The sequence below is a fragment of the Mercenaria mercenaria genome, chromosome 1 (genome assembly GCF_021730395.1).
Source record: "Mercenaria mercenaria strain notata chromosome 1, MADL_Memer_1, whole genome shotgun sequence".
NCBI classification, from domain to species: domain Eukaryota; kingdom Metazoa; phylum Mollusca; class Bivalvia; order Venerida; family Veneridae; genus Mercenaria; species Mercenaria mercenaria.
In genome coordinates, this window is record NC_069361.1 from 41,872,928 (window position 1) to 42,424,732 (window position 551,805).

Here is a 551,805-nt window from a genome sequence, read left to right on the forward strand (position 1 = left end):
TACATTTTCCCATGATGCTCCCACATAACGACTCCTTTTTATCCAGCTGGTCGGTATTTGCTCATCTACATTGTACAGCGAAATGTAATATTTCTGTTCTGGGAAGTTACGAACATATTTCGTTGAAGCCGGTTCTTAAATAACTTGTGCGTAAACCATCATTTGTTTTGATCTTTCTTTTTTGCATATACACTGTACATAGATCATCCAAATTTGATCACAAAGCATGGCGCAATTCATTTATCTCCTGTATTCTTTATTTAAAAGGACTAACCCACATATTTTAGGCAAAAAATAATTTCTTTCAAAACTCAATACAAAAGTGAGTACTAGTGGTACAAACTTATTGATATAAGATTTTTACTAGACATTTTTATAACTAACCTGAAATATTGTGCAGAAGGTAGGAAACCGTTGCGCAACGCTTTTGAAATAATGCAGAACATTTACATTCTTCTCATTCTTGCATTTTTAGCAAAATCTAACTTCTATTTTCACCAACTTAATCCTTTTTAGTGTCATGTTAACATTCTGTGCCTAACTTGGTGGAAATGAACACGTTAAAAATTTTCAACAAAACTGTTGACGAGTAGCTTTAAGAGTAAAAAAAAAACAATATCTGCAAACATGCTTTTCTTGCATACCAGACGGGGATTTCTGGTATCTTTACCGGTGCTGGAAAAATCCATCTTACACCCCGGGGTGTAAGATGACTCTCGTGCTGTAAATGACGTATAACGAACTACATATATGTAGAAGATTTATGTAGTAATTTATATTTTACTTAAAAAACGGAATAAAAATTCAATACCTTGACAGTTCCTATTGGTTCCTGATAGTATATTTCTCGATTCAAATCACGTTATTTTATCAAAAATTCATAACGTTACGCTGCAACTGATAAAACAAAACCGGAACTAAACATTGTTGTTTGTTTTGAAGCGTCATGACGTCTTTCCTGTTTACGGACGTTGGTTTCCCGCGCTTTGTTTAAATACACTGCCATAAGAAATAGTTCTAAAAAGAAAGCCGTTCGATTGATTTGATTTTTGTTATTATTTCTTGAAATCGGTATGCAAGAAAAAGATTTTGTCACTGGTTATAGGTGCAGATGGAAATATCCGGCTCTCGGGTAACTGTTTAGGCGGTAACTCGACTGGGAGCCTCGTTACCGCCTAAACAGTTACCCTCGAGGCCGGATATTCCCATCTGCACCTACAACCAGTGAAAGAATCTTATAATCTACCCATAAAATGTTATTCGGTAATATTTGCCATTGTTGTGCTTAGAATATTATTAACCGATGAGGGAACTGGCATACATGTAAAAAAATCTTTATTGAACTATCCATCCGAGTAGCGGTTGTTTACATCTAATTCACCCTTAGTCTTGAAAAAATATTTACCAGACGGATACATATAAGGACGTGGCTATTCGTATGGCGGTTTTGTATTACAATATTGTACTAAAGTCATTAAACTGATATATTTTCAACCGATTTCTTTACTTTTCATTTTTATCAGTCGCACTTCCAGAGAAGACAAGATCAGAAAGTGATTTCGAATCAAGGAAAACGCTAATTTTATGTCTATGTGCAATATTGTTGTCATCGTATGGCGTATATTAGTTACATAAAGCGTTCCGTTATAGTAACAGTATTTAACTCTGTTCAGTTGAATAGCTGTAAATAACTACATCCAGGCCATACCTTGGGGAGGCGCTTTTAATCGTGGCCCATTAAATATAAGTATGAAATATGAATTAAGATAATACATAAGATACAGATATATGGTAATGAAATATTAATAATAAATACGGCTCTCCCGTATGAATAATAAAAAAAGATGATACATAAGATACGGGAGTGGATATGATACGACTTAAAATACGACTATGAACGTGCATAATTACAATACATATATTACTAAGTTGTTCAGCATCCACAACATAGCACATAGAGTTAAGAGATAGATCATCATCTAAATTTCAAACATCAAATATAGCCTCATACAAATAAGTAGTTTGATAGGTTGTGATTTTCTCCGTTTTGTATATTTCTTGTGATAGACTATGATGGTTGCATTCTAAATGATGGAGCCTTCGTCCACAATCGATATGTGGAAGTTAGATCTATTTGGTTTAGCAAATAATTCTGGCAAGTTTGCATTTGGTGTACTTTCCTGTGCTTCGTAACCGATAATCCAATGCAACATTATCATGTGAAATTTTACTGGCCTCGACGTATCTGAGAAATCACAGAAACTCATGTTGAAATTCATACTTTTCCTTTTTTAAATACTGAACAGCAAAAGAAACTATCCAGTTCTATAACTGGGGTATTTTTTATCAAAAATCTTTAATCTATAAATAATTTGTGTTTTTCATATCATATTACATCTGAAGATCTCCAAGTGTAAAATCTTTAAGAAATCAATCAACCGTGAAGTCAGTAGTCCCACAATAGCTGTTTTGCACGAAACTCACGTGCGCCTATAAATAACAATATTCTTTGTGAAATTTTATTGTTATTGGAAATGTTGATAATTGACTAACTCGAAAAACAGCATAAAGTTAAAACAATATCGTTGGTTGCACCGCATGACTGAATCAAATTTAGCGCGAGCGCCAAATTAGGATGTTACAATGCAGCTGAAGCGCAGAAGATATAGCCTTTCAAACGGCTATTGTAGGACTACTGACTTCACGGTTAATTGATTTTTGAAAATTTATCACGTGAAGATCTTCAAGAGTAATTTTGGTATGAAGAAACAATTCAAATTTGTAAAATTGATTTTTTATTTCAAAATATACCAGTTATACATCTGGATAGTTTCTTTTGCTGTTCAGTATATTTCTAAAGAGCATCTTTTAATACTTATGCAACTGTGTCCACCTCACACTTTTAACGCTGATCGTACGCCGCAACAGCGCAACCACTACTGAATTGCGCTGTCACTGATGCGATAGCCAACTACTTTTAAAAATACTGGCATTATTTTCTAAGGGGGATTTTATGATTTTTAATGTTGGTCTGTGTAAGTATCATACACATTTAGACCACTTGCATTCGCGATAATGATCTAATAGCGTGTACTATTCTTACGAACATTTGTCCGCAACATAGTGCAGTGTATGCACACTCCCAGAACCTTGACAATACGGAACATTCGCCTAAGCCAACCATGACGACATCCTTCATAACACGATGCAGTCACATCCCCCTTCCTCACCCACCAAAGAAACCAAGAAAGGTGTTTTAACACCGCATATATAGGAGACCCGCTCATGGCTAATATTTCAACGGGTGCTCTTCGAATTGTGTCGATACGGTACCGAATGTTGAACTGTTTTTCTTTTGTGATTTTGGTTTGTTATTTTCTGAAATGTTATAGTTAGTTTGAAACAAATAAAATATAAAACACATCTTGTATTCTTATGATATTATGTTAATTATATGTTAATATTACGTATTTACCCCCATTGTTATAGATCCAAACAGACGGATTTCCGTCCGCATGCCTTGTGTGAAGTTGAACCACTAGATCAATTGGCCATCCTTGGTAATCGTCTCCATTTTAAGGTCATAAAAATCTGGTGGTTTAACAGTCGTTTGCCAAGAATTCCAAAATCATCCTGCAAAGAATCGCCATTGCCCATTAAAAGGAGAATCGAATCCATCGGACAGCAGAGGTATCAGCTGGACAGACAAGACAGAGACAACCGTCTGTGTCATGTTACAGTAACTGGAAAACCATCCCGCAACATGACTGAAACAAATGCCCGGAGGTGTAGTATAACAAGACCTTTCATCCACCATCGTAAGCTGAGAGCTCGCCATATGAACTGCATTGTGCTTATATGACTCTGAACCAAACAAAATAAAGGAAGTCCAATGAAATGCATATGTAAATGAGCAACAATATCGTGTAAGATTTTGAAGTTGCATATATATTATGGTATCTATCATTACCTTTTATGCTAGGCTAGCAGATGTTCAGAATAGACTACGCACGAGTTGTTCATTTGTTAGGGCCAAATATATTATCTGTGAACAATTTTTGTACAACAAACTATGTAAAAAATAGTAACAGATTTTGACAGCAACAGATTTTGATGAAACAATTCAAGAATGAAGCAGGTCGTATTGCTTGTTTGAAATGTTAGTATTAGGTTGGTATACAATTTTGTGTTTTGCATTCATTTTGAAATTTTTTTCTCGATTTAAGATGATTTTGGCACTAAACTTTAATACGGAGTGTTTGTTACAATAGTAGCTGAAATATTTATTACTTATCTAGTTATGCACACCTTATGTCCTGTTTGAAGCCTGGGGTCACGACCATGACTTATCATATGACACCAGTACTGGCTTTTCTAGGAAGTGGATTCGAGAGTCGTGTCAATAAGCGTGAAGCTTTCATAACATTCGAGCTAAAACAAATTATTATAAACTAAAAAAAAAACCCCTACTCTGAAAATACGAATAAAATCCATTGAGCGTTTAACCATTGTGCCCACCCCCCCGCCCCATGAGTGGTGGGGGCATATACATTTGGTCTTGTCCGTGCGTCCGTCCGTCCGAAGTTAGTGACGCGCCTAGCTCGAGAAGTATTTGATACAAATTGATGAAACCTTGCACGAGTGTCTATCATGATATGAACTTGCGCACCTCCTATTTTTCGTCTGGCTTTGCCCCCTATTTTCAGAGTTAAGGCCCCTGAAATAGTCAAAAATGCACATTTTCACCTTGTGACACGCCTAGCTCAAATAGTATTTGATATAAATTGATGAAACCTTGCATGAGTCTTAATCATGATATGAGCTTTAGTACCTCCTATTTTTCATCTGGCTCCGCCCCCTATTTTTAGAGTTATTGCCCCTGAAATAGTCAAAAATGCACATTTTCACCTTGTGACATGCCTAGCTCAAAAAGTATTTGATATAGATACATGAAACCTTGCATGTGTCTTGATTATGATATGAACTTGCGCATCTCCTATTTTTCATCTGGCTTTGCCTCCTATTTTCAGAGTTATGGCCCATGAAATAGTAAAAAATGCGCATTTTCACCTTGTGACATGCCTAGCTCAAAAAGTGTTTGATACAGATTCATGAAACCTTGCATGAGTCTTAATCATGATATGAACTTGCGCACCTCCTATTTTTCATTTGGGTCGGCCCCTATTTTTAGAGTTATGGCCCCTGAAATAGTCAAAAATGCACATTTTCACCTTGTGACATGCCTAGCTCAAAAAGTATTTGATATAGATTCATGAAAAACTTGCATGAGTCTTAATCATGATATGAACTTGTGCACCTTCTATTTTTCATTTGGGTCCGCCCCCTATGTTTAGAGTTATGGCCCCTGAAATAGTCAAAAATACACATTTTCACCTTGTGATGCACCTAGCTCATAAAGTATTTAATATAAATGGTTGAAAACTTGCATAAGTCTTTATCATGATATAAATTTGCATACCTCTAATTTTTTGGCTGGCTCCACCCCCTATTTTTAAAGTTATGGCCCCTGAAATAGTAAAAAATGCACTTTTCACCTAATTATGTGCCTAGCTCAAAAAGTATCAGATGTAATGTCAGGAAACCTTGCTGGAGTCTTTATCGTGATGTGAACTTGCACACTTGGCATTCCTCTTGATAATCTTAGCTCTTATTACAGACTTATGGCCCGTGAAATAACCAAAATAGTGGATTTTTTGTGTGTGATGCTCATAGCTCAAAAAGTAAAGGGCCTAGATTAATGAATCCTTTTCATAAAATGATTGTTGAGGCTATACCCCATTAAGACTGCAAACATTTGAATTTTTGGCCCTCATTTATGACAAATGTACCAGTGGGGGGCACACCCTGTGTCCTATAGACACATTCTAGTTTTTATCTCTAATTTCTTAACCACACAGTTTGCCTTACGTTTGAAAATAAGTTGTATCAAATAAAGATATAAAAGATGCATTATAGCATTTGAATCATGAAAACAAAACTCGGAACATTGACATACTTGATCTACTTATCAAAGGATAGAGCAGTTGTGTATAAAGCGTATTATGCTATACTTGTTATATATAATCAGGAAAACATAAAATACTTTTAACACATTCAAGTGAATAGGTATATTATGTTTATAGTTCTTTGAGAAAAGAAAGAGCAAAACATGAAAATATCTCACTCTGTCTATGTAAACATCTGATACATATGTATGTATTACATAGTACACATTTTGTTATATAAACCGCACCATTGGAAAGCCAACATAGTGCATTTGCGACCAGCTTGGATCCAAATGTTTGATTAGTCTTATTACAACTGTAAAACTACATACTAGAGGCAAACAATGTAGTCATATTAACACAACCGTTTTTCAAAAAGATTCACTTTTTATGCAGCTACATATAGTTCAGCATGTTTGAATACAAACAATCCGGAATATGAAACTGCCCTCACAGTAACTTCTACTAATACACCATTGTTAGAAAGATCTTCTTGCTTCAGTGGAATTTCAATATATGTTTGACTTGTTTCTTGCCATTGTACCATATCACCTTGTCCAACCTCTGCAAGACTTATCGTCACTTCGTAGAACATAGGATGTGTTGATTCAAATACGTTCTCCCACGAGGCTCTAGCTTTAGAGATATTTTGTATCCAACTAGTCTGTATTTGTTCACCTACAGGAAATTTAATATTTATCTAAAACACATGAAATGAAGACAATATCCTTGTCTGGTTAATTGGGAAAATAGATCCTTTAAAACTGGTTCTTAAATTATATGAGACAGCCGTCATTTACTTTGATCATTTTAAAGTATAGACAAAACACTAACATATTTGAACAAAATAGTTTGGTTATTTATGTAAGGCAACTTCACCTATTTCATGCAGTCTACATTTGAGATTAAACTAGAAACATACACTACCAGTAAGTCTAGGTGCTTCTGTCAGAAGATAAAATGTTTCGGATTTTCGTTGACTTTGCATTCGTATTTTATTGATTGCAGTAACGGATACGTTGTATTCACCATCTACTAAGTTAAGGCCTGTAAAACTTGCATAGTTGTATCCCGTTGAAGTGGATGGTACTATTTCAGTCATACTGACGTCATTTCCGACAAGCTGAACCTGATGTAAAACTCAAGATTTTTTAAATCAAATATCAATTTTTAATGGGTCAAAAATAGAAAAACCGAAATAAGAAAATATGGGTTTTATTAAATATAAATGTGTAAGTCGCGCGTTTCGCTTCCATGACAAAGTCGATATCAGCATTACTGACAATTACTTATAATAGTAAGGATATTAGATTAAAAAAAATAATTTGAAAACAAAATCGCCGTGATATTTTACTTTCCACTACAAGATACCTCAATTATTTACTCATCGATTGTTAAACATTTATAGGTGTAAGCTTCAGGATATTCTGATAAAGACTTTGCAAAATAAAATATGCAGTTTCAAAGCAATTCTGTTAAACTTATATTGTAAATTGCATGTACCATAATGATGTTGGTAAACCATTAAGACATTTACGTTCAGTGAATTTCAAAATAGACAGAAAACAATGCTTTCAACCAAGGAGCTATAAAAATAAATGTATTTTATACTTCTTTGTTTTAACAAAGACGATGAACTGCAACGTGTTGGTTGAAACTTCTCTAAACGAAGCAACAAGCTTCGTCATAGAGTTTTGCAATCTTTAACATGTGCTATGAACAATCTTTCTATAACATCATATATTTTAAAATATATCAAACCTATCGTAATCAGGCATAATCAGGTTGGGTGCTTAAACTAATACCTACCTCAAAACTATCAACACCATCGTTTGCACTGAAGCCAGTCCAACGAAATTTTATCTCGGAGCTATTTCCATGGTAACTGCCTCGTGGTAAAAACTGCGTCGTTGAAGTAGTCATAAGTTCTAGAATGACACTCTCAGTAGACGGAGGGGCTTGTAGTATCTTCACACCGTCGGAAGACAAAGTGCTGGTTAAACCTGCCCCGTTCATACATTGGACAGTGATAAAGAGAGTGTCTTCTGGAGAATTTTCGAAAGTGTTACTTGCATTTTTCAAATGTATATTTACGGGAGTAAAACTTTGCAGAGAGCTATCGCCTGGTGATAAACCTGTAAAATGTTATGTAATGGTCTGGTTAATTGTTTACAGTTTTAAAATATTACAGGTTGTTGGAGCAAAACATCCCTTGGGCTGAAGAGTTCTTTCATGTGAGGAAGCTGTCCAGTTGGCTTACGGAAGGCCGGTGGTTCTACCAATATACCCTCCCATGCGTGAAATAATTTTTAGAGGTACACACATGCTCTTCTGGAAATTCGCCATTATGACCTATATTAGTGTCTTGGTGGCGTTTAACCAATTAAAATATATCATAATAAACTACATACACAAGTATAAAATAAATATGAATCACTATGATCATTCAGTATCCTCTATCCGCAATGAATGTGCTTTCTAACATTTAAAACAAACTGCAGCTTGGTGGAAAAACATAACCTATTGCCCAGCTGCATCCAGTAACATCAGACTCCATGTCAAAGACGTCCCAGTGCGAAGTTAAAGTTAGCTTATCTTGATAGTCGATGTCTTCTTCTGCAAATATAAAGTTAAATGATTTTATATAGTTACTACATTAAAGGTAGCATTCATTTTCAATAGCAGATTTTTACGGAAAGATCATATAACAATATAAATTGTCTGGGAAATTTTCGACTGTTCTCTCTGCCGTCTAATGTGTAAAAGTTTGGGAACATATTTTTCTCATAAACCAGAAATAGAAAATGCTTTGTTCTTACTGTTCCCATAATGTGTAATTAAGGGTAATTGTATCATAGCTCGGTGTTTTTTCTTAACAAATTTGGTGCAGGTAATTCGTATACACCGAGTACAGGGTGCGGTAACTAAAAGAGTGCAGGTATTTAATACCCGCACGCCAGTTACCGCACTGTTGGATAGGAAAGTATGCCAGCGTGTCTGGAACAGTAGACAGCGAAGTGTATATTTGATTTTCTGCTCTACCACTGGTTTATTTTACCTGGGCTTTACACATTTGTAAAGCAAGGATTTTAAGTACTCACTGAACTGCTGTATATGGCAATGTGGAACGCCTACTACTACCATATATGGATGGCTATGATACAAAACAGAAAGAACATTAAAACTCTCGGGTAAACGATTTATACTCGGGGGCAACGCCCCCTCGTACAAATCGTTTACCCTCGAGTTTCAATGCTCTTTCTATTACTTAGTACCTTTATAAACATGTCGCTGTCGTCAACAGTATGTCAAGAATCTCTGTATAAAAATTAGAGGTCATTTGATAAGCGAAGTAACGCGCTAGGGGCCAGTCGACAATTTGACAACTTAAAAATGCAAGTGAAATAGCATACATTACTGCCATAGATAATCATCTCAACTCCATGACATATAACTTATAAATGACGTTCCCTAAAAATTAAAGCCCTTCTCCGCGGCTATTCAAATTCTATTGTGTGTATGCAACCCATGATTACAACAGGTAACAGTTAACGGCCACGCGCCACACTTTAGCACGCATAACCACAGGTATTTTATATAGAATTTTATATAAAATAGACTCTACTTTGACTCTGTATAGAATTTTATATAAAATAGACTCTACTTTGACAGGCGTCACTGTTCATAGCCAGGATTTTCATGCTTTTTCAGTGACAATTTAAGGTTAAAAGGTAGGGCTGGAGCAGGTCTTTAAGTGTTTATCGGTCATTCGAATCTGATACAAACAATGTTTTGTCACGGACAGTCAAACTTGGTCTAGCATAAAATAACGTCCATGAACATCTAGAAATTTTAGGAAAACATGAAATAGTGCACGAACTTGGGTAAACACCGAGGAAGTGTAGAAAACAATAGTTTTAATTTAATGATCTTTAAAGAACCATCAATAAGTATACGTTTTAATAACTTGATTTGTTACAATAAACGTGACACCTTCTTATTCTTAAAATTATACTTTGAAATTCAATTGAAAGAGGGAAGTTTTTAGTATACTTTTATAGATACATTTGGTACAATGTCATACTGATACATTTGTAGCAAATACATTACTTTTCAAAACTTGCGCAAATTTTAGACTTCTTTTTTTTGCTGCTGCTGTTGAAATATGGCATCAGTCTATGTATTTTATGAACTACCCTTATATAAAACATATGATATTGCAGAGCAATCCATGTTAACATTAATGCTCTTACAATATATCAAACACGCTACGTGTAAAAGATACCTGGTACATCTCCATCATTGATATAACGAAATACTGGTGGAGTGAGGTCGATATAGATGGGGTTTGAATAGCTCACTGTACGCAGCTGGGCTTCGTTAACTGCAACAACAGTTACAAAAACCTCCGTGTTGTGTTCCAAATGCAAGGATTCTGCTCTGCCAAAAGAACGTCTTCCTACACTTTCAAAAGTTTGTAACTGTGTTCCTCCTTCTACCGTTCCTAAATTAGAAATTTCGTTCTTTGCAGCAATTCAAAATTGCATTGTATAACTGCACATCGCGCCACAATTTTGCTGTTTTATTGATTTACTTTGTCTTCTTCCTGGTAAATCTATTTGTGGTAAGAGGTGGAAAGGTCTTGTTATGGTTTCTTCAAATGTCACAAGAAACAGCCTACTAGTATATGTAAGAGGTGGAAAGGTCTTCTTACGGTTCCTTCAAATGTAACAAGAAACAGCCTACTAGTATATGAAATGATTTCAGAATCGCAATGACGTAAAAGTTTTGCGATTCGTACCTTTGAGATAAAATTGATGGCATTTTCTTGTTTTCATTGACTGTGTGATTTTATTAAAATGTAAATAATTCAATCAAACATACCTATTGCCCAAAGATATTCTACAATATCAGTCTCTGGATCGTTAAATGTCCAATCAGCGTGAACAGAGGACCAGTCATGAACAAATACTGTATGAGCATTCACATGTCCTCTTACGTCAGATGACACAGCTGTGTTGTCACATAATTCGAAATTTACATCATCAACAACGAAAGCGGATTTGTCTCCCAACGTACCGATAGAAAGAAAAATATCTCCCGTTTCATTTAGATCGAAGAAAAAAGTGTGTTTCTGCCACGCATATGAGTCTGAATTAGGTTTTTCATATAACGAAAATATGTGTTTATCATCGTTAATGCTAATAAAGCCTTCAACAGCAGACAGGTGCAAGTTATCTGACAGCACTAATGAAGTAAAAAATGTCAGGCGATACCTCCCGTTGTCCTTTACTTCAATTGATTGTTGAATTGTTCCTTGTATAATAACAGATGCATGTCCATCGTATGCCATGCTCGATCTTGATAGTTTCAAGCATTTGTCGTTCAAGCTATGCCAACCGTGGTCATGAATGTCATCACATACAAATGAGGATGCGTTTTCGAATGAATTATCAAGTACAATATTGCCTGAACAACTTCCACTTGATATTTTCACCGGTGGACTTGTGTCTATTGTGACTCCATTTGACGACACTAGTTCTGACACGTGACCGACCACATCACGAGCTCTCACTTTACTACATAATATTTCACCTAAGAAGAAATAAGGGGAATAACATTGAAATTGTAAATGCTATCAAAGAGAAAGAGTTGTGCAGTCCTTAAAACAATGATGAAACAAATTACATTCAAGTTTGAGTGTGACTTACACTAAATTCAAAAACAGAAAAAAAAGATCTTTGCATATATCATGGTACATATATATTAGCCTACTAATTACACTCCTGGAATGATTTCCCATGTCCAAATAAATTTTCTAGCAAGTGACAAATGCAAGTTTGATCACATAATTTCAATATTCTTCAGACAGCACTACATGCCACATAGCGCCAAAACATAGTTTTAGTCATTGTTTGACATTTTGTTTTAGGATGAAGTTAATATAGTTGGTTTATTTTAATGAATCGTAATATCCGCAAAAACCAAGTGACCTACTTTTTTCCGCCACAAAAAAAAATCATTCTGATGATACACGTACATTGTATAATACAGGTTTTCTACTGGTTAACAATTTAGACCTATCTTTAATTGTTATGTCTTCAAAAATTAATTTGCTACTTATTCAGACAATCTTATTTCAGAATAGTTTAAAAATCATAGATAAGTATCTATTGTACATTGTGGTCTAAACTTAATTTAATTAAATATATCAAGTACTTTGCATTCTGCTACACCAGTTCAATAACATATTTAGACATTATAGATGCTATCAAACATATTGCCTACTATATGTCACTCTCGATTCGTTACAAGATACTGATCTTTTTTATGCAAGTGATGTACAGTTACAGTCACGAAAACATAAAACATTATAGTTACTCTGTACAGTGTCTTTAAGTCCGACTACTATCGCTTTTATGTTTTATTTAAACACTATAAACGTTAAATTATGTGACTCTGTCTAGTTTTCATTTACTAATACGGGTGTCAATATTTGGCAGGCAGTGATAGCATCAAATACAGAAATAAAGCGAAGAGTTGATATAGTTGTTAAATACATATTTAAGAATTTTACTAATTATCTAGATTTATTTGGAAAAACAACTAATAACAATATACCGATATCATAAACTACTGAATGAAATTACCATAATGACACATTAAATCGTCTATAACAGAGCTCTGACTGGAAGCTGTTCTATATTCTTTTTTTCATTAAATCTATATATTCAATTAAAGCAAACTAGTCGATACATTTCTTGCTCACTTTGATGTTTATGGGTTTTCTATGAAGATGAATAATGCAAATACGTAGAGGGTTGTAATGCACTATATTTGTATTACAAAATGCAAGGAAACAGGTTGTCAAAAGGAATCTATTTTCATGTCTTTTTAACATTATTTGACGTGCTGCAAATTTAGACAGTTTGATAACTGCAGCTGCAGCAATTACAGTCTGATCGTTGATTAGGAAAGCTGTATAAAGGTTGATATGTTATTAAGGACCGAGAACGGCCCGAACGAGCAAGAAAATAAGGACAAATTGATAGCAACTAATCATTTTAATATTAGGAGCTTACAACATGTTATGTAAAGTACCTGGAATAAATTCTGTAGATGAATGGAATGTCTTACGCATTGCAATACCAACTGTAGATATAGGCAGTATATTACAATCATCGTCGTTTGTTGAGTGTCCAATACAGAAATCATATGACATAATTCCAGATTCGACGTCTGAAAATCCATGCCAGAATGCAGACACAAGGTGCGAGTCGTTTGATGCATTTATATCGACCAATGCTAAATGGAAGGACACACAAAGACAACATGTTTATTTCTTTATGAACTGATTTCAATGTTTGTGGTCTAACAGTACAACAATATAAAGAACAAAGAAATATACACTTTCTATTCAACATATCGATAACGCAAACATTTTGTTTTGGGGACACCCGTGCCCAAGTGGTTAAGGTCGATAGTTTCACTTGTCTTTCACCGACTCCGGTTCGAGCCTCGCTCAATGTGTTGAATTCTTCAAGTGGGGAAACCAACCAGTCGGCTTACAGAAGGTCGATGATTCCACCCAGGTACCCGTGATTTAATAACTCTCTGAGGGGAACCTTGGATCTTCCTCCACAATCTTAAAGTCTCTATATTATCATAATTGTGTTGGTATGATGAGGATTGATCACACCTCTGTTCAAAATTTCTTTTTTGAACTTAATATGATTGTATTTAAAAAGATATTGCCACACACGTGTATGTAAAATATATTCACACTAATTAAGGCAGAATAAACCTTCAACGAGAGTCACACTTGGACTTCATTAATTTCAACCATTTATGATAGTCTACATGTATTTAATTCAGGACCAAATCTATAAGATATGTTAAAACCTCTACACCTTCAGATACATATACGTTATCACTTTGAATGGAAATACAGCATGTTTATGATTGCACATCAGGTAAACCTTCAGTTAGTCACTTTAAAACTGTGCTATTGACAGGACGTTATATTACTATTTTCTTTATTTTACTAAGCACAAATCATGTTCTTACTATGCCCGTCCATCACGATTCCACCTGTAGGCGGATGCAGATCCAACATGAAGCCATCAGACACAGCTGTAGAATGAAGTCCAGCAAGATTATAGGCTTGAACAACAGTGAAGTATTTTGTATTTTCTTCTAAGTTCAGACCAGTTATGTTATAGCTTGTTACATCGGATGGAATACTTGTTGATAAAGTGTATGCGTCATGACCTTAAAATAACAGATGAAAATCACTTCTATATAAACGTAAAGTGCCTAGACAATCGTGTGGTTTTATTTCTTCAACAATGGCGTTATTGCTAACATATGTTGTTTTTATCAAATAATATGTAATCATAGGATTATGGCATAAACAAAGTCTATAAGACAAATCTAAATATTTACTTGAAACATTGCACAGTTTAACTGAAGATAAAAACCCGTAATTGGATGGTATAAGGTTTCTTTGATTTTAGTTAACATATTCACAGTTTCATCTGTTTCGATGGACGATCACTATTTCAGTTCCAAATGGTGTTCTTTACAGATATGTCTGGCCGCTTATCTTTGTGCTGACAGAGTCATTATCAATGAATTTCATTAAATAACATAATGTGTTCTTTTCTTGATCTAACCGTTTACTACTTGTACTGAAATTTAACAACAAAGTAATACATATACCTCCTGGACTTGTGCTTAAATATAGATGATAATGCCGAAGACTGTTTGCAGTATTAATAAATTTCCCGGTCCAATCGGCGTTAACTTGTGTATCTAATGTTATAAAATCTGTGTCCTTTGTATCTCCAGCAATGACCTCCTTCACGTTTCTGCCAACAAGTACTGACACACCGGGAGGTGTTGAATATATTACGAGGCCGGGACTTCGAAACACTGCAAAGGTGTTTTGATCATACCATGCTCGAACAAAGACTGAATACTCTTCACGCTCTGTCAAACTTTGTCCTGCAGTTCCAATAATTTTAAAAGTTTACTAAACTTTTTAGATCAAGCAGACATATCTAACAATATGTGATCTGCTACAAACATTTCAAACGGAAAGTCAAATAATAACATTTCCGACTAGTAAAATGAAATCTTAAAATCAATTTCCGAATATTTCTGATCCATAGTTTGGCAAATAGGATAAGTATCAATTCGGCAGAAATACGCTCTTGGAGCGTGATTATGATTTTCAAATATCATTTTCCCGACATTTTGTATAGATCTAGCGTCGTTCATATATAATCATGATAATACAATAGTAGTAAACTTGGTGTCAATTTACAGTTCTGTTGATCTGCCTAAAGTGATGTATAGTGAGATTGCAGCTAAACACCATACCTTCGCTCCAGCTTCTACAATTATTTATAAAATACTGTGTAGATCATATTAAATGTATGAATGAATTATCTATCTTTTTAGTTTCTTATCGGTGTACTTCCTGACCAGTCTATGGGAAAATACCTCTTTTCAGTGTGAAGATACATTCGGTATTTCGACCAGCAGCATACCAAACTTGGTCGTCCGTTTCATGGAAAACGCCCTGTGGGGTATCAAATGCGCCTTCTCCAACACTGCAGTCATACCTTAAATAAACACAGTCGTGTTTGATGTATCTACGACAGTCATCAATTCATCTGAATTAACTGTACATTTTAACTCTATAGTCAGAAAACAAATTTAAAATCCTCATAAACAACAATGATCAATTCAATTTCATCGATAATTGGTAATAGATAGACATATAAGAAACAAAACAATTACCATAATGCAATACCGTAAAATTATAAATAAAAATTAAGTATCAAAAGCATTATACCAACGGAAACTTCGGTGTGACTTATGGACTTTTATTATGGAGGTGAAGGATTTTTTCTTAAGTTAGTATCTCGTAGGAACGAGATGAGCCACGAGATACTTCATCCGTGGTCACGGCATGGTATCTCGTTCAAATGTAATAGTATCTTGTTACCGTAAGTTAGTATGTCGTGCATGCAAAAAAGTGTTTCGTTACCAGGAAAGAGTTATTTCGTGCCTATGAGATACTTCCCCTTTCCCGTGAAATTAGTATTAAGGAGGTAGGTTACCTTTATATTTGTATGTGCGCATGTCCAACCGGAAGCTAACGTGACGATTTACGACGACGTTTACGACAAACTAAATGTGTTTGTATATTCATTCTTCTGAAAACAAATCATAGACCTGTCTTCGATCTGAGGCTTTATGGTTTAATAATGTAGAAATAATGAATAAATTGCCGCAGAAACGCTTCAAAACAATGTTGCCTTAAAATGACGTCATTGACGTCATGACGTTACGTGTCAGTTACCGCGCAAAATAAATAGCTTTTATCTTGAAAGTACGTAATTCTGTGCACTTTCTTTATTCAAACTATTTTCAAATAACTATTATTTGCTGAAATATTTTTTATGAGTATTTTGCTCTGAATAATAATCAATATTTTGCTTCTTTTATGTAGTTATATTGAAATGTTATGCGGAATGTAAGAAAATGGATGATGGTAACCAATGTTATTTGGAATATAATTGGGTGAGAGGTTACTTGTTACGGCCATTTTCAAATAAAAAATCTAGCAGTTTGATTTGTAATACCTATTTTTCAGGTTCCGTTGATAATTTGTTACTTATATACTAAAACTAAGATCTAAAATTGTTCAAATTTCAGTAGAAAATTGTGGTTTCTTGAATTTAATTGATGTTACCATGGAAACGAAGCCCGTGACCTATGTATCTAACCGTAAAATTCAAAAGCGTTGACACTAGTCTATTTAAGAAACACAGCTTCGGCTTTTTATTTTCATTTCAACAATATCCATGAGAAAAATAGTAGCATGCTGAACGATTTTTCCATGAAAAATGCCAGACGAGGGGTACTGCTGTAAGTATTCTAAGCTTAGAAATTTATTTGAATAAATGCAGATAACACGAAAATATAACTTACGTTAGAAATAATATGTTTTAAAGCTACATAAACTAGAAAGATAATCTTATTTAATATTATTGTATGAGAAATTACCACAAAAAGCAAGATATAAGCCATTTTAAACATCTCTGTTGCCATGGTAACTTTAAACTTTAAGAAAAATAGGGTACCATGTAAAGTGCTTGGTATTTTGCTAAATAATATTACCCAAATATTCCATGTTGGTGGTTAACAGAATGGCACTGAAGCCGTCGAATACCCCTATTTTTATACATAGTTGTTTAAAAATGAGAGAAAATGCGTTACCATGGAAACACGAGCCCCGCGACATATACATTTTAAGCTTATATTAGAAAGCTAACGTGCATACTTGTAAAATCATCAATTATGCAGACTTCTACGGATATAAATGAAACTAAAATACACTGAAAAGTGTTAAATATCAGTATTTTCCTTCTTCTTTCAATATGAAATACCTTTGGAGGGTCATGTTCTTCAAACCTGGGTAAAAATTGAACTTGAAGGGACAGAGACAAACGGAACTGAGATTTTAGCAGTTAAAACTTCATATTACACGAAATACAAAAAAATGCTGCGGTTCAACTAATTTGAATTTACCCTTGTAACAAGGTAACCTACCTCCTTAATATAAAACTAGCGCATACTTGTCAAGTTGGATATATACCATAACGTATTTCTCTTCACGTGACGTTATATTGTATGGCACAATATTGATATTCACACAGGAGCTATTATGAATAAACGATAAATTTTAAACTAGTTAATAGAGGTTGTATAATATTTAGTAACTCTGATCTCACTGCATGAATATACAACTGAAAATTACCATAAGGGCTGTTTTCCTTTGACTGATTTCAAAGACCATTTTCCGGCAAGCATCATATTTATCGGTGATCTTGACAAACTTTGGTCCTCGGTTGGAAAAGTAATATCTATGAAATCTCGAATTTCAATAAGTGTATTCGGATTGCCTACAAAAAGACAAAGCAAATATGTATTAGCTGAATACAGAATTACAGATTTGCTACAATATTCAAATATTGAGATCTACTGAATGTTATTACATGTACATCACGTTTCAAAAATCAAATCCACATTTCCCTGTATTCTATAAATGACTGATTTTGATGCGTGTGCGTGTAAACAAAATAATGTATCCAGCGACATACAACTGAACGGATTTGATTGATGTCGATTTGAAAACAAGCATGCGATCGCAACATTTAATAAGCCTATAGCTATTGACTTGAACATTACCGTTCTACCGATGGAATTTTTTTCTATTACATGTATTTACTTGAAAGCGCATGTTTCTTTACATTTACGTTGTATTTAACTCTAATTCGGATATTATACAAATATTTTAACTAATCGCCCTCAATATTATTGATATATTTCTGTTTGAAAAGTGGTTTAGAGATAAACTAGGTATTCTTATATCTTTTTCTTAGCAGGTAAACATATATAATCTTTAATGATAATAATAAAAGAAACTTCTACAAACCACTTCCACTGCTATCAATGCAATCACCGTCGCTGGCCGTGCATAGTTTTCCTTCAGAAGCACAGACACAGTGTCCATAGCATGTATGGCTTCCACATCGGCGCACGAGTTCTAATATCCCACCATAAAGTAAGTTAAACTGGGAATGCAGTATTTCGCTCGACAACCCAACCTTAGTTATGATAAATAATATAAGTAAAATATGAATTATTATATTCATTATAAAGTTGACTGTCGTTTCAACTTGTTTATTTACAAATTCTGCTTAGTTCAATTCCAGTTCATTCCGGAACAAGATCAATATAATTATACAATAAATAGATAAAAATCATATTCACAGAGAAAACATAAAACTCATTTGCTCATTTCTGCAAATGGTATGTGGGGGATAACTAAAACATTTTAAGTAAAGCATTCACTTTAGGGTCTTGTAAATATTGTGCACTTCGCATTCGCATGTCAGCCAAACAAATTTTAGTCTATACAGATTTTTACCTGGTATCAAACTACAGACAACCGAATGCACAACTTATCAATAATTATGAACAAGCCTTTTCTTAGCAGTAGATAAACGATATATGAAATAAATCTCTAATGTTTTCTTTGATTTACATGCGTATTTGTTATCAATTTCAAATTGCTATAACAAAATTTCTTACAGAATTCTTCGCAGAGATGCTGATGAACACAGAGTTATATTTTGAGAGAGGTTTGGTATTCAATGTATACGTTTGTACAAACCCGTCTCCGTGAAAGGGTGCGTCGCTGTTGTGCGTGATCACAAATGGTACACCGGGAATCTAAAAGATGCAATAATCAAGTGAAATTGATCTCTTTATTCATCGCTAAAGAATAATATCCTATAGGTATGAAAAATTATAAGTCTGTTACTTTTATAGTTTATACAGATTGATTTTTATTCTTTAACTCTTGCTTACTTAAGGTAGTGGACCCGTAAAGACAATCGGCAATTTCCGTTCGTTTCTGTATCCTCCGTACGTGATTTCGGCATTCTCCGGTTATTAAAAGTAATTTCTGCAAAAGCCGAAGAATGAAGAAATCACATATGAAGGATACAGAAAAATCCAGTTGTCATTAGGATCCATTACCTTATAGATGATCATTTTATTTAAAACATTACCCTTTTCTATGAAAAAACAAGTGCTTTATATACTAAAAAGAAAATAACGATTTCAAAATGTTTGAGTTAGAGAGTTTTCTGGGTTTCAAGTATTTACTAATATTCGGCTCCACTTAGTATTATTGTTTCAGGTATTAATGGTTCTAGTACCTCGTTTAGATCGTTGCCCATATACTGGCTTCCGATGTTGATGCTATATGATTCTATTTCAGAATGTGCATCTTCAAATCCGAGCCAAGCCAGACTAATAGAAATAGGTGTCCATACCATATATTGCCCTGGCTGACGATTTAACATTGCTGCATGATCAGTATTGACAGCAAAAGTACCTAGAGTGAAATGGAAAGTTACAATGAAATAAAATTATACATGAAAACACTATAACTTCATCATTTAAACAATTGTTCCGTGCCTGATGTCGTGTATTAAATGCTATTATTTGTCCTTAACATACGTTTTGGTAGACTACTTGAATGGTGAAGAAATTATAAATTGAAATGAATACCAAATGTGAACAGAAAACAGTCTCTACATCAGAATATCACTTTTATAATATATTTATGTTCTCTTAAGTATGATACCTCGTGTAGGTGGAGTACTGTCCACAAGAATGTTTTGGAGAATAGACTCTGAACATAATTTAGCTCCATTGCAGGAAACTAGTTTGATGTCATAATAACTTCCGTCATGTAGATCAAGACCGGTTAATGTGTAATCTCTCACAATACCTTCAACCTGTACAGGACAACATATTAAATTTTAGCACGTGAGTTTCTGTTTCTCCATCGTGATCAGGCTTTTTCTGCATACGTCATATTTTTAACGAATTTCATGAAGTTATGAAAAACACTTTAAAATGTCTTAAACGGTATATAATTATTGACTTATCCACCTTTTTGTAAAAACAATCTTGATTTCTTTCAAAGTTAATACCATTTATATTACACATCAAAGAACCTTTGAAATGACATTGAAGTTATATCTGAATCTTACATAATAAATAAGCTGCAATTAACGAATGATCCTTTAGGCGGATCAAAAAGTTGCTTGGTAATTCTGCTTTCAATCTTCATACAAAAGAACATGTGTCTACAGTGATATTTTAATTAGTCTTGAACTTTGTACAACCTGTCAAATTGTTTATACATTTTTCGAACTGTTAATTTGATATTTAGTTCGCTCTCACGAAGTCGATGAGACTGGCAAATTTGTTGTTCAAGTAATCAATTGTTCGAGCCGCTGAATCTTATACATTATACATGGATTTTGCCGAGACCAGACGATAAGATCGAGCGAAGTTTGGCGTTCGAAATGTCCTAGGTCATGTGAACGAAGTTGAATTGTATACAGGAGCTTTTACATTTCGTTAGATCTCAAAACATCGCTTATCGTTTTTAAAAACTTTAAAAAATTTGACTTGAGAATGATTAAAGAAATAGCAAAATTTAGAACTTAATCATAAAGATAGACTTAATTGAAAGGAATATTCGTCATATGCTAGACAGCCCCTTTTGCATTACTAAAGAGTTACATACTGAACAAGGTTTATGCTGGGTGAACATTACATAATCTTTTCTGTTGACAATATAATTACTTTCAATTAAGGGTTTCCTTACTTGTACTGCGGACAAATTAAAATCTCCTCCAATATGTGATGAGATGGAAATGTATTGACTATAAATAAAAGATTCTTCGTCATTCACTACCCAATTAACTCTGATCAGTGATCTGAGAACACTCGTCCCGTCCTTGGTACTGCCAACAGGAGAAAGGGTCAAAGGCGTAGCAAATACAGGCGGTGTTGCATCGACAAGAAAGCTATTGGACGTTGATTCTACATATTTGCCTATCAAATAATTTGCAGGATAGAATTAGGCAAAGAGTGAAGGTACTATATAGTTCAATAGTAAAGGCGTCATCTATTTTCATGTCATAAAAATGCAAACTTATGGTATTACTCCGTGTTACTGAATTTAAACCTGAACTCAATTTAAGGCAGTTCCACATTTTTATTTTCTGTAGTTTCTATTAGTGCAAATTTCACTTTCTCTTTTGATTGTAGTTCTGACGCTAGTCAAATAAATTTTAAAGTAAATCCAAAAGTCGGCTTAAATAAACCCGAGTACAACAAATACAAAATAACGCATTAAAATATCACCTGCATTGTTATACGCTCTAACTGTACAAAATATTCTGTTATTTTGAGGTAAGTTGTTCGGCAGATCAAATATAAAAGCTTCCTCCAGGTTATGACAGTCTGTTGCAGTTACGATATCATCTGCACCTTTTGATGTACCTGCTCGCCATACGTATTTATTTATCTGTGACTGTGGATCATTGAAACCATACCATTTACATCCGATATAAGTTCTGTAAAATAGAACACGTCGTCATTTCTTGAAACTAAATATTGTCTTTAATGTTTTCAAAAATCGCTAATCTTTTTCATTGCATCGTCCATAGTCGGTCATACATTCATATATCTTATCATCGTTCTCATCAAGGATTCGACTGACACAGATGATATTATTTGCATGTGTTTTGTGTTTTTCCTCAATGTTTTAAATAAATGTTCAAGTGTAAAATAAAGGCAATATATTATACATTACTATGTGACATTGATTAAGGATTAAGCTAAAAATCGCCAGCATTTTCCTGTTACTATAATGTCCATATTTTGTACTTCATTAAAGACCAGTAACATTATCAACATGTTTAATTTACACTATAACATGACTCTTATATACATCGCTGGTCAATAGTTTGTGTTATTGACTGGTCTATAGTTCAAAATTGAATTTTGCTAGGCTAGTCAAAAACAGAAGATAAAAACATGAAAAGTTATTTCTGGTGTCATGCAAGGAACGCTAATTGACAGGCCGTTCAAAAGTCTGAAAATATTGTCACAGGTCTGCAAGTCATTCAATAAATCTATAATATTACGTATTTTGTGTAGTATTGTCTTACAGTGCTGACTGATATTGTATATCTTTCGCACGAGTGCCGTCCATTACATATCCTTTTACTGGCGGCGTTGTGTCTACAATAAATCCATCGGATGAAGCAGACGTACATAGGTCGGCTGTATTACACGCTGTTATTGTTACAAAATATTTAATACCCTCTGCCAGTTGCAAAGATTTTAATTCAGTATCTGAAAAGAAAATGGATTTATGATGCAATATGCACTTTGAGTTCTTTAATCAAATTTTATTACATTGTTTAAAGACATCTTACAGCGTTATATTAATATAAATATAATGTATCATCTATTTTGCCGACATTATATTTGCCGTATATAATTTTTTCTTCACTTTAATATTTTAGTGTATTTTTCTTAAAAGATAACTTCATATCATATCAATATATTTATCACGTATTTTATTATCATATTTACATTCTTTTAATCCATTTGGCTGTTTTCCTTTGACATCTTCACAACCTTTGCACATCCCAAGGCTAATGAAGTACTCTTTAATAGGAGTATGCGGATCAAAGAAGCCTTTCCATCGTGCATGTACACTAGATGAAGTTTCAATGTAATCTAGGTCAATATAGTCAGTATCTGTTTGCTTAGAGCCGTCATACACATTGCCAGCTTCCGGTTCTGATGAATCAACGACAAATGCCCAAGAAGATGCTACCGAAAACTGTCCTGCATTATTATACGCCTGAATATTTTAAAGTTATGTGTAAGTCGAAAATAAACTGACGATATCATAATTAAACGATTATTCTCATATAAATTTTATCATTGAAACGAATTGAAACGTTGCACTTATAAAGTATTATTACATACCAAATAATTTTGTCTGCTAGCTATATTTAGTTGTTATAGAAAAGCGCAGCGAAACCTCTTTCCAGTAAATATCTGATGAATAAAACTTAAAGTTTGAAACGAAAGAACCGTGTAACATATCAGCGTCAGGTGGTTTGTTTTGTTCACATACAATGTACATGCAAATAATCGAAAATGAACTGAATTATTTATTTAACAAATGGTACACCAAAGAGGAAATTTCACATTCAAAGAACGTGGTCGCCAATATAGCACTCCACTTACTGGTCTGCTAGCGCAACATATCATTCTTTGATTCCCTTACCCATGTTCCTTTATTGACCGTATAACATATTTGCTGTAAGTTTTAAAGGTTTGTCCAGTTGTTACAAAACAAGAGCTCGTACTTCAACAACATATCAATTAAACGTACCTTAACGTTAATAATGTAAGCATGTCCTTCTGTAAGTGAAAGTGGACTATCCTCTGGAGTGCTCGAACATTCATCTTCCGTATCAATGTACGCCATTATGTTGTCATATCCACGTTGTGTTCCAATAGACCAGCTATAATGCAAAATGCCACTTTCCATGTCACTGAATACTCCTGTCCAACTAAAAACAAAGACTATGTAATATGGAATGTGTATATAGATAAAATAACTAAATTAATGTAGCAGCAGATTATACATATACGATTGTTTGGACATTTTACGAGGGAATAAGTTTGTTTATAGTATACTTAACCTAGTTTGAAACTTTTCTTATCCTAATTTGATTGATGTCCTCTCGTAAACAGTTTTGAAAATGGACAAAAGGTCAAAAACTAACGTTAAATATATCTATGAAATGCATCTTTCATACCAGACATCGACGTATTCTGTGCTTGTTATATGCCGTCTTAAAACTGTTATACGACTGTCTGATATAACAGGGGGAGTTGTGTCAACTGTGACTCCATTTGAAAAACTAACGGATGACTGGCCGGTAAAATCATACCCTGCAAAACATTAGGAAGTCAAACAACTTAATTCTTTTAAAAGTACGCAATTTCTCACAGCAACGACAGATCTATATAACATCTATTCTAATATGAAAAAAACTGCAAGTTTTATTTAACATTGTAATATGTTTTGGCGCCTTACAGGTCCCGACGAAAAGTGCTTCCTTATTTGATCTACCATTGCAGATTAAAGACTAGAAATACATTCTGCATGCCCAAGGGCAGAATGTCGAGCCCGCCTGCTGTCTAAAAAAGTAACATTTATTATACTATTTGGCGGTGTCAGAACTGTTTAAACTAGCACCTGTATTTGCATTTATATTTTTTTTACCATTGATAAAATATATATATAATATAAAACTCTTTACTCTTTACTCTTTACACACACAAAAATATGTAACATGCATGTTGTACCACAGAAAAGTGGTCTCAATTTTCCCCTCGGCCAGTAATAAGACATTTACAATATAAGCTAGTTATTGTAAAAACAAAGGGAAGTAATTCTAAAAACAAGATTGCACCAAGGTGTTGAACATATGTGCCAAGTTACATCAAAATTCCCTTATGCATGAAAAAGGCATGCTCCAGACAATGTCATTCTTGTACCTGACCTTTGGACACTAAGTCTGATCTTGACTTTTGACCTAGGGACCTGGTTCCTGCGCATGGCACTCCGTCTCATAAAGGTAAACATTCTTGCCAAGTTAGCTCAAAATCCCAGCTTGCATGAAGAAAAATGCACCTGACAATCCTCAATTTGACCTTTGACCTCCAACTATGACCTTGACCTCTGAGATAGGAAAGTTGGGTTTACGCATGACAATCGTTCTCATTGAGGTTAATATTCTTGTCAAATATAAACAAATTTGGTCCATGCATGTCAAAGTTATGGTCCGGACAAAATTCAATTTCACATTTGACCTACATCTGTGACCTTGACCTTTGAGATAGGAACATGGGGTTTGTACACGACACACCTTCTCATTGAGGTAAACATTCATGCCAAATATATACAAGATTGGTCCATGCAAGTCAAAGTTTTGGTCCGGACAAAATCGGACGGACGCACGGACGGACGCACGGACGCATATACACCAAAAGTGACGACTATATCGAGCTCAGCGCAAGCGGACTCGATGGCAATTATATAGCAGAACAGTTTAACGATACATTTACTTACTCTGATTCGGTAATTGGGCGCAGAATGACTAACTAGACGTCTACTGACTCCTATTTTAATCCAGTCAACGTGATATCTCCCGTATCTTAATACTAGTAAATTTCGTTAACACCTTAACATACGAGGGATGTTCGAAATGAATTGCTTATTTTTATCTGGAGACTTCAAATTTAAGTTAGCCCAAAAGGGCTCTCTTCATGCCCGCGAAGTACTCCCCGTGGCTAGAAATGCAAAGTTTCAGCCGATGTATCCACTTCTTGAAGTGATGTTTTTGCCCTTTTTCACCGGCACTTTTATTGCGACTCCTTCACCAGAGAAGAAGATTGCATACAAAACCTTCTTTGCACTCAAAGAACGTTTGGCAATTATTGGGCGTTTGCTGTGTTTAGTGGCCCAGATCTTATTGCTAACCTTTCTGACGGGCTCAAAATAATGGACCCAGGTTTCATCACCTGTGACGACATTGGCAAACTGCTTTTTGTCATATTTTGGAAACATTTGAAGCAGCTTTTTGGCCACTTTAACCTGTTGCCTCTTTTGCTCATCAGTCAACAGATGTGGCACCCATCTAGCAGAAATCTTTCTGACTTTCAAATGCTTCTTCAAAATAAGGTGAACCGTTGATAATGATATGCCTACCTTTCGTGCAATATCACGAACTGTAAATCTGGCATCTCCTTCAATGATTTCCTTTATTTTGGAAACGATTTCTTTACGAGATGCAGATTTTGGCCTACCTGATTTCGGTGCATTTTTGATGGACTCTACACCAGACTCAAATTTCTTTTTCCACCGCCGAACTGTGTCATAAGACACATAAGAAGGTCCATAAGCAGTAGAAAGTTCGGTCATCAGCTGCTTCAAAGGACAACCAAGTTTTGAGCGAGCTTTGATGTAAGCCCGTATTTCATCTTTCTTGTCGACGCTTCTACCAACCATTTTTACTACAGTGGTCAATGATTGCGTGTATTCAAATGGCAAATTTTATGTCTTACACTTAGTCTTACATGTACATTTATACACCGTTGTGTATTGAATAACCCTATACAGGTAGGTATTGGTTTTTATCGTGCCCCACGTGGATATCGAGCTAGAGGACAATAAGCAATTCATATCGAACACTCCTCGTAACATAAATCTACTGCAGTAGCGCTATACATGAGGCATAAATCAGTACTTCCCTGTTTCATCTACTTGTTTACATATAGACATATCAGAATAAAAATAACAGTACAGCAGGAAAGTGTTCTAATGCATCTATATACGACGCCTGTTGAAAGCTTACAAAAACAAAACAGAATGCTGTTTGATGTAATAGAGATAGACTAAATAAAATCAGTTCTTAAATAAATTCCTACCCACCTTTCACTGTTGCAAAATATGTGTGACCATTTTGTAAATGCACACCATGGAACATTTTGTAGTTAGTCAAACCCACATTCGTTAATGATACCATATCTACTCCACCACGTGTTGTACCTGAATAAAAGGGAATGGAAACATCTGACTAAATCCATGATATATATAGAAATGAAATACGGCTCAAACACTATTTACTATATTCAAAATACGTATTGAGTTGACTGCTACGTAGCATGTGAGCCTTAATAACAATAAACAGCCCTATACTTCGTGTCGCGTTGATGAAAGTAATTATTCTCTTTATATGGACACTATGGAAAATATGACAGCTTTTAAACTTCATTGAAGTCCATTAAGCTCTGTACGTGAGTGCGTGTATTTTAGTGATACGTCCTTTCGTGTAAAAGTTATGCCATGCTAAAGCAGATTATTCTAGTATCATTGTCCACTTACCTATAGCAATTTCATATCCTGTAATACCACTTGTATGGACTGCATATCTTTCCTCTTCTATATCTATGAAAGAGTTCCAGTTCACATTTAACTCCGATGTTGATGTCTGTTAATGACACATTTTATTACAAAATAAGCAACCGATTCGATGTATATCGTAGGGATTACTACTTCCAAAGTATATATTTTATATAAATGTACTACAAACAATACAAAACCTCAATTCCATTAGGCTAATTTCATTAAAACTGGAACTGAATGCAAAGTATTGTAACGGCTGGAGTAGCTTTATTCTCTGAGTATTGATAAACAGAGTTCCGAAGATGAATAGTAATGATCAATCAGGCGCATTCGTTTTTCAAGACATGCGGATCGTAATAGAATGGTAACCGGCAAAAGAAAAAAAACTTGCTAAACCTGTTACTAAAAAGATTATCCAATACTAGTATGATGAATCAAATAACAATGGTTAGCAAGCAATCCGTACCTGATATAAGATATGCTTATGATTTCCTATCCATACATCTCCAGTCGATGGAGGTGTTAGATCAACGGTCACTCCGTCACTGCAAGCATTTATTTCTGGAAGCTCTTGAGTCCACAGTTCATGTCGAAGATTGGTGGCATTTGCATGGACACAAACAACATAACGACGGCCATGAATTAATTCAGCGGCTTCAAAGTATATATTGACGTATCCCAAGTCTTAAATTGAGAGAAGATATAATTAGGACAATAATGTTTATGCTATAGATTTTTTCAGTCACATGTTTTAGTGTTTTAAGTTTTGATTAGCATATCAGCAAACGAAGAAAAACATAAATCAATACCTGTAGTTCCACATTTGACTGAGTCCGGGTGGGAGCATGGATCGTGCAATACCACATCTGTCGCCTGTTCATAAAATGTAGTCGCGTCCTCTTCTCTAACACTCAAAACAGCCCAGGTATAAGCTTTATGTCTGAAATTCCGAAATGACGAAAGAGTACCTGAGATTCCCGAATAAAGAAAAGTAAGTCATGTGATCAAATTATCATTAATCATTTTGTTTGAATTTGAGTTAGTTGTAATTCATCAAAACATAGCAAATTTCTTAGTTTGTTTATTTCAAATTATAAATTATTTGAAGTAGTATCAAAAACTAAAATAGTTATTATGAAAAATGTTCAAAAATCAATCATGTCAATTTCAAGTCGAATTTCACAGATACCTCAATGTTGGCCAAACCGCCGACAGTATGTTATTGTATGATGTGTAATCGGTATCAGGATTAGACCAAATAGCATTTTCCTCTAAATAAATTGATTTTCCAGTGTGTTCTTGGTCTGTTAAACATACAGAAACCTTGTATGTACATAAATAGACATTTTTTCAACCTTTACAAATAAAAAACAGCGAATTATTACATTTTTGTGAGATACAGGACAATTGTATTATCATGTAAACGGTCATATGGAAGAATGTTTATAAATTGTTTAACATTTTACACAATAGCTTCTGAAAGAGCCCGTCTAAGGTACTTATAATCAAGTGTTATGATTTCAGAAACCTAATGGAAACCTATATCACATTATCTACTTATACTGCAGTTATTTCTCTAATTAAAGAACCTTATGAAATATTGCTGAATGTGCATTTCTAAAGTACCTAAATGATCTCCTGCCGCATCTATTACAATGCTTGGTCTAATTTCTCGTATGTCACTGCAGTTTTTGATATTTATAGATACGATAGCTGAATGTCCAGCTTTACTGTATCCTCTAACTGCAATCTTCCAGCATTTGGTAAACTGAATGTCACCTTCCAAGTCGATGGTGAATGTTACCTGCGAAAATATAGAGGTTGCAATTATAACGTTCCGCGTAGTACTTGTAAATGTTTAGCTGCAAGTAACAAATAGCATTTTAATTTTCATAAACTGGGTTAAGTAATTCCTGTTGAAGTTTCAGGTTTGATGTTCCAGCCAGTAAATGTCAATTATTTACAATGTAAAAGACCCAACTTGTATGTGTACTGATGTTAGTGTGAAATATGAAAGGCTGCTATGTAAGATAAAATGTTAATGTGGAATTCTATTATGAAAAATTCATTTCACATAACATATGAATGTAAAATTTAGATAAGTGCAAACAAAATACAGAAATTTTATTATATATTGCATTGTCATATACATCTAAATATACTTTTTTAGCATTTTTAGCCTATTAGTTATTTTGGACAATGTTTTAAAACACATCTTACCTCTTCTGGTAAGCTTATTACCGGATCTGCTCTTTTCCATCTTGTCAACAGTTTAGCATTAATTGAGTTGTCAGTGAAAGCCCATTCATAATGATCAATCACATCAAGTGACTCAGTTAGATCCTCAATGTCCGGATCTTTGAAATGTTCGACATGTACGTTAAGCTGAAATGTGACCATGAATGGACAAATGACAAAGTTTTAGTAAAAAATATCAACGATTTAGCTAAATCATGCGTTACATTGTAACTTACTACAAGCAGTTATCGCCTTGCATTGTTATTTAGTCAAAACACGTTTTTACTAGAGCAGATAGGGATATGAAAAACTGCTTATGTGTGTAGCATGCATAGCGATTTGAATGAATATTGCTTTAACTTGCTCTTTAATTCTGGTTGTTTTTGCCATTTGAAATAATGTAACAGATGTATACCATCCAAAAATGTTGTGGGTTTTTTTTCGAACAGCAGCTTTTTCTGTCTTTTACCATTGTGCTATTACGCTTTGTGTGTTACAAGTCTTAGATGTATGCAGCCTGTCTGTTACGTTAAACTTGGCAATTACTGAAGTTAAATGTTCCTGATATGTCAATGTAAACATAATTGTAGCGCAAATGCGCCTTTTATATAATATATAACACAAAATGCTATAAACAAAAGCATATTTGAATCTTCAAGTTTGAAAGAATACCTGTTTTTCCGATTTAATATACGAGATATGAAGAGATCCTGGAATTGGCGGATTAGGTATAACTGTCACGCCAGAACTTTTAACTGTATTAAAGCAGAACAAGCCAGCGCACAATTTCAACAAAATTCTGTATCGTCTACCGGCAGTCAGATCCAAACCACTTTCTTCAAAGGCATTGCTAGTTGTTATGAGATGTTCAAAATCTTTATGCAACACCCAGAAATCTGGAGTCATAAATTCATAAATATCACATTAACCAAGACATGTATTATCCTACTTTTATTTTGTTCATGTTTGACCTTTATTAATAATAATGGCGATCTTACAACAAAGATTCGAATCCTATCGAGGTTTAAATGACTTGGCCACAGAGACATTTCCAAACGCAATTGAAACACGTGTTGAAATAAAAAAACATATATACCTGCTACGGGGGCTCTCATTTCAACCGCCCAGTGAATGTCTTGGAGATAATGTGCTTTCTCACTTGGGATAGACCAGTGTGCTTGTACACGGTTTGTGGAGGACTGGTATTCAATGTCGTCATAACACTTTACTCTTTTATCCTGTTTGTAAATGGTTGTCAAAAATACAATCCATATATAATGGTACTTTTCCTTTATTCTGATCGAACGACCTGTATGTGACAGTTATGAACCTTAAATCGTACTACCGAATGAAAGACATAGCCAGTTTAACAGTTAGAGAAATGTATAAAGTTGGACTGGCGTACAAAGGTAAAATATAACTTTGTTGATCGGTAATGTTTTGACCGACGGCTGATCTAGTTTATTATAAACATTTACAAAGACGTCTATGTATTTCGAATCATAACTAAATATTGCAGACTTGAAATGTTTTTTTCGTAGCATGTACTCATGGAAGGCACGCCTTATACCAATGAAAAACCAAAAACGGAATTTACAGTTTAATGTCATAAAATGATTACCTCGGAAAGGTGGGAGGCGTCTAGATTGAAACCTAAAACAAATATCATCATCAGTTCTACTTCATATACATACCGTGTGCTTCTCTAAGGGTGCTTAACTCTTTATGTTCTACATACTAGGTGAAATAATCATTTAAAAAACTTGAATAACTGGTCCATGACTTTGGCTTTATATACACTTTCACCTAACCTAGATTTTGAAATTGGGACATTTCAATTCACAGAATTGTAGTCTGTCTACTTTGCAAACATGTTTGTTCCCATATGTCACAGTGAAGATGTTTAATTAAAAGAATAAAAATACCCATGCATGTATGTCATATAAGTAGCAGTACATTCTCTTCGTTATCAGCATAAAATTTTAATAAAATTGTTTTACCATCAGTGATGTTGTTGGTACATAAAGGACCATCTAGTACTGAAATTCCTTCTATAGTGTCACCCTCCACTACAATTGTTACACCGTCAGACACAGCTGTAACATTCCCAGCTTCCGTTTCAGCGATCACCATGACGCTATATGTCTACAAGTTTATATTTTATATCAATATCTCTCGACTAATCTTCGGTTTGAAAACTTTTGAATCTTAAATTGTCTGTTTTACACAACTGATACTTATTTATTACTATATTCATTTTCTGTTTTACACGAGCATTGTTCGTTGGAATATATAATGACACAAGAAGTTATAAATAAAAATATGATATAAATCATACAACCTGGTATTTTTCAAGTGTCAAGCCAGTAAAGGTGTGTGTTGTTTCTGTATTAGCGTTTTCACAAGTCAATATATTATTCGACACAGTCGCCTTTGCAATACAAGCAATGAACTGTATCGATTCAAACGGATGTTTGAATCCAAACCATCTGGCTGAGAGCTGGTTAGTATCTACTTGGTAGTCTATGTCATCAATGTCCGTCAGCTTTGAAAGGAAGCAAGTGAAGAGGTTCTGATAATGATAAGTTTTATAGTATGTAATAGTATTAAAACAATTTGTCCTCCCTTCGATCTGTAACCTCTACGTAGGTATGCTGAATTTAATATAATACTTGTGAGTTTAATATTTTGCTTCAGAGTCAAACTGCTAGTCGTACGAAGAATACCTAACATTTTTATTAATAACAACGCTTCAAATTGTATTACGAAATTTAAAAAAAAAATTTCTTCATGATTGGGAATTGTGAAAATTACGCCAAATGGTGTTTTTCTTTTTTATATATAAAACATACTTGATGTCACATATGATATTCGAAACTTTAAGTACTTTACAAAGCAAACACTTATTCAGTTCATTATTTCTAAAGACTATTACTGCGGTTTCGGAATTGGTATCAACATCATGAACAATCCCTGTAGAAGCTTTAATGGCACTGTGTTGATACTTCTCAGATGATGCTAGCACGAACATCCCAGCAGAGTCTGTAGCCTTTATAACAACGCAATATGTTTGGAGTGCATGTAATTGCCATGGCAACAGGTTCGTTGAAATTGCAGCACAGTTTGTTGGGGAAAGAGAAGTGCAACTTCCTCCAGTGCTTAAGTCTTGGAATGGTAATACGTCTTGCGATGTCTTAGAAGTTCCTAGGTTAAAGATTAATATATGTCATGCAGTAAAAAATGTGATTACGTTTCTCATTATTACAGCACATGTTGTTCTTTTTTATTACTTTTACGATTATGATTACTTCTTATATTTCTAGCATAATGACCATAGTTGTACTTATTTCATAACTGTTTTAGGACATGTATTCTAATGTTGACTTTATACTTATGGTATAACAATGCATAACATATTAATTCACAAAATTTATAATATAATTTAGCTAAAAAATAAAAAGTACTGAAGATCAATCACAATACCTATAGCAATCTCATATTTCAAAGGATATGGGTCGCCATGATCTATAAACGCATTATCGTCCCAACTTGCAACAAGGAATGATTCAAGATTATATCTTTCAACGGATAGAATGATATTGCCCTGGAAGTCTGGTTTTGTTCTGTCCACGACAAAAGGTCCAATAGTCTGTAAATGTCAAAGCAGATAAAATTCACGAGATAATATATAAGTTTATATCTAATATGATTACGAAATAATGTTTCAGCAATATTAATGAATTGAAATAACACAACAACTTCGTAATACTTTTGGAATACATTAAATTGGCAAATAATGTTTAATAATGTGTTATAACGATTTATCTAGTCATAAGCCATTACCTATTTACGTTTGAATAATATTTAGCGTCTGGATAATCTCCGTTTACCAGCCTTACTAGTGACTGTGATACAATTTCAGCATATGAAGATGTTGTATAAAGCACATTTACCTTCGTGTTAGTAATCGCGGCCTTAGTGATAGTTTTGATAACTATGAAGAATCTTTCCCCATTGAATACATCAGGATGACGAATTAACTTATGTTGGTGCCCATGTGTTGTCTCAAAACCCATTACGTCCGGCATATTCGAGTACGCAGACGAAATGCCAACCTCCACATCATATATGCCGGCACTTCCGTAAGAGACATTCCATGAAATTTCGAGCTATTTGATTAATAGATAGTATTAAGTAATAATAACAAAGTAAATGTTTTTTTCCAGATTTTACGATTTGAATGATAAAAGCGTTTTTAATCAAACTATTATGGTTTTATAGTTTGATATAGTAGTAAAATGATTGAAATGTAAACATAGAACTATATCAAAGCAATACTGAAGTTAAAATGAACTAGAAAATGCTTTTGTAAAAAAGCGCATGTCTCCCCCAATGCAAAATCCTATAGGCAAGAAGTCAATAGGGGTCAGGAGCGAAAGTCAAAGAGACACTGATGGTTGGCTGCAATAGGGATCATCTACTTGGCATGTCCAGTCATCCCGCTAAATTTCAACACTCGTGGCCTAGTGGTTCTCAAGTCACTGTTCAGGCTCCTGTGACCTTGACCTTTGATCAAGTGACCTCAAAATAAATAGGGGTCATCTACTCTGCATGTCCAATCATCCTATTAAGTTTCAACATTGTAGGTCAAGTGGTTCTCAAGTTATTTCCAAAAAATGATCTTACATGAACAGGCCACTGTGACCTTGACCTTTAATAGACTGACCCCATAATCAATAGGGGTCATCTACTCTGCATGTTCAATCATCCTATGAAGTTTCAACATTCTGGGTCAAGTGGTTCTCAAGTTATTGATGGGAACTGGTTATCAATGTTCAGGCCCCTGTGACCTTGACCTTTAACGGAGTGACCCCAAAAACAATAAGGGTCATTTACTCTGCATGAACAATCATCCTATGAAGTTTCAACATTCTGGGTCGAGAGGTTCTCAAGTTATTGATTGGAAATGGTTTTCCATGTTCAGGCCCCTGTGGCCTTGACCTTTAACAGAGTGACCCTAAAATCGTTAGCGTTCATCTACTCTGCATGACCAATCATCCTATGAAGTTTCATCATTCTGGGTCAAGTGGTTCTCAAGTTACTGACCGGAAATGGTTTTCAATGTTCGGGCCACTGTGACCTTGACCTTTCACAGAGTGACCCCAAAATTGTTAGGGGTCATTTACTGTTTATGACCAATCATCCTAATTAAGGTTCAACATTCTTGGTCAAGTGGTTCTCAAGTTAATGACCGGAAATGGTTTTCAATGTTCAGGCCCCTGTGACCTTGACCTTTAATGGAGTGACCCCAAAATCGATAGGGGTCATCTACTTTGCATGTACAATCATCCTATGAAGTTTCAACATTCTGGGTTAAGGTATTAGATCACTAATAGTAATGTTTACAAAATGGCTTTTGCTTGGTATATTCTGAATGGTAACCGTGTTTTGCACTATTTTGCAATTTTTAAACAACTTTTACCGTGCCGTTTTTTATAAATTTTGTATAACTTATGGTATCTCCTCAAGCTCAAGTAGAGACAAATTTCAAAGTGATAGCCACTATCCAAAACGTTTGCAGAGAACTCATTTTACCATTAATTTTAATAAAAGAAACAACAAACTATTGGTAAACAATTATAAAACACAAAATAAAAATGTCAATATCATTTTTTCTATGGTGCCTCAAATAAACGGATTTAATGAGACAGAATTCATACTTCAACATTGAAAAAATAAGGTCGAATGCTGTGTTTCTGTTTTGAATTTTGCTTACTCCATTTAAAAATAACCTTAGGGCAGACGTAAAACCTACTTAAATTTCTTCCACAATATAATAATCTAAGAATGAAAGCAAAATAGAGAACTTTCACCGCGTGTAACTCAATATTTTTAAAGATGTGTAACTCTACCCCTTCTGTTTAAGTCAGTAAAGTCACTTTGAACACCAAGAAATCGCTTATAAGATTCATCTTTTTCCATTTTTGTACAAAAAATCAATAATAAGTCTTGAAAGAAGTAAAAACTTACTAGAAAAAAAGGAAAATAAGGGGAAAAAAATTTGGTCCCAGTAGGGCTTGAACCTACGCCCCCCTAAGAATTGCAGTAAAAGTAGGTTTATGGTAGGAATTGAATACTCTTCAAAAAGGAGGTTCTCTATTAGTGATCTAATACCTTAAGTGGTTCTCTAGTTATTGATCGGAAATGGTTTTCAATGTTCAGGCCCCTGTGACCTTGACCTTTGACGGAGTGATCCCATAATCAATAAGGGTCATCTACTCTTTATGACCAATCATCCTATCAAGTTTCAATATTCTGGGTCAGGTGGTTCTCTAGTTATTGATTGGAAATGGTTTTCAATGTTCAGGCCCCTGTGACCTTGACATTTGACGGAGTGACCCCAAAATCAATAGGGATCATCTACTCTTCATGACCAATCATCCTATGAAGTTTCAACATTCTGGGTCAAGTGGTTCTCTAGTTATTGATCGGAAATGGTTTTCAATGTTCAGGCCCCTGTGACCTTGACCTTTGATGGAGTGACCCCAAAAACAATAGGGGTTGTCTACTCCAGCAGCCCTACAACCGTATGAAGTTTGAAGGTTCTAGGTCAAATGGTTCTCCAGTTATTGCTCGGAAATGAAGTGTGACGTACGGACGGACGGACGGAAGGACGGACAGACGGACAGGGCAAAAACAATATGTCTCCTGGGGGAGACATAATAATCTGAAGCTGGTAAATCTACCAGAATAAACTTTGAGAGACATACGCAGAATAACGCATAAAATTCGTCAACAATAAATTAGACATGTTGATTTATTCTATAGCGAATATTCACAGAATAGAGATGATGCGGACGGATCGTTTTGTGAAATTATTATTTTATGTAACTTTAATAAAACTATGTCGTCCGTTTAATTGTTATTTCGTCAGCCGTTAACACCGTTGATGGGGTTCAAACCAAAAAGTGGCTCAAAGTTGAATCGTTACTCCATAGTAAGCTAGCGCAAAACTGACGCATTTTGAGCAACTTTGATTCAAAAAAAATTTAAAAGTAAATAATGTGTACACATACGTGAGAGACTGAAGTGACGAAGGACAGTAAATCGTTATGTAAATTAGGAAACGAATCACAATCTGTCAAACTGACACAGCGTTTTGTTCCATTCATGTATCTTCGGTGCGGCATCAGCAATATGTTGTCATTTGATATTGGTATGGCCTTGTCTCTTATGAACAGAATCAATATCAAAAGAAAGTTATTGTCTACTAATAAAAGGAAAGGTCTTAATTGTATTAGCGTCATATTATAGCTTAAGATGGAATCACTTTCTATTTGAATTTTTGATAAATAATTATACAATAATGTTTAAGACACGTACTATAGTGTGTACACAGGATGTTTTCGAGAAAACAAATAGTAATTTTTAGTGAAATCTTCCAAAACCTCAAAGAAAAACATCTCAGACAATAGATATACTTTACATTATTCTACAATTTACTTCTTTATGTACTTGTAATGAATTTGTCAATTCATTTTTTTAGTCACTAGCGGAATCCTAAAGCATTGTGCTCTTGAGTATTAAAGTTTATCACATTTATTGCCAAAAGATAAAAATAACCTTACTTACATACAGTCCTGCGAAGGAGCATTTATTTGCTCGATTTCCCTATTTTTCTTTAACAAAAACACATCCCCCGTAGTCTCATCTTTAAGAATACCATTCAACGTTACAGCATCTTTAACAACAACCTCGGATACTGTTGCCGGGGTAGAATCTATAGTAACACCGTCTGAACAAACTGGTTTACTGACACCTAGAGCGTGGTTATATGCCACGACTGTCACGTAATATTTCCCTACTTCCTGTACTGTAAATGTTGCTGATGTTTCGTAAGTCTTTATAATCTGTCATTTGAAATAAAAAGTAGTAACGAAATAAAAAGTAGTAACGGCATGATTGAGAAAATATGGAATAAATAAAAGACACGAAAATATTCATAGAGTAAATCGCATGTTTGTGATTCTCTTAAAAAGTTTGAAGATTCAGTTTTGAGTAATCTAAAAACTCACTTACTTTAAATATGTATGTATAGGTAACTGGCAATTTTTCTCCTTTTCTTATGTAGCACGAAGAAACTTCAGACATATTTTAACGACTTTTCCATGTATTATTTCTCGATTCGTTACCTTTTCATTTGTTTGACGAACATCAAATTCTTCGGCAGCTATGCATTCGGTATCAAAACCATACATGTAGAACCAGACACTACTCTCCTTGTCAAAGAAACCATCCCAATGTGCAAACAGCTCTAGTGTTTGTTGAAAATCAACTTCCGGTTCATCAGGTATCCCGTCTTGTACCATTCCTTCATGTGGTGGTGAAACGTCAATAGTAAACTAGATTAAAAATGAAAACATTATGTCGAATATTATACAAGGCCGTGTTGTGGCCATAAAAAAGTTGTCCCGTACTCAGATTTAATTGAATATTACATGTATTTCAGTTTTCTTTTGATCCTGGAATCCATTCACTTTTCATTAAAAATGATGAAATGTGAGCGCAAAGAATAATGAACTTTCAAGTACCACTCCAACAGACTGACTTTTAAGTACCTACCATGCAGAATGACTCGATTAAACTGAGTCTGATATTAGTACTTAATCGTTTTCTATACTTCAAAATTATCTCCCTATAGGTTCTATTACTTCAAAGGAAAGTGTTCTTCTTCAGAGGAGATTTTAAAGGATATATCATTTCACAGTTAGGTTATTATTGGTCAGCTATCATTACAAGTTGGTCAATTTTGTAGGTAAATTGCGGCATGAGAAGTATATCTACCTTGCGAGACACAACTGTTTTCAGTCTTGCATTATTAGTGGCTGTCACTTCTATGAAGTAATCATAATCATGGACTCCAACATCATTCCCAGAATGTATGCCATCTGTGCCAGTGCTTGTAATATGAGGCTTTATCTGGTAGTGTTTATGGTAACAACCGTTATATGGTGAGCAGTAGCAATTAAAACCTCGTGGATAATTTGTGTAACTATCTTGACACTGTTCCAACGCTTGCTGAAAATCACGTCATTCATGTTATGCTCTTAAGTAGAAATGTTTTATAATAATGATGTAACACTAGCAGCGTAATTAAATTTGATGCCGTAAAAGATTTTTACACTGTCCCCCTTAACGTGATCAAAAGCCCACCCGCTTAGCTCAATACGGAGAGTGCAGATCTACGGATCGCGAGGTCGTGAGTTCGATCCCCGGATGGGCCGTATGTTCTCTATGACGATTCGATAAAAGACATTATGTCTGAAATATTTCGTCCTCCACCTCTGATTCATGTTGGAAAGTTCGCAGTTACATGCGGAGAACAGGTTTGTACTGGTAAAGTTAACTACTGGCTATTAAATAACTGAAATATTGTTGAATAACGGTGTTAACCCCTATACAAACAAACAAACAAATCATCACGTTAACACGGCCAAACCAAGTCTATGTAGTCACTGCTGAATAAAGCCATATATTTCATACTTTCGTATAAGATATAAACATGAAAGAAGCGGAGATAATTACATGACGCACTTACTCTTGTTTCATCCCATTGTCGTAAAAATTTAGACGATGTCCTAAGAATATGAAATACGTTAAACTATTGAAAGTTTTTTCCTTTCCCTTACCTGATTAATTACTTTCAGCTATTTATGAAATAATAACAGCTTTGCACAGTAACAATATTGTCCTTTCTATTTAAAAATGTATACCTCTGCACCTCCTTGCAAACTTTCGAAAGAGTGACCATGTTCTATATCTGTCTTTGTAAAGTTGTCAAATATTCTCCATTCTATCTCATACAACCCGCTGTGTTCATCGTAGACTTCCCATTCAAACCTAGTGTATGCACAAGATACAACTGATATGTATTTTTTTGTTTATAAGTATTTTCGATATGATACTTATGTCATAGGACAATAATTTTACCGACCTCCTAATGTGCAATGTCAACCGGATCGAAGGCATTGCTGTCCGTAAGGTGAAAAAATTACTTTGCTTTTCATCAGTCTGAGATATTGTCGACCTCCGCAGAAGGCATATTTGAGTTTAAAAATTGACAATATTTCTTTTCCTACCATTGCAATGGGATATCAATCGATTTTAACCTGTTTGTTTTTACTCATTTGAAATATACATTATTTTTTATTTAAAATTATCAACAGTGGAACATTTCTGATAGAGAAAACTAAGTTCTTAAAATATTCAAGATAACACAACCAAGAGATAATAATAATAGAAATTGTAATCATGAACCTGTTATTTGAGATATGTCAAAAGAGCTAGAGTAAATATTGTCGTCTGATTTACGTACGCTATTTCGTTTAATTCTAGAAGGTTGTGCACGGTGATGTTAACATAGTCCCCTTTTGTTAACCAAAGGTTTTGAATGACAGGTGGTGACAGATCGATGGTCACTGTAATGTTATCTTCTGCGTATTCATCAAGAATATCAAAACCGCGGACAGTATAGGTTAATCTTTTGCCGTCTGTAAGTTCAACATCATCGTATATCATCTTCTGCAGACTGAACATCTCCTCAGGAATCGGTACAAAATTAACAAACGATGAATACCCTTCAAACTCAATTGTGTATCCAATTTCAAAGCGAACGATACCTAGAAACAAAGATAATGACTATGAAAATTTCATAAAAGCACCGTTTTTCTCCTGTCTCTTGAAGATATCATGACTTGTGTAAACCAGCTTAGATTCATTCGATTGATTAAACCAGTTTTTTCCTATTGCAATCATCTCGAATTATAATACATATATGATGCGTATTTAATTCAATATCCGAACTTAACATTTAAAAAGATTCAAAAACAAAAGAGAAAAATAAATGAATTTTGAGGTGAAATCACCTTCTATGTTATATAGAGCGTCAACACTTCTTTGTGATTTACTACTTGTGTCGTCAAGATCTCTGCTAATGTCTGGATTGTCTTTCACTTCATTTAACCATCCGAGAGAATGATGTCGGAAATTGATATATCTTCCCTGCCAACTAACTTCAATTTCTGTAGAAAGAGTATTTATCCAAAAGTACTCGTTAGCTTGAACAACTTTCGGGGGTGGATCTCTCTTCTCAACAACAGAGCTATCATCATATAAAACTATTCGCCTTGACAACTTATAATTGTTAGCTTTATCAAACGCGGTGATCTCAACGGCATATGGTCCTGGATCAGCAAAGGTTAATGTTGTTGATAGCTGAAATCATAAGGATAATTAATTGGTTTCTTCTGTGTTCAATAATTTACTGTAGCACTAACACAAACGGACAAACTAATGCTGCTCGAAATGGCGAAACTTCGCGTTAAGATATTAAAATAGAAATTTAAATAATATACCCAACAACTTTTCTGTCTCCACACCTGGATTTTTGTTTTGTTCTCGCTTATATGTTGGCAGATTTGAATGAAAAGTGGACACAATGTTGAATAATTAATTAAATATAATAACCTGTAACAATGGTACAATCGGAAGTCAACTCATTTATCTGTAACGGTTACAATAACGTTACAAAATTTCACACAATTAGTAAAACCAGATAACCGAAATTTGCTTTGATCCCATCAAATTGACGATATTCGAATTCTTTCACTCCGTTCAGTTTTAATTGAACATCCGTTACTATTTTCAAAAGCAACATGTAAATTTCATATGGTACTTGTGACGACAGTAATGTGACCAAATATTAATCGATGGCTTGGCTTTAAAAAGTTATTTCAGCCTTGCATCGCGAAATGTACATACCATCTTACACTCAATGTTTGATGCATTTTACGAACATTGTATTGTTACATTTTCTTTACTGAACTTAACAATTTGTCCAGTTTTCATTCAAATTCGTCAAAACTTGGCAGAGATGAATTAACGCAAAACTAAAATTTGAGGGAATATATTTCTGCATCAAATAGAGAAGCATAATTAATAAACCTACTTGATTAACGTCTACTGTTGTCTCCGTAACCACGTACATCAGGTCCAAGGCTGGATCGTCCTGACTTTTGACAGCAAGATATTGTAAAGTTAAAATATATTTGTATATTCCAGAGTCGTGATCGGTCCAGCCATTCCAATATACATCGACTTGAGACTGAAATAAATTGACACTTGTGTCGACATGCTTTAACAAACGTGTTCTTAATGCCGAGCGTGTCAATGTGTTTAAAGTCCGCCAACAACACAGCTAGCTTTATTAACAACTGAATAACAACTTTTCTATTCAGTTTTGATTAATATGTGATGGTTAATAGCAGGCCGGTGATAAAGTGATTTTTCTATATCTGAAAAAGATTATTTTAATGATTTGAAATCATATGAGCCGTGCCATGAGAAAACCAACATAGTGCGTTTGCGACCACCTTGGATCCATGCTGTTCGCTAACAGTTTCTCCAATTCCAATAGGCTTTAAAAGCGAACAGCATGGATCCTGACCAGACTGCGCGGATGCGCAGGCTGGTCTGGATCTATGCTAGTTGCAAACCCACTATGTTGGTTTTCTCATGGCGCGGCTCATATTTTAATTATATAACATTTTGTCATTTTGGTACTACTATCTTATAGCAACTAAAAGTAATAAAACGTAAAATATATTACATTCTTATTAAAGTCGTTCACAGTCAGTGAGTCTTGGGTGCAAGCATGACTTGTTTCGAAACAATGACTTGGAGGATAGAAGTCGAATCCTAATTCAAGAGTATTTGTTGTTGTCACTCCAGCAAGGTTGTAAGATTTTTCTGTTTCTGCTTCTCGGTCTATATACTTTATCAATCCTCCATTTCTTGTCGACATAGCAAAAGTGATTCTGCAAAAAAATATATAAAATCTTAATGCTACAAATTTCATGTGAAGAAGCCATCCGTGCCTTAAATGAGTCACCTAGGGTCTTTTTCTACATCCACCCTGAAAGGCTTGCAAGTCTACTTATGACCTACACTTTTGGGCGTGACGTTAAATCAAACTAAAAGACGAAAAATAAAAACAATACAGTATTGATTGCTGTAAAAGATGCAATGATACGTACAGCTTCTTATTAAATGGAATTTGTTTGTTTGTTTGTTTGTTTTGGGTTTAACGCCGTTTTTCAACAGTATTTTAATCATGTAACGGCGGGCAGTTGACCTAACCAGTGTTCCTGGATTCTGTACCAGTACAAACCTGTTCTCCGCAAGTAACTGCCAACTTCCTCACATGAATTATCAGAGGTGGAGGACGAATGATTTCAGACACAATGTCTTTTATCAAACCGTCACGGAGAACATACGCCCCGCCCGGGGATCGAACTCGCGACCCCGCGATCCGTAGACCAACGCTCTCCCTACTGAGCTAAGCGGGCGGGCTATTATTAAATGGAATACGACATTCGTACTCATAACCGGGGTTGTTGTCAAAAGAATTGAAAGGTTCACAAATTCAGTACCTGTTATGAACAAGTTTATACGAGTTTGACAAATTTGTGATTAATATTGAGTACATCTAAATTAAATTGAAGACTTAGTAAAACTACTTTTGGATATAGCTTTAAACCAAAACAATTTCAAGTTAGGCTGACTTCTTTTAAATGTTACGTACCTAACCTGTCTACTCATATATCAATTCTTTTGTAAACACACAATATACAAATCTATATACATACATGTGTCAAGATAAGATACATAGGATAATGAGATGACAGCACATTCTAATGTATCTTTTCTCACTGGCCAAAACCTTGTGTTTAAACAAAAAGTTATACGTACGCGTCCATGTGCCTGAATGGAGCAGGAAAGCCGCCCTGTAAGATTGTATTCCATGGTGTATGTTTCAGATCTGTTTCAATGGCTGCTTCGCAACGTTCTCCGTAATTGCAGTTACCTTGAATTATCCATTTTGATTCGTCTCCGCCTAAGTTTAATATGTATAAACTTGAGACTGCTTTGCTTGCAAATTGATTACGTGAAAAAAAAACTTGGTAATGAAAAGGATGAACACATGGCACTGACATGCAAACCAAACCAAACACAAAAGGCGGTTATGGCCAATACATCTACCATGCATGAGGTACGTATAGGCTTCAGTGTGACGTATCAGTAGCATTTCCGTATATAGACGGTATCGAGAGAAAAACATGCCCTCGTATGTAAATTACAGTCTGGATAATGTGCTTTGCAATATATATTTGTACTGTTCTTTGAACCAGATGACGTCACAAGGGAAAAGGTAAATATGCAATCGAGTTGTAATATATATCTATATAAAAATAGAACGTACTTCTCGAAAAGGTACCTTCAATATGAATACAATGCAAGGAAATAATCATCTATAGACTGAAGAACTTACCTCTAGACAAGGTAGCTGTGAGTGTTATATCTTCAATGCCAATATCATAAGATGCAATATAACTTGGAACGTTCTGTGCGTCAATTTCTGGTTTGTACGTAGAGGATGCAGTGATGTCTGCAGTCGACCACTGGGCTTCGTTAGTCCAGAATTTACCATCTTGTAATGGGATATCCGCTATAAATTGACTCGTATCTCCATCCCCTTCTAGGATAAGAATCTGTGTGAGGATAGTCGGCGTATTGTCTGCTGTTACTGTCATGGAATAGTTCTATTTCTAATTATTTGTTTATTGATATATAACTATTACTGATAGCACAATACCCTACAACTGCAAAAAAATGCGAACAGAGGAAAATTCAAAACCATATAAACATTTGGTATCTGAAAATATGTTGAAAGTTTATAAATGTAATTCATTGTAGTAAGATATTGGACGGTCATTTTATAATTATCAATTTCTGCAAAATTACAAATAATATCAATGTATGCAAATTAGTGCATGAATTTAAAAAATGAAAATATAGTTATTGTCTGTCTTGTGTATTAGAGGGAGAGATAATACCTTTCTTTTCTGTAGGTAATATCCTCTTAATATATTATTCAAGGCGGTAAAACAATTTTAGTAATCGGCTATGAAAATATAATAAATATGCACATTTCAATATTTGATCAAAAAGACAGCCATTTGTTTCCTTGATAACGTAAAGAAAAAATGTCAGATTTCATTAATTTCTAATATTCATTTGAACTATATTTCTTTAAATCAATTCTAAAAAGACAAGTTCTGCCTTTTCCATCTAGAAAGAAAGATAGTATAATGATAAACATCTTAAACTTGACAATTCTAAAATATGTGAGAAAAGTAAATCTATCTGAAATGTATTTGCTAGATTCCAAAAGTGTGTAAATGACGTCGTAAACACTAAAAACGGCTGCCCCTACGATTAGCCTTTCGTTCTTACAATAACTTGTAAAGTCACACTTGTGTTAACATTGAATATAAATCAAATGTATACTGTACATAGTTACTTAGAATAACTTGCTTACATACATAGTAAAAACAATATAACGAGTATTACCTGTAGCACAGTTACTGCCAGTGAATCCAGGTGCACATGCGCAGTTACTTGGATACAACATGTCTCCTGTACACGTTCCAGGAAAACAGCGATACCCATCTCTCCAGGAGCAAGCCCCTTTCAAACAAATATTCAGTACAACAACAACTGGATATAAATACAGAATACCTCCATATATATATATGACATTGTTTTATTTATGAGGGGAGAGTGCTTTTTCTGAAAAGTAATTGTGAACAAAAGGACAATTAAGGTCCTCTATCGCTCGCCTCTTTACTAATTTATGAACGTTTATATCTATTTAAGAAATTTGATAATTTGAATACATTACTGCTATAATTTTATCATCATATTCATCATCTTCAATATTATTTTCATATTGATAATTATCATGGTTACAATCATCACTATAACCATAGACATGCAAAGAATTTTTCGTTTTTGGCGCCATAAAATAACTGAATGATTTTTGTTTACTATATATCTTTAAGAAATGACATCACATCACATTATGCTTACGTAGACATTGTTTGCTGTCGTGCTTTCCTGTGAACATATTATATCCGGTACTTTCTCGTTCTAATTCACCAACACACCATTCGCACTCTGTGTTCTCATACTCTGTACACGTGGGGATATTACAGTTCTCTATTTCTTGGCAAGCTTAAATATGAAAGAAGTTTTATATTCATTTATAATATTTACTACGCTAACATTTGAAACGCGATAATTATATATTTACTTGTGATTCTCATTCAAGGTACTTATGTCCGACCAGCCAATCAAATGAACCTCACATTTCAAGATTTACAGACAAAAACAATAATGCATCATTAAGTCATTAACTTTGGTACGTATGTACCTATTTCACGCAAGGAGGCACCCCGCAGCGAGTGCAAATTGTCAGGAATGCATGACATTACACTCATAAGTATTTTTTCCTGTTTACAAAATAAAAGTCATGCAGTAGACGCCAAGATATATTGAAATGTGACGTCATAATATCATAAATAATAAATGACCATCTGAGTTCACGTACCGGCACGGGTACCACCGTTGATAGAAATCTGACGCTACAATATTAGAATAAATGAATGAACATCCGACAAATTAAAATATAGAAAACTATTAAGTTTGCGCCTACCGGAACAAGTTCCGTTATTGTCCGCCGATGGAAAGTATCCTGCATTGCAGTTGCTACATGTAAACGGTTCTACACACGTGCCACCACTCGATGTTATAACGGTGTTGTCTCGGAGTCGTACATGACCTTCCTCTACATTACAAGAATTTTCCACCGCACCTCCACCACAAATAGCTGTTAAAAAAAACAAGTAAATTTGGATATATATTTTGATATTAAACATGCGCTAGATATCTTAATAAAAACAAATCTGCAAAATACCAAAGCTTTATTATAATGACAGTAGATCTAGAAAAGGGATAATATTTTGGTGTTGTTACTCCTAGGTTCTAGTGTCGACGTCATTTGTTTGTTTACGTTTACAGCTCGATTTTGTTTTCTTTTAAGCGTCCGTTAATAATAAACTGTAACGGAGATTTTTAATAACTTTACTTTTCATGACAATAAATTGCCTTCAATTAGTAAATGCGATGCGTTCCTGTCTGGGATAATGGGACATATCTTTATATTTTTGAACTTACGGATATCACATTCCAGTCCTCCATAGCCGTCACAACACATTTCATGTTTCACAGAACTGAAAGTCAGTAACACAATGTAAAGATATGTTATGTAAGAACTCTGTTAGCTCACTAATATGCATACACGGCTGCAATTCGGTCATATTACTCTAGCTTTATGTGTTGAAGTTAATTGCCTTTTTAAATGCTGTGATGATAGAAATTACATAACTTGCAACAAAACAAATTGTATTCAAATATAATGTAAATTTTGGTCAGGATGTTTAAGAAGTTTTAAATGTTTTAAAAGTGCATGACGTCCGCGTGAAAGCAAATTTACTTACTAATAAGAACAACGCCTTCGAAACCATCTCCATACACAAGTCCTTTCTTTTGAATAGTACACATCAATACAGGGAGTTTGTGTAACATAACTGAAATTATAAAATATAATAGATTTTGATAGATAAATATTATAAGTTTGGCAGATATATTTTCCTCAGCTATGAGACAGAATAATGCGAAAACAAACACCGCTGTGAGATAATATCTTTTATTTTATGCTAACTAATGAAATACTATATTTTATTTTATGCTAACTAACGAAATACTGTATTCTATCAGTTAAATAGTTTCATATCTCATCACTCACACTGTGAAAATATGAGATCTATATTTTCACACTGTGAGAGTTATAGCTCCGCCCCCTCATTACATTGTGTATGAATTTTAAATTATTTTCTTAAAACAGGATGAAAACTGTAGTCGCACTTTGTTCTTTATGGTATATTTCTCGATTCAAATTATTTTACTTAATGAGAATTTCATAACGTTATGCAGCAAAAAATAAAATAAAATGGAACTTTATGTTACGTGCGTCTTTCTAACGTCACAACACGTCTGACGTCATGTCTGTTTACGCGCGTCTGTTTCCCGTGCTGATATTAAAAATTGCTGCAAAATGCACATCTCAACGTAATTGAGCATACAATAAAAAGAAAATTTGTTTGTTTTTCGTGAATATTGAATATATCTCACCTCGAAGTGAGAAAATGTTTAAATTTTCACGAGCGCGTCTATCCTCTATATCTTATTTTATCTCACACCGCTTTATGGACTACTAAATAAGCCACCAAGGAAGTAGACCGTAAATGCGTAAATGGCAGACGGCAAATTACGTAATTTTCGGCATTCTCTGTTTTCTGTAAACCTTGTGTGCGTTCAGCTATATTTACGGATTGCACGTCGAGTGTAAACAATTACACGGAAATTACCGAATGTCTTTACGGACCCATAACCGCAATTTTGTGCTCATTTCTTCTAACCATATACTTTCGGCAAACCGAATGGTTAGAAATGCTTCCAGTTGTGGATATAGAGAATCTGTCATTGGTCTTCGGTTAAGATCAGAAAATCCCAACCCGAGGGCGCACCGCTCAAGTCTTAAACGAGGCTGTGCCGAGTTTAAGACTTGAGCGGTGCGCCCGAGGGTTAGGATTTCCGATCTTCATCGAACACCAATGATGGATTCTATTTCTCACTTACCACAACAAAAACAATAAAAACAAGCATGAAAATATGAAACTATTTAAAACGCGGGAAATTGACGTCTGTAAGCAGAAGTGACGTCGTGACATTTCAGTGACGCACAATAACAAAGTTCCGCTTTAGTTTTATCGTTTGTAGCATAACGGTACGTTCTTATCATAAAGTAATGAATTTTGAATCAAGAAATACACTGTAAGGAACGGAGAGAAAAGATAAAGGTACCTGATTTTTAATTATTTTACATAAATAATATGTATATTCAGTGCATGAAGTAGTCCGTCACAGGAGTGTGGGATAACCCATGTGAGATAAGATTTTCCAGCATTTCTAAAAATAGAGATTTTTCTGTCCGATAAGTGAGAAATGGAAATCCCATTTGAGATTGAGATTTGTACCAAATCTTGATAGAACCTCGTTTTCAGATAATTTCAACCTCAGGAGATTCATTTTGACTCCTTATATTTCATTATTCGTTATGTTTGTTGATTTAATACTATAATAGTGATAAAAGTCTTTGTTTCAATGAAAGGTGAAGGACCGTCGCTAATGTTTTGGATAGAGTATTTCTCAAATATCATCCCGCGCTATACGAATACTTAACATATCATTTTAAACAAAGTTGTATGACTATTTTGAATATCAAATTAAATGCATTATTACATTTGACAAAGTTTAAAATAGAGCTTCATTTTTTCTTGCGATTTTACCATTGTATGACTTTTTGGCGAAATCGTAAACGGAGTTTATTTAATCGCTTAAGACAGACCGGATTGAATTTTATTACTTACTTTATACAACTAGTTTTGTACGACTGTCGTACTCAAAAAATGTAAAAGTAGACATAGCACACTAACTTAGAAATAAAAGCACGATCTGATACAATATGTATGTACGAGTACATTAAAAAAAGGTTTTCTAATTATACTGACACTGCACTGTTTTCTGAAATACGTAGCACTTTATGGTAATTTTAGAATTAGTATTTCTATGCTAGCGTTTGGCGCCATAAAGATAAGTTAAATCAAGTTGTTCACATTTTAAACTTACTCAGTTTGAGTGATTCCTACAACCCCCACCAACCGCAACCCCCCGGACAAATTCTAAATGTTTTATTCAACCACGTCCGCGGACAAAAAAAAACAAAACCTTTTAATAAAGACCTTTTTATTAACTATTAAAATTGTGTGCAAACTTTTATTATAATTATGCCAATATAACATAAATATTAAAATCCTACCTTGATTTCGCACTGAAAAACACGCACAGTAAAACTAAAAACAAAATGAAATAATATTTCATTTTAACGCTACATCCAGTTATGCAATAAATACACCGAAATGGAATTCGGTGCTTTAAAACTTAAATGAGGTCAGAATATTTTTTTTTTTTTAAATATCTTAACGCTAGCTTGAATTGTATTGGTTGTTCAGACATTGGAAAAGAAGTATCGGAGTTAGGTTTAACAGTTTAAAACTATCTGTGTATTGGAACGCAATTCAGGTAACTACTTCATTTTATGTATGATAATTTCTTTCTTTAATTATTTGTTACATTTAAGAGGAAAATTAAGTTCAAATGTTTTGAACATTTGTTTTTAATGACAGACGTAGAACAATGTAGAACTTTCCTTGGTTACATCAGTTTAAACTTTGTTAAGCTTGTATTATACATAGTTCTTTTAATCTTCAAATGAGCCACACCATGAGAAAAAGAAAATAGTGCATTTGCGACCACCATGGATCCAGACCAGCCTGCGCATCCGTGCAGTCTGGTCAGAATCCATGCTGTTCGCTTTCAAAGTATATTGTAATTAAAGAAACCGTTAGCAAACAGCATGGATCCTGACCAGTCTGCGCGGATGTTGGTTTTCTCATGGTGCGGCTCAAATATTTGTATGTGTGCTTTGCAACCAGCAGCAGGATTCATAAAAATATTAAGGAGAAGTTCATGTCGTAGTTTGAAACAAAACTGGTCATAATCTTTACTGACTACATAGATATATTAGGCATCAAAAGGAATAATATGAGCCGTGCCATGAGAAAACCAACATAGTGGGTGTGCGACCAGCATGGATCCAGACCAGCCTGCACATCCGCGCAGTCTGGTCAGGATCCATGCTGTTCGCTAACAGTTTCTTCAATTCCAATAGGCTTTAAAAGCGAACAGCATGGAGCCTGACCAGACTGCGCGATGCGCAGGCTGGTCTGGATCCATGCTGGTCACAAACCCACTATGTTGATTTTCTCATGGCACGGCTCATATGTCATGCCCGTTGTCAATTATTGAACCAATTTTACAGCTAAGGGTCACTCCCTGTACAAAATACTTTAAGCGAATAAAATCATGTTGCCTTGAGAGAGGAAATACCTAATTAAATATTTAGATGTTAATTTATTGTCAACACCAATAGTTATTTATTCAATCATGGATTTTGTTCACAAAGGCAAACTAAGGACATGCCATTTATTGTAAACATTAAACAGCAATTTATAAATGCATCGAGGTAGTACTGGAAACACTTTAAATGACATAGAAACTTTGAGGCATACAGTCACACGAACAATAATCTTTTAAGCTAATATTTTATTTACTTGTTAGATATTGATTTTGTATATCCGTACTTGATAAAACTATAGATATTGTGTCATCTTACATTTAAATGTAATATCAAGCTTTTCGAAACATTTTTCTATGCGTTTATTGATTAATTGTTTATTTATTTTTCGTCTTTCTTTCGAGTTCTCATTATTATTGTTTATCAAAATATAAAGGATATCTTATCAAACATTAGCATGTACATGTAAATATTTTCTACAAATAGAATATATATTGTTTTACTTGTTTTAATTTAAAACCAAATCTTAGCAAAATACTCAAAATATTTAAAATTTACCACCCTCATTCAAAAGGTCTGTATTAATAGAATAGTCTTTGATACATGTAGAATAAGGTAAAACTTACATATTTTTCGAACACAATTCCTTTCACAAAATTTTAGAATAGGCTCAATTAAAGTACAAGGGATATACACATTCTCTCTCTCTCTGTGTCTCTCTCTGTCTGTCTCTCTCTCTCTCCCTTTTATTTTGTTCAATAATTTTCTTGTTCCGGTCCATCGCGACGGGTCGCTATAAACGTGGGAACAAGAATACAGAAAGACCCTTTCGAATACCATGAATGTTTTAACTTGTTTCTGTGCAATAAGCAATTAATACAACCCAAAGAAACACTTTCTAAATAAAAGTTGATATCGACGGTATACCGCGGTATATGAACTTTATCATGTATTCAGACATATATAATATTACAAGTTACTGAATCTAAAGCAGGATCGATTTGTGAAAATATAGGAAACATCTATATGGAAGAAAACTTTCTCACTTATCGGACAGAAAAATCTCTAATTTTAGAAATGCTGGAAAATCTTTTCTCACTTACTGGACAGAAAAATCTCCATTTTTAGAAATGCTGGAAAATCTTATCTCACATGGGCTATCCCACACTCCTGTGACGGACTACTTCATGCACTGAATATACATATTATTTATGTAAAATAATTAAAAATCAGGTACCTTTATCTTTTCTCTCCGTTCCTTATTGCGTATTTCTCGATTCAAAATTCATTACTTTATGATAAGAACGTACCGTTTCGCTACAAACGATAAAACTAAAGCGGAACTTTGTTATTGTGCGTCACTGAAATGTCACGACGTCACTTCTGCCTACGGACGTCAATTTCCCGCGTTTTAAATAGTTTCATATTTTCATGCTTGTTTTTATTGTTTCTGTTGTGGTAAGTGAGAAATAGAATCCATCACTGGTGTTCGGTGAAGATCGGAAATCCCAACCCTCGGGCGCACCGCTCAAGTCTTAAACTCGGCACAGCCTCGTTTAAGACTTGAGTGGTGCGCCCTCGGGTTGGGATTTTCTGATCTTAAACGAAGACCAATGACAGATTCTCAATATCTCACATTGGTTATCCCACACTCCTGTGACGGACTACTTCATGCACTGAATATACATATTATTTATGTAAAATAATTAAAAATCAGGTACCTTTATCTTTTCTCTCCGTTCCTTATAGTGTATTTCTCGATTCAAAATTCATTACTTTATGATAAGAACGTACCGTTACGCTACAAACGATAAAACTAAAGCGGAACTTTGTTATTGTGCGTTACTGAAATGTCACGACGTCACTTCTGCCTACGGACGTCAGTTTCCCGCGTTTTAAATAGTTTCATATTTTCATGCTTGTTTTTATTGTTTCTGTTGTGGTAAGTGAGAAATAGAATCCATCACTGGTGTTCGGTGAAGATCGGAAATCCCAACCCTCGGGCGCACCGCTCAAGTCTTAAACTCGGCACAGCCTCGTTTAAGACGTTTAAGACTTGAGCGGTGCGCCCTCGGGTTGGGATTTTCTGATCTTAACCGAACACCAATGACAGATTCTCTATTTCTAAATCGAAACATATATTCCTGGCGCAAATGATTTGTTCTTCTTTCTGGTTCTTTGTGGGTCCATTTATTTTCTATACGACGAAAGTCCGCCTCGACCGATGCTAGAGGGCTAGGGCATTAAGTGTGTTGCAAATTTCATTTCCTCTCATGTACAGAATCAGTCAAACCAAGAGTCCTTCATTTTATGACTCTTAAATTCCATTTATCTCATTTTTAACAGTACACGGAGGTCCGTGGAAAGTGATATTCATCACAAAAAGTGATATTTTGTAAATAAACATTTAACGAGAACATTTTTGTAAATAAACATTTAACGAGAACATTTTCTTTAATTTGAAACACCAGCCAATCAGTCATATCTGCCTCCTAAAAAAGTTTTGGTTTTATACACTCAATCTAACTTAGTGTAATATTAGTATAGGTTATTACATCTCAAATAAAGTTGATGTATTCATGTTTACAATATTTGTTTCGTTAATAGTTGAATTTAATCGGTTGAAAAACAATATTACATGTTTTGTTTGTTTGGTGTTTAACGCCGTATTTCAGTTATGTAACGGCGAGCAGTGTTCCTGCATTCTGTGCGAGTACAAATCAGTCCTCCGCGGGTAACTGCCAACTTCCACACATGAAACAGAGGTGGAGGACAAATTATTTCAGACAAAAAGCCTTTTGTCAAATCGTCCCGGAGAACATACGCCCTAACCGAGAATCGAACTCACGCCAACGCGATTCGTAGATCTACGCTCTTGCCTATTGAGCTAAGTAGGCAGGCTAATATTAAACTGTTATATTCTGTCCGTTATCATTATCTTATTGATCGTTTCTGATTTCTGATTTTTTTTTCTTTGAAGATAGTTGGCATTGCTGATACATGAACTGCATAATGAAAACCTGTGACTGAGTTTACCATGTGGAGAACAAACAAGAAGGCAGTTTTCTGCTTTCTTATTTTGTTCAAACTGACAGGTTTTACTATTGCCACATCTATTAGTTACGAGAAAGGATATGAATATGTCTACCGTATGAATTCAACAATTGAACTGAAAGATGTCCAGCAATTTGTCGCAACAGCAGAGGTATGAATGATAATATAAGTAATAAATTTGATATTTTCTTTGTTTCATGTAAATTTCTTACTTCAGGTCCTACTATACTTAAAGAAATATATAAACCCATTACTCTTCATACGGTATAAACTAAACCCATGTATAAGACTATGAATAAAAAACAAAGTCCAAGAACGTGTCTAAAATAAAACAATATTTAGGAAACCCTTTTTATTCGGACATTTTGCTTTCGCTCGTATGTACAGAAATGTATGAACGAGCGATTCGGTATATGTAAAGAGTAAAGACGGCGCTACATGTTTGGGTATGACATAAATAAAGTTAACCATACTGATATTCAAAATAATAATATATTTCATTTTGTGACTTACCGTTGAATGAAATCAATGTCTGGAGTTCAGATGCGAAGGAATTATATCACGAGAGCGCAGCCCGAGTGATATAATAATTCGCATCTAGATTACAAACGATTATTTTATTCAAGGGCAAATCAGTAAATGAGATATATCATTTCCATTCTAACACGTTACCAAGGACTTTTAAGTATCTTTGACGACATCCATCAAATATTTGCCTGTTTTTGGTGGATCCTTTTACAGCGCGCCGCTATGCCGTTTAACGCTGTGACGTAATAATTGTGACGTCAGAAAAAATTAATTGTTGTATAATAATACACAACTTTAAGCCTTCTTTGTTCAATAGGAAAATGAATTGGGTCGTGTTAGAATTACTGATAACTTCACCCAATGGTTCGCAGTCGCTCCTATTGAAATTTTATATATTAAGCACGGAAGGAATATATGCTTTTATATACACTCAATAACATTATAAAACGCAGCTTTCATTTATGACAGTACTTTATTCCTGTAATATAATGAAAAGGTGTTCATTTGATTCAAACACACTACATAGATTATTTGGAACGAAAAAATATCTCATTGGATGCCTACATACTCCTAAGTTATTCCGCGGAACCGTTGTTACAGTATTTTAACACAGTTAGAAGAAAATAACGAGCTGACGTCACGTCGGCCTACTATGTTTGGCACCCTACATGCGCTACGAAATAGTGCTTCCCTGTCTCATCTACTTGTTTACATAAAAGACATATTAGAATCAAAACAATATGTAGCAGAGCCATTTTAATATATCTCAACAATACGAATTGGTTATACGCCGTGTGTGTAATTCACTCGAGCTACGCCCTCGTGAAATTATTCGGCAAGCATGTAATCTCGTTGTTTTGTTTCGACATGTTAAAAAACATGATTCTGCTTTATATTATTTCTTTTATTCTTGTCAAAAGTAGACCTATATCACAATGTTTTTTTTACTAAAGCGTTATTATGCAATTACGGTTCAGGGGAATCACCGAAAGATACCGGGGACAATTATAATTAGATTTAAATAGAGGATAGGGAATTCAACATTTTTGTAAATTTTCAAACTATTTGTAAATTACCAATAATCTCAAAGGTAAAGAATACTGTTTATGTTTATCAGATCTTTTGCCGCGCGGCTTCAAAACTCGGCGACGGCAGTTAATTTTCTTTGTAGATTCCTTCATTTTCTCTATGACACGATGACAGAGAAATATCTTAAGCCGATATGGCAGAGGAGAAAATTTTAATATCAAAAATGATTTTAGTTAAATGCATGTACTAAACATATAAATAGAAAATGAATAATGAACATATGTTACATAAGGACATATATGCAAATACAAACTATCAAAGGAAGAAACGAAGTATACGGGAATAGAATTGATAACGGATAGGCAAACCAAAAGAAAAAAAGAAAAAAAATGATAAAAGAAGCAAAAAGCAAAAAAAAAAAAAAAAAAAAAAAAATCACAACAACAAATCAATAAAAAATAAATTAATAAATAAAACTACAAATAATGTGATCGTGATCATACATTTTAAATATTAATTTAAACACTAAGAGATATCTTTTTTTTTTTTTCAGTGTATTTTAAGTACACTTGAACTACACTATATATCCTATTTAACAGACAAAACCTGTCAGTCTTAATATTTTTCATTAAGTGGGTTAAGGTCTGCAAACATTCCTTGATATTTCAATCGCACATACCAATAGTGATTGAAGTGTATTCAATCAGTTCAACGTTCAATTTGTTTTTGCAATTACTAAAGGTGTCAATTTCTTAAAAGACGCATTGCGATATTTGCCATAATTGTGCAATTTTTAATAATTTGTCTCAAGCTATTTTAAACTGAAATAAAAACCTTATAGAATGCATATTGATCATTTGTATTTTCAATGTGGAGTTCACCGACAAGAAGGCTTATCCTAGACTTTAAGTAGACTAGTTATTGATCTGTTGACACGAGCTTGTTTTGATGTTATCTGATGAGACGGTCTGTAAAATAATTGGACTTATTTTAGACAAAAGAGGTTTTTTTTTGTTATTTGCTTGACGTAATTCAAAAAGACTATCTGTATGTTTATCATTATCTGAATCTTTCTTTAGCCAATTATCGTATTGTCCTAAAGCAATTTATTACCACATATTGAGAGAAGAAAGATTCAAACCAGATACGCTAAAATAAATCGTATTTTTATCTAAACTGCTATTTTCCATTTGAACATGTAACTCATAAGGGGATAGAACTACAAACAATGAAGTTTCATGTCTTAAGATTATTTTATTTTTCATCCAGAAGGTCTTATACCCATAATGTAGACATATATATGGCAGCATATATGTATACATATATTTCCGAATAATATCAACATAGAACGAAAAGACATATATTTCTATTTTTAAGACATATATTGTGTATTCTATTAAATAAACATTTTATATGTTTATTACCATATATACAACACAAATAAAACCCTTACATTTATTACCGTACAATTGAAATAATACATGTACAATGTATGTATAAAGTAAACTATGACATGTAACATTTTCATACTTGACAGACCCATTAATTTGTGTCTTAAACTTTTAATTTCTTTTAGACACTTTCAAAATAATCTTTATTTTGTGTAAGGACCTTCAGGCAAACATACGAATTAAACAGATCAAGTATATGGAGATCAAGGAAAAAGTATACTGTAGATATTAGTCGTCATGACGAGAAACTGTTTATTTGTCAATTTTTTATGGAATAATTCAGTCTGTTTTGTAGCGAAGTATCTAAGTAAGTAAGTAAAGACTTTATTTAATGAGGCTACACAATTGGTTTCCCAGTCTTCCATGTGGGCCTCAGAAGGAATCGTTATAGGTACAAACATGTATGTACATCATCAGCTGGTAAAATCATATACAAACTCAACTGTTTGAAAAACACAATCCTAGAAAAGTTCTTAAGGCAATGGACCCGTAATGACACTCGGCAATTTCCGTGTGATTACGTATTATCGTTAGCTGAATCGACATTCTTCGGACTTACATTTAGCTTCCAATGCACATGGCTTACCTTAAAAACAGAGAATGCCGAAATCGCATACGGAGAATTGGTCTTTGCAGGTCTACTACCTTAAAAATAAAGCATTAGAAATAATAAGTCTTTGGAGCGATAACTTATTTTTTTTAATGAAGTAACAGAAGTTGCATTTTTTTTTCCGGCGTTGATCATCGTTTAGTCTAGTTTAAATTGATCAAAACTTTTAAACGTTTAAAACTCTTTTGTTTCAATCTTTTGTTTCTTTTGCATTCTATGGGCCAATTTGTTTCTCTTTTGCGGCATACGCCGTTTCGCCGCGTGCAACCGGCCAGGCGTTCGTTTGGCCCGGATCTATCCGGCGTACGCCGATGTGCGCGCGCCGGTTTTGCGAGGTAGACAAAGCGGCAAATTATATATTTCCCCGATATAAAATGAGGTAAACATTTGAAAATATGGGATTAATACCAGTAAAGGTAGAAACATAACGCAAGAAATATTTTGCCAACTTATTTGGAACAGATCACTGTAGAAAATCATAAAAAAATGGAAATTTATATCTTTCATTTGCAGCTCACGTCGCCGGCGTGAGCCAAAACGTTCTTTTATTAATAAACCGGCGAGAATGATTAGCTTGCCGCTCACGTGACCGGCATATCCCGGGTTGAAACGAAATTGAGTGAAACGAATTAGCCGTATATTACTTAATCGGGAGATGAAATATTTTACTTAACGTAACTAAGCATCTTAAGGATCATTATGTTACAACTCTGAACATTGTCAGCAGATAGGTATCAGACAAGTATTTCTATTTATTTCGCATAAACAAGACGAAAACTCATTTTATTTTCTATTTTCTCCAGATTGGATTTGTCAACATCGCTATCAACGATTCATATCAAGAGCTTCTTTTGGTCGTTCATAGAACACGGTTTAGTCCACACGATCGACCAGGTAAAGGCTTTTCGTATTATCTTTTTTTAAGTTAAGGTGTTGAATTTAAATCGGTATATGTTATTTTGATTGTGAAGCAGACTTTAAGTTTGTTTAAAACCACGCACGAGTTATTTTCTTGTAAAAGCCAGTTATAGTGTTATATGATGTATAGAAATGCTTAATCATTACAATCATTAGACAGTTGTTCAATAGTCACATACCTAAATCTGCGCACGCACTTAATGAATAATGTTAATATTTTGTTTTTATATAATTATATGCTGTTTTAAATGCTATACATATATGAGCCGCACCATGAGAAAACCAACATAGTGTGTTTGCGAACAGCATGGATCCAGACCAGCAAACGCATCCGCGCAGTCTGGTCAGGATCAATGCTGTTCGCTAACAGTTTCTCCATTGCAATAGGCTTTGAAAGCGAACATCATGGATCCTGCCAGACTGCGCGGATGCGCAAGCTGGTCTGGATCCATGCTGGTCGCAAACGCACTATGTTGGTTTTCTCATGGTGCGGCTGAAATTAACTTCCTTAAAAATAACGTTGTTATTTCTATTTTCAAATATCAAATACTTTTAAAATTACAGATATAAATGGACAGATATATAATATGTCTAGATGGTATGTAACTTGTTTTCTTTTATTTTTAAATAAAATAAACCTTGCACGCAAAATCATTTACGGTATAACAATTTAAAGGCTACAACTAAACTCACGGTATTACATTGAATGATTGATTCATTAAGCGAATACTATGTGCCAAAGTATAGACATGTCATTCCCAATGATCTGATACAGCTTTTACTTTACACAGGTTTTCGTTCGAGATAAGTCGTCGTGGTGAAATCAGTAACGTATATTACCTGCCTGACGAGGAAATTGAAGTCATCAATTTAAAGAAAGGTTTTGCTGGTATGCTGTCAGCTAAATTGCATCATCATGACGAGGTAAAGATATTCTGATTTACGGGTCAAGATGTTTTATACACAGTCTCTGTATATGTAGATAATAATAAGCAATACCGTAGTACACTGCCTTCCTTAAAATGCTAAATTCTCCGGTTCTTTTATTTTTAAATTTTGGAGTTCAATCTTTACTAACATGAAATATTTTCTTACATTCTGAGTTGACTTCAATGTCATTTTCAAAGTGAAGATATCAAAAAGTCACAATTAAATTTGTTCCACATTTGAAATGTAAAATTGTTTAAACGTACTAAATATTTAGATTTATAGCAGATCAGTTATTTACGCTTTTAAATGTTTTAACTATATTTACAAGACTAAAGTGATAGCAATAAGGTCAGTTTTTAAAAACATGGCCGTTTTGATGATGTTAAATGTTAAATGTTCTGAGCAGTATTTTTGAAATGTATCAACTTATGTTTAATTTTGGGGGAAAAGGTTAAACCGTTTAATGCATCAGTTATCATTTTTGCAGATCGACAAAGATAAGGGTCTAAATGAATGGAGATTTGACACAAATGAAGTTGGAAAAGAAGGTTGTATATTCTTGTCAAGATTAAATCTAAAACTTATCTACATTTCGTCAGTAGTAAGTTGTTATAAGGAGCTGACCGTATACAACTAACAAATTATATATGCGTCGTGTATGAAAGTAGCCTACATCAATATCAAATTAATTCAATATAAATTAAAATAGGGGACAGAAAACTTAATATATTATAAACTCATTTTACCAGAAGGAATACAATACTAGTATGCACAAAGTAAAATCAAATGTTAAAGTTGACTAAACACTTTATGACTGAAAATGGTTCTGAATGAGTCAAGATGTAATAAGGCATTCACCAGGTATCCTAAACTTTCAGGTCCTCATACAGCAAGTTACAATGCAAGAACAACAGCAAAAGGTTATGAGTTCAGGAAGAAACGAACGTCTTCCCCAACCCGGGTAGTGAATGGAATCTCCGATTACGAAAAGGTTCTTCTGTCCATTCCAAAAGTAGAAATTTACAATACCGTTTACAACAAACGTAAACGATAAATCGCATATCTTTACAATGTAATGCCAAAATATAAATGATCAACATGAGATTTGAAAATCCTTCTGCTATTAATTACTTTGTTTGTCATATTATACATCTATCAAAATTCAGTAGGTAGCAATTATTCCTCTTCGAAGAACATGCGAAATGAAACATGGACAGCCTCTAAATTTATGCTATATTTCTAAATTTTGACATTGTTTTCATAAGTCATTTATCATAAATATTGGGTTGAGACAATTTTAAAATTCAAGGTAGCAAGTAAACAAAAATTTGTATAATATTATGTAGATATACTTTCTAGAGCGTTTGCCACGTACAGATGTTTGAAGTGTACAAAAATGATTTACTATTATGCGTGGCAACAAATATACTCTTAAGCCTAAAACTGAGATTTAGAATGGAACGTATGAGCCGCGCCATGAGACAACCAACACAGTGCGTTTGCGACCGGCATTTATCCAGACCGGCCTGCGCATCCGCGCAGTATGGCCAGGATCCATGCTTTTCGCTAATGCTTTCTCTAATGCCAATAGTCTTTGAAAGCGAACAGCATGGATCCTGACAAGACTGCGCGGATGCGCAGGCTGGTCTTGATCCATGCTGGTCGCAAACGCACTATGTTGGTTTTCTCATGGCGCGGCTCATATATAGTTTTAAATACAATACAGGAATAAATGTGTTTTTTCTTTTACAGACGCTTCAAATTCATAAAGAACTTAACACTGTCCATAGTGTAACACTTAAAGAAACATTTACAATAGACTTCTCGGAAAAGCCAGGGTAAATACATTGTTAAACGAGATTTACTTCATTTTGATTGAGTTAGGTTTCTACATATGAGCCGTGCCATGAGAAAACCAACATAGTGGGTATGCGACCAGCATGGATCCAGACCAGCCTGCGCATCCGCGCAGTCTGGTCAGGCTCCATGCTGTTCGCTTTTAAAGCCTATTTGAATTGGAGAAACTATTAGCGAACAGCATGGATCCTGACCAGACTGCGCGGATGCGCAGGCTGGTCTGGATCCATGCTGGTCGCATACCCACTATGTTGGTTTTCCCATAGCACGGCTCATATATATGTGTTACCTAGATTTAGTTAACATTGCTGATATTATTTTGTTCATATTTAGGAATATGTATATTTAATCAAACAAAATATTTGTTTTTATGATTAACATTTAAGGAAATATAAAATCTATCACACTGGCAAACATTTCTAGAGTATGAATAAAAATTACTAAATGATATTATTTGACAGTTTCTACAAAAAATATACTGTATGAGCTGCTCTCAAGATTATATAATAAATTTCAGCTTCGATCCATTCTATGCTTCACGGCCTGTGCATGCTGTGTCAGATTTTAGCGACATGGGTTTGTACATTTTATTAGGCATTTCATTGAACTTACAACATTTGATAGGGTTTTTGGCAAGGTTATAAGTAATCAATGTACAGCAAGTTATAATCAGCATTTAATAACTGAAGTCTTTATGGCTGTATACTATTTTTTATACAAAACTGTCGAAAAATAAAGACATTTTGTATTTTAAATGAGCTGAGAAAACTTACAGTTGTCACTGGATAAACCATCACCTACACCATAGTTAGCTTTGGTCTGAAAGATTGGTTTTAAGTTCAAATCGAATTTCAGTTTTTGTAACAAAATAACAGATTTCGATAAATTCACCTTAATAAAATGTCAATATGTGTGTCAACAGATTTACCACCAATTCAAGCAACGTCAAGTGATGAACTCCGGTTTTTTGAAAAGCGACCGTTTATTTCTCACTTGGAGAGACCGCTACAACTTGTCAATGGGTCAATCCAACATGACGTTAAGGTATGATAAACATGAAACAAAATATTATCAACTGCATATGTTATAATCTGAAGTGTTGACATCAGTAGTCATGCGAAATATCATTTCATATTATATAAGTCTGGAAAAAAACTATGTTATATATGTCCTTCTTCCTTAATTCTATCCATATAACTCTGTTTTGATTTCATGTTTAAATTGTTATATTCATGTTTGTTCAATCCAAATCAAAATACGTGCTACATAGATTATTTTTCATAAATTACACACAAAGTATTATACATGCATTTAACGGTAGAAAAAAAGGAAAATACTTATCACAATGTTGTATCGTTTTTCACATAATTTAATATTAGATCAATCTGGATACCAAGTTCAAAAGACAAGAAGACATCCAAATGGGAATTTCTTTTATTGACCGTAACATGACCTGCATGCGAAAGGCACCTCCCGAGGGTAAGTGCTCAATAAAAATTCATTCATACCGTATAAGTACTTTTTTCTGCGGGAAATTTATTTCTGCGGAAGACAATATGACCGCAGATTTAAAATCCGCAGAACATTTTGTCCTGACATGCCGTGACACGACGATACCAGCCGCCATTATAATCTGGTTAAGTATAAGACAATGTCTGATAACGTTATCGGCTTTTGTCCAACATGTAGCCGAATGCCGACGAAGCAAGTTGGAAATTTAGTAGTAACGGTAATATAAAAGAACCGTTTTATTATAATAATTGTTTTGCTGTTTAATAAACCATAATAAAAAAACATCGAATTTGTTTTGATTTTCTTTCACCATTTAGCAGTCAGCTGTCAGTTTCAATTTTCTTTAATTATGTGACAAACACTATCCACTGTATCCTTTGTTTCTATTGTCAACCGATCAGTCTGGCGATAGTCATGTTTACCGCTAATTGTATGGGATTTGAAAAAGGCGTGATTAACAAAACTTATCAAACAGTTAAAATGCGCAGATGAGAATGTTCGCAATATATAGATTCAGACATTTTTCGTGTCTGTTTGGCATGATCGTATTCATAAAATGACTGTTTCCCCTTGCATTTAATAATTAACATTATGTGATGATGACGATATGTTAGATCAGTATCCGTCAACTTCTATTTTCAAACCGGAAGCCAAAATAACTATCAAAATAACAACAAAATACATACCTGTCTATTTGAAAGTAATGAAACAACCGTAGAATACAGAACCGCAGAAATATATCCCTTCAACATGAGAAGGAAGACACCGCAGAAATAAGGTACGCAGAAATTTAATACCGCCTCATTTCTGAAAAATCGCAGAATATTAACCCCGCAGAAATAAATACTTATACGGTATTAAATTGATGAATCAATCACTCTGCATTTTCAATAATATTTTTTTTTTTCAAGTTGTTTCCTTTTTGTCTTTCTGATTGGCTTAATAATATTAGTAATAATATTAGGTTTGACATTTTGAACGCATTTTCTATGTAACTGGCATTTATAACCAATCACCTCACAAGAAACGAAAAAACATTGATGAGAAATTGGAATTAAAGTAAACTGCTGTTCAGTTTGTTATCATTTTCATGCTTTTTACTGTGCAGGATCTATGAAGCTTACTACATGTTTTCAAAACATTGTCCTGAACATGAAAATGCTCCCAGATGAAGAACTTGAGAATGTTACAAATATGTACTTGTTTAATCAAGGGTAAGAAATGCAAACTTGCTTTTTTTTAATAATGCACTGTAAATATGTTAATGCGTCATTGTCTATCTTGACAATTACGTCGGCGTTTTCTCTTTAAACGGGACAAAATGCGTTTAACATCTTTAGCTTCGTGATGTTTGACGTCTGAAAAATAAGTATAATTATACATGCAAAATTAAATATAGACAGCTGTGTACCAACTAGATAAGCTCCGTAGTAAATAAAAAGTATTTTCAGAGCTCTACAATACTCTTATATGAGGTTTCACAGATGTGTTTCTTCGTAATTGTAAGCTTTACAAAATGAAACTTGGAGACATAGTTTGAAGTTGCAATGATACAAGTTTTTGATTTGCCTATTTTACTTTTGTCATTTTCATTTCTTTTCAGTAAAACACGTAGTAGCAGTGATCGCTTGAACTACATTGATGTTCTAGGAGCAGTTGAAACCCCTAAGGCACAGAGTTTGCTCTTGCAGAAAGTCATTCGAAATCCACTTGTCAACAGTCAGCTGTATCAAAGAGCACTGTTGGCAATCGTTTCAATGGATGTCGAACCTTTATATGTAAGAAAACATTATTTAGCTGAAGCAATTTTCATTAGAATCACATGATCAGTAGATAGTGCCAAGGAAAGCATGCTTTAGAATATTGAAGTAATTAAAGACCTGCTCCAGTCCTACCTTTTAACCTTTCATTGTCACTGAAAAAGTATGAAAATCCTGACTATGACGTCTGTCAAAATAGAGTCTATTTTATATATAATTCTATATAAAATACCTGTGGTTTTGCGCGTTAAAGTGGCCGTTAACTGCTACCTTTTGTAATCATGGGTTGCAGATACACAACAGAATTTGAATAGCCGCGGAGCAGGGCTTTATACACTTGTTGCTTTCTTTCACACTGGATGACAAGAAACAATTTAGTTTTGTGACACTATCAAGTCTGTTAAACAACCCAAAGAAATTATAATGATAATTTTGTATCATATGCATGACATGATAACCGTATTATATTAGAAAATAAAAGCAAAAATGGCATTGTCTTTCCTTTAATTAATATACGAAAGAACCGATTAAAATGACAATATAGAAGAGGGTGGCTGACAGTAATTGTGTATCATTAAAAGATGGAATGTCTAAAGTATTTTTTTTTTCAAAATTGAAAGTCGTTGTAAAATTATTTTCAGTACCGTTGACACATGTATTTGATACTTTCCATTTATCAACCTAGGAGATGGAGTGAAGTTTTTGGTTTCAATTTAAGGAAAAACATTATGGACGATGTACACAAAAAGCAATATAATCTAACGACTGCCTGTATCATAAATTTATTGTCACAGACATGAATTAAAAGTATATATAATTTGCAATCGGAAAACAAATAATACTACAAGTAGACACTAACGTGCATGTTGCTAATCGGATAATGGACAACTGCTCATGAATCATTACGGTTTTAAACTGTTGTTGGGTAGTGTTTGTTTTAACTGGTATTTTCAAACAGGTGTAATATCATTAAATTTCAAGTAGTACTGTAACTCGGATACAAAGATTATCTAATAGTTACTTCCTTCACATCTTTAAATTGATAATAAAATTGTTTTAGCTGAAATTATTACAGTGATGTGTCACTAGGTCTAATAAAACCTTCAGAATGCAGAAACATCGTGGATAGTACAATTTTACTTTAAATTGCGAAAAATGTTTGAATAATACCATATAATAGTGTGGAGGTCATGCTATTTCACAAGATGTTTTAATACATGTTTTTGCTTATATAGGTACGTAAATCCAATTGTATGCTTTTAAATACGGCTAATAGAGGAACTTCAATAGAAATTCTTAAGTGAAATATTGACTTAATTGGATAGGGTTACATTTTTGTAACAATGAAGTCCTGTGTTCTAACCTTTTGAAAAGAATTGACAATCTGACTGTTGTCATAATTATATGAAAAGGGAATTTACCAATTCAACTCGAATGATAAGAGGCAAATTTAAAAAATCTGTTTGTAACAATACCTAAAAGGGGTGCAATTATTTCTTTTTGGGAGCAAGTATTTTTATAAGTACGCGTTTGTCAAATTAATGTAAACAAATAACAATGGATTGGCAAGATTTTGACGAAAAGAGTGTAATTAAAAACTTAAGATAAGCACTAATATTGAGAAATAGAAATAATTACTAAATATCAGGTACTTCCTTGTCTGTAAGACATGCTTACACACACATTGTCAATAAGAAAATTATTGAAACTTTCAAATCTGTCAAAAAGGTTATCATATTGGAATTGTGTTTCAAAAGTAAATCACTTTTAATTATGATATAAATTCACTTTGTATAATATCACCTTTACCTTAACAATGGCGTATAATCTATATTTTGTATATTTCAAATAATTATTTCGATCATGGTGGCGAGAGGGAGGGACTCGTGACCTCGTTGTCAAAATTGCTGTCTGTGAATAATTTGCCTGCAGTCGAAACATCGCTTTGCGTATAGATTTTTTATATTTTAAGAAACCATCCATCTGGCTTACAGAAAAGTCTGTTATTCTCCCACGATGTCCATCTGTGTCTGAAATTATGCTCGCAGGTACACTGTCTTATTTTAGCGTCTAAAGCTGGAAAGCAACTTGACCTACAATTGTCTAGGTGTGAAGGTAAAACAAGCAAAACAAAACAAATCTGAAAAAAATGTAATTACATACGAAATACTGTTATGACTCCCTTGCTCATTTGAACGGACTGTATCCAACAGCAAGCGCTTGCAAATACGCGTGCAATATAACTATTAATTTCCAGTAGTGTATAAGCAAAAAATAACTTGAGATGCACAGGAATAACAAAATATGAGTAAACCAAGATTGAAAATTCCGATACGCCACAATACCGCAGCTGATTGTGTTATCTATACTTCAACATAATCTGTATCAAGGATCCTATTATCATTCATTCCGTTTCCCATTTAATTGGTAAATTGTTATATTTTCGGCGTAATGAAAGAAAAGTAGTATCATTAATATTTTACATACACTTACAATATTCAAGAGCAAGAACGAATTACCATAATAAAGAGGCCAGTGTCACTGAAATTGAGTTTACAACGTGCTTGACAAATTATGCTTAAACCAATAGAAGGTAAACATAAATATGTTGTATTACTATGAAAAACAGTACAACATAGTGGCAGCTTTTATCAAAAACACGACATTAAACTACTCTTAACTATATTTATGTGAAAAAAGTACAAAAGGTTCAAAAGGTGCCCCACACAGACTAAATGCGGTTGTACTTTCGTTATTAGAGTAAAGGCTTACTTCTAGTCTTTATTTAGGAGTTGGTCGATACCTTACAAATACTGTGTCTGACTGGGGAATACCAAGGCGTCATTATTCTTTCGGAAGACTCGAGACATCGTACTTGTCTTACATATGGAAGTCTAATTAGACATCTGAAGAAATACGGAAAAGAAGACAAGGCATTGAAACACATTAAATGTCTTCATTCCAAGCTGGGAATTCACGGTATGTATCCTATCTTGTCATACGAAGAATACATCTTTGTTGATATGGTCAAGGGAATTTATTAGAGCCGCTTCATAAGAAAACCTGTTTTTGTGACATGATATGAGCCGTGCCATGAGAAAACCAACATAGTGGGTTTGCGACCAGCATGGATCCAGACCAGCCTGCGCATCAGCGCAGTCTGGTCAGGATCCATGCTGTTCGCTTTCAGAGCCTATAGCAATTACAAAAACTGTTAGCGAACAGCAAGGATCCTGACCAGACTGCGCGGATGCGCAGGCTGGTCTGGATCCTTGCTGGTCGCCAACCCACATTGTTGGTTTTCTTATGGCATAGCTCATATATTAATCGCATAATAAAAAGAACACTGGAAGTTCATTGTCATAAGTTGATGCAGAAACTAGAAACTACTATACCTTAGGAAAATCACATGTTGCAATATTTCAAAACTAAAAATTATTATTGCTGTTATAGCAACCGGAATTTCAAAGCATCAATGCACAAAAGGCTCATGATGAAACCAAAACTACAGGGTTAAGTTATTTTGCCAACTGATTTTAAATGTTCAAACATATGATGATTATTTAGTGATACGCATAAGTCGCACGAATAACATGAAAAATACACGACATGCACGACAACGTCAAACTGCTTGCATGATGTTCATAACGTCACGTCTTTAAATGTCGTCAGTAACTGACATAAAAACATTGCTATTCTTGAAAAAGTGAAGATAATTTATTCAAATTTTCAGATTGAATGGTAAAAGAATGTTCTTCATGAATATTTTGTTGCCCCAATTTTTGACATTTAATAAGGTTTTGTCATAGTTAAATTTTTGTTGTTTGCAATATGAAAAGGAAAATTAATTCTTATTTGATATCAATTCAATGTTCACAGACCCATGGTTGTTCAAACAGAAAAGATCTACAATGTCAGCACACGAGGCTTTGGAACATGATTTGAATAAAGTTGTTTTGCTCGATTCTGTTGGAAATGCTGGAATGGACTCATCCTATGAATATATTGTTTCACACATAAATTCAAGTAATTCTCAGTGGGTGAAGCGGACAGGTATTCATGCTCTACGTGGCTATTATGAAGAAAAGGTATGTAAGATGTTTTGCTTACTTCAAACACACAGTTTTTTGTATGCAGGGATTTACACACATTGATAGAGACGAAATTCAGCAGATTGCCAACCGAGTATTACTTCGAGCACGAGTTCGCGCTGTGATAGATCCAAAGGTCGACCATATATTTACTAGTTGAATTACTTCAACGCATAAACAATATGGTCTCAAATGAATGTCAGGAGCAACAATAGAAGGTGCAGAAAAAACTAGTCCGTTTGAAAACAACAATTTTTTTCATGATCATTTTATAAACAAAAATATTCTACAAATGTTGTGGCATTTCTGTATTTTCTGTGCAGTAGTGTCTATTCGTTAAAAGTACGTGTTACCGCGACTGACAAGTATTAAAGATAAAAACCTGAGAATGAATTTTTTTATGATATATATCTCTGTTTTCAGGTTCTGCATGAACTTGAAAAGGTTGCACTCTATGATGAGGAGGAAACAGTTAGATATGAAGCGATGTTACAGTACCAAGCTCATCCTCTAGCAGTTAGACAAAGGTGAGTGATATGCCAAATGAATTCAAGTATGATACAAAACATTCAACTTCATTTTAAAGATACTTGAAGATCACATATTAATATATATGTGATACTACACGGTATATAAAGTGTAGGAAACACCTGTTTTTATATCACTTTAATACTAAAATGTCGCATTTTTTCGTAAATGTTCTACAACTCCATTTATCTCCCCAGTAATGCTTGAGCTAAATACAAAATGGAATCTATAAAAGACTAAAAAATTCCTTTGGAAGCAAAGAATGCAGCAAAGAAGAATAAAAGCAGACTCGGTTTGATTTTGCCTGTTCATGAAAGGTATTAAAATAGGCAACATCTCTCACGCCTCTTCCTCCCATCCCCCCCCCCCCCCCCCCCCCCAACACTAGTAAACACTTTGTCTAGTTTGTTAATCTGTCATCCTGCAAACCAGATAAGTATATTAATGTAGCAAGATACATCGCTATAGGGCGGAAAGAATTTGCAAAATTCAAAAGAAAATTAATCTTGACTTCTTGAGGAGATAAATAAAATATAATAATGATAATAATAATAATGATTATAATAAAATGGTTATAACTGCCTCTTGTTAAGAAAACTTGCTAATCTTATAGTTTCTGAAATGATTACGAATGGTACAGTCTGTTATGAGATTTAATAGCCAAGGGGTCTCCGTGGCCGAGTGGTTAAGGTCGCTGACTTCAAATCACTTTCCCCTCACCAATGTGGGTTCAAGCCTCACTCTGGGCGTTGAATTCTTCATGTGAGGAAGCTATCCATTTGGCTTACGAAGGGCGGTGGTTCTACCCAGGTGCCCGTTTGTGAAGAAATAATGCACGAAGGAGCACCTGGGGTCTTCCTCCACCATCAAAACTGGAAAGTCCCCTTATGACCTAAAATGGTTGCGGTGCGACGTTAAACCCAACAAAATAAAAATTTGATAGCCAATGAAGCAATATCCTGACATTTTGAAAACTGATCAATTTTCTTCGCTAATAAAGCGTGTTTAATTATTCGAGGAAACAAATATTTTTTGTTTCTTTGAACCAATTATTGCCAAAATCTCTACTCTAAAGCTTTAGCCACAATGCCTCTATATGCGTTTGAATGAAAAACAGTTATGATAATTGCATTACTTTACGAAACAGTAGAAACGAACTTGCGGTCCAGAAGAAAGCGATTCAGGAACGCTCTATATGGGAAAAGTACCTTAAATTCAAATTAGAGGCACCCGGGGTAGACTGGATGAAGCTGGTAGGATCACAGAAAATAGGAGCATCTTTTGGCGTATTAATGGAAAACTTGCTTGACGTCAAGTTGTGTATGTATTTGTGTAATTCAAACTCCCGTAAATTTTCAGACCATATCTACCGTACCGACCATTTAAGTGAGCGTATATTACTTTTAAAGATAAAATCAAATGATAAAGCAAACCTGTTTTAATATAACATGTAATGTTACAGCAAAAACTGTAATGTTTCATTAACAAATGAGAGATAAGTAAATTAATCAAACAAATCCAAGGTAATTTCAGTTTCGTTCAAACTAAGTTTTGAAAGTAAACGTCTTGCTAAAACGTGATTATGATTCATAATCAACTGTGATTTCAGTACGACATAGCAAAGACTGACTCTTTGATATAATAAGGAAGTGTGATTTTATACTACGTTTGATGTGCTTTTCGCAAAACATGTCACGTTAAACTAATTTTAAGTTAAAGTTATTTAGAATGCATTTTTGGATTCAATTAGGGCTCATTGCTATGGTTTTTATGTGTATCTAAACAACGTTAACACATTGCAGCGTTACTGAAAGGTAGTGTTGATATCAGAGTACACGACGAGGTGTATTCAAGAGTTCACTTCGGATACGTTGGAATCAACCTAGATTTCTACTCGGCTAGACTATGTTTTAAAGGTAGCGCACAGTATGGCATCAATATCATCCAGGTACTTCAAGAGTTTAAGACGAACTTCTTATAAGATATTGAAAATGATTATAGTATTATATACTAAACTCATATGGCATCCTCTTTATAAAAATACGTTAAACTTTACGGGTGCTTTACCTAAAAGATTCAGTAAATACAAACACAACCACTGATGAGCACAGCAAAACAAAGGGGTCACCAAATAAAGCAAAATAAGAAATTCTTGCAGAATTTCTTACATTATCTTACATGCTTTTTTTTGTAGTGTCATAGACGTTGTGTATCATTTATATGTAGTACATTTAACTTTAAGATTTGAATAAAATCTGTAAAAAGATCCTTAAGAAGCAAAGAAAATGCGACCAAGCGGAATAATTGCAGACTCGGTTGTCTGTTCATGAGAGGTAATGAAATGTTCACACTCCTTACACCGGCTCTAGCGGAACTCAGTCACACGTTTCTTGATCCTAAAGGACAACAAAACAGAACAGCTGTAATGTAACAATTAACAAAGAAGATAAAAGTCAAAGTAACATGACTGTGAGTAAAAATATGAGATGTTAATGTATTGTTTAAAAATCGGCATTATAGTGGGCAATAGGTTTCAGAACTGTTACTTAAAATAAATCTACTTTAAAATAATTGTTTTGTGCAGGCCGGCCTTACTGCAATAATATTCTTTCCTACACTGATCCAAACTGTTCAAGTAAATATTTTAGGAAGGAGACTTACAGCGGTTTGTCAAGCTTGTCAGAGATTTCAGCAACATTGTGCGCAAAATAGTTCGCAGTGTGAAGGACGGTGTTGAGGCGTTTAAATCTATTTTAGACGACGATTTCTCACTTAAAGATATTGTTGATGAATTCGTAACATCAGTGGAAGAACTACCGAAGAAGGTGAATCTACTTAATGATGTTTATTGTAATTTTTATGGAAAAAGAAATGACTCACTAAAAGGCATTTAACATTATACTTTATATAACATAATACGTCATATGTATATGCACCAAAATTATGAATTGCTAATAATTATACTATTTATTCAATACTAGAGGTCATGCTAGCAAGGCACTACCATCTTGAATCTGTAGTGATGCAGTACAAAATTTACAAAATTGAATTTAAATTACCCGTGCATTTCAAAATTTTATAAATCAAATAATTATCACGTGATGCAAAGACGAAATACCATAAGGTTACCTACGAAGGTTTTCATACGCCATGTCGTTGTATTAGAGATTCGGATTATATCGGACGCTACTCATCAGAAGTGTATCTTGTGACGCGTCATTTTAAATTAAGCTTTTCTGGACGCCGACGTTTGTTGATTGTTCTGTTGTTTGAAAGATTTATTATTGAATTCCCAAGTACTTTTTAACTACGGTGAAACGGCGATAAATATGTATACATGAATGATGTTTTCTGTGATACACCAGCCTTTACAAGAACCGTCTTGGCATTATTGATTTGATTTTGTTTTCAGTGATGTTCTGAAACAAAAAATGTTTTACTCAAGCATGATCTGTTTTCAGGTGTTATCGCTTGGTACCAAAGTTCGACAGATACTGAACAAGATAGCCAGTATTGCACGTGAAAATCTTCCTCCGTTCGCGAAGACAGTGAAAAGGTTTACAGATGCAGTAACCGAAACTTATGAAAGGGTTCGAGAGGATGTTATGACATTTTACAATGTTTGTACCTCATTTATTTCTGTCACGTAAACTACTTGTTTCGAATAAATATTGCCTTCTTACTAGACAGGCCTTATTTTTTAACTTCTCTTGCTTTTAAAACCACTGCGAATGTTTTACTAAGCATACATTTTCTATGTGCAATGTATCTATTTTGTGGAATCAACAATGACATTTGTACTTTCGTAATTGATATCATATAATCATACACATTTGAAATATTTGAAAAACATATGACCTCGAAATGAGAAATCAACAGATGTTATTGTTTTCTTTTAATTATTCTTGCAGTCAATAGTAGAAGGCGTAAAAATAATCATTCCGCAAGCAGCTGAACAGATTTATGAATCGGTACAAGGGATAATTCGTGCGTTAATGAAAATATTTAAAGATCCAAAGACAGCATTGTCCGACATTGGCAAAGGAGTGATTGTGTGAGCTATAAATTTATATCTACAACCATATTAGTCGTACTAACAGCATAATCTTTAAGGAAGATGATGCCTAGTTTAATCAAAATCTTGGTTGTTTTAAATTCAAGTCTCTCTGTTCCTAGGTAGATCATTTAAATAAATCTGATCGTAAAAGATAGTATTATTCAAGATAAGATTACCGCCAAGAGATCTATGGCGTTTTGTCTTCGTTCAAATTTCTTTTATGTTCATAAAATTTGACTTTGTTAAACTAAATATTCTGGGTGCAAGCTATATTCCTAAGAGCACTACCACACCCTATTACCTGATGTCCACCACGCCGAGGGATGCGGCTGCCACAGAGGTAGGAAATCAATAACGGTGAATAGTGGTGTTAGTTTTTTGAGCTGTATTTTTTCATTTCGACTTTCCATGAAGATATTCTGGTGCAGGCATATGTGTAAACATATTATATGATTAATCCTGGTCGCCAACTTTGCGAAATAAAGAAGTATTCAGCTGTTTAAATTGGACGTTTATTAAAATTGATGCGAAAATCATATTCAACGGCCCAATTCGAAGTGTTTACAAAATATTTTGATCGAATTTACCTCATAAGTCAAACGACCAATCATCTGAGGATAATCCTGGCAAGTTTCAAGTCTGTTCGTACGTCTACACCGACGTTATGACCCTCCAAAGGGACCCGGGTACAGTCACGTATGATAAACTTTACCGCAGAGGGCATTTTTTTAAATGATGCTCATCCCACCGAGGAGTCAAAATATAGGATACCGTTTACGACAGAGGGGAATTTGGTGTAAAAATGTCTATTTTGGCTGATTGTTTCGCTTTTAAGTCTTGGGAAGTCATGGAATCATTTGCAGTATTCATTGTTTATATACTTATGTTTAATAATGGGCGATTTTCAATGGCGAACACCGCTGTAACACAGTGTTAATCAGTCTAGATTGTATTTCTATCTCCGACATTGCATACTATCTGCTACATGTATAGATTGGTTCTGCTGCTGACTGTAAATGTTCATTTTGTAAATTCATTTTTGTTTCAATTTCTTTTATGATGAAATATACAGAAATAATGATATCTTAAGTCCTGATACTTGCGTTCTTGCAGGATTCTGTGTTGAAGTTACGGTTAATATTAGGTATTAAATCGTTTTGCATTTATTATATACAGCTTTCATTTAAATACACATCAGCTCATATAGTTAAACACAGTTTGTCGAGTAGTATATTTAAGCAAATATATTTGAAATGCATGAGAATTGTTTAAAAAAAGCTAAGACACTGATTTGCAGCTTACGCTAGAGTGATTGACCATTTAAGTACATGGAACTGGAATAAGATGAAACCATTTGGAATGCTGGATATAGGACAGAAAACATATACCGACGTGATTCCAAATGAAGGTGAAATATTCATTTCTAGTGACCAGCGTGTGGGCATGTATCGAAGTTACAGGGCAAAATATCAAAATTGAATACATCTTTAAAGTTTTCAAGAGAGATCGATCAGAATGAAATCTTCATTTCAGATAGTAACTCGGTAATAACAGATGGTTTAGTTATTTCCATTGCATTTTGATAGATCTCTCTTGACATGACAATTAATTAAATGGTCAATCACTCCAGTGTTTACTTCAAAATCATTGTTACAGTAATAACACGTGTATGCCTTCATCTTTGGTTCTGAAATTGAATACAAAATAAATTGTTTAGAACATTTCTGTAAACGATTAATGAATAACAGCTTTATTTAGAACCGATCACTTGACTTATGCCACTGACAACAAATATATTTAAATTTTCTAGCCTAACGGATCTTTTATGTAGAACTATGTTACTATCAGTAGCCTCTTAGTATGAAAGCTTGATAATGCAAAACAATTTGATATTTACCTATATTCAACACTGAATCCAGCAAGAACGCAAGTACCAGGACTTAGGATTTCATTGCTGGCAGCAAATGTCTGTATATTATGATAAAAAAGAAACAAAAATGATTTTACAAAACGAAGACTTTCAGTGGCAAAACAACTCTATACATGTACAGTATCAGATTGTATGCAATGTAGGATATATAATATATATATACAATCTAGACTGATTGCAAAACGATTTATCATTTAATATAAACCGTAAATGCAACACTGAATCCAGCAAGAAGGCAAGTACCGATACCATCAGGACTTACGATATCATTATTTCTGTATATTTCATGATAAAAGAAATTGAAACAAAATTGAGTTTACAAAACGAAGACTTTTGGTAGCAAAACAACGTCGGAGATAGATAGAAGTTCAATCTAGACTGATTACCACCGTGTTACAGCAGTGTTCGCCATTGAAAATCGCCCATTATTAAACACAAGTATAAACAATGCATACTGCAAATAATTCCATGACCTCCCAGGTCTCAAAAGCAAAACAAACAGCCAAAATAGACATTTTTACACAAAATTTCCCTCTGTCGTAAACGATATCCTATATTTTGACTCCTCGGCGGAATGGGCATCATTTAAAAATGCCCTCTGCGGTAAAGTTTATCATACGTGACTGTACCCGGGTCCCTTTGGAGGGTCATAACGTCGGTGTAGACGTACGAACAGACTTGAAACTTGCCAGGATTATCCCCAGATGATTGATCGTTTGACGTGTGAGGTAAACCCGATCAAATTATTTTGTAAACACTTCGAATTGGGCCGTTGAATATGATTTTCGCATCAATTTTAATAAACGTCCAATTTAAACAGCTGAATACTTCTTTATTTCGCAAAGTTGGCGACCAGGATTAATCATATAATATGTTTAGGCATTTACACATATGCCTGCACCAGAATATCTTCATGGAAAGTCGAAATGAAAAAATACAGCTCAAAAAACTAACACCACTATTCACCGTTATTGATTTCCTACCTCTGTGGCAGCCGCATCCCTCGGCGTGGTGGACATCAGGTAATAGGGTGTGACTACGTGTACTGTCTATGGACTATGTACCACATATGCTGTTGAATTTTACAGGATTTATGCAAGTGTTAAACAAGTGGAAATACTGAAAAATGACATATTGAAACATACATTTGTTACTGGCGGTAAGTTGGATTTTGGCTCTTTTCTATTGATAGACATATTTGGGCAATGGTTACTGAACATCTTCGTAATATAGAACGTATTCAGATTGCCACACAATTCCGAGGCGATGTTTGTTTTATTGCCCTAATGCTTGCACTTGCTGACCAAGCGAGTTTTATGAAGATCAAGTTATTATTATATTGTAATGGTATTGCTTTGTAACAAAATCGCTTCATTGTTTTCTATATTTCACAGAAGTTGTGGAATGTTGTAGTCTATAAAACGTTTGTAATTTTCAAAGCGTATGCACTGCTCCTGTTTGTTTCTAGATATATACTCTGACATTTGAAACTTTTCGTTGCTACAATTAATCATTTTGAACAAACGATGAATAAGTTTGAAATACGAGTAGTTACTTTGTTGAACAAATACTGTTTCTTTTGAAGGTCTAGGACCGTACTGGAGTGATTTAAAAGAGGACGTTAATACCATTCAAACATTATATGAAGACGCACTTCATTCTGTACAAACAGAAGGCAAAGAATGGGTTTCAGAATTATTAGAGGATGACCCTGTTGAAAAACTCACAGGCGGTAAAATGACCCTGGTAAATTAAATGTATTGAAATTCGATTTCAACACTATTATACTACTGTTTTTAGATCAAATTGCTCTTTCACATATTTTAAAATGGATAGAGTTTATACGTTTACGTCACAAAAGCGACGAAGCTGAAGCTCTCTGTAGAGTAATCCTGACAGGTTTACCCCTTCTCATTCGTTAGTTTTTTTACCGTATTCACCTTTCCATATTTATGACATACACATAGGGTGCGCTCTGACTCTACTATAGTAATCATGTCAAAAAACAGACTCAGTATCCCCTGAAAGGTATTGATTGAAAAGGGGTACAATAACATGAATATAATGGATACGTTGTTTAAAAAGTAAAAATCTCATATTATGGGAACAGCGCTTTTTTTTTTTTTTGTTTTGACAATTATTATCGACGAGAGAAAAGTATTTGCGTCTATAGTAATTTCCGTCGCGGCTTAGTTATTCAGAACTAGCTTTTGTTGCGTTATAATAATTAGTAAGTGACCTTACAACGGAGATTTAATGTGCTACACAACTCTTAACTGTGATATCCATAAAAATTTGATAAAACTTCTGCAGAATGCATTATTAAATCTTGTATATCGCTTTATAAATGTCAATGCTTTGGTCCGCTTACCGTATCAAGCTTTCAGACCTATTGTATTGGCCGAAGTGGTTTATAGATTCATTGATAAAATGTTCCGTAATTTAAGTATCGCAAATCTAAGTCCATTGAATATTTTTAGTTTAGGCCTAGACTATTGTTTATTTTTTTCTCGTTTTGTGTGTGTTGCGGGGTCTTCAGTCTGATCCTTTTTAAGTATTTGAATTAATCTACTATTTATTTGAAGGGTTTAATGCCCGTCGTTTTAACACTATTTCAGTTATTTACAGACAGGCAGTTCATAAGCCTTGTTCTAGTATTTGGGAAGAACCATTTCTAGACTCACAAGTCATATTCCGCAAGAAACTACCGACTTTTTCAACTAAAGACTTTCAATAAAAATTATTAATGATAATGAGTCAGTCGCGTTACACGAGATACATTATATCTTAGAGGGTTTCGTTCTTATTTTCACATCCACGCGACCGAAAGTTAGTGTGCGTTCATTTAAGATTTAAATGACGATTATTATATATTTTACTTTTCAGTTATTCAACCGTAAATCAGCCTTATATGTTGTAAAAGTTCCTGCCATGTGGCCAGCGTAAAAATGTTCATAGTGTATTAAATCGACTTGTTGCGTAAATTAATCTTACCTTGTACAAAAAAGTTTACTAAAAGGGCGGAGTTACCTGTATAGACGAGGTCCAAAAATAGCTTAAGCATTGCCACTTTGGACTTAAAGGCAAAATTCTATCGATTAATAAAAGGCGTACGAGCGCAGTGGTATATTTTGTAATAAAAATCTTTATAATTCAAAATAACCTTCTTTTCGTGAAATAAACCTGAAGATATCGACAGGTATGCGGTACCGAGTACGTTAAATTCTCAAACATGGTTTATAAATAGAAATAAATATTTGCTTGTTTTAACTAGTTCTATGTGTAAATTAATGGGAAGTTTCATATCTTTACATCTACGCTTATCAATAGGATTTCCTATTATATTTCAACCCTCCCGCTTAGCTCAATAAGGAGAGCGCAAATCATACGATCGCGGGGTCGTGAGTTCGATCACCGAGCTGAACGTATGTTCTCCGTAACGATTTAATATAAGACATTTTGTCTGAAATCATTCGTCCTCCACCTCTGATTCATGCGGGTATTTGGCATTAACTTGCAGGGATAGCTTTGTATTAATAAAGAATCGAGTAACACTGGTATGGTTAACTGCCCGCCGTTACATGACTGAAATACTGTTGAAAAACGAAGTGAAACCCAAAACAAAGAAACGAACAAATACTTTATTTCAATAAGCATCCGATATATAGCAAAATTAAGACCAAAGCAGTTTTCGAACATGTGCTCTTTTGAAAGCTATATTGTTGTGTCCCCTAAAATGAGAATTATGTTTTTTTCTTTTCTGTGAGTCAGGATTTAAAAAGGCTTAAGCTTATCAGGCGTTTAATAGGGGTAACAACATAATAGGAAATTGGGTTCGGTTCTAATCTACAGAGACAAGAAAGATATGTCCAGTTCTATCTATTTTATTAAAGGTCTAAAGTAATACACCTTTATTTATAAATTCACACAACAACAGACAGTTAAACTATTTTATAATAGAATCTGGTTAAACCAGATTTTGCATTATCAATGTCGGTTTTCAATATAAATACATACAAGTCCGAGTTCCAAGCATACCAGATATATTAATTGAAGGATACCATAGAAATTCTTATTTGACCGGATTGGGTCAAGTCAAGATCTGGTCAAGTTCCAGATTGGGTCAAGTTCCAAAAGTGGGTAAAACCTTATAATAAATAAATTAGATTTATATAAAAATGGTTAAAGATCTAGGATCAGTGACAGGATAAATGTTTAATTAATTAAAATGGGTCTTAACCTCCATGTGAGGGTACATTTTCATGTAGCAGCCTGCCGGTTTAAGCCTTCTAGCGCTACTGTTTACAAAAGATGCTGAGTGGACTTAAATAGAATAAGGGCGCGCGACCTAGTATGACGTCACACGGTGCAAGAATACACAACGTGCAGGATAGCGCGGTCTGCTTGGAACTCGTATAACTCGATAAAACAAGCGAGTTAAAAGCTGAAATTGGTCTCAAAATGAAGCTAAGACATTATATGATCTATAGAAATCGGTAATACAGATTGTCAGACAGAATTATGCGTGAAAATGGCGATAAAACTGGGACCAAATCTGGATCACGAGGCGCTTGTTGAAAAGGTAAACAAAGAAAGTACAGTGCCCCGTTATTTTGTAAGACACAAAAACAATGTTCAAAGCTATATCTAACTTTATTTCTGGAGCACTGAGCTATGATGGTTTAAAATGTGTAATATGCATTAGTTTATCAAGGGTTAATCAATAATGTTAAGTATCAAAATATATCATGATTATTGTATAAAATAAACATATTTCAGGAAACGATAAAAGAGAACATCCGATCCGAAATAGAAGCTGAAATCGAAGAACTCGTGCAGCCTCTTTACCTTCTAAAAGACATCGGAGGGAAATATATGCAGACGTTCTTTAGTATCATTGATGTGTTCAAAGATATACGAGAAGCTTATACACTTTTAAGAAATGGGTATACATTCAAACTAAAATCCTGTTTACTTCTATTTTCAATCTTCCAAGTGGCCCTTCTTATGTTTTATACTCATCACGACATTTAGAAAACAACAACAGCATGAGTCACAACAATTATTTTCAGTAATTATATTTATGTATTCTGGGGTTCGAGAAGAAGGTTAGTATTTCCATCGGTTAAAAACTGTTAACCATAAATATGTAGAAGTAGAGTTATTCAATCGCGTTTAAGTTGATATGAATGTACTTCTATAAGTCAGTTGACACATGTCGAAAAATTATTTTTCCTTCGATCCTTTCTAGCATATCATCGAGTTTTATTTTATGGAATTCTGGTTACTATAGAAGGCTAGTACGCTAGGCAAATTGTCAAATTCTGTATTCAGAATAGTAAAATTAACGCAAAATGCTATTTTTCAAAGCTTAATATCAAATATTGATTGTCTAATGTAAATTTTAATATGATACATGCTAATTGTGATTTAGAAATGCCAAATGTTCACTGCTATGGTCTAATTCAAAATAGCTGAATATATTTAAGTATGAATATATCCTTAAAATAGTCACTTGCTTTTGTTAATTGCTTTTATAATTTCTGAAATCAGACTGGTAGAGCTAAATTTGTTTAAAGAAATACATGATAATAACCCATTGCGGCGATTAATTCTACGATTAGTGACTAATTGGCAGTTAGCATTTGACATTTATCATTAATTCTAACATGACCTGATATATTTTGCCTAAAATCACAAAAAGATGTAACTGTGTTTTCTTTTGTGCAACAAAATGAATTTCTCTACACCACAACTATTACTATTAGTTTTATTTAACGTAAACTCACTGTTTTGAATCTATCATTTCTTAATATGTTAATTGCGTATGGAATTATGAAGTTAGTATTTATGACTATGTAATCATGGTAATGGGCATTTAACAATTTCTATTAAGCATTGGCAGTAATCATTCAGCACCGATCATCCGTCCATTACTAACTGCTGTTGCTTAATATCAAATATTCAGATACAAAGTTGGAAAATCGCTTGTCAATTCCATCTTTGGACACAAGTTCGACAAGGATTTTCCAAGAACTAGAAGAGTAAGTGGCGAGGGCTGCAATGGGGATGGATTTTACCCATCGAGACTTGGGGGTGGTAACGGTGAATACAAAACTGACGGTATTGATATCTTAGTTGCGGAAGGGGAAGAGGTATACGCCTTATTTGCACATAAATAAATCATGATTATAACAGTTATAATAACATAATCTGCATGCACTACTTATCTCTATGATGAAAACAATGTATGATATTAATGTTTGTTATCGGAAAAAAATGAGTTTCCTCAGTTTTGTTCCTTTCACGTTAAAGAAATGTTGACACAAACATTTAAAAAAATTGTCAGTTTTAAACAGAAATTATTCCTGAATATTACATAGATGGTTATTTGACTTAAACATCGTGTTGGCAGAACTTTGCCGATAAATAAAATCCCTTAAACTTCCAGAAAAAGAAATTTTCTTTTCCTTTTTTAATTTTGATGCGAGTGTTTTAGTAGTTGTTTGTAATACAATATTTTAGAATGTAAAACGGCATAACTGAAAACTGAAATAATTAACAATTTTAGTAACATTTGACACATATCATTTTCCTTATTTTAGGTAGTTGCTCCTGTGGGAGGAACTATCATTTTATCCGACAACAACAACGAAATTATTATAGCCGACAGTGATGACCTGCCTCAAGGATCCGAACTCGTACTAACAAACGTGGAGATAACTGATCCTGTTGGGCATTTAACACAGGTAAAACGATATCTAATGTATTGAATATAAATACGAGATATGTTTTAACACTTTCATACCTCCAGCTACGAAAGATTTATTTACACTAGAGTACAAACAAACAAACATCATTCGCTTAGCTGGGGATGTCGCGAAAATTAAATTTTAAAAATTCTGTGATTAAACGATTGAACATTTAGGAACCATGATCGTACTTGCACATTTATAGATGTTCTGCTTTATAAAATGTTTAAAGACGGAATAATTCTTCATTTAATTTTCAGAATTGCTTTCATTTTTAAATTTCGTCATATAATAAATAACGCGTGGTTTTAATACTATTAATTTCCACAGGTTACTGGAGGCGAAGTCATTGGTATTGTGACTAAATCGCCTTGTGGCAATAACAACCACATTCATGTCTCTGTTAGAAGAGGTAGTGGGGTTGTGGATCCAAGTAACTATCTAGAAGACAGAAAAATGAACGCACCGAAATGGGAACAAATATGTGACGACTATAAAGTCGTTTTTAAAGTAATCACGGCTTTTCTAATTTTTTGTTAACATAATTATACCCTTCAATTTGCTTATAATAAGTATACATACGATATGTTTGCTTTTCACAACTGTCCAACTTACGTTAATTTTTTAACAATATAATACCCATTAATGCACTTACATTTTTATTCCGTTTACTGTAGTGCGCATTCCAGCATAAATGCTTTTGTAATCTGAGTACAATTGAAAATTGTACAATTGTTACCTAAATAGCTCAACAATGCTTTGTCATTGTCAAGCCCAACGAAATGCTTTTGTTGCCATGCATTTTTCGATGTACATTTTTACACATGTTTGTACCAACTACCTTAAGGTAGTTCTGCACGTTTGATAAACCGGAAGTGATGGCGTAACGTCATTTATCCGAAAAACGTAGAATAAAGCCTGGGTTCCGCGTACGGAAACGAAAATCATTATATGAATTAATTGCAACCTGTGAGTAATTTATTACATTGGCACTGTTGCTATATTTCTAAAGTCAAAATTTGGTATTAAAACATATAACACGTTAAGTACGCGGACCTATACATTTTATTTCATCAAATTACAGGCCATCTCTTTATTCACAACTGTGTGAAGTTTCATCAAAATCTACAGTGTAGAAAAATTTCTATTCGCGAAAATGTTATGAAAGTTTTGATTTTCCCATAGACTTCCATTATGAAATATTGCTTGAGGTCCATAGTTTTCAAATCAGTCTAGCAAAAAATCAAGCACACGACCCTTTCTTTATTATTTAAAAAAAAAAAATAAAATTCTATCCAAACGTGCAGAACTACCTTAACAACGAGCAATGAGTGTATAATAAGCCAATCTATGCCTATGCAAACTTATATTAATTGCATTATAGTTTGATACCGTTGCATCTGGTTTTGTTGTTGGTTTGGATGGCCGAAAAGAAGACGACACAACTGAATACATTGAAGAAGATGAATCATTAGCAACAGAAGATATGAACGAATCTGAAAGGCCTGGACAAGATATACAAAACATAAAAGGTACAATCTTTTGAAGATATAATAATAGTGTTTCATAAATTTTACATGATTGCACTTACTTCTTAAAGAGGAATGCCTAAACGATGTTTTTGAAAAATGTAAATTTAGTCAAATGGAAATTAAGATATCGTTCTCAATGTTGAATATCAAAATGAATTATTAATTATTTGTTTTACCTAGACCATAGAAATATTACAAATTCGTTTTCAGACGACGACGACGGGATCTACAAACATCTGTCTATGAGAAAAAGGAAGAAAAGATTTGTTGATACGAAAGCTTTAAGTATGTCATAATAAACTTATTTTAGTCACATGCATTATGTTCTAGAATTGTATAGCTCTCCAAGACTTACAAATATGCGCTTGTGGGTGTTTACAGAAGCATCAGTAACTCAGTAACTTATTATCATATCTCACTTATCTTTCCGTTATTTTTATGTAGTTTATCGGTGATTTAAGAGCTTTGTGAAAAGAAGTGTCATCCTTAAATATTGATTAATGTGGCTTACAAGTTTGCTGAAAAGCATAATAAACAGTATTTTTTATTTGATAAACTACAGCTGATTCAGTTTAAACCATCACCTTATGGTTTGATATTTCATTTAATAAAATAATTACTGAAATACATGAAGCTTTGGAAGAGCAACCGCAAGTAACGCATAAACATATGCAATATTTATGATATATCATAATAATCACAATTTGGAAATAAAAAGTACATTTGTGATTAATGGTACCGTTTCTTATATATCAACAGAAAAACCAAAACTAAATGTCTTTTTAACACGAGGCAAACTTGTAAGAATCATATTATCAGAAACTGAACGTTACTACACATTGATGCAGACAGACACCTGATAAAAATGCATTTTACTGTAGGATTTACTGAAAGAAAATTATATTTCAGATACTACATTAGATATACTCGTGACAAGCATTAAGGAGTTTCTACAAAACTTTTCCATCAGACGAATAAAACTAGGAGCGATCATTCAGCTATTAGAAGAACTTGGACTTGAGGACACAAAGGCGAAAATGGCTAAATTGATAATTGATATCAAGGTTACTACTGTCAATATATTCAAGTGTTTCCTACCTTCGTAATTATGGGTTGGGGCCGGATGTAATACTTATTTATTATGATATGCACGGATAATTTCTTCTTTATGCAAAGTGACGTTATCTTGTTCTTGATACAGTGTACTTAAAGGTATCCTGAAAGAAATTTGCATGATATGTCAAAAAAACTATTCCGCTGAAACATAATTTAAATGGTTTTATATAATATTTGGTAGGATGCTTGTATTATTTCTGTACAATATAACCATCTGTAAAACAAATTAAGACTCAGCAGTCAGATCAAGACACGATATTTGCATCGGTACCCGCTTCGATCCATATCACACACTTATTTCACCGCCAAAGTCAGAACTATTACCCGTGTTCAGAAGGACTGGCGGCCAATAGTTTTGACTACTGACTGGGAAATCATTCAATAAGTGTATATTACATCGCATCAGCAATAAATATTCACAATTTTATTAGAAAAGTAAAATTTTGTTAAATACCGTTTATATTAAAATTTTAAGCCATATAATAAAACATTTTTCTTCCAATAATCCAACGTGTACACTTGCATTTGGATCTCAATGCCTTATAAAGCATATTAATATGAGTACATGTCCAAAGACAGCAATGTAATATGTATTTACAATATTTGTTGTTTCGCACCGTCTTTCAAACTTATTTCACTTATACAAGCAGGTAACTTATTTAATGTTCCAGGATTATCTAGCAGTAAAAACATGTTCTTAGCAAATAATTGCTAATTTCTCAAAATGAATCAGATGGGGAATTACAGATACATTTTCTTCTATCCCAACCGACACAAAGTAGTGCAGTAGATATGCTTATCCACATTAAGCAAGAATCGTTCGCATGAAGTGTAATAAATCATTTATAATACACATGATGATTGTATGTGTTATATATATTTAATAAAATGATGACGATGTTACATGACAATGCTAATGCGATATATAGATTAGATTGCTGAATTCTATTTAAGGCAAAACTATTTTCATGTCAATGTTTTAGTAATTTAAGTCATCTGCTCAGCATGATAGTGCATACATAATGAGGTAATAGTTCGTAATCAGATGATAATTTTTTATTTCAAATTAGGAAGCAGTAAGCAATGAAGAATGCAAAAGCCCATATCACATGACAAAACAAGAACTTGAAAACGAACTCTTCAGCAGAGGAAAACAACAAAAAGCCACTAATGAAGAAATGATACGGGAGCTTACGCGTGCTGAAATAAGTAATTTAACTATTGTCTAAATTGTTAGACTCATTTTCTGTCTCACCATCCGTGCAGAACTCTCACTTGAAAAGTATGCAAGTGATTTATTTCACATCTGATATATAGGTAGATCGCAAGAAAATGAGCTATGTGTGTAATAGCCATAAAATATCATCAGAATCTTTTTAATTGATTGTCCGGAGACAACGTAATAACTATACAAGGAATAGGTAGGTGGTAATACAGAGAGCCATTGTGGCTTAGTGTTTATTTTAGAGAGATTTTACTGCGGTTAGCATTTATATTTATGCATCGTTTATTTCATTTTTTCCAGGTTGCCCATTGATCACATTGGCACTCCCAGAAAATGAATTACTGTACTGTACACTTGATGAAAAATGTGTTGGTATAGAGTGCTGCCTTACCGTTGAAGTGTTCAGTTTACTACAGAAATCAATTAGAATATTTGTTCGCCTAGACGCAGAGCCTTTGACATTAACGTTCGGAGTAAATACATGGACGGATTCAATTGACACATCTGATATGGAAGGAGGTGAGAAAACAGTAGGCTTGGCCATGTTTTATTTTTCAAACTTTATTTCAGGTCTCTTTTAGAGTAATGTTGAAGTAAATATAAGTTAAATTATTGCCTTTTTGTCATCCTTATTTCAAAACAAGCTATTCATTTTGTAGTAAAAGTAATGTTTGATAAACATGTGTCGTGTATAACATATTATCAGTAACATTTATTTACCAAAAACTGAAGATGTTTTCAAACGCATTAATTTATTTGTTTATGATAAATGATAAATGAAAGTTTGTTTTTTTCAAATGCAGATGATGAAGGTTTCAAGGACACTGGGATTGAGTTTGATTTCTTGGATGGTCAGCGGATTGTTGTGAAGTATGTTCCTTACTCGTGAACATATTCAATTTAAATACACTTTACCAATTAATTATTTCCTTTTCTAATGAAAAGAATTAGAATTATCTTTATCTTATCCATGGCAACATACTATAATGTAAAAAGAATTTGGATTCTCTTTATCTTATCTATGGCAACAGACTGTATTAAATGCTGTTGCTATGGATAAGATAAAGAAAATTCTAAAAAGGAGTAAGTGTTATCATTGATGCCGATAGTTCCATTACACATTACATTGAAACAGTGGATGGAGATATCATGAAATTAGTATTAACACGCGGAGAGAATCACATTAATGACGAAAATGTCAGTGTTTATTAACCAATATGAAAGGTTCCTAAGTATAGTAACAAAGATTTCTTTGACAAATATGTCAATCCCTATCATTGTAATGACCTTAAAGGATTATGCATGTAATAGAAGCTTTTATTTTAAACAGCTTCCTCAGTTTTAATTGATCGTACAAATCATTTTTGAGATGATTTTACTCAACAATTATTAGCGACAAAATGAAAATAAATTGCAATGTACGTATTTCTTGCAGAATTGTTTTACATTTTTAGACTTTCTTAACAACATTTAATGGGATACATTATTCTCGAAGTAAATAAGGGGATAGGAGATTATTGCTCAAATCGCACTATCCCTGTTATTAATACCAATTTTTGATTGGTTATTTTATCAGATATGCATATAAAGGTACTACAACCGAAATGACTTTATCATTTGGTATTGGTATCTGCGACGTTGGAAATATCGAAGACTGCTTCGTTTATATACCTATGCTGGAAAACGCTGTTTTTCCATTTCCAAGCGTAGACCCAGATGGAAACTTACAAGTTAAACCAGGTAATTACTAAACCAATGTCCTTGCAATGTTAGACACACAGCTAGCTTGTGTCGCCTCATCTGTTATAATAATACAATAAGTACAGAGTTTAGATAAATTGTGCCTTTAATTATTATTTAAGTTTTTGTTTCAGTAATGGTAACCTAAACTAGTTTGCTAATGTTATGATCATCAAGTAATAAGCTGTTTGTATATAATCTCCATACTTAATATTTTGTACACGGTCAAATTATGAACATTTCATTTTGCATGATGTTTACATTATTTGATACTTTATCTTCACAGTAGATGTAGACAAGTATTTCGAGGAAATCAAAGGTAATATAGCCGATGCTCCAATAGATGTTGCTAAAGCCATTGTTGATAGTACCATAAACGATTTTCTAAAATCTCTTGGAATTGATAAGGTATCACATCACTCATTCACTAGTTTAAATACGTGCATTAATTTGACTTGTCACAGAACAGTTTGAAAGTGTATTTTATGTTTAAAACAGAATAATACGTTAACATTTTATCTGGCGATTTGAAACGCAATTAAAAAGTATTAAAATAATACACATTATTACGTCCACATTGTTGTCTATATCTCCGATAGTTGTAATTTCATAGAAAACTCTCCGTTTCAATTCGTACATGACAGCAGTTATTTCCTCTTTATTTCGTACAAAATCCAATTCATATGTAATACTATTTAGTGTACGTTTTAGCTATCATAAAACAAATGTGAATAGATATATCTTAGGCAATTATGTGAGCTGTAAATGTATGTACTATGTCAACATCCAGGATGAGCTTCTGAATATAGCGACATGTCCACGACCACAGAACCTCGAACTTGCACAGATAACAGAACGTCTTGAAGCAAATGGATTATCAATCTCTGGATCAAGGGCTGAATTGGATGAGAGATATCTATTGCTTGATTTAAGTAATTGAATTTTAATTGCTCTTAAGCTATGTTTATCGCATGTACATTTTTAATTTTCATATTACTCTGTTGTTTTATTTATTCATTTCTATAATAGACTGTGTAAGTTTCAGTCGAAAAATGCTTTGTATTTATACTGGATTACTATGTTCAGATTGATATCTGGCATTGAAAACGAAACAGTACTTCAAATTTACTAACGTGTTTAACTAGCTAAAACATGGTGGTAAATAATTAAGAAAACATGAGTAATGTTAGTTGGTGCTAGTATATTATTTAAACATTGGGCTGTAAGAATCTGATCTAACCTTCTGTTTTTAGGTTGCACATCAAATGGTGTCACAGTGACGCTTCCACGACCTCAAAATGACTTGTTATATTATCATATCAAGGATGATTGTATGAAAATAACGGTCTGTCTGGATTTCGAAATTCCTGAATTAAAATTATCCAGGTCGTTCTCCGCATATCTCGAATTGGATCCATGCAAATTTATACTGACAAAGGCGTTTGAAAAGAAGACAGAAACAATTTTTATATTTGAGTACGATTGGGGTAATTATCATTTTCTGTTACAGTGTCGTTTATAGTCAGAGATAATTGAAATTTATATAATGGTGACCTTTCACAAATACTAGTTCTATTTATACTTTTTTATATCGATTCTCAGACTGATGAATTTTTTAACTTTTTAAGATCATTTTCCAGTTGGCTTCATTTTTACAAAACGAGAGCAGGTTCCATTCTTAAATTGCGTATATTTGTGTTATATATTTTAAGGCAAGGACGAAGTTGTGGAACTGACAGATGAGATAGATATACTGTAAGTGGCATTGAAATATTACACTAGCTCTGTAAAAAAGATTATGACCAGACAACTATGTCATTCACACATCATTCCGAATACACCATTTGAAATATTGTATTATTATAAGGTTTTATATGTCGGAAGTAATTGCATAATTGCGAGACGAAGTCATTCATCCAGATAACGTACAATAAAGTCTGGACTCAATTTATTTGTGAATTAGACTCCCATTACGAAAACTTTTATTTGAGGTCCAAATCATTTAGATAAATCTAGAAAAAAACAATCACATGACCCTAACTGTTTTGTCCAATTGTTCAGTAAATCCTTATGTAACGAAAAATCAAGGTTTAATCAATTCTACATTGAAGAATACATTTTGATCGGAACGGGCAGCACTACGTAAACTTAATTTAAATATAAGTGCAATTTGTCAAATGTTTGTAAATATAAAGCGCTCTTATCTCTTTCCGTTTGCCTAAAAAATGTACAAATTAAACTTCAATCCCTTCCACATATGGCTAACGTATCGGTACGCAAAATGCAGTTGTGTACACATCGTTTCGAAACTAGAAAATAATGAAATCTTAAACCACTAATGGCAGGAGAAGATAGTTTTAATTTCCCCGCGTTTCGGAGTATAGCGGGAAAGTTTTGTCTTTGAGTTACGGTTTATTGAACCGCACTGGTCAAGTATGTATGAATATTGTCCAATGGGAATTTGTTTATTCCCAAACTGAGCAATTAGAAATTACCATAAGCTACAAGTATAATGTGTTGTACATATTTGTCAGTTCTAGAGTGCACTTATTTAGCACTGTATGAATTTCAAGTATCTTAATATAAAAAGAAAGTATATATATATATATATATATATATATATATATATATATATATATATATATATATATATATATATATATATATATAAGTGAGATATTAAAGAAAAAACATCAACAAAATGCCTTTCAAACACACTGGATCCCGGAAGGATACAAGAACATAAAGATAAAATTATAGAGTATGAGAAAAAATATATGTTCAAACAGTGTCAAAAGTTTAATTATAAACCCGAGCGCTTTCGGCTTTTTAAAAAAGCCTTTTTCAAGGGTAGCATAAATCAAAACAACACAGCAACGGCGTAAATACCGCCTGTATAGTTCGATATATAAATGCTCAATGAACATATCGATCAACAGAATGAGTGATAAATAAAAATAGCGGTTTTATAAAAATAGAGCGTTTTTGATTGGTTCCCTGTATTTTTCCTGAGGATTTCGTTCATTGGTTTTGTGTTTAACGCCGTTTTCAACAGAGAAGGTAGCGGAAAAAGAAAATCTATGTTGTGGTCGATTCCCCACTAAGATTAAAAACACAGATACTAATAGTTCATTTTAGCAGATATTAAATCACTTCAGGCAATCGGACATAGTTTTTAATTAACATTGACCACAACATAGTTTTTCTTTTTCCGCTACCTTCTCTGTTGAAAACGGCGTTAAACACAAAACCAATGAACGAAATCCTCAGGAAAAATACAGGGAACCAATCAAAAACGCTCTATTTTTATAAAACCGCTATTTTTATTTATCACTCATTCTGTTGATCGATATGTTCATTGAGCATTTATATATCGAACAATACAGGCGGTATTTACGCCGTTGCTGTGTTGTTTTGATTTATGCTACCCTTGAGAAAGGCTTTTTTAAAAAGCCGAAAGCGCTCGGGTTTATAATTAAACTTTTGACACTGTTTAAACATATATTTTTGCTCATACTCTCTCTCTCTCTCTCTCTCTCTCTCTCTCTCTCTATATATATATATATATATATATATATTATAATATATATTATAAGGATTTGAATAATTCTGTTTTTACATCTGAAACTTTGGTACATAATTGAATTTTGAAAATAAGCTCAAGTTATTATTGATAAGTAGATCTATTATGTTCAAAGTATACCTACAATATTGTAGGTATACTTTGAACATTTAGCACATAAATGAGTTTTTCTTGATGGTAAAAAAGAAAGTTTTTCTTAACAAAATAAAATATTTTTTATGCACATAAAGAAAGTGTTTGTCGAAATTAAACTAACGTTTTTTAATGTGTGAAGTCCACACACACCATTGAGGACAGCACTGAATTGTTTTTTGGACACAGGTTTTCACAGTCACATTTTCTTTTCAGGACGTCGTGTTTTTCAATGATATGGAGAATTCCGATACGAATTTTTTAATAAAACAAAACGTTTTGATTATACAAGAATGGCATATGTAATTAAAGATAGGACTTCGTAAGAATGGATTTGCACAGTAACAATGTTTATATTATACATCAGTATTATATTTATAAGATGCAATAAGAGATTTACATATTATTTGTTGATAGTATTTGTTATGCAGTATATCATTCATATCGTATCGGAATAAATGGTCCTGTAGCCAGAGTGCATAGCAACAAGGGCGAAATAGAGTTTGTGTTAAGTTTTATTTATAAGTAAAGAGAAGACTTGATATTATTAATATGAGATGATGTCTTCTTATCATATTAAATGCATATATATTATCCACTTCAGTATGTTTTTATGTCATAATCGTTGTGTGTGTGTGTGTGTGTTTTTCTAAATGTAGTCACAGTCACCACCGGTAAACTAGATCCTCTAGTAGACTGTTTGTAACTTCAGTAGGTGAAGGATAGTGCACGAACTTTTAGTTTTAATTGGAGGGGAGGCGACGCGAGTACCATAGATAAAACATGCTGATTACAATTAAGTGCATGCTTGCCGGTTTATTGATCTAAGCTCTATCATGTTTCAGTTTGAAACAATTTCTTGTGTTCTATTTTCAAAGATTGCGGATTAACAGAGACACTGACAGGAAAATGTTTCTAATCGATTTCGACATAAGATTTAAGACGTTATCAGAAACTGTATTGCAAGGACATGAGATACCAATACCTATTTGCAACGAGGAATTCTCATTAGAAGGTTGAAACATCTTATTTCTTTTTTCAATCTCTGTATGGATTTTGACACTTCCATTTTTAAAAAACAAGTTAAACATTATTTTATTTAAACTGTATTGTTGCTTTTGACGTTGGCTTAAGGGATATGACATCCACCTTTGTATCTCAGTTAACGAATTTAAACTTAAACATATCAAGTACGTGAGATCAATAAAAACTATAATTTGTTTTTTAAAGATTAATAATTTCAATAAGACTGGAACGGAAGTAGGTTTTTACGTAATCATAAATCACAGCCTACATGAAATTTTTTGTAACATTTTACTAAGGAAATACCTAGTCACTGAAGTGACACTTTATTCCAGGAAGTATGAAAGATTTAGCAACTGCCCTTGGTGGAGAAATAAATAAAGCCGTATTCAATCTCATTTTGAGAAAACTTGAAATACATGATATTATAAATCACGGCCAATGCGAGCTGCCTTCGGCACCAACAGGTATGAATGATCATTCTTGATAAAGAGAGCTTGTTTTAAGAGTATAAAGAAAATACGTTTCATTTGCAGCAAATTTAGCGGATTAGTATTAAAATAGTCCGTGAAGAACTTGAAGTAATTTAATCAATTCTGTATTAAAAAGAAAGTGAAACTGTGAACATGAATTATATGAATCAACATACACACAATGCTTAAATAAGGCTATATGGAATATGAACAATACTTCCAATATGTGCAGTGAATAGTTTATCTATATGAAAAGCAAGACCTACGGATGGAAGTACAGTTTTCTAAAAGCATTTATCTCATTTCTTCTTTTATATCAAACAGAAACAACTTCACACTTTTATACATGTATGCCTATCTAATGTCCATAGCTAGAACGTTTCTGCAGGGTTAATAGGTTATTGCTATTCACAGGATGCCCAGATTATCTGAATGTAGTAGATATGATACCAGATAGCATGAAAGATATACTTAGTTGTGTTCTTGCTGACAATTGCTTCGGAATATATTGTTGTGCTGAATTTGAATTACCAATTCCATTTTCATCTGAACATATTGACGTAAAGTTCCCAGTATGGTTCAAATTAGACCCCTGTGGATTTAGCGCTGACTATGGAATTGGTCCACGAAGTGAAACAGAATACTTACTACAGTATAATTGGGGTAGGTATTTATATCAATGAATTAATATTAGATAAAACATTGTATATTTCCAAAACAATAGTTTCTTGCGGGAAATTTTATCTCTATTGTAATTTATGACTTTGGCACACGGGACTGACGATGTCACATGGATGTGTCCATGTCGAACACAACCGATCGTCAAGCTGCATATGATCCAACTGTTATCAATATGAATATTCATAGGTTGTTACGATGTGTATGTCAGGCTTCCAGTCACAGAAGGTTTAGCATTAATTAGGTAGATATAGTGCTATCTAAAATGAATACCACGCTGAAAACACATAAATGACATGACACCTCATGCAGCCACAGCTTTGACAGTCTTGAATTAACTATTCTCCGAATGCAAATAACCAAGTGAGGAAGCTAGTAAAATGTTTATTAAATTATATAGCATTAGATTCTCAATTTAAAAATGAAAATTTGATTAATGTCTGAATCATTCATTTACTTATGGAATGTCAACAATTTGCTTTTGATGTATTGAATAAGATTTTATTTTAGTATTAAGAGCACAATATGCGTGTCACATTATACACTTTCTGAATGGCTTGTCGGTCAATAGTCAGAACTGTTACCTGATGTCCGAAGGACTAAAGGCGGCCTATATATTTGAAAAATGACAGACATACGTTATTATATATAATAATAACTTAGTGCATAACATCAAAATTTATTTTCAATTTCAAATGTTTACTTGTTTGCCCGTGTAACATGTGTTGAATATCTAGATTATTCACGTATCACAAACTGTGGACCGTTATATTATTATCTTTATTATGAGGATGTACAAAAACATTTATACGGCCATTATTATCTTAGAAATAAAAAAGGGTAATTATGTTTTAATTGGAACGAGCCATGTCAAAACTTAATGTTTTGTTTCAGGAAAACAGGAAGTAGTTCCAATAGGAACAGGAAAGGATCCACCGATCATACTTTCGTACGTATACTCAATATTGTTTACGACTTGACACTTCGATATATTACGACAACATTTAGTTTCTTTTATTTTTGTCCAGCGCATATGGCAAGCCAATTATCCAATAATTACGTGAACCCCAGTTCACGGTCGAAAAACTAGGATTAACGATCGATAAACTAGGTTTTTCGAACGTAAAACTAGGTTTTTCAAATACTAACCTATTTTTTCGAGTGAAAACATCAGATACCGGGCGTAAACTATAGTTTACGCTCGTGAACCCAGGTTTACGTTCGATAAACTAGGTTTCTCGATTGAACTATGAATTTCGGTCTTTATCCTATGTTTACGACCGTAAACTTGGGTTTACGAACGTGAACCTACGTTTACGAGCGTGAACTATGGTTTACGACGTTATCCTATGTTTTCGCTCGAAAAAATAGGTTAGTATTTGAAAAACCTGGTTTATCGAACGTAAACCTAAGTTCACGCTCGTAAACCCAAGTTCACGTTCGGAAACATAGGTTCAGGCTCGAAAATATAGGTTCAGGTCCGTAAACTATGGTTCACGGTCGTAAACATAGGTTCACGTCCGTAAACGTAGGTTCATGGTCGTAAACCCATGTTCACGCCCGAAATTCATTGTTGATACTATAATCCTAATATATCGACCGTAAACTATGGTTTACGTTTGATAAACTAGGTTTCTTGATTGAATTATGAGTTTCGGTCGTTATCCTATGTTTACGATCGTTATCCTATGTTTACGCTCGTAAACCCCGGTTCAAGCTCGTAAACCATAGTTTACGAACGTGAACCTAGGTTTACGACCGTGAACTGGGGTTTACAATCGTGAACCTACATTTACGAGCGTGAACTATGGTTTACGGCGTTATCCTATGTTTTCGCTCGAAAATATAGGTTAGTATTTGAAAAACCTAGTTTTACGTTCGAAAAACCTAGTTTATCGATCGTTAATCCTTGTTTTTCGACCGCAAACTATGGTTCACGTAATTATTGGACAATTGGCTTGCCATATAGTTACAAATCGATAAACACGGTTTTACGAAGGTAAACTGTAGTTCACGGCCGTAAATCTAGGTTCACGCTCGTAAATATAGGTTCACGACCGTTAACATGGGTTTACGGCCGAAATTGATAGTTGATTTCATAATCCTAGTATATCAATCGTAAACCATGGTTTACGTTCGATAAACTCGGTTTCTCGATTGAACTATGAATTTCGGTCGTTATCCTATGTTTACGACCGTAAACTTGGGTTTACGAACGTGAACCTACGTTTACGAGCGTGAACTATGGTTTACGACATTATCCTGTGTTTTCGCTCGAAAAAATAGGTTAGTATTTGAAAAACCTGGTTTTACGTTTGAAAAACCTGGTTTGTCGAACGTAAACCTAAGTTCACACTCGTAAACCCAAGTTCACGTTCATAAACATAGGTTCACGCTCGAAAATATAGGTTCAGGTCCGTAAACTATGGTTCACTGTCGTAAACATAGGTTCATGGCCGTAAACCCATGTTCACGCCCGAAATTCATTGTTGATTCTATAATCCTAATATATCGACCGTAAACTATGGTTTACGTTTGATAAACTAGGTTTCTCGATTGAACTATGAGTTTCGGTCGTTATCCTATGTTTACGATCGTTATACTATGTTTACGATCGTTATCCTATGTTTACGCTCGTAAACCCCGGTTCACGCTCGTAAACCATAGTTTACGAACGTGAACCTATGTTTACGACCGTGAACTGGGGTTTACAATCGTGAACCTACATTTACGAGCGTGAACTATGGTTTACGGCGTTATCCTATGTTTTCGCTCGAAAATATAGGTTAGTATTCGAAAAACCTAGTTTTACGTTCGAAAACCTAGTTTATCGATCGTTAATCCTAGTTTTTCGACCGTGAACTATGGTTCACGTAATAATTGGACAATTGGCTTGACATAATAGCATAGTTAACCTTATCAATGCTCCTAGAGTTTGTTCTAAAACTTAATTGTTTGCCATAAGTATTTCTTATCCTTCCTACATGAATTAGAATATATATTTTTGTGAAAGTCCTCCAGTTTGCAATATTGAGAGAGTGCGGATCTACGGATCGTTGGGTCAATTTTATGCCCCTGCGAGGAAATACTATTTCATGGAAACAAAATAGAAGGCATTGTTTTTTGTTGTGTTTTTAGCTCACCTGAGCCAAAGGCTCAGGGTGAGCTATTGTGATCACTCACTATCCGGCGTCCGTCCGTCCACACTTTCCTTTAAACAACATCTCCTTCTAAACCACTAAGCAAATTTTGATGAAACTTCACAGGGATGATCCTTTGATGGTCTTCTTTAAAAATTATTCAAAGAATTGAATTCCATACAGAACTCTGGTTGCCATGGCAACCGAAAGGAAAAACTTCAAAAATCTTCTTGTCCAAAACCACAAGGCCTAGTGCTTTGACATTTGTTATGTGGCATTATCTAGTGAGCCTTTACAAAGATTGTTCAAATTAAACCCCTAGGGTCAAATATGGCCCAACCCCGAGGGTCACATGGTTTATATAGACTTATATAGGGTAAAACTTTGAAAATCTTCTTGTCAAAAGCCATAAGGCCTAGGGCTTTGGTATTTAGTTCATGTATGTAGCATCATTTAGTGGGCCTCTACCAGGATTGTTCAAACTATCCCCCTAGGGTCAAATATGGCCCCATCCTGGGGGGTCACATGGTATATAGACTTATATAGGGAATACTGTGAAACTTCTCGTCCAAAAACCATAAGGCCTAGGGCTTTGATATTTAGTATGTTGCATCATCTAGTTGGCCTCTACCAAGATTGTTCAAACTATCCCCCTAGGGTATAATATTGCCCCTTCCTGGGGGTCACATTTTTTCTATAGATTTATATAGGGAAAAGCTTTGAAAATCTTCTTGTCAAAAACGAAAGGGCCTAGGGCTTTGATATTTGGTATGTAGCATCATATAGTGGGCCACTTTGCCCCCCCCCCCCCCCTCCCTCACCCAAGGTTGAAATATGGCGCCGCCCAAGGGTCACATGGTTCAGAAAGACTTGTAAATGAAAAAAAATTAAATATCTCCTTGTCTGAAACCACAAGACCTAGGCTTTTGATATTTGGTATGTAGCATTGCCTTGTAGTTCTCCACTAAGGTTGTTCAAATTATTACCCTGGGATGAAAAGAGACCCTGCCACGGGGGTCACTAGTTTTCCATAGACATATATAGGAACAAACTTTAGAAATCTACTTGTCTGAATTTGCAAGGCATAGGCTTTTGATATTTGGTATGTTGCATTGCCTAGTAGTCCTCTACCAAGAATATTTAAATTATGACCCCCGAGTTGAAAAGAGGCCCTGCCCTGGGAGTCCCAAGTTTTACATAGACTTATATAGGAAAAACTTTAAAAATCTTCTTGTCTGAAAGTTCAAGGCCTATGCCTTTGATATTTTGTATGTATCATTGCCTAGTTTATCTCTAACAAGATTGTTCGAATTATGCCCCTGGGGTGAAAAATATTCTAAAAAAATATCAGATCATATTTCCTAGACTGTTTAATTATATTTACCAGACGACCCCAAATGATAAGGTGCACACCAATCTTAAAAATGACTTTCAGTGACCATGAATATGACCTACTGACCTACTTTCTTGTTTTTGAAGCTTTAGCAAGCTTCAGGCAGGCAATTTAACTCAGGTGAGCGATATAGGGCCATCATGGTCCTCTTGTTTATTATTATTTGTCCTTCGCCTATAGTTCATGTGGAAAAGTTTGCGTTTACTTACGGAGAACGAGTTATATATAGCACAGAATCAAAGAGCAATATTATGATGACTCTTAGGCGTTACAGAACAATCAAACTGTTGGAAAACAGGGCTAAACCCAAAATAAACAATCGAACACATACAATCTGTAAAAAGGTTTAGTCACCTGTATTTTAGACTGTTTCTGTACAGTTTGTAAATGAAAGAAATGTTATTTAACTTTTGTTTGTTAAATGGGTTGTAGACATTTCAAATATTGATATTTTTTATGTTAATGAGATTTAATTTAAAAGCAATAGCTATTTTCCGCCAATTTATGTTTATTAAAAGTTTGTACTTTGTTTCTACATCATTATGTCGAGGTACAGAATTTTACGTCAGAACAGCCATTTGGCACAAGTGAAGTCGTTGTTATTGTTATCTTTAATATTATTTCATCAAGGGCGTAGAACTAACGACCTTTCGTAAGCCAGCTGGATGGCTTCCTCACATGAAGAATTCAATACACCGAGTGAGGCTTGAACCCACATCGGTGAGAGGCAACTGATTTGAAGTCAGCGACCTAAACCACTCAGCCACGGAGGCCCAAACATCATCTGGAAACACTGACTGTATAACATATTATAATCTTAAACAGTATTTAAGGATTATGTTAAGCGTTTGACAACATCCGTTGACTAAATATTTATTTTGTACATTATACCTTACAGACCCGTAATATTCATAATGTGTTTTGTGTTATAACATCTGCAGAAAGACAGGTTGCTGCCCGAGCTCGGTGGCTTGTTAAAGAAGATATTATATCACGAAATGAACAGGCGTTAACTCTAATCTAGCATAAAAGGCGTAAAAACTAATAAACGAATGTATTATCACGCAACGTCATTAAATTTCCATGCGCGGGAATGTCTGCTGTGTTTTTTACGTTTATTTTTCTTTTAAAGTAACATATCGGTTTCGGGGCTATATTGCGTTTATGCTTTGCCACGGAATGCGAATATATAAAAAGGTGTTTTAACAGCACGTGAGCGCGAGAATCTTTCTATTAACACACAAATGCACAAACTGTATTCTTTAAAAGGGAACAACCTGTCTTGAAAGTTTCTTCTACTTGTAAAGAACAGCTTAGTATAATTCAATTATTATTGAGGCGTGCGAAACTAAAACTTAAACAAAATTTTACCCTAGGGGAGGTTTCAAAAGACTTTACAAGAACCTTAAGTCCAGTTAAATTGTTTTATTACTTTATGATGTGAAACGCTTGAACCTATGCTTTCAGGATTGTGAAATGTCTACTTCGTTTCAAACATTTGAATTCAGATTTTTTTAAAGATGCACATACACAGATTTTAGAATCTATTCTTCTATTCAAACATAGGTATAAGATCGACAAAAATGACAAAGGCTATATAATAGATATGAAGGTTGATATATGCTTACCAGTGGATGAAGAAAAACTTTGCATCCCGAGAAATGGTATCATATTGATGAAAAATCAGGAAATACCCCTTTGTGATGCAAGAAAATGGGTAGAATTCAAAGGTGAGCATTTATAATTCTCCTACTGGTTGAAAACCACTTTCGGAGACTTTAGAATTCCGCTTTTCCGTCCGTTCAACTCCATCTTTTTGTCAAGCCCAACATACATTTGCATACTTAAGTGGCTATAGGAACAACAGGAATTGTACTTTTTCTTTAATGTCATTCATTCCGTAGGCTTTAATGTGGCTATTTTTCTTTTACGTGGCGAAAATAACAAACAGAGCAAACAAAAGAGTAGCCACATGAATATTCGTCTATAGGGATGTCCGTTCGCCCAGAATGTTGTGTCAGGTCCATAACTCTATCATCTATCGGGGGATTAAAATATTACTTGGCATAATATTTCCAATAATCAGCCGATATATCTTGGTGCGCAATTCCTAGAACCCTTGCGCAGAGGTAAACGTTACACTTGGAGGAGCTCAAAGTTCCACAGGGCTTTTTTCCTGTCGGGTCTTTAACTCAACAACCCATGAAGGGATTTTGATATTGCTTGGCACAAATGTACACCATAATAAAACAATCTGTCATGCATATTTTTTTCAGACCCATACCTTAACGGTCAAGGTCACATTTGGCATTCAAATGTTAACATTGCATGGACATGGTCTGTTTCGTGTCCGGACCAGAACTCTGTCATCAATTAAAGGGTTACAATTTTTCCCCCTAATCAGACGATGTGTCATGCGCAAGCCCAGAACCCTCGCTAAAAGGTCAAGGTTCCACATGGAGATCAAAGTTCAATATGTTTTTTTCCTGTTCGGTTCATAACTTTATCATTCAAAACAGGATTTAAATATGATTTGGCACAAATATTTTCCAGGATGAGTCAACATGTCATGCGTAAAATCTGGACCCCTTGTTCAAAGATCAAGGTCACACTTAGAGCTTGAAGTCAAGAGGGCTTTTTTTCCTGTCCGGTCAGTACCTCGACAATCCTTACAGGGATGTTAATATAACCTAGCACAAATGTACCTCATAAGACGACATGTCATGACCAACACCCAGACCCTTTTCAGATGTCAAAGTCACACGTTGAGGTCAAAAGTCAATAGGTTTTTTCCTGTTCGATACATAACTCCTGTCGTCCATTGAGGGATTTAACTCATACTTGAAACAAATGTACTTCATAGAAAGAAGACGTGTCATGCACAACACCAAGACCCCTATCTCAAAGGTCAAGGTTCCACATAGAGGTCAAAGGTCAGTAGTTTTTTCCAGTTCGTTCCATAACTCTCGTCCTTTAAGGTATTTTAATACTACTTGACACAAAAGTTGCCCAAAATAAGACAATGTGTCGTGGCAATACCCAGACCCCTAACTCGGAGGTCAGAGTCATACATGAAGGTAAAAATTCAACATTGCTTCCGATGAAAAAAATATATTGGTATACTTTCTTCAGAATTCCCTTTAATATGATGATTTCTTACATTTTTTCTTATGTTATTTTTGTATTTATAGATGTTATATGCAATCAGCAACTAAAGGAATTTTTGTGTGCAAACTTTAACTCAAATGTTGTGTTGTAGCATATTGTATACAAAGTACATTGACCGGTATCAGATCATTATGCAGTAGAGAAAATTAATCACCTTCCAATAGGGAACTTTGTATTGCATGGCGATACTTCAGTCACTTGTTTATCTACATATTGTTATTTGAATTAAATTCTATCATTTTATTTAGAAATATGATAAAATGAAAAGTTACGAATTTAACATGATCCTAAAAAAGTCCTACGCTAACATGAGGAATGTTTTCAGAAAAACATATTCTTCATCATAGTTAGAACTCAGTCGATAAATTATTATTTGGCATAAAAACTGTAGTTTTATAGGTCAGATTTGTGCAAATTTAGATTTCTCGCTCGAGGAATGGATGCAAGCAAAAGGAGAGGACGTCAATGCACAGTTGTCAAATGCAGGCCGAGAAGCCCTCATAGATTATCTTGGACTGAAAGGGTGGATATTGGAAACGCCATGTGATCGCAAAAGACCTCCATATAGCCCAGCAATAAGTGGATGGAATAACTGTATGTCAATAATTCTCATTAAATTTTGTCACAAGATGATGAAAGAAGGTGTATGAAAATTATTTGTTGAATATTTATTTGTGACTTAAACGTTAAATTGTATTGTGAGAACAAAATATAGCTGTGACTTGATTTAAAGACTAGCTGTTAAAATATTTCTGTATAATTGCTTTTTCTCCAGAACTCTCAATACCTTCATACAGATGATCTAAATCTATTCATTTGCTTATTTGCCAGTGTGTCCATTAAGCTTTGTACGGCTTCCGAAGATACAAAATGAGAACAAAATCTCGTGCAGTGTTCCCGATTACTGTACAGGAATAGACTGTTGTGTGGATATAGATAACATTGGACTGTCTATCCGGGCCTTCTTAGACATCAACCTATGTAACTATATCGTATCTGGTGGAATTGAGACACATAATTTCTCTTTCTCTCTGTTCAACTACGAATGGGGTATGGAATAATTACTTTATTAATATTATTTTGCATCTGATAAATACCCTCAACAAAGTTCAAAGTGTATAAAACATCCAAACAAAGTTATTGTCAATACTGCTATAATTTACAATGTGGAAATTTCAGATGAAGTAAATCGTTAAAATGCATGTTTCATGTTAATATAATGAACGTCACTAAGGATGTACAATTGTTTTGATCTGGTGACTTGCAGAAGGTTCGGTGCCCTGTCATGCCTGAAAATATGACTAAGTGACACCTCCACATTGAAAGGTTAAAAAAAACGTCGCCCCATGACTTACTTCCTTGTCGGTGTGACGTAACGTTCAAAAAATGCATGTACAATGCAGCCAATTGCAGTCTGCAATAGTTTATTTTTCTGTAAAACTAATGTTCGTTTTACATTCAGTTAGAAATTCTGAAAGATCTTTTGAGAGTGTAGTGCCCAGTCAAATAAAATTATAATAATGAAGTCTGTGAATGTTGTCAGTATTTCCTTTTACTCTACAGGGAAGACAGAAACAGAAACAATATTGGACTTTCTTCGTCTCACGTAAGTATAACACTTTTAAATCGGCAGAAAATAGAAACAATCAAGAACAATTGTGATCCGTTTTCGTGTTATGTCTATGATATTTAATGCATTCTTCATCTTTAACCGGTAATATGTTTTTTCCAGATACTCTATCAAAAAGCCTGCGAATGAGAAAGTATTTATAGTGACGCTGGAAGTTGCGGTATGTTTCGAAAGTGATGGACCTTGTCTATTTACGAAGAAAGTTTTTGACGGCACTGAAATACCACAAATTGGATGTGACATGACCATTGACTTTTCAAGTAACCTTACATTCTATACTTATTTGAAATATATATTTGGAGTACAGCTACGGATTTTCCCTGTTTTTGTTAGGTTTAACGTAATTTTCCAGCAGTATTTTGGCTATGTAAATGCGGACAGTTAGCCTAACCAGTGTTCATAGATTCTGTACCAGTACTAACCTGTTTCTGCAGGTAACTGCCAATATACTCAAAATGAAACAGAGGTGGAGAACGAGTTATTTCAGACACTATGTCTTTCATCAATCGTCACAAGCAACATACCCCTTGCCCAGGTATTTAACTCATGACACCGCGGTCCATAGACCATTCTCCCTATTGAGCTTAGCTGATAGAAAGCCATACAATGACTGATGTGTTTAAAAGATAAGTTAATGCAACAGCCTATAATGATGGGCCTTACAAAGTAGAAATAAATCCATCTATCTGTCTAACTTCCTTTTGAAACAAATATCTTGACTTACACACCTGTTGTATATGTGATGAAACAAAAGAAGACTTGTAGACTGAAACGTCTCCCGCCAAAATTCATATCCGCTCATGTAAAATTTATTTACGTTTTATAAAAAGGCCAAATTAAACAACACTAGTATTTGCTTTGCGATTACTGAATCCGTTTTGTAATATGGATAAGTAATGCATTCCATCTAGATGTTCTCTTTCAATACAGTTGAACTTTATTAATGTTTTGTAGAATTTTCCATGTCGACTTGGTTGGAAAATAATGGACTTAGTTCAATTGAACCTTTACATATTAGATGGGAAGAGGCAGTTAAATTTGTTTTGGCGGTCATAGGAGTGGACAAATACCTGTTGGAGGACCCTTGCACTGTAGAAGATGAAGTATATAATGGTGCAGTAGATAACTGGAATAACGGTAACGTTACATGTATCGAGCAGCAGTTGTAACTGAAAATTTAATTCGGTAGTTTTAGTTAAGTTTCAAGTTTGAATTTATGTTCAGGACCTAAGTTAAATAGTATATGTATGATACGTAATATACCACTTTTTGACCTGTGTTGCATATTTTGAAATATAACAATGTTCTTTCGGAGTTCATTTATAGGCATTAAATCATTGCAGTAAATTTCAGGTTATTATTACGTGCCATGTCCTTGATAAATACGATGAAAGCAGCATTAATTGTTGAGGTGAGGCTATATAATTGGGTAACAGCTCAAATGAATGATAAGTACATATCTCTGTCCAATTTCTTCCGCAGAATGTGGATTCATTACATCAGACCTCCCAGGACTTCCGGCATCTTCTGTTTGTCATATATCATCTTCTTGCACAGCTGTGGAATGTTGTGTCGGTGTCGATTACCTTAAAATTACAGTTCATGTATCCCTCGAAATAGATTTCTGTGATTTTGTCATTAAAGGAAGTTTGGAGAAAATTTCATTTGAACTGAATCTCATTAATTATGACTGGGGTAAGTTAAATTGATGTAAGTAAACATGTTGTTGTTTTTCTTTTTCTTTTTTAGCAATGGCTGTGTTACATTTAAAAGGTATGTTGTTCGAGCTAACAGAAAAAAACCTCAGATCTACTACGTACCTGGATATTACCTTTATTAAAAGAAATGCCGGATGATCACGTCTTTATTCCATGAATAATCAAACACATACATTGTTCCAATGAACCAGTTTCGTATCCTGCTTAGATAACAAATTAGCAAATCTTTAGTACAGTTCTTTCGTAAAATTAAGACAGTGCTGGAAACATACATGTCTTGCAATAAAAAAATTGTACCTTCCAGGGCCTAGCTGTCTGCTCTCATCAGTCTTTTCAAACAACGTTCATGCTTGTATGATAATGCACAATTTGAATAAAACACTAGCTCTAGTTTTTGTATCAGTATAATAAAGTGATATAATTTTAACAGCTGTTCAGAATTTCATGTCTGATAAATGTCTTTATTTGACTACAAGCACTATCATTTAACCGTTAGCCTGCTGGCGGCAAGTTATTTTGTCTTTGTGACCAATGCAGACCAAGATAAGCCTGATCATGGTCTGCAGTGTTCGCTATTCAGTCAGTAAATTTTCAGTAAACACCTCCTTGAATAATAAATGATACTGCCCAAATTGTATGATAGACTAGTCCATTTTAGAAATTTAGCAGGAAAAAGGTTAAGCAAACACAGAAGGGGTAAGAAATTAAAGTAAGGATTGTTATTTGATTATGACGAAGTCACTGATTATATAGCAATAGATATAGATAAAAATCATTCTTTTTCAGGTAAGGAAGTTGATGAATCCATTTTTGGTCTGATCAGTATCAGGTAAGATTTTGATTTTTCAAAGAAAATACCATCAAAACATTGCCTTCCGTTACTATAGGTCAAATGACCTCTTCAAAATATTTATTCTGTTTAATCTTTAGTTCTAACTATCAATAGTCTAAATTATTAATTATTTAATAATCCGCCACGATTTATATGTCTTTATTAATGTTTGGATATTATACTTGTGTCTTTATTCTAATTGCATTTCACGAATCAACCTTTTATCCCCCAATCTTGCACAATATAAATATCTATAAATTAAAAAAACTGCCATGGCATACCTTTTATATCAACTGATGTTTGTTCCATACAGATTCAAAATCGACAAAGCTGAGAAACACTTTATTGTCGACCTTTCAATGTCAGTATGTATGGAATCACAAGAAGAATGTCAATTTCATCACAATTTCTATGACAATAGACTAATTCCAATACCCATATGCAATTCAGACATGGATTTCAGTTTAAAAGGTAATGTATAGTTTTATCCATTATGAAAACCCGTAAGCAAGTTTTCGTGTTATATTGTTAAGATTTATAATACGTACCAAACAAATAAATGTTAAAAGATGTTATATTGAAAACTACCGCTTTACTGTATAATTTTGAGAGTTAAAGGATGCTGACATAAAATATATATAGCCCATGTGGTTCTGGGACGATCTGTGTATGAAAAGAATTGGAACCATTTTTCTACCTTTGTATGACCGTAAGAGACAACAAAAAGGATCTGTTTGATGTAACTCTTTGATTCCATTGCATTAAAGTTTTGATTCCAAACGTCATGTTTTCATTTCAATTTAAATAAGATGAAATACGATTTTATTCCTGTTTGGCGCCACTTAACCTGTACTGTATTGTTGCGCCGTAAAGTCCAAATCTAAATTTAAATATAATACTTATACGACATTTTAAGTCTCCTTTTTATGACTAATGTCCTTTTTCAGACTTTTCAATGAAGAACTGGTTGAAAGATGTGGGTCATTTATCTGACGAATCTCTTCCCCTTTCTGTAGTTGCTCTACTACTCAGTCAACTGAAGTTGGACAGATTTCTTCAGGATCCGCCATGCAAGTTCAGTGACTCACTGTATACAAGCCAAATTAGTGGCTGGAGTTCAGGTACACATAAGTGAAGACTTCCGGCAATTACTTAACTAGTGCATAAGCCTTCACTCCTTGAACCTTATAGGAGAAACCAGTTCACTCCCTCCATTGTTTACATTACATATTAATTTCACACATGATATATAGCATCATTCACAAACTTATACAAATGTATTATCATGCACTTTCTAAGAAACTTCTGACATCGAATTAAAATAGTTAGTTTACGTTTTTGTTTGAGAAAAGGTACAAGTAAGTTATCCTATTACATACATGTAATGCAACTGTTTCAGTAGTCCAGGAGTGAACACATTCTGAACTAAAGTTTCTTTTTGTCTGAATATTCTGGTCTTGTAGATTGCAGTGCTTCTTTAACACTTCCAACATTGCCAGAGAATATCGTTTGCCATATACCAGATTATTGCACTGGAATAGATTGTTGTGTAAACATCGACATGCTACGTACAACGATTCACGTCAAGTTTCTACTTGATACATGTACATACCGTTTAACGATTGGAATTGAACGCTTCGAACGCGTCATAATACTGCTGGATTATGACTGGGGTAAGCTATTACTCAGTTGAAATGTTATTTATAGTATGTGTCATTTAATAAAAGAAATACAGATTGCTGATCCGTAAGCGTACTTAATTACAGCATAAAGGATTAGGCTAAATATGTGTTGTATTAATGTTTTGAACAGTTGTACTATAAAAGCCTTAAAGAAAGTTCTTTATTCTGACACAGAATTGAATGGATTCTATGACAACAAGGGATGCGATAAAAAAAATAAACCTTTAGTCCAAACACACAGTGGTTCATACTTTATGCAGCTGCATGGTTAATTTGTACTTTAACTAATGAAGTAGGCTGTTTCCTTATAACAGATATGTAAATTGCTTTGGAGCAAACGAAACAATTGGGGGAATTTGTAACATCACTGTCACCCACCAACACTCAAATGCGTTGCCACAATTTAGTACAATACTTCTGTGCACTCAAGTTGTATATTACAATCAAACACTTAAGTGCTTTTACATTTTATGCGCTTTTATTTTCAGGCCAAACGAAACATATCTACCTCGGCGGTGCTTTAAGAATAGAGTATGTATATATTATATTTAGCCTACTTTAAACCCGCTTCAATACCGACTATAACATTGTATTTTTAAGATGCGTTAAAATTTACAATGCCTTTAAATATGCTATATATGAAAAATGTTGCAAACTCAAACTACAGTGATTTGTCATTAAAAAAAATTGTTTTCAGTAGAGATACAATGTGAATCACAAGGACACAGCCCTAGTGATATAATTATACACCCCTGAACGGCAATAACTGATTTCATTCAAGAGAAAATTACTGTTTGACATTTTTTTTTCGATTGTAATGCATTATAAATCATTTTTAAGATATCCACCGCTATGACGTTTGACGCTATGATGTCATATTAGGGACGTTCAAACAGCGAATGTGTTGCATAACAACACATAGTTCCAGTTTTCTTTGTTTGATAGGGAATTAAATGGTTCGTGTTAGAAGACTTTAAACTGTTAACAAAATAAGTATAATTACAGAGAAATATTTTATATATTTCAGTTACAATATTGATGACATCAAAAGTGAAAATAAATTCATTTTAAACGTACAATTAAGCGTTTGTTTTGAACAAACTGAATGTATCTTTAAAACTAACATACTGAAGGATGTTTACATACCTAAACCGTTGTGCAGCTGGAATCCTGGATCATTGATAGAAGGTATATTAACTAATTGCACTACTTTAACGCTGAATGATTTCCTATAGCAAGTATGATGCATAAAGTAGTTTAATTCGAACTACAAGTCATAATAAAAATATGTATTGCTTATTAAAATATTAAAGTGTTTTTATTCAGCAGAGATGACAGGCCAATGCAAGTCCCTAGGCAATTAATTGATTTATTTCGAAGTGTGTTCTGCAGGAAAGAAAAGTGAACATGGTGAATATTGTGTATTTTTGCGCAAAATAATGATAAACTTTATTTATGTATTCAACGTGTTTTTATGAAGTATTTTGATATAATTGCTAAATGATATAAAACAAGTTTTGAATGTTTTGAATATTTCAGGTTATAACCTGACAGACTGGATGAATGACTTCAATTTCGTATTTGATGGTGATAGTTTGAAAGACTATATGATAGATGTACTTTTTCGTGAGCTTGGAATAGCGGCATATTTGCAGGATGTTCAATGTAATAGGGCAGACGCACCTTTCTCAGGATCCCTCAATGGATTAATATCTGGTAATTCAATTGATATATTGCAGTTATAGTGTTAAAACGTGTAATATCACATGATTGTTTATTTTCAAACGGTTTCGACAAAGTAATAACTTTTAACCGTACTAATTTTCTTCGAAAAATATAAATGATATATTTTTAAATGCAATTAGTTAGTTAAAATAGTGCCTACACATACGAAAACGCTTTTATGATGTTTATTTATGACTGCAAGAAATGAATAGCTCATACGAATGACTCCAGTTTCATTTAATATACAACATTGAGTCTTATTTTCAGCACCAAACAAAGCAATGTATTTGTGGAAAAAGTGATGTGTATTTTTCGATATTTTACAGATTGTGCTACGCAACTTGATGTCGGTCTCATTCCAGATTTTATGACTTGTTACATATCAGATTCTTGTAAAAGTTTTAACTGTTGTGTAGATGTTGATTTTGCCAAGTGGTCGTTCAATATATACGCGTACATTGATGAATGTACACATACATTGTCTATTGGAATCGAAAAGTTTCACTTGACTGTGTCGTTGCTAGAGTACATCTGGGGAACAGAAGAGGAATTTTCATTATTTGGCGTGATACGAATCAGGTATGATAATGGAAGGTATTGTATACTTCTCGTCTTAAACAATAGCGAATACGGAAGGCCTCAAATATTTGTTAGAGATATTATAATGTACCAAAGGTTATTGTATTAGACTATCCTTATCATGTAGGACATTATTTATGTTCAAACAATTCTGAGAATTACTTGCACGTCTTTTTGACATTTGTTGTTTTTGCATATTTCAGAGGATCTATAGTAAATCTGGAAACAGAAAGGCAATACATTGTCAATTTGAAAATAAGCATTTGTATGAAATCTGCAACGTGTGATGAAGAGGTAGATTTGTTAACAGATGCCCGATTACCGAAGAGCGGATGTAGCGGGAATGACAACTTCAGTGGTATATTTTATAAATATTTACATTTGCCATAGTCTTAATGTAGAATTTCATATGGACGAAACGAATATTTAGAAATGTTTAAGAGCTGTCCTAAAAATGTCTGAAAACAGTTTGTGGGGCGACTGTGAAAGATGTCTAAGTTTTTTGTCCAGTTTTTTTTTGCACTTAAATCTCTTTCGCTCTTATCACACGAATTGTTTGCAAAAAAAATTAACATTTTGGCCTATATGTCTTTGCTGTTTCAAATATATTATTGCTTAGATAAACATTTGCTAATGTTAAATTATATTTAGAGACTCACGTCTTTGTAACGATTCTTTTAGAATTCAAGAAAAGTATCTGCTCTTACAGCTTGTCTGAAAATACATTCCTACCGGTAAAATAAATTTTGATATAATGGCGAAACATTTACGCAGCTATAGTTTGACAGAAGTTTACAGATTATTCTGAGAAGAATTATGATTATCTAGATGCGATGTTTATACATAAGACAACTTTAGCGGACTTCTTTGAATGATCTGTTCCTATTTGAATACAATTTAAAGCAGTTTTCCTGAAATGATAGCCTACTAAATGTCTTCAAGCAATGTTGTTTGTTACAAAAACTAGATTGCCTTTAGGCAGTGTCAGATATTTCTATATGCCAATATGACAAAGTTTGCAAAGCCTTTTTTCTAAAATTGAATAATTTTACACAATATTTATTGACCCCCGCCCCTCATCACGTGAGATATTGAAATTGATTATGTTTATTTTTTCTTGATATTGTCTCTTAGTATTATGTTATCATCCCCCTATCCACATTGCATCCTCCCTCAAAATATATATTACATGTATATTTTTTGTTTTAATGAATTTCTATATTTCTTGATTTTGTCTCTAAGTATCAAGTGATTAGCATTCCGTCCACATTACATCCAAACATAACCATCCAAAACAAATTTGATATTATCTCTCAATATCATGTGTCATCATTCCCCTACCGCCCCTCCCTAAACACCAGAACATTATATCCCGTATTTACTTAAAAGACATTTTAAAACTATTGTTGTCAGAAACAACTGGCCCTATTCAAAGTATCTCTCCTGTGTGACTTTCTACTTAAAACAGATGAGACATTAAGAGCCATGACACCCCTCTAATCTTATGTTGCAATTACTGGAGCACTACCCATTTGCATTTTCAATACTTACGTATACGTGATATGTAAATTTATATGTCTGAATTTACATACGTCGGAAAGCTATAAAGTATTAATGGAAAACTCATGATTTTTTAACGAAATAATTAAACATCTTCGTAATTAAACTATTTCTATTTAGATTTCAGTTTGCAGTCGTATTTAGAAAGTCAGGGACATACATTACAAGACATTAGTGAACAGCTTCCAAGGAAATTGGCAGACAAACTTTTGGAAAAACTGGGTGTACTTGCCTTTCTTGGGGAAAATGGTTGCAAAAATATGCCTCAATATGCAGACAATGCTATCAGCGGTATGACTAAGACCTGTCGTTAGAATTATACATTGTAATACAACCTTTATATATACAATATTTTAAAGTAAGAAATAAATGCATGTACTTTATTCATGCTGTTGTAGAAACGTAGTTTTGCAGTGTATAATTATGACAAGAAATGTAAGATTCAACTAAAAATATGTTAGTAGGATATTCTTATATTACAAATAGTCGTACAGGTACATAAAACAGATCAGATGTAATTGTACAGTTCTGTAATTTTTCCATTTAGAATGTGAAAAATTCCACTTTACAACAGCAATACCTGATCTAATGACATGCAAGATCCATTCATATTGCACTGCGATTGATTGCTGCATTGATATTCCACTAATTGGACGTTCTGTGAATGTGACTGTGGATTTAAATGCATGTGGATACAGTTTGCTAATTACAGTTGGAAAATTTAAATCAAAAACATCTCTTCTGAATTACAACTTCGGTGAATGGAATACGCTAAGTGTCGTTGATGTTTTCCGAATCGAGTAAGTATAGACATATCATATAAAACCTCTGGTCACACTAGAAAGGTAAAAACACATCTCATGGTGATTAAACAAAAGTAAAGAAACAAATAGCATGTGTATCTCAGATGACTAATCAGGGCCTACAGCATTCATAATCCAACAAGAAAAAAAAACAATAGTCAGGTTAAAATGCAGTTAAAGTCCCACCTTACTCAGCACATATGTTAAAGACAACAAAATTATAATTAGATTTATAACTAGTTTCTCTGAAAGTATTTAACCGATTGGTTTCAATTAAATCTCGACGCATTGAATCTTTTGTGGTCAACTACGAAATCTTGCAATCCATGCCTGCTTTTTCATTACCTTCGTACACTACATGTTTTTGCCACTATATTGTCAATCAAATGGAATTTACTTGATCCAAGTTTCAGAAAGAAACGATCATTTAGCAGTATTTCCTTGTAATTCGGATCACCCCGCGAATATATTATATCAATCTTATATAACGCCATTTTCATGATAAAACGTTTAAAGGTGCATAAAATTCTAATGTAGCCACTAGCCTTGCTATTTCTTATAGACATGTCTGATGAACAAAATAAGTATATGACGAGAAGTTTGCATACAGATACGATTGAATTGCATTGGAGTTAACCTGAAATTGGAAAAGCCACGAATCATTTTCAGAATATACATGCTTTTTCATATAATGCTTATCTTGTAACAGGTACAATATCGAAGATTTGAAATCTAGCAAGGAGTTTATTTTATCAGTAAAAATATCAGTGTGTTTTGACTCTACAACATGTGTCTTGGAATCTACTGTACTAGAGCAAGCGGTTCTTCCTCAACAGAAATGCGAATTCGTTGGAAATTTTCAAATACCGGGTAAATAAATCTTACATCTGAATTGTCAGTAACAGAATCAGATTAGTACACCATTGTATCATGTAGTAACTGCTTATCTCAACTCGTTCTTTCACGTGTATAACCACATAACAGTCAGTATATAAATTGAGCAAATGTACATAGATTTATGTCTCCTTTTTTCTTTCTATAATATGCGACAAATTTTTGAAGCAACTCTTAAATACTCAAGAAATGAATCTATAACAAAAGGTGCACTGACATCATAGGACCAACATTTTAAAAAATATGTTTTTTTTATTATACAGTAGTCATTGCCATTGATGCAGATTTATTGTCATTATCGCATGCATAAAAATGTCTTCCGTAGTATCAATGTATAAGGTCTAGAGACTATGCTGAACCTCATTGCTCACAAAAGCGCTTCTTACACCAGCAGTTGTATTAACAGATTTTTCTTTGAGCAAATGGATTGAGGAAAATGCTGAAGATATAAACCAATACGTGCCAAAATTGCGAGAAGACCTTGGTATAACACCATTCCTGCGACCAGACAAGTGTGAAGTTTTAATGACTAGTTGGACGTCGGGCAAGTTTAAGCTTACTTTATATATGAAAACATAATATCATACATTTTTATCTTATCTGAGGGCAGAGAGCTCTGGATATAAAAAAAATAGACGGCGTCATTTCTTTCAAAGAATTTAATGAATTATCGTGATTGTTTGCAAACGTCGACAGACAGAAATTGTAGTTGATATTTTCTGGATTTTTATGAAAATAATGAAATTGGGAAATTACTTTTAGGTTGTCTATCATATTAGTGTTTTATCTATGTTATGCAATTTTTTTAAACATCCCTTTTATAATGAAGATATTCTATTGTTAAGAAAGGATCAGAAAAAACACAACGACAAATGTTTGATAAACAAAATGGATTATGTTTCGTCAAATTTGATTTTTAATACTTCAGTTATTATCAAGAATAATTTGTTTATGTTAAATGTTTATTATATATATATAAATGTTTATATGACCATTCTTTTGCAGATTGCCCATCTGAACCAGCCCTTCCAGATCTTCCAAGTGGAATAAGCTGCCATCAGGGTCACACTTGTACTGGATTTGAATGTTGTCTCGACGTCCCTGATTTGGACTGGACGTTTGCTTTCTATTTGGACATCGATACCTGTAATTATGGGTTATCAGTTGGCATTGAAAACTTGGAATACAACCAAACACTGATTGGATTTGAATTTGGTAAAACACTGTTATAAAGTTTAGAACCGATCAATGTCTTTGTATACTTGCCACTCTGTATATAGGTTTAGGAAGAGCATTGTTACCCTTGTATGACAGTTTTTTTGAATTTCTATATATGCATTCATAACCCGACCGCTTAGCTCAAGAGGAAGAGCGCCGATCTACGGATCGCAGAGTCGTGAGTTCGATCCCCGGGCGGGTCAAATGTTCTCTGTGACGATTTTATAAAATACATTGTGTCTGAAATCATTCGTTCTCCACCTCTGATTCAATTTAGGAAGTTGGCAGTTACTTGCGGAGAACAGGTTAGTATTGGTACACAAAATCCAGGAATACTGATTAGGTTAACTGCCCGCCGTAACATAACTTTAATACTGTTGAAAAACGGCGTTAAACACAAACAAAACATGCATGCATTCATTTGTTCGTACATGTATTCATTTCAGTCGAAAAATAAAAAAAGATGCATCCATTAGTGTCTGTTTAGAATATTTAAAACTATGATGTCATCTACAGGAATATCCGTTTGATATTATTAATGAATTTTAATTGTAATGATAAGGTCAATTAAATAAATCTATGTAACTATAAACAAGTATAACTCTTTTAAGCTTCAGTATTAAAATAATTTCATTATTCTGAATTACGACGTATCATTTAGGTTTGCTATAAAATGTATTTATTTCATTTAGGTAAAACAAGACAAATCGATCTTCTCGGGATATTAGTTTTGAAGTAAGAACGCTTTTCTTTTCTAGTATCACAGCTAGTAGTATTCTTTGAATAAATCAAAACTCAAAATGATACCACACTGACATTTTAAATAAAGTTAATAGTTAAACGTGCGTTGATCGGTACACATTTTCAAACCGTCTGTGAAGTAATTGCGAATACGTTAGGGTAATATGTATCCGGAAACAGGACCTTAAGTGACTTTATTATAAATACTAGGGTTGCAAACAGAACGCATTAATTCCGTTTATTAACATGACAGAATGCATAATAAATTATTTTTACGGTGTTGGTATATTTCCTTCTTCTGGTCCATTCAGTTTGAATAAACAAGAATTCCCGCTAAAACTCTTGCTAGGGATGCACATTTTATGACCTCGCATGAACAGACTCCGTCAAAATTATTGTACTATTGTATTTTACTTAATATCTTTATATACTTCAAATGTAAATTGTTATAGATTTTATTATACATCATCAACATGCTTATTTTTTTTAGAAGTTTCAATTTATTGTATGTTTACCTATATCTTTATACAATCAATAATTCATATCTTATTTTCATCTATTGTAATCATTTTTTATAGAAGTAAAGCATTTTTTAAAGGTTCAATATAAATGATTCAACAGACGGGTCGGTTTTCAAAGTTACATCTGATATCGACATATGTTTGGAACAGAGTGAACCGTGTGACCAAACAATTCCTTTACTTGACGAATTGGATTTTCCAAAACCAACTTGTAACCCTGACATCGACTTTCAGACACCAGGTATATATTTAGGCACGATGTAAAAGCAAGGAATGTATCTTTAAATTTATGAAAAAGTTATAACTGAAATTAAAAAAGTCATTCTATAGATTTGAAAACATGTACGTGTAAGATAAAAGACAAGGCTTTCCATGTTCTGGCAAATGCTGTGGAAGAAATAATGCAAGATATTGTTTTGCTTCAAATACTTGTTGCATATTGTATTCAGAAATAGATATTTTCAGTGGTTCATTGTTTTAGACATGTGTTTGTAGTAATTACACAAAGCATATTAAGTGTTAAATGGAGGATTCTGTGGCGCTTTTTTCATTTTGATAATTAAAATAGCGTATCGCCTGTCTGTCTTGTGTTCCAATAAATTGATATCTGAATTTGAAAGGCAGAAATTGTTTAAGCCTTTAATATCTTATTTTGTCAAATCCTATATATTGATATCTCACAGATATTTAGAAAATGTCATTTTTGCAATGTTGTCAAAATGTTTTAAAACATAAGGGAAAAATCTTGAAGGCTTTCAGTTAGACGAATGGATGGAACAAGAAAAGTTGACACCATTTACAACTCTGTCTGATGTAATGCTCGCAAAGCTTATAGACACTTTAGGAATAGTCCCATACTTGCAAGAAGACTCTTGTAAGCACTCACAAGACCCATTTAGTGGTAGTGTGAATGGATGGAGTAAAGGTAAAATATGTACCAAATATTTTAGTGCTGCTTATTCTAGAAAGTTTTTATGTATATACATTTACATATTCAGTAAATGCTTATTGTTTAGAAAACGTGTTGATGCCCCCAGTAATTGTAGTTTTACGTGTCATTTGTTTTGTGGAAAACGGCTTTAAAGTTAAATAAGTAAATAATATACGGTGGTATGTTTAGGACATATGTTATTTTTTTTAAGATTAAATTATCTCGTGCGCACGACATCTTAATAATAATATGTTGATCGCTCAAGATAAGATGTCGTGCGCACGAAATAAGATGTTGATCGCTCGAGATAAGATGTTGATCGCTCGAGATAATATGTTGATCGCTCAAGATAATATGTTAATCGCTCAAGATAAGATGTTGATCGCTCAAGATAAGATGTTGATCGCTCAAGATAATATGTTGATCGCTCGAGATAAGATGTTGATCGCTCAAGATAATATGTTGATCGCTCGAGATAAGATGTTGATCGCTCAAGATAAGATGTTGTGCGCACGAGATAAGATGTTGATCGCTCAAGATAAGATGTCGTGCGCACGAGATAAGATGTTGTTCGCTCAAGATAAGATGTTGATCGCTCAAGATAATATGTTGATCGCTCGAGATAAGATGTTGATCGCTCAAGATAAGATGTCGTGCGCACGAGATAAGATGTTGATCGCTCAAGATAATCCTAAAAAAAATAATTGCATGTCCTAAACATACCACCGTAATAATAAGCCTACTTTCCGGATTATATTTGTCTAAGGAAACTAGTGTTCATGTTCTACTTTTAGATTGTCCGTTAGAAATACCGGTTGAGGAACTTCCAAAGGAATTGAAATGCTACATCCCAAGCTACTGTACGGGAATAGAATGCTGCATGGCGGTAGATACACTTCAACGAAATTTCAGACCGATGCTAGAACTTGATGCTTGTAATAATAGACTTGTGGCTGGTATCGAAAATCTACAGCTCAATATTTCTCTTAATAATTATGAATGGGGTATGCTATACACTTTTTAAATATCAACCTACCCTCGACTGATATTCTAGATATTACAAAATCGGATTTTATTATATAAAGTGAGCTTCAAATGCACCTGATGGATATGAATTGTAAGAAGTTTGTATGGAATAAGAGTATCAAACAAGGTATGACAGTAGTCTTTAAGACAATTCTGCATATTTGATAACCTAGAAAGCATGGAAGTTATGTTTTTCGGAATAACATTGTTTAATGCCTTGGTTAGACAAAAGAAAGACATTTATAGTGTCACAAGTAAACAGAATTCCATGTTTTTAGCTCACCTGTCACATAGTGACAAGGTGAGCTTTTGTGATCACCTTCGTCCGTCGTCAGTCCGTGCGTCCGTCAACAATTTCTTGTCTGCACGATAGTGGTTTCATTTATAATTTTATTTTAACCAAACTTCCACGCAACTTGTATCGCTATCAGATCTCGGTTCCTTTCTTGAACTGGCCAGATCCCATTATGGGTTTTAGAGTTATGGCCCCTGAAAGGGCCAAAAACAGCTATTTTGACCTTGTCTGCACAATAGCAGCTTTATTTATGATTTGATTTTTACCAAACTGGCACACAACTTGTATCACCATAAGATCTAGGATCCTTTCTGAACAGGCCAGATTCCATTATGGGTTCCAGAGTTATGGCCCCTGAAAGGGCCAGAATTAGCTATTTTGACTTTGTCTGCACAGTAGCAGCTTCATTTATGATTTGATTTTAACCAGACTTGCACATAACTTGTATCACTATAAGATCTTGGTTCCTTTCTTGAACTGGTTAGATTCCATCATGGGTTCCAAAGTTATGGCCCCTGAAAGGGCCAGAATTAGCTCTTTAGACCTTGTCTGCACAATAGCAGCTTCATTTATGATTTTAATTTAATCAAACTTGCACAAAACTTGTGTTGCCATAAGATCTCAGTTCCTTTTTTGAACGGCCAGATCCCATAATGGGTTCCAGAGTTATGGCCCTTGAAAGGGCCAGAATTAGCTATTTTGACCTTGTCTGCACAATAGCAACTTCATTTATGATTTGATTTTAACCAAACTTGCACACAACGTGTATCACCACAAGATTTTGGTTCTTTTCTTGAACTGGCCAGATTCCGTCATGGGTTCCAGAGAAATGGCCCCTGAAAAGTCCAAAATTGGCTATTTTGGATTTTGCAGCCATATAGAGACTTCATTTATGGTTTCTTTTTATATAAACTTCCAAAATATCTTCAACAACAATAAATCATGGATTCCATGACAAATCAGATCCAATTGTAGGTTATTTTATATTTGATTACCTCCCCTGATTGTAGTCAAAATGGATTTATATCAGTAAGTACTTAATGCACTTATTTGAAATTTCATTATTGTCATTAGTTGGACTGAGCCAATCAGGGTAGATAACCATGGACTGAATTTATGTCAAATTACCTCCCTTTATTTCAAATTAAAATGGGTATATCTCCATAACTAATGAAGATACTGATCTGAAATTTCATTTATGTCAACAGATTTATTTGGCAGATCCTTCTTTTGTTCACTTTCAACAGTTTTCTTTTTAATTACTTCCCTTTTACGTTACTATAAATAGCTTATTTTTAGTAACTTTTTTATTGTTGGCCGTAGGGAAAAACCGAGACCACTTTTCTGCGGCCAACAATAAAAAATGAATGGTACCTCCAATTTTTAGTTGTATTTTGACATATCTGTACCTGGTCAGAATTTTTTTTTCTTTTTGGTTAAATTTCTTTCCTTTGTTGTTCCCGTCCTTTGGACTTAGATATTTTTCTGAGGACCTTCTTGTCCTCAGGTGCAATGATAACAGGTGAGCGATATAGGGCCATCATGGTCCTCTTGTAATTGATTAAACCGAACACAAAGATCTTGCTTCAGAAAAAAAATGCAATATCAATATCCAAACGAGCAGAAATCCTACGTAATGTCAGAAAACCTGTCTTCTTTAATCATGCACAAATATGTCAAAAGACAATCATTCAGTATGTAGAATTCAATTAACCTTATGAAAGAAAATTTGCAAGTAAGAAATTTCTTATATATATAAAAGAAACTGTAATAAAAATTACTTTTTTTTCTATAATCTCAAATTTTGAAAACATGTTTCCGGTTTGAATGTTCCAAAACAGTTTAGTAAAACAACTGTGATGTATTGCTACTTATTTATCGACCGGCAGGTCCTTGATTCGAATAAGCAGAATTGCACCCCCCATGAAGTCCATATCCTTCTTGTTCTTTGGTAGTGCCATATAATCACATGAATACCATTTGTATTAACAATTTGAAATTAATTAGGACGTTTAGAATTTGTGTTCATTAGACATTTTATTCCAGTAGCAAGCCGATGTATTATTTACATTTTTTTCTTTTCAAATTTAGGAACTCTACAGACCGCAACCTTGAAGGGAATTTTTAGCATCAGGCAAGTATATTATACGGATTTTATTAAGGAATTTACAAAAATTTAGTACAAACATATTTTTGTTCTGAACGATGGAATCAAAGACGATTCACAAATTATTGTTTTTTCAGATATCTAATCAATAACTATGAAGATACAAGACAGTATGGCATTGACTTTAGTATCAGCGTTTGTCTAAGTGCTGACAACTGTGAATTTGAAATGAGCCTACTCGATAATGTTACTGTTACAAAGCCTTTATGTAAATTGGACACTGATTTCTTAATACCTGGTAAGTAAATGGTTTTCAAGAGCAGTTTATCTGTCGGGTGTAATTACATTGAATATGTTCGCACAATCGATTTAATATGTATCTTTTGTTCATTTTGCAAGAACAAACCAAGGAAGTTTGAATGTTGTTTTAAATTAAAACAGATTATTTAAGCTACTATTGACGGTAAATAAGCAACCTCAAAATGAAAACCTTTGTGTCACATTCTAGCTAAATTCGAACAAGCAAAGCATAAATATTGCTTTTTACAAGTAGAAATAAATTTGCACATCATTGAATTTTTGAAAAAAAAATGTTAAAAAATTAATATCACAACTCCATATTTGCTACGTTTGCTTTGTGTTTATCTTTTCTGCGTTACAGACTTTTCGTTTGAAACCTGGCTTCAGTCACAAAATATGGAAAATCTTAATGATATACCTGAAGATTTGATTTCTAAATTGATGAAAGAAACAGGCCTATATGGGTTTTTGAGCTCCAAAAAATGCAATCGTTCACTAACACCGTATTCCCCAACGACAGATGGGTGGAGATCAGGTGATAAATTTGAATGACAGTTCGTTTGTTCTTGTGTTTCATGTTCCTTCTTTATCTTGATAGAAATTTTATAAATGAACACGTGGCTTTTTTATAATAAGACCGTATCCATAAGAGAATCATTTCTGTGTTTGATAATTTAACATTGCATACCGTGTTGATCGTTTTGTCATAATTATTTTTCGTTCAGATTGCCAATCCGAAGTAGAAACACCACATTTATCATCGCCAATCTCATGCACAGTTCTAGACATTTGCACAGGCTTCCAGTGTTGCGTTGATGTTGATACTTTAAAACGCTCATTTGAAGTTAAAGTTCAGCTAGACATTTGTAAATATCAACTTGACATCGAACTCGAAAAAATGCACGTCAGTGTACCGCTGATAGATTACGAATATAGTAAGTTTTTCCATGTCTTTAGATGAAGTAATGTAATTTAATACTAATCAGGTACGTCTGCAAAAATGTTGATTTGAGCATTGTTATATCACTGGTATTCAGATTATAAGCCATTGTAAAGAAAAACACATAGTAATGCATCGACCATGTAATGCAATCTTTAAATAATTGTTGTATAAAAATCTAGCAAACCGAATTGTTGATGAATATTTTTAAACAGTTAAAATATGCTTCCAAAAGTTTAAAAGTTAAGTTTTAAAATCTGTCTTACTGTTTTCTTTATAATTATTTTAAGGTAAAGAAAGCAAGGTGTACTTGTTTGGAATTCTTCGTGTTAGGTAAGTTTTTATCACCGAATTTATAATATTCATGTATCGTATATGATATTGTAATCTGCAAATAATATTAGAATGTCTGACATTTACTGTGGTTTTGCATTATGTCAGTGTAGCGAATATTCAAACTTTTCACTGAAGCATACCTTACAGGTTTCTAATTCATGAAACAGATGGTTCTGGTTTTCAAATAACAGCTTCAATCGATGTATGTTTAGAAAGTTCTCAGGCGTGTTTGTTCAGCGCAACTGTTCTAGATAATACTTATCTACCAACGAAACCATGCGATCATGGAACAGGGTTTCAGATTTCAGGTTGGTTTATCATGCACTTTATAGATTTTTGCTTTCATTGACATCTGAAGACATTTTATGACTACTCCGTTGAGATCATATATCTAAGCTACGTGAATAGTAGAAATTTTCATATGATAAAAAGAAATATAAGAAGACCGCTTTCTTCCTACAACTTTACATGACGTCTAGTAAGTTTTAATCATACTTCAGATGCCCTCTCAACACAGGCATGATCACAGACACTTTGGTTGAGATACTGACATTTGCAGGAAGATAATATATGTACAGCCGTTATGCTAGAAAGATCTAATAATTTATGTAAGTGATGACTGGCTGCTATTCCATCTAGTTCTAGTTCCCTAAGGCCCGTTTTGGTTGTAACCGAACAATTGCACTGTTTTCAGATTTTTCATTTGAACGATGGCTGAGAGATAATGGTTTTGATTCAACAACTTCTGTGGCGGGCACCTCCTTGACACAGCTTATGTCAATATATGGGCTTGAAAACTATCTTCTGTCTGAACAATGCAGCCGTCTTGATGACATGTATCAACCATCACAAAATGGATTAAAAATTAGTGGTAAACTTTTGATTTTTAATATAAACATGTATATAGAAATCAAATTATATCTAACCTCTCGATAAAAGCACAATGAAGTAAATCATAATGACATATTATTTAAATTCTGGAAACGTATAAGCATTTTGCGTTGATGAATATGTTTTATTCTATTAACATTTGTAAAATACAGAGATTATATTATATTTTCAGATTGTTCAAATATACTGTCGGATGTTTCTTCTAGTATCCCTGAATGGGCAAACTGTGTATTGTTAGACACATGCTTAGGACTGCAATGTTGTATAGAAGCGCCGCATTTGGATAGAGCATTTGAGTTCTTTTTCGATATTGACATATGCAAACACGTCATAACGTTTCGAATAGAAAATTACACCTCTTCATTTTTATTCAGCGACAATGAACTTGGCAACTGGAAAACTGTTCAAGTTCAAGGAGTTCTTAAAATTGAGTAAGATTGTTTTCATTTCTGAAAGAATGTAATCTTTCTTCTTTACAAAGGGAAAAAACTATCAGACAAAATATTGTTATGTTTTAAATCATAACAGATGAAATCTCAACAATATTGATAGTAATATATAATAAAGAAACAATAAAAATATGTACAACGCAATACTACAATCATAGAAATGTTGGACTGCAAAACACTCGGAATGAGACCAGCTGTGATGAATGATCATGGCTGAAAACTGTACAAATTGCTTCAATTCATTGTCATGAAAATGTGATCTAAAATATTTGAAATGTAATCGTAAATTTCATTCAAAAGCTTTCAAAGATTCAATTAAATGAGGTAAAATGTTTGTTTCTGTTTCATTTTCTGAAGTTAATTATTAAGTAAACCGGGTATCCATTATTTACAAAGTTTATTTTAAGTTATTGAATCGCCATGCATGCGATTGCATTAATCATTCAACATTTTATACATCTTTCAAACATTATAGAAAATTGTTAAGAGTGCCGAAAAGCAAAAAGAAATGTGTGCAAAGAGAATAAAGAAATACACCCACTGTCCTTGTAGGTACAGAATTTTTGACATCTTAGGGAAGGGCGATTTAGTACTGGATCTTCAAGTAAAAGTATGTCTTTCTGACCTTGAAAAATGTCAAGGGGAAGTTCATGTTATGCAGAAGCAGAGAGTGCCGAGGCCTTCATGTGAAGAAGAACTTGGCTTCGTTGATACAGGTCTGTACGTTTCAGGAAAGAATATTAACTGATTATATAACGCGTCAACTTTAATTTGGTACGTTTAAACATGATGTAACGTTTTAAGTATCGAGAAGTGTCTACCTTAAATAACATGAAGCTAAATCAAATAGTACATTACATGTTGTTTGTTCTTTTTCTGTTTGTAGAACTTTTTGAGGTAACATTAAACAAATGATTTAGAATAAAGTAACAGTTATTTTCTTTCCTTAAAATACGGGGATGGTAATGCTATACATTCTGAAATGCGATGTGTTTTTGTCTCGTTTTTCAATAACAGCCTTCAAATATTCTTCATGGTTGAAAGAACATGACATTGATGATGGTGTTACAAGTCTACCACAGAATCTTGCAGAACAGCTATTAAATGATCTTGCGTTAAGAAAGTATTTGCAAAACGGTGAATGTCAAGTGCAGTCAACATTCATGATAAACGGTAGATATACACATATTTCAATTTTGTATTATCCACATTACTTTCCACAAAATATGTTCATTAGATTTTATATTTCACTTAAACTGTCACAGCGAGATTCTATATGACTTCTATTAAGCTTATATGGTTGAACTTGCTCCCAAGTAGTGATGCCGCAATGATCGAATATGATCGAAAATTGATTGAAAATGTCTTAAGTCGGTCTAGTTTTGAGTAATCGATTGTCGCTAAAACGAGTGTGCTACTTCGCAAAGCTCATATGGTTTTTTCTGTTGTTTTTTCTCACTCTGGGACTTGCTCTTTTGGTTGTGGTCAAGGTTCTGAAAATGGCGACAGATCAGACAAATCTGACAGCACTGGGCTGGAAAAACCTCCTGTTAAGACAAATCTGATTTGCAGGTTGTGGTTTGCCGGTTCATGAGGAAGAATTGACCTCATGACCGATATTGCAGAAAATCGATATCAGGGGAGACAACAGCTATTTGGTATTGGTAACAGGTGACCGGTATTGCGATGTCGATATCTACTGCCTCCGGGTATTGTCACCTGCATGTTTATTTCAAAATCAAGTGTTATAAAAGAGAAGGTTTTTCATAAGATAATTAAACAAGCTTAATTGAAATGTCACTGGAGTTACAAACTATGGAAAAGGGATTTTTCATTAGAAATAAAACAAGTCAGTTTTATCAAAAGAATGTTTAATATGTAATTTTCTGAACCATAGCATTTTTAACATGTTATTTTATAATAATTAAATTTATGTTTATATCAATATAACATATCTTTCAGCAATAAAAACCATATTTTCATATAAAATTATTTTCATACATATTCTTATATAAGAAGAATGTATATTTTAACATGTTTTCGAAAAACAATGTAACAAATCAGGTGAACATTGCTATCTGTAAACCATTTAGATTCAAGTTAAAGGCAAATATCGATGAAGTCTTTTATTTATTTTTTTTTTTTTTCATTTTCAACCAAATCTGAAATGTAAATGACCCTTAATCTCTAGAAAAAAGGAGGTTCGTACCTATAGGCACTTCCTTTTATATTTATATAGCACTAGCATTGATATTTTTACGGCGTCTCCCATTTATAAAATATGCTGTCGTTGAAAAATAAAATCTGACATATATATTTAAGAAATATGATCTGATTTTATATTGTTTTAAATAACGCTGTCTTTAAGTATAATATGTGTAAAAGACCTAGGTACCACCGCCCCCTCCCCACACACACCCAAAAAAAGATCGAACCATGTTTTATACGATTTTATAACTTTTACGGCCATAACACATTCTTGTCAAAAAAAAGAAGAAAAAAACAACAAATATCAAACAGGGAAGTCACAAAATACAAATAAACTTGACGAATATATTTTAAAATTGTCTGATTGATATGTATTATACCTGCTGCCACTACCACGTCCATTCTTATGTCACAAAAATACATGTATACGCAAGTTATTTTTTTTTCTTTTAAACAGCTGTTTACAATTTATAATTACACAGGTGTAGGTTTTGAATTATTTTATTCTGAAATGGTTGAACATCACACGTGTATCAAGTCAGTAATTCTTAAAATATTGGTAAAATAGGAAGTTTGTAAAATTAAAAAAAAAGATAGTGGCAATCAGCGTGGTACAGGTATTTTGCCGTATTCAAGCAGACATTATTCATTTTAATATAACTACACATATTCCACCAATATATGAAAACTGCTTGCAAAATAAAAAATATGCGAAAGATTAAAATCGCATGATAATTATACCTTGTAATTACAAAAATACCCGTAATTCAAAACGTAATTATAGCCTTATCAGTGTTATAAACGTCTGTGTTGTTTTAACGTTCCATATTTAGAGGTAATTGGCAAGTTTTATTACAGGTCCAATAAAAAGGATTTATGCGTGATGCATTATAACATTTTATTACTTCTATAAACTATCATTCAATAGGATTACAGTAAAGAAATTAGTTTTATGTAAAATTATCTTGAATTGAACATGTACAATAAATTATGAAAGTAAGTTAATCACGACGACATTTATGATAACTGAAAAGATCATGAAACCAAGTAAAATTTTCACGAAAACAAAAATATATAATTAAGTTACTGAAGTAAAATTCAATTCTGTTTTAAATGCAGATATTATTTACATTGCAAAAACATTCTTGAACACAAAAATGCTCCGGACATAATTAAATATTCCAGCTTTAATTTGATTAAGGCGGACCTTGAATTTATTTACTAAAAATTATTAAGTAAAATGGTATCCGGACAAAATCCCCTGCGTACAAAACCCCCTTCATGTTTTTTACAAGGAGGACAAAAACCCCTTCGCTTAATTTTACAAGGAGGACAAAACCCCCTTCGCATTTTTTACAAGGAAGACAAAACCCCATTCGCATTTTTTACAAGGACAACCCCCTTTGCTTTTTTTTATAAGGAATCAAAAGGGCAAACAAAAAGAGATGTCTGAACATAATTATAATTAATATTTATAATAATGATAATTGATTTAATTATTCTATAATATACAATTATTTCAGTTGGTTCCGTAATAACTTTGAAATTAATCAGACTATACATATACAATTATTTTAGTTCGTTGAAAAAAGTGTTGAATATCTCTTAATTAATTGACCTGATAATTTGTTAATTGTATGTTTTTCTCACCAAACTGTTAAGTAATTTGTTAAATAACTCTCAGATACTTTGATTAGTTATATAATTATTGTTATATAATTTGTCCTTTTGATTCTAAGATGAAGGGGGTTTTGTCCTCCCTGTAAAAAACGTGAAGGGGGTTTTGTCCTCCTTGTAAAATTAAGCGAAGGGGTTTTTGTCCTCCTTGTAAAAAACATGAAGGGGGTTTTGTCCACCTATGCAATAATATATACAAAAAAAATCTGTATTTTACCTTTTTACGACAGTTTGCATTTGTGATCAAAGGGTCATTAGGAAAGCTATCTCTTTTAATGTTTAATTGACATAATTGGCATAATTGACACTGATATTTAAATGTATATGAAATAAGGTGAGAACAACAACGTAAGAAGAAATGAGCGTCTCTTTCTTTTTAGAACCGAAATATTAATTGCAATATTTAATTGCATTTCTTATATTGTTAATTTGTGATATTAACAAAAAATGAATTACTCACGAAGTAAAATTACATTAAATGATTAAATCATTACTTTAACGTTTTGATCACAATACCGCATGTTCACGCGGCATACTATAATATCGTCTTCTTATGACGCTACAACAACAACTTCGCGCTGAAGTTAGTTTTTCTTCGAAATTAGTGAAAATAAACCGTCTGAGAACGAATCAAATTTTTATTTCACAAAAATGAAATAAATATCATTCAAAAGATAAATTCAGTGAGGGTAGGAAAGTTCTTGCACCTAAGCTTTCATATCAATGGTTTTATACAAAAAATGCTTTGAAGAAACGCATGTATGAGATTTTTGCACATTTTATATGGAAAAAAAGAAGAGAAAAAATGACGAAATGATGGCATCAAACTTCATGCGAAGAACGAATCAAAAATTAAGATAAAATTTAATTTAAAAAAACCTTGTGATGAATCAAATGTTGAACTTTGGTAATATTTTTGCACCTAAGGTTTCTTATTTTTAGTAATTTTGTTATTAAGTAAAATGTGTACATGCCCTTCTTATTTCTATATAGAAAATCTGACCGATATCGATTAGTGGCCGGAGGAATATTCTTCGGTATGATATTCGAAAACCTACGTAAATAATGGTTAACCTTTTTCGTCTTCTCATCAACAGACGAAAACGTATTTGTTCATAAAATACGTAGCTATCACATTAAGAAGCAGCAACGTTACTAATATTTTCTTTTTACGTTATAATAAATTCTATTAAAAATGGAAAAAAACCCTGTCCGATTATTTTTGATGATCGATCATGAAAATGTACTGATTAAGCATCCCTACTCCCAAGTGCCATTTAATCCAACTGGGCGAAAATGCCTTCTGCTCTTTGGCTTATGAGATGCCCCACTAAAGTCCACTATAACGAGAGATATATATTCAGCATTTATGTGCAGATATCTTTTATTTCTAATATCACATTTAATGCAAGATGTCTCTTACAATATATCAATAAAGTTGCTTTGTGCATTTATCTTGTCAAGTGTTTAAAGCATTTTATGCGCTCATTGTATTGTTTCTTTCGTAGACTGCACAGGGGAAACCCAGAATCAGATTCTACCCGAAGGTGCGTCGTGTAAGCTGGATACGGAGTGCAGATCTATATCATGCTGTGTAGAATCACTGCTATTAATGAGAAACTTTTCAATCAGTTTCTTATTTGATTCATGTGATATGATCCTTACTATTAATATTGAGAAATTTGACAGAAGACATTCTATCTTCGAGTTCGCGCTAGGACAAGAGCAGCAACTTGATCTGTTTGGTACCGTCAAAATAAGGTTAGTTTTAGAGACATATAAAACATTTTGGTTATAAATCAACCGTTCATGTACAACAAACCTGAGTAGAATGAAACGCATTCACAAGTTCATATGTCTGTAATATTTAAATTATGTTCATAGTCACACTGGAGTAGAGGAAGACACGGCATTTTTGAAAGCACGGACAGGATTATAAAAAGTACCATTTTAAATGGAGAATTTCTAATCATTTTGTTAGGGGCAGATAAAACTAGTAGGTGAAAACTGTGTTTACCTATATGCCACGGATCCGAAATGCTTTAGAGTACTAGCAAATGATTGTTTAGATTTAAGTGAAATTATACTGGAACACGTTGAAATTACAGGGTATGGTAAATTTATCAAAATATAAAAGAAGAAACAATTGCGTTTTTTTATGTCTGTTTGCAGTATATTATTCTGTTGAAACCGACTAAAAGTGCTGCGAACACTCTGTTTTATGAGTCTCCTTGTTTCAGCTACATCGTGACTGATCTTCCACTCTCTGCGATGTATGCGCTTAAATTAGATTACAGATTCTGTGTTGATACAACGACTTGTCTGACCAATATCACACTGTTAGATAACTATCTGTTTCCAAAGCACAAGTGTCAACGCCAGTATACAGGTAAAATGCAAGTTTCTTTTACAAATATAAACTCGAAGAATACACATAAAGGGATATACATCTTTAGGCTGTAAAAAAACACCACGAAGGTCAGTGCCATCTTATTCCATGTAAAGTAAATATCAGCAGCGCTGATCTGTTTTTATAATTTGGCAATTAATTTATTTTGTACATATCATTATGAAATTTTACTTTATTTCAATCCATTGATAGTACAAACACTTCTTGAAACGCAATTCTACGGAAAACTTGCGACATGGGACAACAAACATAAAATAGTCGTAAGAATTTGGCAATGTGTATTATGTAATCGAACAACATGAAAGAAAAAAATGATGTTTTCCAAACATATAACAAACAAAAGGTTTAATAAAAAACATATTCTAAACACTATCCATCTTATCGTTTCTTAACATTTCTCTGCGAATATATTTCCGATTAAATGAAATACAAAATGCATGTATTTATGGCAAATTTGCATTACTTGTTATGATTAAGAAATTGAAACACAAACTTCAGCGACATAAAGTTCACCCGAACCGGCAAATGTGACAATAATTGGCAGCGGACAATTACCAAAACTCTGGACTTACGTTCAACTTATTTCTTAACATATATATTGATAATATTAGACTTTTCACATTTCGTCTTACAATATTTGGCAAAAATTTGTGGATAAATTTTCAGGCTTTGATTTAGAACGTTTTGGTGAAAACATTGGTACGTCTATAGATGATACGCTGGATACAAATGTAATTCCAATATATCTTCATCAGTCTGGACTCGCCAATTTCCTAAGAGTTGAGACATGTGACCGTTTTCAAGATCCATACCAAGGTCGCCAGTGGACAAGTGGTGATTATATTTAATTTTTAACATTAATAGGAAACTAGGAAAGTACAAACATTTAGATATAGTTGAAGAGAAGCGTAACACTGCAAACTACAGTAATTATTCTTTCAGAATCATTAATCATTCATTTCTAACATACTTGACAAGTCATAACGTCTGATTACGCCATAATACTCATAATGTATGAAATGTCACGGAAATACATTGTTTTATTTCTACACTTCATATTTAAGTAAATTGCCTTTAATTAAACCTTTATTAGATTCGTATAAGGTAAATGTATAAAATCAGATTACTTATTTAATCTTTCTTGCATATTTGTCTAGGTTCTAGATGTGCAGTGTCTGAACCAGCTGAACAACTCCCAGATACAGTATCCTGCTTTATCAATGACGACTGTAGTGAAGTGCATTATTGTATGGATGCATATCTTATTAAAAGAACACTTTCCGTGGACTTAAAGATTGATCCTTGCTTAATGAATATGCACATTGCAATTGAAAACTTCCATCATACCATTGCATTAACGGCAGATACATTTGGACTTCAGCAAATAATAACACTTGCAGGCATCGTGACCATAAGGTTTGCAACTATTTCGTGTATAAAATATACGAGTTCTAGGCTTTTCAAAACTTTTCTAGCATGCTTTTACACCAAATCCAATATATCAAGACTAACCATTTTGTGAGTGTGATGACATTCACAACATGCCATAGATCTGGTTAATTTCCAATTTTCAAAAGGCATATAAAACAGATCTTTAAATGAATAAAATGAAAAACAGAGAGGAAAACCATTTAGGAGGATGACAATACTGAAAGTATAAGAAACAAATTCTCTTTTTAAAGATCTCTTTATTTATAGGCTGGTTCAATTTATATCCGTTATGTAAGACCGTGTGCCGATTTATTACAGAATAAATGCCGAATACATATCAAGGTTAAACATACTGGTGCTAAACCTAGATGCGTCACTCTGTTTTGACGAAACAAGCTGTCTCATCAATGCAACTATATTTGAAAACACTGATTTTGTGCTCCCAGTATGTGATTATAACAAACAGGTTATAATACCAGGTAAGAAAAGAGCCATCATGGCCGCAATAATTTAGTCTTAGAATATGTGCAGTCTCTACAAATCACATTTACTTACGTTCAGAGAAATATTAGGGAACACTCTTATATAAAGCCTATAAGAAATCATTCTTTATGGCGAAATTAAGATCTGTTAAATTTTTTTTAAAGCAAACATCGATGTCTGCCTTGGCATGACTGAATCATTACAGATCGAACTATTATTTACATCTCCTTGAATGTGTTTATACATTTTTAAAAAAATATGCTTACTTTACCATATGCGTATGTTTCTAATATATTCTTTAAAACTATCATAGGAACATACTTACACGGTATGTACCTAAGGTTTACAATTCAGTTAACAAAAACAGCCCCGGAATATTGTGAACCGAAGTGAATACCTTTTAGATATAGTACAACAGATCAGTCAACGCCACATGTAATAGTCATATCTGGTATTTATGTATGCATCTGTATGACAGTAGTTAAAACAAATAAATACTAAATGTTTGGTCAGAAACTTGGTATTGACTTACAGTCATTTAATTTGTTTTTTTAAGGTAAATATTGAAGAGTTTTTTCCCTTTTTTTGTATATGATGTTTGATATGTTACACATATAACATAATGTCTCAGTTTAAGTTTGCATAGTGGTTCAGAACTAATTTTGGAGGAGAGTTTAACATGTTCTGATGCCATATATTATGAATATATTTGACTATTTTAAGTCAGATCAGCCGTTTCCGCAAAATTCCAAGTATAATTGGGTGGTATATATTTTATCATCTTTCCGCAATAATCCAATTATAAATGCGGATTAATGAGTTGATAGGTAGGCCTTCTTGCAAGTGGGATTACATAAAAAATGAATACGACGATTAAGACAAGCTTCAACATGTTTAGAAATGAACAAGCCAAAACTAAATATTATTATCGGCCTTAAATAGTACATGTAAGCATTCAACGATATTTTTAAAATTCGTTTTCATGCTTTTACGTTCTTTGTCTGCATCTTTCTCAGGTTTACTGTAATACATATGTACATTTAAGTGACAGATTTCGTTGATATTTACAAATGTTATGTAAACGTTTAGAGATGATAGTTTAGCAATTTGAATTCAGGTTTACAGGGTATTTTTTTCAATGTTAAATGGTAGCAAAGTGCGTTTCTTTACTAAATATGTTAATGTTTCCCATCCTCTCTTTGTAAAAGCAGAATTTATTTTATATTTAAAAAAAATACCATCTTAAATATCTTAATCAAAATGGATAGCTCCTCTATTGACAATTTTTCACTGATTCTGGGATTTCGCCACTTACAGTCTATATCAAAAGTCCACATGAAGTCTAAAAGAAGTCATTAAAGATATTACGTGTACCATGTAGAGAATCGTACAACGTTTACCCATCAATATTTTTTCACTCATGAATGTACTCAATACAATTAATAATTGTTGCTATGGACTGTCCGGTTATTCTTACGACTTTTAGCCGTAACAACTCCGAAAAAAAAAGTCCGAATTTCCTGTGACGGGTGCTAGTCAAACCACAGAGCCAAAGAATCGACTCCCTGACGCAATTGTCATAAATTGGCCTTGAATGTGCAGGCTATGCTTACTAGGCGGCTGTAAAAATATAATGCTCAAACGTAGGCCAGTGCAGAAATTTTTATTAGTGTTGTTAAGTTGTAAAAGAGTGTGAATTTCTTCAGATATCTGCTTAAATTGTACATTATGTAACAATAAATAAGACATCAATAATTTGCTGAATACAGTGGACCTGTATTAAAATCGATAGATTATGTATTTTGACATTTTTCGGTTTCAACAGAAAGTAATGAGTGCGTCAACCTACAATTATGTACGAAGAATGCCGACTTACTTAGATAATTACTGTAAATCGCAGAAAGGATCATTTCACCACCTTAAAGTGTTAGAATCACATTAGATGTCAGTGGCATATTTTGTTGCGATGTTTGCAGCGAAGCACTCCTAAATAGTCACAGAAAATCCTTCAAAATAGTGAAATGAAAATGATTAGTATAATAAAAATATTATACGTAGGTTGTTACAAATATATCTAAATGATTTCCCATTGTTAGATATACATTTACATTTCATATCAAACAAGGAAATGCCTTTAGCTAAAAAGCCTAAACTTAATAATTTTAGTAAAAGTCGTGAGATTTCTTGAATAAAATTTATGCATGTCTAATTTTAATGCACCATTTAACTTTCGAAAATGGCCTTTACATGACTGAAAATAACTGTGATAAACAAACAAAAAGTTTGTTAGGTGCGAATCAATTACAAGGATTTTTAAACAAGTGTATATCATATTTTGTCTACCTAATTAGTAGTCTTATATCACTTTTGACCATCGTTCTTATGTTGGCTTCTGTTTGCTAGTCATTCAGAGTTGTTGCTCTTACTTTTTCTTTGATAGTTACCATATCTACACATATCTTTACATTGGTTAACGTCAACGGGGTTGCGATGTATGAATTGTTCATTTAATTTGACACATGTGCAAGAACAAAGCCTAAATGTGCAATGGTTTCAAAACATTTGTGAATGCAGATATTGCAGTTTCTATATGCCTCTACATATTGATCGTACGTGTATTTCAAACAATTCCCTTTTTACCTTTCATAGTGCTTATATATCAGCCACCGCGCAGAAATATTGTAAAACAATCGTCCTGCTACCAAGAAAATTACGGGACGATGGTAAAACAATGTGATACTAAATGGCGACACACTTTGCAATGCCTGGTAAATTAAATTCAAACTCTTGCCACAATCTACAGGCAATTAACATTTACTTCACAACCTTTATAAACATAATGAAAGTATTTAATATATCAATATTTTGCAGAGTGCGATTCGTCAAATTCTCTCACTGTACTCAAAATACTGTCAGATAATAGCATTGTTTACATTTGTAGCAGGTGGGTGTCTCAACACCAGTAAAAGAAGTAATGTTAGTATTACTGCATTTCTTTTGTTTTTTTTTTTGCTCGTTTTACAAGCAAACTAGGTAATATTCAACTATTGAGATACAAAGTTTGTACAATAGAATTAAAATGATAAAAATGAAAATATATAACTCAACTAAAAATCATTCTAATATATATATACGTGACGACGATGTCTAAGATAAGATAAGATAAGATCAGATCTTAACTGCCCCATGTGGTTCTGGGACGATCTGTGTATGAAAAGAATTGGAACCACTGCCTTACCCATGCAGGATCGTAAGAGGCGACTAATAGGGTCTTAACACTTGGTATTGCAGTAACTCTGTATATCAAATGGAAACATATTCACATCAAATTTGAATGTAGGGATAATACACGTTTTTTTGTGTATTAACTTCTGCAGAAGCCCGCGGGATTGTTTGTGACCGAGACCGAAAATATATTTCACGACGATTTATGTATTGTTTTCATATGTGATGACTTGACGATTCCGGTACATTTTTTATTTACCATTCCAGTTGTTCTTGGAAACGGTAAACATGTTTTAAATATCCCTATCCAGGGCCCGGAAATAAACAACACTATCAAAAGCACATCCTAAAGGTTTTAAGGGATTTTTTTATCTCTCATTATTACAGAAATAAAATTACCAATGATTGTTCATATCATTTCACACTTTGGTGGACTCGATCACAATTTCAAGAATAATAACTTTACATTCGAGTTATATTGAGTATGGACACGCAGTTGGAGTACGGATAAGTACGAACGTAGTGTCAAGTTTCCAAGCTGTTTATATAAATTCTTGGAGAAATTAGATAAAAACATGCTGTCTGATACTTACCAAAATCATAAATATGATACATAAAAACAAAGAATCGCACAGGTAAACATGCGATTCTTTAATATCCGTGGTTGTCTACAAAATCTGAATTGACGCAGAGTTCTAAAAGGGGAGTAAACAAGGGAAGAAACGAGTACGAACAATGTTGGGGGCAGCGCATTTGGCGTTAGTTACTGATACAGTAAAACATTCTATGGTTTATATTGCATCTTTAATGCTTCAAGAAGAGGTTTTTATGAAAGAAAAAAGACGCAGATACCAGATGTCAATCTGCGCAGAATTACATATACGGCCCTGGGCGGATCCAGTGAAAAAAGTAGTTCTTATGCAAGAATCGACAATGATGTACAATTTATTTTGCAATATTTTTGGGTCTATATTATTTTTTTGAATGAAAATATTTTGAACTTATATCAAATGACGATTAATCTCATTACACAGACCTTTTAATTTTGAATCCGTGGCAGTTAACACGGAACAATACCGCCAGCGATCAACAAGTTAAATGCTTTTGTTTATGTTTGCAAAATATTTGTATAACATATATTTGTGTTTAACCTTTTTCAGACTTTAGTCTCACAGAATGGAAGGAAACACATAATTCAGACGCGTCTGAAAGACCATCCGAATTTTTGTCGGCCGAGCTGTTTGAATATCTTGGTTTCGCTGAATATTTGACATCGGAATGTACTATCGACCAGATTACAGATCAGACATTTGCCGACGGTATCATTATGACTGTATTGTGATTTCACTTACGGTTTATTGTATTATAAAAATTCTATTTATTCAAAATTTACCTAGAATATACATTCTTCATTTTTGAAAAGGTAACAGCATTCATATATCGACCAAGAATAATTGATATAGAATCAAGGCGTAGCTCTAGGTCGATCAATCCTCATATCGACCTAAAAGTTGAATTTTTCATTATTGTTTTCAACAAATCGATTGAAAACAGTTGTAGTAATAGGTATTTTGTTGTGAACTGGTGTTAAATTCTTAACGACTTCACATGTAATGACGTCAAATCGTTATGATGCCACTGCAGAAGGCCAATGCATTGTTATTGTTGTTATTTGTTGTTGCTGTGTTGTTATATATTGTTGAAAATATCGTTTAACTATCGCTGCAGTTGATAAATTATTTAACTTCAATTTACTGACAGAATGCATAGATTCCAAACCAATTTGGTTTGCCGAGGATGACGGCTCTCTTTATTGCACATTTAAAGAGTCTTGCACCAACATCAAGTGTTGCTTTAACTCAGCCGATCTTGGAAGATCATTTTCAATTGAGTTAGATGTCAGACCATGTGACTTCGAAATTGCCGCTACAATTGAAAAGTTCAGCTGGAAATCAACACTCGTTGGATATGAGTACGGAAAGCAGAAAACGTTATCGTTGTTTGGATTAATTTCCTTGAAGTAGGATCATATTTATACTCTTACGTTAAATGATTGTAAAGATTTAGTTTAAAGTGTTTCCGGGTTTTTCAGTTGGCAACATTTGCCTAACATACTTTGTTAGGGCTGTCATTGATAGAAACGATATCGATGTTTCAACGATATTTTTTTGTCGATCGATTATCGATTCCCATTTTCAAAAATCGATTTTTTACAGAGAGAAAAAACTATCCAGATAAACACTCAGACCCTCAAAGACAACTTAAGTTCACAAAGTTGAAAATTCGGCTAAATGCAAAAGAAGAGTGAAGGCAAAATAAAAATTAATGATGTTATTAATTTTTATTTATTTCTTTTATTTCATAAATACAAATACAACACAATCAAACTGTAATATGAAAAGTAGGCAATAAAACTAAATATAGCATTTACAGGAAGGTATATAGTACGCATATGAACAAATAGGCTGTTAATCTAACTAAATAATAGATATATCGATGTATCGTCGATATTTGTCTTCTGATATATCGGTATCGTCGATATGCTTAAGACCCAATCAATGACAGCCCTATACTTTGTCATTGAATAAAACACTAACGTCTGGGTACAATTAATTGAAGAAAATGTACAGAGTTATATCGAGTGTTAGTATTTGAGTTGGTCCACTATACATTATTTTAGTTTTTAGAACATACTCTGCGTTATACACATTTTTCGACGTTATTCTAAATATTTTGTTTATATAAGTGAGGAAAGCTGTAATGAATAATAAAAGTATTACAAATAATTGAGAAATAGATTGCAAGTTCAGAAAGACGTTACATGGAGTTTGAAACTCAAATGCAATCCCATTTCCTCATTCTTCTCAAAAATAGAAATAGATAAAAATTAATTGTACTTGATCTACACCACTTATAATTATAATGTCCTACAAGAGCATCATTATGTTGGAATGAATCTCTGCTTTCCCGGTCAATATCATTTTTGTTCCCCGACCACTAAGTGGTGGGGTCATAAAGATTCATCCCTCCGTCCGTGTGAAAAATGTTTGTGACATGCCTATCTCAAAAAGTATCTGATATACAAATTGATGAAATCATTCATGAGTCTTTATCATGATATGAACTTGCACATCTCCTATTTTTCGTCTGGCTCCGCCCCTGTTTCCAGACTTATGACCCCTGAAACAGACAAAAATGCAAATTTTCACCTGGTGACGTGTCTACCTCGCAAAGCATTTGATATAATTAATTGAAAACTTTCATGACTTTTTTTATAAATAAACTTGCGCGATTTAATACTTTTCGCCTGGCTCCTTCCCGTATTTCCAAATGTATGGCACCTCAAGTAGTCGATAATGCAATGCACATTTTCACATAATGGCATGCCTAGCGCAAAAGGTATTCTATGTAAACTCATGAAACCTTGCATCATGACGTGACCCAGCACAATTGGCATTCTTCTTGAGTTTTTAGCGCTAATACGGCTCTTGAAATAGCCATCAGTAGTTGACATTTTGTTTGTGATGCTCATAGCTAAAATGCCATATGGCCTATAATCATGATAATAATGAATCATTTATATAAAATATTTGTTGAAGCTTTACCCCCTTAAGAATGCAAACATACATTCTAGTTTCTCTTGTGTGATGAGATGGCTTTAATGCTCACATGTATTTAAGGACATACCCTTTACGATTTTGTTCACATTAAACAATTCGTATTTGATCATGCGAGCAAAACCATACAATGAACATGCATAACAAACATGAGTAACAATTATATTACCAGATACACCATTTTCGATATCGAAGCTGAGGGTGAATACATAGTGGATCTACAGTTGATGCTCTGCACAGAGCCAGACGGGCCATATCTATTTGATGAACGCATCCTAAACCATCACAGACTACAAAAGACAAAATGTGACTGGTCGACATCTGCTCAAAGAAATGGTACATAATTTTCTACTACAAATATATATGAAAAAACATTTATAGTGCCAACACATATGTTTTAATCAATGTGTTTTAGTTCAAATAAAATTGAAAATTTTCTTTATCTTTAAATTTTGATTTAGCGTCAATAAACGCTTTTTTAATTACACATTAATGTTTTTTATCTTATGTTTTTCGAGATCAAACTTTTTATGACGTAAAGCCGTAAAAAGCAGCAGCTCAGCAGGTAAATCAGTGTTTTGTTAGCACAGCTTCAAAAATGTCGCCAAAAAAGAAATAGTGGAAATTCATTAAAATGTCTGTTACTTAGGTGACCTGACCGTGTTGGTATTGTATAAATCCTAACTCACTTGTCACTTTAATTTTCTACTCCAGATGACAATTTAATCATTTGAATTAAACAGAATGGGATATGCGTCTAATGAATGGTTGCAAATTTAGCCATAATAATCTTAACAAAGTTAATTTGTTTTGAAATAACTTCCCTATGTACATTTTAGACGAATTTGACCTTACGGACTGGATGGCTTCAAAAGATCTTCAACTACATTCCTTTTCGCAACATGGAACAGAGTTTTTGATGGAAGCTCTTGGCTTTGGAAAATTTCTTTTAGACCCCTCCTGCAAAACAAGTGATATTATTTATGACACAGGTAGTTTTTGTTGAAAATATGTTATAAATTCAATGTTTTGGAAACAAGCTGAAAATAGGATAAAATTTGAGGTGATTAAATAAAAGATCAATGAGTCTATATAATTTACCGACTGTCTACGATAGAAAAAAATATAAATATAAAATATGAAACCATTGGACAACAGAATGTTAACCCTTATCATGCTGGACACGACTGATCGTGCCTTTGCGATCAGTGTAGATCATGATCTGCACTGTTTGTCATTCATTTAGTACCTCTGGGTAATCACTCCTTTTAACAGTTTGAAAGTTGGACAAGTTCATTATAGAAATTAAGCAGGGTAAGGGTTAAAAATTTGCGGCTTTAGTTATTTGTTTGCGCTTACTAGATCATGTCTAAATACCACTCAAAGCAGTTCTTGTAACAAAACATTACTATGCTGATAATTATAACTTACATTTATGTAAATTTTACTTATGATTATGAACCGGATGCGCGCTACTCTCTGATTTTGTTCTATGTACAATATAAGGCTTGAAATATTATTAGTTAGTTTATAAGAAATTCAGTATTACCTTTATTTAGATTTTGGCTGTTCCTATATTGGTGACGCATTCCAGTCGCTTCCATCAAATATGCGCTGCAGAATGCATTCAGATTGTATGATGACAGAATGTTGCATAGATACAGAAGAAATTGGCCGATCATTTAGGGTGACAATAGATTTCGATCCTTGCAACTACAAGCTGTCAATCGAGATTGAAAATTTCAGGAATACGATTCTCTTATTTGGCTTCGAATTTGGATCTGAACAAAATATTTCGTTGTATGGTGTTGTTAGTGTACGGTAAGTTATTTGTGTTAAAAAACTGTCTACCTTGTCTATAAAATACGCCATCGGAAAGCCATAAAATTGGTCTTACATCACAAGTTGGAATACACTAAGAATGTTTAGATCAGACATGTTTGGTTGTAGAAGTTTCTTTCAAAGGTTGTCTTAGGTTCTGTATTGTCTATATTCAAAAATGATTTTATGGTTTTATTGATTTTTAAGAACATTAAATAGTGCAAAAAATCAGAAGATTGAGTAATAGACAAATGTTTAGTATCTTCTTCTAAGATAACTGATACAACATATATCTAAAAGACAAGCTTACATATATTGCTGGACACCATGCTAAGTGATAAAGAGTTTGTTTTTTTTTTTTGCAATATCGCTTTTACATAATTTATAAGCTTGAGAATTCTAAACCATTGGCATAAATTACGTTTTACACCTCCATTTGAAGGTATCAAATTGACGATCTTCAAATAGAAAACATGTTCAGGATCAGTGCTTCTGTGGAAGTGTGTCTTGATAAAACAACGTGTCTAATCGATTCACTGGTGCTTGACAGAACAACTTTTCCAAAGCCAGTATGTTCTAAAGAAGTGCAGCAAAGCTTCGCTATAAAAGGTAATTACTTGTATTTTATGTTCTACTGCTGTAATTAGCTACCTGTAATATAGCAGTAGTATCATTCACAAAAACATCATTGCATTATTGAGAACAATTGATGATTTTTACAGCAATTAAATGTGGATGTATTACTTATTACATTTTTTACATATCCGCACACTTCTTGATATACAGATTTCTCACTTTGGACCTGGATGAATAACTTCAATCTGAGTCAAAACGTAAATACATTACCAGACAACATATCGTCGATCCTTCTAAACGATCTTGGCATTACACCATACTTACTGACGGATTCATGCGCAATTGGTCAACCACCATTCTATAACGCTGGATGGAATAGTGGTAAGTCATTACTGTCAGTATATAGAAAAGCAAAATCTAGACTCTAGTTAAACTTTTTTTGTTATGTACTAAAATTTTAATCTAAGTATAGACTGGATATCTTTTTTTACTATTAGAAAGGCAATATCAATTATCGCTTAATGGAGAATTCGCCTTTTGTTTTCAGTTATTCTTCTGTGATCAATGCTAACTGATACCTAATCATTGTTTAGAATTTTAGTATCGAAGAAGTAACTTTATAAAGCGATACTAAATCCGCAATGCAGAGCATGCCCAACATAACAACCTATAGAAGAGAAGTTAATTTCTGTAAAACATACTTTTATTCATCTGTTTAATTCAATTAAAGTGTGTATGTTTAATGACCAGTAACGTAAACGGACCAAATATGTATACTATAATTAAATTCTTATTTAACAGATAGTTGCCAGCTTGGTACAAACCTGCCTGGCGACATAAGTGACATATCCTGCGCTGTATCATCCGTTTGCACCTCTATATCTTGCTGTCTGCCTGTTCCGCTCTTTGATAGAAGTTTGAAAATTGTCGCTGATGTCAATCCATGTACACAATCAATGACATTGGGAATTGAGAGGTTGCTGTTTACGACAAGTTTAATTGAATATACCTTCGGACAAGAGGAATATATTTGGCTCGGAGGAGTTTTCAGACTTGAGTATATCTATTATATTGCTTTTTATCATTACAAACTTCTTGTTCCGATATTACTTCGAAATTCATAACATGATCTATTTGCAATAATTAGCATAAAGTAAACGCCCTGTAATATAAACTACGTTGTTGCCTCTATTGTACTTAATTGAATTAATCCTGCTTCACCCTCTATATTATTTTGATGAATTAATAATATTTCGGAATTGAATACTTGTATTTTGTTCTAGATATACTATTCACGATCTTCCCAGCTTAAATCAGTATCTAGTTTCCATGACAATAGAAGTATGTTGGGACAAAGATGAAGAATTTTGTGAAACTTATTTACATCTTGAAAACCACCCGCTGCCGAAAATAGCATGCAATTTCAAATCTGGCTTCAATATACCTGGTAACGTGAAGTAGCATATATTGTAATACATAGGTACAATTGTCTTTATTTTGGACAAAGTTACGTGCGGAGCGGTCATTTTTTAATATGTTTCACAAGACCAACGTTATGCTATGCGATTTACGTGAACTTGTTTCTTTACATATTGTTTTGAATATTAAACAGCTGAGCAACTGGAATATTATGTAAATACTGAAAGTACAGATCTTTTTCATATTAGCGACTGCATTTACCCTAATAATGGTATTCAAATGTTAATGTGTATATGCAGCCTTTAAGTTAATACAAGCAAGACAAGCAATGTAAAAAAACCTTCAGCTGAAAATATTATTCATGATGTACTTAAACGAAATCTCCTGACATTGCATTCCATTTTAGATTTTTCAATCTCAGCCTGGCTTGGAAATCACAATCTAATCCAGGGTAGCCTTCTTGATCCAGACATTCGAAATGTTTTGCTAGCAGAATTGGGACTGAGTAATTACCTCACTGACAAGCAATGCAATTATACAAGTCTGGTCGCTCATGTTGATCAAAATGGCTGGATAGACGGTAAACATTCGAACAACTGCGTTAGCACACATATTAAATTAATGAAAAAGAACTTGCTGTTGCTGCGATGAATTCTCTATTTTCTTTAACATTTAGATATTGATTTAAAGGATTTTCTTATGGAAATTTTTAACTCAGCAGCAGTCTAATGCCAAGTGGCGGCTGACAAATGTCTTTTTATATTTGGTAATTTATATTTTCCGATCTTTGGGAGCAGGTTAATTATTCAATATCGTCATAATACAATTCCTCATAAGCAAATGCTAAGGGCCGTTTGGGATATTGCACGTTACGTTACAATAGTAATCTAGCGAACAGAATCAGTCAAAACTTACCTGCTATTATTTTGATTGGTTGCATATTATGCTTCATACGGGTGTCCTTCAAAATATTATTCTGCATTATGCAGATTTCAATAGCAATATCTTTGACAGTCACTGTGATAGTGTACATAAAGAGTCAAATGATGATTATGATAGTATAAACACGACAGAACTAAGTAGTACAATTATCAAAGACGAATTTACACGTCATACTTTCAGTAAGATATAGTACATTTAGAGCCAAGCCAAACAAAAATAAGACTGAAAAAAAAATATTGTAAATGTAAATACATTTAGATTAAAAAATAATAAAAAAACATAATGAAATTTGTTTATTTTAGACTGTCGCAGTCCATTCAGGAATTTACCAAGCATGTCAAACGGTATCGTGTGTTCACTTTTTGATGACTGTACATCTGTGAAATGCTGCATGAATGTAACTGATATAGGATACAACCTTCAAGTTTCCTTAGATATAGACCCCTGTCGACAAATATTGAACGTTAACATCGAGAAACTGGAAAACGAGATACTACTTAATGACTATGAGTTCGGTACGCTCGAGGAACTTTGGCTCTTTGGCATATGCAGAATGCGGTAACTTGTATATGATATTTACTTCGTAGTACCTATGTTCTCCTCTATAATATAAATATTTGAATTACATGAGCAACAAAATATGCACTATTTTATATCAAAACGAATTGATTAAACACACATTTCTTGTTGTATTTAAAGTCATATGGACACAATTTATGTCGTATTGGGACTTTTTAGATGTGTAACTCTGGAGAGATATAGACACGGTTTGATGACACTTTTGTGTGCATGCTAGACGACTATGACATTACACAGTGAATTCATAGGTGATATCTGAAAATGTTTGGCCCTTATTTGAAATGTATGATATTGGTATAACAAAGGTTAAATGCAGTTCAAGGAAAGAAATTGAGTTTATATTAAACATTTACTTGTAAATGTATAATTCTAACATTCTGTCTATCAATATAACAAAAAGTACCTTATTCCTGTATGTCTTGTACATTTGTTACAGATACGTAATTTTTGATCTAGAAGGTGAACGGAAATACCATGTGAGTATGAACGTCAGTATATGTTTAGAGTCGGACTTACCTTGCGAATACACGTACGTGGTATTTCATGATACAAAGCTGCCGAAGACAGCCTGCCTATGGGGGCCGCAGTCTACAAGAAATGAAGGTATAGCTCTAAATTCGGTAAAAATTGTAAGGGCAATATTTCTGTTGATAACTCATTAAACGAAATAAGATAATATACTTAAACTACATTTTTATCACTATTCCTGTATTAAAATGGCAGAAATGCTGTACAGACATGTACGTGGAAAGTTGCACCAAATGACACAAATCAAGAAAGTTTGGTTTTCAAAAAAAAGTATAGCTGCTCAACAGTTGCAACAGTGAAATTGATCTTTAGTGTTTTACGCGGTTACAGGACAAACATTTTTTTTTTCCATATAACGTAATAACAATTAAAAACGGACGGATATGTAATGTGACAGTTATGCTGTTAAATGATGCAATTATAAATGTAGCAGTCTTATCTGGAGAGGCACGAGGGCATTGGTCTTCTCGTTTTTGCTTTCTTACTTTAGACAGTTGGTGTATAAAAAAACAAAGACACAATTTACTTCTTTCTTCCAGACTTTTCGCTCTCTAATTGGGTGGCCGACTTCAAAGAACAACTGCCTGATGACGTCACAACTTGGCCAGATTATGCTCTAAAACTTATGTATAATGACATGGGTATTGCTGATTTCATGTCTGAAGTTTCTTGCATTTACGGACAATATCCGTATGATCGCATCAATGGCACAAGAAATGGTAAGTGAGTTGAGTATATGTATTAAGGTAATTCTGCACGTTTGAAATAAATGTTTTTCTACAATCTAAATTTCATCAAATCATATTTTTTTTCAAAGCATCATTGTAAGCGAAGGAAATTTAGCTAGCTAAACAATGGGCTGTTTACTCGATTTTTGGTAGACCGATTTGAAATAGGATTTATTGAAAAGTGGAAGTGTAGATGAAATTTTCGAGTATAGGAAAAGTACCGTAACTTAAATTTTCTGATATATTGTATAGGTGTAGATGTTCTTATTTATGCCAAAATGCAAATGTATATTTCTGTGTAATGAACTTTTGACAGAGCGACAACTAACAATTAGAGATATAATAAGTTCCAAGTAACATTTATGCAACATGTTAAATGTCTGCCAGGCATTATTCTTTGTTTCCCGGGTAGCTGAAAATATGCCTTCACTTACGGTTGATCAAACGTGTTGAACTACAGCCATTTCTCATGTTGCATTCGTTTCTTGTATACGTTTTTTTTCATAAAATCCAGGTATGCACAAAAGTCATTTATAAAGTCCGTTCTATTAAATGCCCGTTTTATTTTTCAAATGTTGTGCCTCAACCAAAATATTTTTATAAGTATCTACATCTTGTATCAGTTCTCACATAAAATGGGGATAAATAAGATTGATAGCTTTCAATACCTAAAATTGAAATGAATGTATTGATATTTAATGTATAAGCGTGACATACAATGACAATGGTATGTTACGCACTGATGTTTTACATTTAAGAATGTCCTTTGCATCATGGTACTTTGCCGTCGCTGGAGCACGTGACGTGTCACTTCCGGAAGTCGTGCACAGCTATCGATTGTTGCATTGACGAGCTATCACTTGGCAGATCTGTTAATATTTTCTTCAATATTGATGCCTGCGAAATGTCTCTTTCTCTTGGAATCGGAAAATATATGTTTAATTTGAGTTTAATCGACTATCATTTTGGTACCAAGGAATATTTTTGGTTGCGGGATATCATAAGGCTCGAGTAAGTACGCTATTCATATTGTAATCAATTTAAAAACTGTGGTTTAAAAACTAAAATGAAAAAAAACCGTGCTACATAAATTTCAAACATTTTTAACCCATAGCTAAAAATGTGATGTGTTTAGATATTTAAGTGGTAGGAATTCTTTTCAGTGTACGCAAATGTCAAAATAAACTGTTAACGAACAAAATGGCTGAAAAAAGTAACATTGAAAAGAATTATCTGAACTGCATTTTATTGTTTCTTTAATGTTACAGTTTTCAACTTTACAATTTACCTGAAAATGAAGCGTTTGTTGTTAATCTGGATGTAAGTGTTTGTTTGGAGACAGCCGGTATCTGTTCCCTTACGGGAAGCCTCTTCTCGGGAACAACTCTTCAAAAGCCGATATGCAATATGAATGAAGGTTTTAAAAATGAAAGTAAGAGCGCTATATATTACTTTTATCAGGTTTTGTTCCTTTCATGTATTAATATTATTGATGAGTAGAAAATATCGATGTGTTTAACAATTTAAATTTACAATACTATCAATAAACTAGTCAAAATTAAAACAAAACACCTAAATCTTTAACATAGATGTAGTAACTCTAACTGTTTTAAAAAGATTCCATAAAATATAGGTGTTTTAGCATATAGTGCTGGATTTAGTCTTTTAGAAATTCACTTTAAATGATTGAATTTTGTTTTATTCAAAAAGGTATCTTTGTCTCGGGTAAAAACTAGTGAAATCAATACAGAACATATCTTATATTTTATTTATTTAGACTTCTCCTTCATAAGATGGATGGAAACTCACGGCTACGTTGTTGATGATACAATTACTAGCCTTGACAAATCGATGCTAATGGATGAACTTGGAATTGCAAGGCTTTTGTTAGACACTGAATGTGATCCGGAAAGCATTAGAAATCAGAATATGAACAACAGCAATTCCGGTAACGATTGTATTTTACGTCGTTATCGATAAAATTAATAATGTTCATGTCTGTCTGTCGGCCGGTCGGGCAAATAGACACTATGTCGGTCCATTTGAGCCTATTGTTTAATCGCTCGAGCGATACCATTATATTATTTAGCGTGCAAAAATGAAAGCTGAGTTTACAGTTGTGCACGTTAAGTTTAGAAGATTTTTTTTATATATGTTACCGCATATTTCAGTCGGTGAGAAGTAATTGCTTAGCATGCATTTTACTCGAATTGCGTGTTAATCTAAACTGTTATCCCTGTTAAAGTAAAATTCGCCCTCGCGACCTATTTTGAAATGAACCAGTCAATCAGAATACATGTTACAATACTGGGTATCTATAGATTATATGCTTTGGCAAGCTTTTCAAGTACTCTAAAAGAAATATTTCGGTTCTGACTCGAGGCCGAGGGTCGTTCATTCTCAAACTTCGGTACCAGGTCTAGTAATTATGACTGTACAATACATTTATGAAATGTAAAACTAGTAACATATTTTGTGTGTTACAGTAGCTAATATATTTCTTTTTCAATTTTTGCGTTAATATGGCTTTTAGATTGTCCCAATTGCTTTTTGATAGTAGGTAAGTAGACATTGCGACTAAAACGTTTCTTATGCCTAAGTTCTTCAACACACATCTAATTTGGGTGGAATGTCAAAGTCACAGTGTACGTTAAAATTAACCACCCTGGAACCTCCGACTGGTCATTATGTGGAAATATACTATAATTTCTTGTCTTTGGTGACTTTGTATTCGTTGTAATAATTTTTAAATTTGTAAAATCTGTAACATATATTATGTCTGGAGTCTCAATGACTAAACTATTTTATAAAAAAGAGGTGCGTTACTCTTAATATGCTATTTCAACCAGAAATACAATAAGCATATTGTTTATGCTCATTTCGTAAAATTAATACATTAGATGTTGTTTAAGTATGTGCGAGCATTTGTTTTCAGGATATCCGCCCTTTTTGTTCCTCTAAAATTACTTTCTTATATAATTATACAAAAAAAGCTAAATATTTAAAATATGTTTAACATTGTTTTGAAAAGAAATAGAACATCCTTTTTGGCGGGCATTTACCGGTATTTTGATGTAATAAGCTACAACTGAAATAAAAGTTTTAATATTACAGTTGATATCATCTAGGACCTATGAATTAAATAACGTAATAACAGAACTTAAAATATCAAAATTACCCAGCTTTTAGAGTGTTTTTCCAAGTGCATTTTTTGTATATCTCTTGATCCCATTTTTTCTTTCCATTTTAAAGCATTTACGTTAACATGTGAAAATGAAAGAAAATTGTTTGTGACATTTATGCTTATATAATACTGATATAATAATGTATTCATAGTAACCTGTAAGACCTGAAATTCTTATAAAATTAAGTGCAATAGCATATGTTTTATAAAGTATTCCCAGTTTTTCAGTTTTTCTTAATTTCAGGAATGCTTAAACATAGAGTGCAGAAAATGCCCTATAAAATAAAAACGATCGCGGTGGCCTGTGGTTATAGCTGTTTACTTGTCAAAGAATCTAATGTTCTTCAAGCTCAGGGAGTATGAAAAAATTCTTAAATGTTGAAAAGAAATTGACCGTACATCCTTAAGAGAAAAGAAAAATAACATTCGAAAGAGGTTAATATATCAATTTTACATTAATTACAGCATGTTCTCTACAACGCAAGTTGGAAGACCTACCTGAAGATTTGGCATGCCATCTCACAGAGTGCACCCGTTTAGAATGTTGTATGAATGTAGAGCCACTTCAACAAAAATTTGAAATAACCCTCAGCATTGACGCTTGCACATACAGCATGGTTATAACAATTGAAAATCTTATACTGGAATATTCGCTCTTTGATTTTGACTGGGAAAGTGAACAGAAAGTGAATATGCAGGGTGTGATACGTTTAACGTAAGAAATTATAATCAAAATCAGTATTACATCATTTGAGAAGGTTTTTATCATTTACCTCCAGTCCTATTTGAAGTGATAAGAATTTATGTTGCATACAAAGATGTTGCAAATGTATGTTTGAAGGCGGTAAAATGTTTAAAATGAATTAACAATTTCAATACTAAAAGTTTTATATTACTTATACATTCAGTTTTGGGATCATTAATACTGTAAGGAGATCGTTAGAAAATCAATTTCTGTATAATGTAAATCACTGTTAAATTTATTCTCTTACTTTAGATTCACATTAGAAAAGTTAGATGGTGAAAACGCATTTATAATAACACTAGCTGTTAATGCATGCCTCGAATCGCAGTCACCATGTTACTTCGAGTACACTATATTCGACAAGGCTAAATTCCCTAGGAACTTCTGTGATTACGATGTGATTGATTCGTTTGCAATAGAAGGTAAATTATTTCAAATTTTATTTATTTCACTTTCATACCAATACCATACATAAAAAGAAACGATGATTATAATGTGTAATTCATGCCTGGCTAAAAACTTATTTCTTGTAATAGCCACTACACAATTCATAACTATATCAGTCATAATAATCACAAGTGTCCGTCCATGTCCTGGAAAGAATAGATAGATAGATAGATAGATAGATAGATAGATAGATCATAGAATATTAGTTTACTTTTTGTTTCAGATTTTTCCCTGTTGGAATGGAAACTTAACCACGACCTTGAAATAAGTTCTCCAATTGAATCACCAAACACGGACATATTATTCCACGATTTTGGTTTGGCAACATATTTTAGGAACGACCAATGTGAAGCAGACAGATCAAATACAACTTCAGGATGGAAGAATGGTATGATAAATTATGTCTTAAATTTACGATTATACATGTAGTTATTTTTGCTGTTTGTATTAGTAATAATAGGTTCGATCTGCGTTTTATTATTCATTTAAAAGTATACCATTAAGGAGCGCTTAAACTGTAAAACATTCTCAAAAACAATTTTTATTATTTTAAATAATGTTTCATTGCGAAAATAAACAAAAGTGAAGATACAAAAAAAAAAACAATTGTAAATAGTTATTAAATACTGCATGTAATGTTTGCATTTTTGTACCAATTTCAGAATGCCCTCACTTGACAGGTCTTGCAGTCTTGCCATCAACTATTTCGTGTTCCTATTCTGAAAGTTGCACATTAATTAACTGTTGTTTAGTGGAAACAAACACGGGAAGAAGCATATCTTTTGGACTAGAAATCGACAGGTGTAATTATTTAATTCGCAGCTACATAGAAAACATGGAAATGACGAGAAATTTCTACAGCTTTACATGGGGTTTGTTTATTTTTTTTATTTATGAATTATGATTTAAAATGCAGAAGAAATCGAAGTAAAGTTATGATTAAAATAAACAAAGTATTTGTTATAAAAAGTAATTACAAAACTAAAAGTTCATATTATTGTATATCAGCTAATTGTGTATTATTGTTATATTTCAGATGAAACCAGACAACTGAATTTCGGAGGAATAGTGCGACTAGAGTAAGGGAATCTTTGTTGATTGCTTTATATTACTCAGACACAGCTTTTAATACACTACTTTCATTGGTGTGATTCAGCGAATATTAATATCAATTCACACGCTCTGATAAAAACAAATTAATTACAAAATGATATTTATGCCTGAAGACATACAAAGATCATTCCGTTCATCTCTGAGTCCATGTTCGGAGGAATATCTCTTTATCTTTCATCAAACAATTAATGCAATAATTGTGTGTCCAAATTCTCAGTATCCATACGTGTATCAAAGAGAAGCCAAAACTTCTGTTATTTCGGTTACTTGAGCAGTTGTTTTGTTGGTCTCAGTTTTTGTGTGCATATGGTAATATGTCAGACTAGCACCAGTGTCGAGAATATTTGGTAATGTCTAAACACAGTACAATTATCATCAGTATTGTAATAGCAGTATAACTTCGCTAAATTATTTACAACATTATTGAGGTGTGTTATGTGTGGATTGCGCCCCCTTATCCGACATCTAAATATTTAATGTACTAAATAAATTACTTCTGTACTGATATGAGTTCAGTCACGCTTAGTTGAACAGTTTACCAATATAGAAACATTATATTGCAGCCACCCTGTTTCTGTTGTAACACCATAGATACAGTGTACAATTATTTCTTTTATATCCCGGCGGTTATTGTTCTGAATAGTGAAAGCATTTTTCTTTAAAGGTGTTGCATAAAAGGGTTCAGATGTGTTGCATAAAAGGACGCTGTTACTTTGAGGCATCTATATACAAGTTATGACTTGTTCTTTGTTACGTTTGCGTTAAAGGAAACATTATTGTAGTGTATATATAACTATTTAAGACTAATCGTGTACATTTTATACCGGTAGTGTATCATATGTAACTAATTAGATCAATTTTTCACCTTGGATTTCTTTTTTTCAGTAAATTGTAAAGATGTTTAAGTTTGCTGTTACCTAATCATAATTTGGAGCCGAAACTTTAGTCTTTTCTTCCCCTGGTATGTCACATTGTAATTTTTTTTTTTATTTCTTCTTAGCTTTTCCGTACACGAATTAGAAAGTGAGAAAACATTTCTATTATCAGCGGAACTGAAAGTGTGTTTCGAGGCATCCCTTCCCTGTGAATTGACTGCTGAATTAATTGATCAAGTGATAATTCCGAAAGTTCCATGCTTGTGGAAGAGAGATTTTGTGATTCCTGGTAAGTACTTACAACTTGAAGACAATATTAAAATGATCTAACAGAAGCAAAGTAATATCAGTCCTGTTGGAATGTGGTATACAGTCTGTGAAGAGACATTCCCACTTACCTCCACGCAATTCCGCGGTCGAGAATTTCAAGAAGTGAACGCTAAGGAGTAGTCTCCCCTTGATATGGTCTGATGTAACGGAAAAATACCTCTCCCAAATGCTTTTTGGGTGAATATTTGCGGACAGCCAGCATCTTTAAAAGCTTTTCAAACCGTGGATGATTTGTACTACTTTTACCCGATAACACTTTTGTGAGTTGCAGTGTTGTCAAGGGTTAACTGGAGACCTCGAAGACAAGTGTTTTGACGCATTTTTGTATTTTTGTTTAACAGCTTTCAGAACTTTGTTTCTTTAAAATTTTCCAGTGACTGACTTTCTTGACCGTGCAGGAATTGGAAAGGTAGTACCCCTTGAGTCGAAGGAGATGGAATAAGAAACGTTTTGACACTTTTGTTCTTTTTGCAATTAGTGGTCTACGGTAACCTTTTCGCAGCCGCTGTTTATCAGCGCAACGCTGTAGCTCATAAACGTATATCCGAGTCTCATTTCCTGTTAGGAGCCGTTACATTGTGCGATCATCTAATTTTGACAACTTTTCAGCGTTTCAGCGTTTCTTTAGCACATTTGACCCTACTGACCTTTTGCGTCTCGGTTAAGATGTGAGGTGTCCATTCAGTAATGTGCTTAGTGAGGATCTCATGACATGGCAAGAAAAGCTGCTATCTCGGGTACCGTGTACATGGCATCTGCATCACTCAGACTTCTTACAGCAGCAATGTTCTTTAAATTGACATCACTGCTTTTTGAGCCCTTTCTTCAAGGACTAAATGACACATATCGAATAAATTTTAAGTGTTATTATTAAGGCATTATATATTAAAGGGCATTCGATTTACGAACGTCAGACGCCTTCCATTTAATTGGATTGATTAAGAAATTATGTACCTGATCGGGATTGTTGTGTATTATGAATTTTGATATTCCAAAGCAATGTTTAGACGAGAAATAGTAACTTTTAAAATGTCTTTTTTAGAAGAAAGGTACACTTACCGTATGTAACTGAAATCGGCGATAAAATCATATTATTACGTTAGATTTTAGAATACCCATAAACATTAATGCCAGCCTAACTTATTCCCTTGCATTATTATTTTCTTTCAGACTTTTCCCTACAGACTTGGCTTTCAGACGAGAATTTACAGCCAGTCTTTCCGCTGGACGACTATTCTTCTTCTAAGTTGCTGGATCTTCTAAATATATCTCCATTTCTAAATTCCGAAGCCTGTCATGTTCCAAATACAGATGCAGGATCATGGATTACAGGTTGTTTGTAATGAAAATATTCATCGTATATGTTGGAACAAAAATATACGAAAAATATATACGATAAATATAAGAAAATTAAATAAGGCACATAGTTATGCGAATCTAATTCATATTTTATTCGATACACATTTATGCAATTAAATGATACAAAGTTCCTTGGACAAAATTGAGCCTTTTTTAAGATATGAAATCCGCAACAACCATTAAAGACTGACATAGCAAATGATGTCACCGAACCGATATGAAACTTGCACGCCACTACCAAATTACACATAGAGAAGACGTTACTGACAAATTGTATGTAGAAGAGCCACTATTGTTAACATGACTTTTCCACTTGCATTTAGTAAAGTTATAGACCATATATTCACTTTAACTAAGCATGTCAGTCAAATATGAGAAATGTCGTTTCTCATATGATTTAAAGCACTTGAGTTTTTATTCACAATTTCATCCATATATCCCTGTAACGAATGTAAAATCCTATTTCACAAGATAATTCTTTGAAAATAATCTGTTTAATAGTAGGAAGTAACATTTCTTCTTTTTGTTTTAGACTGTCCTAAAAGTATCGATGTACCTACTCTACCACAAAACGCGCAGTGTCACATATCCGACAGCTGCACTGCAGTGACATGTTGTCTGTATGTAGAGACATTTAACCATACATTTCAAATACACATGGATGTTGACCCATGTGCCTATGTAATGTATTTGGCAATAGAGCGGTATGAATATTCTACGCTCCTGTTCAACTATACTTGGGGGAAGACAGAGGACCTATGGCTGTTTGGAGTTGTAAGAATAAGGTGCGGTATTTAAAGAAGACAACACTGATGTTGGCTATATGTTCTGGCTGTTATGTACATGTCAGACTTTTTGATCCATATTTGTAGAACCTTAAAACTGATTCCTTCCTTGTCTAAAATAAGCAGCATATCAACAAATAATCAAATATCGCATTGACCTCTAATGTATAGGACAATGCAACAGATGAGTAAAAATGTTTAGGTTATGTACTTACGCATTCAGAAATGAAGGATCTGTTTTCTTTTAAAGGGCGTCAGTTCATGATCTAGTAGGCGAAGCCGCATACCTTATCAATATGAACGTCAGTATTTGTTTTGAAACGCATTCAGCGTGTCAATCTGAGATCCGAATCTTCGAAAATGCGTTGCTTCCAAAGACGACATGTGAATGGGATGCAGATTTTGTAGAGAAAGGTTATCATTTTAAACTGATTTTATTAAATTAGTTTAACTGCTTTCGTTCCAGTCTGCTTTTAAATATGTATTATATCTCGTTTTCCTTATTACAAAGAATGTTCGTATGGCGGTCAGTTAACAACAATTTTTAGTACATAAATAGACACATTCCTAAACTTGTAACTGATTGTTTGTCCATCATTATGATTCTGTTGCCATATTACCGGCATCATTGAATACAAACAGGCATCAGTTAATTCCAACGCCTCTTCGTGTTTCGAATAAGTGATCTGAAGTAAAGTATTGTGCATAACCCATGGAGATTACTGAGAATTTGTTTAGAATTTATAGTACTTGATGTACATTTATAAAGTTAACAAAATCTTCTGTGATAAATGCTAGCAAACTCTTGAGTTACTACGGCGCAGGTAGCTGGATATAAAACGAAACATGTCAGATCGATTTGTGCTAATGAAATTCTAGATAAAAAAAATGTATAAAATTGTTCACAAAGAAAGCAAGGCAAATTGTTCTTACTAACTCAAAAGATGTTAAAGCAAGCCCAGACGTCCCACAGAAAATATTTTAATGCCAGGCAGCAAATATGCTAATATTTTCAACCATCAGCAAACTTGTATGACAATTTATAAACTAAACATCTAATTCCAGATTTAAAACCATACCTTTGAATAAAGAATAAATATGTATACATTTATTTAATAATGTCTGCCACAGGGATTTTATTTTGAAAGTTATTTATTTCAGATTTCAGTTTACAATCGTGGCTTAGTAAGTACGGATTAGAATCTGATGACCCTTTGGACCAAACATTCATCCGAATTCTCTTGGATGACCTTCAAATATCAAATTACATGGACGACCAGTGCAATTTTGGAGTTTTCAATGCATCAGTCGATATGTGGAATAATGGTATAAAATTCGAAAAGTAGCAATGGATGCCACAAGATCGTCGAAAATATTATTTATCTACAAGATATTGATAGGAAATGTCTAAGTATTTGGCAGTCAGATATTTGCAGTTTCATATAGCTGTACTTTCAAAATTTGAAAACATTTCTTTTGTGTGTTTCATTTCTTACACAAAAGCGTCGTACATATTTAGTGATATACATATTTTGTTTCTTATAAAAATCCAGAGGTTGTATATAATATTTTCGCTATTTAGTTGTGAACTTGAAATGACTGATGATTTTTTTTTTGTTTTGTTTTTATTTGAAATAATAACTTCTTACTTTTACGGTTTTTTCTTTAAAGAGTGTCCTTTTGCTGTCGAAACTAATGAGCTTCCCGACTCCATTGTTTGCCTAGTGCCAACGTTCTGTACTGGAGTTCAGTGTTGTACAAAAATTGATATCTTACAACGAAATATCCGTTGGTTCGTCTACATCCATGCTTGTACAAATACCCTGGAAATCGGAATTGAGAAGATGAAATTTACACTAGATCTGCAACAGTATGACTTTGGCACTGAAAGAACCGCTAGTTTGCAAGGATTCGTTAGGCTGAGGTTGGAAATTCTTTTTTCGTAAATAATAATGACGTGTAAACTGTATATTATTATTTGATATTCCTGAATAACCGTAGTATATGAATATATGCATCTGTCGAAAATATAAGGAAGGAAACTCTTCGGCGCTATTTGTACATATTATTTCTTTGTATTCGATATGTATGTCTTTCTTTGTGATAGCAGGTATTGAATGACAAAATAGTGTATCAAGTTGATTTTGGAAACTTTTAAACTGGAACTGTAAGTTCAAAATGACGAAGGTTTTGCATTGCTTCCCACAACTGATAAAATGAGTACGTTGACTTCGTTTGAAGCGGTATAACTCGGATAAATCCTATCAAAATCTCATCATTTCTCTAATACGAATAAGGATTTGATTGAATGGAGAACACATAAAAAAGAGAGATTTCCTGGTGCTGTGTAATGTTTTAGGTCATGTACTCGATGTGTCATTTGCTGTGAAAATTCTTTATATTTCAGATTTACTATCGAAGATTTAAAGAATGAAGGTGTTTATCAAATGTCTTTGGATTTCGGGTTATGTTATAATGCCCAAACAGCTTGCGATTACACGCTGGGGATATTCAGAAATACAAAACTTCAGAAACCTCTCTGCGACATGAGTACTGGCTTTAACATCCCAGGTTCGCTGTTTTTATCCGTTATCATCTAAAAACTATACCTCAGAGTGATTTTATATCATGCATGGCTATTCATCAATTTGTGTCACAAATAAAGTATTTACTTACGTAATGTTTGAAATGTACCCTTTTACGCGTTTTGAGACTTTTGAATGACACGTTTTATTTCCTTTGCAGATTTTTCTATACAAGAATGGCTAGAAACGAGAGGACTAGAAGGTGGAAATCTGAATACGTTAGATTTATCGCAACTTTATAGTGATCTTGGAATATCAACGTATGTGTTTGACAATGCTTGTGCCGTAGTTCAAACTCCATACACGTGGACATCAGGTAAATATTGAAACAATTTCTAAACTGGTCATATTCATGAACTATCATATTCCAGTTAAAGTTTACGTGCACCGCTGCCTTTCTTGTCCTTTTTATTTGCATGAAAGACATTTACACATTTTTCAAGTGTATACATCTTTACAATTATATGCATGTTATACAACTAAAAAAGATGGTTCCGCCGGGTGTAAAAAAGTCTATATTATGTCAGGACGTTGATTGTAATGACAATATGAATACTTATATATATATATATATATATCTGTTTTGTTTCAAATTTGCAAATTTAAATCTTATATTGTTTAGATTGTCCTCTTGACGTAGAGCTACCAGCATTGACATCAACAATGAGTTGTTACCTACATTCAACATGTAACGCTGTCACCTGTTGTATAATGTCCCCGTTACTTCAACGTAACTTGACCACAATGTTGTCCGTAAATCAGTGCAATATGACTCTGACCCTTGCTATAGAAAAACAAACATTCACAGTTCCCCTTCTGGATTTCGAATGGAGTGAGTATGTTAGTACAATAATGAAGCATGGAAACATACTTTGATGATATTTACATGTAATTGTGCAGTTTTACAGGTTTTCCGCTCTGTTGCAAAATAGTGTGTACTCATTTTGTTGAAAACATTTAAATAAGCTTAGACAGGGTTTTAGAAACGACATCATGATACAGAAAACAATCATTTTGTTTATCTCCATGGACGTGTATTCCATTCGCTACATTGAAGTTTTAATTGGTTCTGTTTTTAAATTACTGGTCATCATTAATAACACATTCTGTTATCTGTAATTACTTCTCAGACTTGTTACTTTACGCAATGTATTACAGGTGCTTCGAAAGAGATAGACTTGTTTGGTGTCGTGAGAGTCAGGTAATGATATGTCTGTAATGTAATATAGCTGTATCAAAATGTATTAAATGATTCGATAATTTGTGTAAGCCTAAACAAGTGTGAATTAAGCGTTTCATTTCTTCTTTAATATTGTACGATTTAAAGCAATTAATATGTTTGTGCCAATTTTATAAGTAAGACGACCAGTCTTGAGGCTTATTAAAGAGTTTATTGTTTTGGGATCGATTAAATTTGTAGTAATTTCGGCAATTTTAAATTTTAGTTATGCGTTGGAAAACTTGGACCTGTCGAACAAATTCATATTCAATCTAAGAGTGAAAGTGTGCCTTGAGTCGCAATCAGATTGTGAAACAGATGCTGTTGTTTTCAACAACACCTTATTGACCAAACTGCCATGCGCATTGGATAACAGTTTTGTTATTACTGGTACGTAGTATTTCTATATAGCTGTATTGTATAAATAACTAGCATTCGATGTTATCTTAACTTTCATTGCTATCTGTCAACAGGTTTAAAGGGATAACGCACAAGGTAGGTTAAATATAAACAATTTCTAAATGTATGACACAGTATTGATGTTAAAGCTCGCCTTAGCACAAGGACGAGAATAAAGACTTGGTGGATATTCGCTGTCCGTCTTACCGTTTGTTGTCCCACCGTCTTTCACAATTCATTTAAAGAATATATCCTCCTAAAACACATTTTTCAAATTTCAACAATACTGCTCGGAAATAGTCTCCTTTCAGATTTTATCAGATCTATGTAACACGTACTTAATTCAGGTTCTAAGGAATTTCTGAGGAAAAATTCTTTCCTTCTAACTGTACTGGTCCTAATTCATTAAAAGTTCAAAAGCGTGACCATTACATGGAGTGGTCACTTTTTGCCTATATGTTTAAGTTAAGATTTTCAAATCCACTGATGATAAACTGCTGGCCAAAAGATAAGACTGAAATAACATTGGGATGGCTGACTAGAACAATTGTAAGAATTGTTCTGATTCATCAAAAACTATGGCTCTATTCAATTAACCGCGTGTCCAATGTTAAAATAATCGAAGAATTAATTTAGAAACCCTTCATCAGGATCATTCATACCGTTTTTTTTATTCTGCTGGACTTAAAATGAAATATCTTCAAACAATGTTTTACCAAAACGGTCGTTTGACTTTAAAATTTTTCACAGAAATTTTTCTTGTGAGACTCCCTTTGAATCGTCATTAAGCATGGCAGCCGCGGTTCAAATATAAAAAAAAAAACATCAAATGTCGTTTCTTGAAAACTGGTACGATTATAAAATATCACTGAAATGTAGCCCTGAAATGTACCACAGGGCAGAATCCCTCTATACTGTATATGCATAGTAGTGTTCCTTATATGTTTATTTTGTGACCTTTAAAATATTCTTGTCAAAAACAGCTATATTTTTCTTGTTTTTCCCTCTACTAAAATTGTTTGAGCCATCATTCTGTGTAAAACTAAAATGTGCATAGTCATAACGTCTACTCGTTTCACTTTATGGAATCCATTCAGTGTCATTTAACAAGTTCCGCATATCAAAATCAGTTTGGAGATTATTTGAACAATATGGGACTATTAAATCACTTTTTTAAAATCATATTCTATGTTTACTTGCTACCTTTATAGTTATAAACAGTTTACTGTATAACTATATTTTTAACTTATCATTGTATATTGTTTACAATACAGACTTCTCACTCACGTCATGGCTAGATCGGAAAGGATACCAGTACTCGAGATTTTTGGGCAGCGACATTTCCACTGAATTATTAGAGATACTTGGTATTGTTGGATATCTGCAGGAAGAAGAATGTGACAGAAAGACAGAATTATATTCCCCAAACGTATATGGTTGGAAGAAAAGTAAGCCCTTTTTCTCGATCATTTAAACCTTACAACTTCAGTACAACAATTATGTATAAAAATAAAATGCCTTAACATTTACAGTTATATCATGATCTGACATGCAGTAAATATTTAAAGGCCCGTGATTAGTCTACATTAACGCATCTAGATTCGAATGTCTTGAGCATTGACCCTATAGTCATAGATCATCCGTAGTAACATTCTGACGATTGTTTATAGCTGTAACATTTATCTTTAACAGGCTGCTTACTCGGTGTAGACACCAGCCCATTGCCGAATGCACTGTCTTGTGTTCTCCAAGAATCCTGTACATCAGCTGATTGCTGTGCTGACGTCGCCTTGATTGATAAATCTTTTAACCTTAGGTTTGATTTGGAACCGTGTAACAATCGACTTACAGTTGCAATCGAACGACTGCATTTTAACATAAACCTCAGAGACTATTCTTTTGGTAAATTTACAAGTGTGATATATATGATTTAATGAAAAAAATATATTACACTTAAAGGTATAAAGTATTGGTTAGTTAAGAGAAAATACATTGTAACCATTAATGAAGTGTTTTGTGCACAAAATTTCTCTTTAAGGGATCTGACTTCAAATCACTTGCCCTTCATCGATGTGGGTTCGAGCCTCACTCGGGGCATTGAATTATTCATGTGAAGAAGCCATCGAGCTGGCTTACGGGAGGTCGGTGGTTCTACCCAGGTGCCCGCTCGTGATGTAATAATGCACGGAGGGGCACCTGGGGTCTTCATCCACCATCAAAGTTGGGTTGTCGCCATATGACATAAAATTGTGCCGGTGCGACGTTAAACCGAATAAAAAATTGTCTTTTGTGTCTTATCTTCAGAAGCAGAAGAGTTTTAGCTAAAATTAACATAAACATTTTTGTTATTTGTATTTTGATCGATACTTGCATTCTGTCGTCACTGAAATACTGTCACTCTGTAATAAATTGTTAACGGTCTAAAAGTATTCAAAATGTGGTAAGATAATTCACGGTCTAGAAATCATACAATATTAACATACAGTCAAATCTATATTAAAGACCACCTCTGACCAGAGACCAACTGGCTCCAGAGACCACATGTTTTGTTTCCCATTTCAACGTTTACAGTGAATTTTAGCCTGTGAATAAATACCATCTCAAAAAAAGACCACATTTTGGCTGAACCAAGCGTAGACTTTATAGACAGGTTTGACTGTATATTTCTGTCCGTCTAGCACATTATTTACTATCGGGTTTTCTCTTTATAGGCATTTGCTTTAAAATGAAATTTGTTGTTTATGGAGTCCTATTTTTTGAAAGTCAATTCTGAAAAATAACGTAATTACACTGACATCTCGTTTCAAGAGGTAAATTCGTAAACCTTCATTAATGATATATTTTCAGGTACAACGGAAAAGTTTTGTCTGTTTGGAGTTGCTTGCCTGGAGTAAGTTCATTTTAGATCAATATGTGTATAGATAATATAGCAGTGTGACCAACCAAGCTGATAAGGGGAGCGGTGTTCTAGTGATTAAACTGTAGGCTGCTCAACTCAGGTGTCGTGGGTTCGAGCCCTACTGGGATCACTACCACGCCTTCTAATATGACACCAGTACTGTTTTGTCTTGAAAGCGGACTCAGTGGTTTGAATCAGCTTGAAACTTTCATTACAATCGAGTTGAAACAAATTTGTATAAACTAACCAAGCATATATTTTAATACCGAGTCACGTAATGGGGATGTAGGTAAATATTGGGCATTTTCATTAAAATTATCAGAATTCACTTTAGTACAGTTTACAAAATAAATTAATCATCTAAAATACTAGTAAACAAGCGGTTGTATCACATTGGAAAGGCATCGTTCCAAAATCAGAACTAAACAGTATTGTATGTGTCGATATATGAATAATAGACATGCGCATTAAATATGATAAATATTAAAATCTGTGAAAAGATCCTTTGGAAGCAAAGAACGCAACTAAGCATATCAATATAGAACACGGTTTGACTAAGTCTGTTCATGAGAAGTAATGAAATTTACAACAGCCCTAACGTCAACTGGCGCCAGTTCAAGCGTGATTCTGTTGTTATAATTAAAATTGTTTGATTATTCAACATGTATGTACAATTCTAAATAATGTTGACAAACATATAAAGGAACACGGCGGGACGCCGCATATGCCATGTCACGGGTAGGGTTAAGATAGCGCTGGGAAAATTAAACCGATTAATGTGACGCCAAATCTTACTCTTCATCCCTAAACATATATAGGCCAGGGTACTTATATATAGGCTAGGGTACAAATCTACGGATCGTAGGATAGAACGTTCGATCCAAAGGCGAAACGAATTGCGACAGAAACCCAGAATAAACACACAAACAGGGCAGTACCAAAAATTATTCCCCGCTTTTGCTTTTGTTGATTAAGAAAAAAAACTGAAATACAGAATGATTGAATGTTAAATGGATTTTTTTAATGTTTTCTTATCAATGGATAACTTACAAGTCTAAACAATATCATGTGTTCCGTACGTATAGCTAATAGCTTCTCTACAAAACAATGAATCATGAAAAACCATTTGTGATATTGAATTCTTTCAGATCGTCGCTAAAACAAACTTGTTGGCCTCTCGTTTCATAACTTTGTCTCCTGATCCTCACCAGTCGGACCTTTACTTAGTAAAATAATTATTACATGTTTTAACTCAGGTATAACATCCAAGATCTCCTTCGGTCAGGAGTTTATATAGTCGACTTACTGATCCGTGTATGTTTTGAAACAACTGGAACATGTTATATAGAAGCACAAGTAATGAATGCAGCAGTATTGCCAAAACGTGCGTGTAGCTGGGAGGACGCAAATAATGTTCAAAGTAAAACCATAAGGAATTTATATGAAATACATGCACTTTCGTTTTTATTAAATATCCTAAATAATCAGTATGTAATTATTATAACCTTATAGTCATTGTAATTTCGTACCGCTGCTACAACATTTGATGTTACGATGTCACGTAGTTTTTGCATGAAATATCAAACTTGCACGTAAAATCTTTATAGTCATTTTTTCTTTTTGTTTCATTTCTTTCTTTTTTGTATAGTAAGTCTTAAATTCTAATAAGTTTGAGCACATCTTAAATATTGTAAATTAAAATATATGAATTAAGTTATTTAACAGTAACTTTCGGTGGCAAATTTATTTCTTTTGATATCTATTGCAGATTTTACTCTAAATCACTGGTTTGAGGACAGAGGTATTCAACCGATGACTGTTTTGCCGTCGTATTTGGCAGCACAACTAATGAACGACATAGGATTGTCAACGTACTTATCAGAAGACAGCTGTTTATTGAATGGTGACACATTTAACGCAACAAGTCTGTTCTGTGTATCAGGTTTGTGCATATAATAGGGTTATTATAACAGTAGCTTGTTCCGGGATACTGTTTTCGTCTCGATTTAATTTAAAAGGTCGGATTACACGAGACATGCAAACGCCGAGAGTGATCCGACCCAGCAAAATCTTCGATATTTATATAATTTCACCTTTCAGTTTGTCGTTTTGATATCGAACACATTCTCCTATATTTTAACAGTTCATCGATGTTAAAACAGAATTGAGTGCAGTTTTGGTATGAAATGTATATTGAAAGCGGAAGAACACTAACCAGAAAAAAATGAAGAAGACTTGATTTGCGCCTTAAGACGAACTATATTATAGACATAATTGTACGGACTCCATGTTTCCAAATGCTCGTTGCCAGAGTTGTTGGTTTGCACATTTCATAACCTCGTATAGAATGACTCGATCACAAAAAGTTTGCCGTTATATGTATATTTGCTTGTTTGCGTTCTCTGCTTCCGGTGGATCCCCTTTTAAAGATTTTATGACTTACGCAGGGAAAGTGTATTTTATAAAGATTATTCAGGAGTGATACAAATACTTTGAGCAAGTGAAATATATAATGTTAACATGTAACTAACTTTAAACAGTGTTTGATTTTTTAACTTTTCTAATATCTCTTCAGATTGTCCATTGAATTTAGAAAGCATAGAGACATCTGATGACATAGCTTGTTATATCCAAAAATATTGTACAGCAGTTGATTTGTGTGCTTACATTCCACTAATTGACAGAAATATACACGCATACTTGCGACTGCATACTTGCAATTCATCGCTTGATGTTGGAATTGAACAATTCAGATTTTTCGTTAGCTTGTCCGATTACGAATGGGGTAGGTACCAGTTTTTTTTGTCTGAAAATTTAAATTTGATTTTAACAGTTATATTATCAACATTGTGCAAAAAATGAAGGCAAGGCGGAAAGTCTGCCAAGTAATGTTTGCATGAAATGTTATATTTGTACAGTACATGGTTGAGATTACAAACTGTTTAACATTTGCTTTGTCTTTCAGGAACGAAGACAGAATTTATTCTAAAAGATGTGATTCGACTTGGGTAAGTGATTGAATATTAAATGGCATTTAATCTTATTAGAAATGCACTGCATATTCGTACAACATGGACAATTCTGACAAAACAGGGACACATTGCAGAATCGCATATATATTTCATGTTAGATATTTCAATATACGTTTAGAAGGCTACAAATTTATTTCACTAAAGACAACGTCATGTTGTATACATCGTGTCTAAACCAGGACTCATTAACAGTGGTTTTATGTCGTTATCAGTTATGTTCAGTCGTTTAGACAGCTGAATGATTATCTCCATGCCAAAGTATCGTCAGAGTTATATTGTTCCACAATATTTTTCATTTACATTTTAGATTTCAAGTTTGGGATTTAAACGACAAATACGTTGCTGACCTTGTATTGAAAGTTTGTTTTAACGGTCCACCTTGCGAGCATACATATACGATATTCAGACACACTGAACTCCCTAAACTTCAATGCGACTGGAATATGGATTTCAGAAATGAATGTATGTGAACGAATTTCTGTGTTTAATCATTTTTGTTTATGGACAGGATATTAATTTCTCCAAAATTAAGTCTTAATACCATGTATGAAGCATGCTTAGCCTCAGCGATGTCAAACATCTATTTCTGTTAGTCTTTTTCCAACATACGGTTGGAAAAAATAAATTTTAATCAAGCTTTCATGTAGATTAATATTATTGGTGGTAACACTATCTTCCAGAGAACGCACGATAGTAACTTTTACTAACATATCCTAAAGCAATTATTGACGATTATGTAAAGAAGATATTTTTAAGCATTTGATTAACAAAACACATCCGTTGCAGCATTTTCTCTATCCGAATGGATGGAAGACAGAAATATATACCCCGGTTCAATAACTGATGCAAGGAGAAAAGAACTTTATGAAGATACAGGACTCGCCGCATATATAAGTGATACATTGTGCAACACCAATGTTTACCCATATATCCCGTCTGAAAATGGATGGAATTCTGGTGAGAATACTTATGCATACAATCGAAACCTTTGGAAATTAATTAAACAGTTTCGATCTATTGTATGTCGAACATTGATATGACGTGCTTACATATTAAAGGCGTAAGGACGTTTATTAATTATAAATGAGTAATTAATGAAGTTATGTTACTGTAATATATTTTTGTTTGTTTCATGTTTCTGCAGAATGCGGTGTTGACTTGGATGTTTTACCACTTCCTGATTACATATCCTGTTTTGTATCTGAAGTGTGTACGTCAGTCCGATGCTGTTTAGCGATCGATAGTATTCAGACATCTGTAACGTTCTTTATAACACTAGATGCTTGTGACAAGATATTACAAGTAGGGATTGAAAATATGAAAATAGAAAAAGATCTGTACAACTTCGACTACGGTAAACAGTCTTTCAGCTTTTCGTTAGATAGCCTTATTAATGTGACGGATACGTATAAACGTTCTTATATTTATTTAAGTATATAAATACCATTATCTTAATATACGTTGTACCGTTAGCAGTGTAAGAATATACTACTGCGATTAAATTTATTGAATCTACATGCCACTAGTTCAGGAGAGAATTGCTTAACCGTGAATGTTATGTCAGTTAATGCCATGTACACTGTCAACAGACTTGTTATATATTGTTCAATGTCATCAAATGTTTAAGCAGCTCGAAAGCTATTACATATAGTAATTATGTGTACATGATTAAACACTTGAGGTTACCCTTTTAGATACTTTAGATAGATAATAAATTTTACTTACTCGTACATCTCAACATTTCAGGATCACCAGAGCAGTTCTACTTGTCTGGGATTTATAGAATAGAGTATGTTTTAACTATTCGATTGCTTTATTTTCTTATAGACACGAAAACATCTGTCAATATGTACATATGTATCACGTTACATTGTAAAGTGTACTAGCTTCTTGTGGTAAATATTGCATGTAAAATATTTAAATATGACAGTACCTCTGCTTTTAATATTACATGCAAATCAATATTCAAACATTTACAAATTGTATATCAGTGTTATGTCTCTTTATAATTTGGCAACGGGAATCAACAATCAGTTAGCTGCTACATGTTTCCAGATTGTTTTAAAATACATCTATACTCATAAAACATTATTGACTAAATTAGACATGAAGTTGGTACAGATAGCGCAACATATCGTGTTCCTTACTATTTAGTAGGGTGACAATCGAGTCAAAAGGGCTCTATTTTTAAAGTTACCCGGACCCCCCTGTACAACAAGATATGTTATATACCAAAATGTTCGTAATAGACTGAAGTTTCAGAAACTACCGGCATAAATTAGCATAAGTGGTGGCATTCAGAGAAATCCAAGATGGCGTCCAAGATGGCCGCCAAAACTTAAAAATAATATTTTTGCAATTTTGTGGACCCCTATATTGCACATAATGATTTTAATTAATTTTTATGTCTTAAGTATGCAAGAACACACATTGATATGACCATTTATTGGTACATTTCGTGAATTTTCCATTAATATTGCCAAAAAATAGACAAAATGTTTCCATAAAATGGTTAAATTTAGGGTACGGGGTGGCGTTTTTAACAGCAAAACAAAGGTCTGTTTACGAAATTTTAATAGATTTGTGCATGGAAATCAACTGTAACCTTCAGGTAATAACAATAGTTACATGACATAAGAAAAGAGGTTAAATACTTGAATCCATAAGCTTTCATAAGTGGGTGGGGTAATTTTGCCCGCGTTTAAGATATAAATGCGTACTCCGTTACATTTTATATTTCTAAACTATTTATTAAACTTTACCTTTAGCTTTATTTGCTCTTTGTGCATAGTATATTACAATTATGCTATATTTAGGCTTAAAGAATGTACTATCTGAAAGCGAAAATCAAAGATGGCTTCCAAAATGGCTGCCACTTACACTGAAAATGGTCCAATATAAGGCTAAATTTCATTCATATGAGTGGCAATTGGACTTAATGACATAAAAGTAACAAAACATATTGTATTAAACAGAATTTATTCATATTTATTCATTTTGGATAGAAAACAGATATTAAATATACTTTTAAAAGCTTTTATAAACGAATGGGATACTCTGACATGCGTATTTAGCTCACCAGAACACAAAGTGCTCAAAGTCAGCTATTGTGAGCGGTCATTGTCCGGCGTCCGTCGGCATTCGTCTTGCGTCGTCCTTCAACATTTGCCTTGTGAACACTCTAGAGGCCACATTTGTGACCAAATCTTTATGAAACTTGGTCAGAATGTTAGTCTTGATGATTTCTAAGTCAAGTTTGAAACTGGGTCATGTGGGGTCTAAACTAGGTCAGTAGGCCAGATCAGAGGAAAATCTTGTGAACACTTATTGTCTAGAGGCCACAGTTTTGACCCAATATTGATGGAACTTGATCACAATGTTTGTCTAGATAATTTCTAGGTCAAGTTCGAATCTGGGTCATGTGTAGTCAAATACTAGGTCAGTAGGCAAGATCAAAGGAAAAGCTTGGGAATACTCTGGAGGCCACAGTTGTGATTCAATCTTTATGAAATTTAGTCAGAATGTTTGTCTTGATGATTCTAGGTCAAATTCGAATCAGGGTTATTTGGGGTCAAAATTAGGTCACCTGGTCAAATCAAAGGAGAAGCTTGTGAACACTTTAGAGATCACAATTTTGATTCAATCTTATGAAACTTGGTCAGAATGTTTGTCTTGATGATTTTTAGGTCAAGTTTGAAACTCGGGTTATGTGGGATTAAAAACTAGGTCAAGAAAAAGCTTGTGAACACTCTAGAGGCCAAAGTTGTGACCCAATCTTTATGAAACTCGGTCTTGATGATTTCTAGGTCACGTTCGAATCTGGGTCATATTGAGTCCAACCCAGCTCGTGAAACTTGATCAGAATGTTTGTCTTGATAATTTCTAGGTCAAGTTCGAATCTGGGTCATATGGGGTCAAAACCTAGGTCAGCAGGCCAGATTAAAGGAAAAGTTTGTGAACACTCTATAGACCACAGCTCACGAGTTGTAACTTAATCTTAATGAAACCTGGTCAGAATGGTTGTTTCGCTGATTTCTAGGTCTAGTTTTAATTTGGGTCATTTGGGGTCAAAAACTAGGTCACATGGTCAAATCAAAGGAAAAGTTTGCGCATACTCTAAAGGCAACAGTTTTGACTCAATCTATATGAAACTTAGTCAGAATGTTTGTCTTGATGATCTTTAGATTAAATCCGAAACTAGTTCATTTGAGGTCAAAAACTAGGTCAGTAGGCCAGATCAACTCTGGTGAATGATATAGGGACATCATGGCCCTCTTGTAACTTTACAGTACGGTACTGGTGTATCGATTTATTGAAACACGACCCTTGTGGTATTTCTAAGGTTATAAAATATATGTAAGCTTTCTTAAATCCAAAACAATCGCGACAAATCTACATTTGCTTAAAACAAAATATATTCATAGAATTTTGGATATACTTCAGTTCTGTAGAAATGTATTACTGACTACATGTACTGTAGTGTAACTGAATAACACAAAGTTAGATAAATGGCAAACTTAAAGTTTGCTTTAACTGTAAACAGTAGGATAAGACTGCAAGGGACAGTTTTAGTTTTTAAGTCTAATAGTCATTAGTTGCACCAAAAGCTAGTACTGTAAACACGTTTTGGCATGTATCTGTGTTGTCAATGCAGCCTTTATATTTACAAGCATATGTACTTAGCTGCTCATTTCTTGTGCAAATGCAGTTACCATAGCAAACATCTTTACAGAGACACACTAGGTCACTTAGGAGTTCGGGCGCTGCTACAGGCTGAGACATCATGTGTGGACTCTATAGACCAGTATCTGGATCAACCATGAAACCAAAATCGGCTTGGATTAGCAAACTAAAATCTTTATTTGCCGCATTTCTCCAAATTAGTATCTGATACATACAGCGGAGTAAATGCAACATAAAGCTGTAGTCAGTTGGTGGTAGCGTTCTTGGTTTCACCCGCTTCTTTTCCAGAACGATATTTGAACGCAAGGAATTATAAAAAAAGACTATTTGAAGATCCATAGAGATACCCCACAAAAGCAGTGGCAGCAGACTTAGACTTGAAAGGCAAACATGGTGCACTGCCAAGACTGGAGAGATCATGAAGTTGTTCTGCATATTTCAGCAGTACCTAGAATGCCTTCTTTTTACCCACACCATACATTGAGAAACAAGTGTCACATCCTATAACACAGTATACAGGTAACAAGATATCCTGTTGGGCTGGCGGCAACTTCGCAACCACTACATGGATTGGTATATATCTGGTAAGGTCAGTGTGTGTAGATCTTCGACCAGTTTTGAGAAAGATTGTGTACTGGTGTGACGAGTTAACAGAACCAAAACGTCTGTTTCTGGACTAATAAAATCTGTAAAAAGATCCCTTGGAAGCACAGAATGCAACCAAGAGTAATAATCGCAGACTCGGTTTGAATGAGTCTGTTCATGAGAGATAATGAAATGTGCAACACCTCTAACAACGGCTTTTCTGGTGCCAAGACTGGATGTATATGCCAAGTGTAATATCATCCTTCATGTACCATCAGCTTCTTCCTGATTTGATTCCATTTGATAAACAAAAGAAACAGCACTACAACAGACTCGTAGTATGTTTTCATCCATACCACCTGAAACAAAAGTAACTTTATCTGTCTCAAGCAGATTATGACAATTTTCTGTCAAATATCTTGTATACAGCTTTATTAAATCATTCTTGCTTTTGCTGCTAGTCAAGACTTTCTTCCAGTCAGGAATCAACATGTTCATCAGCATAGCAACTGGTGCAGTGGTATTAGTGTTACCAAGTTTCTTGCGTGTCTTGGACTTCCAGCTATCTGTCAATTATCGGCTCAAGACAACATGAATCTGTTTACAATGCAATTGCTTTAAAGGATATTGCTCCAAAACCCAGAGGCCATCTGAATGTATGTCTGTTTTTGATCTTTAGAAGGTTGTAGCATTTGAACAATAGCCATAGCATCAAAACCAATACTGTCAGGCTCAGAAACACTTGAGACATTAAAATCAGAACCAACAAGTTTCTCTAGCTTCTCACCAAAGTCAGACTTCTTCGTTGACATCATGTCTCCGTCATCAGAAAACAAAGTAAGTGGTACAGGAGCATTTTCAAGTAAAAGGACTCGTTCAAGTGGCACTGATGGCCAACAGTCTTAAATACATTTCCTCTCCATTTATACTGACGGCGTTTGAATTAACAAAATCATTGTCCTGAACAAATTATTCAGTTGTACAAATAATTCATGGAAGTATTTTGGACTTGTCTACTCGTTTTAACCCTATGATTTAACTGATTCTTGTTTATTTAGAAATTTGACAAGGTCATGCACTGTTTGCATTCTGGGTTTCAATATTTTATTACATTGACATTGTGTATCATTGTAAAATCTATCAGGAACAAAAATTATAAAATATTTTCTTCTAGATTTACCCTTTTTAGGCTTTATTAGTATGTAATTTTATGTATTTCTACATTGTTTACATTTATTTATTTGAATGATCCCGCTTCCAAACATTAACCAGTGATATGGCTATTTGTACCTCAATAATCTGGTCCTACCCCAAAATACTATTGGTTACCAACAAAAAAAATTTGCTGCAGGAACAAAATGTGTTAAAATGATAGTAAATGAAACAGATATGGACATATAAGATCAATACTACTTACCAGTTTCTTCCATTCCATATGATCAGCTATTCTTCGTGTTATTTTATAGGACGACAACCAAATGAGTTACTCTTGATCAAACAAGGCACAGCCTAGTTTTGTTCCATAAAAACTGGTAGGTAAATATTTGAGGTAAAACTGATGTAAGCTCTTATTAAACGCTTAATGTGTTTATTTCAATAAAAAACATGTGTAGGTTTAGAAAAGGTGACTGAAGTCAGAAACGATAATACATAATATGCTCAGTGCTCTTAAGTCTGGCTATTTTCAGTTAAAGATGTGGCCATTTTGAAAGCCACCTTGGATTCTACATATCAGTTTACACATTCTTCTCGCTCAAATATAACATGTTTTCAACATTATATATATAAAAAGTGCTTGGAGTTGATAGGGAATGTCAGTTTCTAGTCATATTAACCATTTACATTTATTTCTAAAATTCATGTCAAATTACACCCCCCCCCCCCCCCCCCCATATAAAAGCTTATGGATTAAAAAATATCTTTCTTTTTTCTAACTCTGTGTATATATTTTCATTGTCTGAATGTTACATTTCATATCTGAGCATAAATGTATGAACATTTTGTTATATCATTTAACCTGCTGTCAATAATAACACCCAATACCCTAATTTTAACCAATTCAGAGGGAACAATTTTCTACTGTTTTGCAAAATTTACAGAAATATATATAAAAAACCAACTAAATAATGTAATTCCAATGTGTATCCGTGCATATAAAGACATAAAACATAATTAAAATCATTAAGTGCAACACTTAGGGCCACAAATCTAAAAGAAATGATATTTTTTATTTTTGGCGGCCATCTTGGACGCCATCTTGGATTTCTCAAAACGCCACCATTTATGCCGATTTATGCCGGTAGCTTCATAAACTTCAGACTTCTACGAACATTTTGGTATATAACTTATATTGTTGTACAGGGGGTCCAGGTTCATATTTTTTAAAGCCAGAAAGTCACCCTACTGATTATAATGATTCTGTATCTGATAAACTTTAAGCTAAATCAATTATGTTTTGTTTTCTCTATATATATGGGAGAAATGAACCACGATTTGGCAAATTTCATCATGTAAAGGATGGCAATGAATATTATCGTTTGCTATGTAATATAGCAGACCATAATATTAATTTCAAGAGCCATTTGTTCCTGCCGAAAGTGAAATTATTTATTTGACTTTTTTAAATTTGATTTGTCAGATATGTGTAAAATTGCACTATGTAAATGATAATACTTGTTCAAACATACGGACCGACTTACTTTTTGTTTCAGCTATATGATAGAAGATTTTCATGGGGGTCGAATGTACTCATTGGATGTAAATGTCAGCGCCTGTTTTGAAAGCAATAATGACTGTGAATACAAAGTACCAATTTTCTCTAAAACAGTCGTGCCGAAGGTGTCTTGTAGTTGGGAAAACGGATTCAGTAAAGATGGTAGTCTCGATTTGTCTTTATTATGAACTTCCGATTATAAAATAGCGTTTCCATTGCATCTGCCTGCTACAAGTAAATACTTTCTGTGATTAAAACGTAATGCATGACGCTGCGGTATTGTATTTCTGCTGCTGCTCTAAATACTACTAGATTTGACAAGACGTCCGATGTCCCCTCGTCCAATCTTTGTCAGTTATTTTCAAAAAACAATACATACATTATTCAAAATTGTCATTTATTTAGAATGTATGTACAAAAGTGTATTTTACTAATTCAACCCAATTTTATAAAATCAAAGAAATGCATATACATTTAAACCTGTGTAAAGCATCCAGTCACGGGAAAAATATAATCTGTCAGCTTAAGTCAGGTGGCTGCTTTAGACAAGTTGAAATAAGAGCACAAAGTCAATTTGCGAAGTAAGCTGACTGGCTGCTTAAGGAAAGTGGCTGTTTAATAGAGGTGGCAGGATCAACTGTACTTTTCTATAATTTCCAAACGTGCGGATTCTAGTATATAGCAATACATATTTGATAAGCACAAATTAATGTCTTGATCTTGTCATATCTTTAAAATCAATCTTAAAATGTTAACATTAACATTAACATTTGATAAACATTCTGATAAACATGCTATGTTATCATATTTAACCTCATTACCTAGTTCATCGTTGAGGAAAACTGATCAAGAAGCTGATGATATTGTTATACGTACACTTCCACTTTTGAAGCTGTGTCTCTGATTCGAAGTTATATGCAACAATTTGAATCCGATCATAAACGCAACTCTTAAAATTATATCAAAATTTAATAAAGGAATCGAGTTTATTGATTTACCTAGTATTTTAGAGACCAATATGTAGATAATTCTATTCCTAAATATTTCAGGAATTCGGAAACACCTATCATCTGTTACAAATATAATAAACCAGTTAGAAATGTTACATTTAACTACAATAAATAGTTTGTGATTTAGACAAAAAGCTTAATGTTCCAGCAAATTGTAATAGTAAAGAATCTAAATACTGTCATCAACGGGTCGGTCATATCATAACGGGTGATTTTAAGTATTTTGATGATACAAGAATCAGAAATATTATCTCTAAAGGTCCGAAATATATAATTCCTTCGTCTATAAACTTTGAAACATGTCTCTCGAAAATAACTCAGTCGTTTGATTTCTATGCTAGAAAATGGTGTCGAAAAGAAAATGCAGACCCGAACGCTCTTACTGAAAGGAATAAAGATTACTTTTAAAAATCGTGGATAATAAAATCGGTAAAAAGATCCATTGGAAGCATGGAAAGCAGCAAAGCAGAATAGTAGCAGACACGGTTTGATCGAGACAGGTCATGAGAGGTTATAAAATACGCAACATCGCTCACGCACCTTAGCACCGGTTTTAGCGGAATTTCATTACACATTTTATTGTATGTACTCCTAATCTCTCTCTAAACCTCGAATAAAATTCAAAGAATAAAACCCTTCCTTATCACCTCCCAAACCTAAGATTTCACTTCGAAATTTAATCAAAGCTTTAATTAGGTTACATACGGATTTTGTTTTAACTCCTGCTGACAAAGATTCAAATAATTTTATTATTATACGACGCATTTACTACACAGAAATGTGTGTGTGTGTGAGCGCAAGCGCGTGTGCATGCGTATGCGTATGCATATATGTCTTTTGTACGTACATGTCTGCTACGTTGTAGAAATACTACGATTAAGGAAACTGACTTTCCCTGTTGAATATTCATGCTGAATATCCTTGTTGGTGCATTAGATTTCAAACATTTTGATAACTTCAATGCATTTAAAGAATGCAATGTAACGAGGGTTATGTGGTTATGTACAACTGTAACAGAAATTTATATAGAAAACGTTTGTCATGAAGACATTTGTCTGTGCTTGGTTGTTTGTTGATTGTTTTTCAAAGTTTTGATATTTAATTCCAGATTTTGCACTTGACACATGGTTAGAGCACAACGAGATTGACCCAGCCATTACTCTTGCACCTACATATTTTGACATGCTCATGGAAGACTTAGGCATAAGTCAGTACATAACAGCCGAAAACTGCTGGACGTCGTCAAATAACTCGACATGGAGCAATGGTAAAATAGAACAATTGACGTTTGAAAAAATTATGAATGGTACTCGATCGATTCTTATTATTCATCATTCGTGACCAAACTGTGTCAAATTTCTGCCAGTCATTATCTATTTTGAGAAATGTGTTAAATGTTGTACTGTTTACATCAGATTTCAACGCATATGTATATATGTTTCTTAAATTTTGGTCTGATAACAAGAGAAAGATCATGTCGAATTACAAAATTTAAGATATATGTACTAGAAGTATAGAGCATAGCTAGCACAACCGGAGCGACACATCGCTAAGTAGACCCGCCATTAGTACGAACTATAGTGGAAAGTTATAGCACGCGTTACTGCAAATCTTCTTCAATACGTACAGCCCGCACGCTTAGCTCAGTAGGTAGGAGCGTTGGTCTATGGATCGCGGGGTCGTGAGTTTGATCCTCGGGCGGGACGTATGTTCTCCGTGACTATTTGATAAACGACATTGTGTCTGAAATCATTAGTCCTCCACCTCTGATTCATGTGGTGAAGTTGGCAGTTACTTGCGGAGAACAGGTTTGTACTGAATTGAAATCAAATGCCCGCAGTCTCAACCTTATACGTCTCTATTTCCAGCAAGAAGTCCAGAATTCAATGAAATCTCTTCTACAACAAAGGTCTTATATCCAACAATTACGGCAAATACCTGCTTAAAACAGGTCAAAAGCAAAAATTTCTAACCTGAAGTTGATTTGCGCTCCGAACCGCCAACACTTACATTACTTAAGGACTTAAAACCATTTTTCACTTACTTTTTATTTATCTGCCGCATTGTGATTTTCAGCATGCCCTTTATCACTGAGTCTGCCGGAGCTTCCAGACAATGTGACATGCACAATCGACTCCAGCTGTTTGAAAATAGAATGCTGCTACCTTGTCAGTGAGCTGAATCATGCGTTTAGCATTTCAATGCACGTAGATGACTGTAACTATCAACTCACAGCAAGCATCGAACAGTTACAAATGGAAAGGAAACTTTCATTCTTTGATTTCGGTAAGTCGGACTTACTCTTGATACTTGTTGGTTACATTATCTCCGTCACGAGATTCTTCTTTGTGTTCCGGTTTTCTAAATCCGAATATACTTATTTGCTCATCCGTTTGTATGTCAAATACGTACACATACTATAAATCTGAATAGTTCTGTTCTGTACATCTGTAAATTAATCAACTTCTGATTTCAGGGCAAGAGATTGCATTTGACCTTGATGGGTTATTGCTCTTACGGTGAGTGTATACTTAGTGGTTTTTTTTTTTTTTTGGTTTTTTTTTCTGTTCCTTTTGAATCGTGGAATACATTCAAATGACTGTAACAATATTTTGTTTAAGCCAATGTTAGAGCGCGTGAGGGTGTTGCATATTTCATTATCTCTAATAAACAGACCCAGACCAATAATCTCTTTAGTCATGTGATATGTTTAGTGTTAAAACTATATATGCCTTTACATTTGATAGGAGTTTTGGCTATGTTAGGAAAATGTGTGCGTTATTTTATCATTAAAACAATTAAATGATTTTGTAATTGTCATGCTAATCTATATACAGCAGCCTCTCTTTTTTACATATAAAAATTAAAGACCTCTTTTTGCTGACTTTACTGTTTTCATTAGTTTCATGGTGACGTACTTGGACGTAAAAGATAGCTACGCATTGCACTTAGATACAGAGCTGTATTTACAAGGAAAAGGTTCACCGTCTGAAACACTGAAATTACTCAATGATGTTACTATACCACGCATGCCATGCCAAGCTGACAGCAACTTTAAGGATTCAAGTAACTCATTTATTGCTTTAAGGAGGCACACTTAAAACTATTTTGTTGTGTATAGAATAATTATTATACAGTATAGATTAGCACTACTTTTATGTTTAACAAACTTCCTTATTTATTTTACCTATCATGAACAGACTTAGTCAAACCGAGTCGCTATTGTTTTGCTTGCTTTCATTCTGTGATTCCAAAAGAATCTCTTTTAAATATTATATTTAATACCAAACAGCAATCTTTATAAACAGACTCGTTCAGTGCTTGGTTGCATTCTATGCTTCTAAAGGATCTCCATATAGGGTTTACCAACTATCAAAACAACAATCTTTAAGTGCCGTGTGGTGGCAAGTCTCCTAGTACTTGGATTCAGTGCTGTTATATTTCTGGTCCTTTGGATTATGGAGTCTATTCAGTATCTATGTAATTAAATTCCGCGTTAGCCAGTGCTAGGGGGCATGAGGGATGTTGCACTTTCCACTACCTTTCATTAATAAGAGTCAGTCCAACTATGTTTGCTATTATTTTGCTTTTTGGCATTCTGTGCTTCCCAAAGGTTGCTTAAATATTTTATCATAATTATATAACTAATTGGTTTATCATAGCTTTCTAGCTGAACAATATTACAAGCATTTTATAAGAAAATTATAAACTCTCTAAAATGCCATACGTTCTACTTATTACTGTTCCTATATTCTGAGGAAAGGGCAACAAAACATCTGATTGATTACCTGCTTGATTTCCTTTTACTGAAAACACTTGTAAAAAGGCCTAATTAATACATATAGTGGGAGCCAGTTTTCTATTCAGAGTTGTTACACTTGTTTCCTTTATATTAGTTTTAAGTTGTAGTAAGTCTGTTTATATTATTTTCGCAAGTTCAGTTCATGCTACAGTTCTGTCATATACACATTCACATCATCAGTTGTGTATACAAAATGAGTAATTCTTGGACTTTCATATGTTTAGTGACATTAGCAAAAACCAGTCAAGTAATATCTGTCACTTTTACATTTATTCTGACAGTAGTTTTGTTATGTTTCGTTGCAGACTTCTCACTATCGGATTGGACGTCACTGATGAATATAGAAGATATGTCTGACTTTACAGAATATCATGTCGCTCGTCTTCTAGAGGATATAGGCATTTCTGACTTTATGTTACCATCACGTTGTTCACTACCAAATGATGTAATTGGTACGTTTCTTACTTACACTCAAAGAAAGTATAAATTAGTTAGAATAATAATACTAGTGATACAAAAGGAGAGACATTTTTATCTTGGTATAAGACATATCATATACGGAAATAAAAGCTACATGATAAAATACTAAATTAATTCCGACAAAATGTAATACATGCCGAGGTATATCTAACTCATCTGGTTTACCGTTGATCGTTACATGCAAATATTTGTCTGTTTCTATGCAAGTCCAGAGTTAACACAATATAGTCACATAGGAACATATTAATTGTGGCATTCTTTAGGAGAAGGAATATTGATAGTTCTTTTCATATTTAATGTATTGTAATGATTAAATCTGAAGCATGCATAGCATCAAATAAGACAAAATATTTTACTCATTGAGTATCTTGTTTAACCAAACGTTATTCTTTATTTTGTTTTCAAAGAGAAACCACATGCTAATTAAAAGAAGAAAACGTTTCATTCTTTAAGTTATAGGTATCTTCGATGATTTATAATAATCTTCAAGCCGATGTAGTCCATATCAGTGAATATATCTAAAACAAGATTGGACATCCTTCTTTCATAAAAAATACCCCAAAAAGCAAGAAATGAGTTCAGACGTTCCTGCCTTATAGCCAGTTTGTTTTGAGACCCACCGCAATTGTAGTTTTCAGCCCCTGTACAATTAGATACTACGCTTTAGGCTTTGACTATGTGTAATAGAATACATGGCAGTCACTTATGCCAAACTGTAACTGAATTGTTCTGATATCTCTTCCACATGCTACCCTTCCACCTTGATGGTGTTACTGCCTTCAGAAAAACCGTCCAATACAAGCGTATGTGTTTATTTAGGTGTTCTGGTTATATATTTTACACTCATTTTGTAGTTAACGTATCGTGTCATTTGTTGCACTTGATACATGTCACATCTATTACACTGTTGCTAGACTTAATACCATTGTTGGGATATAGAGTGCACCATTGACAGGTCTAAACTCTACGGTGATGCTTTACGTCGGTGCCAAACTGAGTACCTTTTTTCTTTGTTTTGTTCTCGTGTTCTTTAAATTTTGCTTTGCCTACGTGTTTGTATGCACATATTAATGATTTACACATCCTTGCGGACTTTCCTGCAGGGTTTTAGAATTTCATTCTTTAAAGTGGCTTTTCTCAGTATCGAACATTCTATTGTTTTGTGAAGATACAAAACTCGTTGGCAAAAGTTAGCTGAATGCATTAGACTAAGAATTATCTCACTTTAATTACAGCCGTTTATTATATATATGCAATAAACATTTGTCTATATTGATCCATTACCAATGAATTTACTATTATTGTGATAAACAATACGATGTAACTTATGGAGTTTTGTTTTCCTACAGGAAACCTTGGCTGTCCAACAGAAGTAGCATTACCAGATTTAGACTCCTTTGTATCATGTATTTTAATAGAGGAGTGTATGGGAATTCAATGTTGTATCCAAACCTCTGACATTCCAGTAGCATTCAATATCAGTTTCCACATTGATACATGTAAAGAACGGATAACAGTCACCTTAGAAAAATTACAGTTTACTGTGCAATTCCAAGATTTCAACTGGGGTATGTTAAACAATTCAGATAAAATAATATAGCACGAATGTATATATAACGTCGCATTGTATGTACACTGATGTGCCAATAGGCGAAACTAGTTTGTATTTTTATAATTAATAATCGGACATGGAAGTATTTTCGAACAAGATAAAAAACATTTTACTTCTGGTGATTGTATTTTTGAAATTGTCTAACAGACCAACTACATGTATTATAAAGATTTTCACTCCCTGTTTGCAAAGCACAATCACAACAGACGTAGCAACAAAATTTTACAACGGTAGCACTAAACAAACAACCTGTTTATATTTTTTTCATTTTCTGATCCGAGTAATAAAGCTCCAATGAAATATTTGTACTAGTGTCTACAAGATGAAACTAAATGTGATGATGTTCTTAAGAAGTTTGTTTTTATATGTTTCGAAAGTCTTTAAAACAACATGAAAATGTATTAGGAATAGCTGTATTGTGTGTAGGTTCAGTTCTTGTGATTGTCTTCCAAGATTTTTAAAAGAATTTTGGCTAGAGATATTCAGATAATCATTCTATAGATACGGTACTCAATATGTTGGATAAAGATAAGATATTGTTGGGGGATTTTTTGCGATGTCGGATAATATTTAAGGGTAAATAGACAACAAATTCATTAATGTAACCTGACTTTTTTCGCCGGTGTTTGAAAAGAAACATATATAATCATGTTTCATATTGATGCTTATTAGACCGGCCATTTAATTAGTGTCGTGTTTAATGGTCCTTGCATAATGCTAAGAACAACAAAACCATGACTGATGATACCCCTTTATAGATAATACCCCCTTTTGATTTTTCTATATTTTGTTTGGTTGGCTTGTGAAACACAATAAGATATAATACCAACCGACCTGTTCATAAGTATATGTATGATTGTGTTATTTTTAGAACTTTTCGGGTTAGTTTGAAAACAATTATCTCCGATAATTTAATGCAGAATCCTGGCCACGAACTTCAGTAAATATAAAATGTCTGGCATTATGTCTTCTTCTGAGGTCCAGGTTTAGCCGGTTTGATGTCGTTTGCAAAATGTTAATAGAATAGATAGATATTTCGATATTTAAATTGCAGGTACTATTGAACGATTTTATTTGTTTGGAGTCATTCGCTTAGCGTAAGTATCAGATTGCACTGAAACGATGCTACAATTATTTGTTTATATAATCTAGGGCATAGAAAGTGTACCTTTATTGAGAACATTGGAATAATTTTTTTACGTTAACACTTGATAGTTCTCGTATTTAACATACAACTGAGCGCATGCCTATTATGAAAGCGAATATGTAGGCAATGTATTTAATACTTTTCAAAGGTTTTGTACGTTACTCAGTACTAAAGTGTTTTCTTTAACCAATAGTCCCTTTAACATGTTTTCAGAATTGAAATATCAGAATTGGTAGGAAAACAATTATACACAGTGTCCATGAATGCAAGCATCTGCTTTGACGCTTTTGATTCTTATAATACAAATATAGAGGTTCTGCGAAACCTTGCACTTATTGCTGCACCATGTGACTGGACAAGTGGATTCATTGAAAAAGGTAAATAGTTAAAAAATTTAAGCAAAATGAAAATTTGTTTCAGAGTTTGTTCAATTAGATTAAAAAGAAAAGATCTTGATACTTGATTGATTGATAAATACAATTAAATGCCGATACGAATGATAAAAAGTATGCCGGATCAAGACTTCCATTTCGCGCAAAAACTACTTTCGTTCCTTCCGTGTGGAAAAAGGTCCCTATCTGTATCTTCCTGTTGACAGGTTAAGATTATTGTTAAAATTGCATTTCAACATATACTAAACATAGCATTTCTGTATAATTTTAGATGTGCATGTATTGAGTTAAAGTGCTTCTAAGCGTAATTGTGTTCATGTTTTTCTAGTTCTATTATTATCAATTGCTTTATACAAAACATGACAGAGCTAATGATAAGTTGATTTTGTTGCGATTCTCTGTCCTCTTAATAATTTTCCAGTCAATTATATTATGCCATTTATATTAATAACCAAATTTATTGTAATACAGTTTCGTCGTTATGTAAATGAAATAATTTGTAAAACATTGTTTTATTTGAATAACTGATTTTTACTTCGAAATGTTCCATGTTGAGTTAAATTGTAACTTACAAAAAGGGATATTTACCCTAAATGACTTGGATTAAGGGGTAACTAGGTTACCTGCGTAGTACCTGTAAAAAATGAAGAACATCTTTATGTTTTCCCACCAAATGCAGATTTTGACTTTCCAAAGTGGAGAAATGCGTATGACTATAACTCGAGTTTAGCCTTAACAGAGACTGGTACTGATGTTTACATGTCTGCCATTGGGGTGTCTGTATACATACAACCTCTGCAGTGCAACGGGTCAGCTTTTCCCTATGTCAGTTTAGATGAAAATGGATGGTCTAATGGTATAAAATTTGAAATTTCTGTGACTAACTTAAAAGGTTTATAAATACATAGTTACTGAATATGAATTTATAGGCTAATACTTTTATATCATTCAGATATTTTAATGATTATTTCTTGTCTGATGAAGGCTTAGAACCGAAACATGAAAGAAAGTAGTAGTAAAACAGTGTTATAAATGCTGGTGTTGTTCTAAAAATTTGTTTTAGATCCAAATTTTAAAGTGCTGTCTTGCATTTATGCGGTAAAAATCTAGACTGAATAAATAAGTATTAGATCAATTTATGTGCATATAATGTGATAAAGACATTTGCAGTATACGCAAAGTTAACTTGTTAACACAGACCAGCAGAATGTTATGTTTCTGTAACAGCTTTTTGAACTGTTGAAGTATTGCAGAAAATAGTTTAGAATTTCCAACCTCGTGCATGCAACTTTATATGAACTTTTATTGTTTGCTCTGACAAATTATATACATTTACATATACAGAATGCACGAAAACGTATTTACAACTTGAACCACTACAGGACGGAACTAAGTGTTACCTAGATAATACGTGTTCAAAATTTGACTGTTGTTCATATGTAACGACACTGGACCGATCATTCCACACAAGTTTTGAACTTGATCATTGTAGACGTGTTTTATCGATTGGAATTGAACGAGTGACTAGAAAAGTTGTTTTAACAACGTTTGAATGGGGTAACTAATTTGTTTGTTTTCTATAAAGTGTAGTGTTTTTACTCATGTTTGTTTCTTGCATAGTTTTATAGCTGTCAGGAAATATTATCAACCGTTTAATTGCGGCAACATTCTGATAAATGCTGTAAACTATATGTGACTAACTGAAATATGTTTGTCTTGTGTTGTAGACTCCCCATGTTAAACCAGTTTTGAAGATATTCAATTTAGTTTTTATTACATTGCTTTCTTGTTCTATGCATTATTACAGTCGAAACCGCTTTATTTCAGATACATGGCAGCGCACAAGCTTAAATGGGTTTATTACAATTGAGTGAGTAATATATTAAAAGTGCTAACAAAACTTATCATGCAATGAAACAAAGAATTTCTCGTATTCTGGATACACCATTGCGTGACCATTAAAATGTTTCTCATCTTTTAATAATCTATTTATTTCATTACGGTATGAACAGTGTGATACTTTTTGATAGCCGATATACTTCCTATTTTTAAGACACAATTATGTACTCGATACATAAAGATGGTGACCAAATAGTTTTATAATCCTTGATTACATCTAGAAAGACCTGTAAGGATGTAGATCAACTTACAATTCTAAATTAATATTTCCGCGTTGGGCTCTGAATATCAACGGTTTATGTCAACTGTATATTATCATAAGCTCAAAGCCGTGTACAGTTTCAGGGGAAATCTTTACGTTCATTTTGTATTTTTCATTACTCTACCCACAGCAATGTTTTGTTGTTTTTATGTATAGCCACTTAGTGAGACATCTTCCAATCAGAAAGCTCTTTATTTTATCCGTTGAACTGTCTATATGTCTGGACAAGACTAACTGTGCCATCAGCATGTCATTACTGAAAGATGTAATTCTACCACAAACACCTTGTGAATGGAACCCTGATTTCAGCCTAAAAGGTAGCGAATTTGTTCATTATATTAACTGTTGCACTGATGAATTATATCTATCAGTTTTATATATAGTTTATTATCACGACACTGAAGTGTACATAGTATGCCGGAAGGTGGAAAAACATTTTACTTAGCATAAAATCGACACAGCATTGATAATGGTAAATTAAATGTTATCTCTAATTATTTACAATGCCTTTGCGCACAGTAAGATTATGGTCGAATGCATCTTCATGTGCTAGGCGTACGAAACCAAATCCTAAAATATAAAAGTGGAAAACCGCGGTTCACCCAACACGACATAATCAAAAATGTTGCAGGGTCGGTTTGATAAAGCTTATTGAATTAAGGAGGTAGGTTACCTTGTTACCAGAGTAAATTCAAATTAGTTGAACCGTAGCAATTTTTTTGTATTTCGTGTAATTTGATATTTTAACTGCTACAATCTCAATTTCGTTTATCTCTATCCCTTCAAGTAAAATTTTAATTAAGGTTTGAAGTACATGACCCTCCAAAAGTATTTTATATTGAAAGAAGAAGGAAAATACGAAGATTTAATACTTTTCAGTGTATTTTGGTTTCAGTGCTATCCGTAGAAGTCTGCATAATTGATACTTTTAACTAGTATGCGCGTTAGCTTTCTAATATAAGCTAATAATGTATATGTCGCGGGGCTTGTGATTACATGGTAACGCATTTTCTTTCATTTTTAAGCAGCTATGTACGAAAACGGGTTTTTCGACGGCTTCAGTGCAATTCTGTTAATGACCAACAGGAATTATTTGGGTAATACCATTAGCAAAATACCAAGCCCGTTACATTGTACCTTATTTTTCTTAAAGTTTAAAGTAACCATGGCAACAGATGTGTTTAAAATAGCTTTTATTTTGACTTTTATCGTAATTTTTATAAAAAAAATATTGCATATAAGTATCTTTCTTGTTAGTATAAAATTAAAACATCTTATTTCTAAGGTAAGTTATATTTCCGTGTTATTTGCATTTATTTAAACAAATTTCACGGCTTAAAATACTTACAGCAGTACCCCTAATCTGACATTTTTATTGAAAAATCGTTCTGCATGCTGAAATAATTCTCATGGATTGTTGAAATGCAAATAAAAAGCCGAAACTGTGTTCCTTAAATAGACCAGTGTCAACGCTTTTGAATTTTACATTTAGATATATATGTCACGGGATTCGTTTCCATGGTAACATCAATTCAATTTAAAAAATCATAATTTTCTACTGAAATTTGAGCAATTTTTGAGCTGAGATTTAGCATATAAGTAACAAAGTATCAACGGAAACTTAAAATAGGTATTACAAATCAAACTGCCCAATTTCTATTTGAAAATGGCCATAGTGGGTAACCTTTCACCCACCTATATTCCCAATAACATCAGTTTCCATCATCCATTTTCTTACATTCCGCATAACATTTCAATATAACTACATAAAAGAAGCAAAATATTGATCATTTTAGAGCGAAAAACTCATAAAAATATTTCAGCAAATAATGGCAGTTTGAAAATAATTTAAATAAAGAAAATGCACAGAATTACGAAGTTTCAAAATAAAAGCTATTAATTTTAAACGGTAAGTGACACGTAACGTGATGACGTCACTGACGTCATTTTAAGGCAGCAATGTTTAGGAGCGTTTCTTCGGCAATTTATTTATTATTTCTACATTAATAAACCATTAAGCATCAGATCGGAGACAGGTACATGATTTATTTACTGAAGAATGGATATACAAACACATTTAGTTTGTCGTAAATGTCGTCGTGAATCGTCACGTTAGCTTCCGGTTGGGCATGCGCACATACAAATATTAAGGTAACCTACCTCCTTAAGGTGCATCTTTAATTTCATCTTTCATTCGGCAAAGGTAGTTAATTTTTCGTTGGCAATGTTTGGCATATAAATAGCTTTTCTCTCTATACAATAGCTATCTGATACAAAATACGCATGGAGGACAACTTTCATTGAATTTTATTATTCCTTCACAGATTTTTCCTTGACCCAATGGAAATTGGACAGAGAGCTAGATCTAAACAATACTCTGAGCTTTCCCCACCGTCTGGAACTAACCAGTGATATTGGAATAGAACCGTATTTAACAAATGGGCAATGTAGTGATGTAATACCAAGCGAGGCAACAGGTAATGATCAAACATACTACGTATGCTTTAGGTGGTCATGTTTTAGGGAAAACTATGACGCATGTATACTAGAAACAGGAGGGTATTATGTTTTAAAATGTTACATCCCTTTTAAACAAAAATACATGCGACATCTGTATTTCAGGCATATGCCGAGTTTTTTTTGTAATAGTAAATGTGTAGTTTCATTGTACAAATTATGTCTTCATTTCTTCGAATTTTGGGCAAATAGGATCAAGTAAGTTAATCTTTAACTCAACTTCGCAAAAAGATAAATACTGTTATTCTGTTAAATGTTATAAATCTCAAATTAAAACGTGACACTTTCGAAAGCTGATTGACAACCTAAACCGGCACTATCTACACTGCTTTGTGGTACCATCTCTTTCTCGTCATATAGAACTTTTACATGTTATAACATGTATGCATTACTTTGCTTTGGTATGGCTTGAAACCTCGATTAGTTTTCTTGCGAACTAACAAATTCGGGAAAAGGACAATTGATGTTTTGTTGAAGATTCTCTGTAAGACAGGAAAACTATTTTATGCATAATATTAATATCTTCGGAAAATTGTTTTAGATAAAACGTAAACATACTATCTGTTATAATTCTTAATTGTTCCACACATCATTTTGCAGATTGTATTGTACCATCTACATTTCCTGATACTGTATGCAGTATGTCAGACAACTGTGGAAGTGTGCAATGTTGTATTTTCTCGGATGTTCTGCAAAGGCACATCTCTTATAACCTTAACTATGACCAATGTAACCATATGATATATGTTCAAATTGAAACGTTCACTAAAAGCATTTCATTGTATGAATACACATACGGTACGTATTTGTGTAATTTAACTACATGTATACGTGTATAATGCGTTTTGTGTTTTACTTTAGACAGTGAAAATATACGAGTTTTATAAAAGCGTAATAACTGTTATCATATAATCACTAATACTAATAAGTTTTATTTGGATACAGAATCAATCAATACATAAACGCAGAGATGTTATCTAGATAAACGAGTTATTGTTAATCGATTTTGATAGAGGAAGGGAAGGCATAAGTTCTTAAGATAATTATATTCTGTTAGATCTGTATCACTTTTCCAGGAACACTGATGACATTTTCCCTGTACTCCGTTTTTCGTATCGGGTAAGCACGTCTTTTTTATTTTAATGCAATCACTGCAAGTTAATTGTATCGAAGGAAGTATTTTCACAAATGCCATAGACATTAGAGTCTGAAAAGACCGTGGATAGTCAATGCAGTAGTATTATGGAAAATGTGGCAAATATATTTACACAAATAGAATTAGTTCTGCATATCTCTTTGTACGTATTTTGTATAACTGTGTATTTTACATTCTGCCGTTAGTGATTTTACAGAATTAATTATTTAAATATTTGCTAAAACGGTCAACCAAACAAAAACCGAGTTTGTAAAATAAATCAGAAAAGTTATCCTGTTTGTATTTTCTAGGTTTTCTGTCGATCATCTGAAGTATTTCGAAACAAACATATTAAGCCTTAACATCAGTGAATGTTACGAATATAACGAGAAGTGTACAACATCTGTTGAAGTATTGAACCTTGATAGTTTCCCGGATCAAAACTGTCAAACAGACAAAACTTACAATAAAGAAGGTATGAAAAATATATAGTGCAGCGATTATATTATGAAACACAGTTTGCAGTTTGCAGCTATCTCAATTTCTATTTTCATAGATTTCTATATTATACACTTTCCTATTAATGATCAAGTAAAACTGTAATGTACTATCCAACAGTTTTTTTATTGTATGTAAAACCATCAGTCGTTTAGTTAAACATCCAGTTTGTTTACTTTGATTTATGCAAATTAAGGAGTAGTGCGGAAGCGATGCAACTGGCATGTGGGCGGTCCAGTTTGACGGGCTACTTAAGTGCAAGTGGATGTAATAATATTATGTAAAGTGCTTGCTTACACTACTAGTAAAATACTATCCATCCGAGTAACGATGAAAGTACTATGTCAGACACTGGTGGCAGTCAGGACTACATTATTTAATTTCGTGTGGTTTAGACATGCAAACGTAAATGCAGTTTCCACGGAGTCGGTTAAACAAGTCTAGATGTGCAACAATTATTAATGAAAAATAGGGTTGTATGTAACTCATCAATTATTTCCCCGTGATGTTGTTTTTACAGACTTTTCCTTATACATGTGGCTTCATGAAAATAATATTACTGATTCTTCGACATTGGGAGACGTTGCTAAATCTAGGATTTTGAAAGACCTTGGAGTGAACCAATTCTTATACGATGACGAGTGTATTCTCGAAGCTAATAGTTCCATAAATGGATGGAACAACGGTTTGTATATTGAAATTAAATATATACGCTTACTCAAGTTTAACCCAGCTTACTGTAAGAGACAATTTCATTAATTACTCAATACCACTTGTATCTAACATAATGTTTATAAAAAGCTATTTTTAGCCTGGTATAATGATATATCGTCTGTGATTTCAAACAGTCATTCTTCTGTTAAAGATTTACGCTGAAATCCAAAATGAATATCAAATAACCATCAGAATTATGGTAAAGTGTATCACAGCTCATTGCTTAAAACGGTTTATTTGTTTTATTAATTTCATACAGATTGTCAAGCAGACCTTTTCTTGCCTAACATTACCAACGAGGCAGTCATATCTTGCTACATACACGAAACATGCACAGATATTGACTGTTGTGTTTTTGTTGAAGAACTACAAATGTCATTCCGTCTAACATTCAGTCTGAAAGAGTGCGATCTTGTTCTGGAAATTGAAATAGAGAAACTTAACCATGAAATCTTACTTACTCACGTTGTAGGAGGTAATATTGCATCTTTTTCAATGTTTCAACATTGCAGTCATTTTTATTCATAAAGATTATTCAAAAACTCTAGAGATCCATGTATGAGTATATAAAATGAATTGTTGATTTTTGTCGTTTCGGAAACGTAGCGCTTAGTCTTTTGTCACATACTTACATTGTTATAACTTGCATTCGTTTGTTTCCGCAAAGATTCATATTCAACGTGTGAAAACATTTAACGAAGTATTCAGCATACACTTTAGATACAAAAAAATTGCTTGGTAATAAAACTATCAAAATATTGAACTATCAAATTATTCCTGTAAATAAGGCCCAGTGAAATGTATCAGTGCATTATTCTCTACTTACTAAAACTTATTTCTTTTGTTTATATGTTAATTATCAATATTTTAGGACATCAAACAATGGTCAGTCTACAAGGTTTCCTTCGCCTTGAGTAAGTATTGTAAGAGCTGTATTAATTGTGATACATACGGTGAAAATAAAAATTTGGTTAGATATGTGTGTGTGTCATTAACCACAAGATATTCAAAATATTTGCGTAGGAAATTTTTATAATTTTCAAAATAATACTTTTGCAATACAGTTTACTTGTATATAACAAGGAAATGGAAACGATGTTTGCGTTTGTTGCCGACGAGAGTTATTCATGAGACATTTCTTTCACAGATTCACGATTGAAGAGTTTTCATCAGAGGAATTTATACTTCAAATGAAATTAAAAATCTGTTTGGAAAGTGACTATGCCTGCGAAAGAGAAATAGATATATTTGATGACACAAGATTACCCCGGCGTGTCTGCAGTTTCCCGCCGGATTTTGATAATGCTGGTATTGTAAATTATATACAATATACATATCTCATTTCTTGAGTTGACTTGACATATATTATTTTATTAAAGGAATACTAGACCTTAGTTTGATATTGGGAAATATGAACAATTAAGTTGCTACTGTAACATATAATTTATGTAAACATTGAATTAACAAGTTAATTGTTAAAGTTAAATACAATTTTCAGAATTTTGTATATTTAAAGTGAATATCTAAAGATAAAATATTTCAGTGAAAGATGAACATTAGATATCTTTATAAGTAGTCAAAATTTCTGAAAAGCTTACCGCAATGATTATTAAGGTGATAACCTACTCCTCACGTTAAGCATTCGCAAGTTGCATAAAATAGAGTTTAAAATATTGTTTGTATTTTTGCTCAACTTCTTTTGTTTAACTATTACCTATATAATTTGTGTATATCATCTTTAAACTATGTTATGAATTAATGTCATTTGAGTACAAAGAAGTCATAGTACTTAGCGACCAAGTATTTATAAAGCCCCATGCACTGCATAAGCCTGTATTATTAACGTACATACATAGAGCAAATAATTAGAAAACTCTAGATTATAACGTTATACAAGTTCCACAAGGCAGAATTAGATTAAACCCGCATTTACAAAAACTTTACAATATACTAAGAGCATTCGGCAAATAAAGAAGATAGGGTACTGTGCCTGATTGTTAAATATATTGATTGGAAAAACGGTTAACCTCACGCAAATATACATAAAGGGAGTTAATGGGAAAATCACACTTTTTGATCTAGAAAATTGTATGTAGATTTTAATGAAACTTCTCTTTTTTAATTAACATAATATTGTAGAATATAATGTAGATCTATATGTCGAGTGCGAGTTCCAAAAAAAGATGACCTAAGGTCATTGGAATTAATAAATGTTTCAAACTTTTAAAATAATTGATTATCTCTAAAAAGATTTTAACCGTTTCAATAAGGTTACCGATAGATTGCCAAAAGTTCATAAAATGTTTTTTGTTCTATGTGCCGAGTCGTACCAAGACAAATGACGTTACGCCATAACATCCGGTTTATAAAACATGCACAACTACCTTATGATATGTCAAACGTTCTTTTTTTTCAGAATTTTCATTGACAACGTGGATGTTAGAAAATGGAGTGTCAGATGCATACGATATGTCTGAAAAGCAAACGGATAACCTCATACGTGACCTGGGTTTACTTCATCTTCTCACCAAAACTCCATGCACAACCAATAGCAGTTTAGCAGAAGGTCTTGGCTATATGACCAGCATAAGTCGGAAAATGAAAAACATATAAAATATCATGTTTTTATATATAGTATATAAAATATAATAACTTATCAACTAAATGATTTGAAAGAATTAAACACAATTCATATTTGTTGCAAAGTGTTTGCCTTATGCCACTGACGGTAACCTGACTATTATATTTCAATGCCCGTGGTTTATAATTCTGGCACAAACAATCATATACTTTTAGATATTTCAATAATATGAGTATGATTAAACAGAACCATGTACCATGTAAGACGAAAATACGAGATAATTTTTGTATGATTCGTTTTTATTCTATAGGTCTTCTTGAAGTAGACGTTATGGAATATTCAAATGATACTGTGTGTACACGGGATCCTAATAGTAGTTACTTTGAATGTTGCATGCGATCTAATGTACTTGACAGAAACCTTTGGATGAACTTCACTCTTGACCCTTGTAGCTATCTAATGGAAGTCAATGTTGAAAATATCAACGAGAAAATAGAACTGCTTAACTATAATTGGGGTAACTGTTTGATGAATCTAATAAGTTATACGATGTTGTTCATATTAAGTTAGTTATTTCATTCATTTCGTTGGAAAATTTCGTCACCCCGGCGAAAGTTCAGTTTAAACGGCGGGTTTTCTGCTTTTGATTTTGTTAGAAGATCCTCTTCATGTATGATGTTAGACATCAAAAATAGGTAGCTTCCTCACGTGGAATTATTTCCCACCCTAAGCAAGATTTTGAATCGACAGCTGTTACGGGCAATTAAGTAAATGATGTGTCTCAAAACAAATACGAAATTATATATATAGAATATAACAATGACACAAATCAGCTTAAATAAGTCAACAGTTTGTTACTTTTTATAGGAACGAGGCACAGTGTGAATGCCAAAGGAGTATGGGGAGTAAGGTACGAATTTTATCAAACGACTAAAAATGCAAAATATTGGCTAATTCAAATTCAAAATAACACTGTAGTATTTAAGGGCAAGGAGTTCCTGACAATAAGTTAATTTTAAATATAAGCCATCCTCAAGCCTTTCATAACGCTGAAAGACTTGCAAACTCCACTATTGAAACAGATATGGCAGCTTGAAAATTTAGAAAATGGCTGATTATGGACGCAGTCATTTTAGTGTGTTTATTACGTCATTTACACACTGCTAAATTCTTCCTTTAGCAAATAACCTTTTAAATAGGTTAGTTTCATATGTTTCTTAGTGTAAGATGTAAACATGGTAATTTTTACATTATATTTGGAAATAGTAGTGTTTTTTTACAGAAATAAGTAAAAACAGCTCAAATATGTGTCTAGAAGTTTAATGAATTTGCCAGTTTTTTTTTTGGTAGAGGGGGTGGTGGTGGGGGGGGGGGGGGGGGTGGATTGCTGTTCTCTTGGAAACAAAACGGCCGCCTTTTTTATCAAATATTCAAATGCTTGTAACAGATTTTGAAAATTCTTTCACATAAAAACATCATTGCCTTTCTCTTTAATGTTGTTGTACTAAATCAATAGTTAAATATTTCATTTCGAATTATACAAAGTACTCAGTGTAAAATATATAAAAGTATAAAACGTCCTTCTTTATTTCAAAATTTTAGGTTCATGGTGACAAATGTACAATCGAAGAAGTACTTTTCTATTGACATTGATCTGCAGCTAAGTTTTGAATCCAGTGGGAATAATGCTTCAACAATTACAGTTGCAAATGATTTGAGAATGCCTTATCCATCCTGTCCGAACATATCTACGAATGATCTATTTCAGCCTTATTATGGTATATTTTACAAAAGGCTTTCTTTGTATATTTCAGTGTCAATATTGACTAGTGACTTGAATAAGTCGAACTACATAATATCAAAATTTTAGAAATTACAAAATATAAGGTGTTCATCTACATAAACATTTCATGTAAATTTCTTATTAAATTAAAGAGAAACGAAATGGAGAATTTAATATCCTTTGCTCGTATTTACCTTTCACGAAATATAAAGCTAGAATACTGAAACCGTGTACCTAGTTGTTGTCTAGGGAAGATATTTTATTTTGCTGAGTGGTGTTTGCGTCTTTTCGCCTTGTTATATGCGTTTTGATTGATATCATCAAACATTATCATTTAAGGTATATCACACGACTTTTGGAGATTAACAAAATGTATCGTAAATAATACCAGTGGTGTAAACGGTACATACCCTATAAATGGTACAGACGTTATAAATGGTACAGACACGATAAACGGTACAGATACTATAAATGGTACAGACAACATAAATGATGCAGACACCATAAATGGTACAGACACTATAAATGGTACAGACACTATAAATGGTACAAACACCATAAATGGTACAGACACTATAAATGGTACAGATACCATAAATGGTACAGATACTTTAAGTGATGACCAAAGAATCGGTAAGTAGCTGCTTATCTGTAACCTTTCCTTTCAATCGCAACAGATACTAGAAGAAACATGTTATCGATTTATGAAAAAAATATTAGTTTTTATGCGTCATACCGCTTCACTCTTCAACTGCAAGCTATTTTATTCAGCCACTTTGATAATGAACCAACTGCTTCCTACATTAAAAATGCGTTGCATATGATCCTGTTTTTATTTGTTTTGAAATCAGTGTCGTTACGAATTTGATTTAATTAACATTTACTTTGAAACTCATGAAAATAGAATAAATAAATAAAAATGTAATCCGACGATATGACGCTGTAGCTCGACTATACAAATATTTTTTTGATTATATTACATTTTTTGTTGTTTTTCTTTTTCTTTTTTTTTCTTTTATGTATTCTAATTCCTCACACACAGCATTTCATAAAGTTTCAATGTTTTGCTTGGTTTGTTATAACATTTTATTATTTTCGTAGTTTCACTGAAACTTGATTATTTTATTACTAGATTGTGACGACCTTCCCGAATCGCTGGCAGAAATTTGTCACTACAATAGCGATTGCAGCCAGTTGTCATGTTGTACCGACTTGTACTTCAAACAAGGTCAAGAGGAGGCAATAAATGCGCTTATTCAAATCGGAATTAACTGTAACGACATTGTACAATACGAAATAGAAAACAAAATCTGGACAAGAACATTATCAAGCTTTCCTGGTAAACCTTTATTCATTTTGCCGTTATTTAGATATTTCAAATCAGTCATTATTTCAAATAAAATATTTCTTTCTATTTCATAAGACACATATTTTTTCTTTCCCTTTCGTCGTCCGTCTGGCGTTTGTTTACAAAAAACAAAATGGCCAAATAAAAGAATAACTTGTATGATACGCAGTTTTGCACATCGTTTGCATATCTACATTTCTTCCAAATAAACCAGCCAGATATTGAAACTTCGCTTGAATTCTTTTTATAGCCTTAGTGCACATTACCTCGGCTTTTTCCGCTCGAATAACTTTATACGAAGTAGTAGCTCTTCAAAAGATAAAAGGTAAGGGAAGATTTCCGAGATTCACAGATCATCCAATTGAAATAAGCCATAGAGCCATGCATCGCAAAGTAGACTCAAAATGAAAAAAAAAACTAATGAAAAATATTGTAGACGGGTTGTCTCAAAAATCAAACAACAAGTACATTTTGATTATATGCAAAATACAAAAAGGGAATGATGGGAAGGTAAACGGGTGGATAGATTTTGAAAGTGATTAAGGTTGTAGGAGTTTCACTGACGTATGACCCTTTAATTTTTCTACATAAATACTATGTAGAGATTCTTGCCAAAAAGTTGTTCAGATTTCAGTCATACATTTTTTTGTGCCTGATATGAAGTTTACTTGTCCGTATTGTCGACACTGTCTGTCCGGATTATCTTACGGGGAGATATAGTCTCTTCAAGGTTATTGTTTAATCAAATTTGTCCGGAGTACTTCTCATTTACTGTTTGAGCGATTTGAGTAACACTTCACAGGTATGATCTACAACAAACCTACGCATATATTGGTGTAACAAGATAATTTTGTTTTCACTGAATTCCAGCATTTTGATTTCATTACATATATTCTACACTGCGCCATTTATATTTTAAGATGCTTCTCTTTGATAATATTTGAAGATAACTAGTTTAAAATATATATGGAGATATATGCTTTTATTTTTAATAGTAACCATCTATATTTTGAACATTTTTATATCATCGTCGTCATTAAATTTCAGATGTGATATCCAGTGGTATAGCAGACTGTATTTTTATTGATCTTATCATCGACAAAATGGCTTCATATCATTTGGTGTCACTAAACATTACTGTCTGCGCAGTTTCCTTCGGCGAAACTGTGTGCGACGTGAACTTCATGATGGAAAATATCAAACTGGCTAAGGTTCAATGTACGAAAAGGAAGAAAAGAGATGTAATGGATATCTAGTAAGCATATTAAACTTTAATTTGTAACTGGTCGGCCCGTAAAAAGCAATTCATTTTGTAATACATTAAAACGTTGTTTAGAACACGCAATAACTATGCTTCAGTTATCTCCTTAAAGTGGTATTGCTTTTGTGTTTTTTATTGTTTTGTGCAATTTCAATTGGGTTGGACCCGTTCCAGAACTGACTTTCTATCCACTAGTAGCTGGAAACTTCAAAAACATCAATCAAGAGTAGGGAACGATGGACTTCGATCATATTGTTGAGAATCGAAGCATCAACAGCTAGAGCAGTAACAGTTTGCAATAAAAAGAAAATGTACGAGTAATTTATCATACATATGTATAAATTTATTGTTGAAAGGCAAAATTTAAACGCCTACGGTGACGGTGACTACTGGTCAGTAGAATTAATTTTGGCCGTACCTACGATCTTAGTTTAAGTACAGTGTTGAAGCGTATTATAATTATGTCTGTTGCAGCAAAGATGATCCTGACTTTAAAGTGCTTGTTCGAGAACTCATGAATGAGGGCGCAACAAAAAATGAAATTCAGACTATGTTTAATGATCTGATTGAAGAAGAGGTATAATTCTTTCTTTTTCTGATTTGCATTTGCAGATGAATAATACATGTATGATTTCATCAAGGTTCATTTAATCTAAAATGAAATTGTCGAAATTCATACATTTGATCGTAAATATATACGTAAACTTCGTGAATTTGTGTTCTATTTGAATAATCGAGATATGAAATGCTGAACTCCTTGCAAAATTCGGTCCTAAGTAAATTAATGATTAGCGTCATAATTTCTTTAATCTAATATGCATTAATTGCTCAATGTAATTCCCCAGAGATTGCACAGAAGTATGCGCTGTATATGCTTTCATGAATCTGACAGAATTTTAAATTCAGACAATGCTAGTTTCAATGGATGAACGTTTTAGAGTAACACATTTTTCCATTAATATATTATAATAGTAGTAACAAAGTTAAATATCCTTAACTTTATATATATATATATATATAATTTTGTTATTTTTGACGCACAGACCTTGCAAAAGGAGCAGGTGTGGGAAGCTGAACTCCTGCCAGATGACGACTCCAGTTCAAGTTACTCATTGGTCCTGAAATCTCTCGGACAAAATAATCCTGAAACTTTGAAATATCAGCGTGGCTTTTATGCCAACACGAATGTTACCGTAACAGGAAGTAATGCCCTTCTTCCCCCTATTTGTATAAATCAGTATTTGTTTGAAAAGCGTTTCAACACAGTTGTTAAGTATTGCTAACAGACAAATATATATTTTGTCTGTTTCTTCGTGATCATTGAATCCATTTAATGTTCATAGAGTTCTGCTGAAACATGTGTTACGGAAGCGAGGGGTGTTGCATTTTCAGTCTTGAATCATTCAGATTCAGCTGCTTTGACATGTTATTTTGATTGTTATCACATTTTGCTTACAAATGATCTTCTTAGAGATTTTTACATGCATCGCAAGTTTGTATTCTGCTAAATTTCACTGTTGATTTTATACACGGTTCTTTCAGTACCGCACTGCACGTTTTGTTTCTTCCAGGTGAAGCGATTTTGTCCATTCTTGGAAATGTCATTAATGTTTTCAATAGAGCAGATCAACCCTTTATCGTTGGAAGTGGCTTTTCCGAAGCGGGCATCAAATTATTGGGAGAACATCTGGCAGATATGACAATCGGGGATGTAGAAGCACTGTTACATATGAATAAACTTGACCCGCTTAAGATATTTCAAATAACCAATGATTTTATTGGTCTTGGAAAAGCTTTGGTATGTGGTTACATCAAAGCAAAATGCTTTCGTTCTTCTTCTCTGTTCGATACTATAAATTTAACAGCAACTAAAAAAGGAAGCGTTGAATCGTATCTCTGGACTAGAAAATTTTGTTTAGTTATTCAACTGAGGTTAACTCGATGGCTCTCTTAATGGTGAAACGACTCTGCAAGTCCTATAAGCTGTACTTTATAAACTGATCATATAATCTAATACAGTTTATACAATATTCAACAGAATAATTGTAAGAACTAGAGATAAAATACATTTTTACAACTTCTGAACAATAATTACATTGGATCCGAATATTGCCCTAATAAATCCCGACCAAGGAATCTAAAATGTGTTTGACACGAGTTGCTTACTTATTTATAATCTGAGAAAATTCGAAAGTCACTTAAATTAAATAGTCTTAAATTACTTTAATTCTATCTGTCTTGCAAATAATCACTCATTCGTGTTTGTTGATTATGTGTCCTTCCAGCTTCGGGTATTTTATTACATTTACACAAAGAACTGAAAGTAATATGTTTACTTAGTAATGATACTTTGACAAAACTGTTTTATTTTATTACTTTTATTGTAGTACTCAGAAGTAATGGAGAAGATGGTTGATAGGACATTAGAATATGCGTTTAAGACTTTTGAAATAACGTTCACTGGCTACCTACCGTTTCCGACAACGCCTGTTCATTTTTACCAAAGTCCACCGATCAATATTCCAATTGGAGGCATCATCAGCCTAACATTTAGTAAGTGTATACATGCGTTATTCGCTTATGTGTTTATATTTTCTTCAAAAATACATAGTATATTGCTCTATGCTCTGTCTAAACAGAACGTCAAAACCTTATGTACAAAGATGAATTCGCTCTTTAAAGTTAACATTTTGATATTAACATGAAATTGGAACTAATCACTTGATATCTCACATGTGCCATACTGTACAGTAAGACTATTTATTAGTTTCATAAACTTCTTAAAGAAAACAAAAATCCTGTATGGCATTTGACGCGGAACTAAAAACCTTACGATAACTACACAAAAGTGATATGTTGCTTTAATTGAATTCAGACTTTGGGGCCGATGGATATTATGGAGTAAAACTTGGATGGGAAGGAAAACTGATTGCCAGAACAGCCGCTGCCATCGTGCAACCGCATGGAGCATTAACCGCATACGGAGAAGCTGGAATCGGAATAGGACCTTTGTTTGCAAAACTTAGATTAGAAGGCAGCCTAATAAACGTTAGATTTCCGACTCGAGCTGAACTGCATTTCTCTAAATTTCCTCTGGATGTTTCGTGAGTAAATGATCTTGATTTCTTCCAAATCAATAATGAAAGACCATTTTCATAGTGACAATTTGTAATTTTTCCTATAATTTTCAATAGAAAGATCTCTATTCTTTGACGGCCATTATATTAAAGTTTATCTTGTTTTATGTAGTTCTTAATTTAGTTCAATTTACATAAATCTGTTTCCGAATTTAATTTGCACTGTCAGAAACTATTTCAATATGATATTTAACAATTCAATTTTCTTTAACGCAAGTTATTTCAAAGTTTGTTTAGTTTTATATAATTCTTAAATTTAGTCCATTTTATATAATTTATCTCTTATTTAAAGAGCATAGTTTGAAAGTATTTCAATATCATACTTAACAATTAACAATTTAGTGGGTGTTATTTTAAAGTTTATCTAGTTACGAATTATGCTTAATTTAGTGCATTTACTAAATTAACTTTATTTCTAAATTTAATACACAAAGAAATTATTTCAATATCAAAATATAACAAATCACTTTCCTTTAACGGCGATGATTTGAAAGTATATTTAATTTTATATGATTAATAATTTAATCCATTTTACAGAAATATGCTGCTTCTTCTAATTCGTATGGTCAGAAACTATTTCAATATCAAAATTCATAAATTTTAAACAGCAAAAGGAACAAGCTAATTATATAAAAATCCATCAAGGTAAGGGAATACTGCCTCGGTGTTTGATGAAATCATCTCGCGTCACTCGAAATGAACGATTAGTAGTTTATTACAGACTCGGAGTTGCGCGGAGAGGCCACAAAATACCGGAAATCATTATAGTGTTACCTGTATAATTTCCGTCAAGTAATTTCTCAGAGTGACTCGACGAAATTCCGCTAAAGTAATAAAACTATAACTATCGGTACTCTGAGTCAGAATAAGGCAGAACTCGGAGGAATTCCTCGCTATGCAAGACTTTCCCTTCGAGCAAAAACGGAAAGTGGGTTTTCCGCGTGAGCTGATCTGTACCATGCGGAAGAATAAAAAACACGTGAAAATCTAGTTGTTTCAAATTTAATATCAGACAAGTTCAAGCTTCCTTGTGTTTATTATGACCATTTCTTGAATAAGAATACATTACCCGTAATGCTTACGATTTTAGGTAGATAACTAAGGTTTATTACCACAAATGAAATCAAAGGCAAGTAGGGTCAAACTTTGTTTTAAAATGTTTTGGCCGTTCTTCCGTATGCTTTTTTGTTGTTGTTGTTTCATGAATTGTCCTATGTATCATTCATAATTCAATTGCTTGCAATTTATTATACCTGCCGCATTACGTTATTTGATATGACTTGAAAATGAACACGTATAAATTGCTTTTAAAATCATAATATATTTACATTTAAGTAATGTTTTGCAGCTTGGCAATGGACCTTGATCTTATACCTGTTAGACTGCAGCTGTCAGCTTTAGTGACGTTTGAGATGAAATTTTTATTCTTTTCATTTCGAGCAACATTATTTCGTGCAAAACTTTGGGAGTATTCATCCCCACGAATCAAGAAAAAGGTAATTGATGTCTCTACTGAGGAAACAGATACTACGCCACCGGAAGTGTCACAACCCATCCACGATGTACGTTTCAATTTATTATCTTTTTTTTTTTCGAATTATCCTTTCTAATAAAATGTAATATTATTACTTTTACCACTACATTGATAAGTAACTCACTGAGATAGATTTAGTCTTATCCCATTGGTAGGCGATTGTAAAAATAAAGACAGTTATTGCAATCTGTGTTTATTATACATAGCGATTCCTTTCTTTTAGTACTAGCGATACAGGTTTTGAATTTGTAGACTATGGCCAAATGCCATCCTCACTAGGGTTATAACCTACTTATCGGGTTAGCAGTCAGCTGCTCTAGCTCCATATGGCATATTGGAAAGATTATTCTGACGTCATTTATTCAGATTTTTATTTTTTATTTCAGGACCAGGTTGAAATAATACTTCCAGAATGTGAGGTGTTTCAACATAAATATCTGGATTACACAGAACCAGAATATTCGATATCGGTAGCAGCTTCTGAAGACAAAGGACCATTGCGGTTCTTCCTTGACATTGGGACAGTTCCGGGAAATAATGATATTGTCAACAACAGGGAGCTTGGGGGTCCATCAACAGTTATAACCACTGTAAGATATCATTTAACACTAGTTTTCAAAATGACAAGGTTTGCTTTTCAATTGCAAAATTTTATTACAGTAGGCATACGAGAACATCTTAGTAATACATGGATTTTTTCAAACCAGTACAATATTCAAATGATTAATTTCAGTCAGCTGAACACTTTTCTGTATTCATTTGTAAAGGGGGACAACTTTTTGAGAATATTTTAAGTATCCATCGTGCGGGACAGTACTGTGTAACAGTAGAATGTAATTGTCACTACAGGTAGATTGTTTGTAAAGATGTTATTTGTTTAAAATATTCCTGTGTATGGAGAAATACACCTAAACATTAAAATAATGACGGTATTGTAGTATAATGTTGAAATACTTCGTTTCCATGATTATTTATATAGAAAGGGTTATTATAACGGTAGCTTGTTGTAGGATACATAAGATGTTGCATTCTGCTCTTGTGGAAAACCTGCATCACCTAAGGCGTGCAATCAACGAGTAAGATTAAGTAGGATTAAATATGGTTATATCTTCGAAAAGCAAAACAAAATTCACAGACACCTGCTTATTGTATATCGTCTATCTCCATGTGTTGAAAATTACAAATAAAAATATCCGTAAAATCGCAGATGATATTTGGTAACGCATTTGGAACTCATTTAGTATGACTTTAAAAAGGCCATAGCGTCATTTCGTTTGCGCACCTCGGATTCCCGAGTTTCCTTTACGTATATGAGATTTATTGATCGGAAAAGGTAATAAACTGAATAAGAGAACGATGTCATTGTCAGTTATCTAGAATTTAATGTTCGAAGTGTCATAACGGGGAATTCATTATATTTGGCCTGTTTTTAGGTATTTTGTTTGAACTGTTTGAACTATTCTGGTCATGAATATTATTAAAAGAAGGCCAGACACACTCTTGATATGAGATTAATTTCAACAAAGTACCAGACGGCATTTATTTTCTGCCTCTTCATATTTACTTGTGAATTACAAGCCGTATTTTTTATAAAATTTAAATAGGTTTATGATTTGATGCAGCTAGATTAAATTAGTGTCCGGAGTCTATGTTTTGATGTGAAGATTATAAAATTGGTTTTCAGTTTAGTCGGTGCCATACTTTACACATATATTCCAAATTTCAAGTCGTGGAAATGATTTAGCCGAAACTAGTTTAAATCTTTTTAATGAGATTAAAATTGAAACTTTAATTTTGTTCTAGTCAATGGATGAGTACCCGACAGGGCAACCATTATATTTTACGCTTTATGCTGAGAATACAAGTGGAGCAAGATCTCCCACAACATGTATGTTACCAACGTATGATACAACTCCACCTACCGGAAGAATCACTGCTGAATTTTTGACAACAAGCAATCCAGCAATCATGAAAGCGTCCGTGCTCGTCCATGATGACTCTGAAATCATTGACGCAGCTGTAGCAGTTGGCTATGGGAAAGGGATATATGGAGATCAAATTCAACACTGGACTTCCATTGAACTAAACGAACGTGAACACATTGTTTCTGGTACACATTCTTTTGACCTGACTTTTGATAAAATGGGCCCAGTTTTTCGAAACTTTAACCAGCTAGTGAACTATTTGCCGGTTTAAGTTTGACTCAAAATATCAGTCTTGGTGAGAAAACAATAGTATGATGTTTTGCTTTTACTGTACATACATTTTAGTGTTCATAATCCATAACGTAAACATTTGCTTTTCTAAGTCTTCTAACCCTAGAGGTTCTCTTAATTGCCTGTTAAAGTTTTGAACAGCTGGTTCCTGATCATTAAATGCGGACCGTAAAAAGGCGATGACATATGTTCTTTTTTAGTTAGAACTGCAATTTCAATAGCTTTATGGTTATGATGAATTCGAGTTTTTATGTAGAAACAAAAAATATCATAGCATTTGTATGTTTTCTCTTATATGGGAGTTGTAATATAGATAATCGTTGAGCTGACTGCCATTTCAGTATAAGTCCTTTGATTAATATTTTATCTTTCTCGTCTATAAAAAGCATGCGTCTACTTTAGGACCCACACATTCAGTTTTAATGAGTAAAAAAGGATGCGCCGAAATATTTACGCGCCTGTCAGTTAAACGTTACGTAAGAATCCACTTCAAGCTATAATGTAACAAACATATGAGTCTGAAACAAGTGATTTTAAACACCGATTTCTATTATACAATTCATTTACAATGTAGTTCTAAATGACCTTTCTGGCAATAGGACACGATGAAGCATTATTTATTGTGAATTTTATTATACCGTTAATTTCCGTTCTTCCTTGAAAAACCTTTCCCCGAAAATTTGCAACTTAGTTTCCTCACTTCTTAGGAACTATTTCAAACGATCTAACTTGACTTCTTCTTCAGAAGATTTGTCATATTCTAAACCTATCTGAGCATGTTATTGTAACGATTAGAATAGGAAAACATTTTTGTGAACAAAATGAGCAAATACTATTCAAACGCTTCGCTTACTTAAATAAGCTATCAAAGTAGTGTACTTTGTAACACATGACAACATATATTTGCATCAGATAGTTTTGATTTAATATTAATTCAGAATCTATATTTTCAGACAATAACCCATTGTCACATTTTACGGAGGCTCAAACAGGAAAACTTGTGTCTACACCTATTAAAGTGTATATGGATATTCAAACCATGAGTTCATGTGCAGAACTATGCTTAAAGCTAGACCATTGTGTCAGTTTTAACTACGACCTTGGTACAAGCAAACAATGCGAATTACTACGGTCTATTAGAAATTACGACGAATCTTTAGCTGTGGTAAGATAATTGGTTGTTAAAATAATTGACTATATGATGTGATGTGATTATCAGTATGAACTATAAAAGACTTGATCATACAACGGCTGCTTTTTTGTAATCTGATCACACAGAGGTAAAATAAAAAGAATGGATATCCACTGGTCTAAATGAGCAAGAACGGAAGTGTTTAATACTGTCTATGAAAGCAGCTCAAACTTATTTGTATATTTAATATAGTTTTAATTAACAATTAAAAATTCAATAAATTTATACACTCAAGTTTTCGTAAAAAATAGGGATTCAAAGGCTTAGTACTTCTAATATTTAAATGTCCCTGAAATACACAACAAATAAACAACTCTGAACTTACCTGCTGCTCATCAGCGCATATGTAGGGTCCTCTCTAGACCATGAAGGAATTTGCAATGTAGTTGAAATTACGGTGATTGTAGAGTGATAATTTTATCTATAGTAATATTATTAATATAGTTATAAAAATTATGATACTAGTAATTATGATAATGATAATAATAATAATAAAATAAACCACAGGTAAGGACTTTTTGCTTTAAACAATTCGTTGCGTAAATTGTACTGTTTCTTGCTTAATTTAACGCCATTTGAATGAATATAGGACGAAGCCCCTCTCGTTGAATTGCATAAGTGACCAAAATCCCGTCTGTGAATTATCTTATAACCCGTCCATGTTGTTAATATGAGCTAGATCAGAAGAAAATCTCATGTTAAGCTGACCCCCATCCAACGATCGAAATACGCACGAAAACAAAAGTTATTAGGTGTCTCATTTGGAGTCGAATAAAGAAAAGAGCGAAACCCTAATAATTATATTGATAAAACCAGCACATCACACTTCGCGGATATACCATCAGTTGTAGACACAATTTACTCCACATGTATGTCGGTAAATGCTATTAAAGCTCCCAGATTACATATTCATATTGCAACTTGTATTACTTTTGTTTATCCTATCTGATGCATTATACAATGTAATTCCGAATGTGAGTCATTTCTGTCTGCGCTATTCCGTTTACGTTATAGCACGCATTCTCAACTGGACACGTCACCAGCTAATTTTCATTTCCTTGAATGTGGCATCAAAATGAAATATAGCTCTTGCAATTTCTCTTAGTTATTGGTTTTTTTAACTAATTTTGGTTCGAAATTTTGAATCGCAAACATAATTAAAACAAGATTAAAACGAACATTCAAAACTTTACTTTCTCCATCAATCTCATTTGCATAAATTGTTTCCAATGACAGTAACATCACTGTTAAAGCAATAGCTGCCATGTTAAAACATACAAATATCGAAGTGCACATAAGTTTAATCTAAGACAAATGTTCTTTACATTATCGGGGAAGCTTTAAAAAGAAGAAAGGTCATATGAATGCGATCATTTTTCTTAAAATTCTTTCTTTTAGGTTTGTTATCATTTCATACAATTGTTTACCACATAATAATTTACATTCAATCGGAATAAAATACATGTAATAAGTTAAACATGATTAGAAAGACTTAATACTTTTTCATAAATATATATACGTTAAGTTGCTACTAACAAACAAAACAAGAACTTTAATGTATTCTTAAATAAGAACGTTTGAACATCAATCATTTTGTCTTTTTAAAAGTGTCAACAAATATAAAGCTTTTAATATATGATATAACATATATATTAGCTGAATGTTTGATGAAGAAATACTCTTTTTCCTCTTCTTTGATGATATTTAAAACAGAAAGAATTATATAATTGACTCGCTTTCTAGTGAACACTGACCCCTTTTTATTGGAACCATTATCTGAAAGTAATTAGCCCGAAACTGATGTGCTTAAGACTGCTGGTTATAAGCAATTTGTTTACCTACAATTAATTTTAAGCCATGCTGTTTTAGACTGTCAGAATTGTAACTGTTGTGAGTGTTTTAGCACTCATTACATTTACAATTATGGGATTTAAAAGATAAACCTTACACGAACTATTCAATGTTAATTTATTATGAGATAATAATTATATGTGACGGAAAGTTTAGTAAGCTTCACTTGGTTTCTTATATCAACTAAACTCTTGTTTTGTAATGGTTCTAAATATGTTAAATTGCTGTGACTTCTCTTTCAATTTATTAGGCTGCAAAATTCTGCCATTTTGAACGGCTTGGAAGCGGACATTTCATAGAAGTTTATCATGACACTTTCAACCTGACCCATAATTCCCTTTACTTCATCAATTTGGATCTGACAAACATTCTCGGTTATAGAACTATGTTTGGAAGTGACGGTGTTCTAACAGATTTTACATGTCCTGAACCAGGTGATTGTTCATTTTTTTATATTACAGTCAAAGACACTGTATAAACAAAAGCATACTACTTATGCGAAACTATGAAGGTCTTTTAAAAACTGATACTATTATTTTTATTATATATACAATTGACATTTCATTGCTTTTCGCATAATTCTCAAAATTTCAAATAACATTCTGTTATAATGATAATACTTATAAACGAATAGATACATATGGAAAGTGATACTGGTGATGCAAAAGTGAACACAATTAATATATGTCCGTATTATTAGTTCTAACTGCTGAAATAACTGAAAACATAAGGATTTTCATAAATAAGTAAGTGATACTTATTTACAAATTTGGTATTATTTTCTTTTCGAATTTATCAAACATAATCAATAGAATAATCTGGAAGAAATGTTCATCATTTTCAGGTTACATAAACAACGCAGCTAGTGACACTCTTGAAATATCAGATTGCCTATCATTGATTCCAGCAGATCGACCAGATCTAACGCGATTTTGCGTTCGTGTTCATCCTGAGCGATTCAATAGAAGGCAAGTAATAAACATTGCATTTAGACGATTAGCTTTCACGACGAAGTTTGTAATGGTTGACAGGGTCTTCAAAAGATTCTCCCTCGCCGCGTTGTGTTTCAAAATATATGACGCTAGCTTTGAATGCAAGCATCTTAGGTATTTTTATGCGTTAGGCGCGTTTAATTACATGTTAACTACTTGCTTTTTCACGCATGTTATTATTATTATTATTATCCCAGATTTATATAGCGCCCTTTTCATGATAAACACGTTCAAAGGCGCTTTACAGCAACTGCAGCCACACAGGGCGCGAAATCATCCTCTACTAGTACAGACACAGAGCGATCTGACCAGATGGACAGAGTGAGACAAAGCCCCCACAGAGAGATCAGAAATCAGATACAGGCTTGTCCGGCTAACTTAGCCTAGCTCGTTGCGAATAGACAGCCTGGTTCTTTAACGTGCCCAGTGTATAGCACTGATACACGCAAGGATTGCCTGGGTTCCTGACCAGTACACCTCTAGCTGGGTGGGAAACACTGAAAAGCGTTTCTGAAAATTCCCGAGTAGCTCCGGGGATCGAACCCCGACCTCAGGATTGGAAGGCCAGTGTGCAAACAACTGAGCTATCCGTCCATATAATTAATTACCCTAGGAAATGGGAAAGTGAAAGAATCTATATTTTTTCAACTAAACTTGATTACAGACTTGATTACAATGATGTAAATATCTTACAGGTTATAAACACTAAACGATAATTTATTAATAGAACGATGCGTTTACAGAAAACTATAATACGAAGCCGGCTTGCATATTGATAAATTTGAAACAGTAATTATTGTCTGTGTTGCTTTTTTAGACTTATAATAGATGGGGAAGGCTCCAGGACTGTTTACAATGGCGACAAGCAAATGTCTGATATTTTGTTTACAAGAAGTAACAACTATATTGCAGGTAAAGACAATAAACGTATTAAAAGTCTCTTTTCTCCACAAAGAAATATAGCCGTCCATTTTTGCAAACGCACAAAGTCTATGTAAATATCAATATTATAACTAAATAATAAGTGTCTTTAAAAATGCCATATTTTATATAACATAAAATTCAATATTTAGCAGATATATCTTCAGTATTTTTACAAGCAAAGGTTGGAAGGCAACAGCAATAAAAATGCATCTGATTTTGCATATTAATAATGCCCGAAAGTGACTTGTAACTCTGATGTCACTTCCAGCGGAAATCAGGAAATAAAAAAGACATATACCGTTGAGTCGTATGTCAAATAGCATCCACCCCATAAATGTGCATTATCAATGATTAATAAACCTGCGTGTGCGTCGATCAAATAAAGGCTTTGCGTTTTTTTATCATTTGATTTAACATAGTTCAGAATTCAGATTAATTTAGCACCAAGGGCGTTAGCCATTGTTGTTAAGTATCTATCTAAGCATGGAAATAATGAACCGTGGTAAATCAAATGATAAACCGTAAAAAAAATGCTGAAAGGAAATTTTAACAATTATACTGATTTTTTTTCGTCCAAATTATAATGATCTGAATGTCAATTGATAATTTTACGTCATAATTGACGTGATTGTGTTCTTATGTCCACTACCGCGTGTCACCTTTATTAATCGTAGAATATAAAAATGCTTGATGTTTTTCTTTCTTAGAATGACTGAAATCGCGCCATATTTGAAGAAACATATTTATGTCATGGTAAAGATAATAACTATCATAGGTCATTTAACTAACACTTTTTTAAGAGCGTGTGCAATGATGCTTATATAAAAATGTATTTAAAGGTCACATCTGTATTATCATTCTATGCAGTCATACTAACTTTAATTGTTATAAAGGAGAATTTTTCATTATGGCAGGAAATTGGGACGGAATCCATGACAACGAAACAGACATACGGGCTTATACGCTGTCTGTAGGAAGGGCAATATGTGAAGACTTAATCCACCCACACCATGATCCACATAAACATTTGATGCACAAGTCACAGTGGACATACATGGCAATCATAACACCGTCTCTGGACTACAACCCGTTTCCTCTCCCATGTAAGAAATTTCTTAACGGAGAGAGCAAAATTATTCAGATCATTTTGAATAACATTACACTCATGTAACGGTGGTCTGTTTCCCACGGTCCATGATTGTGAAGGAAAACGCTATGGCCACTTATATTTATCGAGTTTTTCTAAGAAGGTTTTACAGGCATTCCCCATTGCAATTAGCCATTTTCTATATTTTTGTCAATTTAATCGTGTGTCAGGCCGTATTTCACAGGTCGATAACAAAACCATTTGATTACAACAGAGCAATTTGAAAACGTGCGAAAAGTAAATGTTTCAAATCTTTCAAACGTATTACGCAATATGACATTTTTTGAAACTGGAAAGATATTTTGGCAGCCACTATAATTTTAGTGTTGTTTTTTTTTTTTTGTTGAAATATATCTCACCAAACATAAATGCGGTGACATTAAGATTATAATGTAGTGCTAATGAATCGCAATTTCAAACGTCGGATCTGCATTTATTGTCATTAAAGTGGTTTAAGATACATTTCAGTTTTAAAAAACGATGTTCTGTCTTAACTATCAGACTAAAGCAATGTCATAATGTATATCTTTTTCCTATTATTGAATATATGAACATGGTTTGAACTTGCTTCAGAACGTATAGAAAGCGTAAAAATCGCTGCAAAACTTCATATTACCCTGTCTACCAATTGTAGAAACATTATATAGACCCTCTGAGATATGTTTATATATTTGCAGCTGGATTATACTACCTCACTGTAAGTGCGATAAATAAAGTTGAGTATGGCGGACCACTTTCTCTAACAGTATGCCACTCCACTCCATACGTGATAGACACTTCCAAGCCTATAATATATGAAATATACAATGTACGATATGACGAAGAACTACACGAACTGTCAGCAGAACATAACTCTTCGTACGTATATTACTTTATAAAACAAAACTTCTCCGAATTGTATTTTGTATACATTAAACCATGAATTAAGCTTATGTATAGGAAATGGCAATATTACGTACAAACATGTGATTGTATTGTTATACATTAAAGAAATTTTTTGCCTACAGTCAACAATTTTTTATAGGATGGCTGCGTCTAATCAGTGGATGGGCCCTATTGTGTTTGGAGTCAGTACTTCAAAAGTCAAGTTCACATTTACTTTGAGAATTTAAACAATTTAAGCGTAGCAGATAAGGAACACTTGTTCCTACTGCTTTATTGCTTGTATTCTTTGATGTACATTAGCTCAAAGAATAATGTCACGGCGACCTTGAAACAGAACAATATATATCTAAAGCATTTTGGAACCTCAAATTCATGGAATTAATGTTTTTTCAGAAGATGAAACTTATTGTTTGCAGTCAATACCTCAAAAGGTTAAGATCCCAATTGTCTGGGAAGAAGTTTCTGACCAATTTCTTAAGAAAACTTAATACTGTGGCACCAGTCTTCCTGGGTTGCTTTGCCGTAGACTTTACACAATCCAAATATGTTTTGAAGTGATTTGGTCACAGAATTACAACCACATACTGAGTTGCTCCGGAAAGGCCAACACGGGAGATATGCGTTTTACAAGCGGCTGTTTAATCGTTGATATTGTTAAAATTTAAGTAAATAACCGACTTAAGAAAAGTGCAAGAAAGAAATGCACAGTCGCATTTACAGTATTTGTTATATATGCAATCGAGTATGAAAAGCATTTTAATACGATTGCATATTGTACACGAAGAAAGAAATAGTAATTCAATCAAAGCACTGAAGTACTGAAGGGGCGATTTTCTTGTCGGTCTGAGGGACATTTAAGGTTCAAACCCCGCTACCAACCGGACGATTAATGATTATGGTCTAGTCCTGTTCCTTCCCTAATACGATGGTTAGGAAAACTGACGGACCCGTAATAGTATACCTCCTTTTTTGAAGAGTACACAATTCCTACCATAAACCTGCTTTAACCAAGTTTTCAGGAGGACGTAGGTTCAAACCCAACTAGGACCAAATGTTTTTTATAAATAATTATTTCGTTTATCTAGTAAGATAAACTGTTTTTACAAGATTTATTATTGATTTTTTTTTTACAAAAGCGGAAATTTTTCATTTGATTAGCCATTTCTTGCTGTTTAAAGTGAATTTAACCCCTAATACAGAATGGTAAATGGTAGACATCTTTGAAAATACCGAGTTACATGCGGTAAATGTTATTTATTTTACATTTATTCTTTAAGTTACATACTGTGGTAGAAATGTAGGTAGGTTCTACTTCTATCATATGGTCATTTTTGACTTTAGAGGGAAATGCCATACTTTTTCAGTGTTGGGGCGTAATTTCTATCCGATTGAATCCTTTGACTTGAAGCTCCCCAGAAAAAAAATGTTATCGAAAAATTTATTTTGTGTTTTGTAATTGTTACGCAATATTTTGAGGTTTCTTTGATAAAAATATAATTAATTCTCTGCGATCGTTATCACTGTGAAATTTGTCTCTGTTTGAGCTTGAGGGAAAAAAAATTAATTACCTTCATTATGTAATATTTTCTAATGTTATCTGAAGGGATAACAGACAGCTGCATGACATAATCATTTACAGAATCACATAGAAATTATAGTATTCTATGTATTTTGGACAGCTATTCATACTTATATGTCATACATGTTATTATTTTTCTGCGGAAATGTTAGGACTATTTCGGGGGCGATTGTTTACTGGTTGCTAGTAGGCATATGGTATTAAGAGAATCTGAACCGTATTGTTCACTCTGGGGCTCTAAAATCGCCCCAAAAAAGCAGTTTAATTTGGGAAATCCGATTCAGTGTTATAATACAGATATAGCAACTCTGAAAGCAACCAGTTGTTTACTTTAAATTTGTTACTTTTTGCAAATACTTTGTGTGCAATTGAAAATGCTTTTTAACGTATTTTAAGCACTCAGATATTAATGAAATCTAGTGAATTCACTGTTGCTTTTTAACGTATTTTAAGCACTCAGATATTAATGAAATCGAGTGAATTCACTGATCAAACATTATCATTATAACTTTTTATTTCCAGTGACCCGGAATCTGGCATTGCTTTTTACGAGGTTTGCCTGGGACAAAACCCTCGAAGTTGCGGAATTTTCTCCTGGACCCAGTTCCCTAATCTCCCATATTTCCTACATAATTTTCAAATTCCAGACGGGGTATCTGCTTGGCTAAGGCTTAAAGTAACGAACAATGGTAGCGTTTTATTTCTATCTACATTTTACCATTTTAACCTTTAATGTCATATGTTTGTTACATTTCTTTGCTTATAATTGTTTTGTTTTGTTTTCCTGTTTTCTATTCATATACATACTCTACAAATATCATTATCTACAAATATGATACGCGTTATGTATCTAAGGTCCTTTACAATTGGCATGCGTTATTGTTTTCTTTCACATTAGTTTGAAAAACAGATATGTTTATCAGTTCGTAAATTATTGTTTAATGGAACGTTTTTGTGTTATTTATTAGATTCTAAGATATTGAAAGTTTATTTCTACATTTTTTTTTTCTAGTTAATCTTCATATTGTTGGGCAGGCGGACAGACCGATTACTATAGATGCAAGTGCACCTTTTGCGGGAACCGTATTTGACGGAGAATTATTACAAGAGGATCTGCAATTCACGCGATATTCAAATAAGGTTTTTGTTTGATTCAACACAAAAGAAAATCTGTTGTTAATATTAAATGAATTTTAAATATCTCAGAATTCTTCTTTGATCCAGAATCATAAAAAATTGGTAAAATTATTATTGGAATATTATTTATGCTTTTAAGAAAATGTTAACGTTCACAGTCATATGAAGGTGGAGTCCTAATTAAGTTAAGAGATGTTTGTTTTTGAACCAAAAATCCGGTGATTATATATAATATTTATTCATCTTTTTCTAAGCTAGATCAGTATGATTGTAACAGAATGTTGCAATTGATGGGTTTATTGCCTTTAATGAACTTGCATTTTCCACATCTTTTTAAATATGTTGCAAATGAAAACAAATACCTTAGAATTTCCAGAGTTATGTATTTTCTGGTATCACAAAAGAATCCTTTCTGTAATTTCAGATATGCTCTAACTGGTTTGACTTTTACGACCCGGAGTCAGGAATATATGCTTACGAAGTCGGTGTTGGAACAGTAACTGGGCTGACAGATGTGGCAGAGCTGAAGAAACTGGCACATCAAGTGCATCAGTATTGCTTTTCCCTACATGAAAACGTATTGCAGCATAATCATGTATATTACGTAATCGTTTGGGCTGTTAACGCCGCCAGTAATCAGCGAAATGTTTCCAGTGTTTCAGATGGAGGTATTTGATAATGAACTAGAGACACTCGTCGTGAATGTGTATCATTTTGTATTTACGCTATTACGACACATTCCCACCAGTTTTATAGCCAATGAACCTGTTATATATGTGAATTACGTAAAATATAGTTATTTTAACTTGGATGATACCAAAAGTATAACCAATTCCTGCTATATGTGCATCTAGTTTTCTAAGTAAGTCATTCTTTTTTCTTTTTTTGCTGACAGTGCGCGTAGATTTGACAGCACCTGAGGAAGGCATGGTTGTAGATGGGAATTTAGAGGACTTCTTAAATCTGCAATACAGCTCTTCTAAAACTAATGTTCAGTTACAGTGGAAAAACTTCATGGATCCAGAGTCAGGCATCCGTACATACGAAGTTCAAACATTAAGGAAAAGGCATGTAGCCAACTCTTTAGTTTGATTTAATTGCAGCTGTCGGGAATTAATTAACAAACGTATTGAATTTTCAAACGCAACATTGATAAATATACTTTCATTAAAGTTGTGTATTATTAATAAACTGTTGGTTTATAATTGTATAACCCTGTGATGTGTATCTTTTTAAAACTGACATAACGTTACTTATGAATTTCTTCTCCTGTTACATTTTACCTACATATCGTCCATTGAAAGCCAGACGGACTCATCAACACATGGATGAACAACATTGATGAACCTGTCTGGTTCTTAATGGACGATATGCGAGAATATCATCGTTATATTCTATGCACTTGTTTATACAATATTCTGGATTCTTGATTATGTCTAAGCTAGATATTATATTTTGATAAACATAAGCTATGAGAACAACGAATGGAATATTGTGACTAACTGGACAACTGTCGAAGATTATGCTATGCAGTCGGGCTGGAAAAACAATGATTTTGCTCACAAAGATGAAATCAAATCGAAACTTAGAGTTATTAATGGTGCTCTAAACGAAATAGTAGCAGAAACTGATGGATTTATGATAGACTTAACAGCACCAACAGCAGAATATATGAATGATGGTAGTGATACAGGGCAGGATATTGAATACCAGGTAGATGTTAATAGTTACTTCTATATGTCAACAGTAGACATACCTAATTATAGTACTTTACTTCATCATTTCTATTCCCTTATTGAAATCAGATGAGGTTTTATATTGACTTCCGAAGAAGCAAACAGGCTCTAATTCATTAGGCTTTCGAAAGATGCGGCTTTATTCTCGTCAGCGGTGGAATTATCAACGGCGCAGAAATGCTGATCATATTAGAATAGATTTAAACAGCTGTGTATTCAGAATAAACTGTTGATTTATCAAAAAAAAAAAACAGGTAAGGAAATGAAAAATATTTTGTATGTTATTGTAATTACTTAATCTATTATAATTCAAGCTTTGGTGATTATTGAAAGTCATGTTCATTTGAACTTGCATGGAATTAACAAGACACTTTTACTGCTGCATGGATGAATTATATAATGATTCTATATACTTTTAGTTTGATACGACTGAAATTGCTTTGAACTTCAAGTTTCATGACGAAGAATCGGGCATATATCGTCTGAAAATCCAAATATTTGAACAACTGCAAGGTAGTACAAGACAATTCTATCCCGGTGAGTCACAAGTCATTTTAAATTCTTTTTTTTTTCATATATAAAATATAATGCAATATTAAAGTTATCAATCATATCGAATGTTCATTAGAAAAAATTTTATGATTGAATATTGATAACTTTCAAACGTGTTTATCAAATTTTAAAAATGATATATAATTGTTGATAATACACAGAACTGTTGCAATAACTCAGTCTAAAAATAATACAAACAGACTTACACGAAAATAAGACACCTGCGCTTATGCAGCAGATGCAAATTCATATAACTCCCCAGAAATTTTAGAATGAAGATAATTATGATGCATGTTCATAAATATTATTTGTCGAAAAAGACATTTATTATTATAAATAGAGAACCCTGGGGAATGGATAGACGTACATGACAGCAACAGTTCCAAATTTACGCAGTCTGGACTACTGCTGACATCCGGACGAAAATACACAGGACGTATTTATGCTGTAAATGGCGCAGGACTAGTATCAACCCATGAATCTAATGGTGTTACTATTGACAATTCACTCCCTCAGGTTCGATATTTTTGCATCATTGTATCAAACTGTGTGCTTAGTTTTGTTAGTAGAAATTATAACTCTTTAAGCGCAAATAGAAATGTATTTAAAATATTAAGTACAAAATTCTCATCTGGAGTTTACAAACAATATCGACTGATTACTGTATGTGCGAAAATGGATATGTGTCTTTGTTAATTAAATTTAAATTGTTTTACTTCAGTTCTGGCACATGTGAGCACTGATTAATATTCTCGCAAACTTTTTTAAACTTGATTATTTATCTCTTTGTTGTTACATTAATATTAAAACGCTTTGTAGTGAATAGCCAGAGCAATAGCCGAAATACAAGTTACTGCTTTAACTATTTTGACATAGGACATCTAACAAAAAAGCAGCAGCTTCATTTAAGAATGATGCTTTTTAAGACTCAACGTCATTGGCAGCCCTTTATAGTGATAACAACGACTTATTTAACAGTACATTATCTGGTCGAGGCATAGTCTGAGTGCCATTATCATGATTATAGGACTATGAATACCAGTAACCTTGGGAAGTACATCACTGCGTTTAATGAGTTGTTATATTGAAAGGCTAAATACCTAAATTTCAAGTCGACAACACAAAGTAAAATGACGTCAAACGTGATGTCAAACATCCATGGCGTTCTTATAACCGGTTATCCTGCCGGCTTCCAGTAACTGATATAGGTCATACGATTCCTTCCTTTCTTTATAGGTCTGTTATAATTTGTTGTAACATATATCCTGGCACAACCAGTTTCCGACCGCTTAAGAAGGTTTCTGTCCAGTTTTGCTAAAATGCAAGTGCAACTCTTTGGTTTATTGCCCCAACTTTCTTTCAACATATATTCTATAAAAGCATACCATTTAAGTTTTAGTTTCTTACTAAATCCCTGGCAGGTTCTAAAATTTTGAAAGTCGTCAGTAGGAAGTTATCCTGAAAATTTAAAACTTAAATCCGACCATGTGTGGTATTTTCGCTCCAACAAAAACACAGCACTAAAGTTTTACTGTAGTTTCATTTCACCATAGCAAATTTAGAACACTCACAAATCAAGTCTGGTAACAAACATCATAACCAACGTGGCAGATCAATATACTGTAGGTACACTTGCCTGAATTGGCAGCTGGAAAACAGGGGGTAGGGTAAAGTAAATGTCAGGCAATAGTTAGAGCATTATCTTAGGAACTATATTATAGGCACAATAGGTCAAGAGAACCTAGGTGTCACATCTGCTACATTGATAGCTGTCACAGATGACAGTGTTTGTACTACCTTGCAGTTGTTCATATATTTAAGCTTTTGACACTCCAAATATTTCAAAATGATCAGAAAATGAAGAAAACTGTTGCAAGGACAGGCATCAGAATCGCATTGTCAAAATAATTTAATAATAGTACTCTTTACAATTTTTGCAGGAAACATTTAGTAAGGAATAAACATTTAGTGCAAAGGATACATAAATACTGATATTGGTTTAAGTAAGAATAGGAAGTAGCCAAGGAAACATGCAGGGTTTTTAGTAATAAGAAAAACACATGAAAACATGGTACTGCTACATAAAAGGAATTTATATAAACTTCCAAGTATCAAAACTGAACAAGAATAGGTTCCTAGCATGCTCTGTCTCTGCTGTAAATAGTGAAACAATCAAAACTGATAAATTTGGCTTGTAAAGATTTTCATCATACAAAATCTGAAAAATAAATTGTGGTCGGAAATGCATGTAGGTTGTATGGGGATATCGTAATAGGATAAAACTCAAGACCTGGGAGTTAAAGTATTGTTTCTGTATCGTATATTATAAGCATTGTAGACCTTTTTACGGCGAGTCGACATATTATACAATTTTGTAGTGCGTAATTAAATCTGAAATATACATGTATTTTCAAAGTTGTTTTGCAGAAACGTTTATGCAGAGAATGACTTCAACTCGATCTGATATCCCATATAAATATTTTACTATTTAGATCAAATGGTTGAATGTTGGTGTTCTAACTGGAGACGAGGAAACAGTAAACGGCCATATATGGCAATCAGATCACAATGGAATAAAGGCATCATGGCGAGCCAGCGATCCTCAGTCTGGTATCCTTGTTGTCGAATATGCCGTCGGAACGTCTATAGGTAATACTATCTTATGTTAAATAATCAGTCCGAAGGGTAATAAAGACAACGCGTTCCTTCATTCGACATGATAGAGATCAGTGGAATTTCTTGCACCGTTTATATTGTATTGTGTTGAAGGTCGTTATCTGCCAGTAAGGAATTAATAATACTGATGAATATTAATATAAATATTACGATTACTTGTTGGCATGGTGTTGTTAATTTCTTAATAATGGCGGATTATAAGAAACATATCAGAATATAGATATTTCATTACCTTCCTTCTTTTTTGTCAAACGTATTGGTGCATTCCACTAAGGATTTTTTTACATATCTATGCTTGCCCTTAAACGCTATACTAACATTTTAGGAGGCACAGATATTCTTGACTGGACTATTCATGGTGATTCTATAAGCAGTGCGTATATCCAGTGTGTTCTCCAAGATACAGATCAACAAAGTCAACAGCCATTGTATTATTTATCCATAAAAGTCAAAAACGGTGCCGGCGCATGGAGTAGTATCCGTGTATCCACGCCAATCGAGGTTGTTCCAGAAGATGTTACAGGTAAAAGTCTTCTCGTTGCAAAAGTCTCACCAAGTTTAGTGTCCAGTAATTTTACATTTGATATAACATGTGTACAGCTTAAACGAAAGAAATTATATTATCTCCTGTATTACAACAGAATCAGCAGCAACAACAATAGGTATAATAATTTTCAAAAGAATAATGATGATAATAATGATAATAATAATAATGATAATAATAGGTGTTAACTTTATCTGTATAAGACTTCTTTTGGCGTAGAGTATTGTTCTTTTTTCCGATATACAAGCGATTGAAATACAATTTGTACTTACCTTTATCTTACCAAAACTGTTTCATAACAATAGCATCATAAAATAGAAAAAGTGGACAGGTCGCTCAACACGACAAGAACGAAAATGTTGCAGGCTCGGTTTCATTGAGCCTGTTCATGGACTGTAGTTGAATGGCATGCTACCGTCCACGCCCTCTAGCGCCGGGTTGAGCAGAACTCAACATTTACACATGGTACAAGTACAAAAATAATTTAGAAACATCCGCAGATGTGTTCATACGGCGGTGCACATGGAACCTTCAATGATGCACTTGCATGTAAATCAACGAATAGCGGCGTATGGTCCCCAGTTAAAATAATGGGTTTGCCATAAACGAGAAAACAATGAGCAGAACTAAACAAACGGGAATTCAGAAAAGGGATCTGAGGTTATGTAGCTTGCATATCACAGGAACTGCCAAAAGACAAAATCAAAAAAGCAGGCACCATATCCAAGGGCTGATTATGCAGTACCCAAAGCTATGAAAGCAGGAGTGTTGGAACCACCCAGGCCGAAATGTTCTAGCTGAGGAACTAAACAGTACCAATAACACGACATAAAAGTCGTGCTGAACGATCTAAGAAGATCGAAATATAGCAGCCCTGATTGAATGTACGGGGAGACTATTTAAGGCCACCACACGGCACAAACAAGGCTGCTGTGATAATAAAATAGAAATAGTGGAAACTCCACTGGTCGCTCAACACAACAAGAACAAAAATGTTTTCTTTAACATTTGTTTTTGAAAGTATTAATTGTATTGAACTATTGAATCGCAAATATTGTGTATATTCTTACATTGAATTGAATCATTCAACAATTTACTATATATATATAATATTGCTTGTAATACGAAAAGCTAATTATGTATAACTCTGACTATCAACAATATTAAATAATTGAATTAAATAGATTGTTTTACATAATTTCTCAATAACTGGTATCAGTGTAATGTACTAATTAGATCAAGATCGTTATATATAATTCTCAAAACTGAACTAGTTAGATCAACTAAGTAAAGAAAAATTATGATTCTTTCCCGAGCTACTATCAAATTAATCACAAAAACTATAATTGTAGGTATCGTGCACGACGGTATCACATATGACGTTGAATATCAAACTGATACACATACTGTCGCAATGCATTTCTCTGGATTTGAGAGCAAACTCCATGATATATCAGCATACGACTGGGCTGTAGGCACAAGTCCTGGGGACGAAGATGTGTTACCATATATTGAAAGGGGAATTGTCCTCACTGAGCAGAAAGATACCTTAGAAAATGGTATTGTATTTGTTTCAGTGTTGTATCATTGTTTGATATTGTTGATTTTATTCTGTTACAATATACTGATCCGTTTTTGATACATTACGTGTAAAGGAAGTTCCCATGATGCAGAAATGTAAAGTTTACGTCGATTATTTTGCAATGTGCATTTGTATTATAAAAACAACAGATGTAGATATTTTACCTATTTCATACTGTTATTAACAGGTGTAACAAGTTCAGGGTTCGCACATATACCAATGAATCTAGATCATGGAAAGGTATATTATACGACCATGAGAGCAAAGACTAATGCAGGAAATATATTGCAAGCCACATCAAATGGTTTTATTGTTGATACGACACCGCCAGAGGTTACATTTAATAGGTAAGAAATTCGAACATTATGAATTTAAGCTTTACAAAAATACAAAATTTCAGTTGAATACGAACAAACATAATAGATATTGCGCCGCCCAAAATTAGTACATTGATAACATACAAGCTGTGCAAACTGCTTTACATTTAGATGATCATATCCTTGAAACAGGTTACAGAACTAAGGCTATAAACTTTCATGTTCATGTAACGAACTATTGCTATGGTTTTATATGTCGGGCTGTCTTTTATGTTAGGTTCTGAAATCACTATGCCGATTATTATTTTATAAGTTTACTTCAATTTCATGATCACACGATCACTGTTGATAGTGAAATCATGCGATCCGTTGTTTCATATTTTTGTAGTCTAACAGAAGACTTGTTTGAAAACAATACTGGTGTTATCTATCAACATGACCAGTCATCACTGACTGCTTCCTGGCAGTACAGGGACGACGAAAACTTTCCAGGAGACAGTGAAGAAAATATAGACGTCACGTGGTTTGCAGTTGGTACATACCCAATGGCAGCAAACGTTTACGATTATGCGTATCAGAATATAACGCCTAGTTTTGATAATTCTGTAGAAGTGACACCACTTGGCTCGGGTAAATGGATCTGTTTCTGTCATTATATGAACTGTAAGAATATTAAATTCCATGTTAGTCTATAAAGTTATAGAAGTGATTAAAAGTTTTCTAGAATATTATGAGATGTCAGCTTGATATCTTTCAAATTTTAGTAGATAAAGTGAAAACGTTTATTTCAGATTCAAATAAGGATGAAACAGATTAGACTTTGATTTACAATAATTGAAGTCTAAAATTGAAATATGTATGGAGAAAAATTCATGTAATTTTTTGATAGCGTTTTCTAATCCAGTCTGTACAAACGTTTTGTATATTTGTATTTTGTACAGTTTTCGAAATGAGATACGGGCTAAAATAAAAGATATAGGTTCCAAACTATACAATATAAAACCTATATCTGAAAGATACTGGATTAAAAACTCTATTGCACCGTGCCTATTTCCTTTATCGTAATGCTGATTTGAATTACTTCCAATACAGGCAAAACGAATATCATAAGTGTAGGTGCAAGAAATAAAGCTGGATTAGCCTCATCTACCATATCTCCACCAGTTTTACTAGATGACTCAGCTCCAGCGGCTGGCACAGTTTCATGTCCAAAATATATTCAGGTAGAACTTCTTTACCACTCTACAGAAAATTAAGATTTTGAGCGCTAAATGACTACGTCTAGTGTATTAATGTTACTGTACAAACATTCCTTTGAAGAAACTTATTTGAGCATGTATCAAGTAGATGTAAAAACAACAACATCTATGTGTACAATTACTCATTTTTTTGCTTGTAAGTATTATCACTTTTTGTGTCCATGTAAAACAAACATTAACAGGAATCCATGTCGTGATTGACTTTAAACTTAAAGCAAACTGTATGTTATAGACAGCTTAAACATATAAATATTTCAGAGTCGTGCAGCAGTTGCATGTACATGGACTGGATTCGTCGATAAGGAAAGTGCAATTCAGAAATACTTTGTAACCTTCGGAACGAAACAAGGTTTTGATGATCTGTTTTCAAAGCACGAATTGAACGGTCATACGAATAGAATATTTGCTGAAGGTAAACATCATAGCTGTGTGAGGTTGGCTAAACAAACGACATATGACATTCAAAAAAGTTCGAATGTCCAATGTCGTTTGTTGCACGACATTCAATTTTTTTCGAATGTTGTATATCGAATGTCACATACTGAAAGACATTCATTTTTTTTTAATACCATATGTCGTTTTGTGAACGACATTCAATTTGTTTCTGCTAGTCGTATGTCCAATGTCGCGTACTAAACGACATTTACATTTTTTGATATTGTAGGTCGTTTGTTGAACGACATTCATTTTTTTCGAATGTCGTATGTCGTATGTCACGTACTGAACGGCATTCAAACTTTTTTGATTGTCGTATATCGTTTGTCTACCCAACTTCACATAAATATTTGTTTGATGGTGGTGATTCAAAAGCAATAGCATATTTTGCATGTTCATGTTTTATGGTTAGGCTGAGTTTTATACATACATATCATGCACGACTATTTCAGGCACTGTATATGTCAATTCAAAGTTTTCGTAAATTGTGTTAATAATAAAACGTAGCTATGCAAAATTGATCCTTATCCGAGAGAAATAACATTTACTGCCAAATACAATTAAAACATTGAAAATAATACGTGAGAGTCTGTCATATTGAATTTGTTAAACGGGTTGAAGTATGAAAAAACGTAAAACGTAAATTTAATATTCATTTGTCATATGTTGACTTTTCCTACTGAAATGTCAAGCTTTCGTCTTTCTTTATCTATTATATACCAAATCAACTCGACTAATGTCTTCTATACTTAAAAGATATAATGTAGAAGCTTTATTACACTAGTGTAAAACCCAAATTATGTATTGGCTTGATTTAATCACCATGACGCCAAACATATGATAAATTACATTTTCATATCAAGGTTTCCTTTGTAGGAATACCAAAGGACCATGCAGACGTTATATATGCTACTGTGACAGCAGAAAATAGCGTAGGATTACTTGTAAGTGCTTATTCAGATGCGATTGTTGTAGATGACACACCCCCAACACCTGGCATAGTTGTTGATCTACCAAGCATTTCTCAAATCGACCCAAATGATGCAGACAGAACTGTCAAAATGACTAGAAAGGCGTGTTCTACTGTGGAAGGTATATGCCTATTTCACCTTAAATTCTTGAACTGTTAAATTAATACAATTCCTTCAAATTTGTCAACGTTTTGAATGGTTTTGAGTAATATATTATACAGAGCTTAGATAAGTCAGACAGAATAGAGGCTAGTGTAAGGGGCATTAGACAAAACTTTCACCTCGACAATCCGGCTAAAATAGCTTGATCATTGTTAGCATTTTAATTTAGTCAAGCATATTATATATTGCTAACGACCAAAACTGTTCAAAACATTTAGATGTTTGGACAACCAGGTCGTTTTTTCACCTAAACTCCTGTATGTCTCGTTACAGATTTTGTAACATACTTATCATTAGGTATGGAAAATATTTCTTACCATATTGATTTTCATCATTTGATTGACACTGTTACGACGTCAACATTCGTCAGATAAATTTAATTTCTTGCAAATAGAAAGAACCGTTTATATATGACTTAAGTCACATCTTGACTTAGCGCTCGTTTGTAGTAGATAAAGGAAACTTTTATTTCTAAACTGCATTGCAAAGTAATTGTTTTCAGAATGTTTGGAGATAGATGCAACGTGTACGGAAGCTTTAACATATTTCTGCTTAGCCTGGACTGGATTTCAAGATCAAGAATCTGAAATATTGGAGTAAGTAAATTCAAAATATAAACTTACATCATATGAAATATAGATAGAGAATAATTTACATTTCTAACCACATTCTTTTATGAAGCTTTAAATCGGCGGTTATCGATTTTAAACTTTAAACATAGGGGGAGGAGGTGGGGGGGGAGCATTGATTTCGTCAAATGTATAATATAAGTACAATGAAAAACAGCAATAAGTTCGGAAAGTTAGTTTTTAATATATTCAGTGGGTGTCGAAAAATTTTCTGATCGAAATATGCCTTAGAAAGTTTCTTCCTACTATCAACTGAAAATATTTAATGCCATGTAAATTGTCTAAATTTTTGAAAATAATCTTTGTTCCAGGTACCAGTTGGCCATAGGAACATCACCGGGTGGAGCTCAGATTGTTCCTTTCTTCTCCGTTTCACCCGAAACCAATTATTATTTTGTATCAAATATTGATGTGAAAGGACAAAGAAAAGTAAGTCATGTTTTGCTTCACATACATGCATATCTGTTTCATAACAATTTTCTTGTAAATTTACAAATATTTTTCAATAATATATCAAATGTATGATCAAAATATTCTGCTCATTAAGGGCGAGAGGTAATACTGTAAACGGGTAAATGTTGTAACAGTTTTTTAAATTTGTAAATTCTTGTCCGTGCTGTAACTCTGCCATCCATAAAAGGATTTTGAAATAACTTGGCATAATGTGACGGTATGTCATTCGCAAAACCAAGACCCCTAGCTCCAAGATCAAATTCAAATTTAGAGGACAAAAAATAACAAGGACTGTTTTGTGTCCGGTCCATAACTTTGCTATCCGTTCAGGGATTTTGAAATAACTTGGCATAAACATCTACCATAATAATGTGTCATGCGCAAAACCCAGACCCTTAGCTCCAAGGTAAAGGTCACAGTAAGAAGTAAGAAGATTAACAGGTAACCGGTTCATGCCTCTGTCATTCATAAAGCGATTTTAAAATAACTTGGCATAAATGTTCCCCATAATGAGACAACATAAGATTAATATATATAGCTCAGAGGTCAAGGTTACTTTTAGAGTGTTAACGTTAACATGTCATGTTACCTGTCCGGTCCATAACTGATTTTAAAATTACTTGGCATATATATTCCCTATAATGAGATGACGTGTCATGCGCAACACCCAGACCCCTAGCTCCAAAGTCAGGGTCACACTTATCAGTCAAAGTTTAACATAGTCTTTTCCTTGTCTGGTCAATAACTCGGCCATTTATCAAGGGATTTAAAGATAATTTGAAACAAGTGTTAACCATATTGTGAAGGTGAGTTAGCTTATGACCCGGGTGTCTCAGATTAAGATCAAGGTCACAAAGAGATTCATACCTAAACTATTCTGGTATGTTTCGCGCAGACATCTGTAGCATTATTGGGCATGATCTGAGGACATTTGTCACTAATAGTGACAGCTCTTGTTTTATATTTATGGTAGCTATTTATGTTTTGGCAACAACTATTCAATGCTTTACATTTATTTCAGCTATATGCAACTGTAAGAGCAGTGAATGTTGCCCTGTTAACGACAGAAGTTCATTCTGACGGTGTATATTTATCCTACATAAGTCAAGGCCTACCAGCACTTCAGCCTATAGGCGTTTTCGATTCTGCTCAACACGCAGCTGAAGACATGTGAGTCTGCGACGAATATAGAATATAGATTCAATTAGTTTTTCTTATAAGTGACAAAGTAATTTGATTCCTTTCACTTAAATGTTTTATTTTCGTTTCTAGCATTCTAAATCTCTATTGTAACTGCTTCAAGGTATACTAGATAAAATTATATTATACAATCACACATTATTCTATTGTATTTATTCCTGTACTGTAACTATAAATTAATCAGTGATTATGTATTCCTTAAAATCAGGTTTAAAGTTCCATAGACAATACAGTTTCAAACATTTAAAAACTATGATGCATGGGACTTTTTGCTTTACAGCCAGTTTCAAACGGACACGACGTCAATCGAAGCTAAATGGGATATGTCGGGTGACCCATGTCCTGTTTCCAAATACGAGTGGTCAATTGAAATGACAAATGGAACGGTGATTCAAGATTTCGTCGATATGTACAGTATGTGACAGTATATAAAGTTCTTCTTGCGAACATACAATAAAATATGTAAACAAATGTCAGTTATATGAAAGATGAATTGTGGCGCTTATTCACATGTGACCTTTATTTGAGGAGTCTAATAATGTAGTATGCGTAAATAGTCGTAATGTTAAGACACACCTAAGATTTTGTTTAAAACTTCATTACGAACAACAGTTAAATCATTTCTGATTGTTATTTCTTAAATATCGCTTGGCTTACGACGCTTCGGAGCTGCTTTTGCCCGGACAATTCTTGTCTCCCTTAAGGAAGTATGACAGAAAAATCGACGATAAAACTACGAATAGACGTAACTGGAAATTTCACGAGCTTTCTGAAAGAACAAAAATATTGAAGGAGACGAGTATTCTCTTAAACCTCTTGTTCCGCTATTTCAATATTTTATATATTTTTTGAGAATTTGCATTCATTTGTCCCAGTTATATTAAACAAATTTTTGATGTCATATAATAAAACACTTATTGAATAGCTTGCCGGTAAACATTCGACACTTCGGACCTCGGATAGTAATTTAGACTACCAATCGGTAGAGTATTCAATAATTATATGCTAAACTACTAAAATCTAGATCCTATCTAAAACAATGAAAATAACAGTCTCAGAAAGATTTTGTTTACCGGTACATATACAAGTATCGCATAAAGATATGAAAATTAAATATACTTTTACGTTATGCGTTTATATAACGACTGTGAATTCATTCAAAGGAACAATAAACTTAAAAAGGACATTCTGTTTTTAGCATCCACTCATGGTATTAGTGATCGACTTGACTTAATAGAAGGCAAACGATATTACAGTCTTGTGAGGGTTCATAACATGATGGGGTATGTTTACACCCTACGATCGGATGGAGTGACGGTCGATTCAAATCCAATGTTCCCAGGAATAGTTTATGATGGAGATTTAACTGGCTATGACCTTCAAGTGCTTTCTTCTAGAACAAATGTTACAGCTAACTGGGAAGGTTTTGGACAAAAGCGTGTACCAGGGGTAACAGGAAGCGAACAAACAGGTAATTTCATTTGTGTTTACAAACATTGATTTAATTGTGATAAAAATTCATGAGTTTGAAAATGTGTAATAACCTTATAATATTGTCTAATGTTTTTGGCCTGAAATCATGTAACACTGTCTAAAAGAGAACCAAGAAACGAGTTATTGTCCCAACTGACAATACGGCGTGTAAATTACTGTGGATACAATTATAAAAAAATGAAATAGTTTCAGTTGCATATACTCTAACGTGTCCAAGTAAATAAATGTTTCATTTTGAATATATTCAGTGAACATGGGACTACAGTCAGATGATGAGAGAGACCCGAATCAAGAAGTTGCCTATTACACAGTGGCTCTAGGTACAGACAGACGATTTCCTAAAACATGGGATAACATAGTGCCTTTTACAAATGTTGGACTTAACACTTCAGTTACTTTCAAAGACTTGGAGCTCGAAGCAGGATTTGCCGTGTACTATTTTACAGTCCGGGCATTTAGCGTCTCGTATACATGGACGACAACAACATCTAACGGTTTTTATGTCAAATTTGACGGCGGAGTTACAGGTTAGAAAATAAGTTACCAAATTATATTTTCAAAATCTTTGTTATTTTCTACAGTAATATATTCTTTAAGAACAGTTATTTTTTTAAAGTTTGTCAAATAAGAAGTTAATATTTGATATGTATATTTAAGAAATAATAAGTTTCCCAAACGCGGTTAATCGTAGAATAACCCGAGTGTTTCGTTCTTATGCGTAAGAATTGTTTCGCATAAGAACGAAAACCTCGGGTTATTCCACGAAAAATCACACTTGGGAACCTATTATTTCGATTCTAACACGGCATACTAGTATCAACAGTGTTAGACAAAATGGTAACTACTTTTTATAACCATGCTACGCACCTGGATCGGATGACGTCATTGCACGCGAGTGGTTTATTGCAGAATAACCCGAGATAGATTTTGCTCTACATGTGTGTAGCTTATTTGCTGGTCGTGTTAGAATAAATACTGTAACGATTACTGAATGCATAAAAGGAAGTAATTCCATTAATATGCAAATTTGTAAACCTGTCAGTTGTCATTGGAGTAAGATGACAGTATATAAGAGCGATAAATCACCTTTGGTGATGAGCTAGCTTTTCACCGACGGGATTTTTGTGGCACTAAAACGTTACAATACTAAAGTACAGTTCAAAATATGAAATTATTTTACAAAAGAAACGTAACGAAATTAAGTAATAAGCAAGGTAAAACATGTATTCCTGTACTTATTTCTATTGTGCGTTTTAATTTAAACAGCCGGCAGCATTGATATGCCAGATTTCATCAGCACAGATATTCAGCTTGAAGTAGTTTGGAATGACTTCAGCTCCAACGTTGGAATGCTTCTGTACTATATTGCAATATCAGATCACAGGAGCATTAGCCCTGGAGACTGCAGACGATACGTAAGTTGTGTTATACACGTGTGTTTTGAAAACCCTACATCTGGTTTTACCAACATTAAACAACAGTGCTTTTTAATGCATTTTACTGCGTCTTACATATTTTTGTCTCTCGGGAACTATTTCTTTGAAACCAATTCTGCAAGTATTCTGTACTCTCTTATTTTAAAGAGTTTTCTCATTATATGCAGAGCAGACGTATTCGAGTTATGGGTCTATCTTTAAGGCAAATTCTATGATAATTACATTACAAATGATAACCGGTTTTCGATATTAGGGAATCGCGCTAACGGTATCAATGTATCTATATACAAGATAGTCATTTCATGTATAATATTAGTTTTAACATAGTATAACATATTTCAATTATTTTTATTCCTTGTTTCAATTGCATTTGGATGAGGATTTATTTAAAGGACTCCCGTGGTCAAGTGGTTAACGTCAATGACCCTCGAGCCTCACTCGGGACTTTGGATTCTTCATGTGAGGAAGTCATTCACCTGACATACGAAAGGTCGATGGTTCTACCCAGGTGTTCGCTCGTGATTAAATAATGCACGGAGGGGCACATGGGGTCATCATGCACATCAACGCTGTAAAGGCGCCATGTGACCTATAATTGTGTGGATGCAACGTTAAACCCAACAAAAACAAAAAGAAAATATCTATTTAATGTGTAATAACATTGTCATCAGGTCGACGGCGGAAAAGCAAGCGAAGCAGAGAAAACCGCGGAGTTCAACATTTATCCGGTGACTACCGCTGGAATTAATACATACCGAAATGTCGAAGAACTGTCACTTGAACAAAACACCAGCTACTTCATATGGATTATGGGTTTGTTATATTTTAGCGAGTATTTTAGTTTGCATCCCGTAATACATGTCTAATGTTCAACGATAATTTTCCTCTCGATATCTACGTTATTATATTCTAAATATTATTGAGTTCTTTGGTAATACAGACACAGTATAAAATAAGTTATATATCGCAACCACTCTATCAGTACATTGGACGATACAATGATATAATTAAAAAATTTCTTTAAAAGTTGCAGCTGTTAAGTAAAAGATCCATAATAACCTCAGTTTGTCCTTCTCATAACTCTATTCAGAACCATTTACATTCATTGCATAGACATTTCGTGTGACAGTTGCTTCAAATAAAACTGACTTCATGTAATATGATATCGGAAACATTCCGGAATAGCTTCTTTGTTTGTCAAACAAATAAATTGCAGTATATAACTTAGTTTAAGTTTAAAATATTTGGCATCAAACCTCGTTTTTACATAATCACGGATTCAAACATTTGTACTTTACACAGGCGTAGACAAGTCGGGAGAATGTAATATGACCTACCATCAATTTACTGTGGACACAACACCACCAGATGCTGGACGTATTTCTGCAGGACCATATTTTGATATGGTAAAATATTAAATATTCTCATCAATTTAATATCATGAATGCATTTTGATTAAAAAGATTTGCTGAACGGATGCAATCTCTATTTTTTGCAACATTTATAATTGAGTTAGATTATTTTCATTTTAGTAAAAACTATACAGAATACCATTGCGTTTATATCTCATAAGCTAGTTGTTTGCAAGTCAGTTCCTCTTAACCCATTTAATTACTGGATCAGTAATAACCCAATCATTATCGAATAGAAAAATCAGATGTATGTGTCGTACATTCCGCATGATACACTATATAAATTTTAGCTCACAAGTTATTGCGATTACTCTCTATCCGTCGTACGTCAGCCCGTCCAGTACGTAGGCCCATAATAATTTTCTTCTAACATCTCATTTGAAACTATTTGGTGTAAAACTAGGATGAAAAAAAAACAACATTTGAACGGGGCAATCCGCCGTTGTTCAGAAACATAACCGCCAGAACACAAATCTTTAAACGAATCTTTTGGTCCGATATTCAAATTGTTTCAAAATGTCATCAATTACTTCAGCTTATATCAAATCATCGAAAATTACTAGAAGCATTTATGATTTGTTAAAATGAAACCTGTTTGCCAAGGCAGGGATTCTAGTTTTCCGTGTATGGTTGTGTTGAAAGCTTTGAAAATATTCCCTTCAGAGTAATTTGGAGATATATTACCTGTTAGGCTTGGTTGAGCTGTGAAACGCTTTCCTCCGTGGCCCGATGGTTTTTGCTAATATTCTTCAGTTTGATGTTTGAATGTTTTTTTCTTGGTTTAGAAACTCGCTTTTACGAGGTCATATACATCTCTTACTGTCAACTGGGAAGGATTTTACGATGCTGAATCCGGCATAGATGTGTTTAACTTAACGCTTTGGCAAAAGGGGAAATGTTCAGCAGGTCCTCTGGGTACGATACCGAACATCATTGAGAATGTTCAGTTACCAGGAAACTACACAATATACACCTTCGTAGACCTCAATATACAGGTTGGATTTTAAAGTTCTACACCGTTAATTGATGTACTATTGATTTCTTTTTATGTTTTAGTATGCCGAACTTCTACATTTTAGGGCATGAAAATATACAAGCATATGTCTCCTATGCAGAAAATATTCGTATCTAAGAAACAAGTGACGATTCTAATATTGTGAAAGCTGAACATTACGTTTTGCGAAGCATATCAAATAAACTTAAAATGATATGCTGTTTTCATATGACATTGACAAACCAGATGTTTAGTTTATATATAAACATTTGATATATTATATTTTCAAATGATCTAACATTGGTCGTTTTATATTTTTTTTTTTGTACAGAATTGTTCATATTTTCGTTTAAGGAGTTGACAGTATACAACGTTTCTATAGAAGCTATTAACAGAGCTGGCCTTAACAGTTTTGCACAAACATCACCAGTGCTTTATGATGATTCATTGCCGAGTGCAGGTCATGTTACAGAAGGTTCAGTCTTTACAGAAGATGTTGTTTGGTGGGGATACACCAACCACATGAATGGTACGTTCTGTCTAGCTTTAAACAGGCAAAAAATGTGCCCATTAGTAGTACAAAAATATATTTTGAATACATGCCTTCGGCAGAGATGTAATTCTAAATATCGGTGAAATGTGACAAATTGTACGTTTATTAGCCCATGTATACATTCATGATAAATCTTAGATTTATTACAATCTAAATTGAGATTCTGTCATGCAAGGGAGAGGCTGACAATTTACGAATCGGAATAGAGATAATAAAGGAGATCATTTTGCCGTTGAAATACATGTATACATTCTTAGAATGTAGAAATTGAAATTTTACTATGCTACATACAGTTTTGTTCTTTTCCAGTAAATGAAAATAAAAGCTTCATTTTTAAATTCTGTCCGACAGTGTAATGAAAATATATATGGTGCATTAACACTGACTATTTACAAAGAGAAATAGAGATAAGCAAAGGAGACCGTTTTGCCGTGGAAGATGTTAATAAACCTTATCAAAATAAGCTTAATATATAAAAGCATGGTATATAATTCTTATTCACCAAAACAGCTGGGACACCGAGACATTACAATAACCTGAGGTACTTTTCTTAAACAATTAAAACCCATTAGTAATAACTTGAAATTCATCAGTTTTCTTAACTTTCATTATGTGTGTGAAAGGCTAAAGAAACATTTAACTTAACAAACATACTCGTAAATTGCTTGATTGAAGGTCATAAAATCCTATTGATGAAGTTCTTAAGAAATTGAAACATATAACATTTGCATCATTTATAATTGATAGGTGTAAAGTTATTTTATTTCGTCTATCTCTATGTTTAATATTATTTTCAGGTTCATTGCTCCACTTTCCGATGAACGTGGATGACCCGTGTCCTCCAAACCGGGTAAAAATGACAGACAACAATTGGAGAATTTTACAACTGGCAAGTCTTAACGACCCTGATGGCTTTGGTTGGAAATTACATCACAGAAAAGTTAACATCCATATAGATAGTTACAGAGATACGTGTACTATAAAGATTGCAAGAGATTCCAAAAGTGATAAGATATTTTCTGCCGCATATATACGCCAAGCTAATTTGAATAATGGAGGCACTTACGAGGTAAAACATTTTTGTATCTTATCATTATTTGCTGCTTGAAACGATAGCTATACAAAGATTGATGAATATAAAGACTGCATGTAAGGTTGTGAACCTACAGCAGTGTACTTCAGGTTTGGGTTAATGATTTTTTCTAACAATTACCAATGACAACAGTTATCATTTCGTTTATTGTCTAGCATAAAAGTCACAACCAGTTAAATTGAAAGTTGCATGATCTTTATATTACGATTTCTTTTCTTTTCAATCAAAATTGCTACAAACATTGTAAGTATTCGCACCAGCTGTCTAAATGCATGCTTTTCTGTTTCTTTTTATAGCTATCTGTGAAAGCCGCGGATGGAAATGGGTTAGCAGTTACAGGTATTACGTTTTTAAATGGTGAAGACACAGACTTACATATATATGATCATCAGGAAAAGGACTGGACAGAGGGGTCTTGCGTTTGCTGTTTCGAAACTAACATGGTATGGTTATTTCTCTCTGCTTGAACATTGTCATCAGTAATTATATATTATCAAATGTTGAACATCAAGTTAACAGTATGGATTTTAATTTGATTCATCTATAATGATACTTATTATTTGACTATTTATCTTTTAACATCATTTTGTCTTGCAAGGTTTAAGAGTTGTTTTGATACAAATAAGTTTCTTAGTTACATTTATCGTTCATAACATATTTGTATAACATAAATACTTCTACAGACAATCTGTGACTGCAATTGTGACGAATACTTGAGTGCACGGGACTTGAATTTTACGATCTCAACTGACATTGAAAGTGAGGCAGAGAGGGCAGAGTACAACACTGATTATATATACAAGGCACACCCATCAGCTTGCGGTGTACAGATATATGCAGGTATTTGATTTAAAAGTGAGCACATATATAATATTGCATAAGTTATCTCTGGTCAATCAGATTATAATTATTGACATAAATAAACAATATTTTAGATTTTAAACACGAATGCTACTATATAGTATTTCAGAAGCATTGTCGTCCGTTTTCCAAATTTAAAGTTTGTATTGACCCTTTCAATACATTTATTTATTACCATTTTGAATTGATATGATAGGAGAAGAGTTCAAAATGGTCAACATGGATCCTTCAGGCTACTATTTATGTTAAATTAATATAAACCAAATGATGTTACATCCAGTTTAATTTCTCTCGACGTACAGTGTACATTTGGAAAGCTCAACTATAATCCCTTTGAGTTTAAAAGTAATTTGAGTGTTAGTAAGTTTCGTTATTCTGTCATTTAGGTATCCGATTAGCCGTTTGCACATTATAATGAGTCACATCATAGTAACTGGGAAATATCTCAGTCTTATTTTATGCTAAAGCGCACATACTTGTTAGCATTTTTTAAGATGACCATGTTACATTTACAGGATTTGGGCCGCATATAATAACTTGGTGTCGCTTTAACGATACAAGAAATGCAATGTCAGTCACATCTGAATTAGACTTTGATCCCTCTGATGACTCGCATACGTACATCATAGATTTCTTCTTGAAAAAAGAAGACCTAACGGTATAGATTATGTTAAGACATCATATTTAAAAGTCAATATATCAATACAATTTTTGGCTTTTCATCTAACATAACTTTCATTTTAGCTTTTAAAACAATCAGAAAAACAAGCATTTAAAACATCTATTTACACACCAAGATAGAACTGTAATTCATATTGTACAACATAAATAATGTTTAACAAGGCAGTATGTTCTAAGTGAACGTACCTCAGGGGGAAAATTAAACCGTTTCAGCTTAATTGAAACTATCTCTCAGGATCAGTTTAAAAACATATTTAAGTAATAAAATTTCATGATGAATATTTTAATTTTTGTATTTATTAAATACATTATAGTATACAGACTGTATCCAAGCCTTTATTGACGGTCAAAAGAAGTCTGAAATGTGTGGCATTCCTTCATTAAGTACTACAACCCAGTTAGTTCTCCATGTTTGGAACAAACATAACACGCTTCCGCCTTTGGATGTTTTTGACTTGTGGACAGCGAAAGCATCATTTGGACAATTAATAATGCCTCCAGACGCCGACGCACTTTGTAGATATGGCGAACCATTCCAGGGAGGTACCAATGCTATAGTGCGGTATGAAGCAGCTTTAGGGACTTCAAAAGATGAACCTGACATGGTGGAATTTCAAGAAGTAATGACTTAAAGATTGTTCTAAAACTAATGTTCAGTCGAACGTATACCTTGATCTAAGATTTAAACATGCATTCACAGTCACTATAGGTAGGATGTAATACACTTATCGAAGTTTCTCATGTATTTCTTTGCAATATCTTTCACATTACAAGTGCAATGTAGTATAACTGATTAAATTTCTCACACTATTAGAAAATCATGTATCGTTAATAACATAATAAAATTTCAACAAAATCGGGTCACACCATGATATCATTTTATTCCGTTTTACGACCGTCAAGTCCCAAGGATATGTTTGAAAGTTTTCCTTAAAATGAAGGAAATAGGATACTGAGCTGTACAGATGGATTTATTTCTCTTTGTAATCAATAATTTTGACTTTATTTTTTTCTGAAACATGAAAAGATATCGTCAATTTAATTTATTCATGATTTTTCATGTATTATAATGGAATCACATCGTTTACTTTTGTAGACTTTTATGAATATTTTTCTTTTATATTTTTTCATACGCATTGTGAGAAATTACATACATATACTATCAGTTATATGAAAGATATTGCAAAGAATTTCAAACGGGTGTAAGAAGTTTCGTTAACTATATATGTTTGAATTTAATCTGAATCTGCTGAACAAAATATGTTTAACCATTTGTTACAATCGTCTTACATGATAGGTGTTATAGGAATTACAGTTCAATACAATATTGTCAGTTATAGATAATAATGATATTCCAATATAATAGGGTAATTATAACAGAAACTCGATCTGGGATGCTGTATTCGATTCGAGTGGATTTTTGTCAGATCGGATCAAACGGGGCGCGCAAGCGCAGAGTGTGATCCGACCTTGCAAAAACCACGAGAGCCGAATGAAAAGTCCTAGATCGAGCTACTTGTTCAATGACTCTTTTATTATATACCTCTGCTTTTTTGTTTCTTGTCTAGTTATTGAACGAAATCTTCAATGTTTATTGATATCAAAATAGAGCTTAGTGATGTATATGTGCGCTATGTATAGAACTGTGTCAGGTCATGCATATTAATAAAAGTAGTCTGGCAGCATACAACACGAAAGGTACAATACGAAATTATTTTCTGCCTGTTAATATTTAAATGTGAAATACAAGCCGATTTTTACAGAATTTATAAAGATATATAATAAGACTTTTTAATTCTTGTTATTATATTAATAAGATGATTTTTTTATAGCAGATGTGTATTTTTGCTGTTGCACAGTATTGTCAAATATACAAAGCTTTCAGCAAGATGAATGGATGTGGTTTTTCTTTAAAGATAAAAGCAAAAGTTATCCATCCGTAAACAGTATGAATGTACAATAGGGTCATTATAACAGTAGCTCAATCTGGGATGCTGTATTCTGCTCGAGTGGATTTTTGCCAGATCGGAGCTCACGAGGCGCGCAAGCGCCGAGTGTGATCCGGCCTTGCAAAATCCACCAGAGTCGAACACAAAATCCCAAATCTAGCTACTGTTATAATGACCCTTTTATTACATATCTCTACCTTTTTGTTTGTTGTATTATTATTGAACGATATCTTCAATGTTTATCGATATCAAAATAAAACTAAGTGAAGATTTATATGCGCTATTTATAGAACTTTGTCGGGACATGCATATTAATGAAAGTAGTCCGGCAGCATACAATACGGAAGGTACAATACGAAATTCAAAAGGTACAATACGGAATCATTTTTTGCCTGTTCATGTTTAACTGAGAAATACAAGCCGATTTTTTAAAGAATTTACAAAGGTATATGATAAATATTTATACTTGTTACTGTTTCTTTTCAGGTAAACAGTCCTTGTATTCCATGTGCAAATGAGTGCTCAAAGTTTGACTGTGATCCAGACTGTGTATCGGAAACGTATACACTCCTAACATTTTCAGTTGACAATATTACCATCAACGCTACTTATAGTGGTTCATTATACCTTATTGGTAAATAACGCTATTTTTTGTAAATATTTGTTTTTACTGTTTTTTCCTGCTTTGATCCGTCTATGTAGCATTGTGTTGTATATATGTTTCACTTAAAGTAGTTTATAACTCTTACTTAAATAAATCTTTGTGTTTTTGAAAAAAGTCTTGTAATGTCAAATTAGACATAAACATAAGAGAGTATTGCTATAAAAATGTAAAAAGTTAAAGGGTAATTAAGGCTATTAATTCCCTTACACGTCAATTTTCGAACAAGACATACACCTAGAATTAACCGCTGTATGTGTTTTTACAGTATTGTCATCTAAAGGGAGCTGTGCTACAGATTTATGACCTTTCAAAAAGCATTATTGAATCACTTCAAAAATATAATACAAAATCTGATACAAATCTATGAACATTTTAACTACATAAATTTTAAAAAGCTTAACACCGATGTAGTTGGACGGCTTTAAAGTTCATATGGCAGGTCTCAAAATATACATCAAAATTACAAAGGAAAATGAAGTTATGACCCTAAATGTTTCTTCTATTTTCTTTCAGTGAAAGCTGTTTTAGCATCTGGTGCAGAGGTAATATCTGCCTCAAATGGGTTTTATATTGATTTAACTCCTCCAGTCTTTGAAGAAGAAGTGTTCCTTTACTTTGACGTACGGCAAGGTGAATTCGTGCCAACTCAGTATCAAGGTTCTAATGATACCATTAAGGCACTATGGCTGTGTACAGATGACGAAAGTGAAATAAAGGTTTGAACTACATTAATAGAATAATGAAAAGGAAAATGATAACGGTTACGTGATAATAACGGTATCATTTACTGTGTATTAAAAATGATACATACAGTGGTGTTTAATGCAAAGAATAAGATTTATCCTAGTAACTGTAAAGACGATAACTTTCGAACTTCATCAACATATGACGTCTGAAAACATAAATTCATGCTTTAACGAAGTTGGTTTGTAATTTTCACGTTTTTTCAAACCTGATTTAAGCAGGCACTGAAAAATGCTAATTCAAACACGGATGTTGTACGATTTTGTACAACTTTACTAATTGTCGGAAAACGGCTATTTTTATATTTCATACAACTGCCAGCGTAACATTTGATCGATAAATCCTGGATCTATTTCATTCCTTCTTTAATGTTTGATAAACGTCAGATTTAAAGGTCTCGGATTATTATATATCGATACAAGACACTTAAAATGCATAGTTTGTTTAGACTCTTCCGCAAGAATTTAATAAAGTAGATGTTAACTAAATATTCTGTTATTTAGGAATATGAATGGGCTATTGGAACAAGTGTTGGTGGAGAAGACATTCAAAATTTCACATCAACTGGGACTTTTTCGGCGTCCCAGAATTCAAACTTGAACGGAGTTCTAAAGCATAATGTTACGTACTTTGTCAGTGTTAAATGTACTAACGAAGCAGACCTATCGACTAAATGGACAGACACCACTGGTAATGATGCAAGAAGCTATACAATAAATGTTTTTTTCGAATTGATGTTCAGACTGGTTCGAATTTGATATGATTCTTTCACTCCTTACTGAATGATGTTTTAATTATTTATTCACTGGTGAGGATTTACCGATTGTGTCTCCGCGAAATATCCATCTTTGTTTGCTATTTTATGAAAAATGTATGCATATGAATTGTATATTAGAGATCCATATACTTATTTAGAAAGTGAAGTATTTTCATAAGACCATGTTCAAAAATATTTTAAAAATCGGTTTTCTTGTAAAACTTGATTTAGTTAACGGTATCATTTGTACATTTTACAGGAGTAACGGTCTTGCTGGAAGAACCAGATGAAACTACTGTTGATGCAGTTGCTGTTAATGCTGAGAACTTTGATCGACCTGTTTATCCATCAACAGCGCTAGAATCGTCAGAAACGACGGCTTGTGGCTTATCTTGGTCAAAGAGTACAGATGAATATGTAGAACGATATTGTAAGACAGGATATATTCAAAGCTGAGACGAAATAGTAGAAAAGCATGTCGCAAGTAGTTGATGATGAAAAGTTTTTCCTGAAAAAGCTCACATGCTTATAATTCAGTTAATGTAATGTAGCCTCCAATGAACCAACTTACAGTATAAACTTTTTATATGACTTCCCGATCAACTTCAGACATATTGCCAATAGTCAGACGACCCGACCGAAGGCCTTTATTTTTATTTTTTTTTTTGCTATTTATCTTAAATCCAGTCAATAAGGGATTATTACATGACTTCAATATAAGATTTCTCTTTTGAGCAAGATTACAAATTTGTTATGCTTTGATCTGGCAAAGCTCAGTGTTGAATATAGGCCGAACAATAGCACAGCTAGATTTGTCTTCTATAAGCATCAAATATTTATATCACCTTATACAAATAAAAGCACACATTTGATAAGTCAAATATTTCTATGTTCAAGCAAACCAATTTACAGTCTTGATATTGTAATGCTCTTAGCCTATCTGATTTGACAAAAATATATATAATGCACATTTTAACAATTTGAAATATTGGCATTTCAATAACAGTAACTCGGAACATTTTATAACAAAAATACAATTGAAGAAATTCAGATCATTAATTTTATATTGGGTGTCACTAAATACGACATTACATACATTTCAGACTACTGCGTTGGAGACTCTGTTGAAGTCATTGACAATGTTGTCCCTTGTATGTTGGTTGGATATAATTCTTCAGGCAGAGCTGAAATTAAAAACGGTCACTTGTATATAGATGATACACCTTTCTACAGTATTTCTGAACTTAAAGTTCTAAGCGAAGGCATCTATGATACTAGCAATTCCAATAATGACTCTGACAATGTGTTCAAAATGGAACGAGGAAGGACACTTTTTCTTTATATGCGGCTATGCAACAAAGCTCAGATTTGTACTGATAAACTTGTCAATTCAATATTATTTACGGATGATACTTCTCTATTGCTAACTTCAACCGCCGGTGAAGCCGTTGAATATAATCTTGTGCCAAAGACCTCCAGGAAGAAACGTGATTTGACAGTTTCGGAAATCCTAATAGAAATGCCTTCAGGTAAAATACATTAAAGGTCGATATCATGCGTTCTGTTTTTACTCTAGCATACCTAGATATATTAACACATGTTTTATCGAACATAATATTTATCCAAGTATGATTTAAAAGAAAAAAAATAACTGTGTGTAGAAAACGTCACACTGATTAAAATGTAATGGGTTTATCATAATACAAAAAAAAAATAGCTGAAATAAACAACATTTCAGGGCCTCGGATGCTTTATTCATTATTTGTGAGGAGTAAGTATTATCAAACAAAGTCACCTCATTTCTTTCAAAGAGGACCTGTTCACCAATCTCTTCAATGTTGCTCAATCATGTCTATTATGTTGTACGAGCAATTCTTATGTACATTTTAGGTATGGAGCCCGGACAGAGTGTACTAGTAGGCGAGCTCTCAGAAGAGGACGTGTACACAAATTATGGTTCAGATGCTTCGTCTGTATTCACGCCCTACGTGGTGAATCCTTTTGAAACAGTCAATATGACCGAACGGGACTTATTTGGACGGTAAGTTATTAAATTTTTATTTTCTGTATGGAATCCCGGTGCGACATGCTTTTTGCAAATTGTTTTGCTACTTGCATTTCATGATAATTATGCTGTTTGTGCTTTACCCTTTTGCGTTTTGCTTTCTCCGACGGTTATGTTTATGATACAGACCGGCTGATAAAATTTAAAATCTGCTCATTTTTTATCTTTAAAAACTGCTTTACGTGAAGTTATTGCAAAGATCGTCATATAGTTTTATGTAATCGTTCTTTTTATTTTTACAGCACAATTAATATGATGTACATGATCTTTAAGTTATTAATGCAGCATTTTAGGAGAAGATTTCAATCAGACTGAAGTACATTAAGCAAAACACAAAAGTAAAATCTATAAACGCAAAATGCAAATTGCAAAGAGCAAAACACAAGAAACAAACGGCAAGGCGCAAATAGCAAAAAATACCATGTCGCATCAATATAACAAACAGAAAGAAACAAAACACGAAAAGCAAATAACAACAAGTATGTCACAAAATAGGCTCGTCAACTGCAAGACTGATTAATACTATCTAGCTGGTAATCAAACTTTACGAAGATGATATGCCAATATACATTATAACTAAATTCGGCGAACAATTGATAAGAACTGCTTAAGTTGTTAAGAGGGCAATGTCAGTTTTCGAAATTTTAAGTATTTCATTGGCCGTACCTCAAAAGTTATTAATGAATCCGGCTGGCTATCGACCTTGTCTGAGTTGTCCATAAACAGTGTAATCAAATTGAATGACAACTTGAAAAGGAGTGCTGAAGTTAGAAAGCAGACACTGTCAGTTTGCTAAATTTGGAGTAATTCAAGGACCATAACACCAGCAAGATTTGGAGGATCGAGCTAGTTATCAAATTTTGCCGAGAAATTATGCATATAAAGATTGTGGCCAAGTTAAGTGGACATTTGTTAGGAACTGCTCAAGTTAGAGAGCTGATATATCTAGTGGACGCCCCTGGACACACCTTAGATGTTCCCATTCAAGGGCGTATGAAAAGTAGATAGCAAAAGGCATGCCGTACAAGATTTCTATAAAATACTGTTGAGTCCACTGCCTCAGTTTAAGATCTCGTTGATTTCATATTCTAAAAATCGCGTAGTCTTTATAGCTTTTATCAGATGTGTATGTCATTGAAAAAGCTAAATGAAATATAGCAAATGCATATAAATGGTGGCAAAAAGGAAAGCGCAAACGCAAAAAAGCAAATAACGAACGCAAATAGAAGAAAACATGTCGCATCGGCTTTCCACAGTTCTCCTAACTATTTCATATAGTCCTGAAATGTTTTTACGTTCCTAATTTTCATAGTATAGCGACAATTAATTCAGAAAATTAATTCAGAAAATGTTATGCAACCTTGTATAAGATGTTTTAGGACACTCGAGACAATGTAATTCCGATACGACTCTTTCTATAGGACATGTGTTATATTTATTCACATTATAATAGTGAAGCAAGTTCTTTGGATTCATGAAATGATTCAAAAGAAATAAACTCACGAATTAGGACTACTTCCCAGCATGTTACTTGTATTCTGTTCTATTTGATCTTTTTTAGGATCACATCATTCCTTCTGTATATCACACTTAGTCCTGTTGGTCAGGAACCGCTCTCTGGAAGTCTGAAAATGACATTTCCACAGGAAAGCTTAGATTCAAACAGCGCTGGATTCCTAACAAGCATTGTCCATTGGAACCCAGGTATAAACTATTTGAGCCGCACCATGAGAAAACCAACATAGTGCATTTACGACCAGCATGGATCCTGACCAGCCTGCGCGTCCGCGCAGTGTGGTCAGGATCCTTTCTGTTCGCTTTCAAAGCCTATTTCAATCAGAGAACCGTTAGCGAACAGCATGGCTCCTGAACAGACTGCGCGGATGCGCAGGCTGGTCTGGATCCATACTGGTCGCAAATGCACTATGTCGGTTTTCTCATGGTGCGGCTCATTAATGATCGATTTATGATTTTAATACATGAAGAAGGGCATGACCTTTGACATTATTTACAGTTTTTAAACGGGTATTCAAGTATTCAATTTACTTGTGTGAAATGATCAATGTTTTCTTATTAGAAATTATTGAGTAAGGATTTGAGAAATAGAGAAATTATCTGAAAGAGGAAAGTATTAAATAAATGCATGGTTTCAGTTTTATAACCATTTCACGTATTCGGATTCGTTTGGTATTTGTTTGCACACATACATGTCTCTTTTTATATAAACAGACCTACAACAATGGCAACAGACTGTGAAAACATGCCTATTGGAGAATAGTACTATAACTGATAATGAAGTTGACGGAACCACAACAATCAAGGTAATATACAGTGTACGACAGTGTATGAGTATCTTGTTTTGATGGTGATAGTAACTGAACGTTAATGTCTAAAAATGCAGTAGATTATAACGGATTTTCAATAGGTGTGACACAATTTCAGCAAGTCAAAGGAATGTCAGGTAGATGCTTGGCACGACAATAGAGTAATTAAAAAGATCATGATCATTGACCAACGCTTTTTGTTTCTGTATTTAGTTTAAGAATGTCCCGCAGCTTAATGTCATTACGTAACTGAATTTTTTAGTATGACAATTTCAATTTGATATGATTTGTACTTGTGTGGGAAGAATTTATTCAAACCTTACTTTGGTTCTGATCTCTTTTTTGTACGTTACTGATATAAAACGAGAGATAACGTTTATATAGGTAAAATATGTCCAGTTATAACTTCGCAACAGGTATGTGACACACGCAGGACAAATTTCAGTGATATTGTGGAAAAATATTTCTGGAAGGAAACTCAGTTTGCCGTTGTATCCATGACCACAACAATAGAAAATACTGCCCCTACGCTTCTTGAGCCATTGTACATTGTTATTGATGAAGACGCAGGTACATTTCTTAAACTTGATTTCAATAGTTTGTAGCTTGTAAATTTAACTTTTAGCTTTTTTAGCACAAAGTGACAAGGTGAGCTTTTGTGATCGCGCGGCGTCCGCGTCCGTCGTCAGTGCGTCCGTGCGTGCATGAACATTTGCTTGTGACCACTCTAGAGGTCACATTTTTCATGGGATCTTTATGAAAGTTTATCAGAATGCTCATCTTGATAATATCTAGGTCAAGTTTGAAACTGGGTCATGTGCGATCAAAAACTAGGTCTGCAGATCTAAAAATAGAAAATCCTTGCGACCTCCCTTCTTCAATGGATCTTCATGAAAATTGGTCAAAATGTTTATCTTGATAATATCTAGATCAAGTCTGAAACTGGATTACGTGCGTTTAAAAACTAGGTCATTAGGTCAAATAATAGAAAAACCTTGTGACCTCTCTAGAGGCCGTATTTTTCAAGGGATCTGTATGAAAATTGGTCAGAATTTTTATCTTGACGATATCTAAGTCAGATTTGAAACTGGGTCAACTGCGGCAAAAGCTAGGTCAGTAGGTCTAAAAATACAAAAACCTTTTGACCTATCTAGAGGCCAAATTTTTCAATGGATCTTCATGAATGTTGGTCAGAATGTTAATCTTGATGATATCTAGATCAAGTTCGAAACTGGGTCACGTGCGGTCAAAAATTAGGTCAGTAGGTCTAAAAAAAAACCTTGTGACCTCTCTAGAGGCCATATTTTTCAAGAAATCTTCATGAAAAATTGTCAGAATGTTCACCTTGATGATATCTAGTTCAAGTTAAAAACTGGATTACGTGCCTTAAAAAACTAGGTCATTAGGTCAAATAATAGTAAAACCTTGTGACCTCTATAGAGGCCATATTTTTCAATGGATCTTCATGAAAATTTGTCAGAATTTTTATCTTGATGAAATCTAGGTCAAGTTCAAAACTGGGTCACATGAGCTCAAAAACTAGGTCACTATGTCAAATAATAGAAAAAACGACGTCATACTCAGAACTGGGTTATGTTGGGACAGGTGACCGATTCAGGACCATCATGGTCCACTTATTTGTAATTTATATTGCGAACGACAGGCACTATTTAAAACAAAATATTTCCTAATTTACTCGCTGCAGAGAAGTTAACACAATAAACTATTAATCCATTTCAGAAATGGAATCTAATGCCATGTTTATTCCGAGCATTGAATTAATGAGATTGTACAACGAAATCATTAAATACATCATTCACATCATTTTCCCATTCAAAAGTACTGTGAATGGCTGTTTTTTTATTTGCAGTAAATGCGAAATTCGTACTGAAGGCAGATGATTTAGAAGGTGACGATGTTGTATTTTCGATATCGCAAGAAGTCAGATTTTCTTACGGAAATGTCAGCATTTACGAAAACAGGTTGTAGATATATCGTCTTTTGTAACACATTTTTCATCTTTCATCTAATACTAGTACAATAGAAGATGTTATCAAACTATCTATCAGGTTTTCATATGAAAATATCTATGCAAATATCTTTATAAATCCAGAAGTACCTAGAATTAGTCCGAGTTGCAAGAGATGAAACGTGTAAAGGTCATCTATATCAGTAAATGCACTGTATGCTGACGTTGTTTTTTTTTTTCAGCCTGTATATTACATTGTGCGAAAATTGTTACGGCATAAGCGTTATTCAGGTCATGTTAAATGATATGCCAGAGTCTGCTGATGTTATTTCATCTCAGTCTATGTATAATATAACGGTAGAAGTTGTGCATGTTAACAACCCACCGTTTATATCGCTTTATTCCTTGGAGGGAGGCTATTTACTACATGAGGATCCTACAGAAAATGTCATGGTTAGTTTCTCAACGTTTTATCTAATTTTGTTTAAGGTATATTTAACAAAATAATATATAACATCAAACATACAATAAGGTTGTTATTCTGTTCAGTGGTTATTGGCAATGATGTAAACAAAGAATAGAGCCCGACGTCATATTACTGATGTTGGACATAATAAATGTATAGTACAGTCTTCATAATCAAACTGTTAGGCGTAAATACTTAATGCAAAAATATTTAACTTTACTATATTTTGTAAATTTTATAAATTAGGAGTGCGTGAAAAGAAAGAGACATTCTTGCATAAAACCTTTGTTTTTTGCCGATTTCGGGCATGCACAAACAGGGAAAAAAACGTGTACAAACAAGGAGCTCTCGTGAGCACGCGCTGTTGGTGAACGTTTTGAATATGCTGTTGCGGGTCCAACGTAATTAAATTATGGATCCCGAATCAATTTTGGCCGAAGTCGAAAGGTCCGAGATTTATGAAATCTTTTCATCTGCATTTTTATTAAAAATATCATTTTTCAACCTAACTTTACTTTAACTTGTAATAAGCGCTACCTCTCTTGATACGCGACTGCATTGACGTTCCTTATTATTGTATTATTACGCGTATTTGACTCGAAGTAAGTTTACACGCCGCGGCGATTTAATCCCTGAAAATGATAGGCAAACAACATTTACAAAAATACAATTTCGTTTTCCAAATTAATTTGAGTCGAGAAAGTTGACATGCTGACTTTAAATCTTACACTAAAACTTTTGAAAAATGTTTGTGTCTACTTTACACATCTATGCAGTCTACTGATGTAGTAATGGTGTGTAATGTAAAGCATAAACATGACGAAGTGAAAAGTTTGAAGGATTTTTCCATAGTTAATGAACATTTGATGAACAGAAGGTATTTATTATATATTTTTCAATTTATTTGTAGATCTCACCAACCATGTTTGAGTTTATAAATCCAATCTAAGTTGATTATATCTATGTTGGAAAAATTCAAATTTTTGTGTTTATCAAACTTTGATCGCGATGGGGTGGGGTGCAAAGCAAAATTTTCTAGCCTAGAGATTTCATTTAACGACATGAAGAATATAGGTATCGATACCAGTTTCTATTAAACGACAATATTTACATTTAAAAAGCGTAAGGGACAGACTATTAATTTAAACCAAGCAGAATTGTGTTCTGTCGGCACCTCACCTGCAAATTGTGTAAAGACAGGATGCCGTGTATATATGCCCTTTTCTCATAATTCCGAGCCTCTAAAGCTAAACTTCCTACCGATATATCGGAAAAAGGGGGAGTCATGCTTTTTTTACATATATTTAATATTAAAGAAATTACCACAACAAGAATGTCCGTTCGACATGTATAAAATATGCATTGTTTCTGTATGCCCTGGAAATGCATAAATAAAACATGCCCTACGGGCTCGTGCACCAACCAATCCCTTGGGATTCTGCAGATGTTGTTACACAAAAAAAACGTGCGTTAACCCTACATTAGTAAAGTTGAAATAGGCAGTCCACTTAATTTCTCCAAATAATGATATTATTGATTAGAAGTATAGATTTTGAATTTGAAAAGCGTGATTTTCTAAATCCGCTTAACGCATTTAATATTATGTGGGATTTAATGGAACATGTTTAATATATGTTCATAGATTTACAAAGACCAAGAAGGTGAAGTGATTTCACATGATGTAGGAATAATAATAGCTTACGATATCGACGGGCAACAAAACCTTACAATACTGTCGAACGCAAGTGGCACTGGGATGTTTGAACTATACAATGTCAACAGGCAGACAATGTTTGAAATAATTGGTTGCAGTGAGACAGATGTAAGCTGAACATGCAATATCTATTTTCTGTTGTTACTTTAAAACTTGTAAGGATACTAGCATCATATCATTTCCTTCAAGCTGAATGCCGGATAATTATCACAACCATGGGTAACCATTATATGAAATCAGGTTGTCGTGAACAAGTCAATATGCAGTCTTTCAAATCACGAGTACATTCCGTGATTAAGTTATATTTTGAATTTATACACACGCTCACAAGGAATATTGCGAAAATATCACTGACTTACTTTGTTGTCGTTTTTTTATATTTCTCTCTATCATCCCAAGAATTGCATTTTCGAATTGAATGAATACTCACGTGCAAACAACATTAGATTTACACATAAATTGCTCATATTATATATATGTATACATGTATTTCAGTGTTCTCGAGCTGGTGTTGAAACCTCGCCCAAGAATATTGAATGGCGGGGTACATATATAAAATTTACGCTGTTGAACACAACATACACAGGAATTGATGAAATAAAGCTTGTTGCCCAAGATGAAAATGGGACATATTCGGATGTTATTACAGTTAATGCAGTCATCATTGAGAACAAATGCGTGCATGGAAGTTGCATAAGTAAGCTTATTGTATTAAAAAAGTTTAATAAACCAGTAGGTATGATGTAAAGTAATTTATCCGAATATTATAGACTGGACTCGGCATAAAGAAACGGAAAACATTACATGAATTTAAGTTAACGTGTACGTATATCTATTAAAATGGCAACGTAACTGTCTTTATCTACATAAACTGTTATTTAAAAACTGGCAAGATAATGTCTTAAAAGCAGCTTCAAGTGATCAGATCTCTTTAAACATGGACAAATATCTCAAAAATAGCGCACAGACCTATAATTTTCAACATAGTTTGGCCATATGTTGATTTAAGAATCTGAGAAGTTTCAGTCAAATCTTTATCAAAAAAAAGTTGTATTTCCGAAAATGTCTTCAAACTAGTGATTTTCAAGTAGACTCCCATTATGAAAACTTGTCAAAGGCCAATTCTCTTTTTTCTAATTTTATAAGTATATTCTGAGGGTATTAAATAAAGGATTTAGACAAATTCTATATGATAGAAAACATTTTTGTCCGAACGAACATGACTATTGGAACGGCATGCCATCCTTAATGGGCAGATCATATTCGATACGCACTTGAGATACTACTTTTTGGCGAAATTTACACACAATAGAAAGGAGTGTGATTTAGGAAGCTATATTTACACTGTATAGCTTAATTTACAACACCGTTAGTCGTCCAATTTTGTTTATTGGAATGTTTATTGGAATGCCCATGCGTTCTTTATGTGTGGTAAAAAGGCCGCTGAACAATAAGTAAACTTACATAAAATCATCATTATAATACGAATTATATTGCCACAGAATAGAAAGATTTTGATCATAGATTTTATTGATTATAGATAGATATCTTATTTCTAATATCTTACCCGAGGAGCCTCCTTTATGATTATTTTCGTCCCTCTGCAAGTATTCTCAAATCTAGATTCACAGAAGTACAATTTCTTCTTACGTTTGAAAATGCGAAAATTTCATACATTTTATCTGTCAAAAGAGTATTAGCTTAAAATAACGCTGTCATATATTTTTCACCGACTTAAATGATATCAATTATAAATGTTTATTGGACGTGGCACTTCGTCACTGTTTCAGTATTATCAGGTTAGCGGCTTAGCGAAATTTATTATTTAATTATTATGAGACGATAAAACATAAGCCACTTTGATGATCAATTCCATAACGAGACCTCCATGGCTGAGTGGGTAAATTTGCTAATTTCGAACCACTTGCCTTTTACCGGTGTGCGTTCTAGCCTCGCTCAGGGTGTTGAATTTTTCATTTGTGGAGGCAATCCAGTTGGCTTACGGTGATGTGTGATGGTATAATGCACGGAAGGGCACCTAGGGTCTTCGCCCACCACGGGCGGTTTCTAAAGTCATGAGTAAACATATTTACAAGATATCTAAAAATATAAGGTATTGGACCCCTAATAGTAATGTTTAAAAATGGCATTTGCTTGGTATATTCTTAAAGTTGGCCGTGTTTCGCACTGTATTGCAATTTTTAAACAACTTTAACCGTGCCGTTTTTTATAAATTTTGTATAATTTATGGTATTCCCTCAAGCTCAAGTAGAGACAACTTTCAAAGTGATAGCCACTATCCAAAACGTTTGCACAGAATTCATTATACCAATAATTTTAATAAAAGAAACATCAAACTATTGGTAAACAATTATAAAACACAAAATAAAACTCATTTTTCTAGGGTTTCTCAAGTAAACGGATTTAATAAGACAGAATTCTAACTCCAACCTAGAAACATTAAGGTCGAATATTTTGATATAGTCGCTAAACTCGACCGTCCGCAACAATAAGCAACTTTCAATTAAATAGCATAATTAAAATGATTTACTTGAGTTTAAAAAATAAGTCAACGTTCTTTATTTTAAGTCAGTGCAGAGTTTAAATTCAATTTTATTGCTGCCTAAAATGAAAGAAATGCGGTTATATTATCATTTTAATAGAGAGAGAGAGAGAGAGAGAGAGAGGGGGAGAGAGAGTATGAGAAAATATATGTTCAAACAGTGTCAAAAGTTTAATTATAAACCCGAGCGCTTTCATAAGGCTCTATAATTTTATCTTTATGTTCTTGTATCCTTCCGGGATCCAGTGTGTTTGAAAGGCATTTCGTTGATGTTTTTTTCTTTAATATCTCACTATACATATAGATAGATAGATAGATAGACAGATAGATAGATAGATTATTAACAAAAGGTTACAAACCCATGAGTTCACATATAACATATAATCATATAGCATTCAAATACAACGTAGTAATGTCAATGGCGGTCTGAAAAATAAATGATTTTACAAATACACATAAGCTCAGATGTATACCTATGCAATTTTACATATCTTTAAACAATTGTCTTGATCATAAACAGTTCTGTCAGTTAACACCAATCCCTGGACATATTAACTACATACTAAACTCGTTATAATTAAGTTGGAACCTACATAAACATATAATTATCTAGATATACTACCATTTGTCTTGATCATAAACAGTTCTGTCAGTTAACACAAATCACTGAACATATTAACTACATACTAATTAAGTGGGAACCTACATAAACATGTAATTATCTGGATATAATATCAGAGAGGAGAAAAGTGTGTTAAGGGTAATAGATAGTTTTACGAATTTCAAAAGCCCTGTATTCAAAAGTGGACAGTTTTTTCAGGGTAGAAATGTTTTCAATTGATAACAGTTCTGTAAATTTTGGTATGTTTGGGTTTTTCCAGTAATATTTATGTATATACTTCGCTCTGGGGCCTTTGTATAGTTTACATTCTAGTAAAAAGTGAAATTCGTCCTCTAGGTTATTACATATCAGACATTTCCTTTCATTTCTTAGGATTTTGTTCGGCTTGTGCCATCTGCCTGTTTCTATAAATAATTTATGTGCTGACAATCTCAGTCGTGTTAATGCTATTCTAAATTTCATTATATATATATGTATATATAATTTTGCAATCTTTAGTACATTAGGAGTACGTTTTCTAGTGTTCAATTTTGACATTTGGCCTATCTGTGGCCTTTAAATGACTTTGAAATGACCCATGGATATGACAGTACCAAAATGATTTCTGCAGATGATCCATATAAAGATTAGCATATATGTCAAGCAGTAACACACTTTGCCATTGGAGGCCAGTTTTTCCAGAGATATAGACATACTATGATAAATATGACAATAAGCATAGACATATTTTTTCTTGACATTTTATCAATATTATAAATGAAATACTTAAATGCGTTGAAACACAATATTTAAGTCAATTGAGGGGGTAAGGTGTAAATAAAACGACTACACAGTTGCATAGTTTATTTGTTGCACTCATTTGACCTTTGACCAATTATACAGTACCGAGAAACCACAGACGGCGACAGCCCCTTTTTATTTTGATGTTTCACCCTAAGGACCACTTTTATACTAATGTCCGTGCATTAACAAAAATGCCACCAGAAGTCACATTTTCCTCCGATATTGGCACACTATAAAATATAAGCTTTGAATTGGTTGATAATAACATTTTTTCATATATTAACCTAAATTTGACCAAATGATAGTCAATATGACTGAGGAATAGTTTATTGCTTATTAATTATGAAACCCTTACGATCAGGTATAATGCGCATTAGTCAAAGTTTCATTTTTAGCGAAGGAGTTGTGAAAGTGATTTGTCTTGCACTGGTAATCTTTTAATACAGACTCATAGTGACGATATTGATTTAAATGTCTTATAACTTCAACCTTAGTTAACATTCTGCGGTCAAGTCTGTTACCCCTACGTAAAGCGCAAAAGTGCAAAATTTCGTCAAGTGAAAATTCTTTGTATTGTTCAAACTTTCCTTTGATTTTAATCTAATGAAGAAATTGTCTTTATCATATTATTTTTTCTGCAGGTAAGAGTCCTCTGGATTATACATGTAGCGATTCCCGAAGGATTGGAAATTTTGATCTGTATTATACATGTGAATGTCCGGTGTCATGGAAAGGTCCATACTGTGAAAATGACGTGAATGAATGTAATCTTGGTTTATGTGAATCCAGGAAAGAGTGCGAAAATACCGTTGGCAGCTATAGTTGTTATTGTAAATCCAGCGACATTATTTGCAAACTTTCCCTTGAAATATGGGAGTTTTCTATTATATCAACAGTAATTTCCGCTGTGCTTGTTGCTGCGATAATCATAATTGTCGTAATTGTACTAAAGCGGAAATTTAAATGGTGAGCCTCTTTAGTCTAACATATATAAAATTTAAGCTTAATGTTCTCAATGCTGTTTAGTGACACAGCTGTTAAAACAACTTACTGTTTGATCCAACTTTTCTGTAAAAACATGTTTTGTTTGGTTTCTTTTCCTTTTGTATTTCTTATGACATATAACAAAATACCCTTCATAGTTTATCACCGAAGATGATTATAAGAACATTTTGATTTTCCGAAACTGTTCGATTAATTTTGAAATTCTAAAATATTGAAAAAAAACGAATTTTTAACTATAGATTTCAGGCATTTTGGACATCAATTTTCGATCAAATTCAATTTTAACGATATTTGTGGATGGACTAATATAAAACTTGCGGAATATCTTTGTTAACATAAATGTGAAATTTCAATGTGAAAATAAAAAAAAAACAATTTAAAAAAAAAAGAGTTTTTCAAATTATATCATAGACAAGAATTTTACACATAGAAAAATACATTTAAAGATACAATATATATATACAATATATATTGACAATTCAAAAATATCCATCTACACTCTTTTAATACTTTATAAGATAGAGAGAGTAGACATATGTTACGTACATGATGTATTTGTTTTTACTTTTAAACAAAAAGAGTCATACAGTCAGAGACTTATTGTGTTGTCTGTGTTTCTTTTAAGGCGAAGGCTGATTTATGCAGAAAACGAAGTTGTTCCCATTTCTGTAAGTATCAATATTTGTATTAACAAGTAAGGCACACTGAGATACATATGGACGTACAATTGTTAATTACTCATTTACCTGTCAGATGTTATTTCTGACTGTCATTTATTGCAATATTTATTGCGAAATCAAATCTTTCAAACTCGTGGGTTTTGTAGGTGCAAATTTTGTTACTTAAATTGCGCTAAATTTGCTAATGTTCGCATATGTCTTGAAAGCTTTCAACATAAACTGTTTCAATATCGTAGATACTTTTGACGCTCAACTACTCCGGTCTAAAATGGTTAATGTATATATTACACTCTTTTTTGTATATTTTCAAGACTCCAGCAGCAAGACGTTTTGATCCCTCTAAACTTATCCCTCCAGTAAGTGTTTTGTCTCTATATTTTTATCTTATGCTGCTTTAATAATTTTATCTAAGACAATAAATTTCATTTCTTGTTTTCATTTAAAATTTCCTGACATATTGCTTTACATTTGAGGAATTGATACGCTGAACATTTTAGCTTGGTCACGCTAATTTAGGAATACATTCCATTAAATTATCTCCAGTACTACAACCAGTGAATATTGGATGAAACATTTCGCTTTGTCTGAAACACTTTTAATTCAAAAATAATTTATAGCTGTACAATGTTTAACATTATTCATACACGATTGGCGATTAAACGTAGAGCGTAATAATTTCACGAGGGTGTAGCCCGAGTGAATTATTTCGTACGACGTATTACGGCCGGAGTATATAGTGTTAAAACACGGCTTTGCTATATCTTGTTTCGATTTTAATCTTTACGTCTTTTATTGTAAAAGATAGTTCAAATGTTTCTTCGCGGATGTATTGCGCCAAATGGTAAATCGTCGAAAAATTTGTTTTTGCACGTCTGGGCCAGACATGGCGATACGTCTTGCGGAATAGTTCAATGAAAGCGCCAATGATGGGAAATTATTCTGCACAGCGAATTACCAACCCAGAATATGTGTATATTAATTAAGACAGTTGTGTTATATGTAACATTTCGTTTTAAACGTCTTTTAAGTAAAATATTTGATCAAAATCAAAGCGCTATTTCTCGATGCGTACATTGCGCTAAATATCACTTCGACGTGACGTTAACATAATATCGTTGTGATGATTAAAACATTCGTTGCCTGGTCATATAAGACTTGGGTTTAACGTCACACCGACACAGTAAAAGGCGACTTTCCAGATTTTAAAGTTTTATAAAGACCCAAGGTGCATCTCTGATCATTATTTCATCACGGAAGGACACCTGAGTAGAACCACCGACCTCCCATAAGCCAGCTTGATTGCGTTCTCACATGAACAAATTTACACCTAAGCGATGTTTCGAACACTAACACTCGCTGCGGTGCAAGTGATTTGAAGTCAGCGATCATAACCACTGTACCTCGATTGAAATGCTTATTTAATTATAATATAACAAACCGCATAATGTAACACTTATGTCCATTTTGTCTAGATACCGGAAAGTCCAGAATATGATGATCAACCTGCTCCGCCGATAATGCTTTACAAAGCGAAGAGAGCATTGAAAATGGTAAATAAACGAGTAACATTTCTAATTGCAACCGAATGTTTAATGTTATGCGTTTTCTTTATAGTTATTACCGTATACAATGCTCACTTCCAGTACATTCGGTAGCCAAGCTATTCAAAACATCAAGATCTACATGTTACCGTTGTACTGCAAGTATCAGATATTATAAAGTGATTGTATTCTTTGCAAATCAAATGTGGAATCGTTTAATAGGAATATAAAACACAGCGTGTTCTGTCAAAGACTTTTAACTTCTGTTAAAAATCGATACCAAGCAGAAATAATTTCCATACATTGTTTCATATTAAAACATAAAAACTATATGTTTAGCATTAACTAAACAAGCAATTATGTAATACGTTTCACCTTAAAATGTTAACTATTGTAAAGAGGTTGTATATTATTCTGTCAGTTCAAAGGTAAAAGAGACCACCCAGAACCAAAAGCAGTGAACACGGGAGCGATGAATGAATGCAGGCCCTCCTGTTCGGCTGAGGAGGTAATGAGTATACACATATTGTATCAGTAATGTACACAATTGTTCAATATCTTTCTATGTAATAGTATCTGAATACAGTTCTGTGGGTTGTATTTATATCCTACATAACATGTGTAATTGATAACATAGGTTATAGACAACATGAAAGTATACTAACAGTGGGCATACTTTAAACAATATAATCTTACAATGTACATACTTTATAGTGATTGGGATTACAACAGTAAACTTAACAGCGCCGATTGCTAGATTCGCAAACGTATATGCGTATATTATTGTCTGTGAATATAAAATATTTTCTTTACAAAGATTTTCGAACCGAAGATAACACTTTTGCTGCTTGACATAGCGGCAATTCGTTTTACATTTGCGCCGTTAACCGTTGCACCGCTAGCAACAGGCTAGGCCTTTATTTGGATTACCGGGGACTGCACGGGTCTATCCAGCCTGCACCGCTGTGCACCAGTCTTGCCAGAAAGGTTAAGCGGCAAATCATATATTTCCGCGATCAAGTTAGAATAAACATTCAGAAAGGTAGATGTATACCACTCGCAAAAAATCACGAACTTATTTGGAACACGGCACAACAGAAAAGCATAACAAATTAATTATTTGTACTTGCTACTCAAGTAGAGCGCTCTATTTTCTGAACACTTTTTGCCAGTCACGTGACCGTTCTTATACATAAAAGCGTTAGAAAATATGCTATTTATTTAATTTTACAATTACATTGCAACTGCAAAAATTGCAAAAGTATTTGTGATTAATATGGAACTGTATGAAAAAGGCATTATCATTGAAAAAGAATAGTTTGAACAAATAAAGCGTACTGGGGACTTTTGCACAACTCGAAAATGTACAAAGTTTTCAGAATATACTTGTAACTTAAAAGATGATGGAGAACAGTCAAGAGAGTCTAGTGTAATTGTGACGTTTGCAAATATATTCAAAGCAATTAAAAATTACAATATAACATTTGAACATGTTGTTTTAAAAGGACATGATATGCATCATGAAAATAGAGTGGACACATTACTCACTTTTTGGCCAACATTTAACGAACTGATCCTTCTTGACTCATAAATTATGTAGCGGGGTCTTCTAAACCTGACCTTCTATAACAGTTAAAATTGCTAATATGAGAAGTACCGGAAGGCGATTTAAACTTATGTCCTTTTAATTTGGTTCATCGGAGTTTCATCATTAACCTTTAGCCTGCTGGCGGCAATTGAGGCTGCCTTCACGGTCTGATCAAGTGACAAACACCCCTTTAAATAATAAGCGGTGTTGTCAAAACCGAATGATGGACCAGTCCATTCTAGAATTTAGCAGCAGGGTAAAGGTTAAAACCGGGTTGAATTCCTCAATTCAAAGGGCAATTGTTACGATCCAGTTCCTACACATCTATTTGTAATTTGGTGATTGTTTTAGGTGCAATTTGTGTGTCTTTGTATTTCAACTATGTTCACGGGAGTAATAGTCATTAACACAGCTTAAACACATTTCAGAATATTGATTCATCGGATACCTTGAAGTTAGATCTGAATTGGTTTTGTTTGTTTTGAGTTTTTTGCCGTTTTTGAACGTTTTATGCTATGGTGGCAGATAATCTAACTTGTGTTGATGGATTGTGTGCTAGTACAAACATATTCTGCACAAGTAACTGACAATTTCTCCACATGAATCAGAGGTGGAGGGTGAATGATTTCAGACACAATGTCATCTGTCAGATCGCTGCCTCGCCACCTTGTGATAGAGCTCACGGCCCCGCAATCTATTTATCAATGCTGTGCTTAATTTGACAGACAAATAATAACTACATAATTCCCTTTAAATTCGAATGAAAACAGATAAAATTTCAACATATTATTTCATAAATAAATACACAGCCATGTGTCAAGATTATAAATGATAATCTTATTTCTTTCAGTATCATCACAGATGTCTTGCTTAAAAAGATTATGTATATATTTTTTTAGTCCAAAGGTGACAGAGAACTGCCGAAATCAATTGAAATGAATGTGGGAGCGGCAAGACGATACAAATCAACAATAAATTAGTGAAGTTCTCTGTAAAGTTAAATCAAGTCTACATCACCTACCATTCCCCGATTTTCGATATTCGATACAATGCTTGTAAAAAATACAAAGCAAAATGATGGCACTCACCTTCGTTCGTTTATCGCGACATGTACTACCTCGGAAGTTGCGACAGAGCAATTTACCGTATACCTTTGACAGAGGTAGCTCTGTTGTTTACAAGGCATGTAAATGATCAGCTTGTCCTGTTAATAGTAATACAGTGTACTTGTTTTCCTTCTAGATGCGTGATGTACCAATGGTCACACCACCGGAAGAATTTCAACTTGGATTTCACCATGCGAACGTAATATGACATTTGTTTACAAAATTATACTGATGCTAAACAGTACTTTCCTATAATGCTTACGACTAAACTTTATATAACTGTATAAGAACCTCTATTTAATTGGCAGTGTGAAATTTACAAGCCGTACACAAGCCCAAACGGACCATACCGCCACAATGAGCTAAAATGTGATATGCCCCGATCAAGCATTATTGATGGAAAAGTGAAACGAAAAATATTACATTCGATTGTATGTTTGTCTTCGACATGAGTAAGTCAAACTGAGACTTCTATTATACTTGGTTGCTTAGTCTAGGTGTATATTGTTTAGTGATACAGTTTAAATTACACGTTATTTGTGACAGTTATAAGAACAACATTTCATTTTTGTAGATGTTTATGAAAAGGTGTATACTGATTTTTGTCATATTGTGTCTTTCAGAGTGTATTGTCGATCAGTCAAATCGAACCAACGGAAACTGATGGATGTTAGATTCATCTGACTAATATTGAACACCAGACTTACATTGTGTACGTGCAAGTTCGTAACTTGGGATAGGAAAAGAGCATTATTGAACAATTTTCTCTTGATTTTGAAACATAAATAGTTTATTAAATGAAGTTAACTTGCTTAATTCATTTTGATTTAATGTACATTTGTATTTACCTTCTTTTAGATTTCTCATCTGTTTGTTCTTTCTACATTTATATTTACTGTAGAGTAGTCTTAAGATGTTTTAATGTATTTGTGTAACTAACCAGTAACATAAACGTTTCGGCTGCATTATGTTTAATAAATGTAACATCATAGAGCTAAACAAGGTAACGTAAAAACCGTCGTAAAACTGGAATTAAAAAGATGTATATGAACGTCAGATTGTGCAACAACAATTAGCTTTATCAGATCAAAATTTTGTTCTCCAGGACTAGGATTACTTTCTTTTCTTTTTATCGTAAGACGCATTGCAACATAAAGTCGACTTTAGGTTTTTGAAATGGTACTAAAATATAATTTCATATTCAATCCTACAATAAAAGAAAGAAAAAGTGATTATTTTAGCCATGCCATGGGAAAACCAACATAGATCTAGTGGCTTTGCGACCAGCAGGGATCCAGACCAGCCTGCGCATCCGCGCAGTCTGGTCAGGATCCATGCTGTTCGCTAACAGTTTCTCCAATTCCAATAGGCTTTAAAAGCGAACAGCATGGAGCCTGACCAGACTGCGGGGATGCGCAGGCTGGTCTGGATCCATGCTGGTCGCATACCCACTATGTTGGTTTTCCCATGGCACGGCTCATTTAACGTTTTTATTTTTTTTCTTATACCAAACGAATAGTATACCGCATGATGAGCGTTTCTGGAAATATTAATATATGTCTGTATCTTCATCACACTCAGAACAAAAACTATTTTTAAAGCGTTTATCCATAATTACCAGTTTAAATTTCTAGATGTCTGCCAGATTCTTTTAGAACAAGAATAGCTTTCATAAAACGTGTGAGACACAAGCTTTTTTTTTTCAATGAAATCATGCGTGTGCATATTTATGGCCAGGCTTGCATCAAGATGCTTTCATGCTGTTCATCATATTCTTGCTTTAAAAAAACTACCACTATCTCTACATGTGTTTTGTAACGTCACTTTATATTGAGACTTGACATTGCAGTGTCCACCATAATAAACAATATTTAAATATCAAAAAGATACAACATTGAATACAAATTTCGGAGAGCACATTTCATAATCAGATTTAGTATAAAAGCAGTTTAAAAACAAGATATCCTTCTATGCTAATCATAAGAAATATTAAACTGGGTGTGAAGAAACGGTTAAAAAATAAATGGGTGTTTTGCTTTTATTCTGCTTTTTGTTATTGTTGTTGTTTTTGTTTGTTTGTGTTTTGATAAATGTCCGTATCATTTATCATTTTGTCGGGCTTAGGTTTTCATAAACTTTCTTGTAAATTACACAAGTCTGCACAATAGATTCGCAATAGATTCAGTGATTTACAGAAATATGAAATTCATCTAAAGATATTTTCAGAACAAAGAAGAGATGACACTAATTAGGCGGGGGGCGTGTTTTTGTTGTTGTTGTTGTTGTTGTTGTTTTGCTTTGATTTATTTTTTGCGTATTTTATTAACGAAACTATGTATAGGATTAAGATCACGTTAGTATCTTTTACTATAATTTTACTGTGATATCATTTTTTGTTTTCTCTTTGTTTTCTTTTGACGATCAATGTATATTTGAGATTTATATAATACAACACAAAAAATGAAAATTTAGTATAAGGTTTTATTGTTTATTAATGAACAGACATACTTTGCACACAAGAATCAATATGAAGTCCATTCTTAAACGTCTAAAATAGAAGCAACCATACTAGGGTTGTGACTTGAAATGTTTTCACTGTCGAATAAAAGCATAGAGAATATCATAATGTAAAGTTTATAAAGCATATTAATATCATCTACAATACATGATACATTTTAATTTACAATGGTATCTTGTATACTACCGGCAACTCTGTATCAATTTATCATGGTACCTTGTGTACTATCAGTAAGTTTACATCAATTTATCGTGATAATAAGTCCCAACGACAACCCAAGTTCTACACGACAGCTGAAGTCATATAGCAATATTTCGTGTTTTCATAGAACCTGAAACAACGAAATTTGCAAGAAAGATGATTCCCCTCCCCACAAACCTTCCCCCACCCCTACATGAAATAATGGCTGCTCTAACTCGGAGCAACAGAGGAAGATCAACATTTATGTCAATTATTTAATCTTACTTAGCGAACTCGGCTTTGATGGCATTTCATTCGTTGATGTAGCTATGACAGCTTTAAGTGTTTATCCAAAGAGAAAAAGAAGCAATTACCGCTGGAAGTTCATAATTGAATAAAATGATAACATCTCAAAACATTAAACAATCCGAAGAGTTTGGTGACATTTGACTGTCATGTGACATATAAAAGGAGGGAAAGAAGACTTGATAAATACATGTTCAGGTATTATGATGAATAAATCAGCGTGTACTAGAAATAGGATAAGGTTGGGCGAATGAATATGTTACATATCGCAGTATTAGTGCGTGAGTGTCCGTATAATATAGAAGGTGGAGTTTATTTGCATAACAAGGATGATGATTGTACGTTAGATATTTCTCTAACAAACTTGAAAGAGACAGAAAATAAATTTGAATGGCCATGAAGGGGTGATGCCCTTAGCATCTTAAACTCGTTATTTTGTAATATTTTACGACAGGACTCGTTGATATTGATGAAATGTCTGCTTCTATCACGAGCATATTGCATTGATGAAGATAACATTCAAGTAATGTTCTACCACATGACAGACCTACATGCACATCACATCGAGTCAGAACTTACAAGATTCTTAGACAGCAAAACACCCCTCAAAATATGTAACACATCTGAAACAGTGAAATGTGCTTTAAATTATTTTCCGTCGGCTATACAAATACTTATAGTCGGAGAATTTGAGATACAATCACTGTCATTTAATAATACTTCAGGTAGAACTGTTCAATATATCTTTCCCTACCGGATTTGACTTTTAGTAAAATTATTGGTTAGTTTACCTCTTTATATTTCTTATAATAAATAATAAAAATGCTTACAAATGATCAAATATATGCGGAACTTCTTGACAACTTTTCAAAGTAACAAAATCGATTTGCGTCGTATTTTGGTATCAAAGCTGGCACATACATGTGTCATAAATATCTGGAAGCAGATTTTAAAGTAAACCAACTTATATTATTTGGTCTAAACATCTTAAGCTTACAATAATTATTAGACGGGATGCAAACAAGGATGATTTATTTGTTTTAAGGCGCAATAAATATGTCAATTACCCCCGCAAAATCGCCAACTGTTAGAAAAAGTAAAAAGGAAACCTTTACAGTACCACATGACCTTGGAAAACGCAAGTATCCCACGTCTTTATGGCACAGTGTAACGGACGGGTACAGAATAAGTGTAGTCCAAATTAACTCTAGACTACATGATTTGAAAAGAATAATTTAGAATTTAAGGTATCTATTTTATTTATACAGTTACAAACTGATTTTTTAGAAGCTAAGACAAAGTGTTTACTATATTTACGTTCAGTGCACAGTACTTCATATACAGTTTCAGAAAATATGGATAGAGAAAACATTGTTTTTTCTTTCAAATGTTCATAGCTTAAACCTATTAAGGGGCCACAAACAGATCTGAAGACACAGTCGTAAACAATCCAGAGAAGTTAATTGCTCTGATACTAAAACGAATAGTCACGCCACCAGACAGCTCATCCGCCTCGAGGATAATTTCTACTTTAGTATTTGCAGTTTCCTGCCACTGTATTAGGTCTCCTTCGCCGCCCTCAGCCAATCGAACGGTTACTTCATAGAATATAGGATGATCAGAAGCAAAGACGTTTACCCATAATGCCGTAGCTTTTAGCGGGCCAGCTTGCCACGTGGTATCAATGGGTGCTCCTACAAATAGAGGAGTAATTGTATACAAAAATATAATTATATGTCGTAAATGATATTGACTGTTTAAGTGCAATGTTTATACGCAAACGACTAATTAATTCTTTTTACTGATTAGCATACAGTTAAGTCTGTAGCAATGGCCAAATTAAAAATAAAAAGGCATTACAGTGACTATAAAACCAGTTTATAGAGATCACTACGTTTTCCCCGAGTAACTATAAAAAAAATGTGAATTTACTTGTATTGAGAGATCACCGGTTAAAGATAACATTTCCCATGGAAAGTCTTTACAGACGGATTGTTCGACTGTACTGTCTTCTTTTAACTTTTAAGATACGTGTCTTTATTTTAAAGAAATTATGTTACTCCTTATTTCATATCACACTACAAGATTAAAACGAATTCATTTAAGGAAAACTTGATTAAAAACAGAAACAAAATACTGCATGTACTGAAACCGTATGTTATCAACTGCTTTCATGGTAACCTATATACATGTACTTAAATTTTCTTCGTGCAGGATAAACGAAATGAACTTACTACTGAATGCAATGTTCAAATCATCGAAGTTAAACAAACTCATTAGGGAAAAAAGAAACTAAAAGCATATGATACATATAACAAGTACTATGATTGTATTTCATTTATATTTTTTCCTTAAATCATCAGCACGTATATAGTTACACAAACAATGCCAAAGGAAGGCTTGACGTATGACATTGAAATCAGGAGAAAATTTGTTTAATGTTATATTTTGCAACATGAAATCATTCTAGGTTCAAATCGTATGGCTTTTTCGTTTGTCAAATTAAGAGTCGTTCCCTTTGGCAATTGGAGCAATATATAAATTCACAGTCAGTTTTTCTTCGCCACTGTCCAATAAGACGAAAATTACATTAATAAACTATAGTTTTATGGTTTAATAAATATTGTTTTTTATTTAGTAAAGTCACAAATTCATTTTCCATTATTTTAATTTATGACTTTTTTAATCGTTTCTTGTCTGATATTATTATGCTTATCATTTTTCTTCCAAGTATATTATTTTCGTAGTGGCGACGATATTAAAACGTATTAGCGCCTGGTGGCCCTCTCACGCTTCCGTTGAAACTGATGCTGTTAGACGGTGTGACCAATGCACGTGAACCCTGCCTATAGGAGAGATCGTGTTTGTAAACAAATCCATTGTATTTTCTATTTTTAGAACTGATAAGACAAAGACCGTGTGGGCAGACGCCGAGCGTCCATGTTTTTTTTGTAAACAGTGATGTTTTTCTAACGGCTTAAACTTTCTTAAAACACAAATAATATCAATAATTTTTTGATCAATGGAAAGTGTATAAAACAAGCAATTTATTGATTACTTTTGATTATAATTTCGAAATTAAATGGATTAATTATGAAAGCTTAACTTACAGTGTTTTTTCTAAAAGTTTGGAGGATCGCTACGCCGCTATTAAAATCTTATGTCATTTAAAACGGTTATTCATTTTAAAAAGATATTTAAATGGGAAAATATGAAAATCGTAAGCATTTCAAAACTTTTTGAATTTTTAAAATCCATAAATGAGCAAAAAAGTTATCAAAAATTAAAAATTCAGATCCCATACACAAACGATGTAAAAACATTTGTTTTACCCACCACCAGATAAACAGGTATTTATGCGTGACGTCATGGCGATCTCTCCTATAGACCAATGCAAATACGACTTTTGTTTTTAAGTTTAGCCTGTGTACTTTCATTTTCTTTACTTCCGGGAAAAGCTGAATGTTGTCCGACGTCTTTTTCTATGATGTCAAGAACATACGTATACCTGGCGAGATTGTATAAAAATGTGCCGGAGTAACATTAAATATTTACTTCGTTGAAAATTATTATTATTATTATTATTATTATTATTATTATACCACATTTATATTGCACTCTTTTCATGCACATGTACACGTTCAAAAGTGCTTAACAGAAAAATTGCTAAAATACAAACAAATACGCATACAAAAATACTGCATTCCACATTAACAAAACTCATAAATATAAAACGTATAGATTAAACAAGATAAACATACATACATATTTAAAAGTATTTAAGTGACCATAGGATAAAATACTGTTCTACGCCGTTTTATGAAGAAAAAGAAAAAAAAGCATCAATGTATCGGTCAATTAACAAAATATTATACAAAGAAGTGAATTTTAAGCAGGCTTCTGAAGGCAGCTAGCGTGTCAGCTTCCCTGATCTTGACGGGAAGGGAGTTCCAAAGCTTTGGAGCAGTGCAAGAAAAGCTGCGATTGCCATATATCATGGTTTTAGTTTTCGGCATAACCAGTGACAGCGTTTCTTGTGATCTTAGGTTTCTGACCGGTTTACACACTTCTATCATATCCCTAATATAGGCAGGGGACTGATTGTGTAAAGCCTTAAAGGTGTGGGTAAGAACTTTGTACTGTACCCTGTATTTCACTGGCAACCAATGGAGCTCCTTCAGAACCGGTGTTATATGATTGCGACGAGGTGTCTTAGTGATGACGCGAGCTGCCGTGTTTTGGACATGTTGCAACTTGTTAAGTGTGCTGTTTGGATCAATACCCACTGACCCCATTGATCAAAATTTAATGTTCAAATGTTGGCGGAGTCAATTCTAAACGTTGGAAAAGGACATTTTGATCAAAATTTAATGTTGAAATGTTGACGGGGTCAATTTTCAACGTTGAAAAAGGATCCATGGGATCTATTTTTAACGGGGACAGTACTTAATTTTGCACAGGTCTTCCTAAGGATATCAATACCACCGTTTACTCAAACTTATATCAGATACAACGACAGAAAATTCACCTGTTAAAATAGGTTTTTCCGTGAGTAAGTAGAAACTGGCTGATTTTCTCTTACTGTACATTTTTACTTCGTTTATCGCCGTGACTGAAACAGTATACTCTCCGTCATCCAAATGTAAGCCAGTAAAACTTGAATATGTGTAGCCGAATGAGGAACTTGGCACAATTTCAGATGTAGAAAAATCGTTTCCACCTAAAGCAATCTGGAATGTTTATACGTATTTGTAATAGTTTCATATAGCATATGATACATGTACTGTTATGTAAATTAGATGACATTTAAGGTGCAATGTACCTTTGCGAAAAGTGCTTTTAATCGGAACTGATATAGAAAATTTGCCTAAATCCGACACCTTGAAAATACCGACACCATTGCGATTTTTCCATTATTACTTAATTTCTGGGCCAATTCATTTTAAACAGGGTTTGCTTTTTCATTGGATTCTTTTGTACTGTAACTGTATGGCAAATTACTGCATTTTTCTGAAATCTACAAAGCTATTTCAGTTTTCTCAAAAAGTAATTTTAATTATTCTTCCTAATATCGACAATTTAATGACCAGATAAAATATTTTAAAATTATACCCTAAAAAAAGTACTTTTATAAAAACATAGTTTTAATAACAAAAAAAAACTATATGTACCTAAAATGGCCTTTAGCTCAGCAATACTGTTAGAGGAAAATATGATTCTTTCAAGCTTAGATAATGGTAATGAAATTTACTGCGCTGGTTACAAATGTAGCTGGCTTTTATAGTGCTTTGGGTGTTTTCATTATAGCGAAAACAATGTAATATGAAAGTTCTTTCAATATAGTTTAGAAATTGTGCCTTATTTATGTATCTAGAAACAAAAACAAATGCAAGTATATTTGCTTTATAAAGGGTCATATCTGAAAATCTGCTTATTGTCTGGTTAATATTTATTACTTTACCGTTTGTAACCAGAACAGATAGTTGCAAGACACATTTGATATTATATTTAAAAAACTAATGCAAATTTTCAATAAACCTACCAGTAAAAACTTAATTAACATTATCTTAAAGGTGTCGGTAATAGGAAAGGGGCTTTCGATATTAGGCAAATTGAAAATTTCAAAGAACTTGACTAGATTTGTAGGAGTAATTCTCATTGGTCAATGTGAAAGATAAAAAAGTTGCACATCAATATTTCAACCAATAAATCCGGCTTTGTAAACAGATAAATTTCAATTGCAAAACAGATTGCTCTATCATCCACTATGTACGTTCATGCTTAAGTTGTCGAAAATAGGACCAGTTACTCTATCTCTAAATGATATTTCATCATTTTCTAAGGACATTTTCAAACATGGAAACGTCCATATCAGAACGTCATCAATTCGATTAGCTTGTTGCAATATAAGACTTTTATTCAAACTTTCCGTTTAACTAAGACATTGCAAAATTGCTTACAATATAGCTGTTTATGCCCTCGTTACGTCTAAAACCAGTCCATCGAAATTTTATCTCAGAACTGTTCCCGTGGTACATACTCCGCGGTTGGAACTGAGTAGCTGAAGTTGTCATTAATTCAAGTATCACTTCATTAACTGAAGGCGCATCTTTTAGTATTTTAACACCGTCAGAATATTCAATACTTGTCAGGCCTGCTTTGTTCTTGCATCGGATGGTGGAAAAAATGCTAACATCTGGAACTGTGCTGAGTTTCTTATAAGCATTTCGGGAGTTTATGTCAACGTTTAGAAATGTCTGTATGGACGTATCCCCTTTGGATGTTCCTGTAAATAAGACAATATTCCAGTCGTATGTCAGAAAAAGTGACTGTTACAGTTCAGTGTACACATAATGCGCTGTTAAAAATAACAATTGTTTGTTTAAACAAACAATATAAAGTACATTATTGACGATTTACCTATTGCCCAATGACATTCTTCAATATCTGATTCTAAATCAAATACATCCCAGTGAGTTACAACTTCCATGTCCTTTTGATAGTCAATGTCCATATCTGAAAAGTAAGCACTGACGGTAAATGGATGTTGTTCCTGCTAATTTGGATTTGATTTGTACTTGTTTACATGTGTATAGTATCTCTGTACTTAGTACTATAGAAAGCGAATGCTCAAAAGCTGAACACTGGATACAAGCCTAACTGATTACTCTGTTTATATTCCAAACAAGATATGAAAACATTCATGTCCATTTAATACTCAACTGGCAGAGAAGAAATGTAACAAGGTTCCGCCAAAATACGATATTCACATGCGCACTTAAAACTAGTGACACTTTTTCTTGAATATCATTTCCTACAAATAAAAGAATTAAGAAGATAAAACAAATGCCTTTTTTCTAAACACGTTTATCTAAATCTAATAACAACGTGCAAATGATTTACATGCACATATTAATTCTTAAATGATATCAAAACCCGATACGACATATAACGTTATTTATAGCACTGGAGTCATATTACACCCCATGTTTTACAGCAGCAATGAAAACATCTTCTGTCCAGCGTGCAAAAATACATTTTCTCCGTGACAGATTTAGACTTAAGGTTTTGATTATTATTCCTTCACTTCTTATTAAAAATTATTTCCATATAAATATTCTACCTAACTAATAATAATTATAACTTTATGAGATCATTACTTTACTGATAGCTATACTTTTTGTCCGTGAAGTGTTCTATCTAATTTCTATGACTCTCTTTTTCGATTCAATATTAATCTCGTTACATACCTTTATCTGGGCCATCATGTACATATCTGAATGTTGGTGGTGTAAGATCTATTATCACTGGGGATGAATAGCTTTTCGTCCGTAATACTGCTGCATTGATTGCCACAACAGTGACATGTACATTTGAATTATGCTCGAAATGTAAAGAGTATGCATTAGCAAATGTCCGCCTACCAACACTTGTAAAGGCTTGTAATTGAGTGCCACCTTGAACTGTACCTGAAAAGAAATAAAATGTGAGTAGTTTTCCTAACTAATGTCGAATGATGTAATCGGAGATAGGTTCTTATATTTAAACAAAAACTTTAATAGATATTTCTGTTTATTAAATTATGATTAATTCACGTTATAGGTACGATGATTACTTTACTTTGTATACGATTAATTTACGTTATATAGGCACGACAATTACTTTACTTTGCATATTGAATGATAAAACGTAAAAAACATTCTACTAAAATCAATTACCTATAGCCCATAGATATTCGACAATTTCCGTTTCCTCATCTATAAATATCCATTCTGCATAAATTGAGGACCAGTCGTGAACAAATACCGTGTGCGCATTTATATGTGAGAAGGATTCTGCAGGTTCTGTCACCGAGTGTTTATAAAGCTGAAACACGACATTGTCAACTGCGAAGGCTGTACTTCTTTTCACAGTTCCGATGCTCAAGTTAGTGTCATTTGCTTGCAAGAGGAAGAAGAAAGTATGTTTCTGCCATTCATACGAACCTGTGTTAGACCTGACGTACAGTAAAAAGATGTATCTTTCGTTGCCGACATCAATGTAGCCTTCGTGGGCGGATAAAACCTGTCCTTCGGATGGAATGGTTGACGTGTAAAATGTTAACCGGTATCTTCCGTAGTTTTCAACAGAGAGTGATTGAGAAACCGATCCCTGTAACAAGATATTTGTTCTACCTTGCTCTGCCATGTTTGAATTTAATGTCCGGATGCAGGTTCTCTCGGAAATAAGCCAGTCATTGTTACTAATGTTATGGCAGTACGTTTCATTGGTTTCCGGAAAGTGTTCAAATGAAAAGTCTGCAATGATATTATCTTCACAAAGATCAAATTTGACCCTTGCAGGTGGTGTGACGTCAACAACAATCCCGTTTGAAAAAACGATTTCTGACACATGTCCTGAACCGTCACTTGCTCTTACTCCAGCTCTCACGATGCTACCTGAGGACATATATTTTCTTTTGAAAGTAGTGTCATAAATTGTTATATAAAATATTACAAAACTAATTTCTTATCGATTTATAACTGTTATTGATTTCTGTTTGAAACAATAACGATACATGTACATGAAAGATCAATGGTTTTAAAAAACCAGACATGAAAATCTCCGTAAACGATGCTTCGGTAGTATACTATAATTTACATAAAGATCATTTTAAGTATAACTGCTATGATTCGAACCAGAAGTTAAGGTTATTTACATCTTGTGAAGTTTCGTTGAAATCCAGCCAACAGTTTGACCTGTGAAAGTCGGACAAGATTTTTTCTACCTTTAGATGTGGCTGCCGTTTTGCGCAGCCAAGTGAAACGTGTCGGCGATATGCACAACTAGGCTTGGTAATGATCGCTCATGTGAAGTTTCATCGAAATCCGACCAGCAGAAGTCGACCTGTGAAAGCCGGGCATTTTTTTCTTATATTTTTAGCTCTGGCGACCGTTTTATGCATCGAAGCAGAATGTGCCGGCAATATACACACCTAGGCTTAGTACTGATCACTCCTGTGAAGTTTCTTCGAAATCCGGCCAGCAGTTTGACCTGTGAAAGCCGGACAAGCTTAATGCGGACGGACGGATAGACGGCGAAGACAAAAACATTATGTCTTTCCCACCTATGGGGGAGACAAAATAATTTAAAGATCCATTATAATATTTTGGTTAATTGTAACAAATTCACCTTGTCCAAAAGGTTTCGCTGCAGTGTATTCCTTCCGGGTAGCAATCCCTACATCGTGCAAAGCGTCCACATCACACATGCCATCATTTAGTGAAACACAGTATTCGTAGTTCTTTATTCCGGATTCCAAGTCTGAGAATCCATGCCAAAATGAACGAACTGACTGCATTGAACTTGTAGCATGTATATCTGTCATAACTGAAAATATTTTTGTTTCATTTTGTTCTACTGAATACACACTTCTTTGATTTTTTAAGGCAGTGTATGACTTTAGCAAAATAACTGGCATGTGTTATCAATTCCCTTTTAATAATGTCCATGATCTTATAGAAATTATAGATATTTTAAAATCTGATTTTAGATGTTACTCCTTTTTAGAATTACTAGGTCTTACATATATATGACAGTGTCAATTTTATTTACTAAAGGCTTACCAAAACCATCATGTACAATCCCAGTTGTTGGTGACTGAAGATCCAACATGAAACCATCAGATACTTCAGTGGTGTGGAGTCCAGCAAGATTGTAGGCTTGCACAACTGTATAATAATTCGTATTCTCTTCTAGTTTAAGGCCTGTGATATTGAAACTAGTTACCGATGATCCAAGGTCTTTTGAGAGCGTATGAATATCATGTCCTGTAGATACATATTGAATAAAAAACGCACACATGCTTTTTATAGAATTACACGTATTACATTGTTACAGTAATTGTCGGGACTGTCTCGATTTAACAGCAATGCCTATCAAATGCATTATACTACAATAAATAGGTGAATGATACCACGTTTAGATGCATGAAATACACAAACGTACACTCAATGAATATCCAACTTTTACCTACACTCCATTCGTACCTAAGTATAATTGAATATGTAACAAAAATGTGATAAACCTTGCATTGAGAAATATACATGAATTAATATTGCGCCGCTAATGTCGAGCAAAATCTCTCCCGTGCAGAACACGTACATATTTCTCGATATAATAATCTACTAATGCACAGTTTCATAATAGTCATGACGGATCACGGGGTCGTGAGTTCGATTCCCGGGCGGGCCGTTTGTTCTCAGTGACGATTTGATGAAATACATTGTGTCTGAAATCATTTGTCCTCGACATCCGGTTCATGTAAGGAAGATGGCAGTTACTTGCGAAGATCAGGTTTGTACTGGTACAGAATCCAGGGACACTGGTAACGTTAACTGCCCGCCGTTACATAACTGAAATATTATTTAAAAAACGACGATAAACCAAAAACAAATAAACAAAACGGTAAATAAAACTCATTTAAATGCAGTATTATGGAACCAACGCGCTGGTATTTTTGTAAAACAAATATGATATTCTTTGATTTTTCTTTTCTTTATCAGTTAGTAGATCTAACACAGACAACGCAAGTTTGAACAACAATTTGTTTTACGATATAGCAGACCTTCGTCACGTAGACTGCTTCTTCCTGCAAATTAATAGTATTATATTAAACAATGATATCAAAATGGTATTAGAAGTAGTTTTACAAAAGTCGAGTTACAAAGTTTAAAGCTGTTGATTGTTTTATATACCATTGAGGAATCTTCCCTTTTTCATTTACTATCGTCCATTTGGCGGCGAGCATCGTATCTACAGGTGAATGTAGAATTGTGGGATAATCATCTGGAAATGTCACGTCCAAATATACCTTTACCTCAACTATGGAATTTTCGTTTCCTGTGAAGCATATATGTTCTAAGAAACATTGTGTATGAATACACTCTATATTAAGCATATCATAATGCATCTGGAAGGAGATAACATTTACATATCAAATCAAAGACTTTTATTGTTTGAAGGATTGTTAAAAAGTTCACAATGCCTATACGAAACATAATTACATGCATTGGATCTTGGATGGAATAGGATGACAACAGGCAAACCAGTGTTTTATATGTGCTTAATTGAGCCATTGCGTGAATAGCGTTCCACATTTCCTTCTTGAAATTATAATAAACAAAGAAAAATATAAAACAGGGAATGACACGCACCAAAAACGTAGCCTCCTCAAAACGAAACCCCCAGCACGCACGAAACCCGTGTATCGTTCATATTCGATACTGCAAACTGCATTTACTTAGATGGACCCTTATACAGCGACAATAATTGTATTTCAATTACTGATGAAGGACACATCAAATTAAATGCAAAACATGTTCCATAGAAAACTGCAAACTCAATTCAATTCTTGCAATAAAACCGTATTTGATAGTGATCCAAAACATCATTTTAATAAATATACCAAAACCAGACAAGACATATTCTAAATATGGATATGCACTCTTCGGAGGTGAGAAACTAAATGGGAATATAAATGTAATAAATCGTTGTAAAGAATGTGAAGCTAAAACAAATCAGTTTCTGAAAATCGATATTTTTCATTCCTTCCTCCTTGATGATATACATGTAAAGGTAAATTTGACATAAGACATAATTTTAATAAAAGGTATCTGTTCTAAGTATAGAAACAAACATAAAACGTGTAAAAATGAATTCATATTAGCCCTTATCACGCTGGACACGACTAATTATGATTTTGCGACCATTGTAAATCATTATAAGCCTGCAACTCCGTGCAGTCTGATCATGATCTGCATTTCGCCATTCAATAAGTATATTTTTGGTAAGCACCCCTTTTAACAGTTAATGGAACCGGCCAAATTAAAAGCTGCACAAGTTCATTATATAAATTTACCAGGGTAAGGGTTAGTATGGCTATATAATTTCTATATCCATTGTCGTACTGTCATCCAAGTATTATAAAATTTAATTATATTAATCATCATAAAACTTACCAAGACCACTAATGTGACTATAGATACTTTGATCTTTGCAAAGTTGCCTGTGAGGAGCACAAATGCAATGACCCAAACAGGTGTGGCTCTCACATCGTCTTACTAGCTCCAAAATACCACCGTACAGTAAATTAAATTTCGAGTGGACAACCGCATTTAATAGTCCAACCTATCAATGAATTTATATAAATTATGTTTGTGTGCCTGTGTAAAAGAACATTTCGCAATGATACTGAAATAAAAACATATTGATCACATCACTGAATTGAGGTTGCGAATCATTATATTGATCAAATGAATGTTTGTGCCGGTTTACAAGTTGCGAAATTGAGATTGACATCAAAAGCAACATGCCTCCAAATTTTCGTTCTTGTGTAAATGAGGTTGAATTCCTTAGTGTTGCTATAAGATGATAAGTTTATTTTTTTTTTGTCTGTTTATTTTCACGTTAATATGACTGTATCCTGGTTTTAAAACCTGTTTGATGTTAGACATGTATGAATGACTGATCCATATCTGTAGAAATAAAATACAACTTTTTGTCGTCCATAGGGCACAGCAGATAATCAGCGTTCAAAGCCCGACCTTAAGGCTATTGGACTAAAGGTTGAGACCTTCTTGAATTTGTCATCATGTTGTGTCGTAGATTTTCAAATATTCAAATGCATTTAAGCTATTGTGTTAACACACATACTTTTTTTTGCAGCAATATTTATGTGGACCGTTTTCTGTTTGGTCAAAGATTGTGTACGGAAAGTAAATGTCTGTACTCTTCCATCCTCCAAATATGAAACATTCGAAGTGTGGTTAATATGCATCGGTATACCAGCCACCTGGAAATTACTGGATATGTTTAATACGACACGCACATACATTTTATTATGATGAATCATTTAATATTCGCATCAATATGCTGGATTAAGTAATTCCTGATAGTAACAAAGTCATCAGATAAAACCAATTTTATTTATAGATGATATTGATTACTACTGAACATAAACGTTTAAAACTGTCAACAAAGTACTCCAAACAAAACATGTATCGAAAATATATTACATACAATAATCAATATATATTCAATACAAAACACAAAATATATTGTACACAATGACCCGGGCAGAACTAAACAAATTAGAATTAAGAGATGGGGTCCGAGGTGATGGAACCTGCATATCACAAAAAAACTGTCAGAAGAAATACAAACTTCACTTTTAACTGCGTGAATATTTAAAAAACAAACAACACATATAAACAGTCTGATTCCTTTGCCCCTATTAACAACAACCCTTGTTAAATGGCATCTTCTTAGATATGCATGTGTATTGATGGTATAGGAGAGCCAACAGGACAAAAACTAAAACTCGACATATAAAGGTAAATTCTGGTAAAACTAAGTTAAATCAAGCCGATAAGCAAACTTTTGTTGGCGGCGTGTAACGTTAGCCTTAATTGTGCATATACAAGTACTACAAAAAACAAAAGTTATTTTAGAGAGAACAATAAAATATTACTAAATATTTGACGTTGTAGATTAAATAAATCAGATATTACACTTCTGTAATAAACTTTTGACGAAGACCTCGTTTGAAGTATAGGAGACGTTGGTCGAATTGCTTCTGTCTACAATATGTAACGAGAGAAGGAATCTCGATGCTTCAGCTGAAAATAAAATCTTGTGATAAAAAAATCTTACACATGTGTCTTTTCAAACGTATATAATAAGTTAACAGAACTTCAATTAAATATGAAAATACTCTCAAATTAGATCCTCTAGCAGCTAAAACATTTCACTGAGATAATGCAAACAAGTGAATTTGGCATAAAACACGTCATTACCCTTGAATTTAACGAAGACACTATATATATCATGGATGGTGAAGTGCTTAACAATAGATGAGGAAACAATGTGTTCAAGAACTTTGCAAAGGACACATGCTAATTAAATTGGCCTGTAATTTACTGGATTTGACCTATCACCTTTTTTTAAAAATATATGCAACATATGCGGATTTCCACTGGGATGGAAGTCATCCTTTCTCCAGGGTTTTCTGGAATATGACCTCAAGGATGGGGGATAGTTCTACAGAGAGTGTTGTAAGGTATTAGATCACTAACAGGGAGCCTCCTTTTTGAAGAGTATTCAATTCCTACCATAAACCTAGTTTTACTGCAATTCTTAGGGGGGCGTAGGTTCAAGCCTTACTGGGACCAAATTTTTGTTCTTCTTATTTTCCTTTTTTCTAGTAAGTTTTTACTTCTTTCAAGACTTATTATTGATTTCTTGTTCAAAAATGGAAAAATATGAATTTGATTGGTGATTTCTTGGTGTTCAAAGTGAATTTACAACTTAAACAGAAGGGGTAGAGTTACACATCTTTAAAAATATTGAGTTACATGCGGTGAAAGTTCTCTATTTTGCTTTCACTCTTAGATTATATATTGTGGAAGAAATTTAGTTAGGTTTTTATGTCTGCCCTAAGGTTATTTTTAAATGAAGTAAGCAAAATTCAAAACAGAAACACGGGATTCGACCTTATTTTTTCAATGTTGAAGTATGAATTCTGTCTCAATAAATCCGTTTATTTGAGGCACCATAGAAAAAATGATATTGACATTTTTATTTTGTGTTTTATAATTGTTTACCAATAGTTTGATGCTTCTTTAATTAAAATTAATGGTAAAATGAGTTCTCTGCAAACGTTTTTGATAGTGGCCATCACTTTGAAATTTGTCTCTACTTGAACTTGAGGAGATACCATAAGTTATATAAAATTTATAAAAAAAAAACGGCACAGTAAAAGTTGTTTAAAAATTGCAAAATAGTGCGAAACACGGTTAACTTTCAGACTATACAAAGCAAAGGCCATTTTGTAAACATTACTATTAGTTATCTAATACCTTAAGAATAATAGGCTTGATTTTGTCAGGACCACTGGCCTCATGGGGGTTCAGGTTGCTGAGAAGTTTCTCAATACCATTTGCGCCTATCCTAATATTTGGCATAGTATTGACTGATTCGCCCCTATGGGAGAAATACACAGCCAGAGTTGGGCACCATAGTTTTCTGCTCAAAGAAAACTCCAAATATAAGTGTGAAACCAACTTCGACACAAACGGATGCCATACTAAAGGATTTCACGTGACCGGGGCCGTACACGTGTTTTTGGGCCAAGACAGCTCTTTAAAAACCACGTAACACCCACTTTGCGAAAAAAAAATGCATTTACTGGTTTTACACCCATAACCGTTTCGAGTACCTGTGCTTTTTACTTTCAATTTGGTGTCATTTTTTTCAACAGAATGAATATGAGACAATACATTAAGAATAAAATATGCCATGAATAAGATCCAGAATGGGTCAATGCAAAACAAAAGACCATGACAGCCAGGTCGCTCTGCACTAAATCACAGTCCAGTGTGGTATGGCATACCACCGTTAAGTACTGAAGATCCAGGATGGATCGGTGTCGCTTCGTCGTATCTACCCTTCGTGGGAGGCAGAATTTAGCGCTGGGGTGCAGCAAAATCCCTTTGGAAACCTTGTGGTAGTGCGATTGATATGAGATCTTTTCTGCTAGATGGGGAAAAATAAATAAGTTGCCAGGACCTGTATAAGCTGTTAAAGGATAGAAGAACTTGTATTGAAAAATACCTTTTGACATGATACAGGCATATTACTAGTATAATATAGCCTTGAATATCCGGACTCGCAATGTTTTTACGACTTCTTAGTTTTACATTAAGAGTCTTGAGAACAATGAATTTGGAAATGCATTGTATAAGCATATAGAAACTTGTACAACCCGATTTGAGGTACGTTGAAACTAAAGTCATTTTTGAAGAAATTTGAAGGAATATCAAAATTCTGTTTGGCATATTGGTAGATTACATATCGCGGGTTAAGCGCAAAACGGTTGTAACTCCTTCTTTATTTCATATAAGTTGCAACCGTTTTGCGTTAAGCCCGCGATATGTATCTTAGTAGTCAATTTAATATTTTGTCCAAATATTTTCAAAAGTAGTGGATCGAAAACGTCCAAAATCCTGGACGCCTACCATTCAAAATAAATTAGATGTGGGCTGTAATATCAAATATCAATGCTGATATATTCTGCCACAGACCTTGTAGGCTACTTTGTATAATTATAACTTATATAAAAAGAAAACATACCTAAGCATTTTTACAATGTATATAAACAAACAGCTTTTGCATATATACCCTGTTACTTTGTTTTTTAAAAGTGTCATTTTCTGATTCGTGTTACTCTTAACTTTGTTCGAAATGTCTTACAGTTTCTTTGTTGTTGTTGTTGTTGTTGTTGTTGTTTTATTTTATTTTTAAAGATTTTCAATCTACCAGAAAGATACAGACCTGTCCGCTTTAATCTTTGTGAATTTCAGCCTACATATACCACACACACAAAACGCAACAGGTCTAACTTTTTTTTTACATTATAATTATATACAACAGTTAGTGCAACCTAATCATGTATAATATGATTTTTATGAAAAAGGGTCATACATTTAAAAAATGGCTCTAGTTTACATGTTTGACTGTATTTTCTCTGGCTGTTCTGGCCAGCCAGAGTAACCAGAACCCGTGCGCATTTCAGCTATTCCTGGTTACTCTGGCCAGCCAGAGTAGCCAGACTATGTGAAAATTATGAAACAGGCTGTCCTTGTCAGCCACAGTAACCAGTGTTCTGATTACTCTGGCTACTCTGGCAACAGGTTTACTTATTTTCTTTGGCTATTTCTGATTAGCAGGGTATCTAGTAACAATGGCCATCTCGGAAATTCTGGCTGTCCTGGCTAGCCAGAGTAGCCAGAGCAAATGAAATCATGGTCACTCTGACTACTCTGGCTGACCAGAGTAGCTAGAACATATTAAAATCCTAGAACGTCTGACTACTCTGGCTGCTGTCTGAAAAATAAGACAATTCTTTGAAGTCCGTTTTATGAATCACTTTATACATATAAAACACTTAAAAATCAAACCTGAGAGTACCAAAAGGGCCATTTCGCAATTGGTATTACAATATTTTCTCTGGCTATTCTGGCTAGTCAGGGTAGCTAGAACCAATTGACATCTAGGAAATTCTGGCTGTTCTGGCTAGCTAAAGTAGCTATAGCAATTGACATCCTGGTTACTTGGCTACACTGACCAGACAGAGTAACCAGATTTCTGGCTACTCTGGCTGAACTCTGGCTATTCTGGCCAGCCAGAGTAACCAGAATTCTGGCTACTCTGGCTGAACTCTGGCTACTCTGGCCAGCCATAGTGACCAGAGTTCTGGCTACTCTGGCTACTCTAAATAGCCACTTGAAAATACAATGTGGTTATTTAATTGAAATTCAGTTTTAAAAATGCTATTTAGATAGAAATGACATATGAGTCGCGCCATGAGAAAACCAACATAGTGGGTTTGTGACCAGCATGGATCCAAGATCCATGCTGTTCGCTAACAGTTTCTCCTATTCCAATACGCTTTAAATGCAAACAGCATGGATCCTGACCAGACTGCTCGGATCGTAGGCTGGTCTGGATTCATGCTGGTCGCAAAGCCACTATGTTTGTTTTCTAATGGCACGTCTCAATTATTAAATTTCATAATCAAATTCAGCTAAGACTGAAAAACTTTTGTGAACATGGGACCTCGTTACTCTGGCTGCTCTGTCTGACCAGAGTAGCAAAAACATGTTAAAATCCTAGAAACTCTGGCTACTCTGGCCAGCCAAAGTAACCAGAGCAAATGAAATCCTGGTGACTCGGGCTACTCCGGATACTCTGTCTGACCAGAGTAGCAAAAACATGTTAAAATCCTAGAAACCCTTGCTACTATGGCTGAACTCTGGCTACTCTGGCCAGCCAGAGTAACAAGAGTTCTGGCTACTCTTGCTACTCCAGAGTAATCAGAGTTCTGGCTACTCTGGCTAATCCAAATAGCCACTTGAAAATAGTTATTAACTTGAAATTCAGTTTAAACATGCTATTTAGATAGAAATGACATATTAAGTTTCATAATCAAACTCAGCTAAGACGGAAAATGTTTGGTGAACCAGGTTACTCTGGCTACTCTTAAAATCCTAGAAACTCTGGCTACTCTGGCCAGCCAGACCAACCAGAGCAAATAAAATCCAGGTGACTTGGGCTATTCTGGATACTGTGGTTGACCAGAGTAGCCAGAACATTTTAACATCCTAGAAACTCTGGCTTTTCTGGCTGAGCTCTGGCTACTCTGGCTGAACTCTGGCTACTCTGGCTGAATTCTGGCTACTCTGGCCAGCCAGAGTAACCAGAGTTATGACTTCTCTGGCTGAACTCTGGCTACTCTGGCTGAACCCTGGCTACTCTGGCTAAACTCTGGCTGAATTCTGGCTGCTCTGGCTACTCTGGCTGCTCTGGCTAATTTCACGATATGGATGTGCGTGAAATTAGCCAGAACAGCCAGAATAGCCAGAGTTCAGACAGAGTTTAGCCAGAGTAGCCAGAGTTCAGCCAGAGTTTAGCAAGAGTAGCCAGAGAAGTCTGAACTCTGGTTACTCTGGCTAGCCAGAGTAACCAGAGTTCAGCCAGAGTAGCCAGAGTTCAGCCAGAAAAGTCATAACTCTGGTTATTCTGGCTGGCCAGAGTAGCCAGAGTTCAGCCAGAGAAGTCATAACTCTGGTTACTCTGGCTGGCCAGAGTTTAGCCAGAGTAGACAGAGTAGCCAGAATTCTGGTTACTCTGGCTGGCCAGAGTAGCCAGAGTTCATCCAGTATCCAGACATCTGGTTACTCTGGCTGGCCAGAGTAGCCAGAATTCAACCAGAGTAGGCAGAGTTTCTAGATTTTGTAACATGTTCTGGCTACTCTGGTCAGCCAGACTAACCAGAGCAAATAAAATCCAGGTGACTCGGGCTATTCTGGATACTATGGCTGACCAGAGTAGCCAGAACATTTCAACATCCTAGAAACTCTGGCTTTTCATGCTGAACTCTGGCTACTCTGGCCAGCCAGAGTAACCAGAGTTCTGGCTACTCTAGCTGAACTCTGGCTACTCTGGCCAGCCAGAGTAAACAGAGTAATGACTTCTCTGGCTGAACTCTGGCTACTCTTGCTGAACTCTGGCTACTCTTGCTAGCCAGAGTAAGCAGAGTTATGACTTCTCTGGCTGAACTCTGGCTACTCAGACCAGCCAGATTAAGCAGAGTTATGACTTTTCTGGCTGAACTCTGGCTACTCTGGCTGAACTCTGGCTGCTCTGGCTGCTCTGGCTGCTCTGGCTAATTTCACGTACATGTGTGAACCCCTTAAGCATTACACACGAAACAGTAACCACAGGAACTCACTGTAAAGCACCAACACGGTTATTGCATAATATCCCATGTTCCTACATTACAAGACTAATGTGAATAAAATTACTCTCCCTATACTACGTGAATCCCCTAACAACAGGAACACACTGTAAAATACATGTAAATACGCTCACGTAACGATATATAGATCAATGTCCAGGAATCGTTAACGTAGTTACTAGACGATTTTGCAGAAACCAGACCACCAAAGGAAACACCATTACGTGCACTACGAAACGGGACAGGTGACAGTTTTTATCCAACAAGTCCGTCCCTAGAGGGGATCTTAAAGCTAGGCTGTGACTAAATACAGAGTTGGTGCGCCCGTGATATATTACAGACTCCGGTGTATACCGGATTAACTAAATTTGAACAAAAATACCTTAAATGTATATATTTTGTAACCATGGTGATTCTAACCCTAACCTTTAGTCAGTATATTATGCACATTATACACTAAATGCGTGCGGACATGCAAGAAAATGAGTATTTTTGCCGTGCGTTCCATTTGATAATAATTCCGCGCATGCGCTGAACGGCTGCACCAACTCTGCAATGAGAAACATTCTTAAAGCTATGGAGTCTCCCACCTATCCCGTCATCGCACAGTCAAAGAGCAAAGCATAGTACCCAACTATTTATTAAAGGGCTAAACAATTTAACTGGAGTGTGTCTCAGAACAATACGGTAATGACCTCTTGCGATAAAACGTTTGATATTTTTAATAAACAATGGTCGAAAATGGCTATGTCCGAGAATTATACGACATTTGTAAATCAAATCTGCATAAAAAACAGGTTGTGAACTGATTCTGACTTGAGTAAACCTACGACAGTGCGACAATTTCCTATTTTTCTATTATTCATCCAATGTTTGAGCCTCAAATACTTCCGATGAAAAATAAGTAAATTTGAGACTGGAGAGCCATTATTTTTATGGTTTACATTATTTATTAGTACCTTGTTTGCAGTTCATCAGCTATATACAAGAAATGTGGGCTAAGCGGATGCATTCGTTATATACACTTTCCAATTGAAAAGTGATATACAGTGACTGCTGCTAACTCGGATAATTTCGTTTAAGTCTCTCAGTGTAATCAAAGAAAGACACTTCGTTGGTACTTGGAAATATCTACATTTGTTAAGCCAAGATATACGAAAAAAGAAGTTATGTCGTCTTTTTCGAATGTAGATAATAGTAATACTTATGTGTCTGACATATAGTAGAATAGTGTAGATTTAGTTGCTATAATCAGGCCAGTGACGTAACTGTCCCTTAAATGATGTACAAGTCCATCAGGTTTTAGGGCGAATGTGGGAACATGCTCCCCCAGATTGTTTTCCTTTATACATTTTGGAGGTATTTTCTGTAGACATTGCTCAATCAGCGAATCGTCAATTTTAACATGTTAAATTGATTATTTTCTTGAGAATTGAAGTTCAACGGATCAGTCCGATTCGACGGCAAGCAGGCTAGTCCTAGCAGACACTTTCAACTTCCGGTAGATGGAATTCCTGAAACAAAATATCTCCGTGATGAACATTGACGACCCTGGATTGTGCTTGTACAAGGGCCATTCTAAAAGTAATAATAATCGTACCTTCCGTAGAAGTTTGACATGCAAGAAATTCGTGATTTACATGGATGATACATGTATGGATGACTCTATAATCATATCGTATCGGAGATTTTTAGTATCAGGTGTAGTCATGTACACTAAGCAACTCATGAGATTCTCACCAAGCACTTCGGTTTAAAAAGAGTTGAACAGTACCAGTAATTAAATGTTTAAAGGGGTGCTTACCTAAAAGATACTGACTGAATAGCGAACAGTGCAGATCACGGATGTGCAGTCTGATCATGATCTACACTGGTCGCAAAGGCAGAATCAATCGTATTCAGCATGATAAGGTTTAATTAATGGCCAGTGAAACAGCATAGTACATAGTATTACTTGCATGTGGATTGCATTGTCCCTACCCACCGCTCATACACAGACACACACCCGTGCCCACTTCTGATCAGTTTTATTGTTTAAATATGGACTTTTTAATCCATTTTTTTATTTTTAGGCTTTGATGTCACATGTTACTAAGTCGAGTAACTATGTATTATACTACAATCTAATATTGTATTCCAATCCGTCTAAAATGCGGGTCATTCTAAACGATTAACATCTGATCGTAAAAATTAGAAAATATTTTTGTAAACTTTTACTACCTGTCCACATTAAGCAGCCACAGGTTATAACATATACTTATTTTTTTCAAACGATATACACAACATAAGAATGTCATTATTATTTTTTGCTGAGTAAGTGAATTTGGAGCTGCTCTCTTCAAGTCGCTCTCACTTTAGTGTCCGCTGATATATGCAGATAAATTATACATTGGTACGAAGTATATTTATAAAATACACCTATCAAAAAGTAAGTCCATTTTGAGAAAAAAAATGTGATAAAAAAGCTTTTTAACAGGTATTTTAACCAAAATCATTTTTTTAAAAAAAAGAGGTATTCTGAGTCAGTATTTTTCTGTTGTATTCTACTAAAAATAGTTGTTTATTCATAACTTGTGTACACCTCAGTTCTCTTTCATCACCCTAGTGTTAGGGTTATGGTACTGCTATCCCGTCCGTTTGAAAATATCATGACTTCATGTCAGTAGTTAGTCTTAGAACAGACTCAGTTAAACCGAGTCTGCTATTATTTTGCTTGGTTGCATTCTGTGCTTCCAAAGGATCTTTTTACAGATTTTATTGACCATTTTATTAATATATACATTGGATAATGTTTTGTTTCAGTGTTAAAATTTATAAGAAACCTGTTTTATTTTTCATTACATGGTCTTATTTTTTAATTTAAACATAATATTTTGTGTGATTTAAACGATCATAACGTTTTCATAGCATTCCAAAGTCATTTCACTAAATTAGTGTCCGTAGACCTGTAGATGTGCATCTACAAGAAATGAATAACAGCTGGAGCAGATAACAGCAATATTTAAAGTGATTTGGAATACCCGGATCAGAGTTGACTGAGGTCGGGAAACTCTAAATATTAGGCAAAGTAAGCTATGGCGTACCGTTAGGGTCGAAAATGCCGATTTAGCTTTAAGACAATTCGATTTAGTATGACCCAGGGTCGGACATATTCCAATTAGTATGACCCTGGTTGAGAATTAGCTTAAAGCTATTTCATTTAGTACGACCCAGGGTCGGACATATCATATTTAGTATGACCCAGGTTCGGAATTAGCTTAAAGCTATTTCATATTTAGTACGACCAAGGGTCAGACATATCGGAATATGTCCGATCCAGGGTCATACTAATTGTAAATATGTCCGACCCAGGGTCATACTAATTGTAACTATGTTCGACCCAGGGTCGTACCAAAGATGGCTGCCGTAATTGAGGGTCATACTATTTCGGAATTAGCTTAAAGCTAATTGGAATATGTCCGACCCAGGGTCATACTATTAAATTGGAATATGTCCGACCCAGGGTCGTACTAATTCGAATTGTCTTAAAGCTAAATAGATTTATCTTAATTCAGGGTCATACTATTTCGGAATTAGCTTAAAGCTAATTGGAATATGTCTGACCCAGGGTCATACTAATTGGAATATGTCCGACCCAGGGTCGTACTAATTCGAATTGTCTTGAAGCTAAATAGATTTGTCTTAATTCAGGGTCGTACTAATTCGATTTAGTATCATACAAATTGAAATTGTCTGACCCAGGGTCGTACTAAATGAAATAGCTTTAAGCTAATTCTCAACCAGGGACATAGCCTACTAATTAGAATATGTCCGACCCTGGGTCGTACTAAATCGAATTGTCTTAAAGCTAAATCGGCATTTTCGACCCTAACGGTACGCCATAGTATGGAATACTTTATAAACAAATAATGTATTTTATTGGAAATTTAATGGTCTATTCACGAATAATTTAAATAAAAATAAATTTGTACATGATGAAGCCTCAGTTTCGTTTGAATTCTTTGAAAACTGGTTAGGACCCTCTTAAATGACTATGTTTTAATATTTCTGGTCATTTTTCCACTTAAGGTCTTATACAGCTGTAAACTAAAATCTTTTACCGTCGTTTTACAGCTGTATAACTGGTCCCCTACAAGATACAATAACCATACTTGACAAAGTTACTTCCCTTTTATTTAAGAACGACATTTGTAGTCACGAAAACATTTGACAAAGGTGAAAGTATTACTCATTATTTCGTTGTTTATTTTGGGAAATACTGTGTGCCGGTTTAAGTGTTTAATATCTTTGTATTACATAGTTTTATATCCCATAAAATGATACGACAATATTCGTGCAATGTTTACGCAGGGGGTTAAAATGTGTCAATGTCACGCAGACTCGCATTGAGACTTACATTTACTCTATATATATTACAGAGACCGTTGCGCATAATTTAGTTGGGCTATATACACAGTGTATAGACTCTCTGTACGCCCAAACGGAAGTCGCCAATAACTAGGCGTTCACTTTCGTTTTTCAAATTTTTGGAAGCTGTCGGTAGTGAGTATTTTTATGTTTTTCTTTGGCTCTTTGAAATAAATATTCTTGTTGTATATATTTTTCAATGTATGATAAATGTCTCTGCAACAAACTGCCGTTAAATAGACATTAACACATGAAATTAAAACGTATTTTCACCCAAAACCCAGCAGGTCAAAGCAAAAGACGATACATTCAGGCTAAAAATGCCCATTATTTAGGAACTGCGAGTGAAATACATGTCAGAACCGCTTCCGAATGTTAAATTATAAATCCATGCAAGTGAGTTTATACCTACAAATATGAATTTACAATCCTGAATAGTTTAAATATTGTTTAATTCAACATGCATCTGAATTATGCACTGACCGCCTAGTCGCAAAACTTTCTATAAAACTGTCCCACTATTCGCCAAAACACTGTACGCCTATTCAATAAAGAAATGACGACGTGTTTCGGCTTGTAGGCTCTATACACTGTACTTATTGAATTTATAAATATAAGTTTTGTTTTGTATTTTACTTGCGACAGTGAAACAGTATTTATTGGTCTGTTTCACCAACGATGTCCTTGTCTTGGACAAGAAATATAATCTGTGTACGTGTTTCCGTTAACATACGAGAAAAATATACATGTTGTATATTTATTCCGCTCAGCTTGACAGGACACTGTTTTTTTTTTCCTTTGTATTTTCAGCTCGACTATTCGGGGAATAGCGGTGCTATTCTACTCGCCCCGGTTTCGGTTAAAGTTAAGTTTTTCGGCAACCTTTTTTCTGTCACATCTTTTTCTTGTTTTACTTTTGCTTATACCTTACTGTAACTTCACATAAACATTGTGCAAACAAAGCCTTTTTATGCAGGGACTTCCCATTATACCCAAGGTGAATGTCACTCTGTGTTGTTCTTGAATTTTTTTTTTTTTTGAGTTTAAGCTCCGCCAACAGACAAACGCGTTGTCTATATGAAAACTTTGTACAAAGTGTCCAAAACGAGTCCGCTCATATATCTTCCAAGACGGTGGTTAGTTATACGTGTAGAACAACTGATGTAAACGTTAGGACCCAGGTCATTTTCATTTTGATTTGTAGCGATTACTGCAATAATTATTAATGCAAAAAAAAAAAAAAAAAAAAAAAAAACTGGATATTAGCTTCAATCTGCTTGATTTTGACTGATATCAACTGTGACTTGGAGCCGGATGTTAAAATAAACAGAAATTACCAATAACCGCGCCGACGGCAGCTGTTTCTTCTGTGAATGATGATAAAGCTCCCGAGGTAAAGTTCGAACAAGTCTCTGAAATGCCGGAAATGGATCAAACACTGAGTTGTGCCACGTAACGATTATATGAATGATGCGTTAGTGATTTATGTGTAAAGAATATAGTCATTATTACAAAAAATAATTTCAAACACTATGCAGGTTAGAGTTTATTAGTACGCATTTACCAAATTGAATTAGTCGCGCGGCAGTGCCGCGCTAGACTAAATTGATTTGATAATTACTTACTAATAAACACTAACCTTTACGAAAAGTGGATTCGAAACTGCAGTAATAACATATAAAATGGATATTATAACTATTACTTTTTAACTGTTGGTTATCATAAAACAAAGTCAAATTATTGAAATACATGAATGAAAAGAAGTTCTGAATAGGCGTACAGTTTTTCGACTAAGCGTTCAGTCCGGATTTTAGAAATTGCGATTAGTGGGCCAGTAATCTATCGACTAGTGGGACAGTGTAATCGGCATATATGTCTCAGAAAAACACATTTTCCAACAAACACATTCGTTACCATAGAGCCATGCTAGTATTTATCGATGAGTAAGATATTTATCTACGAAGTAGCAAAGGTTTTAATTCTTTGCAAAAGCTCAAGATATATGCATTTCAAAGAATTGATAGTTTTATTACAAAATCGAACAAATACCCACACGTAATTTGATTTGAAATGAAGTATATTAAGAGTTTTAATAGGCGTGTTTGGTATCTACGTAAACAGTAGCTCTTAAACAATACGTTGATTAAAAGTACACTTACTTTATACGATATTAACGTAATAAACAATGAAAATCCAAGCCATCCGCGACAGCAAAACTTTGTGTTTTGATTTCTGAACGCCTAGTTTTTGGCGACTTCCGGTTGGGCGTACAGAGAGTCTATACACTGTGATATATATATATCATAAACGTGGGCAGGTATAAATAATGAGACCTCGGGTAGACCGATTTTATACATTCGGATATTTCACGTTGTCTCGACCAGTCAAAAACAGTATGATGATATTCAACTCTTCATAGTTGGGCCATATCTCCACTCGCGTCAAACACCCGAAAGACCAAAATAGTGGAGGAAATTTCCGATGAAAATTTCATCTCTGCCGACGCTTTAAATGCCGATTATGTCACGAATTGGCCATAACTTCAAATAAATCTTACATGTATCAAAAGGGGATTCAATTATACTCAATGATTTATGTAATAATTATGAAGTAATTTCCAAAATTACGAATTTTCTGGTGATTTAAACCGATGCCTCACATAGATACAAGTTTTTATAAGCCAAAGTTCTTTTTAAAAAATCCTGTAATTTTTGCAGTTAGATGAATTATCTAAACCACTGGTTTAATATATCTGATAATTTTTATTGGACTGCCAGTGCCAACCATTTTATACATGGGTTACATATGGATCAGCCAAACATTAAACATTCCACACTCTATAAATTTATAATTTTTTTTATACAATTTATCCTAAATGAAAGTTACTGTTTAAGGTTGCATTTGTGTATTTAAATTACTTCATTAATTAAAATAGCATACATTTCTCTTGATAATTTTTGTATGATTTAGAATGAGGCTTTATAAGAATTCATTTTAAGTAAATATTTACTGTAATGAGATAATTTTGAACAGATGTTTGCAAGGGCGGATCCAGCACCCCCCCCCCCCCCCCCCTTCACACACACTAAAAATTCGCCGGAGCATAGGTAATTTGTCTTTTGTTCTTTGTGAAAAAGTGCAAAATATGCATTTTTTCGCTCGCTACGCTCGCATACATAATTTATCTCTTGTTCAGTTCTGGGTGAAAAAATATGCATTTTTTCTCGCTCGCTACACTCACATAGGTAATTTGTCTTTTGTTCTAGGGAAAAAATGCATTTTTCTCGCTTGCTACGCTTGCACAATAAAAATCCAACAAAATTTGCATGTTCTTTACCATTTCTATGTTAATAGCCCTTGGTAGCCATTCCCCATAAAAAAAAACTCAGAAATCGGGCTAAGAAATTCCATTCCGAGATATTTACGCAAGAATAAGTCTGACAAGTCATAAATTATCGAATGTAATTAGCATGTTATTTGGGTTGATATTGTCACAAAACCTGTCCTTTTTCAAATAAAGTACCTCAGAACGCCCAGAATGCACCAGATGGGTTCATTGTTTTCAAAATTTTCCGAGGAGGTGGGGGGGGGGGGGGGGTCTTACACCAAATCCTGTAGTCGCCGCTGGTTTGTTCTATCCATTCAGTACATGTCTATTCAGTGCGTTCTGCACGTTTGATAAACCAGAAGTGATAGCGTAACGTCATTTATCCAGAAAATGTAGAATAAAGCCAGGATTCGGTGTACGGAAATGAAAATCATTTTATGAATTAATTGCAGCCTTTGAGTAAATTTATTTCAATGGAACTGTTACTATCTTTCTACAGTTAAAATATGATTTTAAAACATCTCACATGTTAAATAATTCAAATATAATATCTTAAAATTAGCGTGAAATGTGCGGTTCACTTTAATCATTGTCAGATATCTCAAAAATAAACACATGGACCTATATATTTTATTTCACCACATTATAGGCAATATATTTATTTACAAATTATTTATGTGAGAAGTTTCATTAATATCTACATTGTAGAAAAATTTTATTCGCGAAAATGTTATAAAAGGTATGATTTTCCCATAGACTCCCATTATGAAAACTTGCGTGAGGTCCAAATTTTTCAGATCAGTCTAGCAAAAAATCAAGTACACGACTGTATCTTTTTTATTTGCTGAATTGTCCAAGTATACTCTGAAGATTTGAAAAATACCTTAACTCTTAGCCTGCTGCAGGCGAATTTAACAGCCTTTGCAAACAGCTTGGAACCAGATCAGACGCCGATTAAATCGGCGTCTGATCAGGTTCCAAGCTGTTTGCTACTCTGACAATATTTCTTCCAATTTTGGAGCAAATTGAATGAACTTTACAATTTTAGCAGACGACATTTCCAGCAGACCACAATTTATCTAGCATGCTAAAGGTTAAACTGATGCATCCGCTACCTGTTTTGTACACAAAACATGACTGTGTTGTTGCAACCTTCTTCATATTCTCATCTCCATTGGCTGAAAAATTTATTATCTGATGCATAAAACATATTTAAAAGTTTACCCCAAAGCCAGGACATATTGAAACAAAATAGTTTCTTAGAAAATAGAAGTACTTATTGTCTGTTAATACATGGCTCAGTAAAATAGTGCAGTAGATTATCCTGTCTATGTTTCCTGTTACAAGTGTCTGAAAGTATTGATCGAAACTATGGCTAAAAAGTATTTCTTGTTCCAGCCTGTTCTTGCCCATCTGTATGCACTGAATTACTGAAAGCACTGAAAATCCTAGAATATTTCACTCTTGACTGTGTGATGATCAGTGTTTTCCATGGTGACAATTTGTTAATAGCATAAATGCATACAGACCAAACATACATTTAATACCGTTTTTGCCTGTTCTCTATATACTTAGTCAAGTTTCTGATTTCATTTAATTGCAGTACTATTTTAAAATACTCTATGTTTTATTTTTCAGTATTATCTTCATAATGAGAAGAACACCTGCAAAACCTCAAAAAAGCCTCGGTTTTACAATAGGGAAATGGTTTCTGGTAGCGGAAGGTGTATTGGTAGCGTATGCATACTCAATCTACTTCAAGCTCAACAGATATCAAGGTAAACTATTTTTAGACTGTTAAGGTACTAAGGTAAACAATTCATTTATTGTTTATTTAGGTTCTATGGTAAAATTATTATAGAAAAAAAACTGATTTCTTAAAGGGATGTACATCCAGGTGAACTTCACAATTCCAAACACAATAAAATCTGTAAAAAGATCCTTAAGTTAAAATTGATAAAGTATTATGAACGCTGGTGTTTTATGGGTATACTAGTAAAGTACATTTATGAGTATGCTAATAAGGTACACTTACGAAAAAATGCTAATGATCGGGGTACACATATGAGTATGCTAATATAGTACAAAAAATTATGAAGTACATTTAACGAAGAGTATGCTAATAGAGTACTAGGGTGTTTTTACATTTTATTCATAGTTACTGCTAAAAGCAGTATATTTTTGTCGAGCCCGCTTGCGGTGAGCTCGATATAATTGTCACTTTTGGCGGGTCGGTGTATGTGCGTGCGTTCGTCCGTCCGATTTTGTCCGGACCTTAACTTTGACCTGCATGGACCAATCCTGTTTATATTTGGCATGAAGGTTTACCTTAATGAGAAGGAGTGTCATGCGCAAACCCCATGTTCCTATCTCAAAGGTCAAGGTCACAGTTGGAGGACAAAGGTCAAATTGAAGTTTGTCCGGAGCATTTCTTCTTCATGCATGGTGGGATTTTGATGTAACTTGGCATGAATGTTCACCATTATGAGACGGAGTGTCGTGCGCTAGAACCAGGTCCCTAGGTCTAAAGTTAAGGTCACACTTAGAGGTCAAAGGTCAAATTGAAGTTTGACCGAAGCATTTCTTCTTCATGCATGGTGGGATTTTGATGTAACTTGGCATGAATGTTCACCTTTATGAGACGGGGTGTCATGCGCAAAACGTCCCTAGGTCTAAGGTCAAGGTCACACTTAGAGGCCAATGGTGCTGGCGGGCTCGACATTCTGCCCGTTGGCATGCGGAATGTATTTCTAGTCAAAGTTGACATGAATCTGGGTGGGTTTACCATGAGATTTTTGAAAAAAAAATGTATTTACATGAGTTTTACCTTTTGTTAGGACACCCAAGATAAGTAGATTCTCCTTATTGAGGTAAATGATAACGTTTTGTTCAGATGCAAAGGAGAAAGGTTTCATACTGGGGTAAATTATGTTACACTTTTTATATCCACATCTGACATGCTTTGGGATAACCTTTTACATTGGAATTTTTTTGTACCTATAGGCTTTTAACCTTTAGCATGCTAGATAAATTGTCGTCTGCTGGAAATGTCGTCTGCTAAAATTGTAAAGTTCATTCAATTTGCTCCAAAATTGGAAGAAATATTGTCAGAGTAGCAAACAGCTTGGAACCTGATCAGACGCCGATTTAATCGGCGTCTGATCTGGTTCCAAGCTGTTTGCAAAGGCTGTTAAATTCGCCTGCAGCAGGCTAAGGGTTAAAGTTTAGTTACTGTAATATTATTCTAGGAATCATGTCTAATCTGAGTGATGTGTCCATTTTCTATTGCAGATTACAGATACAAATACCATAAGGAGCATCCGTGGATTTTGAATAGTAAGTCTTTTTGGTGAAGGAAAAATACCCAATCCTAAAATCTAAAAAAAGTCATTTAACAAGAACGAAACTCTTGGAACTGAGCACAAAAACTATACTATGTTTAATTGATAAGTCTGAAAATATGTTGGGTTTCAGTTTGAAGTTTTGTTTGTGTTTCTTCTGTTCAGTGTTTATACTGCAGACACATACTAGGATACATAATTTATCTGCAAATTACCTTTTTATGCCCGCATTGTTGAATACTCGGGAAGCATACAGAATTTGAACTGTCTGTTAGTCCATCAGTTGCACTTTCTTGTATACTCGAATCCTCCTACAGTTTTTATCTAATTCAGATGATTTTTTTGTATGTGTCATCTACATGAAGTGGGTATGCAAATAGCAGGAGTTTCATGCTGACTTATGATCCTTATTGAACTTAAAACCAGGACCTTGTGTACTGAACTCCTACTACAGTTTCCGTCCTATTCAAATGAAACTTGGTAAATATCATCATCATCATCATGAAGGTGACATGTGCCTATTTTCAGGACTTTCGTGTCCATTTCTTTTTCTTTTTCTTGTTTTTTTAGTAATGCCTCTTTTATTATATTACATCTATATTTATTCCACCAACCCAGTTCAGATGAAACACAGTATACATCATCAATATCAAGGGAACATGGGTATATTTTCGAGAGGTTTGGGTTTGATATTTTTTCAGGGACTATGCGTCGTACATGTTGACATCATTCTTGCCAGTGCACTTTAGTCTTTTTCCAAGAAATGTATAAAATTAGTCATACCCTTCTAAAAACAAATACAAGGAAATCTTTGAATCTGCATCACATAATTAAAACCAGAACAATTAATTTTTAATTAAAGAACATGGAAAGGCAAAAAAAAAGTATGATACATATGAACCCTCATGTATTTGTGGTTATTGACTTGCTTGTTTATCTGTTTAATTATTTATGTTTAAAAAATTTAGTTATTTTACTTCTTACCATTTCAGTGTACTACAAAGTAGGTGAAACAATTGGTGGATTAGACACTCGAAATAAGGACTTGGAACATTGGAGACGTCTTGAAAGCTCTGAAAATAAGTCTTGATAAAAATATACTGTGAAATCATAATACCTGTAGGGGACAAATTTTCATTAACCTTTACACTGCTAAATTTCTTTAATGAACTTGTCCATCTTCCAATCTGAACAGTACCATTAACTATTAAAAGGGATGCTTACTAAAATGATACTGACTGAATAACGAACAATGCATATATTGACCAGACTGCACAGGTATGCAGCCTGATCGTGATCTACGCTGTTTGCAAAGGCAGAATCAATCCTGTCCAGCATGATAAGGGTTAAGAAATACAGTTTCCATTCATCCTGTCTTCAGAAGCTGAAATTCACAAACTCATATCCCCACGAAACCCACAGATTTAATGCCCACAAAATTAAATTATTTCAGTTTTAGTTAAAATTGGAAATTATTAGTGTATCAGTTGACATTGTATTAACAAAGGCTCTCAGAAGCATTTGATACCAAGTGTTAAACCCAGACCAGTTTCCCATACGAAGAAGTGATGCAGACGAAATTCGGTGTTAACGAACAAGATAATTTATTTAATGAAACGGTTGTCTGTTTTAGTTCTTTTATTCGATTTCATGAAATACCTGCATGTGATATGCCTTCATTTTATCTATAGATAGTAATATAAATGAATCATGTTTTACATGTTTTTGTAATAAAATGAAAGTTGAATGTGATGTAAGTTGTTGTATAAAAATCCTGCCCGTCATATCAATATTTTGGCTTTACATAAATGATGATGTACACAATGTTACCTTTCGTCTAACCTTCATTTTGTATGAGTTACAAGTCATCAATAAGTTTGTGAATTTTAAACTGGTGAAATATAAAATAAAATACATGTTCCTGTTTCCAAGCAGGAACAATATAATGCAATGAGTTTCACCATATACCGTTGCTTCATCCTTTTACATTTCATTTCTTGTCACATCCTGTAAGTGCAGAACAGACTGAAAGCAGTGACTTGGCGTTAATGTGTACATGTCTTATCATGACAACCGGAATTTCTTTTCCAAGAATCCAGGTGACGGAATGTTCCTACGCTTGTTTCTTACAGCAACCTTAACAATGTCAACGTATCACTTCCAGCATCAGACGAAACATTTTCGATTTTGGCAGCACTTTTCACAAGAATATGCAACATTTTCATCCCTGTAAATACTGATCCAGTCACCCAGACACAGGACACAAACAGCAGTACACGTTTCAATTTTTCACATAAGTGGTCGCAAATTACTAGAGATATTGCATGTCAAACTTCCATTCTTAAACTCTGGCGTAGTTTGGCTGTTCTATCCCCTTTTGTTTTATTCTTCAACTCTGCACTATGCATATTTCTGGAAGGCTTCCATACCTACATACAGTTTCTCTCAACTTGAAGCTGCCTTGGCGTCGAATTGAAGCTTTTGATTGCAGCACAGAGGTGGAAGTAGCTACCTAGCCTGCAGCTCGTGTGGCTACTTGCCTCTTTAAATACTTGCTGCACCTAAGTTTTTGTTTCTCTTTCTGCATCTGCTTATTTCCCTTTCTTTTCAACTCTTCTAAGTCATTTTTGTAAGTTCGTAGGCTTTGATGGTTTGTCAAGTATATTCCTATATTCTTCGCAGCTCACTACCCTGTCCTCCGCTCTGTTGAGATGCTCTTATCACTCCATAAGGATTGTAACAGGTTTTGTGACTTTTTTGAAGCTTCGAATAAATGTGACTTTGGGTTTTATTGACTGTAATTGCCTTGTATTTTGGCATAAAGTTGCTTCACGCGCTATCCAATTCCCGCTGGGAATACGCTTAAAATAGGTTGCGCGACGTCCGGTGCTGGTGTTGCGCGTAAAAATAGACGAAATTCAGGTTGGTCAAGTGATATTTTTACTAAGTATGACTCAGTTAGAAATGTTCTCGCAAAAATCAAAATGCTATTCGACACAAATATACAAGATACAATTTTTTATTTATAGTCTGGTTGCAAACATAATAACATTAGCTATGAATAGCTATTAGCCGACCACATGCATGTGATAAATCATCATACGTGCGAAATATCTGGTTTGAAATTTTTGATTCGGTCCTATTATAACAAAAACTGTGGGGACCCGAAGCGTGAAAAGAAGCTTGAAATCTACAAAAATGCCAGTTTCTGACCTTATGTGGCTTATTTGAGGACATCTGACGTTCCTAATGATAAAGCAACTGTAATACGGTAGCGAATATCACATTTGTTCCAAATCCTGCTCATGGGGACATTATTATGAATTGACAATGAATATGCGGGAATGGGATTGCGCTCCGGGAGTAGAGTTGCTCATTTACATTATGATAGCAAACTTTCCTGTCGTGTATGTGACTGCAAAACAGTTTGCACCTACATTATTATATAGTACATAGGTACTTATAACTGTATTATTTGCCTAAATTATTACGAGAAAAATAGGACTGTGATTTGAACACAGTCGGAGACAATGAAATATCCGTATTCTGTCATTGTCCCTACCAAATGGACCGCAAAACTGTTTAAAAAATTATTATAATGCAAATATAGGCATGAGGAAAACATGCTACACTTTAAACTGGGCTGTTATCATTTTGCATATCAATTGCGCAATTATAATTAGCAGACAATTCTGGGCTAATATTGCCTTCACTTACACAAATCTGATATTTCATGGTTACGGCCCGGAGTGCAGCTAGTGAAGTTTCCCCACATTTCTGAACACTTTGATTCAAGAATCAAGATGTCTGTCTGCTGAACTGTTTCTACACAGGTCGCGCGTATATGTAACAGCTACTATATAATAGGGAAATCGCTGATCTACGTATCGCACGGTCGTGAGTTCGGTCCTCGGGCGAGGCGTGTTGTCTCCGCTGTGATAAAGATATCGTATCTGAAATCATTTATCCTCCACCTCTGATTCATGAGGGAAAGTTGACACTTTCTTGCTCCTCCCTGATGCAACTATTACATGTGTTTTTAACCTCAATATGAACAGCAAACAAGTTCTACGTTGATTGTATCTTGTTGCAAAAATGGCAAAGGGAACGTTTGTCTTACGTTGTTCAATGGGTGATCTTTTTGTGCACTTTCAGCCTGGGCGTTTGTCGTAAACTGTAAATAACACTAGCTATAAATGAGTTTTCTTTACAAAATAAATAAATAGATAAAAATAAGGAAAATGGGAGGAGCAAGAAAGATGATGCCGGTTTCCAGGGTTTAGAGTCGTTTTTTGGATTAAAAAGGACTATGTGACTATGTAATATGTATACGAGCAACACAATTCCTGGGGCGCAACCCTATTCCCGATTATTTTTTGCCAGTCCTTTCCCCAAAAGCAGCATTTTATTCAATATGTATGTTATATTGATGATTGTACTACACAAAGTCATATTTGATCATTAGAAGGTAACATTTTCAAAACTTAAGCAAACGACTTGGGAAATTGCTTTTTTTTTCAAATACTTTTGTAAATGTGTCATTACCACCTACCTCGATATTGTATATACTGATGCGAAACACGATCACCGGAAGCCGCGCAAACCATTTTATTCCCAGCGGGAATTGGATAGCGCGTTTACCACCAGCATTCTTTGGGCAGTTTTTCTTGCCTGTCCCTATTATCCTCCTTTCTGTTTTCTTCCAGCTAAAGTTTCCTCTTTTCCTTGTTCTGCTTCTTGTATTTTGGAATAATGTATCTGTTTCCTTTGTTCATGTGTTTCACTCAAAAGTTCGGACTCTAACAATTTTTGAAGCTTGTGATTCGTTTCTCAGTTCAATGTTTTGTACTTCAGCAGAGATTCTGTTAGCCTGTATTGTTATTTCCATCTTGAATATCATGTTTTCCTTTCCATTGTCATTCACATTGTTTTCTTTTTAAATCTTTAGGGTTTTTTTACGAATTCAGGTGATAATTGAATGTTTAATGAGGAAGAATATTTCGTTGAGTTGATACTACGATTTTTGAACGTAAGACAGCTTGTACTTGTCTCCCTGGTCCTGTATTTCTAAGCTCATCCACAGTCCCCATAGTGTAAAGTACTGCTAGTAGATAGAACTTTCCCAGTAGGCATTTGACGTCGGTTAGACGTCGTATAGACGTCGGTTAGACGTCGTATAGACGTCGGATTAACGTTGGATTTTGGTTGGATTTGCAAACCGTTTAGACGTCGGATCCTGACGTTGGCTAGACGTCGCAATCCGACCATTTTCCAACCTAAATCTAACCACTTTTCAACCAAAATCTGACCAAATTTTCAACGTAATTTGCAATCAAACAAGTAATCAACACATGTATTTTATCATCTTTATTTCATATTATGGCGACGTAAGTCTAATACAATAAGTCCAAAAAGTAATGCAGTAATTGAAACTTTCAAGATTCGTCATTTTTGTATGATTCTTCAACTCCGCCAACATTTCCACCTGAAATGTATAAAATTTGACAGTTTCATTATTTAACATATACAAATATACTAGTGCTATTACTAAGAGCATAATTAATACGTGCCAAACAAATATGTAATATTTTAAATTCTATGAAAAAAATATTATATAAAACGTAATTAAATGCAATTGCTTTTTAAAGTAACAAACAAAAATAAGTCTTTTTTTAAAAAAAAATACGGAATCAGTATAACTTTTAAAATAAGTATAATTTTTAAAAATCTGTTACTCACGTTGCGGAGCCTTCCCTTTGTGTAAAGTATTTATAAACTTGCTCTATCTTATCCCAATAAATATCAAATTACAGGAAGTCTGTGTAAACCGATGCAGGCTTATCTCGCGAATGTGTGACTGATAGACAACATGTGTAGAAGAGAAGATCTATGTGAATTAAGAATAATTTATATATGTGTATAGAATGCATTTTTATCTTTAACAGTTTAAAGTTCGTGAAAAATCCGTCTCCGAAAATAGACAATCTCATGCGATATTGTAACTTAATTAATATAATGTTTGTTGTGAGAATGAACTATTATTAATAAGCGCATGTCCAGGCCTTTATGAAAACAAGTAAATATCTTTAAACTATACTAGCAAAATAATACCAGTTAGTTTTATGACTAAAAACATTTATCAGACTTTCTATCCAACCTAATGCCAACGTCTTCTAGACGTCTAAGTCTGACGTCTATTAGACGTCGTGAATATGACGTTGGTTAGACGTTGGATTCAGGTCGCCGACGTCGCGACCAAAATCCAACGTCTAACCAACGTCGGTACGACGTCAGGTGTTTACTGGGTTACACTCCATCTCGGACAAACATACAGTTTACTTGGATATTCCTAACCAGTTTTCATTAAACTGAAATGGAACTAATGCTTTAACATGTGCATTATATATATAAGAAAAGATCATTAAATGCCAATACAAAAACATCATCTGATTTAATATCACTTATTTTCCAAATATTTAGATTTTCCCGACTTCTATAAGCTTGGCTATTTCGACTCGTTTCATCGACGGTATTCCGAACCACAGCTGTTGTTATTCTTTTCTACATGTAGACGTCTACCTACGGAGACTAGGCTAGTGATGTGGGCTTGGGCTTCAGCATTCTATGTAAACTTTATTTCATTTCTTCTCTGGAACAGACTCGATCAAACCGAATTTTCTATTATGTTGCTTTGTTTATGTTGCTTTGTTAGGTTCTATGCTTCCAAAGGATTTTTTCACGGATTGTATTATCTATGATCATTCAAATCGCACAAAATAGTGAATTAAGATTTTAAAAATAAGACTATTATAAATGCTATACATTTTAATTGATATATTTTCAACATTGAAATATACCAATATTCAGTGTAACACGTAGCATGTGAAATTGTCCAGAGTAACTGCTGACTAGAATTAAATATTTTCAAAAGAATGAGGTAACACTAAAGTGATGGTGAAAAAAATATGCACACAAGTTATGAATAAATGAGGATTTGGTCTCTATGGCCTATTTGGTGAAATTATGAAAGGGCTATAATTCTACAAAAATATCCACAAGAAAAAGTCCATTATTTATGGTCATCTTCACCTCAAGATCCTTCATCTGTGAAACTATCAATAGTGTTTGTGGATTTGGACACACAAGATTTTTTTCTCTATTACACTATTTAGCAAAACTATCAAAAGGCCAAACATATGGTAAATAATAGTCACAGCAAAAGTTCCTTCCTTTATGGTCATCTGCACATCTGTGAAAGTTTGAAGTAAATCAGGCTAATAGTGTGGGAGGAGTTGGACACACAATATTTCGGGACGTACGGGCGGACGTACTGACAGCAGCAACGCTATATCCCCCACCCCCAAATGTGGGGGGCATAAAAAGTATGATGGTTCAGAATATCCCGTATAATTTTAATTACTTCGGTTAAATATAAATAACTTTTTAGAATCTCAGGCTTTCCAGCCAGCCATTACAAAAAAAAATCTTTTGCACTGGAATCAACGACATTTCACTGTTCACAATTGAATGCACTAAAGACGCACCTACTGAATCCAAACTACTTTCATAAACCACAGCATATACTTTTTTGAACATTAACGAAAACCCCAAGGTGTTAATTTACATTCATTTGGGGTAGGTGCGGGAGGGGTCCCTCGCGGTGAAAATTTTAATTCTCGGGTTCAAAAAAAATACATTTTTACTACTTCTTATATGAAAAAGTAGGAGTAATAGGAGGTTTTATAGAAAACTAGAAAGTAGAAAAAAGTAAGAACGCTGGAAAGCCTGTAATCTATATAGATCTAGTTTTAGTGTGACAGGTATATAATAATACCTCCTCGTCATGTATTATTTGTGTGCCTCACCGTACAATAAGTAAAAGTAAGCGTCTCTTGAAAATAGCAGCCCCGTATTTTCTCGGCAAAAATTAGCATATCGAGTCATTATACGACATTTTATATTGTGATTATCACCTGAAGAAAGGTAAATATTAGAACTTGCGGTCGTTTAATGTGCATAAATACTTAAAGTTTGCATAATTAAACCAATAAATAAATTCTGGCGGTCTGCTTGTTGTCTTCAGCTGTATAACGTATACAGTGATCCGCATTTAGGGCCTATATAGGCAGATTCGTGGGAATACCCGAGTAAACCATATATATGTGAAATTTGGAATAGTTCATTTTTTTTTAAAACAGCTCAGGCATAAAATGTCTTGTACTTAATTAGTCCTATATTAGTATAAAATCTAAAATAGTTCAATTTTAATACAGCACATGCATCTGAAATCCTATAAGTTGGCCAATACATGGTCAGCTTTTAACGAGAATTTTCAAGAATTCTCTCTTAATTATTTACTGTGTTAAAGCTATTCCCTTCAAATTGGATTGTCTCCCTTACATTAGCTAAAGGCATACAGACACTAAATAGAAAAATGGCGCGAAAAAAAATGGTATCGCATAATGGCGGACACAAATAGTCCTCAGTTGTTTTGCTCTGTAGAGCTATTTTCCTTATTTTCTTTGCAATTTGTTTGCTAAAATCACATGACAGATCTCTGCTTGACATGTAGGTAGCATTTTCATAATGAAATAACAACATGACAAAATTTTTCATGGAAACTTAGATCATACACCACCAGTATAATTTGGAGTCTCATTTTTTAGCTGATTTTGCAGTTTGTGTGTTTGACTGAAATTATTTTTCTTGCATCAAACATGACCCCAACTTTTCTTTTGATTTTTAGTTAGCACTGACAATATTCGTCAAGAAAATGTAAGTTACAGAAATTTAAAATGGGTCCTGATGTGTGCTGCGGTCATTGGAAATAGGTCAATTTTATATAGAATAAAGAACAACAACTATTTCGTGTGTTATAACCTAAAGCCGTGTCATCTATAATTCTTTGTTATAGATTTTGCATTGATTTTAATTAGTCTACTTATTTATGGTGTCTTAGTTACTTAGTTTGTATAAACAATGATATATATAAATCAGATATGCCATTCAGATATCTGTTTCTGGTTATTATACAATTAAAACATGAAATCAAATTTACCCGTGTAAACTAAAGTCTCTTTAGCTGTAAAGGTGACTATTTTGCATGCTTTCCACGAACAAAACCGTGACAAAAATGTAGGTCTAACTTAAGTCGTGCCAACTCCTGGAAAGCACGCTATTATAAATGTTTGTTGTTGTTGTTTTTTGTTTTTTGGGTTTTTTTTTTTTTTTTTTTTTTTCAAGTTTGGATTTGATTACTAAAATAGACATGATATTGCTCATCTGTGACTTTCCCTTTTTTTCGTACAGCAGGGAAATCATGCTGCCTGTAGTATCTTTTATTTAAATAAATGCACACCCCCCGCCCCCCCCACCCCCACCAGGTTTCTCTAATCGCCAAACTTGCAGATTACACTATTTCCTAAGAAACAATTTCTTATTGACGTCGTTTTTCTTCTGTCGTCGAATATTTCAATACTCAAAAGATGTTTAGCTTTCTGTCGGAACTAATATAATTTATGTGGATTCGTATCGTTCTCCTACCACACAGCTGCGACTACTTAAACAGTTGGGTGAAAAATCAAATCTCTGTTCTATTCTGTTTTGTTCATATTTTTTTCTATTTTTGTCTAATGAGACAATTATGAACGTTATTAAATGGAAGCAAGAAGCTTTTACCCTAGCTATTACAATTATAAATAAACTATTGTATTGTTTATAAAGTCAAGAACACATACATGTGTTAATAAGTTATCATGTTTTGGAAAATATAATTTATTTGCATCTAAAGTAAAAGAAATTGAAAACTTTAGTGATTTTCACTATATGTTCAATATAAGCGATGGTGATACTTTAAAAAAAAATTAGAAGCAAGAAGCTGTTCAGTTAGGATAAATATTTTCACATGAAATTGAAGAGGAGATATTGATATATACTGTCATATGTGTTAAATTATTTACAAACTAAAATACATATCTGAAATCAATCATTGAAAATAAATTTCCTATATAATTTATTGCTCAAAGTGATAACAGGGTATCGGATAAATTTTAAGGGGGACAACTTACTATGATATGCCAGTCAAATATAATAAAAACTGGGTAAAGGTAAATGTAAATTTATTTACCGTCGCTTTGTGAAACAATTTTGAGCGACCCTATTTTAAGAACAGTTAAAACCAATTATACCTTACCCCCAGCAATTTGCCGGTACCCATTTACAGCTGGGTCGACTGGGGCAATCGTGATAAAGTGCCTTTTTCAAGGACACACCGCAGTGGGAGTAGCCAGGGGCCTTCACCTCCGTAGGAAAACATCTTAGCCCTCTCGACCAATGCATGGGGATGGCTATTCATAGCTATAGCTAATATTGTAATGTTGACACCCGACTATAAATAAAAATTTGTTTCTTGTATCTTGTATACAGTTTACACCATAAACGGCTAAATATCAAAATACCCACTTATATAATATATATTTCCCGCCACCAGAACTTGGCTAGGCTACTGTAATCGTTTGTTACGTGTATTGCTGCACTTTTAAAAAGAAGCATTATCGCGAAATTTTGCGCTAAAATATTTTCAGGAAACAAATAAAATATATAGAAAATATGATATTTTGTTAAAATGTTTTCAGAAAAAAATCAGAAATTTCTTGGAAAGTTTACAATATTATCGTGATAGCTTCCTAGCTATCTCGTGGCAGAAATATGCAATCATAGTAACCCCAGCAGGCCAATTGTATAGTAGGTTACAAATGGAAGTAGACATTTGTGCAGGGGTGCACATGTTGTGCCCGAGCCTATATGATAGCATTTAATGTATCTTTCCTGCTATAGAAGGAAAAAGATGAAAATCCAACACATTTCTTGTTAAAACCAAACAATCCAGTTTCATAGATTTAGGCCTATATCAATTTCAACTTAAGATGAACAAATATTTCAGTATCCTGCAGTAGCCAAAGTTAAGTAATCCTAGTAACCAAAGGTACTGACATTGAAATTTTGAAAAAAAAGTAAAGTTCCAAAAGCCATATAGCCTTGTAAGTAAACATAGCAAACAAAGGTGGGTTACAAATGGACACAGTTGTCGTGCATTTAGTATGCCGTAGCTTTCACAGCGTGTACTTTTCCTTGACACCGGAAAAAAGTTTCGCAAACCGATCGCGGGAACGTCCGAAAAGCGGCAGTGTAAACAAAAAAATCTGCAAATTTCTTTCAAAGTAAAGCTTATATTTTCGGCATAGCATGTCCGAACAAAAACTGGACGAAGTAGATGGAGAGGTAAGCATGTTTGTTGCTGGAAATCAAACTGCAAAACGTAGCTTTGCTGGAAGCGTGGGTCGAAATGTTCGTCTCGATTAATTTCGACCCACGCCAAAATCGCTCTGTAAGCCAAGTTATTGTTTAAAATAAAGCATAGTACTTGTGTTTAACCATACACAAAAGAAAAATATTTACAAAAGGATAGGTAAAACAGGAGATAATAAAAATATCAAAAGTTTGTTTTTGTATTTTTCCCGTTGATTTGAATACATGGTCACAGGAAACAGAAGTATTTAATATAATTCTTAAATTCCGCAAAAAATACGATCTCAAATTCAACAAATAATTAATAGCATTTCATACGCTGTAATCAGAAGCTTTTACTTTTTCTTGTTTTTCTCGGGACTGATGAATAAAAATAATAAACTTAATGTTTCTTCAGTATTTAAGACAAGATTTTGCTCACAAACTAGCAAAAAAGTGGTGGTTGTTGCTATTGCTATTTATTATTTGTCGAATTTGCGATTGTGTGTTTCCGTGATTATAGTCAAAATAATTCGATGTTCAGATTGTTTTATATTTGTGACGGGCAAAAATGTCAAAACTTTGAGGAAGTGTCTATCGGCACGACCGTCGTGCCGATTATTTTTTCTTATTGGCACGACGGTCGTGCCGATTATTTTTCTTATCCGCACGACGGGTGTTTCGGTAGCGTTTCTATTTTTGACGTAATGTATATCTTAGTTAAAAATACTAGCTGTTATAGCATCATGTTCATTGTTTAAGATATCAAATCAATAGACTTTAATTGGATATTAAAACAACCATTATTAGTAAAATTAATTGAATAATTCATCAATTGCAAATTAATCAAAAGAATGCAAAGAACACATATTCTTGCATAATTAATAATATAGTTAGTTAGCATACCTTAATGCCCTTATTTTACTTTTCATATTATGTTTTTAGTTCAATAAATCGTGCGTAAGTGATTCAACATAATGCGGGTAGGTGCATGCTACTTTATGGAGATCTGATAAGGCTTTTAAAAAATTTGTTTCCGGTAATATGCTCAAAAAAAATTAGGGTAGGTAGGTCGGAATTTTTTTTTTTTTTAAGAGACTTTTCGGAAATTATTTTGTGTCAAAAAATGAATACAAGTAAGGGGGTTATGTCTTTAGAGCGACAGTAAGTTGATTTCTAACATCACTGACCATGTTTAAAGCATAAAAAGTGCAGTTTTGCAACTTTCTGTGAAAAAGTTGAAAAATAAAATTCTCCAGAAAGGAACTAAATTTCACATATGTATACAGTATTTTAAGTTGTATCAGTAACAAAAATAATCGACATGATTTTCCAGTCATGATCGTCGTGCGAATAACGAAAATAATCGGCACGACCGTCGTGCGAATAACGAAAATAATCGGCACGACGGTCGTGCGGATAGCCTCGGCCAAGCTTTGATTAAAGTTTGAAGGACCAAAATGATGGAAGTTAAATCCAGTGCTAGCCCTGGCCATTACAGATAAATAGCCTTTTTTTTTTCAGGGAAAAAATTAATAGACAAACTTGGCGCACTCGTAATTCGCATGCGCTTTCGCATTTCAATGAAAAACATAAAACAGGGTATTTATAACTATTTTTTTTTTTTTTCATGAAACACTAAAACACATTTTATTTTTCAGTTTTCATTTTTTCATGTTTATCATAGGCTTTGAATAATCATACATTTATGCATATCTTCAGTTGTTTGTATTCAGATGTCACTGAAAATACCATTTTAGTATGTGACATGACCCATTGTGAATTCTTCAATTTCTAGTCAAGAATGATCATTACTTTTTGTGACGAAAGTCCGGGCTTAAGCTAGGCTAAGATTTTAGGGAGAAGTCACTTCTCCCTCAGCTAAGATTAGGGAGAAAGGGAGAGATTTTAGGGAGAAGTGACAAGATTTTAGGGAAAATGTGGAAATATTTTAACGCCATAACATGTAACTAAATTGAAAAAGGAACTAAAGATGCTTAATATAATGTTACTGTTTTTATTATTTCCTGTCTTTGTTTAAGTCTATTGATTTAAAGTAAATAACAAATTCACTCAAAATGTCAGTGATTCTGTTTTCTTATCCTTGTAAACCTTGTGAATCTAATGTGATTAAATGCAAATTAAACTTTTTTTCACTCTTGCAATGGTTGCCCAAACCAAGATAAATACAATTTTAAAAAGTTAATTCCATATATCAGCAAAAAATAAATCAACTCCCAGTGCTATAATGCATTCTAAGTCACAGTCACTTTAAATAACAGGTGTGTATTTATGCTGGTTCTGAATTAAATACATGTCAATAGCAGTGACATCACTATGACATCACATGGAATACAGGTCTTCTTTGATCTGCTGGTGTCTTCTTTGATCTACTGGTGTCGGCACACATTAAAAGAAACAGTTGTCAAATAGGTTAAACCCAGTTTCTGATGGCAGGTGTCAAATATTTGGGTAAATTTAAGTTACCAGGGTTTTCCCTCAGGTTTTTTATTTGGGAGTCCATGGACTCCCATGGCTGCTAATTTAAGGGTCCCTAATAATTTTTGGGGGTCCACAAATTATTGATCTTGAAAATGGACATTATTACTAAAAAAATTTACCCTAAAACCGAATGAACTTGTATCTTTTTAATTTAGATAGCAGCTGATTCAATATTTCGGAATGGTATCTTTCAAAATGGCATGAGCTTCTCAATTCAGACTTATAACAAAAGGCGTGACAGTCTTTTTGTTATGATCAAATAGCCAGTAATTACCGGCAATTAAGTGTCACCGCTTGTCAATTATATTGTTCAAAGTTTGATCTCGGTTAAAGATAATACTCGATCCTTAATTAGTATCATAATTTTTGCGATTTATTAATGTTTTTTCATCAAAATACTTTAAATTTATATGAAATTAATTTTGTTTAATAGAAAAATAAACCATTCGATCTTTTACGGAACGTAATGGCAATCTTAGATTTTAGCAGTGTCAGTTAGCGCGGAGAGTAGTTTCCCTTTACCAAAATGGCGAACATCGATAACAAAACTTGTTTTGAAGTTGGAAAATCGTCTATACCTGTGTATACAAGATACAAGATACAAGACAAGATACAAGAAACTTTATTTTACGTCGGATATGAAATTAACAAATAACATAAGCTTAAAGCTATTTCCCGACAAACGTATGATATAGTAATAACAAAAATAAAATGAAAAAATAAAACAGCTGTAAAGAGAAAGCAGTCATAAAAGAACAAGGGAAGTAACTCTGTAACAGTACATAAACATTACTGACCTTGTTACTCCCCTTAAAAGCTAAATTAAAACATACATGCTGAAAAGAGGGATACAAAAATCAAGCAAAACAAAATTAGTTAATTACAAATAAGTAGATGACATTATGGGTATTGTGGCAAGTGTAAAAACAAAAACCCTATCTAAGTAAATGTCCCAAAAAACTACCGAAAGAAAGTTGTAGGTTTGGGAAAAGGGCCTGGAGAGGTCATTCACTCCACCACAGCCATATCTGTCATCTACCCTAGGAGAAAAAAGCACACAAGTTAAAACATAAAAACAAAACAGACAACTTACAGTACATATTTACATAAAATTAACTAAATTAAAACATACTAAGAGAGGAGCACATATTTAATAATAGGCTTTTTAAGCACATGCAGATTATTACTAGGAAAAACTAAGCTAAATCTGTACCATGCAACTAAGAAAACAGAAAAAAAAAAAATGAGGCATGAAGGGTATTATACAGAAGAAAGAAAAAAAAAAGAAAAAGTAAAACCTGTGGGAAAGCTGCTGATCTTGACCTAGGCCTAAAAACTGCCATAAAAGTAACTAAATAAAAAACTGATTAGCAAAAATAACACAAAAGTGTGACAGATAAGATGAGATTAAGAACAGATATCTCCTCAAATCAGATTTGCGAAGAACTGATCAGCAACTTTCTCGCAGAGAGTCATGTTTACATAAAATGTGATAACAGCAGCATTTTTAAAACAAAAGCATGACAGAGAAAAAGCAAACAAAAAACAAGCAAGCAAAACAAAAGCTAGCAGGACAACAGCACATACAATAAGCAAACATACAGCATACACTCACTGACACATGGCACATTTACATTTGGGGCCAGTCCAGGTGCGGACCAGTCTGACAAAGTCTTTGTACCTATCTATGGTTCTCATGTCATTTGGCAGACTGTTCCACACCCTGACGGCCTCAAACCTAAATGAGTTTCTTCCATACCTTGTTGTCCTTACTTGTGGCACTTCTAGAACATTTTCATACCTGAAATCATAATTAGAAGATTTTAATTTTACAATATTTTGCAGATATTCAGGCGAAAGATGGTGTATACATTTAAAAGTTTCGATGGCAATGGTTCGTAGTCTGTTTAGATGTAATGTTGTTAAATTTACTTTGTTTAATAGAGTTTCATATGAAGAAGTAAAGTCATTATAGACAATCTTAAGAGCTCTAAGTTGTATTTTTTCAAGTTTCTCAGTGTTGGTTTTTGAACAAAAGTGCCAAATTAGAGGACAGTAATTAAAATTTGATCTAATAAAAGATTTAAAAATAATTAGTCTTGTATTTTCATTGAGAAATTTGCTCAGTCTCTGTAATACGTTAAGTTGTTTGGCGGCCTTTCTGCAGAGATTGGTAACCTGGGAGTCAAAATTTAGCTGGAAATCAAGATTGACTCCTAATAGTTTAACCTCATCTTCACATATTATTTCATTTTGACCTATGTTGAAGGATTTGACTGCTTTATTAGTTTTGTTTCCTATGCAAATGGACTGGAATTTTTCTGGATTAGCTTGCATTTGGTTTATATCGAACCAATCAATAAGGATTTGACTTTCAGATTCTAGAGTTTCTTTGAATACATCTAGATCCTTGTGTTGGAAAGAAAGGGTATTGTCATCTGCATAATTGTGAAGAGTTGACCTATGTACGAAATAGAATATATCATTTAAGAATATATTGAAGACCAAAGGCCCGAGGATTGAACCTTGAGGGACACCTTTAAGTATTTCTTGCCATTCACTAGTAATTTTACCGAGTTTGACCCTTTGAGACCTATGTGAAAGGTAGTTTAGCATGAGTTTGCAGGCTTTCTCTGATAAACCATATGCCTCAAGTTTGAGGACTATAAGATTATGTGGTAAGCAGTCAAAGGCTTTGGATAAATCCATTAGTATGGCGCCTATATATTGATTTTCATCAAGGGATTTTTTCCAGTCTTCAACTAATTTTAACAAAGTTGTTTGGCAGCCATAGGATGACCTAAAAGCAGATAGATATGGATGGAAAATATTTTCAAAAAAGTCAGTTAATTGATCACTCATGATTCTTTCATATATTTTGGACATGGTGGGTAAGATGCTTACTGGCCTGTAATTTTTTTCAATGAAGGGATCATCTTTTTTATAAATGGGTCTAACCTGGGCTTGTTTAAGTTTGGATGGGAATTGACCTTTATCTATCATAGCGTTTGCTATTTCCTTAATTGGGTTTACAAGGCTGCTTTGACCTGCTTTTATGATTTTAGGTGGTATGGTATCCACACCCGTGGCCTTCTTACAGTCGAGTTTCTTGATGCAATTTCTCACTTTATTTTCTGTTATATGATTAAAATTAAAGTGCTCATTCTTACAATTGTTTAAGATGGCCTTGATACTAGGATGTTCTTTATCTACCGGGGTTTTGTTATTTATCCCTATGTTTTGTGCAATATTTATGTAAAAAGAATTTAATTTTTCTGATACTATATTTTGATCTGATATTAAAGTGTTATTTTCCTGATTTTTAAGAATAATTGGATTATCGGACTTATTTGTAGACTTTTGAGATAGGAAGGGTTTGATGGTTGGCCAGAAATCTTTTGATTTTGGTCCGCCATCGCACCTTTCCTTAAAATAGACTGATATGGATTCTCTTTTAAGTTTTGTTTTTAGATTTCTTAGGTGGGTGTATTCTTGCCAGTTAAGATTGGATCTATTCTTTGTACCGTATAACCCCGTATTAACGCTCCCCCTCTAATTAACGCCCCCCCCCCCCCCACGTTTTTTGGGGAAAATAAAAAAATCTTACCTTCAAAAATTGGTCCTAGATCCAACACAATAATATCCAGATAATAACAATTCCATAACAATACAAATGAATTTAAAAAAAAAAACCCACACTTTATTAACACAAACTTTTAAACATGCCAACAAGCATGGCACAAATAAATTTACTGTGTGTAAGTACTGAATATGCCACGCTATAAACGCTACAGTATTGATCGAATTTAACTCGGATGATGTCACTCGGCGCGCGACTTTACACAGATTCCCAGTACGATTACGTATCGGGTTATGTCAGTGCATGAATTGGGATGAATAGGGGGGCGTTTATACGAGTTACTGACATTGTTTGGATCAAATTTTTCGTAAAATGCATCGCCCCCGGGGGCGTTTAAACGGGGTTATACGGTATATGTATTTTTTGGCATTTCTAGTTTTATATATAATTTTACGATATTTTGAGTTCATGTAGGGTGGGGGGTTTCGTCTAGGTATTTTTTCTTTTAGGGGGGCATGTTCATTAATTACTTCTTTGAGCATATAGTCATGGGCCCAGTAGATATCATCCATATCTTCAAAGATACGTGCAGTGTGGAATGGGGTTTGTGAGAGGTCATGATTAAAATTGTTTTCATCAAAATTTTTGTAACTCCTAAATGTGACTTTTTTCTTACTTTCTGTTTGACAATGCTCCTTTAATGATGTTGCAATAAAATTATGGCAATCGCTTAGTCCGCAGTTAAAACTGATAGTTTTACAGAAAAGGTTTTTAGAGTTTGTTAAAATAACATCAATCAGAGTAGGTTCTTCATTTTTTGTGTAACATGTGGGTTCTGATATAATATTCTCTAAGCTAAAACTGTCACAAATATTAATTAAAGGTTTACTTTTTTCTTTTTTCAATAGGTCGTAATTCAGGTCACCTAAACACATGAGATTTTCAAAATTAATAAACATTTTATCTAAGCAAGATGTCAATGCTATCTCAAATATGCTATTTTTAAGAGTATAATGAGCACCCACGATTCGGGGATGGTCCCAGTGGTAAAGAAACTGCGCATTTTACATGGGTATCTGCGCAAAGGAGGCTTCACTGCAAAGGAGTTTCATGACCGATTTTGCGGGGCCGGTGGACGCAGAGGCACTACAAAATGCGAGTTCAAAGCAGTCAAAGCGCGTCAGGGACGCAGAAAACCTGTGTCCGGGAAAACCCTGAGTTACCTTATTCAAGTCACAGAAAGTGTCAGTGATAATATTATGTTTCTAAAGTCCTGGTTTTGAAAAATACGAGTAAAATTAAGTGGATTTAAGGATATTACTGAGCCAGTCAAGGTAAGATACTTTCTAAAGGTCAAAAAAGAATGTGTAAGCTAATGTAATGTAAATCCCTACTGTTAATTTGTACTTGTCTGCGGACAGACGAAATGCAAAAGCGCACTTTTGTTCGCCGTCTAAAAGTATAGAGTCGGACATAGGAATTCCACATCTGAAGGAATTGTGTTTAATTAATTTGTTTGGTAAATAATGGCGATTAAATGATCAAGGATAAAGTGATGATAATTGTTACTTTAAACTTAAATACGATCAATAGTGCACACATGCGGATCAATTAGTGAAGTATACCTCGTACCGCGTGTTGGCGATAAACAAATCAATTAAGCGTGTCACCGTTTAGAATGGGTAATTATGCCTCTGGGCAAATACGCTTCCTGCTACCGACTTCGCACGTTTTTGTCAATAAAACTATGTATGTTCCAACAATTTAAGGACAATTTTTTGCAGTATTTTTTTTTTAGCATTTTTATAAATTAATCGCCATTTTCTATTGCCAAAAATTGCGTTTTAATCGACACTTTATTAAAATAATCGCCATTTGGCGATGATGTCGACTGGCAGCGCGAGCACTGTAAATCACAGTACACAGTCATGTGAAGTTATATCGTTCATCTGCAAGAATGGCCAAACATTACAGAAATCCACCGGCGAAACCTCCCGTAACAAAATAAGGCACTAGTTATCTTCAGGAAGGCATCATGGTATCTGTACTTCTGCTAGATCTATGAAAGAAAAACTAACTTCTGTAAACCTCTTTGAAACCTAAAATCAGTAATGTTTCTTTTTCATGTTAGTGTAGCCTTTGCATAAACATTAATGATATATCAGATCCTCGTATGAATCTGTTAGGCCAAAATGTTGCTTTGTTTCTTGTACATGTCACAAGAAAAATAATCTGTCTGAATGATATGTTGGCATCTTATCACGATCTGCATCTGTTCCTTTGAACAAATTAAATGCAAAAGCATGTTTGACCACTAATATAAATCTGTATTAATCATGTAACCGCAATATAATAAAGCTATTTATCTCACCTATGCTCCGTAACATAGATTTATAGGGCACATTTTGAAATTGTCGTATCTCGTAGACAAGAGACTTTTTATGGGTAATTCTTTTCCGATAAACTGCAGAGGGTTTGAAGTTTAAAAAATCATATAAACCATTACATTACCATGAACTTCAAATTTCGACTAATCACATGCTGCAAATGAGTCTATTTAGGGAGAATGGCTGTATAGATTTGGCAGTGGCTAGGGGTCTGGTAACCACACCTCTAGACCCAGAGTCTAGAGGTCAGGTTACTGGACCTCTAGACAACCTCTACAGGGGGGCTAGAGGTCCGGTAATCAATATGAATACTGAGAATATGGTATTTACAAAGAGGAGACTGTATTTAATCTTTAAAACCGGGAGATGATTTCAAATGTTGTCTCTCGTATTTTTCTTATCATTTTAAATACATTGTAAGTGACAGGAAATAACGGTGACTACCAGAAATCGCTCTTAAAATTTCATATTCAGTAATAATAGATATGCCCTGAACCCGAGTGAGATTAATTTTAAATAAAATATTTACAAAAAGAAAATGTAATAACGGCAACTTTATGAGAACTAGATACGTTGAAATTGCTTCTGCATTATAAATGATAAACTTATGTACCATTGCTATGACGTTACGTAAAGGCGGGTAAATGTGTATGTTACCAGATGTGACCAATGGGAAAAGTGCATTGTGACATGACATTAATAGTTTTGCCATTCTAACAGTTGCTGCATGGTTTCAGAGAAGTATAACTCGCAAAATATGTAAAATTAGACTATCTTAATTATTTCAAGTAGTAGTTATAAGATTATTATTATTATATATTTACGAGGGTTCAACGCAATAAGGACGTATCTACATATAATTATTATATGTAGATTCGCTCTTATTGCATTGAACCCTCTGAATTACATCATCATCATGGTTTAGAAATGAAATATATGGTTTTTGTTTAAAGTGCATTTGAAGACTACCGGCCTCTACAAACTATAAAACACGCCCATACTTGTAAACTACTAAATCACAGTCTATTTCTTAATGAAAGGGAATGTAAGATGAACATAAGCATTTTTCTACACCACTTAGTACTCTTGAACGATCGCATTTAATGAAATGAAATAAATGGTTCTACCAAAGTTAGTTGGCTTTTCATAGACACTTTCATGATGATGCATGCTAGTATGTCTGCTGTTCCAATAATTGCCGTAAGTTGAAAAATTTATTGTTAAAAAAAAGTAAACGCATGCAAAACTGAATCAGTGTAAAGAATATTAAAGAAAGACCAAACAAAAATGTATTTATATGATATAAATAGCGGTTTAGCAGATTCTATTTTGGTATGTAATACATGCACATGGGTGCGTTTAAAATACACACCCCTAAACACTTAAAAAAACGTAAAAAAATATACTCAGATGAACAGGTACTAAGTCGCGATTTATTTCTTAAGTGAATCAAACCGTGTTTATATCTGACAAAAGAATATTTATAGATTGAATGAAAATTGACATTAGAACATGATTTAGTCACACAAAGCATGAAAAAGTCTTATTCTTGGTTGCATTCTTTGCTTCCAAAGGATCTTTTTACAGATTTTATTAACTATCACAAATGCAATCTTTAAGTGCCATGTGGCGGCTGTAAAAAGTCTCCCTGTACTTGGATTCAGTGTTGTTATATTTTCTGGTCCTTTTGGATCATGGAGTCCATTCAACATGTATATATTAGAGTTCCGCTTAAGCCGGTGCTAGGGGGCGAGAGAGGTGTTGCACATGTCATTACCTCTCATGAACAGACTCAATCAAACCGTGTCTGCTATTATTCTTCTTGGTTGCAATTTTTGCTTCCAAAGGATATTTTTACAGATTTTATTACAGAGTAATTATTGACCTATCATCTCAAAAGGTCTATAACCAGAATGTAAATAAAAATCAGCTTAGAAAAAAAAACTCAGTCACAATCTGTGCTGGCTTATAATTTGATTGTTTATCTTGTATTACGTTAGTTTTGCAAAAATATACAGATTTCAGTGGTATAAAGGACATAAATTTCCTTGCGGAATGATACACACATCATGACTTTACAAGAATAAAACAGTTTTTATGCCCCCGAAGGGAGGCATATAGTTTTTGAACCGTCTGTCAGTCTGTCTGCAATTTTCGTGTCCGGTCCATATCTTTGTCATCGATAGATGGATTTTCAAATAACTTGGCATGAATGTGTACCACAGTAACAGGATTTTCCCTGACGCACAAATCCTGCTTCATAGTTGCACTTTTCTGACAAATGACCCGTAAAAATAAATTCTGTGCGTCACAGTGGACGCAATTTCTTGAAAATCAAAATCAGGCCAAGTTTGTTTACAATGAGCGATTTTCTGAAAATGTACTTTCAGTTTTGTAATTATATGCAGACTGTGTCACCAATTTTCTATATTTGCGTCGATTCACATTTCACAAATTTAATACCCAGTCTGATACTTTGACTGATTAACACTTTGTAACAGTTGTTATCGCTGCTCGCTACCAGTAGTACCAGTCTGATGTTTACTAAAAAAAGTTGGTCAAAATCAAAGCAAGCTGACGATGTTTATGACATCGTCGGCAGCAAGTACAGTAGGACCCAGTGGTTCAGATCGCCTGTTTCTACTATAATACTGCCTGGTAAAAAGTACTAAAACCTATTTTAGCACATATATAAATAAAAGTCAAACATCAGCTGTTTTTATCATTTTATTCGGTGACTTTAATCTGTATAATCACTAGTATAAGATTTAAGAAAAACAAAGTTTTATTCAAAATACTAATTTTAGTATCTCTGTATGACCCCCACATTTCCACAAATTTTGAAAATGACCCCCACATGTGAAACACTGGGGGTCACAATGACCCTTATTTTAAAAAGCCAAGGGAAAACACTGCAGTAAGACGACGTGTCGCGCGCAAGTCCCAGGTCCGTAGCTCAAAGGTCAAGGTCACACTTAGACATTAAAGGATAGTGCATTGATGGGCGTGTTCGGTCCATATCTTTGTCATCCATGGATGGATTTCAAATAACTTGGCATGAATGTGTACCACAGTAAGACGATATGTTGCGCGCAAGACCCAGGTCCATAGCTCAAAGGTCAAGGTCACACTTAGACGTTAAAAGATAGTGCATTGATGGGCGTGTCCGGTCCATATCTTTGTCATCCATGGATGGATTTTCAAATAACTTGGCATGAATGTATACCACAGTAAGACGATGTGTCGCATGCAAGACCCAGGTCCGTAGCTCAAAGGACAAGGTCACACTTAGACTTTAAAGGTCATTTTTCATGAAAGTGCATTGATGGGCGTGTCCGGTCCATATCTTTGTCATTCATGCATGGATTTTAAAGTAACTACGCATGAATGTGTGACACAGTAAGACGACGTGTCGCGCGCAAGACCCAGTTCCGTAGGTCAAAGGTCCTAAACTCTAACATTGGCCATAACTATATATTCATTCAAAGTGCCATCGGGGGCATGTGTCATCCTATGGAGACAGCTCTTGTTCATGTTAATTATGTCACTCACATTGCAGTGTAAATAGGAAATAAATATGAATAAACAGGGGTCAAATTTAACAATAATTTGTACTAGCTGAAATTAGCTAGTGCCCTTTTTGATCACTAGCTAAAATGAAAAGCTACCAGCTAAAGTTAATAATATTTAATTACTCTATTAATATTTTACTGGCCAAAACTTTCTGATTGATCTCTGTCAGTAGCCAGTCACAAACAAAAATGATGTTTTCTATTAGCTTAAAATAACTTGTGCCATTTTTGTTGAACAATAAAATATCATAAACATAAGTGATAATATTCCTTTCATGAAGAAAAATGTACCTTCAAAACAATTAAAGTTTATTAAAGCTCTGAAGACATTTGCTTGTTATATTATTGACTAGCTGAAATTAGCTAGTACATTTCAAACCCACTAGCTATTTTAAAATTCCACTAGCATTTAGCTTGTATGCTTGTCTAAATTTGAACCCTGATAAATTAACGTTCTGACATTCTAAATTTTAATTTCAGTGTCCAGTTTCCAGTGAAGCATGCAGGCAGAGAATAAACATCATTAAACATCCTGACTTAGAAAAGTCCCTAACAGACTCTGGATTGGATGAGGGAAGTAACTCTGGCAGTCTTGATACAGGTAATAAAGTTCTTGCTAACTTAACAGGCAGCAAGACTTGAGATTCAGACCCAAATCCTTGGAATACATTGGAAAATAACAATGCTCTACCAGTCACACTACTTGGCTGTTAACACAAGTTCATCATACGCTCTAAAATTTAGTCTCTTAAATTATGTATTAACTTACAGTTGGCATGGGCAATCAGACCAGAACTTTAGTTTAAAGCTGTGATATTGATGTTTTATGTTTTAGGAGTTTATACAGTTGTAGCATAGGGGCAGATGAGTGTAAACTACCCATTCAAAATGTTGGTCTGTATTTTAAGGCAGTGATGCTGATGTATCTGTCTGTAATTTTGTTATAAATAAGTATATTTTTTAACAGGGATGTCGGGAGAAAACAGCGATGATGATGATGTTGTTTTGAGAAAGCCACAGAAATCAGTAAGTGCAGCTTCCATATATTGTTTCACCTTATAGGTATTTGTGGAGGAATACGACTTTTACTGACAGAATTGAGTGTTTTCAGGCACTTGGATGCTCCTGTTTAAATTTTCAGACACTGACTTCCAGTTAGATTCATTTTCAGACATGACTTAAGGATTTTCAGACACTGTTTTCGCCTATAGATGAGGATTTTCTGACACTTTGGCAGAATTTTTCTTGATGCACATCTTTGTGTGTGTAAACACGCATATTTCCAAATGACCTCTGAAATAATTCTGAACATGTCATTGATGAAGCAAATGATCTCATAACCACATTTTTGACGATTTTAATTTTTGTACCCAATCTAGTTAAGTAAGCATAAGTTTTCACTTTAGTACGAATTAGTAACATAGACTGCATTAAAAGTTTGATAATCAGAGAAACTTTAGGGTCTTTATGGAGCAAATTGTAAACCTGTCTATAGTATGTATTAAAGTAGTCTTTAGAGTTTAATAACCTGATTCACCTCAGAATGGTTTTATAATGTAAACAAAACGGCATAAACCTTGGTTGACCACAAATAAGGAAATGGTTATGTGGAAAATAGTTCCTGTGATGGTGAATAAAGCTGGATTCTACAAGTTGATACAAATTTTGAGAAAAGTCACTAGTCCAAAGTCAGTTTTGTTAGGTTTTTACCTTTGGGCAAATGTTAATTTCTGTCACTAAGGATAAATTGGGAATTTTATGATAAAATCAGGCTACAAGTACATAATTAGTAACTAATTTTAAGATTAACCACTTTCTTGCTTTCAGATACACAGGATACTTGATGATGACAGTGACTTGTCCCAGGACGTTACAAAGAAAGGAGAGACTGTGTCTGATGATCTTCAAAGTCAGGAAGAAAATGTAGACCCGAGATTTGACTTGTCCAAAGAGGTGATAGATCTTAGAGAGAAAAGAAAACAGGTAGGGTGAACTTTATTATGTACATTTTTATTTTGAACAAGCATTTGGAATACTTAATAGTTTTCACACAAATGAATTGATTTACTATAATGTTGTATAGAGAACAGGGAAAGGCCAAAAGCAAACATTTAGGGGTCCTCCATGGTTATGATTGCTGACAGAATCACTTGCCCTTCACCTCTTAGTTTTTGAGCCCTACTCAGGTAGCAAAGGAAACCATCCAGCAGGCTTGTGGAAGCTCAGTGATTCTTTCCAGGTGCCCTCATGAGCCTGATGTAATATCTGGAGGGGACACCTGGGGTATTCCTCTAACATTAAAGTTGTGTACTCGCCACATGGCATAAATTGTGTTACTGTGGCTTAAAATGTAAAAAATAAAACCAGAAAGAAAAAGGATCAGCTTAGGGACTAGAAAAATAATTCACAAATTTTAGGGAGTTCTTGATATGATAGTTATGTAATCAGGGTACAGCCCTTTTTGACTTTCTTAATAAAAAGCATAGGTGCCACCATGGCCAAATGGTTGGCAGCTGACTTCAAGTCACTTGCCAGTTACCTCTGTTTTTTCGAAACCCTACTGGGAATGTAGAATTTTTTCTGGAGTGCACTGGCTTATTAAAGGCCGATGGTTCAACCCAGTACCCAGGTGCCAACCTGTGCCTGAAATAATGCCGGGAGGGGCACTGTTATTTAACAAAGTCTAAGGCTTAGTGTTTCTAGTCATTCAGAAAGGCACGAGTCTATACCCTATTTCAACTCGAATGTCATTAAACTTGTTTATTTCAGGAGTTTACACCGGAGCAAGCTCTAGATGTGATCATGCAGGACTCTTCAGAGGAGAGTGATGAAGATGACACACCTACAAAAAAGAAAAGAGTGGTATTTATTGATATCAAAGTTCATTTTGTAAAGCATTGACTTCACCCAAGGAGCTTAAGTCCAACAATCTAGAAAATATGCTTGTGATCTTAAGGGCATAAAAATTTTGAAGAAAGACATATCTTACTCTGTTGCATTTATTATAAGACTTTATATAGTCAGTTACTTTCGGAGACAGTAGACTGGTACAGGCAGTAGTTCAACAACACTGTCTGGTTAGCACAATAGGTAGGGCTATAAAATTCTAATTGGGAATTCAGTTAGTATGCCCATATTCCTGGAGAAGTGTATGTTCTCTTTGATGACACTGTATATAAGGTCATTCGTTCTCCATTGTATTTGGAATCGCTGCTAGAACTTAACTTTTTTCAAATGCTCTACTTTGAATATTTTTCACTTGCAGAAGCGACCAGTAGCTGACTCCAGCTCAGATGAAGATGAAAATGTTTCCCTCATGGACACCATTAAGAAACATACAGCTGTAAGTAGGTCAAAGATTGCATACATTAAAATGCTTATGAAACATTTACACCATTCTGTTTTCTTTACTAATTTTGCCATAATTGCATACAGCATTACTAGTAATTGATGTTTTTGAAGATGTTCAAGTAATAAAGTGGTGAAATATATGCAACCAAAGTTACACATCTTGTAATATTCTTTCCACATATTTTTTTTTACAGAAAACTGGAACAGATGATCTCTTTGACAGTGAAGAAACAACACAGAAAGAAGGTACTGTAATAAACCCCTACATAACAGTGAACTGTATTTGAAGTGAAGCAGGGCTGGCAAAATCAATTGTATGACTTGCCCAGCTTGTCACAGAGCCCATACGGATAGATAGAATTTCACTGTATTTTGCTAAATAACCAGTATATGGACAAGTAGAAAATAGCACATGGCAGAAACAGAAAAGTTAGTCATAATCAGATTCTGCAATCCCTACTGAGGTTGGGCCTTCTTAAAACTTGGGAAGGATAAATGTAGAATTGCAAGTGCTTTTGCAAAATCTGTAGTCATGGACCTTGTTTGACTTCAGTCTATTCACACATGGTAAATTTACATAGAGGAATTTTGAAAGAGCCTATTTGGTGATAATTGACAAAGAGTTGTGGCCCTTTTGGTATTTTGCTAACAACCCTTAATGAGTTGAGGTAGAAATCCAGGTTAAGTTGACGCAGTTCTAGTTTCCATTTATAGAAACTCCACAAGGCATGCTTGAGGAAGAGGTTCAGGGTCTTGCATTCTCAACGTTGCAGTTTTATCTCAGATCTAGAGGAGAAAATCCGATAGATTAAGATGTTGGATATCTTGATGAAAAAATATGTTTCAGACTGAACTTTTTTTTATAAAACTTCTTTACCATAGAAAGATGAAATAACCATAGTAACAACTGACTGTAGATACATTTGAAAACTTGGTCACACATTTATGACAAATACCCTGAATGTTTCATAGAATTTTATAGAGAACATGGAGAATGAAGGCTTATCAGTTATCAGTGGTATTTTAGATAGAATCTTGTTAATGTGTTCTGAGTTTTGCTTCTGTGTGAGGAAATCCAATATTTCTCACAGATGATTGTTTCTCAAATATTGACTTGATAATACTTACTAGCAGTATCTTTCAAGAATGATTGTTTCCATGATATTGACCAGGTAAATACTTATTTGACAATATCTTTCACAGATGATGATTCAGACAGCGATAATGAGAGAGATTCACAGAGAAAAATTCCAGACAACTTGTTTAATGATGACCGACACAGTGATAGCGATAGTTCAGGTACTTTGTATACCTTTTTATAAATTTCTCAAGATTTCTAAGATGAAAATTTCTGTATCATCTTTTTGTTTGTGTTTGAACACTCATTTTAAAGTGAAATATTTTTTATTCTGGTCAGTTTTATGTAAAATTCTGTAAAATCTTTTTGTGAGTAAACATCAGTTTAAAAGAAAGATTATTTTGAGTTAAATCTGGAGTAAAGTCCTTTTAACCTTTAGCCTGCTGGCGGCAAGTGATTTTACCTTTGCAAACAGTGCAGACCAAGATCAGCCTGCACAGATGTGCAGGCTGATGCACTGTTTGCTATTCAGTCAGTAAATTTTCAGTGAACACCCCTGCAAATAATAAATAGTATTGCCCAAATTGAATGATGGACCAGTCCATTTTAGAAATTTAGCAGGCTAAAGGTTAAGCAGCCAGATTATGTTGCTCCTTTGACTGGCTTCTTGTACTTGTTTGACTCAATTTTAATGTGCTTAGTGCATACAGATTATTAGATGTATAAACCTGGTTCTCGGGCACAACTCTAGATGCTTGTACTACTAGATGCAATTAAAAATGGTAACAATCTTTAGTACGATATTGTAAAACAAATGTTTTATAGGTTGTAAGTCATCAGGATCTGAGGTTGAGAAATCAGATAATGAACAAGGGGATGAAGGCTTTGATGAATCTACCATTGATCCTAAACTACTTGCTAAACTAAAGAAGGTGAGTATCTCATTGTATCTCTTCTTACCAGTTGGACTGTAGTCTAGCACGTTCAGACAGGGCTCCAACGGTCAGGGAAAAGTCAGGGAAAAAAGTATTTTTTCAAGGTCAGGGAAAAGTCAGGGAATTTTGTAATTGGTCAGGGAAATTTGGAAATTTAACAAAAGTCAGGGAAAAGTCAGTGAAATTTGGAACCTGAAGTTAAAAGCAGGAGAAAAAAGTTGTGAAAAAGTAAAAAGAATGAAAATATATTAACACCCTTTATCAATATAACAAGAAACATGGTAAGGGTTGCCCGATGTGGAGAATAGAAGCCACTTTTATCAGTAGATGACCAGGTAAGCATCCCAGAACGCGAAAGTTTTGGTCAGGGAAAATTGGAGTTTGGTCAGGGAAAAGTCAGGGAATTTTATTTTCTCTGCTTTGTGGGAACCCTGTTGGATAAAATACATTCTTTTCAGGATTATTTTGTTAAAAGTAGTAATTTCATATCAATGATTGACATGAAAGAAGAGTTTTCATTGGTAACAAAATAAAAGAATCAAAAGTATATTTCTAGTTGTTTTAAGATTTTGCATATTCATATTCATAGATCAAAATCTTTGCTCTAGTAGAATCACAGTAATAATGTCAATAATACTGCAGTAACAATACAAGTCAAAGTGATTATTTTTGCAGGTAACAGTATTGTAATACTACTGTTGACAGAATCAATAGTATCAATGAAATCAACAGTATTTCAATATTACTGTCAGTGAAATCAACAGTATTGCAATATTACTGTTAATGAAATCAACAGTATCGCTATATTACTGTCAGTGAAATAAACAGTATTGCAATATGTATAAACAGTGTTGCAATATTACTGTCAGTAAAATCAGCAGTATTGCAGTATGTATCAACATTATTGCAATGGTGAAAAGTTGGCTTCATTTTTAGTAGGGATGGGAATGAATACTGAAATCAATATTCGAATATTCGGTTTGCCATATTCGAATATATTCGAATATTCGGTTTGTTTTAATGGAAGCTTTAAATTCTTATTAAGTGATTGGCATACACAACGTATTCATTTGTTTAAAGCGTGGATCATCGTACGTAATAAGGCCAAAAAATGTTGTTTTTCGGGTAACCCGATCCTACCAAGCAAAACCCGCCGATCCTAGCGTTTTATTTCACTATTCTGTCAGTATAATCATGAACATATTTAACTAATTCAGTGTTTTAGCTTCAAAATGATACAAAAAATCAAGACGATTATAATTTAGACCGTCGCAATTTTATCTAAAAATAGCAGGTCGTCCCATTTAAACACGTGACGCACTGTTGTATTACCGCTGCCATTTTGAAAATTTTCAATCGGCGTGTAAAAATCGTCGTGTAAAAAGCAAGTAAGGCAGACTTAAACCTCCTTCAACACGAACTTATGCATCAATCATATATTATTTCTTGATTTTCTTATAAAGTACTTCAAAATTTAATGTGAATACGGCCGATTGCGGATGAAAACCGATTCTGCGGATGGTCTGAAACGTCGTACAAAATATTGTGAAAAGATCGGCAATATCTACAAGTTTGGTATTGTTTTTGAAAATAAATCTACAATTTACTTGTTACATAAAACAGGCGCCAATAAAAATGAACAAAAGATAAAAAGATATCACATTTACCCCTAATACAAACTGTTAATCCGTAGCGATGACCCCAGGTAATTATGCATTGCAATTTTCTTGTTAATTGGATATCTTTTGACATGCATCTGACACATTGACGCCTGTTGCAAACTGTTAATCCGTAACGATGGCCCCTGCCAATTATGCATTGCTATTTTCTTGTTAATTGGACATCTTTGATACTCGATAAACGAACATGACATGGTTTTATTCTGTAGAATTAGCATGCTCATATTGCCCAAAATCATACTTATTTTGAAAACAAAATACAATAATTTACGAATATTCGAATTTGATTTTCATATTCGAATATTCGACCGATTTTCGAATATTCGAATATTCGTTCCCATCCCTAATTTTTAGCCACCCTTATTTTCTGAAAAAGTGTTTCATTCGATAAATTCCAGTTGATAAGGTGTTTTAAGAAATCTTGTCTATACAGGGAAGATTAGAGGGATTTAGCTTCAAACAGGTAGAAAATGCATATTTTCAGGGAGCATCAAAGAAGCCGAAAAAGAAGTCCAAGAGAGAAGAGTTACAGACAATACACAGTGAATCACAGAGACTAGTCAGAGGTGAGAGTATTCTTGTGGTCGAGAAAAACTGCCTGCTGTAAAGTTCATTCTTGACAAAATATTGGGAGTCTTTATACTAATTTATTAGTCCCCAACTGGTTGAAAACCAGTTTCGGGGACTATAGGAATGCACTTTTCCGTCATTCCATCCGTCCGTCTGTCCGTCCGTCCGTCTGTCCGTCCGTCCGTCTGTCCGCCCGTCCGTCCGTCCGCAATTTCGTGTCCGGTCCATAACTCTGCCATCCATGAAGGGATTTTAATATTACTTGGCACAAATGTTCCCCATGATGAGACGACGTGTCATGCGCAAAACCCGGACCTCTAGCTCAAAGGTCAAGGTCACAATTGGAGGTCAAAGGTCAACAGGGCTTTTTTCCTGTCCGGTCCACAACTCTCCCATCCTTGAAGGGATTTTAGTATTACTTGGCACAAATGTTCCCCATGATGAGATGATGTGTCATGCGCAAATCCCGGACCCCTAGCTCAAAGGTCAAGGTCACAATTGGAGGTCAAAGGTCAACAGGGCTTTTTTCCTGTTCGGTCCATAACTCTCCCATCCATGAAGAGATTTTAATATTACTTGGCACAAATGTTCCCCATGAGGAGACGACATGTCATGCGCAAAACCTGGACCCCTAGCTTAAAGGTCAAGGTCACAATTGGAGGTCAAAGGTCAACAAGGCTTTTTTCCTGTCCGGTCCATAACTTTCCCATCTATGAAGGGATTTTAATATTACTTGGCACAAATGTACCTCATAATAAGACGATGTGTCATGCACAACTTTCGGACCCCTAGCTCAAAGGTCAAGGTCACACTTAGCAGTCAAATGTTAACATAGCATAAACAGGGTCTGTTTCGTGTCCGGTCCATAACTCTGACATTCATTAAGGAATTTTAATATCACTTAGCACAAGTGTTCCCCATGATGAGACGACGTGTCGTGCGCAAATCCCAGACCCCTAGCTCAAAGGTCAAGGTCACAATTGGGGGTCAAAGGTCAACAGAGTTTTTTTCCTGTCCCGTCCATAACTCTGCCATCCATGAAGGGATTTTAATATTACTTGGCACAAATGTTCCCCATGATGAGACAACATGTCATGCGCAAAGCCCAGACCCTTAGCTCAAAGGTCAAGGTCACAATTGGAGGTCAAAGATCAATAAAGTTTTTGCCCTGTCCGATCCAGAACTCTGTCATCCATCAAGGGATTACAATATTACTTGGCATAAATGTTTCCCATGATGAGACGACGTGTCATGCGCAACACCCAATACCCTTGCTTAAATGTCAAGGTCACACTTTGAGATCAAAGGTCAGGAGGATTTTTTTCCTGGCCGGTCTATAACTTTGTCATGCAAAGCAGGATTTAGATATCAGTTGACACAAATATTCCCCTGGATGAGACAACATGTCATGCGTAAGAACCAGGTCCCTAGGTCTAAGGTCAAGGTCATATTTAGAGGTCAAAGGTCAAATTCAAGAATGACTTTGTACAGAACATTTCTTCTTCATGCATGGAGGGATTTTGATGTAACTTGGACCAAATGTTCACCACCATGAGGCACCCTTGTTTTTAGAATTACGTCCCTTTGTTGTTACTATAAATAGATTTTATTGTAACTTTTTTATTACTGGCGGTAGAGAAAAATCGAGACCACTTTTCTGTGGTACAGCATGCATGCTACATCCAATTTTTAGGTGTATTTTGACCTATCTCTACCTGGTAAAGAGTTTCTTGTGGACTTGTATTATATAGATTTTTTTTTTTTTTTTTTTTTTTAAAGATTGATTTCCCTTTGTTGTTACTATAAATAACTTACATGATAACATTTTTATAATCAGCCAAAAAAATTCAATATGAAAACAACTGTAGGTTTTTCTATATATAAATTTTAATCCAAGTGTTTTGTTATAACATATTGTATATATAGTACAATATTGTTTATACATCATTGACAGATATCAGTTCATTATGTTATACTGCAGTAGAGAAAATTAGGTGCCTTCCAGTAGGGGACTTTGTATTGCATGGCAATACTTCATTCACTTGTTTATTCTCGATTGCCAAACAAGTTCTTACAACTTATATTAATGGCTCTCGGGACTCGTTCCAGATGGAACCAACCTCTAAGAGCAGAGAGAGAGAGAGGCAATAAGGAATTAAAGTGTCTTGCCTAAGGACACTACCACCAAGGCAGTGGTCGGGATCGAACCCGGGACCCTTCGATTTCAAGGCGGACGCGCTACCACTGCGCTACAGCGGCTCTACAAAATATTGGGAGCTTCTTAACTTCAGAGGATAAAACAGTTATAAATTTTCAGCTGAAAAATGTGTTAATATCACTGGTCTCTTGTATAATTTTTAAGCAGATTATAACTCAAGTCAAAGCTTCACTCATCTACACTTGTTACAGACATTGGTGGCATTCTGTTGGAGATGAATTTTAGTTATATATGTTATTGCAATAATAACATATCTTTTGGATGATAACTTGAGATCTTACATTACATTGTTTGAAATCCAGTATTTTGGTTTCATTTAGGAACTTTTAAGACTTAATTGAAAAAGTGTTAAAATTTATATTTATTTCTTCGTAACAGTTTGTTTCATGTTTATAGCTTGAAATTTATTTAAGAATTATCTGTTTTAGAGTCGAGAGTAAATCTACCTTATCATCAGCCAGCACCAAAATCTATCGATGCTTTCTTAGAGAGAGCCAACAGGAAACAACACGAGTACAAAGTTCTTAGAGGATTCAGAGATACAACGTAAGTGATCTTGCAGCAAAACTAAGATGGGTTGTTTGTTGTGTTTGGTTTCTTCCTGTTAGCTTACCTGAACCTGGGATTCAGAGTGAGCTTGTAGATTTGCCAGATTTTCAAGTTGAAAAAAAAACAAACTTAAAAGCTGTTCATGGACTGCTTGATTGATCCTCACCAAACTTGGTTAGATCCATAGTTGCTGTAGAAAAGAAAAACATTAGTGATTTCTCAAGAACCACACTATGGATGTTTACCAAACTTGATTAGGGCCTTCATGGCCTTGTTTCTGGGTTTAAGACTATTACTAAATTGTAATCTGCAAGAAGCTTACAACTTTACAGTAATAAGAGAGGCACACTATTTGTAGCAAAATAATCCTAGAGAAAGCCATCTATCCCAGACTTGTATTGGCAGTTGTTAGATGGATTATCTTGTGCTCTGAATATTGAACTTTTTGGACTGGTGATGTTAATGAAAACTTGTGTCCGCTACAAATTTATTGGTTTGATGGCTAGATTTTTCTTTATCCATCCATCTGGCTCTCATGTCATGCATATATAGATCTCAAAAAGTATTTGACCTACTCACATAACTTAATAGGAATGTTAGTCCCATACTAGTGAAACAGTAGGGGTCTTACCGTTTGCTCCCACCCATTTTCTTCTAGACATAAATTTTCCAAAGTTTTGTTTCTTAAAAATGATGATGCCCTACAGCGCCCATAGGGCGCACACTTTTTCAGAAAACAAAATATTCAATCCATTTACGATTAGCCATAAGTGCCGACTTCCAGCAGTTGTGAATCAAATACACTTCTTCAAATTTTTCTCTTTTTTTTTTCCTGCCATTTCATTGGTCAGTGTAAAAATAGTAGCCAATCTCTGTTTGCCTAACAACAGACAGCTTTCAGTGTTGCTGTGCAATGGCGGACAAAAAAACACAGTCACGATTCAGAGAAAAAAGAAATCCAATTCAGATTTATGTTTTTCCCAAAACGTCGGAAAACAGCAGAAGTCCAAAGAAAGATGACTTTTATGACACCGTTAAGTCACCCAATGGTGTAGCCACTACATATCAGAATCAGGTGACAAACATTCATTCCGTAGTAAATGGCTGTCAGACTTTCCGCAGTTAGGTTTCTATAGCGATAAGAATATTATGACTTGTAATTGTGTTTAAAGTACAGCAAAAGTAATACGTTGAGCTCCATGTAACAAAAGTGCTAAAAATACAACTTTTCACAGGTAAAACAGTTATTCTTTCGTGACCCGTTTTGTTTTCAAAGGTCCCCAGGTTTTGCCTTAATTGGGCCCTTTGACCTCACTTAAAAAAATTCTGGAATGAACACTGTTAAATGTATGTAGTCTTAATAAGTCAACAAGTAACATGTGACCATACAATGACAGTTAGTGGGGTAACAAATCTAGTGTTAATAGACCTTGTGAAAATGTTGCATGTTTTAATTTTGGTAAGATCAGTCTACAATTATTCCACATTGTGAATGAAATACAGCACTTGAAATTATTAAGTATTTTGTAAAAATGTCCTAAATTTCTGTTTTCTTTCACATGTTTCAGAAAAGCAAATTTAATGCAAGACATTTTACAGAAAGCAAGAATTCAATCAAAACCCAAAACTCAGGAAGAGCTTGACAAATACAGTGATTCTGATGAAGATTGGAACCCAGAAGAGGAAAAGGAAAAACATCTAAAAGATCGAATAGATGAAAGAATGAGAAATAAATCTGGGGGAGGAATGCCTCTTGGTGAAATTAAACTAAATGATGTGGAAAATGATAATAGCAATCAAAGTAGTGTTGCAATTACTGTTGAAGAAAGTATAGATGATGATAATGAAGACGATCTACCAGATATTTGTGATTCTATAGAACAGACTGATAAAGATGTAAATAAGTTAAGTAGTGTTACCGAAAGTGTTCATAACAAAAATAAAGGAGATTCTGAAAGTGTGGTTGGAGCAGAATGTGTTCAAGGTAACATGGATACCAATGCCAGTTGTGTTCAAACTAATAAAGAATGTGTTCAAGATGAATTTCAATCAGAGTGTTCAAACAATAAAGATAGTGCTTCTGGTATAACTATTGATCAGATTGATGAGACGCCGGATGATCTGTTATATGACTGGGAGAAAAACGATTCTGACAATAAAGATTTAGATGAAAATTCAGGGAAAGCTCAGGGAGAGGATAAAGAATGTACTGAAACTGGTGAGAACAATTTGGATAAATCTGATGACAATAAAGAAAACATTGATCCAAATGGTCGGCCACTTGATGCATCTAAATCTGATGAAATTCTTACACCTAGTCGAAAAGAGAAACCTAAGTCTAGTCCTAGAAGCAGCGCAAAGAAAAAGAAGAATAAAATAGCAGCACTTGCTGGAATTGATTTAGACAATGTGAAACCATGTCTCAGTGGTAATGATGAAACATTTGTAACACTTGAAGTGAGTGAGGAGGTACCTAAACATCCAGGTGTTCAGAAACTGATGGATAGGTTAACAAAACATTCAGTGAAAACAGAAAAGAAACATAGTAAGGATACTGATATAAGGTAAGTAAAATATCTGTTTCATATGCATGCAGTTTGTTTTCTGAAATGTTGCATAATTTTACCTATTGTATTATTATCTATCAAACCAGACAGATTTCAAGGAAATTAGAATTGTTCACTAGAGTGAATTTTGGGCATTGATAACGCTGGTAGGTATTTCCTTTTTGGTAAAAAATGATGTTTAATTTTTTTACAGTGTTGGCTACAAATCTTTCTTACATTTGAACAACTTCAAATGTACAAGGCTTTTCATCTTTATGTATTCAGCCAGAAAGGTGATTTTTCACACCTTTGGCTGAGGATCTTCTCAAAATGCAAAGAATTTTTTATGCTTCACAAATATTCAAGGAAGTAATGAGGTTATTTAGGATAAAACCACTAATTTTAGTCCTCTAGTACACACTTGTTACGCAAAAGAAAAAAAAAAGATCCCATTTCAGTAAACTGAATTTCACAATTTGAAAAGCCAAGGCCTCTTCCCAGTTCCTGATGAAAAGCCCCTCATACATTGTATTTATATGTCAAAAGTAATTGTGAGAGTGAAACTTCTTATTCCAGTATCATTTCTAAAGATGTTGTTAGTATAGACAAAGAAGAACTAAAGCTAAACACATTCACGTACCACAGTATTGAAGAGGAAACCAATCCATTGCTCAAACTAGAAGCACCAGGTAATATTCTCTATATTTTGTTTTAAAATGAGATTTCCGAGTTAAATTAACAGATTATCTCAGAGTTGGATTAGGAGTATGTCTACTTTAAGGTGTAAATTGTAGGACCTGACATTGTCATTTGCTAAGAGGCCCCCATGGTCCAGTTTGTAAGGTATTGGACTTCAAATTACTTGCTCCTCACCTCTCTCAGTTCAAGCCCTGCTTGGGTCATTCCGCAAAATCAATAAATAGGTCAAGATTACAGACACATACTAGTACAGCTTATAGAAAACTCCTGTACTTGGTAATAAAACTTGATTAAAATTGTATATAAAAGATTAAAACAATAAAGTTGGTTACTGCACATAAAACTACATGTTTAAGGTGGACGGATAGCTCAGTGGTTTGCACACTGGCCTTCCAATCCTGAGGTCGGGGGTTCGATCCCCGGCAGCTACTCGGGAATTTTCAGAAACGCTTTTCAGTGTTTCCCACCCAACTAGAGGTGTACTGGTCAGGAACCCAGGCAATCCTTGCGTGTATCAGTGCTATACACTGGGCACGTTAAAGAACCAGGCTGTCTATTCGCAACGAGCTAGGCTAAGTTAGCCGGACAAGCCTGTATCTGATTTCTGATCTCTCTGTCGTGGGGGCTTTGTCTCACTCTGTCCCTCTGGTCAGATCGCTCTGTGTCTGTACTAGTAGAGGATGAATTATGCGCCCTGTGTGGCTGCATTTGAACTATGTAAAGCGCCTTTGAACGTGAAATTGATCATGAAAAGGGCGCTATATAAATCTGGTATAATAATAATAATTAAAACTCAGATTTAAGGTTTTACAGGTACATTTCGGATGTGTACAGCTTAATTTTGTGAAAATGTACTGAATTTGACACCTGAAGAAAGAAATCCAACATGTATCTTGATATATTTGCCTAAACTAATTTAAGGTGCAAAGCTAGTTGCTCTAAAGGAACAACTGAAAGAAAAGATGAAGGCCCGGCGAGAGATGGCAAGGCAGAAACGCCAGGAGGTATATGACCTTGACAATGAGGAAGGAGGTTTTGATGCTGAGGAAGAGGCAGAAATGTCAGAACATTCTGATACAGACATCGAAGATGAAGATGATTTTGAAGAGCAGTACGGAGAGGATGAGGAAATTGAAGAGGAAAAAGAAGTATGTGTTTATTGTTACAATTTATATTCAGTGACAAGTCCTTACAGGGGCCTATGTGGCCAGGTTGATCAGGTGAATCACTTGCCTGGGAGACCTCACTGCTTACGGAGAAAAACTTGGAATGTAGATTCTTCCATTTAGGAATGTTGTCCAGCTGGACTGTGGTTGCCAGCCAGAGCCAAAAGATTTCTTCAAAGTGCACTGGGGTGGGGTGGTCTAGAAAGTCTGGAATGGCCAGAATATGATGAGGTGATTTAAGACTGGACACAGGTAACATTAGGAAAAACAAAACATTGATTCTATATGAAAAAAGTGCTTGCAGTTGACATGGATATATATAAATCTTTATAAATGTATGAAAAGGGTAATTGCCAAGGTTTATGGTTTATAAGTTTGAAGAGAAAATCTGGTTAAGTTAAAGTGTCACAGCAGAAACATCTCAGAGAATTAAAGTTAGTCTGGACACCAGGCTCAAACTGCTCTTTCATTGGTTAGTTCTGAACAGAACTCAACCAATGACATCATGGCATACAAAATTTGTAGACAGGTTTTCAAGTGTTCCTTTATATTATCTTTCATTCACAGAAAAATCCATTTGCTGATGAAGAAGCAGAGGAAGACGGTGAGGATGAGGAGAATGGGAATGTTGAAGATGAGTTTGAAGATGATGATGAGTATAATCTGAAGCTAGATGTCACAGATGATGAGGAATCTGGTAAGTTCACCCTGATAGCAGAAGAGTGTAAAAAATGCAATTCCGTTAACTATAAATGAGCCGTGCCATGAGAAAACCAACATAGTTCAATTACGACCAGCATGGATCCAGACCACCCTGCGCATCCGCGCAGTCTGGTCAGGATCCATGCTGTTTGCTAACGGTTTCTCTAATTGGAATAGGCTTTGAAAGCGAACAACATGGATCCTGACCAAATGCACGATGTTGGCTTTCTCATGGTGCAGCTCGAATTTGGAATCTTTGGCATTGCCTGTGATTACTTAATAGTCAACAGTTTTATTTGCATTGTAAAAATTTCAAGACTCACAGCTATACTGCGAAATCATTTAGTCCACAAATTCGTGTTCCATCGAAATAGTCATACTTTGCCAAAACTACGAAAATAATATGCACAAGATAATAAATAATTTCACAGTATAAATTTTTGAAATAATGCTGGTTACTATTTATGCCTGTTCTAAATTTTTTGAGTTACACTATCTGAAAATTTGCAACAAAATAAAAACATGAATATTTTCATATGCACATATCATGTTATAATATAAGCTCTATTTTTTGTGACATGGATGATGATCATATATTTGAGAACACATCAGTATGTCATGTTTTACAGAAGGAGAGGAAGGGGAAGATGAAGAGACGAGTAAATCAGCAGATAAAGATGAGGAAACAGAGCATAAACAGGCTGAATTTAAAGGTAAAACAGAACTCTTTCTCTTCTCATTGATAAAGCAAAGCTTTACTTTGACAATCAAAAGTCAAGTGTACATGTTGTAAAGTAATCTCTTACATACTGTCACTGTACTAAAACCTGAGAACAGGTGTAAATATATTTGTCCTGGAATCTGCAATAGGTTAACTGGCTGCTAAATGATTCCCATCTTACAATAGTGTGCTTTCATTTCCTGCCACATCATTTCCTGATTAAGTTCAGACTATTTCACTTGTTTCCTTTTTCATAACCATGAATATAGAACAAAAAGGAAACAAATGGGTCTGTAAAACAAACCAAATGGTGCATTTTTATCAACAATCCAGAAAAAATTACTTAAACGTGCTTTTTTTCAGAGCCTGAAGAACCAGCTGTTCCTGAGAAACCATTCAGTATATTTGGACGTAAAAGCCGAGGAAACAGTATTAGTGATACACAGTTCCCAGTGAGTTTCAGTCCTGTTCTCTCAATAGAATAAACAATTTATATTCAAGTTAATAAATAAACTATAAAATAAGTAGCTGTTGTCTGACTGAAATGTCAGTATGTGTTTTTAAGGGGAGCGGTGGGCTAGTGGTTAAAGTGTCGGCCGCTCAAACCTTAGGTCAAAAGTTTGAGTTCTACTGTGGTCACTACTGTAGTTTTTCGTAGCATACCAGTACTTGTTTTTCCAGGAAGCGGACTAGAGAGTAACTCAAATAAGGCTTAAACTTTCATCTCAGTAGAGCTAAAATAATCTAGTCTAACTGATAATTGTTTTTAAAAAAATAGTGGAAACTTCAGGTTTTGATGCTAATATAGTTGCTTGTGATCAGATCGGTTGCCCCTATTAGCTTTTGTGTTAAGTGGTTTACAAACTATCTATAATGGTTAAATTAAATGTTGGTCTTTTCAGACTTCTAAAAGTTTGTCTGTAACTCTTAACTTCCATTTTTATATCTGTTAGATATCTTTCTACATAGAAATACTGCGCTATGTATGACATCAGGTTACTCCACTGTGTTTGAAGAAAAGTTTCTGAAAATGTTCTGTATTTTAGAGTGGACAGACTAAGACGTCGTCATTAACCATGCCTATAGAGGACTCTCAGGACCTGTATGGCTCCATATTACCTGAGATTACCCATACACAGGGAGAAAAACCAACGGAGCAGTCCCAAGATTTCAGCTTCTTTCTTGAGGACTCCCAGTCAAACATGCTTGATGCAGATGGGTTGGTAGTTTATACTTTTTGTTGTAGTTTAAACTGGACAGCTTAAACTAAATGTGGTTATTTTGTAGATGATGAAAATACAAGAATTCAGAATAAATGAATAATGAAGTTAATTATGAAGTTTTTTATGAAAGTAACACTAAGGCTTATTCAAGTTCATGTTGTTGCATTTTCGAGGTAATTAGAAAGAGGATATCTATGTTAAGATATATTTTCAGCTTTAGTTGTCTTAAAAATCATTTTTTTAGTGTCAGTTCTTAAGTCAATATGATACATAAACAGAAACGTAGGAAAATTGACTAATATATAGATGAATTTAAAACTTTGGAAGGTTCATACCCAATTTGCATGGTACATGGATTTTTCTTGCAATTTCAATATGATAAATAGATATGTTCAATTTATTCTTTGAAATTAAAATGTGAAAAATTAGCTTGCAGTAAACGTAGTATTTAATAAATGTATCAAAACTTCCCACTGTTATTTGTTTAATAACTGCTTTACATCTCTTTTCATCATGAAGTAATTATCCGAATTCTCTCTGAAATAGGTATATCAAAACTAAGTCAACAGGGAAGAAAAAACAAATGGCACCTGATATAGCAGCAGACGACATTTCTGGTACACAAAATAACATGGATGAACTGCTTGGGCTTTGTTCAGGAAGATTTATGGGTAAGTGAGTCATTCTCAATCTGTTTCTTTACTTGAAAGGCATTGAGGAAAATGTACATTAAAAACAAGTTTCCCTAAGCATTTGAGTAGCATGGTTGGCTCCTTTTGGTCTCATTTAGGGGCCTCCGTGGCCGAGTGGTTAGAGTCGTTGACTTCAAACCATTTGCCCCTCATCGATGTGGGTTCGAAACCTCATTTGGGGCGTAGAATTCTTCACGTGAGGAAGCCATCCAGCTGGCTTACGGAAGGTCGGTGGTTCTACCCAGGTGCCCGCTCGTGATGGCATAGTGCACGGAGGGGCACCTGGGGTCTTCCTCCACCATTAAGGCTGGAAAGTCGCCATATGACCTAAAATTGTGTCGGTGCGACGTTAAAACCAACAAAATAAATAAATAAATTCTGGTCTCATTTTGTAAAATCTAGATATTTGGAGATTTACAATTTGTAAACACATATATACATTTACTGAATTAATTTTAAGAATTTATTATAATAAATAATGGCCCAAAAACTGAGGAGATTCAACAGAAATGGAATGGGACCTCCTTGGCAGAGTGATTAATGTAGCTGACTAAGGATCACTTGCCTGTTACATCTCTGGGTTCAAGCTTCATTCAGATTGTTGTGCGAATAAACCATACAGCTAGCTTGAAGAAGTTTGGTAATTCTGGAGGGGGCACCATGTGACCTGAACTGTGTTAGGATGACTTGAAACCTAACAAAACAAACAAGCTCAATTAAACTTCCTGTACAAGATAATATATTAATGTTATGTCATTTATAAGCACTTGAGACAATGAGAATTAACTTGACTACAGTATTTCTTGTTTTATTAAACATATACTGCTTTTATCAGTAATTGACAAAGCATCTGTTTTGACTGTCATGTGATTGGTCATTTGTTCTGTTGCAAACAATTTGTGATGCAAACTAATTCCACACTTACTTGTATTCAGAGAGCCAGGCAGCAGGAAAAGATAAGACATCAAGAAAGAGTCTGTTTGACGAGAGTTCAGCATCAAATACTCAAAGCAATATGGATGAATTCATTGGACTTTGTTCCGGTGTGTTTACAGAGAAGTACGTGTTTGAACCCTTTGTTTTGCCATTAATATATAGCAGTGTAAATTAATGATTGAAATATTTAAACATGCACAACTGACAGTGCTTCAGTCTTTTATGTCTTGTAATCTACTTATTAATTTTCAAGCATGTAAATATGTCTGTCGTCTGCTTAGATAGTAACCCAAAGTTATGCTTTCCTAAATAGTTTGTAAAGTCCTACTTCTGCTCTTTATTTTTGATTCAGTACATTTTTTCACTCACTTTCAATGTAGGTTGAGCACACAGTCTGGGAAGAAAGGCACAAAACGTACAGCATCAGAGGCAGAAAGTGACGAGGATTCTATCACCGCATACTCTGATAATGAGGATAAACAATCAGAGAAGGTAACCATTTGGTTGATGATTTGTTACCATTGCCATTTTAGGGTATATGTATAAGGGAAGACAGATTTATTTACAGGATATGTAATTTTTCACACACTGGTGTAAACTGTTGTTTCATGTTCTACATGACATTTAGGGATAGGTAGATGTAAACTTGCTCCAACTTTTTGGATGACAGAGCAACACCAATTGCTCGAGTATCATTGACTCAAACACCAGGGCAGGGTTGAGCAGTTTATATTGTCCTCAGCTGTTTTCCTTATATTTTGTATGCTTGTATTATCTGTATTTGTTAGAATTTAGGAGTAAATGGAATGTTTCTATTTTAAAGATGCAGAAGTGAATTAAAAAATGTTCATGTAGTACAGTTTTCAGAGAGTTTATAAAGACATTAGAGAAGTATTGCATGTATCAAAATAAAACAAATATACAGTCCTTGAATTTGAATACAGGATGAGGGAAGCGACATTGAAGCAGAGGAGAATGATGCGGAAGAAGAAGGTGACACAGATCATCTAGACAGTGAGGGAGAGGAGGCATTGGAAAAGCCCAAGAAATTCAAAGGATTCACACTACAAAATAAACATGGGTATGTTGTGTAGGATTTTGCATACATTATGAATACCGGTAATAAATTACATGAAATTCTTCATATAACTTCGAGAAAAGTTGAAAATCTAAGAAGAACTGCTGAATGACGAAGAAAATACATTACCTAATTGGATTAATAACAACAGTAACTTATTCACAATTCCTTCGGATAGTATGATGCTGAATAAGTAATTTATTTTAAATGTCTTATAGATAGGAAAGCAATGATGAAGACTTAAAAGAAATGTGAAATAACTTCTATATGGAGTTTCTGGATTTGTTTATGTTTCAGGAAAATACGACAGGAATTTGTTGATGAGGAAGCTGAACTCTCAGGTAATTTAATTAAAACATTTACTTTTTTTACCCCAAGATGTAAACTTTATTTCATAAATGTTTGATATGGTATAAGACTACTCATCCAGAAAGTATGAATTTGAGCTCTGTGTTAGGTGAATGCTGTGTGTGACAGTTTTACTTTAATCTTAGTTTCCGTAGCTCAATAGGTCAAGTGTTAAACTTTCATTACAGAAGTTGTAGGTTTTATCCTGAGTGAGGGGTATTAATATACATGTACTGTGAAATCATTGATATTCATGGGAGTCTTATTTTTGTGGTGTTTCAGTATTCTACTGGAATACTGTTGAACTAATGAAGTCAGCCCAAACGAATCTCTGAATTTTTACGTCTTCTTTACCTCGGGTCGAGATGAAGAATTAATCATTAGAATCATTAATCATTAGAAAGAAGTTAATACTACAACTTAACTGCATTGTACACCATAATTACTGTTAAACATGTTGTTTAACTTTGGTATTTTCAGTGTTTTCTGAACAGTTATGATAACACGTTTTGAATATCTAATTCTATTACAGGTAGTGAATATGACAGTGATGAGAACCTAGATCTAGCGGAGGAGGAAGACATTATGGAGATAGAGGAAGGAGACAAAGAGGCAGCAAAAATGGACCAGAATGAACTCAGAGATGAAGTTGGAAGAATACATCTGTACATACAAAAATTAATTACTTATTATGACAACTTAAAATTTTATGTAGCTGTGTAAATAAACAATTTCACCATTAGATTGTACCACATCTTTTAATATCGTTACCCTGAAGACGGACTTAAGAGTATTTAGAGACTATAGGATAAAAGCATGATTGCTACATTAGTTTAACAGTGACTAGATAAATTGTAGTTTTGGTTGAAAATACTTTTCCAAAAATTTACCCCAGGTTTGTTTTCTGATGATCGTTTTATTAAATTGAGAAGCTTAAAACTGGTAATCTTAGACAAAAGTAAAAAAGTACAATTGCCTTGCTTTCTATAGGAAACAGTTGATAGATGAGGACAAGAGGGAGTTACTAAGGTATCAAGAAATGTATCTGCAAGATGGGGACCTGTACTCTGAGGGTGGTGGTAGAATTAGACGTTTTAAATGGAGCAATATGGGCGGTAGGATTAAATTTGTTAAAGATTTCCATAAATTTTGATACAGAATTGTGTTTCTTTGCGGATCTAATAAATGTATTATATGTTGTATTTCAATTTCTGTATATATTTTGGTCTACGTTTTAGATCACGATTTTCAATTTTCAGATGCATTTAACATACATTTCTTTAATAAGTATAACATTGTCAAGTTCAAACTATAACAGATGTGTTTAAAGTGACAGACATCTTTTATTGAGTACAACATGTTTAGGTTCAAAACAAAGTATTTGTTATGTAGCATTTTAGTTTGAGCTCTGCTGTCAGCTGACCTTGTATTTGCTTTTGTTAGTCACCATTTACACAAATATTGAAAAATGCAGAATGACTTTGATTGCATTTAAACTGATCATTAAATAATGGTCATTTGAGATAAAATAGGAAAACAACTAAAACAGTTTGGATGTACTTACAGAAGACTCACAACAGGACATGTTTAATGATGGAAGTGATGGAGAGGAACATCAGGAAGATACTGAAGACTTTACTTGGAGAAAGGAAAGATACGAGAGAGAACAGTTCCTGAAAGAACAACAGGTAGTTTTTTTTTTTTCTTTCATCAAGTGCTGCAGTCAAATATGTACATCATTTGACTAAGATGTCCATTTGGTTAAATTTGTTTCACAGTTTATCTCATTTAGATAATTCATAATTTAAGGGGGAAAAGAAATTTATATGCAAAAAAAAAAACATTTGAAGAAGTGTTTTTTCTGGCATTGCTTTGTATTGTCATTAACCACAGAATCAAGAAACATTGGTTAGGTTAGATTTTTTGGCTGTAGTTACATAACTGAAATACTGTAAAAAGGCAGCATTAATATTGTATCACAAAAATTTAATGGACATTGTTTTGCACATTGACATCAGTAGTATGTTTTTCCATTTGATTAATAGACTTTTATGTTACAGGAGAAAGAGAATAATGAAGGTGAAAACAGTCAGTTCTTGAAGCTTGGAAAAGTTTTCTTGAAGAAACAAGGTAATTAAATCTAGATATTAATATAATACATGCTTCAAATCAAATAAGTTAGAAGACTTAGAAAGGAAACTATGGAATGTTGCTATTTGTATAATTGTTTTCACTTTCTTACCAGTAAGATCTTGAAAAAAGGCCATACATTCCATTTATATATTCTATATATTCTGATTTTATAGATCAAACCTGAATTTTCCCAATTTATATCTTAAACAAATACATGCCTCTTTACTAATGTACCTTTCGTTTTGACTTGTGTGTAGAACAAAAAGTAATAATTAAATCTGTTAAGGTGATGCTATTTCATTGGTTTAAGAAACGTACTTACAGCATATTATGATATTTTTTATGTTTTCACTGTTTTACAGGATCAGTAGATACAAGCAGCTCAGACAAGGGAAGTAAATCACAGGAGTCAGGGGCAGAAACTCCAGGCTTCCCAGGATCCTTCTACAAACTACCTGTAAGTTACATACTGTTTTACCAGACCTAGGGCCTCTGGCCAATTTGTAATGGTCAGTCACTTCATATTATTTACCCGAAATACACTTGGACCCCGTTATAACGCTGTCGTCGGGGTCCAAGGTTCGAGACCCACGAATCTAGCGGGGTTAAATTTATAACGCGGGTTGATCGTATCAGCGGTATATTCAATACCCCACCCACCGGTAATGTATTAGACGTATTTTGGGCGCTGTTTTATGTTAATAAGAAATAAGAATCGTATAAACGGAACATTTATTTACCTTAAATGCTGCTGAAAAATACATTAAAAGAATTATAACACTGTGTCATCTTCTCATTTTGTCGAGATTCTAAAAGAAAGTTGGAATTGTGTATCCCGGAAGTAAACATATATAACGCTGTGTGAGGAGTGCGCAGTCGTGAGAATTACATATGCAATGCAATTGCACTGGGGGTTTAGGTAACTAAAAGAGAAAAAACGCGGACAGTCTTAAAAAAATTAATTTTGAATAAATGAAGAAAATCGATAAATAAGATAGAAAATTGTTAAATCACCATTTTTAATATACGATATTAAAAAAGGTGAACATCCTCAATATGGCTTTCAGTTCGTCGAATCTTTGTTAATTCCGATGAACTGAGTGTGATGATTACGAAAACGGCTGCATTTTATTACAAAACTGGGCCAGTTGTTTGATTTTTTATTCACTCAAGTGTTCATGTCATCCGCTTGGTGCAAACTAAATGGTTTGATAGTTGACTGACCAATGTTACACGCTTGTTATGCAAACAATCTAATTTTGAGTGTTCATTCTTAGCCTTGCTAAATGTTCCGATTTCATTTTCAGCAGCCATGTTATGGCATAATGTTGATGGTTCTTGTTTTACTGTTTGAAAATATAAGCAGAAATGACTCTAACGAACAGTAACTTAATAAACAGTAGACTGTCCTGAGTAGTGGGGCCTCTGTGGTCAAGTGGTTAAGGTCGCTGACTTCAAATCACTTGCCCCTCACCGATGTGGGTCCGAGCCTCACTCGGGGCGTTGAATTCTTCATGTGAGGAAGCCATCCAGCTGGCTTACGGAAGGTCGATGGTTCTACCCAGGTGCCTGCTCGTGATGAAATATTTGCACGGAGGGGCACCTGGGGTCTTCCTCCACCATCAAAACTGGATAGTCGCCATATGGTGTGACGTTTAACCCAACAAAAATAACAAAAAAGTCATGAGTAGTAGTTTACCAACATCTTTCTGCAAGCTAGTTAAGTGTCAGTAGGAGTGAACCTGAAACTGTTCATAATATACATTAAGCCTGCCCGCTTAGCTCAGTAGGAAGTACACAGGTCTACAGTTAGCGGGGTTGTAAGTTTGATCCCCGGGCGTTCTCCGTGACTTTATAAAAGACGTTGTGTCTGAAATCAATCTTCCTCCACCTCTGATTCATGTTGGGAAGCTGGTAGTCACTTGTGGAGAATAGGTTTGTACTGGTAAAGAATCCAGGAACAATAGCTAGGGTTTTTTTTAACTGCCTGCTGTTAAATAACTGAAATACTGTTGAAAATCGGCGTTGAACCAAAAACAAACAAATTATATACATTGTTTCATTGAACATTGAAGTTTTCTCAGAAATAGGAAATGTAGTGTATGGCATGTATGTGAGCAGAAAAGTTAGTTTAGCAGAAATCTTTGTCAACTTACCTTTGCAGAACTGTCACATTTCTAAAGGTCACATAGTACAAATTTTCATTATGATTCTTTTACATTTATAAGAATTACACAAAATGCCAGGAGTTTTTTATCACTTATTTATTGTGTCTTTTGCAGCAGCAGAAACGAGGCTCTTTCTTGGCCAGAAGTAAGGAGGCCTTGGCAAAGATTGCAGAAATGACAAAACCTGTAGTGAATCCTTCAGCTGGTGCCAAAAGTTCCGGAAAGTTTACTTTCCAGGTGATATCACCTGATAAGGAAAAGGAGTCAGAGGTATGCAGATATTTGTGTATAAGTTTACAGGTTTTAGATATATTTAAGTCTTACCCTGCTAAGTTTCTATTGTAATCATGTCCATCTTTCAATTTGGACAGTACCATTAACTGTTAAAATGGGTGCTAACCAAAAAGATACTAACTGAATGGTGAACAGTGCAGACCATGATCAGACTGCACGGATGTGCAGGCTGATCTTGGTCTGCACTGGTCGCAAAGGCAGAATCACTTGCCGCCAGCAGGCTAAGGGTTAAAGAAAGAGATGAAAAGTTTTACATAGTTTTTAATTTCAAGAGATTTTATCATTGAACTATAGGTTGAAAGCACATAATACCCTGTCTAGAGAAGGTTCAGTGAATTCATAATTGCTACATGATGTTATAATAAGAAATATTCGATTTTTATAGTGGAAATAAGATTTTAATGTAAAGAAGTACAAACAAAATTTGGGTGTTAATATGACTGGGTACAGAGTTGTTCCGAATTGGAATTGAGTGTTGATATTCTTTTAGATTAAGAATTTAGTTTTCAGTTGTAATATACTGGGGAACCACAGTAGAGCCAACACCACTCGGATGACCACAACTTGGTTGTTGCTGTGGGGTTGTAAATTTAAATATGAATCTGGGAAAAACTTTCCTTCATAGGGAGGTATTTCCTCTAAAGAGATGTTGATAACAGAGGCATCATAATGTTGGATTCTTAAAAATTGCTGCAGACAGTTTACAAATGTCTTCTTGCTTTTTCCAGAATGCAGTTAAAGGCAAGCAGAGAAAAGCCCATGTTCCCAAACAGCCAGCTAAGGAAGCACGAGGTAAACAGCCACCAGCAAAACGACCTAAGCTTGACACACAGAGCTCATTTACAGAAAACAGCATTTTCAACCTCTTTTAAAAAGGACATTCAGTCAGGTCAATGTGTATATAATTGTTGGTTTCTCAGAAAGTGTATATTTTGTACATATTGATTTGTACATGCTAATGATTATGGTGGATTGTAAAATAGTAAATTTTGGAGTTAATGTTTTGTTCTGTATTTTAGTATTGCTTTTAATGTGTATTGAATGCTTCAAGTGTGTTTAATTTTTGAAAAATGGACTATAATGTTTTGCATTGTGCTATCGAATTAGCATCATGTATTTACTGATTTAGATCAGTTGAATGAATGATTAAGAGTTATCGAGTGCCACCTTGATTTTCCAGGCATTATTCCCTAATAAGTGATTCTCTTGTCTTTATTTAACTGTAGTGGGCACATTTGATAAGCTACTTTCAGTTTTTAGCTCATCTGATTTTTTGAAAAAAAAAATGATGAGTTATTGTCATCACTTGAGCGGTTGTCGGCGTCGGCGTTGCCTGGTTAAGTTTTATGTTTAGGTCAGCTTTTCTCCTAAACTATCAAAGCTATTGCTTTGAAACTTGGAATACTTGTTCACCATCATAAGCTGACCCTGTATAGCAAGAAACATAACTCCATCTTGCTTTTTGCAAGATTTATGGCCCCTTTTGTACTAAGAAAATATCAGATTTCTTGGTTAAGTTTTATGTTTAGGTCAGCTTTTCTCCTAAACTATCAAAGCTATTGCTTTGAAACTTGGAATACTTGTTCACCATCATAAGCAGACCCTGTACAGCAAGAAACATAACTCCATCTTGCTTTTTGCAAGAATGATTGCCCCTTTTGGACTTAGAAAATCAGTTTTCTTGGTTAAGTTTTATGTTTAGGTCAGCTTTTATCCTAAACTATCAAAGCTATTGCTTTAAAACTTGCAACACTTGTTTACCATCATAAGCTGACCCTGTACAGCAAGAAACATAACTCCATCCTGCTTTTTGGAAGATTTATGGCCCCTTTTGGACTTAGAAAATATCAGATATTTTGGTTAAGTTTTATGTTTAGGTCAACTTTTTCTCTTGAACTATCAAAGCTATTGCTTTGAAACTTGCAACACTTGTTCACCATCATAAGCTGACCCTGTACAGCAAGCAACATAACTCCATCCTGCTTTTTGCAGTAATTATTGCCCCTTTTGGACTTAGGAAATTATTTTCTTGGTTGAGTATTATGTTTAAGTCAACTTTTCTCATAAACTATCAAAGCTATTGCTTTAAAACTTGCAACAGTTTTTCACCATCATAAGTGGACACTGTACATCAAGAAACATAACTCTATCCTGCTTTTTGCAAGAATGATGGCCCTTTTTAGACTTAGAAAATCATGGGTAGGACAATATTTCTATTATACAAAAAAAATCAGATGAGCGTCAGCACCCGCAAGGCGGTGCTCTTGTTCTGTTATGTTTGTCCTTAAACATCATTGGTTCATTGTAGTAATTTTGACTTAATTGGTTAAAGATGTATCATGCCCATTTTTCTTATTTGAGAATATGAGCAATTACTCCAGCATATCTTGAGGAACATGAAATAAACATAATTGTGGGCATAAGCTGTGCTGTATGTAAGGTTTAACCCTTAACCTGCTGAATTTCTATAATGAACTTGTCCATCTTTCAATTTGGACGGTACCATTAACTGTTAAAAGGTGTGCTTGCCAAAAAGATACTGACTACATAGCAATTTATTCTGCCTTTGCAACCAGTGCAGATCATGATCAGCTTGCACATCTGAGCAGTCTGATCATGATCTGCACTGGTTGCAAAGGCAGAATGAATCGTGTCCAGCATGATGAGGGTTAAAGCATTACTTACTGATATATTTAAGGGAGCACAGTATGATTATACTCTTATAATGCCACTGGGAAAAACTGGAAGTTTTTGACACTGGTTGTTTCATAAAATGACATAATTGAGCCTCGCCATGAGAAAACCAACATAGTGGGTTTGCGATCAGCATGTTTCCAGACCAGCCTGCGCATCCACGCAGTCTGGTCAGGATCCATGCTGTTCGCTGTCAATACTTATTACAATTAGTTTGCGAACAGCATGGATCCTGATAAGACTGCGCGGATGCGCAGGCTGGTCTGGATCCATGCTGGTCGCAAACCCACTATGTTGGTTTTCTCATGGCGCGGCTCATAATTGTGACTACACCTCTCCTTTCTGTAAGGTAGCCAAGATAAATGTTTGATGTTTGTTTCTAGATTAATAGGTATCTAAAAATAAATTTCTTGAAAGAGGGACATGGTACATCTTTAACGTATGAAGTTATTACAGAATAATGATTACAGCATAAAATAGTGGCTTGAATTAGATGTGTTGAAAAAAAATGTGACTGCTGTGCTTTAAAAGATTATTTTTGTAATATGTATATTATTTACACAGATTATGCTGTATACCTTTGTAAGATGTGTACATAAAATTGTGTTGTTAAAAATATGAAATGTTGAAATATTGTAATTACGTGTAACTTGGTTTATTTTCAGACATGGTTCTGTATTTTTTTACACTGCCATTCAGAATGATTCCTCAACACTTACAATATTTTTAAAGGCAATTGATTTTTCTTACAGAATGAAATCAAATTTGCTTGGGTCAACTAAATGAGTATGTTTATAACAGGATGCACTTTAGTGCTTTGAATGTCACTATTAGTACAGGGCTGTGATTCTTCTCTTGTCAGTTGTCAGCTTTGGTGAAATATATACAAAATTGTAATGTTAAAATTTAGACAAAGGGCGTTATCTTGAGATTTCCTCTTTTTTGGTCAATTAGCAATCTTATCCCTGAATTATATTCTGTACACAAAATTATGTTTTTATATTCAATATATTAGTGCTTCAAGGACCTAAGATACATAAGGTATCAGGTGATATTCATTTTCTCTGTTGATAATTAACTGGCTAAAAGTTACTTAGCTATAATTACGTGTATTGAGTGGTTTGAGATAAATCTGGAGACTGCATTTTAAAGTTACCCTTTGGTTGAAAAAGGGAGAGGGAGAGGTGTCTTATCTGAGTTGACAGTTTAACTAAATATAAACATTGTGAGTTTTGAATTCAACTCGTCAACTGCAGTTTGTTTTCAGAACAAGTGCTTTAAATTCAACACTGGTTAACTTAGGTTTTCAAAACTGATCTTAAAAAATCAGCTTCTTAACTGCAGTATGTTTTCAAAACGAATTTTATAACTTCAACTGATTCACTGCATTATGTTTTCAAAACAGATCGGTTAACTGTGACGTTTTCAAAAATCTTTTGATACATTCAACTTGTTAACTGCAGTTTGTCTTTGAAAACAAATCTGGAAATAAGTATGTAAGGTATTTGAGAAGCGTAGAGGTCTATGTTGTATGTATCATGTAGTTGACAATTTTCTTTTAGAATCTATTTTCTTACACATGCATTATATTTGTCAATATTAATATATATTTATACATGAGAACTTTTTTCATGAATTAAATTCATATAACCTTATAAAGTATGTCTTTTTTATACTTAACAGAACCCATTTTCAAAGTGAAATATTAGCGGGTTTCAACAGAGCAATTGAATTTCTGCATTTTATATCTCCTTAAAGTCATTATATGATGGCGTATGCGTCTGTCCGTCCGTCCTATTTCATTTTTGGTGCATAATAACCAAGACATTACCTTTAAACTTTTCATATAGGTAGGTGGTGATGAGACCACATGCAGACACATAGACCGGGTCCATAGGACAGAGGTCAGTGTCTTAGATGGAGCTCAAAGTTCAATTTGTCAAACGTAGTAACCATTTCAAGTTGAGGCTTTTGACTAGACATGTTAGACGGTGATGAGATCATGTGTATAAGGCATGAAGGTGATAGGTTGTTGAAACATCAGGTTTGTCCGTTATCCGAAGAATAAGTTAATAACCAGTCAAGGTATTGACTTAAAACTTTGCGTACTGGACTGGTAGGTGACAGTATGAGGACGTGCTGAGTGAGTGAAACGGTTAGTAGGTCAAGGTCAAAACTATGTCAAAGGTCAAGTCTGTCCTTCATAATTTGTGTCCGGACGGTCAGTTATCGGATAACCATTCTGGGTATTCACCTCAAAATTGGCTATAGGTAGTTGGAGATGAGACGATGAGCAGAGCACATGGTCCGTATTGGGAGGTCAAAGATCAATGTCACAAAATGTGGTCGTATATCAAATCTACTCTTCCTATGTCGTGTCTGAAGCACAACTTCAAATGTATTCAATGTATTGACGTGAAATATACGGACATGCAGGTGATATGGATAGTGCAACAATCTTAATTGCCCCCAGCCCCTCCCCTACTCCACCCCACAAAAATTAATGCGTTTCTCTTTTCTTTTTTTTTGTCTTAGTATCCCGTCCCTCCAACAATCGCACCCAACAACTTCCTTCTCTTGCCTTAAACATCTGGCGTATAATACCGCGCTTTGCTGAGCTATTGTGACGTTTACTGGCTGACTGGAAAGTCTAGAAGTGTCTTGAGACGTTGGTAATGTAGGTGATAAAGAATATGTTTGCAACTTTAACGTCTGAGTGAGACAAAATATTTATTGCAAAATTTATTTGTAGTAGTGACATCTCTACGGCCTACTGATGCCTGGCACTGTGTTTTCTCATGGCGCGGCTCATATATGTATGCGTAAGAAGCAATTTGTCCTCGGCCTCTTTTTCATGTTGGTAAATTGTCTACCTCCTTTTTAATGATTACTTACAATACTGGTATGGAATCCGAAAGTACTGGATATGTCAATTTCGCTTCAAGTATCACTATATGTAACTGCAGGACGAAATAATATATATTTCATCGCGACGACAGTTTTTTTTCTGGTTTGATATTTTGGGTAATTAGCTATAAATCTTCTTTTATCGTAATCAATCGACCTTTAATCCATTTAATAACGAGGGGCAATTTGTTTTGGACCACTAACAAAGACAATTTAAGACATACCTGACCTCAATTGTCGAAGATAAACTACTTGTGACTGTTTGCGCATTTATTAAAAAAACACGAGAATGTCGGGCATCTAATTAATGGAGAAAATGAAGAAAAAAGCATGTATAGTATGCAGTATATACGCTTTCTAGACAAGGAAACTACAGACCCAGTTAGTGGGGTTTTAGAAGAAATAAACATGTATGTAATGAAGTGCTACAGTTCTGCACTTAACCCCACTTCATTACCTCATCCGGCATGATGTCGCGATATTTGATCCCCATTGTGTCTTCGGCAAGACAAAGGCGTGAACTAAAGGTCTAAAATATCAAAATATGTCTTAGACCTTTTAATAAAAAGATTGGTTAAATCTTCGATGACAAATCAGAATTTTATAAAAGAACAATGTAACCGTTCGCCAAAAATGCCTGTATTGAAAAACAAAGAAATGACAAAGTGTATTGTCTACATTAATGGCGTTTTATATTATATCCAATGTAAAAATACATTGTGAACCCCCAAAATATATATTTTTATCAGGTCAAGTTGGATAAAAGAAACGATATTCATTGCCAAAATAAATGGCGTCTAAATGAGAGAAATATTTAAATGCCATTAACTGCACAGACAGCATGTAGAATGTTTTAAAACAGGATTATTCTATCTTCATATTTCAGGTAATATTTCTCATTTGTTTTGTTTTTTATAAATGATCTAGCCACCACATTTGAAAACAATCATGTTTTCTAGTTTTACTTTGCAGCGTTAAAAGCTACAAGAATATTTAAAGAACAAGTTAATTCAAAATAATAGTGGGTTCTCTTTTTGGTTGATTAGAAATTTTAATGTCTACGTTGCCAAGACTCGTTAAGGTGTTATGTCAGAGAAAAAACGCTTAATAGTTGACCACATGTAAAAAAGAACAAATGGTTTCGCTCAATTTTTTGTTTCGATTAGGCTTTTGTTGTTTGCTGTTTTTGCAACACTCTAAGCTGGTACACTTCTACTATGTCGACAGTGTATAAATATAGTGTATATGATGCTGTTTTATTATTTATTCACTATTTCGTGATATCTTAAATTCATTCTGTAATCTCATTAATTAGTTTTATTTTAACATAAGAACTTAAAACATAATGTATTTGATGATACCACTAATTTCATTTTAAGATGATTCTTTAAATGTACTTTCTGATATCATAAAATGATTTAAAGATATCTTAAAATGATTTAATGATTTAAAGATATCATAAATTGATTTAAAGATATTACAAAACAGAATATTTTATATCTCAAAATACGATTTCTATTACATATGCTTTTATTTGATTTAAAGCTATGTTAAATTCTTTTTGTCATATCTGAAACCTCACTTATGATATCAGTAAATCATTTAAAGATATCGTGAAATGTGTCTGATATATGATATCCTCCTTCTAATTCAGTAGTATTATTTGTTTAATGATGTAAAATCGATTTTAAGATATTCAGAGACTCTCTTTATTTTTGAATGTCAATAATTCATTTAATATTTAATTCCCTTTAATGATAATTTAAATTTATTTCTAGATATCAAAGAGTTCTTTATTGATACAAAATATGAGCCGTGCCATGACAAAACCAACATAGTGGGTATGCGACCAGCATGGATCCAGACCAGCCTGCGCATCCGCGCAGTCTGGTCAGGATCCATGCTGTTCGCTTACAGTTTCTCCAATTCCAATAGGCTTTAAAAGCGAACAGCATGGATCCTGCGCAGGCTGGTCTGGATCCATGCTGGTCGCACACCCACTATGTTGGTTTTCCCATGGCACGGCTCATATAATAAAGATAACGTTAACCTGAATTAAGGATATCATAATGAATAACTGATTTTAAGAATTTTACATACGGATTTGCGATATCCATAAATGAATTTAGGATAATAACAAAAAAGTGATTAAAAGTAAAACGGCACCCCATAATAATGTATTCGAATACAATCTATAATCTTCTGTAACTTGCGATGTTGTTGAAATTTCTCAGATCGGAGATGTAGATTTTCATTCACTTTCATGGCGACGCCGACGGCAGAAATTGGCCTGAAGAGGGTGCGGTTTTCTCTTGATGAGGATAAAGAATCAACCCGGAGTCCCGACGATAACTACCAAGGACAATGGGATTTTCTAAAGTATTTTGTCTTCTTTTTTCTACTCTGTTTATGCATTAGAAACTATACTTCTGTTGCACACCTATGTTTTGAAATTCACATCTTGGCATTTTTTAAGTGAAGAGATAACTTGTTATCCAGATTTCTTGACCAACAATGTTTTTGTTGCAAGGAGTAAACAGGCATTAATTGAGCTGTAATAGAAGATACACATGTGTTACTAGTATATGACAGACAAAAGAATCACATAAAAGCTAACAATATACATAAGTATATGATAAAACCGTGCCTAGGCCCTGTTGTATAACCAAACTATTTTTAGGCGTGGGTGAATATTACTACAACGCAGCTACACAATATTGTCAACATTTTACCTTTGACAACAGGGGGAGGGAGAGACTAAAACATCAAATTATTGGTACAGCAAAACTACTTTGGTGGTTTGGTAGGGCAACTTTCGCAACTGAAGGAAAGTCTTATTTTTTTAAGCCGTAGGGAAGGGGCTGACTACCCCACCTGCATCTATGCTAGTGCACCACCGACGAACTGTACAGTCTGACTCTGCTTTTTTCCAGATACTTGTTAACCCTACGGGAGGAATTCAATGTAACAACTGTCGTCGAAAGTCTCGTTCAGAAGGGCGTCATTAGTGCAGACGCTGGAACAGACGTCATGCGTCAAGGCAATGCGCGTGCGCAGATTGAACTATGTGTACAGGAAGTAATGAAAGGCGGACCGCCTGCGTATACGGCACTCTGTGATACCTTACAAGAACATGGTTACAGCAATATTGTGGAGGCATTAAAGGGAGAGGGCAACATGAATGCGCTGGTGCCAGGTAAATTTAGTTTGTACCATCAACAAACATGTTGATATAACAATACAAAGATTCTGTCTTGCAGAAATTCTATATAACGAAGTAAATTTCAATTTATTTCTGATTCATTTGAATCAGCTCTGAAGAGCAAATCTGTCATACAAAGGAAGGTACGAGTGTACATAACACTAAATAGAAAGAAGGCAATTTAATGCAACAATCAAGTGCTTTCCCACTAACAGACTGGTTTAATTGCTATTTCAATATGGAATTGTACATTATACAGTTATTGAATGGCTTGCCGGTCAATAGTTAAAACTGTTGCCCAAGGTTTGAAGGATCCCGAGTCAATAGTTTTAGCTATTGACCGACAAGCCATCCAAAAAATGTTTTGTTACATGACATCAGAAATACTTTTATTGTATTTGTTTTGACTTTGACCTAGCAAAGTATAATGTGGAATTATAGACCAGGCAATAGCACAAACTATGTACGGGTAATTTACATATTGAGTTGTGTAATAACTAGGAACCTTAGCTATGTTAAATATAAATCATTATACAGATTCTAAATCTTAAAACTATGAAAACAGTTGCATATTGTTCCGGGCATCATTTTGTCTGATGTCTGGTCCATGTAGTGAGTATGAAAACGCCAGACTGTAATCTCTAGAGAAAATGTATAGACTATGAGATTTAAGAGCCGAGAACTAGCTAGCTTCACACACTCAGAAATGACCGATCATCGTCTGCTGTAATAATCTAATTACTGATGATTGCCAGACGAGAGAAACGTTACAGAAAGCATATAATTTCTCGATGACCAAAACTTCGGACAATACAATGTGTCTGAAATTACTTGGGGGAAATATAGACAAAAACTCTTGTAAAATAAAGAGAGTTCGCGTGCGAATATTTCAAATCTTATATCTCAAGTACAGCTCTACATACTTTCTATATCTTTAGTGAAATTACTTTTGCGCTCACTCCAGGAAGAGACTTCGAAATACGCCAGTAGAACTTGTACCTCATTTTGTAACTTCTGTTGTCATGGAAAAAATTGACCCGTGATATAAACCAAGATGACATTATTTAGCTGCATATGATAGTAAGAATATCTTTTCTCTTCATATTCATCCGTGTAAATATGCAACTTGGAAAATATTATATTAAACATAAGTTGTGTTGTTTTACAGAACTTTCTGATATGCAAGGGCTTGGTCCAAGAGAAAAAGTAAGTACTATTTAATCTCAAAATTATATTGTTCTATCTGGGTATAAAGAGTTTTAGACCAAACTTCTTTATAATGATACAGGTGTATTTCATTTGCTGGTCACCGAGCGACAGAGAATGAAACTGAAATGTATTAGTTAACAAATCTATTTTCATAGATTTGCCCTTGTACGTCCGTCCGTTCGTCCGTCCGCACGAGCGCACATCCGTTGCCTTTACTGATAAGTAATACGTTTCATAAAGGATATCTATTGTTTAAATTGTACGGCCATTTTTTAAGTTAAATATGTTAATTATGTGGCCCGAACAATGGAAAAAACATAATAAGGATAAAAACTTAGGGTCGGCCGTCACGAATGTCTCGTGCGCAGACTTATCAGTCATTATTTGGCAGAAGTCTTTCTTGTATATGATCAATGTACACAAGGAAAGGAGTTTTTGAAGAGTTAATTTGTAAACTCAAGTAACTATTTAGAGACAGCTTTCTACAGTTTCTAGCCCAGCGAGCAATATTGACTTATTGCATGTATCAGAAACATAGATGGTATATTAGCATTGCTAGAAATGAATTGACGGTCTATTTTGGCTACACACATATGAGTAATAAATATATAGTAAGACTTTTTATTCCATCATGGGCAGTGTCTCCACATAACGGCAGTTTATCTTGCCCTATTGCGCTAATGAGTTCGGTAACACGCTTTCAATTAATGTTAGAACAATTTTGAGAAGAATGTAACTTAACATTCGAAACAGTCCAGTACATGTAGTTCACTACACAACAGTTGCCAGACTGAAACTATTCCTGAAAGATTGCCCGATATAGGCATGTCGGTATTCCTTGTTAATTGTTTCGGGCCTGCAGGTATGCATTAGATGTGTGTAGGATAACAAATTAACCTCAAGCATGTATTTGTCATAGACTATGCTAATGACTGGTAAAAGAAAAAAAAAACCTTCATTTGACTTGTTTCGAAGAAAACTCATAGCGGCATGGAAAAGTAAAAGCGTTTCTTTGTGGTAATTTATGGAACGGTCGCTTCGTGTACTCTGTTGAGTTAAAAGCCCAAGGTTGTAAGACAGGAAAAGTCCCCAGCCCCTCCTAGCAAGTCGGGCCTGCAAATATATTCCTATCTAGCGGCACTCCAAAGTTTCCTAATACAGATTCATATCGTGATAAAAAATATTTAAATCTTATGACAGTGCAAAATACAAGAAGAAAAAAAAATGTTGTTTTTTTTTTTAGATTTTAACTCAATCGCTGTCCCAGTGCCCCTATTCCGTATCGTGTTCATAATGTTGCGATCAAATATCCACACAATGGCATGATTTTTATGCACTATGTTTAGATACACAAAACTACAAACTTAATTTGAATAAACAATAAATATTGAACAATACAGTTTGTAGATAAATGCATTTAAATCAAAATGTATCGATTTGGCAGAAGATAAATACGAACTTAAATATCATTTTTCGATCATATCTTTAAATATTTCAATCGGGGCGTTTCATGTAGATTATTATCTTAAACTGTATGCTGAATGTTTGAATTTTTAATACTATAGGAGTATTTTAAATGAAACTGGTGTAGCAAAAATATTGAGTAAGTCACCTTACTAGTGATACCATTATCTCTATTGAACATTTATTTGAAAGTGATTTTACTCGAGATGTTTCGGATTTGGATTTAAAATGTGTTTCTAAAGTTTATATATAATGAAATACAACCGGGTCTTTCACAAATACTGTCCTTTGAGGATGTCAGATGATGGACGTGGAGATGATGATATCGATGATGATGCCACTGACGGCGACGATGATGATGATTATTGCTGTTATTGTTGTTGTTGTTGTTGTTGTTAATGATGATGAAGATGATGGTGATGATTTCAGAATTCTGTTTATAGTCTTAACTTTAAAAGACAATGTCCGCTGCTGGATTGATACGCTTATATCGAAAATATTTCATTTCAGGTCTTCCTCGAAGTTATTAAAATGATCTGAAACAGTACGTGTTATACCCCAGTCACACATACGGCGCAGATAGCTACGTCTAGCCACGGATAGAAACGTAGTAATCCGTATCGATCCGTACCTGAGCCGTACCTTAAAGTAGTAAACCGTATCAATCCGTACCAGTCCGTACGGATTACTACGTTTCTATCCGTAGTTAAACGTAGCTATCTGCGCCGTATGTGTGACTGTGGTATAATATAGTTTCAGTTTTGTTATTAGCCTATATGGAAAAAGTCTCAAAAAGCTGCTCTTATAACTTCCAATTTTTTCTATAGTCTATTTATATCTATTTGCAGCAAACACACTGGAGCCAGAGTGCATCTCTGGTCAACCCAGACGGGATGGCGGTGCAGGGTAAGAAAATGGCTCTGGGCGCCTTGGCCCGGGACACTAAGGCGTCGCAGAAAGAATTCTCTGTCATCGTAGAACGTCAGCACGAGTTGGAAAAACAGCTGGTTCAAGTGATGAAGTCCCTGGACACGGCAAAAGATATGCTCATTCGCGAACGACAAGAGAAACTTGGACTTAGAGAACAGTTAAAAGGTCGGGACGAAGAATTAGTTGGAATGCAAAGAAAGTATCTAGAACTTCAGAAAGCAATGGCTAACTTACGTGACACTAATAATAAATATCATGAAAAGGTTACCAAGTTACAAATAGAAAACGAACAGCTACGCCGTGGGGTGAAGGACAGGAATGATCTAGAATTTGAACTCAGAGAACGCAATAATGAACTCTCTCGTTTGAAAGAAGTGCTGAATAGACAAGAGCAGCAGATGAAAACACAAGAAGAACAAATTGTCCAAAAACTTGATATGATTGAGAAAGTGGTTGGTGAACATAGAGGTTTGATAGAAGGTCAAGACAAACTCACTAAGACAATGTCGCAACAGCAGACGGACATTGTGCGTCTGTCGGAAGAGAAAATGGAGGCGCAAAATCAAATGGCGGCGCAGCAGCGCCAGCTGAACTTCCAGCACGCTCAGATAGTGATGCTGCAGGAACAGATGCAGAGACTGGAGGCACACATGAGCCCAGGTGCGAGTGGGACCATGCGACCGGAAAGCCTGCCACCCGTAAATACCCATCCGACCACTCCCGTCGGTGATGGACGCGGAAGTAGGTACATAGCGTCTTTGTCAAAAGGCTTGAATCTAAGGCCGTTTAACGCTCAAGGAAAACTGGAGAACTCCAAAAATACTTACTGGAGAAGCGACCCTGCATCTAAAAAGAGCAAGTGACTCGTGATGGTCTAGGTGTGTTTGTTACATAAATCTTGTGATTGTCACATATATAAGTATTACAGTTATTGTGTTCATTATATTCTACTGCATCATTGACACATTTTAGTGTCTGTAAATGTTTGGATTCTGTGTCTATTTTAATTGTAAGTCTTGAACAACTTGAATAAATCGTACATGAATTTTGTTTACAAACAGTCGTCACCCGAAAATTTTCATCTGGTTGAATTTTCCAGAGTACTTATTAGGTCAGAGACCACCGATTAAAAAAATTACAGGGAATTTATGGGGAATAAGGTAATCGTATATGGCAATGTTTAGTCCTTTCTGATTGGTTACATATGTAAAGAAACAAAGAAGTGTTTTGTTTTTTTTTTGCAAAATTGGACGTTTTTAGTGCGTTTAGAATATTTTATTATACATTTTGAGAATATTTGAAAGATTTGATGTGTGTTAAAAAGTTTCACGAAACGGTTCTCGACCACCATGCCAACAATGTGGGGACTCATATTCACACGAAAAAAATATTCAAATAAAGGACAATTGAGCCGTGCCATGACAAAACCAACAGTGGGTTTGCGACCAGCATGGATCCAGACCAGCCTGCGCATCCGCGCAGTCTGGTCAGGCTCCATGCTGTTCGCTTTTAAAGCCTATTGGAATTGGAGAAACTGTTAGCGAACAGCATGAATCCTGACCAGACTGCGCGGATGCGCAGGCTGGTCTGGATCCATGCTGGTCGCAAAGCCACTATGTTGGTTTTCTCATGGCATGGCTCAATTATTCATATGTTTTTCATCCATTATGTTTGGGGACTAAGACGGTTCTTGAAAAATAATAGATAAGATATACATGTTTGGATTTATGGAAGGTTGTACACATCATAATGTTATGACTGAAATCTCCGGGAAAGCAATTGTTGGTCTCTAACCTAGATACATAAAGATAATTGATAACTTGGTGATTATTATCAAGAGAAAAAAGAAAATAACCCTGTCTAGAAGAAACCACATATGAGTATTGAGCTTCATGTTTAGCAGATTGTTGTGTTTTCATGTGAAGACAGACTCATACAATCATACATGTATAATCATCACAACAACCTAGTACAGTCATGATGACTTTAAGGTGTATGAATCAGTACATGTATAGAACTTGAAGTTTGAGAAAATGTCACTGATTGGATAATTCATAGACAAAGCTGGAATTAATTTCAGGTTAGATTTTACGTTTATTTAACACTATTGTTACTGTACATTTTAAACATGTTTATAGGTAGCCTAGGATCTCAAGACAATGTTGTGACATTTAGCGTATTAGGACACAACGTATGTACCTGTCATAATATTGGAATTGATTGTGAACCCTTAATTGTAAAATGCATGTTCATTCCCTGAAAGTATTGTCGTCTGCGGAAACAAATGATGAAACATTCAATAAACCATTGTGTATTTTAAAATGTTACCATCACCTGTTGAAATATACTGTACAACAAATGTTATAGATATGCATCATTACTATTTCTTGAGTAGTGAACGACTTTCATATGTCACAACTTAAATTTATTACGAAAATGTCATAAGGTGTTATATGGCACAGGATCACAGTTATTTGCCCTTGGTTGACCTCGGTAAGGAAGTGGTTACGCGGAAAATAGCTCCTCTGTTTGATTGTGAATATTGATGAAGTTTTGAGTGAAAGACTGCAATAAATGGCATAATTGAATAGAGGATATATGGAATCATGAGTAGGTACATGTACAATTAGACAGAAAGAGAATGTCAGAATATATATAATATGACTTATATAGGTCTATGACTTATGAGGCCACCATTTTATACATATATTTCAAACATTTAAAGGCAGAAACACCCTGACCCACCTAACGTGAGGGGTTACCCCCTTCCGTACCTAACCCCACTCGGCTCGCCGATGCCGACTTCATTCTTTAACTGTTGCCGCTCCCCGCACCCCAATGAAATATTTCTGGAACCGGGTCAGTTATACATACACTTCGTATTACTCTACACTTTATAAGAGATGTCTGAAAAGAATTTGTCCTGTTGTCGTGTTTTCGTGTCGGCGGGGCGAAAACACGAAAACTCGACAAATACTTAATTTGTCGAGTTTTCGTGTTTTTTCGTGTCGGCGGAGCGAAAACACGACAACACGAAAACTCGACAAATAATGTATTTGTCGTGTTTTCGTGTCGGCGGGGCGGGGCGAAAACACGACAAATACATAATTTGTCGAGTTTTCGTGTTGTCGTGTTTTCGCCCCGCCGACACGAAAACACGACAAATAAAGGGCGCCGACACGACATATTTATACCCGCCAACACGAAAACTCGACAGATAAATCTGTCGTGTCGGTGCCCTATAAACATCGAGTTTTCGCGTAAAATTTGTCGTATTTCGTGTTTTCGCCCCGCCGACACGACAACTCGACAAATTAGGTTTTTGTCGAGTTTTCGTGTTGTAGCCCCGCCAACACGAAAACACGAAATGGCAGAAATGAGCCACCATACCTCTCTCACAGAGTCAGTGAAACGGAAACTGCTATTATTTTGCTTTGCTGCAGTCTATGCTTCCGAAGAATCTTCTTATAGATTTTATTAAAATCACTCAGAACTTTTTTTTTGTAACTTCGGTCTGAAAACAATATTTCTTTGTGCTTATAATACATCAGGCGGTTTTATGTAGTTCATTTTAGATGAGCCGGAAGATACTGGTCATGCAAATACAAGAGAATTGCTTATACTATTGTATACATTGTCGTGAAACTGTGTTCTCATGTGGTGTAACAGGGTCTAAGGTTCACTATTCTAGCTACAACAACAACAACTCTGTTCTCTATAATATCTACTATTTAATATTGTACTAAGTTCTAAGATAATATATAAACACCAATGTCTTTCTTCATAATTCTTTAACATAATTTTCTAACATACACAGTTATTAAAAGAACTTCAATTCTTCGACATAATTACTTAAATGTTAATTGCCTCGGTCTTTATCTAACAAATTCATTTTGCTAGTATCGAACATACGCATCTAACCTAACTGAGTACCAGAATGATACTGAAGTTTTGTCCCAAAACTTCTGCTTATGAAAGAAATGATTCGTGACTTGAGTCATGCGGCGTGATCAAAAGACCGGGTGTTTATAATTACCCTGTCATTTATCCAGTTAGTCAGTTGTCAAAACAATTAGTAATTTTGAAACATGCATTGCTGGACAATGCATTAATTGGGCGATATAATGTAACCTGTCATTTTAATGCACATGGCTAATTTCTAGACCGTAAAGCTAAGTGTGAAAAGGAATGCGGAGTATATTCTTAAAGTACATGACTTATTATTGACCGAAAAGCTATCTGAAAAAAAATGCCTAAGAAGTATTTGGTATAATGGATTCTTTAAACCATTATATCACACTCACAAGAGCTCGCAGGACTAATATTTGCTATCATGGCACTTTTGTTGAAATATTAGCTCAAGTTCCTATGATGAATTTGTTGCCCGTCAACATAACATTTGCGTCTTCTAAAACATTAAGGCTTCATACTTATGGGGAGTTTAGTGATTTACTTGTATGAGGTGTTGATTTCATTCGTAGAAATTTTATGTCTCTAAAATGTTTACGTTCTTCTCTCATCTTTTAAGTTATACGGTATCATGCTTTGGAGCGGTAAATTTGTATTTCTCTCTAAAGGAACAAACACGGTGTTTAATACGAAGAGAACTTCTTTGTAAACACATCTTTACTGCTTAATGGAATTTTGAGGACGGAGTTTCTATCAAATTACAGCAATAATAATTAGAGATAAAAACGAATCCTTCCAAGATCATACTTGCCAAGCTAGTTCAATATTTAAGAACCAGGAGGGCATGTTCGCAATGATCGTCAGGTTGGTAATAGAGAAGCCGTTTTATTTGCTATTTAGTGGGTATGCGGTTTTAAAGCTGACGGTCTTAAAAGAGACAAACAAACATACGCATACTATAACAGCATGTCATGTCTGAAATATTTTTATACGTTGGTTTTTATATACGTAATGACAATCTGCAGTTTCCGTTCGATTACATATTTTCGTATACTGTTTCGGCAGGGAGATACGGAAGTCAATAACGCATTTAATAAAACGGACGATGAAAAACATGTTAATGTTGGACTGTATGTTAAATGCACACTAGAAAAGAACTACAACTCTCTAAACCAGGCCAATCATGGTGTTAGGCAGTTATCTGACATTGAATTAGTCTGTATTGAAAATGTAGTAAAGCTTACGGCAAAGGACTGCTATAGCATTTTAAAATATAAGTTGTTTTTTTTAGTTCGACTGAAATGTTTTATTAGTTACTGCTGCCATCATCTCGCTGACTGGAAATACACACATGCACAGCAGCATAAGAAGACAGCACGTGACAAGTTGCATAACTCTAGCTAAACTGTGTGTCAAATCATCTGGTGAAAGAAGGGTGGCGTCAGATAGCTCATGCTATTTTTGTGTATTTTTTAAAAATATTCTTCTTTTCTTTTTTTATCGTCAATGCAAAGGGTTTGAAGATGCAGTGAATCTATCGTTACCAAATCATGACGTGTGCATTTTAACAGAATTTTATGGTTGTTTATAATGAGTTTTATTTTCAGGTTATAAATCTTATTTCTGTATCTTAAAATTTGATTTTTTGTATCATTTTTAATAGAAGATCTTGGTATATAATATGTACTTACATGTAACATTTTAATATGATTAGACTCAATGTTTCTTCTTACCATTCTGCAATTGTATATACTTGTACAGTAATAATTGTAAATATAATATTTGTTCCATAGTAAAGCCGTTGTATAAATGTAAATTTTGAATCGAATGAGTTTAAATCAACCGTCTCTAATGTTTCTATCCTGGAGGACTGAATGTTATTTTATTAGCTGCAAACCTCATTGGTCTTCTGGCAAATACATGTGTTGTTTATTATTTTCTTTCTACACAAAATGCAGGATGAATATAAATATTTTTATTCTTAGCATGTTGTGCATGTAGTGGGACTAAAATTAAATATTTGACTTGACTTTACCTATCTGAAATCATCTTTGAAATGGCATTCAATTCATTGTTAACAAAATAAAGTCAATAATAATTCTCATGACGAGGCAGTTTTGAATCATAAATACATACAACTAAAATATAGCCAAGAAACAATGAACATACAAGGAGTGGATTTACATTAGCAATTCTATGGTCCGTTTTGATTAACAGATTTTTCAAGAGTACATCAATATATTCACCATTACTTCAAGTGGTTATGAGAATCAACTTCTCTGCGTGTGGTGGTGATACCGGAAAACGGTTGCGGATTAACCATCGACCGTGTTTCCGAACTTAGCCGGCCGATAGCATTTGCCCTGATGACGGAGTCAGGCGGCAGAAATTCAATGAAAAGTTTATATTTTTATATGACTTATCTGAAAGAAATCAAATCGTGAAGGAAAATGCTAACAATCAATTTGCGGAGGAAGCAGTCTTAGACTGATTGCACTCTATGGAACATTTCCTATTCTTTTTCAATTATTAAAACGACTTATTTTTATTGAATCGGTGTGTAGATACTGTGTATCTAATCTCAGATCAAAATTAATTTTTTCACCTTGCTTACAGTTATTTTTTTCTCAGATTGTCTTTATCACTTTTTCTTGTTTGCCCCTTTTCCGATCATAAATCAACTACAGTAACTTTAATTCAGCTAACACATTCATCTATTTTCATTCATCATTGGCTTTCAAACTAGGAGGATTTAGACTAATCTACTAATTTTACGGCGTTAGATTACACTTTCTAGCGCAAATTACGGTGAGCCAGTCTAAAATGGCTCAATGCGCTCCGTTCGATTGGGATTTTCTTCTAAGCTGTTCTAAAGCTTCTCGGGGCCCAAACGAACGGGGCAGTGTCAGAACATGGTAAGATGCTAATTTGGCAGCTTTCACCAGGGTGTACAATTATTGCAGTGGTAGTTAATGAAATTCAGTAACTAGGAAATGCTCTGGCCTACAGTCCTCGGATTGGCGGAGGTTGTTCATAACCTGAAGATGACTTATTGATTTTGAGGTCATTAGGTCATGGTCACGGTGACTATGACTCCTAATAGGTCACAGTGACCTGCAACAGGGAAACTGTTTTTCGTCTATAGCACAACTTATCATATAACCAGAGACATAGATAACAATTGTTATCTATGTCTGTGATATAACTTTAAAAGGAGCAACACTGGGCCTTTCCTAGGATTCTTTTTTTAAGATGCCTTCTTCTTCATAGGCATATGAGCTGTCACTTTGTTTAGGTATCTGTTAATTTGACTTCATGTGGAAGGGGCCGTTTGCTGAAGTTGAATAACTTGAGGCCCAATCCATTTGTATATGTTACTTTTGTGTTCACATGATTGTTTATATGCCTTAATAACAATTCTTATATGCGTGTTTCTGTTAAACTACGCTTACGCTAAAATGGCGTCACGTTAACGTGCGATGACGTCAATGTTTTTGTTGCGACCAAGAAAGAGCGCTTATATATTCTATCTACTGTTTTAGATTAAGGGCATATTAGAATCGAAATAATGTATAGCAAAATCGTGTTTTACCTAAATTAATACACCCAAAATCGGTATTACGTCGCCAAAAAAATTCACTCGGGCTACGCCCTCGTGAAATTATTCCGCGGACATATAACCTCTTTCCGTGTATTAATAACGTTAATACACGGTTTTTCTTTACATTATTTCTTAATTATACAGTAAAATATTATTAAACTAAGGAATATTAGAATACGTCATAAGAAATATTTTCTCTTGTAGTAAATGAGCAACAAACTGAGTATCACAACTAAACGGATGAACGATCTATCGTATATATCGCAATTCAGAAATATTTTATGGTGCAATACTTGTTAAGTAATATCACATAATATTAAGTTAAAATTTGGTAAACTTATACCAAGTTAAGTAGAATTTCTTTTCTGAAAATTTGATAACTGATCTAAATATTTGGTAGTATGTACCTAAGAAAAATATGTTGACGTAATTTCATTGTTACATAAACACGCATCAGCTTCCTATGAAAACCGGCAGACTTCCGATAGCAACGCAAAGAAACCTTTAGCAGCCAGCGATTAACTGGCATGAAAAGTGGAAGTTAAAATTGGGAAAATTAAGAGAATTGTCAGTTTTACAACCATTGCACATTTTACAACCATAACAGAACGTGATTAAAAAAAACTATACACAAGGTACACTATCACTTGGTTCATACCTTAGTTCTGTACTGCCCTCTGAATATTTACCCCTTTTCGCTTTTTCCAAAGACATAAATTCTTTCGCCGCCTTCCATATAGAATGCTACAGATACCTACTGAAAACAACAACAACAACACTTGTCTCTTTCATGTTTGGAATTTTGATGAAAGTCAGAAAACCCCATAGTGTTAAAAGGTATTGGGTTATGATTCGAAACACTCTAAGTTCGAATCCTGCGTGCAAATAATTCTGTAAAATGATTCATATTATTACGTGAACATGACATCTGACTGAAATAAATATAGGTCCTAGTACTTAGTAAGTTAATCAGTTACTGCAAGTCATACACTCATAGCTAGAATCTTTAGATCTATAAAACTTTTGAGGGTGACGTATAACGCTGACCTTTCACAAAAATTAACTGTATTCGCTAATGACTTCAAAGGTTTCTCTAAGTTTTATTATATTTAAAAAGAAAATAAATCTATGCATTTTTGGAAAGCTATTTTCAATATCTAAACATAAAACAAAACTCATAAAAGTTCTAACGATGAAAAATAAACAGGTCACTAAGTGGGATAAAATGTCTAAATCATCATCACTTTTTGACCTTGCTTACATCTAAAGTTTACCACCACTACACGAAAGTTTACTGCATTTTATTCAGTACTCTGATTAAAGGAGCCGTGATACAGAATTTTGATTTTGCTTCATATTACTTTTATGCCCTTATATGTGAAGTGAAAGAACCTTTCACCCCCTTCGTCATACATTTTTGTTGGGTTTAACGTCGCACCGACACATGTAACTATAGGCCATAAGGCGACTTTCGAGCTTTGATGGTGGAGGAAGAGCCCATATGACCCTCCGTGCATTATTTCATCACGAGAGGGCACCTAGGTAGAACCACCGACCTTCCGTAAGCCAGCTGGATGGCTTTCTCGTATGAAGAATTCAACGCCCCGAGTGAGGCTCGAACCCACGTAAGTGAGGCACAGGTGATTCTAAGTTCCATACACCAAACAAAAAAGGTCATAAATGAAGCAAACTTTTTTTCAATAATTTCATAGACTTTACCATCGTGTAAAACTAAAATGGTCCGAATATATCCTTTATGGTCCAGCCACTTAAAACAGGCATACCTGTCGTGAGACATCACGATATTCGAGGTGAAGTTTATATTGTCTTAAAATGTAAGCCAAAATACAAACGTTAAATTAGGAATTTTCTTGATTATATATACATTTGGATTTTTGAAAGCTTCACAGTAAATATTTAATTGTTTACAAAAATCAATTCGATACCAGTGTAAACAGACTTAATGTAATTGTGTCTATCACAACACCATGTAATGTTTTTACATAATGTTAATTATACCTTAAAAAGATATAAAGATTAAATTCGTAACAAAACAATGTCATATAATAATAAAACTTAAGTTAACATAATGTTTCCGTGTATTTAAACAGACCTTTATTATACAAGCCAGGAGAATGATAAGATTTCTTTCTTGCTCATTAATTTTTGTCTTTAGGAGAAATAAATGGAACTGAATGAACCGACCAAACAAACAAGGTAGAAGTGCAAAGATATCCAAATACCAGGTCAAATGCAAATTCTCGGTACTTGTATTACGTATTTGGCTAATGAATATTCATTGCAAAAGTCATAGAAAGATCAAAGGATAAAGTCGCACGATTAGTAGTCAGCTGACTGCCTTGGCCGTTCAATCAAGGTGTATATTGAAATACAATTGATGTAACGGTTTAAATTCACGTCAATTTAGACAAGCTCCAGAAAGAAATTTTATTGATTCTTTAAACTTGTTTTCAAGCCTGAATGAAAATATTCTGAGCTACAGAGGTTCGAAGAAGTCCGATGACGAATAAGCAGGTCTTCCAGAAAACCAAAGATTAATTCTGGTTGATATAAACGTGGTACAAATGTCTTACTATGATCTTTAAAAGGCTCTCTTACCGAACGACTATCAAGTGCAGTCGACATTAATGATTTGCTAGGACTTAAAGTTTATCTCAGATAAGACACAAAAGCTGGTGTATTCAATGTCAACGTGACAATATATTAGACCTTGAGCTGACAATAACCCCCCATCCCCCCTCTAGGGATATTTCTACGCTATGATTTTCTTAAATCATATAATATGAGCTATCATTCCAGAAATTCTGCCATCTGGCAGTCGGGTTCTTTGTACGTTACAGCCTACTTTATACGTTACCATTAATAATTTTATAGAAAATACTGACTGGCATTACAGTTAGCCAAAAATGGTTCACTAGCTACACAATATGTCAATATTTAAAGACAGAACATAAAGATTTATATTTTGCAGGTAAAATGGACACTAATAGGCATGTGCTTTACGTTATCAAATGTACGTTACCAAAAACTGTAACGAAAAATAGAAAATATAACTATGTGATTTTATATTTTATTTGAAGTGTCTATGTCAAAAGTGTTATAAAAAGAGGTTGTGGTTATAACAGATAAGAGTTGGACATAATTATATCGGTTGTAAAATATTTATAATTATTACGAAAAAAGCGGTAATGTATAGTAAAGAAGATAAAATAATATAATATTGACAATATGAGTTTCAAATTTATAATGATTTTTTTTTTATAAAAATGTCTAAAAATATTTGGGATATGGTAAAATATTTTGTTTAAACAGATATGTAACATGTACAAAATCCATAAATATGTATTATATATTTTAAAACATATAAATACATCACAAATATAAAATCTTTGTAACGAAAATTACTAATTACACAAATTATAATTATATAGTTTTTTTGAAACTGAATTTACAATCAAGATTAACAAAAAATTCATTCATGTGAAATGAAACTGATTTCATTGAGTGGAAAATAAAATGAATTAAAATAAATAAATGAATGAATGAATGAATTACAAATGTGTGAAATGATTTCCAGAGAGTGAGTGCTCAAACTTGCTTCATATATATGACACCTTCGAATTATTCAATCAGTGATAATGCTACAGTCCAGTATATGTTAAAAACGTCAGTAGATGCAAGCAATGAAGTTGGCCAGAAATATACTATAGTGAAATGTGACTCGGCTGTTGCTAAGAAGGCATATTCTTTGGTTCTAGAGATGGACTTGGTAACATAATTGTTAGAATGGGTGTCTTCCCACAATCTGCTCCATATTGGGGCCTGTAGGAAAATTAATGAAGGGCAATGGTCTTGCAGAACTTGAAATAGAATCAGGAATTTGTTCTAGTGGTTCACTTGATAAAGTATTACCAGGTAAACGCGACAACCATACCCTAAATGTACACAGGACTGTAATAGAAGCTCTTGAGCGTTTGCTTCTATGCAAGTTTGAAGAGACAGAAACCCGCAAGAAAAGCATTTCAGAAGACACTAATATTACAGAAACGGACTGAAAGTCCATGCAAAGAAAAGGTGTTTGAAATAAAAACTCTCCTGAAGAGTATTTCAACAGACATGAGCAGTTCAAATCAGAAATCAGAAAGGGTGAAAATGGCAAAAGTGCTCAATGTTGGTTAATGTATGTAGATGCAGAAGAGCTACTCTGAAGTAATGATTTTAGTGCATCTAGGTCTTCTGTACCGGCATTGAGAAATGCTGTAGATATTACTACAGAGCAGACAATTAACAGACATGCAAAGTCTGAGGTTTGCATACTTGGTTTCAGTAGAAACTATGCTGCATATTTCCACTGGTGCATGACCCGTCATTACAGAGCCAGGTATGTTGAAACAACACTTCAGAATGCAGACATAAATAGAGAAGACATGTCCGACCACAAAGAAGTATAACCTGATAGGCATGAGTGAAAAAGAAGTTAAGAGGGTTATGATAGTATAGTATCATTAACGAACGCATTCAAGGCTGAAAAAAGAAAACCCAACAAAGATGAAATTAACTATGTGTTGTCTGGTATTCCTGCGAAAGCAGAAATCGCTCATGACTGAAACTGAAGTAGGTGAAAAGACAATGGATGGATTATCAAAAGAAGATTGATTGAAAAATCAGTTCCTTTTTAAGACCCCATTAAGAGAAGAAAACTTAAAACATTTGCCACAGCTGAAGTTAAGAGGAAAGCAATCAATTCTCAAAACAAAATACTACGTAATAAATTGAGAGCAGAACGTAACGTGTATGAACAGTTGGTACTTTTGGCTGTTCAGCACGACATTGATCTAGAATTGACACTTTCTTTTCCTCTAGGACCTGTCACCTGACCATTATAGCTTCTGGGACTGGAACGCCAATGAAAACAGACAAGTCACAACTACTTCACTATGTAGAGGCTGTGACTGTCCAAAAAAGACGATATTGTTTTGTTCATTGACAGTAACGCCCTGCTGCAAAGCTTAGTAACCATCCCTACAACATTTCAAGACGTAGCCAAAGCTGTGTTCAATCAAGTACCTAAGACAGCTCCTGTCTATTTTGTAACTGACATTTACAGTCCTCAGTCGATCAAATCATATCAGGCATGGAAGACGTGGATCTTCTCCAAAATTCTTACTTGTCAGGAGTGAAAACCAAAGTACCACGTGACTGAAAAGCAATCATGTCAAATTGTGAAAACGAAACACAGTCGATCAATTTTCGGACAATGAAATGTGATTCCTATGCACCAAAGATGAAGAGAATACAACTGTATTTTGTCAATGGTGATATTTACTCACAAGTGAAGATGGGAACAAAGTTCAAGCCCGCCCTTATATACCACTGTTTCTATACAAAGGAAGTAACCGACACAAGAATAATATTCATTGCATAGATATCAGTACTACTAGCACTACACGAAAGGCGACAATCAAAGTTAGATCCCCAGATACAGACGCGTTTGTGTTGTTGGTGATATCTTCAAAAACACAAAATACTGTTTTATTTTACACTGGAACGAGCAATAAGAGATGCCATTTAAATGCTCACAACATCTTTATAAGCAAAGGAGAAAGAATCTGCTCAATTTTTCCTGCAATACACTGTCTGACTTGTTGACACAACCAGTGTTTTTGTTTGCACAGGGAAAGTAACACCGTACAAATTAGTGGAGAAAAACCAGGTGTATGTTGTAACCTTAGCAGAAGTAGTTCATACACATCAATGATCTGATGTCCTCTTTAACGGCATCAAAAATATTGTCTGTGCAATCTATGGATTAAAGAATACAATAACATCAACAAACTTATATATGACATGTTTTTTCCAAAGTATCAAGTACATGCTGGAAATGTCCAGAGTACATATAATGGTATGTCGACATGAGTCTATTTCCACTGTGCCAATTGTCATTTAAAATGCACATAACACGTGTGAACTATCAATTTACTCAATTCTACCAAAAGTAGATGAAAGTGGATAGAAATTTGGATCAGAAAGTTTGTTGGAATATGACTAGTGTTCCGATAATATAGTACTTCAAGAACTAGCTGAAATTATTTGTGACACATCAGCACATGTGACTGATGACTCTTATGATGACTATGAAGAAATAGAGATGACCAATATAATTGACACCATATATGAAACAGACAGTGATTATGACGACTTTGGTGACTGAACCCCGCAACTTTATTTTTTCTCAATTTTGATTTATGTGAATTTATTTGGTTAAACAGATAAGCGGTTGTGTGTATTTTTCAGTTACTAAAATACACATTCAGTAACGTATCGTAACGTAGGTTACAATGTCAGTGTTGTGCTATATGTATTTCTATATCAAACACTAGTTCGAACTTGATAAGATACTCGCATTATCTAAGTTTGAACATCATTATAAGGATTACATAAACAATCTATTGACTGAGAAATGAAAATATTATATCGTGAATTTTAGTAACGTATATAATAATGGTAACATACTCGTTCTTAAAACTGTTGAACGATAAGTTCTTAAATACTAATGTAATATGCATCTGAAGATACTATACTTTAGACATATCTGATATTTTCTGACAATTAAACATACTGAATCAATTTATATGAGTATTTTTATAAAACATAATGGTAACGTAAATTACAAAACGAATTGATCGATTTAAAGAACAAAACTAAGCGGGAACATTGTAAACAGCATATTCTGCATATATCTAAACCCACTTGCTAATGATTTTGGTTGTTTCTACCATATAAATCACCACATTCCAGTTTTATCATTTATTAAATAATTGTTAAGATAACGTAAATAACAGGCTGTAACTCATAGAGAACCCGCTTGCCAGATGGCAGAATTCAGAAATATGATCTATATACAAGGGGCTTCAAAAATAATGGGGTCTACAAAAATCCCTAGGGGGGGGAGGGTTTCACCTTCTAGCTCTAGGCCTAATGATAATATCTTGAATGCAGTATCTATAATTTTTGGTATATCTGTGTCAGTTTTTAGCAAATTGTCATATTTGGACGGAATACGAAAACGTAATGGTACTCTTATTTATTGATAAAAATTCTTCACACACTTATAGAATTCTTATTGCCACCTGATTGATTTTGAACTTGTTACATCCGTAGACAACATCTAAAAAGTATTATAATTATATTCATCATTTTCTGGTTTGGTAATTGATAAGGAAAGTTACGTTACCTCTTCAACTTAATCAATAATTCAATCGAATTAATTTGAGATAATTTTCTTCTCATGAAATTGGTATGATCCCCTCCATCAATCACCTCCGCCCATTACGTTCATGGTCATAACTAGAAATATGATTTGATACAGAAATCTCAGTGTATTTTATATGTTTCACAAGGTCATTGAAAGATGTGCCCCCTCCCCCATCGCCTAACACTCCTCCCTCCCCCACCCCCACCACACACACCTTTCCCCAGTCCCCCAAATATTTTGGAATACGTTTACTAGTATTGATTTCAATTCATCGGATGTAATCATGGTAGTTTTATGACAATACAGGCGGCAAAATACTATCAAAGTTGCAATTTTTATAAAAACATTGAAACTTAGAGTGCACCAGTCTTAGGGTGGAAAATGGCATATAAGAATGGACATTTAAAAAGGATGATGACGCATTAAATATTATATACAGATCTTACATTAATTTAGCAGTAATACGTGCAATATTATTAATAAAATATACTGCCAAGTCCAACTAACAAGTCACGAAATAAAACAAAGCAAAAATGTTTAAGGTAGGTACACATTAAACTTTTTATGAATAAACAATCAAATGAATAACTTTTAAAACATCGCGTTGTTCTCATTAATAGATTTAGAAAGTAACAATAGAAGGTTTTCTGTTTCAATATATATAACCATTAAACCATTAATGTGAATTAATAAAATGTAAGGCATGTTTGACGCGATATTTTACAGGCGCAATTGTATACTAGTCATTAATCCAATTATACATAATTCAAGTTGGGATAAAAAGTAAATGCATTGGATATGTAATGAAAACACTATTAATTGCCGCTACCCGACTTGTACGCCTACAACAATTAAATCTTGAGTTTGCTGTTTATCTTCTGTCTTCCAATTAAAGCCACTTTTCTACCCTTCTTCTGTGTAGTCGACCCCTGCTCTGGTAATCATACACTAGACTGGTTTGACTCTTCTCTGTACATCATATATCTGACTGAAATGTCCCGTCATTAGACTGGCTACTTTGCCTTCACTACACATCAATATACCAGACCGTACGTTTTGTTTGACATCATATTCTAAACTGATTTTTATCTTATCTGTACATCTCATTCAAGACTGGTATTATCATTGCTCGTCATACACTAGAATGATTTCTGTCGTTTTCTCTCTTTTCTAGTAATCTCTTTATATCATGTACGAGTATGCTACATCCATTCTCTGTACATCATAAACTAGACCGTTTTTCCATATCTACACGTCATTATACCAGATTGGTATATCCATATACCAAATGGATTTATCCATGTTATGTCTGTTGTTCACTAGACTGTTTTCAGTCTTATTTGTACAGCATCCATATAAATATGTGATGCAGTTTTGTACATCAAATAATAGACTGACTTTCTACTTTTGCACAAAATCAGTTTCTCCCGGTCTCCTACTTAGTTTTCCATACACCGCTATTGAACATTTAAACATATCTTTCAGAATATAGTAGGGCCGGCTCGTTGTTCCGAGAAGATATTTGCAAATTCATATACTAGTACTGATACAGATAATTGAGCCGTGCCATGAGAAAACCAACATAGTGGGTTTGCGACCAGCATTGATCCAGACCAGCCTGCGCATCCGCGCAGTCTGGTCAGGATCCATGCTGTTCGCTTTTAAAGCCTATTGGAATTGGAGAAACTGTTAGCGAACAGCATGGATCCTGACCAGACTGCGCGGATGCGCAGGCTGGTCTGGATCCATGCTGGTCGCAAACCCACTATGTTGGTTTTCTCATGGCACGGCTCATATATGCATTTATATTTCAATTTGACAAAAACGTTGCCGAAGAATCAAGTTTTAAAAAGGTTTCTCGCGGCGTCAAGCCTGTCCTGACACAAACATATACTGAGTTTGATGACCAATCTGAAATTTCTAACATCTGAATAAATCTCGAATTTTAGTAGTCTTTCTTACAATAATTTATTATAGAAACAGACGCTTAGAATATTCATTTCATCGACAGTGATCGAAAGCTCATCTCCCAGACATGTTTGTTAGTTGATACCAGTCTCATTGTTTTGATTAATGTTTTGATTAATAATACAGAACAAATATAAACTGTTCTGCCGCCGCGTAATGTTGTGACCATTGACCGATAAAATATCAATGAAATATTCTATGTTGTTGCTATTTGTTATTTTATTGTAATCAAGGTCTGGCGTTTTTGTAACCGATAACGGAAATTTGAATCGTTTCGTTTCAGGCATCCGACCTAACCACAAGCCATCTGAATAGATTCCTCAAATATAACAATAGCTCGGGTGTTTTGGCACCGACTTATGTAGAGTTCTAGCCAATTTGACAGAAGTATGAACATTAAGCCGGAACTTGTCATGTTTGTTCACGGACATGTATCAACATTCGAAGCTTACATGACTTCTGACGTCTGTCTATGAAACCTGTTAATGTTATTATGAATATGTGTCGTGACATCCCATATAACAGTTATTGATAAACTCTGTTCCTAACAACTTTCCATCGCCTACCTATAGGCATTTTCTCACGTGCAAGCTAAGCAACCTATTGACCAAGATTGATGTTATTATTTTGTTGGACTAAAGACAGATTAAGGAAGAAGCAAAATGTGACAAAACTTCTATTCGAAAAGATGTATACGATGATAAATCATCTGAATTTTATAGAGTGAGGTTCACCAATTTATCTCCAAACTAAGAGACAAGATGCAATTACAAACATGAATAAAAGCTGGAGATATTAGATTTCTATTATGGGACTGATAAATAAATTTGAAAATACTCATTTATCAATTGTGTTATGAAACTACAACCGGATTTGTTTAAGCGATATCTAAACACTCACGAATGCTTTGGTTTTACATTTTACAATAATTTGAAAGGTTTATTTTTCTCAATCTTTTAAATCATTATCTTCTCACACACACAAAAAAAAGCGGTTTCAGTTCTGCAATCCGAAGTTTTGACGTTATAAAAGTCAATGTTTTAGATTTGAACTAAAACTTCTCTAATATTGTCTAGATCATATGACAAGAGTGCAAAAATATATTTGTTTAAGAACTATCACCATTCGTCTTTAGAAACGAATGTTCTTTTCTGCACTTATATTGGTTTCTTACATTTTACAATGAAAATCTGTCCTGTATATTTATTTATTCCGATAAATAAATGAATTCATTTACAAGCGGAAAATTAAATGCAAACGCTTCGTATTAAATGTGAGATTGGATTTCTTTATTTAGAAAGTAAACCCACTTATTTAAACAATTGGTCATGATACGACAAAATTGACCATAGAAATGCGAATTATTTGAACGTACTGGTGGGTGTCTGTTAGCATTATCTTAGTTGCTTTAACTCTTTCATAAACGCTGGAACTTGAAACAGAGACGGTTGTATTCGAGACAATCTAAACAAAAAGCGGTTAAAATCTGTAGAAAAGTTGCAGACTGTCATAACAAAGAAAACACGTTTTTAAATTAAAGGATTAAAGGCGTTACAGTTGTATAACTATCCGAGTGAAATTGAAACCTACGTAAATATAAAAGTGATTTTGTTAGCAGCGAAGAAAGAGCGCATTTAAATAGCAAATATAAACTGAGAGTTTAGCGTGTTCACTTAAAATCATGCATTAAACGGAAAGTTAAATATTATTTAAATGCACACATACTTGAAAATGATTTAAAAGCGTTGTAAATGCCTCGAATATAAAACATACAAACGAAGGAAAAAGGAATTAAAAATTAAAATAACATGCAATTTTTGAGATGAAAATATAAAAGGATAGAAAAAGAAGTTCCTACAGATGTGTTTAACAGCGTTCTAAATACCAGAGAAATGTTAATTTGAATGATACAACCAAATTAAGGAAAAAAACACGAAGGAATATAAACTTTATAAAAGATCTGGAAGTAACATGTAAATCATGAAGTGAAAATATCTATGGATAAAATGGGAAGCTCCTCGAGAAAATGTGAGTTTGTATGGAATTATTTATCTAGTACACGAAAGACTCATTATTGAAAATGACGGTGGATGAAGGAATAAGTCAAAGGATGTCCGACCGAATTCCTCCGCCGGTAAACAATGCATGTGTGCCGGATATTTACAATAAACTGGACGCGAATGCAATAGAAAAAACAAAAGTACTAAATATGCAATTGTCCTTTAGACTAAAAATTCAGGAAAAAGTGCTTTCCAAATACCGAAATGCTGCAGAACAAAGGTATACTCGAGAAAGAAACAAACTGCGGATGGATTTAAGGAATATTGGCCGACGGATGCCAAATTATGCGGACATACCGCATCTAGAAACCAAAGTGAAAAAGTTACGTAAAGAAAAGAAAGCCAAAAATGCTCAAAAACATGATTGTGTATTCACGACAGAACCTTTGGATATGAAATGGATTTCTGAAAAAGATGAGAAACCATTCTGTGATAGATATTTAACACATCACCTGCCGACGAAATCTCGGTTTTACCAGGATGTCTTACAGTCGGTGAAAAAAGGCATGAGTATGCCAGACTTGAGGCCTAGGCCAAGTGATCGGTATAGGAGAGTAGTACCAATCAAATCACATCATCTATCACAGGACTCTCTGACACCAAAACTTCTACCTGTTATTAAATCATTAGACGATAGCTATGTATCATCAAAATCTCAGCTAGTCAATTTCGACGACGACGATATTAAAACAATTTAAAACGAATTATTTCGCCGTAAAAACTATGTTAGAGGAAGCAGTTTGGACTGACCGAGTGATGTCCTAAATGTATAAAATGTATACATTCATATAATAAGACAGTAGTTTGTGCATTTCTTTTTCATCAATAAGTTTTCAGTGGCTTTTATTATATAATGTGTTCTTTAAATCGTGATGTACTAGTCCAGTTTTATCGAATCATAGAGAAGAGGTTGGGTTACTAGTATTGCATTGTTTCTCTGTTAATGTTGATACCACTCATTACGTAACACTTTTAGATTTTTCGTACCGTAGTTTTTAAAACCAAAATGCACACACATTTTTATTATGATATGAATAAACAAAGTACCACAAGTTCTGAGTATGTGATAAGCCACTTCTTCATTACTTTCATCTTAATGAAAACGTCAACAATGGTATAAAAATTGTTATACTTTTTGTTTATTTGATAGTGTATGTAATTATTTTTCGATAAAGTAAAGGATTTCATATGATGGAAAATGCTTCTTTTATGTACCGACCATGACGGTGCCACGCCGAGTTCTTTTATGTGTTTGTATTTATCCTTGTTTACTAGTTGTCTTACTTCATGTATCTTTGTGTACATATCAAGTAATTACCATATCAAGGCATACACTGCTGAAGGGTTTCGTTTTGCAATAGACTTTGTTACACTATTTGTATTCCGATTTGACCTTTGTCCCCTAATTATCATAAATCAACAGAAAGCTGAATCCGATATTTCCGTACTGCTTACAGAGCAGTTAGTAAGTGACATTAATTGGAAGAAAACGGAATGAATATCCATCCAACAAAAGATCCAATAAACGTGTACCATTTGACCGGGGTCTTAATGACTTAACGACATTCACTTATTACCTGGTTATATTAGATAATTGTTTAAAAATATATAACATGAGTTTATTTAACTAATAAAATATTTAAGACATTCTGTAATAATGACTGTAATATATTGTCAATATATAAGTCTAAGTCTTCCATGAATAACAACAAATTGGTATAGAGGAATATGATATATTGTTCGAAAGTAATAATGTTTTTGTATAGTTTGTTTCGTTGTTGTTGTGGTGGTGATGTAGGCTGTTTTTCCGTGATAGATGTATGTGCTACAGAAAATTGCTAACGTGAAAATATATTAAAATGGCAAAGGGACATGCAATTATATTTTGAAACAAATATTTCCGTTATAAATTAGATATGCATAGTATTGCATAAGGCCTTCATGCTATGTTTTCAGACGCACTGTGTTAGAGCTTGCATTTATCTTGAGTAGAAGATGGTACTGTTACACCGTGTGCCCGAGTCGTAATCTTTATTCTTAATCAAGCACAGACTGTATTCTTCAATACTTCTTACTGACGATCTTGTTCGTGACTGAAATAGGCTCGGCCGGCTGAGCGTGTTGTTCTTGGACGGACAATGTATTAATCATCAGTAGCAGACGAAATTATGAAGTAATGTGTCTAATGGCAGTTTGCTGTGTTCACATATTGGGTATTGCATTGCGTGCTGATGGAAAATGAGCGGTAACTTACAGTATTCTGTTACGGGCCTGCGACTTGGTAGCAATTAACATTTGCATGAGTGGTAAAATATATTGTGTGTTAGTGGCAGATTATATGTAACTGGCAATACGGAGCAGTAATGCTCGAGCGAGACAGTTGACAAAACATAGTGAAAATGTAAAATAGTTGATGTTATTCACTTTCTGTGCGTTTACAAACAACTCTGCCAAACATCTATTAGATCAATCGGTTTTACTGTTATAAACATAAGAATGCACCTTTTAATCAGCTATATAGTGAATTCTTGTCATAATGACGCGTATTGGGACCAAAATATCATGCAGTTATTAAAATAATTTCATTTTGATGCATAATTGACTTTAAGGATCAGTTAAGAAAAGAAAAAAAAAGAAATGATCAAAAGTGACAACCGGATAATAGAGGTGAATACAGACCGGGATTCGGCCCATTTCAATACTTTTGGATGTTCATATGATTTCAAGTAGATATAATTTGTAGTGTAAACACCTTTCAGGCATTGATAAGAAAAAACATTTGATTTCTGTCACGATGATGTCAAAGATAACTTGTTCTGTTTTAATGAAATATGTCAGATTTAATAAAACTCTTTAAAGCATTAAAAGCCATCTACACCAAACAAAAATATTCACGAGATATATAATCATTGCAAGGTATATACCAAAATAATTATTCTGAATGGTTAAATGTAAACATTGTCTTACTGAATTCACTCATTTTATTTCACTTTAGACGATTACGCCACACAAGAATTGTACCAAATATTAAACGGTACATTCAATATTTTGTGACTTGAATTGAGAGCATAGGTCCAACCATTTCTGTATTATTTTCGATTTGTAGAAATCTAATCTACAAATCTAATACTTCCAGGCAAAGTTAATCCGTCTTCATGTCGGCATATACAGATCGGTACAATAGTTAGGCAGAAATGTTTTGAAATATAAACAGAAAGAAATGCATTTCCTAACAGAAGGCTTTCACGCCTGAGAATTAAAGCACAGGAAAATCTATTAATTGTAAACCCAATATTAGTGTAAAACATGTTGTATGGTATTTGTGTCCTATGTTTTAATAAAATGCTTATGCAAAATGGTCTGTTTTTTTAATAAAAAGCTTCCAGAAGAGAATTACTTTGATGTATACACGAGGCGTTTTCATGTCTTTCAGAATAAATTTGAGTGTGTTCCCTCTTTAAACATCTGATTGCGTAAAATGTTGTATACTGTATTCTGGCTGATTTTGATTTTACAGGGTCGGCTGAGAAAACTCCCATAAAATAATTTATTCAATGTGTATTTCTTTATCCAGTGTCCTTTCTGCATCTTCACCATCGTTAAAAAGAAATTATTAAATAGTGTTCTTTTAAATATGGAAACATATTTGGACTCGTACCTAGCAGAAAAGCCCATATTTTACCGGCAGGTCGGTTCTTCTAATTATGGGTTTTCTACTTGGTTCATTTTACCATGTAAATATATTGCACTCACATAACCATCTGGCTTGAAATAAAAGTATTCTGAATACCAGTCAAAGCCTGCACACAGACGTCAAGGTATTTGAGATCAAGTTTGCATTGTCTCTTAGCCAATCGTTGAATTGTCTTAATTATGTATACGACTTGAATTTTGAAAAGTTTCAAGTAAATATTTAATTGTTTATAGAAATCTATTCGATACCAAAGTAAATAGATTTAACAGGATTATGTCTATCGTAACACCATGTACTGTTTTTCATATGTTTTGTAACTTTTTAAAAAAGTATAAACGTAACAGCAGAGTGTAACATTAAAATGTATTTTCTATTGTATTTTTGTATTTACATCAGACCTGTAATAGTTAACGAGAGAACGATAAGATGTTGACTTTAATTGCTCATTTTCTTACATGTTTTCGGTCAGAGGTTTGATAAAGTTCCGGGGGAAATATTGTACTACCAGGAAACACTACAGACAGTTTTTGAGCTTACTTAGTTTTGATCTAGTTACATTATCAAAAGAGTTTTACACGTCGTAGATAAGACCAAGAATGTAACATATTTCTGGTCTGGTAATTGATAAAAGAAGGGGATGTTGCACTACTTTCATAGGTATTCTGGTATCATTAAACAAGCCTCAATGTAATTCTGAAGTAACTTTCTTTGACATGAAGTTGGTCATGCCCCAGCCCAATGTAATAACCCAGGACGTGTTCATCGTAATACGAGTAAGTCTTAATCGTTTGCTTTTTAACCCTACGTGTAAGACCCTAACAGGTTCTTGCATTTGTCTGTGTTGGGTTCAGTACCGTTTTTCAACAGTATTTCAGTTATGTAACGGCGGGCAGTTAACAAAGCTAGTGTTCTTGCATTCTATACCAGTACTAACCTGCAAGTAACTGCGAACTTCTCCACGCGAATAAGAGGTGGAGGAACAATGGACTTTTATCAAATCGCCCCACCTGGGATCAGACTCATCACGTTCCGTAGATCTGCACTCTCCCTATTGAATTAAGAAGTGGGAACGGATTATTGGAATCTTATGACAAGTAATGTTAAAATAGTACTTTTTAAAGAAATGTAAAAAGTTTGCACGTGAAAGAACACTTTATGATAGAAATGGGTATTTGAAATGACTAATATCTAAAGTTCATTCTTGCAATTTATTTCGGGAAATGGCTTGCGGCATTATTATAAAATAGTGTTTAAATCAAGTTTTGTATATTTAAAGAAATATATTCAAACATTTTTCATGATTAAACCATTATTACTTTGAAAACATCGCAACGTCGCGTTGTGCTCATCAATCAATTCAAAAACAAACAAAAGAAAGTGTTCTATTTCAATGCATGTTACTATGAATATAACAGAGAATGATTGTATTATGAACGTTCCGAAGCCATATTTCGCACACGTGTTATTGTAAACCAGTCAGTCATTAATCCGAATCATTGATTTCATAGCAATTATACGTAATTTAAGTTCAGGTAAATTTAAATACAATGAATATGAAATTAAAAAGAATGAAACAAATTTTGACTAATTTGTTGCTACCTGTAGACCCATAAGTAATTCAAACCTAGAGGTAGCTTGACTTTCTGCTTGACTGAAAATAATAGACCTGGCGCAAATTTTCATAATCAGATTCTATGAGAATATCATATTTTTATGACAATTTCGCGTATAGAAAGGGTCCTGTAGATTTTAGTGAAGCTTCTCATTGGTGCAAAAATACTACTTCCTATCATATGGTCAAATATGTCCATACTGATCTTGTGAAGTACAGTAGCCGTCGCCATTTAATCGTTTTGCCGTATGACTTACACAGGACTTTCTAGGTTTTCTAGGTTGTCTCTAGGTTGTCTCTAGGTTGTCTGCTCTTAAAATATAACATCTGTACATTGAAGTTGGCCCTTCTACTAATCTTTGAAACATAATAAGAATCGATAGTTTCAAAAGATTGAAACTTTAACACCTAAAAATATGTTGATGCCATTCCCTATTTAATTGTTTTGATTATAAGAACATGACAGAAATGAAGAGTTCAATCGTTGAGGCAATCAAAATAATGATTGCGGCTGCTTTTTCTAATTTTAATTGTAATTAAGTTTTGTCCAAACTGACTAGAACGTAAATGGCTTCATCCTTAGCACCATCCATATTGTAATAAAAGGGGGGAGGAAATATAGTCTGTAGTTAGTATCAATGTAAAGTTTGAAAAGTTTGAATAGTTTCATTAGATGAACCTGGGCAAGATCTTCAGCCTTCAGCAATTAATCTACATTGAAGAATACTTCAAATGTCTTGACCTCAATTTACTTAATGTAGCGTTTTAACAGATATTGAATTGTGAAAAATTTGAAGATTTCGCCGAAACTGTTCGTGTTGTTACAGGATACAATTAACGTCCAATTTTCAAAGAACAAACTCTTGCTTAAGCTTTGAATTTTATTTCGTCTCTTGTATGAAATCGTATCAAAGTAATCGATGGCTTTAGAAATATGTGTAGGAAACCGTTGAAAATTATGAATATGCAATTATCATGACACCTCATCTTAAACACATGAGTAATTGATAAATTCTGTACGCTGAACTTTTCATCTCTACAGACATTTTCACCAAGTGCATACTTAATAACCTGTTGATCAAGACAGATGCTTCTATCCTGGACAAGAGACGGATTAAGGAAGGAGCAGAATTTGAGGACATTCTATTTTAGACAGTATTATGAATCAAGTGAATTCATAGAGAAAGGTGTTTGAATTTATTTCCTAAGTGATAGACAAGATGCATAAATAAAATGTTATACAAATTGAACATATTTGAATTTTATATTATGACAGGAATATAGATGTGAAAATAATCAAGAAAGGATCAGGTGCTTTTTAATTGTTTGCATACCTCCTAAAAGAACACAAAGTAACATGAAAAATGAACTTTATGTTTGCAAAGTGTTTGATGTATTTTAATCTGACCCGTAACAGTAACATTTAATTATACTGAGAGAACGAGATTTTTAAGGCTCAAAAGAAGGAATACTATAGAACTGAACAGACACACTTGACTGAACAAACCAAACGAAGATGGTAGAAGTGTGAAGATACCAGGTAAAATGCAAATTCTCGGTCCTTGTATTACATATTTGGGTAATGCATATCCATTGCTAAAGTCATAGGAAGATCATGTCGCATGTTGGATAATCAGGTAATTGCATCTGTCATTTAAAAAATGGTGTACATGGAAACTCAGTTGATGTTTACAGTTCAAGTACACGTTAGAAATTGTTATAACATACATATCGTCATCAACACATCGAATAGAAACTTCCCTGGAAATTATAAAAAGCAAGGCAAACCATATATTTCAATTTGTAACGCAAGTCTCTCATGGGTTCGGGAAAGTCGGTATGAAAATGAGATTTATGGTACAATAGGATATAAGGTCTATATGATTTTAAGTTCATATATGCAAACAGTAACTTATTAAACACAGAGTTTGAAGTACAGTGCATTCGCGATGCTACGAATCGCAACTTAACGAAATACCGGTATACTACGAAAAGGTGTTGTGGTCTCGGCTGCTTTCCTTCTTATTTCTATGTAACAAAGTCGCGGTTTTACGAAAATGCAATTTTACGAAAAATGCGTTCCTACGAATGTATTGTTATGCCTTAAAGCCTGTTTTCAACTTGCTTTAATTGCGATTTTACGAATGGATCGTCTAAGTTTTCACACCTTCCATAACGGCGTGAAAATGCTTTAGAGCTGAAAGTGTCACTATCGTTTAGCTGGGCGTAAACAGTGATTAAAGTGTGAAAACTTAGTAATTAAATTTGAAACACAAACGCTGTACACTATGACACTAGTTAGTGTTTTTTTTCTCCTATAACTATCCGATTGGATGGCATACAAGTCATACTTGCTACAATATCTATACGTCTCAAACAATCACTGCATAAAGAAAATAAAACACTATTTAAGTCCTGATCGTCTGTATATTGTCGTTTTATTATACCAAACAATTCAGTAAAGGGTAGCTGAGGGTATCTGAATATGCAATTGCGGTCTCTCGTGCGGCAATGTACCCTGTATATGTTTTTTTGTACAGTGAATAAAAAGTGAAGAACAAAAGAACCCGTTCTACATTCTACATACCATCTGAGTTCAGATTCGAATACGATTTGTAGTAAACCCAGATGTACATATAAAATTGGTATACATGTATAACATGTTTAAATATCACGGGTTACGACGTGCTGTATAGCGAAAATTCCTATGCTACGCTCGAACGAAAATGCGATATTACGAAAAAAAAAAACGGCCGGTCCCTTGGCTTTTCGTAGGATCGCGATTGTACTGTACGTGTAAAATGTAACCGTTGTGCAATTATACTAAAACGATTTACTCCCACTCATATATATGAATTATATTCCAATTATAATCCATTAAAATAACAAAAGTTTATCTCAGATAAGACACAAAAACAAGTGTATTCAATGTCAATGTGACAATATATAATAATATCTTGAATGCAGTATCTATAATTGCTGGTATATCTATATTGGCATTAAATACCGAGTTTAGCAAATTGTCATATTGGGACGAAATATTAAAACGTTCTGAAACTCTTAGCAGATCAAGTACTTTAGTCAGATTCACTGGCACCAGATCAGAAAGAAAATGCCTCTGTACATGTTATACCCTACCCCTAGGTATTCTATAAGAACCATGATCATGAACGGGAAAATATACTAACCCGTTTCAATCGTAAATTTCTCAACTTAAACGCGCAGTTCGGTGAACAAGCGATAATTTATCTTCCATCGTGCACCAGTCACCTTGTCTCAATATTCCATATTGCTGAGATTATCAACATATTTTATGCTTTCGTCAACGTTACAGAAAAAAACTTGATTGACCTTTCCTTGTGAACATCCGGTCTAGAGGTCAGGGCAGTGTGCACATGTTTGGCGAAATGTAAACAAGCAAAAACAGAATTAAAAAAAAATACAATTTTACACTAAAACTGGAAATGATGAATGAAATTCATCTTGTATATGATCTTAAATTTGAAATCGTACATTGGTCTGCATCTGTTTATTTTATTCATTTTGCACATTTATGCTGCATTTTCACATTTTAGCGAACACGTGTAGTAAAATGACGATTGACAAACATTTTCACAACAGTCAATCAGAATGGTTTTGTAATCTAGAACGGAACTTCAAAAGGGAAGGTCAAGCAAGTTTTTAGTGTAACGTTGAAATAACTATAAACTACGCGTTGTTTTTCTAGGATAAGAAGTATTGAAGAAATGTGACCGGGACACAATGGAAGATAAATCACCACATGTTTGATATCCATAGTACACATTTACCGAACTGCGTGTTTTAAGTATGAAATGCGCGATTGAAACGGGTTAGTAAATTTTCCCCTTCATGACCATGGTTCTTATAGAATACCTAGGGATAAGGTATAATATGTACAGAGGCATTTTCTTTCTGTTCTGGTGCCCGTGGTCAGATTGTATACATCATGTACTTAATCTGTATGTTCTGGTTGATTTGCCTTCTCTACACATCATTAAACCAGACTGGTTTGTCTTGTCTCTGTACATTGTCTCATATACTTAACTGGAATTTACCGTATCATCTAATTCGACACTGGTTTCATTATTCTCTGGTTGTCGTTAACTAGACTGAGTTCTTCCTCCTCTGTACACGTGTCTGTTTTCTGTCTTTTCTAGTCACAGTTTCTACAACCTCTGTATATCATTTACCAGTATGCTATCTCTATTCTCTTCTATCATACCAGATCAGTTTATCCGTCCATTATTTACTAGATCGGTTTCAATCTTCTTTGTAAACCAAATAATAGTTCGAGTGTTTCATGGTACCGACTTGTATATCGTTTTGGCCAGTTTGAAAGAAGTATGGACTGGTCGTGTTTGTACACGGACATGTATCACAATTCGAAGCTTACAGCAGCGGTTTTTGCCTCGTCGCATGTATGAAAAGGTATAAGATATAATTAATGACTTCTGACGTCAGTCTTTGAAACCTGTTAATGTTATTATGAATATGTGTGGTGAGATCCCATATAATGGTTATTGATAAACTCTGTACCTAACAACTTTCAGTCGCCTATTTATAGCGATTTTCTCACGTGCAAGCTAAGCAACACGTTGACCGAGACTGATGTTATTATTATGATGGACTAAAGTCGGATTACGGTAGAAGTTAAATGTGACAAACTTCTATTCGGATAGATATATACGTTTCGATGATGAATCATCTGAATTTATAGAGAAAGGTTCGACAGTTTATCTACTGAGAGACAACATGCATTTACAAACAAGAATAAAAGCTAGATATATTAGATTCTATTAAGTGATTGGTAAATAAATTTGAAAATACTCATTTTGTCATGAAACTACAACCGGATCTGTTTATTTAGAAAGTAAACACTTATCTAAACAATTGGTTTTAAAACGTCAAATCTGACCATAGAAATGCAAATCATTTGAACGTACTGGTGGGTATCTGTTTGCATTATCTTATTTGCCTTAAATCTTTCATAAACGTTGAAACTTGAAACAGAGACGGCTGTATTCGAGGCAATCTTAACAAAAAGCGGTTAAAATTGCTGATTGTCATAATAAAAAAAAACACGTTTGTAAATTAATGGATTGAAGGCGTTACAATTGTATAACTATCCGAGTGAAATTGAAAGGTTGTTTTGTTAGCAGCGAAGAAAGGGCACATTTAAACAGCAAACATAAACTGAGACTTAAAATCATGCATTAAAACGGAAAGTTAAATTATACTTAAATGCACACATACTTGAAAACGATTTAAAAGCGTTGTAAATGCCTCTGATATAAAACATACAAACGAAGTAATAAGGAATACAAATTGAAATAACATGCAATTTATGAGATGAAAATATAAAAGGAAGTTCCTACAGGTGTATTTAACAGCGATTTAAATACCTGACAGATATCAAATTCAATGATACAACCAAATAAAAGAAAAAATAATACACGCACAGGAATTTAATCTAATGCAAAAAAACATCTGGAAATAGCATGCAAATTATGCGATAAAAATATATATGGACAAAATGGAAAGCTCCTCAAAATAATGTGAGTTTCTACGGAATTTTTTCACCTAGTAAACAGAAGATTCATTATTGAAAATGACGGTGGATGAAGAAATAAGTCCAGGGAAGTCTGACCGAATTCCTCCGCCGCTAAACAACGCATGTGTTCCGGATATTTACAATAAACTGGACGCGAATGCAATAGAAAAAACAAAAGTACTAAATATGCAGTTGTCATTTAGACTTAAAATTCAGGAAAAAGTGCTTTCTAAATACCGAAATGCTGTAGAACAAAGGTATACACGTGAGAGAAACAAACTGCGGATGGATTTAAGGAATATTGGCCGACGAATGCCAAATTATGCGGATATACCGCGTTTAGAAACTAAAGTGAAAAAGTTACGTAAAGAAAAGAAAGTCAAAAGTGCTCAAAAACATGGTTGTGTATTCACAACAGAACCTTTGGATATGAAAGGGATATCTGAAAAAGATGAGAAACCATTCTGTAATAGATTTTTAACACATCACCTGCCGACGAAATCTCGGTTTTACCAGGATGTCTTACATTCGGTGAAAAAAGGCATGAGTATGCCGGACTTGAGACCCAGGCCGAGTGACCGGTATAGGAGAGTAATACCAATCAAATCACATCATCTTTCACAGGATTCTCTGACTCCAAAACTTCTACCCGTTATTAAATCATTAGACGATAGCTATGTATCATCAAAATCTCGGCTAGTCGATTTCGACGACGACGATATTAAAACAATTTGAAACGAATTATTTCGTCGTACAAAATAGTTTCGATTTACCGAGCGATGTCCTGAATGTATAAAATGTATACATTCATATAATAAGAGGTGTTGATGGTACTTTGTGCATTTTTCTTCAACAATAAGTTTTCAGTGGATCTTAGTATATAATGTGCTCTCCAAATCGCGATATACTAGTCTTGTTAGGTTGTAGAATTGTTTTCTGTGAGTGTTAAAACCACTTTTAGATTCTTCGTACCGTTGTTTTTACAATCAAAATGCACACACATCTGTGTTACTGAGTATATGAACAACCAAGGTGCCACGAGTCCTGAATATGTGATAAGCCACTTCTTCATTACTTTCATCTTAATGAAAAAGTCAATAATGTTAAAAAAATGTTACAATTTTGTTTATTTTATAGTGTGTTTTATTTTTCAATAAAGTAAAGGATTTCATGTGATTGAGAATGCTTCTTTTATGTTCTTTACAAAATTAAGCGTTTAAAATACCCATGTAACATGACAGTGCCCATTTTTGTGTTGCGGGTTTATCCCGCTACCGAATTTAAAGTGAATTTCTGACAATCATATCATCATTATTTTATTCCGAATCACATCCAAAGGATGTTCATGTGCTACAAAAAATAGTCCCATTCATGAACAATGCGGATGAATTATCAATGAACAAGCAGTTCTTATTCAACCTGTATCCACGCACACTGACCATTTAGATTATATAAGATCTATTAATGATAAGGTATTCCAGCCCATTGTTACATCACAAGCTAGGTCAGGCAGAGTTCATCTTAGATATGAGGCACATTAAATTTGTATTTGTTGCTCATTCATGTACATTCATAGACATTTAAACAGAAAATAAATCTACCAAAAACCTGCAACCATCAGGCATTTCAAGGCTTTGATTTGTCCATGTTAACTAATTGTATTACTTTAGTGTATGTTGTGTAAAGATCAAGCAATTACCCTATCCATGTATACAATAGTGAAGGGTGTCGTTTTGGAAAGACTGTGTTCTAGGAAAGTGAGTCCAGATATCTGTATTCCGATTTGATCTTTGTCCTCTAACTAGTATAAACCAACAGAAAACTGTATCCGATATTTCCGTATTTCTGACAGCACATTTCGTGAATGACATTAATTGGGAGAAAACGGAATGAAAGTCCATCCAACAAAAGATCCAATAAACGTGTACCATCTGACCGGGATCTTAATGACATAACGATATTGACTTAATACCTGGTAATATTACACAATTGTCTATCATCAATAACAACAAATTGGTATAGAGGAATATGATATATTGTTCAAAAGTTATACTGGTTTTGTTTAGTTTGTTTCGTTTTTGTTGTGGTGGCGGTGGTGGTTGCTTTCCCGTGATAGATGTATATGCTACAGAAAATTGCTAACGTGAAAATATGTTAAAATGGCAAAGAGACGACAGGAAACGATATTTTAAAACAAATATTTAAAGATAAATACTTTATAAACTAGATATGATTAGTATTGCTCAAGGCCTTCATGCCGTGTTTACACACGCACTCTGCAGAAGCTTGAGCAGTGGTCTTGTTCGTGACTTACGCTCGGCCTACAAAGCGTGTTGCCATCGATGTTCATCAGTAGCAGACAAAACTATGAAGGAACGTGTCTAATGGCAGTTTGCTTTGTTCACATATTGTGTATTGCATTGCGTGCTGATGGAAAATGAGCGATAACATACAGTATTCTGTTAGGGACTCCGCCTGGGTGGCAATTAACGTTTGAATGAGTGGTAAAATATATTGTGTGTTAGTGGCATATTATATGTAACTGACAATACTGAACAATAACGCTCGAGCGAGACATGACATAGTAAAGATGTAGAAGAGTTTATGTTATTCATTTTCTGTACGTATACAAACAACTCTGAAAAACATTTATTAGATCAATCGGTTTTGCTATCATAAACACAAGAATGCACATTTTAATGAGCTATATAATTAATTCATGTCATAATGACGCTTACTGGGACCAAAATATTGGACAATTATTAAAATATTTTCATTTTGATCATGTTGATGCATAATCGAAAAAGAAACGATCAAAAGTGACAGTCGGATAATGTAGATAAATACAGGCCGGGATTGCAATTGTTTTGGATGTTCATATGATTTCAAGTAGATATAATTTGAAGTGTAAACACCTTTCAGGCATTGATAAAAAAAACCCATTTAATTTCTGTCACGATAATGTCAAAGATAACTTGTTCTGTTTTAATGAAATATGTCAGATTTAATACAAACTCTTTAAAGCATTTAAAAGCCATCTACACAAAACAAAAATATTCGCGAGATATATAATCATTGCAAGGTATATACCAAAATAATTATTCTGAATGGTTAAATGTAAACATTGTCTTACTAAATTTACTTCATTTTATTTCACTTTAGATTACGCCACACAAGGTTCAACCGTTTCTGTATTATTTTCGATGTATACAAATCTAAGACAAAGTTAATCCATTTTCATTTCACCATGTCGGCACAATAGTTAGGCAGAAATGTTTTGAAATATAAACAGAAAGAAATGCATCTTCCCGACAGAAGGCTTTCCCGCCTGAGAATTGAAGCACGGGAAAATCTATTAATTGTAAACCCAATATTAGTGTAAAACATGTTGTATGGTATTGGTGTTTTATGTTTTAATAAAATGGTTATGCAAGTGGTATATATTTTTTAATAACAATGTAAAATGTTGTATACTGTATTCTGGCTGATTTTGATTTTACAGGGTCGGCTGAGAAAACTCTCAATAAATAATTTTATTCAATGTGTAATTGTTTTATGCAGTGCCTTTCTGCATTTTCACCATCGTTAAAAAGAAATTATTAAATAGTGTTCTTTTAAATTTGGAAACATATTTGGGCTCGTACCTCGCAGAAAAGCCCATATTGTACCGACAGATCGACTCTTCTTATTATGGGTTTTCTACTTGGTACGTTTTACGTCTTAGAATTGAAATGCTTTGATATGATAATCGTGTAAATATATTGCATTCTCATATCCACCTGGCTTGAAACAAAAGTATTCAGAATATCAGTCAAAACCTGCATACAAACGTCAAGGTATTTGAGGTCAAGTTTGCATTGTCTCTTAGCCAATCGCTGTATTGTCTCAATTATGTATATGAGTTGAATTTTGAAAAGCTTCAAGTAAATATTTAATTGTTTACAGAAATCTATTCGATACCAAAGTAAATAGATTTTACAGGATTATGTCTGTCGTAACACCATGTACTGTTTTTCATACGTTTTGTACCTTAAAAAGGTATAAACGTAACAGCAGAGTGTAACATTAAAAATGTGTTTTCTATTGTATTTTTGTATTTACATCTGATCTGTAATAGTTAACGAGAGAACGATAAGGTGTTGACTTTAATTGCTCATTTTCTAAAATGTTTTCGGTCAGAGGTTTGATAAAGTTCCGGGGGAAATAAAATATTGTACTACCAGGGAACACTGCAAACAGTTTTTGAGCTTACTTTGTTTTGATCTAGTTACATTATCAAAAGAGTTTTACACTGGCGTTGTAGAGAAGACCAAGAATGTAACATATTTCTGGACTGGTAATTGATAAAAGAGAAGGATGTTACATTACTTTCATAGGTATTCTGGTATCATTAAACAAGCCTCAATGTAATTCTGAAGTAACTTTCTTTGACATGAAGTTGGTCATCCCCCAGCCCAATGAAATAACCCAGGACGTGTTCATAGTAATAAGTCTTAATCGTTTTCTCCAATATTCCGGTATATACATTTGCTTTTTAACCTTACGTGTTAGACCCTAACAGGTTCTTGCATTTGTCTGTGTTGGGTTCAGTACCGTTTTTCAACAGTATTTCAGTTATGTAACGGCGGGCAGTTAACAAAGCTAGTGTTCTTGCATTCTGTACCAGTACTAACATGCAAGTAACTGCGAACTTCTCCACGCGAATAAGAGGTGGAGGAACAATGGACTTTTATCAAATCGCCTCACCTGGGATCAGACTCATCACGTTCCGTAGATCTGCACTCTCCCTATTGAATTAAGCAGTGGGAACGGATTATTGGAATCTTATGACAAGTAATGTTAAAAGAGTACTTTTGAAAGAAATGTAAGAAGTTTGCACGTGAAAGAACACTTTATGATAGAAATGGGTATTTGAAATGACTAATATCTAAAGTTCATTCTTGCAATTTATTTCGGGAAATGGCTTGTGGCATTATTATAAAATAGTGTTTAAATCAAGTTTTGTATATTTATAGAAATATATTCAAACATTTTTCATGATTTAACCATTATATATATTACTTTGAAAACATCGCAACGTCGCGATGTGCTCATCAATCAATTCAGAAACAAACAAAAGGAAGTGTTCTATTTCAATGCATGTTATTATGAATATAACAGAGAATGATTGTATTATGAACGTTCCGAAGCCATATTTCGCACATGTGTTATTGTAAACCAGTCAGTCATTAATCCGAATCATTGATTTCATAGCAATTATATGTAATTTGAGTTCAGGTAAATTTAGATACAATGAATATGAAATTGAAAAGAATGAAACAAATTTTGACTAATTTGTTGCTACCTGTAGACCCATAAGTAATTCAAACCTAGAGGTAGCTTGACTTTCTGCTTGACTGAAAATAATAGATCTGGCGCAAATTTTCATAATCAGACTCTATGAGAATATCATATTTTTATGACAATTTCGCGTATAGAAAGGGTCCTGTAGATTTTAGTGAAGCTTGTCATTGATGCAAAAATACTACTTCCTATCATATGGTCAAATATAGTAGCCGTCGCCATTTAATCGTTTTGCCGTATGACTTACACAGGACTTATTCTAGGTACTCTAGGTTGTCTGCTCTTAAAATATAACATCTGTACATTGGAGTCGGACCTTCTACTAATCTTTGAAACATAATAAGAATCGATAGTTTCAAAAGACTGATACTTTACCACCCAAAAATTATGTTGATGCCATTCCCTATTTAATTGTTTTGATTATAAGAACATGACAGAAATAAAGAGTTCAGTCGTTGAGGCAATCAAAATAATGATTGTGGCTGGTTTTTGTATTTTATTTGTAATTAAGTTTTGTCCAAACTGACTAAAACGTAAATGGCTTCATCCTTAGCACCATCCATATTGTAAACAAGGGGGGGAGGAAATATAGTCCGTAGTTAGTATCAATGTAAAAGTTTGAAAAGTTTGAATAGTTTCATTAGATGAACCTGGGCAAGATCTTCAGCCTTCAGCAATTAATGTACATTGAAGAATACTTCAAATGTCTTGACCTCAATTTTTTAATGTAGCGTTTTAACAGTTTTTGAATTGTGAAACATTTGAAGATTTCGCCGAAACTGTTCGTGTTGTTACAGGATACAATTAATGTTCCAATTTTCAAAGAACAAACTCTTGCTTAAACTTTGAATTTTATTTCGTCTCTAGTATGAAATCGTATCAAAGTAATCGATGGCTTTAGAAATATGTGTTGGAAAACGTTGAAAATTATGAATATGTGATTTATCATGACATCTCATCTTGCACCCATGAGCAACTGACAAACTCTGTACGCTGATCTTTTCATCTCTACAGACATCTTCCCACGTGCATACTTAATAACCTGTTGAGCAAGACAGATGCTTATTATAAATCCTGGACAAAAGACGGATTAAGGATGGAACAGAATGTGAAGATATTCTATTTTGGATAGATATATAGAATGATGAGTCAAGTGAATTTATAGAGAAAGGCGTTTGAATTTATCTCCTCCTCAGTGTTAGACAAGATGCATAAATAAACTGTTAAACAAATTGAACATATTTGATATTTGTATTGTGACAGGAATATAGATGTGAAAATAATCAAGAAAGAATGAGGTACTTTTTAATTGTTTGCATAAATCAATTTGATACTAAGTTAAACAGAATTTATAGGATTGTGTCTATCGTAACACGATGTAATGTTTTACATGTGCTAATCATACCTCTAAAAAGAACACAAAGTAACATGAGAAATGAATTTTAAGTTAGCAAAGTGTTTGATTAATTTTAATCTGACCCTTAACAAAAACATTAAATTATACAGTGCAACCTCTGTAGAGCAACACCCTTTGGAAGATACTAATATTGACTGTTATGTAGAGGTTGTTGTTCTGGAGAGCTAAATTTGATAGTATATTTCAGCTTAGGGAAATTTTGATGATGTTATTATAGAGAGGTTTTTGCTTAAGGGAGGGCCGCTCTGGAGAGGTTGTACTTAGAGAACGATAAGATAGTTTCAAAGCTCTTAAGAAGGAATACTAAAGAACAGAACAGACAGACGAAACAGAAAAAGACCAAGCGAAAATGGTACAAATGCGAAGGTGCAAATGCAAATTCTAGATCCTTTTATTACGTTTTTGACTAATGATACTCTTTGCTAAAGTCTTAGGACGATCGAGCCTCATGTTAAATAGTCAGCTAACCGCCTCAGTCTTTCAAAAACTAGTGAATATGGAAAGGCAATTGTTGTTTACAATTCAAGTACACGTTAGAAACGAGGCCGTGCTTAAAATGGTAATTGTTATCAACACATCGAATAACAACTTCCCTGGAAATTATAGAAAGTAAAACAAACCATATATTTCAATGCTTTACCCAGTGTTTGTAACGCAAGTCGCTCATGGGCTCGGGAAAAAATCGGTATGAAATGAAATTTATGGTGCAATAGGGTATGAGGTCTGTATGATTTTAAGTTCATATATGCATACAGTAACTTATTAAACACGGAGTTAGAAGTACGTGTAATGTCTAACCTTTGGTCAATGATATCTTTCTGTAAATACACAGTACTACTTATTGACAAATGATCTGTTTCCACGACAAAAACGGAAAAGAGCATTTCCGTGTAAAGGACCACAAAGATCCAACATAATTCGGGTAGGCAGTGACCAATTCCAGATTATTCATTTCACTAGCATGAGAAAATTTTACTTCACGTCAATATAGACACGACCTAGAAATTATTTCATTAAAACATTCTGAGCTATATACGTTCGAAGTAGTGCGGAGACGAATAAGTAGTTCTTCTAGGAGACAACGATATGCCTCTCGTTTACAGTGATACAGATATAAACGTGGTACAAATGTCGTTTTATGCATTTTATTAGACTCTCTTACAGAACCATGATCATTTGCAGTCGACAGTATTCATTTGCGTTGGAAAATGGATCGTCACAATCCGCCCTATGGAATTCATTAGGTTTACTCCTACTCATATATATGAATTATATTAAAACTGGTACATTAAACAAATAAGACACAAAAGCAGGTGTACTCAATACCAACGTGACAATATATAATAATGTTCTGAATGCAGTATCTATAAATGCTGATAATATTATATCTATATGTCGGCTTTTTAAATACTAAGTCTATTGTCATGATATTGGGACGAAATACGACGTTCTGAAACTCTTATTTCATAGGCGTAGGAGCAGGGGGGGCCAGCGGGGGCCATGCCCCCCAAAGCTAGGAGGGGGGGGGGGCAAACTATAGTTTGCCCCCCCCCCACCCTCCCCCCAATATTCTGGAAAAGAGATATAACTTGCAGTCTAATATAACATTTACATAGCATCATATAATTCTTTTCAACCTGATTTCTGATTTGCATTTGGCCTTCCCTTGTATTCTGACTTGTCTCTTTCCGTAGTGTCAGTACTGAAATCAGTACGCGCCACGCCAAGGATCATGAAGGATTGTTTGATTACATTTTATAAAATTAATATATCATTGAGCACAATCACTACAGTTCCGGTTTGAGCGTCTGCAAAATCTATGTAGGCCTAACTATTAAGCCTGTTTACGCATGTAAACGTTATGTATTTTTTTTTCATTGTCCATTCAAGGGAAATGATATTTCCACAACTTTATATCACAATTAGACAAATGCAGCGCTAATTGATTGTATGTCCAGGGCTTCAACAGAAGAATGTAAAAAAATGGCACACTTAATTAGAACAATACATAATATGACTGATTAAGAAAGTTCAGTGCCTAGTCGTAAGTGTATCCTCAGAATAACTCAATGATTGCTAAAACATAGAGGCTTGAGGGGGCCTATGGCCCATTTGGCCCTTGTACAAGGCGTTGAGGCTTTGTCATGAATAATAAATCGAGGATACCTTACCGCTACCCGCCCCCCCCCCCCCCCCCCCCACCCCCACAAACCGCCGGTCGAAAAGGTTTGGCCCCCTCAAAGTTAACTCACTCCTACGCCCATGTATTTACTACAAAAAATTCTTCACACTCTTATAAAGAGTTATTGTCAACTGACTTGTTTTTGAACTTGTTAAATTTCGTAGAAAATACCTACTTTATATTCATCCTTTTTCTGATTTGGTAATTGGTAAAGGAAAGTTACCTTACCAATTCCACATAATCAATAATTCACACTCAAACTAATTTGAAATAATTTTCTTTTCATGAAATTGGTCAATCCCTCCACCAACCACCTCAGCCCATTAAAACAACCCATACTGTCCATTGGCATATGATTAAGGTATCAGGAAAGAAACTAGAAATATGACATGATACAGAAATTTTAGTATATATTTATACACTTTAAATAGTCATGAAAACATGTGTCCCGTCAAACATATCCCCGCTATCATCAAATATTTTGGAATGCACTAACTAGTATTGATTTTAATTCCCCAGAAGTAATCATGCTATTTTAACGACAATACATGCTGTAAAATAATATCAAGGTAGCAAAGTTTAAAAACATTGAAACTTAAAGTCGACCGGTCTTATGGTAGAAAATGACTTATAAAATGAAAAATAAAACGAATAATGACGAATTAAATAGGCCTATTTGATATGAATCTTATAATAATTTCGCATTATGACGTGCGATATCATTAATAGAATATATTGACAAGCCCAACGAACAATGTCACGAAATAATACAAAGCAAAAGTACTAATGTTTAAGATAGGTACATATTAACGTTTTTTGTGAATAAACAATCAAATGAATTACTTTTAAAACATCGCGTTGTTCACATTGCTAAATTTGTAACAAGAGAAGGTGTTCTATTTCAATGCATATGATTATTAATTCATAAATATGAATAAAATATAAGGCATGCTTGACGCGATATTGTACAGGTGAAATTTTACACTAGTCATTAATACAATTAAACGTAACTCAAGGTGGGTTAAAATGTAAATGCAGTGAGTATGTAATGCAAAGAATATAACTTGCCATTACCCGACTTGTACGCTATGTTTGTTAAACACTAAATCAACTATGTATTATCTTCTGCCTTCTCACTAAGCCAGTTTTCTGCCCCTTCTCTCTGTAATTGCACCCCGATCTGTAAATCATGCACTGGACTGATTTTTCTCTTCTCTAGATACCAGTCTGCGATGTCTATTTTTTGCACTAAATTGTGTTTCCTTTTCTGCACATTATTATACCAGACCATTATTTCATAAACCGGTTTCAATCTAACTTGAAAACCAAATACTAGGATTGATTTCTCCTTTCGAGCTATCATTAAATTCTTCTTCTTTTTCCAAACTAGTGTTGCTGACATTAACATTTTGTAACTGCTTTTGGACATTTTAGAATTTTCTGTCAAATGTAGTAAGGCTGTATATCAAGCATTAGAGTGAAAAACAGACTGGCTCTGCTTATAAATTCATTTACTACTGCTGTTGCCAGTCTATGTATTTCTATTTCAGTTTGACAAAACAAATTCGGAGTATGAAGTTTTAAGAAAGCTACCTGTTAGGACAAAAATTCATACAGACTGAGTTTGGTGACCAATCTCATATCTCCAGCATCTAAATTATTGTCGAATTTCAACAATTTATCATAAAAACCGACGCTTAGAAGTACATTTTACAAATATCAATTCGATAGTTAATCTCCCAGTTGATACCAGTCTCATATTGTTTTGATTAATAATACAAAATAAACATGAATTGTTCAGCCACCGCTTAATGTTGTGACTATTTACGGATAAAATATCAATAAAATAATTTATGTTGTTCCTGTCTGTAATTTACGTGTAATATCAAGTTTTGTAACCGAGATCTGAAATTTCAATTGTTCGTTTCAGGCACGTGTGTAGTGTAGAACTTCCGACTTACCCACAAGCCATCTGAATGGCTCCCTCAAATGGAATAATATTTCGAATGTTTTATGGCACCGACTTGTATATCGTTTTTTGCCAATTTGAGAGAAGTATGAACATTAAGCCGCAACTGGTCGTGTTTGTTCACGACATGTATCAACATTCAAAGTTTACAGCAGCGGGGTTGTCTCATCGCATGTATAAAAAAGGTATTGGATATAATCAATGACTTCTGACGTCTGTCTATGAAACCTGTTTATATAATTATGAATATGTGTGGTGGCATCCCATATCAGAATTATTGATAAACTCTGTACGTAACAACTTTCAATCGCCTATTATTGGCATTTTATCACGTGCACGTTAAGTAACCTGTTGACCAAGACTGGTGTTATTATTTTGTTGTACTAAAGACAGATTAAGGAAGAAGCAAAAAGTGACAAAACGTCTATTCGGATAGATGTATACGATGATAAATCATCTGAATTTATAGAATATGGTTCACCAATTTATCTCCAAATCGAGAGACAAGATGCATTTACAAACACAAATAAAAGCTGGAGATATTAGATTTCTATTAAGTGATTTGTATATAAATTTGAAAATACACATTTATCAACTGTGTTATGAAACTACAACCGGATTTGTTTAAGCGATATCTAAACATCTGTATTCAAACTCACGAATGCTTTCGTTTTACATTTTACAATAATTTGAAAGGTTTATTTTTCTCAATCTTTTAGCTTAAGTATGAGGCTTTAAATCATCATCTTCTCACACACAAAAAAAAAAACAAACAAAAAAAAACAGTTTCAGTTTTGCAATCCGAAGTTTTGACGTTATAATAGTCAATGTTTTAAATTTGATCTAAACATTCTCTAATATTGTCTAGATCATTTGACATGAGTGCAAAAATATATTTGTTTATGAACTATCTCCTTTCGTCTTAAGATACGAATGTTCTTTTTGTAATAAAATTGGTTTCTTATACCTTAGAATGAAAATCTGTCGTCCTGCATATCTATTTATTCCTATAGATAAATGACCACATTTACAAGCGGAAAATTAGATGCAAATTCTTCGTATTAAATGTGAGATTGGATTTCTTTATTTAGAAAGTAAATCCCCCTTATCTTAACAATTGGTTATAATACGTCAAAATTGACCATAGAAATGCGAATTATTTTAACGTACTGGTGGGTGTCTGTTAGCATTATCTTAGTTTCCGTAACTCTTTCATAAACGCTGGAAGTTGAAACAGAGAAGGTTTTATTCGAGACAATCTAATTAAAAAGCGGTTAAAAAATCTATTGAAAAGTTGCAGTTTGTCTTAATAAAGAAAAAATGTTTGTAAATTAATGGATTGTAGGCATAACAGTTGTATAACTATCTGAGTGAAATTGAATAGTGATATAAAAGTAATTTTGTTAGCAGCAAAAAAAAGAAAGGGCGCATTTATTTAGCAAACATAAACAGAGAGTTTAGCATGTCCACTTAAAAACATGCATTAAAACAGAAAGTTAAATATTACGTTAATGCACACATACTTGAAAATGATTTAAAAGCGTTGTAAATGCCTCGGATATAAAACATACAAACGAAGGAATAAGGAATAAAAAATAATAACATGCAATTTATGAGATGAAAATATAAAAGGAAGTTCCTACAGGTGTGTTTAACAGCGGTTTAAATACCTGAGAGATATCAATTTGAATGATAAAACCAAATAAAAGGAAATAAAAAACCCAGGAATATAAACTTTACAAAAAAAATCTGGAACTAGCATGTAAAATATGCCATAATTTATATGTGGATAAACTGAAAAGCTATTAAAATTTGAGTTTGTACGGAATTATTTCATCTACTACACAGAAGACTCATTATTGAAAATGATGGTAGATGAAGGAATAAGTCAAGGGATGTCCGACCGAATTCCTCCGCCGGTAAACAACGCATGTGTTCCGGATATTTACAACAAACTGGACGCAAATGCAATCGAAAAAACGAAAGTACTAAATATGCAGTTGTCATTTAGACTTAAAATTCAGGAAAAAGTGCTTTCTAAATACCGAAATGCTGCAGAACAAAGGTATACCCGAGAAAGAAACAAACTGAGGATGGATTTAAGAAATATTGGTCGACGGATGCCAAATTATTCGGATATACCACGTCTAGAAACTAAAGTGAAAAAGTTACGTAAAGAAAAGACAGCAAAAACTGCCCAGAAACATGATTGTGTATTCACGACAGAACCTTTAAAAATGAAAGGGATTTCTGAAAAAGATGAAAAACCATTCTGTGATAGATTTGTAACACATCACTTGCCGACGAAATCTCGGTTTTATCAGGATGTCTTACAGTCGGCGAAAAAAGGCACGAGTATGCCGGACTTGAGGCCCAGTCCGAGTGACCGGTATAGGAGAATAGTACTAATCAAATCACATCATCTATCACAGGACTCTCTGACTCCAAATCTTCCACCCGTTATTAAATCATTAGACGATAGCTATGTTCTATCATCAAAATCACGGCTAGTCGATTTCGACGACGACGATATTAAAACAATTTGAAACAAATTATTTCGCCGTACAAATAAAGGTTAGACGAAGCAGTTTCGACTTACCGAGCGATGTCCTAAATGTATAAAATGTATACTTCCATGGAATTAGAGGTCCTAGTGGTATTTTGTGCAATTTTTTCATCATTAAGTTTTCAGTGGATATTTTGTATATAATGTGCTGTCTAAAGCGTGATTTTCTAGCCCATTTTCACAGATTCTGTTTTTGTTGAAACCACACATTACTATTTGATCTAGTCAGATTGTCATAAGTATTTTACACTGACCTCGTAGATATCGAAGACCATCCTTGCATACACTGTTGAAGGGGTTTGGAGAGACTGAGGTCTAGGAAAGTGACTATAATTTTTTGTATTCCGAATAGATCTTTGTCTCCATATTTTTATAAACCAACAGAAAACTGAATCCGATATTTCAGTACTACTTACAGGACAGTTAGTAAATGACATTAATTGGAAGACTCCACCCAACAAAAGATTCAATAAACGTGTACCATTTGACCGGGGTCTTAATGACTTAGCGATATTGACTTAAGACCTGTAATGTTAGACAATTGGTTAGAAATATATAACCTGAGTTTATTTAACAAATAAAATATTTAAGACATTTTGTAATAATGATTGTAAGAAATTGTCAATATTTAAGTCTAACTTTTCCTTGCATAACATCAAATTGGTGTAGAGGAATATGATATACTGTGTTTTTGTTTGTTATGTTGTTGTTATTTTCTCGTTATATATATGTAGGTGTTACAGAAAACTGATACCGTGAAAATATATAAATATGTCAAACGGAGAGGCAATTATATTTTAAACAAATATGGTTAGTATTGGAAAATGACCTCATGTCGTGTTTACAGAGCTTGAAATTATCTCGGACAGAAATTGTACTGTAACATTGTGTGCCCGAGTCACTTTCTAAATCTGTAGTTCAAAATTCTTTACTGATGGTCTTGTTCGTGACTGACTTACGCTCGGCCTACAGAGTTTGCTGTTCTAGGGCGGACCATGTATTAATCATCAGTAGCAGACGAAACTATGAAGGAACATGTCTAATGGCAGTTTGCTTTGTTCACATATTGGGTATTGCATTGCATGCTGATGGAAAATGAGCGGTAACTTACTGTTGTCTGTTAGGGCCAGTACCTGTGTGGCAGTTAACATTTGCATGAGCGGTAAAATATATTGCGCGTTATTCTAGCGGCATAATATATGTAACTGACAATACTGAGCAATAATGTTCGGGCGAGACAGTTGCCAAAACATATCAAAGATGTAAAGTAGTTTATGTTATTTACTTACAATATGTACGCAAACAAAATTGCAAAACACATATTAGATCAATCGGTTTTATTAATCAAAACATAAGAATGCATCTTTTAATCAGATAAATAATGAATTCATGTCACATTGACGCTTATCGGAACCAAAAGATCATGCAGTAATTAAAATATTTTCATTTTGATGCATAATCGACTTTAAGGATCTGTTAAGAAAAGAAACGATCAAAATTGACAATCGGATAATATATGTAAATACAAATCGGGATTCGGTCCATTTTAATACTTATGGATGTTTATATGATTTCAAGTAGATATAATTTGTAGTATAAACACCTCTCAGGCATTGATAAGAAAAAAATATTGGTTTCTGTCACCATGATGTCAAAGGTAACTTGTTCTTATCTAATGAAATATGTCAGATTTAATACAAACTCTTTAAAGCATTTAATAGCCATCTACACAAACAAAACTATTCGCTAGCTATATAATTATTGAAAGGTATATAACAAAATAATGCTTCTCGATGGTAAAATGTCAACATTGTCTTATTAAATTCATCTCATTTCAGTCGTGCCATATGTCAAAAGCACATTCAATATTTTGTGACTTAAATTTAGAGCAAAGGTTCAACCGTTTTTGTATTTCTATTCGATTTGTAGGAATCCAATAATTCTAGACAAAGTTCAAACTCCATCCTCATTTCACCATGTCGGCATATACAGCACGTTAAATAGTTAGACAGAAATGTTTTGAAATATAAACATAAAGAAATACATTTTCTCGGCATAACGTTTTTACGCCTGAGAATTGCAGCACAGGAAAATCTAATAATTATAACCCTGTAAACCTAATATTAGTTTATAACAAGTTGTATGCTCTTTGTCTTTTATGTTTTAATAAACTGCTTATGCAAATGTTACCTATTATTAATAAAAAGCTTCCGAAGAGAATTATTTTCATATATACATGAAGCGTTTACTTGTTTTTCAAGTATTAAATTCGACTGTGTTCTCTCTTTAAACGTCTCATTGAGTAGAATGTCTTAAAATGTATTTTACCTGATTTTGATTTTACAGGCGCCTGAGAAAACTGTCAATAAATGATTTTATACAACGTGCAGTTTTCTTATCCAGTGTGCTTTCTGCATTTTCATCGTTGATGAAATAGAAATTATCAAGTAGTGTTCTGTTATATGGAAACATATTTGGGCTTGTACCTGACAGAAAAATAAAACATACTTTTCCAGCAGGTCGACTCTTCAAATTATGGGTGTTCTGCTGGGTACGTTTTACATCTCGGAATTGAATTGCCATGTAAATATATTGCACTCTCATATACACCTGGCTTGAAACCTAAGTATTAAGAATATAAGTCAAAACCTGCATACAGACATTAAGGTACTTGCGGTCAAGTTTGCAATGTCTCTTAGCCAAAGTACAAACGTAAAACTTTGTCTTAATTATGTATACGATTTAGATTTTGATTAGCCTCAAGCAAATATTCAATTTCATACAGAAATCTGTTCGAAACCACAGTTAACGGATTATACAGGATTATGTCTATCATAATATCATGTTCTGCAGTGTAACATTAAAAATAACTTTTTATTTTATATTGATTATTTTATTTTCATCTGTTCTGTAAAAGTTAACAAGAGAACGATAATGTGATGACTAATTGCTCATTTTCTTCAATGTTTTCCACCAGAGGTTCGATAAAGTCCCGAGAAAAATGAAATACTGTACTACCTGGAAACACTTCGCTAGACCTCTAGTGTGGGAGAGTGTTATAAAAGTACAGATGTCTTGTAAAGGTTCCCGAACAGCGTTTGTAATTAGGTGTATAACATGCTCTCTTACAGAACATTGTCTTGTAATCAGGTTCCTAACATTGCAGATCATGTTCAGTCTCAGCCGATATTTAAAATGCTTTGTGTGGACTTCAAATGTATTCTTATTTCGCCCTCAATATATTTCTGAATTAACATTCCTTGACATGAAGTTGGTCAGCTCCCAGCCCAATGGAATAACCGAGGATGTGTTCATAGTGATCCGGGTAAGGTCTTCATTGTTTTCTCCAATATTCCGGCATATACATTTGCATGAACGCCTTCAGGTTCTTGCGTATGTTTGTGCTGGGTTCATTACCGTTGTTCAACAGTATTTCAGTTATGTAAGGACGTGCAATTAACAAAGCCAGTGGTCTTACATTCTGTACTAGTATTAACCAGTTCTCTGCAAGTAACTGCGAATCTCTCCGCGTGAATAAGAGGTGGAGGACGAATGGTCTTTTATCAAATCGTCTCACCTGTGATCAGGCTCATGCCACTGTGTTCCGTAGATATGCACTCTCTCTATTGAGTTAAGCAGTGGGAACGGATTATTGGCATCTTATGACAAATAATGTACCTGTAAAATTAGCATTTTAAAAAAATTCTTGCAAGTTTGCAAGTAAATGAATACGTTACGATAGAAACGGATATTTGAAATGAATAATATCAAAAGTTCATTCTTGTAATTTATTTTGGGAAATGACTTGCGATATTAATTATAAAATATTGTTAAAAATCAAGACCTATATATTTTAGGAAAAATAGTCAAACATTTTTCATGATTAAACAATCATATAAATTACTTTGAAAACATCGCGTTGTTCTCATTAATCAATTTGGAACATATTAAAAAAAGTGTTCTATTTCAACTCATGTAATTATGAATATATAACGTGTTATTGTACACCCGTCATTAATCCGAATCATTGATTTCATAGCAATTATACGTAATTTAAGTCCAGGCAAATTTAAATACAATGAATATGAAATTGAAAAGACTGAAACAAATTTTCAATAATATGTTGCTACCTGTAGAGTCTGACCCATAAATAATTCAAACCTAAAGGTAGTGTAGAGGCGGTAGCTTGATTTTCTGCTTAACTGAAAATATTGGACATGAAGCAAATTTTCATAATGATATTCCATGGGAATATCACATCTTTATGGCAATTTCTCGAATAAAGAATGGTTCTACAGATTTTAATGCTGCTTCTAACAGATGCAAAATATCTTACTTCCTATCATATGGTCAAATATATATTAATGTGTATGTCCATATTGAACTCGTTTTAAAGGTATAGTAACAGTCGCCATTTAATCATTTTATTCTAGGATATCCGGATAATTGACTTTAAGTCATGATTGCCGGTGAAACATTCGTGCAGAACTACCTTAAGTTGGCAAAACAATAATTAACTTGTTTCTGGATTTTCTTCAGTAAAGCAAGTCTGTTCTTAAAATCAAACATCTAAACATTAAAAGTCAGACCTTTTACTAATCTTTAAAACATAACTAGAATCGATTGTTTCACAAGATCGAAACTTTACCACCCAAAAATATGTTAATACCCTACTTTATTGTTTTGATTATAAGAACATAACAAATATGAAGAGTTAAATCGCATAGGTGATTAAAATAACTGATATGGCTGCTTTTAGTTATTTTTGTATTATTAAGGTTTGCCAAAACTGATAACAACACAAATAGCTTCACCCTTAGCACCATCTATATTGTAACAAAGGCGAGGAAATATTGTCCCGTACGTAGTTGTTATCTCCTCAAATACAGTCACTTACACTAAACCGTCGCACGGTGATCATATTTCAATGGCATTAACGATGTCGTGACTTCATCTGGATGATTTCATTAAGTTTGTACTTATTTATATTTGTATATTTCTTTTATTTATATTAACAAACGATATCTACATCATAGAAATTGTTTGGTTCGAATACTGAAAACAGTATGAACACTTATAACAAGAATCTCAGATAGGCTGGGCACCATGAGTAGCTGGTCTTTATCCAAGGAGTCATAGATTGACTTTAACGTCAAATCACGATTTTCTTTTTGTTTTCTTTCTCGACCTTCGCTGTCTTTTAGCAATTATGGGCCATTTGCCAATCGTTTGTACCATTTGAAGATCAAGACACAGATGACCGAATATTGTTACGGTGTCTGTCTTTAGTTAATAAATTTCACTTGGTGTTTGCCAAACTACTCTCTACATAACTTAGCAAAAGTCTGATTATCTATGGAGCCGATGACGATTTTACGTGCGTTACCAACGTCCGAATAATGCCATAATTTCGTTGTATATCGCCTAAAACGTGGTTAAACTCAGATATATATGTGGACTATCAGTGCGAACATTAGAGATCGAATTCAAATCATGACAGATAAAAAAAGCAACTGCGACGGTGACGGGTAGCTGTGGTAATTAAAACGTCCGACGGGCTTCGCATGTCAACAAAAATGTTGCTAAAATGTATGACACAAAACTTACAATCCTATTTCTCACATTGCACTATACGCAAGAGGCGACATTTAACAGCAAAAGTTAAGTAAGTTTTGAACAGCCCTCGTACACCTATGAGTAATTTATAAACTCGAGTTGAACTTTTCAATTCTGCAGACATTTTCCCACGTGCTTACTTAATAACCTGTTGACCAGGACTTATGTTTAAATCCTGGACAAAAGACGGATTAAGGGAAGACATTTCTATTTGGACAGACATATACAATTATGAATCTAGTGAATTTATAGAGCAAGATGTATGGTTTTATCTCCTTAGTGATAGACAAGATGCGTTAATAAGCTGTTATACAAACTGGACATAGTTGATATTTATATTGTGACAGGAATATAAATGAGAAAATAATCATGAAAGGATGAGGTACTTAACGTTTATACATTTATCAACGTAGGTTATGGAACTACAACCGGCAGTGGATTATTTTAAGACAGTCTGTAACCATGATATGCAAATGCTTGCGATAAAATTTTGTTTATGGTTTTAAAATTATCAAAATATGAATGTTCTTTTCTCTGTAAATGCAATTTTCCACCTTATGATATCAATTAACGGGATCTTCTTTAGTCATCCGTTTATCACAAAAGACGTCTTTCAGTTTAAAACAATATTCACGTTGCCACACTTTGATTTGTTTAAAATAATTCCCAAATGGTTCGGAGATAAATTGTGTCACATGTGCAAAATATATAATCAAAGTACTGATATTACTGATGGAAGGTGATTTATTTTAGTACGTGTATGAAAAGAATCCATTCCAGAAACGGCATAAGCGCTAACAGCGCTTTGATAGTTAGAAACCTAATACATATAGGTTATGAAATATTTGATTCGACTAACCATATCGTCAATATGATACTGCTATTTGGTGATATATTCAGTTATGCATTCGAACCCCCTGTAAAGTAAATAGATGTTAAGTGAAGGCAGCCGTTAAATATTCGTAGTTATTCTGCGCCATTGATATATATTCAAAGCAAGTTGAACTATTTTTACCTGGCATGAGTACTTGTAAATTTGTGATCAAGTCCACGGCTGCCTCAAAGGTGGTGATAGAGTAGGCCAAATCTTTACGGTCTATTATGGTAATGACGTCAAATATAAATTATTCCGCATTGAACTGCACTATACAGCAGATAGATACGAGATAGTTGTACGACAGTCTATTCCTGATTAAATTCTGCGCAGTTACATAGAGAAGATGATTTGATAATCAGCAAAATTTTCTACTCGTCCCAAAAATATTTTGTAGTATGGATTTATTAACCCCTAAGATTTAAATCTGGTCTGCACATTTACTCATTTACTGCAATAAATATATGGAGCATTAGATTCAAAAGTTTCATTTTAAATTTCAGATTGGACTTCTGTGTTTGGAAAGAAAGCCCACACTTTTCTTATCTTGAAAATTAGAAAAGATACGTCAAAACTGACCATAGAAATGCGGATTATCTAAAGTACTGTTGTCTGTTTATATTTCGACAGTTGCCTAAACCCTTTCACAACATACGCCGAAAATTGAAGTAGATAAAATCAAATACGAAAGTTAAAGAAAGAGTCTATTTAAAAAGCAAACAGAAGTCAAGTCGAGAGGATGTGTATGATGGTTGAGTGTATGCATTTAAGATTGAAAGTTAAATATTACTTAAATGCACAATGCTTGAAAATGATTTAAAAGCGTTATAAATACCCGAGACAAATTATATTAAAAGGACTGGCCTCCAGATCATTCGATAACAAAAAGAAAATTGTTTTAGATATCTAGAAATAAATGCTATATTTCTTAAGAAGGCTTTAAAACTTAATTACTGACAAACGATATGTTACGAACACACATAAGAATTTGCTGATTTTAATACTTTTTGACGAAAAAAATCGAAAAGCGTTTACTTTTGCTCCTGGTAAACTTTCTCGATTATAGATATCTATATTTTGAAGTCATAATTAACTTCTTCCGCTATAGCGATATTGGTTACGATGACGGGAAAATGTCTTTATTGCCGCGGCTGTCCGGGGTTTGATTCCCGACGCGGTCATCTTTTTGTCTTGATTTGGAATTATCAAAATATTTTAGAAACAAAAGCTCATATTCTAATGTTCATAATATGACCAAACCTCATTCTGAAAGAAAGATTATTTTAGCCAAATCTCGAGGTCAGTGCCTTTAAAGGTCCAATACTAAGGAAAGTGAACATTTTAATTTCTTTTAAAAAGCACAGAAACTATTTCATTTTATTGGAAAATGAAAGTTGGTATGTAGAAATTCGAAATAAATCGCAGTATATGTATAATTATTTTTCTATGAAGTATGAAGAAAGTTAAAAAGACCTGGGGGGTCATTCGGTCAATTCATTGAAATTTCAACATAATACACAACCATTACTTTGAATTCCAAAGAACTTCTGTAAATTTTGACCTGCCAATCTTCATTATTTAGTGTCTTGCAGAAGTCTATGCACTTGCTATGAAAAAAATTGCCAACTCACTTTCCCTTAGTAATGGACCTTTAAATCATCAAAATGATATTTTGTTGACGTCACGTCGACGTGATTATTAGCGCCGTGTATGCAATGTGAAATAACGCTTTAAAATCTGAACAAATATCTTACTTAAAACATGTGTAAAACGAAAGTCGCATAGAACAACTGTCTTGATTAATGTACACACACACTGTGTTGGTTATTCGCTGAGCAGAATAATCCGTCATCATTTGCGCTCCGCAAGACATATTAGCATTTCCGGTCCTGGCGTGTATAAACAAAGGGGAGTGACAACCTTCAGATTGGCGCCATACGTGCGCGAAGAAATAATACTATCGTATTTGATCTAAAGTTTACAATAAAGACATATTACCATCGAAATGATATATAGCAAAACCGTGTTCTGGCGCCCTCGTGTAATTATTACGCCTGAGATATAACCATACATCATGTATAAATAGGGTTAAAACACGGTTTTGCTATAAATTATTTCTTAAAAAGAAACTGGTAAGTTCCGTAATGATTTGTTCATTACGCCCGGCCTACATAGCGCGTTGTTAACAATGAATTAATCATCAGTAGCAGACAAAAGTATGAAGGAACAATTTAAGCGGATTGTATTGGTATTGCAATATGTGCGGATGGAAAATGAGCGGTAACTTTATTACGGTTTCCCGTAAAACCAGCGCCTGGGTAGCAACTAACATTTGCACAAGTTAGTGACAGACTAAATGAAGCAATAATGCTCGAGCGAGAAGGTTGACAAAAACATAGTAAAGACGTAAAATAGATTATGTTATTTACTAACAATATGTCCACAAACAAATCTACCAAAACATTTATAAGATCAATCGCTTTTACCATTCAATATATAAGAATGCACCTTTTAATCAGCTATATAATGAATTCATGTCATAATGCCACTTATCGGGACCAAAATATTATTAAAATATTTTCATTTTGATGCATAATCAACTTTAAGGATCAGTTAAGAAAAGAAACGATCAAAAGTGACAATCGGATAATATAAGTAAATACAGATCGGGATTCGGTCCATTTCAATACTTATGGATGTTCATATGATTTCAGGTAGATATAATTTGTAGTGTAAACACCTTTGACGCTTTGATAAGAAAATATATTGATTTCTGTCACCATGATGTCAGAAATAACTTGTTCTGATTTAATGAAACATGTCAGCTTTTATACGAACACTTTAAAGCATCTAATAGCCTTTTATACAAAAAAAGTATAATCGAAATGTTAAATCATTGCAAGTTTACTTCTGAATAGTCTTATTAAATTCATTTCATTTAACTTTAGACGAATATCTCACACAAGAGTTATACCAAATATTAAAGATATGTCTTGATTTTAGAGCATATGGTTCAAATGTTACTGTATTGTTTTCGATTTGAGAAATCTGATACTTCTAGACAAAATAAAATAATCTCCATTTCAAAGTGCTGTCAATGTGCCGGCATAAACAGACAGTACAATGGTTACTATTCCCATAAATTCCTCCGAAGGGGTTGGTATTCTAATGTTATGGAGTCAAGCGTATCTAACTTTTGAAATACAAGTGTAAAGAAATGCATTTCCTATCATTTAGATACGACAAAACGTTTGTACAATGAGAATTGCAGCACTGGAAAATCTAATAACTTTAAACCTAATATTAGTGTATAATAAATTGTACGGCATATGTCTTTTTATGTTTTATTGAAATGTTTTATTTCGGTCGCCATGTGAAACATGTATATGGAATATTAAAAAATGTCTTCCAAAACAGAATTACTTTGATTTATACAGAAAGCGTTTTCACGTGTTTGATAATGATTTTGATCATCCATTCTTTTGTGTTCGTTCGATTGTGTTTGCCATAAACGTCTGATTTTGTAGAATGTTGCATACTGTATTCTGGCTAATTTTCGACTGTGAACTTGTCAATAAATAGTTTTATTCAATGTGTATTTTTCTTATCCAGTTTGCTTTCTGCTTTTTGCATTTTTACCGTCGTTAAAAAAGAAATCATTCAACAGTGTTCTGTTCAATATGTAACGAGTTTTGGGTTAGTACTTGGTACAAAAAGCCCATATTTGCCCGGCAGATCGGTTCCTCCAAATATGTTGTTTTTTTTTTGCTCGGTACGTTTTACTTTTTTAGAAATGAAATGCTTTGACTTGATCGTCATGTAAATACATACCACTTTCCAATCCAACCGGCTTAAAACTAAAGTATTCCGAAGTTTGCATTGTCTTTTAGCCAAAATAGAAACGTAACATTTTGAATTGTTTTAATTATGCATACAATTTAAATCAAGAAAAAGCTTCACAGTGAATATTTGATTGTTTACAGAAATCTACTCGAAATCAAAGTAAACAGATTTAACATGATTTGTCTGTCATAACACCATATTTTACATATATTTAGTACCTCAAAAAGTTAAAAGATGAAAACTGTAACAGCACAATGTAAAATTAAGAAAGAACTTTTATTATCTGTTGTCTTTGTATACTCATCTGACCTGTGATAGTTAACGATAGAACGAAAAGGTTCGGACTTTAATTGCTCATTTTCCAAACTGTTTTCCATGAGAGGCTCTAAATAGAGAAATAAATATGATCTACCAGGGAACTACAGTAAACTTCTAGTTTGCGAGAATGCTATATAAGACTACATATCTCACCTCAAATAATTAAAGAAAGAACAAAATAATGTTGCCCTAATTTGTTCATTTTCAAAACTACTCCGTTAGAGGTTCAACACAGTCCCGAGAGAAATTGAGGAAGTGTTCCACCGCGGAACTACGATTAACTTCTAGTTAGCATTGTAAGGGTCCGAATAGCATTTGGTTATTAGGTATGTACAATGCTGCCTTACTGAACATGGTCAGTTGCAGCGAATATTTAAAATGGCTTCTTTGGACTTCCAGTTTATCCTTATTTTGATTTTTCATCATTTTTTATTCATACAGCGGGCTTTGAAGTTTTCAGTCCGACATTCATTCTGTTAAATTTCACCTATATTTGCATTAATTTTCAATAAACAATTGCAAATTTATCCCAGATAAAGCACCAAAACCAGGTACTTGTATGGCAATATATGATGATATGATAATTAAAATTAAATTAAGACGCTATAATTATATCTGCAGGCTTTTTAAATTGCCATATTTAGCAGAGTGTTATAATGGGTTGAATCTGAATCTTTGATTTATATGTAAAAGTATTACACATGGATTAATAATATCTGTCATGTGTTTACGAATCGGAAAGAAATATGCGTCCGGAGGGCACCTGTGCATTGGACAGTAACGAGGCTTGTCGAGTTACCGCCCATACGCATGTGGCCGTGGAATGGATATTTCTATCCGATTCGTAAACGCATGACTGTTGATTTTTTTCTTTCATATCGTATATATATAATTTTTAATTCTGACAGAATATTTTTCTTGCATACCGTATTTTTGCAAATTGTAGCACTTTTTCCTATGGTAGAGTACACAAAGCGCGGAAAATACACGCCGGTAAGCAGAAGTGACTTTATGACGTATCAGTGACGCACAATAACAATGTTCCACTTTAGTTTTATCGTGTTTAGCGTAACGGTATGTTTATACCGTATATTAACGTATTTTGAATCGGAAAATATACTGTAAGGAATGTGGAGAAACTACCACAATACCTTATTTTTTCGTATTTTACATAACATTACATAATCAATACATGAATCGCTAGTTGTCATTAAGAGCACGAGAGTCATCTGGCATGGGGGTGCCAGATGGGTTTTGTCGGCATGGGTAAAATCACTGGAAACGCCAGTCCGATGTGCAAGAAAGAGCTTTGGAGTGCACCTACTTTTGAACTACATGTAGTTATATTATCATAACTATGTTTCGATTTAGCGCCGTGTTTCAATAGTATTTCAGTTATTAACAAAGGGCACTTAACCATGCTTCTGTACTAGTACTTACTTGTTTTCCGCAAGTAGTTACCAACTTCTTTACATGAATGATTAAAGTTGGAAGACGAATGATTTCAGAAAAAGATGTCTTTTATCAAATCGGTCGCGGAGAACAAACGCCGTCCCCGTGTTCCGAAGATCTGCTCTTTCACTACTGAACTAAGTTGCCGGGAACAAGTTACTGGAATCTTACGATAATAATGTCAAAATCGCATTTTTTAACATTCTTACAAATAAATGAATGTCTTACGACAGAAATGGGTATTAAAACTTAAAAAAGTCAAAGGTCTTCTCTTTCTTTGTTAACGAAGTAAATATAGCGTTCCTGCAATTTATTTTGGGGATATTACTATAAACATGTTGTTAAAATCATGAAGATTCAGACAGATACATACTATGACAGTATATGTCAGGAAACCTTCAAAACATTTTCTTGATGAAATAATTATATAAAATCGCATTGTTCCCATAAATCAATCTAGAGGTGTTCTATTTCAATAAATGTATTTATATAACGGAGACTTTTGAAGGCTTGTTTGGCGCGTCAATGCACACTTGCTATTGTACACTAGTCATTAATCCGAATCATTAATTTCATACCAATTATACGTGATTTAAGTTCAGGTAATTGTTAATACAACGAATATGAAACAAATTTTCACTAATGTGTTGATACCTTTAGACCCATAAATATTTCAAACTTAAAGGCCTAGATTTTTGCAGTTGGCCAAGGGATTTTTGTCTTCACCTGCACAGTTGGGGGCTAATGACCATCACAGTATGGCTCCAATAAACAAGGGTCATTGTTTATTGGAGAGTCAGTCTACCTGACAAGTGTATCTATTAGTGAGCAGGGGAAACAAAGTAATTCTATAATAATTGATAACTTTTAAAGTTATTAATTTTTTTTTTTGACATTTCTATGTAAAGAAAAATATTTGTTGATCAAACACAATAATAAGATAATCAGAAACTTATTTTCACAATAATGAGATAATCAGAAACTTAAAGAAACATGCAAGTTTTTATTTTTTCAAATTCTGTCTGGAGAATTGTGATATTTCTGAAAAATTTGACTTTCACTCATCTAAAGCTTGCAGAATACTGTAAATAACATTTGTCTAAATTGAAAACAGAATGTGAATTTCAAAGTTACAAAGCAAAGCATGAAAAAGGTCCCTTTTTGCAACCATACTGAAAATGAAAATTGAATATAGATGGAACACAATAACTTTATATTCAAATAATGTTGATAACATGAATACATGAAAATCAATTTACAAATCGAAAAATATTATTTGTCAGCACCAAGAACTCAGGAACTTTTCACTATACTTGTGTTTTATTATCATTATTATTTTCAATATTATTACTGTTATATTTATCATCCTATATGTAATATAATAATAATAATAATAATGATAACAATATCCTAATGATAATATAATAATAATAATAATAATGTTAATAATAATAATAATTATGATTATGATTATTTTATTATTATTATTATTATCATTATTATAACATTAAAGTAATAGTTATTATCATCAACATAATATCAAAATAATAATAATTATTATTATTATCATTCCATATTTACTGAAGAAAAAATAATTTCTTTCAACTCCACTGCACACATCTTCATGGTCTAGTTGGGGTCCCTGCTGTGCTAATTGCCCTCTAATCAGTTGCTGTTACATAATCGCTGATAAACAGCTGATAAGATGGGAGTTGTATATTGGATTTGGGGGGGGGGGGGGTACACTTATATAGTAGTGAATCTAGGCCTTTAAATGCAATTCTGTACGATTGAATTAAAATACTGTTTCTATAATTTAAACTTTTGATTTGGTTCTGATTTTGCGAGTCAGCATGATACACTAAGAAAAGTCATGCAATAAATGTATATGGGCGTTTGCTTGTTTTTCTATTTGTCTGAAAATATTGGACCAAATATCATGAGATTCTATGTGAAATTCACAGGATCATGTAGATTTTAATGAAGCTTCTCACAGATGCAACAAATATCCAACGTCCTGTCATATTGTCAAATAAAATGTATATGTCCATATAGATCTATTGGTTGAAGTATAGCAACAGTTGCAAGTTTAATTGTTACGTTGTCGCACAATGTCGTATGACGTAACATGGTTTAATTAAGGATAGTGACCTCCGTGGCCGAGTGGTTAAGGTCGCTGACTTCAAATCACTTGCCCCTTATCGATGTAGGTTCGAGCCTCACACGGGGCGTTGAATTCTTCATGTGAGGAAGCCATCCAGCTGGCTTACGGAAGGTAGGTGGTTCTACCCAGTCGCCCGCTCGTGATGAAATAATGCACAGGGGGCCACCTGGGGTCTTCCTTCTCCATCAAAGCTGGAAAGTCGCCATATGACCAAAATTGTGTCAGTGCGACGTTTAACCCAGCAAAAAATCTAGGATATCCGGATAAATGACTTTAAGTCAGGACTTTCGATGTAGCAGTCGTGCAGAACTACATTAAGTTTGCAAAACCATCAGTTAACAGTTGTTAGATTTTCATCAGTAATGTATGTATGGTCTTGGAATCGGACAACTAAAAGGAAAAGTCATTTCCTTTCACTAATCTTTAAAATATAACAAGAATCGATTGTTTCACAAGATTGAAACTTTACCACCCAAACATGTGTTGACACCAGTATCTATTTAATTGTTTTGATTATAAGAACATAACAGATATGAAAATTTCAATCGTTGAGGTGATTAAAATAATCGATGTGGCTGCTTTTTGTTTTTTCTATATTATTAAGTTTTGTGCAAAATGAATACAACACAAATAGCTTCACCCTTAGCACTACCCATATTGTAACAAAGGCGAGGAAATATCGTCCGTACATAGTTGTTTTCAGTGTGAAAATTTGAATAGTTTCATTTGTGGCGCCTTGGCAAGATATTCGTCTTTCCACAATTGATCTACATTCAAGAATATTTCAGATGTCATGATCTCAGTTTACTTAATGTAAGCCGTTATTGCATTGTGAGAAGTTTGAAGATTTCACTTAAACTGTGCGTGTTGTTCCAGGTCACGATTAATGTTCAGATTTTCGAAGAACAAACTCTTGCTTAAATTCTGGATTTTAATTCGTCACTTGTATGACATCGTATCAAAGTAATTGGTGACTTTAGAAATATGTATAGGAAAATGTTAAACATTATGAATATGTGCTTTGACATGACACCTCATCTTACACCCATGAGCAATTGATAAAATATGTACGCTGAACTTTTCATTTCTACAGACATTTTCCTACGTGCCTGCCTAATAAACTGTTGACCAAGACTGGTGTTTAAATCCTGGACAAAAGACGGATAAAGGAAGGAGCAGAAAGTGGAGATATCCCTATTTAGAAGATATCCACAAATGATAAACCAACCAAATCTTAACTTATAGAGTAAGGTATATTAATTTATCTCTTAGCTGATAGGCACGATGCACTTTCATGAACTCTTACACAAACGGACGTATTTGATATTTATATTGGAAGTGAAAATAACCATGACAGGATGAGGTACTTAACGTTTACACATTTATCAACGTGTGTTATTGAATTACAACTGGATTTGTTCTTGGGATGTTTTAAGGCTGTCTGTAACCCTGATATACAAATGCTTACGATTAAAGTTTTCTTATCGTTTCTGAATTTATCAAATCATGAAAGTCCATTTCTCTCTAAATCCAACATTCCACCTATTGATATTCATTACCGGGATCTTCTTTAGTCATCCTTTTATCACAGAAAACGTCATTCAGCTTTATTAATTGTTGTTTTGACATTATTTTAAATAATTTTCACCTTTTTTCAACGCATATGTTAGTATAGAATATATAAACTAAATGAATTGTTATAAGATTTTGTCGCATGTGTAAAATGTATATAAACATAAAACAACTTTAACTCGTCCCAAAGAATATCTTGTAATATGGACTTTTTAATCCTTAAAACTGAAATCTTATCTGATCTGCTTATTTATTTTATTCAATAAAATAAATATATGAACTCATTTACATATGGACCATTAGATTCAAAAGGCTTCGTATTAAGTTTAACATTTGACTTCTGTATTTGGAAAGAAAGCCCACCCTTACCTAAACAATTAGATATAATACGTCAAAATTGATCATAGAAATGCTGATTATTTAAACGTGTTGTTCTCAGTTTGTATTTGGACAGTTTCCTAAACTCTCTTTCACAACAAACACCGAAAATTGAAGTAAATAACATCGTATACGACACCCTAAACAAAAAGCGTCTTAAACTTTTGAAAAGCTGCGGATGAAAAGAGCGTTGTAAATTCATTTCAGTTGTACGAGTACTATCATCCAACTGAAATCGAAACGTATAAATATATGGTACACAAATATAAAATGTGATCTCATCTAAGCTTAATGAAAGAGACCATTTAAAAAGCAAACATAACCTGAAAGAGCGTATATGATAGTTAAGTGCATGCATTTAGATAGAAAGTTAAATGTTACTTAATTGCACAATACTTGAAAATGATTTAAAAGCGCTATAAATACCCGACAAATTATATTGATATTGGTAGAAAGTTTAAAAAAACTAAGAGACACCGGAATATTTAGTGAATGAAAACCCTAACAAGAAATATCTTTAAAAAATGGCCGGCGTGATGTAACTGAAGCAAAAGTTATATATGGGCGGAAACCTGTATTTTAAATCTTTTGGCAATGTTGAAAGGAGCCTCTGTGAATTTTTGTATAAATGAGGACAGTAGTTCTGAAGAAGACTGTGTTTAGAAATTGTGGATGGACACACGCCGGACACCAAACAATCACAAAAGCTCACTTTGAGCCTTTGGTGCTTAAAAGATTGTAACAGTAAGCAAACAATATTGAAATACGTTCTATACTTTATTTCTGGAATTGTTGGAAGCAACATGAACCCTTACCCTACTTCAGCTTATTATCAAATTTGTCTATCATTCAGAATATGTACAGTACTGTTTTCACCGGAAAGATTAATTTAAAATTTAGAGTCTAAAATTTAACGGTATCGGACATGTTGTTGCAGGTTAGTAATGATTTGCACTGGTTAGAAATTGTTGCTGTAATGCAGGGTAAGAGTTAATGACTGTATAAAACAAATAACCTTTTCGTAAAAACAAAACTGAAGGAAAGGAAACTTAACAAAACAGAAATAACTTAACAAGAAAACTTAACAAAACAGAAATATGTCCGGATGAGCAGATGAAATATTTGGTTACACACACCTGTTCAAGTGGTACGCATTCAACCCGATGGTGCTGTATTTAAAGAGGTTATAGATGACGAACGCGTTGTCATTTCACTCAGTGTCACACATGACTCAGAGTGAAGCATTTTTAGCCTTTCCTCCAGTCAGCGCCACTCTTACAAAATCTCTCATTATGGCTGAAAATACCGGGAATACCTTACCAAGCAATCCGATTGGTACATTATTCAGGCGGCATAAGGACACACGAGGTCATAAAATCGTGCTTAATACGACACGCCGAAAAATATCATGTAATTCATGAGAGATGAAAACGGAAAGTCTTCGTGAAATTATACGGAATGATTTTATCTAGTGCACAGAAGATTTATGATAGTAAATGACGTCGGGCGAATGAGTAAGTCCAGAGATGTCCAACCAAATTCCTCCGCCGGTAAACGCAATCTTAATCTTACTGAATGACTAATCATTGACTTAAGACCTTGAAATATTAGAAGATTATTTTAAATTTATAACCTGAGTTTATTTAACTATTCTAATATGACTAGCAATGCTTCAATCATCACAACGAAATGGAATTATTCCGCAAGTATTTCAATTTCCGGTCCTGGCGACCGTAACAACCTTCGTTTGGCGCTATACATGCGCGATGAAACAGTTCTATCGTGCATGATGTGAATTTTATATTTTAATATGACTAACAATTCCTTATTCATCACAACGATATAATGTTGACTTCATGGCAACGTGATATTTAGCGCCATGTATACATCTAGAAATATCGCTTTCAAATTTTGCTTACTTAATAGCATGTTTAAAACGAAAATGCCACATTGAACAATTGTCTTTATTAATTTACACATATATTAAGTTGGTTAAGTTGGTCGCTTTGCAGAATAATTCGCCATCTTTTGCGCCCAAACTGAACTCTTCCGCAAGTCGTATTACCATTTCCGGTCCTGGCGTGCATAAACAAAGAGCGTGACGACCTAACAGTTGGCGCCATGCATGCGCGAAGAAACAGTTCTGTCATATTTGATCTAAATTTTACAATAAAATTCATATTAGAATCGAAATAATTTATAGCAAAACGTTGTTTCAACACTATTTATACACTCAGGCGGTTATACGTCGTTCGAAATTATTACGCCCGGCGTATAACAGCCCATCGTGTATAAATAGTATTAAAGCACCGTTTTCCTATAAATTATTTCTTAAATAAAAGACATATTAGAATCGAAATAATATGTAGCAAAGCCGTGTTGAACGCTATTTATACACTCCAGTGGTTATACGTCGTAAAAATAATTTCACTCGGGACGCGCCCTCATGTAATTATTACGCCTGACGTATAACCACCCTTCGTATATAAACAGTGTTAAAACGCGGCTTTGCAATAAATTGTTTCTTAAAAAAAATATCTGAGAAGTCCTGTAATCATTTGTACATTACGCCCGGCCTACAAAGCGTGTTGTTAACAATGAATTAATTAATCAGTAGCTGACAAAAGTATGAAGTAACATGCGGATTACATTGTTCACATATTCGGAATTGCATTCTGTGCGGATGGAAAATGAGCGGTAACTTACTGTTTTCCGTAAAACTAGCGCCTGGGTAGCAATTAACATTTGCATAATTGGTAAAATACATTGCGCGTTAATGGCAGACTGCAACTGGCAATACTGAGCAAAAATGCCCGAGAGAGACGGTTGACAAAACATAGTGAAAATGTAGAATAGTTATGTTATTTACTAACAATATGTACACAAACAAATCTACCAAATATCTTTAAGATCAATCGCTTTTACCATTGAAAATATAAAAATGCACCTTTTAATCAGCTATATAATGCTTTCATGTCATAATGACGCTTATCGGAACCAAAATATTTGGCAGTTATTAAAATATTTTCATTTTGATGCATAATTGACTTTAAGGATCTGTTAAGAAAAAGAAACGATCAAAAGTGACAATCGGATAATATAAGTAAATACAGATCGGGATTCGGTCCATTTCAATACTTTCGGATGTTTATATGATTTCAAGTAGATATAATTTGTAGTGTAAACACCTTTGACGCTTTGATAAGAAAAAAATATTGATTTCTGTCATCGTGATATCAGAAATAACTTGTTCTGTTTTAATGAAACATGTCAGATTTTATACAAAGTCTTTAAAGCATTTAAAAGCCTTATATACAAACAAAAATATAATCGAAATGTTAAATCATTGCAAGTATGCTTTTGAATAGTAAAATGTAGCTAAATTCATTTCATTTCACTTTAGACGAGTTTCCCACACAAGAGTTAAATAATATAGGCATGTTATGTATTTTTGTTCTTGATTTTACGATTTAAATGTTACTGTATTGTTTTCGATTTAAGAAATCTGATACTTCTAGACAAAGTAAATTCATTTCGATTTCAAAGTGCTGTCGCCGCGTCGGCATAAACAGATTGTTCGAAGGGGTTGGTATTCTAATGTTATGGAGCCATGCGTATTTAAATTTTGAAATCTATCTAATAACTGTAAACCTAATATTAATGTATAAGTTGTATGGCATTTGTCTTTTATGTTTTAATGAATTTCTTGATTTCGTACGCCATGTGATACTTATGCATACGGTATTACTTTGATAGATACAGGAAGCGTTTTTGCTTCTTTGATAATAATTTTGAGTATGATTTTTTTGTGTGTTTTCGACTGTGTTTGACATAAACGTCTGACATTGTAGAATGTTGTATTCTGTATTCTGGCTGTTTTTTGTTTTACAGGTTCGGTTGAGAAACCTGTCAAAAATACTTTTATTCATTGTGTATTTTCTTATGCAGCGTGCTTTTGCATTTTTACCGTCGTTAAAAAAAGAAATTATTCAACAGTGTTCTGTTCAATACGGAACGAATTTGGGTTAGTACTTGGCACAAAAGCCCATATTTTACCGGCAGGTCGGCTCCACCAATTATGGGGTTTCTGCGCGGTACGTTTTGCTTTTTAGAAATAAAATACTTTGACTTGATCCTCATATAAATACATACCACTATCGAATCTAACCGGCTTGAAAGCAAAAATACAAACGTAACATTTTGAATGGTCTAAATTATGCATACAATTTAAATTTAGAAAAGCTTCACGGTAAATATTTGATTGTTTACAGAAATCTATTCGAAATCAAAGTAAACAGATTGATCAAGATTATGTCTGTCGTAACACTATATTTTACATACGTTTAGACCTCAAAAAGGTTAAAGGAAAAAAAAAACGTAACAATTATCTATTGTCTTTGTATATTCATTTGACCTGTAATAGTTAACGAGGGAACGATAAGATGCTGACACTTTAATTCCACATTTTCGAAACTGTTTTTCGTGAGAGGTTCGGCTGAGTCCATAGAGAAATACATATGATCTAAAAGGGAACTACAGTATTTCTCTAGTTTGCGAGAATGCTATATAAGACTACATATCTGACCTGTAATAATTAGAGAGAGAACAAAATAGTGTTGCCTTAAATTGTTCATTTTCAAACCTGTATTCCGTCAGAGGTTCGACACAGTTCCGAGGGAAATAAGTTTGTTCTACCACGAAACTACGATAGACCTCTAGTTTGCATTGTGAGGTTCCGAATAGCATTTGGTAATTAAGTTATGTAATATGCTTTCTTACTGAACACGGTCAATTGCAGCCGATATTCAAATTGACTTGTTTGAACTCCAGGTTCATCTTTGTTCTGCATTTTTCCCTCGCCTATATTTGCATTAAATTACAATTAACATTTGCCAATTTATTCCAAATAAACCACCAAAATCAAATTCCTTCAATGAATATATCACAATATATAATGACATTACGATTAAAGTTGAATTAAAACGCTATGATTATATATGCAGGCTTTTTTAATTGCCATATCTAGCAAAATGTTAAAATAGGCTGGAATCTAAATCTCTGAATCATATTACACACGGATAGAGGTTTGGAGTACACCTAGATTTGAACTAGTTACATTATCATAACTGTGAGCGTTTAAGCGCCGTTTTTCAATAGTATTTCAGTTATGTAACAAAAGACACTTAACCAAGCTTCTGTAGTAGTACTTACTTGTTTCCGCAAGTAACTGCCACTTACTCCACGCGAATGAGAGGTGAAAAATGTCTTTTATCAAATCGGTCGAGGAGAACAAACGCCTCACCCAGAGTTCAAACTCACGTCCCCGTGTTCCGAAAAAGTTTCTGCGCTCTCCCTATTGGGGTAAGTTGCAGGGAGCAAGTTATTGGAATCTTACGACTAATATTGTCAAAATCGCATTTTTAACATTCTTGCAAGTAAATGGATGTCTTACGACAGAAATGGGAATTATACATTAAAAATATTGAAGTTCATCTGTTTTTTTTTTTTTTTTTTTTTTTTTAACAAAGTTGTAAAAAACATGTTCTTGCAATTTATTTCGGTGGTTGGCTTGTGATACTATTATAAACATTTTGTTAAAATCAAGAAGTTAAAAGCAGACCTATGTATGTCAAAAAACGTTTCTTAATTAAATAATATGTGAATTATTTTAAAACATCGCGTGGTTCTCATTAATCAATTTAGAAACAAACAAATCAACGTGTTCTATTGATATATAACATAAACTTTTGAACGCATGTCTGGCGCGTCATCGAACACTTGTTATTGTACACTAGCCATTAATGCGAATCATTAATTTAATGCTAGTTATACGTAATTTAAGTTCATGTAAATGTAAATGCAATGAATATGCTATTGAAAAGAATGAAACAAGTTTTCACTAATGTGTTGCTCCCTGTAGACAACCTAAATGTTATTCTGCACGTTTGAATTAGAATATAGTATCTACAGTGTAAGCATTGGATTTTGGTCCTGGCTTTCAGCATTATATATTGAGAAAATGCATGCAAACATTCATGTAAAAGTCGTGCAGAACTACCTTAAGATAGCAAAAAAAAAATAATTGGATTTTCTTCATTAAAGTAAGTATGGTCTTGGAATTGGACAACTAAACATTGAAAGTCAGACTTTCTACTAAACTTAAACATATAACAAGAATCAATAGTTTCACAACATCGAAACTTTACCACCCATATATATATTGATACCAGTCTCTATTTAATTGTTTTGATTATAAGAACATAACAAATATGAAGAGGTCAATCGATGAGGTGATTATAATGACTGATGTTGCTGCTTTTTGTTATTTCTGTATTATTAAGTTTAGTTCAGACTGAGTACAACAGAAGTGATTTCACCCCAAGCACCATCCATATTTATAACCAAGGGGAGGAAATATAGCCCATAGTTGTTTTCAATGTGAAATTTTGAATAGTTTCATTTGTGGCACCTGGACAAGATCTTCAGCTTTCCACAAACTAACCTACATTGAAGTTTTGACACCAGTTTACTTAATGTAACGTTTGAACCGTTGCAGAATTTGTGTGAAGTTTGAATATTTCATCAGAACTGTTCGTGTTGTCACAGAATTCAGTTATTTTCCGATTTTCATAGAACAAATTGTTTCTTTTAAACTTGGGATTTTATCTCGCCACATGTATGTAATCGTATCAAAGTAATTGATGGCTTTGGAAATATGTGAAGGAAAACATTTAAGATTATAAATATTTGATTTTTCATAACATTTCATCTTACAAGTATGAGCAACTGATAAAATCTCTACGCTGAAATTTACATCTATTAAGACATTTTCCCACGTGCAGACTAAATAACCTGTTGACCAAGACTGATTTTTAAATCCTGGACAAAAGACGGATTAAGGAAGGAGCAGAATATGAAGACATTTTAATTAAGATAGATACAATGATAAACCGTCTTAAGTTATAGAGTAAGATTTATCTCCTAACTGATTGACAATGTGCATTTACAAGCTTTCATACAAATAGACGTATTTGATATTTATATTGTTACAGAAATATGGATGGGAAAATAATCGTGAAAGGGTCAGGTACTTACCGTTTGTTCATTTATCAACGTATGTTATGAAACTACAACCGGATTTGTTAGTGCAACGTTTTAAGCCGGACTGTAACCCGAATGCTTACAATGAAATTGTACTTACGGTTTTACATTTGTCGTGATAGGAAAGGTTTTTATAGTCTCTGAGATCAGTATTCCAGCTAAAGATATCAAATGCCGGAGTCATCTTACTCAACAGTTTATCACAAAAAAAAAAACGTATTTCAATTCATTAACTGTAGTTTTGGCGTTATAAAAAGCAATGGTTACTTTTGCAACTTTTAGATCGTTTAGAATACATAAAATACCTAACACTGTTCGGAGAATGTGCCACATGTGTAAAATTTATACCACTAGTCCGGAGCTAATATTTTGTAGTATGGATTTTAATACCTTTAATTAAAAAATGGTCTGCGCGATATATAAGCTGATTTACAAACGAAAAATAAATGCAAAATCTTCGTATTAAGTTTGAGATTGGATTTCCTTATTTAGAAAGAAAGCCAACACTTATCTCAACAATTGGATATGATACGTCAAAACTGACCATAGAAATGCGGCTTATTTAAACGTGCTGTTGTCTGTTTGTATTTCAACAGTTGCCTAAACAATTTCACAACATACACTGAAGAGTGAAGTAGGGAAAATCTTATACGAGATATACGTTTAACAAAAAAAGGCTTAAATTATAATTGTAAAGTTGCGGAATAAAGAAAAGCGCGCTATAGATTAAATTGATTTTAGGCGCTTCAGCTGAACTACCATCCAATTGAAATTGAAACCTATAAATATGGTACACAAATATAAAATGTGATTTCATCTTAGCTTAAAGAAATATCCCATTTAAAAAGCAAACTTAAGTCGAGAGGGCGTATATGATAGTTGAGTGCATGCATTTAAGATGGAAAATTAAATATTACTTAAATGCACAATACTTGAAATTGATTTAAAAGCGTTGTATATACCTTAGACAAATTATATTGAATAATATAGGCAGATAGATCAAAAACTGAGACTCACCGGAATATTAGCTTAATAAAAACAATGACTATAACATATAATTTATGATATCAAAATAAATTAGATAAATAGATAAACGGGAAAATTCCTCGAGAGCTGGAATTGCTTGATCTAGTTTACAAAAGATTTATTACTGAAAATGACGATGGGAAAAGGAATAAGTCCGGGGATGTCGAATAAAATTCCTCCACCGGTCAACAACGCATGTGTTCCGGATATCTATAATAAACTAGATGCAAGCGTTATAGAGAAAACAAAAGTTCTAAATATGCAATTATCATTTAGACTAAAGACTCAGGAAAAAGTACTTTCTAAATACCGAAATGCTGCAGAACAAAGGTACACTCGAGAAAGAGACAGATTACGGAGTGATTTAAGAAATATTGGCCGACGGATGCCATATTATGCGGATATACCGCGTCTGGAAGGTAAAGTGGAAAAGTTACGCAAAGGAAAGAAAGCGAAAGTCGCTCAAAAGCATGATTGTGTATTTACGACAGAACCTTTAGATATGAAAGGGATTTCTGAAAAAGATGAGAAACCATTCTGTGATAGATTTTTAACACATCACCTGCCGACGAAATCCAGGTTTTATCAGGTTCTACTACAGTCGGTAAAAAAAAGCGTGAGTATGCCGGACTTGAGACCCAGGCCTAGTGACACTTACCACCTATCACAAGAAACTCCTCCACTTGCAACACAGGGATCTTTGTCTCCAAAACCACTTCCGGTTATTAAATCTTTAGATGAAAACTATGTGTCTCCAAAGCCTCGGCTTGCCGACGATGATGATATCAAAACAGTTTGATTTGACTGTTGGCTTAAAGTTCGATGTAGTTATGTATACATCTACAAGCGGTCCTAACGGTAGTTTTTGTGCAATGTTCTTCATTTATTTTCTAGTGGATTGTAATAATAATGTGTTAACTATACATAAGGATCTACTAGTCCATTTTTTGTCGATTGATGACGAAACTATGAGGTTTCAATATTTATCAGAAAAAGAAGAGTTCTAGATTCTCTGTGATTGTTATAATTGAATTTAACAAGTACCATTTTGCGCAAGTATGTGACAAGTCGCATTTTCATTATTTTTGTAGTCTACATTCATTCTGGAAATGAGAACATCAGACAATGGTGTTAAAATCCTCACACTGTGATACTGTTTATAAATTATGATATTTCAATAAATTAAAATGTTCCATTATATTGAAGTAATGTTTATGTTATGATCTGTGCACTGATTTAAACTTACAGTGTACCGTTTGGATACTTGTGGCATTTTATTGAGGTAGCGAGGTACACTTAGATTCGAAAATTTTGGGCACGGATAGCCTTACATGTCGCGAGTCGCAATATTGCACTTCCCTTATGAGCAGAATCAGGGTGGCCATTTTATAAATTGCGTGCATGTTTTGTGCTTTTAATTAATGGCAAGATCAGGATTCTCATACAAGAATAAAGAAAGTCATCAAAACGAAAGTGTTACACCATCCATGAAAAATTGCATGCAAAAATCATCAATTTTGCACTTTTTGAAAAGGCTGCAATCATCCCACTGCAAGAACAATGCCCATTTTTTTGCATTTCTCAATTTAATAGTCCTTACTGAACTTTGGGGTATAAACGGAATGGGGGCCTATCCAGCTCGTTTTTTCACAAAATAGGGAAAATGTTCCTGAGTATCAATCAACAAGCACAGAACTCTTCCGTGATTTGAATTTTCCGCGAAAAGGTGCCTCATTGATTCATACAAAGCTACCAGCAGTTAGTTTTACAATTGACATCAGAATTTTACATGTGTCGGCTGTATAAATTTTCAAAAGAATTAACAATCATTATCTCTCACCTTAATTTATAGACAACCAATATCACGAAGTTCTAATTATAACACATATTGACGGGGGCCAAAATTCGAAGTGTACCCTGCTACCTGAATTCTAAACCGCGATGCATGATGGTACGGTGATGAAAACGCAATAGCACTATGGCACGATGATGAACCAACAATGGTACGATGGTGAAAATGCGATGGTACGATGATAAAATCGCAATTGTGCGGTGGTACGATAATGAAATTTCGATGTACTATCGCATTTTTACCATCGTATCATCATAAGATCGCATTTTTATGATTGTACCATCGTGCCATTTCATTTTCACCATCGTATTATCTCCTTATCACCATCGTGTCATCGCGTTTTCATCATCATGCCATCGTGTTTTCTCCATCGTACCTTGCTTATCACCATCGTGCCATCGCGGTATCATCACTGTACTATCGCGTTTTCACCATCGTACTATCGCATCGCATGATTTCCATCGTGTCATCACGGTATCACCACCGTACCATCGCGTTTTCATCACTACCTTCCAATTGTCATGCGCAGTAGTACAGTATTTCTAACAAGAGGATATCTTCTGATACGGAAGGTATTTTGAAAAATCTGTAATTTCTAAGTCAATGTCTTTATAAGAAACACCTCCCACGAAATACATTGAAATACATTCATTCATTGTTGACGAAAACAAAGGTGCACGGAACTACGCATCCCTAACAGGAAGTCGATGGTAAGCTGCAGATAATGCGATGACACGATGGTGATAACGCAATGGTACGAGGGCGATAACACGATGGCGCGATGTTGAAAGCGGGATGGTACTGTGGTAAAAACGCGATGATACGATGGTGAAAATGCGATGGTTCGATGATAAAAAAGCAGTATTACACCGACAGTTCTCCATCGTACCATCGATCCATCGCGATTTCATCATCGTGCCATCGCGCCATCGTGATTTCATCAACTTACCATTGTGTGTCGCGAATTAGGATTCAATAAAAGTCACGATTGTCCAAACAGAACACCGTATAAGTTCCTCATTGATGTTTTTGCCATGACCTTTCCAAAGCAGAACACACTGTGCTTCTTTGTTTCTTTGTTTTATCCTTGCATAAATATGACTTTGTCTATATATCTGATTGGCTGAAAACAGTTCGAAAAGAAATGAGAACTTATCATATCAACTTATCTTGGGTTATGAATAGTACAAAAATAAAAATAGATCGAAGTAGGTGCTTGGAAAACCAATATCACCCTGATTTGGTCTAAATTTATTCCTTATTTCTTTATTAAAGATACAGCTCTAATAACAAGACTGACTATGCATTTATTCATGTAATAAAACAATCATTGACTTTTTCATAGGTTGATCAGAATTTATCAACCCGAAAAGAGTTATATTCACCGAGCCGAAGGTTGTGAGGGAATTGACTGATCGTATTGTTATCTCAAAAGATGGAAAGTGGAATATTGCATTGTGGGTGGGTTGAAAATGTCATTTTGAGTGTGATTTGGCGGCAGTTAATGCTTGCATATATGGTAAAATCCATTAATACGAATGTAACCGACGTGGAGGCGAGTAAACGGACAATTCTGTACAATAGTGACATATCAATTATGCTTGATCAAAAGAGTTGACAACACAAAATAAAAATGTAGAGCAGTATATTATATTTGCTTACAATACATATACAAAAAGTGGTACCTTCCATAAATCAGACCAGTCAGTCGCATCATTGAAAATATTAGAATGAACTTTTCTAATAAGCTTTTCACAATGCTATTTATCGGGACCAAACTATAGGATATTTATTAAAAACATTAATTTTGATGTATAATCAACCGCAAAAGAAGCGATCGAAATAGACAGATCGCGTTTCGGTCCATTTCGATACGATTTGACAAATGTCCGGGTGTGCGTATGATTTCAAGTAGATATAATGTGTAGTGTTAACATATCTGAAACCTTGACAAGGAAACATATAGAATTTATATAAAACAAGAGACATAGTTATCTCAACATGATACCTAAAGTATGCATCAAAACTGGTAAAATGTAAACATAGTTTGATTTAATTTGCTTTGCTTTATTTTACTTTAGACGAATATCGCATGCAGAATTGTACAAAATATTAAAGGCAGTTTCTATATTTTGTAACTTGATTAAAGTGTATATGGTTAGAATGTGACTGTGTTGAGTTGAGAATGATTTACATTTTTAACATTTATAGAAGACAAAGAAAAACCTTCTTTATTTCATAGATTTGCCACAGGACACCTTTATTTTCTCCCAGGCCTGTTTTGTTGCACCCGGGTGAATCCTTCGAAGACATTTGCTAAGTGAAGCGTGTTTAAAGTTTGAAGAATTGTATTTTATCCCTATTTTGGTTAGGGAAAAACACAAGTTTTTCACATTTTGTAAGCACATATTAATCTAATAACTGTCAGCATTAGTATGCTTAATGTATAATGGTTTGATTCTGCCTGATTTGACAAATATGCGGAGGACTGGGTGATTTTTATCTGATCGGTTCAGTTGGAAAAACGTAAAAAAGAATTTGAGTAAAACAATAGGCATTTCATGCTTTAGTTATGACATGAACGCAGTTCAATCTGTAGAAAATCTGGGCCTATAGAAAACTGAAGCTATATGAAAATCCTTTGGAAGCAACAAAGCCGAATTGAGGCTTAATTTATGTAGAACTATGGAGCATTTAACAACCTATTAATTCAAGGCTACTTTTTTCCAATACTGTATATATATATATACACATATATACAATGAACGTCAAGCGAGTTGTTGAACATCATGTCACCAAGATAATCTATTGATTATGGACGGAGTTCTGTCGTGTTTTTACAGACGACAAAATCACGTCAACGGGAAACAGCCGTGCAGAAACATGGCATTTCCGGAAGCTGACATGCTAGTGAATGGTCATAAAAATGAAAATTGTTTGTGGCAGCGCTTAATTTGCATCCTGGGTTACGAGAAGAATAGCGAATTACAATATATATATATATATATATATATAAACTAATAACGCATCAAATCTATAAGAAAACATTTGGAAGCATAAAACGCCATCATGCAAAATTTCAAAGTTGGTTTGATTGATCCTGTAAGTATGAGAGGTAATAAATTTGAAACATCCCTCATGTACCCTTGATATCAGTTTAGGCTTTTACTTTTCTGAAGGAATTCTACTAAACAAAGATGAGGTCAAAAGTAATCGCGGCCTTAAAGGTTTAAACATAGTTAAAACATTTAGTTTTAACAGGGACCCTAAGTTTTCTAATAACTTTGGTCTGACGGTGATGTCGGATTGTCGGCCAAAAAAGAATTTATTTAATACCTATTTATATTAGCCGATGAGCTTGTAGATATTTCGTGATACCGGTAAATTATTAGAAGGTATATTGTTATTTTATGATTTTATTCCTCAAATGAAAATGCGTTGTCATTATCCGCCATATGAAATCCATTATGTTTACTCTCACTTATATATGCATTAAATTCCAATTATGATCCATTAACATACCACAATTTTACCAAAACCAGGTATTCTCAATGAAAATATGATAATACATAATTATATCATGATCGAAGTATAATTACATGTGTAGGCTTTTTAAACTGTCAATTCGGATTGAAATACAAAACCGCTCTGAAGCTATTATCACACATTCACAGTCGGACTACTTTTTGAACTTGTTACATTATAACTAGCGAATAAATATGTTTCCGATCCAGTAAATAATATAGAGGTAAGTTACGTTGCTTCCTCTACTTACATAGGCCTATTAGTGACATAAATCAACTCTCAATGTAATTCGAAATTACATTCTTAACATTAAGTTAGTCAGTCCCTGTCCATTCCTGCTACCCTACAAAAAACAGCTCCGGACATTTTTCATTTTCATATGGTTACGGTCTCAAGGTAACCAGCAATATAATTTTGGTAGAGAAGTCCAAGTATACTTGTGTGCACCAAAGTTTCATGGAAAAAATACCTTTACCTTCATTCTGTTAACATACCCCCGGAATATTGCAAAATTCACTGCACACTTCTTACGTGAATTTCATGCAATGTTGATGATTTAGCATATGTTAAATGTATGAATATGATCTTTTAATTTTCTATAGGATTTGAAAAGACAAATGAGCCGTGCCATTGGAAAACCAACATAGTGGGTGTGCGACCTACATGGATCCAGACCAGCCTGCGCATCCGCGCAGTCTGGTCAGGCTCCATGCTGTTCGCTTTTAAAGCCTATTTGAATTGGAGAAACTGTTAGCGAACAGCATGGATCCTGACCAGACTGCGCGGATGCGCAGGCTGGTCTGGATCTATGCTGGTCGCAAAGCCACTATGTTGGTTTTCCCATGGCACGGCTCAAATATTCCTTTAAGGTTGGTCCTGTATTAGAGGATCTATATTTTAACTGTTTTCATTAATAATTAATCATATGCATTATTTTCAAATCATCGCGTTGTTCTCGTTAATCAGTTTAGAAAGTAACAGGAGAAGTAGTTCTGTTTCAAAGCATGTAATTATTAATTCATAATAGTCAATAAAATAAAAGTATGTTTTTGTGGGCATGTTTGACGCGATATTATACAGGAGCAATTGTACACCAGTCATTAATCAGAAAAATAAATTTCATGGCAATTATACTTAATGCAAGTTAGGTTAAAATGTAAATGCAATGGATATGTGAATGAAAAGAAAGTAATTTCTTGCTATCTGTATTTCAATAATAATTCAAACCTTCAGGATAAACACAAATACAACTAAGGTTTTGGATTTTATTCAGCTCTCTTCTAACACGACCGTTCCTGTTTGTATCATATACTTAACTGGTAGTTCCATTCTCCGTAAATCGTTTACCAGACTGGATTGTGTCTTCATTATATACTAGTGCTCCATATATTAGGGTATTACATACGAGAAGTTTATTTTCAAACATTGATTTGAGGATCCATTTTTGAGATGATGTTATTTATAGCCTATGAAAAAAACTTGTTGCAAAATTTCATGCGTAGATGAAACTTACGAACTTCTGTGAAATATGACTTTGGTTTCTCCATTCTGTACATACATCTTAATTGTACAAGAGTTGTTGTTGTAATTTAAAGTTTCTGTCAAAATGTAGCAAGACTGTATCTTGAGGAATGTCCTGATTGTTTTGCCATTAACTTTTCTCTAAGAAGAAAAATGTAAATTCATTTATTATCACCGGGTTACAAGCTTCGTCAAACGCGTCAGAGCCAATGTCATGAAGGTTGGAGACCATGTGGCCGGTCCTGTATCTCCAGCATTTGAATGATTGTTTCCGAAATGATTTTGAAATTGACCAACTTAATTTCTAGCAAGATTTTCTGCCAGTCATTAAGAGATTAAGAGTTAAATCCGTCAGGAGTTTCAAAATAATCAGTGTCATTGCTAGTTTCACATGATTGAAAGATAACCCCCCCCCCCCCCACCCAGCCGCATTGAAATAATGTAAAACCAGAATCTTATGTCATTGTTTTGATTAATATACAAAAGAAATGGAAAATGAATGGGTTAGCAGCCGGGATAGGTTGTAACTATTGGTCATGACGTTTCTGTTTGTTATTCTAGTGCAGTCTCTGTGTCTCCTTCCCATCATGAAGTCAACATCACTGGCTAACACCTTCCTTTAGCAAGCGAGAGCGAAAATTGAGTCCGTATTCATAATCAAGGTTTATTGGAAGTACGATTTTTAACACTGAAACATCAGACACCTGGGTATAACATCTGAACGTTTGCAAGCCTGACTTCCTTATAAAGAAGAAAATTTCTTGTAGTTTTGGCACAAATATACTGAAGAACGCGTTTTGCCGCCTATTTATGAGTTTTACAAAGCGATATTTAGTGTTTTAAGTATTTGTTTCAGAACATTTATCTATCAGCAGAGAATCCCTCTTCTCACACGAGAAGCAACAAGAATATTTGTATTAATGACGTATGAACTATTGATAAACTGTTCGCTGTACTTTCGATCTCTAATTTGTAGACATTTTCCCACGTGCAGTCTAGGTAACCTATTGACCAAGGCTGTGGTGTTATTTTGTTGGACTAAAGGCGGATTAAGGAAGGAGCAGAATGTGACGAAATTTCTTTATGGATAGACATAAACGGTGATAAATTACCTTAATTTATAGAGTTTGATTTATCAATTTATCTCCTAACTAATAGACAGATGCATTTATAAACAATATGAAATCTTGGATATTTCTCATATCTATTCTTTAATAATGGAATAATGGAAGAGAAAATAACTGTGAAAGGATGAGGGAGTTAACGTTAGCACATTTATCAACGTATGTTATGAAAACAGCAACCGGATGTCTTGGAGCGAAGTCTAAAGTCAATGTAGAGAAATGCATACAATTAAATACAGTTCGTGTTTAATTGTCAATCAATTTTCCAGCTCGAGAAGTTATTCTTTGCCAGAGTCTTTGTAAAGCACAAAAAAAATTGTTTTTGAGATTAATACCCGAAGGTTTTACTAGAGCATTTATCAAAACGCTATGTTCAGCTGCGCTATTTGTTTGTAGTATGACTTACTTTACGTACATATATTTATTCATCGTGATAAATAAAGTGGACTAATTTACAGGCTGAAAAGTATATGCAAAGTTGTGTATTATGTTAGACGTTTGACTTTTAATTTACAAACATAAACATTCTTAACAATAGAAATGAGGATTATTTAAACGTGCAGTTTTCTGTTTGTATTTCACCAGTTGCCTACACTTTGTCACAGCAATCACTGCATACTGAAATCGAGACTATTACTTTAATAAGAGACACGTTCCAGAAGATATTTTTTGAATCTTTGCGGATCGTAAAAAAAGGTGAAAACGCCTTTATATATTCAATGATTCAGAGCGTTTCAGCTTTAAAACCACACAACTGAAATTGAAACCTGTGCAATTAAAAAGGTACACAAATGTAAAATAGACTTTCATCTCAGATGAAAGCTAAGAGCGAAGAAAATACGCAATTAAAAGTAAACATAAGCTGACATTGAGTATATGACAGTTGAGTGCTTCCACTTCTTAGACATGCAATTAAATGGAAAGTTAAATATTACTAAAATGCACAAACACTTGAAAATGATTTAAAAACGTTGTAAAGGCCTATGATTTATACAGGCAAAGTTAAATGTATACATACATACGAAGGAATAAGGAATAAAAAGTAATAGAAAATATCTTGTAAAATATCAGATGTGTATATGAACAGATAGAGCGAAGATGTGAATATTAATTATATGAAATTACTTTAATATAGTCAAGAAAGATGTTTTGTTTAAAATGACGGTGCATGAAGGCATACGTCAAGGAATGTCTGATCGAATTCCTCCGCCCGTAAACAACGCATGTTTGCCGGATATTTACAATAAACTGGACGCAAATGCGATAGAAAAAACAAAAGTACTAAATATGCAATTGTCATTTAGACTTAAACTGCAGGAAAAAGTGCTCTCCAAATACAGAAATGCTGCAGAACAAAGGTATACACGTGAAAAAGACAAATTGCGGATGGATTTAAGAAATATATGCCGACGAATGCCAAATTATGCGGACATACCGCGTTTAGAAACAAAAGTGAAAACATTGCGTAAAGGAAGGAAAGCAAAAACCTCTCAAAAACATGATTGTGTATTCACAACAGAACCTTTAGATATGAAAGGAATTTCTGAAAAAGATGATAAACCATTCTGTGATAGATTCTTAACACATCACCTGCCGACGAAATCCAGCTTTTACCAGGATGTCCACCAGTCGATGAAGAAAGGCATGAGTATGCCGGACTTGAGGCCTAGACCAAGTGACAGGTATAGGAGAGTGGTACCAATAAAATCACATTATTTAGGACAAGACTCTCTGTCACCTCCAGGGGAGGAATCTTTGTCTCGAACATTACTTCCGGTTATGAAATCTCTAGATGATAACTATGTGTCGTCAAAGTCCTGGCTTACCGACGACGATGGCGACGATGACGACGATATAAAAACTGTTTGATGTGAATTATTAGATTATTTTGTCCGTACTGAATATAGCAATTGTATAGTTTCACATAATTAGATACCCGTCGTTATTCTGTGCAGTGTGTTCTTCATCTATTTCCAATGGATTTTTTTAAACGTGTTACTGATTAAGGAATTTTGCTAGCTTATTGGTATAAAGGTTAATAACAGAAAGACTTCTAAACGATGAAAGAAGAGTTCTGTGATTGTTAAAATGACACTTTTGTATTTTTCCAAAACGCACATGTGTTTTACAACTTTTAATTTTAGTAATAAGAATTATCAGTAAAATCTATAAAAAGATCCTTTAGAAGCATACAAAAATGGCAAACAAGCAAAATGATAGAAGGCTTGGTTTGGTTGAATCGCTTTTACTTTTGATTAAGTATATAATAACCATTTGAGCCGTGCCATGAGAAAACCAGCACAATGGCTTTGCGCAGTCTGGTCAGGATCCATGCTGTTCGCTTTTAAAGCCTATTGAAATTAGAGATACTGTTAGCGAACAGCATGGATCCTGACCAGACTGCGCGGATGCGCAGGCTGGTCTGGATCCATGCTGGTCGCAAAGCCACTATGTTGGTTTCCTTATGGCACGGCTCATTTGTCATTATGAAAAATAGTGTTTCAATCATTATGCTTATGTTTACTGTATACAAAACGAATTTATATGGCAGAACAATACTATTGTTGTTGTGGTTTTCCCAAATCAACCCGGATTACAATTAATCAATCGATATATCCTTACTACTGACAAATCCATTATGCAAAGTTCATAAATGGGAAGAAAATGGGAAAGGAAATCCATCCTGTAAAAGATCCGATAAACTTGTACCATTTGACCGGGTACTTAATGCCTTAAACTGTAATAATAATGGTATCAGATACGTCAATATTTAGCTCTCCAGGTCGTCTTTATATGAGCCGTGTCATGGAAAAACCAATATAGTGACATTGCGACCAGCATGGATCCAGACCAGCCTGCGCATCCGCGCAGTCTGGTCAGGATCCATGCTGTTCGCTAACAGTTTCCCTAATTGCAATAGGCTTTGAAAGCGAACAGCATGGATCCTGACCAGACTGCGCGGATGCGCAGGCTGGTCTGGATCCATGCTGGTCACAAAGCCACTATGTTGGTTTTCCCATGGCACGGCTCATATGAAATCTAATGAGCCATGAATAATGTGATACATAGTTTGAATATAATGCTGTTTTCGTTTAGTTTTGTTTTTGTTGTGGTGGCTGTTTTTCCCAACAATAGGGAAGTATGTCCTATACTGTTTTTTAATTATATTTTGTAATATGTTTTCACCACACTGATTTGTTTTTGAGTTGGCCTGTGTGTCAAAGTTTAATGTGTAGGCCTACTGTGTGGTAGACTGCATTGTGATCTTTGGTACAAGATCGTACTAGTACTTAGTTGGTTGATAGCCTGCATTCTTAATCAGTATTGTGCAATAGTGACATTTTCATTATGCTCAAGCTGGAGAATGGATTGAACACAATAAAGATGAAGAATAGTTTTTATTCTAAATTTATAGCACGTATACAGTAACTCAAGATCAATCAGTTTTGTCATTGACAGTATTAGAATAAACCTTAAAATCAGGTACATATATAATTCTTGTCATATTGGCGGGACCTAGACGTTTTGGTGCACAGCCGACCCTAAACATCAATAAAAAAAAAGAACCGATCAAAAGAGACAATCGAACAATTTAATGTAAATACAAAGCTGGATTCGATCCATTTCAGTTAGGGCTGACAACCTCTTGGATGTTCATATGACTTCAAGTAAATATCTTTTGCAATGTAAACACCCCTGTGGCATTAATAAGACAAATATTGATTTGTCTCACCATTATGGCAAACTAAAAGCTTTAGAGGGGTTTTAAACGTCTTTTATACAAAACAAAGTATTCGTGAAACGTAAACTGTAAGTGAATACTGTAGACAAGGATTGTACGAAATATTAGACGTACATTCTATATATTGTGACTTGATTTGAGTTTAAATGTTTCAAATGTAAATATGTTGGGACGAATAGGTTTTACTCCTTGACAAAGGAAATCCTTCTTTATTTCATATATCCATTACCATACTGGTTATCTATCATCAATATATTTTTGCAGAAACTCCCGTAACATTTTCCTTTGCAGAGAGTCGCAATTCTATGTTTACTGAGTCACATGCGTTAATGATTAAACAAAATGTATTTTTCCATACTTTAGTCATATATTTGTCACCATACTGGCCTATCCACCACTGTATCAATCTACATCAATGACATCCTCTGTTCATTGTCTTAAATGATTACATCGCGGAGGTTGGTATTCCAATGCTTACTGAGTCAAGCGTGTATAACTGTTGCTCTGTAAGAAAAAGGAATTAATTTTGCCATAATTACTGTTATTCCTTTTTTGTACGTCTGAGAATTGCATTATAGGAAACTTTCATCATTGCCGGTACTTTTGTTAAAGTGGTATTTGTCTGTTATGTTTACTAGTGTCCCGCACGCCCTGTGATAACTAGGGTCACAATTTTCTTGCGACCTTGGTGCCTCCATTTATGATGCATACTGTGACGATAAATCAAAACGTTTAAAAAAGCTTTCAGATGAAAATTACTTTGATATGCATAGTTGTAATTAATTCTTTCAGTACATTGTGGTATCAAATCATTTTGTTTTAGCTTTTTTTGCCATATTCATCTGATTTTGTCGTCTCATAAAAGGATGGCTTAGGTATGACCCTCCTTTAAAAGTTTCTGGATTACATTTAGCTTGCACTTTCCAGATGCATAAATAACGAACGTCAAACGCGTTGTTAACCACGATGTCAGCAAGAATATGTATTGATTCAGGATGTAGTGTTGTCGTGATTTTGCAGACGACAGTATCATGTTAAACGGAGACAATTGTGCAGAAACATTGCATTTCCGGATACGGAAATGTTAGTGAATGGTTGTAATAATGGAAATTGCTTGTTAAAGTGCTTAATTTTCAGTCTGGATAAGAAGATTGAAAACTGCTTTCAAACAAGAATAGCAAATTAAATCACGATAAAAGCGAATAAAGAATTCATTTTGGCTTAAAAATTTCCAGTTCCAGTTTCATAAATGTTTAAGGGTCAACAGTAGGCGGGTTTGAATAAATATACCAACGGTTAGGACATTTTTGTCATAAAGTAAGCAATGTTATGATATGTAGGTTAATAGACCAACTAATTTCGCACAAATTACTCTCACGCACTAGGTGTGTCTTATATGTACATTGTACATTTATGTGATTAAAATATTGTTTCTTCAGCATTCGTCATCATATAAGTACATATCATGCTCATCTTCGCTCGATTGAAAACAACAAAAATAAATATTAAACTGTCCTGCAAAACATGTATGTTTCACTTACGTTAAGTAAAACAAATGGTTTCCCGTTGTTTAACGTGGAAAAGGATGAACAACTTACTGCCTACAGCAGGAGACATCCAGTTTAGGGCGATACTGCTGGAAGCAATACCACTTTAAGTTAATCATACAGCACTGAACACTATTCGGGAATCGAACCCGGACCGCTGGGTTTTAGTCCAACCTGCTAACCATAGCGCCACTGATTCCCCTCAAAACGTGAAGATTTTAATCGTAGTATAAACAAAAGCTAACTTTTCGTTGACGACGTATTTTAATCTGTCATGTAAACTATTCTATATTATACTTAAGGAACGATCAAAGATGTTTAATTGTTCATCGATTGTGAATGTAAGCATCAGAGGTCTGGCATAGGGAAAACATGAGAGAATGATATAAAAGTGGTACCCACACCAATAATAGGCTCTTCTTCTGAACCAAAGTACTATTGCAGTAGACACTTGAGTTCTAGTTTTTTTTTATTTTCCTATTTCATCAAAGATTTATACTCCTTAAAAGGGGATTTGTGATTGTTCACTTGCATTAATTTTTAAGTATTATCAATTGACATAACATCAGTTTATTCCAGATACGACAGAAGACACCAGACATCTTGAATGTCAATATGACAATGTACATGTATATGGTATCATGAATAAAATTAAGTCGGAACGTTCTAGTAATCATACCTGTAGACATTCAGTAAACTTTTATCATGGAGTGAAATGCAAAACCATTCTATTTTTATAAGCATAAATATATTATTTCACAGTTCTATCGTCTGTGTAGAATGGTATAAAAGAGGTTCCCATTTATCATAAAGTCTGAAATCTAAACTTAGACTTTAAAATGCTAATTGCTAATTTTTCTCTCGTAAAAGCACATATTAAAATGAAAATGTGCACGAATGTAAATTCAGCAGCTAAAGACAGTGCTGCAAACTTTCATCTGTTTATTAATGCTATAAACAAAATTATTGCAAAGTAAATATTTGCCATTTTTAAGTCTACTTCAGACTTCCAACCCATTTGTCTCTAACAGGTTCTCTTTCCGTACATGTTCAATTGCAGTCGTCGACATTTAAACTAGCTTGACTGGATTCAAGGTTTTCTTATTTTCCTTTTTCATCATTAGATTCATTCAACGCATCTGAAGAGGAGGGTCTCTGGATTGTCGGCTGAACTTGTTAGCTACATCAGTTTTATACTTTTATACCGGTCCTTATGCTCCTAGTTTGGTAGTCAATATATGTGTCGTCTGTAGGTGACTTCTTCTTACATACTAAAAACATAAAACCGTTCTCGTCGTAATTAAATGTAATTTTTCCGCTATTTATCTCTCTTTTTTTGGTCAATTTGTACGATAAGGGAGATAAGAGAGTCTAAATATTCGGATTGATGTCTCTGGAAATAACAATAAAGACAGTTTGTTGGGGAAATACATTCAGTATATCTTTTCAGTGGAACAAAATATCTCATCCCCACACTAAATATACCAGAATACACCCAGATATACTCTAATGTGTTTTTAATGATTACCATTCAAAACCTGTTACTGAAGGAGCTCTTATCCTGTTGTAAGGGCCCGCTTTAGCTTATGTCTTGTTGGTATATTAATATACTTGTTGCGATTTAATCTCCTTTTGGGTCCTTTCAGTTTTGCACATGGAAGAAGAAGGTCGTTTGCAAATAGATGCGAGGGTTGATTTTGCTTCTTATCGAAGGAATCCTCGATTGTTTATACTTGCTGATGTTTAATATATGGATTTAATTATTCTATGCGCATTTAGATATTGTGAGAGAATACTTAAATAGTATTTTGAGATTTTTGTTGAGTGATTTAAATCTGTAAGTTATGCAGTTTATATAGCAGGGAGGTAGGCTTGTATTATTTGCTTAAATTTAATATAGTTGTATTTATTGTACGGATATATCTGTGTAATTACCGAAGGATTTAAACATTAAATTGATTAATAGCTTTTCTATTATACTTTGCAGTTATCATAATGACTATTTGTTTTGTGACCTGCTACAATTTAATCCTGGAGTGTTGAGGTGTTTATTTGTGTGTTACTGGAAGGTGTACACTTAAACGAGAGGTAAAAGAGCAAGTCGATATCCGAAGGTAATATGAATTATTAAATTGGTAATATGTCTTGCAAATTTATGTAGGTAAATATGTGGTTTCCCACGCGAATTTTGATAACAATGCATTCCTTTGTAATGCAGGGTTAAAAATAGACATGTGTAAACATCACTGCTAGCAGTGTAGCAGACGATTTCTGTATACAAGTGGCGAGTTATTCATGAATCTGTTAAACTATATATGTAGTACAATAAACACGTGGAAGAGTCTATTATTCATGATACCTGCTTACAAACAGAGTAGGGTTTAAGCAACTTTATCAGATTTAATCTCGCTGAAAAGTATTTTCTTCTAAAGTGAAGTAATTAAACTTCCATTTCACATATATATTAAGCAAAGTTAAATTTTCATGAGCACGGATCAAGTAATTAAGTGCGCATGTGTGAGGAAAACAAGTAGTTTCACTTTTCAATATACCACCGTTTCTTGCAGTATGTTTGTTTTTAGTCCTGATGGCTAATGTATATGGTTTGTATAGAAGTATTGTTAATAAAACAATCAAATGAATAAATATAAAACAAGTTGGCTTCCTACAAAAAAAAAAAATGTAGTTATAACTTATTGTCATTTGTAGAAGGATGACTGTTTTTCAGATCATAATCTATAGTTAGCCCAATTGCTAATGTCTGATTGTATCAGCCGGTACTGCCTTAGGAAAAAGAGTGCCATCCTTACCCTTTGTATTGGTTTGTAACTGGATTTTGAATTTATGATTACTGCATTGGGATAAAGAGAAAGTTGCTATTATCTCCATTGTGTTGGATGGTATTTGATTTTGAATTTATGATTAATGTATATTGACTGTGTTTCGCCCATTTGGCTATATGTTCGATCGTTTCTAATAAAAAAAAAAAGAGAAAGTTAAGAAAGTTGCTGTTATCTCCATTGTGTTGAATGGTACTTGATTTTGAATTTATGATTAATGTGTATCGACTGTTTCGCCCATTTGGCTACGTTCGATCGTTTGTAATAAAAAAAGAGAAAGTCAAGAAAGTTGCTATTATCTCCATTGTGTTGGATGGTACTGGAATTTGAATTTATGATTAATGTGTATTGACTGTGTTCCGCCCATTTGGCTATGTTCGATCATTTCTAATAAAAAAAGAGAAAGTTAAGAAAGTTGCTGTTTTCTCCGTTGTGTTGGATGGTACTTGATTTTGAATTTATGATTAATGTATATTTACTGTGTTTCGCCAATTTGGCTATGTTCGATCATTTCTAATAAAAAAAAGAGAAAGTTACGAAAATTGCTATTATCTCTATTGTGATGGATGGTACTTGATTTTGAATTCATGATTAATGTATAATGACTGTGTTTCGCCCATTTGGCTATGTCTGATCATTTCAAAAAAAAAAAATGGTTGCCAAGTATATCCATTGTGTTGGATGGTAACCGGATTTTGAATCTATGATTAATGTATATTGATGAACTCTGAAAAAAAAAAAGAAAAAAAAAAGGTTGCCCATTATATTCATTGTGTTGGATGGTAACCGGATTTTGATTCTATGGTTAATGTACGTTGATGAACTGTGTTTAGCCCATTTGGCTATGTTCAGTCATTTTTTAAAAAGGTTTCGGATTATATGCATTGTGTTGGATTGTAACCAGATATTGAATTTATGATTATTTTACATCGATGAACTGTGTTTAGCCCATTTGGCTATGTTCGATAATTTCAAAAAAAAAAAAAAAAAAAAAAAAAAAAGTTTGCCGATTTTATCCATTGTGTTGGATGGTAACCAGATATTGAATTTATGATTATTTTACATCGATGAACTGTGTTTAGCCCATTTGGCTATGTTCGATCATTTAATAATAATAAAAAAAATAAAAAAATAGGTTGCCGATTATATCCCTTTTGTTGGATGGTAACCGGATTTTGATTCTATGGTTAATGTACATTGATGAACTGTGTTTAGCCCATTTGGCTATGTTCAATCATTTTTTAAAAAAGGTTTCGGATTATATGCATTGTGTTGGATTGTAATCGGATTTTGAATTTATGATTAATGTATTTTGATGAACTTATTTTAGCCGATTATATCCATTGTGTTGGATGGTAACCGGATTTTGAATTTATGATAAATGTATATTGATGAACTGTGTTTAGCCCATTTGGCTATGTTCAATCATAAAAGAATAGGTTGCCGATTATATCCATTGTGTTTGATGGTAACCGGATTTTGAATTTAACATTAATGTATATTGAGGAACTGTGTTTAGCCCATTTGACTCTGTTCTATCATTAACAAAATGGTTGCCGATTATATAATTTGTGTTTGGTGGTAAACGGATGGTTGCCGATTATATACTTTGTGTTGGGATGGTAATCGGATTTTTTAATTTATGATTAATGTATATTGATGAACTGTGCTTGCCCTTTTGGCTATGTTTTATCATAAAAGAGAGAGTTGCTCATTATATTCATTGTGTTGTATGGTCATTAGATTTTGAATTCATGACTAATGTATATTGATGAACTTATTTTAGCCCATTTGTTAAATGATTGACCATTTCAGTCTTATTGTCTGAATGCCCACTATAGACATTGTGTATGCTGGTGACATGATTTCGAATTGATGTGCTGCCAAATTGCAAATTTGTCATATTTTCCTTTCTATCTCAAAGGTTATAACGGGCTAGAGACAAAATTTACATATATTAATATACTTTTTGCCAAATTTTCAAGTATACAATTGAATATTTCTAGACAACGTCAAAACCCAAGAAGTTCCGCAACACAGTCCAGATGGTACAGCCACACCGCAACGCTACCCAGCCGTTTCAGCCCCGCAACCGGTTAATCTGAACCCGCAACAACTTGTGGCTGTGGTGAGCCTTGTTGCAGAATACCATTGTTCCGTGTTTGCGCAGCGAAGGGGCATTTTGGCTGATGATTCGCAGCACTGTCAGACAGTGTTGAATAAAATGGTGAGTTGGCTCCGATGTAGATCATTTATAACGACTTTGGAGACCACGTTTCAGCAAATGTTTAAATTACAATGGTTAATGGCGAATTCATAGAGTAAACAGTATTGTTACGCTCAGATCACATTAATAACAGTCAAGGTCAGAGTTTTCTTGTTACTGAAGCAGACTGATAGCTAAAATTTAAGTCAAAGGCTCCGGCCAAAAGATAGATTCATTGCCGGTCCTTAATGTACATGAGTATCTATATATACCGTGCGCAAGAAAATGTTATGACTAGTTTTCAAGGTATTTGTACCAAATTTGCTTGTGTATAAGAACATAGCTGTACGCGTTGTCATGGGAAGCACTCTAGGAAGTATTTATTTATTTTTCAGAATCACTAGTAGCTACCAATCAATATCGTTCTAGGTACTCGTCACTTGGACCTCGTGGAATCTTCAGATAGCCAAAACCGGCATCTCAAAGAGGGTCACTTAAACCTACATTCCCTCACCAAAGCCCTTATTGACTTAGCAGTATTACAAGTCTATCTTTCTTTATATCCAAATAAATAAGTGGCAGCTGAATTTTTAGAGGGTTCTAACAAAGGGTTTCGATTACAAAACCAGCGCCCTAGAGTCCAAACTTCAGTCAAACTTTAATTTCCGTTAGGCAAAACTCTGCTGTAGCTAATGAGAAAGTTACTAGTATGTAGGAAGAGCAGTTAAGCAGAATTGCGGTTTCCTTTTTAAGAAATGCCTGTTCCAAATTTCAGGCAATCCGCGATCAGTCTTGTGGCCAAAAAGATGGTAGCTCGAGGATTATACACCATCTTTCCTTCCCGAAGGGAACCCCGCAGGTTCAAGTTTGAATGATTTATTGATACGTCTTCTTCCTCAGTTCAGTACACTTCTTTAGACAGAGTGACGGAGCTATTGTTTCATTAGTGCAATATTGCGAAATGGCTAAAGTTGGCATCAAATCTGCCTTTCGCCTTTTGAGGTTCATAATTATGATTTTGAAAGTATTAGCCTTTAAATTAGGAGGGGATTATTTTACTGACAAGACGTTACCTATGAGTGTGCAATCTTTGCTGCCATTGGGAAAAGTTTGCTAATTTATTACAATAGCTGGTCCGGTACAAGAGGAAATCCGAAAGGCTGTTTTATTACTTGGATAATTATGTTTGTTTGGCTCGCTCTAATTCAGGGAATGTGTGACCAATTTGTTCTGTTTTATAGATAAATGCCTTAACATACCCGTAGCAAAAAAAAAAAAAAAAAAAAAAAAAAAGATCTTTTAATTTCTGTAACAGAGCCATTCCCTTTCTAGACGATTTAGTAGTGGTTTCTATGCGATCGTGTCAGCTTTACTTGCATGCACAGACGACTTGCACCTTACTGCACTTTTAGCCCATCTTTTAATCAAGAATGTAGCTCGTCATACAACATGTCTGTATATCTCGGACATTTCTTCTATTGTAAAATAAATAGTCTTGAATATCTTACTTAAAGATTTATGTTACGTTGAATGCTTATCAGTTTTGATAGGTTGCATCGGACAATTGACATCAGGCAACCTATAACGCTTGATTTACTTCGTAAACTTATACAGGTGACAAATACTGTTTGCTCTTCTATATTTTAGGCATTACAGTTTTCAGCAGTAATTTCCCTGACCATTTTGATTTTTAAGGATATGTGAGCTTGTACACACGAACTCAAACTCCTCGAATATAAGTGCTAAAGGTCACGCATTATGTGAGGGAGACGTAAGTATTGTAAGTATTGGTGTACTTCTTCATAATTCTTCATTCTTCAAAGGACGATCAGAAAAAAGGCGAAGGAGTAGCTATTTATTTACAACCTTACACATTGTTCTACTTGACCCCTGGATTTAATAGAAAGATATATGGTTGTTCGACCATCTAGTGCTTCAAACTAGTTATTTGTTTGTTTATTTAAACGGTCTACCCGTCATACGCTGTCAGTGTAGTGTGTTCTAAAGAAATCTTTGACTGCCATTCCATATAAACCACATTTATTTAGAGTAGGTGCTGCAACAGCAGCATGACTGCTTACGATATTACAAGAATGGGGCGTTGCGCCCCGGATTCAAGTGCACTTAAATCTTACATTAGAATCCTCTCACGTCAGCTGTTGTCACTCAGATCTTAAGCCTATAAGCAGTTTCTTTGTACCTGCCATATGTTGCCCTTTTTTGTTGACAATTGTTTTCAGCTTTTCAGTGCGTCCTACCCATATTTGGATAGTTGGATGTTCAATTATAAAGTCGGTATTTCTTTACGACAAGGAATCAGCTGAGGGTTCTCAACTTGTTATGCAGCGTCATAATGCGACCATACTGTGTCAGAGTCAGGATGGTATGAAATGGCGGCAAGTTAAACCATTAATCTTACACTTGTTTCCTTTTGAAGACAATCAAGGTATCATTGTTATTCATGAGTAATTAACTTATTTTTCATAAGAGAGAGCTAGAAAACGCGTTAATAATTTCGCTGCTCATTTGTTTGTTGTTTGTTTTTTAAATACATTGGTGGATACGTTCGTCAACCAGAAATCGTCGAATCCGTGACGGGTCTCTTCAACAGGGATGGGGTGCACTTGTCATATTTTGGAAATATTTTGTTTTTATTCACTCTGCAAAACAAGCGTCAGTCCTTTTTAGCAGAAAATTGTTAAGGCACAGCTTCTCAGGCAGGGTTTGCTTCGCTATACTGGTGGCGGTTGTCAAGAATTTTCCACGTTGTTCCAAATTCTCGACATGTGGCGGTTAGGTCAGCCTCCACCAGTATATCTTAACGTTGTGTAATAAGAAGTTTGTTTGTTTCAAGTATACTGTATTAGGCCTCTGTTCACAGGGCCTCCACATCTGCATTTTAAACATATACTTTATATCAAATGACATATGTATTTGTATATTGACATTTATTTGAAGCTGTGACCAATTTCTGCCAACCATTAATTTAAACGAAATTAGATACTAATTGCTTGCTATAGTAAAATTATTGATAGTAAAAGTTATGTATTCATACAACTGTCTTGGGTTGTTCTTTTTAGTATTATTATTTCTGTGCCAAGCTATCTTCAGTAATGTGTTTTTAATGATTACCATTCAAAACCTGTTACTGAAGGAGCTCTTATCCTGTTGTAAGGGCCCGCTTTAACTTATGTCTTGTTGGTATATTAATATACTTGTTGCGATTTAATCTCCTTTTGGGTCCTTTCAGTTTTGCACATGGAAGAAGAAGGTCGTTTGCAAATAGATGCGAGGGTTGATTTTGCTTCTTATCGAAGGAATCCTCGATTGTTTATACTTGCTGATGTTTAATATCCCACCCTCCACTCCCCTTATTTTGCTTGTGTTCTCCTTTTCTTTATAATTTCAGGTACATCTTATGTGTTCAAGTTCAGCCTTCACCTTCCTTCCCTTCAGCGTTACAGCTTCACATGGAATATTGGCAGTTTTCACATGTTGATGTATGGACATGACAGTGTCTGTTTTCCAGAACTGTGAAATGTGTATGTGTCATATATAAACGTTTAACGTAGTCACTGATTCTGTATGTCTGTTTTTTGTATACCTGATCTCCGTTGAATTCTGATCCCAGGTTCGGCGGTTAGGTCAGCCTCCACCAGTATATCTTAACGTTGTGTAATAAGAAGTTTGTTTGTTTCAAGTATACTGTATTAGGCCTCTGTTCACAGGGCCTCCACATCTGCATTTTAAACATATACTTTATATCATATGTATTTGTATATTGACATTTATGTGAAGCTGTGACCAATTTCTGCTCCGAATTTTATAAAAAAAAATTGATACAGTTAATTTCGGAGAATGACGCGTTTATTGCTGTCAATGGATTTATTTGTGTTAGATGATGAAATATAACAGTTAGCACACTGCAAAATCACAATTTTACAATCTTGGAAATACAATAGATCTTGATATGTGAACAGTTTACCATAAAACCAAACTTAAGGGCAGTAAATTACAAGATTTAGTGTAATCGATTGTTCCATGTGATCGACAGATACATTGATACCAGTCTCTTATTTCATTGGTTCGATTAATAATACAAAACAAATACGAACGGTTCAGTCGCCGTTGTAGGTTGTTACCATTGATTGGTTAGATATAAATTTTATTGATTGCATATACATTTGATTAATTTGATACAAATTAAAATTATTATGTTTGGTAGTCACATGTGTTTAATGTTGTTAAACATAAATGTTGGAACTCCTAACACCATGTTTTGTTACCGAAATACAAAAATAGCCCGTACACCCTTCTACAAGCCGTCTGAATTCGTGCGTTTGCTTTATAGAGCGTTTTTACTTAATAGTAAATTCGAACGCCATTAAAAAGGCCGGAACTGTAAGTGTTTGTTCTAGGCCAGTTGTATCGATCAAATGTCGGTATTCAATAACTTTGGATATATGTCTACCAAACCAGTCAACATTTGAATATTGTTTTATCAAGGAATCTCATGTTAAATCTTTAAACTTTTTATAAACACTGTCATTTCAACCTCCTATTTATTGATATTTTCCCACGTGAAGACTAAGTAACCTGTTGGCCAAGACTGATGTTATTGTTTTGCTGGACTAAAAGGGGATTAAGGAAGGAGGAAAATTTGTCACCATTTCTATTCGGATAAATATACACGATGATAAATCATCTGAATTTATAGACTTGGGTACATCAATTCATCTCCTAACTGATACACACGATGCATTTACAAACAATGATAAAGTTGGAGACACATTTGATATGATTTTATTTGATTTGAATATGAATGGGAAAATAAAATCGAAAGGACAATGGACTTAACGTGTTCACATTTATCAACGTATGTTATGAAACTACAACCGGATTTGTTAAATAGATGTATTAATGTTATATGTACACACTCAAATATACAAATGATTTCCACAAACTTCTATTTGTTGTTCTCACATTTATCTTAATGGTAAAGTTTTCCCTCTCGCAAATGTGTTACATTTTAAAATTAAAGTATATTATAAAAACTATTAGCTTTTAACAACAGATTTCTTTAAACATCATTACCTAGAGTAAATGTTATCTTTTATTTTAGTCAATTTTAACTTAGCAATTACGGAGAATTGATGAACTGAAATCGCATGCAGCGTGTGAATTATAAAAGAATAAGAACCACGCTCCGTTAAGCTGCGCAGATGTCAAATGAGTTTCTTTTACCCCAGTCATTAACTCCTTTACAATCGGACAATTGAATGTCAAAGCTTCTTACTAAGTTTGGACACTGACCATAGAAATACGGATTATTTGAACATGCTGTTGTCTGTTTGTATTTCGACACTTGCCTAAACTCTTTCACAGCAAACAATGGAAACTGAAAAAGGGAAAACAGTGAACGAGACACGCTAAACAAAAAGCGGATTAAACTATCGTAAAAAATAAGAAAAGCGCGTTATATATATTATTATATATTATAAATAGATTTAATGCATTTCAGCTGTATAACCATCCACTTGAAATCGAAACCTATAAATTTGGCTTAATGTTAGCAGCGAGGAAAAGGTTAAACTTTATTTTAAAGAAACACAGACTTAGAAAGTTGATTCTCAATCTCACAAACATGCATTTAACTTAAATGCACAAATACTTGAAAATGATTTAAAAGCGTTGTAAATACTTGGAATTATTCAATAAAAGGATATAGGTTTATTATATAAAAAAATACATACATAAAAAGGTATATGGAATATAAAAAGAATCGGAAAAAAAAACATGTAAGTATGAAGATGAAAAAAGAAAGATTTACTCAAGAAAATGCGAATTCATACGGAACTACTACATATAGTATACATACAGTTAATTGTTGAAGATGACGTCCCATTAAAGGAGTAAGTGCGGGAATGTCCGGCAAAATTCCTCCGCCGGTAAACAATGCATGTATACCAGATATCTACAATAAACTGGACGCAAATTCGATTGATAAAACAAAAGTATTAAATATGAATTTATCATTTAGGCTTAAACTTCAAGAAAAAGTGCTTTCAAAACACCGGAACGCTGCAGAACAAAGGTATATTCGAGAAAGAGATTCACTGAGGATGGATTTAAGAAATATAGGTCGACGCATGCCAAATTATGCGGACATACCGCGTCTGGAAACTGAAGTTCAGAACCCCTCATAGACATAATAATAGACTGAGTGTATTCACGTCGGAACCATTAAATATGAAAGGGACTTCTGAAAAAGATGAGAAACTTAAATAGATTTTTAGCACTTCACCTGCCGACGGAATCTCGATTTTACAAGGATATATTGTACAGTAGATGGAAAAATGCATAAGTATGCCGGGCCTTAAACCCAGTCCAATTGGTTGGTATAGGAGAGAAATACCAATCAAATCACATCATTTGTCGCAGTATTCTTTGTTAACTCTAACACCGGATTGTCTGTCTCCAACATTCGTTTTGGCTATTAAATCTCTTGATGAAAACTATGTGTCGTCAATGTCATGGCTTGCCAACGACGACGACAATGATGATATTAAACAGGGATAAGGCTTAGAAAAAGTACAATTGTCGACCTTTTTATCGGACCGTTCGATATGACGATTGGGTCATATCATGGAATCACAGGTCCGTTCCCGCGGTATTTTCTGAAATGTTTTCTTCATTTTTGTATTAATGTAGTTAAATGTGTGTTGATTCAGTGATATATTGTTGAATTCTTGGTTCTAGTTGGTTATTTTTTTCAGAAGGGCGAGAGAAGAGTTCTAGAGAGTGTTAATGTAGTCCTGCACATTCGATTCCTTCGATTCATATTTAATATATTAAATCTGATTTTATATCATTGTAACTGCAACTTTGAGGAAAAACTCTCCAGAGTTGTTAATTAACTTTAATTGTTTATCATATGGTAAAAATAAAATGTAGATATTTTCTATTGGTTAAAGATAACCCCAAATCTGAAGCTGACTTAATGACATCATTTGTTTTAGTTACCACCAACGAATACATAGTGTTAACACATTAGATCTTTAGAAAGAATGTAATATTATCACCAGTTCGCAAAGAGCTACATTTTATTTTGATTGAATTCCATTAAATTATTAACGTGTATTATTTTTGTTCGAAAGGTCAATTTATTGTTTGTAAAAATATAACAATATTCGATGCAAGAAAGTCAATATATTGTAATGCCTCAGATATTGTACTATACATGATATTTATTGTTACTTTAATGTATGGTATATGATACCAATTTAGTGTAGAAATTATGCTATGTTAGGTATTTTAAGCTGTTTATTGGTTATCCGAACGTGTGTATCCGAATTTGTGAAGTCCACTTAGAGATCGATTTTTGCATAATGAACCAGGTAGCATTGTAATCTTTGGATCATTTCTGTAAGGCTCTTTTACTACCTTCAGGTCATGATGTATTTAACTGCTTATCAGATGTATTTACGAGGAAATCTTGCTTTATTTACAAATTTACATTTACTTCCGGGTTGTTATTAAACGGTGTCACGGTAACTTTCCCCTTAGCAACGACAGAAGGTCACCATTTTGTTTTGAAGGCAAATAGACAGAAAGATGAGCTACAAAAGAACTTATGCTGTAAGAATGTGATAGATTATCATAATTTCTAATGTATCAAGCTAAAGTCTAATTATTTTAGTGTAATTTTATCGTAAATTATGGTTGCCGACTCTGAATACTGGTTGCCGGTGCGCAAATTTTGTTTGTGTACATTTTTAGCCAATGACGTTGGCGTCTTGTACGCATTTGCTTTTGGTGCATTTGTTGCATTTTTGCGTACCCGCACAAATTTGCGGCGTACCCACTTTTGGTTTTAGTGCACCTTGGAGGTCTTGGGTATATATACCCGTTGTTCCCGATTTCGGGGTCTCCACAATTCAAAAACATCTAAGGGCAAATTCTTGTTAGTTGACATCAGAAATTCAGATTAAGTTTATTTCCAAGAGTTCAAGGCCGGCTACCATATTTATCACAATAAATCAGAAACCTTTAAAGGTCATTAATTCTTTAATCTGTCTCAAATATCAGACTGTTTATTTATTTTGTATTAAACATTTTAAGGCTGACTGATAGAATTTTCACAGTATTTCAAAGAGAATTTAAAAGTCTAGGTTCGTGCACTACAGATATAAGAGAACTGCTTTATCATAGACTTCTGTATTTCTTGTCCTGTTAATTGTTGACAGATTCCTTGTATTTTCACGTGATATTTTTAGTAGTGCCTGACCGTGCATTTTCGCGTATTTTGTTCGAAGCTTGTGACATTGTAAGTCTTATAAGATACCGTATTTGTACTATTTATTGTTGTGATATTTTCACTTTGTTGAATCAAGAATTTTAGTCACTCATTGAGTATTTGTTAGAGAATAAATAAATAAATCATTTTATTCTTAGAATTCTATTGTTGTATTCACTTAATTAATTAATGCAAAGTGTAGTACATTTCCCAAATGCCCTGTGGAGACCAACCCTTTCTATCTGAGTAATTCTTGTAAGTCCTTTAAGGAACCAACACAACATATACCAAGGTGAACTTGTTGCCTTAGTCTGCGCGTCACTCATAGTCTACAAAGATCCATATTGTCGAAGTTTCCTCACAATCTACTTAGACACATTCAACTCAGTCTACAGACGTAATACATGTATACTCAGATTCAGATATCCTAATCCATTGACACAATACAAGGCTACCGAGGTGGGTTAGGTAATCTTATTCACGCTACCAGTTATAATTCTTAAGGCCACTAGCTCGCTACAATATGTCATATTACGTTTTCGATTGCCTGGTCCATTTTTATGTTATTTGGATAAAATATAAACCTATGACTCCCGATGTAACAAACACGCAGACCTATTGTAAAACCACATCTTATAAGACACTTTTAAATTGTTAGCGATATTTCTTTAAAACCAGAATGCACGTATATTTCATCACTAAGGATACGAATAATCAATAGAAATTAGATCATTAGATCATTTCACATTGTGTCACAAATGCTGTACTTGCTGGATTTATTTAGACAGTGTCTCTGGTAGGCAGGTTTGCCCAATACAAAATTGTCGCAGTAAAAATGTACAAATATGTCGTAGCGAATGCAGTGGCCTTTTTTCTAATTAAAGATCTTTTTTTAAAACAAACTACGTATAAGAAATGCTTGAATGTAAATTTCAAGTTACGCTGTATGGAAAACTGCATTGCACTCCAGTGAAAGGTTATACTATTCCTAGGTGGCAGATTACACACGTCATAGGTGGCAGATTAAACTGTTCCTAGGTGGCAGATTATACTGTTCCTAGGTGGCAGATTAAACTGTTCTTAGGTGACAGATTATACTGTTCCTAGGTGACAGATTATACTGTTCCTAGGTGACAGATTATACATACTGTTCCTAGGTGACAGATTATACTGTTCCTAGGTGACAGATTATACTGTTCCTAGGTGTCAGATTATACTGTTCCTGGGTGACAGATTAAACTGTTCCTTGGTGGCAGATTAAACTGTTCTTAGGTGGCAGATTATACAGTTCCTAGGTGACAGATTATACTGTTCCTAGGAGGCAGATTAAACTGTTCCTGGGTGGCAGATTATACTATTCCTAAGTGACAGATTATACTGTTCCTGGGTGGCAGATTATACTGTTCCAAGGTGACAGATTATACTGTTCCTGGGTGGCAGATTAAACTGTTCCTAGGTGACAGATTATACTGTTCCTGGGTGGCAGATTATACTGTTCCTGGGTGGCAGATTATACTGTTCCTAGGTGGCAGAGATTATACTGTTCCTGGGTGGCAGATTATACTGTTCCTGGGTGGCAGATTATACTGTTCCTAGGTGGCAGTTTATACTGTTCCTAGGTGACAGATTATACTGTTCCTGGGTGGCAGATTATACTGTTCCTAGGTGGCAGATTATACTGTTCCTGGGTGGCAGATTAAACTGTTCCTTGGTGGCAGATTATACTGTTCCTAGGTGGCAGATTATACTGATCCTAGGTGGCAGATTATACTGCCTTGGAGGCTTGTTCCTGACAATAGTCCATAAGTCCAATGATGAAATCTCATTGTTTATTAGTAGCAACATGTCTTTTGCTGCGGCTGAGAATTGTATTGGAGGACCCTTAAAATGACAGAGTAACATTTCGACAGGCGGGCAAATTATGTCGAAAGTTAGTCGAAATTTAAAGCGTACGTGAGAGACAGATTGCATGTAGCATGGGTAACAAACAATAAATTGCAGTTGTGACATATTCATTATGCACAAGTAAAACAGCCAACACAACACAATAACAAATGGTACATAGTTTTGTACCTTTTTATTCATTTTTATTTGTTGACGTGTAGCCATGGTTGTTTCTAGCTAATGCTAATAAATTGTAGGCCCTGCAGAACTTAAAATCTAACACACGTTTTCAGTGTCTGGTCAATGTCCGGATGTACATCAAATGCTAGGATTTTGACAGTTGATATTAATTTTGGTACCAGTCTGGGTACTGGAGGTCATTTTGTTGATTTTCATGTTTGATTATATTAACTAAAATGTCATGTATAGTTGAAAGTTGTTACCTTGGATTTTTGGTACAATTTTGGATGTGATTTTTAATATTAATATGCCAAAATGTCCGTATTCTTTTTCCTCATGGCGTATACAAAAAAAAATGCCCAACATCTGTAAGATGAATCGGTTTTATCATTGAAAACTATAAGAATGAACCTTATAATTATAATCAGCTTTAAAACGAATTCGTGTCATAATGCCGATTATTGGGACCATAATAACGCACATTTATTTAAAAAAAAAAATATTTGGACATAATCAACCTAAGGCTTAAAGATCAGTAAAAAAAATAATCAAAAGAGACAATCGGATAATATATGTAAGACAGATCGGGATTCGGTTTATTTCAATACGATTTCAAGTAGAAATAATTTGTACCTTGATAAGTTAATGTATTGATTTCTCTCACTTAGATGCTAAAGAAATATTGTTCTGCTTAAATAAAACTTGTTAAGATTTAGTGCAAACTCTTAAAGCCTATCTTGCTTTAAAATGTCTTGAAATTGTTTTACCAAAATCATGCTATTCGTTTTTTATTAAAGGAAAATTTAAAGAAAATCTATATTAATGACATGTAATAGATAGTTTAAAAAACTGACATTAGCACGAAATTTCATGTTATATTGAAGAATTAATTTTCAAACCAAACAAGTATTGGCGAAATCGGCCTTTTGGGCAAATAGGCAGCCACGTTTGGGGACTAATAGGTAAGGCATATATTATTTTATCAAACCATAAAAACGCAGAAGACCGTTTGCCTGCCTGTTCGAGATATAGATAGTATTTTATTCGGAATACTCCGACTCTAGGTCAGCAAATATTATCTACCACCGTTAATACGGGATGTAGGGAGAAACATGAACATAATGAATAACATTTTATTTGTGAAATCAGAATGACGTCACAAAAGGAAGCCTCATCGAAGAGAATTTAGTGTGCATACATTAAAAACAATACACGTCAAAACCAAGATGTCAGCAAGATTATCTATTGATTTAAGATAAAATGCTGTCTGTTTTTTTGCAGACGACATCTTGTTATCCGGAAACACCCGTGCAGAAACACGGTATTTCCGGACACAGGCCTGTTAGTGAATTGTAATAAAAATGGAAATTGCATGTTACATCGCTGAATTTCCAATATGGGTTACGAGATAGAACTGTCATTAAGGGACTATAAAGTCTAATGTACATCTCATAGTAGCTCTTAGATTCAGACTTTCAGTGTTGCAGAGTAATGCAGATTTTTAAGGGAAAAAATGAATTTCAGTAAAGTTTCCCTTTAAATTTAGGTATCCCTTAAACATTTGTTTTCCTTAACAGTCTATTTGTTATTAAAACGTTCATACGAATGTAATGTTTTGTTTGTAGGTCAAAATATAAGTTGACTGCATACATATTTATCGCATCTATGGATCCTCGGGCGGGGCGTATGTTCTCCGTGACGATTGATAAAAGACATTGTGTCTGAAATCATTCGTCCTCCACCTCTGATAATTCATGTGGGGAAGTTGGCAGTTACTTGCGGAGAACAGGTTTGTACTGGTACAGAATCCAGGAACACTGGTTAGGTTAACTGCCCGCCGTTACATGACCGAAATACTGGTGAAAAACGGCGTTAAACCCAAAAAACAAACAAACAAATACTGCATTCATACCGCAATGGAGGCTGGCTACCGAGTAGATTTTTTTTTCAATTTATTATCCTTGATGTTCTTCTTTTCTAAAAAGTTATCTTTTACTTTGATCATGTTAGCATTGAAAATTCCATTAAATTGCTTTTAATTGTATTTTTAGAGCAGTGAAGGAACATATTCAACAATTAAAAGGTTTTTAAGAAAATGGGAACGCATATCAGCTCGTAGCCAGCTAAAAACCCCTCACAATGGATAAACAACTGGCTTGTCAATATGGTGTATAAACTGGATCTTCCTTGCTTTTGTAGAATTAAAAAAAGTGTCAAAACGAATATTAATTTAGCAGTGCTTTCATTTCATGAAGATATATGCCATTTTGATATCCGTCCAGTTTCTGAATCTTAAATAGTTTGGCCACTCAACATATGAATACAGACGTCAACATATTTGAGGTCAGGACTACATTGTCTCGTAGGTAAAATACAAAGGTAACATTTTGAATTTTCTTTATAATTATGGATCGTTTGTTTGAAAACTTCACAGTAAACATCAAACTGTGTACAGAATTCAGTCTGATACCAAAGTAAACAGATTTAATAGGATTGTGTATGTGGCAACAACGTATAATATTTTACATACTTTAAGTAAAAAGTTAAAACGATTAAAACCTTAACAAAACAATGTAAACCTGAAAACGAACCTTTCGTTAAAAAAAGTCCCTTAGTGTATTAATCGGACCTATAACAGTAACCTATATAATAATGAGATTCCATTAATTGCTCATTTTCCATGAGAAACTAATCAAAGGTTTCCACACAGATCTTAAACGAATACCATGGAAACACAGCGGATCTCTGGTTTGCGTGAATACAGATGGTACGTTTCCCTACCATTGTTTGGAAATCAGTAAAGCAATATGTGCTCTTACTTAACACTGTTCATTTTGCAGTCGACGTATTGATTTCAAGTTTTTAGTTGATAGTATTATAGAGCTGAGGTGACTTTCCAGCTTTTCATGGTAGGGATCGGCCCTTGGTGTCACTCCAAGCTTTCTTTCAGATACAGGCGCCTGGTTAGAACCACCGACTTTCCACAAGCCAGTACGATGGCTCACAGGAAAGCAAGGTTTGAAACCTACGGTTAGGATTGGTAATTGATTCGAAGCGCTCGGGAAATAACTAGAAACATAGTTTTGATACGGAAAAAACAGAATATGTTTTCTGCACTTTTCAGAAGAAAAAAAGTATCTTTCCCTAAATATTCCGCAATGTACACATCATGTTGATCTATAATGCCTGACATAGTTTTATTTTTTTTTTTTTTTCGTTTGCTTTTTTATTTGTTTGTTTTGTTGTTTAACGTTGCACCAACACCATTATAAGTCATATGGCGACTTTTCAGCTTTGATGGTGGAGGAAGACCCCCGGTGCCCCTCCTTGCATTATTTCATCACGAGCGGGCACCTGGGTAGAACCACCGACCTTCCGTTAGCCAGCTGGATGGCTTCCTTACTTAAAGAATTCAATGCCCCGAGTAAGGCTTGAACCGTCAGCGGTGCGGGACAAGTGATTTGAAGTCAGCGACCTTAACCCTTCGGCCATGGAGGCCCCTGATACCATTTTATATACCTGCATAATTTAGACATATATTGTTTCACTCGATATATATCACACACATATATATTACTCACCTTTCAATATTGAACACATTCAACACTTATAATTTTCTACTAATTTTAGTGTTTAAATCACACAGGAAAGTATAATAATGAAAGACAAAGCTTAGATCATTCTTCTCATTTTGCGTTTGCCAACGGAAAGGTCTGAGACTAGATACCGTTTGTAACCTTGTAGCTAGATTACTAACCATAAGAACATAAACTGTAAATACCAGTGTCATCCTAGTTCTATGTGATCGATAGTTAACCCTACTGTCATATTTGTAAATTGATATATATTGTGGTTATAAGTACAAACAAATATGAACTATTCAGTAACCGGGGTAGGTAAAGAACATTGATTCATTAAATAGCGATGAAGTAATTGATACCGTTGCTTTTTGTCATTTGAGTGTAATCATTGTCTACCCTACAGGGACGTCAACATAAATGTCGTGATATTAACTTCGTCATTTTTGTAACCGAGAGCGGAAAAGTCCGTGGATGATTTCAAGGTGTGAAGAGTTTTGTGTAATTTAATTCATGACGCCTTGGTAAAAACATCGACCTTCCACAAGCCAGTTGCCACCAATTTACTTTATAAAGCTTTGAACTTAAAGCCGGATCGGTTTGTGTTATGTCAAGTACAGATGTCTTGACAGTCTGAGAACAAACTGTTTCTTACCGTAGGGACTTAATCTTGTCGCATGTATGAATCTGTAACATATAAGTATTGACTTTCAGGATATATCGTGTTCAATCTATGATCTATTGATAAACGCACTTTCCATCTCTGATTTATAGACATTTTCCCACGCATAGGCTACAATGATTTAATTCTATAAATGTACCATTTTCTCTCCGCAACCCAATAGACTCAAGTCTAGTCACAAAATATATAATATGCATATATCATTTCATACAATTCTTGTGGGCGGGGGATTTGATCTGATATTATTTAATTGAAATAAGGGCAAACTCTGTATAGAATGCAAACTTTTTGAAATGATTAGACGTCTCGTGAAAATTCTGTTTTGTATGAAAGATTTTAAGATTTATTATATTATGACAAGTTTGATTTTAACAGAACTAGTTTTATTTGCCACCATGATGAGAGAAATCAATAAATTGTATTCTCAATGTCTCAGAGGTGTTTACACTACTAACTATTTCTACTTGAAATCATATGAACATCCGAAAGTTTGTCAGATCGCTTTTGAAACGGATCAAATTGCGATTTGTATGTACTTATATTGTTCCATTATCATTTCCGATAGTTTTTTCTTAATTGATCTTTAGTTAGATCATGCATCAAAAATATTTAACAAATGCCCAGAATAGTGGTCCCAATAACTGGCATTATGACTTAAATTCATTATATGAGCCGCACCATGAGAAAACCAACATAGTGCATTTGCGACCAGCATAGATCCAGACCAGCCTGCGCATACGCGCAGTCTGGTCAGGATCCATGCTGTTCGCTAAAGGTTTCTCTAATTGCAATAGGCTTTGAAAGCGAACAGCATGGATTTTGACCAAGCTGTACGTATGCACAGGCTGGTATGGATCCATGCTGGTCCCAAATGCAAGTTATGTTGGTTTTCTCATGGTGCGGCTCAAATATTATTACTAATTTAAATGGTTCATTCTTATTCTATCAATGATAAAACTGATAGATCTTATAAATGCTGAGCATACGGTTTTGTATACTCGTTACAAATAATGTATATAATGGAAATGTGTTTCAGCGTAAGGTTGAAATTCCTTTCAGCTAGTGAACACCGGTTGCAATATTTTCATGACTGAATTAGATGAACCATGACTGAAAATGTAGGATCTGGTGTTACGAGTGGAATATAATTGAGCCGCACCATGAAAAAACCAAATAGTGCTTTTGCGACAAGCATAGATCCAAACCAGCTTTCGCATCCGCGCAGTCTGGTCAGGATCCATGCTGTTCGCTTTCAAAGCCTATTGCAATTAAAGAAACCGTTAGCGAACAGCATGGATCCGGATGCGAAGGCTGGTCTGGATCCATGCTGGTCGCAAATGCACTATGTCGGTTTTCTCATGGTGTGGCTCAAATATGTTGATGTTTCATTAAGCCAAACAAATTGTCTATACGGACTATGATATGTCCTGTGTTTTCAATAGTTCAACCAAATGCCACCCAACTTTAGTTCAGTACCAGTTAACATATTTTGTTTCAACTTTAAATTCACGGTTATATTTCACGGTTATATTTCACGGTTATACCATTCAGTAATTCACTGAAGCATGTTGAAAGTAACTATTTTACAGTTTGTCAATGCAGTCTCCATAACACCTTACAATTTTAGGCATATTGAATGTGTTAAAATAATATAAAAAACTAGATCATATTTGTTTAATTGATATTGCAAATCCCTATATACAGTGATATATAAAGAAATACTGGTATTCAATAATGTACAAGCAGTATTAATTAATGTTTGGATATTCGTAATCATTCATATATATTTTGATAACTGTAAAAAAGTTTTAAGTAAATATTTATTAATTGTTTACAAAATCAAGTCGATACAACAATAAACAGAATTAATAGGATTATGTCCGTCACAACATCATGCAATGTTTTATAATATGTAACACCTTTCGATTCATGGAGTTCATTCAAGACCTATGTGATAGAGTTCCATTTAAACCGGTGCAAGGGGACGTAAATGGGTAGCACTTTCCATAACCCCTGATGAACTGACTCAAGGAAACCGAGTCTGCTATTATTTTGTCTGATTGCAATTTTTGTTCTTCGAAAAGGGTTTTCTTGTTAACATTCTCCTCAACACAAATCTGAACATAGTCTACAAGTATAATTGAAAACATTAGTTATCATATATTCAATAATAGAATCTGTGTGCAATCTGGTTTTAAATAAATTTAAAAGTTGCCTGTAAAATGTAGAAAAAAACTGGATTCCTTTTTCTTGTCCTGAAGAGAAATTCTAAACTGTTATCGCCATGTATCCATCATGACACAAATAATTAAAAATAGACCACTGCATTTATAATACCTTTTATATCAAAATCCATAAAAGCATTGCACAAAATACCACAGGGACATCTTATTCTGCAAACTTATGCGAGCACTACAATAGACTCTACAAATATGCAGGCACTGTTCCTCCTAGACGATTCCCGATGGACAACGTAATCCATATCAAACAGTTCTAATATCGTCGTCGTCTTCATCTTCGTCGGCAAACCGGGACTTTGACGACATATAGTTATCATCTAGAGATTTAATAACCGGAAGTAGTTTTGAAGACAGAAAATCATCTGTCGGAGGTGACAGAGAGTCTGATGTTGGAGATTGCGGGTCCGGAGTTGCAGAAGACAGAGGGTCTAATGTTGGAGATAGAGGGTCCGGAGTTGCAGAAGACAGAGGGTCTAATGTTGGAGATGACAGAGTGTCCTGTGATGGAGGAAACCGTGGGTCCAGTGTTGGAGATGACAGAGTGTCCTGTGTTGGAGGAAACCGTGGGTCCAGTGTTGGAGATGACAGAGTGTCCTGTGTTGGAGGAAACCGTGGGTCCAGTGTTGGAGATGACAGAGAGTCCTGTGTTGGAGGTGGCAGAGGGTCCTGTGACAGATGATGTGATATAATTGGTATCAGTCTCCTATACCGGTCACCTGGCCTTGGCCTCAAGTCCGGCATACTAATGCCTTTTTCCGCAGACTGTAGTATATCCTGGTAAAACCGAGATTTCGTCGGCAGATGATGTGTTGAAAATCTATCACAGAACGGTTTCTCATCTTTTTCAGAAATCCCTTTCATATCCAAAGGTTCTGTCGTAAATACGCAATCATGATGGGCAAAAGTTTTTGCTTTCTTTTCTTTACGTAACTTTTTCATTTTAGTTTCTAGACGTGGTATATCCACAAAGTTTGGCATCCGTCGGCCAATATTTCTTAAATCCATCAGTAATTTATCTTTTTCTCGAATATACCTTTGTTGTGCAGCATTCCGGTATTTAGAAAGCACTTTTTCTTGACGTTCAAGTCTAAATGATAATTGCATATTCAGTACTTTTGTTTTTTCTATCGCGTTTGCGTCCAGTTTATTGTAAATATCCGGCAAACATGCGTTGTTTACCGGCGGAGGAATTTTGTCGGGCACTCCTGCACTTCCTCCTTTATGCACCGTCATTTTCAGAGATAACTACTGTGAATTAGATAACATAATTCAGTAAAAATTTAGATTTCTAGTCATCCTTTCATATTTTCATCCTTAAATCACGTACTATATTCCGCTTTTAATCCTTCTGCTTTCATATAACTATTTATTACATTGAATGTTATCCGAGGCATTTACAGTTAGTAAAAATTATTTTAAATATTTTTGTGTTTAACTTTGGAGGCATTCAACTTTCTGATAACTCTCTGAGCTTATGTTTGCTTTTTAATGCGTCCTTTCTTCGCTGCTAACTTTAAGCTTAGATAAAATATGAATCACATAGTTTTTAATTTCAATCGGATGTGTTATGCGCATGAAACACCTTAAATCCTTAAATCCATTTAATATGTAACGCGTTTTATCATTAAACGATACTAAACGTTACAATAGCTCTAAGCTGCTTTTGTTACATAATTGACTCCATATTTCAATTTTCAGTGTTTGTTTTGAAACAGCTTAGGCAACTGTCGAAATAATCCGCATTTCTATGGTCAATTTTGACGAATTACATCCAAATGTTGATATAAGGTAGTTGATTTTCTAATCCAATATGCAAAACAGTTTGTTTGTTTTTTTGTTTTTTTTCATTTTAAGGTTTAGGAAATCCATCCTCCAAAAATCGCTTATCCGATAGGTTAAGTCCCATATCATTTCACAGTTATTTTCTCATTCACATTTTATATATTAGACATGTCCAACTTTTATCATTGTTTGTAAATACGTTTGTCAATCAGGGATAAAGTTGCGTCTTAAAATCAAGATGATTTTTCTTCGAACATGTCTATCTGATTAGCAATTAGCTGTCACATTATTCGTCTTTCTTAATCCGCCTTTTGTCCAGCAAAATAATAATACCAGTGTAAGATAACATATTTCTTTCAGTAGCCTACACGTGGGAAATATTTATGAATTAGAAATGGAAACTATAGCGTTAAGAGTTTATCAATATTTCACAGATCAGATGTCATTTTAAATATTCATGTCGCGGTGCCATTGGTTACGTATGATACCTTTCATACATGTGGCGAGATATAGCCCTGCTTCTAGAACAAACGCTTGAAACAATTTCGGCTTTCTCAAATTCTAAAATCGATTAAACATTATGGCATGTAATTTTTCTGTCAACAATGCGGTTTGAGGAAGACGTGACAAAGGTTGCAGGTTTTGCTCGGGAGTCGTCTGAAATGAAATTTTCAAATTTAACATTTGACTCATTGATAGCAACAACGCACTAACTTTGAGCTATCGGTTAGAAAAGCAATGGTTTAAGGGGTAACGCCACATATGCTGACCACAAGGTCGAACAGAATGAATAGGTCATACGTGAGAAAATCACTGCGGTCCTTTGACAAAAGGGAACGGTTCCGGCATTTCGACATCCAAACTTCATATGTAATACCGCTCTATAGTTAATTGGCACCAGTAGGACAATGCAAGAACAACTTTTCTCTTCAACAGGATGCCATTACATTCCGAGGTTCTACCAAGGTACATGAAAGTTTTGCTTTCACCATTTACGAATTAAATTTCAATTCTATGTTGCAAAAATAGTGGCGTTATAAACTTCATTAAACGAAATAACTAACAGCAACGTCATATTTTTTTCTATTGATATTTCATTGATCGGTGGTCATAACCTAACGTGGCTGCTGAACAGTTCATATTTGTTTTGTATTGATAATCAAAACATTGCAATACGAGACTGGTATCAACTTACAAATATGTCTGAGGGATTAACCATCGATCATATAGAACAAGCGATGTCACAAATTATGGTGAAAGTTCTGTCGGCTGACTGGGAGAAAATCTTGCACCCAGCTGGTCGATTTGGAACTTAAACCAGAAACAGCCAGTAAGACGCTGGATATATGAGACTGATCTCGAAACTTATCCTTAATCATGACATACATTTGACCTTGGAAAGCGTTTGACGACGCGTGAAACCTTTGTTGTTAAACTTAAATAATTATATACATAAACAGGAGACAATATACTGACGCAAAAGAGAAACAATGCAATTTTGTATCTGTTATACTTTAAATGCGTGATTTTTCTAATATGAATATGCACATACTTGCATGTATATTTAAGTCGGGCCAGTAAGGCATACCATAAATCCACCACCCCCATCCAAGAAAATTTGGTATGGTACCTGATTAAACAAACGGAGCAAAATTAAAAAAAGTTCCTATAAAAAATTTATTCTGAACTATATATGATTTCACTGTTTCCATGTCATTCGTTCATACCTTAGGCATATCTTTGATTATAACAGAACCCATTGCAACATGGAGCCAGATAAATATTCTAAATTTTGTTTACAAATTTGTATATCTTTTTACAAGAGTACCTAAAAGGTATAGTAAACCCCAAGTGAACAGTTTCTTTGTTTTGCGTCAGTATAGTGGTTTACAATTGTTGGCTGAAATAAAGGCTAATACGATTTTATTATTTTCAAGAAATTTACAGGCCATATTCAATATTGTGGTGGTATTGCACTTGATATTCAGCTTTATTACATTCTTTAGACAAAAGCAATAGCGGTCATGACATACTAATGCAGAGTATGCATGACCACACAACGTTGTTTATTTCAAACAGTAATGACCGACAGACGCTTACTTTCCAGGAGACGTCTCTTAAATGTTGTAAAATAGATTTGATGTACATATTGCAGATTTTTATGTAATTTAATTTTCAGTTATTGATGTCAATACATGAAAGATGTCAAAACGACAAATACCTAGTGACTACGTTATTAAGTAATCTCAGAAAGGTCGCAAGTTATAATGGTACCGGTATTACTATATTGCATACCACGGGAACAGGGTTGTACAGACAGTCTACGTATTCTTCGGACACCCCTCGTGTATGATGCATACTGTAGAGAAGAGACAAGCTAGTCGATTTTCAGGTTTGAATCATTTATTGGCTTTCCTTTAGCAACAAATTACATGGTTTGCCATGAAAAAAAGTTTCTGATTAATGCCTAGTGTGCGATTACATCTATATATTGTAGCGACAAACATGCCGAGCAAAATGTTTTTATTAAATTTCATTAACTATTATGAATGAATAATAAGAACACCTTTTCTGTTACTTTCTAAATTGATTAGTGAGAATAATTATTTATGGTCCCAAAGGAAGCTACATATTTTATTTTGTTTTAGCAATTACGGATCCATTTCGTTTGTATTTAAACCCAAATTAGAATAAGAATAATTGCCACGGAATTAATGTTTCCATATAATCAGGCGTCAAACATTCGCACAAAACGTACTTCTATTTCATTCACCATTATGGATTAATATTTCTGTTCATTGAAGTAGAACACCTCTTATTGATATCTAAACTGATTAATGAGCACAACGCGATGTTTCTTTTTAGCTCACCTGCTCAGGTGAGTTTTTCTGATCACTCGATGTCCGGCGTCTGTCTGTCGTCTGTCTGTCGTCTGTCCGTCAACATTTCGCTTGTGTATGCGATAGAGGCTGTATTTTTCAACTGATCTTCATGAATTTTGGTCAGAATGATTAGCTTGATGAAATCTAGGCTGAGTTTGAAAATGGGTCATCTGGGGTCAAAAACTAGGTCACCAGGTCAAATCAAAGAAAAACTTTGTGTATGCGATAGAGGCTGTACTTTTCAATTAATCTTCATGAATTTTGGTCAAAATGATTACCCTGATGAAATCTAGACAGAGTTCGAAAATGGGTCATCTTGGTCAAAAACTAGGTCACTAGGTCAAATCAAAGAATTTTTTTGTGTATGCGATAGATGCTGTATTTTTCAATTAATCTTCATGAATTTTGATCAGAATGGTAACCTTGATGAAATCTAGGCCGAGTTCGAAAATGGGTCATCTGGGGTCAAAAACTAGGTCACTAGGTCAAATTAAAGAAAAACCTAGTGTATGCAATAGAGGCTGCATTTTTCAATTGATCTTTGTGAAATTTGGTCAGAATTATTGCCTTGATAAAATCTAGGTAGAGTTTGGTTATTGGTCATCTGTGGTCAAAAACTAGGTCACTAGGTCACTAGGTCAAATAAAAGAAATACTTGTGTTTGCTCCAATTTTAATGATACATACTTGGTCAGAATATTTTTTTCCGTGCAATCACTAGGTCTATGTTTACACTGTTATGGTGTATCATGGTGTGTTTCGCAGGTGAGAGACCTAGGGCCATCTTGGCCCTCTTGTTGAATATTATCGCTTATTCATGAGAAAAATGTTAGATAAAAATGATGTTTTCTGTATTGCATAGATCTACTTAAAGCATGTGTAAAGTTTTTCTTTATACTAGTTCGGTCGGTCGGTCGGTCGGTATGTAGACAAATTCGTTTCCGGATGATAACTCAAGAACGCTTGTGTCTAGGATCAGGAAAGTAAATAGAGAGTTTGGTCATCACCAGCAGATGACCCCTATTGATTTTGAGATCAGTGTGTCAAAGGTCAAGATCACAGTGACCCTAAACAGTTAAACGGTTTCCGGATGATAACTAATGAACGCTTGGGCCTAGGATTATGAAAGTTGATAGGAAGTTTGGTCATGACCAGCAAATGACTCTTACAGAATGTAAGGTCAGTAGGTCAAAGATCAAGGTCACAGTTACCCGGAACAGGTAAACGGTTTCCGGACGATAACTCAAGAACACTTGGGCCTAGGGTCATGAAAGTTAATAGGGAGGTTAGTCATTACCAGCAAATGATTCCTATTGATTTTCAGATCTATAGGTCAAGGGTCAAGGTCACAGTGACCAGAAAGAGTAAAACGGTTTCCGGACTATAACTCAAGAATGCTCGGGCCTAGGATCAGGAAAATCAATAGGGAGGTTGGTCATGGCCAGCAAGTGGCCTCTATATATTTCGAGATCATTGGGTCAAAGTTCAAGGTCACATTGGCCAGGAACAGTTAAACGGTTTCTGGACGATAACTCAAGAACGCTTGGGTAAAAAATAGAGAGATTAATCACGACCAGCAAATGACCCCTATTGATATTGAGGTCAGTAGGTCAAAGTTCAAGGTTACAGTGACCCGGAACAGTGACCCGAGAACGCTTGGGCCTAGGATAAAATACTTGATAGGGAGATTGGTCATAACCAGTAAATGAACCCTATATATTTTAAGGTCAGTACACCAAGGGTCAAGGTCACATTGTCCCGGAACGGTGGAACAATTAATCCCTTTCCGGACGATACCTTGAAAACGCTTAGGCCTGGGATCACGAAACAATATAGGGATGTTGATGATGACCAACAGATGACCCCTGTTGATTTTGAGGTCAATAGGTCAAAGGGCAAGTCGAATTGTACCAGAACAGTAGAACTTTTGTTTACAGTGTGCAAATGATTTCTGTTACTTGTGCAATTACTGAATGCATCAAAGGCGGGGGGTGGGGGGCATTTCGTGTTCTACAAGTTCTTGTTTCGTAAAGGCTTTTGAAGTGTATTCTATACCACTTTACACACGTCATTATCTGGAATTTATTGTAATATTTGATGTAGTTTCGGCTTCATGTATTACCTTTCTATAATGTATTTTCTACCATAAGTCTCGTCCACTTTAAACTGCATGATAGTTGTACACTGCAATTTTGACATTTTTGCGGCATATATTCTCTAAAATCGCAAAAGTCATTTTTCGCTTAAGTCTCAATACAGGTTTATTCCTGAATATTTGGGAGGAATGACAATTTTTTCTACTATTTTTGTTTCAGCACAGAAAAATAATTGAATTTCTGTATCAAGGTCTAGTGATCAGATTTTGGGGAAGAGGTCAACATGTAACAAGACCAAAAGAAATATTTATGTGCAATATTATTTTTGTAATATGCAATCAGTTTCAAAACGGTTTCTTTATTTTTCATTTCAAACCAATATGACAGTTTAGAAAAATACAGCTATGATTACAGCGTTAAAATCTTTTTCATATTTATATTGAAGAGATGTAGCTTTTGGTGCCTTATCTGGGATGTTGATCGAGCATAATTGACATTTAATTTTATTATGCTGGACACGATTGATTCTGCCTTTGCGGCCAGTGTAGATAATGATCTGCACTATTCGCCATTCAGTCAGTATCTTTTTGATAAGCACCAGTTTTAACAGTTAATGGCACTGTCCAAATTGAAAGCTGGACGAGTTCATTATAGAAATATAGCAGGGTGGGGTTGATGAGAGTAAACAACCTTATACTTATGAGGAGATGATTAAGACAAATCAACTTGAAGTCAAAGATGTATCTGTTAAATTAAATGGAAAATAAGACGTAACCGAGAGTCAAATGACGGCAAGTATTTGGCAGTTTTGATATTTTTTTTATGTTTTTAACGTATTTAAAACATTACAACCATACAAAATCATATTTAATCTGTTCACACTGATATCGAATTGATTTATGTAAACAACTCAACATTTAATATGATGAATATTTTCAAAACAAAAATAAAACACCTGTAATTATTTTACGTTTACTTTGGGATTTTAACAAAGAGGCAGTGTAATGCCGCGACGTCTGTATGCATGGTTTTAGATTCTGAGCCGCTTAATAATTGTTTAAAGAAGTTTGGTTTTAGGCAGAACAAACATGTGAGTCATGATAATGCCGATATTAAAGCTAACATTATATGAATTCAATATTCGCCTTTATCGTAACATGTAAGTTTTTGTTTGCAAGCAGTTCTCTCCTCCATAAAATAAATCATTTAACGGCCGTCTATTAAATTGTCATGTTTCTGCACAACAGTTTCCGGGTAGCATGATGTTGTCGTCTGCAAAAACACGACGACACTGCACCCTAAATCAATAGATACCTTGCTGACATTTTGGTTAACAACGCTTTTAACATGCATTATGAATGTACATTTGAGCCTTGCCATGAGAAAACCAACATGCTGTTCGCTTTCAAAGTCTATTGCAATTAGAGAAACTATTAGCGAACAGCATGGATCCTGACCAGACTGCATGGATGCGCAGGCTGGTCTGGATCCATGCTGGTCGCAGAGCCACTATGTTGGTTTTCTCATGGCGTGGCTCATTTGTATTTCAAGCAAAATGATGTATAGCTATGCTAAAATGGGAGCTTTATTATCGGACTCAAGCGCATCTGTTGATATCAAAGGATAGATTATACACGTCAGCACAAAGCATGGGCGCCCTATCCTTTATCCCAACCGACCCTGGGAGATGATATTCAGACAGAAAACAGTCATTGATATTGGTCAAAATGGCAAACAGTCGGAACAAAATAAATGTTGATACTCCAAAATATACAAAAAGATTTAAAACGCCTCTTGCATATCTAATAGAAGTTCTCTTTCAAGAACTTTTCTTAATGTTATATAGGCAAGTAAAACATCATTCCAGTACATGGAAGTGATAGGAAGAATCAAGTAAAAGGGTTCAACCAATTAACTATATAGTTAAACGATAACTTCACTTTATACATTAGATTGTTCTGTATTGCGATTCTCAAGTGTACAAAATAAAAATCGCGCCGGAAGTATGGAAAATGCAGTTCATTTTGTTAAAACCCAAAAAGTTATGCACGGTAAAGTTAAATAAAAAAATGTAGTTGCTTGATCGGCCATTTCGGTAACAGATAGCCTTTCCTTCACATGAAAAAGACAACAACAAAAACAACAACAAAACAACAGATTTCTGCAAATGTACCCGATATAGTCCTTCAAACACACATTTGAATCAAGTCACAAAATATAGAATGTACCTTTAATATTTTATACAGTTCATGTGTGGTTATTCACCTAAACGTTTAATGAAACGATATTGATGTAAACAAACCCTGTTTTCATTTTATTACATTAAACGCATCGTTTAAATACATTGGAAGCATCATCCGTCTTACGTATAGAAGACTTTTAAAAGCCATTTAAAGCCATTTATTTGACAAAAACAAGATTTCTTTGCCATCACGGCGAGAGAAATCAATACGTTTACTTGTCAATGCTACAGGGGTATTTACACTATAAATTATCACTCAACATCTGAAAGTTTGTCAGATCGTATTGAAAACGATGAAATCCCAGTCTGTATTTATATAACTGTATTGTCTGATTGTCACTTTTGATTGTTTCTTTTAGATCCTAATATTAAGGGTCGGTTAGGTATCAAAATGAATGTCCGAAAAGACACGGTATGACTGGGTACAACGTTCCTTCTTATATTTTTCAATGATGTTTTGAATATGTACAGGCACCATTCAACATTTGTATCATCTTTTGTCAATACTCCGCTTGGTTACGCATAACGAATATATCACAATGCAAAAAAGTATTGTCTGTGCAATTTATCACTCTTTGACAATGCTAATTGCTACTTGCCACGCGCATGCGGATAGCGAATTTTGCAGCTTAAGAATGTAGTTTAAGCCATTAACACACGGTCATGTGGCGCACGTTTATCGGTTCTTGGCCTTTTATTCCCATTAATGAAATTTACTTAATTGATCTATCAGAAATAACGCAAATATAAGGCTCTGTTTTCTGATTGTTAATTGTAATAAATGAGCAATAATGTCAACTGTTTTGGAACTTTTAATAGAAATCCTTTATCAAAAACATTATTTACGCAATACCAAAAAAGTGGGATTTGAATGAACAAAGCGTAAAATGATTTCAGTTTTTTTTTTAATTTATTTTCTTAATGACAGATACTTCGGACAACTTGTGGTTTTTTATTTATCTATTTTAAACTAATTCAAAAGATACAAAAAAAAACTAGTAAAAATAAAGCAAACAATGAGAAGAGGTAAATGTTTATGTCGTAAGCAGACGGTGACTCCGTGGTTTAGAATTAGTTTTCAAGATGGAAGAAGTAATCAATTCGAGACAGGAAACAGATCGTCAAATACATAAGCACACTTTTATTATAAGCATTACTGATTGTCCTAATTTAGTAACCATTGTAACAAAGCCGATACGTAAGATAAAGAATGTTTATATACGTCCTTTTATATTTTCCGTTCCACATGTATGTCACAGAACAGAAATCAAATATCTCCTATTTTGTTATAGTTTGAAAATGCATGTTTTCTACCACTTACGAGATAAATCGGTGAATCTCAGACCATTTATCATCCTATAGAGATCCGATTTCACTTACTGACTGCCTTAATAAAGCCATCATTATAGCAAATCAAGTACATAAGAAAAAGAACGACTGTACGTCTTTCCATATTTATGTCACAGAAATATCTCCCGTATATCATCAATAGATATTATTTTTTTCACATTTTGCTCTGCTCATTCCTTTATGTATATTCGCTTGATTTTTTTTTAAATCTTCTGATTTTCGGTTTTATGTCTCCAATGTATGTTTTACAGTTGATCATTACGCTTTCCTCTAAGACTGGGATGAATACTAGTATGAGATGACGGTGCAAACGTTCACTCCATGTTAATCAGCTTTTAAGTGTCATTCAAGGGACGGACTGGTTAGGTATTTGTCCCCTGTCCTGCTTTTTCGTGCCCTAAGTAGTGTTTCATTTAGTGTCCTTACTTCTGCAAAGTCATTGAGAACATTCATGTACATATGATTACGGCTCCACATGGTTTGATTTATATACATTTAACTGAGAATATTTGTGTATTACAATATGTTTCTGTGAGTATTTTTACGTCTGTGTAAAGAATTCAACTAACAGGGATAAAATGCTAAATAATGTCGGGTAATATTGAAACATGGTCGATGTTTAAGACGGTACATTTCTTCTTTTATATTATTTTTATATAAATTCTCGACCCCAATGATGGGATAACCCCATGTATTCCTCCGTCATAGACAAAGAAAGGGTTCGGAAGACATCCCCTGTCAGGTGCATGAAATATAGTATATACGAATCGAGTTCAATGTACAATATAGGTATATATAAATTTAGTGTTCTAACAGTATAATATCATAAAATTTCTAAATCATTACAGTATATGATTTTAATACACCAATTTGTTTATAAACCAATAACTCGCTCCAAAAATGGTACTTGTTGAGTAGTCCTGTACATGCGTAAATGTCCTACTTACTTTTATGTGTAGATTGTATTTAACCGCTAACAAAAAGTGACCTTGTTAAAAATCAATTACGGAAAATCCGACAAGTTAAACTGGCGACCGTTTTATGTTGTAATTTCTTTAGGTCAAAGTCTTTGTAACCCAAAAGTTCAATTTTCATGTTAAATTGTGTTGTTACGATTTTAATCTTTATACCTCCCTTTTTTAGTTGCTTATCATATGTACATGGTATTGCAGTTGGCATAATCTCATAAAATCTGTTAAATCTGTTTACTTTGGTATCGAAGATAAATAAATCTTTTTTAAACAATGCAATGCAATATTTTCAGCGAAGCTTTTCAGAAATCAAAATTTATATATGGAAAAGGGTAATCAATTGACTTCAGATATTGATAGCTTTAAATCACTTCTACATTAACCTTTTTGTGACATGCAATGAATAGTTTTAACGCAGGTCTATTTCGTACTCCGGGTTGGAAAATATTCGACGACTATTAACTAACGTGTCCGTTCCGGAAATGTCATGTTTCAGCACAGTTGTTTCAGGTTAACACGATGTTGTCGTCAGCAATAACACTACAGGAATACATCCTAAATGATCCTGCCGTGATCTTGGTTACCAACGCGTTTGATGTCTGAAGAAATGACTTGAATGCTCGTCATTCACGTTATACTTAAAGTCACCTATGCCAAAATGAGAACCGTAGCTGGTATGTTTCATATCAAGGGTTATTCCAATGGTGCTTTTTACATTCTTTGAACAAATTAACCAGATTTGAACAACGAACAAATTTACTAGATTTAATAAAATGTGAAATGTTTTGAACTATATGCATTTGTATCTCACAATATATATTATTTGTGTTTGTGTTCTTCATCAGTTTAATGCTCTTAAATTAAATGCGCAGCATATCTCACACCCCTATCATCAGCTTAAATAAAATCTATTTATAGAAATATTACAAGGACAGGACAGGAACACTAATACAACAGCACCAAGTCAAAGTCTCGGGAGACTATTACTATATGTAAGTACGCCACTTGACACTTAAAGGGTCATTGTGACTTTGTTTATAAAGTGGCTATCATATGTTTTGTTATGAACGTAAACTGTATTATTCTTTCTTGCTTTCGATATTTGTTTTCTCATCTATTTGCAAGGGATTTGAATATCGAAATCAGTTAGGAGAAAATCATAGAAATTCTTAATCCACTGGGTTTTTTTAATACAGCAATATAATTATGTATGTTGATTTTATAAGATCATTTGTTATTTGAAGTATTGAACAATGCTTTAAGAAAAAAATGATTTCGTTTTAATTTAACTTTTGATCGTGATTTTAAATAGTCGTTGCGTAAGGGAAAACTGAAACTGAAGCTGAATAATTTAATTAAACGCCTATTTTTATACAATGATATATTCAATGGCGTTGTATATAATAATAATAATAATAATAATAATAGTTATTATAACAATATTAATAATGACAATAATAATAATAACAGCCTTATTGTAATAAACAGTCATGACCGAACCCCTCCCCCTTGAGGTCACTTTACCCCCATTGCCAATACCAGTGCTTAAAGCATCTGGTACGCCCAGACGAGCTGCATATAGAGGTTCAACCCCCCCCCCCCCCCCCCCCCCCCCCCGGTTAATGGTGCCATCATATACTATTTAAGAAAGAAATACTACTCACTACCCTACCCATAGAGCCTTACCAACAACTGCTTTTATTAAACAAACCTTGGAGATATAAATGTTGAAAAGTAAAACCTTTTACAAAATTTTAAGAACTATGACCTGCTGTTTTCGCATGACAAATAGTTATCAAAAATTTAAAACAATGCCGCGAAATCTCTGAAATACAGTGTCTTAAGATTTGTTTTCTGAATGTGTCAAGTGATTTACTTTTGCGTAGTTCTAACGGCAGTTCATTCCAAAGTTTTGGACCAATATTACAAAAACTTCTATCATTGAATGTTTTGCACGTGTTGTATGGAACAACATAACGACATTCAGACTTTTCAGACGATCTCAAACCTTGTCTTCTAGGGATATACTCTGTAAGCAATTCTGTTAAGTACAGAGGTGCTTTGCCAGTGTGACAGCTATACATGAAAGAAAGTATCTTGAACTCAATTCTTGCTTTCACCGGCAACCAATGTAAGTGGTACAATGCTTGTTTAGAACTGTCAAATTTTCTCCTGTTAAGGACAAGTTTTGCGCACATGTTTTGAATACGTTGCATCTTACGCACCTCACAGTTAGCTACAGCATACAGTATGACATTGCAATAATGAAAACTAAAATTTCAGTGGCTGCTTTTGTTAAGTATTTTCGGATATTCTTAATTCGTAGGTAATTCAACATTTCACGTTCGACATCATCACCAGCAATGTTAATGGAATTTGTAAAACATTTGTTCAATTGAGGTCTGCTACCAAACATAATAAATTCAGTTTTAGAAGTGTTCATTTTCAGTTTGTTTCTATTCATCCAGTCATGGATTATAACCGCGCACCTTTCAATGTCTCCGATCGCTTGTGGTTCTACGGAAACAGATGTAGGACGAAAGCTTTTATTTGCTATATGATCATCAGCAAAACGATATGGATTTTGGAATGACATCAAAAAGAGTTCCAGCATAGGTGAGATACAGTCAAGGATCAAGACAACTGCCCTAAGGGGAGGTAACTAGAGTCACGCATTGGGACTACATATATACCATCCATTAGTATCTTCATTGAAATGAATAGGTTTCGCCTTCAAACCTTTTGTAAAATCGTCTCCCCAATCATCAGTAAAAGCTTTTAGTATGCGTGTATTAACAAAGCAGAACTGACTTGTGTTGCCTGCCAGTATATCATGCAGCCTTCATACTGTCATGTTGAAATGTAAACCGTGTTGCTTTTGCGGTTTTGTACAATAGGATTATTATAACAGTACCTTGACCTGCAATGTTGTATTCGGTTGTCGTCGATTTTGTCAGGCATGTCTCCTACGAACCGCTTGTGCCAAATGTGATCGAGTTTGGCAAACTCCTCAACAGCCGTGACGTACAAAAGAGTAATAATACAGAGTTATAAACAATATTGTTTTTATAACAATACTTTGATATGTTATAATGTTGTATTCGGCTGACGTGTAATTTGCCAGGCAGTGCATGCGTCAAGTTTGATCCAGTCTGGCAAATCCACGACAGGCAAATCTACGACATTCGATGATGTTTAAAAGGGTTATTATAACTGTTAGAGTACCTTGATCTGCAATATTATATAAGGCTGTCGTTGATTTCACAATTTATCAAAGCATAATCTTTACCTAGTATATCTAATATAAGTTATTAAATGCGCAGCATATCTCACGCCCCTATCATCAGCTTAAATAAAATCTATTTATAGAAACATTACAAGGACAGGACAGGAACACTAATACAACAGCACCAAGTCAAAGTCTCGGGAGACTATTACTGTATGTAAGTCGCCACTTGACACTGAAATGGTCATTGTGACTTTGTTTATAAAGTGGCTATCATATGTTTTGTTATGAACATAAACTGTATTATTCTTTCTTGCTTTCGATATTTGTTTTCTCATCTATTTGCAAGGGATTTGAATATCGAAATCAAATTCTTAATCCATTGTTGTTTTTTTTTAATACACCAATGTATGTATTTTGATTTTATAAGATCATTTGTTATATGAAGTATTGAACAATGCATTACGAAAAAAATAATTTCGTGGTCCCCGTACACAGCGCGTTCTAACTCTCCATATTGAGATTATTATATATAGTTAGAATTTTATACAAAAACTTAGACTGTTTTAAACAGGAAAAGAAAATTAGTATAATTATGTTATATTCGATTTGTTCATCAAACTTTATTTCTGGTATTCATGAAGGAACAACACATGAGAATAGATATTCAATAGATTTTTCCCAAAATATGTTTTGCTTTTAAATATTGTAATTTAACTTTTGATCGTGATTTTAAATAGTCGTTGCGTAAGGGGAAACTGAAACTGAATAATTTGATTAAACGCCAATTTTTATACAATGATATATTCAATGGCGTTGTACATAATAATAATAGTTATTATAACAATATTAACAATGACAATAATAATAGTAACAGCCTTATTGTAATAAACGGTCATGACCGCACCCCTCCCCTTGAGGTCACTCTACCCCATTGCCAATACCAGTACTTAAAGCATCTGGTACGCCAAGGACGAACTGCATATAGAGGTTCAAGCCCCCCCCCCCCCCACCCCCCGGTTAATGGGGCCATCATATACTATTTAAGAAAGAAATACTAATCACTACCCTATTCGTAGAGCCTTACCAACAAGTGCGTTTATTAAGCAAACCTTTGAAATATAAATGTTGAAATGTAAAACCTTTTATGAAAATTTAAGAACTATCACCTGCTGTTTTCGCATGACAAATAGTTATCAAAAATTTAAAACAATGCCGCGAATTCTCTGAAATACAGTGTTTTAAGATTTTTTTTTTAATGTGTCAAGTGATTTACTTTTGCGTAGTTCTAACGGCAGTTCATTCCAAAGTTTTGGACCAATAGTACAAAAACTTCTATCATTGAATGTTTTGCACGTGTTGTATGGAACAACATAACGACATTCAGAATTTTCAGACGATCTCAAACCTTGTCTACTAGGGACATGCTCTGTAAGCAATTCTGTTAAGTACAGAGGTGCTTTGCCAGTGTGACAGCTATACATGAAAGAAAGTATCTTGAACTCAATTCTTGCTTTCACCGACAACCAATGTAAATGGTACAATGCTTGTTTAAAACTGTCAAATTTCCTCCTGTTAAGGACAAGTTTTGCGCACATGTTTTGAATACGTTGCATCTTACGCACCTCACAGTTAGCTACAACATACAGTATGACATTGCAATAATCCAGATGTGAAATAACTAGGGACAAAACTAAAATTTCAGTGGCTGCTTTTGTTGAGTATTTTCGGATATTCTTAATTCGTTGGCTGTACGACATTTTCGACTTACATGATCTTTAAAGTTCAAGGTTTCGTCAAGAAATGCACCGATATATCTAATTGTGCTTTCACGTTCGACATCATCACCAGCAATGTTAATGGATTTGTTCAACTGAAGTCTGCTACCAAACATAATAAATTCAGTTTTAGAAGTGTTCATTTTCAGTTTGTTTCTATTCATCCAGTCATGGATTATAACTGCGCACCTTTCAAGGTCTCCGATCGCTTGTGATTCTACGGAAACAGATGTAGGACTAAAGCTTTTATTTGCTATATGATCATCAGCAAAACCGTAGACTGATATGGATTTTGGAATGACATCAAAAAGAGTTCCAGCATAAGTGAGATACAGCCAAGGATCAAGGCAACTGCACTAAGGGGAGGTAACTAGAGTCACGCATTGGAACTACATATATACCAAAAATACAATAAATTTCCGTCATGACGTTAATTTAACAGCTACTACATGTAGTAGTTTGATTTTATTCAATGTCAACAAAAGTGTTCACTAAGAGTTGGTTTTCACTAGGTACCGTGACATATCCAAAGCTCAATTATCAGGCTCTACTAGTGAAATTAAGCATTAATTACACATGCTGGACAGTATTTGGACGAAACTTTAACTTTCAAAGAGCATATAAAAATAAAGTGTAGAACGGCAATGTTGAATTTTTTCCGAATCAAAAACATTCGCAAATATTTGACTCAGGATGCAACTGAAACCTTAGTGCTATCGCTGGTTATTTCGCATTTAGACTACTGTAATGTTATTTTATACGGTATTTCTGATTGTGACATCGCAAAACTGCAACGCATTCAAAATATGTGTGCGAAGTTAGTTCTGAATCGTAGAAGAAGAGACAGTTCTAAGCAGGCACTCTACGATTTGCACTGGCTGCCGATCAAAGCCAGAATAAACTTTAAGATCTTGACGTACATGTTCAATTGCCATGTTGGAAATGCGCCTGCATATTTGATTGAACTCTTAACACCGAAAATCCCCCAGCGCTTCCTCAGATCCTCGGAGTCATCAGTTGACTGTTACACCGTCCCTTTCAACAAGCGAAAAACTTTTAGTGATAGAAGCTTTAGTACTATAGGGCCAAAGTTGTGGAACAATTTGCCGTTGAACATCAGACAAAGTTCTTCAATTGACTGCTTTAGGAAAAAGTTGAAAACGCATTTCTTCAGAGACTACTTTGCATTATTCTAAGTTTTGACTGAGTTTTAAAACAGTGATGCTGGTGACAGTGATAGGAATTTAATGTTTGTCTGTGATAATTATATGTTAGTAATATTTTAAAATATAGTATTATCATTGACTTTAAATTAATAATTGCTATTTTGATTCGTTTTAATTAATCTTATTTAAAATATTTTATATTTAATATTTTATTTCAACTTGTATTGTAAAACGCCATTGAATATGTTTTAAATGTAGAAATAGGCGTTTAAGCAAATAAACCAGTTTCAGTTTCAGTTTCAGTACACTTAAAATATCACATTTAAATAAAAATGAAAACGTAGCAATTATCATCCATAAGTATCTTCACTGAAATGAATAGGTTTCGCCTTCAAACCTTTTGTAAAATCGTCTCCTCATTCATCAATAAAAGCTTTTTGTATGCGTGTATTAACAAAGCCGTGTTGCTTTTGCGGTTTTGTACAATAGGATTATTATAGCAGTACTTGACCTGCAATGTTGTATTCAGTTGTCGCCGATTTTGTCAGGCATGTCTCCTACGAACCGCTTGCGCCAAATGTGATCGAGTTTGGCAAACTCCTCAACAGCCGTGACGTACAAAAGAGTAATAATACAGAGTTATAAACAATATTGTTATTATAACAATACTTTAATATGTTATAATGTTGTATTCGGCTGACGTGTAATTTGCCAGGTAGTGCTTGCGTCAAGTTTGATCCAGTCTGGCAAATCCACGACAAGCAACTCTACGACATTCGATGATGTATAATAGGGTTATTATAACTGTTAGAGTACCTTGATCTGCAATATTATATTAAGCTGTCGTTGACTTTGCCAAGGCCTGGATCCTACGAAGTGCTCGTGCCAAGTGTGATCCAGTCTGGAAAATCCACGACAGCTGATGATGTACAACAGGGTTATCATAACACCAGATCTGCAATATTTTATTAGACTGTCGTTGATTTTGCCAGGGCCTGGATCCCATAAGGCGCTTGCGCCAAGTGTAATCCAGTCTGGAAAACTCCACGAGAGTTGAAATCTAGGTACTGCTTTAATGACACATTTATTATACATATATACCTATTTCTTCTTTTATGTGAGCCAAAAAAAGAGACTAAAACTCGTTAAAACGGTTAGCTTTCTGACTCATGTAACGTCTCAACTAAAACAAGTGGTCGCACCATTGAAAATATTTTTTCGTTTCCAAAAGAAGTTGAAGAACTTTGTATTGTGTTGATTTGAAGCATGCTGCAATGGTAGTAATGTATACAAGTGCATGCAGTAATCTATACAATTGCATTGTATTAAAATGATTGTGATTTGTGTAAGTACATCGTTGCCGTAATCATTAGATCCTACACGTAATTGACTTGTCGTGATAAAGATGGTCGGTTGCATATTATCAATAATTTTAAGGACCTTGCCTAAGTATCCATATTAAAACATACACTACCTTTTAATCATGATTTCCCCATTTTATCCTTTTAAAGCTGCCAATTATCTGAAAGTTATGATACTATCCACATTACTTGATAGCTGATCAGAAACAAGTGCAAGATCAGAAGTGTTTGCTTTTAACGATAATCGTGCTGCTGGAACTAGGTACACAGTCTTTGTACAGGAACATGGTACACAGTCTTTGTACAGGCACATGGTACACAGTCTTTGTACAGGCACATGGTACACAGTCTTTGTACAGGCACATGGTACACAGTCTTTGTACAGGCACATGGTACACAGTCTTTGTACAAACTTCTAATTTAGTTTATCCCTTCAAAGTATCTGCCCTTGACTTCTACGCTCTTTCACAGTCGAGAAATCCAAGAAGTGAACGCTGCAGAGTAGTGTCCATTTGGCAAGGTGTAAATGTTTAAAATAGGAAAAGAAAATTAGTAAAAAAATGCCAGTTCCATGTGCTTTATTTGATAAATATTTGCGTCCAGACAGCACCTTTTTCAGCCTTGGAAAAAGGAAAAAGTCACAAGGACTTAGATCTGATGTTTGATTGGTACCACTCTTTCATATCTCAGAAACTTTTGAACGGTGGCAATTTTGTGAGTCGCAGTGATGTCATAGACCAACTAGAGACCGCGAAGACTGGTCATTGGACATTTATTTTGTAATTTCGTTTTAACAGCTTTCAGTACTTGTCTCTATTAAACATCCCAATGACTGACTTCACTGACGGTGTAGGAATTCGTGCAACAGATGGAAAACAAAACCCTTTTGAGACTTTTATTTGTGATTTGTAGTACACTACCACCTCTCCAGAGCGATCCTCTATTAAGCAAAAACCTCTCTATAACAACATCATCAAAACTGACTTAAGCTGAAATATACTATCAAACTTACCTCTCCAGAACAACAACCTCCAGATAACAGTCAGGGGTGTTGCTCTACAGAGGTTGCACTGTAATTTGGCAATTACTGGTTTACGGTCACATTTCCGCAGCCACTATCTATTGTCAATGAGATGCCGTTGTTCATAAACGTATATCCAGATCTAGATCTCATTTCCTGTTAGGAGCAGTGACATTTGGCGAGCATCTAAATCTGCTATCCTTTCCAACGTTTCATTAGCACGTTTGACCCTATTGGCCTTTTGCTTCTCGATTGACATGTGAGGCACCCATCGTGCACAAATCTTTCTTAAACCAAAGTGATTCGTGGAATCTCATGAGTTTTCTCCTGATATGCCAAGGAAAGACACCATCTCGGATACCGTGTACCTGGCGTCTTCATCAATCAAACATTTTACAGCAGTAATGTTCCTTGACGCCACTGTTGTTTTGGCCCTGTCTATAAGGACTTCTATTTTTTTTAAATTTACGTACTTACATGTAAATTGATTTTCTCTGATACTTCAGACTTCCAATATGAAGAATGCAGTTCAGGTTACCATTACATTTATGTATAAAAGCACATCATGTATATAACAGTGATGTCTATATGTACATCAGGTTGCCGGCAAATTATATTTGCAAATTAAATTGCCATGATAGTAATGTATGTTATAATTTTCCTCTACGGAGTTTAAGTATGTTTTTATAATTTTTAGTAATCTTACATTGTCACAGACTGTCAAACTGTGACACAATTAGCGTCAAAATGAACATAAAAACCTGATTCCATCCTTCGAATCGTAGTTTCTATGTAAAATGAATGGGTCTAACCTATACCTATGTTTTTAAATTCTCAAGGGGTCTACCTTTATTCTTCAACTTTCAATTATCAAGCTTCCATTACTGTAAAACGTAACATGAAGATCTATCTATATGTCACATTCTGACAATAGTTCTACGTCCGTAATGAATAAAGCAATGCAAAGACACGACGATGCAATAAACGAACATTGAGGTTTCAATCGCGTTACAAAGAAATGTCTACAGACTAATAAAAAACAATTTTAGATGTTCCACAATCAATTAAAAACAATTATATTCAGTTCGACAGGGAATACTGCATGAAACTCAGCAGTGTAAAAATCAATTTGCTGTCAAGAGGGGCGTGACGGCAACAAAACAAAAGATAGAAACCGTAAAAGAGTCTGAAAAAAAAGAATGCCTACACGCATTATGATGTCAATATTAAAAGCATTTGAAATAAGTAGGGACTAGCCGTCAATTTAATCAAACATAATGTGACAAGATGATTACTTTTTCTAGCAAATTATCAGATAAGCACTGAATCCACACCATACAGGCAATGAATAACACAACGAAAATCATTAAATCACAGAATAGATAAAAATCTAGTTAAAAAGAAACATGTGATAATTTTACCAACATAAAATTTTGGAAGTTTATGTGATCAGCAAAGCATAATTTTCATGAGTGCTATATGATTACATATTTATCACTGATCTTTGCCAACACGAGGTCAGAATATATGCAACTTTGTAACAAATCAGTCGAAAGCTAGCAGATAAGAAAATTAGGATATGTGAAATAAGTGATATATAAATAAGATATATCATTTTAAGAAAATTTAAGTAAATATAGATTATAAAACCAGTAAAGAAAAGTAAAAAGTTAAGCAATCTACACAACTGATGATTGTTTGGCTAATAAATTCATGCAAACCGAAATGAATGGAAAGAATAACAAAAGTGCTGCAAAGAAATTCAGTGTAGAGAAAACATGTCTCAGACATATTTTAGTTGCCATGACAATAAGTGGTTGCTACAATGGAAAGAAGGGAAAATGTAATAGCAGACTTGTTACCATTTACCGCATTTTTATTTTTCTGGCATTGCTTGCTTCCTTTGCAAATACAGCAGTGGGGTTTAATTACATAGCACAATCTGATTATTCTGGACAAGCTGTTGTTCTTGCATGGAATACATGCAGTATCATAACCTTCTTTCTTACTTTGCGAATGAATCATACTAAATTTGGCAACCAAGAACGTACCTTCGAATTATGGAACTCCACTGTGGTACCACAAATGGTGCATTTAGGGATCAAATTTGACCAGGTTGGTTTCAGAAGGAAACAGTTTTTTCTCTCCTTAACGGGCGCTGTCGTGGTAACAGTTATAGTAATGCTCTTTGTTTTGCAATTATGTGGAATCATAGAGTTTGGATATACTACGACGAAACCATTTGAGCCGTGCCATGGGAAAACCAACATAGTGGGTGTGCGACCAGCATGGATCCAGACCAGCCTGCGCATCGGCGCAGTCTGGTCAGGATCCATACTGTTCGCTAACAGTTTCTCAAATTCCAATAGGCTTTAAAAGTGAACAGCATGGAGCCTGACCAGACTGCGCGGATGCGCAGGCTGGTCTGGATCCATGCTGGTCGCAAACCCACTATGTTGGTTTTCTCATGGCGCGGCTAATTTGAGAAGACACCATTGACAAGTTTTATCACAATCGTACTTGTAACGATTGGCAGCCTTCAAATTCACATACCTACGTTCTATATGATTGTCATCAGCTACATGCTTACCCACTGTTTCCATTGTTTCAGTCAGTACCTGGACACCGAGATTTGCCACGACGCATGCCGTGTACCACAAAACATGCATATCATCCGTCAGTATTACACTAACCTCTGCAAAGCTGTAACAAATTTCGACAAGGACTTCCGATACTTGCTTGGAAATATATTCTTCTGGAATATTACTTTAACTCTTTTTACATTCTATGTGATACTGAGGACGGATATAGCAAGTTATGGAATGGTCGGCATCATGGCATACATGTTCTGGTTGCTCGCTGGTATGGCAGTAGTTGTGGTTACGTCAGTGTTTGCTGCATTAGTACACGAAGCGGTAAGACGAATTCTATTCTTACATTTTGAAGAAATTGATACAAAGTCGTCATTTTCCACTAATAAAAACGAACATACTCAATTAAAACGAGTCTTACTTTATTTTGCTAGGATTCGTTCTATACTTCCAAAATATCATCTTACAGATTTTATTAATTATCGCAACAACAAACTTTAAGTCCTATGTGTTAGCTGCAAAACGTCTTCCCTTACTCGGTCAGTATTGTTGTATTTTCTGGCCATTTGAGATCACAGAGTTCATTTAATCTATTTACAAATATGATAGCTGTTCATCTAAGCGTGTTGTCATTCCATTACCTCTCATAAACAGACTCAGTCAGCTCGAGTCTGTTATTATTCTGCTGGGTTACATTGTTCTGCGCTTCCAATGATCTTCTTATAGATATTTTTACCTTTAATAGCTACAACCTTTCAATTCAATGTTGTTTTAGCTTCTAGACATTCGGGTTCAAGTCGTCTTATCAATGTACATGTATTTGTATAATAGAAAGCTGGTACTAGGGGCGTTATGAGTGTTCTCCAAAGAACAGACTCAATCAAATCGAGTCAGCTATTACCATTCTCATTTGTTGTGTTCTATGCTTTCAAAGAATCTTAAATATTTTATTAACGATAATAGCAATAACTATGACAACTGTAAGATCAACATTTTTGTAGGCCCGTTTGAAAAACGGGACATATTATGGGAACGCCACTGGCGGGCAGGCGGCGTCCGCAGACTTTGGAGGATTTTGATGAAACTTGGCACAATTGTTCACCATCATGAAACGGAGTGTCATGCGCAAGAATCAGGTCCCTAGTTCTAAGGTCAAGGTCACACTTAGAGGTCAAAGGATACAAGAATGAAAACTTTGTCCGGAGCATTTCGTCTTCATGCATGGAGGGATTTTGATATAACTTGGCACAAATGTTCACCACCACAAGACGGAGTGTCTTGTGCAAGAACCAGGACCCTAGGTCTAAGGTCATGGTCACACTTGGAGGCCAAATGTCAGATACAAGAATGACTTTGTCCGGAGCATTTCTTCTTCATGCATGGAGGGATATTGATGTAACTTGGCACAATTGTACACCATCATGAGACGAAATGTCATGCTCAGGTCCCTTCTTTAGATTTACTTCCCTTTGTTTTAACTATAAATAGCTTATATTGTATCTTTTTTATTACTAGTCGTAGGAAAAAATCGAGACCACTTTTCTGTAGTACAACATGCATGTTACACCCAATTCTGAGGTGTATGTTGACCTATCTCTACCTGGTAAGATTTTTATGTGGACATTTTACTTTTGGATTTTTTAAAAAAAATTTATCTTTGTTTTAAGATTAACTTCCCTTAGTTGTTACTATAAATAACTTACATTGTAACTTTTTTATAATTGACTGTTGGGAAAAACCAAGGCCACTTTTCTGTGGTACAAGATAGATGTTACTTTCAAGTTTTAGATGTATTTTAAGTTATCTCTACCTAGCAAGGAGGTTTTTTTTGTGGATTAAGAAAAACAAAAGAATTACAATAATTACTAAAAAACATTGAAAACAACCACAAAATTAAAATTTCATTTGCAACTACAGGTGCTAGTGTAAAGAAATTTGCTGTGACGGGCGTATATTGTGACATTCTGGCACTCTTGTTTAAGTTTTGTGTGGGGGTTATAAGGATCGTCTCATATTTTCTAATCATCTGAGATCATGAATTACATTAAATGTCTTTGTATAACAGAAGTACGCTTACGCCGGTGCTAAGGGGCGTGAATGGTATTGTGCATTTCGTAACCTCTCATGAACAGACTCAGTTAATCAATACTATTTGTTGGGGGCCGATTTTATCTTTAATTTCATATAATCACAAAATGGCCAATTAACAGAATCCATTAAATTTTATACCCAGGGTATTAAATTAATTCAAACTCTTTAAGAGGCGTATGTGTCAAATATATCTACAGTTCCATGAGATTAGTATGGTGGCATATTTCTGTTAACACTTAACCAGTTAGTTTTCGCGAAAAGTTTCGCGTTACAAATGTTTGATATGTAAAATATATATCTATAGCAAGTGGAAACTCAAAACCTTTCATGACAACTAGATATTTATCTTATTATAATGATAAGAACGTTTGCTTGAAAACTAATTGGTAAATGGTGACAGAAATACGTCCCCATAGATTAGTACCAACTTTATACTTATGTTTTAAATTCAGGCCCATGCGCCACTGGAGAGTATCTATGACATCAACATACAAGATATCACTGTTGAGGAACTAGCACAGGTAACATACAATCAGTATAATTCTTTTTCGAGACAAAAACTATTCAACAATCAGTAGGTCGCACTTCGCAAGAGCAACCTACTATTATATACTTAATATCAAGTCAATTCTTTGATTTCCTAAAGAAATACATACAAACTTTATATTACTTTATCTGAATATTCGTTTCTCGTATGTAAACGGTAGTTATAGACATGTAGAGATTTGACTGGTTATCATTACAGCTAAATCTGTTCCTGTCCAAGCTGACTGGTACCCAAGTTGGACTTTCTACTTTTGGACTTTTTATTATTACCAAGGAATTTATTCTAACAGTAAGTTTGCCACGCTTTCATTCATTTTCAATACAACTCACAGTTATTACTATTCATTCTATGACTATTTTCCTCTTCCATTCAGCTTTTTGCATTTGTACCACGTGGCCGTCCAATATATATTTCCGTATTTGATACAATATATTCTGTATTTGACGAATCAACATCTCATGTTAACAAAACGATAAAAGCCGTTAAACGATCAAATTATATGCAAGAAATCTCACATAGCATGAAAGATTATTTAAGATTATTTGTACTCGTAACCATAAAAATAAAAGACAAGAGTAGATGTTCTTCAGGAGGTACAGAGCACCCAAAACACAACCACAGAGCCACAGACCGCAAAGTGGTCCCGCAACAAAAAGAAACTGTAACGGATAAATATAGCAGACGCGTTGCTTCGAAAATCCAACAAGAAGAACATTAATATTTATTCGACTCGACTTTCGGCTGGTTCATTATGTCTTTTGAGTGGGCATTTGTCTAAATATATAGCCGTAGTGTACAGAACAGTGTTTAATAACCTTATGATGCATTTCAGCTATTTTGCTTGGGATGTTTTTGGAAGTCACATGTGGCAACACCAAAATTCTAGGCTTAAGTGGCTAAGGATTTTCATATTATTCTTTCTGTGAAATATTGTAGAATTAGATGCTAGCACTAATTGCCTTCTGAAGGCAGTTCATTTTAAACATTTAGGACTGGAAACCCTTTAACACTGAGGAGCAAGTGACTCGATGTCAGCAAAACTTTTCTTTACTAATAATTAGTATACAAACAGTTATTGTCTTGTGTATACATTTTCAACTAAAAGGTCCACGTATCATTTTACATTTGATGCGAATTCCAAGGTATTATACATTCTTGCTAATGGCAGAACGTTTTACATTCTGATGGCACCGGTAAGATTATTACTGTAACATTCGTTGTTTAGGCGAGATATTCAACTTTTTGATTGTGCTAAATAGGCATACTGTTTACATCTAATGCTTAATACAAACATTTTGTATTTAATGCTTGTGGCAAGACATTTTGAATTTAATTCTAAGGCAAAACATTTAACATTTAATGCTACGGGCAAACTATTTTATCATTTTATGCTAATGCAAAACCGTATAAGTTTGATTCTAAAACAAAATATTTTACATTTGATACTGGAAAAAACATTTGATATTTAGTGCTAATGACAAACAGTTTACATTTGATACCAAAGACATGTTACATTTGCTGTTAATGGAAGGCAATATATTTTCAGATAGCTGGTGTTTTCCTGACATATTTTGCAGTTCTGTACACACTGTGACGAGGATACAGCTTTGGTGGCAAAACCTAAGTAATTTTAGACATCAGAAGTCAGAATAAAAACAAAATTTGATTAGTTGTGGCACTTAAAACGATTTTCACACACATAAAAAAATGAACAATAAGGAATTGGATGCTGGATTTTAGTAATATCCTGTAGTTTTACGTCAGAATATGAGTGAGTGTTTTTTGAAACATGATAAAAAGGAATCATGAGTGGCTTAAAATAATAGTGATGGGAAATATTTTGCTGTGAAATTATATTGTCTATAAGTAAACTTATTTTTATTGGACAAAACTGCTGTTTTACGAACCAAGTATATATCATGACCAGCGTTACTAGGTATTTCCCTGTGGTATTCAAGGGTTAGAAATAGAAAATCAAACACCATGTAAATCTAGGAAATGTCAGTTGGTATGGCATGTCAAACGTTGCTAAATTATGTATGTATGTTATTATTATTGTGTGCTTGTTATTCTTATTCAATGTCTTGTCATTCATATTCTAAAAGTCATTGTTGTTATTCTATATTTCGTTATTCTTATTGTATCTTTGATATTGTTATTCAGTGTTGTGTCATTCATATTCTAAATCTTACCATTGTTATTCTATATGTCGTTATTCTTCTTGTTTGTTCGATATTCTTATGGTAAACGTCATTATTGTTATTCTGTATTTCGTTATTCTTATTGTATCAACAACAATAGTTCTCATATGCTCCCTATTTTCATTTTCTACAATTACATTCTGTCAAAAAAAAATATGAGCCGTGCCATGAGAAAATCAACATAGTGGGTTTGCGACCAGCATGGATCCAGACCAGCCTGCGCATCCGCGCAGTCTGGTCAGGATCCATGCTGTTCGCTTTCAAAGCCTAATGGAATTAGAGAAACTAATAGCGAACAGCATGGATCCTGACCAGACTGCGCGGATGCGCAGGCTGGTCTGGATCCATGCTGGTCGCAAAGCCACTATGTTGGTTTTCCCATGGCGCGGCTCATATATTCAAGGTCATATCTTGACAGTGTCACCACCTGTAGAAATAAATGGAAACAGATTAGAGAGGCACATGTAACTTTTATGCCAAACTCTCCTTGAATGAAGATTTTCAACTTAGTCCACGCCTTCCAACTATAAGCAAGCAGCTTTTATTCTAAGACCTTACCCTGCTAAATTTCTATAATGAACTTGTCCATCTTTCAATTTGGACAGTTCCATTAACTGTTAAAAGGGGTGCTTACCAAAAGGAAACTGGCTGAATGATGAACAGCGCATATCATGATCAGACAGCACGTATGTGCAGGCTGATCATGATCTACACTGGTCACAAAGGCAGAATAAATCGTGTCTAGCATGAAAAGATTAATAACACATCATCTAGAATGACAAATGTTACTCTTGATTATGTTTATTGGCTGAAAGGCCTAAGAATGGATCTGTTATTGCACGTAGATAATGAAAAAATCGCTTTAAAATAGTTATAGCTGAGGTTTATATATCAAATAGATTTTCAATGACAATTTGTGTTGAACTATACAAAGTCTTGAACATTTATCAGAATTTGAGAATTTATTTCGAACAACATTCAATGAAAATTAATGAAGCTTACATGTACTTTCAGCGTCTACCAAAATATCCTGACAGTAGCAAATGTGAATTTCTTTTACTGCCAAAAAAAACCATCTATCCTTGAACCTGGAATTAAAAATGATAATTCAAAGTTGTATTGCTGTATTGTTACTTGAGAAAAAAAATTATAATAATGATGACGTAAGGAAAATAGACCATAAATTCATGTCCTCAGTTTCACGTGAACAAACGACTGCCAAAAGTCATGCTCCACGGCATCAGTGAAAAAATATTCGGGATTCATAGCATACTTCATTAAAGATATATTAGATCCCCAGATTTCATACAGTTACGTCGTACAGAGTATGTAAACATAAAATTACTATATATATATATATATATATATATATATATTTTATATATATATATATATATATATTTTATATATATATATATATATATATATATATATATATGTGTGTGTGTATAACTTTACTATACCGTAGAAGTGGGCAGATATACGTTTCATCTTTAGATTCAATCCGTAAAGGACCGTAGAAGTGGGCAGATGTACCCGTAAAAGTGGGCAGACTAACGGTACTGGAATTGAAAAGAATCTGCCCAGATTTACGGGCTTGGTGATTTATATATATATATATATATATATATATATATATATATATAAACACAGTATAAATGTGTACTATCGCTAAAACTGACTGTTTTTATAACAAGCAACAATGATTTTATTCCCGAGAAAAAGAAAAAAAAAAACGCGGTCCGGAATGATAACGGTAAAACAGGTTTTATCGCTGTTTTAATACGTTAAAGTGATATTGATCGGAATTCATGCGTTCGTAATACATGTAGCTGATGACTCAAACTCAAAAAATCATGAATTATGGTGTTGTTCATTATTTGTTTTAAATCTTGAGTGTCTGTGCTAGTGCCACTCCATGGCATTCAATGTGCCGGTACACGTTCTACGATTGTTCAATACAGTGAAAAGAACAAAGCCCGACTTGTAAGACGTGCACGGGGATTCAATTGAAAATATTTGGATTAAACATAGAAATATTGTTCAGATAAAGTTTTCACACCAATTGCTATCAGTTGTTTAGTTCAATATTTTAGATCTAGAGCCAAAGCCGACTGCTTTCTTAAAAAAACAAGTTTGTTCACAGATCCTGACTGATCCATCACATTAATTGTCTCGGGCCCAAATCATTTTGAACGTAACATTTAGTACGGCTGTCAGATATTCTATCAAAATGCATATATTCAATTTAAAAAAAAATGTTTAGCTTTTCAGATAAGTAGTGTAGATATAAAAAATAATTTCTGACGTACTGTAACCCTAATTTTTCCTGTTTGTATATTAATTGATTGTGAATTGATTGAAAGAAAGAAACTGAAAAAACAGACCTTCCCAACTCAAAATTTCTTGGTCAATCAAAGCACAACAAATAACACTTATAAGAGTGGCCATATTGGGATAATTTTTTGTCCGTCTATTATCATTTTTGACTGAAATGAACCTCTACCACAAAAACTTATGCTAGCCTGATCTGTTAAGAAATTATTCCAATGGGATTCGAGCAATGTCGAAGCATTTGTATGCCCAACTCCGTTTGGTCTCATTGGTCAAGTGATTTATTACTTTCCCCTCACCTCTACCGTTTGGAGTTTCACTAGGGGCACAAAGTTGCTCATGTGTCGAAGCCATCTAACTGGGTTTCAGAAGATATGTTATTCCACTTGGGTGCCCGTTTTGTCTTAAATATTCCTCATCCTCTGCAGTTAAATGGACACGCCTTCAGATTAATGTAGAACAATCAAAATTAAAAATAAGACACTCATCCCTTAGTAATTATAAATACAAAATAAAAACAAAGTGATTCAGTGGGTTTTAGTAAGAATTTATTTGCAAAACCATTTTTGTAGTCTTTAAAGCATATAGAAAAGCTATCTACTGTGTTAGTCACACTGTAAATGTTTAAGTTCTGTGTTATTCTTAAAGAAATGTTAACTTCATGTATATTCATAACTGCCAAAAATGAAAAAATACCCGCTCGCTCCAAGTAAAAGCTACCCGCCTCTGAAAAAAAACAAAATTGAGAAGAAAAAAATTCGCTCGCTCGCTCCCATTTTTTTAAAAAAAATTCCGAAGAACTATTAATTAATTTGGTATGGCCTTACGGACAAGAAAGATCAATGTAACTCAGCTCGTACGTAAAGGTCGTCCCTTGTTCATGATATTAAGATTCAAAAGTGAAGGTTAATGCAGAACGCGAAGGCAATCCCTTGTTCAGTGCTTCATAAACATCAGGTTATATTCTCCACGAACGTATAAGTTAAAGAGAACCCCACACTTAATCTATATAATACTCAAAACAAAACAAATATACTCTATTTACTTTTAAAAACATTTTTCTTTTTATGATTCCATGTTTATGCATTGTTTTGCAAGAAATAAACACTGATGGTTACTACAATGTACTGGATATTAATTTTCTGTTATTGAAACCGTATAAATATATTGCTAAATTTTTATATTTATTTCACGTAAATGATTAAACACGATCTTCGAACTTAAAGCTGGTAATAGCCAGAAACTTTTATCACTATGCGGTCTCCAAAAAAATAACGGTGTTCCGTTTGGGGATATATATTCGAGATATTTATTCCTGAACCACATACCTCGAAAGTCGAAATCACGAAACTACGATGATAAAAATTGAAACTACTATGGGTAAAGTCGAAATCACGATGGCGAAAACACGAAACTACGATGGTGAAAGTTGATTTCACGAAACTACGTTGATGAAAACGCGACATCATTTAGCGTTTTTACTATCGTGGTTTCGTGGTTTTGACTTTCACCATGGAACATTCGACGTTAGACTCACATCATCGTTGGTTCGACTTTCACCATCGTGGTTTCGACTTTCATCATCGTGCTTTCTACTTTCAGTTGTGATATCGATAGTCGAAACAACGATGTTGAAAGTCGATACTACGATGACGAAATTCGAAAGTTGAAAGCACGGTGATGAAAACACAAAACCACGATGGTGAAAATGTGAACATCATCGTGGTTTCGAGATTTCGACTTTACCATCGTGTTTTCGACTTCCAGCATCGTAGTTCTGTGACTTCGACTTTCGCGTTATGGGGTTCAGAAATAAAAAATATCGATGGTCCAAACGAAACATCCCACAAAAGAGTTATTTGTGACCTATGACATTTTCAATTAAAAACTCTGTTTACGTTTAGAGATAAATACTCAATTTTCCTTGATATAAACACGTGCTGTTTATGCCGATAAATTATTTTTAAATCCTTAATATAACCAAATATTATTCTAAAATGTGAATTTTATGACCGTTATATTTATATCAATAGCTGAAGTTTTGAGCTATTTTCTATGCCTGTGTTTGTAAAGAGTGACCACTCTTGCCTTAGGTAGATATTTAAAAAGCATTGATTTCTATAAGTTTGCTTCCCTTTCACTGTTACTATTGAGCGGGCAATGAACTTATCTTTAGAGAATACATATTGTTTGCTTTTACAACATAGGCAAATATGATATAATTGTTTGACAAACATGTTACATTTGTAGTTACATGATTTACATTTGCTTCACTGCATCATGTTTTTGTAAATTTATTTAGTCCTATAATAAAGTGAGGTATCACTTGGTATCCGATAGCGAATATACTATATTATTACTCATATTTATTTATGTAAGTCAAATGGATAACTAGTAAATGTGTAATGGGGAGGGATGATAAAAGTGGGGAGTGAAGGAAAGTAACACCACTAACATACAACACAATAAACATGACACATAAAACGGACAAAAAGCAAGCCAAAAATAGGGTGCGCCTTGGAACGGTCGGTCAGTAAGAATAGGTTTAAACGCTTTTTGGGTATGACAACCTCACACTAACAATATATTCAACTAGTTAGACCAGACAATGTAAATAAATAAAATCCTTGCCAAGATAATCTCTGAAGTTTATGACAAATTACTAGACTGCACAAAGTAAAATATATTATAATAAAAAGGGTTAACCCGAGATACCAATTGATCAATGTACCTCCTTATACAACTGCATGAAAACACGACAAAAGCATAAATACGTTCTCTTTCCATTGAAAAAGAACAAAGACAATCACATATATTCAAACTACACTTTCTGTTTATATTGATTCTGTGTTATGTTTAGTTTAACGTCGCACAGACGCTGTCATAGGTCATATGGAGACGTTCCAGCTTTTCATGGCGGAATAAGACCCCAGGTACGCCGCTGAGCGATTTTCATCACGTTTGGGTACCTGGGTAGAACCATCGACCTTCCAAAAGCCATCTGGATGGTTTCCACACATGAAAAATTCGACGCCCCAAGTGAGGGTCGAACCCTAATGGGTGAAGGCCAGGTGATTTGAAGTTAGAGAACTTAACCATTCGGCCACGAAGGCATCCTCTTTTGATTGAATGTACAATTCATTGTTTCAAATAAACTGAAGTTTCTTTTTTGAAGTTAGTAAGCTGTCATGGTGTTTGTATTTTGCGTTATATATAGTCGTCACCTGTTACTCGTATTGACAACTCCAGAAGAAGGGTATTCATTTTTGGTTTTGGATGATATTGCACTACATATAAGATGCTTTAAGTCCAGAACGTCGAGTGTATTCTTTCACATGCCTAGAATAAAACACTATTGTAAGACCAGCGACTTACCCAAGTGTCTTAGATCTTCTCCAAGCAGTCATATTATTTCTTATAGTTTGTAAAATTGCTCACTTTTGCCTTATTATGACTTTGATAACAAACAGCAAACTAGAATTTAGCAATTTGGCTTTGTTATAAAGGGAATTCACCATGCTAGTTTTATTCTATAAAGGTCGAAAGTAGCCTACCTTTGATAGTTATGGAAAAGGAAAGTTACCCTGTACGTTTCATATTGTAAAGGCCAAAAGTAGCTACCCTTAATAGTTGTGGTAAAGGGAAGTAACCATGTACATTTTATTTTGTAAAGCCCATGAGTAACTTCCCCTTGATAACTGTGAATCCACCTTGCTCTCCATTAAATTGTCTTGATATAAAAAAGAATAGCAATTTTCTATATAAAACTGCAGGTTTGGACAACCAGAATCCCACTCATACTGAACAGGACTATTGCCCAGCCATAAAACTTTACAACATTGAACTTGTTTTGTCTCAATTAAACCGAGTCTGCTATTATTTTGCTTTGTTGCGTTCTCTGCTTTCAAAGGGTCTTTTCACAGATTTTATTATTTATCACAACAGCGGTCTCTAAGTACCGTGTGACGACTGTAAAATGTCTCTTCGTACTTGGACTCAGTGTTGTTATATTTTCTGGTTCTTTTGGGTCATGGAGAACGTTTATTTTATTACTGTAATAGAATTTCGCCTAAGTCGGTGCTGGGAGGATGCGTGAAGGGTGTTGCATATATTATTACCCCTCATGCACAAACTCAATTAACTGAGTTTGTTATTAGTTTGCTTGGTTGCGTTCTATGTTTCATTGTACAGATTTTATCATTATATGTCTGGAATTGCTAACATTGGACTACCAGAAATACAGGCTGCACTGGTAAATGACGCTGCTTTCGTCTTTAACTTTTCTCTATTACCCATTAACACCATAATTATACTCACTGTGCAGACCTTTTCCTAACATACCAAATAAAAATATGAAAATAAAATTCAGTTAGAAAGGACCGAGAGAAAATGTTTGTGCAAAGCAATGAGAATGGAGTCGAAAAAGATTACGTGATGAGTATTCTAGGAAATGACACCCGATACGCCAAGGACGGTCAATAGAAACATTAAAACAATCTCATAAATTAGTCTTGTTTGGAATGGCGATAACTGGATGTTACAATTTCTCGGACATCGGAAAGACAAATAATCAACCAGCGGGGGCTAATTCTCGAATATCATTAGCATAAAAGATATACAGACTTATTTACCTTCATTTCAACCAAATCATTTGAATTTTAATCAATACTTATCATTGTATTGCGTTCTTGATTTGTTTTTGATGTTTTATATAATATGTGTGCTCCTTTGACCACAACAGTATTATGTTGCTAATATTTAAAATGCCTGACTGACAGCAGTAAGCCTATTGTGTTGCCATGCATTGCGTTGCTGTGTCAGTTATGTCTACAAGTACATTATCTTGTCATGTTAAAGGTGATTCAAGCAATCTTTAAGGTCCTTAACTAATTGCTCATACTAAACAGTAAACCATGAGCTATTGATTTACAAAAGGTAAAAATAAATGATGGCTGCAATCCATTTGTAAATTGAAAAAAAAATGTACACATTATTTCAAAAATGTTGCAACGGTTTACTTCCTTCTACACAATACTTTTGATAATTTATTAGCATATCTTGCAAAAATCGTGTATCAATACGTTTGTACAACAGAGTCAACATTTCACGGATTGTTGAGAGATAAAAATCACCTAAAATAAATTTTAGTGCTTGTAAATACAACACGAAGACCTACATTTCTAATTGTGACAATATATTTTATATGATCGTGATAATTACACGCAATAAAGATGAATGATAATCACTTAAATGCAAAAATGAAAATACAAATGTCAATCATTAATGTCCCAATGCTGCTACAACGATTTTTAAATACATGTTTACATACGTCCAATATGAAACAATGCAATTTGCTCCAAATTAATGTAAAACATTTTTTGACAGACAACGGTTACAGATGAAACAATTCTACAAGGAATATTATATTTTCCTAACCACATTAAAATCAATTTGCTCAACACTAAAACCTAACCTGAAACTGAATACATCATAGTTCCTCAAACAAACCAATCCCCGAGTGATGTCAACATTGAAATCATTTAAACCAGCAGGTCCTGTGTGTGTTATTTAAGCCGTCAATGTAATCATAAGAATTTTATCACGCTGAAAACACTTTTTAAACAAACAATCAGACTAGCAGTGAGCCTTAAACATATTTTGATGTGCAATGAATCATGCAACCAACCATACTGAATGGAAATATATGCACCGAGAACAGTTCAAAATCTAGACAATAATAAAGATATCTGTGAAATCATTAATAGTCGACAAGTTTTCGTGGATTTCGATGTTGAGCCAAATCACGAAATTAATTCACAACAATTATGTAAAATTCTTATTCATTTCATATTCAAAAATTGAAATTCACGAATTCATATCGCCGCAAAATTGCCATTTGGCGCAAACCATGAAATTTAATACCACCGAAATTATTATGATTATTAATATATCTTTTAGCTTTGACAACAGATGTGAGATCAGAATATGCAAGCAAATCTATAAAATATGACATGATATCAAGTGAACTAGAGAATAAGAACATCTTAAAAATGTGTATCTATTATGCAATATTGATACAATCCCAATCATTTAAACAATTTCATATTAATATAGAAAAAATATCAAAACGTTTATAATCTGTACAATGGATGACTTTAATGCGAGTATAGTCGTGCCTACTGAAAAGACAGAAAAGATAATAAAATCTCCTTAAAGAAATTCAATGCAGAGAGAACATTTCCGATACACATTTTAATTGCCATGACAGTAAATGGTTGCTACAATAGAAATAATAGAAAAAAGAGAAACCGTTGTAGAATACCTGTTTTTGAAATTTGGACTAATCATTATGGTCGAGTAATATATAACGACTCTCGAAGATATGTCGTTAAACAAAATTGTAATTTTAAATTGTCCTGTCAAATAACAACTTTATAAACGGGTCATGTTACTGATTTGTGTACATTCGCAAAAGCGGTAGAAACTTTTGAAAATTATTATTTTCATACCCTTGATGCCCCCCCCCCCCCCTCCCTCCCTCACCCACCCAGGGTTTCACAAATACATATTTATCCCTATCAAAGTCCAAAAATGGATATTCAGAAATTAACAAATTACTACAATGTATAACAAAAAATAACATTTAAACAACAAATTATATTGAATGGTACACGAAACTTAACTTATTTCTATGGCAAAAGGGACCACAAGCTAAACTCTTTGTCCCAGTTATGTTGTCTTGCCTATATATGGAGAACTATGACAGTAAACACGTGGTAAAATTCATATGTCAAACAGTTTGGACAAAATAAGGACAGGTACGAAAACTTTAACTGATTTACAAGTTCAAAAGGGAAAAGAGACAGCCAAATATCTTTTCTATAGCATTGACTTCACATGGAGATCACGACAGTGAACAATGAGAAATTGCTGTCCAAGATTACACTGAAATTATAGCTTAACCTTCGCACCCAAGATTTCCTAGGTGTGAACACATGGTTAATCTCTGAACAATAAAGACTTAATCAAGTTTTTAGATTCAATATAGACAAATTATAACTGTTAAACATTTGCTGAATAACAATTATAGATTTGTTAATTGGACAAGTGTTCGGTCTAAAAATATTTATCTGTCCATAAAAGGGTTATTACAAAGAAACAATAGAATTTATGGTTCGTTCAAAATTCATTCTGTTAAAGAATTATGAAAAGCAGTTCAATTTTCAACTATGACATGTTTATGCTTTTTCCCTAGAGACAAGGTTATTTAAATGTGACAATATCTTCTCTCTTTGATGCAACGTTTCACATTCAAGCAACTCATACAAATGAATATAGATGAACAACAACTATTTATTGGAAAGTATTATGAATGCCGTTCCACTATTTCTCCAGTATTCTAGAACACTGATGAAATATTAAGATAAACAAGTCAAAAGCGTAGCACTGTACAAAAGAGACAAACACCAATATCTGTAGTCATTATCTATATCTAGATTCTGATTATTAGATGGTGTCAAAGTTCCAATAAGCAACCGTTGACATTGGTCAATTTCTAGATTTTCTTCTGAAATAGTCAGATTCTTGAATGTTGATATTTACTGATTTATTACCCCGGACTAAATTTCTAAATTTCTTTCTAACAGTCCAATATTCTTCAAGAAACGCCAAGGATCATTGTGTCTAATTCTTTAAGATACGTAACACCGGAATATTTATTATTGTGGGCACTGACAAACTAGACAAATGAATAAATATCAGAAAGGTAAAGGGAATGGTATGGCAAATATTCAGACAAAGGAGAAGGCAAACAATATTCATACTGAAGAAGGCACAGAAAATAGAAGGATATATGAGAATGCAAACTATATAGATAAAGATAGAATGTAATATCAACTCAGTTATATGGTGTTAACTGAATGAAATACAGAATGGATTTAACTCAAGACAAACAAATATATGTAAAAGACCCATTTTCTCCTATCCAGTTTAAACAAAATGTTGACTATCTAAAACAATCTTAAGTGGATTGATTATGCTTAACTTAAGAGATAATCTGTATTTTCACAGATTAGTATTCAAATAATTTAATCGTATAAAACTAATATATCGCATGTATCTAATCCACATTGAAAGTCTACTTAATATAACATATAAATAACATTTATGTAAATTGCATAAGAGACTATCCTAACCAGTGACCGTAAAAAACTTGTTTTCTATAAATAGTATTTCAAGAACATGGAGCTATATATAGCGATTGTATTGTCGTGAAATTTAAATGAAGAAAGTGTTTAATAAGCATCAACTTATAGACATAAATCTGACAAACCAACAAATCACATTGAAAGATATGGATTCTGAAAAGACTAAAACTGCATGGAATGATACGGATTCTGGCATGAAGAAAACTGCGTGGGAGGAGATAAATTCCAACAAGAAGACAAATTTAAAACAACTTATGAAACCAGCTTTAATTGGGATGGCAATTGCTGGATGTTATAACTTTAAAGACATAATACATGCAAGAGAGAAGTCTTTGATACCAATTTTCTCCTTCATTTATAGGACCATTATACTTGTAATTTACTTATTCATGTTTGTGAAACTTATTGTGGCATTTTTCTACTTGCCGACAGCTTACTATAACTTTAATATACTTAGTGTTTTGTGGTTTGGATCTATAATATCTGTATACCTGCTAAACGTAAAATGCACTGGTTCAAGATTTGGACATTATCAAAAAGATTTTCAGTTTTGGGAGCACAAGATCATGCCAGCATTTGAAGAAATGGAAATAAAATACAATGTATCAAAAATAACAAAAAGAATCGCAATAGTGCTCATTGCATCATGTTTAAATATTGCACTTAACATTGCGGGAATGGCAGTTCTCTTCACAGGATCCTCTGTCAACGTCTTCACAGCTCCACTACGAAACAGTGCAGGGCCTATTGCAGTTGCACTAACAATTATGATATCTGCTTTTTTCACATGGATATTGCCGACGGCTTTTATCACGATTTTCTCTATGGTTCTCCAGGAAGCTTTTGACTCGTTTAATGTCTTTGCGTCACAAACATGCAGGCAAAATAACTGCAAAATGCCTGCAACTTTTCAAAAAGTGCGTCTGCTGCATCTTGATTTAAGCAAGCTTGTTAGTGATCTTGATCAAGATTTAGGCTGGTACTATGCTTTTAGTTTCGTATTTAACATGGCAGTGGCTGTGTTCAGCCTGTACCAAGTGATGCGTACAACAACGGATTCGGCCCAGCAAGCTATGTTTATTTTCTGGTGTGTGAGTTGTCTACTGTACCTGGGATTGACTGCTATATTTGCAGCATTTTTACACGAGTCTGTAAGTATGTCCCTAAAGTAATATTCTATCACTTTCTAGAACAGAAATAAAATTTAGACAAGGGGTAGTGATGTTCACGTAGAGTATCTGACTCCTTACCTGGGATTCCTAGGTTCAAATCCCCATAACTATGCTCTTAACAGATACTTACTAAGTAACAAGAAAGAAGTCATAAAACCAGTTAGAATAAGCTGAAAGAGCTTTCTCAGTTAAATAAGCTTTTTTAAAATAAATACGCTCAGCAAAAGTTCTAACTCCACACTAAAGTCTTTTGAAATATGAATATTTTGTTTGTTGTAGCCTGTAATATATTTATATGTCGTCTGCTAAGTACCTAAGTATCGTCCTACAGATACAGTCCGTGTCTGATAACTCCGGAGTGACTATTTGGACGATTCCAAGTCAGGAGTGTAACCGATAATTATCATTATCTAAGTACACACATTTTTTCTTATACTTCTAACTGGAACGCTTACTTCGAAATAGAAGATTAGTACCGGCCGTAGAGCGTTAGCCTTACATGTGCGATTCTTTTTATTTCCATTGTCGCGTTGGTTCGAATCCCACTTTTTAAATCTTTGTTTTTTATTTATGTTTTAATAACATTTTTTTCAAGGATGTTTTTTTCTTTCTTTTTTTTTTCTTTTTCTCTTTTCATTTATATATTACTTTTTTTATATCACACAAATGTATTAAACAAATACAAAAATATCATAACAGTACATTTCAAGCACAAGAGGCTGATTCGGATTCGGATGCAGTGTCTGTCTCGGAATAATATTCACTTTCTGATGCAGTGTTGGTGCCCTCATCACTAGACGTAACTTCTATCAAAAGTCTCTCCATTTCTGTCTCAATTGCTATGTCTGTAGCCCAGTAGTTTTTCTCAACTTGCATCACATGAAAACAGGAAAAAAATGAATGATTATGGTGGTTACCCTTAAAGAGAAACTCGGAAAAAAAACCTGGATTCGAACCTACGGCCCGCAAAATTCGACATTTCAAACATCAATGCTTACCACTGAGTTACCGGGACTGACTGACGTGTTGAAATAAAATATACTTAATATTATTGTTTATGTAAGCTGATTTACCTATTTTGTTTGTTATATAAGTCCAGAAAACATAAACGTGACGTCACTGTGAAGTTATCAGACACGGACTGTAACCGATATTATTTAAAACAAATACCCTCTTCTTCATTGATTTCTACCGTGTACGTGCATTACGTGCTTTTCATGTTTAAATATCTACCGGTCACTCTAAACAGTCCAAAATATGTGTATATGAAATCTGTTTGCTCAGTCCATAGTGAAAAACATAAAAGTTCGCTGTTTCAATAAGTATGCGCCGGAGGACGTTAGATGCGAGAAGGTGCGCCGTTGGAATGGTCCAGAGTGGCAGATCAAACCGAGACGTACACGCTTAAACAACATGATTTATATGAAATAATATTCGAAAACTAGTTGAAACGAAAACAACATTCGTGTGCTACTGTGGTGTTTAAAGTCTCCTGACTTGAACCCCATTGAACACCTGTGGGATGAACTTGCATGAAGAGTCAGGAGTCTGAGACCTGTTCCTCGCAATATCCATGAACTACAAAATGCTGTTGTAAGAACATGGAATGCTATTCCACAGGGACGTATCCGACCGTTCATTCGATACATGCGTTCCAGGTGTACAGCCTTTATTAATGCTGTTTGAGGGCACACAAGATAGTAAGAACTCGGATTGTGTGACTTTTTATTTTGGGGGTTGTACTGTTCAAATTGTACATGCTTCAATGACTTTGCAATTTCACGCAATTGTTTCATGAATTACTTTTATTAAATATTTGATCTACATAGTTTCCAAATTTTGTTGAAATATGTCCAAAGGTTAGCGAGATATATCCAAAATTGTAGGTGTGGAGTTAGAACATTTGCTGAGTATACTTTATCATGAATACATACAAGTTAAGGTGATGTCACTTTTTGAATTTCCGGTGAATAACAAAAAACCAAAGAATATTCAGTTCTTTCCAAAAACCGTTATATTATGATCCAACCAAATAGTTGTACTGTGTCTACCAGAAAGGAACAATTCTTATATTTTAATATTGAGATTTGGTACCTTTATAACAGACAATAAACTAAAACAATAGACATTCATATGTGACTTCGGTGAGCTCAACAAAGCAATTTCAAACACAAATATTAATTTGGAATGTAAAGTAAGTTACACACTACAATATCCGACCAAGATACTTTCAAAAACAATGCATTTGCAGAATAGAGAGATAAAAATAATGTTGACAGCTCGTGAAAACTAATGACAAATTTTGACAGGTATATTGTGACTCATGACCTAATTAATTTTTTTCTGTTATTTCTAACTTTCAGTTTGATTTTCATAAAATTGGTATTCTATATTATTAGGTTATTTAACATTGTTCTGTACAATACGGAGATATATTTGGACGAGTACCCAGCTGAGAAAACCATATTGGACGAGCCGCTAGGCGAGTTCAATATGGTTTTCTCAGCTGGGTACGAGTCCAAATATATCTCGTATTGTACAGTACAATGTTAGATAACCTTTTTATTCTATATCTATTTTATCTTACTATAATAATAGTTTAAGTTAAAAATGTTTCACTGAATATTGTATTCCTGCCTTTTCTAGTTTTTCCCAGCTTGGTATGAGTGCAAATATATATTATACAGAACAATGTTAGACCTTAAATAACCTTTTTATTCTATATTTATTTCACTTCATACGTAATATGCGTAATTCATTGAATGTTGTTTTTTCTGCGTATCATCATTAAAAAAGGTATATGGTGCAACCTCCCTACAACAGCCATTTGGCGATTTGGGTGGTAATAATACTTGGCTGAGATATTATGCCCACAAACATTGTCAGCAAGTTTGGTGAAGATCGGATGAAAACTGTTCGACTTAAAAGAGCGGACAAGGCTAAACTCCCCGTTTTTCGAGTAATTCAAGGGTGCCTGGTACAATTTGGCTGATTATCGAAATTGACCGAGATGTAATGCCCACAAACATTGTCAGCAAGTTTGGTGAAGATCCGACGAAAACTGAATTATAGAGCAGACATGTTTTGGATGCTGACCGCCCGTCCATTGCCATTCATAATCTTCTCCATTTTGTTTCTTAACCGTTAAATAAAAACTGCTGAGGTAGCTATTCAGACAGTCAGGGCTGATACCAATTTCTAGGTTTCGTCCAGAACGGCTTCTTTAAGCGACTTTTCAAATATTCCAACATCTGATGATCCTTTTTACTGTATTTTTAAGTTTTTGATTATTAACGAACGTTTTAATATCTAAATCAGATAGCATTGTTATCCCTTGAATCGTTTTTGTGTGTTGTAAACAAAAAACTCAAATTAAATCCCGATTTCAAGACGCATAATCAAACTCTGTACATAGAGCGCCTACTTCATCCGATTTACATTCGGAACATTTTCACGCGTTTCGGGCTTTATCGTATGTTTAACATGGGACTGTTGAACCGTCCAACTACAGAAAATACAGGATTTTTTGTACGCGCGTGCGTCCAAATACAGAAAATACAGGATTTTTGTACGCACGTGCATCCAAATACCGTAATATCTTGTACGGTCACGTGTTGCAAATGAACGTTCGCGATTGGATAGATAAAATAGGTATAGAATAATGTAGCTTACAACTCATACATTAAAACAATAAAAGAATATATTGTTACCTCACTGTCGTTTTGTCTATCCATGTCTCGTACGAATTCCTATTGTTTCAGTCATTTGTCAGTAATTAGAGCAACTCACAGTGTTGCAATCATACAAAACACATCCCTTAATTACACATAGACATTGAGGATTTATCTAATGAGCACATGTATTGGAAACACAATTTCAATACCGACTGTGTATTGTAATAATGCTAAACTATCTCAGCCGTGACGTGTCCTTAAGCACATATGTCTATTTCATGTTTTAAAACTCCGTCGAATAATTTAGTTGATTTTTTTATGTTTTGTAAGTGAAGTTTAAACTGGGTTAATGTATTCTTTTATTTCCAGGCTCATTCACCGTTGGATGAAATATATTACCTCAGTGTACAAGACATCACAGTAGAGAAGCTTGCACAGGTAAAACAGATTCATAAATGTAATAAAACCCCTAAAATAGCTTGTCAAAAACCTTATTGCTATACTATAAAACAATGCAACCATTCAACAAGCAAGGCTCATATCCAAAACAATAGAAGAAACTGATCAATGCAATAAAACATTTCTTTCCTTGTTTCTTTTCCTTAACCAAACGTTTAAAAATGATAAAGGTTAGCAAGAGGCTTATAAATGCTGTTGTGCTGCTAGTTATACAAAAACAATCACTTCTTACAATCAAACAAATATTTGTTGTTGTTTAGTTAGGTTTAATGTCACACTGGCATCATCCGGAGGAATACCCTCTGCAGCGTGTACTGTTTTTAACTTATGCATAGTACTTTTAATACACATAAACGTGTTATGTTCATATAAACTATATTTAGTATTTGTTTATTGTTTCAAATAAGAAATTTGAGTTTAGTAAATCTTTTTACATCATTTTCTTGCTCACCGGACTGGCGTTTCCGGTGATTTTACCCATGCCGGCAAAACCCATCTGGCACCCCCCATTCCGGATGACTCTCGTGCTGTTAACGACAACTATAGTGGTTCATACACTGATAAAATATTGTTTATGTAAAAATACGAAAAAACAGGTACCTTGATAGTTTCTCTCTGTTCCTTTTAGTATATTTCTCGATTCAAAATACGCTAGTTTACCATAAAAACATAACGTTACGCTACACACGACAAAACTAAAGTGGAACTTTGTTATTGTGCGTAACGCAAAACATCATGACGTCACTTCTGCTTACAGACGTTAATTTCCCGCGCTTTGTGTTTATTCTCCACTATAAGAAAGAGTGCTAAAAAGAAACTAAGTCTACCTTTTGTAAAATACGGTATGAAAGAAAAAAGTCTGCCGGAATAAAATGCTAACATGTATACGATATGCAAGAAAAAATATCAGTCAGGTGTTTACAAGTCGGATGGAAATATCCGTCCCTCGGCCACCTGCGCATGGGCGGTAATTCGGCAAGCCTCATTACCGCCCAATGCGCAGGTGCCCTCGGGACGGATATTTCTATCCGATTCGTAAACACATGACAGATATTATTAATCTTGATTTCAAACCTAAGCCGCGAGTGAAAAGTGATCTGAGGTCAGTAGCCTTGATCAACCGACTGCCGAAGTCCAAAACCGATGAAATAAAACAAACATACTTTTCCAAGTTTGACCAGTGTATATTTATTGCAAATTACGTAAAAAACCGGCAAACAAATTTGTTTTCATTTTAGCTAAATCTATTCCTGTCAAAGTTGACTGGTACACAAACTGGATTTTCAACATGTGGACTTGTTACGATAACCAAGGAATTTATTCTTACGGTAAGCAGTTTTGATTTGTTATGCTAAAATTTATCCCATTTAATGTCATATTAAATTCAACCTGTATTCGTTAGTGCAAAAGTAACAAATAATGTATTTAATTTAATTACTAAATTGATAATTTAAACAACTTCTATCTCTTTACCTTTGAGAGTTCCCTTATATTTCTAACATTGCACTGAATGAAATGTCCATTACCTTTACAGATAGCTGGCGTATTCTTGACATACTTCTTAGTACTTTATACACTTTAGAGAAAGAAGCTATTGAACATCATAAGCTTTGAAAGAAATAAAAAGCTGTGGCACAACATATGTTACTCGGCATACACTGGAGGAGCCATAAAATATCATAACTTGTAAGTACAGAAACTATAGCACACCATATGTTACTCGGTATATACTGGAGAAGCCATGAAATATCATAAACTGTATACAGAAACTATAGCACAACATATGTTACTCGGCATACCCTCGGGATACACTGAAGAGGCCATGAAATATCATAAACTGTGAATACAGAAACTATAGCACAACATATGTAACTATACATAAACTGTTGACTCAGAAGCTACCGTGGTACAGCATTATGTTAGATACATGGAAGATGCCATGCCATATCATAAACTGTGATTACAGAAACTTTAGTAAATCGTGTGTTACAAGCATCTGTGTATGCAACGTGTAACTTTACATACGCTGAAAAATACATGGAATTCCATTAACTGTGTATAGAGAAATTGTAACACAGCCTGTTTTACTCTATGTATACTGAAAAATAAAAAAAGTATCACCTACTGTGAATACGCAAACAGTAACAAAACATATGATACACTACATTCACCGAACAAGCTATGGAATATTATAAGACAGTGACTACAGAAACTCTAACACAATCTTTATTATATGTTCTGAAAATAATCTAAATTTCATTGGCCGAAACCGCTCATCATCTTTCAACATATATTTCATGTTTAATGGTAAGTGGGTTTTCCCCCAATAAACACAACTTTCTAAAAATAGAATGGAAGTTTCATAATGTTTTCTGTGAAATTTGGAATATTTCACGTATTTCATATGTCCATATCCACATATACATGAACCCATATAATAAAACAGTTATTAACTCTTCATTAATTGAATATGATGTGATATTCACCGGAAGAATATCGCCTCGGTCAATATTGCCCTCTTCCGGTGAATATCACATCATATCCAAAGGCTCAAGAGTCAATAAGTGTATAATGTTACTCTACAGTCACCATCCACAAATTCCCAGGAATTTCCCACAGTACTAAAGCCACATTCTAGATGAAGTCGTTTACCATTTCTTGGCACCATAAGAGGTCATAGAAGCCGTGATATTAGTGGGTTTTTATCTGTCTTTTTATACGTATTCAATTTTGGTTCACGACAAACTTTTGTCCCGTCGTAATACGACCTGTTCAGAAATTGTGAAGCAAGGTAAATAAGAAAAATAATTCCATTGCTTAGGCCAAAATGCCATTGCATGTTTTTGTTGTTGTTGTTGTGTTTGTTGTTGTTTTTTTTTCTTTGTTTTATTTTTTTTTTTGGTTGTTGTTGTTTTTGTTTTTTTTGGCAAGCTATTGCGCAAAGTTAATGTAATGTTCACAGGGCAGAGGTTAGTTTAGAAGAAGGCCTTGACCACGATTCATTCTAAAATTAATCGTGTCAAATGCTTTAAAGATATTGTTTTAAATGTATTTAAATACCATATGATATATTAACAACACATCATCTCTAGGAACTAAATGTATATATAGCAACATTAGACGCTTCTGTATAATGATGGTGTTCTCCTTCGGGGGTTTATTAAATAAATGTCTCTTAAACATATGATAATTCAAAGCTACTGGAGTAAAATTTATGTTGCCCCAGTTAGAGCTAATTCGATGATATCCGAATTTCTTATATAGATGCTACCATTGTCGTATTCTATACGGCGGACGGATAGATGACGGACGGTGAGACCACTGGCGCCAGATCAGAAAGAAAATGCCTCTGTACATGTTATACCCTACCCCTAGGTATTCTATAAGAACCATGGTCATGAACGGGAAAATATACTAACCCATTTCAATCGCGTATTTCATACCTAAAACACGCAGTTCAGTAAATGTGTATTATTGATATTAAACAAGCGATAATTTATCTTCCATCGTGCACCAGTCACATTGTCTCAATATTCCATATTGCAGAGATGCTCCATATATTTTACGCTTTAGTCAACGTTACAGAAAAAACTTGCGTGAACTACCCTAATGAACATCCGGTCTAGAGGTCACGGCAGTGTGCACATGTAAGCGAAATGTAAACAAACAAAAACAGAATGCAATATATTCACAGTTTTACCATAAGACTCGAAATGATGAATGAAATTCATCTTGCATATGATTTTGAATTTGAAATCATACATTGGTATACATCTATTCTGTTTATTTAATTCATTTTGCACATTTATGCTGCATATAAACATTTTAGCGTGCACTTGTAGTAAAATGACGACTGACATACATTTTCACATCTACCAATCAGAGTGTGTTTGTAATCTTGACCGGAACTTCACCAGGGAAGTTCAAGCAAGTTTTTTGTGTACCTTTGAAAATACTGTAAACTACACGTTGTTTTTCTAAGATAAGAAGTATTGAAGAAATGTGACCGGCACACAACGGAAGATAAATTACCACTTGTTTAATATCAATATTACACATTTACTGAACTGCGTGTTTTAGGTATGAAATACGCGATTGAAATGGGTTAGTATATTTTCCCGTTCACGACCATGGTTCTTATAGAATACCTAGGGGTAGGGTATAACATGTACAGAGGCATTTTCTTTCTGATCTGGCGCCAGTGGTTGAGACATCACAATAGCTAACACTCAGCATGTTGCACTCCGTTGAACTAAAACAGATTCAGTTTAGCAGCTAAATGGTTCCTCAATACAAACATTAGATCCCTTTATAATACCTGAACCAACAAAGACTACAGGCAAGTTATTAGTCATAATGAAACTGCAACCACTCTTTCATAGTGACTCAATTGTCAGTTTGAAGTACATTACGTATGTTCTATAATGGTCTTATTATTATTTCATCCGTGTGAAATACACATTTAGCTTTCTGAAAAAAATCATTCTTTATAACTAACAACATCAGTCATGACTGAAATTCGAATGATGAAGTCTGGATGAAAGACCAAGATAGATCACGTCAGAAGTCATTCTTTTGCACGTTCTGGTAGCAGTACATATCTTGGTAGGTATATATGGCTGAAGAAGAAATGTGGACTCTCAACTATACCTTACACAGAGCAAAGTTTCTGACCGACCATGCTACATTCATTATTAAGATATCGTAAGAAACTTATTACACGAAACAACAATAACAATAACCGTAACAATACGGGAGATTTACAGAATTACATATTTTAGAAATGGTTTTAGAAAAATAAACAATACCGCAAAATATCGTTGTACTAAAGCAAAACTGAGTATGATTTCTTGGCATTCCTTTGACAAGCACACATACGTATATCCCAGAAATGTGAATTAACATTTAAGATACTAGGTTAGTTAGTTTAATGGCCTTTTTCAACAGTTTTCACGCTGAACATGTACTAATGCATTACAACCTACTGGAACTTTCAACTATTTTTTTCCTGAATAGTTATTTAATTTCTGATTGATACTTTCAGCGATAGAAACGCTCTCATGTTGCAAGAAGGTTTTGTTTCGAACTAACTGAAATTTCAAACATACTTTACATAAAAGGAGGGTAGTTATAAAATTTTACATTTCAAGATACTCCCGTTATTTTACTCAGTACGGCTCAAATATGATGCGTTTCCATTCAAATAACTTGAATATCTATGTATTTCAGCGAGAACTGTAGTATAGTACAACGAGCCTGTGATTTTACGAAAGAGCAAATGAAAGATGCATGCTCGGAATGAAATAATTTTTATTTAAATGTGTACGATTAAAAAATTTGTCCGGTGTATGGTAAAATCATGAAATATTGAAATATAAGAAATACATGTACAGTAGCAGGCTATTTGGTTAGTATACGAGTGTTAAAAAAACTTGAAAGGCAAGTTTGTTTTTTATGCATTTCAGACATGAAAATATACATGGGGGAATTTGAATCATATTGAAACTTGGCACCAGAAATATTTTAACAAATGACGCCATGACGTTATTAAATTGTAGTATTGATTTCCGGTTTACTGATGTGTTAACTTATTAATATGTCCCTGTAATATTTCGAATTAAATTGCAATCCAGTGCTATTTATTTTCTAAGAGCAATAACGTCCAAAAAAAGAAAAGGTTAATGAAAACATTCGGTTGATCTTACCATCTTTCTATATTAATATTCTGTCTTTTGATATGGTATTGTCTCCAGTGAAAGAAATATTGGATTCGATTACCTGAAATAAATAAAACATTCAACTTTACGCCCTTGGTAGGATGAGTCAGTTTGAATGTGTATGGCAAAAAAAACGATTTTACAATTGGTCTTCATTGACGTTACTCTGTGCCAGTAATTCTGAAAGTCAACAGTTGGGTCAGAAGTCGATTGTTGGGCCACGAAGTGGAAAAGTGGGTCTTTGGCACCCAACTGTTGTTTTTACTACTTCCCAAATGGTCGTGGGCCTTACCCCTATGAAACTAGCCGAATGTGTTAGGAACTGACGCGTCTCTTTGATTATAACTGATTGTTGGGCCAAGGCTAATAAAAAAAATGAGTGCTTTTTATGAACTTAATACTTCATGCCCTTGGTTGGGTGAACCAAGAAGATGTAAAATTATTGCAATTATTCTATGTCCTTATTTTACTATATATCACTTTTGTTCAAATAATTCATTTAAATCATTTCCTTCTGATGTTATTGCCCGTAGAAAATGATCGTGATGTCATCTTACTTACTAGCTATCACAGCTGTAATTTCATTATCTTTAGCGTAACGTTATATTATGTATTTTTGTAACAGGTATTCAATTTCTCTGCAAACATAAATATCAACATGATTTCTCATGTATACAAAAAGTAACTTGATTGTGTATACCTAAATCAATAGTTATTCTACCAACCCTATGGCTCAGTTTATAAAAAATATGTCAGGACCGGAATACTCTCTATTCAGTAATTACAAAACTCAGATTATTAGTCAGAACTAGTCAGGACTTAGTTAAAGAAAATTGGATTAAACAGTGATCATCAGTATTAAGTTTAAAGAAAATGTGTTTGTTTTGGGTTCACGCCGCTTTTCAATAGTATTTCAGTTATGTAACCCTGGATTATGTACCAATACAAACCTGTTCTCCGCAAATAAATGCCGAACTACCCACAAGAGTATAATACATTAGCATTTGATCAAGTAAACACACACAAAAATATAATCAACACCAGGAACCTCAGTTCAGGAAACACATTAACGAATGTCGGAAACAAAAAAAAGTAATTCAAAACAACCTTTATATCAGTTATGTGACTATTGAAATGTAAAATGTAGTTAATTGATTTCAACAAAAGATTGAAAAGGATCATGGCCCAACTATATTCTATGGCTTACTGTTCAGGGTTTACAGGCATAACAAACAGAAATTAGAACGCCCTCTTCATTGCAGTCAATGAAATTTTTTCCAAAGCGAAACAGAATCTGTCTGTTATCACACAACTCGTGGAGCATGACTTGATTCACGGAATTAAAAATTATCATTAGCGTGATTTCAATGCACTAGATATTTTTGTCTGGTTAAAATAATGTTACAGAAAGTGATAATTATTCAAGTGACGAGTGCTTAGGACTTTTTACATTTGAGACCTTGCCAATTCAATACTTTATGTTTAATATGAACAGAGATATCAACTTTAGCTCTAAAAATATATGAAAACATTTAACAGGAAAAGATGGATGGTGCAACTGAAGTAGAAAAACATGAAATAAAAGACCATAAAAGGCAGAATGCATGGTCAGATGATAGTGAAAAGAATGTAGCAAGTCTAAAACAAATATTGAAACCTATGTTATATGGACTGGCTGTTGCTGGACATTACAGTTTTGGTGATATAAACAGTAACAGAGAAAACTCGAGCAGCATCAAATCTGTGCTTTCAAAAATATACAGAGTTTGCTTCTTTGTATCAATTTTGGTTACCGTTATAAAATATATTGTGTGTTTTTTCTACCTACCTGAAGACTATTTTCACCTCAATTGTTTGTGCACAATATGGAGTGTTTACCTACTTTGTGTACAGGTTAGTAGCTTGAAGGCTAGCAGTTCCAGGTTTGGACATTACGAACAGGTATTTAAGTTCTGGGATCAGAAAATTGTTCCAGAATTCGAAGAACTTGGTGTTGATTACCCAGCTTTGAATCTGAGAAAAGGTGTTGTAACTGTTTTGGTTATAGCATTTATTTTATCCTTCTGCAATACTGCTGGAATGGGAGTTCAAATATATGTCAACAGTGGTTATTTCTACACGGCCCCGTTCGAAAGCAATCCTTATACGCTGACAGCATATCTCATACTTATAACTGGGGCAGCATTCGCTTGGCTAATACCAATTGCTTTTATAATCAGTTGTACAAAGATTATCCAAGAAGCTTTCATCGCCCTTAATGACTACAAATCAAAACTCTGTGAACAAAATGACTGCAAAATGTTTGAAAAGTTTCCAAAAATACGCTTGTTGCATTTGAATCTAAGCAAGCTTGTCGGCGACCTTAATGAGGACCTTGGCTGGTCTTATGCCATAATTTTCATATTTAACATCGCTCTTGGTATATTCACACTATATCACATCATAAAGAAAACACTGACAATATTTGACCATATAATGTATGTCTTCTGGTTTCTATGTGGACTTGCTACACTTGGACTACCAGCAATACATGCAGCACTGGTAAATGACGCTGTAAGTACATTTATATTTTATCATGTTTTGTGTTGTTTTTTTCCCCACAAAATCCATTCCCGTTAATATACCTTGTTTACATACTTTCTATTCAACATGACGTCATCCAGTCTTAAAATAAGTTTTAGTTAACATAATTATCAATACTATTACAATTATATCTGCATTTGACATAATACACAATTGAACAATGCACGAGCTTACGGATGAGGCAGTCAGATGATGAAATGTGATATTGACCTTAACTTTTTTTGTTTTACTGTCGATCCCTGCTCATGTAGACCCTCCATTTAGGCAGAACATGTATTAAATAAACATTATAGTAGAATATATTTCTATCAATAAAAATCACGACACAATCAGGTTAAAAAACAACGAAACTGAAAGGGATTATTCAAGGGTTCCTAAAATGCACACCAAGCTTATTAATCTCTGTAACTCCATCCCTGAGAAAAATGTAATGAAATCATTAATCTCATAAATTAAATTATATGACTCAACCAGTAAACAAATTCATTTATGTCATCAATGAATATAAATTTATCTAGACTATAATTTTATAAAGTCAAGTTACAGAAATCAATTATCTTATTATATTATATAATGAGCACATCACAAAGTTCCTTCGGACAAGTGAAAAAATAACGTTAATGAGTACATCACCGAACTAATGGATTTTCAACGAGCAAAAACAAAACCATTTATTGCATCAATGAGTACTATATCTGAACTAGGATCTTTTTTGACAAGTTACAGAATATCAATTCTCTCATTAAATAATATATCTTAACAAAATTATCTTTCTTATAAATTAGTAATTCTGAACTGGAGTATCCTGCGCAAGTGAAACAAAATCATTTATCTAATAAATAAGTTTATTTTATGCCTATATAAATTCTGTCAAAAATACAGCTTGTATTTCAGAAGTAAATATGAACATGCAGAAAAAAAATCCGTATTGTACCTTTTTTATTATATGTTGCAGTACTACTTTCATTCAATATGCATGACCTGACACAGTTCTATAAAAAGCGCACGCAGAAACTTCACTCAGCGACAAACATTTAAGATTTCGTTCGATAACAAACAACAAACAAAAAGGCGGAGGAATATAATAAAAGGGTCATTACAACAGCAGCTAGATCCGGCTCGAGTAAATTTTGCAAGGACGGATCAAACGTTTGTGCGCCTCGTGAGATCCGATCTGGCAAAGTACACTCGAGCCGAATACAACATCCCAGTCGAGTTACTATTATAATAACACTATTGTATTTGGGCTTGAGTTTCCATCGGCGAGTTATACGAAAAGATTTACCCTATATATATATCTGAACTGGAGTTTCTTTAAGCAAGTGAAAAAATAACATTTATCTCATAAATGAGTATCTCTGTACAGAAGATCCTTGTTTAAGAGAAGCAAAATCATGTTACTCACTAACGACTGTTTCTGAACTGGAGGTCCCTAAGACAAGTAAAGCAAAGCCATTTATCTTATTAATGAGTATTTTCGAACAGGAGTGTTCATGCACAAATGAAACAAAATCATTTATATCTTTAATGAGTATCTCAGTGGGCAAGTGAAACAAAATAATGATATTACATCTTGTGAGCAATTTCTGATCTGGACTTTCAATATGTAAGTAGAAACAAATTATATCTTTTGAACATTCTCTGAACAGGGATGTTTCAATGTGTAAGTAAAAAAAAGTAATATTATATCTTGTGACCATTCTATGAAATGGGGTTTCAATGGGTAAGTAAAAAATAACATTATATCTTGAAAGCATTCTCTGGACTGGAATTTCAATGCGAATGCGAAAGTGAAACATTAGAAGAGTACCTCTGAAACAGAGTTACTTTGGACAATTAAAGCAATATAATCTGTCTTAATAAGCTTGAATTTTCATGCATGTTTTTTTTTGTCAGTAATGCAACGGTTGTCAGTTAACCTTACCAGTGTTCCTGGATTTTGAACCATAATACCTGAATTTTTTACTTTAAATTCAGTTTCTTTATTTCTTAGTATAAGGCCCACATCCCAGTGGAAGTATTTCTTTTTTGCTTTCAGTTCAGTAAAATAATAGACATGTTTCCTTTTACTTTCAATTTCTAGTGTTTCTCGATATACTTTTACCAATACCTTATTTCCGCTGTTGTTTGTTGTAGCTAAACATACCTTACGTAGAGTAAAATAATAACATTCAGAACAACAAAACATACCTTACGTAGAGTAAAATAATTACATTCAGAACAACAAAACATGATATAAGACAATACTGAGACAAAAACTTGTTTGATACATTAAATTTTGTTTAAAATCTAAGACACTTTTATTTTTTATCAAACTTTTGTCATTGTAATCATTTTATTACCAACATTGTCTGAATTAGGTCGAAATTTATCGTCTTTATGGTTGCAATTTCCCAACATGAATAATTGCCATGAAAACAGAGAAGTCATATATAGGTAAAAAAAAATATTTTCATCGAATTTCAAACATTTTTCCCTCTTATTCAATTGCTGTTACCAAACAATTTGGTGCTTATGACAAAATGTTTAGGGGTGTGCAAAGTACGCTTTACTGGCTCACGACCTATTAGTCATTTTGTAAACTGTGAAAGACGTAGCTGTTTTACTTTATCATCTAGAATCTGGAAACAGTTTTTAATCTCCCGGTCACTGTGACATTCACCTCTAAGCCTTCTCAAGTATATAGCCATTCTTTAGAGTTTGAAAGCTATAGCTGTTTTATTTTCTGACCTACAATCAAGAAACCGAAACTGTTCACGGACGGACAACACCATTCCATAACATGTACCTTATTTTTCAAAACGGGTGCATCAAAAATTTATGAAACTTTGTATTATTGTTCAAGTATATGTTACCTAATTTGACGGCATCAAAAATGTTCTTTTTAAAAGGTATTAAGGTTTCGATGGAGGCCTTGAGAAACAAAAATCAAACAACACTAAATCATAGAAAGAAAGAGTTGTTGGACATGAAAATTGAACAGCATGTAAAACATGTATATTACTTTACGAAACAAGTGTCAGTATACTGATATAAACATTGAATTCCGGAAAAGGGCTGCCTAAAGGGGCTCCACTTCCGGACAGTTAAACGCCTTTAAAAACTCACCATTTTCAAAGAACTGTTACACATGTTTGTTTTGATGCATTTGCAATAGCGTGCGAGTGGTGAAATTTCACGTAACAATGTGGAACATAGTTTTCAGCAATTGTTTATCTTTTTTTCTTTACAAATGGCATTCATTTTCAAAGGGAGAAAACTTTTTCTCAAAGATTACTTAAAATAATCGGAAAAAGTTGTTTCCCTTTGAAAATGAATGCCATTTGTACTTAAAATAATCGGGAACAGTTGTCTCCCTTTGAAAATGAATGCCATTTGTAAAGAAATAAAGATAAACAATTGCTGAAAACTGTATTCCACCTTGTTATGCGAAATTTCACCACTCGCACGCTATTGCAAATGCATCAAAACGAACATGTGTAACAGTTCTTTGAAAATGGTGAGTTTTTAAAGGCGTTTAACTGTCCGGAAGTGGAGCCCCTTTTGGCAGCCCTTTTCCGGAATTCAATGTTTATATCAGTATACTGACACTTGTTTCGTAAAGTTATATACATGTTTTACATGCTGTTCAATTTTCATGTCAAACAACTCTTTCTTTCTATGATTTGGTGTTGTTTGATTTTTGTTTCTCAAGGCCTCCATCGAAACCTTAAGTAAAAACATTAAATGATCTATTTGATTAATAATTGTTTTAAAAGCAATTAAACACCATTTATATACCACTGAAATTCCTAAAGGACAATTCTTGAAACGTATTAAAACCCGTTGAAGCCTCATTTTTGTGAGAGCTTATTCGTATAATGCTAATGCTAATTCACATAATTAGGTCGATTTAAAAGGTGTTTCATTAATTTTAGTGGCCTTTCAGTATTTGCACGATATAAAGTACTGGATATGACCACTAGTACTTTGATATACCGTTCAATACAGAACTAACTGAATAAAAAAAACTATGAGCTATTGGCTAACAACATCATGAATAAACGATAAAAAAAATTGTCATCCATTAGTACCTTTATTTCAAAGAATGTTTTTCTCTTTCAAACCTTTTTACTATCATTTTTTTCATTCATCTCAAATGGAAGGTTTCAGTTTACTCTATGTTAAAAAGCTTTTACTGACTTCAGTGTTGATAAAAAATAACAATACCTAGTTTATCATTGTTAATTGTCAGTATAATTAGACTGGACTTTATTTAACATTTGTACGGAGGACACTAGTGAGTAACTACTGGACCGCAATAAATTACAAATAGAAAATTATCATCATTTGGACTAACATTCATTATTACATTTTTGTTCAAAGGCCACACCCCGACATTTACATATGATGTTTCAACATTCAGAATACACATTAGTTTGTGTTACTTACTGTGAGGCAGAAGTAATTAAGAAGTGGTCGGGTGATTCTGGAACGTACATTTCTAAAATGTTTCTGTAATATGTATGGTAGGAAGTTAACCAATCTTCAGCGTAACTGACGATGTAAAAATTTGAACTAGAAAGAAATTTGCTGAGGTGTTTAATTTTATTACATGGCTTTTTATATAAATCACCGGTCAGTGGTTTGTGATATTTAACCGGTCCATAATTAAGACAAGATTATAAAACTTCTAAGCCAAACTTTTAAGTACAAAACTGTGAAATTAGTTTTTTTGTGTCTTTTGATAGTTTTGTCTATTTACTGGCTAGCTGTTCAAAAAGTGTATAAGCACTGTTGCTTTATATATTGAAGGTCATACCAAAATATAAGCAATGCAAATATTTGAAATACAATTTATGAACTACTGAAGAACATCTTTCTTACACAAAACAGGACATTTTTAATGGTCAATAATAAACACTCTGCATTTTATAAGCAGGAAGTTTTTATGATAATCATATTTGATACGTACGGCTTTCATTAGGACTCAGCAGCAACAGCTCAAATGCAACTGATATAAAACTTTTAATTATAATACACACAAAATTTAATTTCAACACCTTTTGGTGAAGATGAATAGGAAAGCAAGCGTGAAGGAATTGGGAAAAGATGACGATATACATGTACGTAGAACAGGGAAAATAGCGTGGCAAGGTCGGGACATAAAGCAAATTCTTAAACCAATCTTGTTTGGACTGGCGATTGCTGGATGTTATAATTTCACAGACATTGGACAAACAAATAATCAGCTGGTTAAGAAAAGCTCACTGCAATCTGTAGCATCAAAGATATACAGACTTATCTTCTTTGTGGCAATTTGTTTGTTCCTCTGTAAAGCTGTGGCAGCGTGTTTCTACGCACCATCTGAAAACATTCAGTTATATTTACAGATAGTATTCTGGCTTCTGTTTAATTTGACTGCATACATAATCAGTCTTAAAGCCACAAGCAGGAAGTATGGACATATGGAAAAAGTGTTTAGATCCTGGAAGGATAAAGTTGTACCGTACTTTGATGAACTTCACATTCAGCATCCAGAAACTAAAAAATAAAAGGCGGGTCATCACTGCACTAGGTATTTGCTTTATTACGTTAATCTTCAATATTACTGCTATATAAATTCTGTCAAAAATACAGCTTGTATTTCAGAAGTAAATATGAACAGGCAGAAAAAATATCCGTATTGTACCTTTTGTATTGTATGTTGCCGTACTACTTTCATTCAATATGCATGACCTGGTACAATTCTATAAAAAGCGCACATATAAGCGGTATATAATAAAAGGGTCATTACAACAGCAGCTAGATCCGGCTCGTGAGATCCAATCTGGCAAAATCCACTCGAGCCGAATACAGCATCCCAGATCGAGCTACTATTATAATAACACTATTATATCTGGGCTTGAGTTTCCATGGGCGAGTGATATGAAATCATTTACCCCATAGATAAATCTGAGCTGGAGTTTTTTTAAGCAAGTCAAAGAATAACATTTATCTCATTAATGAGTATCTCTGTACAGAAGATCCTTGCTTAAGAGAAGCAAAATCATGTTACTCACTAATGATTATTTCTGAACTGGATGTCCCTAAGACAAGTAAAGCAAAGCCATTTATCTTATTAATGAGTATTTCCGAACAGGAGTGTTCATGCACAAATGAAACAAAATCATTATATCTTTAATGAGTATCCCAGTGGGCAAGTGAAACAAAATAATAATGTTACATCCTGTGAGCACTGAACTGGACTTTAAATATGTAAGTAAAAACAAATTATATCTTTTGAACATTCTCTGAACAGGGATGTTTCAATGTGTAATTAAAAAAAAGTAATATTATATCTTGTGACCATTCTATGAAATGGGGTTTCAATGGGTAAGTAAAAAATAACATTATATCTTGAAAGCATTTTAAGGACTGACTGGAATTTCAATGCGAAAGTGAAACATTAGCAGAGTACCTCTAAAACAGAGTTACTCTGGACATTACAGCAATATAATCTGTCTTATTAAGCGTAAATGAAACAAAAGTGATTATCTCATTAATGTTTGCTTTGGGTTAAGCGCCATTCTTCATCCGGTTTTTTTTTTCAGTAATGTAACGGCTGTCAGTTAACCTAACCAGTGTTCCTGGATTTTGAACCAGTACTAACCTGTACTCCGCGAGTATAGCTGCCAACTTCTCCATATGAATCAGGAATGGAGGACTAATGATTCCAAACATTATATTTTTTATCAATCGTCACGGGGAACATACCCGTCGCGTTCTGCGCTCTCCCTATTGAGATTGGCTATATCTTATTATGAGTATACCTGTTCTTGAGTTTCTTTTGCTAAGCAAAACAAAATTGTTAGCTCATTAATGAGTATTTCTGAATTAGAGTTCCTGTCATTAAACTTTATCTCTAAATTATAATGTGTATGCGCGATTGAAAAAAAAAAGTTATCTCTCTGCAGATAAGTGAAAGAAAATCTCTGAAGTAAAGTTTGCAGGGACAAGTAAGACAAAATCATTTATCACTTGAATACGTATCTCAGAATTGAATTTCCATGTGAACGTGGATATCTTTATATTTGAAATCACGTGTTTAATAAAGCAAAATTATTTGTCACATTAATGATTGGAGTTTCCGCGCAAAAGTGAAACAAAATCCTTCTTTTTATTCCCGAATATCTTTGAATTTCCCATGGTTTTCGATGTGTAAGTAAACCAAAATCATATATATTATTCTTGCATATTTCTGAAATGTTTCAAAGATGTTTTTAGCTGAATCTAGAGAAGAGAAAAATAAAATTACTTAGAAGCGTGATAGCAATTTTACTTATTCTTGGCCGAAATTCTGAACAGGTAATATTCCAAATTAAAAGGCTACCTGATTTACCAGCGATGGTAATTAATATAAAAATCACGCACAAACAAGTTGAGATAAAATTAATTAATGTGGAAGGAATAAAAAGAGTGGACATGTATATTTTTGTGTATTAGGAAACTTTTGTCTTGTCTTAATTAAGCCACTGACCGTTCCAAGGCGGTGCCCCACTGTGTTCCTTTGTTTGTTCGTATTGTCCTCTTGTGTAGGCTTTGTGTGTATGTGTGTGTGTGTTCCTTTGTTTGTTCGTTTTGTCCTCGTGTGTTGGCTTTGTGTGTGTGCACGTGTATGTGTGTGTGTTTGTGGTGTGCATGTCTGCGTGCTGTAGGTTTCGTTTTGGGAAGGCTGCGATTTTGGTACGTGGCATTCCCTGTTTGATATTTGCCTTTGTTTTTAAAAGATTCCTTTGCCTTGAACATATCCATCTCCCGATGCTTTCCCTTTATGCAGGTAGGAAGGTAATCTGTAAATCAACCGTCTACATTGGAAAGGCTCCCACCAGAGGAATTCGAACCTTCAACTTTCCATTCCCGGATGCTTTTTTCCTCTGTTATTACACCTACACATATATTTTCAATAAATCACCAACACTTATTGTACATAATGGACAGAGCTTTAGGTGCATTTAAATCAATATGAAAATCTTTGTTATTATCAACAATTAATGTATAATACAATTAAACATTTCCTCATTGATCTTCATCTAAGAGATAAGAGCTCCAATTTGCTGAAACTGAAAAGCAATTACTGACTTCAAAGTTGATGATAATTAACAAAATCTGGTTAATAATTTACTATTTTAATTAGACACATAAAAAGACTGAATGTATATTCAATTTGTACTTCCATCTTTAGCAACTCAGAGCTCAATTTAGGGAAGGTATGAGACATTTACTCACTTATGGAAGAGTACACGACATTCAAAGATCATAAAGACTCTGTATATGGAAGGACCCGACATAATTCTGGTATATTTTTGTTTCCAGACCTTAAATATTATACAGCTTTAAAACTTTACACAACGAATAATTACATTTTAAGAAAGATCTTTATCAATTTTATATCAATGGCTAACAGGTCAATGTCACAGAGACCAAAGTTAAAGTTCTTGTTTTGGGTGTATTTTCATCCGAATCATCTCCCTTTTTTAATTTTCAGTTCACACATAACGTTCCCGCGAAGGTATTTTCCGGTATTTTTTACTTTCAATTCAGTTTCTTTATTTCTTAGTATAAGGCCCACATCCCAGTGGAAGTATTTCATTTTTGCTTTCAGTTCAGTAAAATAATAGACATGTTTCCATTTACTTTCAATTTCCAGTGTTTCTCGATATACTTTTACCAATACCTTATTTCCGCTGTTGTTTGTTGTAGCATTTGTTCATTTTATGCAAATTAGCTAAAGATACCTTATGTAGAGTAAAATAATAACATTCGGAACAATAAAACTTGATATGAGAAAATACTGAAACAAAAACTTGTTTGATACTTGTTTTTTTTTAAATCTAAGACACTTTTATTTTTTATCAAACTTTTGTCATTGCAATCATTTTATTACCAACATTGTCTGAATTATGTCGAAACTTATCGTCTTTATGGTTGCAATTTCCCAACATGAATGATTGCCATGAGAACAGAGAAGTCATATATAGGTAAAAAAAATATGTTCATCGAAACATTTTCCCTTCTTATTCAGTTTCTCTTACCAAACAATTTGGTGCTTATGACAAAATGTTTAGGGGTGTGCAAAGTACGCCTTACTGACCCACGACCTATTAGTCATTTTGTAAACTGTGATAGTCGTAGCTGTTTTGCTTTATCATCTAGAATCTGGAAACAATTTTTAATCTCCCGATCACTGTGACATTCACCTCTAAGCCTTCTCAAGTAAAAACGGTATATAGCCATTCTTTAGAGTTTGAAAGCCATAGCTATTTCATTTTCTGACCTACAATCAAGAAACCGAAACTGTTCACGGACGGACAACACCATTCCATAATACATACCTACCTTATTTTTCAAAACGGGTGCATCAAAAATTGATGAAACTTTGTATCATTGTTCAGGTATATGTTACCTAATTTGACGGTATTTAAAAAAAAATGTTCTTTTTAAAAGGTATTAAGTAAAACATTAAATGATCTATATGATTAATAATTGATTTTAAAGCAATCAAACACCACTTATATGCCACTGAAATTCCTGAAGGACAATTCTTGAAACGTATTAAAAACCGTTAAAGCCTCATTTTTGGGAGAGCTTATTCGTATAATGTTAATGCTAATTCACATAATTTTGTCGATTTAAAAGGTGTTTCAAGTAATTTCACTGGCCTTTCAGTACTTGCACGATATAAGGTACTGGATATGACCACTAGTACTTTGATATACAGTTCAAATACAGAACTAATTGAATAAAAAAACTATGAGCTATTGGCTAACAAGATCATGAATAAACGATAAAAAATCGTCATCCATTAGTACCATTATTTCAAAGAATGCTTTTCTCTTTCAAACCTTTTTACTATCTTTTTTTTTCATTCCTCTCAAATGGAAGGTGTCAGTTTACTCTATGTTAAAAAGCTTTTACTGGCTTCAGTGTTGATAAAAATAACAATACCTAGTTAATCATTAATCATTTTCAATTGTCAGTATAATTAGACTGGACTATATTTACCATTTGTACGGCGGACACTTCCATCATTAGTGAGTAACTACTGGACCGCAACAAATTACAAATAGAAAATTATCATCATTTGGTCTAACAGTTTTATTCATTACATTTTTGTTCAAAGGCCACGCGCCGACATTTACATCCAATGTTTCGACATTCAGAATACACATTAATTTGTGTTTGTTACTGTGAGGCAGAATTAATTAAGAAGTGGTCGAGTGACTTCTGGAATGTACATTTCTAAAATGTTTCTGTAATATGTATGGTAGGAAGTTAACCAGTCTTCAGCATAACTGACGATGTAAAATTTTTATCTAGAAAGAAATTTGCTGAAGTGTTTAATTTTATTACATGGCTTTTTATATAAATCACCGGTCAATGGTTTTTGATATTTAACCGGTCCATAATTAAGACAAGATTATATGAAATTTAGTTACTTTGTGCCTTTTGATAGTTTTGTCTATTTACTGGCTAGCTGTTCAAAAAGTGTATATGCACCGTTGCTTTATATTTTATGATGCATATGTTGAAGGTCATACCAAAAAAGCAATGCAAATATTTGAAATGCAATTTTATGAACTACTGAAGAACACAAAAAAGGACAGTTTAAATAGTCAGTAATAAACATTCTGCATTTTATTAGCAGGAAGTTTTTATGATAATCATATTTGATACGTACGGTTTTCATTAGGACTCAGCAGCAACAGCTCAAATACAACTGATGTAAAACTTTTAATTAATATAATACACACACAATTTAATTTCAACACCTTTTGGTGAAAATGGATAGGAAAGCAAGCGCGAAGGAACTGGGAAAAGATGACGATATATATGTACGTAGAACAGGGAAAATAGCATGGCAAGGTCGGGACATAAAGCAAATTCTTAAACCAATCTTGTTTGGACTGGCGATTGCTGGATGTTATAATTTCACAGACATTGGACAAACAAATAATCAGCTGGTTAAGAAAAGCTCTCTGAAATCTGTAGCATCAAAGATATACAGACTTATATTCTTTGTTGCAATTTGTTTGTTTCTCTGTAAAGCTGTGGCAGCGTGTTTCTACGCACCGTCTGAAAACATTCAGTTATATTTACAGATAGTATTCTGGCTTCTGTTTAATTTGACTGCATACATAATCTGTCTTAAAGCCACAAGCAGGAAGTATGGACATATGGAAAAAGTGTTTAGATCCTGGAAGGATAAAGTTGTACCGTACTTTGAGGAACTTCACATTCAGCATCCAGAAACTAAAATAAAAAGGCGAGCCATCACTGCACTAGCTATTTGCTTTATTACGTTAATCTTCAATATTACTGGTACTATTATTCAGGCATATATAACCAGTCCAGATCTCTTTGTGTCCCCCTTTGAGAGCAACCCTTTAACTCTTATTATCGCCTTTGCTCTCCTAGCAGCCGCAACATTTATTTGGGTTATGCTAGTTGCTTCGGTCGTAATCTTTTCACTATTTATAAAGGAAGCCTTCAAATGCTACAAGTTTCATTTACAATGTTGGAAGCGGCGCCTTCTTGCTCTACCAAATCATCCGCATTGATATGGATACTTACCTACGTGTGCTTTTGATGGCTTGGTTTTCGGCAGGACTTTTCATCATAACACTGTCCGTAATATATGCTGCACTTCTACATGAAGCGGTAAGTCTAGATATTATAGATCATACAGCCTCATAAAACTTGCATTGTGCAACTGTCTTGTGTGTGCGTGCGTACGTGGGTGCGAATGTGTGTTGGGCCTCAACAATTTGTCAGTCATATTAACGACTGTGTCCACTTGTAGCAGTGAGTACATTACCTATCTTTATAGTTCTGTGGCCGTCACGCTCCAGACAAGTGACATGACACCCCTACCACTCATATTATTCTGAAAAAGGGCTTCAAAATATAATAATCAAAATTTCAGTACGTACTGAGATAGTCTAAGTTCAAATTTATTACAAATAACCCAAATTTTCTATTTGACAACGACCATGTATGATGCAAATTTTAATATAAAAATAAAAATCAGTGATTATCACTAAAATGCAATGAATTGAAATATTAAAAAAATATGAATGTAACCTCATTACTGTTGTTGTTGTTTTTTTTCTTCAAGAAATATATGCATGCCAGTTTGAAATAGTTCAATACGTTACACAATCAGATTTCATCATTATTCCGCTAACAGTGATTACTGATGAAAAAATTAACAAGGAATGCGCTATCCACACTAAAATTAATCTGTTCATTATAACAAATAGAGTAGCAGATTCCAATAAATATTCTCAAACAGAACACTACCCAGGTGACATCAAAATTAAAAGCCTCATACAGGTCCTGGATGAGTTAATAAATCCTCCATTTAATCGTAAATTTACTCATACATAGTTACCTTTCCAGGCAAAATATTACATTAGCAGTGAAGGAACAAAACATACATGTACACTGATATACAATGAATAATGCAGTCAAATATATAGAAACGAAAGAACATAATTTGATAATTCAAAGTCTGGATAGAACGTAGAGTTGCTAAAACCAGTGCTACTGAGCATGAGGGGTGTTGCACTTTCCATTACCTTTCATGAACAGACTCAGTCAAACCGAGTCTGCTATTATTTTGCTTGGTTGCATCCTATGCTTTCATTGGATCTACTTACAGATTTTAACTATCACAACAGCAATATTTACCGGTAAGTGCCGTGTGACGACTTTAAAAAGTCTCCCCATACTTGGATTTAGTGTTGTTACATTTTCTGGTCCTTTTGGGATCACGCAGTCCATTCAATAGCTGTAAAATAGAATTCCGCTTGAGCCGGTGCTACGGGTTGTGAGGGGTGTTGCACTTTGCATTACCTCTCATGAACAGATTCAGTCAAACCGGGTCTGCTATTATTTTGTTTGTTTGCATTCTATGCTTCCAAGGGATCTTCTTTCATATTTTGTTAATAAGAAACGGAATAATTATACATCAATATATTTTCAGATAATTTGATAAAAACTTCCAATTTACTTCTGACTTGAGCGTTACATGATTACAACTACATCACTAACACACGTGTTCAGAATAGGCATGCAGCTGTGCAAGATATAAGACGAAAGCTTTATATAAATCATTTAACCAAATTTAAATTTGCATAAAGGAAAAAGTTAAAATACCTGAAACAAATGATAATTTTAATGTAAACATCATTGGCATTTACCGCATTTTAATTTTCTTTGCATTACTTACTAGCACAGACAGCTTACATATCATCGACATGCCATGCTATTGTCTTGAACTGGAACACTTCCAGTATCATAACGTACTAACTTATATTTCCTATGGGTAATGGGTCACTGTATGTTTACCAATCAAGACCAAACCTTTGAACTCTGGAACACCACTGTTCTACCACAAATGGTGAATTTAGGGATCAAATCAAATAACTTGTTTCCTGTCTTGTGGCCAATGTCATAGGAACAGTTGTACTTTCCTGTGTTTTACAATGAAATGGAATCCATGGAGGCGGAAATACCTTGACAATACCATTTTAGAAAACACAGTTAGTTTTATGAAACTCGTACATCTAATAGTTTGCAGCCTTTAATCCTTCATACTTCACCAGTAGAGGATTATGATTCCTCTGGAATATTTTTGTTGAGTCTTTTTAACCTCTATGTGACATTAATGGTGGATATAATTTTGAAACCATTAGTCTCATGGCATACATATCCTTGTTGCTTCTTTCTATGGCAACAGTTATGGTGATGTCAGTGTTTTCTGCATCTGTACAAGAAGCAATAATCACACTTTCTGCCAATTAAAATCATTTCATAGATTCTACATAATTACACAGTTGGCATATTATACCACCTCGCACTACATCCTACAAACCTTTTTCCACATATTTTGGTAGACAAGACTTTTTTCTAAATAACTTCATCAATATCAGATACCCACTGAAACGCACAATTTTAAGCCTCACATTTTCAGTGTAATATCTTCATCACTAAATCTGCATAACTAAACTGTAGCATGGTTGTTGTTTTTTCAGGCTCATGCACCACTGGAAAGTATCTACTTCATTAACGTACAAGACATCACCGTGGAGAAGCTGACACAGGTAAAATATAATAGACCAGTCGCCAAATGTCCGATCGCTCCACCCCTTAGAACACGTGGTCCGGTAATGCGAAACCTTCGACTTACAAGCTCCAAAATGACGGATACGCTGAATAACTTCCCTTATGATGTTGGTGAATATTTCTTTCCTTTCAAAACATCATTGTGACTAATAAGTTTGCTAATGAGTCGTATATCAACACTATGAAATGTTTTTCGGGATGGACATAACACTCTTAAGTTTAAAGAGGCTGCGGGTATTAGACATTTTAAGTAAGTGGATTGAAAGTAAAAAATGTTTCACTAAGGTTCCGCGTTGGCTTAAGGAAGTAGGTTACCTTGTTACCAGGGTAAATACAAATTAGTTGAACCGCAGCAATATTTTGTAGTTCGTATAATATGATGTTTTAACTGCTACAATCTCATTTTCGTTTATCTCTGTCCCTTCAAGTTCAATTTTTATCCAGGTTTGAAGAACATGACCATCCAAAGGTATTTTGTATTGAAAGAAGAAGGAAAATACAGATATTTAACACTTTTCAGTGTATTTTAGTTTCACTGATATCCACAGAAGTCTGCATAATCGATAATTTTACTAGTATGCGCGTAAGCTCTCTAATATAAGCTTAAAATGTATATGTCGCGGGGCTCGTGTTTCCATGGTAACGCATTTTATCTAATTTTTTAAACTACTTTGTATAAAAACGGGGATTTCGACGGCTTCAGTGCCATTCTGTTAATGACAATCATAGAATATTTGGGTAATATTATTAGCAAAATACCAAGCACTTTACATGGTACCCTATTTTTCTTAAAGTTTAAAGTAACCATGGCAACAGAGATGTTTAAAATAGTTTATATCTTGCTTTTTGTCGTAATTTCTTATAAAAAATATTGAACAAAATTATCTTTCTTGTTAATGTAGCTTTAAAACATATTATTTCTAAAGTAAGTTATATTTTCGTGTTATTTGCATTTATTAAAAAAAAATTCACAGCTTAAAATACTTACAGCAGTACCCTTCGTCTGTCATTTTTCATGGAAAAATCGTTTAGCATGCTGCTATTATTCTCATGGATATTGTTGAAATGAAAATAAAAAGCCGGAGCTGTGTTTTTTAAATAGACCATTGGCAACGCTTTTGAATTTTACATTTAGATATATAGGTCACGGGCTTCGTTTCCATGGTAACATCAATTCAATTCAAGAAACCACAATTTTCTACTGAAATTTGAACAATTTTAGAGTTTAGTTTTAGTATATAAGTAACAAAATATCAACGGAAACTGGAAAATAGGTATTACAAATCAAACTGCAAGTTTTTTATTTGAAAATGGCCGTAACAAGTAACCTTTCACCCAACTATATTCCAAATGACATTGGTTACTGCCATCCATTTTCTTACATTCCGCAAAACATTTCAATATAACTACATAAAAGAAGCAAAATATTGATTATTATTCAGAGCAAAAGACTCATAAAAACAATTTTATCAAATAATGGCTGTTTGAAAATAGTCCAAATAAAGAAAATGCACAGAATTACGTACTTTCAAAATAAAAGCTATTCATTTTGCGCGGTAACTGACACGTAACGTCATGACGTCAATGACGTCATTTTAAGGCAACATTGTTTTGAAGCGTTTCTTCGGCAATTTATTCATTATTTCTGCATTATTAAACCATAAAGCATCAGACCGGAGACAGGTTCATGATTTGTTTTAAGAAAAGAATAGATACACAAACACACTTTGTTTGTCGTAAACGTCGTCGTAAATCGTCACGTTAGCTTCCGGTTGGACATGCGCGCATACAAATATTAAGGTAACCTACCTCCTTAAGCATATTTGTTTTCTTCACTCTCGTATGTTTCTCAAATTCTATACTGTATTTCAGTTATATTTCAAAGTCTATTGTTGTAAAAAAGAACACTGATTTTCTTTAATATCTTCATTTTAAATTTACTTATCTTCGTTTTTGTGGCTATTAAACTGCAATTTACAACATCCAACTTAAATCCGGCGCAGCTATTTATTTTAAATTAGCTTGGTCAGTTTTATTTTGAGAGGTTGGGTACGGGCATCCCACCAGTCACTGGTATTTCAGCATGAATCATACGGGTCCTATCTTTAAATATGTGTGGTAGTTATCATATAGATAAATGTTTTAAAATGAAACCCGCGCCTAAAGTTTAGTTTTTTCTTGTATTGGTAGAAATGTATTTAAGATTTTTCTAGAGAAAAAAAATCACAACGAAAAAAAACGTTGTCGGCCCATTCAGTTCTTTTTATTTGGCCATATAACGCTACTATTTGAACAATACTTGTTCACTCACAAAATCAGTATAATGTAGACCTTAGCTTATTTGGGATTCAATGATTATATGTTTCAGCTATGTGTATTATATATATTTTGAAACTATCCGCACTATTTATTTTTGCCTTCGCGACACAGGGGTTACTTAGAGTATAAAGTTGAATTAAATTTAAATTTTATATTAGATTTAAATTAAATTGTATAAATATATTGAAAATGGGGCTACATTTTTGATAACTTTAAGTTTGATGAAAGTTTTAAGGTCCCTAGTACTTATTAATTTAGGAAGACAAAAGTTTGCATGTCTCAAGGCTTCTTATGAAATAACTTGCACAAATCAAACTTCACTCCAACAGTTTAGCAATAAAATACAGAGTTTCAACTAGATTTTGAAGACAGATGCTTACTTATCTGCTAATCTCGACAATCAGCATGTCGAAGGGAAATGGCGGCGATAAGCGGTATACACATGTGTGTCAAAAATCGATATCTGATTGGATCATAGATAAGTTTGATTGACAGGCGGCGACTTCGAAGAAACACCCTATTCTGAAATTAAGTTTAATTGCATAAGAGGTGGTTTTAAATTCAGTGCAATTCCGCAACTGACTTAAAGCTGTAGGTACGATTACATTTTTATAACTCAGTTAGAACGATCGAAAACTCGTGCAAAAACATGCATGTCACTTGTAGTCATTAGAAAAATGTAGGATTTCAATACTTTACAAAGTACTTTAAAGCTCGTTTATTTAGTTATGCCTGTTCCTATTCAAAATACTTAAACACCTGTTTATCAAATTATTTTCAAATGATCCTCTTCAACTCTTCAAGATTCTCGAATCCAGTTTTTCAGTTTAGTTAAACCTGATCATATTCAAGGTACTTAAATACGTGTTAATAGTGATGGTCTGGTTTGAACTTTTAAGGAAAAAAACTGTTCATAATTACGGGTTATTTACAAATTTAATGATTAACCTTGCAGTTAAATCTGTTCGTGTCCAAGCTGACTGGTACCCAAATTGGATTTTCTACCTGTGGACTTCTCATTATTACCAAAGAATTCATTCTTACAGTAAGTTGTAGTCAATTATTTTGATTCCATAAAGCTTCCTGTAATGTGTATGTAGGTTGCCATATGACCTATCATGTGTCGGTGCGACGTTATATCCAACAAAAAAATATGTTGCAATTCAATAATTCCTTTTTTTTTTTTTTTTTTTTTTTTGGCTACTTTTTTATTTTTTAGTTAAAACGTGTATGAACATCACAGTTCCTACCTTCATTGGTGGAGGACAATCTCAATAGCCTCTCTGCACGAAATTTAAGAAGCAGATAGGCACTGGATTGGCTAGAACCTATAATCACATGATGTCAGCTCACAATGTGTCTGAAATTTTGTGAGGAGCACAAGATTTAAAGGCAGCTTCAGCATGTTCAAGAAAGAAACACGAGTTTAATAAAGAAAAGATTTTTTCATTTTATGACATTGGCGGGATATCTTACATTTGATGCTAACGGCTGCGCATTGTATTTTTCAGATAGCAGGTGTTTTCCTTACATATTTTGCAGTCCTCTACACACTGTGATTAGGATATGGTTTTGTCAGCGGAAACAAAGTCTACAGTAATTTAAGACTTATGTTATCAGAGATCAGAAAAAGAAACAATTGATACGTGTGTAATGATAGTGCGCATATTGATGTCCATGGCTGTTACTATTTTCCTTCGGTGATTTGTCATAAATATACATGTTTGTTTGTGTGTGTTTCATGTGAATTAAATTATATGTCATGTGTAGCTTGAGGAATTTTGATAAGAACTACTTCATCTTAAGGAAATGATGATACCGTTGGAGAACATAGAATATTAGTAGACATATTGACTGTTCCCCAGCTCCCTATCAGCCTGCACTTTGACAATTGACTTGTAAACACAGCGACCTGATTATTGTATTGTAAGGCGAAATAAATTTTCAAAACTGTGCAGATACTGATTCTCCTTCTTGTCGCCATCCATTTAGCTATTTTGCTATAACTTGACACTCGTAATTCTGAATAACAAGACGACATGTCGCACACAAGGTTCAAACCTTTAGCTCCTTATATGACCCATAACGTTTTCATCTATCAACGTATGTTGATATTACCTGGCAAAATATTCATATAAACCATTAAAAGACGAAGTGTCGGGCGCAGGACCCAGGTTCCAAGCTCTAAGTGATCAATGGTTTATTGGTCATTTTTATCGTCCAATCAATACATTTGCCTTGTGCGGATTACTAATTCAAATAACATTACACAAACATTAACAATTATAAACGATGTGCCGCGTGCAAGACCCACCTCTGACTCAAAGGCCACTGTCACACAAGAGGTCAAAATATTTTGCTGCTCCCTTTAAAAAAACATGCTTTCAAGGGTAGATAATTTCCCCTTTATTTTTTACAATTTGATTTAATTAAAAAAGATTTTCAAATGTATATTCTGTCACTGTCCCCTCTTCAGGGGATAAATGAAGATAACTAAAAGGAGTGACTAAATTGCCGAATTAAAAGAAATCACACTAGAAGTTCCATTTTTCTTCACTCAAATTTAAGCAAAATTATCATCATAGTATAACTCGGTTCTTTCTTAGTATAATGTAATAGCGGTAATAAATACGAGAGCAATTTAAAGAAAATTATAGGTCACAAACCATGAAAACCATGAAAAAAAGTTATGGTACAACTGTGAACCACATAAAATGAGATAATATTACTGGTAAACAAGCTATACTTATACGTATTTTCTAACGTCAAAAATAATTTGTTTAAAGAGATATACAAAAAAATAGTGGGCGAAAACTTAAAATCCTTCTTATTCTTCTGACCTTATATGTGTCACTGTCAGTTTGTAACTAGATACTTGTTATTTCTCAGGGGGTTATTTTCATGCAAACCATTTAAAATTACCATCATACAAACGGGTACAGTTATTTTGTGGCGCGTCTTTTAAGCTACAGTCACACATATGTCCGTGCGTTGAGGTACGGTGCGAATGGGATTGGTTTGTGGCGGAACGGACACGGATAAGTACGGAGCAGTACGTCTTAGTACAGGAAAAATGGTGAGAAACGGGGAACAAAATGTTACAGGACGCGAATAAGTACGGATAGGTACGGCGTACTACGTTGATCTACGTTTCACTGCGCCTGGAAAATTACCCAGCGCGTGCACGGGTCTGCGGTGAACTACGTTGAACTTTGCTCAAGTACGGACAGCCTCGGATAACTACGTTCAGCTACGGATCAATACGCATGACTACGTTCGCATTAAGGTTTAGTAACGGATCGGTCACTTTCATATTAATAGGCCACGTGTAGCCAACGTTTTAATTACGATTATCTTTGACATCATGTCAAACTACGACAAGGTACGTTTCAGTGCGGAAAACTACATTTTAGTACGTTAAACTACGGATGAATAAGTTTAAACCAAGTTGGACTAAAGTCACGCTCAAATGGCTACGGATCGCTCCAAACTTTGGTGCATGTTCAAAAGTTGGAGAAACTTGCAAGTTTGGGACAAGTCTTGAATACGTTTTGACCAAGTGTTGGTACGGATTGATACGGATCGCTACTTTGAGGTACGGCTCAGGTACAGATCGATACGGATTACTACGTTTCTATCCGTGGTTAGACGTTGCTATTCGCGCTTTATGCGTGACTGGGGTATAACAAAGCTTATTCAAGATGACTTCAAATTTTTGATTGGTTACAAATTCAAACACTGTAAACAACACCACCAACAACAACAACATTTATTAAGCATTAAACAGCTAAAAGGGGTGTACAGCCAATCATTTACATACATATATAATTGTAAATTTTGATTAATGCAGTAACATCATAAAAAAATAGGAGAAAATTGTCAGAGAAGTATACATCATAATACCCATCTTTTAAATATTTAGTAAAGTAAACGAATGGCTGCAAAATATGATCAAATACGTCTGTTGCAGCTGATCTAAGCAAGCTTGACAATAACCTTGATGACGGCCCGGGTAGATTAATGCAGTATGTTTCATATTTAGCACAACTGTACTAGATCATTAATAAAGCATTGGCCATTTGGAGGGGTGAGTGTTAAACAGGTCTAAGGGCATATGAATAAAGAAGCACTTCGACCTCTTCCGCATTCGTTCCTTGATTAGAATATGTATAACTTGTCTTCTGGTTTCTATGTGGACTTGCTAGTATTGGACTACATGCAATAAACGCTGTATCAGCTGACTGCACTGTAAATACGTTTATATTTTATTCTTCATTGGACTCATTTCTTTTGAATAAAATACTTTGAGTTTTTTACTTGTTTGACCCCCTAATATGTCTTAATTGTGTTTATTGAGGTTATTGTATATTTTAAACTTTCTGTAGCTTTTATTCGTGATGTAATAAAACCCCATTTTGAAACACTGTTGAGTCTTTCCTTGAAAACCGAGAAATGGGGATCGGCTTCATCTCAACTGGCATATTTCAGTCAGTCCCTAGTATATAGACTGAATATTCTTTAGTCAAATAACAGCGGTCCTATGTTTGATAAATTAACACACACTGATATACTTCTGACGTGTTTTTCGTTTACTCGTGTAGGATATATGTTTTCTCCTAATTTATCGGTATGGATGACTTTGATTCATGGTTTCTGGTGTAACAAATATGAAAAAAACACTTAACTATTGTAAAAAAGCGACTGAAACTGTTTTTACATGAGACGAGATGAAGCAACTGTTAATGAAATATTGATACCCTGTTGTCTACTTGTTTGTTGGCTTTAATATTATTGTTTTGATTTAGAATCGATAAAAGTCTCATTGAGAGATAATACGCTGAGTCAGGTGTAGAGGAATGTAGAACCAGCATGAATGCTGTCTAAAATATTTGTGTTCAAATATTATCTAGAGTACAACATATCACGAATATCTACAAAATCCTGGATCTCCTACAGGAGTGTATCAAACGAACTTTTGTTGCGACACATAAGAACAAAACTGATTTGAGCCCGACAATATCCGTTACAGGTATTTCAAGTAATGTCTGAAAAGCTGAAAAGCATACATACACACGTCACAAATAGGAAAATGATGAACAAATAAATAAAATCTATTAGTATCCTGATTCCAATGAATGTTTTTCACATTCTCCCCTTTTAACGCACCCTTCCATCATTCATTTTTTCAACAAAAGCTTCACTTTGCCTTTGTTAAAAAGCTTTTAAATGAATTAAAAACCGATTTGAATCCGACAATTGCCGTTACAGGTATTTGAAGTAGTATGTAATACTAACTGTCCGAGCTGAACAGCACACACACAAACGTCATAAATGGAAAACAAATAACTAAAACTCTTCTAATGAATGTTTTCCACCTTCTCCCCCTTTTAACGTACCCTTCCATCATTCATTTTCAACAAAATATTCCGTTTGCTTATGTTAAAAAGCTTTTACATTAATTCGGTATTGACATAAAATAACAATATCCGGTTAATAATATTTTTTTTATAAGGTACGCTTATAAGTCATCCGATCTTGTCCTTTTCAGCAGAGACAAACCATAAATATAAAATCATTGAAGTTATGTCAAATGGGAATCTAGATATTGAACACTGACTTTCCGCATGTACTCTTGTCAGGGGCAAATAATCCATATTATGGATATTTTCGTCAAATCTCTATTTGAATCGTCATTTTCCACTCAGTCTTTACTCTTTTTTTTCATGTGTTTTTTAAGTCTTGTATTAATTTTTGTATTTCTATTTAATGAAACAAAATCCTGTTTACAATCATATCAAGTCCATTCATACCTAACGACTTCTGTTATTCTAATAAAAGCACTCTTAATTCTTATGTTTGTAATGAAACTGGACAAAATTGTATTATCTATCTTTATGCGAATATAAACTTGAGGCAATATCAATAAATCATATATTTCAGAAAAAAAATACATTGTGATATACACATATTTATCAATTATTTCTTTTTATGCCCTCCTTCGACGAAGGAGGGGGGTTGGCGGGGGGTATTGTTTGCAGATGCAGGTCGGTCGGTCGGTAGGTTGGTCAGTCGGTCCGTAGACGAATTGGTTTCCTGATGATAACTCAAGAACGCGTGGGCCTGGGATCATCAAACCTAAGAAGGAGCAGCAGATGACTACTATTGATTCAGGGATTAGTAGGCCAAAGGTCAAGGTAACAGTGACCCGGGACAGTTAGACGGTTTCCAGATGATTACCCAGGAATGCTTGGGCCTAGGATCATGAAAATTGATTGGTAGGTTGATCATGACCAGTAGGTAAAGGCCAAAGTCACAGTCACACAGGACAATTAAACCGTTTCCGGATCATAACTTGAGAACGCTTGGACCTAGGATCACGAAACTGAATAGGGAGGTTGAACATGACCAGCAAATGACCTCTGTTGATTTAGAGGTCAGTAGGTCAAAGGTCAAGGTCACATTGACCAAGAATTTGCGACTGTTTGTAACTGGATTTGGGCATTGAAATGTATAAAAGTATAAGTGTTTGCATAATTCAATTAGCTGTAATTTTGACATTGGTTAACAATATAATTTTCTTATTCTATATTACGTATTAGAAATTTTAAAAATTTGCATGTAGTAAGTCGAAATATATTCGAAAAAGTCTACGTGATGCGCTTGAAGATTTGTTAAGTTCATGTAATCATACTGTTTACAGCTATTTGCAACATTGCAGTATAAATAAAATCTCACTTAAACATCCCCGCAAGATAATTCAAGGAGATTATATTTCTTTATAGTTTTTTCTATCTTTCCTTGAATTATTAGAACTATTAATAGGATCTGCTTCTTAATAATTTATTAGACCATCCCTTAGTCTTAGCTTTGTTCCGAAATAGTCGAAGAATTTACCATGTCTCATTGCGCTTCAATATTTTATATCAACTAAAATTTCGATGCAAAAATATACAGAAGTATTTAATTTGAATATATACAAAAACACATTTACAGATGGGAATGTTTTAAATCAATAATAGTTAAGTATAAATACATGCTTCCTCTTTGTCATCATACTGTGAAAAGTTTGGCTTTATTTGAAAATACAGTGCGCAGTAACGTATTTGTGACACTTAGTTTTAGATTATTTAACTTTGCTAAACATGACCCAATATTTCTACGAATGATGACTTCATAGAACAGTTTGTCCCGGCCTTCATGGTTGACTGATTCGGTACTTCTATATTCTTGTATTGTTCTTTGAGAAATGTATTATCTTAAGTCTCTACTAAAGTTTGCAAGGTTCGACAATATTTCAGGATTTACAAGCCCGGTTAAATCCCAAGTGCAAAAGGACCATTGATATCTTCGCTATCAGCTTAGATGCAAACGGGAAGGAAGAAATCATTACAAATAAATGATAGAGATAAGAACTCTCAAGCATCACTTGGACTAAATATAAATCAAAAAGATGCTTCAGAACTACACTACACGCACGAAAGTATAAAATAGATCAACACTGATCAATTTGCAGCAGTTTATGACAGTTTTGAAAACAGTTGATTTGTTTTATGACTTATTACAATAAGTGTGCTAATTGCTATAGAAATAATGCCTTATCATTTTTGTAAATGTTTGCGTACTCTTAGTCTAGTTCGAAGATTTGCGAAAGTGGACGAAATTATTGAGGTGGAAATGTTTATGGACGAATATACATTTGTAGTAAGCACATTTAACATTATCCTTTGTATTTTCGTTTCCGGCTCTCAAACGAATAACACATCAGAATTCATTAGAAGATTAAACGTCTAAGTAATATAATTATTATTCGACACCACCTTTAAACAACAAATTGCCATATTGGTGATTCTTTATTTTTGTTCGCACAGAATCACGTACATGCAGGGATAAATGATCCCCGTCTCACCTCACCATTTCTTGATTTGCCTGTCAAATAAAATTATTAGTGATTATATTATTTATTTGTGAATCTGTTAATATGTTCTCAATATCAATGAAAACATTACGATAACCGCTATATGACGGTCTCTCTTCAAAATAATGCAGTACCTGCTGAAGACAGATCTGCAAACCAATGTTGAGAAAGTGGAAAAGGATGACGTTTGAAAGAGTAAACGGGGGTTGCATTGTTGCATTATATAAAACTCTTGTACCAGTCTTGTTTGGAGTGGCGGTTGCTGGATGCTACATCACGGAAATTGGACACACAAGTAACAATTGGTGAAGGTAAGTTCTCTTAAAGCTGTATTATCAAAGATATAGTGACTTATTTCTTTGTTGTTATATTTGTTCCTCTGTTAAAAATGCGACTACGGGTTTCTACGTGTAAAACGTTAAAAGAATATAAACATATAGAGCACGCGTTTTACTCCTGTACAGAAGAAATTGCACGGCACTTTGAAGACCTTCATATCCAGTATACAGAAAGAAAGTAAAACGGCGCGAGGCGTCATAGAAATAATTGTTTGCTTTGATTCATTATTATTCAATATTTGTGGCATATTTATTCATGAATGATAATAGTAAACAAGACTGTCATGCTTCGCCCTTTGTAAGCAACCCTTTCACGGTTATTATTACCTTTTCCGCACAGCTTCAACATTTAATCGGATTATGCGAGTCGTTGGAGTCGAAATTTCTTCTATGTTTAATGGTTCAAAAAAAAGAAGTCTGACAAAAAGTTTTCTATACAATGTATATCAGTTATTGATTGATAAATATATAAAAATATTTATGTGAAAATATTCTTTTTGTACATATCCATGCATACACTGCTACTTGGCTTCATTTTCAGTTTTAAGGCGTTACGTTCTTGAACCTGACTGTTCCTATTGGATCAAAATTTAAATAATCGTAAACGCAAATTATAATTATCTATACAAAATGTTGAGATCTTAATCAATGTGCAATGTATGATATAATTCAACAATCAATCTTGTTATAATGGTGTTTTACAAACTAGCATGAAACGTTTGTTTTACATTCAAAACATTTTTCTGCAGTCAATTACTGATGAAACCAGTCATCTAGGAATTCTTCAATTAACTCTACATTTTAGAAATCAATTTGCTCTAAGGGTAGACGACAGTAAAACAAAGTAATTGCATATGATGTGAATTAGTACGTTCCATAAACAATCAAAAACACTTTTCTGCTGACAATAATTAACGATCATACTATTCAACAAGGCGTTCTTCATCTAACTCCACACTTTAAAAATCATTTTGCTCTCAGATGGGGCAACGCTAATTCAAATCGAAAATCTAGCCAGCAATAAAAATGATAATTGAAATAAGTGGAACTGTAGTGCTACATACGAACAGGATAATTATCATTTGAATTAAATTCTGACAAAATCACGTCAAGAAAACATAAAGGAAAAACCAAAAAGTGAAACAATGGAGGATTTAAATGACAGCAAAGTCGTGAGAATTGAAAAGAAAGAAAATGATAACAAAAACGAGTTAAAGAAATTCAACATAAAGGAAACATGTTTAAAACATATTCTAGTTGCCATGACAATAAGTGGTTGCTACAATGGAAACGGGAGAAATTGCTATAAAATATGTTTCACTGTTTACCGCGTTTTCATTTTTCTTGCATTGCTTGCTTTCATAGTAAAGACGGCATCAGGTTTTGCTTACATAAAAAAATCTGAATATTATGGACACGCTGTTGTTCTCGGATGGAATATTTCTGGCATCATAACGTTCTTACTCACACTGAAAATGAACCATTCTATGTTTGGCAACCAAGAACGCACCTTTGAATTCTGGAACACAACTGTGGCACCACAAATGGTGGACTTAGGGATCAAATTTGACCATCTTAGTTTCAGGAGGAAACAAATTATTCTCTGTCTTGTGGCTACTGTCATAATAGCACTTGTTGTACTGGGCTGTGTTTTACAATTAACTGGAATACTTGGTAGCGGAAACACCGCAATGTTGACGATTCCATTTGAGAAGACACCATTGACGTGTTTTGTCCAAGTCGTACTGTTAATAATTGGCACCTTTCAAGCAAATATACCTTATTTCTATATGATTGTGATCTGCTACATGCTCACCCACTGCTTTAATGGTTTCAATCAGTACTTGGATGCCGAGATGAGCCATGACGCATGTCGTATGCCACAAACAATGCAAACCCTCTGTCAATACTACACCAATCTCTGCAAAGTTGTAGCGGACTTTGACAAGGATTTCCGATACTTGCTTGGGAATATATTCTTCTGGAATATTACTTTAAGTCTATTTATCCTCTATGTGATATTAAGGGTAGAAATGAACAATTTCGAAATCATTGGCATCATGGCATACATATTCTGGTTGCTTCTTTCTATGGGCATAGTTGTGGCCATGTCAGTGTTTGCAGCATTGGTGCACGAAGCAGTAAGACATTTTCTTGGAAACATTTTAATAGCACTTTTCATACCACTTTTCACAATTTCTGCAAAACAGTTATAGCTAAGCTTATGTCATTCGATCTTGCACTTTTTAGTAGAGACAAGCCAAGAGCATAAAATGATTGAAGATTATGTCAAATACAAATCTGGATTTGGAACACTGATTTTTCGCACCTTCTCTTGTCAGGGGCCGACAACTCATGTAAAGGATATTTTCAGCAAATTTCCTTTTAAGTCGTCAGATTTCGCTCAATTTTTAATAAAATTTTAAGATTTTTGGGATTTAAGTGTTTTGTGTTAATATTTTTCTATTTATAGTAACAAGAGCAGGTTTGCTCTTAAGTTTATTCATGCACAACGACTTCGTCATTTTGATAAAAATGCTCTTAGCAGTTACATTTTTTAATGAAACCTGACAAAATTGTTATATAATTTATCTTTATAGGAATGCAAAATTGAAATAATATAAATAAATAATATATTTCAGAAAAAAGACAAAAATATTCATTGTGGTTTATATACAGCTATCGATCCTTCCTTTTTTATCAAAATTACCGTAAAATGTGTGTAATATAATATTCATTTTTCAATACAAAACCCGTAAGACAACACTTTTTACGCTTTTGTGACATTATCCGCGATCGAATATATCATTTTTCTGAATAAACGTCAGTTAACGCAATTAAAAGGGAGGTAATCGGTACATGGAAATAGATTGTGCATATTTGTCGCATTACTGTGATTAATGTGTTATTATATTGGGTTACAAGTATCCAGGCACTTAGATATTTAGATTAAAAGGTTCGTGGTCACAAAAAATAATTGAGTGGAATCATTCAAAGAAAAATACAAACATTATTATATCGTTCCTGTTTTCACAAAGTCGTACTAGTATACTTGCAGTTAATAAATCGATCTCATAAAAAATTGAGCAACTTACCATCGAATAAATTGCACATTCTAACATATCTGGATTTGACTGCCAGTTAAACAAACAAGAAAGTAGTCAGTCTCTGTATCTCTAGCTCGAGTGATATAATAATACGCATCTGAACGACAAACAATGACTTTATTCAAAAGCAAATCACTAAATGAGATATATTATTTCGATTCTAACACGTTACGAAGGACTTTTACGTACATCCTTGACGGCATCCATCAAAAACTCGTATTTGCCTATTTTCTGTTGATTTCTTTTCCTGCGCGATTGTATGCCGTCTAACGTTTTGAAGTAATAATTGTGACGTCAGGAAAATGTATTGTTGTATAATAATACACATTCTAATATACTTGTCTCTGTTAAAACACTCTTACGCTAGAATGACGTCACATTAACGTGCGGTGACGTCAAAGTTTTTGTTGCGACCAAGAAAGAGCACTTCTATATTTTATCTACTGTTTTAGATTAAGGGCATATTAGAATCGAAATAATTTATAGCACAAGCGTGTTTTAACACTATTTATACACTCGGGTGGTAATACGTCGTTCAAATAATTTCACTCGGGCTGCGCCCTCGTAAAATTATTTCGCTCGATGTATAACCACCCATCGTGCATAAATAGTGTTAAAACACTATTTTGCTATGAATTATTTCTTAAATATTCAGCTCGGAAAATGACTTGGATCGTGTTAGAATCTGCGATAAACAACGGTTAGCACGGACCGGTAAGAGAGCATTATGAAGTCCAATATGACGTAAAATGGTCGCATGACGTCCGGTCCATAGCTATTTGGATAAATGAAGCACAGCAAAATTTTATCAAAACATTTCAATGACCTTGTAAGAATAAAAATAAATTAGGACTTCGACTTTTCACCTAATTCACCACGGTTCTGAGCTCTGATGTGTAGGAATTGAACCAAAATGTTTTTAATATATCTTACTAAAATGCGATATTTTAACAATGTGATTTTTATAAAGACATTGAGTGTAATATTTTAAGTGAAATATATCTATAAATCTAACAAAGCTGTTTTACTCTTTGTAACGTCATGAAGTGTGTATCATTCTGTATATATTTGCAAACTAACGTTATAAAATATTTATATTCAGATAACAAATCAAACTATAAGCCAACACAGATTGTGACCGAATATGTTTTTTTTTTCTGAGCTGATTTTTATTTACACCATGGTCATAGACCTTTATGATGATAGGCCAATAATTACTCTGTAAGACTTTTTCTGGCTTTGTGTGATTAAATCATGTTCTAATGTCACTTTTCTTTCAATCTAAAAATATTCATTTGTCAGATATAAACGCAGTTTGATTACTTAAGAAATAAATTGCGACTGTTCATTTGAGTATAATTTTTTACGTGTTTTAAATGTTTAGTGTAGTACATACTAAAAAGGAAACTGCTAAACCGCTATTTATTTCAAATAAATACATCTTTGTTTGGTGTTTCTTTAACATTCTTTACACTGATTCGATTCAGTTTTGCATTACTTAAAAGTTTTTTACGATAAACTTTTCAAATTACGGCATATATTTATACCAGCATGCATCATCATGAAAGTGTCTTATGACTAATGTCCAACGTAATCTAAAAGAATGACGACGCGACATCTGTAAGCAATCATACATCCAAACGTTGTGATATTTGTAGCCCCGTTTTGGAAAAGCCAATTAACTTCTGTCATTTCATTTCATCAAATACAATCGTTTAAGAGTATTAAGTGGTGTAAAAATGCTTATGTCCACCTTACATTCCCTTTCATTAAGCAATAGACTGTAGTTTAATAGTTCATATTTTGGTATGAAACATATGGGCGTGTTTAGTTTATAGAAGCCGATCTTCACACGCACTTTAAACAAAAACCATGTATTTCATACCAAAATATAAATTTCTAAACCACAACGATGATGTATATCTACGTTTTACTGTCGTGTCACAATGCAGTTTTCCCATTGGTCACATCCGGTAACATACACATTTACCATACCACAATTGTTCCGCCTTTACGTAACGTCAAAGCAATGGTACATAGGTTTATTGTTTATAATGCAGAAGCAAATTTATACTAATAAGGTAGCCTGTCAAATAGTAATGTACTTTGTCGACTTTGAAACCTATGTAAAAGTACATTTGTAAATATATTGTCTACAGTCATACGACTGACTAGCATAGTATATCATTTAACCGGGAAAATGCAGTTTGATATAAATAGGTTAGATACAACTAGCCACATTATAAGAAAAACATCTAAGCAATCATACTGTTTTTCTCATTAATTATATAATAATTGTATCTCTGACAGGTAAAAACACGCCTAAACAAAAATTTAGTAAGGAAATCGTTTCAAACTTACGCAAATGTTCAGCTCTCACATGCCACTTTTAAAAATGGAGTTCTAAACAAATGTTTTAAACGAATCCAATACACTATAATATGAGCTAGATACTTAAATGAGGCATTGATGGGAATAAAAGTATATGAGACTGCATATTTCAATTAACTGTAATTTTGACATTTTATCAACAATATACTTTTCTAAATGAGTAAAAAAATGTGCATGTAGTAATTTGAAAGGTATTTGAAAAAGTCTAAGTATTACGCTAGAAGATTTGGTAAGTGCATGTTGTCATAAAGATTACTGCTGTATGCAACATCGCGGTACAAATAAAATCTCTCTGACATATCCCTACAAATATTCTTTAAAGTTTTATATATCTTTCTTAACTTTTTAACAATTAGAAAGGTTCTGCTTTTCTTAATATGTATTTGTCATCCCTTAGCCTAGCTCTGTTGTGAAATAGTCGTGAAATTAACCACTCTACATTATTCTTCATTATGTTATATCAAGTAACATATCGCTGCAAAAGCATAGTGAAGTATTTGATTCGAATTAAGATCTACGTATGTACTGATGTTTACAAACTACGAGCTTTCATTCGTATCCACAAGAAAGAAATATAATAATACAACATTTAGAATGTGAAAAAATGAGGCATCTCTCCCGTATGTGAAGACAAATTTAAAATGACCCGAAAAGGCATTTATAGTTGGAAGACTTTTAAATCGATATAATCTAATTATAAACACATGCTTCCTCTCTTTTTTGACACTATTTTATTAAAAGTTTGTCTTTGTTTGAAAACAGAATGTAAAGTTTACGATTTTGTGATGCGTCGTTTTAGATAATTTATCCCTTTTCATACAAATTATTCACAAAGTAACCTTTCTTTGATATTTCTTAGAATAATGTAACTTTGAAAAGCTCTACATAACCCAATAGTTTTGTCACCAGATTATTAGAAATTTAGAAGAGGGCAATAAAATTTTATACTTTGCTGAACATAACCAAATTATTTTTACGAATTCAGTGATGACGCCATAAAACAGTTAGCCCAGGCTTTCATGGTTGACTGATTCTAGTGTTCCATGTCCAGAAATTGTCATCTGGTATTGCTCTTTAAGAAATGCATTATCTTAAGTCTCTACTAAAGTTTGCAAGGTTCGGCCATATTTTAGGATTTATAAGCTGGGCTATTACAACTAAATCCAGTACCATTTTATGAAATATTAGGGAAGTCCCTTTTACAATTGTCTGAGGAATTAATCATGTATATTGCAAGGCATCAATTCAAAAGGTTACGAAATTCAGACTAGGATTAGCATGTACATATAGCATGTATGAACAAACGTACCACTTTGTCAAGAAATAAACACTCAGACAGCTTAGAAATTGACGGTATATTGAGTTAAACCCTTGAGGTACTCATCTGATATGGAGTCACTTATTAGCATGATAGTGTCTATAACAATGAATTTTGGCTGAACAATCTCACAATCAATAGGGACCCATGGCAAATATGTTTTTGTACCTTCTCGAGATATTGAGGGGAAACTAAACACACATAATCGCAGTATTTAACCGGTAAACACTAATTTATGGTAATGGTGCCCAGTGCGAGGTAAAAGAAGAGCTAAATATCGATAAAGTACTGGAATCTGCAGGGAACACACAGCTGCCTCATAGAATTGAAAGGTTCATCTGGCGGAGAAGGATAAAACTGGTCGTTTGATAAGGGAAATGTCTGTGTCCAAAACACTAGTGGCAACCGGCGTTGAAGCGAGTTACCGTTTAATGAATAATAAAATCTGTAAAACGATCCTTTGGAAGCAAAGAAACCAAACAGAATAATAGCAGAGTCTGTTTATGTGTAATGGAATGTGCAACACCTCTCACACCCCTAGCACCAGCTTAAGCGGAATTCTATTTCACATCTATTGAATGGACTCCATAATCCCAAAGGATCAGAAAAAATAACAACTCAGAAAGCATAATAAAAATGTCCATATCAATCCTACTTGTGTTTTATTTGCTAAACGGTAAAAAAAGAACAAATTATCTGATAACATTTGACAAATTTTATAAGGAAAAATCAGGGAGGGGTCAGTCGTTCATTTTATCAGTGACACTATGGTACCCGTCAGCTAAATTTTCGAGTGCAAAGAATCATTGTGTTTTGTTTTATAAAGTATCAAAGTAGCTCAGTTCTAACAGAATTCCGCTTGCGCTGGTGCTAGTTGGGCGTTCAGAGATGTTGCATGTTTCATGACCTCTCATAAACAGATTTATTCAAACAGAGTCTGCTGTTATTGTGCTTACATGCATTTTATACTTCAAATGGATCGTCTTATCGATTTTATTCTTCAAGTATTGCGTATCACGTAGTCTTCCACCTATCCCTTCATGGAAAGCGTTGCGTCCAAGTGTAAAAGAGCTGAACACAAAACATAGTGTGTCATAAAATAATTGGACCATGAAATCCCAGTTTCATATATGATTATGTATTAAATAAACAATATGAATAGGACAAACTTGTCGAATAACCAATAATAAGCTTTCAACATACTGTATAACTTTCAACCACGGTATCAGACCATTCTCCTATTTTCCAGTTCAATCTAGATTAAAAATATGATGACAATACTAAATAAAAACAGATGCATTTTGACTCAATTCATAACTTTATCATGACATCATAGTACATTAGGGCTTCTAATTGACCAATCAGAGAGCTGCATTTTCGAGTACCTGCCAGTTTTCACTTGGGTATAACGAAGTATATTCACAATGAACATATAGTGACTTTAAAAGTAAATATCACACTAATTTAGAAATCAAATTACGATTTCTCACTGCACATGCCCAAGATGATGCTACAAACAACAAAACTTTGAAGATTCATTGAAATATCATATCGATTTAATACCTTTATTTTAGTTGAAAGTTTGAGATTTTACACAAGGAGTCTATAATGTATAAATTATAAAGTCCGAGTAAAATGTAATTATTACCCAAGTGAAATAAGTAGTATTCCGCAATGTTTTGGACATGTTAAAATTATGAATAGTTTAGCCAATGGGTACCTCACAGTCACTGTTACAGTTTTCGGTACACCACAGCACCCGGTGTTTCGTTATAAAATAAGACAAATTATATTGGGTCCGGCTCAAATGATGTTTTTGTTCTTGTTTAGCGTTTTTGGAAAAAATCCGAATGTGAACGACGCAGACATATATTCTATGCTTTATTATATTAAAAAAATCAAGTAAACATAAAAACATACAATTGTACCACCCGTCGAAGCCGGTCCCCGCGAATTTTTGTGGAAGTCAAATGACTTATCCTTTACAGTGTGGTTATGTCCTCCTTCCTCTAGCGTTTGCAAACTTTTTCTGGACTTCCGTAAGGATTCCGCTCTTAAGCACTATTTTAATTCACACTTGGCGTCATTACCGTACATTTGGGTTACCGGTTGTACACGGTACTAATAGCCATTATGACCTTGCCTTTTGACCCAGAGACCCTAAAATCGTTGGAAATCATTCATTGTTTATGAGCACAGTTTGACGACCGATAGTTTCCAAGTTCTCCAGATGTAAACGGAAACTGATGGTTTTTGTACTAATTGTCGCTGTGACCCTTTTTGAACAACTAACATAAATACTGTCATTAGTATTCAGCCTAATATGTTTAAGGATCGTGAGTCAAGGCAACTCAAATATTAAGCGGTCCTGGATTTTGTATCAACAGTAACTGTTACATTGGCCTTTGGCCTTTCAATCTCAAAAATAATAGAGCTCATCCACTGCCCATAAAATGTGGCATTTAGTCATAGGCAGAAACTGAAATGATAACAGATGGACGAACAGACAAGATTTGCTGACAGTATAACTCCTCTAGGCGTATTAATAAAATCTGTAAAAGGATCATTTGGAAGCATAAAATGAAACCAAGCAGAATAATAGCAGACTCGGTTTGATTGTGACTGTTCATGAGAGGTAATGAAATGTGCAACCTAGCACCGGCTTAGGCGGAACACTAATACACATCAATTGAATGGACTCCGTGATTCCAAAGGACAAGAAAATATAACAACACTGAATTATCTCTGAGTTTTTGGCATTTTAGCAAAGTGGAATCTTGAGCAATTATACAGAGCAGAGAATGAACGCATCTTTGATCTAATAGAAAAGTATATTTTAACTTTTAAAATGATGTCATATACATGTATATATCTCTATGCTGTACAAACCTTGCCACTATACTGCGATGAAAAGCGCACATGTAGCTTTATAAAATCAAACAAAAACTGAACATGTTTCCATATCTTTCAGGCCCATGCCCCACTGGACAACATCTACTACATTAACGTCCAAGATATTACTCTGGAAAAGTTGGCTCAGGTAAAATTACATTCATTTTTGTATAGAGACCCCGAAACCATCATTACTGGTTGACCTGGCTAAACTTATTTACATAGGAAGAAGGTTCCAATCTATTTGAACAGGGGCTATTAATGTTTACATTAGACAGTAGGTATTAAGCAAACATTTTTTATCAAAGCTGATTTAGCTGTTCACAATGATAAGCATTTAATAAAAGAAATGGTCATCTTTTCAGTTAAATCTGTTCCTATCCAAGCTGACTGGTACCCAAGTTGGATTTTCTACATCTGGACTTCTTATCATTACCAAAGAGTTCATTCTTACAGTAAGTTGTCTTAATTAATTTTGTTTTATCTTGGAGCTGTCTGCATATTTAACTAGTGAGTATTTATGTTGCAATTCATCGGTTGACTGGTTTTAAAGTCATATACTCAACTATGACGATACCACATCTTCTTAGATTACCAATGGAGAAATCCCAATAGCTCTTCTTTGCAATATTGCAGAACTTTGCAGAGCTGACTGAATCAAAAAGAAAACTTCTGAAGCTAGCTAAGACAGAAGAAACGTTAACAAGCAAGTGGTTCGTTCAGCCTGAATATCTTTAAATACTGTGAAATCATTTTTATTCGCGTAGGGCGAGTTTTCGCGTATTTCGCGCGAATTTAAGACCGCGCTATTATATCTTTTAATTTTATTTTTTCATTTCTAAAATTGAAAATGCGCGAATTAAAGCCCGCGCGAAACAGTCCTTTTTCACGTTTGCGCGAAATTTCATGCCAGCGAATTTAAATGATCTCACAGTACCCAAATTACAACAAAAAAACAACTCAAAAAGAACATTTTCATTTTACATCTGGTGCTAGAAGAAAAAATAACATTTAACATTTTATCAAGACACTTTACTTTTGGTGTAACGGCTAGACTTTTTACATACTAATGCCAATAAATCAATGGGTTTGTTTTTTCAGATAGCAGGTGTTTTCCTGACATACTTTGCAGTGCTATACATACTTTGATGAGGGTGAAACGAAGTGTACATTCTGGTAATTTAAGACAACAAAATCCTTATGGAAACATATAGGAAGACTGAAAAAATATTGTAACGGCAAACATTAATTGCAGTCAAAGAGATCATAGTGGATTAAATGCAGGCTATTAGTAATAACCTTCAGTGATGTATTATACATTTATGTGAATCATATGGAATAATTCATGAGTAACTAAAGATACTAGAGATGAGAATTATTTCACCGTAAAATCATAATATAAATGCCAAATGTATTAGATAATGGAGCAAAGTTTGGACTATTTCCCAGTTTCCAGTTATCTTAACATGCAAGTTCTGATTAACATTTAAACAAAGTGATCTTGCTTGCTTCGTCAAATCGACAATATTTAAGGTCATATGGCAAATTGCCAAATTGATGGTAGTAGAAAATCCAATGTATTAATCTTGAATCGCCTGAATAGAACCACCGACCTTCTGTAAGCCAACTGGATTATTGCCTCACATGAAAGAATGTCCTCACCATAAGCGATGTGGTCTAGCCATTTTTTTTTTCGGTATGCTTTAAAAGACACACTCATACAGACTGGTAAATTCAAGATTTAGTGTTGACCTTGGTGATATCAATATCATTCTTTTCTGTTCAACACGTGTAAGAATAAAGTTACAGGTATTCATAATTGGGTACCATCGTTATTTTTATAGACTCTGACAGAAAAGTTTGTTTTCATTGCGAAAATGTAGTTGAAAATGAGCATCACTTTAAATCAGTATGTCCGTTATGCACTTAGAGGAAAGTAAGTAACTAAAATTGTTATGAAAATCCAAATTAACGTAATTGTCACTGCTAATTTGTGAGACATGAAAACTAGATTTTTGAGTATGTATGCAAATGTTGAATCAGTACAAATGTGAAAGCAGCTTCGGCACTATTGTAATTGGGTAAGTGGACCTGCTGTGAAATATGCTAGTATATTGCGTTTTGCCTTGATTGTCCAAACAGATATTTTATTTATACTTGGTCTTAACTCTAAACATTTTTTTCATTAAAGCCGAGATATTAGTTTTGCCTTTGACAAAGCTAATAGCAGGGACATAGTCATATTTTGAGTCATTTATCAAAATTCTAATCCTCGTGAAAACGCATTTAAAAGGTTAAACATTGATGGTATGTAACTTCAAGTAGTCTGCAATTACTAGTCTATTTACTTTCTTTCGTTTCGTTGATGTATCTAAAAAGTAGTATTGTATACTTAATACTATAGGAGAGATTTATTGATAACTTTTAATTATTATTTCGAAATACAATGGATTAATTATGAACGCTTAACTTACAGTGTTTTTTCTAAAAGTTTGGAGCATCTAAAAATATATCGAATGGAGGTACAAGACATGCTCACTGTATTACACATGTTCACGCCGCTATTAAAATCATGTGTCATTTAATACGGTTATTCATTTTCAGAAGATAGTTGAATATGAAAATATGAAAATCGTAAGCATTTCAAAACTTTTTGAATTTTTAAAATCCATAAATGAACGAAAAAGTTATTAGAAATAAAAAATTCCGATCCCATACACAAACGATGAAAAATTATTTGTTTTGCCCACCATCAGATAAACAGGTGTCGATGCGTGACGTCAGGGCGATCTCTCCTATAGGAGAAAGTCATAATAATGAAATAAAACTTTTTACACATATAATTATAGTTACACATGAAATTGATTTAACCTTTGACGAATGGGGAAGTTCAGTTTAAATTTCAACAAAGCTAGAGCGTGTCTGCGTGTGACTTACAGGTAACAAACAAGGAAGATATTATATGATCCTCTACCTGTTATGTTTAAACATTACTCTCAAAGTTATTATTAGTATTTAGTGTGTGTAAAGATCAAATGTTTACTACAATCTTTGTATTAATCCCCAACAATGTATATTATAAGAAATGACTTAAATGGATCAAAATTATTTTACAGAAAAATGATAATTGACTGCATCGTGCCTATAATGAGTTTGCTATAATCTTCTTCTGTTAACGATATATCTTTAATAATGATGTATTTTACTAAGGCCGCGATACACTTCCAATATCTGATTTTATCGCTACATGTGCATTACATAACTTTTAACGCTACAACTCTTGTCTAAGATGCGTCAAGGAGCACAATGATTTCAATACTGAACACAAACTTACAGCAAGACTGAAGCCAGTAATACCACTTCTTAATGTTATAATGGTAGCTGTCCGTCACACTACATAAAATTTATTTCATTGGTAAAAATATTTTTTTCTGATATAAAAGATAACAGGTAAGTTTAGATTTCCCGGAAGCACAGAGCACCCCAAACACAGCCACCGAGCCATTCATCGCAAAGTAGGCCCACAACAAAAAGAAACTGTACGGAAAAATATTGTGGTTGCTTCGAAATGACAACCAATAAGAACCTCTGAAAAACTAAACATTTTCAAATGTCTTAACGAATTTTTTTACCGATTTTTTATCACGTTTTTCATTACGGAAGACATTTAAAGAAATGTACGGTATTGATAGCAGTATATTAGGATGATAGAATGACGGGAGATTATGAAGAGAGGATTTTTATGATGATAATAGTAAAACAGCATAGATAGGATGTCAGGATTTGAGATAGGGTAGTATGATGATAGAATAGCCATAGAAGGTTAAGTTGTTATTAACAATTAAATATAAAAATCTTAATTTCCAGTTCTTAATACAAATTGCCTACCCGATACCGTGCATCATATTATAATATTATTATTATTTTCCAGACTAGGAATGTGCACATGAAAACGGTCATTACAGCCGCCTTTGATGGAGTGATAATGTACAGCTGTACCTTTAAAACGACCATGTATAACCGGGACGTCAACGCATTCTGACGTCGGCACCAGTTAGCAACGTGATCAAGATTTTTCAAGGGTTTCTGAAATCACTGTCAAATTGGACAGCATTATAGATTTTTTATGAAGAAAAAAAACAAAAACATTATTTACAGCTAAAAGTATAAAAACAGGAAGAATTTAACACCAACATTAATTTTAAGCGTAAGTATATAATAATTGGGTCAATGAATGCCTAGCACTTGCAGATGTTCAGAATGAACCTGGGTGTAAAATGATGACTTAGTTTTATTGGACCTCAGTTTAAAGATTGCGATCTTGAGCAACTTGCACAGTATGAAGTCACTAACAGTATTGTAAGAAGTTAACTTTCTTTCAAATGCTGTTCTTATTTTTGTACTTTTACTTCACGGACTCTATTTACTGTATTGTGTTGATAGTTTCTCTTATGCCGGCTCCAGGGCCGCGTGAGGCTTATTTTACCTTTTATTACCTCCCATAATATTTCTTAGTAGCATTCTAAGCTTCCAATTGATCTACTTAAATTTATGCAGTATCATGCAATTCACGTTGACAGTTTTAAATCTCACCAATCGAGTTACCTGTCATTTCATTTCAAAGTAAACTCTTATCTTACTTTTAAATTTTTCGATTACATTTTTTTTCTGTATTACTCATAACGGCACGTAAATTCAATACAATGATTGTTAGCCCTTTATATTAAATATTTTATTCAAGTTTTATTCATATAAATTCCAGAAGGTTTTAGACCCAAGAGGACATGTGATACATTATATGACGGTATATATAACATAGTTTTACAATGAAATTGGACAAGTATAAACTACATACACACACACACATATATATATACGCTAATTGTAATAAATTTATATGTAAATAGAACTTTGTCAATGACTACGACTGACAATAGCTGCAGACAATGGCTACTGACAATGATTAGATGGCGGCATATGTAACACAATTTTACAAATGGAATTTGACATAATATGAACTACTCTATATCATATCATATTACGCCATTAATTAACATCCAGGACAAAGAAGTATATTATACCATCTCTGATCATGGCACTGACTACTGACAATGACCTGTGGTAATAAAATTTAATACAAATTGCCCATATATCAATGCTAATTGTGATACACTTAATATATGTAAATAGATTTTGACAACTACAACGGCTGATAATAGTCACAGACAATGGCTACTGACATTGATTTTGTCAGTATAATTAGATACCAAATAATATATTAGCTATCGGGTAGATATCACTTCTTGTAGTTATATCAATTTTATACAATGCAGCGTGATAAAAGTTACATGCATGGGTCTTATCTTGTTTTGAGTCGAAAATAACAAGACAAGACTCAGCAAAATGACACATATAGCTAAACAGATAATATGCAATAACTACATTTTTATATTTGAGCCTAATTCAGCCAATTTATAATATCCATATATTTTGGTCTTGGCAAAACCGAAATACTAGACCAACTTAATGGATATTATATGTATATACAAATGTAATATGAAACATATGAACATGAATAACAGTACTTAAAACACTTAGTTACTATAGATGTAAGCTAATATCATTACATGTCAGAATCACTATAAAGATTTTGGGACCTAATTTCAAAAGCCTTATTTACAAATATACTAAGGTTCCTTACTAGTTTAACATTATCTATATCAAATAGTTCTATGAGCTTCAACATATTTGGACTTCTCCAGTAGTAAGTCGGTATATAGTGTTTTCTTAAGTCAGAATACATGGTACATTCTAAAACAAAATGGAACTCATCTTCTAAAATACTACAGCAGTTACATATTCTTTCATTTAACGGAATACTAACTGGTTTTGTCCATCTTCCCATTTCAACATTTAACCTGTGAGAAGATACTCTTAACTTTGAGACACCAATGCGAAATTTTCTGATACTAATCAAGGTTAAATAAGGTTGGAATTGAAAATTTGAAATACTTCTATAAAAAGAGGTTCTGCTAGAATCATATAGTCTTTCAGACCAATTTTGTATAAACTGATGTTTAATCCTTTGTCTAACCATACTTAGGAATAGATTTGTGTTTCCAACGTCTTGGGATAGCCAAGCCTCATAAAAACCAAGTGTACAAAGTAAATCTTTCATCAATGAACAACAATTTTTTCGGTTAGGATTACTCTCTGTATCTTCTTTCAACATAAGATCAACTTTTTTAATGTACTTATTATCGGTTGACTGTAAAATCTTAATACAATACTTTATAATATTGAAAAATCTTACAGTTTGAAAAGATGTATGTATCACAATAAATAATAAAACCTATCAGAAAATTCTTTGGAAGCATAGTCCGCAACTAAGCAAAATAATAGCAGACTCATTTAGACTGAGCCTGTTCATGAGAGGCAATGAAATGTGCAACACCCCTCACGGAATTCTGTCAACGGACTCAATAACACTAAAAGACCAGGAAATATAACAACACTGACTCCAGGTACGGGATGAGAGAAACTAACCCTTAATTTTAAGAAGATGCATTCGAGTTTCTTCTCTGTGCGTAATATCAGGTAAACCTTGCATGTAGATATTGTTAGTAAAAGTATAAAAAATATTGTCATTTATACCCTACGTAAACATTACAAAACTTGCTTCACTGAAAAATTCTCTGCAGCTAAGTTGATAATAGATTCGCCAAGTGTTTCCCAGTCTGGAATAAGTTTGTGCTGTCCACCATTTTCGACAAGTTTTGCTCTTGTAAGTTTGTTGAAAACAGTAAATAACAAAGTTGACATGATGTCTGTTTTAACTTCCTCTTTGAAGATCAAAATCATTGGTTTCCCCAATTCATACGCTTCTCTTAATTCCATCTCACACCAACGACTTTCGCAGAAAGATTTTGAAATCACAAATATAATAACACATGACTCGGAAATGGAGCGCAATATTTCGTCAATTATCGACCGTCCCAGACAAAAGTTGTTATCTCCAGTGCAAATGACATTCCGGTCGAGTCGTAGTTTGTTGTTTAAAGCGATATTCAAATTCGGGTAAATGGTATTTAGGCAACACGTCTCATCTTCACTTGAATATGATATTTGACACAAATATTTTTCTGTCAATACTCCCTTTCGAAAGTTTTTCAGAAAACGCTTTCTCTCGTATTTCTCTTTCTGTTTTCGTTTTCGTCTAAGTACGAACTTTATCAAAAGAACAGTTCCTGCTATAAGTAAAAGAATTGCAATTGATATACATGCTATAACTGCTGTTCGGTAACAGAGAAATTTTGAATGAAATAACGATTCTTTGTTAATTTCCGTTTCTTCGTTTTCAATTTTACAATGATATTTTCTTTTGGGGTGATGTGCAAACGAAATGATCAATTCCAGAAATTCAACACAATCACAACTACATTCGAAAGGGTTTCCAGACAACTCAATTTCAGTTAAATGACTACCTTTGTTAGAAATGCGTGTTTCAAAGAACAACTGGATGTTCTTAAGCGCATTACCTTCTATGAATTTTATACGATTTCGAGCAATATTCAGTGTCTTGAGATTTTCCATATGTTTCAAAGTAAACGTTATGTATTCTAAATGATTATCTGCTATATCAATTACCTCTAGCTCAGCATTGTTTTTAAATATGTCACGCGGTAAAGATGAAATTTTGTTGTCAGCAACACTAATATGTTTCAAAGCGGGAAAGGTCGAGACAAATCATTAAAATCAGATAAAGTCTCCATGTGAAAAAGTTCATTGGACCTCAGTTTTATGACTGCAAGTTCTTTTGCATTCTGTAGTACTAAAGGGTTTATGTACTTTATTTCATTATTTGAGAAATCAACCTCTGTAAGCTCATTATTCATAGGTAAATATATTGATATGTTGAAATACTTCAATCTGTTCCCTTTAAAATGCCACTTTTTTAGATTGAAATGACAATCTGAGATATTCAGCAAGGTATCGTTGATTATGACTGGTGTTTGAAACAGTTCGTTTGAATACAGATTCTCAACTCTTAGGAAAAGCACTTGAATCGACCTTTCGCGTAATTCATCACACTTTCTTATAATCCTGTCATTCAGAAAATCATTGTCAGGCAGGAAAAACTTCACAGGAATTGAAGATATATTCACTGTTTTGAGACCTTCAAGAACGTACGCATACATATCATACAAGGTAGGAATCGCCACCTGGCATGGTGGTAACCACATTATTGTCTGCGAAATATCAAGAGTTTTTAGATTTGTAACTTTTATCTTCTCGAGTCTGTTGATTTTGAACATAGTTTTCCGTAGACTCAAACTGGTAACATTTAAGTTTTGAAGAAGATGGCCAAATAATTCATTTATACTTAACTTTTCTACATTAGCACTGGATACGTCTTTTAAAGACAAAGTTTCTACTGTAAAATTTGCATTAAAAAGAGCTGCAATTACGCTATTTATATCCAGAAAGATGCACTCAGAAAACTCAAGTTCTAGAAGGTGTTCAACCTTGTCGAATGCATCCAAACTAATTGTTTCAATCTCGTCACCATGTATTCGCAGTTGTTTTAATGCATATAATGGAGCAAAGCACATACTTCCAAACGTAATATTGATATGGTCGTACTCATTCTTATACTCTCCTGTTATGTCTAAAAAGGTTACATTTCGCCAGCTCTCGTGAGAAAACGATGAAGCATCGAAGTTTATATTAACAGAAAATATATGTATATACACGCTTGTCACATTTGACGGCAATATAACTGGAACAATATTGTCACAAATTATTGTATTTGTATCTGAAAGGGTACACAACTGATGTGACAAATTCAGACAGAAGCCACACACGACAACAAGCGCAGCTAGCACTTTACATGTAATCGTTCTTATGGCCATTTCTTCTTACTTGTGGTTAGTAAACAAAAGCAACAATTATACCGTGCTACACTTCCATTCGATGTTTTTTGTTGAAAGAATGACTATCTGACGTTTAAAACATCAACACATTGGATATATTAATACCTTTTGTTGTAACCGTCTGTATGTCTTGTATGCTTAAAAGAAGAATGATGACACATTAGCTTACAAGAAAACATTTTAGTTATTGCTTGAAACCAAAGACAGGAACATCTACACATTTTAAAGAATGAAGCTTTCGCTTTCAGTGTGTTCTTTGTGTAAACGGCATGGTTAGGATAGATTAAATGAGCCGTGCCATGGGAAAACCAACATAGTGGCTTTGCGACCAGCATGGATCCAGACCAGACTGCGCATCCGCGCAGTCTGGTCAGGATCCATGCTGTTCGCTAACGGTTTCTCTAATTTCAATAGACTTTGAAAGTGAACAGCATGGATGCGCAGTCTGGTCTGGATCCATGCTGGTCGCAAAGCCACTATGTTGGTTTTCTCATGGCACGGCTCAAATATTTCAGAGATTTATTCCATTTAAATATTCAAGAACAAAATTAATGTGAAATTATGCTCTATTTTTCACTAAATACAATGTTATTAGTAGTGTATTCACGTCATGACACATTTTATATTTTTATGTTCCCTGCTTCACAGAGAACTAATCTAAACTAGATTGATTACAAAAAAATAATTGTCTAATGAAAAAAAATAATAATCCGGTCCTTTTTGTCAAACTTTAAATTTTAAACGTGATTTAATTAAATATAATAAATGAAATCAACATACCGATCATTCTATATCCGCCACACATCCCTTAATTGTATGCTTAAGTCCTGTTTAAAGGTCCAATACTAAGGAAAGTGAACATTTTAATTTCTTTTAAAAAGCACAGAAACTATTTCATTTTATTGGAAAATGAAAGTTGGTATGTAGAAATTCGAAATAAATCGCAGTATATGTACAATTATTTTTCTATGAAGTATGAAGAAAGTTAAAAAGACCTGGGAGGTCATTCTGTCGATTCATTGAACTTTCAACATAATACACATACATTTCTTTGAGTTCCAAAGACCTTCTGTAAATTTTGACCTGCCAATCTTCATTATTTAGTGTCTTGCAGAAGTCTATGCACTGGCTATGAAAAAAATTGCCAACTCACTTTCCCTTAGTAATGGACCTTTAAGTGTAGAAAGCAACTGTCATATAACTTTACATTGACAAATCAACTTTTATATATGATACTATCTATATGAGTCATTGTGTTCAAATACACTTCTTAAGAAAAGAATGAACTGACACTGTTCACCGTATAATGACTTGCTTTGAAAGTAACATGACACAACATGAAAAGTAAATTTTACATTCCTTTCAACAATAGAATGTCGTAACACTCCGTATATAAATTATACCTTATATAAAGAAAAACAATGACACCACCTGAAAAAAACTAAACTTGTTAAAATGTATGAATTGGGTATGTCAGAATTAAATATTGAGGCAATTGTGTCAAGAGAATTATTGCAATATATGCTTATACTTGAATCTGTATTTCTCACATGTGCAGCACATTTAGCATTTGTATTGTTGGCTTTTGATTCATGAATAGCATTGCGTACTTAGCCGCCCTTACTGTATCATGTCTGTACGTACACATTTGTTACAATATCTATCATGGACACAAACTGGCTAAATCATACTCTCTTCTCACTTTATATTGTTATGATGAACATCTTTGAGTATGATAGAACATTTTTATTACTAAACCCTGTCGTGTACTTTTCTTACTAATCTAATTATTTCAACATGCGACAGACACAAACTTAGGCTATTTTCATGCATATTTTGACTACGTCAAGGGCCCAAACTCTTGTGCACAACTTCTGGCGCTGAATAACAATCCTGTTAGGCTTCGTGATTCTGGATCAAATACTTTTTAGATATGCACGACACAAATCGGACAGACAGACGGACAGACAAGGGCAACTTTGAGAATACCCTTAATATTTGCAAGCAGCTAGTGAATGAAAATTTTAACCTGTTGTGAATGTTACGCGATTCGATTTTCATATAATAGATATATCATGAGTTAAAGGATGTACTGACGCAGTTCTGAAAATTAAAAATGTCATTCCGAAAAGGTCTCATATAAAATTGATACAACGTGACAAAGCACATGTATTCAACCTTATATTAATGGATAAGTGTTATTTGAATATTCTATATCCGCCACACATCCCTTATTCTGATAGGCCACACCAAATTCAAAATTTGTGTATTCATATTATTGGGTTTTTTGGGGGGGGGGTTTTTTGACAAATGGTAGGCGGAAAGAGAAATATGAATTGTAATATTTGTTTGAGCGAGCGAAGAGCAAATAAATTTGTTGTTTTTGTTTCTGGCTCTTGTTTAACTAATCGAAAAACATAAATGTCACCACTAATTCACAACGGATTAATAATACAAGAATTTCACAAAAAAAATATGAGAGAAGAAAATGTAATAACATAGTATATGTATGTTGAACGTGTTTTTAAGAAATATTTATGTAATATGCAACAATGCATAATCTTAAATCATAATGATGATACAGAAATGGGACTGAAATAGTTACTTCAAAACACTAACTGAAACATCAAATGGCTAAAACTATCTGAATTTTTGTTTTCTTACTTAGACTTTTCAAAGTTTAAATTAACTGACGTAAAGTCAACATTTCTAAAAAGAACTTTCAATGGTAGCTATACTTTCCTTTCTCACAGTAAAGATCAAAATTGAACTTATACGAATATACGATTTTTCCCTGGATTTAAGAATATTTCAAATTTAATCTGGAATTGTATACTTATCGAGTTAATTTTGGTGGGTCTTTTTGGCTGTTCTACTTATTTTTTGTAAAGACAGATAGTCGAAAAATTTATCATATAATTTCTTACATTTTCTATTGTAAGTTACAGTAAAATTGCAAATATAAATATTTAATGTTATTTCTAGTGTATTTATACGCATATAGACCACACTGGGTTATCTAAGAAATCATCCAAGAACCGCTAGCGCGATTCTTGGATGTGCAAGAAGTTCCTATGTTTTTTTCTTTGAATATGACATTTAAGAAAAAGAATATAGCACTGGTTGTAATTGCAGATGGGAATATCCGGTTCTTGTGCAGCTATTTACGCGGTGACTTGACAGAACTACCTCCTAAACAAGTACCATCGAGCCGCTTATTCCTGTAAAAACAGTATCAACCGTTTACCAATATCGAATGGCATGCGAATACTTTTATTGTTCAACGGGTTTTGTAATTCTTCAAATATTTAATTAATTTATTTTTTCTTGTATCCGATACGGGAAAATATGAAATATTGCATATTCATTTAACGCAAAATGGAAGAGATTATCTTTAGCTTTATCGTGCGAATCCTGTATCGTTATCCTCATGGCGTGTAATATACGTACGTAAGTGTCAAATTCTGTAAATATCCACTGTATTATTCCCCTGTCCCGTAAAAAGATATTTCTTCAATTACTTCATAAAATGTTTAGAAAAAATATCAATATAATACATAATTAGAAAGAGTAAGACGGAGTTTTGTAATAAGAACTATTCCTATACTGATTGGTTCATAAAGAAAATGAACTTTTGGTTAGGTAGTATAATTTATATATTTCTAGCAGCCATTTTGGAAATCAACTTTTTACAATAATTGGAATTTTGACTCCCTTTTATTGTCGTATTTCTATAAAGTTTTCGGTAAACTTTAATTTGCATCAGTTAAGCAACTTTATTAATGTCTTTTTTGGTGGGATATGACACTTCATTGGTCAAATGTATTAAAAGGATTTTGCTGTAAAATAATAAAATTTGTTTTGGAAATAACATTAAGATCACCTTCCAAAAATTAAAGCTTTTCTTTATTGTAATATCAGGTATACACAAAAAAGCGGTCTACTTTGCAGATGTTATATCTCAAATAGGGTTTTTCTGTCTTTAAATAAGGTTTGCTAGAAATTAATAACAAGCGATTAGTTTTACAGCTGTAAAACGGCTGTAGAAGACTTGTATTTTATAATATCAGCTGTAAAAGGCGTGTAAGCGGCAGTTGACAAGAAATTCAACTGCATTTCACCGGTATAAAATACTGTTCAAAGTTACAGCTATAACTCGGTTGTCTCAAAATTACAAGTGAAATTGTTTTCCTTTTTTAAAGGAGCCATGAGTAAAATTTCACAATCTTTATGCATTTTAGCGGGATATCACTGAAATTTCAGAAAGATACCACATATTCTGGAACTGTATCTGTACTGAAGTAAGTGAAATAGTTTAAGCATCTATTATTTCTGTAATGGCCATGTATAACAACAAATACAATTTCTTTACAATATATTAGAAGCTGAAAAGTTTAAAAGAAATGAATACATGATTGGAATATGTTTTCTTGATCCACAGATTTTTGTAAACAAGTTCTGATGCACAGTAATTTTTTTCTACTTTAGAACTCTTGCATATTGCAGCTGCTGTACTGCAAACATGTCCCATATTGTTCTTTTCTTATTTAGTAATTATTCTGTCATTTTAGTAATTAATTCTGTCTTTTGTAAATCGTGCTAAACTTTCTAGAGAAACACAATTCATTCTAAACGTATTATACATTTGCTGTCATGATCGAAAAACATGCTCCCTTTTTATTTTTTTTATTTTATTTTTTTTTTTTTACAGCGAGAGCGAAATCTACAACAGTTAAATACCTGTCTTTTAAAGCTGTAGTTTCGAATAGATGGCAGCATATAGGTTATCGATTCTTTAATTATGATTCTTTCGATAAAGAGCAAAATCTCGCTAACACTCACACATGCTATTAGCTATTATTTCTGCGAGAAACACAAAATCACGTTACGGCGTCAAATAACGTATTTTACCAAACAATTTTTGTTGATGCTCAAATGTTAATAAAACCCTATCTCATGCGAATCAGAAAAAATGAGTGAAAATTTCAAGTTTAAATTCATTAATAAACATGTCCGCTTGTAAGGTAAAGTTTATCTCCGTCAAGTAACAAGTCAGGTAAAATATGAAAAGTTTTCCTCGTTATAAATCATTCTGAAAAATGGTAATACAACTGTAGAGGACAGAAATAGTTGTGGATGACGTTTATGATATCAGCTTATTTATAAATGAAATTGAAGAAGCTTAAATTACATTTAGCGACATACTTCTAGATTTTGATACTGTTTGGAGACTGAAGACAGATGTCAGGAACAGAGCAACATTGCAATTCGGTAAGGTCTCTAAAAATGATTAGTTTGCCTCTCGCCTATGTGGGTTCGAGCCGTGCTTGTTTCGTCAAGGCATTGGGCTATTAAACTGGCTTGTATGAGATCCGTGGTTACAACAAGGTACTAGACAGTGCCAGGGTTTCCTAGAGTCTTCTTCTACAATAAAAAAGTGAGAGGTGGCATGTTACTTAATTTATGCCGATGTAGTCCCAATCCGTGACTCTAGTTACCTCCCCTGACGGTCCGTCCACAGAGTCACAAGCAGCCACTATTAAAAATTGGCGTAATTTAGGTATTTCAGTCTTTCAGACATGATTGCAAGCATAATAATGATTTAATGGCGAAAAGAAAAATATTTCAAATAGCAAATTTATTCTTGTGTTTGTCTTGTAAAATACACGATATGTCACGTCCTGAGCACTTCGTAGTTCCTGAAGAAAGTCACCCACTGACCTACATTATCGATTTGTTTTTCGCCATTGGTGACGTCATAGAGAATAATAGGTTAGTGCCGTAGATGAGAAAGTTTATCTGGCGAGGTGGAGGAGGAGGTTATCGGGTGAGCCGAAGGCGAACCTGATAACGTCCGGAGCCGAGCCAGATAAATTTTCTCCATCTTAGGCACTAACCTATTATTCTATTTATCTTGTCATTACTTCATTTTCCGATATTTGGCAATTTATTTTACAAAAATAAGTGCGCGACAACCGCTTTAATGACGTCATATTCGTAATGACGTCACTTATATAATGGCGTGATTACCGGCAAAATCGCAATGACTTCTTCGTTTTTGAATAAAATCTCATTATTTGACCACTCATTTTCTTAGAACAACACAATGATGATGGTTTCGTTGCAAAATTGCTTATGCTTTCGAGCATAAGGTCACATGATCAATTGACCGTATATCACTGGTCACATGATCAACTGACGGTATATCAAGAAAGATATACGGCACCCTGATATCGGGTCGAAAATACCGCAAGTGACAGGATAAACAGCTTTATTACGTCACTGTTGGCGCATTTCATTCATAGTCAGGTACCGGTACCGGATTAGCTCAACGTCTTAGGCTAATTCTAAATGTATTAGCGCAATATTATTTGTATATTTACCTCGGTCTAAAGATGAATTGCAAAATTTGAAGACAAAACAAATATTGGGAGAAAACTATTCACATATATTCGCATGTGCTTGTTCCTTCACGAACACCCTGAATAAACTTTGGTGAACAAATCGAGTACGACTTCACACTGTGCTAAATGCTGTACGTTCATGCATGTATATTTGATAGCTGTTTTTCTATACTTTGTTATGCAGAATATGTCAAATAACATTTCTGTTCAAGAGATAAATGTATTACCTACAGCAAATTAAAATATTTCGTTCGTTTTTCATACTATGAAGCTTATAATTCATGTTCATATTTTAATCACTAATGATTACGCCTGTGTTCGGACGCGGCTGAGTTG

At 33.9% G+C, this 551,805-nt stretch overlaps 17 protein-coding genes and 3 long non-coding RNA genes across 23 annotated transcripts; 16 read left to right on the forward strand and 4 right to left on the reverse strand.

The window, feature by feature from the left end:
- Positions 1–6,113: 6,113 nt before the first annotated feature.
- LOC123523194 (uncharacterized) lies at positions 6,114–49,707 on the reverse strand. Of its 2 annotated transcripts, XM_053545116.1 has the most exons (53): positions 49,592–49,707; positions 47,151–47,240; positions 46,828–46,883; positions 46,307–46,480; positions 45,682–45,825; positions 45,163–45,279; positions 44,081–44,335; positions 43,501–43,645; positions 42,359–42,566; positions 41,699–41,854; positions 40,617–40,965; positions 40,067–40,370; positions 39,465–39,591; positions 38,536–38,769; positions 37,884–38,093; positions 37,324–37,601; positions 36,768–36,921; positions 33,645–33,860; positions 33,175–33,340; positions 32,627–32,895; positions 32,033–32,236; positions 31,692–31,836; positions 31,313–31,344; positions 30,788–30,929; positions 30,364–30,587; positions 29,674–29,838; positions 29,080–29,257; positions 28,643–28,757; positions 28,263–28,393; positions 27,920–28,137; positions 27,433–27,538; positions 26,980–27,096; positions 24,299–24,434; positions 23,869–24,049; positions 23,055–23,328; positions 22,625–22,811; positions 21,816–22,027; positions 21,274–21,503; positions 20,239–20,392; positions 19,808–19,986; positions 19,176–19,316; positions 18,517–18,688; positions 17,839–17,983; positions 15,513–15,634; positions 14,727–15,011; positions 14,073–14,276; positions 13,107–13,310; positions 10,890–11,600; positions 10,291–10,509; positions 8,526–8,621; positions 7,815–8,140; positions 6,933–7,134; positions 6,114–6,683 (listed from the first exon to the last, which is right to left on the reverse strand). In XM_053545116.1, exons 1-53 carry the CDS (start codon positions 49,651–49,653, stop codon positions 6,394–6,396), a joined length of 10,161 nt encoding a protein of 3,386 aa, XP_053401091.1. In that variant the 5' UTR covers positions 49,654–49,707; the 3' UTR covers positions 6,114–6,393. The 2 variants fall into 2 exon arrangements, with proteins under 2 accessions (XP_053401091.1, XP_053401094.1); XM_053545119.1 differs by lacking the exon at positions 33,645–33,860.
- Positions 49,708–53,588: 3,881 nt separating this feature from the next.
- Positions 53,589–87,783, forward strand: LOC123523186 (uncharacterized). The gene is made up of 34 exons (XM_045300876.2): positions 53,589–53,894; positions 58,165–58,255; positions 58,844–58,877; positions 59,071–59,203; positions 59,697–59,757; positions 60,088–60,200; positions 60,962–61,047; positions 61,584–61,642; positions 61,989–62,110; positions 62,446–62,545; positions 63,687–63,792; positions 64,182–64,356; positions 67,128–67,317; positions 68,218–68,426; positions 68,853–68,956; positions 70,105–70,277; positions 70,760–70,905; positions 71,606–71,782; positions 72,419–72,577; positions 72,869–73,011; positions 76,033–76,103; positions 76,530–76,690; positions 79,724–79,890; positions 80,913–81,099; positions 81,550–81,693; positions 82,027–82,206; positions 83,081–83,228; positions 83,439–83,513; positions 84,138–84,292; positions 85,415–85,553; positions 85,870–86,088; positions 86,373–86,439; positions 87,146–87,309; positions 87,596–87,783. Exons 1-34 carry the CDS (start codon positions 53,727–53,729, stop codon positions 87,781–87,783), a joined length of 4,614 nt encoding a protein of 1,537 aa, XP_045156811.2. The 5' UTR covers positions 53,589–53,726.
- Positions 87,784–89,039: 1,256 nt separating this feature from the next.
- On the forward strand, positions 89,040–94,178 carry LOC128556916 (uncharacterized). The gene is made up of 5 exons (XM_053542883.1): positions 89,040–89,064; positions 91,903–92,039; positions 92,383–92,514; positions 92,935–93,183; positions 94,093–94,178. Exons 2-5 carry the CDS (start codon positions 91,934–91,936, stop codon positions 94,176–94,178), a joined length of 573 nt encoding a protein of 190 aa, XP_053398858.1. The 5' UTR covers positions 89,040–89,064; positions 91,903–91,933.
- Positions 94,179–99,303: 5,125 nt separating this feature from the next.
- On the forward strand, positions 99,304–104,480 carry LOC128555173 (uncharacterized). Its single transcript, XM_053536762.1, has 7 exons — positions 99,304–99,461; positions 101,320–101,493; positions 101,731–101,949; positions 102,463–102,505; positions 102,632–102,789; positions 103,484–103,666; positions 104,012–104,480. The coding sequence occupies exons 1-7, from the start codon at positions 99,338–99,340 to the stop codon at positions 104,236–104,238; spliced, it is 1,128 nt and encodes a 375-aa protein (XP_053392737.1). The 5' UTR covers positions 99,304–99,337; the 3' UTR covers positions 104,239–104,480.
- Positions 104,281–112,306, forward strand: LOC128556927 (uncharacterized). The gene is made up of 13 exons (XM_053542954.1): positions 104,281–104,302; positions 105,034–105,076; positions 105,393–105,550; positions 106,027–106,200; positions 106,543–106,752; positions 107,250–107,292; positions 107,789–107,949; positions 108,301–108,477; positions 108,813–109,065; positions 109,269–109,423; positions 110,746–110,916; positions 111,173–111,425; positions 112,138–112,306. Exons 1-13 carry the CDS (start codon positions 104,281–104,283, stop codon positions 112,304–112,306), a joined length of 1,989 nt encoding a protein of 662 aa, XP_053398929.1.
- A 7,017-nt stretch (positions 112,307–119,323) lies between these two features.
- Positions 119,324–120,422, forward strand: LOC128556945 (uncharacterized). Its single transcript, XM_053543026.1, has 3 exons — positions 119,324–119,459; positions 119,823–119,996; positions 120,187–120,422. The coding sequence occupies exons 1-3, from the start codon at positions 119,390–119,392 to the stop codon at positions 120,420–120,422; spliced, it is 480 nt and encodes a 159-aa protein (XP_053399001.1). The 5' UTR covers positions 119,324–119,389.
- Positions 120,423–120,691: 269 nt separating this feature from the next.
- Positions 120,692–122,012, forward strand: LOC128555176 (uncharacterized). Its single transcript, XR_008369857.1, has 4 exons — positions 120,692–120,734; positions 120,885–121,045; positions 121,432–121,608; positions 121,801–122,012. It is a non-coding gene; the product is annotated as an uncharacterized LOC128555176 (long non-coding RNA).
- Positions 122,013–122,682: 670 nt separating this feature from the next.
- LOC128557592 (uncharacterized) lies at positions 122,683–129,991 on the forward strand. The gene is made up of 6 exons (XM_053545129.1): positions 122,683–122,793; positions 123,095–123,250; positions 127,471–127,723; positions 128,203–128,351; positions 129,039–129,206; positions 129,530–129,991. Exons 1-6 carry the CDS (start codon positions 122,733–122,735, stop codon positions 129,892–129,894), a joined length of 1,152 nt encoding a protein of 383 aa, XP_053401104.1. The 5' UTR covers positions 122,683–122,732; the 3' UTR covers positions 129,895–129,991.
- A 134-nt stretch (positions 129,992–130,125) lies between these two features.
- Positions 130,126–255,760, forward strand: LOC123523178 (uncharacterized). Its single transcript, XM_053543101.1, has 137 exons — positions 130,126–130,282; positions 134,672–134,830; positions 135,273–135,531; positions 137,301–137,464; positions 137,968–138,120; positions 138,688–138,949; positions 139,392–139,558; positions 139,736–139,906; positions 140,327–140,582; positions 140,809–140,972; positions 141,351–141,524; positions 142,189–142,444; positions 142,902–143,068; positions 143,533–143,712; positions 144,480–144,732; positions 144,990–145,153; positions 145,499–145,669; positions 147,371–147,620; positions 147,903–148,072; positions 148,321–148,485; positions 148,760–148,969; positions 149,134–149,176; positions 150,211–150,374; positions 151,586–151,747; positions 152,307–152,559; positions 152,810–152,973; positions 153,721–153,885; positions 154,231–154,483; positions 154,967–155,130; positions 155,305–155,460; positions 155,767–155,976; positions 156,303–156,345; positions 156,590–156,753; positions 158,037–158,210; positions 158,455–158,664; positions 159,610–159,652; positions 160,918–161,081; positions 161,430–161,603; positions 162,237–162,446; positions 162,627–162,669; positions 163,001–163,155; positions 163,480–163,650; positions 163,838–164,047; positions 164,440–164,482; positions 170,673–170,836; positions 172,793–172,951; positions 173,761–173,970; positions 174,161–174,203; positions 174,587–174,750; positions 175,792–175,938; positions 177,316–177,534; positions 178,633–178,675; positions 178,939–179,102; positions 179,797–179,973; positions 180,462–180,674; positions 180,945–180,987; positions 181,435–181,595; positions 183,603–183,755; positions 184,396–184,593; positions 184,872–184,914; positions 185,242–185,405; positions 185,949–186,113; positions 186,402–186,617; positions 187,014–187,056; positions 187,290–187,450; positions 188,559–188,708; positions 189,034–189,240; positions 189,591–189,633; positions 190,326–190,501; positions 190,846–191,139; positions 191,639–191,845; positions 192,902–193,109; positions 193,590–193,692; positions 194,159–194,318; positions 194,687–194,913; positions 195,503–195,668; positions 195,991–196,219; positions 197,601–197,814; positions 198,173–198,376; positions 199,590–199,896; positions 200,956–201,167; positions 203,296–203,479; positions 203,890–204,058; positions 204,855–204,949; positions 205,876–206,064; positions 206,786–206,966; positions 209,095–209,261; positions 209,585–209,712; positions 210,134–210,377; positions 210,605–210,776; positions 211,179–211,422; positions 211,865–211,982; positions 212,338–212,513; positions 214,490–214,646; positions 214,999–215,196; positions 216,570–216,776; positions 216,987–217,146; positions 217,505–217,746; positions 218,209–218,339; positions 218,634–218,787; positions 219,687–219,902; positions 220,446–220,539; positions 220,884–221,001; positions 222,047–222,195; positions 222,506–222,639; positions 223,424–223,696; positions 223,968–224,246; positions 224,986–225,134; positions 225,827–225,968; positions 226,458–226,561; positions 227,353–227,562; positions 227,916–228,090; positions 228,912–229,183; positions 229,504–229,650; positions 229,891–230,047; positions 230,584–230,726; positions 231,064–231,369; positions 233,185–233,332; positions 233,876–234,078; positions 234,610–234,796; positions 235,123–235,293; positions 235,967–236,392; positions 236,754–236,904; positions 238,490–238,632; positions 239,158–239,249; positions 239,669–239,822; positions 241,123–241,234; positions 241,464–241,674; positions 243,330–243,509; positions 243,897–244,098; positions 248,011–248,335; positions 249,000–249,042; positions 249,366–249,410; positions 250,527–250,604; positions 251,017–251,103; positions 253,426–253,488; positions 253,913–255,760. Exons 4-137 carry the CDS (start codon positions 137,356–137,358, stop codon positions 253,961–253,963), a joined length of 22,593 nt encoding a protein of 7,530 aa, XP_053399076.1. The 5' UTR covers positions 130,126–130,282; positions 134,672–134,830; positions 135,273–135,531; positions 137,301–137,355; the 3' UTR covers positions 253,964–255,760.
- Positions 255,761–257,660: 1,900 nt separating this feature from the next.
- On the reverse strand, positions 257,661–261,042 carry LOC128555177 (uncharacterized). The gene is made up of 2 exons (XM_053536768.1): positions 260,822–261,042; positions 257,661–257,987 (listed from the first exon to the last, which is right to left on the reverse strand). Exons 1-2 carry the CDS (start codon positions 260,880–260,882, stop codon positions 257,701–257,703), a joined length of 348 nt encoding a protein of 115 aa, XP_053392743.1. The 5' UTR covers positions 260,883–261,042; the 3' UTR covers positions 257,661–257,700.
- A 1,187-nt stretch (positions 261,043–262,229) lies between these two features.
- Positions 262,230–275,660, reverse strand: LOC123523172 (uncharacterized). Its single transcript, XM_053543165.1, has 7 exons — positions 275,624–275,660; positions 265,899–266,102; positions 265,465–265,662; positions 264,012–264,731; positions 263,544–263,762; positions 262,714–262,809; positions 262,230–262,579 (listed from the first exon to the last, which is right to left on the reverse strand). The coding sequence occupies exons 1-7, from the start codon at positions 275,658–275,660 to the stop codon at positions 262,230–262,232; spliced, it is 1,824 nt and encodes a 607-aa protein (XP_053399140.1).
- A 541-nt stretch (positions 275,661–276,201) lies between these two features.
- LOC128557599 (protein CEBPZOS-like) lies at positions 276,202–288,452 on the forward strand. Its single transcript, XM_053545134.1, has 4 exons — positions 276,202–276,316; positions 285,003–285,142; positions 286,656–286,700; positions 287,698–288,452. Exons 2-4 carry the CDS (start codon positions 285,016–285,018, stop codon positions 287,793–287,795), a joined length of 270 nt encoding a protein of 89 aa, XP_053401109.1. The 5' UTR covers positions 276,202–276,316; positions 285,003–285,015; the 3' UTR covers positions 287,796–288,452.
- A 4,686-nt stretch (positions 288,453–293,138) lies between these two features.
- LOC123540912 (claspin-like) lies at positions 293,139–338,019 on the forward strand. Of its 2 annotated transcripts, none has more exons than XM_053545146.1 (30): positions 293,139–293,331; positions 310,513–310,633; positions 311,000–311,058; positions 311,860–312,015; positions 312,802–312,894; positions 313,298–313,375; positions 313,578–313,629; positions 314,587–314,682; positions 315,287–315,393; positions 317,560–317,641; positions 320,292–320,409; positions 321,981–322,976; positions 323,535–323,647; positions 324,579–324,805; positions 325,391–325,520; positions 326,155–326,238; positions 326,610–326,698; positions 327,293–327,465; positions 328,016–328,140; positions 329,097–329,220; positions 329,478–329,589; positions 330,042–330,178; positions 330,473–330,516; positions 331,056–331,188; positions 331,514–331,638; positions 332,090–332,211; positions 332,584–332,653; positions 333,019–333,113; positions 334,939–335,094; positions 335,847–338,019. In XM_053545146.1, exons 1-30 carry the CDS (start codon positions 293,305–293,307, stop codon positions 335,988–335,990), a joined length of 4,188 nt encoding a protein of 1,395 aa, XP_053401121.1. In that variant the 5' UTR covers positions 293,139–293,304; the 3' UTR covers positions 335,991–338,019. The 2 variants fall into 2 exon arrangements, with proteins under 2 accessions (XP_053401121.1, XP_053401115.1); XM_053545140.1 differs by lacking the exon at positions 293,139–293,331 and adding an exon at positions 297,828–297,985.
- A 3,431-nt stretch (positions 338,020–341,450) lies between these two features.
- Positions 341,451–349,890, forward strand: LOC123540902 (golgin subfamily A member 6-like protein 7). The gene is made up of 5 exons (XM_045326231.2): positions 341,451–341,605; positions 342,954–343,098; positions 343,653–343,915; positions 345,090–345,127; positions 347,443–349,890. Exons 2-5 carry the CDS (start codon positions 342,983–342,985, stop codon positions 348,385–348,387), a joined length of 1,362 nt encoding a protein of 453 aa, XP_045182166.2. The 5' UTR covers positions 341,451–341,605; positions 342,954–342,982; the 3' UTR covers positions 348,388–349,890.
- A 26,945-nt stretch (positions 349,891–376,835) lies between these two features.
- LOC128557604 (uncharacterized) lies at positions 376,836–378,392 on the forward strand. The gene has a single exon (XM_053545154.1). The coding sequence runs from the start codon at positions 377,274–377,276 to the stop codon at positions 377,949–377,951; it is 678 nt and encodes a 225-aa protein (XP_053401129.1). The 5' UTR covers positions 376,836–377,273; the 3' UTR covers positions 377,952–378,392.
- Positions 378,393–422,672: 44,280 nt separating this feature from the next.
- On the forward strand, positions 422,673–425,011 carry LOC128557608 (uncharacterized). Its single transcript, XM_053545158.1, has one exon. The coding sequence runs from the start codon at positions 424,218–424,220 to the stop codon at positions 424,926–424,928; it is 711 nt and encodes a 236-aa protein (XP_053401133.1). The 5' UTR covers positions 422,673–424,217; the 3' UTR covers positions 424,929–425,011.
- Positions 425,012–429,848: 4,837 nt separating this feature from the next.
- Positions 429,849–434,272, forward strand: LOC128557612 (uncharacterized). 2 transcript variants are annotated; one of them, XR_008371267.1, is made up of 4 exons: positions 429,849–430,214; positions 430,336–430,462; positions 433,195–434,133; positions 434,214–434,272. It is a non-coding gene; the product is annotated as an uncharacterized LOC128557612 (long non-coding RNA). The 2 variants fall into 2 exon arrangements; XR_008371265.1 differs by having other exon boundaries at positions 430,336–434,133.
- A 59,040-nt stretch (positions 434,273–493,312) lies between these two features.
- Positions 493,313–495,668, forward strand: LOC123545641 (uncharacterized). The gene is made up of 3 exons (XR_008369861.1): positions 493,313–493,383; positions 494,643–494,732; positions 494,939–495,668. It is a non-coding gene; the product is annotated as an uncharacterized LOC123545641 (long non-coding RNA).
- A 31,767-nt stretch (positions 495,669–527,435) lies between these two features.
- Positions 527,436–537,743, forward strand: LOC123540875 (uncharacterized). The gene is made up of 4 exons (XM_045326203.2): positions 527,436–528,565; positions 536,212–536,280; positions 536,498–536,587; positions 537,234–537,743. The coding sequence occupies exons 1-4, from the start codon at positions 527,570–527,572 to the stop codon at positions 537,279–537,281; spliced, it is 1,203 nt and encodes a 400-aa protein (XP_045182138.2). The 5' UTR covers positions 527,436–527,569; the 3' UTR covers positions 537,282–537,743.
- A 3,120-nt stretch (positions 537,744–540,863) lies between these two features.
- Positions 540,864–546,039, reverse strand: LOC128557614 (uncharacterized). Its single transcript, XM_053545186.1, has 2 exons — positions 545,846–546,039; positions 540,864–545,202 (listed from the first exon to the last, which is right to left on the reverse strand). Exon 2 carries the CDS (start codon positions 545,042–545,044, stop codon positions 543,854–543,856), a length of 1,191 nt encoding a protein of 396 aa, XP_053401161.1. The 5' UTR covers positions 545,045–545,202; positions 545,846–546,039; the 3' UTR covers positions 540,864–543,853.
- Between the last annotated feature and the right edge of the window lie 5,766 nt (positions 546,040–551,805).

What these genes read in the sequence shown, in the direction of transcription:
- LOC123523194 (XM_053545116.1), bottom strand. Translation starts at nt 49,653, where the DNA reads ATGAAATATTATTTCATTTTGTTTTTAGTTTTACTGTGCGTGTTTTTC. An exon ending in TCGTCACTTCAGTCTCTCAC is followed by an intron (nt 33,861 to 36,767) that starts GTATGTGTACAC and finishes TTAATCAAATAG; the next exon opens with CTCGAAATTTCATGGAATGT. An exon ending in TGCGGCAGGAGATCATTTAG is followed by an intron (nt 28,758 to 29,079) that starts GTACTTTAGAAA and finishes TATGTTTAACAG; the next exon opens with ACCAAGAACACACTGGAAAA.
- LOC123523186 (XM_045300876.2), top strand. Translation starts at nt 53,727, where the DNA reads ATGTGGAGAACAAACAAGAAGGCAGTTTTCTGCTTTCTTATTTTGTTC. An exon ending in ACATACATTTGTTACTGGCG is followed by an intron (nt 76,104 to 76,529) that starts GTAAGTTGGATT and finishes TTTCTTTTGAAG; the next exon opens with GTCTAGGACCGTACTGGAGT. An exon ending in AATTGATAATTGATATCAAG is followed by an intron (nt 84,293 to 85,414) that starts GTTACTACTGTC and finishes ATTTCAAATTAG; the next exon opens with GAAGCAGTAAGCAATGAAGA.
- LOC128556916 (XM_053542883.1), top strand. Translation starts at nt 91,934, where the DNA reads ATGTTTCTAATCGATTTCGACATAAGATTTAAGACGTTATCAGAAACT. An exon ending in CGAGGAATTCTCATTAGAAG is followed by an intron (nt 92,040 to 92,382) that starts GTTGAAACATCT and finishes ACTTTATTCCAG; the next exon opens with GAAGTATGAAAGATTTAGCA. An exon ending in GCTGCCTTCGGCACCAACAG is followed by an intron (nt 92,515 to 92,934) that starts GTATGAATGATC and finishes TGCTATTCACAG; the next exon opens with GATGCCCAGATTATCTGAAT.
- LOC128555173 (XM_053536762.1), top strand. Translation starts at nt 99,338, where the DNA reads ATGAAGGTTGATATATGCTTACCAGTGGATGAAGAAAAACTTTGCATC. An exon ending in TCTGTTCAACTACGAATGGG is followed by an intron (nt 101,950 to 102,462) that starts GTATGGAATAAT and finishes TTTACTCTACAG; the next exon opens with GGAAGACAGAAACAGAAACA. An exon ending in CATGACCATTGACTTTTCAA is followed by an intron (nt 102,790 to 103,483) that starts GTAACCTTACAT and finishes AATGTTTTGTAG; the next exon opens with AATTTTCCATGTCGACTTGG.
- LOC128556927 (XM_053542954.1), top strand. Translation starts at nt 104,281, where the DNA reads ATGGCTGTGTTACATTTAAAAG. An exon ending in CCTCAATGGATTAATATCTG is followed by an intron (nt 108,478 to 108,812) that starts GTAATTCAATTG and finishes GATATTTTACAG; the next exon opens with ATTGTGCTACGCAACTTGAT. An exon ending in CGGGAATGACAACTTCAGTG is followed by an intron (nt 109,424 to 110,745) that starts GTATATTTTATA and finishes ATTTCTATTTAG; the next exon opens with ATTTCAGTTTGCAGTCGTAT.
- LOC128556945 (XM_053543026.1), top strand. Translation starts at nt 119,390, where the DNA reads ATGAGCCTACTCGATAATGTTACTGTTACAAAGCCTTTATGTAAATTG. An exon ending in CACTGATTTCTTAATACCTG is followed by an intron (nt 119,460 to 119,822) that starts GTAAGTAAATGG and finishes TCTGCGTTACAG; the next exon opens with ACTTTTCGTTTGAAACCTGG. An exon ending in GACAGATGGGTGGAGATCAG is followed by an intron (nt 119,997 to 120,186) that starts GTGATAAATTTG and finishes TTTTTCGTTCAG; the next exon opens with ATTGCCAATCCGAAGTAGAA.
- LOC128557592 (XM_053545129.1), top strand. Translation starts at nt 122,733, where the DNA reads ATGCAGAAGCAGAGAGTGCCGAGGCCTTCATGTGAAGAAGAACTTGGC. An exon ending in ACTTGGCTTCGTTGATACAG is followed by an intron (nt 122,794 to 123,094) that starts GTCTGTACGTTT and finishes TTTCAATAACAG; the next exon opens with CCTTCAAATATTCTTCATGG. An exon ending in GTGTCAACGCCAGTATACAG is followed by an intron (nt 128,352 to 129,038) that starts GTAAAATGCAAG and finishes ATAAATTTTCAG; the next exon opens with GCTTTGATTTAGAACGTTTT.
- LOC123523178 (XM_053543101.1), top strand. Translation starts at nt 137,356, where the DNA reads ATGCTCTGCACAGAGCCAGACGGGCCATATCTATTTGATGAACGCATC. An exon ending in CCAGAGGTTACATTTAATAG is followed by an intron (nt 217,147 to 217,504) that starts GTAAGAAATTCG and finishes ATATTTTTGTAG; the next exon opens with TCTAACAGAAGACTTGTTTG. An exon ending in ATGTGAAAGGACAAAGAAAA is followed by an intron (nt 221,002 to 222,046) that starts GTAAGTCATGTT and finishes CATTTATTTCAG; the next exon opens with CTATATGCAACTGTAAGAGC.
- LOC128555177 (XM_053536768.1), bottom strand. Translation starts at nt 260,882, where the DNA reads ATGTACAGTAAGAGAAAATCAGCCAGTTTCTACTTACTCACGGAAAAA. An exon ending in GGAAAAACCTATTTTAACAG is followed by an intron (nt 257,988 to 260,821) that starts GTGAATTTTCTG and finishes CTCTATTTGTAG; the next exon opens with GAGCACCCATTGATACCACG.
- LOC123523172 (XM_053543165.1), bottom strand. Translation starts at nt 275,660, where the DNA reads ATGGGATATTATGCAATAACCGTGTTGGTGCTTTACA. An exon ending in AACCGTGTTGGTGCTTTACA is followed by an intron (nt 266,103 to 275,623) that starts GTGAGTTCCTGT and finishes ATGTATCTACAG; the next exon opens with GACATGATATTCATACGCTC. An exon ending in AGAATGTCATTGGGCAATAG is followed by an intron (nt 262,580 to 262,713) that starts GTAAATCGTCAA and finishes TCTTATTTACAG; the next exon opens with GAACATCCAAAGGGGATACG.
- LOC128557599 (XM_053545134.1), top strand. Translation starts at nt 285,016, where the DNA reads ATGAGAAGAACACCTGCAAAACCTCAAAAAAGCCTCGGTTTTACAATA. An exon ending in CAAGCTCAACAGATATCAAG is followed by an intron (nt 285,143 to 286,655) that starts GTAAACTATTTT and finishes TTTCTATTGCAG; the next exon opens with ATTACAGATACAAATACCAT. An exon ending in GCATCCGTGGATTTTGAATA is followed by an intron (nt 286,701 to 287,697) that starts GTAAGTCTTTTT and finishes TTACCATTTCAG; the next exon opens with TGTACTACAAAGTAGGTGAA.
- LOC123540912 (XM_053545140.1), top strand. Translation starts at nt 297,950, where the DNA reads ATGTCCGAACAAAAACTGGACGAAGTAGATGGAGAG. An exon ending in CTCTGGCAGTCTTGATACAG is followed by an intron (nt 310,634 to 310,999) that starts GTAATAAAGTTC and finishes ATTTTTTAACAG; the next exon opens with GGATGTCGGGAGAAAACAGC. An exon ending in TACTTGCTAAACTAAAGAAG is followed by an intron (nt 315,394 to 317,559) that starts GTGAGTATCTCA and finishes GCATATTTTCAG; the next exon opens with GGAGCATCAAAGAAGCCGAA.
- LOC123540902 (XM_045326231.2), top strand. Translation starts at nt 342,983, where the DNA reads ATGGCGACGCCGACGGCAGAAATTGGCCTGAAGAGGGTGCGGTTTTCT. An exon ending in GGACAATGGGATTTTCTAAA is followed by an intron (nt 343,099 to 343,652) that starts GTATTTTGTCTT and finishes GCTTTTTTCCAG; the next exon opens with ATACTTGTTAACCCTACGGG. An exon ending in CATGAATGCGCTGGTGCCAG is followed by an intron (nt 343,916 to 345,089) that starts GTAAATTTAGTT and finishes GTTGTTTTACAG; the next exon opens with AACTTTCTGATATGCAAGGG.
- LOC128557604 (XM_053545154.1), top strand. Translation starts at nt 377,274, where the DNA reads ATGACGGTGGATGAAGAAATAAGTCCAGGGAAGTCTGACCGAATTCCT.
- LOC128557608 (XM_053545158.1), top strand. Translation starts at nt 424,218, where the DNA reads ATGACGGTGCATGAAGGCATACGTCAAGGAATGTCTGATCGAATTCCT.
- LOC123540875 (XM_045326203.2), top strand. Translation starts at nt 527,570, where the DNA reads ATGGAGGATTTAAATGACAGCAAAGTCGTGAGAATTGAAAAGAAAGAA. An exon ending in CTCTGGAAAAGTTGGCTCAG is followed by an intron (nt 536,281 to 536,497) that starts GTAAAATTACAT and finishes TCATCTTTTCAG; the next exon opens with TTAAATCTGTTCCTATCCAA. An exon ending in CCAAAGAGTTCATTCTTACA is followed by an intron (nt 536,588 to 537,233) that starts GTAAGTTGTCTT and finishes TTGTTTTTTCAG; the next exon opens with ATAGCAGGTGTTTTCCTGAC.
- LOC128557614 (XM_053545186.1), bottom strand. Translation starts at nt 545,044, where the DNA reads ATGGCCATAAGAACGATTACATGTAAAGTGCTAGCTGCGCTTGTTGTC.